Source organism: Anarhichas minor, unplaced genomic scaffold (genome assembly GCF_050575085.1).
Source record: "Anarhichas minor isolate MPS153535 unplaced genomic scaffold, ASM5057508v1 ptg000042l, whole genome shotgun sequence".
Lineage (NCBI taxonomy): Eukaryota > Metazoa > Chordata > Actinopteri > Perciformes > Anarhichadidae > Anarhichas > Anarhichas minor.
In genome coordinates this window covers 6,677,501-7,222,500 of record NW_027466488.1, presented here as the reverse complement: position 1 = coordinate 7,222,500, position 545,000 = coordinate 6,677,501, and the positions used below count along the sequence as shown (strand labels likewise).

The window sequence follows — 545,000 nt, the reverse complement described above, 5'->3', positions numbered from 1 at the left end:
CTGTCTGTGTCCCATTGTGCCCACTTCTCTCCATCTGCACCATTCAATCAACTGAAACATAAACTTGAATCTTTAAAGCCAGAATAAGCATTATTTTTTACTATCGCAGTAAATTGAATGACTTCTGTTTGTGAGCGGGCTGCTAATTGTGCTGATCCTACTGAGAATCAACATAGAAGGTAATCCGTTTAGAAACGTATAGCTTCATCATTGTAGATTGTGATTGTGATTCACGTCCAATCCCCAAGCAACAATAACATTAGCTTCTCGTAACCGTGAAGGGGATCTCTCCCAACCGTAACCAGCTGATTTCAGGTTAGAAAACCGGCTCGGTAGTGAACAGCGTGCTCATTGTTCTCTGTGAAGTTAGCTGGAAGTGGTGTAATGTAGCAGCAGTGTGTTAAATGAAGTGAGCACTGCGCTGGACTTTATTTAAAAAAAAAAAATAGCCTTTTAAATGCTGCATTACTTGTCAGCAACTGGTCATGTGGTAATCCAGGAGGCTAATTGACCTTGTGTGCAGTTAACACACCAGTCATGATGTAGTTTGATGTAGTAACTCCTGGCATTGCTCCTGGTGTTCTTCACTACTGTTTTGGAAGCAGGAAATAACAGGAGCAACAGGCGAAGCTGCTTTAAAAGAGACACGTTTTCTTAAAGGACATGCTGTGTGTTGAATGTAGCCAAATTTAAGCCGATGTGAAGAGTAGCTCTTGTGGATTTTGAAAAGTAACACACATGATACATATTGAAAGAAACTTTTAGGTAGAAGGGGATTTGGTGTGCTGAGTACCTTGTAGGGTTGAGTAACTTGGAAAATAGTCCAAATAGAAAAACAATCGCGATATGATCGGGGCTCACGATACTGCCTGAAAAAAAAAATCACTCTATATTTTTTCATTATAGCTTCAATGTTAGATAAGCAATGCTTACTTACATGTCGGCGTGGTTTGAGTTGGTATGGTGTACAAGTGCTTAGCCGAGCTTCCTCTTGTGTTTTGGGAGCAGTACAGTGGCTGTTTTCAGGACACCAGCGGGGGGCTAATGGAACGGCTTTGTTGTTTTAAAGGAATTACCAGCCTTCTTCGCCAAAATCAACCCATAATCTGCTTTACTGGCACCACCAGGCTCACTGCCACACCACTGACAGTACCCACCAGCACAACACACACACACACACACACCAGCAAAACACCACCACAAGATGCTAACTCTCTTGTGAAAAAATGACTGAATGGGAAGAGAGAGGGATACAAAAACCACAGAGCAGAGAAAAACCAGTCAGACAATAAGAGAGAGAGAGAGAGAGAGAGAGAGAGAGAGAGAGAGAGAGAGAGAGAGAGAGAGAGAGAGAGAGAGAGAGAGAGAGAGAGAGAGAGAGAGAGAGAGAGAGAGAGAACAATGGAAGAGTGGGGGTGAGACTCCGGGAGAGAGAGGGAGAGATGAGATGCTGCAGGGTTATCAGTGATAAACAGTTTCACCCTATAGGACGCTGGGTTGGACTTCAAAGAAAGAGCTGCTTTTTGTTTCCAGGCCTTGAGTGTAACCCTGTTAGGAATGTTGTGTTTGTACACACACACACACACACACACACGCATGCTCCAAGTTTAACAGTGCCAGACAGAGGGAAGCACGCCAGGGAAGATGGAAGAGATTGAAACGAAAAGGGTGAGAGTCAAGAGAAACTGACAGAGCGCAAGATACGGAGGGACGGGCAGTGTGAGTGGAAACGAAAGAGAGCAACACCTTCAAAATCACCTAATGTTATTGTTATATCAGTGTTCAGTTATTAATGGTCTCATGAAAAATACCATCTGTTTGTGTGCATGTCAACCTATTGCATTTGACAGTGTTAAGCTCGTCACTGCTCACATACGTGCTCTTGTGAAAGCACTGACAGAAGGCCTTATTGTCGTGATTAGTAACGGTCCTGACACATTTGACACATTTTAAACTTGACGTTATATGCTTAATAAATCACAAATATGGATCACTTTATTCACTGCAGCCACAGAATGAAATCCAGATCATGGATAAAACGTGATGCCATCACCTTGAAACAGACTTGGACTTCAATGATCTTTGTTAGAATCCGCTCTTCACGGAGTGGCTGGATTTCGCTTATTGTTAAAACACCTGCACATATAAACATGATTGTAAAAGTGAACACATTCTCTCAGCGCAACCTCTCACACACACGTTGTCTCAAAACGGTCTCCCCATACATACACACACACACACACACAGCAGTAAAATGCTCCATCAAAGTACAAAAGTGGAGCGAGAGAGATAGAGAGAGAGAGAAAGGGAGCGGTATGAGATCTGAGAGGAGAGGAGACGAGAACAATGGCTTTAAGTCTTGACAAACACTTAGCAGAGGCCTTTAGACTAACACTTTGCAGCAGACATGTCTGCCTGCATACCAATGGCAAACACTGTCACTCCCCATCTAACTCAGAGGCTTTTGATGTTGTATTCACAGAGATAGAGAGAAGGGAGGTGAAGGAGGGGATGGATGTAGAGTGTGCAGTGAAGGGGATAAGGGAGAACAGGGAAAAATGAGAAAAGGAGAGAAATAAAGGTGAGGAGGAAAGAATGAAGTTGGTTGAATTTCTTTAGCAAACTTCAGAATTGCTGTCTGACCGTTATCCTTATTTTCTCTTCTTTTCCTTTCTCCCTGTGTATCTTTCTCTCTTCCTCTTTCTATGTTTCCAACAATATCCAACAACAAGTAAGAATAAGTGACAATAGAGTAAGAAGAAGAGGAAGAGTACAAGGAATGGATCCCTGTCCATAACATCATACATCATTTACAATCTTCAGTTTGCCTGTCTCCCTTTCTCTCTGGAAACATTGACACCACAGCAGCAGGAAGCTGATGGTCTATATGTAACCTAAAGAGTGTCAGAGGGTTTCTAAGTGACAGGTGTATAAGCGTGTAAGTGTGTATATGTGTGTGACGGTGTGTGTATTAAAGCCTTCATTGGTGCTGATGCAGTGCATGTTCCATCGGCTGAAGCTTGTTTTAAGATGTTTGAATGGTTAATATACACACCGTTGCCAGTTTATTAGGTACACTTAGCTAAAACGAATGCAGTTTAATAGAACAGTCCTGCATTGTATGACGGTTTGTATGGTCATTCTGAAGGAGGTGGTTTGTGGTGCTGTTGCTGGATTGCATCACAGAGAGATGTTTCTGTTATTAAGCCGACCCTTGTTTATATAAATGGGGTGGAAAACTACACACTACATCTACAGTTGGTGGACCTAATACATTGGCAGCTGAGTGTATTTTAATTGGAGTTTGATGTTTTCACATAACAGCAGGGACATAAAAACTATCATATGTGCAAACACATATACATGCATGTCATTACCAACCACATCTCTTATCTGCCAAAGTGCATAAGCACTGGCAGGCACAAACAGACACACACACACACACACACACACACACACACACACACACACACACACACAACCTCCTCTGCAAGTTGATAAGTGTGTTAGGATGCAGGGAGAAACTATTAATTATCAGGCTAATGGGCACCAGGCTGAGTTCTGCTTCATTAAGCTCTAACTGTTTGTGTGTGTGAATGTTTGTGTTTGTGTATCAGAGGGCGGGGGCCCCTCTGAGTAATACACAAAGATAGGTGAACATAACTTCGCATACACCCATACACAGGGGGATTTGTTTGCAAACCCAACAACACATCACATATTCATTCATGCAAACGTATACGTACATGGAAAGACTTTAAGTTATATAGACTTAATCATCTTTGGGGCATAAATCGTATCATATCTTTGTGGAAAAGGAAACCATTTGCTTCAACATAGCATGTAACCTGTTTCATTGACTTCAATACGGAAGTGTTTTTTATAGTAATGACTTTTGCTAAGTTGAATATTACATCGACATGAGCCTTTTTAATATTGAAAGAAGGAACCTCAAGTTCAATCTTCATATTTTAGGAAGGCTTTGCTCACTCCCTCCAAGTATCAACAACCCCCATTGAACATGCAGTACATCGATGTACTACTTTATGTGTCTATGTAAAGTCTTGTGCAGATGTAGTAGTACTGTGTTTGTGCCCTGTGTTGAATGGTGATGCAGTTTGCTTCCACTCTATCCCTTGCAGGGTTGTACTGGCTACAGTATGATAAGTAAAACCAGCGTTGACGTTAATCTGTCTCACTCCCACTAGGAAAGACCGATAAGGGGGAGAGAGAGGGAGGGTGAGACAGTGGAGGAGGCCAAAGAAAGTTACATCGTTGTAACTATTGGGATTAAGATGGAACCCGAACATAATTTCACTTACGATGAGCAGAACAAAAACATATTTTTTATTCTTTAAAATATTTTATTTTGCCAATATTCTTTGGCATTTTGGATTTCTTGGACAGTTCATTAAAGGAAAAGAGAGAGACTTGGTGACATGAAACAAAGAAGGTCCTTGGACGAATTCAAATGAGGCATATTGCAATTACATGGTATACTTCTTAGACCTTTGGGCCACCAGAGTGCCTGTTTGGCATTCGAAAGCATTCTGTGCAGCACGGAAGCGAGCTGCTTCGAACATTAGGAACGCACAAAGTAAGGAAAACACATGTTGCAACAATAAGAAAGTTGACCAATTAATGCAATTAATCAGTTAAACAGTTATAATTCTGTTAAAACTAATAAAAAAAGAGGCTCAGCAAAACTAAGAGGACCGGCCTAAAAAGAAAAGCTGGTCCACCTTTAATGTCAGTCCACCTTAAGTGAGCCTGAGCAACACAGCTGAAAACCTTGCAGCTATGCTGCTGTTGAAAAGTCCTTTTTGAGTAAAATGATCTAGGTGGTCGCCATGATAAGAGCTGTTCAAATTCTCCAAATGCTAAGGAAAGGTGCTTCAATGCTTCCTTTAATAGCTCCTTTAGCATAGGAAACACTGGGCCTTCCTTTACCAAAGGAAACAATATAATGCTTCCTTGCATTTACATTTAAAGTTTGGCCGTCCATGAAAACAAACGATATGCTCATCTGGCACAGGTTTAACAATGACTTTCATACAGTCATATACTAATGGGATTCATGTTGATGAATATGAATAGAGAGTGACAATCCTTTCATTTCATTTTATATGTTTTTATTTACTTCGAACATTTAATAAATAAAAACAAGAATACGAAATACAATGAACAGTAAAAATAGCAAACTGTCAATGAAGAAATTCTCATTGTCAATAACAAGAAGCATCAGTAAAAAAACAAAAACAAGCTAGACCTACGATAGATTATTAAACTGTTAAAAAGCAAAATATAACTGAACCGAATCTACATTATTGCACAAAGGAAGTATTGATATTGTCAGTTTCTACTGAAGGCAGTGTTGATTGTTAAGTGTGACAGCAGCAGGAAGGATGGACCTCTGCTTTCTCTCCTTCACACACCACAAAAGAAGCTCTTTATATAGCCTGCATGCAGGAAAACCATAGATTTCATGGGGTCCTGTTGCGCTTTTTGTAGTCCTTCGTTGTAGTTTCAGTGGCAGACTTACATCAGTGACATCCGCCGTCGCATCACACTTACGTAGCTTAGTGAAAGTGTAGTCGGATTCTCTCAGCACCACGGTTGTCTTTTCCTAACTCCTCATGAAGTCTCCTTCACATCTTTCCTTGACCCCATGACGTTTTCCATAGAGGTCAAGATAAAGTGGTTAGGAATAGACGTTAGGAGATAATTTTGGGACTTTTCGACAGCAGCTCAGAAGACTTGCTTGGAACGTGGCTGCATGTGTGCACGACAATGCACGCAGCATCGTTGCTGCTAACTCTCCCGGATTGGTGAAGTGGGGACTCAGTTACCAGTTTTGTGCATACACTGCAGCTGGCAATAAATGATGGATTTAACATCATATTATTGTTGCAGCTGGCCGGCTTGTTAGGCACCTAAACCACAGCACCCATGCGTGCAAGGCACTGATCTGGTCAGTTAATGGGTTATGATCAGTTGTTGAGAGGCAGCTATTGGAAAGAAATTGTGTTCCTTATGAACATATGTTTTAATTTCCCTCTCCTGCTGTTCTAGTTCTGCGGAAGTCTTTCCTGAATCTTGTCAGGTTGGAGTTGAGATTAAATTCATAGGCCTGAGTTAAACTCTCTGGATCAACAGTGTGTGTCACATCATATGGCTATTTGTGTTTTTGTGTGTGTTTGTGGACATGTGTGTTTCCCTATAAATAGCTCTGATGGTAACTTAAGCAGGGGCTCAGGCTCAGTGGTTTTTCCCATTGATTAGCTGGCTGGCTAATGCACAATCATCCCCACAGCTCGTGCACACACACACAAACTACTGCACTGCACTAATGAGAGTTGGTTAAGACCCCCTAGGAACAACCAACCGCCACTTTACCCCTGAGAGAGAGAGAGGGAGGGAGTGAGAGAGAGAGAGAGAGAGAGAGAGAAGGGGTGTGAGAGAGTGAAAAAGAGGTAAAATTAGAGGTAGAATAAATCAGATATAGAGAAAAATAAGGAGATAGGCAGCTGGAAGGGACAGAGCATGATAAAATAAGTAAAGGCAAACAGAATGATGGAATAAAGTCCTGCCTTAATGTCTTTGTGAAGGTGTGTGTGTGTGTGTGTGTGGTTAAGATGCCCCTGAGGGGTGTCCTCTTACTGTCAATGTGTGTATCCCTGTGTCTGGATGTATGTGTGTGCTAGAATTACCCAGAATGCTTTAGCGATTGACTGGCTGGCTAATGGCGGTCTCTGTTTTCCTCTGATGGTCATTGACTGGGCCTTCTCATCAATACCTGTTTTTGCAGCTATTCTAGAGCTGTGTGTGTCTGGTGGTGTGTGTGTGTGTGTGTGTGTGTGTGTGTGTGTGTGTGTGTGTGTGTGTGTGTGTGTGTGAAAAATAATTACTTCATTGTTCATTACAAAAAAAGTCTTTCTTAATTTCTTCGTTGATTTACCCTACATATGGTTTTAAACCATGGCCTTCCTCATACGTGGCCTTTGCTGAGTAATGTGCTGCAGCTTGACTTGTTTTGAAGTTTGATATGCTTAATATTACAGTGCATTTAATAAAAATGTTATTTAGACCTAATCCTAAGTGACGTTTTAGACCGAGTAGAATCAGTAAGAGGGCGTTGTTGGTAAGGAGGTTGAGGTTGACAAATGCTGTCAACTTCAAATACGCTTCATGCAACTCTTCTCTATTCCAAACCTCTCGTCTTCTCCTCCCATGCCTTCTATTTATGCAGTCCTGGACACTTCTTTTTCATTTATTCCTCTCTCCTCATCATCATGGCACAGTTTGTTTCATTTCTCTTCTCTTTTACCTCCCCTACCTGTCTTTCTCCTCCTCTGCTCTTCCTACACTGCTGCCTTTCTCCCTTCAGTTTGAAAAGGATTTGGTCTCACAGACACTCAGCAAGACTATCACCACTCCACCCAGGAGACCACTCATCTCTCCCTTCAACTCTCACCACCAACCCCCCCCCCCCCCTCACTCCCTCGATCCATCCATCGATTGCCACTATTCCTGGATTCCTGTTATCCCACTCCTGGTCCAGCTCGGGTTTCCCTTCCCTTCCCACCACTCAGCTGTGTGTGTGTGTGTGTGTGTGTGTGTGTGTGTGCGCGCACAAACCTCGGTCTTCCTCACTGTCTTTGTGAGTGTCAAATTAGATTCATTTTCTAATTTGCTCCAGCATGATAATCACAAAGAAAAACACACGTATTTTCTTTCACTATTAATGTGAGAACAAGACAAGAATTTAGTCAAATCAATAAGTGATAACTTTTACTCTACTCAAAATACATGATTGCAGCACTTAAAACAGACACGCTCTCTCACACACACACACAGACACACACACACAGACACACAGATGTACTTTCCACTAAATGTGACTCTATTCCATGCTCATTAGTAGCAACAGTACTCTTGCTGCCTGGGCACCTCTAAATGGCCTAAGTGGCCCAAGTATTGATAATCTATAAGAAATGGTCAATTCTATGAGTAAAGCTGACTAAATCAATAGGCTGATTACTCTGGTGAGAGGTGAGCTCATTGCTCATTCATCCATTCATTCAACAACTTAATCAGTCGTTTCATATATATGTAATTTTTTAATGGATACTTTTTTAGAGTTATGCCTTCATTAGAGACATAGTGTAGCGATGATGGGACATGAGGAGAGAGAGAGAGAGGGATGTGGAACACAACATGCAAACTGGGTCCTCCATGGGACTTGATCTGCAGGACTCTGGGGTCAGCATCAGCCCTTTCTGTTCCTCAGCACAGAACATGTTTATGACTTTTTGAATCGTCAGGAAAAGTTTAAAGCAACAGCAAAGTTTGTTATTACCATTCGATAGGGGCCGGAAAGTCCATCACTAAACTAATCAAACCTATCTCCTCCAAACTTGCTACACTGCATCTCCAGTCAATGGATTACTGTCTACCTTATGGAGCAATCAATCCTTGTAAAACATCTACATTGTCGACATGAAGTATAAAAACCTCTTCTTTGAAGTCATGGTGTGAAGCTATTTTTGGTTTCTTTCACTTTGCAGGTAGCCGAACAACATCACGTCTCGCTCTTCTGATGGCGTGTCAGACGCTGGGGTGACGTAGAACAGAAATGCTAAGGCCTATTCCGGCATTGTGCTGTGTGGAATAGAAACATGTGACTCAAAGGTTTAATGGTAATTATGGTCCGGAAGATTCTGCTTATTGACCTTCCTCATCACATTCGTCTTCCTCCTCTTCCTTTTTCATCTTCCTCCGCCTTCTCCTGCCCAAAAATGGTAATGTTGATGATTATCAGCAGACAGACACAGACATACACTCATATAGAGGCATATGTTATGTAGTCTATTTGTGAGTACAGAGACACATTTACCCATACATAATGTCTTTCTTTCCTCTCGCTCTTCATTGTTTCATATTGGGGATATAAATGAGGAGTGGCCTTCCTCTCTAGGAGTGAGCAGAAAGCTGCCAGGCAGAGAGGTGGACTGTGCCTCTGTGTGTGTGTGGACACTAACTGTCATTGCAGGGTTTGATGGCGCTGGGTCTAATTGTCTTTCATGTGAACACAAGAGAGAGGTGTTTGGCAAGCACAGGCGAGAGAGAGAGAGAGAGAGAGAGAGAGAGAGAGAGAGAGAGAGAGAGAGAGAGGGGAGAAAAGAGGTGGCATTGAAAGAGAAAACACGTGTAGAACAGAGCAAAAGAAAAGATTGAATAGTCAGGTCCGTCATTATTCTTTTGAAAATTAGCAAGCAACATGCTGTGAAGGACTTAATTCCCGGATTCACCTCAAACCTCTCATATCATGTGGCGGCAGTGGATTTGAATAATGTTTAGGGCTTCTTAAATTTAATATTTTGGTTATTTGTGCCAGCAGTCTGACCTTAACTCTCAGCTCAACTTGTACCTGTTTCTTAATAACATACCTGAAATAACACATCTCCCCTTTAAGAAAGTGAGGACCTTTTGTATCAAAAGATGAAGAACATCATCAGTCCTAGACGCAGCAGTTCTAGCTCCAATACTCTCTTTTATATGTTCTTTTATTCCCTACCCGGCTCTATAATGTGTGGCTCAATTCACCTCAGTAAGGGGAACGCCCGGTAATTGATGCAGGGCTGAGAAGTAAGAGAGAGGCTGACGCATGTGATTAATGCACACAAATTGTGTGCAGCATTTCTACCTGAGACACTTTTTAACTGGGCGTCTTAAACGACCGTGGAGAAAGAGAGACATAGAGTGAGAAAAAGTAATTCCCTTCTGCTCTGATTCGACCTGTGTGTGTGTGTGTGTGTGTGTGTGTGTGTGTGTGTCTGCATGTGTGCAAACTAACTCACTGTAGCTATTAAAGTAGGTAACTGTTGTACTAACCACCTATGAGTTAGCTGCTATAGTAAAAAACAAAGCACCCTGTCTTCTTTATTGTTGATCAGAAAGACGGAGCTCTGAAGATGCTTTTCCATCATGAATAAACATTTTTTTTTTTTTGAGAATAGTCATAGAGGCCATGGATGGTTCACAACGAAATGTGTTGTGATCAATGCCAGTTAAAATATCATTCCACGATGTGGTAAATACACAGTAGGACAAACACCACATCACCAAGCCACAGAGATGTGAAAACTAACAGAAAGGGCATTAATGTTCTGAATATTCTGTGTCATTGGACCAAGTCCTCTGTGCCTGTATTAGTGTCCGTGTCTTTGCTCGAGCAGTAGATTGAATGCACTTCCACATACCTCTATGGAAATGAAGTGACACACACGCATACACGTGGTGGGACAATCAGGTCATTCCAAGGTAAAAGGACTTACTAGATATTGTGAAATATTCATACTTTAGAGGTAGTGTGTGTGTGTGTGTGTGTGTGTGTGTGTGTCAAGCTCATGACTGCTACAAGCAGTTCTCTTTTAATTGAGGTCCTGACGCCTCAAGCAAAATGCTTAGGAGAAAGATAAAACCTGCACAGTGGTGGGTAAACACACACACACACAGACCAATACAACAATGTTGACCTGAAAAACAACAAAAGTGAAAGTTGGTCATCAGGCATTCAATACTGGCACAGTATAATGCAGGAGAATGGATACGTTATTAATGTGTTCGTTATTCATTTCATTTCACATTGTCCTAACAGGGTGAGGATAACGTAAGTCACTAGTTCCGTGTGAAAATAAAATGCTATTCACCGACTTTCACTGACTCAAAGTTCACCCAAGAAGAAGTTGTATTAGTATTGATATGTCAGAGTTTAAGAGTTCTCCTCCGATGTGAAGAGTCACTAGCGCAACATTAATATAATGTATTAATGGGCAGTTGATCAGGTTGTTCACACCACATTCACTACAGCAACAACATGCTGAGCTTTAAGGCATTACATGAAGCTTACTATCCAGCATATAGTCTGTTGCTGTGAAACAAGACATTTCCTTCACTAATTACAATCATGCCACGAGTACATGAAGGCTCAAGCACTTATTCTCCAACCAAACCCAGCCAAAGGAGAACCTCTGCTTGTTTTACTGAATTTGGCATGGCAATATATATGACACGCACTTGACATTTCTGTTGGATCTCTGCTGTAATTGGACAGCTTACCTCACTGTGTTATGAAATGTGACTTGATTAACTGAAACAACTACGAGGTCACCGTAACTCAAGGCTCAGCAGAGGTGAACGGTCGAGGTGCTGCCAGTGTAGCTGTATTTGGGTGTCCACAAATCTCAGCAGAGGTCATAGATTACATAAAAAACACCGAGTATATTATCGATGTAAATTATCAGTACCTCATTGGTCTAACGCTTTCTTGTTTGTTTGTTAGCCTGTGTGTGTGTGTGTGTGTGTGTGTGTGTGTGTGTGTGTGTGTGTGTGTGTGTGTGTGTGTGTGTGTGTGTGTGTGTGTGTGTGCGCACTCGACATTCAGTAGATAAGCCTACCTCATTAATAGCACATGCCTGGTGGCATGTAAGCATTTTAGATATTGAATGTTTGACTAAAGATATTATTACACACATTTTTACCTCAAACACATGACCACCAACTCTTGTGCATGTATAAGATCTGTCGATGATGGCTGCTAAAAGCTTTTAAACAAATATCTATTCTTCCCTTCTAAATATAGGCCTTCACTAAATGCTTTATTGAAGATAACGTGTCTGCCTGTTTAACACACTGGTTGCACGGATAACAGGTGCATGAGGCCGAACTAGAGGTGTGGTGTGTCAGGTGGCGTGGCATGTCTTTGTGCGTGATTGTTTGCCTGTCACAAGAAGTGTGTGTCTGTGCTCATATGTGCATTTTTAAAGATCTTTGTGTGTGTGTTTTTAAATTATTTTTCTTGATGTGTGTGTGTGCCTGTTTGTGCGTCTAATTAGTGAGTGCTATTACTGTATAAACACAAAGTTATACTGCAGATAGTGTATCTGTAATTCAAAGTGTTTGTGGTTTCCTGTGCTCTCTGCCCTTTAGCAGCTCTGATAACGGGCTCTCACTACAGCCAGGTGTCTGAACCTTATTGCTAATGGATTACACAAGTAAATCTGTGAAGGCATGCACATGCACATATTACCATGTGTACTCACTGCATGGAGCTAAATACCCCTGAAATGTATTCTTAGCACTTTGCAGGAGCAGTACCTTATAATGTGTATTACATTTACCATACTGACCTAATACATGCTTCTGTAGACCTAAAGAGGCAATGAGAGGTCAAAAGGTACAGCTGCTTCTCTTGAGTCTTAAACATCTGTCCTCCATCCTCTTCTTTTCTTTTTTCCTTGTTTGTTCTCGTCTTCCTTTCCTCTCTCCCTCCATTAGAATCTCGACCGTGTGACCCTTGTACTTTACTCACCACTCTCAGTCACCTTAAGTACAGTATTTCTCCCTCTGCTCCCTATTTCCTGTCTCGTTATTCTCTAACTTGTTCCAGCTTTTTGTGTGAGCAATTTTCCACTTTCCCATCGTCATTCTTCCCAATGCTTCTTCCACTTGTATTTGGAAGTGCAGCAATAATTTGTGAGGCCAATTAAGACGTATTGTCGTGCTCTGGTCTCATCAACAAAACGAGAGCTCCAAGGATAGAGAGGGAGAGAGAGAGGTGTTCCCCTCCCTCCCTACTTTCCACCCACCCTCTAATCCCTTAAAAGCACTTAGGAGATTGGCGCTGCCCGCCTGCCTCTGCCTGCCCATCTTCCCTGTTGGTTGCCACAGCAGCTGATTGGAGGAACCGAGGCTCCTAATTGGATCATGAGGGTGTGATGCAGGCGACGGCAGCCACATTATGGGAAGCTGACTTTGTGCAGCGTAACCCTGCCAGGATGACCCCTTCCCTGTGTAGGCAGGTGTGTGTGTGTGTGTGTGAGTGTGCGCACACAGAGACTGACCTCAATGTGACTAAGAGCCTCCGCTCATCAAGGCGGGCTGGCTGAGGCTGCAGGAGAGGATGGATTGATGAAGAGAGGGAAAAGAGGAGACAAGTTAGTCAGAATAAAAGGAGGAAAGAGAGGGAAAGCGGAAGAGAGGAGATTGAGATATTAGCACAGTATTAAGGGAGCTATGCTTCAGTTTTCCTTTTTTACAGATGTTTCCTTCTTTTCTGACAGTAGGGGGTAAGGTAGGATTGATGACATGATGCAGTGAATTAATCCCCCTGAACTTTGTGCCCGGGCTCTGTGTGTGTGTGTGTGTGTGTGTGTGTGTGTGTGTGTGTGTGTGTGTGTGTGTGTGTGAGAGTGTTGGTGTCTTTCACTTTGGTGCAAAGTGACTGTGTACGGTGTAAATTGATAGCGTCACTGCTCTTTGCCGCATTACGGGGAGCGTGGAGCTGTACATTCAGTTTCCTAACTGCATTCTGTATCACAGCATCGTGCACACCTGATCCCACAGACCTGGAGGATACACCAGCAAACACTATTCCTAAGCATTCTAACTTGACGCCTTGCTGGTGACACACATGCTTCCTTTGAAGTCTGTATGTCGATTGCATCTATAATATTTTGAGGCGTTGTTTAAGAGGTCAATGTTGTTATTACTTGACTTAGTATTTTTAGCTGTTTTTTTTGGTAGTTTCATATCAAGTTTAATACTGAAGTTTAATGTCTGTTGTCTTTGTAAAGCCAGGCGTACTGTACAGTGAGGTTATGCTTCACTGTATACCGTTTACAGTTACAGCTTGGTCTATTTACTCTTTACATAAAATCAAACCGTTACAATGTTCACAGTCAAAATAATTGTTATAAGTGAGAACATCAACCATTTAAAGTCCCATAAAGTGTTCAATAACTTACAATGGACCTGCTCAGGAATAAGGATGACGAGAATGAAAAAAAAGTTTTTAATTTCTTACAATTTTTATACAAAGTTAAATTACTTTTAGACCTACATCTGCCAATTATTATATATGCAAACAAAAGGAATCACATCTTGTCACAATTTTTCATCTTATTATTCAGCCTTCTTTGACAATCCAACCTCTTTGTTTCGATTTGCTCTGCGTCACAGTGCTGTAAAGGCTCACACACTGCTAACTAAGCACCTGTGTGTGTGTGTGTGTGTGTGTGTGTGTGTGTGTGTGTGTGTATGAATGTGGATGTTGAAGTGTGTGTGGATTTGTGAGTGTGTCTGACCATGTTAGGAGTAGCTTCTGCACATGTGTGGAATCATTTGTGTATGTGTGTTGTTTCCTTGAGTGTGTGTGTGTGTGGTGTGGTGTGGTGTGTGTGTCAGTACAGCAGGGGCGTCTGATCCCTCCACCTTTTAAGAACATCAGAGGGTGTGAAAAGCACTGATTGCCCTAACCGCTCTCATTGGGACTCAAACCCCCGGCTTAGTTGTGCTTGAGCGAGTTTGGAGAGACAAGAGAGGGAGAGAAAGAGGTCTGTGTGTGTGTGTGTGTGTGTGTGTGTGTGTGTGTGTGTGTGTGTGTGAGTGAGAGTGGAAACGGGGAATAAGGGAGAGACAGGGGAGAGGGGAGTGAATTAGTTTGGAAGTGATGGAGGAGGAGAGAGGAGATCGGGGTGAGCTAAGGAAAGAGTACACAAGCAAATGTGAAGTGAGACAGACATGGTAAGAGGATGAGGGAATGGAGGAGAGGGAGAAGGCTGGAAGAAGACGGGGAAGAGAAAAAAGAAGGAGGGAAATAGTGAGGCAGCATGCAAGTAAAGGAAGTCATGAGCAGGACATGTTTGGAAAGACAGAAGTCAACTCATTGTTTGTTACCTCTTCTTAAATCTTGACATTTTATGTTCAAGCTGCTAACATTTAAACTTACCTCACATCCATCAGGCGCTGATCTGCTTACAGAAAGCCAAACATCGCCGACGATGCTCTGTTTCCATGTGTCAGACAAGACAACTGTGCAGCTTGTGTTGTTTTACCTCACCGAGGATCGACACTGTTAAATCTACTTTGTTTTGATGACCGAGGTTGAGTGTCTGGTTTGAAAGTGTCTCTGGGTAAAGTAGGGATTCCCTGCAGGTTCAGGGATTGTTGCTTTGTGCTTGAACCGGTCCTCTGTTGCCCCTCTGACATCCCTTTATTGAGGCTGTATAAGTGTAATGCCATATTTTGTGATCCACAATACATAAAGGTGCTAGAACGGAGATTGGGAGCATTTTGACTGCCTCTCCACGGCTCTTAACATGTCAATGGCCAGTGGCTCGTAGCCAAAGGTGTTAACAGCGCTAACAGTGCAAACTACAGTGAAAGTACTGACAGAACTTACAGTGTTTATATGACGGGGAACCGGAGGGGTGGGGGCTACACTTCCACGACAAAGCTGTCAGTCGGGACGGCATTATCAGCTGTAACTGGCGTATTAAAGGGGAGGATATGTGTTACTTATGAGTTTGTCAGATAACAGTGACCTTGTTTGACTGAGATTATTCTACCCTCGATATTTCAGTAGATAAGTTGATAAAAGAAAGCGTTTCTATCAAATCTTTTGCAGTTTATGTAGAGTTTTCCGTTTTCTCTCTCTGTGTTTTCCTCCACATTAAAGAAGGGGCTCTCAAGTTAATCTTTCCTCTTTGTGTGTGTACTACTGTAAACACTGGTCTATAAAATAGTGCACGTGTGTGTACAGTAGGTGTGATCAATGCCGTTTAGGGGTTGAACGCAGTGTTGACTGTAGCACAGAGTGAAGCACAAGACCTGCCGACTGGTATCCACTGACATTCAACACATTAAGGCCTACACACTCTCTACACGTGGTGAAAGTGCTGTTTAGTCTCCTCTGCCAGCTGCATAAAGACACAAGCCTCTACCCTCACTGGAATCTATTTTTCAGTGACCTTCACAAGAAAAGCATGCAGTGGAGGAAACGCGAGAAATACAAATATGTAAAAATCAAAAGAGGAAAAAATCATACACGACGTCATGTTTTCATACGCTATTATAATGAGGATTCATGAAAATAATTTGCTAACATATAAAATGGCATTTGTTATTTAATTGGTTCTTATTGATGTCGACCGTAACAATATATTTAAATTAAGGGCAGTAAAGGAAAGTGTTTTGTAAATCCCTGAAAAACATGCAGACTGTACAAAAGGTAAATGAAGGGTAGATGAGGTCAGAAGGGAAGGAAAGGAAATGAAGCAAAGGGGGCAAAACAGGAAGAAGGAGGTGAGGATGAACCACCGACAAATTGGGGAGGACTTTTTATTTTATTTTCTTAATTTTAATTTTGTATCAAACTCTCACTGGCAGTGGCCAGAATACCTTTTTAGGCCTGACTGATAATTTAACAATAGATTTAAACACTCACAAAGGGTACAGAGAAGAGAAGAAGGAAGAAAGGAGCAATGGTGTTAAGAGACTGTGGAGTCTAGCTTGGTCTCTCTCTCTCTCTCTCTCTCTCTCTCTCTCTCTCTCTCTCTCTCTCTCTCTCTCTCTCTCTCTCTCTCTCTCTCTCTCTCTAGCATGGCCCAGTAGATGTATATGGGGCAATGGGGTCAGATATCCAGGGGTAACCAGAGGCCTGACCCCCTGGTTTTTGGGAGTTCTGGGGCACACACGTGCACACACACACACACACTCATATATGCTGGATAGAACTGTAATGCCGCTTCAAGGAAATGTCTTGATTCCTAAAACCTGTATGAAATAAATGTAACTGATAGGTGATAAGAAGCTTTAATAACCAAAATAAAAACAACAACATTTGGGGTTCGTTAACTCCAAGAAAAACAAACACAAATACACACACACACACACGCACACACACTCATACATCAGGGTGGGGGTCAGGTGTGGGGTTAGGCTGCGAGGGTCTCTAATAGGTTCCCCTGACACATGAGGTGTCAACACTGGAGACAGAGATGTCATCACACACACACATTGGCACACACACACACAACACACACATACTCGAACACACTTGAGAACAAAAACGCACGGAGCCACACATATCGTGTCTAAGTTATAATTTCAATTGACAAGATTACACAATAACTGAAATGCATTAACAGTTTAACATGCTCACCGATGAATACACCACAATAACACCGATGAATTGTGTGTTAAGACGCATGCATACAGTCACCTCAGTACACAGACACATAAACACAAGGCTTATTAGACTGGCCTGTTTTTGTGGCAGTGTTTTCATTTTACACCCTGCCCTTTTGTTCATGTAACTGGTAACACGTGCTGCACTTTTGCCAGCTTCTGTCTGTGTGTGAATGTGTGTATTGTTATGTTTATGTAGCAGTTTTAAAATATGCATGTTTTCAGTAGAACTATGTGAGTGAGAGTATATTAGAACATGAATGGATATGTCTAATGTTTATTGGTGTCTGTCTGTGTGTGTGTGCTCCCGCATTTGTGTGCACATGTGCACGTGTCGTTATGGATTGCCACGTTGTGGACTTGACAGGATCATAATTACGAGCAGTGATGAAATCTACCAAGTGTTTTCTCCCTGCATGACTGTGTGTGTGTGTGTGTGTGTGTGTGTGTGTGTGTGTGTGTGTGTGTGTGTGTGTGTGTGTGTGTGTGTGTGTGTGTGTGTGTGTGTGTGTGATATTTGTCATCCGTGGCAGCACGCTCCCTGTTAGCACACAGTAACCATGATCACACCTCCATCTTCCTCTAATAGGACCAGGACAGACTGGCTGAGAGCAAAGGAAGATAGATAGATAGATATATAGATAGATAGATAGATAGATGGATGTAAGAATATAAACTCAGCAGCTACATGCAGAAAAAATGAAGAAATATTCCCATCTTTGTCATATAGAAATTGTCAGTAGGATTTCCCCACAGAGAAACTCTTTCTCTGTAGTTGGCGTTCCTCTGATAATGTATTGCTCTGAGTGAGTGAGATGTCTTAAGTGTGTGTCAGACACGCACCCCTTCACCACATAAAGGCCTTTTCTCTCCCTTCATTGGTTTGTGATCCAACCGTACCTGCCACTGTAGTCAAATCAGAGAGAGAGAGAGACAGAGAAGAAGAGGAGGATGGAGAGAAAGGGAGGAGTAAGGAGGGGGAATGGTGGGTGCGGGGGGGGGCAGAGGAGTGAAGAAGATGGAGGAAAAATGAGAGGAGTCAACAGAGAGGGGGTGAGTGAGAGAGAGAGAGAGACGGGAGGCGCTCAATTTGCCATCACGGGTGCAACGGGGCAGAAAGTATCCAAGAAAGAGATGAGTGTGTGTGTGTGTGTCTGTATCTGTGTAAGAGAGAGAGAGAGCCGGTGAGTGAATGTTTATGCATTTATGTGTGTGTGTGTGTGTGTGCATGCGTGCGTGTGAGAGAGTGCATGTGTGTCTAACAAGGAGAAAAGACAACTCATTTGAATGTCAGATACGGGGAAGCGGGCGTACAGGGAGGGAGGGATGAGGCGAGGAGGGATGAGAAGAATGAATATGGATTACTGGGATGAAGATTCTATTATTTTCTGCCCGTTTCTCTGATCTCTTTGTCGCAATGCTATAGGCCCTGTACTGTACTGTACTGTGTGTGTGTGTGTGTGTGTGTGTGTTAAAGTAGGATAGAGAACGTAAGGGTTTGCGACAGAAAACGTATTTACTTGTGTGATGTCGGTACGTGTTTGTAACAGTGCCTGTGTGTGTGAAAGCGTTTGTTTGACAACATGTGCACAGCCAAAATTCCTTTGACAAGAATGACGATGAGAGCGTGTGTGTGAGAGAGAGTTCTTAAGTTTGGACGAATAAGAAACTGAAAACCATTAAGTAAACTGCTGCTTTTTCCAGGTTACAATAGTATTTCAACACACACATAATGTACATATACTCACACTAAGGCGTGGCGATATGACAATCATGTATTGTGATGTTGACAAACCAGCAGCCGAACAGCGTTACTGCAATATTTACGTCATTTGGTGGACGCTTTACGGCCTTTGCATGTGGGAGCCAGAGCGAAGTGGAGCTGGAGCAAACAGCTGTTTTGCTTTTAATGGGCACAACATGCAAAAACATTTTCAGGAGCTTATAAGAAAGTCAGACACAGACAAGAAAACCATATATAAAAAAATGTAATTTAATTTGAAACTGTACTTTTTATGTATTTAATTCACACGGGAGTATACAAAATAGGCTTTACCATGTGGTTATTGCATATAGACAATTTAATTATTGAATTACCAGAAAACATGTTATATCGTGATATACATTGTTATCAAGTCCTGAAATAACCTTTATCAGGATAGAAGATTTCAGCATTATCCCAGCCCTAACTCACACATGTGCACACACACACACACACACTCTGTTTGTACACACGACCACACGCACCAGAGCCATCAGAGCTATCGATTTTGTCATTTGTAAGTGATGTGATGTCATAACGTAGCATGAGAAAAGCTCTAAGCAGCAAAACTTGATTGTTTAATGCTAATTTTAAGCTTGACTTGTTTTGTTACTTGTGATGAACTTACTAAACAAAAGCATAGACTCAATACACCAACGGGCAGAACAACAATTGGTTCACTTTCACACATGACAAAAGCTTGAGACATGCTGAAATGTTGGATAAAACATGTGGTCATATAATTATCAAACTGACTGCACGCGTAGCTTTGTCAGGTATCCTTTATAGCCCTATACAGCCTGACGTTGATATTTTAGAATGCTACCAAGGGCTTTTCTCTGACTTCCTCTTAAAACAATTCCTGAAAGGCCTCCCCACTGATATACAGTATATCTAATTAGCATTTTATTTAATGAGCACTGCTTTTACAGTGTACAGTAACTAGACACCTGAAATTCACATTCCATTGGGAAGCAGGTAAAAGAAAGAAAGAGAGTCAGTATACATCTAAATTTGTATTGTTGTCCATCTCTTGGTCACTGTTCCGCTCTCTTCCTTTTTATGTTTCATCATAACATTTTTTTTCTGAACCTCCCTCCTCACCAACCTCTGATGCATATTGCTCGTCCTCCCCCGCTCTCCACACATTATCAATCTCTTTCTCTTTCTTTCTGTCTCTTGTGCTCTCCTTCTCTCTTTCTGGTTGAGTTGTGAGCAGAGGGAGGGAGGGAGGGAGAGAGAGAGAGAGAGAGAGAGAGAGAGAGAGAGAGAGAGAGAGAGAGAGAGAGAGAGAGAGAGAGAGAGAGAGAGAGAGAGAGATGAGAGAGAGAGAGAGAGAGAGAGAGAGAGAGAGAGAGAGAGAGAGAGAGAGAGAGAGAAGTCGGCCCAATTTGTCCTGACACATAGAGATGCTCAGGTGGGAGAGAGGTGTCAAACAACTGAGAGAGAGAGAGAGAGAGAGAGAGAGAGAGAGAGAGAGAGACTGGTTTGTAGGAAGGGGAAGAGAGAGGATATAAGAAAGAGGAAAGACAAGAACAGGAGGGTAGAGAACGGTAGAGGAAAGATCTTTTACATATATTACTACGCTGTAAGGCAGATGCGTGTGTCTTAAAATTATTTTGGCCTGATCCAAACCCTTCCCCCCCCCCCCAATCAGAACCCCACGTACATAAATTTATTATAAAAATAAGAGAACAAATTTGAAACCAGGGACATTCAGACTAGGGTTCAAAAAGCATAATTAGACACAAAACACGATACGGTCGGCATGAACAGAACCCAATACATAGAAAAGCCTGTTGTCACTTCACATTCTCTTCGTCTGCATAGAATTCATATTTTTCTTTTGTAACGTTTATTAACCATGTGATAAGAGCTGATAGTGAGCCACTTGGAGCCACTTGTGTATTTGACACTATAGTCAGGTCAAGTGAATTTCATTCATGTTTCCCAAAATCACAAGTTTGCCTCTAATGGCTTTACAATCTGTTCATCATATGACAGCTTCTGTGTTTTACATGATATTTAACGTCCTTTTGACACTGCTACTCCAGTACAAAAGGTTAAAATTCAACAATATAAAAGGTGGGGGAAAAGAGAATGAAGAGGGATTAGAGAAAGAGAGTGATTTTATGTCAGACAGGAGAGGGAGAGAGAGAGAGATGGTTCCCGGGGCGTCCCCCTGTGATAGTGGCATGTTCCCCTTGTGTCGCAACAAGAGAGAGAGTGGGATCGACAGAGAAAGAGATATCTAATCTTAGAGGGTAAGGGAGCGTGGACTCCCCAGGGCTTGTCGTGCTCAGCACCTTGTTAACCAGACATCTCTCTTTCCATCTCTATTTCCATCTCTCTCTCCACCTTGCTTTCTCTCTCCCCCTCTGTCACTGTCTTGCTCATTCTCTCTTTCTTTCTCTCTCTCTCTCTACATCTCTTTCTAGCCCTCTGTCCCTCTTTTCGTTAGACAGGCAGGAAGAATCAGGCATCTTGCCACTATTGTCATTCTTCCAGCTCCTCCATCTTTTTCTGTATCTATCCATAGGGGTCCATTTCTACAGAGGTGCAAGGAGTTAGGTTTGTTTCATTCGCTTGACAAACAGTTTGTGTCTGTGCATGTTACAGAAGTGTGTGTGTGCGTGTGTGTGTGTGTGTGTGTGTGTGTGTGTGTGTGTGTGTGTGTGTGTGTGTGTGTGTTTTCCTGTTGTCAGTGCATTGTCAGGTTAAGGAAACTCCTGTCTCTGGTTAATGGAACATCAGCCAAGGTTAACACAGACTGGCAGCTAAAGTCCGAGCACACACGCGCACACACTCAGACACAGACAAACACACACACAGTAGCAGGTTAGTTGCCATTCTCAAAATCTCTGAAGCAAGTCTGGTTGTCACATTTAAACAACAACAATAACATGATAACAATAGTTTGAGTGTCTTCTCAAATGCATTGCAGACATTAGAGCGGGCTGGATTTGGACTGTATTATATTTACCGTTGCACACGAGGCGCATACATCATCTGCAGTCAATGTGACCACAGTTAACAGAATAAACTTGTGGGTGGATTCAGGTGTATGCCGAGCTGTGTAACGTGTTTAATCTGGAATAGAGGCTGTTTTACAGAAGCTCTGAATCACTGTCTGGTCTGAGTTTAAAAAAAAAAAGTTTAAGAACTTGGGACTCAGAATATGAAGTTTCTCTAATACAGCTCCAGCTGTGTCTTAGAATATGTCATACCTGGTGTTTAGTACTCCCCTTTAGCCGGTGTTTTAGTTGTTCATAAAAGCCTTCCTCTTGCTGCATGGTTGGGGCAGCTCTCCCCCCAGCAGGTAGCGTGGACCGTCCATTAATCACAGGGTTGGTGGTTTGATCCCCAGGTCCTCTTGTCCACTGTATTCTTGAGCAAGACACTGAACCTCAATTGCTCCCAATGGTCTGTCAAGCACCTTGCATGGTAGCTTGCTTTGGATGCAGCTCATTGACCATGTGCCATGGGCTACAAGCTGTATCCAAATTCAGGGGCTGGACGGGTCCTCAACGACACAGCCCATCAAGTTAGGTCCTGAGGGACTCAGACAGTCTAGACTCATAAAAAGACCAGTTTTGAATTTAGGTACAATCCTCAAACAAATGTCTTTCACAAACTTGTTTTCTGTGTGTGTGTGTGCCACTGTATAGGAATAATTCATTCTTAAAAAGTTTGATAAATGATGTCCACGTGTGGCTCATGAAGAATTCGTGACGACAGAGTTTGAGGCTAAGGCATCTTAGTGGGACTACAGGATATTATGCTGCTTAGTGCTGAGCTCTGAGGTTTCAGGATGCTGTAAAACAATGTGAGAAGCACTTTCTACTCGTTCAGACACTGCCGTAATGAGAAAATACTCTTAATCCAGCTCACACATACACACACCGACACGCGCAGAGGCGTATTTCTGCTGCCGAGTGGTTTCTTGGTGAAAGCATATTGCGAGAGAAGCAGTTTAAGGAGTGGCAATTATAGTTTTGGACAACGTCATTGATTTAAACTCCTGATTAGAGGAAAGGTGACAGAGGTGGTACATACAATGGTGAGGGTAGGGGTGGGGTGAGGATGGGGGAATGGCACACACACACGCATGCATGTGTACACACACACACACACGCAGTCATTGGAATGCCTCACAATGGCAAGGGTCCCCCCCTCATTCCTACCTTCATGTTCCCCTCTCTCTCTCTCTCTCTCTCTTTTTTTTCTCTCTCTCTCTTTTTCTCGACACACCTGACTGAAATATTGATGTCTCTCAAGCGCTGCTGTTCATGCCTAAATGGTTGTTTTTGTTTCAAAGAACGGGAGACTGTTTCTCACACACACACACACACACACACACACACACACACATACACCACAGTACAGACATAGAAAGAGTTCGGCAGGAGAGGAGGCATATGTACATTTGGCTTCTATAATGGCATTATGCATATATATACATTTCGCACATACCTAAATAGTGAGACCTGCTCTTATAAGTCTGCATGTATCCCTTTGTTGTTAGTTTCACATTTTGTGATTTTCAGCATTTAAGAAAAAGTTCAGTATGCACCTTTAGTTTGCAAAATAATGATATTTCAAAATGTGCCATGTTTATTTTAAGGCCAGTTAAGGCAGAGAGTATTTTCCTATTTTAAAATCTAGACAGAAAAAGTTCCAGTTTGGAAAGTAACCTTAAAGCAAGGGTGGGAAATATTTTTTAAATATTTGTTTGAGGTTTTTTTTTATCCCGACAGCAATCGATAAATCAAATGCTCCGATAAAAAAAGACTTACAAAATGTGGTATCGGTAGCTGCAGCAGGACTGTAACAAACTCATGAAATAGAAGTATAAAGAGAACAGCATATAGCGTTGAATGCAGGCCCCGTTCATTCATATTAAAGTTGCTCAGTCGTGCATGACGCAAAAAAAGTTTGACTTCTGAGTATACCAAATCGACCCATAGAGCGAGCACACCAGTGTTTCCTTTAACCCCGCCTCCCAGCCCTCGTTCTCGGCCCATTCACATGAATGGAGGAAGAAGTGTGGATTCCGCATTTTAGGGATGTTAATAATTAACTGTTTAACCATTAACAACAATAAGAATTTTGACTGATTACTTAAACAGTTTAAGAAATTGTTGCTAGCTCCGGGGCTTCACTTTAATCAGCAGATGGCTTTCTGACAAGACACATGAGCTTGGCTTGGGTCATGACAAATTGTAACATTTATTCATCGACAAATAACCTGAGCACACACTGCACTGCTACGTTCAACGCTGTATTACTTCTTACTTTATACTCATTGACACACACACACGTTCTCTCACTCGCTAGACCGGACACTCAATATAGTTATGTCAGGCTTGCCATATACTGGAGGAAACCCTGACAGAGTATGTCAGGCATACACACAGCTGACAACCTCGCATGAAGCCAACCTATACAGCAAAATATGTTATTTATCACAGTGGCACTCAAGATTGCCTGTCAGGACAACATCAAACATTTAATTTACATTATAAGGTTGTTTTAAGTGTTTGAACAAACAACCAATACTGTAACCAATACATCACTCTTGTGAGGTCAGTGTTATTTTTAGTTGGCTTGATTGGAGCAAATTTCCAAAATATTAACATGCATACTTACATATGCATACATATTGTACCAGATTGTTAACATGGTAAGTTCTATTATCATTCTTGAATTGTATTTCTGTCCCAGCATGTGTACTCACTCAGAGATGCTGTTCTTAACTGTGCTGCCTCCGTGTTACCGTTTAGCATATCCTATTAATATTAGATGAGAATCATTTGTATCTGAGCGCACCATTGACCTTAGTCTGCGGAAGCATGTAGAGTACATGTGTATGTGTGCGTCTGCACTCTCAAGAGCCACTCTCAGAGCTTGTAATAGTGGATGTTACTGTGGAAGCAGAAAAGTCCCTTTGATTTATTTATTTTTTGTTCTCCAAAATAAAAAGAAACTCACGGCAAGAAATCTCAAGTCCATAAAATTTGGATCATAAAGGAATCCTAGCGCTAGTGCTGGTGACATGCAAGTGTATTACAATACATATGTCAGTAGCCCATCGGCTAAGTGAAGGCATCCTGTTAGTAAATGAGCATAATTGAACATAATGTGTTTATGTAGGCCGGGGTGATTCAGAGGAGCAAGCTGCATGAGAAGTCAACTTCACAATAGTTTTAAGAATATATATATACAGTATATGAGGTAGAAAGCTGAAACACACATTGTTCTGACTGGAGAACCCATCAGAACCTTCCTGTATATTCGGCATACAGGCCACCATACCTTTGCTGGTGTGGTGCCTCTTGCACTTGTCTTGTCTTGCTGCTTGTGTGTTGGCAAAAAAAAACTGATTTTAAGCAATTTGTACAATTTATTGTTTCTCACACGAGATAAAACCGTCAGCTAAACGCTTGGTAGTAAATGGAATTACCAGGTTACACCAGAATGTACACTTTCTGTCTGATACCACTTTCATTGGGAGCCTGATGAAGCCTGTGATATCTTCTGTGTTACGAGATTCATTTAGGCTGTCGTGTGTTAACAGCTAACCGTGTGTGTGTGTGTGTGTGTGTGTGTGTGTGTGCGTGTGTGTGTGTGTGTGTGTGTGTGTGTATTCAGGCAAAGCTGGGGTCTACAAGCTGATGTCAGATTGTAATTGAGTAACTCGAGTTGGAATGCATCTCCATTAGCTCTCCCTATCAGAGTGAGCTCACTCTGAGCCTGCACAAGAGATCCATAGCCTCTAATCCACCCGGTGTTGCCAACCCTCAAGGATTGGCTGCGTGATTCACAAAACCATGGCTCAACTGTGAAACTTTACTGTCATTGAACATGTAGTAGTACAATACAGGTTTGTCTTTTGAAAAGAGTACTTCTTGTAAATTGATGGTAATACAGTTTTTATGTCAAATTAGAATATTTTGTGCATTGCTACCTGTGTTAAAGATGACGCTCCTCCTATATGCTGGTCTTTTGGCGTGTGTTGTGTTGATGAATTGCTGCAGTGTTGCTTGTCGCTGTCATTGAAGTGGTGTTCAGTGACATAGTACTGAAGCTATTACTCAGATGTTGATTGTAAGAAGAAATCTCTCCTTTCTCACTGACCATGGTGCTTGAATGGCAGACATTGTGCTACTGCTGCATCTTTTAATTAGTGCTGTGATTTTATGTTGTGCTGATGTTTTTTTTTTTCTCACTTCTTAGTAGTTTTTCGTGCCATAGCTCTTACTAGATATGATGATAAGAAGGCCATAAAAAAGTAATCTATTTCTCACATATGTAGCACCCCACACACATCAATCCATCCATTTTCCACCGCTTATTTGGATACGGGCCTTGGCGGCAGCTGGCTGAGCTCACTGTTGAAGGAAAACAAAAGTTCTTGCATTTATGATATTGTACTCACAAAAGTAATCACTGCGCTCTGGGAACAATCATTTTTAATATACATAAGTTGAACCCTAAGGATTGGGAATGATGATGATTTTAATATTTATATTGTATTCCCACAAGTTCATTGTCTCTCAAAGGAGTGCTGAACTTTTTAGCACAAACCCCAGACTGATCAAGGTATTCTCATAAAGTGTGACTGAAATGTTACGCCTCTTTGAGTAGGTCGTGTTTATAGATACTGTGTGTGTGTGTGTGTGTGTGTGTCTGTGTTTGTGCTTTCAGTGTGTCCTCTATGCCCCTGCATTGTTCCCCACATTGTTTTTCTTCACAAAAAGTCGTGGCCTGACAAGGTGCTGCGCGCTGTAAAAATGATGCCTTGTTTATACGTATTTATTTCCCCTTGACAGTTTAATTATTTCTGGCCCCATTGGAGGAAACCACATAAAAAAACTCCCCATGTTCATACAGATTCTAATTAGGAATGCTGGGAAATTAAAACAGAGTTGTTTCAAAATGCTGTCATTTTTCCTCGCCGTCGTCTTGGAATTATGTCTCAATCAGCACAAGCGGAAATAATTACTTGTATACCTTCTAACTGCCAACATTTACCAAATGGCAAAGCAATTTACAGCCATCATGGCCCGAGAAGCAATCATTGGGCCAACTATAAATTCACAGGCCGACGGTTTGGAGAGCAACATTGGAAGGAAGGGTTATTGTGGAGAATTAGAGAGAGAGAGAGATAAAGGGTAGAGGTATTTCTTTCCACCTGTATACTCCCTCCGTTTCTTCCACTTCAATGCCTCTCTTCCTCTGCTCTCACCAATCATTGTCACTATTTTGACTCTGTTTCCTTTTCCGCACCTTCCCTTTTATGTCTGCATCTTTCAACCTTATTTTACAGTGGAAACATAGCACCAAGACACACACACACACACACACACACACACACTCCTCAAATGGAGGCAGCGCGACGATTAAGTGATTATTTCCGCACACGCCATTAAACACACTCATTGCAGACGTGGACAAAGGCCCAGATAAAAACATACATGAGCACAGACACTTAAACACCCGCACACATTGGCTTTAAAGTAATTACTCACACACGTCATTAGACACAGACACAGATGAAGTGGAGTGTGTTTATGTTCTGTGTATCTCGCAGTTTGGGCTATTGTAGTCCCCTTTACTCTTTGGATGCAATAACATCATCCATCTAGTATAACAAATGAACACAGGCATCTACTGTAAGTAGCAACATGAACAATATCTATACATTGAATTAAGTTCTTCATATGGCAACAACTGACAAATAGAGTGGGACCCAAAAATGCATTTCTGCTAAATTTGCTCATATTCTGCAGAGAAAGTAATATTAAGTGTTTCTGAATGAGGGTTAACGGCACTTTTTTGTTGGTAACACCAGCAAAAAATGCTTCAAAAACCTTTCTGTCGTGTTAAATTATTTTATTATGCCCCCACGTCAGCGTCAGACATTATCGGGATTGTTGTTTTTTTTCTTTCTTTTTTGTTATAGTTTGTTTTTCTTCTGAAGTTGAGGGGAGGTCTCTTATACAAGCCTTGGGCTTCTTGACCTCTCCTGTCACATTATCTGGATTTTATGAAGTCTCATATGTGTGCAAGTAAAATACAATTTAAAAACAAAGAATTACATCGTAAAAGTCTTTATTGGGGTCCAAAAATAGCAAATCTACATCTTAAGTTCTACGGAAACTGGACAAACTGCTGAGGAAGATTGTGTGACATGATTGAAAGCTCCAGAACAACGACAAGTGGACCTTGTGTTGAGATTGTTGTCTCATCCATAAATTGTTTGTCAAAAGATTAATAAAGTTTTTATAAAAGCTAGACATTGATTGAGACAAAGATGAACTTTATCTCACATAATGGCATTAACTATGTAATGGCCATTCTGTTTCTACATCACCTGAAACATAGAACTTTTGAAACTTTCCTGTTGCTTATTGGTCGACATACACCTATATTGGGTATTAGGTGCACGATCAGAGATCGGGAGCATTTCGATTGCCTCTCAACGGCTCTCAAGATGTCGACGGTGAGCTAACGGTGCTAACAGCGCTAACATTTTAAACTACGGGTAGAATGCTGACAGAGCTAACGGTGCTTACTTGAGGAGGAACCAGAGGGTGGGTGTGCTATGCTTCCAGCGGCGCTGTTGGTGGGGACGGTGTTATCAGCTGTAATGGCCGTATTAGAGCAGTGCAGAGCGGCGGCTGTGAGCTAACCAGTGGGGCACGCTAACGTGCACTAAAATGTGACTAAAAGCGTGCAAACAAAGCAAGGAGAAGCTCAGATAACAACACACACAAAGGGAGAGTGACTTCATTCTCTGCTCAGGTAGACATTACTCCTCTATATCTTCACATAGTAAATAGTTGTTTGCTGCTATAACAATGTTCAGAATGCTAAATACAGCGTCTTTAACATTGACCTACTGTTAAATTCATATATGTAACCCATACACACACACACACACACACACACACACACACACACACACACACACAACTGGTACCAATCAAATATCCATGCTCTCTTGTTTAAAACTGGCAATTGATGTTAAGGATAGATTTCACATTTTGTTGTCCTTGAAAATCTTTTTTTTCTGTAAGCTTACCTTTTACACACACACACACATCCTCCCATCCCCACACCCCCAACCCCCCTCTTCTACCTTTGCTGTTTAATCCCTTTCCCCCCTTCATCTCCTCTGTTCGCGCTCTCTCTTACCATCTTTATTAGTAGTGGAATTATTCACTTGGCTTGCACCTCAGTTTGAATAAATTGAGTGTTGAACTATTGGAGAGAGGGGCTTTTTAGACAGGCATACATTCGTGTCTGAGTGTGCATGTGTGTTACGTGTGTGTTGCATTAACAAAAAGACAGCATTGAGAGACAACTAATCCCAGTGGAATAGCCCACTCATGTTCTGTTTGAGAGCGGCGTAATTAAAGGAGCGCACCTCTCCGAAGTCACCTAGTTCAATACAAAACACTGTTTTATACAGCCACACAAGCAGCGAGAAACGAACACACACACACTCAATGCTTTCTTACAGGCAATACTCTCTCTGTGTATAATTACATCCTGGTTCTAATTTATCCCTGGGAATATATCAAAACCTGAGGATGAGAAGGAGGAGGAGGGCAGGAGTTAAAGAGAGCGCAGTGGCAGCACTGAGGTCCGGAAAAATTATACGGTCAAGAGAAAATTAAGAGAATAGTGGTGTGGTGATAAAATAATTTTTATGTTTTATTGTTTCCCAAACACATATGTATTTGTATGTCTGTCTGTCCATCTGTCTCTTGGTCCCCTTCCATCACATCGTCTCTTATCCACCAAACTTTTTATCCCCTGAATTTCTGACATTTTGACGTTTCACCAAACGCATGAAAGATGTGCTCAAGAGGAGGTGGAGGGTTATACGCATTGATTGCTGTTCCACAGAAAGAAAATGTGTTGTGTGCTTGTGCGTGAGATCGACATAGACGTCTTGTGTGTATAGTATGCAAGCTGGAGAGGAAGTCTCACCTGAACTGGGAGGATAGTGTTACTGTGTGCTCACAAAGTGTCTGGATGCAGCAGAGTACATGAACATGGACTGAATGGAAATGATGTGCGCACACACACACACTCAGACACAAACAATCATCTTCAGTGTTGAAATCTATCATGTTTGCCCCGTCTGTCCACCTTTGATGAGGTTACACCCCAGTCCAGCTCAAATATTTCCCCTTTTCCCCGCTTGATGAGGTCCCTCCTTTCACTCTGTGATGAGGTGCGGTCCAGCCAACCTTCAGTCTGACCACTGACAGGATGGTGACCGCAACTGACCCATTCCCATATAGCCAGAGGAAACTTCTTGGGCAACCCTGACCCAGTGTGTGTGTGTGTGTGTGTGTGTGTGTGAGTGCGTATATTTTTCTGTGAAAATCATACCCTCTTTGTAATCGATTGATCATGATTGCAAGTTGTAATAGATACCAAAGAAAATACATTTAACTGCGTGAGATGAGGTGTATGTTTTTATCTGTTCTTGTGTGTAAGTCTAAATACGTTTGTATTGAAATGGTGAAACTATGTAAAAAGGTTAGAGGAGGTTCTCCCTTTTTATAAACGCCAAGATCACCTTCGTCATATGACTCTCTTTCTCACCTTATTACACACACACACATATATCTCCCCCTCTCTCTCTTTTGCCCTCTCTGTATAGTATCCGTCTATATCTATATCTCTCTCTCTCTGTCGCACACACCCCTGTCTTCCTAGCTGTGAATCCTGCCTGACCTTTGTATGGAATAACAGGGCTGTCACATGGCTCTCTGTTCTAAAGAAATCACAACAGACATCCCATAAGATTATCAGCATCTCAATGCCTGTGTGTGTGTGTGTGTGGGTGTCTGTCAGGTCCGTCATCTGTGTGGTTAAATAATGTTTACATTTATCATTTTTAATTTAAACTGCGTTTGCCTTTTAGAAACTGCAAACACACCGCCACAAAAATCTGCAAGTATATCGTAAGATTTGATTTGATTGCATTAGCTTTGGTTGCAGTGTGTGTGTGTGTGTGTGTGTGTGTGTGTGTGTGTGTGTGTGTGTGTGTGTGTGTGTGTGTGTGTGTGTGTGTGTGTGTGTGTGTGTGTGTGTGTGTGTGTGTGTGTGTGTGTGTGTGTGTGTGTGTGTAACTTCCATGTACCGTCCTCCAAAGGTTACCCAGACAGAGTTTTGGTGACAGGCTCCAGAAAGCCCCCTAAACCCTGCAGCTTTTCCCAGCAGCTGGTGTTCTCTCCTTGGCCTTGATCACCATCACTGCCCCTTCCCCTCACTGGTGGTGCCTTGGTGGACACACAAGCACACTTGGCCACTCACACACACACACACACACACACACACACACATACAAGCACAGATTTGATTAGGTAAATATAGCAATCATAGATATTTTGGTGTAAGCCTACAAAATGTTGATCATTTGACTGAACCCAATGTGCATCTGTTTATTTACCATCAATGCATATGTTCTGTGAAGCAAATGTAACAAACACATATTTAAATTTACTGCATGGTTATTTATTACAATTCATTTATAAATGTTTTAAAACTTAAACAGGATTCCAGTATATAATGTTTGATATATAAATATAGAATTTAATAAATTAGCCCCATTGTCACCAATACCAATCCAGCTGTTTGAGTCAGCACCAGCCCAATATCCAATGTTGGTATTGGTGCACCCCAACTTCTTCATGCTAAGATAATATTAGCATGGCTAATGCTATCATAACCACAACGTAATTGAACAATTTGCTTTCAGATTTGAGATGCACCGATGTCAGCGCATCGGTCATGGTGTCTGGCCAGTCTCAGATATCAGGTTGTTCTCCTGCCAAATTGATGTCGTCTTCTCATCACATACGACGCTTACGATGCATACGATGTTACAGCAACCTAATGAGGCTATGTCGCTTAAAAGGGGGCAAATGCCAAGCTGAAATATAAACCTAATTTGCAACTATGAAAACACTTCAACAACCCAGATTGAGATTATTTAATTAATTAATACATTAATTCATTATACATCACATTTTTATATTTGTATCCTTTATTGCTGCTAATTAACAACCTGCGTTTTCCTAAACGGACCAATAAGGTTGCGACCCCTTACAAAACTTACTCACTCACTCACTCACATCCTAAAATAAACTGTAGCTAAAGTGTAGTGTTTACCTAATAACACCTTGTGACTGCAAAACCTCTCACTGCTATTACGCCAATTGGACAGTTTGGTGACAGAGATGTCTTTTCAGGTCCCCGTCTCTCTTTTTGCTCCCTGCTTCTGAGTTCTGGTTGGAGGGCCGGGGCGGGGGGCCTGTGGTCAAATTGGCCGTTTCCTCACTGTGTTCTGCTCTACCTGCTGACACAGCTATCAGATAACTTCTCTCTCGTCCCTGCAGGCAGTAGAACTGTGTGTGTGTGTGTGCGTGTGTGTGTGTGTGTGTGTGTGTGTGTGTGTGGTTGGGTGTGTGTGTGTGTGTGTGTGGCTGGGTGTGGCTGGGTGTTGTGTGTGTGTGTGAGAGGATTTTTGGTTCCTTGATGAAATTGGATGTCATATATGATTTTTTTTTTGTATTATTGGTATGATTTTTTTTAATTTAAGATGATTTCATTTTGTATGCAATATAGAGAAACACGCACTCATGCACTCACACAACTAGTAAGTGTGTATGTGCTGCAGTTGGCTATAAACTGACCAGAGCCCATAGCTCCCTCTGTTGGCTAGTGGTGAACTACAATCTCTCCCTCTCTCCCTCTCTCTGTCTCTCTCCCTCTCTCTCCCTCTCTCTGCCTCTCTGTCTCTCCTGGGTTGGCAGCTCTCTTTCCCTTTACAAAAGAAAAGTTCAGTTTTGCGTTTTGTAAAATTGACAAATTGCTTCTTTCAAGTTCTGTTCCAGCTTCACTCAGTTATACTATTTTAATTTAAAATGAATTATCGTTAAATGTCAATAAGAAAAAAACATCCGGCGCAATTTGATTATCACGTACACAAAAGTCATATTCTTGGTAATTATTGTAGAGCCTTGTTTGTGGCTCATGATATGTGTGTGACTGGCATATATGGGTTGATGCGTGGTCTGAGGTCAGCTGCTTAAGTGACCGCCTCCTGAATTTGTTAAAGACTGTTTTGACCAGCACAGACACACACACACACACACACACACTGCCCTGAATGAACTTGCTGTGGCCTATCGAGTGGTGTGATTGATGTCAGTGAGAGTTGCAATGGATAATTCTTCCACAGATGTCAACAGGCTGCCACCACAGGGTCAAAACACACAGACACACACACACACACACACACACACACTTGCAGACAAAAGACAAGAGAAAGAGATCAGAAGGGTACAGAGTACAATAGCCTTCACTCAACTGAACTTGACGATGCAAACAAGCCCATTTACACACGCATACAATAATTACCTGTGATTGTCGTCTACGCGTTGACTGGGCTGGGTGTGTTTTTTTATTATAGAGTATGTATTTTATCCACATTCTTGTAGAAATCATGGGAATGTGATTGCCAGGGAGCCGACACACACAAGTACACACACGCATGAACACACGGGGTATTTCCTCGGCTTTTACGGTAATAGCTTTGTGTTTAAGAGGTTTGCGTGGCAGCCGGGTTAGTCCGGCAAGAGAGAGAAGTGGCCTTAAGGGGTCACTGTCAACATACATACTGACTGAGAACCAATCAATAGTCGGGGGGGGGAAGAAAGAGCGGGGCAGAAAGAGAGAAGGAGCTACGGTTGTTTCAGGGTTCAACTTAAATCACTGAAATTTCGTGACAGTATCTATAGATTTCAAATTGAAGCATGAGAAGCTTCAGGAACATATGAGGAACATATGAGGAACATATGTGTGTTCGCAATTTTTACAGATCACGGCTCTGTTTAGGGTTGTGTAAGCGTAGTATCGGACTTTAGTGTCTCACTACAACAATCTTTCCCAATTTACAAAATAGACAAAGCTATTTAAAGCATCTCTTACAGCACAAGTGAGTGAAATCTGATCCTTAGATTTCATTTGTATGCTTCGTCTCAATAATCACGTGCTTATAATAAAATTGACTCTCTTAAAAATAATATTTTCATACAAACTGCATAATGTACATGCATACATTACATCATGTGGAACTTGATTCTTTTTCTAAAGTAAACTGAAACAAAGATTTATCTTTGTGTAAGTCACAAACGTGTTTGTCTTGCAGCCCTGAAATGTGTGAATTTATATGTGCATCTCTACTGCCCCTCTTAATTTCCCATAAACAGATTTCATATTTTTCAATACATATTATGCAAAACATGAAATCTATGTCTTGTAATCTTTCCTCACATATACAGAGATTGCAGATGCTTGTGTTTGTATCTATCTGTATGTATGTGTGAGTTAGAGACAGGTTTTGGTAAAGGATTTGTTTGCCCAGTAGTGACGGCAGCATTGATTCACACTCATCTTTGTCGATGCTTATAAGCCCCTGGATACATCATAACTCTGTGTGTGTGTGTGTGTGTGTGTGTGTGTGTGTGTGTGTGTGTGTGTGTGTGTGTGTGTGTGTGTGCATGAACCTCATGGCATCTGTGTATGTGTTTGAATACATGTACCTCTTTGTAAATGTCCTAAAGGCCCTTTCTTTGTACTATTTTGCCCCTAAAAAGGATTTCCCAATTTTGTGTATGTTGGTAAACTGCTAAACCATGAGACGTCTTTATTCCTGGAAAGACCCTAAAATCAACTCTACATTGCACTATGACGCATTGGACTACATTTTAAGCCTGAAAGTCAGAGTAAACTTGATTCTGCACATATAAAAGCAATAGTGTTGTGTGTGTGTATGCGTGTCGCTTCATGTCTCTTGCTAATCCGGGTTTTATTAGAGCCACATTTGTTTTTAAGTGAACACAACATGTGTTGAATGGTCAGTACATGTAGAGTTATGTGCCTTGGTTATGTATTACTCACTGACTTGTGGAATGTGACGGAGTAAGAGAGTAAGCCTTTTGACCTTTCCACGCAGCTACACACAGATGCAGTATCAGCATCTAGCAACAATATTAACATCCTCAAGGGAGAAAATGGGGTATTTTAGTAACGTAATATGGACGTTCTACTGTCAACCAACAAAGCTGAGGTGAAGCATTTGACGTGTTTGTGAATGTGTGTTAGAGAAAGAGGAAAGAGGTTATAGATACTGTTGCGACACACACGCACACACACGTACATCAAAGCAGAGATTGGTTTCAGGAAATGTTTTATTATCTGTTCTCTTCCAAAGCTGCTAATCACAACCACTCTCTTTCATCTTCGCATCCCCCCCCCCCCCCTTTCCACCCCTCTGATTTCTTTCTCTCTATCTCCCTCTCTCTTCCACACTTGTCTCCCCCCCCCCCCCCCCCCCCTCCATCCCGTGTGCAGTGGTGTCTGAGAGTTGGAAAAGTCAGATAGAACATTTTTTGATAGAAAGAAAGAAATATGCGAAGCAGATCTGGTTCCCTGTAGGTTTCCCAGTTTCCCCTTTTTAGAGAACAGACCCTTCCCTCTTTCCTTGTTCCCTGTCTCCTCCTATCTCTGAGATCGAGGAACAGTGAGATCATTTTCCTGGAGAATCCCTCTCGCTCCGACAATACCCTTATTCCAAGTTGTTATAATATAAGAAATATTGGAAATACTGGGAACATACAACCTGCTGGTTTCGAGACGGCAGGGAGCTCAGCAAACAGCAGGGAAAACCATGTCCCAATCATTCCCAAATCATTCCACAACAAAGGACAGGGGCCTCTGAATTGCCATAATCCCTTGTTTTACCGCTGAGCTGTGATGGGCTCTGTATGTTTGCAGTGTGAAACGTTTTTTTAGGCTTTGGGTTTAGGGTCAAGCTTACACTTTTTCCTTTGATCTTGTAAATTCTCTCGTCTTGATTAGGTACATTTTGTGTTTTGCAGCTAAGCTGCCACAAATCTGTGATTTCTACCTGAAAAAAATGCCTCGCAACATGGTGTAAATCTTCAGCCTCTGCGTGAAAGATTTGTATTTTTAGAATATGTTTACGGAAAAACAAAGAGACATTTCAACATTGTGGCTACATAATTAGAGAAATAGAGACGGGTGCAGAGAAACTTTTGAGAAAGACAGAAACAGAAAGGTTAATATAGTGATAAAGAATGAAAGAAAGAGGGAGAGCGGGATGTCGTGCTTTAAATCTCCCCTCACCTGTCTCTTTCTCCTCTCCGCTCCCTCTTTTCCTTCCTCCCTCCCTCTTCTCTTCCCCTCTATTGCTCTTTGTCTGATCCCTCCCTCTCCACCTGCTCTTCTCCCTCTCTCTCTCTCTCTCCCTCCTTGTCTCCACCCCTTCCTCCTCCCCTCCCCGCAGCCATTGGTCAAGTAACCACCAATAGCAGCAGAACCGGGGCCTGAGGGACTGCATATGCAAAACGCTGCTTAATATTCATGAGCTGCTATCGGGGCTTTAAGTCGTTGATTAGGACAGCGGCACAGCTTTCCGTCCCAACTGCCTGGCTGGCTGGCTGTGTGTGCACCTATAGCCCCCATCTCCCTGGCTGTCACATACACACATCGCGCACACACACTCACGCTCCCTCACATCTACACACACGCAGAGCCGATCAGTCCAGGCAGCGCACAGCCTGGTAATTGTATTGCTCCCTCCAAGCGGAAGGAAGGACCGAGAGAGAGAGGAAGACCGGAGAAAGAAGAGGAGGAAAGATATAAAAACTTTGATTTTTTTGAATTTTCTTGTTTTGTTTTTTTTCCTGGAGGAGGTTGTCTTGACAATGACCCGGCATCGCCGATGGAGTCGGTAGGACACCCGTTATCCGAGTGTTTTTTAATGCACTCTGATCAAGAGTAGGTAAATTTTACCTTTTTATCTAATCCTTTTATTCATCATTCAACTTGTCATTGTCTGTCATTGAGTGTGAGTGTGTAAATGTTTGTGTGTGTATGTGCTGGTATGCAGCAGAGGTGGCCGGCACCATGTCAAGGTTGTTTCTGCTGTCAGGTAGCACGCGTTCACTGTCTGTGTGTGTGTCTGTGTGTGTGTGTGTGTCTGTGTCTGTGTCTGCGGTATCCGGACAGCAGCTCTTACTCAGTGGGTAGAAGAGCGGAATTTCTGTCCCTCCACCTGGGAGCGAGACATACACTCAAACACACCTGCATACACACACACACACGCACACACTCATTAATAACGTACAGACAGTTTCTCAGTCACTTTCTCTGTTTTTAAGACATTGTTTCGCTTTGAGTCAAGTTGTTCTCCGGACAAAACAGCAACTCAGACAGAGTCCTCTACTTGTGTGTGTGTGTGCACGTGTGTTTTTATGAGTGTGTTCGTCCAAGCAGAGAATCAGAGAGGTAGCAGGGCATCGAGGTTACAAGAAAAACGTGGAGAGACGGGAGGAGAAGGGCCTGTAGGAGAGGAGGGAGGAGGAAAAGGGGGAGAGCTGCGCTCTTAAATGCCAGAGGTAGAATTTCAGACGGGCAGCTCAGCGTGTGGCCCCGCACAGGAATTAGAGACAGTTACACACACTCATACGTGTGTGTATGAGCTGCTCTTTTAGCCGACGCTTTGCTCTTTTAGGTGAATGTTGAAGACTGTTAAAAATGCAGATTAACTGATTGGCGGAACAGACAGCAGTGTGTGTGTGTGTGTGTGTGTGTGTGTGTGTGTGCGTGTGTTATTGTGCAAGTACCATGTAAGGTACATTTTATGAAAATGCACAAAAGGACAAACAAAGTCAGAGAATATAGTGTAGTAAATCTACCATCATACGTACGCTGTCCTTTTTCAAACATTCCAATGTAAAGCATGGATTATTCTGAAGTGACCAGTGTAATTCAGTAGCTGGACTGCACTCTCTTTCCATGTACGAACTCACTAATGGCACTGATACTGTCAAATTTGCATTGCCATTAATTAATGGCAGGATTTCATAGTAATATGTATGAAAATAAAGAATGACTGTATACATAATTTCATTCTAAGAGGTCATGGCTTCATAGCGAATAGATTAAAATGAGGCAAACTGAATCACAGCCTCAGTTTGAGCGTCCTTACGGTAGAAAGTCGTCGGTGGTGAACAGAAAGGACAGCGTTGAATCAGAAGCCGATGCAAAATGACTTTCTGATGTGTTTCCTGAACATTATTGAGATGTTTAAAGAAAACTGTAGTTTTTTAGTGTACTTTGAAGTTGTCTGATCTTTGTATGTGTGTGTGTGTGTGTGTGTGTGTGTGTGAGAGTGTCTTTTACATGCAGAGACCCTCTAACCTACACAGTATGTGGAATAAAGAGGCAACATTTTTAAGTAAAACGAGCAGCTGGCGAAATCATTTATTTACCATTAAAACTTGTCTTTCTTCATTTTAAGAATCAGATTTTTGTTTGTTTCTTCTGATTTGATTTGCAAAACATAATCGATATTTGAAAATGCCTAAGGAGTGATTCCTTTCATGTAATTTTATACGTATTTAAACAATAATAATAAAACATACACCTACACATAAACATACACATACAGGGATTTTAATCATAAGTTTTTAAATAGCAGTGCTATTTATTTCGTAAATTAGGCTTTTGAGTTTTCTTTGACCCGAGCAAAGACTCACCTTGTCAACAAAAGCCTTTTGACTTCAAACACACTGATTTCATTTTGTAAATCATTTGACCGGATGAGCAAAGTATGAATTCAGAACATTTTCAACTGTAAGGACTCAACTCACTGTCTGAACAGAGTCTATGCGCTGGTCTCTCAACTGCAACACAGTGAGGTGTATTTTAAGAGCAACAGCAATCCAGGTTGGAAACATTGAACTCTGTATTCTGATTGTCAATTAGACAAGAACAGTGAACAACTGTTGGCCAGGTTTTGATGAAGTGTTTAGCGTGAGAGCTCTGTTGAGAAATTAAGCACAGATATATTAACAGCAAAAAACACGTTCATGTCATGTGAGCAGTGGAATGTGTTGCTTTACCTGTGTGTGTGTGTGTCTCTGTGTGTGTGTGTGTGTTTCTGCAAGAGCATGTAAGCTGGGAACGCTCTCGCATATTAAAGAAATCCTCTTGTCCATTCTTTCATCTGTCCGTCTGTCTGCCCCTCCATCCATCCCTCCATCCATCCACCGTTCTCTCTTCTCTGCTCAGGCTTCCCCTCTTTAGCTCTCAGGCACTGCTTTCCTGCACTAATTAAAATATTAGGGATAATGATCATACCGATGATAATAATAATAACAACAAGTACCGCTTAAGCTGTTAACATAATTGCATTCCCCTCATGCCACCATATACATAGCATTTGCATATCATTAGGATATATTTCCTGCAGTGACTTCAGTGAATTTGGTGTTTTTTTGTCAGTGGGTGTGAAGGAGACGGGAGGTGAGAATTGCACAGCGTCCGTGCTGATCATTCAGTCAAAGATGTAGCTGTGAGAGAGAGAGAGCAGCAGAAATCATTTCAATCACGGTTTTTTAATTATTTGTATTTTATTGCGAGGAAATGTTATTCAAATGAATTGTTGGTAATTGTGAGTGAAAATCTAAATTTTCTGTTCAAAGAGTTTGTTGCATGTTTGAAAATGCACTCGTGTCAAAGTATGCCCTTGATGAAAAAATGTAAATGCATCACATACATTTCTTACATGCCAGACAAATCTCAACCAAATAATGTTGTTTTAGTGGTATTTATTTGCTATTGAACAGCTTTAATGATTAATCTTGTGCAGGCGATAGCGCACGATTTCTACCCTGCAAGTATTAGAGTGTGCATCACGACAGCAATGAAAGCAGCGCAACAGACGTATTCTATTGTGTCGGTACATTTTAGGAGCAACACCCATGACCTTAAAGATTTGATAATGATTTATTTTTCCTGATTTTCATGGTGACATAACATAATAAATTAACTGAAGGAAATACAATTCTTGAAACTTTGAAGGCCGACCGTTCTGCTTACACTCTCTTCGTTCAAATGATCAGCCGGTGCTATTCAACTAAAAACACAATAGTGCAGCTTTGCAAAAATGTTGGAGTCACTTAAAAACAGGAAGCTATCGTGAACCTTTGCTGTCGTTGAAAACTGTTGGGGGAAAAAAGACATCTGCGGAATTAATGAGAATGCAAAGAAATTATTGTTTGTTTCTCATCTAAGAAAAGTAATAAAATGTATTATATTTTCCTCTGTGTTTTTTTTTTTGGTCAGTCCTTCATGCACTCTTTTTTTTTTTCTCAGGCCATGAGGGAGAAAAAGCAGCAGAGAGGGAGAGCGAGTGTAGCTCATTGGTGGGAGGGAAGGGGAGGGGGGGGACCAAAGAGAGATTGCGTAAATTAAAATCCTTTTAATCTCCTTATAAAATCATTTACTTAATTCATCTGTCAAAGCATGTCAATATGTGCCACACTGATTTGTTGGCTGTGTGTGTGTGTGTGTGTGTGTGTGTGTGTGTGTGTGTGTGTGTGTGTGTGTGTGTGTGTGTGTGTGCGCGCGCATTTGCATCTGTTTGTAGTCATGCATGGGTTCGTGCCTGCCTGTCCACATTGTGTGTGTGTGTGTGTGTGTGTGTGTGTGACCCATTGGTAGCCTGTATGAGGAGGTGTTCTTCTTTTTGTGTGTCAGTTTTCCTGTCCGTCTGTCCCTACGGCATTCCTTGTCTGTCAGTTATTGCATTGTCTAAGCCTAGACACACACGCACACTAACACCCACAGTAACACCCACAGTAACACACACACACACTCATGCATACGGCAGCCTCTCTCATGTGAAGGGTCCGGGCATTCCAGTGGTAATTCAGTCCCGTAAAGAGAGAGAGAGAGGGGGAGAGAGATGCAATGAGAGAGAGACCGAGCAAGAGGTGGGAAGGAGGAGGGGGGGTTGCTTTTGTCTGACACCAGCACTTAGGGGTCCGCTGGACACGCATGTACGCATGAACGCACACATGCGTGCACACACACGTGCACACAAACATACACCCTCACAAACATTTGCAGCTAAAAAGTAACCAAATTGTGGCAAAAAATAAATTACACATTCATACACTTTTGCAGATATTGAAGTCACACCATCACTCACACTTTCATATAGTTTTGATGAATTTTCTCTGATGTATACTTAATCCCTCAATTCTGTGTGTGTGTGTGTGTGTGTGTGTGTGTGTGTGTGTGTGTCTGTCATGGGTCAGTGTCGGCCTTTATGTGTTGAAAGAGCAGTAAGAGAGACTGCACCAGCTGTGACACACACACACTCACTGCAATTAGCCATTACACCACACTGACGGTGAAGCTGAATGTGTGTATGTGAGTGTGTGTTGTGATTGAATGCCAAAGCGCTGATTGAAAGAAGAGAGAGAGAGAGAGAGAGTGATATATAGTGAGAGGCAACGCCGCTCATCTCATCTCATCTCGTATCCTTCCTCCCCTTCCCTCGCTCCACGCCGCTCATCCGCTCATTCCTTGTGTTTTGTCATCCATACATCAAAATGTGCATTCATTGATTATTACTCTTATAACAATCTATCAAATCATTTATGCCATGGCTAAGAATTACTCCTTTTGCTGTTACCAACTGTTCTGACGTTTCTACTGAATGTAGCAGGGCAGCTTCGAGTCTTTGCCACTGTTTAAAATGTAGCTTTCAGCGTCAAAAGCCTGTTATTTCCCTTCTTTTGTACCATTTTAACAGGTTTTTTTTACAGATCTGTCTGTTTAATTTGAGATAATATTGACTTTTCTTAAATTATGTTGTATTTAGCTCTGTTATTGCACTGTTACTACTGTGGCTTTATTTATTTTAGTGAAGGCGTTACTAGCTGTTCACTGGGTAAATTATTGAGCTGCGCTTCCAAACAGGAGACCGGTGTATGTATGAGTTTGTGTGTGTGTGTGTGTGTGTGTGTGTGTGTGTGTGCGCGAGGGCACGTGCGTACGCCCATAGTGTCGTGCTCAGGGCCTCTAATGCTGCCTCTCACCTCTAATGGGAGGAGACAGCGGAGACCGGGCCACAATAGAACAGATTTAGATGGAGAGGTGCTGTGTATGCGCGCGTGTGTGTGTATGTGCGCAAGAGTGTGCACGCATGAGTTAAAGAGGATCGAGAGAATGATGCAGGTTCAAACGTCTTGTCTGTTTTTTGTACTTTCTGTTTTGCTGTTCCTCTCCCTCTCTCTTCCTCTGTGTCCGTGGGGAGAGCCCTATAGATCGGCTGGTTGGACAGTTCTCCCCCTCTACATGCCCAGGCCTTGTACAGAATGATTAAATTGTCAATGGTTCGACAGTGTGTAAGGGGGTTCAAAAACACAACAGGGGAAAGATACAGTAGAAAGCGACATGGAAAGAGACTAAGAGGGAGAGAGAGAAATGAATGACCATGTCGCCTTCCGACTGACAGTGAAATATTCCTCCCCTCATCCTCCCATCATGCTTCATGTGTGTGCCTGATGGGGAGAGAATGACAAGCCAGCCCACCACCCCACCTCTCTCTTTAGTTTTTTTTTAGTCTGCCTCTCTCTGCTTTTTCTCTCTCTGTGCGTCCCTTTGAGCACTTTGCATCTCCGTCGGTGTAATTTACCAACTTTATCGTGCACGTGACAAATAAGCTCCATCTAACTATCCTACAATAGCCTTTTCTAAATCAGAGAATAGTGATTCAATAACCACTGAGAAGCTTTCATACACCGAAGCGTAACACTCGTGAGATTCAGTTGATAAAGAAACAAGTGAAATGTCTCTTAATGCAAATAGTTTAGTACGTAATGTGTGTCTGTTTGTGTAAAATAGATAAGAAATGTATAGATAAAACTTTCTTTGGTGTGAGGAAAGGGAAAGGTCTCTAACAAATCTGTTGAGGATGCAGCTCATCCTGCAGATTTACAAATGGTGTTCCTGTTTCTTTGCCCCCACATTACCCCCCCCCCCCCCCCCCCCCCCGATTCATCTCATTCCCATGTTCATAGTGTTGCAAATGTGCAACACTGTGTCTGTGTGTGGCTGTAAAAGACAAATGTTGCGTGGGAATGGCCCATGTTTCTGTGTGCACTTTTATTGTGTGTTTTAACTCTGTGTCTGCGGCAGAACGGGCAACATGACTTAAGTTGTGCTTGTGACATTGTAGAAACTAGCAGCGCATTTTCATATGTTGATCTAAGTCTCATATTTTACAGAAGCATTATATTCGCAAAAAATATACATCTGGTTATAAATAGGAGCTCCACAATCGGCCTTTTTCATAAACAAACTAAAGACCATATCTGACCAGATATGACAACGAAGGAGCACTTTATGTATGAAGAAGTGCAGAAATGCCCACAGCGTCGATCACTGTTTTTGAACTTTTTCAGGTATGTCGTGGCGCTTCTTGTCCTCAATAGCTGTGTTCCTCTATTAGGCTGATACGCACTTTTCTTGACCTCCGCAGACAATCCATTTCCCCTTTATCCCCTTCTTCCTTCACCATTCCCTCCCCCCCCCCCCCCCCCCCACACACACACTCCCTCCCTCCTCTCCCTTCCCACACACTCCTCCCTCGTGAAGCTGTCACCTTTCTGCACCCGCTCAGTCCCTATTAAGGCCGACAGCCCATCTGCCGCCTGCCCTGCTAACAGCTCCCGTCGCTAACGCTAACGCGCACACACATCCACATCCACTCAGACACACAAAGGGCTGCAGCGTCGAACCCCACCTGCCCTGATGCACATGCCATTTGCCCAGAGAAACATAATCACACACACATAAATATGTTTATGCGCTCAGTATTTATGATTATGTAATGATCAATTTAAAGTCTCCCCAACACATACACAAATACATGTCGTTGTTAGACTCTATTTATGACACTTGATATTTTACGTCATTATTATATCACATATGCAGATATTACATTTACATTTTCAACAATTACATCTCAATATATTAGGAATAACAGTACAATGTGTACAGTCTCACCACATTTAGTACCTAGGAGCCTAGTTTTTAAAAGAAAAAGAGCCACAGTTTTATTTATAAGATGCAAGAAATTGAACAGTTACATTTTTTTTCTATTGCGCTTTGTCCAGTTTGTGTTTTTGCAAATTGTTGCAGGCAAAAGTGTGTATTTATGCTCTAATGAAGCAGAGGAGGTGGACTGGATTATTCTGCAAATTCATTTGTCGTCTTAGTTTTTTGTTCATGATTGTCTGTAACGTTTGTTTATGAATGTTTATGGAACTACACATATGTGGATATTTATGGGATATGTGACTGGAAGACATCACACTGCCCTGACGAGAGGGGTAATTAGGTAGGGCAGTTGCAGCCCTGTGCGTATATGTGTGTGCATGTGTGTGTGTATGTGTGTTGTGGCATTTGCTCCCTTCAGGGATAGGTGCGTTTTGCATTAGCAAGAATGGCAACTGTCTCATCAATCACTGCATCACCATGTCACACACACACACACACACACACACACACACACACAGAGGCGCACACACACTTATTGTGTCATGGTCATTCTGTTCACAGATGGGCCAGCAACACATGAGTGAGTCACTGAGCATCAGAAAGACACCCACGATCTCCCTACTTTTATACACTCATACACACACACACACACACACACACACACACACACACACACACACACACAAACCTCACATCCATTGTGTGTGCGTGTGTGTGCATGTGTGTGCTGGTGCAGCTTACATGTAGTGACAGGAGCGTGAAACAGGTCAGGTAGAATCACATAGGTTAATACTCCTCTCCTTTATTCTCTCCTTTTACTTTGTATGCATGTGTAATTTATGACCTGAGCTATTTATTGTGTTGATGTGTAAATACTTTAAGCTTTTGAATGCTTACAATGAATACAATTAGGCAGAAACTAAATTTGATATTAACTGCCTTTTTATTCATAATTATTACTGAACCAATACCGCGTGTACTTCTTCTCTTGTAAAATGACCCTTTATTGAATAGAATAACACACGGCTGTTGATGCCTGATTTAAATGATTGTCTGCTGATTTCAAGATGCCTCTCAGCCTAAATATAATCTCCTGGGATGAATAAAGATATCGGTAAAAATATCCGATTACGTTGCCATAAGGTATGATGTATTAAAAAAGTGGCTGGGGGTGAATTCTGCTAAATAAAAAAAAAAGCCTTTTGCTGTTTAGCTTAAATATTGAAATTGTGATTTTATTTCAAAACCTGTTAAACTCAGACTTTCTCTCTAAAGTGCATCTCATAGTTTGTGGTAATGAGGATGTAAAGCTAAATAAGTAAGTCACTTCATTGTTATAATATCAGTTGAATGTGTCCCTCTTTCTTCCTCTTTATTTACCTCTACTTCCATTTACTGTCTGTTGTGTTTGCCTGCAGAACGACACAATTCACATAAAGGCTTGTATGCAACGTGAAAGACGGGGATGAGGAAACTAACAACATCATGTATACATGGTAGTGGGTGTACCTTAGTCTGCTGTGACACCGGGACACTCCCCCAATAAAAAAAAAAAGCAGTATTAAGTGTTGCCTGTCTATATAGCATTGTGACACCGCAACCAAAGCCAATAAGTGTCTGAAGCAGCAGCAGCAGCAGCAGCGAGATATCGATTCCTCCTTTTCACCAGAGTGGAACTAAAACCTACATATTACACACACTGGCCCTCCACCTCTCGCTGAGCCAACCCAGCTCTGTGGATGGAGGGAGGGTGGCTGTCAGACGAGTGATTGGTCTGTCTACCTGTCCGACTACGTAGCCCTCACCTGAACCGCAACCCACAGTGGGACACCGTCACACACACACACAGCTACGTACACACACATTTCTGTGTGGTGTGTGTTTGTGTGCTAAACATGTGTTTGTGACACATACCAACATCCTGCTCTGTTTACGGATACACAAAGTCTGAGATAACACACACATACACACACACACAGACATACACACACGTGGTAATGACAGGAAAAGTCCAGCTAAACCAAAACAACAATAACTGAGGAGAAATAAGATTATGACTAAGCTCCTTGCATTACTTAAACAGCTCCCAGGTTTTTTGATTTGACATGAAAAGATTGGTCAGTATTTTTCATAAACCAATGTAAAAAAATACTTTTTCACTTTGTATATTTCTCAGCAGAGTTTTAAAGTTAAATATAGATATTAACTTATTCCTCCCTTTTTAGGCCCATAATCATTTTATAATTGTCTGTCATTATGCAAGAAATACATAAAAATGCTCAAAATGTAAAGCACAGGGAGGCCTCGAGCATTGCCAGCAGGCGTCTCTAATGCAGTATTTTACAACGATTACCAGTTGTGTTCTGACAATTGTTCCCCAGTCCAAATTAGTTCCTGTATTTTCTGTATGTTGTCCGCCGGTAATGAAGTGCTTTTCTTCCCAGCAGCCCCGCTCTATTCTCCCCTGATGCTTTTGTTTAAATATAGGCCACGCAGGCCATTTTAATATAAACCCCGCCTTCTCTCCTCTTTGACGTCAGCTTTAAGTATTGTCGGTTTTTTTCGCATGCCATGTTATTTATTTATTTATTTTTTGCAATGGATGCTTTTGATTCTGTTGCCCAAAGTGACCTTATCACCCCGGCGACAGCTCCTCCCCTGACGACAGTGCTGGTTTTGATTGACGGATAGCAGTCCCTCCTCGGGTGCTTTTACTTTTTTATTCCCTCAGTCTGAAAGCCTCTTTGTAAAGGCTAAAACTGATAAAACTCCTCTGACGTTAAACACAGCCAGGGTGTGCTTCAATTAGCAGCCTGACGCATCCTCCACATCCGGCGCACGGACATGTATTTGTGAGGAATTTCTTAGCTCATTCCAGGACAAAGGTCTCATGTACTGGTCTAAAGGCACACTGTGCATCTGTTTGGCTGCTCGTCGGTGCCCTCAGCATGTCGGCCTGTGCGTCGGTCTGTCGTTCCACATGTCTTCGAACCTGACTGTCCTATCTATCTAGCGTTTGTGATTGACTTGAGAAATACATTCTTTTTTTTGTTTTTTGATGAAGTGTGTAAAGCAAGAGTAAACAGTATAATACATGACCTGTGTCACATTAAAAACAAAACAGTTAGGGTTATATTTCCCCGAGACCTGTGTCCTGCCTGTGCACGACTACACTGTACTTAGTCGTATACTGTCACCGTTTGCGTATTCTGTAGCTGTTTGTTATGTGACCTGCGGGCATTAGGACAAACAAAAAGCCAACGCTGAATGTGTGTGTGTTGCGTGTGCATTAGCTTCATTTGTAACTCATATTTATTTTATTATTACATTTTTTCTTTTTTCCATCCATTTCCCAAAAGAATTCTCCACATTCTTTACAGTTGTATTACATGAGTTTAATGTCGATACGTATGTTTTCTTTTTTTTTCTAACAGATTTTGTATTTTTTACTTGATAGTAAATAGTTTGATAGTTAATCAAACACCCCCAAGTAGCATTAAAAAGGTCATGTCTCCACACTGGCTGTATTTTCACCCCTTCTTCTCTCACTTTGTCCCCGCCTACAGAATGAACTTATCGAAGGGGCCATTGGTGAACAGCAGCAGTGACGATATCTCCAAGTCAACCTATAGTAAATGCGGCGCTGGCGCCTGGAGGATGCACCAAAGCTACGATCCACTGGAGGCCAACCACATGAGAGACGCACATGCCCTCTACAACCCCAGGTAAGACCCAATGAAGAGGGGACCAAAGACACACAAAAAAGGAAGGAAAAGAGCGAAAAACGTAGAAGAAGGAGAATCTAGGAATCTGTTCGGTTCAGTTTTACACAAAAGGCACACTTGACCTCTATAAACCGCAGATGAAAAAGAAAGGAAAGACGAACCTTTGAGACATCAGAAGCCAGTGTTTTCAGTGGTCCATCTGTCTGTATGTGAGAGAGAGAGAGAGAGACATAGCGCTGAGAACGTTTCTCTACGATCTATTAAAGTACGAGGGTTATATATACTGTATGTATCTTTTCTTCGTCTTCATTTATTAATTTCTTCCGCCAAGTATTTTTTCCTTCCCTTATGCCATGGAAGAAGGCTATATGTACGAAATGATTGAAGTACCTTTGACATTTTCTGCAGACACGTATTTATTAGATTAGAAACTTACTCTTTGCAATAAGCAGATTTACCTCTTTTAAAAGCATAGCCATGAAAAAAGCAGAATCAGCAGTTTGTATTTTATCTGATTTTCTTTTTTGGAGTTAAAAAAAATGCATGGGTTCATAGAGTGACTGCTAAGATTCCATATAATTACAAACCCTAATATTTCTGATTATCAGTGACAACAGGCCATTGTCCACAGTGAGGCCCAGTCTAAGCTTTCACTGTATTTGGTGTACGTGTTAAACATTTGCTCAGCAATTTTTACTTGTAACTGAGCTATAAATATTTAGAAACCATGGCAAAGAGAAGATAAGAGAAAGGGCTTCATTTTCTGCCTCATAATAATATTTAGTTTCGTGTGCGTGTATGTGAGCAGTGTCTACTACCAATTCTGCTGAACACGTTTTACTCGGTGTTCTAAGACAAATGTTTTATTTTTGGAATGATATACTAATACTGCTACATATTCTTTTTTCTTCACCTGTAGCACCATCTTTGTTGAGTTATATTTTTACGGTATATATATGGGCCATCAAAGGAAAGCGAGATTCAACATTTGGCTCAAGGACACTTCAGTAGTGCAAATGCATCGCAGCACAAAGACTTTAAATCCTATCATTTGGTTGAAGGACAGTCACTATTACCATAACATTAGTCCCCTATGCCATCTGCATTTGCAGTAAAGCATGAAAAGTTTAAACTAAAGGCACATTTTTCCAGCTCTAAGGTGGAAAGCAGTTCTACGTTTGTATTGTATGAGGCAGGTGAAACTGAGGGCTGCCTTAGTCCATTTTTAGAACATAAACTGTAAATATGCTGCTTGTTTCATGATGAAACACAGTAAATGTGTGACGCATTACACACACAGGCAGACTTTCCCTCTCTATATTCATCCTCTCACTCACTTCCTCTCTCGCTCTTTTAATCATTGTAAGTTTTCTCTGGAGAAGAGAAAGAGCCCCAGATTGCAAAACTTTAATTTGTTTAGGCATGTTTGTATTCTATTTTTATTTTCTCACCTGAGAGTGTCGTAACCCAGCACTGCCAATCATTTTCAATTATCATTTGATTAATGACATAATTCAATTCCATTGTAAACACAAATAGGCTCAGATATGCCTGCAAACATTTGTAAAATATTTGATGTGTTAAGATGTGCTCTCTGGATGTTAGTGACATCATGCTGCATGATCTCACAAACCAAGATGATTATCTTGATGAACATTATCATGAAGAATGTTTCTGTTGTTGCAGCATATAAACACAATATTGATTTGACCATTGATCACAGGCTTTTGCACAGCCCTGTACATTTCAATGTGTGTGTGTGTGTGTGTGTGTGTGTGTGTGTGTGTGTGTGTGTGTGTGTGTGTGTGTGTGTGTGTGTGTGTGTGTGTGTGTGTTTCTGTGTGCGTGTGTGTGTGTGTGTGTGTGTTTCTGTGTGCGTGTTTCTGTGTGCGCACTGTAGACTGGGAAGTCTTAGTCCAATAGGATTTCAGAGTTAGTCTAGGTCAAGCCAATTAGAGATCTGGCAAGCCATTCTCACACAGACTCTCAGCCAATCACCATGAGCAGTGTTACCTGCACAATGTGTGTGTGTGTGTGTGTGTGTGTGTGTGTGTGTGTGTGTATGTGTGTGTGTGTGTGTGTATGTTGGCAAATAGTGCAGTCTGGTGATAAGAAGTGTAAAGGTTTGCCAGAGGCTAGGGAGTCACGCCATGGCTTCAAGTCGCACACGCCGTTCTTGCACACAAATAGACACTACACGCTAAACTCCATATTTGGGCACATTATCTGTGCTGCATTGATTCAACTTTTTGGGGTTAGGGTTAAAAAGAGCTACAGTTAAAATTGTAATTGCGAATTCAACTGACAAAACTATGCCAGGCCTCAGATGTTACTTGAGTACGGAAGACACGTGACCAATCGATCAATGCTGACTTCTTGTTTCACATGTGGCACGAGCAGCGGTCTCCTTGAGGAAGGACCAGTGTTTGTTTGACCCATCGACCTCCCCTCCCGCTCGCACTGCCTGATGTTTTGCGGTCTCCATGCTTCCTGCCTGACTAATAACATGAACGATGGCTTTATTCAATTTAAGTGTCGCAGAAAGTGTCTTGACTGTGTGACAGTGAGACAGTATGCACAATACCAGGACCTGAGACTGAAGCAACTGAATGGAGTTCAGCCGTTATTCCTTTGATTCTTTACACCTCTGCTTTTCCTACTGTGACATGGCAACATTAAATAATCAATAAAGAGGCCCAGTCTTTTTTAAAAAAGGACATAAAATCAATAAATGATTAGGCACTAAATGGTTAAGATGAAGGTAGTGTAAATACACATGCATGCATACTTCACAAAGTAGAAGGAGAGTATTTGTAGACACACACATTCAGTATGAGATCACATACACATTTCCTCCAGGATATCTGACCTCCAACTGTGTTGATTGGATTTAGTCACAGAGTTGACATAAACACACACTAAATGCGTCCAATTTCAATTCTGGTACAACAGAATTTATATACTTGTGGTCCAAATAACATTTTTCAAAATGCATATAAAGGATGGCATCCATCAAAAATCTTTTGATGTCTTTGATTTAAGAAGTAATATGAAAAACTTTGCTTTGTTTCCTTGAGCTTTGGCTGAAATTAAACCTTTTTTGAATTATGAAGAAATTCCTAATTTGTTTTTTTGTTTTTTTCATTGCACAGTAACAATATTATTCCTCTTTTTATTTAGGCCATCAAACCATGGGAATGTGATTAATGTCAGGCAGCCATGGTGCGCTTGAATACACACACACACACACACACTCACACATTGCTGTAAACTGAGCCCAATGTAATCATAATGATAAAGCAGATTGCCTTAACACACAGATGGGCCTCCCAACAGCTCTGTGTGTGTGTGTGTGTGTGTGTGTGTGTGTGTGTGTGTGTGTGTGTGTGTGTGTGTGTGCGTGTGTACATGTGTGTACATGTGTGTAAGTGTGGACAACGCTGATTGGATTGCAGATTTATAGAAGAGGATTACTGCTGGTGCAGAGAGAGAGCGTAAGAGAGAGAGAGACGGTTTCAGACACTCACCTCTCATTAACTTCCACCCCCTTCAACTCAACTCGCCTTATTCTCAGTCATGGATAAACACACACATACACACACACGCACACACACTTGAAACATGCACAGTCAAGATGTCGATGCAGCACCTCATTTTCCATGCAATGTCAAATTCATGCTAATAAACTAATTTGAATATTAAAATGTATTTAAGTTATTGTAACTTGCTTGCTTTCTTAGGAAAGTGAAATTTAAAGCCACGTGATAGCAAAGTCAATGCTGCAAACACAAGCAATAGTTTCACAGACACTTTGTACCAATGAATTCAGCAAATTATTTAAAACCTAAAAATCCACACACTGATCAGATCAGATTGATTTGTTCTATCACTGTCACAAGTCCTTGCACGAGTGCCAGTTTTGTGTTAATAAAGAGAGGGAAAATGCACCAAATTGAATTGAGACAGGCTGACATGGACACTGTACAGAAATGAAAAAAAAATCTAAGAATAGTAGACAATCAAAGACAGAATGTAAAATAGACAGCAGAAAGCTGGTAGGTCAGAAAGGGACAGAGACAGACAGGGAGGCAGAGACATTGGGCACTCCAGCAAACCTGATTATGACTGGATGTGAATTAGATTCCCTAACAGATGGTCCAGGAGCGAGGCTGAAAGGTGCAGCAGCCAGCAGTGAGGGTAGGGGGGGAGGGGGGGATGGGCAGGAGGGAAGAGAGGGAAGATCAGGAGAGGAGGCAAAGGGGACGAGTGTCAACAGAAGCTGGTGAAGTTACAGTTCAATTCAATTCAAAACGTGCAATAGCTTTCATATTACTATTTAATAAATTTGGGTAATGTTCCAGCATTTTTTTAAATTTTTATTTCACATAATTTACAACATTGACTTTCTTATTCTGACCCTCAGTACCTGTCACGTAATGTCACCATCCGGTAAACGTAATGAACTGGCTGGATCGTTACCAGTCACTGCATTTGTATACATATCAGTGTAGTTTATAGAATATTGAATTCTGAATTGAGAAGTAAGCACTCAACCTGTTTAGGACGGATGTTCTCGATTTTTTTATTTTTTCAGATGCTGTGCATTATTGTACATACTCTAGTGCTGCTTCTCTCTCTCCCTGTGATGGATAGGTGTAAATCATCACAATCCTGTAGTGACAGCCCAATTTCCCCAAATCTGATCTGCTTAAAGAATGCAGCTTTGACTCTCTACTCGCTTATGTCTCCTCTCCTTTCCCAGATTTCCTTTTCTCCTTTTTTTTTACCACTTTTTCCCCCTCTCTGATCAAGCACCACTTTACTTCACTCTCTCTCTCCCTCTCTCTCCCACTTTCTGTCTCTCCTCTCTTTTGCAGCATTGCGCTCTCTGTTCCCATTCCCTCCTTGTCTGTTTCCCTCTTCCTCCCCCCCCCCCCCTCTCTCTCTGCCTCCGTCCCATGTCACATTTGAAAGCCCTGTCATATTTACTAGAGTGGAAATCCTCTTTCACCATCTGCTTAATAAAATGTGTTTTTAATCCGATGGGGGATATTTTTTATTTTTTTTAAACACTTTATTATTACCTCTGCGCAATATCGTTTGATACGGCACCTTGCCCCGGTTTCTATCTGTCTGAGTATGAGAGAGAGAGAGAGAGAGAGAGAGAGAGCTGTACATCTCACTGTACATGAATGGTCAAATGTGTACATGGACGATCGTGTATTTCTGTGTGTGTGTGTGTGGCAAGTGTCGGTAAGTGTTTAGAAGGGCTGTTGCACCCCTAATGCTTTGCGATAACACTGCTTATCCACACACACACACACAGAAAGAGGGACGCATACTAACCTTGATCAATGACCTTTCCTTTATTAAGGAACCAGCCTACAATGTACAACCCTTACAACCCTGCACAAACACTACCTGCCGATATCCTGTGAATACGCAGTGTGTGAATGTGTTAATTCAAAACAAATTAGATGTTTATGTGTAATTTGTTTTGATTAGTAATTTCACATTTGGCACATGCAGTGTCTTCTTTAAAAGGTTTACCGAACGAAAGGATGGATTCAATCATTTGAATTGATTTACACTCTTCAGCCTTTCCAGTAAAAGTACAAGGTATGCTGTTTAGTCTGCCAAGTCCCAAAACAGATCTGATTTAGACATCTAATTTGCTGTAATTTATGTATTTGATTATTTTGTATATAAATACCTGTGTATAGTTACCACACTAACTGTAAACTGTACTCGTGATGTGCAGCATGCGGGATGGAGTTGAGCTGTTTTAGAGGATTATAGCACTGGTCTTACAGTAGACAACCACCCTTACAAACACAATGACACACAACGGATAAAAAAGACAGAAAGAGAGAGAGAGAGAGACAAAGAGAGAGGTAAGGAGAGAGAGAGAGACATGGTGACAAAGATAGTGCCTGGCAGCAACACACTAATCAGCCACTGCTCCGCAAGAAAATGACCTAAATCATCAAGATTCCCATCTGACACACACACACACACACACACACAAGAGGTGCACTGCCTTCACATTTTTCCCTGAACAAGCTCAACCTTTTCATATCTTTCCACTTAAATAACTACACACACACACACACACAGTCAGACTCTCACATCTAAATCATCCTTTATACAGACCAGGGGAGACTTTGAGAGGAAAAGGAACTCCCTTAAAAATGTTGAATATGATCTCACCTGTTATGAGAAGAGAAAAGACGAGAGCAGTCCAGACAAATATCAGAGAAGAGGATGAAACAGTTTTATGAACCCCCCTGTATGATGATTAAAGACATATGAAATGTATTGATATCACCAGACACAACATGACATCCCTGAATAGTTTGCAGTCTGCAGTTTGGAGAGCACATAATTCTTAATCAATCGTGTTTGGCCGAGCCTGCCCTGTGTGTGCGCTGTCTCCCACTGTTTATCCATTCACATCTAGAGAGGGTGTGTGTGTGTGTGTGTGTGTGTGTGTGTGTGTGTGTGTGTGTGTGTGTGTGTGTGTGTGTGTGTGTGTGTGTGTGTGTGTGTGTGTGTGTGTGTGTGTGTGTGTGTGTGTGTGTGTGTGTGTGTGAACTTTATAAACTCCAGGGTGCAACATAACAGCTTTAGCCCCACTAGTGTGCCTCTGTAAGTCTTACCCAATTCATTTCACACCCCTGTATGTGTTTGCGGATCGTTGTGCACACCATAGGTGTGTGTAGATCTGTGTTTGTTACATTCAAATTCATACCTAGAAAGAGTCTTGGTGTCTAAACACACAAACACTCAGGAATATAGACACGCACACTCACATTTCCTCTCCTCTACTGGTCTTTACAGCCCGACAGCCCATTGGGCAGAATGTGTTTTAGCCATTATCACATTGATTGCATGTAATCAGGGGTTTATTCTGCAACCAATGAAGTGAATTACAGGTTTCCTGCCCGACTAACACTGTAACAATTGATCTGCTCCCTGGTGTGTGTGTGTGTGTGTGTGTGTGTGTGTGTGTGTGTGTGTGTGTGTGTGTGTGTGTGTGTGTGTGTGTGTGTGTGTGTGTGTGTGTGTGTGTGTGTGTGTGTGTGTGGGGGGGGTGTAAGGTGGTGTGTGTGACAGTGTGTGGATGCACGAGAAGGAGAGAAGAGAACGACAGTGTGTTTGTGTGTGTGTGTAAGAAGTGAAAGAGACCCAAAGAGAGCAGGATAGAGAGGGCGAGAGAGAGCTCAGTAGGAGGGAGAGTGGTTTGGATTGACTGTCGCTGTGAGTGTTTATTTTTTATTTTATTCGTTTTCTTTTACCCTGAAAACAACTATAATCATCGGCACGCTGTGAGTCTATGGAGCTCAACTCAAACACACGGCAACACACAGATTATTTTCTCTCTCTTTCTCTGCCTTTAACGTACACAATGCTCATGTAAAAACACAGATTCAATAACTACTTCACTAGAAAATGGCACACAGAATTTCAAACACATATATGTTTTTTTATTTTTTTGCATTTGTACATGTGTTTGTTTATGTTTTTCTCTGTCCCGATCCAATCATTCAACCCTCAGAAAATAGAAAATACGTTCTCGCTGTAATTCTTTATCAACAACAGCTGTAACCTACTCTTTTTGAACCTGTGCGTGCAGCTTACTAGTCAAGTTTAGGTGCGTGTGTGTGTGTGTGTGTGTTTTTGTGCTTGTGTGCACACTCACCATTGCGTGTATCGAACTAACAAGCTGACAAGCAGTTCAACAACCCTCCACAGATAGGAGCGCGTTGAAAAGAGAGAGAAATAGAGCAAAGAAAGACAAATAAACAGAGGAGTGTGAGGGCTGAAAAAGCAATTCTGTCCATTGATGAAATCGTTCTATTCATTTGACTATGGAAATGTAACTGCATTTCTTTGCTCCTATTCCCCTTCTTACCCCATTCTTTAATTCAATGTATTTTCTTTTCTGTCTTCCATCCTTCCTTCACTTTCCCTTCCTCCCAAAGCACTGCCGGTATCATCTAGATACAATTGTGTAAGGTTTTCTCTCTCTCTCTCTCTCTCTCTCTCTCTCTCTCTCTCTCTCTCTCTCTCTCTCTCTCTCTTTTTTTTTGCTTATTGGACTGTGTTCTTATCAGCATCGAGAGCACAATGCTTGGTGTGATAGAAAGGTATTAGCCAACCCGTGGTAGCTACATTGTCAGCACTTCTCTCTACTCTGTCTCTATTGCTACCACTTCTCTTTCCTCTCTGTTTTCCCCTCTGCTCTTATTCTCTACTCATTTTGATTGCTTTTACCTTGGGAATTTTGTATTTTTTCATATTCTTAGGGCAGTGAGATGCTTCATTCCTCTACACCAGGGGTCACTAATAGGCGGACCGCGGTCCGGACCCAGACCCTGTCCTATCCGGACCCGGACGTATAACTGATGGATAATTGAGAATTATACATTTTGGCGGAGCGCTTCTATTTTAACCTGCGCAGCTTTTCTAGCCTTTACGGCTCTCGGTCAGCAGTCCAGGAAACGCACCGACCAATTAGGCTACACGAGTTGTAAATCATCTCACGTGATGCTACTCAGCCAATCGAATATGTGTATTCCAAAATGCATCGTGAGTCGTGAGACGGGGAGAGAGAGAGCAGTGGGAGAGGCAGTTTCACACGGCGAGTGGACCTCGAAAACAGAGCTTTTAACAAAGAATGGACGGACTCTTATTTGTTCATTCTTCCTGCTGGCGCTACTAAACCACTCTGCCTCATGTGTTCAGATACTAAATATTATCAGATATTAAACGCACCGATGTGTAACGCCACCACGAGACCAAACATAACTCTTTTGAGCAAACACTCCAGTCTGAACTGAGGGCAAGATGTTGAGATGTGTAGAGATAGTTTATTATAAAGTTGACTGAGACTGTTATGATGTGAAATGGATTTAACAAAACAGAAGAAATAAGTTAACTCCAGCCAAACTCTTTCCTTTTTCATTTTCATTAATTTTTCTAAAATCAGGCACTTTCTTATAAGATGCATGTTTTTCAAAAGTTCTCTTTTGTGTATTTTATTTTTAGATGGAGACCTTATTTTACTTGAAATGAGAGAACATTTATTTATGTATTTCTATGTATTATTTATAATCCATCCAGTTAAATTTGAAAACTGAGAATAATAATTGTTAAAATATAAGTGATGTGTACTTTCTTTATTTGATTTGGCAGTTGTTGACTACACACATACGTTGTTACTATATACATGGCACTAAATAGCGCAAATTAGATATTATTGTAATGATCCGGACCTTTGCACGAGGAGATTTTCTCAATCTGCACCTTTTGGAGTTTTAATTGAATACTCCTGTGGTAGACCTTCACGTCAACAGAAGTTCACATCCCAGCATAACTAAGATGGGTTGGGAGCCCCCCAGGAAGCCTGACCACAATCGAATGAAATAAAATGAAATATCGTTATAAGAAATTAGCGCCATGCTACGTCGTCAGAGTGAAATCTGACGGTCTGCCTCAGAGCTGTCCAGGTGTCTTCTGTGGAGTTGTTGAAAACAGCAGGGACAGGTTTAATTCAATTCAATTTATTTTTGTATAGCCCAAAATCACGAATCACAAATTTGCCTCAGAGGGCTTTACAATCTGTACACATCCTCTGTCCCAGGACCCTCACATCGGAACAGGAAAAACTCCCCCAAACACCCCCTTTAACAGGGAGAAAAGAGGGAGAGACCTTAGGGAGAGCAACAGAGGAGGGATCCCTCTCCCAGGATGGACAGAAGTGCAACAGATGTGAACAGAATGAACAACATTTACAGAGTTACAACACATTCAGTGCATATGACAGAACCACGGCAGGAGGCAAGACCAGGGTCCAGGTATCACCAGGATCCATGGAAACCTGTGAGGAGAGAAAGCACAGAGACTCCGGTGAATAAGCAAAGTTAGTAATGAGCATTATTGGTGATAAAAATAGTAATGTGAGTAATTATAAAAAAGATATTAACAGTGGGAGTCAGCAGGGCCATGGCAGGAGGAAGGTCCAGGGTCCAGGGTCCAGTGGTCCAGGGTCCAGTCTACCATTGTGAGGAGATGTGTAAAACCACAGGATGGGGGCAAAGGTCCTACCAAGTCCACATTCACGTGATCGAACCGAGAACTGTGCTAATGGGGTCTTTGTGTGAAGGTGCACCTTGGAGCGCTGGCACACCACACAAGTTCCTTCTTTTTAGAATTCTTTTATGAATTCACTATTTGCTAGTCCAGCGTTCACCATGTTTTCCATGGTGCAGTTTTCACAAAACTCCACACATTATGAGCCATTAGCAGTAATGAAGTAACACTATATTACAAAAACAAATGTGTCTATTGCTTTGCAGATTGCAGATATTTTAAATCATACATGCAACAAGTCGCAACAAAAGTTTAAGCTGTTGCAAGTAACTCCACAAATGATCCGTTTAACATTGTTAAGCAAATTCATATTTAAATGCTAATATAGTGCATCCCGTGTACTGTGTGGTACTATAGCCACACCCAAATCTCACCTGCACCTGAGTTTGGGAATTAGTCAGTTGATGGATTTAAGACCTTAAAACAGTTTTGAACTGAATTATTTGGTGGATAATAGTTAAGACAAATAATAATAAGTCTTTCTATTAATTATTTTTTGTTTACGTGACACCTTTCACTGCTCTGATTGGAAGGAGAGATTACACAATTTGCATTTTACTGCTATGACTTTTTACGATGTACTATACTATCACGTTTTTATGACTTTTTTGAGATAATATACTCTGACTTTATTCGACATGCTATACTACTTATAGAGACGTATTTATGACTGAGAGGAATAGAGCTGAAACAAGTGGTTTCAATAACCACGGATAAAGTCCCTGCACACAAATGTCTCTTTAGAAGATAAGAATATAATATTGTGGCTTTTTTGGGTGACACGACTTCACACCTGAATGAACTGAATTTAAAGCTGCAGGTCAATTCAGTACTTTATTTTAAGATGCACCATTTTTAAAAGCTTTCTGTTATGTCACTTATTCTTTAATCCAGTCCATATTTTAATTTCTTTAAGTTCATGTATTTGATTATTAATTATAATTCATCCAGTTCAATTTGAAAACTGACAAATATTGTTGAGATATTATTCAATTGCACTTTCTATCATTTATTTGACAGCCAGTTGTTGACTACATACAGACGGTAATACAACTGTTCGGCTACTTCAATACATATGGTACTAAATCACTGCGCAAGTTAGACATTATTGTGATGTTCCGGACCTTTGCGTGAGGAAATTCTCTCGAAGTGGACCTCGGTGAATTTTAATTGAATACCCCTGCTCTACACCTACATGCACTGAAGTTTGTCACGGCGAAGTCAAATACATATATTAGCAGTTCTCGTTGTTCGGATAATATTTAAGCTCTAAATGTTCGCATCTTAGTTACACATTTTATCTCTTTTAATTATATCTTCACATAACAATTCTATATTTTCAATCATATTTTGGTTTGGTTTTCACCAATTTGGTTTTCACCAATTGCTTAAATCTAGGCACACAGAAGAATCCGGCAGGGAAGCAACATGAGTGTTTATGAACAAACTTTGAGTGTTATCTAAACCTCTAAAAGTGAGCGGCGAATGTTAAAATGACACCCAGGCTGTCTGTTCTAAACCTTTATTTAGCTCGCAGATACTTACACGGCTTCTCTTTCCTTCTTGAACCTGGGGCGGGACGAGAACAGTTTGGAATTGTTTGAGGATCAGTTTGTATTTACGGCTGCCATCTAGCGAGGCGGTCGTACAAAGATTGTATGTCATAAAAGGGGGACAAGTGCACACAGAAACTAAGAGAGCACACAGTGAACAGCCCAGAGACACTGAGGCAGAGAGTACAGTAGTTGCTCTAATACGATGATTGTATGTTTGTCCCTGCCAGTTGTCAGGGCGCTGCATCAGCCCACCGCTCTAATGACAGCTTGTCATACCAAAATGTCCCACCTTCCTTCAAAACACACAGGAAAAAAACATTCTTCTTTCTTTCTTTCTTTTTTCGACATAATTTGATCCTTTCTGTTGCTCTCTCTCTCTCTCTCTCTCTCTCTCTCGTCCACATATTTATCTCTGTTTCATGAGTCACTGTGAAAAAAGAAATAGGACCAAAGAGAAAGAGAAAATGACAGGGATCGAGCTGGAAATGGAGACAAGGGAAGGTGGTAGTGTGTGTGTGTGTGTGTGTGTGTGTGTGTGTGTGTGTGTGTGTGTGTGTGTGTGTGTGTGTGTGTGTGTGTGTGTGTGTGTGTGTGTGTGTGTGTGTGTGTCCTACTTCAGTCAGGGACAGGTAAATAGGCCTGCTGAATATTTGATGTCTGCAGGAACTAAACAGCCACTTTTGTCCTTCTGCTCTGGCTGTTTGTGAAATAGTGTCATATCCTGTTGGTGTCACAAACACTGTATGGGTGGTCAAAAAGGTAAAGGTGGTCTGTTGTCACTGTAATAGACTAGGTGAACGACTATAAAGTTAGTTATTTCAAAGAGCTGAAAAAAAATATTGGATGAAAGTGTCTATAAGTTAACCTTCTTTTTAATTTGACGTTTAACATTATTTATTTTATTAAAACTATCCGTCAACTCTACAAGTAAATACATTTTTTTTATATAAAATATGTAGTAATTGAAGCAAAATTGCCATTTTTTCCATAAACAAATACACATGAAAAAACAGACAAACAGGGAAGTGTTCTGAAATTAGCCAAAATGTTTAAGAATTGAACAAAATAAATACTTACTTTCTTCATGACTTCCAGTTAAATACATATAAAAAAATGTCTTACACCCTGTTAGTGCATCAAAATCAACAGAATAGCAGGAAGAAAATGATATTCAAAACCCCTCTTCTGTAACAGAATTAAGCAAAACAGCTAAGTCTGAAATCTGATTACTGCTCTTCTTTGTGTTTTACCGCAATCATCTCATAACACACTGCTCACGTCTTTGAGCCCCTTGTGAAGATACAAAAAGAAACACACTCAAGCCTTTTCCTCTTTATATGAACCTCTTTAAACACCTAAAAACATAAAGAATTGATAACAAAAAAAATGAGACCCAACCCCTTCCCTCTCTCTCCGCACTCATCTGAAGAGCAGACAGGCACAATAAGACTGCTCTTTCAGCACTGAGCCGTCGTTACATAGCGCCATAATTATACTGATAACATACATACATAAATGCATTCAACCTCTCGCTCGGCACAGCGCACTGGCTGTGATTTCTTAATCTTCTTTCCTCTTCTCTCCTCTGCACGCATGTCTTCTTTTTTTATTCTTTTTATTCCTCCCCCTTCGACTGCCATTATTTTTCATTTATAAGCAGAGAGAGAGAGAGAGAGAGAGAGAGCGTAGAAAAGATGTGTGTTGGAGAAAAAGAGATGATAGAGAAAAAGAGAAACGGAGCAGAGAGGAGGAATGGAAAGGGTGAAGGAAAGAGAGATAGATGAGACTTTGAGTGAGAGAGAGAGTAAAAAGCGCCTGAGATCTTTTGGCACTTAAACTCTTTCACTTAATGGTACTCAGAGGGATTGACGGTCGAAGGGAGGGGGGCACAAAAGAGCATAAAGAGTGAAAAAGGAGAGATTAAATCATCACCATCACATCATCTACTTAAATGGCTCTACTCTCTTTTTCTGTCACCACTGTATTTCCTCTCCCTCTGCTAGAACACAGGCAATGCTGTCTGATCTCTCAACATCCCATCACTCTTTCCCACATTTACATGTATTTCTTCCTTGCTTTTTCTAGCACCTTAAGTGTGTTTCTGTCTCTACTTCCTTATCCCTCCTTTGACTCTCTCCCATCCCTTTTTTAACTCCTTTCCTCTTTCTTGATTTGTGTCCAAACCTTTCTCGCCGTCCCCCCCCCTTTCATTTCAAACTGAAGGCCTATACCTTCGCATCAGATAAACGGATTTATAGACATTGGTGAATACCACAAAGCCGCGATTAATGGAGTCACTGAATTAGAGGAACTTGCATTGAGGGGAGGGGCGCAGTGGTGGTGGAAATAAAATATATAATGGAAAGGGGGGTGGGAAAAGGCCAAAGTATTGTACATTATGAATTTAATGTCACTTTATGAAAGGAAAAATTGACTCGAAAGAAAAGCACTGAATTTCTGGGAAAGGCGTTTTTTGGCTTAAAGTGCGTGTGTAGGTTTGGCTAAAGGAAGAGGGCCGCTTTGTCTCATCTTGCTGCTCATCAAACACATTAAAGCACATTAGAAACCAAACAATTCAGATCTGAAACTGCAACTTCTTTTTCTCCCTTCTGTCTGCTTTGTCTGGCTGTCTGTCTGCCTCTTTTCCTCTCTATATACATTCCCCATTCCCCGAGCCTTCTCTCTCTCAACCGGCTCTCCATTCCCTGTCAAGGCGCTGTCTGTGTTTTATGGGTCCCTGTAGAACAGGGATCTTTTACAGGCCGACTGGACTTTAGAAGCCCCTCGTTTAGCAGCATCCTGCCTTAATTAAAAACCCCTTTTGTGCTTTCTGCCTTTAACAATGAAAAGATAGAGAAGGGAGGGAGGGCAGGGTTAGAGGAATAGAGAGTTGTAATGCCATGAGGAAGAGAGAGAGAGAGAGAGCATGGATAGAGTAAGTGAAAGAGAGAGAGAGAGAGAGATGGCGGTGAATAGGAGATGATACGGAGACAGGCAGATAGATAGTAAGGTAGACAAAAGGAGGGATGGAGAGATATGGACAGAGAGAAGATTGCTGTTAATTACAACTGCCATTAACAAGACACCAGTCGCCTCCTTAGGGAGAGAAAGAAGGAAAAGAGAGAGGGAGAAAGGGAAGCTGATTGGAGGAAGTGAGAGACAGTAGAGAAGAAAAATAGATGAGGAGAGGAATACAGTAACAGGGCACGGATTAGCAGAGATGTTTTTGTCTTTTCAAACAGTTTTGTATTGCATGGCTTCCTCTAACTTCTTCAACTGTATCTGTGAGTGTGTGGCTGGATATGTGAGTGGTGGGTGTGCATGTTGGCGTCATGTATGTGTAAGGCTGTTTTTGGGATGATTGAGCAGCAGAGAGGCTGCTTACTGATTACCTTCATGTAGAACAAGGATCTATTGACTGGAAAGTGACGGATGACCGTCGGCCCCGAGCATGTGTATGTGTTTGTGTTTGTGTGACTGCGTGGTGCTGTAGATGCTTCTCTGCTTCTCTATTTTACACACGCTTCCCCTAATGGAGCACAGTGTGTTTAGTTTTTGTATTTAACTCTCTTACTCTCTCTTATTGCCTCGTCCCTCTGCACAGCTCTCTCTATCACTTCTCTTAGGAAAAGAATAACAAATGTGACGGATGGATTGTGTGTGTTCATGTATGTGTGTCATTTATAGAACTTGCCCGGCTTAGTAAAAAAAATACAAATCCATCATTGAAAGTGACAGTGAGCAAATACTACAACATTAGTACAAATGATTGCTATAATTGGACTTTCAAACAATCGCCTTCACTGAATCTATTTGTCTTCTCCTCTTGCTCTGCCTTTCCTCTCACCCTTCCCTCTCTTGGTTTTCTCTCTTTTCTTTATAAGTATCCATCATTTTTCTGACATTTTGCACATGACATTTTCTAATAATTCTTCTTCTATTTGTTCCTTTCTCACCCCCTCAGGCTTCTCTGCAGAATGTCCAGTAAGGAGCGCCACCTTGAGTCTAACTGTCCGTCCTCTTATATAAAGACTGAGCCGTCTAGTCCTGCCTCCCTGACTGACAGCCTCAACCATCACTCCCCTGGTGGCTCCAGCGACGCCTCAGGCTCCTATTCGTCCACGATGAACGGCCACCCCAACGGCCTAGACTCCCCCAGCCTTTACGGCTCCAACGCAGGGCCCCTCGGTCCTGCTGGCGGCCCCGGATCAAAGCGTTACGAGGACTGTTCGTCAACTATTGGGGAAGATTCACAAATAAAGTGCGAGTACATGTTAAATTCGATGCCCAAGAGGCTGTGTCTGGTGTGCGGGGACATTGCGTCAGGGTACCACTATGGAGTGGCATCCTGTGAGGCCTGCAAGGCCTTCTTCAAACGCACCATCCAAGGTTGGCTTCTATTTCGACTTTCTCTTTTCTTCTAATTATCTCCCTGTGAGTGTACATGTCTGTCTCAGTGTCTGTCCACATTGCTATTCGTTTAGAACTCTGGGTATTACAATAAGCTTTGATCTATTGGGTGTTATTCATGCTACATGAAAGGTCATGAACCCCTCACAACAGAAGAACACATTACAGGGTTGGCTGCAGGATGTAAGGTCAGTAGTTAAAGGTGAAGAGTGTTCTTCATATTTAACTAAACGGGCTCCTTAAAAAGGCACGACCCTTCAGAGAAATATTGCACACATAACACCTAAAACATGAACTATGTTTTCTTCAAATGAAATGCACAGAGACACACAAAATGCACTTTATTACACGTGCACACCTGAGACATTAAACTAGATCCAGGACAAAAGATAAAAGCCCCCGGCCAGATGTGAACCCAGATTTGTATGTGGTACATGTTTCTACTAAGGGAGCCACCAGGACACCCACCATAGTCTATTTTTTCTCTCTCCTTCACCATTTCTCTTTCTGTCATGCATGCACGCACATACACACACTCACAAATATGCATCCAATCAGCTTCATGCATACACACCCAACACCCAGACACGCCTCCTTTCACCCTCAACCATGACCTCTTCTCCATCAACAGCAAAGAATAATTTCCAGGTAGTGTTTGCATTCCTAGATCTATAGCTGCTTATGCTTTACAGAAAGAGTGTTAGCTATAAGCCTGATGTCGAGGAGATAAGGTAGTGTCAAGGGAAGGTCAGAGGTTATGTCTCTGGGTCAGGAGTTCAGGTTAAGGGTTAGAGGAAAGAAGGGGTTGAGCAGTAATCCACATGATGAGAAGAGTACCAGGAATTAGTCTCAGTAATCCTTTGCTCATCTCTTGTTAGAGCTAGAAGTAGCCCAGGATGTGCACAGGTATTTAGGCTATCTCCAGACTTTGATAACCCATGAAGCATCGACCCATGATGCACATTTGAGTGTCGGAAGTCATTCATTCATATTTTATTAGGACCACCATGGTGGTAAACCCAGTCAGAAAGTCGGTCAACAAATAAATAAACCTTTGAAGACTTTGAGTCTTCATCTTTAATGATTTGTTCAGGTTTTCTTAACTAATAGACCCCATTAGTCAGCAGGACAGCCCTCTTGTCAGTCTGTATGCCACTTAAATAACCAAGCTACCAGTCAGCCAGCCAGACGTCATCGATCAGTCAGTCCGTCCGTAAGTCATATCAGACAGGATTCTATCTATCTGCCTTTCCATCCATCCACCTATCTGTCGCTGCTTTCTTTTGCCACTGATAAGCAGCTTTCCTAGTAAAGCCCCAGAGAGAGACAGAGCGAGACAGGGAGATGTGAGGGGGGGAGCCTTACATCCAGTAGATGGTCACCACTTCGTAGAGATGACCTGCGTGTGTTTATTATGGGATGAGATCAGGACACAGTGCAATCCTGACAAAAAGATTGGAAAGCACACATACAGAGATAAAGGCAGAGACACACACACACACACACACACACACACTAACTCATAGAAGCACATCCACACATAGACACCACCAACACACATGAATAGACAGCCACAGACATGACCTTGTAATCACCGTGTGTAAAGGTTTAACCCTTAATTCTTCTCTGTTGTGTATAATAGTTCACCGATTCCACATGTCTCATTTCATTTTGAGGGCTTGTTAAAGGTTACATAGGTGAGTATAGAGTCACCGATTAAATACCAAGAGCCCAGCTAACATATAGATATGATGCCATGTTGACTGTAGAGCTTCTTCAGAGTATAACCTTGAATAGATTTAAAGCACTGCTCTGTTTCCTCTCTCTCTCGCATTCTCATTTTCCCTGTATTTGTAATCTTCCCTTCTATGTAGTGGACATGTTGCAGCTCAGGAAGGCCAGAATCAAAGGTTATGGGTCAAGACTTTGACAAAGCTAGTCACAGGACTGTTGTCACGAAATACAACAGGATGTGAAACATTACAACATTTGCTGGATTGTATCATAAAAAATGAACAAAACATTTTCTGGATGTTTATTAAATACGTAATCATCCAATCACAATAATCTTACAACAATCTTATGTACAGATTTCAGTATTTTTCAGCAGTATTCTTGTTACAGTATAAGTTCATGTTTGTTTAGATGCAGACTGAACAGTCTTGGGTCCAATGGAACAAATGAGTCATGACATTATCTTTGGCTACCACACAATCCAAACTCATCCACAGATGTGTGTGTGTGTGTGTGTGTGTGTGTGTGTGTGTGTGTGTGTATGTGTATGTGTGTATTACCCCGTGTGTATGTCTGTGGGCTTGTGCTCATCCATGTAAATGAGCGCAGGTTAATGTGTACTTCTGTGCACATATGCCTGTGTGTATGCACGGTTGTGTGTTAGTGTGTGTATCTTGGCTGGAAAGCAGGGCCAGCCTCAGATGGGCAGCGGCAGACATATTGGTATGTTTCAACCCATTAGCCAATAAAACTGCAGGTAATCACCAAAAAAACACCTCCAGCTGGACAGGGAGGAGAGCGTGGGGTGGGAGAGGAGACGAGAGTAGAGTACACCAGTTTGGGATGACAGAAAGATGAGAGAAGGGGTAGGGTAAACTGGGCACATGGATGTAGGAAAGAATTAGTGGTGTGAATGTATGTGTGTGTGTGTGTGTGTGTGTCGCAGCATGGTGGAAGTGCTCTGGCAGCTGCTGTTTCTGTGGCGTCAGTCCAGCGACACCTGACAACCTGCATCTATCACTCCCTTATTGAGAGAGAGGGATAAAGGGGAGTGAGGAGGAGGGCAAAGTGTGGGAGAGGGAGGGACAAGGCGATGAAATGGAAAGATGAAGACAGCAAGAGGGAAGAAGAAAGGTGGATGAGAGCAGGAGAGATGAATATGAGAAAGGTGAACAGTGTAGTGAACCTGCAGGTGGGACCGTCACACAAGGGAGTTCTGTTAATGCTGCCTTTAAGAAAATAAGCACATTCTTCAATAGGTCAACAATTTGAAATATCTAAATACGTAAGCCAAGGTACTAAGAAAAGAAAGTGAATGGGAGGGAGACGCTGAACTTATGTCAGGACAGAGTTAGATGTAAAACGTCAGGAGAGGTGAAAACAAAGACAGCTCAAAGACTATGCAGGCAAAAGCACAAACTAACATTCATATACGCAGTCTGTCCAATGGTGGTCAATTGTCATGCAGCAGGTGGACATACACACACATCTCAAAGGAGATTGCAGGGGATTTGAGGCCCTCATATATCCCCCTCACTCACACCAACACACACACACACACACAAACTCACACGTTATACATAGGAGCCTCCAAGAACCTCTCGACTCTAAGCCCACCTCAGTGCACAATAAGACACATAAAGCCGGAAATAAAGACACACAGAGAGAGCTATGACATTCTGATGTAAACCCTTCTTTTCTAATTCCTGTCCGGTACCTCCACTCTGAAGACGGATGACACACAGTCCTATATCATATATATATATTTATATTTGTAAGCCTACCGTAATTACCTTTTCTGAACATGTACAGTGCAATATCAAGAACCTTGTTTTTGCTGATATGCTAGTATTAAAGGCCACTGATCTTTCAGTTAAGGTACTAATTACTGTTGAGTTTCAAAAACATTGTTATTTCTGTCATAGATAAATAAACAAACGATATTTTTTTCTATTGACGGACACTTCAAACAGTAGCACTCAGAATGTGTAGATGGAAAATAAATGTCTTAATAAGAGGTTTAACACATTTCGACTTAGTGCTACCGGCCCTTTAAGTGGCTCTTTACTGCAGTTATCCATTTAGCAGTGCTTGCCTGTTTAGCCTTGCACTAACAAGGCCTTTTACTGACCATCCATTAACCAATGCAGAATATGTCACTACCACATTTACCCTTAGTGCTAAGTAAGTGTCCCTCTTAATTGCTGTATTAATCTGAACCTTCTGTATCATCAGCATGTTAAGGTTGGATGTGAGCTAGCTAGTCCTGTTAGCGGCGTCCATTAGACTATAGGGGCCCCCCAAGCATTTAGCATGTTTAGCCTTTACTTAAACTAATAAGGCCGATTAATGAGCATTGTGTTACCCATTAAGGAGTGTTCGTGCATTGAGCCTTTTCCTAAGCTAACTACTCCCCTTAATCAGCCCAGTAATGAGAACACATCCTCTCCACAGCAGCAGTCAATAGTAATCACTGTTTACTCTGTTTCAGTGGGAGATGCATTGGCTTGCTGGGGTACTGTAGTTGTCAGGTGGGCGCAGGAGGAAGCGACCAAAGGGTTATTTTGCGTTCACATCTCATCACAGCTTATACTATGGATAAATAAACCTTCCGGAACAAAGAAACCTGTTAGAGCAATTCTGCAATAGTCCAAACTGTCCTAACAAATCCATAACTGTGCTTTGCTTTGAAACTGGGTGGAAGCAAAATACTAAGTGGAGGAAATGAGCAGAATTGGAGGGCGAGTGAAGCTGGAAATGAGAAAACAAAACAACAGAATGAAACCAAGTACAACAAAAGGGGAGATAAATGGGAGGCACAGTAGAAATAGGAATAGGTCTCATTTAGACTTAAAGTGTTGAAAAATAGCAAAGACAGGGGACATGACAATATAGAAGTAGGAAGATGTAGAAAAAGACAGATTAGGTAGAGAAGAAATAGTGAGGCTGTGGAGGTAATAGTGGTATTAGCCTCAAACCCACTTTAGGTGTTTGTGTTTTTGCTGGCGAGGGTTGTTAAGTTAATAGACTTACATCGGCTAATAATCTTAGCCTCAGCTCTGCATCAGTGCTACTGTGAGTGAACTACAGCTTGTCACGCAACCTCAGCTTGCTCCAGCCATGACGTATGCACATATACTCGTGTAACACACACTTAAACACACACTATTACACTGTTTTCTATCTCAGTTTTTTAAACAAAGTCATAACTAATGATTTGACGATCAGTAGACCCCAGGCCAGGCTTGAGCAATCAGATTCAAATATGTCCATGCTTAGTAAGGGACACCCCTAGTTAATCGTGTGTCCGTATGTCTATTTACAACTCTACAATTATATCTCTGTACATTGATTAAAATCAATGAAGACATATACCGTGTTTCTGTTTTTGTCTGAACGCCCACCTGTCTGTTGAAGTATCCATCTGAAATGAAACCCTTTTTCTGTCTTTCTCCTAACATGTCTACATACAGGCAACATAGAGTACAGCTGTCCAGCAACCAACGAGTGCGAGATCACCAAGAGGAGACGCAAGTCGTGCCAGGCCTGCCGCTTCATGAAGTGTCTGACTGTGGGCATGCTGAGGGAGGGTAAGGGAAAAGGTCTCTTCCTTATCTTTCTCTGTTAACTGTGCTACATGTAGCATTTTAAAGCCTATTAAATATGTGTATTTATTCGGCTAATAGAGGCCTCTGCTAATAAGATTAGGAACTTGTACAGCACGTTGCATCATCAGAAGACCACTATCCCTTTTGGGGCAGAAATGTGGTCACAAGAACAACCAATGCCATAACAAGGGGCCCGCCTTCTATTCAGACATGGTGTCATTGTTGTTATGGTAAATATACAGACAGCAAAGTATGACGATGTATTGATGTTGAACAATGCTACATGTAACACTTCTAAGAAATTGTATATTGTAATCTATTTCTATTGGGATCGCGCCTCTCTTGTTTGCCTTCCCCATGTCCATCTTACCATGTTCAGTCTTTATGTATCCTCTTATGTGTTCAAAGGCTGGTTTCTTTTTTGTCTGTCTTCTTGTCTCACCATCACTAAACATTGATCTACACCCTTTCACTGTGCATGTTCACCTTTTCCCTTCCTCATATACAAGTTACATACAATAGTATCTGAGGGCATGTGCACACACAAAGTCCCACATCCTTGTCTTACCTAAATGAGATAAACATAGAACATTACTGGATAATTGCTACACTCACACTCAGCAATTGTTCAGCAGTCAAGAAGGGTTTAAAAAAACAAAACAAGAGATATTATCTGCCCCCACACCACTTTGATTAAATACACTCACTCTCTCATTTTCACTCCCTCGTTGCCTCTGCCTCTTTCTCTCCCTCTCGTCTGCCCACCTCTGACCTTTCTACTCCCACTGCACTTCCAACAATGAAAAGAGGGAAAGGAGTGGCGAGGGATAAAGAGGAGGGCCGACGGAGAGAGAGCGGAATAGTGGGAGGGGTAAGGTGGGAAAAAGCTAGGGGGAGGGCGGGAGAGCGAAGCGATTGATTTATAGGACCAGAGGAGAGGGACCAGGGGAGGCTGAGAGGCAGGGGGAGGATGGTTGAATGAAGCAGAAAGTGTGTGAGAGAGAAAAAGAAGAAGAGAGGAGGGTCAAGGTTGTAATTGATGGGAGACCTGGCCTACGCCCCCTTCCTTACAGTGGTCAGGGAGCGTGCCTCTGCCGACGCCTGCCAGCCCTCCCTCCATCCATTCCTGTCTTCATCTTTCCCTCCAGTGCTCCCACTCAGTATTACTGTACTGTTGCTTCTCTTAAGCCTTTCATCCATCCATGCTCCTCTTCACTCTCTGTTCTCTCCGTCCTGTTGCCACCGTGACACTCATCCATACCTGCAGCCTCTCACCCACTCAGACGTTGTTATGTGAAACCATAACAGTTTGAGGTAGACAGTTGTAATAAAAAACTAAAAAACATGGACAAGCTGAAAATATTCTATGAGTTGACAGCTTCACATTTCCCACCATGGTTAGAATGAAATGATAAAATACATACGCAGCAGGAACTTTACTCACAAAAACAAAGGAACACCAAGACAATAAATGACACAGACTACATAAAAATATAACTTTGCAAACAAAAATTATGACGTACTTGATAAAAACAATATCTGTATTTTGTAAATGTGATGCCAAAAATTAACATCTTTGCGTAATTTTGACTAAGCTTGTCCCTGTCTTCAAAATGTTGTAAAAAGGAAGGTAACATTGAGAAACCTCAGAGTTCGAGACACTTAAATTTACACAAAGTATAACTGCCTAAAACAGCCATCATCAACAGCTCATCTCTCTCTCTCTCTCTCTCTCTCTCTCTCTCTCTCTCTCTCTCTCTCTCCTCTGTTTCTCGGTCTTTCTCTTTCTTTTGCACACACTCACACACACACACACACACACCCAACAAGCTGCTGTCGTAGCATTTGTTCTCCCAGCTGATCTGACATAGACAGAACCCATGTCTCATCCCCTGTTTTGTCTTGCGTATGTGTGGCCACAAATACCCACACACATGTGTAAGTGCATGTATTATTGGCAGCTCCAACAGTCTCACAGTTCACTCAGCTCAGACTGCATCCTCCTACTGGACACAGAAACAACATCGCCCTTGTCGATAAACTCCAAGCAAAGCCAACATTTCCTTTTAACACTTTAAAAAAAGAAAATTACCGAGATTTTGAGTGAACAAGAGAGGTAGACATGCTATTGATTTGAACTCTTAAGGATGTGGTTTGCCCACTAAGCCAATAAGAGAGCAGAACTATGCTGCCTTTTGTTGCGGCAGCTTCCCTGCTTCATACACATATATCATGCGCACACACACACACACACACACACACACCTAGGCATACATATATACATCAACATGACAGACCACAGCCACCTCATTTGTTGTGGTGGGTATGAATTTAATACTGGAGGTCCCGCTCTACATATGAATAAGGGTCGTTTGGAAAATCGATGCAGCCATTTTCTGAAATTTTCTTATTTTCCCTCTTTTGAACTGGGACATTTCATAGACATTCAGATCATGGACTATACAAAGCAGCTGTATGTATCCCTTCACCTTTGCTTAATTCTGCTGGAGATGGTATTTAATAACATTTAATGTACATATAGTCTTTTTTAAAGAACCAGTGCGTGCTGCGGATAGACTAAATATCTCCTCAAACCTCCCCTTGAATTATTATTCTAATATAGAAACTCAAACCAAAACAATAATAATGCCACAGTGTAGATCTGAAACACTACCCATACCGACAACATTTGAGAAAGAAAAATATTGCAAAAATGTAAAAGAAGACCTAGTCTGCACCAATAATAACAAACATCTTTGCAAAGATCAATGTACAGAATGACAAAGACATTGTTATACTGCCTGGTTAAACATTGTGTTACTCTCATCCAACAAACCTTTGCATACACAACATTTAAGAACATTGCCCACTTTGTTCCATGCCGCCCTTTCTGGGTGCATGCCTCGTTGCAGCAGAATTGTGCAGATGATAATGGTAAGTGGCTAGATCAGTTAGCATCAGAGCTAACTGTGGTTGTCAGGGGCTTGCTCACGGGAGAAAGGTGAAGATAAAGTGGTAGGGGTGGAATGGGGTGGAGGACATGGAGTAGTGTGTGTGTTTGTGTGTGTATGCGTGTGTGTGTGTGTGTGTGTGTGTGTAGATGCTGTAGTTTACCCCTTAGGGCAAGATCTGCCTCAAATTAGCTTTGTCGCCCTGGGAGACAGAGAGGGTGAGATGAAGAGCAAGTGAGGCAGCAAGGAAGTGTGTGTGTGACGCAAAGAGATGGGGAGAACAAGAGGCCAGAGGGTCAGTAAACCAACTCAGAATGGAGTGTTTTCTTTACATGGTCTCTCAAACACACACCTGATCATGTGAATACACACACACACACGCGCGCGGTCCTGTCTGTGTGGAATATTGAAGAGAGGAGTAAGCGAGCAGGGGGTAAAATTAAGCAAGGAACGAACATGGGGCACCCACCCACCAATATGTAGCAGCTAATTTCTGAAGCAAGGCAATTAAAAGGCCTGACTATATTATGAGAACTTCCCCTCTGGCAATGGCTGTCTGTCCATTTTTAATGAGGTCATAATGATGCGTCAGCTGAAGACCGAAAGGTCACAGAGGCGGGGCTTAAATCTGCCTCGAGAGAGGGGAGGGGGGAGTGAGAGAAAAGGGATATCATTGCAGGTGAAAGATTTGATGAAAACATTTGCGACACAAGGTTGAAAGCAATTTGTAACAAATTAATTTACTTTAAAAATTACAATTTAATCTAATTTCATGAACTTGACAAATAAAATAACACTGTAGCTGTCACAGTTGTTTCTATTTGTACACAACTGGCAAGGCAAGACAGACATAATGCATTCAAATTCAGCAGTAATGCCTACAATTGTCATGAACAGAATACAAAACACAGATCAGACATCTGAACATGAAAGGCTTTGGCAGAGGCACACAGACCAGGAGCCAGCAATATCCGGTATGCATGTACATTGTGCATATGGTCATATTGACAGATTTGCTCTCTTACAACGTAGCAGCTTTGATGGTGGCACGTCTGGTGAATCACGGTTAAACAGACAGAATGTGTTGAATCCAAAACCAAAGCCTCCATCTTTATATTGCCATAAACGGCCAGCTGGATTCAGATGGTAGACTACTAGAGAGACAAGTCCACGGACTGCAAATATAAACTTTGGCACACTGCCCCACACACACACACACACACACACACACACACGCTAACAGCTCGTGCCAACTTTGGCCGTGCTCCCCACGGCCTCTAAGACCTAATGAGTGAGATCGGGTGGAAGGCCCCAGTCTGTGAGAGGATTGGTGTGTGTGTGTGTGTGAGTGTGTGTGTGTATTTACAGCTGGCATTGTGCGTCAAAACTCTCTTCATAGCTGAACAGTCCTGACCGCTGCTTTCCAATCTCATTGCTGCACACAAATGCAGTCATACACACCACAATCAAGGCGAATGGCCGAGACATGTCCACATGCAAAACACACAAAGACAATTTGTTTCTAATAAAGGACACAATTTCTGGAAGATATCAGTGATTTAAAAAAAAAAAGAGAAGACGATGTTTGTGGGTCAATAGATGATTTGTAAATCAATAGTGCAGGAGGAGAGTACAAGAAGATGGGAGGTAAGAATGAAAGAAGAGGATGACTAGACGAAGAGAGAGCGCGTGATGGGGAAAGGGGAGGAGACAAGAGCGGAGGACGTGGAAACAGAAGAGGGGAGCGGCAGACAACTAGTGGCGTCTGGTGTTCCCCCGTGGGAAACTTGTATCTAAATCTGGCCCTGTAGCGTCTGTCCTGAGTGAGTGTTTGTGTGTGTGACTGGCATCTGGTTGCATCCCAGCTAGAAAGGAGCGATAATGGAAATGCTGTGACGAGAGATCTGCCTAAGTGGTCCGCTCTCTTTCATATACACTTTCGTTGTTCGTCTTGAGAGTAGAGGAGATGTGAAAGGAAGACAGTTTGGGAAAAGCAATTTATTTACCAGGAGACTTCAGCAAAATGTAGCTGTTGTTTTCAGTTGCATGTGACAGCTCACAACAGCAACGTTTTCATCAAACTCACACAAACAAATTCCACAAAAACACTCTTATGTGACACGCGTGTTTTTAAAAAACAAGACTTCTGATTGGAAAAAAAGAATGAATATGAAATCAAGAGTTTATTATTACTGAGCTATTGAGTTATTTTGCTCTTCATCTCAGAAGTTTGGAATGCCTAATAGTTGTGTAAATGTATCAGGCTATTTTTTTAAAGCAGCACTAACATAAAAAGGGCCATTAATGTGGACAACATTTTTCACATGGTCTCACACACACATGCCCACACACACACACACACACACATATTCACACATCAGTGACAGCCACCTGCCCGCTGCCTCAGGCAGAGCTGTTCTGATCTGTTCTGGTCTAAACAAACGTCACTGTATGACACTACACACACTTTCCTCTTAACCTCCCCTCCGCCGCTCTCTCATGCTCTCTTTATTTTTCTTTCTTTCTTTAAGCGATCTTGAGTCAATTGTTTTCAAATTCAAGCATAAAATGCCTCACCAACATGAATAATATTGCCTCTGACATTCATCACCACATAATAGTCCATGTTCTGTGGCTATATAGGCGCACATTGTGTGTGTTTCTTCCCCCTGTTATTTCTACTTCTTCCTCACATGCAGGGGAATCACACAAACACACACATTAGATTTAAATGGGTCTGTTGTCTTAACCAATCTACTCGCCCATCAGTTGTTAAACCCACATAGGAAAACCCTTTATGTTATTACACCAGCACTGCGGTTTTACACACACACATTCACACATACACACACACAGACAAATAAGGTGATAACCTGGTCTAAGGTTGAAGAGAGACTTCAACCCTGTTACCACTTCAATTACCATAAAACTACACTCTCGCCCTCTCCTTGTCTCTGCCTCTTTAAATGGTCCCTTCCTCTTGTGCTTTTTGTCATCCTGCTTCCTCTTTGCTGTGATCAACAGAAATCAATAGTTTTATTTGTCTTCCTTCTCCTCTCTCCACTTTATGCCTCACTCCTTTTCTCGCCCTCTTTCATCCTCTCGTTCTCTCGTCATATCATTGACCATCTGAAATCAATCCATTTTCTGTCTTTCCTCTTTTCCTCTCTTGCCATGAATACCGGTTCTCTCTTCAAAAGCACTTAGGTGTCAAAGGCATTTCACTCGCAATCCCTCAACTGTTCAAACACACACACGTGTGCGCTGACGTGCAGTGTAAAATCTATGCTGATGTGATCAGTGCAGATTTTGCTATTGACAGACAGCAATATTCCCACGAAAGGAAAGATTCGCCTTCATCATTGTCACTGTGTGTGTGTGTGTGTGTGTGTGTGTGTGTGTGTGTGTGTGTGTGTGTGTGTGTGTGTGTGTGTGTGTGTGCGAGAGTGTGTGTACAGCATGTGACAAAAATAGTGCAAATTTGTAATGCCAAATTTGTCGATGTGAATTAGGTATTATTAAAGGAGCTGTATTCAACATTCTGAATATTAATATAGCAGCAAGCCACTATTTGTTCTGTAAAGTTCTAGTGGAGTAATGTCTTCCTGAGCAGAGAATGTAGAATCTCCCTGTATGTGTGTTGTTATCCAAGCTTTTCCTTGCTTTGTTGACACAGCCGGGCCGGTCGTGCATGCTTTAAGTGCATGTTTGTGCATGTGAGCGTGCCCCACTGGTTAGCTCACGACCAATACTCTTTACTGCTCGCCGTCCGACAGCTTCGCCATGGAAGCGTAGCACCCCCCCCCCCCCCCCCCTCTGGTTCCTCCTCAGGTGAACACTGTTAGCTCTGTCAGCACTCTCGCCGTAGTTTGCACTGTTAGCGCTATTAGCACCGTTTGCTATGCACCGCCAGCTCGAAATGCTCCCAATGTCGGATTTTTAGTACATGACATCAAATTCAGTTTACACAGACTTTGCACTGTGTAACACAAAACATGCGGGGAACATTTTAATATTTATTTCAGTGTGTAGAAGTAGGAGCAATAGACTGAGTAGAGGTGTTCCTTTAGTTGACATACTAATTAAAGCATATAATGAAGGCGCACAACCTCTGTTGATTTTGTCTTTTCTTTCATGGATCGTTCCAGTTCTCTCACTATCGCATCTTTATTCCATTTCTTACCAATTTCTTGTTCAATTAATCTGTTCTTTACTTGCCTTCTCTTTTTCCTCTTCACATTCTTTTCCCTCTTCCTTACATTTCCTCTCCCCCGACCCTTTCCTCTTCTGTCCTCGTTCCTTCCCTCTTCCCTCTCTCCTCTTGAGCCCATTCTTTATGACTTGAAGGCTCATTTGTTAAGCGGAGGTAGAGCTCTCTCGTTCTCCCCCTAGCCTCCTCCTGTCTCTTTTTTGTGGTCTTTGGAAATATAATTTTCAATTTTTAATTTGATTCATTTAGATTTGATCATTAATCAGTGCTGAGAGAGAGTTAATTTGGTGGAAAATAGATGAGGTAGTTAGAGAGGGCTCTTTATAAAGTGAGCTCAGCACAGCACTGGGTCTTTTAGGTGTAAGGAAAAGGGAATGTGAAAAATTAAGAGTCTGCTGTGTGAGAGTTTGTGTGTGATGAAAAAGGGGGAAAGTGTGCAAGCAGTAGCTAACAGCAAGGTAGCAGCCTTAATTGTCAGAAATGAGTCAAAGAAGTTATGGGATTGGAGGACTTAGCAGGAGGTGTAGGTGTGTCATAAATAGACATACAAGTACAACTGATGCTACAGTACAGACACTTTTTGATACTTGCATCTATTAATGAATCAAATTCTTTCTGCATTTAATATGAATCTGTGGTTTAAATATACAATATGCAGCCATATTACTGAGACACTATTGGTTAAAGATTGTCCTCAAACCTTTTCTTTTACTTCTTTTCAAGTCTTTATTCCCTGCTTCCAGTATCCTCTCTCTAGCTCTGGTACTCTGTCTCTGTTTTTCTCTTTCTCACTTTCCTCTTCTGACCAACCACTGACCCAGGAAGTGACTGAGCAAGCTGCTTCTCGGGGCTTACTCAAACACAACATAGACGTTGTGTGTGTGTGTGTGTGTGTGTGAGAGAGAGAAAAAAGCAAAAGAGTGGGTGTGTGAGTGGGTTTGTACCCCCTGGTGTTAAGAGTTTCTTGACCGTTTGCTGACACTGTCCCCCCCCCCCCCCCCCCTCCCCCCCCACTGTACCTGGACTGTCAGCCCTTCTGTCTACTTATTTTTGTCTCAAGCGCGCACACACACACATGTTCAGTTCACCGGGTTGACTGCTGCCTGGGCCAGTTAGAGGTTTTCCAAATGACTAAATTTCCCTAAAACAGATGTGTACACTTTCGTAACTGTAAGATGGTTTGAATAAAAGCGGCGAACAAAACGTGCACAAATACACAACACAAATAAAACACAGAAACACATACACGTACAAATGCCAATGAATGCACAAACATGCTCCCTTACATTTTTTTCCCTTTGCTGCCAATAGGAAGTCTTTCTGTTAAGTCTCCTAGGTGTGTTGTCTTGGTCATCGTCAGCACTTTTTTTCAGAGGATTTATATCTGTGTGTGTTAGCAAATCTCTCTCTTGCTCTCTCACTCTTTCTGCCCCCTCCTCTTCCTCCTTTTCTCTCTCTATCTATACATTTACATCCTGACTGTTTTAAATGCGCTTTGCATTAGAAAACCTTTCAACTCAGTGGTGCTGTAGGGGTGTAAAGCGGATATTGCATAGGTGTGTTCAGTATCAGGTTGCCTCTTTCCTTAGATTGTCGGTTAATGAAGTTTCTGTAGATTATGTTCTTCTCTCTTTAGCCTCACTTTATTTCTGAATGGTATAAACAAGCATTTAACAGCCCTGCTAGATTCCTACTCTCCTCTCCTCCTCCAGGGTACATGACACCTCTGTCTTCCTTATCCATCTTTAAGTGGTAACCACGGTAACATCCAATCCCCTGAGAGATAGGCCTAATTAAATTAAGACTCCTTTGTGTCAATTAATTAACGAGACAGAGAGAGAGAGAGACGGCAACAGAGAGAAAGAGATTGGGCAAGAGACAGGAAAAGAGTAAGTCAGAAAGCCAAAGAGACAACAAGAGAGAGAGAGAGAGAGAGAGAGAGAGAGAGAGAGGCCTTTTACTCAAAAGGTGTCTCTATAAATTAGTCTTGTTGTAGAATAAAAGAGGCAAGCGAGTTTAGCAAGCTTGACAATAAGATAAAAGTGCCTACCTGCATAACAGACACACACACACGCAAACACGTATGCATTGCAAAACAGCACAGCTGTCACCATTTCATTCCCACAAATCATTATGTAATCGTCTTCCAGTCAACATGTTTTCATTTCCATTCTCTGTTTTATATTATATTTTTATGTTTATTTATATTCCCTGTATTTTGCTAAGTAGTCAAAAGAGTTGAAAGTTTCAGTGTCATGCACAGTCTATTGATATATTTCTTCTGCCATTTCTTACAGGTGTTCGTCTCGACAGGGTGCGTGGCGGGAGACAGAAGTATAAACGCCGGATAGATGCCGACAACAGTCCATACCTGAACCCACAGCTGGCTCTGCCCCCCAAGAAGCCATGTAAGAACAAACACACACACACACACACACACACACATAAAAACTCTGACTGGCAACAGAATATGTGATAGTCCTCTCTCTGAGGTTGAGTAGTGATTCTCAAGGACAGAAATTTGCATTCTGTCCTCAGTGCACAGTAACTCATACTCTACAAATTGACATTCGTGCTGCAGTGACAAAAGCATCTGACATAGTGTGCAGAGGGAACAATGCAAGACATGCTATGTAAAATCCTCCCTAAACAAACAGAAAACATATAGTATACTTTCTTCAGGCAGTGTTCATGTAATAGGCAGGAGTTGTTGGTCAGAGATCAGAAGTACAAGGAACTGCCTTTCCATCAGTTCATATCCTGCTGGAGACAGTTGGACAGTAAAAATAGTTTAAACACAAACACACACACACACACACATAAATAGACAGAGGGTAGTGAGAAGCCCATCTGTTTGGGACCAAGTTTATCTTCCTGTCTCTACTGCTACCAGTTTGGGGTCATAACATTTTATATGTGTAATATTTCACTAAAAAGGTATTAATTTTGCTCCGGCTGGATTGGCTGTGGTTTTTTTAAAGAAAGAAACCATCGCCAAAGCCTTATGATTGAAAATTAACAAGGGAGTGAGTGAGAGTGACAGAGAGACAGGTTGAGACAGAGAGAGAGGGAGAGACTGAGCCTAAATGAGAAGGTTTCTCAGAGAGAGAGAGAGAGAGAGAGAGAGAGAGAGAGAGCACGGAGGGGAGGAAGGGAGAAAGAGGAAGGTAGGGGCAGCCAGCACCCTAATCCGGATTAAATCCAATCTGGCAGCCACATCAAACTAGAGTTAGCTCTTTAGCTAAGCGTCTGCTCGCACACATGACACACACACACACACATACACACGCACATGCAGTGCAGATTGAACAGTGTTTAGCAGCTTGGTCCCCAAAGCCCATTTTGCTTAAAGCTGGAGCATATTCTGCTTTAGGCCAATATGCTGAATGGCTGCACGGCAGCTTACCGGGACTTCTGCACTACTAATCATTGAAATGATGGGATAATAAGAGTGTGTGTACACTATGTGTGTGTGTGTTTATAATGTACGTGTTTGCATACACAGAGCATGTGTGTGTTCCAGCTGAATGTCTTCACTGGCGGGTTATAGACCAGATATCCTTAAACAGGTTTAGTTGTATTCAAATCTTTAGTCGTGTTATTATTTTTACCAAGCTTTTGTCCCATGTTGGATAAGTTTCAACATGAAGAGTAATTTACTGGACCACTCTAAATAGTTATTCTGGCTGTAATCTCTATTCACTTCCTTTAATATATGTATGAAAACAAATCTCTCTCACCTAAAACAAAAACTAGATGATATTGACTTCCTGGGTCTCTCTTGTTCTTTTTCTCTCACAAACAGTCAATACACACACAACAAAAATCTTTCTGTCCCTCTGTCTCTCTCAGATACACGCACATACAGCCTATCTATCCGTAGCCCAATCCCTAGCCTCAGCGTCCCCATTGATTGTGTGAGAACAGAACAATAGCCCAGGGTTTGGAAATGGGCTTCCATTGATTCTAATTAGGGAAACATTAAATAAGATTTACCCACAGATACTGCAGTGTGACTGGGATTGGTTTGGCTCAAACGACCCTGGAGCTGAAACTAGAGGGAAGAGGGTGGAAGAATATATCCATGTACAAATGTGTGTGTGTGTCAACAGAATTGGGGGTGGAGAGAGTTAGATCAATACACAACTCATCCCCCCAACTCTGTTTCACTCTCTCTTGCTGTTTATCTCTATCAAGCTGTCGCTCTCTCGACTTTTCCTGTCTGTCTTTTACAATCTGTCCATGGCTCCATTTCTACCTGTCTGTCTTCCCCCATTTTATTTTCTTTGCTTATCCCTCTCTCTCTCTCTCTCTCTCTCTCTCTCTCTCTCTCTCTCTCTCTCTCTCTCTCTCTCTCTCTCTCTCTCTTTTCCTCTTTCCCTCTCTCCTCTCTTGCTCTTCTATCCTCTGTTATTATTCCCATGCTTGATTAGTCAGTGGATTAATTTGGAAGCAGGGTATCAGTCTGTTACTAATGGGCCATAGAGATCTCATCACCACATGTCACCATTACCAGCTGAGCTGTTTGGCTTTCGGTATTATCTGTCCCTTCTGTATGTATCAGTGACGCTTCTTTCGTCAGTGATACAATGTCTTAAGCAACCTGAATAACCGGCAGTAATAGCCTTTAATCACACCTTGAAACATCTCCTAAACTAGAAATGTTACAATGTATTTTATTTTATTTTTTATCATCTTTAGTCCTGCCAAATTGCTGGGATCAAATCAATTATCTGTTGTTTGAATGCTGAAAAATTCCCCAGGAAATTACAAGCCATTGTAGTCGAGCATCCTCTTCTTTGATCAAGTTTCCATCACATATCTCAATAAAAAATGACCTACAAACTGCCACCTAACAGCGCACTGAAAACAAGCTTTGAATACTATATTATGTACAGTATACAATATAATTAAACTGTAAAGTATTACTCGTCAGATAATGTTAGAAATGGACTCTATACACTTTTTACTTTATAAAGTAAGTGTTGTTTGACAATTTTAAAGGCTTTAATTACATGTGTAAGTGTCAAACGCGTTTAACATTCTTCCTTTTGTAAATATTCATGTTTGTCAACAATACACAGCTTGCTGCCTAATACGGCAACAATTCACCATCTCTCTGTCTCTGTGTCTTTCTCCTTGTCTGGTGGTCATGTCAGATGCCTTTGGCTGCCTTGCAGATAACAAAATCGTCTCTCACCTGCTGGTGGCCGAGCCAGAGAAGATTTACGCCATGCCTGACCCAACAGTACCAGACAGCGACATCAAGGCCTTGACTACGCTGTGTGACCTGGCGGACAGAGAGCTGGTGGTCAACATCGGCTGGGCCAAACATATTCCCGGTAGGAAAAAAAACCTGCTGAACCCTGACTTTCACACTGAACCTTACCTGACTCCATGTTGTGACAGGATCACACACACACACACACACACACATTCCTTCATACATACTTTTTTTCAATTCCAGAGTATAGGAGATTTCATATACACACCCACGCACATGTACAGGATAGCATACATGCGGTGTGTATTGGCAGAGTACAAGGTTAGACTCGGCTGCTCCAGATGCAGTTCAGGTACACGCACATACACACAAGTACGCCTGGTGCTAAAGTGTGACCTTTCACCCTAATCCTTGCACTCAGACAGTCTGAACTGTTGACTCCTCCACCTGGCTAAACAAATGCTCTCACTGGTGTCACACCTTCAAACATGCACTAACATTCTGACCTTTTGAACCAAACACTCCAATCCCCTTAAATTCGACATGTGTGACTGTTGGTGTGTTTGTGAGTCGTATGTACCATATATATATATATATATATATATATATATGACAGAGCCCTTTGCAACCACAGCCTATTGTGAACTCTTTATGTACTGGTATTAAAAGCCATAGTCACAAAAATGTCATGCAAATACACAACTGGGATAGTATGAGGTTACCTGGGACCGACGTACAGAACAAGGTTTGACTTTTTGATTTTTAGTTTTTTTTTGTTGTCTATGAGACACAATGTGTCCTTGGACACAGAACATGCTTTGAGATGATTGTTGTTTGAAGCGATGAGCACTAATTCATATTTATGTGTGGTAACAATCTTATTATAGAATTTAAAACTACATTGTAGAGAGTTTTTACACAACAGGCGATAGATGGATTTGAATGATTCGACAAAATAAAGTCCAATTAAAATGTCACATTGTAATGATAAAGCAGTGAATAGTTTTTGATCTATAGCGCATATATGTCACTATACAGATCTATCACTAAAACAGAAGAATCTAATCTGTTTAAACAAACTCATTTTTTTTCTGTTCAAAATTGAATCTGGACTTCAAGACAATTGAAGTAATGGCAGGATACACGAATGAGCTGTAAAATGAGTGAATAAGAAAATAAAAGATAGAAAAAGAGCAAGACTGATGATGGCGAATGCATCTGGCCGTACGATCTTAAATGAAGACGAAGACCGGGAGTAAGACGTATGAGATTAAAACTATAATCTGGTTTTGGTTTTAGTGACTGAGCCTGCTGTGACATCAGAGAGGAGGGAAGAGGAGTGTCTCAGATTAACACAGATTAGCACAAAGATTAGTCCCATTGTAGACTGGAAATATGGTTGTAGAACAGAACCCCGTGTTGCCACTGCTCACACAGTATATAGGGGGTTGTGAGAGTATAGGGGGAAGCACCAGATTAGAAGCATAAATACCACTCAGTCATGCTGCGTAAATCTATAATAATAAAGTCAATAGCGTTGGATAACAGGGTCTCCAAATGATATATATAATATATTATCAATAAATGTGAAAACAACAGAGTTGAAAGAGAAAAAAAGAGATGAAGTGAGAGAGAGAAGGATGGGAATATACATTGCTTCTTGTTAGTGTATTGATCTATGTGCTGCTATATGGACAGTAAGCAGACATATCTATTGATCCACGTGCCAAGTATAGCCCTTTGAATATTTATTTTTCTCTTTCTAAATAACATATAACCTCATTCCAATGCTATCTCCTTTCCTGTAATCTCCCTCTCCTGCGTTTTACTCTTTTGTGCTTTCTCTTTTAATCCATTTATCTCTCTCCCCTACGATCTCTGTCTCTCTCCCCATACCTCTGGGATGCACCTACTGTATATACAACATACATGCACAAAAATAATGTATATTTGATGTATATTTAATGTATTGTTTTGCATTGGTTTCCTTTGCTCACTACTTTTTCAAGTGAATGGACTGAGTTAGCCAGGTTATGTGCTAGGCTGTGTGTGTGTGTGTGTGTGTGTGTGTGTGTGTGTGTGTGTGTGTGTGTGTGTGTGTGTGTGTGTGTGTGTGTGTGGAGGGAGCGAAGCGCAACGATTGCTTGGCGGAGGAGAGAAGATGGCGTGATTAGATGAACGAGGAAGGCAATCCACTGCTCACAGAGAAAGATAGAACTCTTCATCTTCCAAGTGTGTAATGTGTGTGTGTGTGTGAGCACCTTATGAAATCCTCATTGTTTACAACACTGAACACTGATCTAATACTCTCACACACACACACACCTACATACGTACATGTACACACAGAAAGTGATCTACTGTTCACTCAGGGTGGAAAGGATTGTCAGAAAGAAATACGCCTCCTCAACATTCTTTATCAGACTCCTACACAAACAGACACGCACACACACACATACACACGAGTCAAACAATAAAGAGTCTACAATGACTTAAATCTTGAATAGAATAGAATAGACCTGTTAACCTTGTTTGCAGCCGTCTTGTTTCACATCTTGTCAAGTGTGTGTGTGAGTTTTACTCCATACAGGGTGTACATGTGAACACACACACACACACACACGTCTGTGCTCGCCATGGTACAGTAATTTTTTTAATCAAATTGATGGAGAGAGACAGAGAAACAAAGAGAAAAAAGACAGAGGCAGAGAGAGGAGAGGTGAAGCCAATTTATGCTTCATGATATGGCTGCTCAGCGCTGCATACACACACACACACACACACCCACATGCATGCGCACATACACGCACACACAGGCTGCTAACAGTGGTAACAACGTGTCAAGGCGAGCGCCAGGCAGCTAATTTGAAGTCATTAGATGTCTGCCGTACTGGCAACAATTTGTTACGCTCACACACGCACAAACACACACACAAAAACACATCGCATACACACACTGAGTTAAGAGCCGTCTGCGGATAGCGAGGAGGCTAAATTGTAAACTAATTTAAACATCACTCAGCGTTAGAGAGGCTGCCCGCAAGACAGGCCCCCGGATAACAAGGCTAGGGTACACGCGCGTATCTGTGTGTGTGTGTGTGTGTGTTGCTAGTCATGTTTGACACACAGACTTGCCTAACCTTAGAGACTTGTGACAACACACACACATATACACACATATCTCTTTGATTGGTTCTTTGATTCTAAAACTGTGTGTGTGTGTGTGTGTGTGTGTGTGTGTGTGTGTGTGTGTGCATGCACGCTCATTTCCATATTGATATGGCCTATATGCAAACATTTGATATGTCATTAGGAGAGGAAAATGAGGTTTCAGACTCAGTGTGTGTCTCTTGTTATCCCACCAGGCATGGGACACCATCACACATTTGCACCTCACACATGCATATGTGTGTCAAAGACACAGATGAAATGCATGCAAACACAAACATAGACGAGTCTTTTTGCTGATTCAAACCGGGCCCCACACATATTCACACATTTAGAAGACAAGTATATGAGCAGCATACTGTCACTCTCAGGAAACATATGTGGAAATATTGTAGGAGTTCTTATTCAGAGGATGTGAAAGGCTTTGGCGTCCAATAATACGGATTAGTGGAGAGAAGATCTCATGTTAATGGCTCTCATAGCCACAACTCCAGTTGCATATTAGGCCGCATATCATAGTATTGTGTGTGTGTGTGTGTGTGTGTGTGTGTGTGTGTGTGTGTGTGTGTGTGTTGAAGAAGGAACAAGGAGCGGTCAGGTGAGAGGAGGAGGCAAATATTTAAACAGGAGCAAATAAGAGAGTGAATTAAAAGAAAGAAAGGCTTTTAAAAAATGAGCCATTTATCTGTCTGTAGAATTAGTCTTTTCATCCTCTTTTCTGTTCTCTTTTTCCCTCATCCTCTCTCCCTCTCTCTCTCCCTCCCTCTCTCTCTCCCTCTCTCTCTCTCTCTAACTAAATGACTACTGGGCAGTCATGCCAGCAGCTCTTATCTAGACTCGCGGACACAAAAGAGAAAGACAGACAGGCGAACACTTGACTTGACGAAAGCGCAAAGGAATGAACAAATGAATGAATCAACGAACGAGAGCCAGAACCTATAACACAGTCTATTTTACCAGAACCAGAGGCCTTGCCATTAGTGGGTTTTTTTTTACAACCCCCTCCCCCATTCTTTCTTTATTCAAGGAAGAAATTGCTCTTGGGCTGCCCCCACTTCCCCTCCACTATTCTCTGGCTTCCATATCTCCTCTTACTTGCGCTTTCTTTTCTTACAGTCTTTCTTTCGTTCCCTTTTCAATTTTGACACTCAGGATAAGCGGTCTATGTGTCGCCAGTAAAGCAGTATGATTGAGCTGTAAAAACGGGGGAAGGGAGGTGGAGGGGGGTTGCTGTGTGTCTATTCATTTAATCGGCCTTTATGGAGATGTGGGAGAAAGGGAATTGGGTGGCGGTGGTGGTGATCGGATAGTAGGTGATGAGGGAAGTCCTCTTGGCTCATGTTCTGCATGCTTCTTTCAATCTTTCTGTCTCCTTTAGTCATTTATTGGCCTCTCTATCATTCCTTCTTTCTCTGTCTTCCCCTTACTCCTTGTTTGGATTTGAGGATGAGCATGGGTGTTGAAATCCCCCACAGTGATGCTGAAAACAGGAATCAGGATTAAGGAGAATGTAGAACTGAAGAGAAGGTTTGAAATAAAACATACAAGACTGAGGTGAGAGAGAAGAAATAGTAGCAAATGAGTAGAGAATGGAAAGCAGGGAGGTCACATACATTACCTCAGTATAACCTAGATACTCCCAAAGAGCCTTTAATACAATACTATTCTGACCCGATGGCTAAATATCCCCCACCTCTTCAACCTCTCCTGTGACCTCCCTTTTTCTCCCTCTCTGCTTCTGGCTCTTTCTGTCTCTCCCTCCTTTTCTCCCTCTCTCTGACCTGACCTCCCACCCTCTCTCTCCATGGTATCCTTAACCTCTTCATTATCAAGTCAACCTCATCTCTCAACCCCTATCCCCTCCCACGCCTCCAACCTCCCCTCTGCTCTCACTCAGCCATTGACACTGTCTTTCTCTTCGGTTTTGTTTGTCTGTATGTCTCTACAGAAACAGTGATCCTACTCTAGATTTCGACTGCTCGCCGATCAGATCGCTCATTTAAATATGCCTTTTGTCCTACATTGTTGTTCAACATTGGTACATCACAGCATCCTGAGAGAGGCACCCAATGAGCCTTCCTTAACCTTTACCTCTGCTGTTGTTCTTCTGTGCTCTTTCTCTTTTGGTCATGTTATAAGTGGTGTTCACTTAGAGATGCAGTCAACCAGTTGAACAGTGGTCATTCAGACTGCCAGATAGTCAGTCATTTAGTTAGCCAATCAGTCAGTCAAGTAACGGCACAGCCAGTCAATCAACCAGAGAGACACCCAGTCAGTCAGCAAATATTGATTAATAGAAGTGTCCAGCTCCTTTTAGCAAATCAAATGTTGAGTCTCAGCAGCCAAAGGAACCATTGCACGCACAAACACACACGTATACACATGGATACACACATCCTCGACTTTGATAGTGCAGCTCTCTAAATTAACACTGACACACATTATAACACTTCACAATGAGCTCCAGGAGAGGCAGAACATCACTGTGTGTGTGTGTGTGTGTGTGTGTGTGTGTGTGTGTGTGTGTGTGTGTGTGTGTGTGTGTGTGTGTGTGTGTGTGTGTGTGTGTGTGTGTGTGTGTGTGTGTGTGTGTGTGTGTGTGTTGATAGAGAAATGTAAAAGCCTAGACTAGTGATGATGTCACTCCCTGGCCCTCCTTATTAAGTCTGGTGTTGTCATCAATCAGCAAAGAGGTTGTTGGGCTTTGGGTCATAGAGTGGTAAATCAGAAAAGAAAACATCCCTCCACAGAAACAAACACACACACTTTATTCTTTTCCGATTGTTAAATCATCTTCCAGTCTGTCTCTCCCTCTCAGTGCCATTGCCCTCTGCAATAAAACGGCTGGTCCAGGTGCACGTAAACTCGTAAAAAAAAAAGAAAAGTCATACGCGGAAATACACATGGACACACAAACGCACAAGCAGATTTGGCCCCATTCTGTCTGCTAGGGCTAGTTCACCTTGACAGTCACAGCATGCTGCGTGCCTTCTTAACACAACACAGAAACATAAAGTCCATTCACATAGACACACACATTCAGCACAGCGTGAAGACATAAAAACATTTACATGGTAGTGTCCAAGCAAACACAAGTCTTTATAGGCATAACATGCAAAGGGTTAATTTAAGGTTTACTTATATGGCGGAAAGTCCATTGAATTGCAGAGGAATTTCAGAGGTATTCACATCTATTATCTGATAAATTATCCCATGATTTAAATTCTAGTCTAAATTAAAAATGCGTCTTCGTTATGTCCCACCCCTTGAACACAGACTGACCAATGATGGGGTAGCATTGGCCAGCTCTGACCAGGGTCTGACCAACTATCCGGCTTTGCTCCAGTCGCTCATGCATCATGTCAGATCTTTTCAGGCTGGTTTTGTGGTTAAATGTTGTGTAAAAGTCGTCAGTAATCATTCTTTAGCCTGAAGCCTATACTGTCGTTCCTATGCTGATTAAAAAACATAATGAACACTAATTCATGAGGTTGCTTTTGTAACAAACTCCTTCTGACAGCACTCTGTCTTACTTGAAGTGGCATAACGGACTCTGTCTTCTCCAGATTCTAATGAGATTCGACTGATGAATGAGTTTAGTTTGATATGGTTTAAAATCAGAACTTGATTTAGTTCATCGCTTTGCTCAATTTGGCTTCTTTTATGCACTCTAGTACATATCTTTATGTATGTTTCAAGCCGCTGTTGATTTTCTCTGAACTCTGTTGGGGGTGTTTGCTTTCCATTTCTGCTCATCCCTGAGCTACATAACACATTTAGAGGTTGTTTGCTTGTGTGTGTGTGTGTGTGTGTGTGTGTGTGTGTTTCATTGTCCACATTTGTGCAGAAAAGACATCTTATTGTCCAGTGCACCACCACCATGGTTTCCTCTTGCAGCCCATACAGTATAAACAAACACAGTCTTGTTTGCAGATGAAAACAAATATTGATGAAATCAAATTAGGAAAAGAATATTTGATATCTGAGCTTAATGTTTGGATTAAGTTGGGCTTTCTTTATTGGATTAAGCCTGTGGGTATTGGAAGCATGTCATCAATATGAGAAAGCAGTGGAGGGAATTATTCTGTGCCTCGCTTTTCTGTTGTCTTATCTACTTTACTTCACTTTCTAGTCTTTATGGTTTAATAATATGAGATCAAGAAAACAAACAGGATTTTATTTATTTTTTGCATTAAAAAGTACTAAATGTTGTGTAAAATTAACCTAAAATGTTCCCCAAAACACTGTAATATGATTTAATTTAACAAAATAGAAACCCTATGTTCATTGGGAATGTGTTTGTGGAATATCTCTACAACATTTCCTCTTATTCTCAGTATGCTGTAATGCTGTTTTTGTGAAGGAAGTTATTTATGCCAGATATGATGTTTTGATAAAAACACACACACTCACACACAAAGGCACCTGCACATTCAGTCCCTGAAGGCACGTTCAGTCTGTGTTGACTCTCCTGTCTGTCCGATGCCCTGTGTTTGTTTTGTCATCACCGTGTTGACAGTGTTTCCATGACGATGTGCCAATGATGACACTCAAACACACGCAGCTTTAAAAACACACATTTCTTTATACACACACTCATCACAAATACACACACTGGTTTGTACCTCTATCAGGTCACACCTTGGTGCTGACACACACCTTATGCCTTCAGATTCAAGCGACCTCACACTTCATACAGAAACACACAACTCGCTTCACGCTTGATACCAGCTGTCTCTGTATCCACGTGTGTCACACCGTATCAGACCTGAACTCAAGATGAAATATAAAACACAAAGAAGAAGTCGAAGGGTAACGGCAGCCTATGATAGTGGAGTCGTGTGCGTAGAAACAAAATATGATCACATCACCAACAGCATCCTTCGTAATATCAGCACCGTTAACGAGTAAATGAAATGCCTGTATATTAAAAATTACACTGATTTTAAAAGTAGTGTCTGATGTAAATCCATTGTTTATTCTGCTCAGCTTCCGATTACAGCCGTTGATTAAAAGTAATTTTAATAATTTTGATTCTATTCTAAAAAAAATGAGTCACGAAGACATTCAGTAGATGGATATTCAAGTAAAAGTGAGAAAAAAACCACAAATATTGAAGTCATTAGATTTGCTCTCTGCAGCCCATTGCTGTTTTTCTTATTAGTGTGATTACATTAGCAAATCAAATTCATTTGTCTGTCAGCCTTTGAGACACAGCCTGCAATCTGAGTACACCGACTAATCTGCATCAAATAATGTCTGTCACACACACACAAAACTCAGCAGAAGAAAAAGCTGCGTCCATAAGCATGCACACATGCATGCACACACAAACACATGCATCATAAACGCACCCATGAACACGTAAACGTACACTTCTAATGTAGCACTAATACACAGCGAATGTGCACGAATGCACACACGTACACAGACGTGCACAGTTTTATAATATGTGACATCAGACGAGCAGTAACAAATAAATCAGCACACCATCTGAGCCCATCATCATCTAAGTCATCACTAGCAAACAGTCAGCTTTTACTACTTTCAATTTGCTTTTGTGTTTGTGTGTGTGTGGGTGTGTGTGTGTGCCTGAGAAAGAAAGAGAGAGAGATGATGTGATGTGATATGATATGATATGCTGGCGGGGCATAAAGATAGATGATCATAATTACGCACAGGCCAAACTCCATTTCAAATCATCATCATCCTATTCTATCTGTTAGGGCACACATACATACACACACACACACACACACACACACCAAAAGCAATATGAAGAGTTCACACACATACAGGGATTCACAGTTTCCCACACACACATATCACACACCTATGCATGCAGCAAATCTAGTGGAAGGAGGGACAGTCTTGTCATGGCATCACATTATTTCTGTCGGTTCATGCAAAGTTCACAGACAGGCAGGAAATAGTTATTCTCTCTCTCCTCACGTTCTCTCTCTTATCTTTTTACCTTTCCTCGCTGTTTCTGTCTCAATCTTCCCTTTTCTCCTCTTTATCTATACATGTTCTCTTTTTCTTATGCACTCTGCTCAATCTCTGTTTCTCCTCTTACCTTGGCCTTCCTCTCCCTCTCTTGCCCCCATCATTGATCCTCACCTCCTTCGCCCTCTCTCTCCTTTTTCTTCCTCTTCTTATTTTTGTTTATTCCTCACTCCCCCTATGTTTTACTCTCCCTCTCTCACTTGTCCTTTATGCCCGATGCTCCTACTGCTCATCTTCCACCTTCCCCCTTTCTTCTACCTCTCTCTCGCTCTCTCTCTCTCTCTCTCTCTCTCCCCCCCCCCCCCCCCCCCCCCATCCTTCACCCATCATTCTTAAATAACAGTCGAGGATTCATCCTTTCCATCAGGGAATAAGCAGGTGGGAAAATGGGATTGGAGCGTGCCTTCCACCAGCTGGGGAAGACTTATGGTCTGTGCACACAACACACACAAAAAGACAAATTATTTATTAATTTAATAGAGGTATAAACCCATAAAGACAGGGACACCTTTTGCACGTACACAAGAAAACACCTGCAGATAGGCAACAGTGCCCCTGTGCCTGCGTGTGAGCCAGCAGCGTTGAAAGGTAAAATAGAATAACCATGTGTTTAATGGTTTATAACCAACCATTAGCATGTTGGTTCTTTGTCTACATGGATGTTAAGGTACCCACATCTCGTATACACATGAACATTGATTGTAATTAGGATACATATAGACGGGCAACTTCTTAGTGTAGAGAGAGATTGCCACTTCACAGAGACGAGAAGAAAAAGGAGAACAACAGGCGATCGAAGTTACGTCAGACCCTGAGCTGTTTTATAAACACACGTAGCTTAGTGTACATTGCTAGTTCGCTACGTCAATGAGGAATAACGTAAGGCATTCATTTGCTTTGTGTTCATGTGATCACACTGCCAGGGATACTGTTCCTACAGCACAGAAGCTCCAACAGAATGCTCTAATATCAAACCTATATCCACCACTCCTCAAAGCAATAGGCCTTTCAGACAGCAGACATACTGAATCACTGCTATATCATTCAACTGTCCATGCCAAGATCTTCACATTTGTCTGTTTATTTCCCTTTTTTTTTAGTTCCAACTTCCAGTTACTATTGAATATGTTTTTAGTCCAACTTTTTTTGTTTTTTCAATAATGTACATTGAATAGCAATGCATGTGTTAGCACTTGTCACCTCCCACCTGCTATGTGGCGGAAGACCATGTCTGTGTTTCACTGGGTGTTCACATGCACACACACACACACACACACACACACACACACAGCAGTAATAATGTGTGTAGTTTTTGTCTATTTAATCTTGATGGGATGTTTCATCTGCAGGCTGCTATCACAGCTGGCTGCCTTATTGTCTGGGTCAGACTGATGTGTGTGTGTGTGTGTGTGTGTGTGTGTGTGTGTGTGTGTGTGTGTGTGTGTGTGTGTGTGTGTGTGTGTGTGTGTGTGTGTGTGTGTGTGTGTGTGTGTGTGTGTGTGTGTGTGTGTGTGTGTGTGTGTGTGTGTGTGTGTGTGCGTGCTTCTCTGTGTGTGTTCTTGCCTGTATACATTTTTAGTTTGTGATCCCCTATTAGTCTAATACATGTGTATGTGTATATCTAGAACTATTGGACACATTTCTCTCTGATACACGTAAACACCATTTACCTACATGGACAATATGCAAGTGTGTGTATTGTGCATGTGTGTGTGCTGTCCATCAAGCCACACACACAGCCCTACCAAACCATTGGCTTGGTTGCTGATGATGACATATGAGTTCCTGGCCTTGGTAATGGCTGTTAAATCTCATAATTACACGCTTCTTTATTGCAATGCATAATGACCCCGCAGCACTATTGGACAATTAATTAAGATTTTCAGCCCAGGCTTTTTCAAGCCCAGATGAGGAGGTGGAATGAGGTCTAATGTCCGTGTCTTCGAGCTAGGACATTAAGGCACGACGCTGTAGGAAAGAAGGCTGTCTCTCTGTGCGCATTCGTTTTCATCTCTGTCGTTCGTTCAGTCTGTGTACGTCTCTCTTATTCTCTCTGTCCTCTCGCTTCTCACTGCTCCGATGTCGAGCCTTTCCTCTCAATGCTTGTCCTGGATGATGATATTGGAGACCATATCTCTAATCTGTGAATGGTAAATTAATCCCTGTGGAGTTTCTGCGGTCCTCTCTCTATGGAAAGCTATGGGGGATTAGGAAGATAGAATCAACACAGCCTCATAATCTCATATACAGACACCAGGCTTGGACAGGGACCATTGGATTTTGTTTTAAAGCCACAATCAGCAAGTTTCTATTCATAAATCAATACCCCTTTTTAATGCAATATGTTGTTTGTGAAAATGTCAAAATACATGTGACAACAAACAAATTTTATGTAATCATCTTTGTATACGAAAACAAATCTCCCGCCCAATGGTTTGGATTGCAGGGCAGCACATTTGCTGATGCTTGGACGATGGATTTAGTCTTTTCAGGAGAATATGGTATGGTAGGATATTGTTCTGAAAAGATAATCCACCAAGAGATCAATAGACCACCACAACCCAGTTAATTGAGCAAGCTGGGGAAATGAATTAATCACAGACTAGATGGATGGATGGATGGATGGATGGATGGATGGATAGATGGATAGATAGATAGATAGATAGATAGATAGATAGATAGATAGATAGATAGATAGATAGATAGATAGATAGATAGATACCTTTCTTTGATCTTGATTTTGCTCTTAAACCCAGTTGTCCTTCACATAATTCAATCACTGGCTATACAGTATTTCCCAGGAAGTATTCCTCCTTTCCATTTGTTCCATGTAGAGAACTGTCAAACTGTGGCAATGGAATCTTTTAAGTTGGGATGAGGTGTCAACTGACAAAGCTAAAATTGTGGTACTGTACTTGGCATTATTGTATGCCACTGACTAGATGCTGCCGATGGCCTGAGAGGGACTCGTTCTTTGTATGTCTCGTGGAGTCTTGACAGACATGGGGTGACTTTCCCTGGGGTATGAATTTTAATGTAAGGTTCAATCAGTGTCTTCGTGTGTGTCCTAATGATGCTTTTGAGTTAGTGGAAAACACCAACAAAACAGTATGTCCAGCTGTCGTTTACCTAGCCTGATATACTTTTACCTGGACTTCAAGCATACAAATATTAAAATGATGTCCTCTTTATTCTTTTATGTATTTTATTTTTCAGCTCAATGTTTTTTGCCTGTCAGCAGTGTGTCTCTGCGTGAGAGAGAGAGACAGTCAGACAGACAGAGAGAGTTGGTGTGTAAGCTTCTCAGTTTTGTGTACACATGGTGAATTCCCCTGACAGATTTGTGTGCACATGCTCTCACACACAGTGGTCATTCCTGCCTGCGTCAGCATTGTTTTTGAAGAAGGGAGAGATGGGATTAGAGGAAGACAGGATGGATTGAGTAAAAGAAAAAGTGACAAATGACAAATAATGCCAGAAAACAGTAATTGTGTTGAAATTTGTTATTTTGCATGACGTTTATTTCACCAAGACATTCTCAAGCAGAGCAGACTATTGTCACTTGAGCAGCACACTTGACTATATATAGAGATAAGAAGACATGACCCCAGTGGAGCTAGCTGTGGCACACACACACACACACACACACACACACACACACACACACACTCCTCGACATGGCCCTGGCGGAGCTAGAAGTGGGTAATTAAAATGTAAATATTGATATTTTATTATTTGAAATGCCTCCACTGCAATGCTCTTAATGTCACTCCATCTGTCGTCTCCACAGAGACTTGGGGTTGCCCTCAACGACCGGCCGCCCCCACCCAAGCAACCCCGCCACGGCAACAGCTATAACACTCGACACACGTCTCTGCTGTTGCTGTGTCTCCATTTTAGCTCTAATTAAGTTTTAAATATTAGCACCCGCAACCACAGAGGCAGCGCATACCACACGTGTGCACAGGGAGAATACAGCCCACGACCCTCCTCTCCACCTCTGTCTCGCTCCCCCCCGACTCTCTCTTTCACGCACACACATCGACACACACAGACACAGAGAGCACTCATCCCCACTACAGCAATGGGAAGATTTTAAGTGTTAATCTTGCAGTGCTGCTGATGGTGTCTAATGTATGCAATTAACAGTCAGCCAGGGCTGAGGGTTTGGTAATTAGCTTGCTGTTCACACTGATTAGAGGCTACTGCAACCCTATGACTGCTCTACTCTCCCCGAGGCCGCACGGAGAAAAAGGGGGGATATGGAGGGAGCAGTGGGGGAGGGGAGATATAAAAAAAAAGATATTTTAGCCAACAATATAAGAGGGGTGAAGGTGATAACGTGTGTTTGTGTGTGGTATAAGTGTACTAGAAAAGTAACTGATAGCGTACCGAATACATTTGTGTATTTGTACAAAAATGTGTCTGCTATTGTCCATTGGTCATTTACAGTGTGCTCAAAGGCAGACTCCGTAACGTCAACCAGGTAGTCATTTATTTCAGAAAACTAAGATTAATCATATCCAAAACATAACCCTAATCTTAACCAGTCTTCAACAAGACTTAAGATGGAACCAACAAGAATTGGTCATGTCACAATGTGAACAATGGCTTTTTAAACATCCCCTCTAGACATGTTTATAGACATGTAAAAATGATCTGCTTTTATAATTTGTGTCAAATTTTTTTTGAAGGTTCAATAACCTCGTTCAAATTTCTTAATAATATACATCAGCTATAGAAGGTAGACACATCACGTGTATGCGTAAGTGTGAATGTGAGTGTGCGCCCTGTGTGTCTTAAAGCCTTTCTAAATTAGCTAGATCTCTGGGTGGAGTTGTTTCCATTTCGTTGCGCATCTCTGTGTAATTGGGTCAGCTGGTGTGTGTGTGTGTGTGTGTGTGTGTGTGTGTGCGTGTGTCACAGCATTTGCCAGCGTGCTTGTTGTGTGCGTGTATCTTGTGTGTGTTGTTTCAGCTTGGCCAAAGCCATCACAGGGGGTCCGTGTTCATTTGGGCCGGCGTCTGGCCGTATGGTACAAAACAGTTTGAAATGTGCACACACACACACACACAAACACACACTCAAAAAGCATCACAAGGGAGCACTTGCGTTACACAGCATGCAACAATGTGCACACAAACACAAATTTATACACAAACGCATACAGAAGGTGGTATGAGAGAGAGCACTGGAGCCGCGTAACACAGGGTGCATACAGACCATGTACTCACACACACACACACACACACACGCAGGGCAGCGATGTGCTGGTAACTGTTGGACACTTCACGTGTCCTAATGCAATCTCTATCACAGTGGGCCAGAAGACTTAAATCTGTCCCCTGCAGAACACAATACGTGTATAGTACAGGCTGCACATAGAAAATCCACAATTCTCCTCTCTTACAATTAGCATCAGGACGATCATAAATCAGTTTACATCAGTCCTTAACACCTTTGTTAAAGAGAGAGAGGAGGTTTGGTTAGCAGCATCATTAAACTACATTTAAGAGGAAGTGGCTATTGTTAGATTTTATGTTACAACAGAGAAGAAAAATTCTGATATTCTATTACATGTCTATTACACGTTTATTACACTGTTGTAGCATTGTTGGACACATGTCATTCTTAATCTCTGTAATGAGGAGCTGTAGTCCAGGATGCCCCTCTCACAGTACACATTCAGTTTCCCTTACTGTGCTTAGTGTGAATTCAGTGTTGCTGTGTTGTGTGAGTCTTTGCTGTTAAACTGTTGGGACAGGCTGAGAAGTTTCCAGTTAAATGTGTCCTGGGGCCATGATCAAATAGGACAGAGCACAGTGTCGCTGGTAACAGAGCAAGCAGGTGCTCAAAGAACGTTAAGTCGCTACAAGTGTGCAGATGGACCACCATATGTATTTTGTAATATCTTGTAACCTGCTTGTATTCAGATAGTCAAAAGGACCTAAATGTGGCTGAGGGAATATATAACATAAAAAATGAACCAAACCACTTAAAAGCCTGTTAAACCATTCAATTAAAAGTAAACCAGTGTAAGTTATGTAAAACCGCAACGTTCCTGACTCGACTCCAGCTAGGGACATTTGTTGCATGTCATTACTCTCCAGATGCCGACATGTTTTCCATCAAAGGCAAAAAAAATGCCAGAAAAAAAATCATCTTGAAAAAAAACGTCATTTTAAATTCACAAGCCTCAGAAATTATGCATATTGGTATCACACCAGGATCACATCCACCAGACATCAACACCACCACCAACTCTACTCCCTGGTCTGCACACTACATTTTTTTGCAAAATGTGTGTGGCAAGTGCTTTGGAGGTTAGACTTACACGCGATGCGAGACAGACTGCTCAAGGCCTATTCTGTCCAGGCCACAGTTCCACACTGGGGGTTAAGTTGATAGTTGGCTCATTCAGATCAAATGTGGTGCAGCAGCACTGAGCTGACCTGCATCTCTGCTGGCGGCACCCTGGCAATGTCTCTTCCTTGTCTTGTTGATCTGTCGGTTTCAAAGCAAATAGAAAATGTTGTCATCAGTGACACTTCAAGGTATATGTTATTCATTTTGAATTCAACATTTGTTGAATATTTTGTTGAACATTTGTCTTTTGTCTGCAGACACACAACAACGCCGTAGAAATAAATGACATAAACTTGAAATGGTCAAGAGAAAGACATGTTTGTATTTGCTAATGAAGAAAAGGATGAGGTGGTCATCTTAAAATCACAATTGTCGCATTACTTAAATTGAGACATTTCTAACTTCCCCTCACAATGTGATGTGCAAGAAAATGTTGCCGAAGAGACAAATTCTTCAGTTCCGTGTGCAGTCTATGTAATGTACAGGCTAACACGTATCAGGGAAATATTACAGATAGGATCTACTTTCACTTCCTCAGTTTTATCATCAAAAAATCATCAAATCACATCCACATTTATGCCAAAAGTCTTTTTCTCCGCAGTGACAGCTTATGAAGACTAGTCGTGTGTTAATAACTGGGACCAGATCAGCATTACAACCAGTTTTCACACCTGTCACATTCATACACACACACACACACACACACACACACACACACACACACACAGAATACGCTTCTTTGATGCATTAGGCATTGCAGATACACATAGGCCCTATCGTGCAAACACATACAGACTCGCATGTACATACAAGTAGCTTCACAAATGCCACAAACTGCACACACACAAGTGCACATGTACTCATAAGCATCACAATCGGTTCTCACTGGTTCCCATTTGCCCTGTAACCACAAGAAAACAAATATAGGCCTCCAGGATATGTGTGTTGGTGTGTGTCTTTGTAGCAACTGGGGCGTGAGAGAGGGCTATCCTATGTGTGTGTGTGTGTGTGTGTGTGTGTGTGTGCGTCTGTGCCAGACTGTTGTGCGGTCTCGGGTGTAAACGTGCAGTCAGGACTCATTTGGCAGACAAACAGGCCGCAGGGTGGCTGGGGAATCGACGTGTGTTTGTGTGTGTTTGCCTTCATGTGTGTGTCTGATAGAGCAAAAGGAAGAGGAAAAAAGAAAGAGAGCGCGAGAGCAAGCAGTAGAGGTTAAGTCTGCATGACTACACTGCAGCCTCTTTCTGTCAGACCAATGTATGGCACACACACATACCTGCACACACCACACGCTCTCTCGCTGTCTCTCTCTCCCTGTACCTTCATAGATACAAGATACAAGAGAGCGTCCTAATATTTTACACACCCCGAACAAAAGCACACACACACACACACACACGCATATCCAGCTAAATACACAGTCTGGGTCATTAACTTGACCTCATGCACACCTTAGCTCATCCCAATCAGTATGTACACACTTGTGTTTGGTAGTTTATATCCAACTGTGATATACTAGTTAGTAAATCCAGGCCAGGAAGTGGTATGTTCTAAGTAATGAGAGATGAGAGAAGATGTAGAGTTCATTCAAAGACATAAGCATATATCCAATAATGGTGTCTAGGGAACACAAAGCTATAATTGCAGGTCACGTCCTGTAGCAATTTTCTCTCCTTTAAAGTTTATATTAATATATTTAAGCAAAGCTTTGAACTTAATTTTCATTGTACATTACTGTACATTCAGCTCAGCCCACCTTTACCACAGTAAACACAGGCTGCACAACGTCCACACATACACAAACACACTCGTACTCCCACACATAGTATGAGATGCCTTATCAACAATGGGCAGAAAGGAAATGTAATTAGAGCCAAATAGGGAACCTTCTTTTGTCAAGTGAAATCACAGGTATGAAAGAAAGGTCTCCACCCCTCCCAGCACCATCTCCACCACCACCTCTCCGTCTAACACCTCTCTCCCTTTTACTTTCTTCTTTCCATCGTCTCACTCATTCTCATGCTCTCTCTCTCTCTCTCTCTCCATCAATACCTCTCTCTCTCCATCATCAGCACTAAATTCCCATTGATGTTTCTTTTCTTCTGCTGTATCGATCGCTTCATGAGAAGGAGGGGAGGAAGCGAAGAAGGGAGAGATGGCGTTATCTGTTAATTAATTTGTCCTGAAGCTGGCCGCCTATTAATCAGACAGATAAGAGGCATTGGATGGCTGAACAGCGCAGACAGGCTGGTGGGGAGGGGAGGGGTCGGGGAGGCGCACATACACAGACACACAGAAATACACACAGATAGAGACGCACAGGAACATGTATGGGAATGTATGCGTATCCATATGCAAAGAATACAAACATGCTGGCAAAACAACAATCCAGCACACGTACAGGACAGTAATGTACATTATGTTCAAGTACGCAATATAAAGCATACACATATTCACAAAAGCACACACCACTCTCACTTACACACACACACACATACACACACATACACACACATACACACACAAACCGTGTCCTGATAAAAATCATTGATGTGTACCTCAATAAGAAAAGCTGCACTTTCAGCTCAATAAATTAATCACAGGGGTTTTAATTATCGGTATTTCCTTTGTGCGTGTGTTTGTGCACGTATGTGTGCATTTTTATGTGTAATTAGGGAGAAGTTTGTTGATGTATGAGGTATGGGCTAATCATATTATAAACTTAATGCTAGTCATTCAAGCCTGTTTTGGATGATATTTACAATTTGTTTTGTGTATCCGTGATTCTGTGTGTGTGCACATGAGTGTGTGTTTGCCCAATTTTTAAGCCATGTGTGCCTCCACTGGCCCCGGATCAAATTCCACCAGAGGGATGTGGGTGAATTGATTGAACCCTGCGCTGAAAAAACACACACACTTACACATACACAGACAAGTTAAAACACACAACCAGTGACACCATTAAATGATATTAACCCCTTACTCATGTCCTGTTCTCTTCACTTGACCCCAGGGTTTAAACAGATTCAATAAGTGTGTGCGTTCATTTTAGCAGTGCCCATGCTTATTTCCCCTGCCCACGATGAGTGGTGAAGCCCTAAGGACCCCCTTAAGACATCTGCCTCTGTGAAAGAGATGTGTGTGTACATCTGGGTGTGTGCATGAAGACCCCCTTAAGAAATTCACCTCTAATCCCTTCTGATGATTTCATTAAGTAGAAGAAGACACTGCCAGTTGGCAACAGTACTGCTCCCTTCACTGTGCTTTGTGTGTGTGTGCGTGTGTATCAATCATTCACATTTGGATTCCTTCCAGTGTGTTCCTATGCATTTATGTCTATGCATATGTGATACTGTATGTGTTTGGGTAGCAGTTTCTATCTACTGTATATGTGTGTGTGTGTGTGTGTGTGTGTGTGTGTGTGTGTGTGTGTGTGTGTGTGTGTGTGTGTGTGTGTGTGTGTGCGTCAGTGTGTCAGTGTGTGTTGGATATGTTAACAGTTGAAAAATGAATTAGAGCACATTACAAACAACAATAGCCTGCAACCTGGACATAATGAGACGCCTGCCATTACCCATCAACACGCTGTGAGATAAGAGCCCCTAACGCACATGCACACATACACACACACACCAACACACACACACACTGCCACACACCTACCATCTCAAGAGGAGGCACATGGCAGCAGATGTTGATGAAGAAATATCTTCCCTCTCATCTGCCGGCTTCTCCTGGCAGGATGCTCCTCTCAGACACACACACACACACACACACACACACACACTGGAGGGCTGCAGTGAGGTCTGACAGGTGTGCTCACATGGGCCACTGTCTTTACCTTTCCTATGAAGACTTGCACACACACTAAAATGCACACATAGGCAGACAGGCAGGTGTGAATGAACAGGTGTGTGAGGCCAGGACAGCTGTGAGGAAAGGTGTGAGTGGGCAGGTGTTCCATTAAAGATATTGACGGACAGAAAGAGAGAGAGAGAGAGAGAGAGATAGACAACAAGAGAGAGTCTTGTGCGCTTCAGTAAGAATGTAATCGAAAGATATGAAATGAAGCAGCGAAAATATTACAAACAAAATGAAAGTAGAAAAAGAGTCTTTCAATACAGACAGTGAAAGCGAAGGCATAATGCCGCAAGCAAAACATGTGAAAGAGAGAGAGAGGCCCCATAGACCGGACATGCAGTTTGAGATGTATCAAGATGGATGGAGAGAAGGTGAAGCCAGAATCAGACACACAGATGGTCAGTTGTAGTTAGACACTGAGAGATAAAAAGGCATGGATTGCGATTGGAGAGACAGACAGATATAGACGTAGGCAAATAGAAAGACATGGATTGACACCAGAGCAAGCAGGAGTTTTGAGGCCATAGCAGCAATTAGTGTGTGTGTTTGAGCGGTGCAGCAGCGATGGCCAGCATTGATCCATGGAGGCTGTGTCAGGGGGAGATAAGGCCTGCCTTTCCCCAGAGAACAGCCCTGGGCAGAGAGGAGGAGGAGGAGGAGGACTCTGGTCAACTGGATGGATGGAGGGTGGGCAGGGAGGGAAGGGAGGAGAGCCGATCTTGACCCTCGCACGAGCTTCAAAACCAGCTTTATTCACTCCTTTTCATTTGCTCCACCTTAGTTTTACTTTTTCAGCATGACTGGTTATGCTGACTACTTACAATAGTAAAAACAGAGTGCTTAACTCTTTGCTGTTTTGGGGCTAAAAGATGAATAATCCTCTCTCTTGCTTGTCTCAATCGCCCCCAGGGTTCTCTACGCTGTCTTTGGCAGACCAGATGAGTCTACTGCAGAGTGCATGGATGGAGATCTTGATCCTACGTGTTGTGTACCGCTCACTGTCCTTTGAAGACAAGGTTAGCATCTTTTCGTATTTTTTGCTTATTGATCTTGTGAAATATATAAATACATGCATGTATCGATGTTCATTTGCAACCTCTTTGTGTCTCTGTTTAGTTGGTGTATGCTGAGGACTACATAATGGACGAGGACCAGTCGAAGCTAGCTGGACTTCTGGACCTGAACAATGCCATCCTTCAGCTGGTCAAGAAATACAAGACGATGAAGCTAGAGAAGGAGGAATTTGTAGCTCTCAAGGCCATCGCTTTGGCTAACTCAGGTTTGAAATGCTTCACTTTTATTTTGTCTGTCTGTGTGTTTGAGTTTGTTTGCACGCGTCTGGTGGAGAAAGAGTTAATCCTTGGAATCTCCCGTCCCATGGGACTCATTTAAACTGAACCATCAAAGCTCTGATTTCAATACTCTGCATCTAAACACACACACACACACACACACAACGGTGACACATGATTGCATACTTTTCACACACACAGTTTCTTTCTTTTACAGCACCTGCCGTTGTCAAACCTCCCACTTTCCCTGTTAAAGCCACAGACAATGTTTTCGTCATACTCCTAATAGCCACTAATGCCAACAAATATTTAACGAATACATACACACGGCAAAGGTACAAACTCAAACACACACACACACATCTTCAACCTGAAGCCCACCTCCCATCCCCAAACAAAGTGGCGATCCCTTTTACAATTAGCATAGTCGTCTCTTCAGATGCCTGTTAAATAAGCTGAAATCATTAGAACCCAAAGTCTGTCGATAAAGCCCCCTCTCTGATGTGTCCAGCTGCATCGACAGCTGACTGACACACACACACGCACACACACGCCTTCTTCCTCCCATGACCCGTCTTTTGAACTTTGTCTTGGAAGCCGGCCAGCTCTTCAGTACTCTTTAATTACAAGGGGGTTGCTGTCAATACAATGTGTTTAAATGGGAGAATGCAATGGCAGAGCCTTGAATAGGGAGGGAGGGGCCTTTTGTTCTTATTCTGCCACCATCAACACACACGCACGTACACTTCGCCGCTTTTTCTCTAATATGCCAATTTGATCTCTCTTTCTCTGACACAAAGACATAATCAACATAAACTATTATTGTGTAGTTTAATGTGAGCCTCGGAACTAGGTTTGCTCACACACATAGTCATGCACATGCAGAAAGTATTGACATGTTGTTTTCCTGTGGGCTATGTGACAATCTATTTCTTGGCCCTGCCTATTTGTGTGCGTGTGTGTGTGTGCGCGCATGTGTGTGTGTGTGTGCGCACATGTGTGTGTCGGGCTATAAATGTTGCTGACTGAAAGCTGTCTGGTTCTGCTGGCTGGATAACAGTGGTGATGATTATGATGGTGGTTATGAAGACTTCTTTGGCAAACAGGTTTTACATACATGTAGTCCTTGGTGCCTCTAACACCAATGGCCCGGATGGGTTTACAGGTCTGGGAGAAAGAGAAAGAGTGGCTTAAGTATTGAAGATAAAAAAAGATTTATTAGGTACACCTGTAAAATCTATTGCAATTCAAAACAACACTGTGAACCGTGTTATATTCAATTATTGCTGTCACTGCATCAGATTCATTTCCTGATTGGTTCATTTTCCAACAGGACATCTTCAAATTGCTTGTTTTTTCCAACCAAAATCGAAAGATATTTATTTTTGCAAAGACACAAAACAGAGAAAGTAGCAAAACTTCACATTTGACAAGCTGGAACCAGAGAATGTTTTTGCGTTATAATTAAATGGATTCAAATTATTAATCAGTTATCAAAATGGTTGACAAATCATTTTCTGTTGATAGAATATACGATGAATCAACTGATCGTTTAAGCTCTAGAGCCAGCTCTCTGTCAATTAGTGGTGTTGTTGTATTATCTGCATTATAATGAATGGTGTTTCCAATTTTTTGTCCACCCACGTTTACACACAAACGCACACACAAGCTGAAACCCCTTTGCTAGTTTGGCACATGTAACTCAAAAAGTATCCTGATAAATCTGGGGAATAGTTCTCCAACACAAGCGTACCTCCCTGCTGAGAAAACTCACATTTAGGAATAGTTCTTCTTTTAACTGATTGAAATCGAAACAGCTGACGCCAAAATAAGAACCTTGCATTATTGCCCAGACTCTCTTACTGCTCTTCAAGACAACAGAATGCTAGCATTAGCATTTTGAAGGGCACTGACACTAATTAATTCACAGGATGCTAATCGTCTGCATTAATGAAGCCAAGCCTTAAGAAATGTTAGCAAACGTGCCCCACATGTAAAGACAGCTAAACTAGCCATGGGAAACAAGAGGCACGTGTGTGATGTGTGTGTCTGTGCATTCGTTTATGTGTGTGTGTGTGTGCTTGTGTGCATTGTGAGTTTCATGTTAACGTGTGTGTTTTAACAGCCGTATGTGCTTGTGCTCATTAACGTCCGCTGTTTTACTTGTGAGTGTACTGCGGGTCAGAGCTCGGGAAGCAGCCATGTCTACCACCGTTAATACTAAGCGTACAGTATTAATCAAAAACAATGTGAAACTCATTAAACTTCATTTTAACGCATGGTCATTATAGGCTGCACTTCAGCTAACCACTTATTAGAAATCCAAGAATAACGAGGAGAAGGGAATTGTTTTATAATTGCGACCGATGGTAATACTCGTAAATTTGTACATTCAGGACGTGTTTATTATGTGTTTGTTTCACTTTGCGGTACATTTGGTACAAAGTTTATGTCGTGTTTTTATGTACCGAGAGACCCTGCATACGGGGCAGCTAAATATTTGTCCTGAAAATGTTTTCATCAAAATGAATAAAAAGAACGAAAGTAAAGGTGAGACATACTGACAAAATAGAGTTATGAAAAACAGATGTTTCTATTGTACGTTAATTATATTTTATATTCTTTTTGTATCACAAAATGTAAATAACAATCCACCTCATTAACCTTAATGGATATAATTGTTTCCTCCCGCAACAAAGCTTTCCACTGAGCAAAATATCATCAAGTGGCAAAATGCAGACATTTGGACCACCCACTCTTATTTAAACATTTGAGAACAGATAGAAGCTGAGTTTTCTATTGATCCCTATAGAAAGCAACCCACTGACTGGTCTGGTCCTGCATACTGATACATGCATTACACTCTATAGATCCAACACTTCGTATTTGATTGTGTTTGCGTAAGCGTGGACTTCAATGTGTGTGTGTGGCTGTGTTCACACTTTTTATGTTGACTTTATCTGCACTGTATCATTTTTATGTTTCACTTACCATCAAATGCATGTTTGTGTAAGTTCAGACTTTCTTTGTCGAGGTTTACTAGTGTGTAAGTGTGCTCGTATTCAGCAGGTGTGAGCATGACTTTGTGTAAGAAGTACACTACCATAGCATTGTTTTAAGTGTTCTACATGCACTCATACTGTAGATTTCATCCCTCTACAGATCTACTTTGTGTGTGTGTGTGTGTGTGTGTGTGTGTGTGTGTGTGTGTGTGTGTGTGTGTGTGTGTGTGTGTGTGTGTGTGTGTGTGTGTTGGGGTGTGGTGGCCTATCAATAGTTGCCTTGTGATTATTATTTAACATGCATGTAGTCATTGATCGGAGACATTGATCGGAGGTTGCGAGCTAAAGGCCAGCTCACATTAAGACTTTGCCTCCCTAAGGGGCAATATGGAGCATTACTATTGAGGGACATTCTCAGCCTTTACTGCCACATATGCTAAAACGCACCTTACATGCCAGCTCAAAGAGAGATTACAGATGTGTGCAGCCAAATGCTTACGCACACACACACACACACACACACACACACACACACACACACACTCTCAGGTGCTCCTGCATCTCTCCATCATTCTACAAGTCCATCTCTTTTTTCTCCGCCCACTCGTCTCTTTGTGAGTCCATTCATCACACCCATAGATCCACACCTTAAAGGCAGAGAAGAGAGCAGCCCCTGATTCTAAAGCCCCAATCCTGGATTTAGTTCGAACAATAAATTGTAGGTTTTACATCTATGTTACACAGCAATGCCAAAAACTCTGAACTAAAGCTAAAACTTGTAAAATACTACATTTATGAGTAATATTTTAAAGATCTCTTTGGTGTGGGGAATAAAACACTGGTGTTGGTTTATATTCAAATGAAAATGTAGAGAAGTATTTTGTACTTTTTTGATATATGTCAAGATCACATTTCACGACACCATGAAGAATTTCCTACCCTGAGTCTGTGACCTGTCAGTAGCATCACTGCATTGAGCCTGTTTGGATTGTGGATTATATCTTCAGCACCTCACTCACACAGCAGACAGCGGGGGCACAGCTACCGACAGAGACACATACTGTTCCAGAGTAGTAGGAGGTTTCTGCAATGAAAAACGTGCCGGCTTTTGATGCTGTAAAATTCAGATCATAAGCATTTCAGTCAGCAAAAGAGGCTGATGATTATTTTAAATGCATTGTCCAATCGCATCATGTTCTAATAATAACAAATAAATCAAACCAATACCCCCTAATATCCTTTTATTGATGTGTTTCATAGTACGATACTACAAATACCTCTTCATATATATTTGAGTTCACATTTAAATTTCAGTTGTGTCTTTGTCTTCCCTCCTCCTCCAGACTCCATGCATATTGAAGATGTGGATGCAGTGCAGAAGCTCCAAGATGTGCTCCATGAGGCCCTGCAGGACTACGAGGCTGCCCAGCACCAGGAGGACCCCCGCCGGGCCGGCAAGCTGCTCATGACCCTCCCCCTCCTCCGCCAGACCTCCACCAAAGCTGTGCAACACTTCTACAGCATCAAGCAGGACGGCAAAGTCCCAATGCACAAACTCTTCTTGGAGCTGCTGGAAGCCAAGGTCTGAGGACGGGAGAACAGATCGAAGAACAGCTAGGCGCCAGTCCGAATCTCACTTTGAATGACCTCCTGCTCTTTTACACACACACACACACACACTCTTACACGCACACACACACACACACACACAGAAATATGTTCCTGAAGTACTTCTGCTGACACCCTCTCCTGTATAAACAAGTCACCTAAACCTCTTACCTGAACCCCTGAACCTCCAGCGTCTTTGAGAAAAGGGTGCTCACTCGACCTTTTGTTTTGGGGAAACATGCTGACAGACTGACATGACCCTCACATTACCAAGGGAAGAAGATATTTCCTTTTAAAGCTATTCAAAATCACTCAACAGTTACCACAGTGGCTCCGAACACTGAAGATGGCAAAACTCTTATGCATTTAATAACTTTAAGATGTTGTTAAAAGACATGCGCTTAAATGAGGACACATTTAAAAGAAACTGAAAACTCTTCATTTTAGTTCTGAGAGATTCTACGACTGCACTTGTGTCTCCTCCCTCTCCCCCCCCCCCCCCCCCCCCCCCCCCCATTTCCCCCAACAGAGTTTTTTAAGTGTTCAAGAAGAAAAGGAGTGGAGGAAAAAAAAAAAGGAACACTAAAGAACTATTAATGATGTTTGTTGTACAATGAAATTTAGATGGATGGACAGAAAGAAAAGAAGAGGAGATTTGCCCTGCCAAAGAATGGAGCTCATCCATTCAGAGGATGCCAGCAAACTTTACTGTCATAACCCCAAAACTGTTTCTGGTTTGATCGACCGGTGGCTTTCAATGCTGGGCCTCAAGAGTGCTGCTGGTTTTCTGTTCCACCAGTAATTTAAAATGTGTCTGGTTATTATGAAAACCAGCAGGGCCGGGACCAGGATTAGAACCCACTGCTGTAAACACTTTCTGCTTCTCCCTTAATTCAGTTCCTGGTTTCCCATGACTCCCCTACTTCAACCACAACTTTACTATTTGTTGTATTTGTTGAAGACCTCGGCCTCAGTATAACCATAGAATCAGTGTTTTGCACACTTGATGTGGCTGAAAATGTTTCCAAATATTCAAACCACTTGGAGTGTGACTGACTGACAGAGTTCACAAGTCAAAATATTACTTAACAAGATAAGACTTGATCTTCACTGTCAAGAATTGATTCCTGCTTGTCCCGCTGGTAGATGTAGGCTCGGTCCACATTCTCTGTATTTATTCTGTCGAACACTTCTCTTGTGTTTAGACGTCTGTTTGAAACCTTCTCAGCCGCTCACTGGCCCAGGTTTGTTGCTCTCCACACACACAAGTCAGTAGAGATTTGAGTCCGTCAATGTGCCATTAAGAATAGTCCAGCCCGTGCTCATTACCCAAACTCCAAAAGAATGCAGTGTCACTTCAGTACTACCCTCTTTGCTTCGTTGCATTCACAACATCCAGTGCATCTCTGGCGTCAGCACAGAGCTATTTCTGTGATTCATTCAGGGAGTGATGGGGTCACTCAACGCAATACAAACCAGAAGGAAAGGTGTGCTGACAAAAGGGATTGAAGAACAACTATTGTTGCTTTCAAACTCTCTATTTTTTTCTTTATTTCTATCTTGAAAATAATCCTAGCGATGAAACCAGTATTAGGGTTGTAAATAACCGTCATCCTGTATATGACATATAACACGGCTTTGTTTTTGTTATTAATATTGTCTTCTTAAAACTGAATCAATCAATATGTCTTTCCTTTTTTCTATCAGCTTGACCACTTTCAGCAATTATCATATATATATATAAATATAACAAGTAATAATGTATTAACAAATCAGCGTTTTATCTTAGAAAACTCTGAGCAATAGTGGTTTTAAAGGAAGGGTTTGTGCATATGGACTAAGTCTGCAATATTAGCATAACGTGCCAGTCTTAAATTTGGAAGAGAGAATGGGGATCTGAGGAGAATTTGTAGCTTCTCTTTTCCTCTGTGTAACTTGCCATAAGCTATTAGATAACAGTCAATATTTCCTTTGTTAGAGACAGTAAGACAGGAACAAATATGGACCAGATATGTGAGTGTGGGACGTTAATGCTGCCGTCACATAAAAACTCTGTGAAGAACGGTGATCATGAGGGCTGAAGCAGCAACACAAACATCCAGTTTGCAATGAATAACATGGCTCTGATGTGTGCACCTTTCTTGTCTGATTGAACCAAGACAGATTTTTGTTTAAAAACCAATGTTAAGTCATACACAGTTTTTGTCCTCAAGTGTGGGGACCGTCAGAATAACCTAAATCTGGATCTATGCGGAGGGAAAAAAATCATCAAAAATAATTAAAACACCACAATGGTTGTTTCATGGGAGCTCGCGATTCCACTTCTTGTTGTTCGAGACTTTATTTGAACATTTTAAAGTACGGGTTCATGTGTCGTAATGGTGGGAACCAACCGTCCTATCAAAGAAAGTCTAAATTGATCAAATGAATAATAGGTAATTGTGTCACAGACTTTTCAAAAGTCAGTCAATAGTTTCCCATTAAATTTAGTGTTTAGCTGCAAGAAATGGAAAGCTGAGCTTACAGGAAGCTGTCTGACATTTTACAGTCAAGTGAAGAAGCATTTATTTCATCATCACAGTAAGACCGTATGGCTGACGGATCACAGCTTAAACAGGCGACGACAGCTGAGGGATTTTTTTACATCATTATGTATGTCATTTCTAAAGCCGAATAAGAATGCCAACATGTGTAGATGACGGTGTAATCGAATCTAAAATGGCAACTTGTCACAGCAGAGGAGTGCTGCAGGTTAAGTGTAGTTGATCACATGCTCTGTATCAAACATCAGTAATATTAGTAAGGGGTATTTTCTCAGCCTTCTTCAACATTGTATATTGTAAATTATACAGATTATAATTCTAACATAAGACATTTTATTGGAAACAAAATCGAGAAAAAAAAAGGAAAAAAAAAAGTAGTTCAGCCTCGATGTGTGTTTCATGTTCGCTGTTTTTTCTATCAAGGAAAAGCCCTGTTTCTTTAGTTTTATCTGTGTTTTGTTTCTCTTTGTTTGATCCTCTCCTCTTTTGAGTCCTCTGAGCCGTTGCTTTGTACTTCTTCTTGTGGTGATTCCCGTTCTTGTGCTGTGTTTCTTCTTCTGTAGACAACACAGAGTAGAGTAGAGGCCATGTCGTCTGTCTGTCAGATCGGTCCGCTGGGGTCTGGGTACCGGATTCTCTCTCGATGATCCCAACCGGGATATAAGGCTCTTCTTCTAGAAACTAGACCACCAAGATCAAATTACAGTATTCATCTTTACCAAACTATACATAAATGATTCAATATTTAGTATCTAAATGAAGAAACACCATACAAGTATTAAAAAAGGGATCATTTGTGTGACTTTCCTGTAGAATAAACAATATACTGTATATCTTTAGGTTAAAATAACAATGAAATGAAAAGGACATTTGAGTAATTCAGAACTGTAGGTGACTCTTTTTTTGATAAACTTGCTGTACATTACTGCCTTCCATACAGCTCGGCTCAATCATCTTTACTGTTTCAGCAGTCAAAAAGAGAAAACATGAAGATGAAAACCTTTTCTCCCCCCCCATAGTTGTGTCCCGTTTTCAGCTCATTTCCAGGACGATATCTTCTTTTACAACAAAGATTAAAAAGTGATCGGACAGTTGAACATGTAGGACTGTAGGTTTTCTAGTGGGTTGATGGGAAATGTTAAAGAAAAGCTCAACATGTTTTGTTTGCACTTGCTGTTTCTCTGCACCATGCACTCACTACATTGTGGGACACATTTCTGCTTTGGCCCCAGAATTAAGAACTTTAGATTTAAACTCCTTTAATGAAGATGTTACTCTACTCGTTTTGCCTCTTTCTACACATTTATAGATTCTGCGCTAACAAATAGCATACATTCTTGCTTGGACTCATCAAAGGTCTTAACACATTAACATATAATCTGAGAAAACATACATACAAATAATTTAATAGGTGCATATAAATATATTAGGCAAAATCCCTGATGACAGTTGAATTCCCTGTTTTGATTGTAACTTCAAACACCCTCTGGTCAGACAGATGGTATTTCTTATCATCCACTATTAGTCCACAGACGACTTATGGAAGAAAGGTGCTCTTTTCTTACTATTGTTTCTCTTCTGTTACTGTTTTTATTTATTCGTCAGTTGTCAAACCAATGCTGTGTACTTCTGAACAATTCAAGGCGATGAAAGATGTCACACGTCTCCCTGAGGTGATTAAGGCTGAGCTGGATTCAAATAATAGCCACATTTTAAAAATGAACAAAGTTCAATTTCTAAACTCGCAAATACCGATGCGTAGTCATCTGTGTTCCAGGACAGGAAATGGTTCGCCCTGTGCCACTTTGTTGTCCTAGTGAAGAAGAATAAATCTAGCAGCTAACCTCAGGAGGGAGATTGTGTGATTCTTTCAGAGGTTTTGATGAACTTGCAGCTCATAGCCAAGATATTATTTAAATGTACAAGACAAACGTGTTTTCATACATTTTTTTGTTTCCGAGTTAAAAAGCAATATTTTGTGCAGTGACGATGAGCTGCACTTGTTTGTGTTTTGGGTTGTACATGTAAATGCTGTTAAAGCTGTTCAAATGATTCTGTGGTTGAAGCTGAAACCATCTAAATGACGACAAAACAAACTATGAGGAGTGTTGGAAGAAGAACCGTCTGGGTTTTCACAAAGACATCGATAGAAAAAGTTTGACCCGGTTGCACTTCGGGCACCATGTTATCGCCCTCATCTGGAACTTAGATCCATTAGCTGCAAATACTCTATGTAAGAATAGTTTAGCTGGAACAGAAGGACAAATTATTTAGGCATAGGGACAAAGCAGGATTGTCCGTCTACCATGGCTGCCCCTGAAATCTGCTCAGGCCAAACTGTGTCTATCTGCAGCTCTACAGTGTTTAGTCATTTAGTTGTATTTAATCTACCAAATGTAACTGCCACACTCGTGCTGCGGCTCACCCTGCAGTCTGAATTTGCAAATGTGAAGAAAATATTTAAGGGGGGGGGGGACACAGAACGATGACACATTTGGATACAAAAGGATATTTAACGATTGAAAAAAAAACCCTGGCGTGGTGGAGAAGAGTTGCGTACGAGAGAAGACCCTGTAGTGTTATTTAAATCCGTAGATTTTAGATGTGCTTCACATCAGTAAATGGAAAAAAAAAAAGAAAAAAAAGAAACGATAACCTGTATATTTTTGTGACGTGTATCATACAAGTGTGCTCCAACAATAATGTCCATTTGTGTAAATGTATTTATTTCACATTGTATATATTGTTCAATGCAAAAAGAGAGACCTATGATTCTGTAACTTAAATTACTATGGGTTGAAACATTACATGTGTTACTCCAGACTATGCCTTTCAGGATTATTACAGTAGAGCAATATCAATTAAAACCAGGCTTCCAGTTTTGACACCTGTCTTTTGTCTCTGATTTATACTCACGTTTCTTTTAGAGTGTTAACAATAAGCACATAATTTATGAGATAGTTCACAGAGCATGCATGCTAGTTTCCAGCGGTGCTGTACTTCGCAAGATTATGTTTACATCACAGACAACAGTTCTGGAAAAAAAAAAAAAACGACCTGGCCCCATTTATTTGAATGAGGCCAGGCCGGCCGTGCAGCAGAGGTGCCAACGCAGAGGGCGTTCTGTTTGTCCGCCAAGAAAGTTCAAGCTGTACTTTTTGCGTTAGCCAATCAAGCTCATAGACTGGACTTCCCAGATTGTATTTCATGTCTCTCTGGTATCTGAAGCAACACGCCCCCACTAACTCAGACTCTTGCATTGCTTGAATGCAAGAGCACCACCGGACACCATTTTGTGGCATGAATTGACTTAGGTCCACATGAAGCACACCTGACCAGAGTGAGAATTGACTCAAACACTCTAACAGGACAAAAGGACATCAAACATGATTGATAGCAATTGGGACTGTCCTTACAAGGTCAGTAATACACCATATACAACTGCTTTTGAAACAAGTTCAAGTGCTTTATAATGCATTTCAGCGACCGATCAAAGGATAATACAACTGCGGTTGTCAGGGAGCATGTTTATCATGTATTTTCTAATTGCAAATGTACCCATTAGTCAAGAGCATTCAAACATGGACTTAAAGGTGAACTCTATGCTACTGTTACAATATTTCTGATGCCATCCTTTCGTGTGAGGTAAAATGAAAGAGAACAGGGAGGAATGAGTGAAAGGGAGGGGAAAGAGAGGGGGGGGGGGGAGGAAGCAGTAACAGCTTGCTCCGGTGGGTGGCTAACTACTGTCCATTCTGAATTATTTTGCCAAGGGCACTACACTCTCACACACACACTGATGTACAACATTAAATAGAAGAGATTTTACAAAAAGCAACAAATATGTGTTTTAAATCATTGTTGTATAATTCTTTACTATTTTTACCTCCTGTTTATATTTTCTTTCAGTTACCTCTTTTTCTTTTACTTTGTTCTTTCTTGCTCTGTCAACCTTACATACTTCCCTTTCTCTCTCTCTCTCTCTCTCTCTCTCTCTCTCTCCCCTAATAGCTAGCAGCAGTAAATGGGACGCAGAGGCCAGATATTTAATGTAGCAGAGAGCCGTGAAGAAGCCTTTTTCTAACAGGGGAGCCCTGACCCGCAGGCAAATATTTTTCAACCAGATGACATAAGAAGATATTACCGGAAAGAGAGCAAGATTTTTATTCCTTTTTTTATCTTTCTACAATTTCTCACTCTCTTTTCTATTTGGGTTGCTGACTGCTCACCCGGCTCTCTGCACATACGTTTTATTTTACTTGCACGTCTTTTGGAGTTCATTTATTTTATTTTATCTTTGATTCATTATTATGATACGATAAAAGCTACTTGAGCATTTCAGCTGCTGAGGGGCTCTTATCGTTAACCTTGTGGAACGCATGTAAGAGTGGGCTCCACACGCCGCATCGCTAATGGCCAACTTAACTCCTCTCTTCTCCTCCTCCACCTTCTGTCTCCATCTACATCTCTCGTTCTATCTCTGTCTCTCTCTGAGCATCATTCATCCCTTAATCTTGTTCGTCTGCTGTCTACTCTGTTCTCTCATAATCCCCTCCTACTATATGTATATATGGTATTTATTTACCTAATTTTTTCAATTTCTCTGCTTCCTGTTCAAATTGGTTTTATTTATTTTGTGTACAGGAAAATAAAACTCAGCAGTATTCTACTCTACTCAGCATAACTGACTCATGAATGACGCAGCTCTTTGCACTGAAAAGAGGATACAACCTTGATCTGTCACTGCTAATAATTGTGATGAGCTGTGTCTAAGTGGGTAAAAACTCAGCTGCCTGATACGGTGTTTTTAGTCACCGTAGGCATTTTATCAATACAGACTTTATTTTGACGGTCCCACAGGGTTAATTTTTTGGCCCCATTTCATTCTCCATTGACATGCATAAAGTTTCACTGTTATGCCAATGACGCACAGTTATAGCTTCCCATAACACCTAATGGCACCATTACTCTGGACAGTTGTAGACGCTGCCTTGCAGCTATGAAGTGTTGAGTGTTACCGATAATCCCACAACTTAATGAATCCAAAATCCAAAGCATCAGATCACTTTCGATTCAAATAACTCCATTACGTTCATTCACTATAAATGAGGCACAATTTCAAAGACAATTCATTAACAAGGGAGGTATACGATTTGATGGAGAATTCAGTTTTGATGAGACAGCATTTGTGGTGACATTAATCAATGTAGGCTACTTCCTCTGGATATGTGTGAGGGTGGAAATCACTTCACACAACAACAAAAAACATCCATTTTTGGGAATTTGACTTAACTTCGGCTGGTGAGTACAGAACATACAGCCTTTAATAAACATCAGTGCTGGCAATTATGCTGGGTTGTGGACATGATGAGCGACGAGCCGTGAGCACCATTCAAAGTCAACTAGTACTTCTTATGGACTCGTGATACTTTTAACATCGTGTCATGTTCACAGCCCGATCAACATGTAGTTCTAAATTCTGCCCAATTTACCAAACTTGGCAACATCTGGTCTGGAAATGTACTGACACTGCTGGGGGGAGAGAGAGAAAAAAATCACATTTATTTACATAATCACTTGTATGCAGTTACTTGTATTGTGTAATGGTGTTTCTATCCACTTTTCAATTTTGTTGTCATTTCACCGTGCTGTGTTTGATCTTATCTTTTTCATTTGTCATTAATTGTTTATCAAGCCACGTTGAAGACCAATGGTTGTCACAATAAATAAGAGAGTATTATAAGAACACATACATCGCTCTTCAAAAATAATCAGCATGCTGAACACAGAGAAAAGAATATGAGGAAAACACAAGGCGTACGTGTTCAGAGCTCCACTTGTCGTTGGTTGCTTCTGGTTTGTCACAGCTGATGTAGAGAAGCCTTTGTCACATCCAGTCTGCTGCTAAAGATTTGACAATATCTGAGCTTAGAAAAAGAAATAGAGTAATGATTATGGTCTGTTAGCAGTGGGCAATACAATGCAATACAGGTTACATCGTTTAAATTGAGTTGTTTGTTTTTTACAAAATGCAATGTTTTTCTAGTCCTTCTGGGCGAAGTTCTTCGAAATATGTGATTTTTTTTTGTAACACAGTTACACAAACGGGCTGCTTCATTCAGACTGATTTCATTTCAGAGCGGTTCTTATTTCGTTTGGGAGAAAGTCTGGATGTGATTCCTGTCATATTATTGTGCCAAACAGGGTCAGTCTCCAAGGGTGACCATATCTGTTTTAGACGCTGTGACCTGTAAAGTGCTAATGTGTGGCAGCTTCACACTGGTGGTGTTTCAAAGGCCTGTTTTGGGGCTATTTACCCCCCCCCCCCCCTTGTGTGTATATATAAATATATACAGTATATATATCTATATATATATATATCTGCGTGTTCATTTTGGCATGTAAGATTTATACATTTACAATCTTGAGGAGTCCACATGTGGCCATATGTAAGCACAATTTGTATCTGTATGTTTCGATATGCCTTTGTGTGTGTGTGTGTGTGTGTGTGTGTTTGCGTGTTTGTGTGTGTGTGTGTGTGTGTGTGAGAGAGAGAAAGTTATCCCCATATCCCCTTGTATCAGTGGGTTCCCTTGGGTTTCACAGGACTAGTGACATGGACTCACGGTGGTAATGGCCTTTCACAGCATCTAGCTCCCCTGACACACACACACACACACACACACACACACAAATATGGGCACAGATAGAGAAAAACAACTAATACATGGTCTTCTTCTACTTTTCCTGTATATTCTTCTGCTTCGTTAAGGCAGCGAATAATATCCAAAAACAGGGATGAAGTAGAGAACATGAGAGGGATTGAGACATTACATTAGAGCGGTGGCAAGAGGAAATGAAGAGTAACTTTCCCCTCTTCCACGTCACTCTTCTTGTTTTTCTTTGTCTCTCCTTTACATTTCTTTCTTCTCTCCTTGTCCTGTGCTTTCCAATGACCCTCTCTCCATCAAATCACATATGGCTTACATGCTAAACTAAGGGTCCACTCTGCTGGTAATTTATAGCCTCTCGTTTGTGCAAACCTTCGGTGATTTACGTGTTCTATGTTCTCTCCCTCGTTTACACTTTGTCTCTTTCTAATTCATTCTTTGATCTTTCCTTCATTCTTTTTGTCAGTCACTTTAAAAAAAATCATATTCACTATAACTATAAATCACATGTGTTCGCTTGCCTCACTTCTATCTCTCGCCTCTTTCCATTTCTCTCACATCCCATTCTCTTGTGTCATCCAATTCCCCATCTTTTCCTCTCTCTCTTTCCCCATTTTGTCCCCATCCCTTCATCTTGTAGGGTGTAAAGTGGCTTAGGTGGCTGCGCGTGGCTGCGCTGCATGTGCAAGCTATAAGAGGGTCAGCTGTCTATTTGCACTTTTAACGTCTTAACTCTATACGATGGGCCATTTATTCTCACTTTCCCTCTCTCTTTCCCTCTCTCTCTTTCCCCCTTTCCATCCTCTTTCTGTGTCTATTGCTCTCTATCTCTCTCTTAGGACAGTAAATGTTTTAACTCTCCATTCTATGGGCCATTCATTAAGTTAGTGTACTTTAATAAATAGTCTGATGTGTCACTGGCCAGTGAATTAGTGGCACTTAAAATCACCCACTAGTGGCCAATAGATAGCTGGAAGCTTTGATATGCAGCGGCCACTTTTCCTCAGAAAACCAATTAGAGCTTACCAGAGCCGATACGTTAATAACACACGTGTTAGCATTCAAAGCACAAACAATTTCACTAGCAGTGAGTCAAGACACAAGAGAATGTTCTAAAAATGAGGTACATTTTTTATAAATATTGCTTTTGTTTTAATTGTGAATACAGAATACATTTTTTATTCAAACAAGTGTATTATAATAGTAACAAAATAGATTAGTACTGGTATACCAGTGACACACAATACTATAACACCACAGTCACACAACCCCAATCCCATTGCACATCCATTTACATCTAATGTTTAAACTGTTTCAGTGTCAGTTTATTTGTTTACAGTCAGAGGTTTATGGAAACACATGAAATGTGTCATTCCCAATTTCAACAAACTATCAATCATGTATTGGTATGTTGATTTATTTTAAAAAGTCATGCTTAGCAGATTTTACGTTTTTACATATGACAGATTTGTTCAATGATGACTGTCTGATAAGCCACACAGAAACTGACATTTGAGGAAAACCTACTTGACTTATTGTAAGTGGGAACATGACTTTAAGTGACATTTTTTCCAACACAAAGTTGTAAAATCCCAAGATTCATCTTTGAAATGAAACATGATTGCTGATGGCAAAGTCTTCATCGCAAGACAGCAGCTTAGCTGTACGTTTATTTTCAAATGTGTTCTGCAGTCTCTGTTTCTCTGCATCTCGCTCTCTCGTGGTCAGAAATCAATCAATGCAGTAGAAAGTTTCATTCCGTACATCACCTAGCATATTGTTTTGCCTATATGCAGCCAGGCATGTGAACTTTATATGCGTCACCCTTTTTAAGAGAAAAAACAAGTTCTGTGCATATAGTCGGTTGATTCCCACGGGTGAATCTAAGTGATAATATTTGCAGAAATGCCCCAAGCTAATAATATAGCCTTGACAGGGGAAAGGTGATTGGCATAGACATAGTGTGTTTGTGAGACTCGATGATTATGTGTATGTGCATTGTCAAGAGAGGCAGGAGGTTAATTCAATCCTATAGAAACGCAGCATGGAGGGGATTGGACAGCACAGCCCTGAGGGTGTCACTGGCCTCAACCCCAATAGGGGGCAGAAAGCGTGCACACACACACACACACACACACACACACACACACACACACAGAGAGAGAGAGAGACACATACACATATGGACCTTGTGACTTAAGGGTATAAAAACTGAAAAGCCTAGGAAAAGCCAAATTGTTTTTATATCTAGTTTCTGGTGCATTTCATTTAGAGCAAAGGAGTATAAATGATGAACATGGATTAATATCTCTCTCTCCATATATACGTATATATATATATATATATGTAATTTTCTATGTATAATATATTTATAGAAAATGCTGCATAAAACAAGGACAAGAAAGAGGAGGACATTTAGAGAAGCGCAGTGATGGAGGGCGGTAAGAGGGATTGAGGGCATGGGGAGGGGAGAAGGGAATAGAGTGAATGGAGGGAAGAATGAGTGGTGCCTGTGGAGAGAGGGATGTGTGAGAGAGGTGTATACGTGGAGGACAGAAGTGACCAAAATAGAGTTTAGACAGCAGGATGACGCAAGTGGCAGAGGAAAATGGAAGAGATAGCCTAAATAAACGTTACACTAGCACAGCAGAGCGCCTTTTCAGTCAGACCAGCACAGTTGCCAACTAAGCATGTTGCTGTGGTGTGTCATGTACATGCATATTTGATGCAAGCTACTGCACTTTAAATTGAATTCAAAGACATTCATGAAAAATGTTGCCTATTCAAATGTCATCCCTTCTTATAATGTCTCTGAAAAAAATGACTGGTGGGAAGTCACAGTCAGGTTTCAGTCACTTCAGCTTTCAGTCTTGGTGTTGATCTTTTGATCAGTATCATGGCCCCCTATGAATAGTGACAACAAAAACATATACCGTTTCCTACCTTTTAAACAGCCTAATAGATCCATATCTGACTGTGAAGGAATCTGCTGAGAATTTAACCTTCTATAAAAAAAATACCTGATCTGAGGTAACATAATTTGTGCACCAAAGTCATTAAAAAAAACAAATGTGGAGAATGTTGATGTTGTATTGAAAGGTATACGCTGTGGAGGTTTTGACCACTGACTACTAGCACTATGGAGAAATGTTATGTGTCCCATTTTATATGTGTCATGCACACCAACAAAAACGAGCGGCACAGATGCTCACCAAGGGCCCGACGTTGCCAGGGCCTTTAAACCTATACATTCACACACATAAGCATACATGCTAAGTATGCTCACAGACATGTGCGCACAAACACTGAAAATGATGAGCTTGCACTCACTGCTATTATTCAGGAAATAAAATTGCTCTTGAATGCATCAGGCCTAAAATACGTGTGTGTGTGTGTGTGTGTGTGTGTGTGTGTGTGTGTGTGTGTGTGTGTGTGTGTGTGTGTGTGTGTGTGTGTGTGTGTGTGTGTGTGTGTGTGTAATATTTCCATATGGAAAGCCTAATATTGTATTTTGCTAAAAAAAAAAAAAAATACACAGCCCAACCACCAATTTATTCCACTTTTCCTAATCAGCAGCAAGGCCAAGGATGTCTCCATACATATTCATGCTGCTCTGGAGACTCAGAGAGACGATACATTTACAGCCCACATTTACCATATTACCCTTAATGTTATTAGACCAGCAAACACAATTTAGCCAAATATAAGTCATACATAAGTAATTTAGAAAATGAGACAATATTAATTGTGCGATCGTCATCCCGTTGTAATCCCGTTTGTGTGATAGCACTTCAATCTCAGGAATTGAATGCGCCTGGCTGAATAAATTAGTTCAATCAATGTATGACTAGATCCTCTGTCATGTGGACACACTCTGTGCAAATCTATGCAAATGTCTTATGAGGAGAGGATAAGAAAAACTCTTATTGGCTAACAAAGCTCTTGTTAATCACAGCCTATCTGACACAATGATGTCATTTTCACCCTCTCAGAGGAAAGTAAAACGAGGAAATGATGGCGAGGGATGCAAAAAGAGAGGCTTCCTCACTCTTCAGGGTAAATGATCATTATTTGGCAACTGAAGAAAGCCATTCACAAGTCTGCAATCATGACGCAATTATTTATTTTTCAAATGTATATGTAGACAAGGTTATTCTCTTGTTTTGCAAATATTTCCAATCAAGTTCATAGTCTTCTTCCTCCACTCACCACTTCCTCTGCTCTCCTTCCCTCTTTTGCATTTTCTTTCCCTTTTCTCCAACCCTTTCCTCCCTACCTCTACCCTAGCCCCTAGCCTCCTCCCCTCCCCTCCTCTCCCCTCCCTTTGCTCCTCTCTGCCTGGTATTGATTAGAAGGCGAACCTCTAATCTCCTTAAGGTCATTAGGAACACTTAATTAAAACCTAGTTAGAATGCCTTTGTTCAACCAAAGCAAATTGCAGCTGTTCAAACGCGATTAGTATGATAACGTAAAAACTTGTCGGCAGGGAAAAATATAAGAGAGGGTCTTTTTTGGTGGAAATGTTTACACAATTTAAATGCAGAGCGCTTAAGCACACAGTGGAAGTCTAAAATAAAGTATACTTGAGCTTGTGCTTCTGCTGTTTGTGTGTGTTGATGGGATTGCTTTTATTTTGCTAGTGGATGTTCGGCTTTTTGAAACTAGAGGATTAAAGCATGTAACTGGCTTGGAGATTTGTCTAAAATTGTTTGTTTTATACACCTGGAGAAAAACAAAGACAAAATGCAATACAAAAAAAAGACCAGGTCAAATATATGATAAGATGTATGATATTTGAAGGTGACAGTTTTCTCTTGTTGTCACGTTCACACAAATCTTCTTCTTCAGCAAATACAGATTTGAACCAGAAGAAAAAAGCAATGGATACTGAGAAAAGTGAGGAAACAAACCAATCAAATTCATAGTTTGGTTACTGTTTATTAGAATGGAGAGATAGAACAGTTTGTATGTATATATATTGTATATATATATATATATATATATATATATATATACAATATATATATATATATATATATATATATATTACATTGTTTTCTGTTATGGAAATTGATTACTTAAAACTTAATTGAAACATTTTACAATGCATTTTAAATAAGTCAACTCAGGTTTCCACACTTATCAACCATATATCAAAGGGCATTCACAGCAGCTGTACCACACATCATTTGGTCACGTTTGCGTGCAGGGCTTCATCACAGACACATATTACTGTAATTACTCATTTGTCTTTAATTGTTGAGGCTCAATTAATAGCACACATAGCAGGGAACCCCTGGTGACTGCCATTAAATTGCTGACAGGGAAGACACCTTGCCAGCTCCTTTGCCTCTCATTATGACATTCTTGCAAGTTAAAGAGCCTCCTCTGTAATATTCATAAAAAATGACCTTGAATTGACTTGTATTGACTGAGGGCATGTCTAATTGCTATTGCAAATGTTTTAATGATCATTCTTTTGATTGAACATTTAACTGTCTGTTGATGCATTATGTGTATGGGCAATTCCTTTTTGTTTGTTTGTTAAAAGCATTTTAAATTTGTATACAGCGGGCACATATACACTGTGTCAGTGTTTAGAGTACAACTGAATGGTAGATGCTCATAAGGAATTAGAATGAATGAATGACCCCAATCTGTCCACATGCATCCAAACGGTTTGACTGTTTCTATTTGTTTTCTCTCATCAGAGCCATAATGCATTTGGCCCACAGCCTTAAATGGTGATGTTGTATTTAAGTAAAAATAAATAATTTGACAGATCTATGACATGGTTCACTACCCACACACTATTTGGATTTCGTTGCCTAGCGACGGCAGTAGCGTCCCTCTTCTCTGAGAGCCACTTGTCTGGAGCCCAGACGCATCCCACGTAGGGGGGGGGGGGGGGGGGGGGGGGTAACGCATTGCTACCAGGCAGGGGGGTAATTGGGCTTTTTAAATCGCATAGTAATGCATCGCTATCATGGACAATATTTAGTCACAATCCTGTAACAACAAACAAATGGACGTGTCGCACTATTTATTCTCAACCCACGGGGCTCTCAAGTTTCCGTTACCTGTCTCTCACCGTTGTAACGTTGCCTCTGCGTTACTTTGCGCCCAAGTATCCTGCCGCCTCGAGCGCTGCTGGCCAGATGGCAGCTCGCTGTAATCTCCTTAGCACCGCGTGCTGCATGTTCTGAACGAGAGAGCTACGACAGACAGACACAGAGACAGACAGAGAGAGAGAGAGAGAGAGAGAGAGAGAGAGAGAGAGAGAGAGAGAGAGAGAGAGAGAGAGAGAGACAGGGAAAATAACAGGAGCTTTGTCAAGTTTAGCTGTACTGTCATTCAGTTTTTTTCGGAACGACGGACAAAATAACTCGCGTCATGTTTGGAGGGGACTATTTTTCCTACTGGAGCGGCGTCTGCTCTCGCTGACAGGTGTGCGGAGGAACAGGTAGTTTGCTTGTTTTGCACGACTCGTGCCAGAGCAACAAGTTGAATGTTTGTTGACGCTGCACTTGTGATGGGGGATATCGTTTTGTGCTGGGAATCCTCACCGACAGGTAACCGCGAGAAGTCACTAGATATTTCAGCATGTCACAATATCTGCATAGATGTACACATTCGCACGGCATATAGCACCCGTTATTAGATACACTGTGAGCTTTCGGTCATTGTAGGCAAAGAGTTTCCAAGTAATTCAACACTAGAGATGACTGCACTGCTGGCCTCTTTTTGTGTTGTCAAAATGCGAAATTGAAGCTGATAAGTAATGAAAAGAGCTTCGGCCTAAAGCCTCAATTTCCAACAAACTTATGTGAAACCTCGTTCTGTTGGATAAGGACCTGGAGGCCAGATGCCAGCGGGAAAAAGGTCATGTTTAATTCAATAGAAAATGAAAAGAAGGGGAAAGCAATGTAGCAGTATCAGTTGAGCTGTGCCTCCATCAAGCTGTACATGATAGTGCAGGCTTTGGCTCGGGAATAGCCTGCATGGCATTTCACCCTCCTCAGATTTGTCTCATGTTGGATTTTGGTCTGACCACGTCTCTCTTTCCTTCTCTCTATTCCCTCTCTAGATTGTGAAATCCTACCTATCATGTGAAGGCTTTGGTTGTGGTTTGTGTGTGTGTGTGTGTGTGCGTGTGTGTGTGTGTGTGTGTGCGAGGAGACAGTGTAACAGAGAGCTAAGCTTCGTAGCCTCACCCTAGGGGTACTGGCCTGTAAAAAAATATGGCACTGGAACCATGAAACCATGAAAGTCGTCACTTATTCGAGTGCTGCTGGAAGGCGTCCGATAGAAATCCAGGTTCCTGAACATCCAATGTTACCCGGGAATGTTGCAGAACCTCTGTCCAAGATTTTAGAACCTGGCACCATGCCGGACCTCTCGGAGAACCTGATGCTCAAATCTGGTAAGGTCAAAGGCCAGAGATGGCTGGAACAGAGAGGCAGCGAGGGAGGAGCGAAGGCAGAGAGGGCGAAAACGCAGAGACAAAAATGGGGTAGAGTCGTCGGCAGGGAGAGGATGGAGAGAGGAAGGAGAGAGGAGCGGTGGGACTTAAGGATCAAATGCAACAAGGAAATTAACAAATGCTTAAAAAAGGGGGGGAGATGCGTGGAAGGTAAAGACAAGAGCACGACAGATGTGTGTGAGATCTCTGGGATTCTGTCAGCTGCTGAAACAGAAGGTGAAAACCAGCAAAGGGAGACAAGGATGAGAGAAAGGAAGATTTGGCCTGTTTTTCCCTGGCCATTTTACCTGAAAAACATCACTGGAAGAGGGGAACACATGATGAAGTGGCGTCCTCTCTTCATCTGCTTAGCTCTCCTCCTCTTCAGCCTGTGTCCAACACCTGCTTCATCACAGGTAAGAGTGGCTTTCAAGAGCCAATTTTCATCTGGGAACCAGAAACTGGAGTAATAATTAACAGCCAATGTATTCTACATGATTTATTTAATGACTATGAAATAGGCCTTTGTCGAAGCAGACATTTTGACCTGTGATACTATAGGAAAAGCCCAGGTGTTACTAACGACATTAGTACAGCTGTGTTCTATTCAAGTGTCCCAGGAAGTTATGACGGTGAACCAGCATGCTGCTAAATAGAATCATCATCATCATTCATTTATTGATACCTGTACTAATATATATTAAATGCACTTTATACATACGGTACATGTGACGGTAAGAGATTTGCCTGCAAAATGGGTTCTGCTATATCATGACCCTTATTCTACAACCCATAGGCTGTTTGAATTTTATAGCACTTTGAATTCTCCATTTCTGGCAATTTAGTTCTCGGGGTTGCTGCCTCCCCAAATATGTAAAAGTGTCAAGAGACCCAGATTGAATGTAATTCTGCTAATTGTCTTCCTTCTTAGGGACATTTCCCAAGAATGGAGAACATTGCTGCCTTCAAACCCGTGTCCACCTCCCCTTCTCGATCCACATGTGGTCTTCCAGAGCGGAGCGGCTACTGTCGGTCGCCGTCCTCCCAGACTGAGCTGACAACATGTTACCAGGCCTTCTGTGTCCAGGAGTGTCCCTACAGATACTCCACACCTCCATACGCCCCGCTGCTACTGCCTGCACACAGGTGGGTAGATTGAATTCTTGGTAATGCTATGAAGGTATTTTAGATGACCGCTGACCTTTCCATTGATGCAAATAAAACAACATAAAAGAGGTGCTTTTGAGTGGAAATATTAACACATTTACACTTTATTCCTCCAGGGGTACCTGTATAGATGAAGACGGTAATGACACTCGTCCTGGGACTCAGACGGAGACCAGAACCACTACCAGTTCAGAGGGGGTTCCTGGTGGATCCGGTAGTGTGCTCTTTCGGCCGGTCCAGGATGGATGTCTGGTCTCTCCCCCCTCACAGGCACTAGGAGCGTTGGGTTCCCTCACTCTGGCATTGTGGATAAAACCAAGCTCTCCTGGAGAAATGTGAGTTTCATTTTTGTCATTTCTAAGTAAGGAGAATAATGCGTCTGTTACATTGGTGGAGATACTGTGACTACCAATGTCATCTTAAAGCACACACAGGATATTGTGCTTTACAAAATATTTGTATTATTTATGGGTGGATGGATGGATCTTAGTCAGCTATTGGCAAAGGCCAGATATATAACCGCTGTACACAGTTGACATGTGTGTGTGTGTGTGTGTGTGTGTGACAGCTCGTGCAGTAACTTTGATTAGTTGAAAAGTCAGATTTAGATGAAAGCAAATGTTCTCAACGTATTTACTTATCACAGCATATTTGAATAGTTATAAACACTACTAGGGTTGCACGAAATTCTAATGACTTTTTCGAAATAAAGTTTTTAATATTTGTCGTCGTATTTTATGCCATCACCTTAAAAACAGTCCTCGATTTGAATATAGTGATTTATCGGAATAAAAGAGTCTTTTTTTATATTTTTTGGACTGCAGTAAAAATGTTGTTTTTCAAAGGTTTAACAGGTTGAAGCAGAATGTTTCGTTGGATAAAATCATGTTGTGATTGTTTTTTTGTGAAATAGATGAGCCCCAGAGACACATTAGACCTTGCAGTTTCATTCGGCACAGCTAATAAGAGCAATAATAACGTTGTGTTACATCTAGCAAGCTGTGCTGATACTTTATTGGTTAGAGAAGGTACAGGAAGAGGTCAAACTGACAGCTCACATCTACAAACACGCTGTGTCAGCAAGTCAAAGTTCTTGTCGAAATTCTACTTTTTTTGGAGAAATAAAAGAGTAAAACAAAAATTTGCAATGATACAGATAAAGTTATTAAATTAGTTATTGGCATGATGAAGATATACAACAAACATATTTGGAACCTAAGTGGAAGTAAAACCAGAAAGAGAAATGGGAACTAACAGCATCTGCGTGCCACAACAATGACAGATTTACCTTATCAGAGTAGTCCACCATTATCCGGTGCTACTGATGTAATACAGCTCCCCGCTGGAAACGCACTGCTGCTGCGATTTATAGTCAGATGTCTGTTCTGATATCATATTTGATATGATTTTCATACAGTGACAGTGCATTGAAGTGAAAGCCCTGTGATATTGATCTAATAACAAGGAGCAATCAGGGTCTGGTCAGGTCAGTATCACTATCGGGAAATGTTGGCGAACAACTGGCTGTCATGTCCCACTTAGACATGTTGTGTGTGTGAGAGACAGGAGAGAGTGTGCTGGTATGTTGCTGGGACGGTGCAGAGTTACACACACTCGGATCAGTTTGCAGTCACACACAAACACAAAGCACAAGCACACATAGAAAGAGATCCGTTGGCTTTCCTTGGCAACCCCATCTCCCCCTACGGCAACACTTGAAGTAGATTGCTCGAAAACAACATGGGATGCTTTGTCATGAAAGTAAAAATAGGTTAGACACGCGTGATGTCTTGTTCTCTATTTGTTGGTTGTAGTATTTGTTTGTCAAATGTAGCTCGCAAAAGAGTCCACCGATTTTGCCATGTGACTCCTATAACATTGTTGCACTCAAGATTAGGCCTGTCACAGTAAGTAAGTTATCCTAAGATGTATGGAATGTCACCAGCATAATGCCAAAATAAACTGCAGGGTTTTCCCTACCATTATAAGACTTGGGCATTGTGCAGAAATAGTGCATCTTTGTTAACAATGCCTGAGAGTCCTTTTTATTTATTGTTTTGGTTGTAATTAATTAATGTTTTAATTAAATTTAATATTTTAATATTTTCTTCACCTTCCAATTCCAATGTCTAAATGTTCTTAAGACTTAAAAGTTCTTTGTAAGGGTGTACTTGCATTATTATGCTATTATATAATCATATCAGTGGCAAAACTGGTCTTAAAACGACATCGGCATCGTTTAACGCACTTATATCCGTGACAATATGTTGTCAAACAGAATGAATTATTGTGACAAGCTGAATGCTTGTTGGACTCTTTAGAAATACAAGGATCAAAATATATTCAGCAGAACCAGAGATTCTATCTTTTTTTATTTCACGCATTGGTCTTCCTTGTCAAAACCGTGGGCCTAAATCACCCACAATGCAACTTGATTGCTGACATTTTGGTCGGAGATTCGGGTGTGTCATGCTAGTAGCGGCGAGCCTCAAACGGAGGTCTGGTCAGCTCACTTCTTTCTAGCTCCGCACTCCCAGTTTTTAAAATTTTTAAATTTCAGCTCCATCCTTCAGCCAACCGTATCTGATCATATTAATAGATAGTTTAGTCATATTTCACAGCATCATTTTACTACACTGTCTTTTAATATGATAAGAGTTCGTAGGCTCCATTTGGACATTTGCTCAGTGAGAAAAAAAAATCATCTTTGTGGATTAAACAAACATTTTAAGTAAGCTGTTATGGCTTTGTTGAGGTGTCATAAGATAAAGTCTGTTTTCATTCACATATTCCACAATTTACTGTAAAGATAAACATGACTGATAACTTTGCAGTGGTGACGGGTCTGAAGAAAGACCCAGAGCAACACTAGGTTTTATGTGTATCCAGTAACTCACTGGGTGTTCAGTTTAAATGTTGCCGTCAGTTGAATTTAACTCTGAGAAGGAGAATCAGGGTGAGATCAAATCACTCCCTTTAAATATCATACTGTGATTTTTGTTTGCGAAGTTGTCTGTCCGGGGATTTAGATGACAGACAAGTGTTGTCGTCTTGGTTTTCCGAACATGACACCTGTATGGCTGAATGCATCTGAATGGAAGTAATATCCCCCCCCCCCCCCCTCACTCTCCCTCTCCGTCTTTCTGTTGCTGTCGTTGGCCATCAGTCTCTTGTTGTAGAGACGATCATGGCTGCCATCAAAGAAGCCAGATGAAAGGAGGTCTCTATCCTCACCTCTGTCCATCTCTCCTCACCCCTCTCCCCTCTCTCTTTGTGTCTCCCTCTCTTTGTGATTTCACATCCCTCCCCTCATCTGAACAATGAACAGAGCCAGCCACCTGTTCTTACAAATCATAGTTTTTACTATACCGTGGCTTCACTTCCAGAAACTGGTTATGAAGTTGTCTATATTGTTTGAAGATTCTAATTTTGAATGGACATTTATTTTTAGTTTGGTCACAGGACAATAAAGCTTAGTTGAATCAGGATTCTTTCGTATATATCAAAAGTTAAAGCATCCTTTGACAAAAGAAGTGTTTTCATTCCAGTAAATCAGTTCACTTATTATCTCTATCTCTTTGTCTCTCCCCACAAGCACACACCGGCTCCCATGCATACATACATATGGTCTCTTTCTCATGCATACATCTCTCTGTGATTTATAGGGTATGTGGCTCTGGGTTCATAAAAGTCATGATTTCCCATAAAATGTCAGTGATGGTGGTTAATATGACACGTGGAGGGTGTGTGTGTCTGCACCCAGTGTAGCCGCTCAAACCTAGCAGTCATGTAAAATATTGATATTCCATGTGTAAATGTCAGAATGAGAGACTGTGTGTGGGAGTGTGCGTAGTGACACTTGAGTCCACTCTTCCTTTTTTCCTTACTTCTAAGTTAAGTCCTAACAACTAACCACTGCAAGATATTCAGATGGACTGTCTGGACTGTATATCTGCTGCGGAAATAATTGTTTTTTTGATATATGTGTTTTTGTTCCCCCCCCCCCCCCCCCCCCCCCCCCAGGATGCTGCTGGAGAAGAGCTCAGGCCAGCGGCTGATATTTTCTGTGACAGTGTCCGAGCAGATGGTCACACTGCGGTATGGTCAGACCCCTCTGACCGTCGGCTTCAGAACAGAGGGGAGGCTTACACCGGAGAGGTGGACGCACCTTGTTTTGCAGGTAACAATTCTCTTGAGAGGCAGCTGCCCTGTTGAACACATCATAGTCGGTCAATATGAGAGGCACGTGATGTAGCAAGTATGTTTAATGCGCATCCATAGGTGAGTTTATATGCATGAAACGCAATCAATCTACCTTAGAAGTTCCATCAGGTGTGCGTTTAACTGTAAGGAAATGGTCTCTTTATCACAGACATACTGTCACTCTATCTTCTTCTCCGTCTAAATTTCTCTTTCATTCTCTGGCCATCTTTTTCTCTTCCTCTCGACGAGGTTGTGGTAATTATACTGGCAAACATCTGCTTTGGCACAGCTGCTGGGGCCAGGGGCCACACATTACATCAGACACACATACACACAGACAGACACTTCCTCACACTTTCAACACAGTATTTCTTTGGATTTTACTTATTCTGTTTAATCTATTTAGGTCTGTGGTTATTTTTATGATGTACTGTGTAAAACACAGAAATTGATCTTGTACTCATGTAAGGTTGTTTAATTTTATTGCACAAAGCTCGTTCTGTAACGTGAGCCAATCTGAGGTCGTCTTTCACCCGCTGGTGAGCACCGTAACCCTCGTTGAGCTGTGGAGTATAGGGCCAACTTTGGATGTTGTGTTTGAAAAATAACGCAACTGACAAATCCTACACATTGTGCCTTTAAGTAATATACTAACAATGTATGCATTTATTTTCTCTCTTCGGTGTTTCCTTACTGTCCTTTATTTCTCCAGAACCAATTGACATAAGTGGTACACAAACTCTACATTTTAGGAGGCATCAGAAGTTAGAAATACAAGGCTGTCATGGACAAAACAAGGCTTTCATAAGATCTGATGGTTCTGGGGAAGTGGAGAGACTCTCGAGGCCCCAAATGAATCCCTGTGTGTGTGTGTGTGTGTGTGCGTGTGTGAGCGTGTGTGAGCGTGTGTGTGTGTGTGTGTTTCTGGTCTGTTAAAGAGTATCATCTTACAGATTACTCCACTGGACAATCTTTCTCTTTCAGCATTTCTGAATAACACCAGGCTACTTGTGGAAGAAGCATGGCCACCATGATGAGCCTTTTCAATATAAGCATCTGTTAATGAAGTTGTTTGTTTATCTACTTTTTATCTATATAATGTTTTGGCCCAAATATTTATTTGACCTGGCATATAATTTAATCGGCATTGTTGTATTTTGTTAATTTCTTTTATTACCCCTCTCTGGCCATGACACGCAATAATAATGACATATAACCCTAATGATGACGTTTTGTGTCATGAATTCTCAAATAACATCTATTTCTTAGATATTTAAAAAACGGTAACTAAACCAACAAACAAACAAAACGATGACCAATTGTACTACGTTTCACGTAGTTATAATAATGTATTGGTAAATTAGAAAGTCAGAAGGGGTAAAACCTATGTATGTGTTTGGTTATGTTTGTACAAGTAAAAAGATATTAGATACAGAAAAAATAGTATTGCAAATAAGATTGCAATACCTTCATTTATAGCTCGTTCAGATCAAGTATAGGCAGCAGCAGTAGGTTTCAAAATACTTTTTATGAATACATAAATAATGCATGTGTTTTTTTTTAAAGTGGGTGCTCTGTCCATACTCCCATGTTTTTGCAGCAACATACAGTTCTATATTATTATCGACCAGCTCTCCTTTGCAGTTCTTCTAGTGTTGAGCAGCTGTTTAATAACTAGACATTGTTACAGCACATCACTCCCTCTCAAACCACAACATCTGTACAATTTAGAGGCTTTCACAGGTGTATTTTTGAACATTAGATAGAGCCAGGCTAGCTGTTTTGGCCCTGCTTCCAGTTTTTATGCTAAGCTAAGCTCCAGCTCCATACTTAAATCTTTGTGTTATATAGTGAATTTCCTATTGTTATGATTATAAGTCATCATTCAAGTTTCCAGTAATTACTTTGAAAAGAGAGACTGGAAGTGCCAAATGTAGGGAGATAAAGGAATGGAGCTTACTATATATCCACTGCAGTTATATTTAAAGCATTATTCAAGGCCAGAGGGGTGAGCCAGGAATGAGGAAGCTCTACATGTTGACCAGTACTTTAAATGAATGTCCCCAGTCAGATCTAACTTGACAGTTTAGTTTACTGGCTGGCTGACTGGTGTTGATGCCTGGTCCAGTAATTTGTCTCTCCAGTGTGTTGTTGGCTAAATGTAGTGTTGCTTATGGCTCAATTGCTAGCAAGTGTGTGTGTGCGCGTGTGTACAGTATGTGTTTATGCCCTGCAGGGATCAGGCTGTTATATATGTCTATGTACACTCTATGTGTGTTGTGCATGTCCACGAAGGCACAGAAAAGTGTACGGCTTGCAGATATTTTGTTAAAAGTGTGTTGTGTTGGCTTGGAGGTGTTTTGAAACTTTGTGTGTTTTTGTGCCTTCTTGTGAATCAGACGGCCTTTTGTTTATTGGTATGGTGATGTGATCTGTTTTGACTATTCAGAAGAATAACATAATCATCCTTGACACTCAAACACCATTCACATACTCCCATTCCCGCGCATTCACACACACTTATCTACTTATCACTCATACACACACACGCACACGCACACGCACAGTTCAGCAGCAATTTGTAGCAGACATGTCAGCCACAATACAGATATTACCCTATGAAGGAGCAGGGCAATTTAGAAACCTTTCCTGCACACACAAAATACAAATGCACTCGCATACACACACACACCTCTCTCTCTCTCTCTCTCTCTCTCTCCCTCACTCTCTCTCACGCACACACACACACACACACCAACCAGTCATCTGTCGGTTTGAAAAGATCAAAACACCAAAAAAGACAGTCAAAAGGAATACGGATTTCCAAGTGCCAGGAGCAATTCACACACACACACACACGCACACACATGTACACACACGGTGCCAGGAGCAAGGTGCTGTAGGGATGCGGGTGCTCCCTAGGTAGTTGTCTTATCTGATTATGGTAACGATGTAGAGAATAGTGGAGGAAAAGGTAGCCTGGGGGAGGGAGGGATGGGGAGAGGAGAGGCGATGGGGAAAGTGAGGGAGGTGGCTCAGTGTTGTTAAGTGATCGTTACGAAGTCCGTTTACTGTGGGACTCAGCTTTCTGTGCATTTCTGCAGAATTTATTACTAATAGGTAGCTCTTCTCGAACGTAGAAAATTACCTCTACTGCCGCTGTGGATGAGGGAGGGATGGGAACGACTGGTGTTAAAGTGGCGGATGAGCTGTGTGTAATTGACATGACTTGTTCTCTCTGTGGGTGTTTTTTTTTAGCTCAAGTGCCTCACAGCACTGTGATTGCATGAGGACAACATGAGGCATTGACACTGTGGACTGAGTGGTTGGGTCGGGAAACTAATGAGCTCCACGCAGTCTGTTTGCCCATCCAGAGCCCCTTCACATTAAGACAAAGAGTAATGAGATATATATATACATAACACCCACATCAGGAGTACCACACCAAGGGTAGCAGATGGGAGGCTACGCCACGACTGCAAAGTTATCAGCTGTTATTGCCAGTTTACCGCCATGAAACTAGAGCCATTTGTTATTGTCATGTTAAACAGATCTACCATTATGTGATCAATTCAATGTAAATGCTATGCCAACGAGAAGAGCAGGTTTACTTTGGTAGATTGTTGTACACAACCTTCTGTGCTGGCTCTAAATGATGAATATAAAGATGAACTACCGGATATTTCCTTTTTGTGTGTGCCTCTCATTATAATGTATTGCACTTTGTGCTATTGTATTATTATAGTTAAATGGGAAGAAACAAAAAATATACAAACAGCTGAGAGATGAAGATGTGCTTTAAGTCAGGGGGTTAGAAGAAATCTAGTAGAAGGTTTCAGTGTATAGAGAACCGGAGAGTTGAAGAGAATAAAGTGGCAAAAAGAGACGGCAAAAGATGGGGAGAAGAGAATAGAAGGGAGTTTGCGATTTAAATAGCTATGGAGTACTATCTTTTGGAGTACCAGTGATTGACTGTGTGCCTGGAGGACCCCCAGAGGGGTCCGTCTGTTAGTGCCTGAGCAAATCAGCATTATCGGATGAGGCAGTGGCAGGGACAACCAGTCACACCGGTCCCATCACGACCCAACACGGCACCATGAATGTTTAACACTCGTGCGTACGCACACGCACTCTTTTTCTTTCTCTTACTATTAAACACACTAGTGATGTACGCACTGCCTGCACATACGCAGAGCACCACACACACACACACACACACACAGACACATAGAAAGAAGCAACCAGACACTTTCCTTTCTTACCTGTTGCTAGAAACGGAGAAAATAGAGTAGAAACACACTTCTTAAAGAAGATGGAAAAAAGAGGATTAGTCGGTATCTGAGTGGCATAGTGAGTTAAGGTCAAGTCAAGACTACAAAGACATCTATATATTTATTTGAGAGAGTTGTTCGTGTTTAATCTACAATTTCTTCTCTAGACCCTGACGGCTCATCTGCTTCACTACTCTGCTCTCAGACAGTTTGGCTGCTAAAACTTCTACCGAATGACATAATGAGCTTAATAAATGTTTCACGTACAATTTGACTGGAAGACTCTGGCCTCTGCGTATGTCAGGATAAGGACTGGTCTGGTCTTGGCAGAAGGCAACGAATTTGCACCGACTGATCTGATACCACCACAGTCTTTCCATCTTTTTCTTTCTTTCTAGATGCATGTGCACATGCTTCATTACCCCACTCTATCTAAGACTGGGTTGGTCTTTCTTTTTCCTCCTTCTGTCATCTTCTTCTCTGTACGTGGTATGTCTCTCCTGCAGGCTCTGTCATTCCCATTCTCTTCTTCCTCCCTCTACCCTCCTCTTCATCACTTCTCCCCACCTCTTCTTCTGTGGTTTCTGTTGGTGTGAATTGGTCAACACATGTTATCTGACCCAGCTCATCTACCTTGATCCTAACCTAGTTTTAGCATTGGTTTGACAACACGAGTTACCAGTACCTCCAGTTAGACCTGTAGTCACATAGATAAAGACCGTCTCAGCCTTAAGTTTCTCTCTTCTCTGTGACCAAGATACTTTAACCTGATTAAATTGTTGTTGTAGTGCTTTGACGTACATGCTTTACCTAAATCTATCCTCTAATTACAACATTCGACCCTCCCAAGAAGTGTTGAGGGTACTGCTGCTGTGACAAGTTGCTCAATGAATGTAAAGCAACTGTATGTGTATCTATTTGCTGTAAGAGAATAAAGTAATGTTGAAATTTGACAGGAAGAGAAGAAATTAAAATAAGGACACTTCAAGACATTATGCAAACAACTGATGACATGATTTGCAGAAGCGGAGTTTAATAGAAAGTGTTTGCATTTGTTAGTGTTTGCTGTTTGGACACACGTGGTCTCAAGCTATTCTCTCTGTCCCACCCAGAGTGTGAGACAGACTGAAAGTGTTTTTTTGTGTTTATACATGTGCATGTGCATACGCTATGTTTCTGTTGGCTCTATTTGTGTGTTTGCGTGCATGCGTGTGCACCAAATACAGTAAATGTATGTGTGTGGATGTGTGTGAAGGTGAGGCAAGGTTGTTATGTAGGGGTGAAGCGGGCGCCTCTATGGTAGCCCTCTGCCCGCTGGCACAGGAGGCGAAAGGGCACGAGACTGGCATCAATTACATAGTGAGAAGAGGGAGGGAGGGAGGGAGGGAGGTGTGTGTGTGTGTGTGTGTGTGTGTGTGTGTGTGTGTGTGTGTGTGTGTGTGTGTGTGTGTGTGTGTGTGTGTGTGTGTGTGTGTGTGTGTGTGTGTGTGTGTGTGTGTGTGTGTGTGTGTGTGTGTGTGTGTGTGTGTGTGGTTTGAGATTTTCTGTCCTAAAATTATTTTCTTTATTTATTTTACATCAGTGTTTCATGCCAGTGTGCTGTCTGGTCCCGCTTAATAGGGAGAGCAAGGCACTAACACGGCCAGGGTTAGGGGTTTCATTCCCACTGGAGCTGTGAGATATGAGTGCTAAAAATGTATGCAGCAAGGATGCCCCAAGGTGCTTTGTATAAAAGGGTCCACTTAAGAGCACGTGTTATGTTAACCTACCCTTTGTAGAAATATACACACTAAGTAGAAGTTGCATGGCATAGGTTAGTAACCTAGTAAGCAAAAATAAACTTATAGAACTAGAATATTATTTAAAAAAAGGATATTTTAAAACAGGATATTTATCTGACAAAATATGATGTTGGAAAAGAGATAAGGTGCATTGATACTCTACTGTGCACTGATACTGCCGTTTTTAAATGAATTCGGTATCAGGCCATGTTATGAGTCGCATTAAATACACATTGTGTTTACGCCAACAATTACAGTAATTCAATCAAGTCATGGCTTTTCATTCCACACAGTGAGCATGACAGGTTTAAAGTGTGGGGGGGGGGGGGGGGGGGGGGCGCAATGATATTGGATCCATTCCCAAAGTTAGGGTGCCAGAATAGGAAGTGGGAGACAATGTTGTATTGGTAGATCATCTGATTCTAATTCCCTAGTAAGCTAAACAGTTCTTTATGAATTCCTTTTGAAAATAACCAAACCTGAGAGCCAGAAACGTCAAGCAACACCATGACTCCAACCCAAACTGAAACCTGATACTTTGTCAGGACCTGTTAGGTACCTGGTGCATCTAAGTCGTGTTAATACGTCTTACTTCTCTCCTCTTTCAGTGTGATACTGTATGTGCTCCTCCTTCCTTGTATGCTCTCATGGTGTTATTAAATGGGGCTCCTCTTTGCTTTCTGCTCAGGAAGAAAAGTCTTCGAGACTTATGGTCTTTATTAAAAGGTCGGTGTGTCACCTTATAAATGTCCCCTCACTGTATTTTTCTGTCTTTATCTTTTGTCCCTTTTTTCCTCAAGATGATTTTCTCTCTCTCTCTTTCTCATTCTCTCCCCCCCTCCACCCTCTTTGTCCTTCCCTCTTTCCCTCTCATGCTCCTGACACACACTCCCTCTCCATCTCCCTGGGGTCAATTTTCTTTTCTTAAATAAACTGTCATAGCTAGTGTTAAAATATGGGCCCTACATGGTGTGAGCGCGGCAAGGCAAAGGCACGGGGCCCTGGGCTGGTATAAAACATGGATAATATGCTGTGAGAGGTAATTGTATCTTTTAGAGCTAAGATGAGTAGAACAAATGTGTCTCCTCTCCATCCTCTCCCTCGCTCTCTCTCTCTCTCCCCTTTCCCTCCTCCTATCTCTTTCTTTACACACTGCAGCTGTGCTAATATGATAGAGAGAATATTGGCTGTACATCAGAGCTGGTAACAGTTCATAGTGGGTAAGGGCAAGTATATAGGGGGAGAGAGGAGTAAAGAGGGGGAGGCTTGGTGGGTGAATAACAAGGAGAGAGAGATAACAAGAGAGAAGGAGAGAGGGAAAGGTGACAGTATGCCTGGGGATGCATAAAGTCACATTATACTTTTTGATTTCACTCACTTTGGTTCGCATTTAGAGGACATGAATATCTGGGAACATCGTTTCCCAAAATCATTCTAAGTTAAGATGATTTTTGAAAAGTGGGTCTGTATCTGTCTTTGAGTTAGAGCTTCATGAACATTTTATAGAAACACGCTTGACAAAAATGTTAAGTCTTGTTGCAAATGTTTCACTCATAAAATGATATGTGTTAGTTCGCTTATAAGAGAGGTGAAACAGAGGCTGTGTGTTTTGTTCAGTTGGCCAACTAATCAGGTTTTGATGAAGTGAGCTGTTTGGGGCTTTGACATCACCTTCACAAATATAGTCCCCGGATACGAACATCGTAACACTGCTGACTAAAGACAACTTAGTCATTCAGAGCTTTCACTAAAAGGCAACTCAACAAAATAGCTAATTCTTGTGTCTAACAATTTGCTCTCTGCTGAGCTAAGCAGATTAATACTGCTGTTTCTACATGTTAACATTATGTTTATGCTTGTTGAACTGGTGCATTGATACATTTTTGGCTTTATACTTGCAATGGTTTTATTGCACTTACTTACAGTAAAGAGCGTAGTTTTCAACTTCAGTAATTTTCCCTTCACTTGATTCAATTCACTCTTATTTTCCATCGGCTTTTTGTCGAGAGAACCACTGCGATGCTATCTCCTATCTTCTGGATTGGTCTACAAAATCACTGCTATTCCTATTGCTGTTTCTTTTCTCCCCACCAATATATATTTTATTCTTCCTTTTTTGAGTTTGTCCCTTGCGTCTTCTTCAATGATGCCACTTCACCTCCACCTTCTTCTCCTTGTCTGCTTTCCAAAATATCTCTTTCTCTGTCGCTCTTTCCCAGGGATCATGCTGTTCTTCTTTCAACACGGGTTATCTTTCTCTCATTCACCAAACTCTTCACTCCTACTTCCCTCCATCATGTCTCTCGTACTTTCTCTTTTTTTACATCTTTCCTCACTTTTTTTTACATGTCCCCCCCCCCCCCCCCCCCCCAATGCCAGCTTCACCGGCTGTGGAATGAGGTGCGTTATCAGTGAGTGGCATGTCAGTCACAGGGCAACACATCCGGAGGAGAGCAGCTGCGTGGAGGGAGTTTGGTGAGGTGGGATGCGTGGGGGCACCAGGCGAGGAGTCGGGGATTAGAGGAGGTTAAAAGGAGAGGAGGAGATAGGTGAGGAAGAGCAGACAAGCATGAGAGTAGCAACAAGAAAGGCGAATGTCTGGGAAAAGAAAACAAAAGATGGTTGAGCAGAGTTCAAGAGAGGAGGTTGGAGATGTGGGGACGAAAAGGACAGGTGGACGATTTAAAGAAAGGAAGTGGAAGAACAGAGATTTTAGAGGTGAGGAGAGTAAAGATGGAAAGCTTTACAACCTGTAAACCCATAGCGTCACATTATATTTTTTCAAAAAGTGTGGGTGTTCTTACACAAGTTTAAATAAATGTACATATGTATGTATTCCACTTGCTACACCTTCTAAAGCTGTCAGTGGTGGGCCGTCTGGGCCAGCAAGGCCTTCTCTGCTGGCCTAAACAGAATCACAAAGTTATAGCTATTTTATAATTTAATAATTTTTCTTAAATACACTACATGTATTGTAATTTATAAACATATTTTCCCCATTATCTTATTTCCTCATTGCACAGCTACTGTCTTCCTCAGTTGCTCTGCTTCCAGTGCAGCTTGTTTTAAGTAGAGCTTTTATCCAATCAGATCTCACCTCTGTGTCTCTAGGTAAGAACAGAGGCCCGAGGCCTGCAGACTCTCAAGTGAATCCCTTTGCAGTTTAAGTGAATGGGGACGATATTGTTGATTGTCATAGTCTTCAACCAATCAGATCTTTAGTTTGACATGTTGGGCGTATTCTTTGACGTGTCAGAGCCTGCTAGCTGGCCTACAAGTACGTCAGCATTACGTGCAGCTCAGTTTTCAGGTGCAGCTCTGCAGTGAGGTGCAGCGTGCGCTGTGATTGGTCAGTGGGCGAGCACGTGACTATCGTGAAACAAAACTTAAAGTAGCCAGCAAAGCTTAGTCGGAGTAGTAAGAGTTCAAATTGAAAGATATGGAAGAAATTATGATTTTTTCTTTTTTGTATTTTGCTTGGTGTAGATACATTTTTTTTTTTACCTAGCTTTGTTTTTTAATACTCAATGGCTGAAGGAGGAGGAGAAACGGATTTGTGAGTTGGGATTTAACCGTTGGATTAAACTCTTTGTCAACAAAGAAAGGAGGATGAACTTTGTCTTTAAGTGATCAGCATTTGGTAAGTCAACTGCATTTGTTTTTTTACATCTAATATCTGAATTGGCCTTCGAGTGTGTAGTAGAATGCTTGCTGCTGCTGTTTTCCTGTTAAGCTAGTTTAGCGTAGCCTCGTGCAGTCCCTCAGCTGTTTTTTTTTTTTTTTTTTTTTGGTCTGGTTCAGAGGTCACACAGCCAGTTGTCTCCTACGTGAGCGCAGAAAACATTATATTTCCTACAATTTAAGCTGTGGCGCCATCATGAGGTTATTAGGAGGTGTTTCAGCTGCAGGACACCAGTGAAGGCCCAGGTATAAGATGCACGGTCCGCCACTGAAAGCTGTGCATGACAGTACTTACTGTAAGCGACTACAGGTGTTCACTTTGGGGTGGTTGGGAAGGTTTGGTCCGTTCTTGTTCTTATTCTCTCAATTTAGTTTTTCTTCGGGGTGCACCGATACGGATATGGGATATCAGGCTGATACCAACTCAGATAGCTGGATTGAGCCGATCTGTTCTGGAATTTTAATTCCTGTTTAAGTTTTGACTCATTTGTTGCTGTGTTAAAAAGGCTTCCCACTTGAATTGTAATTCCTGTCAGTTTTGTCAGATTAGTTGCTTTTGTATTATTTTTTTATTTTCATAATGAATAACAATTCACTAAGTTTATATCTTTGTTTTTATTTGTTACATTTTGTGTTACAAAGTCAGGAAAGCAATGTTTGAGTCAAGCCCGATGTTGCCTTACACATAACAGAATGATCCCAGTCACTTCCACACAGTGAGGCACACATCATTAAACACTGATAACGTGTGCTCACTTTAAAAGAAAAAGAGACCACTGCCAATTTGAATGTGTTCTATTGTGTCAATAACAATATAATTGTTATAGTGGAGCTGATTAGCAGAAGGTGAAATGGGTGGATGAGATGTGTTCAGGGGAAATGGTATATTCTCTGTGATAAAGGTCAAACAGAGACTGCACAGTGTGTGTAAACTAGTGTTTTACATTCCCAGACATACACGCATACAACATTAAGCTCCTGCATAGAGCCTTGTGCTTCTTTAGCACTTTTTAGACTAATCAGACAGCAGTACAATATGTATCTAGAATTGGTTTCTAGTGTTGGCCATCCTTAAGGTCCCTCTCATCTACTCTGACCTCAAACTGTCACTGGCAGCTAAGATGGCCCTTCTTCACATATAAATTAAATCCTATTTTAAAGTATGACACTTTCTGTTAGACGCTTGCTTGGCTGTTAGAATGAGGAGTAGAATCAGGTGAATTCCTGTGTGTTGTCTTGGACCATGATCAATTGAAACGCTTTAGTCCAGTCCGCAACTGCAGTGTGACAGCTGTCTATCTGAAACGCCCCTACATGTTGATTATGACAACAAAGAGTTACTTAAAAAATGTGAGAAAGCGTTATGCTTGCTTACATCGCTGAGCCTATAACATTCAAATGACACAGACCTGCTTTTTTTTTGTGTTTTGATTAGTTATTAATAAAATCATTTGATAAATATTACTTCCAAGCTAGTTTGGCTATCTAGTATCTACCTATGTAAGAACCGTCCTTCCTTTTACCATTGCACACCATTGATTTAATCAGGCCATCGCTCACAAATTTGTCATTTGTACAGAATGCAGAATTTTAGCCTTTTGTACAAGATTTCAAAATATGCATTTTTTTTAATCTGCAACATAAAGGCAACTGTTAATTTTTGTTCTGTGGTGGCCACCAAAGTAAAAGTTTTACATTATACTGTTGCTCGGTATAATTCTATTCATATTTTCTTTGCCACCTCTTACTTTTGGGGCCCACAGCTACAAAGTGGGCTTAGAAGAAACACTGCTGTCCACACTGTGTACTGAGCCATGGCTTGGCAGGAGTGTGAAAATTGAGAAGCGCTTTAGTCAAAATGCCAGTCTACAGATCACTAAAAGCTTTCCACTCAGGGTTTCACTGGGCTTTTAGAGAGGCTTAGGTGGTAACATTGCCGGTGGGGTGGGTGGTGCACTGGGAAATGGTGCTTGAAACTCCCTAAGAGCACGGAAACCTTTTGAAGGAAATTGTTTAATAAGGAAGAATAAGAATGAAACTTCCTCATAGAAGAGCTATAACATATTTAACTGTACATTTCATTTAATAGTCAGGCAAAACACTTTTAGCACTTCTATAGGGAATGATGAAGTACATGGACAAATATACAGCCATCAGTTTGGTCAAAAATGATAAAAGTCACAAGAACACTGTAGCTAAAATACTATGTTATGTGGAACAATTGCATGTAAAAAATAAATCAGAGCAATGATGAACAGGTGTGTATCAAAAGCAGTGGCGGGCCGTGCATTTTATACCTAGGCCTTCACTGCTGTCCTGCAGCTGAAATACCACCTTATAACCACATGATGGCGCCACAGCTATTATTCGTTTTTAAGGCTGTAACTATGTACATCTTCGTATTAAATCGTTCGGTACGAGTCGTTTGAATAATGCTAGAGCATTTAGAAAATGCAAAAGCCTAAATTCAGGAAAATGGAATGTTCTCAGCTGGTCTGGCTGTGGGATCCACAGTCATTCCTTAATGACAAGCCGCGACCCAAAGAGATCGTTTTAGGATTTTACTTTCACAACTTCAACGTTGAACGTACTGCTCTGCAATGTCTTTCCTCGTCTCAGTCCCCTGTGTCATGGTGTGTGGTACATCTCACTCAGTCAGAATGCCCATATTTGATTGGCTGAGCTGCATCACGTGATGTGATTCACTACCCATCAGCCTCTGCTGTTAAGTTTCGTTTCACGATAGTCACGTGCTCGCCCACTGACCAATCACAGCACACTCTGCACCTCGCGGCAGAGCTGCACATGGACACTGAGCGGCATGTAATGCTGACGTCATTATAGGCCGGCTAGCAGGTGCTGACACGTCAAAGAATACGCCCAACATGTCAAACTAAAGATCTGATTGGTTGAAGACTATGACAATCAACAATATCGTCCCCATTCACTTAAACTGCAAAGGGATTCACGTGTGAGTCTGCAGGCCTCGGGCCTCTGTTCTTACCTAGAGACACAGAGGTGAAATCTGATTGGATAAAAGCTCTACTTAAAACAAGCTGCACTGGAAGCAGAGCAACTGAGGAAGACAGTAGCTGTGCAATGAGAAAATAAGATAATGGGGAAAATATTATTATAAATTACAATACATGTAGTGTATTTAAGAAAAATTATAAAATAGCTATAACTTTGTGATTCTATTTAGGCCAGCAGAGAAGGCCTTGCTGGCCCTGACGGCCCACCACTGATCAAACGGATGTCCTGTTGCTTAGGTTTGCATGATTGTGGGAATAGTTGCATCCCAGTTATTTGTTATTATAGTGATCACAATTGTTGAAGGAACATTTGACTTAAGCTTATGTGTTATGGGTGCTCTGTATATATGTCTGTCTGTCCTTCAATTTTCTGGCAACCATTCATGGAACGACTTCAAAATTGGCGGGTTTATTGCTGAGGACCCAGGGACGTACAGTGTTGTGTGCGAGGTCTTGAGATTTTGTTTTGAGGGAGGACCGCTATTAACTGTTACACTGCTGAATGGCATGCTGGGTACAGCTCACTCTCCTGTACTGTAAAGTGCTTTAGTTAAAAGCCCTCACAAAATGCATATGCTCTGTATGAAGTGAGGAGCATAGGTATAGTTTAAAGTAGTCATTTTCTTTCCTCTGGACTTGGTGGACACAGTCCAAATGAGACTAGTTATCAACACTAAAGGATTTCTTTAACTCTTTTTTCCCTTCCGTTCTCAAGAACTCTGAAGTTAAACTGGCTAAAATAGACAAAGAGGTAAAGGAAAGGAGGAGGTAAAAATACAGATAGACGGGGAAAGGGAAAAACAGAGGGAAAGTGTTTGTGAAAGCTAACAAAGGATAGTTGGCTGTGTTTCAAAAGGGCGCGTGGCGGCTAAGGAGGATGAAGTGCTTCAGGGTTCATTTACATCAGGCCTGACAACTGCCTCACATCTCCCCAAGAGCCACACAGCTCCGGCTTAGAGATTCTAAAGAGGGCCCTTCTTCTAGCTCCCTCTCTTACACCCGCTCTCTGACTTTTCTTTTTCTCCCTCCTGTCTCTTTTTTCTCTTTCCTTTTTTCCACTCAGATTCTCTCCTGCGCTCTCTCTTCTGCTCTCATGCGCTTGCTAGTCTTCAATCAGCCATCATGAAAGTGTCTGTCTGGGCGTCTTAACTATCCTCTGAGAGGCAGACACTTGTCTGGGCCTGCCTTCATCCCCTAAAGGCGTTTTTTGACTTGGACTTATTTCCCTCCTCACACCTTTTCAACTTCCCTAAAGAGCTGACAACAAGTGAGAGCGACAGGGCAAGATAAACATGAGGGAAAGAGACAGCGAGGGAGATGAGCTGGGGAAGTCGTCGACTGAGAGGGAAGAGAAAGTAAAGATGGTTATGGAAAATATGGAGAGAGAGGGAGCAAATGAAAACGAGGTAAGGGAAGTCAAAAACTGAAGTAAAAAAAAAGTGAAGGAATCGAATGACCTCGCGAGCAGGAGAAAGGACAAAGCAAGAAGGACCAGAGCAGAAGAGAGACGGGAAAGATGAAGAAGGAGAGGGGGACTCTAGTAAGACAGGGAGAGTCATGTTTATCAGTGCTTCCACAGTGTGTTTCCCAAACGCAGGATTTAGAGATGGGGTAAAGGGAGAGAGTAGGACAGGGTACATGAAAGTTTTTTTAGGAGGGAGAGCCCCTCTTATGGAAGTATCTTTCTTTTCGCCTGGGTTTGATGTGAAAGGGAGCTGCTCCTGCTTTGACGATGTTGTCTGCCGTGCAGTTTTTAATATTCATGCAGCCGATCGGGAAAGGAGTGGAGGGGAGATTTTTGGTCAAACAAAAAGCTAATTTGCGGCTGAGGCAGTTTAGCCTGAGGCTCTTTCTGCTACTGGGGAAAAGAGCTGGAAGATTAGCCGTATGTATAATTCACACACACACATGGTCACACCCGCACATAGATATGCAGAAACACACCGATGGAGCGTGCATACACTTTTGTAGAAAGATGCACATATGCACACTTAGAGCAGCTGCCGCTCTCTCTGAGACGGTGTGTTTTACAGCAGTAACCTGCTGCTAGGCCTTTACTGCCTCACATGTACGTTGAGACGCTCAACGGTATCCAATGATGATTTATGTAAATGCTGATTTATTAATTGATCATCCCTGCACTTGAAAACCTGGTGTACAGTTTACATGGATGCTATTAGACAAAGTCAACAACGTTTTTTGAACTTTTCTTGGACAAAAAAAATGTGACTGCTCGGGCCTTCCTCATCCTAATCAAACGTTGGCGCTCCTCTGAAAAGAGAAGCAATGTGATGTGTTGGTTATTGTTGTTTGTTTTTAAGTTTGATTAGTTGACATAGTGTAGCATTTACAATATGATAACACTTTTCGATTTGCTCCCACAGAAAATGAAGACTGTTCCCTGCATTAAGCTGAAAATACACACAGTGAAGCTGGTCAGCACAAACGTAGGTCTCACTCTGACTGATTTTCAGGTCCACGACAGACGTGTGAGTCTATTCCTGGATGGGCTTGAGGAGGATGGGACACCATTTGACACACAACCTCTGACCGCCAGGCTCCCTGATATCAGCGAGGATGGTGCAATGTGGGTGGGACTCGGCTCCAACGGTAAAGTTTCCTGTTTTTTTTTCTTCACATGTGACAAGTTACATTGTTTGAGAGATGTAATAGATCAAGATGTTCGATATCTCAACGGCACTGCATTAAAATATCTCCCAAACGTAGCAGAATTATAAACCAATTATAAAAGAATGTAGTGATATATTCACTTAAAATGCAGCAGAAAACTGAAATAGCAGGGGAGGACATTTGTTTTCATACAACCCTCCTCCTTAAGAGGGACTTTAGTCTCCTTTTTTCCCTCCTTGTGGAGAAAAATTACCTCTTTGTTTATCTTCTCTGTATATCTAAATATGGTGTCAATGACTACTCCACCTTTATGCTCCTCCCAGCCTTTATCCCCCTTCAACTACACATCTGTGATTGATTGGTGGTGCCTGGGAGCCGTCTCACAGTCAATAGGGGAGAAATTGAGAGAAAAATGATATCCGTTCATCTCCAGAGTGATAAACGAGTGTTTTTCTTCTCGTTTATCAGGCATTGATCCCTAGTTCACGGCAGGTAGCATCTGATCATCTGAAGATCACATCAGTGGTTGTGATCAATGCAAGTGATTGGCTTGAGGGAGGGAGAGAGAGAGGGTGTGTGTGTGTATGTGTGTGTGTGTGTGTGTGTGTGGTTGTTGAACCTGGGGCCTGTGTCTGGAATTCTGATCAGTGGATTGATTATGCGAATGCTGATCAGATGTATTGATTAACAACAATGTCTGTGATTTGAGGGGACCCTGCTTACTGAAACCTGTGTTTCTGATAAGTGCAGCGAGAAGTTGTCAAGAGCAGAGCTTTAAATGTCAACAGATAACATGATCGGTTTTAACAATGGTAGTAATAACCGATCATTAGGAACTTCTAAGAGAGAGTTTTTGATTATTTGTGGTCTGTATTTTTTCGGCAATAGCCATTCTATGTTTTCCATCCTGTAATTAGCTGTTGCTCATGCCACGATGGACAACACACCAGTGAAGGCCAGAGAGACAAGAAACAAGACAAAAGGCTCACACAACTCCTAGTAGCCTGTATTAACTGTCATCAGTTCTAACAACACAACAACACAGAGGGGGAAACTGAGAGCGACGGATGACAGAAACTGAAACATAGAGAGAGAAGACAGAGACCGGCACTGAGAAGAGAGAATTAAAGCTTATACCTTGCATCATCCCAGTAACAATAGGGAGAGTGCTTTTCAGAGGAAGGCATAATCCCATTTCCACACGCTAAAGAAATCCTGAGCCAAAGCCTAAGGCTGCACAACCACACACTGTTCGAACACACTTACATCCCATAACACTCTCTCTCTGTTTTACACACTCATACATCCCTCCAACACACACACACACACACACACACACACACACACACACACACACACACATACATAGGCTCACACTGTAGTTGGGCCAAACATGGCAAAGCCTCTCTCAAATGCAAATACACACACTCATGCAAACACAATCATCCACTTCCTTTCTCTAAAGTGAGGATGCTTTTTTGGAAAACACACAGTAAAGCCTCCAACACACACACACACACCTTCACATAAAAAGCTAGACATGGCAGGGGTTCTGTCGATGCTAAGAGACGTTATCCATCTTCTAAGAGTTGTTGTCAAACTAGATGGAAGTTTGTTGGACACTAAAAGACTCCGGCTCTCTTTGGGCCAGAATCCACATCTTATGTTCTGTCCAACATTGTCATGTATGTGTGGTTATGTGTGGAGATGAGTTGGGGGCTTGCCTGTGTTCATTTAGGCGTTTGATGGTGTTTCTTGTGTGCAGTCCAGTATCCACATGTGTGTCTGGATTTTGTACCCATATGTTTGAGAAATTCCAGTTTGTGTTTGCTTGAGATTTTGGTATCTTGGCATATGGTATGTATGTTTCATCTCTTGTCCAACATATTTGCATTTACCTTTTTGCAGATCCTTTCTTCTCAACATCAGCCGGACAGCTTCTCTGGGGTTCTCGCCTTCTGTTTTCCTGCTAAATTATATGTTGTCACTTAATAAACCATCTTATACTTTTATTATCGATGAAAAATAACAGTTTTGATTCTTCAAGAAAAATGCCCCAAATTAGCTTGTTCCAGTCTCTCATATATGGACATTTTCATAATTTCCCAACTACTTGTTTCCTACTTTGAAGACATCATTCTGGGCTCTGTGTGATGGGCATTTCTTATAGACCACACAATATATCAGTGAATCAACAGTGTATTTGGCAGATTATCCAATAATGAAAATAATAGTTATTTGGATTTAAATCCACCTGAATGTATCGACATAAAATGTCCAGAACAGACATAGGTTTTGAATAAAGGACCATCTACAGAAAAGACACAGTTAAAAGAAGGAGCGAGGAAACACACTTTGGGTTCATCTTTCTTTATCTTTCTGTCTAACTTGGTTATCCCTAGAGCCTAGACAGACCTGGTTTGGCCCCGGCCTCAAACCAAGCTAATGAATTTGTCCTTCTAAGCCCTTCTGCTCTCTAGTGGAAGCAAATGTAGACTGTGGCCGATCCTGTTTGTCTATGTATCATGAACTTGCCCCATTATAAGCAGCTGTGGGCAGCCGCACTCAGCTGCTATCAAGAAACTGATAAGATAATCTACTAAACACTGTGAAATCCTCTCACTCACTGCCTTCAGTACAAACCCATTAACACCCTCTTTATGTTCTTTTCTCCTCTCTCTTCATCTCTACAGGGTCTAATCAGTTCATTGGACGGATGCAGGACTTTAGATTTTATCCTGCCACTCTGACCAACAGGTGAGTTGGATAGAGTAAGTCGGTCAGACGGGTAATGAGCAGCTATGGGGAGAGAGAGGGAAAGGAATCAAAAGAGGGCCAAAGAATAGTATAATGAAAGGTTAGAAGATAAGGAAGGTAACCATGATTGACAAAGGAAAAGGAGGGAAAATGGTAGCTATGGACAGATTAAATAAAGGGCAGAAGGGACAGAAATGAGGAGAAATAGACAGAGGTACTGTATAGATTAAAGCCGCACGGAAAGGGGAGCTGTATGGAGCGATAAAGGGAAAGATGGTAAGAGGAAGGAAGTGGAAGGCTAATCGTTGCATCTTAAGATCCATACTGCTTCCAGAGGATTGTCCTGAGAATTCAATACAAGGCAATTAGTGTTATGCTTACTGGTGATGTACTGCACACAGTAAGGACTTGGAGCTTACAAGTTTCTCTCATCAAGATTGGGTTAGGATAAAATGAAAGATTGAGTTTCCTTTGATTTTCCAGTTTGCACTAAATGTTTAGTCAAAGGCCTGTCAACAGGTCTTGAGATTGTATCTCAAAATGTTATAAGTTATAAAAAAAAAGCCATGTTTGGTCACTGTCATTGTTGTTCATCCTCTTGATCACTGCACAGTTGAAATTGTATTAAGAATCCATACCCCATATTTTGGGAATCCTTGTGTTTTTTTCTTTTTCTTTTGATGCTTTAAATGTTTTTAATTTATTAGATGTTTGGTGCCTGGTGCCTTCCTCGTCCCAGTTTACTACACATATTATTATATTTTGCTTCAGTGTTGTATTATAGTTCGATATAATCTGCTGTTTCTTGTTTTAACAGGGAAATAGTGGAGGTGTACTCGGGGGCTCTGCCTGATCTCCATGCCCAGTCAGAGTGTCGCTGTCCTCCCAGTCACCCCAAAGTACACCCTTTAGTTGAGAGGTAAGGTATCATAACTTCTAACGTATATATATATATAAAAGTGAACTATATATTTAAACATTTCCATAGTGTACATTCTTTTGTATGTTGATGAGTCTGCCCTATGTTATTTCTTAATGTGTCTCTTAAGTTTCACTCTTCAGTTTTACTGTTGCAAAAGAAAAAGACCCTTTGGAACACTAACATACAGTTGAGATACTTTCTCCATTAACAGATACTGCATTCCCAATGGTGTTGAGGACACCACCAATGATAGAGTCTTAAGACTCAACCTTAATGCCCATCCACTAAGTTACATCAATGATCAGGACATGGGCACCACATGGCTTTCTAAGATCATGACCACACAGGAACTGGATGAAGGAGTCACTATTACCGTGGATTTGGCGAATGGACAATACCAGGTAACACATCCACACACACACACACGCAACCAAACACACATTATTGTTTTTCAACGATACTGACGGACTGATGGATAGATGGGCAATGTAAGCGACAAATACAATATAATAACTGGTCTATCTAAGTTCAGTTAACTGCGTGTACGTATCTACCGGACAGAAGAAAATTCATTTTTTATGATGTATGAAAAATGATTTTTCTTTGAGGTTGGTCCATGCAATATTTACACTCAATATTCAATTGGGAATGAATGCACAGTGTTGTAAACTTCTTGCCTTTATTTGGTCATCCTATGATAAATTAATGCAACAACATATGCAATCATGTTAAAGTATGTGTGAGGTGTTAATTAGCAGAATGTATGATTTAGAGGGCTAGAAGTTGCAATCAATATCTACAATTAATTTCATCCTTTTTATGTCACGAGATCCACGAGAAATCGTGGTCCAGGTTTTGGGCCAATGTCGTATCACATGTTTTGACCCAGTCGCATCAGCAGAAATGTGGGTTATTCTAGGTCATTGTATCTAAATGGTGTATCAGCTCGCTACCTGCTCATTCATTGTTCATTACTTTGGGTTAGACAGTCAACTGAAGTCCTTTTGTTGTGGAGTGTACAGTTGGAACGCTGTACAGCATCTATCTGCTTGCACCTGCGTGTGCAGTGAACAGTGGTTTCATCCTCTTTCTAAGCACTGCAGTGTGACAGACAGGAGGGCAGAGGGAGTGAGAGATATTGCTGGATTTGGGCGTTGTCGACACTGGGCCAAAATACTCGTCCCTCTTTTCTCTGAAGTGTGTATGTGAGTGTGGGCAGGATTTTGGGAGCTATCAGGACGTGGTAGCTCAACTCAAGTCCCCAGATAAAAGACACTTTCTGAAGTCCTGGTTGTGTGTGTGTGCGGGGGGGGGGGTTCGCGCTGCGCAGTGGTGGTGGCGGCTTAATGCGCTCCCTGCTGTGTAACCCAGTGTCCCAGCCCACACTGTAGTGGGGCAGATAACACTTAACACACATACCCACACAGACACGCGCAGGGTTTATGTGTTGTAGGAAACTACTTGTGTGTCTGTGTTTGTGTAAATATGTGTCTATTCGTTGTGTGAGGGCTGTCTGTTTTCAATTAAAACCCTTAATTATAATTTTAGGTCGTCCATACACAAACACAATAAATGACTTATGAGCAAAATTACGTTTTTAACATTTGTAAGACTGCACAAGTCCTGCCTTCAAAATGTGATTCATATCAACAGTCAGTAACTGACCAATATGTTTTAGTGTTTTGTCCATATCGTTACAAATTAGCAAAATGTCTTTATATAATGTGATGCGAAACACATTTCTTACTATGACCTTGAAAATGACAATAGAGATGAATAAATATGTCTGACACAGTATCAACAAAAACTGTACTCCACCATGGAAAGCTGTATCACATGCCTGTTATGGGTTGCAGTGCATTGTACAGGTGTACTTGTATTGCAAATCTAACATATACCCCCCTCTCCTCTAGATATTCTATGTTATACTACAGTTTGGTGCGCTCTTGCCTGAGTCGGTGCTGATCCAAAGACGAACGCTTGACCTCACAGAGCTTGAGAGTGGCACCTCTACTCAACAGCCCTGGTTGGACTGGCAATATATGGCCACAAACTGCAGTGTGTTTGAAATGCAAAACAACGGGCCTTTACTGAGACCAGACTCCGTCAACTGTCTGCAGCTGCCCAGGTAAGGTACCGTGTGTGAATGGCTGAGCGCGGTGGAAAATAGCCAGCATTATTGGCCTTACTGTTAAAAGACAAACAAATATTGTATACTGTAGATATTTTTTAGTTTACAGTTTACACAATCTGAGAAAATAATTTAAAAAGCCCAAAATGCTTTTCTTATCTACTGATACGCTAACACACTCATACGAACACTCATATGAACACACTAAGATGATTATATGTGTATTCCAAAAAAAAGAAGACACAAAATTTGACACTTTAGCCCTCTGAACCCGAAATCTGCCGACGGGATGGAAAAGCATCTTCTTTAAATAATCGCCCAAACTACACCGCTTGTCATAGCCAGAAGGTGTGAAAACTGTCATAATCGTCAGATTTTAATCTTTCCGAAGGTCCTTGAACACATCATATGTGAAGACCGCTACCAAAAGCAACCAAAACTAAGCTTAAAATGATATTTAATCAAAGATATTTTATTCTACATGACTCATTTTAAATATCGCCCCGAACAAACCGTTTGAAGTAACCAGATACCGTAAAAAGCATTTAATTCTGCGCTCCTAATCGCAACTAGGAAGCCATGATTGATTGGCTGAGACCAACAGTCCCTTGACAAATATTCCATGAAACTTCGTCTGTACTGCAGGAGAGGCTGTAAGTAGAGATTTAAAAATGTAAAGAGTTCGATGTACATAGCACATATAGCCAACTTTGGTAACACTTGTGGGCACTTGGAACAATGTTGGATATATAGATTAAGTTGTGTTTTTTTCTTTTTTATGATTTATGACATTGTAAATGTGTTATACTGCACAAAATACATTTTTGGGTTCTCTCTACTTGTAGCCATGGTTGTGCTGTTTCCATAGATGAGCAGGACTTGTAGTGAAAATCAAGGCCAGAGAGAGAAAACTATTACCCGGAGAGAAAAATGCCCCGAAACTGCTCGGGGTTGTACAAGGTGAAGGATCCTTTGTGGTTGCGACAATATTCACCTGAATCTTATAGTCATAAACTCGCTTTGAAAACCCTCCAAATTGAAGATAACACATATAGTTGCTCTGAGCGTAAAATAGGTTCATGAAAGGTTTTCCTTTCTGACTGGACATCAACTGGACAATAGCACATCCAGTGGTCATCAGGTTGGGCAAACATTTATTTAGTCCAGTGACTGTCATCAGTCAGATGAAGGTAAAGACTCTCTGGCCGAATTGATCATCCCATTTGAAACTCTCTTGGATCATCTCAATAAAAATAAACTGAAAATAAACTCTTCAAACAGTCTGTTCTTCTGTTTTGGGTATTCTCCCCATAGCAGAGCCACATGTTCTCGCTGTATGCTGTTGGGTGGTCATGGCCTCTTTAAGGCAGAGGAGATTACACAGAAATTACTGGCAAGACTAAATAAAGAAGTAGATGAACACACACAAACACATTTAAACACACATTTATGCACACACACACACACACACACATGTGTGTGTGTTGGTGCATGTACTAACATGCACAAAAGTCAAAATAGATCAATGGAAATCACACACAAAACACACATGTACAGTTAACACGCACACACACACACACACACGCTCTGGCAGGCTCACAGTGACTAGGTTTATAAAGCTACCCACCTACAGCGCTGCCTTGGCACATGAACGCTAACAGGCTTTCATTGGCACTTGATGGAGAACTGGCCTCGGAACATAGTCTCCACATACACACACACAATCTCACACACTACATCTTGGCATAGCTGCTTGTATCAAGGCCTTGTTGGCACTAGATGGAACAGGTATGAGTAGATCACAGATTATGAAGTCATTGCTTATTTTTCACTTGACTGACAAGTGATATCGCATACTGTGTTAGTTAAATTGGCATGAGAGCAATTGAGCCTCACATTGGCAACATGATAACACACTCTGTGACATTAGTGGTTGGTAATTTTATCAAAAAGGGCTCGGTCTTTGATCTTGATTTATGTTTTTTTTTCTCGCTATTTTTATTTAATTACGCAAGAGACATTGCCTCCTCTGAGGCCGCTCGAGTGTCTGGCAAGATAAATTTAGGCACGCCTCAGTCATTTTAGGTGTTTTCATATACCAGTCAATTACAGTACTGCTCCAGGAGAGCTGATCCATTTGCTTCTTGTCTAATGTACAGATAATCAGGTAAACTGGTATTTTTTTGTGAAATAAACTGCATTGCCCAAAGCTAAAAAAAAAAAAAAAAGGCAAGTGAAAGCTGGAACCAAGGGAATTTACAATACAGGCTGATCAATGGCTAACATTAAATTTGTTCTCATTTCTGTGGTGGAGTCTCGTTTTTCTTTAGCTATAGTCCTCACAGTAAAACAAGTATGTGTGGTGTGCAGTGGTATAGTGATCTCTATAAACAGATTCTGCATTCACACATAGAATCTGTAGGAAACTGGACAAGGATTTTTCATCTGAAGTGTTTTCCGATAATCAAGCTTTTACTGGTTTAAAATTAGCTTGTAAACGGGCTACTTGGGGACAAAATGCGATCGTACACGTCTTCTCTTAACTCCAACTGCAGTAAACAATAAGCAATGCATGGATAAGGAAGTCTTGGCCTGGATGTCTGCTGGTTTTACCAGAACCCCAATAGAACCGTGAGACAATGGGTTCTGAGATTGGTGGTGTAGTAAATTCAACACTTACAGCTGTGAAATTGCTGTTAATTCACAATTCATTTGAGAAAAACAGCTGAATTCAACAAAATGTCTGCAATAGAGCCATTGTACCTTTGTGGACTAAATTGATCTTGTTTACGTGATTTTGTTTGGCGTTCAGTGAGTGCAACGCTTTAAACTGCATGGTTTCTCCAGGAAACTGGTTAGCAAAGGTTGTAAGCTGCCATGAGGTGTGTTCAAAGCAAGTTTTATCCCCTTATCAATACGTAAACACTTCAAATTCAGACAAAGACACTAAACACAGACACAAAGGATGCAGCGCCAACAGCCTTATATTATGTATAAAACAATACGTGTGATATTGTGTACTCTGGGATTATTGTATGCCTAAAGTCAGTCCAACAAACACACACAGATACATACATATACAAGAGAAGTAGCCTGAATAAGTCTTAGAGCATTGCCTGAAGTCAAAGTAAAGGAGAGATAGGAAGATAGGTAGAGGTCAAAGCATAATAATAGTTGTTTTTGTCTTTGCCATAGCACTTGTGTTTTCTGTATTCTTTTCAGTACACTATTTACTAGCTGATACTGGACTTTTTTTTTTTTTACATATAACGTAAATGACTTGATTCTGATCCACTGATTGTTTTCTGTTTTTAGAATCGTTGTGACCTAGACACAAACCTAGACTAAATGAATGTTTAATGTGCGTTTATGTTTCTTTTGTCCCAGCGATGTTCCCTTCTCAGGAGGTAACATCATATTCAGCCTGCTGACCCCCGAGCCAAACCTCAGGCCAGGCTATAATGACTTCTACAACACTCCTGCCCTGCAGAAGATGGTACATGCCACCCAGGTCAGGATACACCTGAGTGGACAGTCCCACACCGTAGCAACCGGGGTGAACCAGCGACACAGATACTATGCCATCAATGAGGTCACCGTCAGTGGCAGGTGAGGAGTTGCACATATTTATCTCGAGATCCCTCTATGAGGATCTCATCCGCTTCTGAAAGTTGTTAATGGTGTTTGAATTGCAGCCATAGTAAATTATTTAATTGAATTGATCAATCTGTGGTGTGTTTTTGAAGAACTTGAATCGCACACAAAGAAGTAGAAATTTGAAATCTCATGCTTCAAATTTAGCTAAATATATCTTTAATATCTTAAAATGTTTCAAAACTGATATCCTGGCTTAACAATGACATATTTCTTTAAGTGTTTACAATAATACTCATTAATGTAGAAGAACCACTCTATGAAGCAGGATTCCGGTTTTGTTAGTTAACATTCACTCCTGGGACGGATCAGAAGTTCGATTCCCGTCTGGCCCGATCGTTTGCTGCATGTCATTGCTCTGCTCTCTTTACCCATATTCCTGTCTCTCTCCACTGTCGCTGTCACATACAGGCATAAAATAATCTCTAACAGTCCCTCCTGTCACTTGTCAACGGTTTATTTCAATGGCTTAATCGGTTGAAACACTTGAAGATCTTTTCAGTATTGATTTCTTAAAAATGTCTGAGCACAGTTCGACATCTCGAAAGATATTTCAGACTGTTAAGTCTCAGCAGAGCTTTCGGAGAGTAATTGTGAACACATCTCTTCATTAGACTGACAGAGTGACTGTTTTTTATGACTGTGGTAATTACAGGATTATGCAGGAGGCAATCATCTCTAACTCTTTCTCTCCCTCCCCCTCCCTCTAAGCTGTTTTAATTAGTAGCTTGTTACAGTGAAGTAGGAGAAACAGAGATTTAGAGCTGTGTGTCCGTCCTCTCTCCCCGTCTCCCCCCTCTCTCTTTCATTCTTCTTCCATCTCTCTATCTCTTCTCTTTTCATTCTTTTTAATGCATGTAAACAATCGTGTTGGCAAGAGAGAGAGCACACTCATAACCTGAGTGTGTGTGTCTTTGTCTGCTCTCATGAGCATCGTTTGTCCTACATGTTAGAACAAAGTCAAGTCCCTCTCATATTAAATTGCTGCATGATATTGTGGCGCAGAAATGTCATTAAAAATATTATTTTTCAGAACTCTCTAACCATTAAGTTTAACCATTACGTTTTTTTTGTGATTCCTGTTATTTTCTTATAGATAAACGCATAACTTAAACAAAACTGTTTGAAAATCATTACTTAACCTAACTTTTTTATTTTTATTTTTATTTTTTTTACAACAATACATACATTATATCTACAACAAGCTAATATCACAGTAGTGAAAATGCTACTGGTGCGCTGCTAAGAGTTAACGCCTCAGCTGGCCATGAAGGACTTCTCTGCTACCACATATGAGAACTACTGCACAAAAGACTTTGTCTTATGCTTCAGATTTTATTCAATCTAGCCAATTTGTAACAGAAAGTGGTATGACGAGAACACGAGGTGTAAGGATATACAGTGGGAAGAATGAAAGGAAGAAAAGCAACTGAATATCTGAATGATCCTCCACAGTGTGAATGGCTTACAGGCCCAGCCAGCCTTTCACACTATAGAGGGGCTTTTTAGAGGTGCAGTGAAAACACAATAATTCTTATTTTCAGGTGATTTAACACTAAATATATAAAAGTTAGTAATATTATATTCCATTTCTGCCAATAGACCGCCCTAAAAGCTACACACTGTTCCTTTAACATGCTACATACTGAGGACACCAGTCTTATTATTTAGTAGCCTTTTACAAAAAAATATAAAGGCTCAACTTTAGTGGATGTCGTATCTAGTTTCAAGCTTCACACAGTATTGAAATGAAGGGCTACGAAGAAGGAAATACGATTTTTAAATGTGAAAAAAATCATAAAGTCAGAAATAAAAAGGTCAGCGGTAAGATCATTTCTTTTCGTTTGAATTAATCATTATAGTCCACTGTTAATGTAGGAGAGAGTGTGTGTGTGTGAGAGAGAGAGACACAGGGCTACCTGTTATGTTACTCTGATAATTCTCAGGATGGCATTTATAAATGTTGAATGGGAACTTCTTAATGGCACTGCAGCAGTTCCATGGAGGAGGTGGCAACCGAAACTTTGATGGGGGGGGGGGGTGCTTTGTTGCTACTTTTAGTTTTTGTATTTTCATTGTGATCAGAATTTTTTTTTTTTTAAATCAAATTTGTAAAATGCAGTTTTGGGGACCTCTCAGTATCATCTTTCTCTCCTTGCCTCTGTCATCTGGCCAGATGTGAGTGTCACGGCCATGCAGACCACTGTGACACCAGCGTGACGCCCTACCGCTGTCTGTGTCTGCCTGAGAGCCACACGGAGGGAAACCATGTGAGTACACACAAAGGCTTGTACACTATTTGTAATATGTACTGTACCTCATTTGTAAGTGTGGTGTTGGACCTCACGCACCCTTTGTTAGTGTTGTATACAGTGGGTCATGTTAACACACACAAGTTCCACCTTTTTAAACATAAATGTATTACACTGCTTTGCTTTCTCTGGGTATTTTTATTCCAAATTATCAATATTAGTATTAGATCCAGATATTCAGTCTTTTCATTTCATTTTCAAGCACATGAACACTCACAGACACAAACACTGAGCACAGAGGAGCCCCCCTGGGGAGAGACTCCTCATGGTCTTAATTAAGCAGTTTCCTTGTTGACGACATAAAAGGAACACAAACCACATTTATTAGAACTCCTTCCTTGTAAAATATTATTTTCCTTCTTTTTATTTTAGTTTCTAATTTGCTGAGAAATTGATTAAGTGCCATTATTAACTGGCATGCTTTCGGACACATGCTGTTGACCTGCAGTGCCAGGCGGTTCTGCTTTGAACCTGACATTTTGGACGGCTATCAGTGCGGTCAGACTGCTAAATCAGGCAATACACTTTATGCTGTTAGCGTTGTAAATAACTGACAGCTTACATCAGCCTTGTTGGCACAGGACTGCTGTAAGGGTTGTGTGATTTATGATAGCTGAATATGTGGTGTCTCAGACATTTTCAATTAGATTTACAACTTCTCTATTCTAAAACTCTAATGTAGTCTAATAGTCTTCACTTGCTTTTGCATTGACTTGCTTTGTGGCGAAGAAAAGATTCAGTTAAACCTAGAAAGACTGTAACTGAGCTGTCTGAATGCTGATTAAGAAATTTAAATGTTGTTTGTTTTTGTGTTCACAAAATGATATAGTTGGAGAGACAAAGGCCTTGGATTGAGTTTGGAGTCTGTGTAAATTAATGTAATCCTGCGTAAACCAGCTGTTAGTGCATAATGGTTTACACTTGGGCTAAGATATCATGATTGGGTTAATTATTTGGAATTTAAAAGCATCTTTCACACTAGATTGTGTTTGTTTCTGGTCACAGTTACCTCTTTAAGTTTGTGGCATCACGAGTTAAACCAAAAGTACTCACACAAAGCGAGTATTCACACTGCGGTGTGCTGCAGGATGTTGGCTTATAATTTGATTTCAGCCTAGTTTGATGTTAACCATCACCTCAGGAGCAGGCCTTCGCTTGCAACAAAGCTAATGCAACTTGCCAGGTAATAGTAGGCATCACCCCAAAGAAACCTCTCGTCGCTCAGCAGTGAAAAGTTCAGTGTGACTGCTCCACCTCACCGTAGCACAGGACAGCCTGCATTATTCACTACCTATGTATCATTCATACACACTCTCTATTAGTGTGTGTGTGTGTGTTAGACAGAGGCGACAGGACATCGGTCTGTCAACCAGCAGCTGTTCAATTGCTTGTCTTGCGTACTCTCAAACTCAAATGGCAAACACCCTCCTACGCACACCCTTCATTTAATAGTTTTTGTCTTATATGAACTCCAGACTAAAATAAAAGTTGTCATAGAAGGCGCTCCTCCCCCCCACACACACACACAGACACAAAATAATTAAACATTGTCAGGTTCATGCTATCTTGCAGACAAAATATATATATTCCTGCCCCTCTCTTTCTCAGCCTATTTCTCTTTTTATTCACCACTTTCCTCTCTCTAGGTCCCTGTCCCACCTCCATCCACTTTTCTTTGACGATCTCTCTCTCTTTCTCTTTCTCTCTCTCTCTCTCTCTCTCTCTCTCTCTCATACTCTGTCTTTCTCTCTTTCTCTCTCTCTCTCTCTCTCTCTCTCTTTCTCTCTCTCTCTCTCTCTCTCTCATACTCTGTCTTTCTCTCTTTCTCTCTCTCATACTCTGTCTTTCTCTCTTGGGTCTCAGTTTAAATAATGTCTCAAATCAACTACAACAATGACATTCCCTCAGCATGCATCTCTAATCAGCTCTCTTTCTCTCTCTGTTTGTCTTTCTCTTCATTTCACTCAGCCGTTGTCTCTACTCCCCCTCAATCTGTTTTGCCTCGCTATTTAAATATTTCATTCATTCCTGTTTGACTCTGTTTTTCATGCTCCATCCCTCTCTTTCCTCCATTTTCCTTACTGTCTCATGTCTTCCCATCCTCCAAATCTGTTTCTTTTCTTCTCACACTCGTACGTACAGCAGTTCTTTTGTGTTAGAGAGATGCATTGGAAATAACCAATATATATATATATTTGTGTGTGTGCTTGTGTGTATGTTTTATGTAAATGAATCTCTACTTGAGCTACGCTTCTGTGAAAGACTAATGTGTAAAAAAAAAGTGTGTGTGCCATACGTGTATGTGTCTATACAGAGTCCTTTTGCGTGATCATCTGTGCGTGTGCACGTGTGTGTGTCTCTGTGCACTTTTCTTCCAAACCTGTCCATGTCATCTCTCTGAGTGAATATTCAGGCCCTTTCTTCTGCCTCTGTAATATTGGAGCATAAAAGGCTGTGGGGAATATGAGCGTTTAATATTGCATGCCTTCTGTTGACTTGGATCGGCCGGGCACCATGACGGATGTTGTACTAATCTGCAGAATTTCCACAGTGACATTAAAGTGACAGAAATGCTCAGACATGTGTCAAGATGATCAACGGGGGCTTTGGAAGACACACACTTAAACTCTCTCACACGTACTTAAACACACATGCACAGAAACACACACACACTCGCCCACTTTCTCACTCTTTTGATTCTTTCTTATGTGCACTCTGTGTCAGAGTTGATCTCTCATTCTGTCACTCCGTCTCTGTAAGTCTCTCACCAACTGATGGATTCATTCATGTCGGAAAGCTATATCATATATTGTATTGTACATCACGTCACACGCTGCATTTTCTGTTGTACAATTAGAGTTGTTCCGATACCAATACCCGTGTCTGAAATGCCTCCAAAACAGCCTAAAATACTGGATGGGTATCGAGTCTGTGCACAGATCCGATATCACGTCATCATTTAATTTATCAACTCATTTACACCACACAGGTACTACAACACGTGTCACCCGCTTCCTGATCCCTACATCCTGCCCAATCTGTACTGCACATGTGCAAACTAGTACTACTAACCTGTGGTTAAACAATCTTTTGATAATGCTTTATAATGAACAACAAATGGGCAGCCCAGTCCTGCTTGACTGAATAACGGAGCTAACAGCTGTTAAGGGGGGTTGGGTTGAGTTACATTGCGATGCGTTCAAGCTCTATTCAGAATGAGTATTTAATGTATCATGTTGTGTTCAAATGTAATCTTAAACGTAACATTTCGTTTTTGGTGAGAAACTTGAAAAAATACAGTTGTTTGAAGGAGATGTTTTCACAGCGATATAAAATATTGGAGACGGATTTGTGACCTGTTGTGTTGTTTTGACTTTTGTTGTTTGTTACGCACTGGTATTGGATCGGTACTTGGTATCGGTCAAGATATAAGTTTATGTATCGGAGTCGAGAAGGAAAAAATTGTATCGGAACATGTCTATGTACAATAGGGCCGTCCTCCACCAAAGAACTTCCTCGTCGACTAACACTAAGCGATTAGCTGATTGAATCGACAGATCTCTAAAACTGAGTTTCTACACAACAAATCATGCAAAAGCACCACTTTAAATCGAGTGTTGATGACTAATGACTAAAACGACCGAGAAGAGGGAGCAGCTCTAATGTACAATGATGCTGTTATTTGACGGTTCAGAATAGAGTTTTTGGGGGATTCAATGTTTTCTGATATTAGTGTTACAGAAAATATATCATCATGGTGGGAAGTAAAAACCATCCACACTACCTCTCTTTTAAGCCAGCTTGTGTGTTTTTTGCTCCAGAGGGGCTAGTTGCATCAGGCTGATTTGACATCATTTAACAACTTGTCTGAATGTTTCCGTGTGTGCGTGTGTATGTGTGTTTATGTGAATTTTAACAAGAATTGTTGTTTGGTGTGTGTATATGTTTTAATTCAAAAAAGGCCCACTGTATGTGTGCTTCTGTGTTTCCATCTGTGCGAGTGTCATAGATGTTGATGGCTAGTGACGTTAAGTAGCGTTATCCAGGATCTCTGTTGCCAAAGTCTGCCTCAGCAGCAGATTTTCACCTACGCTGGGGTTAACCGGGTTAACTTCAGATACAAACAGCACCGGTGTGTACACACCAACATGCTCACACACACGCCAGTGGCACGACCTTTCCAGTGAGAGCGTGAAATTGGTCATGGTATTTAGGATAAGATGAGTTGCCCCAGCAGATTAACATGTGCGCGCACACACACACACACACACACACACACACACACACACACACAGGTGCTTGTGACAGGCCATCTGAATGTCCACATATCCATTAGAGTAGGCTCCACACTCAGCAGGTTTTGTCAAAACATTCAGAGTGAAAATAAGATGTTCTGAATTCGGGAAACCCCCCCCAGTCTGTCGTGTCTCTCTTTGTTTAATCTGTTGCATTGTGATTTGTCATGTGTGTTGGTAACATACAGCCAAAGAGTCAAAAGTAAGACTATCGATTAGTGACAGAGGTGCCTTATCATCAGCAGAACTAAGTGAATAACTCTGCTTGGTAATGATCTTCTTAGCTACAGTATAATGTTGGAAAGGACTGGCTATTGGCAGAATAATAAAAGCAATAGAATAAAATCCATGAACACTCAATCTACAGTATGCGCCGTCCTTTTTTTGCTGCTGGTACTGTGTGCAGATGATGGAGCGCCGTCAAAACCTTTTGTATGAAGAAGAGAATGAACGTGTGCCGTTTTCTTTCAACTCCCAAACACCAGTCCCTCGACTAATTAGCAGGCTGGGAGAGAGGGAAGGTAACGCAATGTTGAATGAAAAGAGAAGGAGGAAAAAATCCTCTCCCTTTCATTTGGTATGGTAATATTTCCTGCTCACATACTCACCGAGGCTATGAGAACAAGCAGTTGGGGGACGGCGGAGAAAGGGGGAAGCGAGTGAGGAAAGGGAGAGGTGGGAAGCCCGGAGAGATGTACAGAGTGATTTGTTTTCAGAAAGAGAGCAGATAGAAGAGGAAGGAAGGGTGGGAAGAACGAGAAGGCACAGAGGTAGAGGAGACGAAAGAGGAATGAAAAAGGAGGGAGATATAGGAGAGGAGAACCCACTACATCTCGCTCTTCAACTCATCCCCAGCGGATGAGACGAAGAGTGAGATGTAGTCAGAGCTTTCTGTTCGAAGTGCAGAAAGAAAAGTACCTTTTGATATGTGAAACGTTTTGGGGCACAGAGCCGCAGACAGACATACAGGCAACCACAAAGACAGATGGGCAGAAAGGGAAAAGCAGCACGGACAAACAGGGAGGCAGGACGTTTCTGTAGGTATGACATTAGATAGAATTGAAGCCAAACGGCAAGACAGACAGACTAACAAACAGTAACATGCAAACATGCCAACACTCCTGTGGAATTACATGTCCCAAGACACTCCCTCGTGTGTGTGTGTGTGTAGAGGTCTTTACACGCTTGTTTATTTTTGTCTCATGTGTGTCGGTTTGTGTTTGCATACATCATGTCTCTAGAGAATCTCCTGCTGCTTCATTAGATCCTGTTAATAATCACCCAACAGGGTATAAGTGCTCTGGCTACATACACATACACACGTACACACACACACACACACACACACACACACACAAATATACAGATAGGTAAACCCTTCTCTTTACATTCCTTTGAGAGGAGGTGTATTTGTCTTCTTAAATATTCTTTGTAAATAAGCAGACAGTCCACTTTTCCCTGCTGTTTTCAAAATTGTTCTTTGTTTGTCATGTGTTGCCACCACAGCAACAAAGTTTAGAGATAATGTCAAATTAGAAGAATGCATTTTCTGTCGCGCAATCATGAAAGTATACGCACATACGATACACATTCCAGCTGACGGTGAAGAAGACGACTGCAACCTTGCGAATGCTTTATGATGACAGAAATACATTTCTTTGATTTAAAGGATTTAAAGGATGGCTTTCTTTGATTTAAAGGATGGCTTTCATGTCTCTTAATCAACCTTAATGTTAAAGCACTTTGAAACAATTACAGACCAGATGTCATAATTAGTGCTGGGCAATGATTAAAATATTTAATCGCGATTTTGCGATTAATCGCATTGTTATGGCAAAGTTCAATAATGAATTCAAAAGTAGTGTATTGCGCACTTTTCTTTTAAAAGTACTGCTATATGAACAAAAGGGCAATACCATTTGGTTCACGAGATGCAGGTAGCATGTTTTATATACAAAATGCATTTTGGTGAGAAAGACTGAATATTTGTATAACTCCACAAGGGGCCATAACAGAAATAGGTGTTAACTGTTGCGTACGATATTGTGTGTTTGTACATGTTTCGTCTTGAGCCTTGTGTCGTGTTTGTCTTCTTCACTCACTAAGATAAATTCTTATTTTTGATCTCTTTGTCTTCTTCTTTCTCTGCCCCGCATCTCTTGCTCACACACTTGTTGAATGTTTTTTCTGTGTGTTTCTTGTCTCTCTGTCCCTCCAGTCTTAATATTTAAAACACAAAGGGATTTTCCTCATTTCTGCTCACATCAGTTTCCTTCATTTCCCCCTACCTCCTCTCCGTTTTCTCTCATATACAAAGTAGGAGCCTTTCCCTCTATTTCCATCTACACCCATCCCCTCCCCCTCTTTTCCCCCTGCCTTCCCCCCTCCTCTGTGTGTCATACATAATGGGCCCAGTGCAGGTCTGCATGTGTCACACATGGGAGGAACTCCTGTGTTTTTTAATACATTTTTAATCCAGCCATTTGATGCCCCCCTTGTCCACCATAATTTGTACTGACTGCTGAACAAAATCAAAGGGCTTGTACTTGCTGCTTCCCGCCTCTGCTGCTCTCTGCTACAGAAAAATGCATTTTTTATATCACTTTTTTTCCCTTCCTCCCTCCCCTACACACATCTTGGTATGTTTATTTTGACATGAAAGTGGGCCTGTGTGAGAGCCCTGGCTGTTGCAAGTCACTCCTCATTAGCAGTCTGATTTCCCTATGCTGTGTGTGTGAGAACGCACTGGCTCTTTATTATATAGTAGAGAATACCTCTGTTTTCTATTCAGTTATGTGTATTATTCTTCCCTCTCTTTAGATTTAGAGTTGCATGGGCCACTGATTTTTCTGTCTCCATGTCTCCCCCTCTCTCTCATTCTGTGCCTTTCTTCCTCACTGTGTCTGTCTCATTCTCTTTCTTTGTTCCATGAAAGCAAGTATTTCACTTGTCATGGGACCATTTTTCTATGTACACAGTTTTTTTTCAGGAAGTGTACAGTTTATGACACTTCTTTTATGCCTTTGCTTACTACCAATGATAGTATACATTACTAATCTCTTGTCAAATGATGTGGTTTTTTTACCACAAAGGCTGTAATTCATTTATAGGTAATATATCCATGAAAACTTGCTTTTATGATTGCAGTCGTTAGTGTTTTAACTAGGTCTGATTACTTCAGAAACTCTTTCTGCGAGCTGTTTAGTAATTGGGTAAGCACTAATAACAATGTTGTTGTGGTATAAATAAAGAAATGTATGTCTGTACTAATATACAGTATGTGACTGTCTTCAACAGTGCCAGCGTTGTGCGCCCCTCTACAATGACAAGCCATTCAAGTCAGGTGACCAGCTCCAGCCTATGAACTGCCGGTCTTGTCAGTGTCATGGCCACGCCCCCACCTGTCATTATGATGTCAGAGCCGATGACCAGCCAGATGAGCACTATCGAGGAGGAGGAGGCGTCTGTGACAACTGCATGCACAACACCACGGGTAAAGTTTTAGCAACAAAAGATAGCTAATTATCTTTTCACATTTCATAATATCTAAATGTGTCATTTAAAGGATGGCTTTCATGTCTCTTAATCAACCTTAATGTTAAAGCACTTTGAAACAATTACAGACCAGATGTCATAATTAGTGCTGGGCAATGATTAAAATATTTAATCGCGATTTTGCGATTAATCGCATTGTTATGGCAAAGTTCAATAATGAATTCAAAAGTAGTGTATTGCGCACTTTTCTTTTAAAAGTACTGCTATATGAACAAAAGGGCAATACCATTTGGTTCACGAGATGCAGGTAGCATGTTTTATACTTAATGTGAATATAATTCATACTTTGTTGGCATCTTATTCTGAAAACCGGATGTTCGTCTGAAGAAACCGGATGTTGTCTCACGTTAATCTTTCCGCTAACTTTCAAAGTCCTTCGCTCGCTCCCGATCTGTGCCGTTTCAATGCGTTTACCGTGAATTTCAGCATATAGGTGCACTAAAGTGTAAGTGTCTGCTGAGTTGACCGCGGAGATCTGAGTGTCTGCTGACTTTACCGCAGCGATGTCCAGTAGTCTCCAGGGAGAGCAACAGCTGGTGCAGCTTCTCTCTTTATTTCTGCCCCCCCTCGACCAGAAGCGGAAGTTGCCTTTTCTCTACGGCAACGCTGAAGGGACATCATATCTCCAATACAAAACGATAAACATGAGACAATCTGTTACAATAATAATAAATTAAAAATACTTACCTGTTTTTTGTTGTTGTTGTTTTTTAATTATTATTATTATTATTATTATTATTTTTTTCATCTCAAAAGGCTCAAGGACACACACACACACACACACACACACACACACACACACAACTGACTATAGGATGTTTGCTGGCTTTTATCCCACTGTTCTTGTCATCCTCTTGTTGTTATGTATATGTATTGTCTCTTGTCTTTCAAGAGTCTTGTCTTGTCTTGTCTTTTTTTTTTTTTTGCGTTAACGCGCGATAAAATAATTGTCGGCGTTAATGAATGCGTTAACGCGAAATGAACGCGTTAACTTGCCCAGCACTAGTCATAATCCTTCAGATGTTACTTCTATCATTACAGGATGTTGAGCTGGAAAATGTCTATGCTGAAATGTGAACTTTTTTAGTATTTTTAATCAGCCATGTAAAGAGAGATGGTAACTGTCGTAGTAAGTGTACTGTAAGTGAGAGTGGGATTTATGTAAAAACAGATACAGACAAATACAGTTTGGGGGGTGGTCATGGAGTGGTCATGCTTCTTATGTAATGACATATTGTCACATGATGTGTGTCAGTCAGATTTACATGATGCTGTGAAACCACTTTTCCAATGAAGCAATGTGGTTTAAACCTGGACTTTGATCTCTCTTCATCCCTGCATGGTTTCTACCTGTTCTTTTGAATGTCTCGCTCTCTGTCTCACCGTGTTTCTGTCTCTCAGGTAAGAACTGTGAGCTGTGTATCAGTGGGTTTTTCAAGCTGGAGGGATCTGATCCCACTTCAGTTTCTTTGTGTCAGCCTTGCAACTGCAACACTGCTGGGACTGTCAACAGCAGCATGGAGTGTGCCCAGGTACACGCCAACGAAAACGACAAAATGTTGATGACCACTAAAACCCTTGCATTGCTTATTTTAATTATTTCAATGTTTTCAAGTTATGTGAAAACCTGTGTTCTTCTCTCACTTGACTGTCCCTCTCTTCCTCTGTACCTCACCTCCAGGTAGGACGTCAGTGTCAATGTAAGGCTGCAGTAACAGGTCAGCGGTGTGTAGACTGTTTGCCTGGCTGGTATGGTCTCAAAGCTTCAAATCCAAATGGCTGCACCCGCTGTAACTGCAGTGACATTGGCATCATCAGCACCTCAACAGGAGTTCCCAGTTGCAACCAGGACACAGGACTGTGCCAGTGTAAACCCCATGTCACAGGTAAACCAACCCCTGAAAAACGTTGGCTAAAACTTCAGTTTTTAAAGTTGTAATATCTATTTTGTGGTTTTATTTTGATGACATATTTGATGGTAGGTTGCCAATGCTTTTGCACTGCATTTCTCAATCATGTGTGTTAGAGTTGCTTCTTTCCACCTGCTGGCGAGAAACCTTTTGAGGACAGTGTAACACACATGGAAGTTCCTGCCACACCCCTAAATGCCCCCCATACAAACCATGCAACCTGATTGTGTTTGATGGTTGAATAAATATAAAGAAAAGATAAAAGTTATTTCAGGGCTATATAATCTCTTCAGACCTTGTTATGTTACCACAGAAGCACACCTCTCAACCCCAAAATGTATGCTCCCTAAAATAGTTTCTCTTACAAAATGTCCCGAAGTACTTTGTCGATAACTTGTGCTTTTCATTAGAGCAGTTCCTCTGCCCGGTAATGGCCTCTTAATTAATACATAGACGCAGCTGCTCATTGGGGTGCACACAGAAGTAAAAGTGGATATACCGGGTGCAAAAACCAAACCAGGCATGTGCATACACACAGACGTAAACACACATACAACCATATCCCAAAGTGTTTTGCCAGCCAAAATAAACAGGCTTTTCTGCTGGGGGTGCTTCCAGCCGTTGTGCTTCTCTTTGTGATAAATGGTTTCACTCGCTCCCCTGTGTGTCTTTGAAGAGCCGGCTCGTATGAAATGCAAAACCAGCCAACGCTCCTCAACTCAACGCATCATGGTTATTGCTAAGCCTCGCTATCTAGGGCCCATGGTCGTGCGTGTGAGTGTGTGCATGTATATGTGAACTTGTAAATGTGCGTAAGAGTATCTGTTTATGTTTATGTATATGTAAGAGGGGGGGGAGCCTGGATGTGACCGTGTGTTCATGTACTTTTGTCTCTGCATAAGTGTATGTATTGTATGATAGTAAGAGTGTGTGTGTGTGTGTGTGTGTGTGTGTGTGTGTGTGTGTGTGTGTGTGTGTGTGTGTGTGTGTGTGTGTGTGTGTGTGTGTGTGTGTGTGTGTGTGTGTGTGTGTGTGTGTGTGTGTGTGTGTGTGTGTGTGTGTGTGTGTGTGTGTGTGCGCGCACACATACCATGAAGGACTAAGCTGGTATTAAATTCTCTAATTCAATGCCAAGTTGATTAAAACAAACTGCTGCAGCCCCTTGTATTTTTCCCGCTCCTTCTTACAAGACCCACTTTCCTGTCCTTGTTTGTTTGGTTGCTCCCACAGGTATTTTTCAGAAATGAGATTTGATTATGGCAATTTATTACCGCCAAGCTGATACTTTGAGTAGAGCAGTTGCAGGCACGCTACAGAAGGACGGAATTGAAATGTGTGCACACAGACAAAGATACACACACGCACATTCATAACAAGGTGCCAGAGTGCAGTGTGTACATAATAGTGTTTGAAATGGTGATGCATGAGCCTGTTAACCAGCTGGCTACTGGCAAAAGAGTTGGGCCATGTCCCGAAAACACACACTCATATGGGAGCGTGCAAGGGTGCACGCCCCAACACAAAATGACCTCTTGTCTGTCCTGATCTAAAATCTTCTAACACATTCTGTGTTCTCACTTTTCTTTTCGTTTTTTTTATTTCCTTTCCTCTAATCTTCTCAGTTGTTTCTGTTGTGTTTGTTGGACCTCCTGTTTGAATGTCACAAGACTTTCTGCAAAAGCAGGATTCGCAAATACCAACTTGTTCAGCTCAATGTCTAATATATAAATAGAAAACATAATAACTTTTTATAATGGGTGTGGGATTCCTTATGAAGTGTTTAGCTTCATTTGGGGGGGTGGGGGGGATCACAAAGTACAATACATCACACCATTGTTAGGGTTGTAAGCATTATTCTGTCAGCCTGCATATTTACCACCAGCACACTCAGACGTGCACACACACCGCAACACACACACATGTGCACACGCAGACATATCTTCACTGCACTATTATGAAATATGATCTGTGGAGAGGAATACATTCATATCTATAAAATCATTAAAGTGGGCATACCAGGGGAAATGCCAGGTGTCTGCCGCACACTGAGTAGGACACGCACACACACACACGGACAAGCACACACTCATGTGCACTAACACAGATGTATAGATATGCTCTCATGAATGTATGTGTGCGCACACACATTTTCACACACCCACATACGAACACACGCTCCCTCATAAACGGCTGTGGTGACTGCGTTGCCCCCAGGCATCCATTTAGGGACAGATTGCCTGTCATGGAATACTTATGGCATATTCAAATAAGCCCCGCTCGCTCACACTGCATATCATAGTTTAACTAGCCTTACAGCCGAGCACTGCCGCTGTAGCCACAAAACCTCCCACAGTATGATCAGTCTGTTATTATACAAAAATTATAAACAGAACAAACATAGTTTAAGAAATAATTTGTTTCAATGTTGCACTGATGAGAAGAGCTGAAGGCCCAACATTTAAGATAAAACAATGAATGCATAAAGAGCGATAACTGAAGTGAAACTGAATCGATTCATTTCACATTCTTTACTGCTCCTTCTGTTATTGAACATGTTGAGTGAAGTTTAATGTTTAAAGTATGAAAGGCCTCAAATGTTCACACTGAACACTCGTTAATAATAAGTTGCATTTTTGAATTAAGATTTTTTTTTAAATTATTTTCTGTTTTACAAAACAAAACTGTTAATAATGAATAACTCCAAAAAGATAATTTGGCAACAAGCAGAAATACATTGTTTTTCTTTAAGTAGTTTATAGCCAACTTAACTCACCTTTTCTTTTCTTCTTTTTTTACACCAGGTGGTAATTCTGTATTATTTTTATGTTCCTCTTTCCATCTCTCCATCTCTCTATTTCCTCTTTTTCTTTCCCTCCATCCTTTTCTTGTAGTTGCTTAATTTATTTATTTTCTCGCTCAGTGAAATTAAGTGTTTGGCCTTAGGTGAGTGATCCATCATATGTAGAGGGCCCGGCCCTAATGATGGCAGTTTTATACACTCGCCCACCATTTCTCGCTCCCTCTCCCTCTCTCATACACACACATGCACACGTACACACAAGCCTGCAAACAGAGAGAGGCTAAATGCTTGTTGGTGAAAGAAGCAAACATCAATTTACTTTTTTTATTTCTATATCCTTTCTGGTTCTCCCAGCAGGTCCCACTCTGTCCTCTCCTACACAGTTCTGTAAATGCCTTCTCTCGCTTTCTTTCCAGGTCTGTCTTGTGACCGCTGTGAGTTTGGTTATTGGAACCTGTCCCACCCAGACGGCTGCGTCCAATGTGACTGTGACCCCCTAGGTTCCCTCAGCCCGTTTTGTGAGCCTGAGGGGGGGCAGTGTGAGTGTAAGCCCGGGGTGGGGGGGCAGCGCTGTGACTCTTGTGGCAGGGGTTCGTATGGTTTAAGACTGGAGGGATCCTGTGCCCCCTGCAACTGCTCACAAGAAGGGACAGTACCTGGGACAGACTGCGATCCTCACACAGGAAATTGTGTGTGTAAGGCAAGTTAACAAGTATACATTTTCTTATGACAGTTTATATTATTACAACCATGGGGGACTTTGCCGTAATGGAAAAATGAAAATGAAAATGAAGCCAGGCTCTCCCCTCCAGTTTGCGATGGCACTGGTGGCCACTGGCCGGTGAATATCAGTTACATTCTGACAAAATATATGATGAACACTCATCAAATATTCTAAACATTTTAAAAACAAAAAACTTTTAGCATTTTGAGTAAAAAAAGTAGAAGTAGAAGCCAGATAGTTTAGAAGTGTGGTATTGGTTTGTGAGCAGGACAAAACTGAAAAAAGGGCGCTACGTACAGATGAAGTGGTCAGATAAGCTTTTAACCTTTATTTTAATCTAAACATCAAGACCACTAAAGACCCATCTGGACCTAAACTCTTGTGGGATTAAGTTTTCCTCACCCATCTCTTTTGAATTAATTCGTCATCATCTGAATTGTCCACACAGTCAGGCAGCTGTGTGATCCACACAGCTGCCTGACTTAGTAAATCCATAACTAGGATGTATTAAACACAGTCAGACTGTCAACTTTTATTAAGTGACTCACCAGTTCAATACCTTATTGGAGATTCTCATCTACTGCCTTATGGGGTCACTCTTTTCTTACACTATACACACCTCTTTCTGTCATCCCTTCCTTTTTAGGAACATGTGGAAGGCCTTCGCTGTGACTCTTGTCATCATGGTTACCACACCCTGGAGCAGCGGAACTCCCTGGGCTGTCTGCCGTGTGCGTGTGACATCCATGGCGCTGTGCCAGAGGGTGTATGTGATATGTGGACCGGACAATGCCCTTGCAGAGAAGGGGTGGAGGGAGCACGGTGTACCAACTGTGCCCATAACTACTACAACAGGAGCTTACACGTGCAGAGTAAGAGAAGTTACATCCAAGTTTAGTGCCAGTGTTTTACTTGAGATCAATAGTGTTTAAAAAATGTCTCAGAAACTTTTACAAATGATATACTCTTGACAAGAAGACTTGGTTGAGATACAGTGCAGTTACTGTAATTGAATGTAAATGGATGTCAGGTAACTACACTAATATCTTTACTTAATGTAAGATGTTTGTGTGTTGCAAAGCTTATGTGTTGTTGTTCAGTAGTGACAGTTTAGTTTTTCTATTCTGCTTTCTGATGTTGTTGTTTTGTGTCCTATCAGAGGGGTTGTCCCACGGCTGTGTGCCATGTATTTGTGACCTCAGAGGATCAGTGACTGGGTCGGTATGTGACAGCACCACAGGGCAGTGTGTTTGTGTCCCTACACGCTATGGAAAGGACTGCAGTAGCTGCCGACCTGGTGAGTGTGTTCGGAATGATGGATGGATGGATGGATGATGTATAGATCAACAAGACATTTAAAGAGTGATTTTATTGTCAGACTACCCAAAACTGGAAGAGATTCTGAGCAAAATAGTGAAGAACAATGGTTGGTAGTCCAAACTTTTAGTGTGTGTGTGTGTGTGTGTGTGTGTGTTGGTGTGTGTGTGTGTGTGTGTGTGCGTGTGCGCGAGAGAGAGAGAGTGTTTTGGCTTGTGCCTTCTGCCAGATCGCCACTCCGTGATTGTCCTGTTTGTGCCAGGTCTCAACAACAGCGCCATGGGGAAAGCTTCTTCTCACTCATCTCACTTGGATTTTTGTGGTTGCATTACCTCATGAATGTGTGTGTATGTGTGTATTGGTGTGTGTGGTCAGTGTTATGGGGCAAGGGGTAGCAGATGTTGTATTGTTTCGGTTATAGAGAGGGACCAACAGCATAGTCAGGTTTACTGTAACACAAGTTGTAAATGGGTGTATTGATGGAAAGATGTTAAAATGAGTAACAGAGGACACAGGATAATCATAATTGTATCACGAATATACCCAAAATCAAATAAAGGCAATATTCAGTACATAGATAGAGTTCTTTTCCAGCATTTTCCATTTCATTTCATTATTGTATTGCATTTGACAAGCTCCATCCTTCCAGAAATTGCCCCCCCCCCAATTTCCTAAACTGCCAATTTATGATATGGTAAACAAGCCATTGCAAAATCTCTGTGTAAGTGCCTAAATAGAATATCTGATTTGTTTATCAGCTGTTATTAGCGTAGAGAAAAATAAACTGAATTGATTTATACTTTAGTACCCGGAGAGCTTAATTTAACCTCACCCACACTTATTGGCTTTGCGTTAAATTTTATTACAAATAAATGGCAGACAACATCCAAATGCTTATTAGGAGGGACTTAAAATGGTTTTCTCAAAATTGTACCAGGCTGCGTCCGAAATCAGTCACTCTGTCACACACTCCCTATTTGCTTTATAAGGAATTTTATATTGAACGTTGTTCAGTATGCCGGTAATCAAATGTCAGCTGTCAAAGGAAGAGAATTACATTAGGCACTATTAAAATATGCAACATATATGATGGCTTGTCCATAGTTTTTACAATGCATATGAGGTACTGTCAGCCCACATTAAAATTTTTGAAGTGTAGAAAATGAAGTCAATATCAAAGGAAGTAGGAACAGAGGAAAAACAAAAACTAGACTTGGAGACAGATTGATAAAATGACAGACAAGCAATCAGATTCATATTGTTTAATTTTATTATTTTATGTTCTCTCTGTTCAGGCTTTTACCTCTCACCAGATCAGAGTGCCTGTGCAGAGTGTGACTGCCATCCGATGGGAGCATCACAGCGTGGTTGTGAGAGCCAGACCGGACAGTGTGTGTGTGCCCATCCCTCAGTGGGAGGGCGACGCTGTGACCAGTGTCGTGAGATGTTCTTCGGATTCAACCCTGGCCTGGGCAGGTAACTTGCATAAAGTCAATCACACACACGCACACAGATGAACACCATACTGTATATGCTGCTTGTAAATCCTGTGAGGCTTTTGTCCATTCATTTCACCACCTGAACATACAGTACACAAACACACCTAAGAGCACACACACCAGCAGGTGCAGTCTCTGTAAGGACAGTTTACAGATTAGCTGGCAGACATATGACTTACATGAGTTAAGAGCTGCTTTGACCTTTACCGCTCATGTCTCTACCTGCAGGCTATCTCTCTCACACACACACACACACACACACACACACACACACACACACACACAGCGCCACACACAACTTAAACCAAGCATACACAAATGTAGCTGTACACGTTACATCCTGTGCAGTACTCGCACGCACACACACACACACGTACGTTCCGCTCAACAGGGTGTCATAGCAGATAGATGAACCACAAACTGTTTGACTAGTGGTCCACTGTGTGTGTGTGTGTGTGTGTGTGTGTGTGTGTGTGTGTGTGTGTGTGTCTGTTAGCTGACCTTGCCTCATAGCTGTATTCCCCTGTGTTCAGGCTGTGACTGAGATCTCCTCACAGCAGAGAGGGATGGGAAGATGGAGGGGGGAAAAAAACAATAAAGAGTTTACTTTGCAAAGAGGTTAAGGAAGGAAGCACTGTGAAGAAAAGAGTGGAATAATTAAAATATGGGAGGAAAAATATGGATGGGATAAAGAAAAGCAGAGAAAACGATAGGAAAAGACGTTCAGAGGCAAAGATCTTGTAAAAGGCATGCATTAACGAAGCCTAGGCCTGACTTTTTGGGCCTTATGCAGCAACGGTCTCTTATATTTTCTCTACATTTATAGTTAAGAGAAAAATTAAGAGAACCCAACTCCAGATGCAGGTTCTGAACCATTCAAATCTGCTCTTTTGCTGAATTTTGAACCTCACTTGATCATAAATTGGAGGCGTGTGGCAGATTGTTTATTATTAGCATAGGTAACGCCCCCCTAACACTATATAAGGGCAGGTGTTGTGCCTTGTGCAAATAGTAGACATTCCCAATAATTGAAGAAATACCATCAAAGAGAGGCTATGAAATTGAGGTACTGTTAAATATACTTAAACAAAGTGAATTTGTGATTTTTGCAGAGCGTGAGTTTAAATCAAAATCATAAGTTGAACGCATGCAATATCAACCAAGGATTTTTACAGTCTTATTTGGGATCAGTGGACCAATGGTACTTCTTTAGCCCACACATTTAATAATCCAATCATTATAATTACTCTAAACATATAATATTCTAAATTTGATTGTATGATACTCATGCATTTGTTCATGTACCTCAAATTTAAAATGTATACCTCCTTGTATTTATGTATTTTTTCTGTTTATTACATTTATTTATGTAATAAACTGTATTTTTTTTTTTTTTTTTTCGACCACTCATAAAGTTTAAATACCTACTTTAAAAAGAGAAGAGCAAAAATAAGAAAACATTGGTGAATTCCAGGAATCAATGGGTACTCACAAAGTACAAAACAAAATCATGGATACAACCAAACCCCCCCCCCCCCCCTCTCTCTCTCTCTCTCTCTCTCTCTCTCTTTTTGCCTTCTTTTATTCACTTTATCCTTTCTTGTTTTCTTTCATTGCGCTGGAAAAATGACAAATAAAGTCTTGGGTTATTACTGCTGAATGCTCTACTCGTGCCCGGAGTCGCTCCATAATAAGGATTACTTCATCTAAATATCATCAAGTAATTTATCCTCCCCCTTCAATCAATAGGCTTTGAACAAATAGATTTACACACACACACACACACACACACACACAGACAAATTGATGTGTGAGCAGTTGGCTTGTGTTGTTGTCCTGTGTCTCTATGTGTATCCATGGAGAACCGGGTCAGAAAAATGCTGACCGCTGTTAACTTCATCACAGGGAAATATGATGATAAGTCTGTCTGGAGGGATTAGATATTGGCACATACACACACATTCACTTACACACATCATTTTATTACAAGGGATTACATATGTAATACTCTAAAACCCACAGTAACTGAAGATTTCTTCTGTTGGCACCTAAACATCTTTGAAAGTCATTTAAAGTTACTACATGACTCAATGTCATTGTGACAATTTTATGTTACTTTGCACACAATTCCCTGCATGTCACTGTTAAGTGCTGGTGTGTATACGCATGCTGTATCTCACTTAATACATACAAATTACTCTCTCTTCCACACACATATTGTACATTGAGGCTGATGAAAAAGGAGGGAATGGGTGTGATGTTGGTGTTTTCGTTCTCCTTGGGAATGGAGTGAAGGTCGAGTCACTATGGCATTTGCGTGTATGTGTGTATTTGTATCTGTGTGTTTTTGAGTGGGTGTCTGTGTGTGTGTGTGTGTGTGTGTGTGTGTGTGTTTGAGCACCAGTTGACAGGACAAATTTGCGGCTCGTTAAGAGGCTGTGGCTTTTCACACAGCAATAAAGGAAGTGTAGCGGTGTGTGAGAGAGAGACAGAGCATGCGAGCAAAGTTAGTGTAAGAAAGAAAAACACACACAGTGTGGGTCAGTGTGTGGGTTTGTGTGAGACAGTAATAGGGTTTATACAGTGTTACTCTCTATGTCGGTGTAGTGTGTGTGAGTGTGAGCCAAGCATCTTCCAACATGCACATGTGACCATGTGTGCGTTTGTGTGTATTTGTGTGTGCATGTGACTGTGTGTAAAGGTGTGAGGTGGCTGGCCGGATGATCACCCACTGCCCAGCCCCAGTGAGGGTAACACCACACTGGTGACCCAGACACATACACCGTCAGACACACACACACACACACACACGCACACGCACACGCACACGCACACGCACACGCACACGCACACGCACACGCACACACACACACAGACATAGAGATTTTGACAACTCTGAGGGGGAATGCATCTTCTGTCAAGTTAGTTTCACAGCCAAGTCATGATTATGGGTGGGATAGGCGGTAGTGAGGGTCTCCCTCACAGTGTTAAGTTGAAGACCCAACACCGTTCAGACACGCATAACCAGTCACAAGTTATCTTTGAACATTTGCAGACTAATCCAGATACATTTGAAAAAGCATTTTCTTTCTCTATTTGGCCTACCATCGGCACCTAAACAATAGCATTGACTGTATGAACTTCTAGGAAACTATTATTTTACAACTACACAATCAAACAGTATGTCAATGACAGCATCTGTGTGGTGATTGACTTACTGTGTAATCTAAACTATTCAAAATACAATTTCTCATTAAAACTGTGTCTAAGTCCTTTTTATGTTGTTTTCAGTCTGTTAGCTGTAGCTATGAAGGACAATTGTGGACTGTACTAAACGTCTCCATAATCTTTATTTTTTTTACTTGACCAGATGCCAGCCTTGTGCATGTGAGCCGGTGGGCAGTGTCAATGGTTCATGTCAACCAGACTCAGGAGTCTGTGTGTGTAAGCTGCTGGTAACTGGAGACCAGTGTGATGTGTGTCAACCTGGAGCGAGTCATTTGGACCCTGAGAGCCACTTTGGCTGCAGCAAAGGTCTGTTTTACATGCTTACACATACATACACACACACACACACACACAAGAGCAAATCCACACACACACTGACTTAAAGGCTAGCTGTGTCCCCCCCCCGATTTTCAATCTTTGCACTAAGCTACTGTAATCTACAGCTGCTGACTACAGCTTCATGTTTATCATACACACATGACAGTGCAATCAATCTTCTCATCTAACTCTCGGCAAGAAAGAGATTAGGTGTATTGTTGAACTCTTCCTTAAAGCATCAGCAAAGATTCAGTGCATCAATGATGTAAAATCTAATTCTATGCAGTCTAATTTGGAGGCTTGCTGACGCTGGTAACACATTCATACAAAAGCAACATGTTGTAATTATAAACCGCTTGCTCCTGTAAAATTACATAATTTGATCTGTTTAGTCTTTATGTATCATTATTGCTCTCTTTTACTATTTCTGTCTCTGTCTGTGCAGCACCCTCCCAGCAACCTGCACCAGTAGGTTTTGCTCTCAGTTATTCCTCAATTCGTCTCTCTTGGCATCCGCCTGACTCCCCAAACTCAAACAGACTCAACTACACACTCGTCAGGGATGGACAGTCAGTGCATAGCATCCAGAGTCACTATCCTTTCAGTAGGTATCCACTCAGGTTCAAACAACTTTAATCTCCTTTTATTTCAAAAAACACATGAAACAAACAAATCCGTCCTACTTCCCCGTTTTCTTTTAGGCCCTGAATCATTTGAAGACACCGTTTTGTTTCCCTATACCAACTACTCTTACTGGCTTGTAACGGCTAATGTGGCCGGTGCGACAATAAGTGCATCAGCCTCATACCAAACTTTGGGTGCACCGCCAGAAGTAGAACAGCTCCATTTTAACCTTGTAGGACGACCCGGTCCAACCACTGCTAGCTTTGACTGGAGCACGCCACCAAATGATACAGGCCCAGTGGAAAGGTAAGTAAGAAGAGAGAGGAGAGGAGGGTTTAAAAGGCAGAGGACCCTGGACCGAAGTCAAAAGATTCAGTTTATGTTGTGATTCTGACTGAAGCTGACTGCCGACGAGATTGTAATGATCAATGTAAATCATTTATCTTATACCATGTGCATGTGCTAAAAGTAGCCAACTAGACCGAGTGACCCATTGAAGGCCCTCTTGGAGATGCAATTTCTAACAAAACATTCAGAATTGTTCATCCCTTCAAGCAAGACAGTCAAATGAAATTGAGGTGAAGGGGACTTAGAAAGCTTCAGTTAGGTTGAATGTGTTGGTGATTAAAGGAGAAAAGAGAGATGGAGAACATCAGATATAGAGAACAACCAAGTGAAGGACTTTTGGACGCAGGAGGAAAGAGCGGGAAAACATAGTGAAAATAAAATGAAGTAGGAAAGGAAAACTGTTTATTTGACTCAAACACAGTTTCCCTGTGGCTACAGAAATAGAACATGGACAATCTGAGAGAAAAAGAACAAAGATGGAGATGGGAGTATCAATAAGTGGTATAATACATTTCTTCGGGAGGTTGTGATGAATGGGAAGAGATGGAGGATTGACATATGAATGGGAAGGATCAGTTAAGTTTGAAGGTGGAGAGAGAAACATAGAACGTTTTAAACAGGATGGGTCGATTAGCACTTTCAATTATTTATATATTTTAAATATTATTTTTGGGGCATTGTTGCTTATAATGTATGGCTGCGAGACAGACAGGAAATGAGGTAGAGGGGGATGACCTGCAACAACAGCCAGGACCTCTGAATTGCTGCCTACTATTCAAACCATTGACCATTGACATTGCAGTTTACATGGTACACGTCTTAGCCTCTAGGTCCCTGTGACGTCCCAGCACTAGTTTATAACTGACCCACAATGTAAAACCATCCCAGTGACCTAGTGGAGTTATAGCGAGAGATGAAATGAAGAAAAGAGGATTTGATCATCACATCTCTCACAGGTTTGTCCTATCATCCATGGAGTCTAGTGGAGCAGAGCCTGTCATTCACTACACAGGCCTATCTACAGAGGCTGTGGCAAGCGGTCTAAAGCCCTTCACCCAATACACTGTAATACTGGAGGTATGTGGGGCAAACAGCTGCCAGTATTTTTACTCTTTTAAAAACTTTTATTTATTGGATTATTATAGAAATGTCAAACAACTGCATCTTCAGAATCGTATAACAAGTATGCTTGAGCCACACAACAGATGCACATTTTAAGCATGTAGAGCCTGCATGATGAAAATGACAAAATCCTAACCTTGTCGACAGGCGTGCTCCTCCGGTGGGTGCACTTCTACCCCACCGTTGTCTCTTCTGACAGCCTCTGCCCCCCCACAAAACCAGCCCCCACCCAGAGTCACTGCTGCGGGACCTCATACACTGCATGCTTCCTGGGAGCCCCCCAGTCAGCCAAATGGTAGGACCCCAAACATACACATGTATAGTGCACAGCTCATGTAACACAGAGAACTACAGAAAAAACATGCACAAACATAAACTGTACACACATCACACATCCATGCACTAAAAATGCACATGTTTTTATTAGAAGTACATTCAAATTACATATTATAACAGACATTTACATAATTAGTGGTCATGTCAGAATGAATAATACAGTAGAATAATCACACACACACACTAACATGAAACGCTTGCCTAGTAGCATGACTTTTAGGCTTGTGTCACTGAAGAAGTATGAGAAGCAACTCACAACACATACACTGAAGTACGCACTGAACTGGAACTGCCTTTGGTAAATCCAGAGAGCTTTGTAATGGCTCTAAGGCTCAATGTCATACAAAGCCCTGTAACCTGGCATTTTCTCTCTGTTTGTGTCTCATTTTTTTTCTCTCTCCGTTAATCTTTTTCTTTCCCTCTGTCATTCTTAGTCTTGTTATATGGGTTTCTCTGTGTCTCCTCTGCGTTATATCTCATTAATTCATTGTTTAAAGAATGGTTGATATAGATTTCAACTGGACACTACTTTAATCTCAGTCCTCACCTGTACACCTCCACCTTCTTCGATCAGTTTTTTTTCCTTGACTTGGCCAACCCTGTCATCTTTCTTGAATCAGCTGAGGTAGTTGCAATTTAGAAAACTAAGGGTTGAATGATCCTTTTGATGTATGTGGTCATATGTGAAAATAAAGAGAAACTGAAGAAGAGATTGGTTGGAAGAGATCATTTTAAATGCAACTCAACAGTGCATCTGCCAACACCAATTTTCTTTTTTTTCTTTAAATGGGGATAAAAGCACAGTGTTTGCCTGGTTAGCATTATTGCCTCGACCTTCTCTGTTGTGATTTGCAATCGTGCATTATCTTAACGGTAGTGCGATAGACGGTTTGTATTTTTGTTCATGTCATCTGCTTTCAGCTTTTCATTACTATCTCTTCTGGACTTTTCTCCATGGTGCCTTTGACACGGTATAAATTAATTTAGGAATTGAAATAGTATTAACAGATATCAAAGATAGAAAAAGATATCACTACTGCTCTACTTGCTCTAATTAATATATCATTATCAGTGGATGCTGATGTTGTATGGACTTTTAGAGAAACAGATATAAAGACAGAAATGGTAAGATAAAGAATTTGATATATTTATTAGAGGAAGTAAGGATTGTCAATAGTTCAGAAAAGTTACCAAGAATGTTAACAGAGTATTTTTGGAGCCTAAAGGTAGTTTACAGCAGGCTGCAACCCCCAATTCTGAAATCGCATGAGGCGACTCTACTGGATGCAAAAAAGGAATCGGATTGTGTAGAAGTCTATGAGAAAATGACCCTATACCGCTCACTTGATTTATTACCTCATGAAACATTGTAAGCATGAGTTTATGGTCTCAATCGCTAGTTTTAAGTCTTCTTCAATACAGCATGATGTTCATTTAGTAAGATGTGTTCCCATTAAAAGTAAAAATGAACAATAAAGCAGGCCAGGCTTTACGGTGTGCTACCTTGTGATTGACAGGTTACCACCATGGCGTCATTCTGTTTGGGTTTTGTCCGCATTTAGTCTTAATTTTAGTCTGTGGTTTACAGCCATAAGTATTCAAATAAACGAATGAACGACTCTATATGCACTTTATTGATGTCAGAGTGGTGAGAAAGGGAATAGAGAGGGCATGGTAAAGAGTGGTTCCATGTTAAGCTTCTCTATATTATTTGATTTTATTTGTATTTTATACTTATAACAGCATTTGGACACTCATCTATTCCATAGTGGGTCTGTAATTCTCTTATTGTGTTTTGGTGCTGCCTGCTTTGTCCTCATCCTAAACCAGCTCTGTCATTTTCCTATTAACAAGTGGAATGGAGCATGAGCGATTAGGACAATAGCCTGGCTTCCACCAGAGAGCTAAACAGGACTAGCCAGGACTTAGTCATTATCAGCCTGTTTTCTACTACAGGGCCAAATGCTGGCCAGGGCTTTCTCACTATTTGTGGTGTTAGATTTTTGGCAAAAAAACATCAATGTATTAAAGACAATTTACGAATTTTAGCATCGGGTTGCCAATAGGGATGAGAATTACGCAGGGCTGCAGCTTCTAACACGCACTTGATGCTTTGACTCTTTCATTATAAACGGGCTGAATTGGCACTTTAAATTCGATTAAAAAAATAAAGGGTTGAGTTTGGATAAAAAAATAAAACGGGTGCAGTGTTTCCCAAACAATTCCTGTAGCTGCAATTGTCGCTTCCCTTATTTGATTTCAGAAATAACTGTTTAGTGTTTGTTGTAGTCATAAGTACTAATCTTTTGCATATACCTTTTTACTATTTTACTTTCTGTACAGGTGTTATCACAAGGAACGAGGTTTTTCTTCGTGGACCAATGGAATCACAGAGTCCTTCAAGCCCAGCTGTTGAGAAGCGAGTGTTTGTCAGCACTGGTTGGCTTGATCCAAGTGTTTCCCTAGAAGAACAGCTTACCAATAGGAGCTCAGTCTCGCCCCCTGAGAGCAGTGCCGTTGCAGGAGATCTGCAGGCGTTTTCCACCTATCAGATGAGAGTTGTGAGCATCAATATGGCAGGAAGTGTCACGTCCGGCTGGGCCACAGCACGCACCATGGAGGGAGGTTTGTATAGCTCCTGATCGTAGTTACATTAAGCTTTCATGCATTTTTTTGTTATTCAGTCTTGGTGTGTATCCAGGGCCCAAAAGGGCCAAGTTAAATCAATTTACTTTTAATATTTTAGTTTAAGTTCTATATAGGTTGATATTTTAATTCATCTTAAAGTGATTACACACCAGACAAAGTCAGACGACTTTAAATAGAAGTTATGGCCTAAATAGTCAACAACACGGCTTGTGAATGCTGTGGTGTTGACCTTTTATAGTTTATAGTTATTGTAGTCCACCAGATGCTGATTTATCTCATACAAAATTAATAGTATTAAATTAAAATAATACATGCATTTGCCGAAAGAAATGTAGTGAAAAGAAAGAGGGAGGAAATAAAAACTGTGTGTGGGGGAGGGGAATCTCATTAAGGTATTTGAATTTCAAATAGATGATATGGCTCATTAGGACTAAACGATTGCCTCCAACATCACTCAAAGCTATGTGTCTGGATAACAAGCATATGATAACACCATTTTAAATGTGAAGTGTGTGTCGGTGTTTGTGCACGTGCATGCGCTGTGTCAGAAAGAAAGAATATGATTGTGGTTATGTCTACCATGAATCACATTTCACAGCATATTTCACAGCTAGATGCCATCAACAGCAGAATAAAAGAATCTTTCTCTTTAATCTGTCATGTAATAGTGGCTCTCACAACCGTAGAATTATGGAATGCTTAAATCCATTAAATCCACATAATATCCACTAAGTCTCGATTTTAAATGTATCTTTGTGTCTAAATAAGTATTTTCATTTTAATTAACGCATTGTAAAAGGTTCATTTTTATAGTAATAGGTGGTCGTCAAAGAAAGACTTACCATAAATTATTGAGGAATCAACAACAGTGTTAAATCTATACATTTCAGAGATTAACAAAGTGTCATCTTTAAGTGTCACGCACATATAATCTAAGAGAACTGATTTTCAACAGTCAAAAAGTGAATTTCTTATTAGAAGCTAATCTAAATGGATAATAATTTGAGTCATATTCTTAGTTTCTCAGTTCGTACCTGTATAATAACCCTGTTGCTATTTTGGCTGTGCTGATCACTATTTACACACATAGTGTAGTGAATGCAGCCAAGGGCACTCTGGTGGCTCGAAGAAAAGGCACATTATTATGAGTTCATAATGTTAGAAATAGATATCAGCTAACTTGCTAACCTAACCTGCTAGTCTAGCCTCGGTAACAAAAAATCCATGGATGTATAAAGAAAGCTGGATGCAGTGTTGGAGGCTCAGTGATACATGGAGCCAAAAAAGTTCAACTTCCGTCAATAAATTAGCTGTATTTTCAGCATCAGTGGACCCGTAGAGCAAGCCCACAAGCGTTTCCTTTAACCGGCCTCAGCCTGCTCACATGAACAGCAGTTCATTTGTTACTCTGGATTTGGCTATTAATGCATTTTACAACTTTTAGAACATAATCATTTAAATAAGGGATATTAATGTACTCTTACTGTGAAGTTGATTAACCTTTAAAAAATTAGAGACCTCTCTTTCCCAATGTAAGTGTTTTTGGGCCCAATGGCATCACGTGACGGACCAAGAAGTTAAAATTCCATCATTTGGCCACTATGTCAAATTGCCATTATTATGAATCCCACTGCTTTTGTTGGCAAGATCCGCCCTGCGTAGCATTGAAGCGCTAGGATTGGCCAGGTGCCCAATGCTCGCCGAATTACTGGTAACCCGATTTGTTTGGGTCCTTTCTATGCCCTGACCACTGGACTATCATGACCCTAACTAGTCAAGATCAACGCCTAACCTTAACCAATTGTCTCTTTCTCAACCAGCTACGCAGGGCGGGTCTTGCCAAGAAAAGCATCGGGATTCATAATGACGCGTCGAATTGGCTCAAAGCCTGGTGCTCTTCCTAGATGCTTGCTAGAATCTCTAGTATTTGATAGCCTCGTGATTCCGCTGTAGCTGAATAAAAGCTGTATAAAAGTTACTAGTTATCTAAACTTACAGAATTTACTGCTTAAGTCACTTGGGGGAGACTATTTACACTCCAGTTGGCAGTCCTGAAGTGAGCGATTACAGTTATTTTATTTACTGCAGCTCCGGGGTTAGGTATTAGCTAATTGAATTCATGCATGAGATTAGCATTAACTTAACCAAACAAAAACATCTAAGAAAATGTTACCTTATTGTACATTGTGAATAGTAAGACTTTAAATTGGTGGCTGTTAAAAAAGCTGTGTAAACAACTTAGAAATTAGTAAATTACAGCATAATAGATAAATGAATTAATTGAACAGGTAAGGTTGTGTGCTGTGTGCTCTTAGCATTAGCTTTAGCTAACTGTATTTAGTGGCTGGTACTTTGTGTTACCCTCTACCCCTTTTATGTATTCTCAAAATGTTCAAAAATGTATTACTATATTTACTGATTTGTTACATTTTTCAACATTACTTCTTGGTTTCTTCAACAGATTTCTCACGTATAAATATGCATTAATAACGTGTTATTGACTAGTTCAACACTAATGAATGGCTAACTGTGGTGTGTGTGATGTGTGTATTTCATACATAGTCCCAGAGTTGATGACTCCTCCAGAAGTGTCTGCACTGTCATCCACCAGTCTCAAGGTTTCATGGAGTACTGCTGAGGGTCAAGGGATCATTGCCAGAGGACTGGTCACAGAATTTCGGGTCAACTTGCTCAATGAACAGACCAACAATCCCTATGCTCCTCCGGTTATTAGTCAGGTGACGTACGGACACACTTTCCCTTGCACATAATTAGCAGGACAACTATAAAACTTTCAGTTGAGTGAAAACTGTGCTTTTTGCTAAAAGTCGAGGTAAACAGGGTTTTTATATAGTTTTTCTGTTCTTGGTAAATGCTTTTTTATTACCTCATCCTCAGTATAACTGATGTTTCACCATGCTTTTCTTATGTAGAAAATATTCTTACCCGCAGCAGCAGTAAAGTTTTGGAAGCACAGTGTGAATAAATATGTAATTGACCCAAACACTTTGAACTGGCCAGGCAATTCAATACAATTTGATCTGATTTGATATGTCAGGCATTCTTTATTGAAAGCACTGATATCTTAGCAGATGGTCACAATTATTATACAATTAATCGTGCAGCTACTACATCGTTGGGTGTGTGTGTGTGTACCAAATGAATAAACTGAGGTAACTGTGTATGATGCCGCTTTCTTGCCTCTGTTTCTCTCCTCGTTTCTTCCTCATAAAGTAAAACATAAATTGTCACAACAAGTTTTATTTCCCTCTTTGTCTCACTTTTTCAGGTCTTACACAGGGTGGGACCATCGTCACAGCCTGTTCATTTAGTGAAAGGACTGAAGCCTTACCATGTGTACAACTTCACCGTTACGCTCTGTACAAAGACAGGTTGCATTTCCAGTCTGCCAAGCACAGGGCGGACCCTACCAGCAGGTAAAACAAAAAGATATGCACGCAAACGCACATAATTGCAGACAAAACTTCACAACAGTAATCAGCTTAGTAGAAAATAGGTTCAAAGACATGAAAATGCTGATAGAGCCAATATTTTATAATATGCCATACAGTATATAGATAGATAAGTTCAGTCAAATACAAACTGTGTGCAGTAGTGAATCATTCAAGTGCGTGGTATTCTCTTCATAACAACTGCAACACAGGCTTCTGACATAATGCACACTCGTATCCAAAAGCACACAGTCTGTCATTGGGTACTTGAGCGGCGACAACATTGGTCGTGTTAACCAGAGGGGATATTCATGGCGCTCGGCAGTAAAAACAATTTACTGTTAATTACAAGGAGAAAAATGTGGCGTAGCACACACTTCCTGCTAGCCATGAATCAAACACACACACAGTTACAGAAACACACATGCAGTCTCTCTCTCTTAGATTTATAACCATTATGGAAGTAGAATGAATTAGCTGTGTTTAATAACTCGGGCACAAATCTATGACGTACATTCACGTAATTTTTAGTCAATGTCTTTATCTGTCAGTTTCTTTCTGGCAGTGTGTTGCTTTCTCACTTTTTCACTCAATCTACCATTCACTGCTATCTCTTCCTGGCACTTTCACTTAAACACAAAATAGCACATGGCAACAGAGAAACATGAATCGCTCTGCGATATAAATATTGCACACACACACACACACACACACTCTTCTGACCCTCCAACACACTTTCCATCTGTTCACTCGTGGTCTCTACTCTTGCTGCTCATTTTATGTCTTTTTGGGTTTTGAATTTCTTTTGTTTATCCCTTTAGGTGAATAGACAATGGGTGCGCTGAGTGGTTGTGAAAAAAGCCTTTTATCTATAAATACTTGCTCAGGGATTTGGGCTTTTGAACGTACTCTCAACAGCTACATCTGCTGCCGTAGAGAATATTTTCATTTCACACAATTCTCAAAAAGTCCTTCCTTGTGTTTATTTTGATGAATGATACTTCATGTTGTAATCGGTGGACTTTTTAAATGTATTTTTAATGGCTACATCTGTTGACACACTGACGATGTTTATTTCAAGTGATTCCAAAGACTTTTCTTGACTGTAATACAGTACAGTACAATATGGCTTATTGTACCCAGTTGACTTTTTGAATGTATTTTTAACAGCCACATCTGTTGCCATCATTTTGTTTCATCCAACGCCAAAGATGTCCCTTGTTTCAACTATAAGAAATGATAATAGCATATGCCGTTTAGCAGATTTTTTTTTATATGCATAGCATGTGCCACTTCATTGGGTGTAGAGCTTCTGTCGTAGCTCCACACCTCAGAGCACTTTTTCTCATTCAGTTTTAAATCATCTTGAGTGTTCACAGAAAATATATAATAATAGTTTTAGCGCATAATCTAAGCTATCAGAAGGTGCAAACCCCCTTAGGCTATTACAACAGTTTTTCCTCTGTAACCTATCAACATTAGGGAGCAGATGAGCTTTAACCATGAGATGAAAGAAAGCAGTTGCCTTCCATTTATTCTTTTTTTCTTGCCCATTTTTTCTACAGTTATTTAAGTTTTAGACAACCATATTTTAAACCTTGCTACAGTCAGTTTTGTTGTTGTTGTTTTTTGCTCTTACAGACAGAAAGTCTAAATATCTTTAAATGAATTTGTCAGGTCGTAGTTGCAATATACTATTCATATTTCATTTGATTTTCGTTTTATCTGTCAATTTCAGAATCAAACGTTTTCAAATCAATCCTGCTTTTCTCTGTGCTGCGCCAAATATTTTTCCTTTTCTGGAAAAACCCAAATCCCTTTAGAACCCATTCTCACCCTGCAGAGAGAACACATCTTAGTCCAAGTGCAAACAATATAACCTTTTTATTTATTTTGCGACAGAATCCCTTACCTTATAATTTATTCTAAAGTAATCTATATTGTTGCTGTATGTTAATATGTAGTTCCTTAAGGGTTCTCCTCCTAACAAACTGTAGCCTCTTTGGCCCTTATTGTTATTAGTAAAAATTTGCAGAAAAACTGAAAACCTCTGCATGTCCAAAAAGTTGTTATATTTGGTTTTTTAAATTGTATTTTACAGAAATGAAATGAAAATTTGTACGTATAAACCCTGACTAAAACAGTTTAAGGAGCAAATTGTCCTCACATTAAGCAGTACTCCTAGTAGGAAGTACTTGAGCGTGGTACTGATGCACTGATAAATGTCCCACACATAAGGCTGTGCCATTAGAGTCAGCTACCATCTGCTGTAAGTGAGCAGACAACATCTGCGAAACCACTGGAGTTACACCAAAGCACACGACAGAACATTAGCGCGCACACTGAGACAGACGTAACGACACAAGGAGAGCGCTCTCTGTCCATGTGTGTGGATGCATTTGCAATTGTTTCAATGCGCGAGTGTCTTTCCACAAAGTTATCGATCAAGACGTAAAGTGAGTGGCTAATCAGGGACTGATGGTGATGTTTTATGTATCCTACATCCATAAAGGCTTGTTCTACAAGACATACACACACAGAGACACACACACACACATACACTCACACTGTAACACCACTCAACAGAACAGGAACTTTATTGATTTACGCATAATTGGCCTGAGGCCCTTCTTGAGGAGAGAAATATGCATGGCAAGGGATCGCGATGTCAATAAGTGGTGTGCTTGTGTGCGTGGTGTAACTGTACGCTAAGAGCCTGTTAAGACATGTCAGTCGCTGTAAAAACAGAAAACACACACACATGCACAATTGCTCCTGGGAGCTGGCCCATGATTTAGCTGCTTCATTACCATGTCGGCAGCTAAAATTAACCTTTCTGGTGGACTGTTAACCTGTGTGTGGGTGTACATGTTTGTGCACATGCAGGATAGGGCAAGTGGCTTTCGTCAAACTGAATGTGTCACAGTGTTAAGTACATTTCAGTGAATTAACAAGCAGACACAATAAATGAGTACGTGACACGCAAAGAATACAGGACAGCACATTAGAATCCAATCGAACATCCGCGTTGATAGCTGTCTCATATGACATAATACACACCGACAAACAAATGCACACACACTCTTCAGTCCTTTTGAAGTCTGTCAAAGTTTGCAGTGTTTTTCCTTGAAATGCAAGTTTGGTGGATAGAAGATTACAACCTGTACCCCCAATAATGCTGTATTTAATTAAGTGAGCAAATAAAATAAGTTAGTGGAGGAATAACTTTTTTGACACAGTTACATAGTAGAGCTACCAGTTTTAAAAGATGTTGTGCCACATGTAATAACATTTTTGGATTTTTTTCCCTGTGTCAGTATTTAGTTACACTTTAGGCTCTTTAGGTAATCACTGTACAATTTTGTTTCAGACAGCAGAGATCAATCTCCTGCTGTCAGAAATCAGAGCACAAAAGCATACTTTTTATTAAATTTATTCATATTATATTATATTTAATTCATATTTGGCCACCCCCCAAAAAAACTTTCATTGTATTACTGCAGCAGGTGATGTGACACTGCAATAGACTGTGTTGACCTGGACAACGACTTGCATAAAAAGCTTTTGGTGTGAATTAACTCAGCAAGGTTTGTTTGCGCCTGAGAGACAATTATAGATACAAGTAAAAGGGGGAACTTTCATAGATATAAGAATAAACCTGTTTTTACAAAGGCTTCTTGCATCAGGCCCATTCACTTTTCACTGATCACACACGTCTCAAAAGTCTCGTAGGAAAAATAAATACTTTGATTTTTTTCTGTTAAAGAGAAATTATCATTAACGTCAACAACATTGCAGAATGAGAATACGAGTCATCTGGAGAGAGCAGACAAACCTTTCCCTGATGTTTTTAACCGGTCCAGTCTAATCCTTCTTTGTGTCGCAAAGTACACGTATTCCCTGTCCAATGATGGCCTGTGTCAATCACAGGTGACAATAGCTCTACTAGGATGAGAGAATCAGTTATAATACCTTCAGTAACATTTCCTCAGGTCAGTCTCGTTTGATCAAACAACAGAACCAGCAGAGCATGGTCCCTTTTGCCACTGGGTTTTACACAGAATCCCAGGAAACCTGGCTTGACCCCTGACGCAGTGAGAAAGTTGTTCACAAGATAAAGGTCTGCCGCGTAGCAATGCCATAACAATTGATCTACTTTAATCTGCACATTTGTGCATTGTAATCTACCTGCCTACTTTCAGACCATCTGTCTCTAATACACATAAAACACACACACACACACACTCATTCAGACTAAAAATTGATACCTGCATATGAATGCAGAATCTATAAACAATCGGACAAGATTTTGGTATCTGAAGCATTCCGGTTTCTGTTTGTAGTCCGTTTGTTGTTCGTTTGGTCAACACTAGTCAGACCACAATCATGTTAGAGCAGACTTTGGGTACATGCAGGTTAACAGTCTGTGTGGAGAGCAAAATAGGCGGAACGCATTGGCCGCAATGCAATCTTGGAACTCTTTTTATTTATTTAATTATTAACTGTGAACTGAGTGTAACTGGTTAATTGTTCAAACATCTGGTTGTAGTCATCGTAGTCAACTCAAACTCCACTCTCGCATCTCAAGTTGCTAATCGGTCTGTAAACAATCACCAGCACACGAAAGAGGAAGTCTCGGCCCATTATCCCCTTGAGGCTAAATCGGCGTCAGACAGATCCAAGATTTTTCAGACTTTGGCTAAACCAAAAGAATAATTAGTTTTCTAGCACACATTCATCAATGAAGTACACCACTGTTTAAAATGAGGTGCGTGTGTGTGTGTGTGTGTGGCACATTCAATGTTCTAAATGTCACCATAGCTCATTTCAATAGACTAGTAAGCTATCGATTGGCAGTAATTTATGGTTTGATGTGCCAAGATGAGCCGTCTAAGACAACCTGTCCACTTCCCCTTTAAGAGCTCTATTAGAACTCACACTAAAGATGGTCTGCATGTGTGTCACCGAGAGCTAATTTACTCCTACCACAGAACATTTAGACCATTACTGAAACACACACACACACACAGAGACAGAAACACACACAGAGACAGAAACACACACAACGATGGAGTGACACTTAATGCATGCACATCTTCCCCATCTCTACACCAGTCCATCACTTGCCTCTCTATCCATTCCTGTATATCTCCTCTCACCATATCAGCCGGGCTCCGGTTGATTTATTTATGATACACGTGGAAGCTACAGCTCAAGTAGCGCTCGGTATTTTTTCAAAGGGACATTCAATTTAACATCTAAAGTGAAAGAAGGAAATTAAATTGACCCTCTGTTAAATTAAAATTGGGCTTTTGTGCAGTCTAGACATACAGTGGGTATGAGATAAAGTGGGCCGTAACTTTTTTTCTTCGGGAAAAAAAACATCAAGTTCACAAAATCAGTGTATTGATGATTACAACCACAACATGATAATGCATTGCTTAAGTGTTTCTATGTGCACATTTACATACATTTACCAAACAAAGCACTTTTGTAAAAGCAATAAGGTGGTTCACAAATCCATATATAATGAAAATCTGATTTAAAATATTAGAAAAGTTATTTGCTTTGAGTTGGCATTCAATCTCTCATTTTCTACCTTTCTCTCCTCAGCTCCAACAGGACTGTCTCCTCCTCAGTTACATCCAGTAAATGAAACCACCATTCAGATAGACTGGGACCCCCCAGCCCAACTCAATGGACCAGACCCACTATATCAGGTCTGATAGAGGATTTGCTTAAATACAGTATGCCAGTTTGCATTGGGTTTTTTGAGCTCTTTGTGTGTGTGTGTGTGTGTGTGTGCGCGCGCGTGCAAGACAGTATTCATAGCCATTCACACAGTGTACATATGTGTGCTGGTCTAGTCTGCACAAATGTAATGAAGCACTGTTTTAGACTCACTAGCGGCATGACTCTATACAGGCAATGTCTGTTTACTCTTAGTCCACACTTTTGCACCAGACTGAAATATCTCAACAACTATCCAATGAATTGGCACAAACGTTTCCACAGACATTCATGGTGCCCAGAGGATGAATCCTACGGACTCTGTTGATCATTTGACTTTTCCTCCATGAGGTTGGCATTTGTGGTTTTGAGTGAAATGTCATCTGTTGGATGGATTGCAACACATTCTAGCCCGCATCAAGATAAATTGTCTTTGGTGATCCCCTAACTTTTCATCTTGCGCCATCATCAGGTCAAAAGGTTTATGACTAATGGCATTTCCACCAGCCTCAGCTGTAACTACTTTGTGTTTGTTGCTAATTAGCAAATGTTAGCACGCTAACAACTTGCTCAACTAAGATGAACATGGTGTAAACATTACACCTGCTTAACATCAGCTTGTTTACGTTCTCATTGAGGGCAAGTTAGCATGCTGCCGTTAGCATTTAGCTCAAAGCACATCCTCTTGGTGCCACTAGGATGTGCGTAGACTCTTAAGCCACGGTTATGTTCCCAAATGGACGCATACATGGACAGCTGCGGACACAATAGACGTTTAGTAGTGCACTACCAATTGTATTGAAGTTGCTGCACAGACAGGTCCGTGTGGTCACAACAAATTGGACACAGAGCATACCCCCCCGATGATACAATTTACGTCACAGCGCCTCTCGCGGACGTAGAGAGTATAACTTTAGTGTTGTGTCCTAAATGAACCTGGACGTGGAGAGTATAGTATCTATTGTGGCAACCGTAAAATAAGTATATTGAGTATGGTTGCTGTAATAGGCACCGTTATCATAGTTATATTATTATTATTATTAACATTATTTTTCTTTTTTTAGGTGGAGAGGTCAGACGTCTCTCTCTCTGACCCACAAGGTCCAGTTGTCAGAGGAACCAGATTCTCAGGAAACGGTTACTACCAGTTTCCCAGTGACACCCTTCCTGTCAACGCTGACTTCACAGGTAAGAAACTACTGTATATCTAGGTACATGCAGATTACTGTGTGTGTCAGAAAATGGACGGCATGTCCATCTGCATTACTATATTCTGTACATGTGAGTATGTGTGCATGTGCATACATACGTGCATGCCTGTATTTGTTGGTATGTGTTGTGTTGTTCGGTGATCGCACTGCAGTCTCTGTCTTGTAGTGACATTCCCCCGTCATCTTAAAGGACAATTATCTTTCTGTTTACCAGCATCATTAGAGGGTTGAGCTGCACAGCCAAACATGTTCTGCTTCATCTGAGAACATCACGCAGTCTGACGCTCATAATTAATGACTGCTGATACTAATCAGTGGGATTTGAGCGGCCAAAGCTCTTCGATGCCACTTGAGATTACTTCTCTGTCCTGTACAAACCTTGTATCACCAGCTATGTCTTTCTGTAGGGACAAAATGTTTAAATTTGGGTTACACCTCCTCAAGCCCTGTTAAAACTGAATAATAAATGTCAAAAAATAATTTATATCTGTCGGCAAACCTGTTTTCTAAAACTGTTTTCTAAAACTGTTGACAAAAACCTGACTATGGGTAGATAAAGGTTTTCATCTGTAATCCTTATGTGACCGTGACAACTGTAATTGAGTCAACAAATCTCTCTCCGTTGGTCACATAATCTTGTTCCACTAAAATACCCAAATATGTTTGCCACCCGCCCAAAGTATACTGTTAATCTTACATCTAATACATCAGGAGCATCCAGCCCAAACAGTTTGTCAGTGTCCAAATATTGAAGAGAGCCACAGGATCTGAGGGTGATCTTTAGTGCCCTAAAGGCAGCAGCTTTCATGCACACAAACACATCTAGATTGAATTTTTCACTGCATCTGAGTGGTGAACATCACAGATTTTTGTAAAGGCTTTTTGAATAGAAATTGAGGAGAAATTAAATGACTGTATTTGGAGAGGTAAGCCACCTTATACAATACAACAATAATCTATTCAAATCAAAATACTAACCTAGAAAGAGCTGTTTATTAGAATAAAATCTGTACTTTTTTGTAACTCAGTGTTTATTGATTTTGTTGGGCAATCAGTAATTCAACATAACAACAAATTTACATAACACAGACTAGTCAATTCCCTGATATTTTAGTTTTATACCTAGAAGATCGCCATTAGAGCATACACATCTTTAATTACTTTTGATTTCAACAGACACTTAATTATCAAGCACTTTTAATATTTACTATTAGCATTAAGATTATCTATATATTCTTGTTTTCTCTCTCTCATCTTTTTCAACCTTTCTTCACAAAATGCGAGTAGTCTGAATGTGTATAACTGTATGAATGTGAAAAGGGTGTGGCTGAAACAGAACATGAGTACTAAGCAAACCTTGTCTGGACTATAATTTACAAAGATCACAGATCAGATTTTTTTTAAAAATATATATATATAATGATATCACACCTAAGATCTCTGTCCTGTAAAACTTACTTCGTTTGGAGCTGGATATTTAGATAGTGTACTGTTGCCTTAATGCAAATCTGGTTAAATGTTGAGAAATCCCAACAGTTGCCTTACTCTTACCTCTTATGCTCTATGTAAGCTCATGGTTCCCGGGTCTTGCTCTCTCTGAACGCTGTGTTTTTATCCCAAATCAACAAATGTTTATTTTTGATCTCATCCATGTTCCTTCAGCACAAAGGTAAATAGATGTCTCTGAATACTGCCAGCAAATAGATGATGCGTTTTGCTATTGAGCAGTGCCTCTCATCTCCTCCACGTTCCTCCTTCATAAAGGGTAATGGATCAGACAATCACTTTCAGACCGGATCTATTCTGGACCAAGAATGTGTCGGCAGTCCTCAAACCATCGCCCTTTTACAACCATCAATACTAATAGCATCATCTACAGACAATTATTCCCATCGAAGCGCATGGAACAGCGAACAAATCAAAGCCAAATTGGATTATGAATGTAATGCAGTGTAATGCCCCCTCGAGAGTCAATTGATCACAGAGGAGAGACTCGTCAATCGTTGGTGTCTTATGGAAACCTAGTAACTCCGACAATGACAAATGGAACATATTCATACGAGGAGAATCTTTGTATCGTCTTTTCTTTTCAGTTTCATAATGCAAGATCTCATGATGATTCATTCAGCAAACATCACAACTATTAGATTATGCGTTGCTTGGAAATTGGAGTCTTTTGAGTCTTGAGGAAACTCTTTTATACATATAAGTATGAATGCTTCAGAAGATCCTGGTGGGCTTTCTGTAGGAAACAGCAGATCATCATTTTTCTCCATCAACATTATGCAGCATTATGGGAATATTAGTAGTTTTTTGTTGTCCTAAATTGTTCATTCAGGTTCTTACTGCAGGCTTTCTGATTTGCTAAACATGTGAATTAAGCTAAGGCACATCTTTAATCAGAGCCAATTTTATGTATGTTAAATCTTAATTCAAATCAAGACATTACCTTGTAAAATCATATGATGTTTGCCATTTCACTTAATCAATGGCCACTTTACTGAAATTATTTTGGCCAAATAGGTTGTTTTCCATGAGCAATTATTGGGATAGAGGTGGATGTTTCCATTATGATAAGTCTGCTCACTTGTGATTAACGATGCTTCTTAATGCTGAATGAATTTAGGGTACTTGAGGTCAATATTTACCACACTGAATCTTACTTTAGATAGAACAGGATTATAACCATATGCAATCACGCTGTGATATGAATACCCTGTAAGTGCTTGTTTCCATAAATGCATGCTAGTCCATTCATCTTATCTGTAATGCTTCTGTATCTGAAGCACTGCAATGTGACTTCTTTCTCTCCTTGTTCATCTTTGAATTAAGGACACTGGTTCTAAACAGATTATGAAATCCTCTCTCCTCATTTGTAATTCTTCAGTATTTGAGCCTGAAATTGCCTGATTGGAAAGAGGACGAGGGCCTGCTCACATTTCCCCTAACCCAGATGTATTTCTACAACCCACAGCCAATGAAGAGAGATGAAACATTACAAACAGTTTAGGAAAAAAGGAAAATAATTAATACAGGAACAAATAGACTTGGATCATTTCCAGACATGTCTAATACAGTACATTTCTGCAGCACCACTGCAGCTACTGAGCAGGAAAGAGGGAAATGTTAAATGATACAAATTATTTTTCCTTAATTAATATGATTGATTGCCAGGCATTGACGTTGAGAGGAGGGGGGGGGAGGAATGTGTGAAGGGAAAGTTTGCACAGACATCATTAGTTTTTCCCCATTTAAAGATTAATCAGAAGAGGCTGGGCTCTTTAATTCTGTCATTTGTATATTTAATGGGCTGCTGCAGAATCTATGGCTGTAATTAGCTAGCTGCCGCGCTCTCATTAATACGCCAGGCTCTGATTAATGCCAGCACAGAGCTAACATGACTGGAGTTATTCAGGTTATGTTGTGTAGATGATTACACACAACCTCCACTGTTTACTGAGACAGAGAGAGGAGAAACAATACAAGAACACATGAAACAAGACCTACCGAAGAAATAAACTTTTTAATGTTACATATTGTTGAATAAAACATAATTCCTATTTGTTCACTTTGTCACACACACCGAGAGAGAGAGAAAGAGAGCAGCAGCACTTGTACATTATGAACAATAAACTATATTTAAAACAGTTCTCAATAATTTAATTAATAAATGACCCAGTTTTAGCTATATGGTGTAATTGACTCACTTAACCTAGAGTTGATGGTGTGAGTATAATTGGTTTTATGTACTTGTAGGTCATAAAATGTTTCTTTACAGTAGATTAAGTAATATATCATTCATGAAAGCAACTTCCAAATTTTGACACAATAGCACTGTGAAATTATATTTAGCGACAAAGATCTCTGAAAACGTTCTTTTTTCATATTCTTCATGGTTCTTCATTGCATTCACACTGCCTTGTTCAGTTAGTCATTGCATGACGGTTTAAAATGGTTCCTCAACAATAATTCACAACATGTAAAATGTTTATTGTGGATCATACAGGTTTCTGCATGACTAGTTGTGAGGCATGACGTTGGTGATATTGTTTGGTCAGTTGGTTGGTTGTTCACTCGATCTCAACACTTTGCCTAAGAGCAGAATGTCCTCACATCTAATGGCCGGGTGGGTTGGCATGACATTTGGTTGATATTCATAGTGCCTGGCCAAAATATCAACTACTGCACAAAAAATATCAGAATATCAGAAGAGGATGGTTCAATAATCTATTACAGTGGTACTTGCATCTTATACCTCCTTTTGGACCTTTCTTCAGTCAAGTACCCCGTAACCAGCGCAAAACCATTTTTGGTAGAAAAAAAAAGTTTTTGTTCTGACAATTGACAGTTGATGGCAGTTATTGATTGCGTTGAAAATAGGACTATTGAATATGAAATTTTTTTTTTGTTTATGAACATTTTTAAACAGTCTCACGTACCCCCTTGCAGTACCCACGAAGTACCCCTAGGGTTCCCATTTGAGGAACACTGATCTATTAAATTGTTGAGCAGATTCATCCTCCCAAAAGAATAGGTACTTGATTTTATAAGAACCGTTCTTTGGTGCAAATCCAGGAACTTCTTTTCTTTCCTCTACAGCTCAAAGAAAAGCAACGTTGTCAGTGTGTTTGTCTTTTTTAGATGTAGGGCGATGTAATGAACATGTTGCCCCGATGGACCACTAGCTTTACTAAATTTGCCTTTTTTATTTTTTTTATTTTTAACTAGCAATGAAAAGTGGACCCACAATAATTATCTCTATTAATTTGTTCTCTCTTAATTTTGGAAAACATTTTACTTTGGGGAGAGAATTAAAATACATCTTTACGATGTTCATTATATAGTACGTCATATTTTAATAAAATGAACTGATTAGGTTGTCTTTACTTTTTTTTACAATCAAGTACTTATCAACTGCATTGACGTGTGTACTTGTGAGGTGTGAAGGCCTGTTGGGGGGGGGGAGTTTGTATATATTGAGCATTTTATTTAGCACACGTTTTTTTTCTGAGTCTTTGGTGAGCACTCTCAGGTGAACAAGTGCATGCTGGTGTTTTGTGTCTGTGCGATCGTTTGTGTGCGATAGTGTGTGTGCTTGCATGCATGTACTCTGTATGTGTAACAGAGACACCTGTCAGGATGTGTGCTCAGGTTTGTCTGTTGATGGCTCCAAAGTGGTTGTCAGTGTGAAGTAGCACAAGTCCTGTGGGGAAATCTTAAGGAAGTAATGCTGAGCACGAGCAGTGTCACTTAGATGCTGTACATTTGGACCAAACACCACGGCCAAGCATGTGCTGACGGTCTGTCCCTCCCTATTGTGAGGAGTCAAACATGCAGAACATAATAAGCCACACCAACATGTGTCTATTGTTGCCTTATTGTATCTCTTGCAGATGTTATTATACCAACAGTATATAAAGTATAAACAAAAGGCTACATTTTTTGTAAAACAAAGATTCATACTTGACATGATGTATATATTCAGATATACAGATACATTAATACTCACGTTGACCTTTCAACAATCCTTAACACCATTACTACTGTTTGGCAACTGTGGGGCTTAGATTGGACCTCCTTGAATAATTCATCCAAAGTAGTTTCCTCATAAACACAGCATGATAGAAGGAAACTCACATTCTGAAGTAACGGGTTCATCTTAAGACAGTGAAAAAAAATCACAGTGCATAGCAGAAAAGTTCAGGATATTGCACAACATTCCTTTACATGACGTTATAACAGAATGCATCATCTTTTATCATTTAAGGATCTTTGCATGTGAATGAATATGAACTCTTATGCTAATGAGGCAGGAATAATAGTAGTACTGCTTCTCCACTGTCAAATCCTGCGAGTGTGTGTCAGGGTCCCACGGGCCTGTTCCCTGTGTGTAGGACTGGTTACGACTGTGTACATGTGTGATAGAATATGTACATTCATTCACGTGTTCTGGCACAACTTAGAAGGCTATTTTAAAGTCTTGCTACAGTCTTAACAGTTAAAATTGATCCAAACCCTCTTATGTCACTGTTTAGAATTATTCCTGAAGGGATACAGTTACCTGCGGGGGGGCATAAAGCCATTACTGATGTCCTGGCAGGTTGTTTTGAACAAACCCTTATAATAAATAATGAAATTACCATGTTCCGACCCTTGACACGCACCTGGTTTTTGACCTTTCGGGCCTGAAGGTGCTGCTTCTGCTTAACCTCTCGTTATTTAGTGCCTTATGTTAATCATTATGTACACTTAGATATACATGCATACCATGTTGTACATTCATCTAAAACATAGAGCCAGAGAGAATACCTACCTCCCATGTCCATGTCACTGTAGAATACACAATTTGATGGATAACTGTTTGCACCATAGTTAGAGTGAAAAAATAGGAACATGCGATACATGGGAAAGAGCAAAGTGTGAAAGAGGTAAAAAGAAAAATTGAAGATGCAAGGAGAGAAAACATTCAGATGAGGCAATAGGTGGAGACGAGAGAATGCAAAGGTCAAGTGAAAGAGGAGGAAGGTTAAAAGCGTAGGGAAGGAAAAAAAATGAATGTATGGGCGATCAGGAGAGTGTGACACTGAGAGAAGGTTAAAGGGGGATAATGTAATGTCAGGTATCTGTCATGACTTCACTCATCTCTGTGGTGACAAGGTCATGAATGTAAATGGCAGATGCCTGCTTGATGCACAGAATGCAAGTTCAATGTAAAGAACATCTTGTCTTCTTTCTGCTGTATACTACCAACATAGTTATTATACATTTATGTCCATGTAGACTTGTTATCTTGGGCACTATTGGTAATTAATGCATACGTTCACTGCCGAAAGGGACCATTATAAGAAGACACTTCTATATTCCTTCTAGATCCAAGGCTTTTTGTTACACTCGCATTGTTGTAAGGAAAGAAATAAAATGGTTGTTTCCTGTTATACGTTCAAACTATTCAAATAGCTGTTTGCGCATTATGTCCATAGCACTGTGTCTGGCCAGGAGCGACACACCTCACCTCTTTAAGTTGAACTTTTGTCTTACGAGGATCATTCATCTGCGGATCTTGCTGTTGTTGGGGAAAATACTAATTTTTATAGTCATGTTTTTCTACTTATTCCTGTCGCTCGCTTTGAAAGCATCGATATGGACTAGGAACGGATGATTTATGAAGTTGAAATGAGGTGTTACCTATACAGTACCTCTTCATTTTACTACAAACACCCTAAATAAGGTGGCAGCAGGCTGGAGTGAGATGTCCGAGAGAGATCGCCTGAATGTTTCCTACTTGCTGTAGGCTTTTTCAATTTGTCTAATTTCCAGGAAATATCAGAATATAAGACGTTTGTTTTCTGTTTTTAAAAGTCTGCAGAATTAGCTGTTAGCAGATCCTGTTTGCAGATTACCCATGGATTTACAAACAGTAATCACTAAATTACTTTGATGTTAAATATGTTTTTTGTGATCTCTAAGCAGATGTATGGATGCTCATTTGCAGAGGATATTGCAGATAGCCATATCCTTGAGAAGTCAAACGGCATGAAATCAATGTGTGTTTAAAGTATCTGTATTACGATTTGACTAAGTTATGACTCCGAGAATGAGTATGATTTTTGACTCATTTACTTCACGCAGCGTCTTTGCTCACATCTTTCCCTCCGCGCTCCCCTGGAGAGGCTTTAGGTTCTCTCTTTTATGTTTATTACAGACCATATCCCAATGGTTAAAATATCACCAGAAAGGATGAATGAAATTACAGAGGAGCACAGTGAACTTCTCCTTCCCCTCTTCTTCCTGTAATGTTAATCCCATCTGACTGAGGCTTTAGACCCTGATATATATTTATGATGTGCATACATTGATATTGGCATCCACACTATTAGTTGGGATCAGTCCTCATCTCCATCACCACTTCTTACAAAGGACTCCAAAGAGTAAAACAGATATGAACCTCTGATCCACATAACTGTTGCCAGTACGTAGTGTGACCCTGCTTGTCGACCTACAGGCTGTATATTGTATGTACACCAGCATACACAAAACACCTATTTTGGGCTATTTAATTAAGATTGACATGAATTGACTTGGCAACTGCAAGTCACTATGTTTTGCTATAAATCAACAGCTAGCATAACCATTGATCCAGATCCAAATAGACAGCACGGAAAAGGTACTTTTGAAAATAGAGTGAAAACTGGGAGCTCTGAAATGGATAATCTGTATTCATCTTGAGTTTGCCTTGTAACTGTTTGACTTCCCTCCATGTTAAGTGATTTCACACACTAATTATTTTGCAAACACCGGCTTCTGATGAACCCTGCACTGCCTCCATTCAACCCTACACATCTTCCCACACTTCTCCTTCCCTTCAGAGACAGACAGAGCTGAGGAAACGCACACTTAAATCGCATGCTCGATGTTGCTATGTGGATCTAGTAGTGGATTAAGATCCAATCTCTGATCCATAGTAACATGACAAGACAGCACGCTGGATGAATTCTGTGGTGTGTGTGTGTGTGTGTGTGTGTGTGTGTGTGTGTGTGTGTGTGTGTGTGTGTGTGTGTGTGTGTGTGTGTGTGTGTGTGTGTGTGTGTGTGTGTGTGTGTGTGTGTGTGTGTGTGTGTGTGTGTGTGTGTTAGCGGGAAACCCACAAGTTTCCCACATTGCTGAAGCTTTGATTCACTGTGTATGCATTAGCAAACGTGGCATTACCAGAAAATGAAAGACTCTGTTCATGATGGTGAACGCTGGGTGTTGTCTGATATCTAAACTGTCAGATTTAACACCGGGACACCAAAGGTCTCTTATTGAGTCAGGCCCTGATTACAGCTTCCACAACTGTTTAAAATGTTCAAGTGCTGAAGTATTGTTTAGCCTGTGTTAAATCAAGACCTGAGAGCAAATTAAATATTTTGCTCGCTCTCTCTCTCTCTCTCGCTCTCTCGCTCTCACTTTGTATCAGGTGTTGAGTTGAGTTTCAGTACTCGGTCCCCAGATGGCCTGCTGCTCTGTGCCTTCTCTCCAGGAAATCAGGAAGAGTTCCTGGCCATTCAGCTCAAAAATGGACGCCCCTACTTTTTGTTTGATCCACAGGTATGTTACCTTTATGTTACCCTATGTTTTATTTTTTTAACACTTTTGTAAAGTGTCAAGTCTGAGCGCAAAGTACTGATATTGCAAGACCGATATGCATGATACTATTGTGATGATACACCTGTAAGACAGAAGGACGTTGTATAAAATAAATTTTTGTTTTACCATTTCATGCATCTTTTTCATCCACAGTCCCTCATTTGTTTTGTCTCTTACTTGAACATTTAATTTTGCTCACTTTACTTACTTGCTCACCTTCCTGTGTCTTTTTCTCTTTTTTATTCTGATCCACCTCTCTCTCTCTGTCTCTGTTCTTTCTTCGCCCCCCCTCTCGTTCTCTCTGTCTCTCTTCCATTTTCTCTCACTCATTCATCTAATAAATGTGATCTGTAGCCCCTCATTGGTTTCTGTCAGGGAGAGGGGAAAAAACTTTGAAAGTGTGTCAACGTTTGAATTGGACTGCAATTAACTCATTCCCTGCAGTCACCACGCGTGAATACCAATTGCAAGCTAATTAAGCTTTGCACACACACACAGGCCTGTTTCCCTTATCCATCCATACAGACACATGTAGGGGGGTTAAAGAGTCAACGACTTAGATGATGAAAGTGATGATGGGAGATGATTACACATACTTCCATGAGGCCACCAACTAATTACACACTCAAACAAACACACACACACACACACACACACACACTTAGACTTTCCTTCCTCATCACTATCCAATACTCGTTATCAAAAAGCCCTCATCAAAATGTAGCCATTGGGTGAATCTGTGTGTCCTGAGGAGTTAGTCAATGAAGAGATCCTCGTTGACTTGCAGTGTTAATGTGTGTGTCTGTGGTTATGTGTACTGCTAGATGTGCGATGGACCGAGTATGTCTTCTCCAACTGGGTTGATTCCTTTGTTTAGACTAGTTTGGGGTAATTAACAGTGGGAGTGGTGTCACGGCTTATTAGTGTTCCCCTAGATACATATAGCTGGGCCCATTACTTCCCCCTATTAGCCTGTTGAGCTAGCCTTAATGGGATTACCAGTGCAGGGGGGTAATTTAGCATGACACAGGAAAGTGATATGCTCATAAATATGTGCACGTGTGAGCTGCCACACATACACACACAGACACACACGTTGAAGCACATGACAGTCAGAAACAATACTTGTCACACGTAGAATAGATAGACCAAAGCATTGAAGTTACAGTAGCTTACTGTCACAAACTATTTAACATACTGAAACACACACAGTTCACACTCTATTGGTGCAGGTGAGTAGTTTTTTACGGGCCACTGGCTGTCTCACTATACAGATGTGTATGTAGCTACTGGTTACGACAGTGTCTGTCACAGGCTGACATACTATACTACACATGTAGCTCTCATTACAGACTGTAAGTTAGCTGTCACTGTGTGTTAAATACATTCGCTAGCACACAGATAAACACAATTATATTTCATTGTACCAGCCATGCATCTTGATGACACTGGTGGCGCTGAGTGAAATCTGGAAAGCTTTCATTTTACAGTCCTCCAGCCTGTGGGGAAGAACATATTGTAATCTCCAACAACAGATGCTCAACATGTAAACTCAAAATTGGAAATGAACCAGAGCCTACCCACTTTATGGTGCTCTCCTTAAATGTGCATTTACTGTGTAGTATAACCCAGGGGATTCCTTGCCTACTTATGAAAACACACACTCACAAAAATCTTCAATATTTTAGTCCTCTTCAGACTCTTATTAACCGAACAAAAATATTGACTACTGATGCATGAACTCACGCACCTATCCTGTCTTTAATGAATTCAACACAGATGTTTCTTACACTTAACTTAGATGATTGCTCGTCACCTGTCAGATTCTTAAGTTAAATACGATGTCTTTGACTTCCACCAGTCAACTCCCCTCCCATCCACTGCCGCAATATATTACACATGCGGCTGACGCTGGATAAGCCAACTAAGCTGCATTGTTTTGACTGTGCCTGAATGCTCTGCTGTGAGGCTAAGGCTAATGCGATCTCAGTTTGTAGTCTGCCAGCAAAGGAGGGTGAAATGCTTTGAAGCAGGATGTGACCTCTTTTGGTCATTGGGGTTTAATTTACTGAAGCCTAATATACATTTTTGTTTATCAAATGATCAGAAATAACAGGAACATGCATAGATTCCTGTCAATTAATGTAACACTGACTTATTTCCTTTACTGTATACATGGACCAATCATTCTTACTGTCATGCATACTCACCCCCAAAGGCCCATCCTGAGCCTGGAAAAAGCCTGCCACAATAACACACACACATAGATATGCTCACAGTCTTTTGCTGGCTGCCAAGTATAGCTGGGAAAGCCGCTGGGAAAGCCGCTGGGAAAGCCGCAGGGGCAGCACTTTGGATAAGTACTATTTGTTGGTATGTGTGTGTCTGTTTCATCCTTCCAGTATCGCATACTGTATGTTAGAGAGATTGGGCATTGGGGCCTTCTAACTCATCAGCTGACACACATCTTAGTCGAGTGCTTTGCAACTCAAGTGCAGGCTACAGGAATGACACCAGCATCATTGGTAAATCTCTGTGAAAGCAAGGGTTTTGTTTCATCCAGCACGTAATGAGTGACATTTAGCTGATGCTATATATTGCCTGATAAATTGAGTGACTCCCTTGTATCCATTTAGTGATATATAAATGTGTGTGCGTGTGTTTGTGTGTCTGCGATCTTGTTCTAAGTGCCTTGCTCAAGGGCTTTGAGAGAGAGAGAGAGACTCCCCCCATGTTGTCTTGTTAAGTAGAGCTGTCTAGCATTGGTAGTAAAGATGTCAGAGGCTGATATACTCTGGCATTCATACATTTATTGATCTCATCATTAAATCTTCATCACTGAGTGTGTAACTGTGTGGATGTATATGTTATCAGTGTGTTTGTGTGAGTGTGCACGTACCCGTTACTCTTGTTTTACTACATTACTCTTCGCCCACTTGCTAAAAGCTGATCACAACAATGATGTCATGCTTAATAGGTAGCAAAAAGCCCTGTAACAACACTTTGATGATTATATGTGCATGTTCATGTCCTTTTGAGGGGGGGGGGGGGGGGGTGTATGATGCGTGTGTTAATGTCTAACCTTGTTCACACAACGGAGGGATAAAGAAGCGATAATTTGAAATGTTACAAAGTAAGGTTGTTCGATTGCACTGTGATTTGAAAAGTGGCCTCTTTTGAGACAGAGGTCATAGATTTACTTTAGCTTATTACTGTAAAACACATAGTTGCGAGACCTATGGTCAGAGGATGTCTTCACAACACAGTGTGTGTATTGTAGATGCAGCGCTGTCCAAAGTACTGAAACGGAGCAACAAGCACAGTTTGTTAATTTGCTTGATTTCCGTGGTGGTAAATAAAAGTTTTCCTCCTTATTCCATTTTCCTTCCATTGTAGCAATCCACAGACTGAAGGGACACAACAACAGAGAGCTGTAAACCTCAAACAGCTGTTATACGCGCCGCAAACACCTGTTTCTACGTGCTCTCTCTGCTAATTTTAGAGAAATGCTCATGAATTCAAATATCTAGTGCTCTGATAGTGCTTTGTTTTTATGTGAATGCTCTGATCAATACATGTAAGTTTGATGTTGAACAGTAGCCGTATGTTGTTGTTATATAGTCTTTCTTAGGCTGTCATTAAGATGCTGCTCCGATGGTCCCGCAAATTTGGACGTGCAACTTGGTCTACTATGGTTGTCACACACACTAAGCAGATTGATTGAAAGCACATGAGTAGTTTTCAAAATTGTTTCAGTAGTATTAATAACAGGCTGATATCTATAACAAAATAGCTATACCTATTTATCATGATTTATTGAAGTCGGCACCCCCCTATGGCACAAATGGGATGATCCTTTGTTTCATAAACACATTTTCCCGCCACTGCCTCAGTTGAATCGGGCTCCTTCGATTGCATCATCAAATAGTCGACTGGTCGGGGTCACCCCAAGTATATCTGTTTAAATTCTTGCTTGTAATGTGGGTTTATGTGTTTGTGTGTGTAGGGCTCAGCGGTGGCTGTGAGTGTACAGGGTGATGGAGGGCACCGCTACAATGATGGACAATGGCACAGCATCATAGCAACAAGGCGAGGGGCCGTGGGAACAATCGTTGTAAACAATCAATACAGAGGTAACTCTTCTCATATTCATACTGACCACTGTGTGTATCTTTTTCAGTGTGTGGGCGTATGAGTGTAAATGAGAGTGCATTTGTTTCTCGTCCATACATGCGAGGATGTGCACCTATGCTTGGATATGAATAGCTTGTGTGTGTGTGTGTGTGTGTGTGTGTGTGTGTGTTTCTATGTATTTAAATCCCCCAGCTCTGCATGGAGGTATTAGCCAGGTTAATCCCAGCCACTCTGTATCTGACGAGAAAGAAACTGCTTCACATACACACACACACTCAGAAACTAACTTTTGTTCCTCAGTTGTTCTCAAATATATCCAAATGCCATTTTCCTTCTTTCAGGGTAAACACTGCATGAGCATAACCCTCCCCTCACTTAGTCTCTCTCCTCTGCTCTTGTTTGCCTTTACCCTTTGATTACTTCCTCTCTTTATTATATTGTCCTTCCTTTTATACGAATCCCTTTTTGTTCTCCAAATGCACTAATTTCATCTTTACAACATCCTTCCTCCACCATCACCACAACCACCGTCACCAGGAAGTGCGGCAGCTTCCAGCGGCAGCACCATCATTGGAGAGAACACAGGGATGTTCATAGGAGGGCTGCCGGAAGACTTAACTTTGCTAAGGGAGGATTCAGGTAAGTCCATTGTCACACCAACTCTCTTTAATGATGATTTAGTGATATGGTTTATCATTTCTAACTTTTAAATAGATTAGATACATTTTGGGCATCTGAACCTGGCTTGGCTTTTTAATGTCATTTAATGTATGTTATTGAGTCTCCAAGGAGGAAATGGTATTTTGCCTATTTATCTCCACTCACTCTCAGGTAGGTTAGTGCTACAGCTCTGGATTACATAGGCATTTTCTCTCCTCAAGTATAATTTGGAAAGGGATACAAACCTTTTAAAGTCTCCTGGGTGAGGTTCAAATAGACCGTACCAGCTCGCGCCCTGTCTTCATAAAATGTGTCATCACTCTCATATTCAGGTACTGATACTTGGTCGCTCCTGGCCATTTGTATGATAAGCACTGGATGTCAATTTGCACTGACAACTTGAACTCAAAATTTTAACTTCGGCAGCATGGAGTGATTTTCAATTGACAGTTGTGGTATTAATTCTTGTCTGTCTCACCAGGTGATGCTCGGCTAGTGCAACAGCGTTTCTCTGGTTGCCTCAGAGACTTGAGTTTTAAGATGACTGACAGCCCGTCAGAGGAATGGAAATCTCTAGACTGGGCTAAAGCCACAAAGAAGGTGGCAGTGTATGAAAGCTGGGAGGGATGCCCAATTCAAACTGTAGAAGGAGCCCATTTTCTGGGTCATGGTAGGATCCTGTATTAATCATATAAATGTTTATGATGACTTCTTGTTCATTTACTTGTTTCACAAGGATAATGCACACTAACATTACTACATACCACAGAGATTTACGTCCATTAAGAGGCAAATGATAGTTCACATTAGAGCAGCTATTCTCAACAACTGGGGCGGGGCCCACTGGTGAGATACTGCCAAATTCTTAGATTCATCATTTTTAAGGGTTATTTACAAAGCTAGTTATTTTAGCAGCATGTTTTTTTCTCATTTATTTGGAGGAGGAGTATTATGAAATATGACAACATGTGACAGATTATTTGCATTGCAGAGAAAAGTTCTATTGAGGGTCTTTTTTTCAAGCTGTGTTCAGATACAACTTCAAGTGGATATTTAATGTCTCTAATGCACTCGCAACACCGTATATCTTAATAAGATGCTTGTTGCTGATAATGAGGTTGTTGTTTCATGTTGATAAATATGATGATGATAAGTTAATTGGTCTCTTTGTGAAAGAGCAGGTTCATCAGTGTACATTTCCTCCATCATTGCTTCATAAAAGGGCCTGTTCATCCAACCTTTTATTTGTCTGTCTCTTTTAAATATATGAAAAACATCTTAACCATGTCACACATTTTAAATGTGACTCAAACTTTATGTTTGAAAATAAAGGTGTACAGACAATCTTCAAAATAGCGAAATAAGTTATTGTCATTATTTAGCCCTTGCCTCATAATATAATGGCAATTATTTGCTTCTTCTTTCAGGTTTCTTGCAGATGGCCAGAGATGTATTCAGTGGAGGACAGGACTTTGACATTTATATGGATTTCAGAACAGACCAGCTCGATGCACTTTTACTCTTTACATACAACACACAAACTGATGACTATATGCTGGTAAGGAGCACAGACACATTTAAGATTAGTGTTTAAATACTGAAAATACTAAAATAAAACTTAAACTTAAGGACATTAGCTTATTAATTTTTGTTTAAATTTGTTTATTTATAGGTGGAGCTGGAAGCCGGCCTCCTGACGTTCATTCTTGCCACTGAAGGTCAAGTGACTGAACTCAGCATGTGGGTGGGGCTTAGCTACTGCGATGGAGACTGGAAACCACTTTCACTGGCGAAACGCGGCTCGCTCATTTCTGCAGCAGTCAATGACTGGGCAGAGGAGACAAGGGGAGCGGGAGAGGCAGTGAGGCTGAGAGTTGATTCGCCATTATACTTGGGGGGCGTGCCCACGGAGCTCATACATCCTGCTCTGGACAGCCGAAGTCACAAACACGGTGAGAAAGTAGTATCAGTACTTTTACATGGCAGGTGTTCCACCAAAAAGAAGAGTTTAATTTGGTTGTTATTGATGCAATACACACAGGTTATGCAGCTTAACTGGTCAAACATGGCATTTGCTTGTTTTTGTTTTTCTTCTATGGGGTTAAACAAGTGAGATTTTAGGTACTTGCAGGTTTTGTTTGCCTTGAGCGTAACTTGCCTACTCACTATCTAGCCAGGGCTGCATTAAATGTACCAACCAGGAGTCATAGTGGTTAAACTGGTATTTGCTTGCTATATCAAGTTTAAGTGCATGGCAAATTCAACCTGTAAATGATTTTGGAGGATGATGGTGCTTATTCGAACAATTTAAAGTGTTAAATGGATTTCACAAAGTTTTCAGAAAGATGTACTCTTCTCACACTCTCCTTCCCTTTCTCCCCTGTTTTTTTTTCTCTCTTCTCCTCTTTTTCCTCTCCTTCTTCCGCTCTCTTGCTCTTCTCCTTTCCTCCTTCACAGGCCTAGGAGGTTGCATAAGGGGTCTTACCATACGAAGTGATGAAACAAACTCTCCTGTCAGTCAAAGTGTTAATCTCTCTGTTGCCTCCCGCCGTTCTGTTAGAGTCTACTTAGACGGCTGTCCCACCAGTGAAAGCCGGTACAACTGCAGAGGAAACGATTCAGTGTTGGTGTATAATGGGAGGAAGACACAAGCCACAGATCATAGCCTACAGCCTTTCACTGGTAACGATGCACATTTACAAACGTACACTAACCACTCACAGCACTCACCTGAAGAGAAAGTGTGGAACTCTGACACACTGTCAATGCAATTTTTTTATTAAACATTTCAGTAATAGATCTTCCTCCGACATCAAACAAACAATAGAAAGAACATGGCATTGATACTCTGCACAGGTGTATTTGATAACATTGTTTATTGTTACCGAGGTAAATGTGACAATTAATCATGATATTGATTTTAGGTGATTTTAGAACATGTGATGTGTCTTTTTTGTGCATATAGCTTTGAAATACTTTTCTTTTAATGTAAGGAATCTGTTTCTCCCATGTCCCATGTGCATCCCAAACCCTTCCTCCTATGTGCAAACACACACACACACACACACTCTTACACTTTTTAAGAGTACTTGTACAGGTTTGTGGCCTTGGCTGCAGGAGGTTGGGCAGCGGGACCTTGGGAGAGAGGACGCAGCCGAAGCGAAGGTAAAACATCCGTCTTCATTCAGCAGTAGTTGGTGTGCATTTCTATGTATTTCAGACCAATATGTTTACAGCCAGCTATGATGATATAACAGTAATACACACTTAAACTTATGTATTACATCATGCACCCGACCAATAAAATCGTTGTTGCAGTACACAAGCACAGAACACATTGTACACGTGTGTGTGTTCCTCTATGTATGGTCCTTCAATGTGCTGTGTAATTTGCAAGTTCACCAACAAATTTTAATCTGATTGACTGCAACTGGCACTTTTTGGTCTGTTCAACAAGGAGTAAATATTAGGGCTGTTCTTGACTAACACTCATACAAGTTTCTCCACAAAGAATCATGCAAAAGCACCACTTGAAATGACCGATTAGTTGACTAATCGACTAAGAGGGGGCAGCCCTTGTAAATATGCCCTCCCGTTGACTTTGTTCTATAGTGTTTCCCTTTGTTCCTAAGAGGTTTTGGAAGTAAAGCCATGATTATGTTGTACAGTATGTGAGACTTATCCAAAGCCAGTTATATTGCATGTGCCTGACGGTATGAGAGATTGATAAAGCTTCTATAAAGGGCATCCCAGTAAAAGGCTGTTAACCCAGAATGGCCTGTGTGGTCCCTCGTGTAATATAAAGCTGCTCGTTAGTAGCGAACGATACACTGGTAGGTCTCAGTATACCATGCTATGACCAGAGAGAGGAATGAAGGAGAGTGAGGAAGGAAGTGCTAGAAACATTAAGAACTGAAGGAAGAGGAGGATGATGGAGGACAAGGTCTGAGAGGAGAGGAGTGAGGAGAGAGGAAGACAACAGAAAAAGGGGTGGGGGGTGGGGGCAGCAAGAAGGGAAGTGGTGGGAGGAGATAAGGAAAGATAAGAATAAGAATAGCTGAAGTGAAGAAGGAAGGTAAGAAAGTTAGGAAAGGAAAAAGGAAGATGAAAAGATGGATGGAAACAGAAAATGAAAGTGATTGTGAGGCTGTGAGATAGTCAGAGAGGAAGGGAGGGAGGGGGGGATGGAGCTGGACCATCCTGCACTACTGAGGGTGTCAGAGAGAGAAAGAAGGGGAGTGCTACCGAGAAGGAGGGAGGCTGATTGCTGTGAAATATAGCCCAGAATGAATGGCTGGCTGTATTAAATCAGTGCTGAAAAAGTTACTGCGCTCATAAATACTATTTATGCTAATAGTGAGGTATGATTTACTGGGCCTATTAAAACACAGAGAGATGGGGATGCTTTTACTTTAACCTCATGTGCTCTCGACCTGTTGTTTTGCTTTTTCTCTTCTTTTTTTTCCCTTTTTGCCTGCATTTGATACATCTGTCTTTTGACATTTGTTCTGCCTGGCCTACATTCTTTCTTTGTTTCTTTTGTCTTTGATTCTCTTACTTGTTTTATTATGTATTACTTAGTTTAATTATAGTATCTGATTGTGTTATTTATTCATTCTGCTGCTTGCAGTTATGCATCTCTTTTTCTGTCTTGATCCACATAGTTTTGCTCTCCACAATCTCCTCTCATCTTGACTCATTTTGCTTCTCTCTCGCTTTCTCTCTGTCTCTCTCTGTAGTACCGAGGTCTGTACCACCTCCTACCACAGTGCAGAGCTTGAATGGCTTCAGTGCCAAGGTGAGCTGGGTGCCACCTACTGGGGACGTCAGAGGGCTGATTGACAGATATGAGTTGAAGGCCTACATTAGAGATCAGCCAGAGATACCACCTATCACAGCCATGTACCTGGCTAATGGAAATTTCACAGGTAAAACACATACAAACCTTTGATAGTATAACATATCTTAACATGCAGTTCCTATATTCAACTTTTTAATGTTGTTGAGATACTGAAAAAGTGGTCAAATGATATGTAGGGTCCCAACAAACCGAATACAAGGAGAGGTAACTCTTTTCTGAAAACAGAAATAACTGTATTTGGCTCAGTTAGAGCCAGACAAACATCACTGACACATCATGTGAAACATGGATCATTTATGCTGAATTTAACTTTAAGCCGTTGTCCTGTTGACTTATTGTAGTTTATTGCCTTCTTCCATTAAGACCTGCCGTTTGGCGCTTACTGAAAACACATTCACACTGTCTTTTTCACTCACTTTCCTTCTTGTCTTTCATACAAACACACACACACACACACACACACATACACACCGTCCCAGGCAACCCTGTTAATGTCTCCTTGGCAAGTCCCCAGCTTTAGGAGACTGTCTCCATTTGGAACAAGACACTCAGGACTACCCCAATGATGTCATACCCTGGCATTGCTCCTTTTTTCTCTCTCTCTCTCTCTCTCTCTCTCTCTCTCTCTCTCTCTCTCTCTCTCTCTCTCTCTCTCTCTCTCTCTCTCTCTCTCTCTCTCTCTCTCTCTGTTGCTCACTTTTTGATCTTTCCCCACTTCGTCTTTTATGATGATGATGATGTCTGCGTCCCTTGCTGCTATTCGTCCCTCCCCTCATCCACTCTGCCATGTCTCCAGGCAAATATGAAGATGAGCTCTCTGTCTCCGTCTTTCTCAGTGTCTCTCTCGGTGCTCCCCATTCCCTCCCTCTCTCTTTGCCAGACATTAAGTCCACCATGATAAGGCTTCTTGTTAATTTATGATGGCCTCGACACCTGACTGCAGAATTACACCAACGGCTAAAAAACACAGAAAGCAAATGAGGGTGTAATGGCAGCAGAGTGGGGCCCTGGCCCCTAATTGAATTAAAAGACATGGGTAACAGAGAGAGAGAGAAGAAAGACAAGTACAGGTTGACTGGACACAGAGGGTGAGGAGGTTTAAAGGAGGAGGAAGAGAAGAGGGGGGGGGGGGGGGGGTGTGAAAGAGTGACTCAAGAAATACAGAAAGGAGTGGAGAGGGCAGACGGCTAGGACAAAAAACATCAGACGGGGACAACTGAAGCCTTACAATTAGAGCAGACTCTCCTTGTGTGCCAAGCCCAGTAAGCTTGCTTAGCAACAGTGGCACAGGGAAACAAGTAAAGCATTTAAATTGCACCATTGAAGAAGATTGATACATACTTTAGTAACAACAGTTTCCAACACGCACTGAAAGGAGACAGTTAAAGGTATAAGGCGGGGTTGGAAGAAAGGAGTGTTAAAGGATACGTTCACATCTTAAAACAGAACTCACTCATATGATCGTTGCAAACATGTGTTCGAAGTTCACCCACAGCTAATATGAGGAAAAGTCAAGCGGTGTTAAAGAGTCACAGAGTCTTTTTTGAACAAAATTCCCTCTACCTGTTTGCTCTGCCTCACTCCCTGTCTGACATGTTCATGCCCTCCTCTTCTCCAGGTGTGCTGCCGGGCCTCACTCCATCCACTCGATACATCATCACTCTAAGCGCCTGTAGTCCTGTTGGCTGCACTGAGAGTCTTCTTAATGATAATGGTGATGATAATGATTTGAAATCGAGCCTCACAACCCCGGAGGAAGGTAAGACTGTAAAGCACAAACATACACATATTTACACACACACACACACACACACACACACATCCATACACCCATGAAAATAACTTTTCTATCCTTTACCAGTTGCATTAATTTATGAATGTTTATGCGTCTGGGCACACACAGACACACTTCTAAACACACTTAGACACTCTCATCCTATCTCCTGAGGGATTGTAGCTCTTAAGAAGAGGGAGGAAGAAAGAGAAGATGGAAGAAAAAGGAGAAGGGTGGGAGAAGAAGTAAGATAGCTGGATTGGGCAAGACACAAAATGATGAATGAAGACAATGAAGCATATTGCAACTGAGTGAAAGGCAGATTGTACAGAGTAACATTTTTCCTATCTGGGAGGTCATGGTGGGAAGATTACATGTATAAGGAAAGAAGAAGTGGAAGAGGAAATGAGAGATTCTTCTTCATATGTTAGTCGCTATTAATCTGTGTTGGACTAACTGGTCTTGTTGGGGAGATAATGTGACGGCAGGGGTCAGTGCAGAGACGGCAAAAAATCAATCTGAAGTAAAAGGAGGAGAAAAACAGATTACTGTATTGATTCTCACTGAACGCAGAGTTAAGACACTGAACCATGTTAGGAAGACCGGAGAAAGAACTTATTTATAACTCTGTTTCGCCAAAGACTATTTTTCAAACTCACAAAACCTCATGGAGACACCTTTTTACTCTCTTCTCTGTGAACCGGCCGGGCACATCTTGTTCACCTTCTTCACTAGATCACGGAGCATGAAATCATAAAGTTTCCTCTCCAGCCGCGCACAAGCCGACACGCAACATTAAGAACTTTTAACAATTCAATGTTTATTATAAAGTATTATGTTTGTATTGAAACAGGGAAATCAAGGTGTTTGAAAAAATGGATAACCTACTCCTTATAAGCAAATAATTCGATTTTCCTCCAATTTCAGCTCCAGATGTTGTCTCTCCTCCAGTTGCACTCTCTTCCCCCTCAGCCCTCTATATTACCTGGGAACCCCCCGCAAGGTAATGCACAGCCTCACCTATTCTCACATCCAAATCACATATTTTGTTAGCGTTAGGTTGCTTTTTACACACCTGATCTTCTGTCATAAATCCTTCACTAATGGGCAACATGTTGATACACATGTCAGACCTACTACTTCAAGGGAATATGAAAAACAGCAGTGAAGTGACTATATGTGTTATACTAAAATCAAACATGATGTTGTATAATAATGACACATGTATCTCCTTTTTTTCACCGTGCATATATTTCTCACCTTAAATTGAGATTCCATTATTGAACACAACAGAGAGTTTAACATCATAAATAGTATGATAACATAATAATATTACCCTCATTTAACTTCTTTGTTCCAATGATAGGCCCAATGGAGGCATTACAGAATACCTCCTCTATCACAACAACCAAATGGTCTACAGGGGGAAGGACCGACAACACAACATCACTGGTAAAAAGCAGAGAGAGAGAGAGAGAAAGTGTGTGCGTGTGTGTGCGGGTTGTAGTGTTTGTGTGACTGTAGAGGGATGGGACCTCGGTGTAAAGAGAAGGGGAAGAGTGAAGAAAAACAAAACGGAGAGGGGGATTAGCATTTGAAAAAGGAAAGAGCATCTCAGTCCTCACCAAGGGAATAGCACTTTGAAAAAGAGCGCTAAACACACACACACACACGAAAATGAAGCAGCAGAGAAACAAAGAACACTAAACATTAGCACACATGCATACTGTATTCGTACTGTTCATTAAAGAGACTTAAAGAAGGTATGAAACACATGTCACACCGCTGAGACTACAGTGCTGTACCAGGATGTGAACACAGTAGATACACGCATACAAGACACACTCAATAGAACATATGCTGACAAAAAGTATGCAGGGAGGTACACAGACTCTCAAACACAGGAGAGTCATTCTATATGGCATTTTATATGAGCAGAATAGATTAACACTCATTTTGATTTTTACACACACACACACACATGGCAAAACATCACGCTGCCCAACAGTGTATGTGTGTGTCCTCGTTAGTTAATGAATGCATGAGAGCACATATCATCCATGCTGGGTTAATAATGCAGAGTGTCTGATGTTCGCAGTGATTGGAAGGATTATGGACTTTGTAATTATACAGTATGTGCAAGAATAGGTCGCGTTACAGAGAGTGAGATTGCCACAGTGAGACAGATGGAGAACAGTTGTGAGGCAAAGATGGACACTGAGAGAGAAACAACGATTCAGAAACGGAGCTAAAAGGAGAGAGGGAGATACACGAAGGAATGATTCTGGAAAAAGAAGATGGAGTTCAGGGATTTGGAGTTAAATGAGGCTTAAATCTCCTCACAATAAGAAGTTATTGGGCAACTTAGGTCTATGATCTACATCAATGATTGTCAGCCATAAATTGTACTGAGCTATTATTGTGTTTGTACTTATTTTCATGCCTCTCTGTGTCTTGCTGTCTGTGTGTGTGTTTCAGGTCTTGGTGTCTATTCCACCCATGTCTTGGTACTGAGTGCATGCACTTCAGTGGGCTGCACCAAAAGTTCACAAGTTACTATGCTGACCTCTCAGCTTCCTCCAGGGCCCCTACACGTACCAACTCTTACCCTGCTTGACTCACGGACTATTCTGGTGGAGTAAGTGAGCACATAAACACACACGCACACACAAATACACATTTACATGTGTTGTCCATATGTTAATACCCATACTCGCAAAGACCTTTTAGGTAAGAGAGAGAAAGTGAATGTTCACCATTTCAGCATTACTGAAAAGGACAAGGTAAGACTAAAAGGGATTCAAGAAATGTTATAGCTCTTCATTCTTTATTTCACATGTTGTGTCTGTGTAAAATACAAAGAGAGAGAGAGAGAGAGACAGGTGGAGACAGAGCCAGTGACCTTCTGCAGTTGTGTTTACCGTGCAGAATATTCTTCTGTACTTGACCTTCCACCTCTAGAGGGAGGGGACAGAGGAAGATAGATCTCTGCACTTTTTCCATCAAGCTCATGTGCAAATGTTCCTGGTTTTTGTGTGTGTGAGTATGTAAGAGTCCATCTGCGTGAAAGCCATTAGTGTCCTGACTGTCACTTACAGTGGGACTCACCGCAGGAGGGCACAGAGCCACTAAAACACACACAGGCATATCCACACACACTTAAACAATGGACGGAGGGTGAGTGAAAGGATGGAGAAGGAGTAATATGAAGGCTCACAGTGTCTAATGGTGAATGTGTGTGGTCAGGATGTGATGATCTTGGTAACGATCGATTGTTTTTTTCTTTTCATATATATAAATTTGAAAGGATAAAGAATTGATAATACCCGATATCTGATCCACAAAGCATGCACTTATTGCTCTTATTTAACTGATATCAGGGTTGCTCCTAAATTGAATCAACCCTGTGTAAAAGGAATGCCTGTACATATGCCTGAATACAAAAACATACAACAATCTGAAAGACAAATCAATATGTGGGAGCAATGTTTGAAAAACAAATATAACTGAAGTAACTGAACTAGTTTAACTTTTGTATTTACTCAGACTGACTCAGTTTTGTTTTTACGGAGCCACAAAACATAGTAGGGATTTATGTATATCAGGTTACCAGTGGTTCTGATCACATGTGCATTTTTCTCTTACTCAGCATTATAATAATAATGAATAGTTTGTGCATGCACGCCAGTTCAAATCATCTCCACACATAGATGTTGTATGAATGAAGCTGTTATTCCATACAAAGTAAACAAGCTTACATATTTTTGTTAAACATGTAGTCTGTAGACAGTTAACAGCAACAAAAGAGAATGTCTCTGTGTAATACATCATCCATGGGAGTATGCTACCTTCAGGGATTTGTTTCATCGTCTTTAAAAAGCCTCTAAAATGTGTTTCAGCTATATATTCACCAGGTGTGGGAAGGCTATGTATTGCCTTGTTAGCACATTGGTAATAGGAAGAGGTTGAGAGATCATACTTTGTCAATACCTCTTGCCTGTGAGAGAGCGAGAGAGAGAGAGATTTTGTGAGTTTAAATGGAAAGAACGGAGGGAAATGTTTAAAAAGTGTGTGTGTGTGTGTGTGTCTGTGAGAAAGGTTGAGGGTGAGAGACTGTGAGAAAGGTTGAGGCAGGATGCGAACAGAACAATATCAGCAGATTTATCCCTGACCTCATCTAACACTACCTGACACAAACGCATTCATAAACACACGCAGACACAACTGCAAAAATACTCACATTGAGAGACGTGTGCACAGTCACAAACATATCGAAAACCTGATGGGACACTTGACATGTTGAGAATAGAGGTCAATTTCACCAACTAAAACAATCATATTTGTTTAATTCCAGCTTGTTTTCAATCTTCAATACTTTAATGTGTTGTCAATAATTATTCAATGCTGCCAATGTTGTTTTTCTGAGTATGCAAATTAGAGAAAGACATGAAAGAGCAGGGAGGGAAGGTGCAGGAGACAGGTTGTCACTTCATAGATTGTAAAGCAAAATTTGAACCTAATGCATTTCAAGCACATGGTTTTCAATTTACTGTAATGTGCTGAGAAAGTTTCACATTAATTTCACAACGTTTTTAAAAACAATGATTTTCTAAAACTATTACTAACGTGAATTATATTACAGATTATTACAACTCTCCTTTGATTTAGTTTTTCAAAAGTGGACATACATCACACTGTCAATCGACAGCATATAAATCTTATAATAAATGTGATAGATTAGCCACAGTGGCTAATTGTGGCTAACACACACTCATCAGTCATTCAAAAACTGGCTTTTAATGGGAGGAACCAAGAAAGGAATCCATCACTTTTGAAAATGACCTCCCTCTGCGACGACACCAGGAGGGTTGGTTTACTCTCAGGGATCTGTAAGAATCGCAGAACTATTTATAAAAATAAATGTTCTCAATCTTTACTTGTTTTGTTATTCTCAAAATCTTCAGATACTTTGGATTTTGTATACGATTTTGTATGCGTGAAAAGTGCATCAAGGTACATCATTTACAAAACACAAGCAGTATTTGAGTCCAGTGATTTACATGCTGTATGTGCTTCAAAACACTAATACTCTGGCACTGTTAGGATGGAATCTAATTACCAGTCCTGCTCTCTTTAGAGTTTACCTCTAATGTTCTCATGACTGCACAACTTTCTACATAAAATTATTTGATCACAGCTTGAATATCTGTCCAACATCATCCACAGGCACAAATCACATTTAAAAGGACAGTGACTAGATGATCATGATCATCAAGCAGCTCCTACAATCCCTTATTATAATACATAAAAAGCTATCATAGTTTAGTGTTAATGAAGCAGGCAAAAAAAGTTACATCTGATCTTCTTTATAGTTTAGTCTTTATAGCTAAGATTAGGTCCGTATTGCCCTCACTTGCACATTTTGTAATGGTAAGTCGACACGTTTCTATTTATAAATACCGTCTCTTTTCCGCTCCCTTTCCCTCGCTGTTGGGGATGACCTTCGTGTTCTAAATATAGAAAAGGAGACACCTCTATCTGACAGAGGAAACTGTGTGGGCAGTATACGCACTCTGAATTGTGTTTCAATCTATTTGCAAAAAGAAACACAATGATAAAAGCACACGTTTTTGTGCGTGTGTGAAATTAATTGAATATTTACCAAAGTGCCGCATAAAAAAACATTCCAAACCAATGAAATCTAAGCAGTCCTAGCAACATCTTAATATACAATATACTTAACAGCATCCGTCTGTCTTCAAAAAGAACGACAGTTACATTTCTAGAATTTGAATAAATGTAAAAACGTTTAAATGTCTGTTGTTATATAGTTATGGTAATATGAGCCACAATTATAAGTTATCTTCACAATCCAACGTTTTAATTACACTGGCCTTGTGCAGCCCATTGAAGAAATGTGTCAACCAAAGTAGTGGTGTGGCTCTTTAATGGGTTTCTAATAGTTTTCCAACAGTTCTGAGGTAGAAAGTAGAAAAGTATAACCAGGCTGCTAATCAGGCTCTAGTTAAACTCAAAAAAAAACTTGCTTGTAGGATAAATTTGTAATTTTGATCTCTTCAGATGGATTTTGTCACTAAAATGATGAAATAACTCCAGCCTTATCTTTAGTCTGTAAATAAACTTAACATTATATAATACGTATAGTATAAGTCCCTAAAGTCTGAATTAAAGTGCAGTACTTGAGTAAATATATTTAGTTGTTTATATCTCTGCTGGCGCCTCTCTTTCTCTCCAGGTGGTCACGTCCCTCTCAGGTAAACGGCGTTTTGGAGTTCTATTCCATCTTCCTGGCACATGACGGCGCAGCGCCTGTGCTAGTCTATAACAGCTCAGAACTTTTTGAAGACCACACACTCCGCGACCTAACCCCTGGAACAGCTTACACCATCACACTCGCTGTGAGTCCCTTACTCTTTCATCTTTTTTTAATTTGCACCGTCTCATTCATAAACTCATTAATGCGTTACCGTGTGTTCACATCAGGCCTGCACAGGAGGTGGGTGTACCGTAAGCCCTCCCAGCCAGGCTCGGACTGAGGAGAGCTCCCCAGAGAATGTCCCTGCACCGCTGGTCACGCCTCTGTCCCCACATGCACTCAACGTCAGCTGGACACCTCCTGATACTCCGAACGGTAAGGGGAAAGGGACTTAATCTGAGATACATAGCCTAAAACATTCAAATAAACATGAACAAATTATCAACAGTGTTTAGAATGAAACATTTTAACTACATACACGCAAACACATGCAAGCTTTTAATCATCCATTTGAACATATTTAAGTAATTGTTTTTTAATATATTTCTTTTAGATACAGGAAAGTGATCTGAGAGGTAAAACATTGACAAGATTCGTGATGAGGAAAACATTAGTTGAAGTCTGGGCTTGAATATACGGTGTCAGTATTTACTAGAACCCAGACTATCGCATATATAAATACCTATATCGTTGCTCAGGTATCCCGTACATGCGAGTATGAAACAGGTGAACGTTTCGCTTTGAGCAAGAGGAATCAGATGAGTGTGCAGCAGATGGAGATAAAACAGATAGAGAAAAGGGGAGGACATAGAGGACTCGGATAGAACAGGGGAAGAGACAAAGATGGGGGGAGAGCACATCAAATGTGAGAGTAACGGAGGCCGGTAGTGTGAAGGCAGTGCTTCACCAAGCTCCTTTAAGTGGATGAAAAGTGCTCCCTTTTGACTGAATAGAGAACTGCAGGCTGGAAGCACAGAGACTCGCAGTGACCGCCTTTCTCCCTCATTGTTCTCTGTTCTTCTTACAGCCAATTAACATCCACGCACAGAGCCGGACAAGGTGTATTTGATGTATATTGGAGGTGAATTTGAAATTCGGCTACTGGCTTGGAATTGTCTACAAAAAAAAAGTTATTTGCGAAAACAATTTTTTTTGAGCAAAGAGTAAAGAGACACGAAGTTGTAGATAGAAGAGTTTCCTGTACAATACGGTTAGGGAATTAGAATGCATAAATTAAAGTTTCTTATGAGTTTAATTTAATTTATACTAATTTAATATACTAATGTGTTTGAGTTAGAAAGCACTAGGAGTGATGCATCATCAGTCAATATACTTCACCCTGAAGTACAGGAATTACATTAACAATTTAAAAACCTCAAAATATTGCAAATAGTCTAAAACAGTAAAACAGCATCTGCTTGCTCTGGGCCACGTCTTGTTTCAAAAACTACAGCATTTTTTTTTTTGTGTAGTATGGAATTGTTCATCTTTACTGTATATTTTAATCAAGCAATTTAATAGAAATGTACAAACTGGAGAACAGAACAAATAAACTTTATATTTAATCTAATCACAAAGTACGCATTTTTTAAAACGGCTTCAAAGGCAGTGCAACTTGGAGCACCCTTATATCTTAGCGGAGCGTTGTTGCATCTCTCTCTCCTCATTTCCTGCCATCACTCCACTGTCCATAACGAAGGCACAAAATGCCCAAAAAGAACTTCAAACACAACAATGAAACAAATTGTTATGAAACTTATACTCGGTATACGTATCATTACATGGTACTTGCATCAAGCAATCAGATGTCCTTGTGTCTTAATAAAAGTCTTAAAGGTAAAAAGTTCAATACATCCTTAAATAACTAAAATACAGTAGTTTCAAGTAACCTCATCTACCACATGGTATACTGAAAATATTGTATTTTTTTTTTACAAATAAATAAACATGAATTATAAGGACTATATTAACAAATGCACATTTTATGAACCCCGAATGAATTGAGTGTTGAAAACCATCTGAGGATATCCCACCTCATTTTACAGTCTGTAACATACAACGCTCCACCACATATTATCAAATGTTACTGCCATGCTCGTTAAAGTATGTGTAATTTCATAATGCGTGTGTGTGTGTAATGTGAATCGTGTGTGTTTTACGCTTAATGCCACATGAGTGCATTTCGCACCATAAACCATGTGATGTGTGTGCATATTAGCCCGGATAAATTACTTAAAGCTTCTCTCATCTGATGACAGAAATTTATAACAAGGAGACACTTAATCATGATTACCCGATTATCTCATGCTTAAAAAGCTTTAATTTTTGCTTAAAGAAAGGCTCAGTGCCTCCTTTTTTTAATTTACTCCTTTTTGTCATAAATGGATGGCAACAATGATGATGATGATGGTGATGGGTTCCAGAGGAGTGAGATTCTGTCTCTCTCTCCCCCCTTCTCCCCAATTCCGCAGGGATTTGTGGGGGATAATCCTCCCGGGGATTAGGTCGGGGCAACACGCAGACAAAGAGGGGAAATAAGCCTGTTATGCATTCGCTGCTTCATTTCCCAACCTGTCTTTATTACAACCTATACTGATACGGGCTTATTCACACACACAAGCACACAGCGACGTCCGCACACATATACACTCGTACACTCTCACACGCATGTGATTGGCCACATTAAGAGCTTCCCAGATGTAGTTGGCGTCCGTGGGGTTTTTGTGTCTTCATTTCCCTGATAGGTGTGTATATCTGTATTGAGCAATAATAAAACCCACACATGATTAAAGCAGAATAGACTCTTAGTTCTTAGCACTGATCTTTTGAGCCCCCTGTATGCATTTTTATTAAGGAAAAGCACATTTGGCACCGTACTGTTTCATTTTTTTTTATTAGGTGGATGTAATTATTGTGCCTGTGTGTGTATGTATGTGTGTATGAACATGTGTGAATTCCCATCTTAGTGTGTGTGTGTGTGTGTGTGTGTGTATCTTTGTATGCCTGTGGGGGAGTGTCGATGTGTGTGTCTGTGGATGAGTGTTCACCTATTTGCACCCGTGTGTGTGTGTGTGTGTGTGTGTGTGTGCGCGTGCGCGTGCGTTCGCTCCAGTAGTACTGTCCTTTTGAGGGTCTTTATCGGCAGAACGCCTATGGTTATATTTGTCGTTTCAGTGCTGTTTTCCTCATTGGATCACACTAGGACACATTGACTGGCACTAAGTCAGTTTTCATTTGCATTGTAATGCAGTGAGCCAGAGTGCATCCCAACATAGCAGAGCTCACTTTGTGACAGGAATTCCTCCTAGTCTGGACACAGTCCTACAATGTACGAGTGACCAATGGCAACAGTGCATCAACAGCAAAACAAATACTGGACATCTTAAAAATGTAATGCAGAGCAATAACACACTGTCAGACCAAGACATCTAAGGGATGTCACAATCACACCATCATGTTAATAGTTTTTAAAACATGAATGAACTACAAAAAAGTTGGGACATTTTCTCTGTAAATATACAAATGTTTTGTTTTAAAGTCTGGCATTAGAGTCAGGGTGATGATGTTGTGTTGAAAGAGGTATTTCAGGGCAGGGGATGAAGGCAACACATTGGTTATGTTAACAAGATGAACTATGTGTTATACAGTACATATGCACAATAAACTTCTTTTGGGACAATAAACACTAAAACCAGTTTACAATAACTCAGGAAATCTCCAGTCATTCCTGTCCTAAGATGGCAAGCTTACCGTGGCTTGAAAACAGTTTGCTTGGTCATTTTTATTTTTGTTCTGTATGTCATACATGTCATAATCAGATGTGTTCTTTTTGCAGGCATTATAACCAGCTATGGTCTCTGGCTGGATGGAGTGCTCATTTTAAACTCCACTTCCTCCCTGAGGTTCTTTGTGGCGGAGGGACTTTCTCCATGGAGCCGACACGTCCTCCGGCTGCAGGCCTGTACAGCACGAGGCTGTGGCAAAGGACCAGCGGTCAGTTAACTTCTTACTCGTAAACCCACACATTTATTTATTGATTGATAAGATAAACTGCAAGATCCTTTGTGATATCTTTGAAGACAGGCAAACTTTATAAGTCATTGCTGTAGGGTTAAAACATAACAGACAGTAAACCAGATATTTCTATGATGTAGATTATTGCTGTAACTAACCAACACACAAAGCCATGGGAACACATATGAGAATGCCTACTCAGACATTTTCAAGTGTGCGCGTGTGTGTGCATGTTGTGTCACTGAGTGTCATAAAGGTGATCGATTCTCTCAGCTCAATAACGAGGTTGGCGTGGCGACAGTGACATTTGGTAGCAAATGCCACTCCACACTCAACGATGTCTCTGACGACAGGCCATATTTTGGGGCATTTTTCCAATACGGATGCCATATTTAGTCAAACACCAGTAGAACAGCTGACACAGCAGAACAGGAGGACAGGAAGGGGGGAAAGTGTGTGTGTGTGGGGGGGGGTAAGAACAGGATAAAGAGGAGTAGATGACAGGATGGACGGGAAAAGGAGAAGAAAGGAGGGAGTTTAGGGATAAAAGAGTAAAATGATGAGGATAGAGTAAATGGTCAGAGCAAAGTGAGAGATGAGGTGGCAAGTGAGGATGCGAAGGGCAGCAGAGGGGAGAGTAACAGGAGCGTCAGACAGGAGGAAATGAGACAGAAGAAAGAAGCAGGGTGATGGTGGAAAAAGAGAAGGAGCAGTGTGAGGGGAGTGAGTGAAAGATATGGAGGTATGTGGCAGGAGAGAGAGGGAGAGAGGGAGAAAGGAATAAAAAAAAGGATAGAAAACTTGAAGCAGAAGTAATTTGGACCAGATGTGTAGAGTGGTTTACTTTTACACTTATATTTTAACACACATTTTAATCCACTCAGTGAAATATTTCAGAATGATTTTGATATGTTTTTTTTTTAATATTCTATACCAGTTCGATGGATGAGAGTGAGTAGAATTATAGTAAAAATGATTAAAGTTCTGGAGAGCATGCTTTTGTGTCTTTTTCCTTTAAATCAGGTGGAGATGCGTACATTACAGATGGCCCCAGAGGGCCCTATACTGTTGGAACTGACCAATCAGAGCTCTCGATCACTCCGAGCCCGCTGGACAGCCCCTCCTAGACCGAATGGGAACCTCAGCTACACACTGTACTACAAAAGCAAAGGTAACACATACAGCCATGCTCGCTCTCTCTCTCTGTTCCTTCAAAACAACAATGGCGGCTCCCGAAGAGGTAAGCGATGGACTAAAGAACTAAAGAGTATCATTGAGAGAAGAGAAAATAACAACCCTAGCCGACATTGGGCGAAGGCAGGTTGCCAGGCTGCCACAGGGCTGTCACATAGAGAGAGACAAACCTGCAGCAGGTTTAGACAGGCCCGGATCAAACCACGGCTTGACTAAACCTGCTGCACCTGACGCAAAGCTACACAGACAAAATGTAGATTATGCTTAAAAGAGAGCCACTAAACCTGCTGCATTTTCTACGTGGCTTCACTACAAATCCAACACTACATTATACACATTGATGTTAAGTTTATCAGAATTATCAGATAAGATTAAGGAGTTTTGTAAGACACCATACCATGTCATTTTTCAAACCTCAATAACTAAGCTAAAAAGGTGTGTCTTGACATTTGTCTTGTTGGTAGAATGTAATTATCTCAGGTCAGGCTGTCCTGGAGGAAAAGTGGACATAGAAAATAGAAGTGGACAGTAAAATCTGCTTCTCTGTAGGTCTCACTCATACAGGTCAGTGCTGTCAAAGCATCAAGAAAAGTTAACGCTAGTCCATCAAAGACCAGGAATAGGAATCTGTCAAGTTTGTTTGAACTAAACAGGCAGCAAATGAACAGACATTACTATCTCAATTCAGATCACAATCAAAATATACACATTAAGTAAAGTAAGGTTGTTTTTTTTAAAGATGAGCTGAACAGAACAATATGTGTGGAGATACACACATGTGTACTCTTACACACAGACACCTCACCAACAATGCAAACTTAGACTGAAAGTCAAGCCTGAAATGGGGAAGTGAAAGACGGAGTAATCAAACCAGAGTGGTGTAGAAAAGACGAGGTTTGTTTTATACTGCTGGTGACTTGAGAAAGGAAGTGATGTAGGATTCCAGAGCAAAACAGTGGTGTGAAGATGGATGGAAGAACAAAGACAAGCATTGGGAAACAATAGTATACAGCTAGAGGAGAGATGAGAAGCTCATATTTCCATAGATGTATTAGAAAAGATTGCAAGTAAAAACAACATAAGACATGAGGAGCAACAAAACAGCGGATGAGAACTGGACATGGAAAGAAAAGGGGAAGAAGAAAATTGAACAAGATGAGAACAGGAGCACGGGGAAACAGCAGAACACACAATTATCCTTAAACCCACACGTATTCACCAAGTCTCTTTCTCTCTCTCTGTCACACACACACACACACACACTGATAGAGTCAGGGACTTTGATCTGCTCCTCACAGAGGAAGAGACGGATTACAATGAGTGGAGAGAAGGGTGGAAGAGGTGTGGAAGAAAGAGAGAGATGGTGTTTCGCTCTAGTTACCCACAACCCCTTGATTCTTTGATACACACTGCCTTCATCAGTTCCCACAAAACTGATATGCGTTTGTGTGTGCGGGTGTGTGTCCATCTAAATATATTGGATAGCCTTACATATTGTAATTTTCTGATCCTTTTTCTTTGACTACCCTTGCATAACCTCGATATGGAGACCTCTCTCTTTTGATCACTCTCAGTTCATCTCAGTCAGTATTCCCCTCTCTTGAACTCTCACTCATTCTGTTTCCCCTCTGTTGTTGAATTATCTTTTATGTGTCGCCTTTTTTCAGCTGTCACAGTTCTGACTCTAATCAATGACTGTGCCACGAAAACAATCGAATGTGCAAGATAATAAAGTCTTCCTCCTCACTTGTTAAATACACCATGCTTGGCCTAAGACCTTACATGTCTCTCTTTGTGTGACTCTCTCTCTCTGTCTCCTAGAGGGGGACGGTGTGTTGGATGGAAGTATAGCAGCTGGAAGCTGGTTGTCTGTGACTGACCTACAGCCTTACACCAACTACATCTTCTGGATCAGAGGCTGTAACACACAAGGTTGTGTTGAGAGCCTGCCTCTCAATGTTACTACGCCCCCAGCAGGTACACAAACACACAGTAAAGGTTCTCCTCCTATCATCAGACTACACCTTACAAACCTGATTTCCATTAGAAATCTAAATCTTCACCCACACTCTGCAGATACATACTTATGAAATAACTGAGTATGTCACTACGTTCATGTCTTCTATTATTATAAGGCGCTTTTGGCCTCCACTAAATTGTGTATGATCTGATTTAAATGGCTGTAATTGTCGCTTTTTTTCTACATAAGCCATAAACTATTGTAACATCGTTATCTCATTACTCTGATTTTAATTGCTGTTCTTATGAACTGGAAAAGTTCTGTTTTATAGCTTGCTAGGCAAAAAAAAAATATCTTATTCAGTGAGTAGCAGTGATAAACACAGACACACACACACACACACACACACACACACACACACACACATCATTGACTTCACTTAATGGTCTGAACACATATTTCTAATTTACACAGCGTTTGTTGGTGTGTTTGTGGATGTGTGTTTGTAATTGTGTAGAATGGAGGCTGATTGTGCATACTGATAAATGTCAAAGCTGATCAGAGCAGTCTGAAGATGACGGTAACCAGGCACCAACACACACCCCTATAGACACACATTTTAACACTTTAGCTAATGTGTTGAATACACGCACACACACCCCACCCATGTCTCAGTCAGAGAACAACAAAAGACTGACTTCGGAAAGTTTTACTGTTCAAGTTCAAAACAAAGGCATAAGAAAGTATAAATTTTAAATACCAGACGTTTCCTCTCTTTCTATCTCTCTTTCTACCTCTGTGCCTCTGGCATCTCTTTAGACTTCTTTAAGGCAAACTGTCTTGATGCGTCCTTGTTCTATGAAAGAACAGAGAGAAGATAGTTGAGCAAGAGACAGAAGAGCAGAGGAGGAGGAGAGCAGAGAGAGAGAGAAGTGAACATAAAAGTGCATAGTTTAAAACGATTAGTGACACCTCTGATATTGTACCTGCTAACACAGCATGAGAGAGACACAGGCTCACCAAAGGGGGGTGTGTGTGTGTGTGTGTGTGTGTGTGTGTGTGTGTGTGTGTGTGTGTGTGTGTGTGCGTCGTGTGTGTGCGTGTCAGAGGCAGATATCTAGTGTTTCAAGAATTACACACACACATACACACTCAGGGAATGACAATTTTGCTGATCTAGTGTAGGATCCTCTATATTAATAAGTATAAACCAGTGATGGGCATCAAAAAGATTTAATGATAAAAATAAAATTATTACGGTTAATTGTTTTTTTTGTTTTTGCATTTTGGTTGTCCAAGATTCATTTTTGGTGAACCACCAAAAATATTATTCTGAACCTGTATCCAGTTTCAAAGAGTGTATTTTGGCTTTTTTCATATACTGCGTGTGTGTGTTTGTAAAAGCCGTCTGTAGGATAAGATGTCTTCAGCAATCAGTCTTGTTGTAGTGGAAAGAGAGCAGTGTGTTTGATTGAAGGGTCACTTTATACATCGGAGGACCTACTCTTATTTCGCATAGTCAACACTACAGTCACTCTCATTTTCTCCTTCTATTTGTTGTCCTTATCTCTTTCCTATCCTGTCTTTCCTCGCATCTTCTCTGTTTCTGTTAAGAGCACGGCTATCATACTGAATCAAGATGTTTTTACTGATTTTCCGACACTAACACTATGCTATCATGCTCAGCTTGAAAAGAGGGCACTGTTGAGAGAGCGGGGGTCATATTGCTCTGTGTGTGTGTCTGTGTGTGTGTGTGAGAGAGAGAGACGTTGTAGTGGTTGTATATCTCTAAATCTTGCGGCTCTCTGTTGCACTCCCAGCCTCCTTCACAAAGAATATTTTCTCCTTTTGCTGTTATGTTTTTTTTTCTTCTTTTGTTCTGTCCTTCTCTCTCCTCACTCCTGTCTCCTCTTTCCTCAATAAACTTGTGTCATTCGTTGAGGGTGCAGTTGATCAATGAGATCAGTGAGTGACATTGATGTAACTTTTATAATCTACTTTTTCTCTTGGTCTTTTTTCTTGCTCTCTTTTTTTGTTTTACTCCTCAACTGTCCTCATTCCATCCCTCCATCTATTTTTCGCCACCTCCATCCTTCCTTCATCACCTGCTCCGTCTTCTTCTCACCATCTTGTCTCTCTCTTTTCATAGCCCCAGATGGGTTGTCACCTCCGAGGTTGGCTCATAGAACTAGTGCCAGTCTGAATGTATCCTGGTCCGCCCCTGCTCACTCCAACGCACCAGGCCCACTCCGTTACAGCCTGCAAATGAGGACATCCCCTCAGAGGCCTGTGATAAGGTGAGATGGAGATTTAGATTATTTTATTTTTAGATTTAAAAAAATGCACGGACACAGTAGATGATCAAGTGGACAAGTTTTTACACAGTTGTCCAGAGCACATGCAAGTGGTCTGAGACAGTCATGATGATAACCAGCATTAAGAGAAAGACAGACCCATACAACGCGCTCAGATACGTATCACAGTATATATACACACCTTAAAAATGTGTACACACATATGCATACACATGTACATATAATAGGGTACATTATACAGCAAAGCTGAATATGTCACATCAATATGACAGACCATCAGAAAAACAGAGAGGAAATGAGCTGGAGAGACGGGGGGAGTCAAAAAGACAAAAAAATCAAAGAGCACAGCAAAGAGAGAGACAAAGGTAGGGAAATTGTAATAGAATAAAGAGAGAGAGAGAGAGAGAGAGAGAGAGGGTGTGCATCTGATATGTATTCATTACATGCTTCCTGACAACAAATTGCAATTTAATCCAAGAAGAGGAGGCTCTCATTCTGTGGTAATAAATAAATGACTAGCTACATGTATTATATATCAGACAGCCATGCCCTCCTCCTCCTCTGCTATGGAAATCTCATTGTTCCCTGATTTATTCATTCATTCATCCCTTCTATCCATCTGATGCTAAATGGTCAACGGTCCCTCATTTATGACAATATTCTTTTACTTTGTCCTAGATTCCTTTGTACGATTATATGATATGGGATCAGGTATGACATGGGAATATGATAAAAAGCTATACAAATATTGTAGATATTACCAAGATAGTCACTGTTTAGTGTCTCTTGACATTTATATAACATCACACTTAAAAATGTAATTTATTTTAAAAAAACACATTACACCACATGAGAACTTACTTGTATTGAGATAAACATCGACTGTCTTACATGAGATCGATTATGTCTGAGACGCATTATAATTTTCCATTTCCAGAAAAAACTATCATGTCGACTTTTTAAATTTGGTTTAACATGATTTAACAGGGAGATGTAACATGCAGTTATAGTAATAGTGGTTATCACTGTAGAGATAAAGTGCTGCAGTGGTGCTGACATACTTGTGTAGGCCAACCCGGAAGCATCGCACTGGTTGCCTCGACAAAAAGCCAATGGGATTTATCCATCGGATTTTGGATAATTGCAGAACATAAGCTCTGTGGCAAATGCAAGTTTATAATACTTACACATTCTGTTAAGCAAAAACATGAACACCCCTTTTATGATATTAAAAGTGTGAATGCAATTGATGGAAGTGAAATGCTAATGCTGGGATATAAACAAACTACAACATGGTCGCATAAACGCGACTATACACAGCGACTAGAACACTATTCTAGTTATTTAGTCACTTGTTAGTAAGTTAGTCTCGTTTTTTAAGACACTTAAAAGCTTCCAAATGGTGTATTTAAAAAAAGGTATTTATTGACGGATTTCTTTTGGTGGAACAAAACATTAAGATATCTTAAGCTTGAGTTAACCACAGACCTTAATTCAGGCATCTAACCAAAAATCCATTCAAAAAACTCATTGACTTTGAGACTGGAAAACTGGAAGTGCAAAAATGCTAACTCATTTTGGGGTTTTAGGACTCATTCCATCTGCATTCTTGGCCAGTAGCTGGCAAACACATTCTGGGGAGCTGTCCAGTGCCGGATCTCTGTGGTCAGGCGTTAAAGAGCAAAACAAGAGATGGTGGATAACGTTGAAGGAGAAAACGTTTTGGAAAGATTGAAATTAAGGAGTTGCAAAAAAGTTTTGTTCAGTGACTGGTGGGGACAAATTTGTTCATATTGTGTATATATATATATATTCACTAGCAGGTACTAGATAAACATTTGTAAAGTAGATTCACTGTCCTTCTTTGACCACCTGTTTGATTACAGCACAGCACATTTTGACCAGATGTGTTTCAGTAAATGTACGTTTGTCTCTATAAACTCCTACTGCAGACTTATGGAAAACGCAACGGCTACCTTTTCCTACCATGTAGAGGGCCTTTCACCGTACACCCAGTACATGTTAAGAGTGGTGATCTCGCACACACACGGGAAGACTGTCGGCCCCTGGGCGACCCTGCGCACCGCAGAGGACAGTAAGTTCACAGACTCATACACACAAGTGCTCACATAAAATATAACATGCTGGTTACTCACAGATGCATGCATGTACACGTCTGTTCCAATGCACACAGCAAAAGAGAAACACCATTGATAAATAACCATAAAAAATACATAATTAATTCTATTGGTAGTTGTAAACAAACTTGGTGGTGGTTCAGATAAACACTCTGTTGTTCTATAGGCTACCTGTTGGCATTGTTTATTCATACTGAATTGTGCAGCCTTGGTGCTTGCGTCAGCAGTCCTGCCAAGTTTTGCAAGTGACTGGCTGGCAGGTGGCTGGCAGCAGCTGGTTATTAGTTGGCCTCTGCCGTCAGTTGGCCGTCAGTGCTGCTGAGTCAAAGTTAAAGTCAAGGAGTCTGACAGAGCTCCTGATTTTAGGTGATGATCTAAACAATAGCCTCACACATTAAACATATGGCCTGTGGTGTGAAAAACAGAGCCTCTGCCCAGTTTCCTTTTATTCCGTGAAAGTCTCCAGAGTTTTCTTTGATAAAAGTGTATTCATTTCTTGGTGTTAGTGCAGGTGGTCAATATGATCAAGCCGATAGGGAAGAGAGACAGAGACAGAGACAGAATATATTCAAAATAAAACATGGGGAAAAGCAAGATAGGGTGAAACACACTGACATAGTGAGATTTGCATACTGTAAGGTGTGTGTCTGTGTGTGAGTGACCTAGCCAGTGTCATTGTGGGCTAATTGCTGTAATAGAATCATATTAGCCACTGGAACAGCCTCCTCAGTGCAAAGTTATAAATTAATTAGCACCACGCTATTATCACATACATTATCATTAGGCCGCTGAGATTTGCATACATAGGATACATGTACACACACAGAAATGTGTATGTACACGTATGTGCGGTGTAAAAATACAAACACGTTCACATGAACAGTGATGCACACACCCATTCAGACACACACAATTGCAGACAATTTAAGAAGCATTAAATTATAGCCCTTTGGTTTTTCTCATTGCGATTCAAAATTAAATTCCCTCTAACAAACACACAGACACACACTGTCAAACAGACTGAGCTTTTGTTACACATTTTTTCTATGTACTCAACAGTTCTAGATAAGGTGGACAATTATTTGTGTTTTTGGTTGTGAGAGTGAAAACGTGCAAATCTACCTCTCTGTCTGTGTGTGTGTGTGTGTGTGTGTGTGTGTGTGTGTGTGTGTGTGTGTGGGCGCAGTAATAGATGTGTCCATTTGGTCACACTGTGCCCCATCGTTCAAACCTCCATCCCTCTCTCTGCCTCTCTCCGGCCCCGTCATAAGCCCACTCATACACACACACGCACACACTGAGAACACGTGTCATACACACACACCTCCTTGTCCTCCTTATCAATCACACACCTGCTCATGCTCACAAGCAGTAACACATACTCATGAAGTTGCATGCTGACAACTTCATCCCCAAAAGCACATACACACACACACACACTGACACTGTGACAGTTTAAGTATAGGTGTAAAGACAAAAAATGTATCTCACAAAAGCACAAAACATTGAGAAGCTACTTAACCGTGTAGCGACACAACTCAAGAGCCCACATAAGAAATAATGATATATTGTGTGAGTACATCTGATGTATCTGTTTTTCTTTTTTGCCCAAAATGATGTCTGTCTTTAATCCACTTTCATCCCTTTTCAAAGCTCCTTGTGTCCTACTGATCTCAATGAATTACTCACAATTAAATGTTAAAATTGAATCTTACAACCGGTCATGGACTTAGAGTACATGCTATTGTGTCTAATCATTTTAAAGTATGCATAGAAAAAAATCTTTTAACATAATAATAGAATACATGATAGGTATGGAAGCTTTCAATAAGAAGGGATTTAAACCCATGATGGGAGAGAGCCAGATTTCCAGATTGGGTTTTTCTAACATGTAATTTGTCACCATAAGCCCATCCTCTCATCATCATGGCATTGACAGGAAAGGCTGCATTCCCCTCCTAATCGTCTCGCCCACACGCTTCAAATAATGACAACCTTAGCAAGCACTTTTACAGTTTTTTCAGTATGATTTCATGTATTGTAAAGCCAATAGTTATTATGGAATTACTGTTGTCTTTTATGCTGTTCATACATATTCACTCTTACAAAATACTGTAATACTGTATACTATACTGTATACTAAATACTGCAAACGTATGCAAATATGCATACACATGCTCAAGTTACATACAGTAGATCTTGATATAAACTTAGTGCAGTTTTACCTCTTTTGGAAGAGTTCCCCACTCTGATCTGTAGTTGTTGGTGTGAGCTGTAACCTTGCAAGGTTTCTACTTTGTTACTGAACTGTAAATACTATACTGAAAGTTGACATGGACCTTCATTAACAACATGGATTCAAGTATGTTTTCACCTCATTACTTTTAACCCTTTTTATCTCTCCTTCATTCTTTTTTACATCTATAAATGTCTTTGTCCTCTGTCTTTCATACTGTCATACCTTTTCATTTCTCAGTCTTTGTACTCAAACATGAAAAGACAGAAAAAATGACAGAATGGATTTCACTTCTTGCTTTTGATGGACTAGCCCTTAAGTATTTACGAGAGAGGGAAGAGAATATAGAGGGAAAAAAGGAAATAAGACGTGGAGAGAAAAGTGAGGAAAGAAAAATGGAGAGAGCACAAAGGTAAAATGAGGAATTGAGGAAAAAAGAGGAAGAGAAGAAAAGAGAAGGCTAATGACAGAACAGAGAAGGAGAGAGACCCACGCTTCCTCCTTTCCTTTTTATCATTCCATTAAAGTTTTATATCCATCTTTTTAATGTAATTTGGTCCCTATGAATTCCTGCCGCTGCAGAACAGACAGACGGCTCCTGTGAACATAAACTCTAGCCGTGTTGGACAGCTCCCTTTCCTCTGTCTACTCCCATGTTCACACTAGCTAAGTGATCTGAGAGAGAGAGAGAGAGAGAGAGAGTGTGTGTGTGTGTGTGTTATAAGGAGTATGACTAAAGCACCGTTTTGACAAAATGATCTTAGAAAGTGTGTGTGTGTGTGTGTGTGTGTGTGTGTGTGTGTGTGTGTGTGTGTGTGTGTGTGTGTGTGTGTGTGTGTGTGTGTGTGTGAGACAGAACATTAAAGCAGAAAGTGAGAGGGAAGTATGAAGGAGGAAACATGCTACAGAAATGAGTTTAGAGGTGACGACAGAACACAAAGAATTAATGTTATTTAATGAATGAGTGACTGCATTAATAAAATAATAATAACCCTACCTTATTTCCCAGGATTCTGTTCAGTTAGCTGTCGCAAAGAAATGTTGAAGTAATGTGAACGTAATCACATTGTTATTTTGCATATCAAGAGATAACTAGAATATTACCTGAACATGTATTTACACATTGCTATTTTAATATACGTTCAGAGCCAGTGGGAAAATGTACATTTCTGAAAGTAAAAAACATGATTCCTCAGCAGTCAAAAAGTTGTTGTAATATGTTTAGAACTTCTTTAGCAGGTTTCTCTACTCAACCCAATCAGTTCTCACTGATTTGAACATTTTGACACACATTTCCACATATTTTTAGAGCCATATATTACTTTGCAGTTTTCAGTTCTCTTTCTGTAGTACATGGATCCATCAGAAGGTTACCTGGAATCAAGTAAATCACTCCAAATAGTCAACGTCTGAAAAGGATATTGAAATTTTTGAGTGATTGACATTTCAGGTATCGTGATGGTCGCGGTGACTTAAAGGCTAATGTACATCACATATAGTCATGATGTTATGGATACAAAGCAAGCTCATGACCTTGGTCATGCATCATCCTCTTTCTCACTGCCTCTTCAGTGTCTCCTAAAGCAGCAATGACATTAAGTAATCTGTAGAAAAAGTAAAGATATGAAATGCAATGTAAATTCTCACCGTATTGCTTGTCACGTTTTGACACCATGTCGTAAGCATCTTGATTACAGTAAAGCTCAGCGTTTGTCCTCATTATGACTCCTAGGAGCCTCGACTCACCTTCAAAAGCCCAGTCACCCACATGCACACGCATGCACACGCATGCACGCACGGGACCCTGTGCGAGGCTAAAAATAATACCCTTTCTCGTCTCTCCAAATGGATAGACACAGATGTACACACTTACAATATGCACAAGAAGCTACATAACATGTATACACCCACAAGTACACACCTACACACACACACTCCTTCCTCCCTCCCCCTCTCCCAGCCCTTGTCAGTTGATTGTGTTATTACTATGCTAACCAAATCCTTATAAATGTGATTTAAGGCTTGGCGGCCCCGCGCTCCTGTTTTAGCCTTCTGCTACTGTGTTTTACTGGAGGGAGGAGGAGTAACGGTGGGAGGTGTGGAGGAAGGGATTAAGGGAGAGGGGAAAGAAAGACAAAAAGACACAGGGAATGAAGAGGTAGGGGGGAGAGAAAAGGTGAGTGGAAGACAAGGGAAAAGAAGAGCAGTTTGGAAAGAGAGGATGGGAGGTTGACAAAACGGAAGAGTTGAGCGGCAAGGAGAGGAAGAGGGAAAGAGCGATAAGGACTCAGGAAACCAGAAAGAGAGGGCTTGCTACGCATTCCCTCAACACTCGTTCCCTCCTATCCAAGGAGCAGTAAAGCGTCAGTAAAATAAAAAAAGGGAAAAAGCATCACCTGCATCTTAAATGAAAATTTCAATTGAAAAACTTAACAGCCCTTCAAATTGCAGAATTTTACACGCGCCAGTAAAGCCTAAATAACACTCAACACTTAGAGGGATGGAGGGGGATGGGGGGAGGGGAGGAGAGAGAGAATGAAGGAGGAATGGGGGCGGGGGTGACAACGGGGGTTATTTTGGGTTGTTGACGGGGGCTGGATCAAGGTGACTGGATTGTGTTTTTGCAATTGAGGACGTTCTACTTGCGATCTTCTTCTTCTCTGTGCATCTCATCCCGGTGTGTTATTTCATGTCCGTAGGAGCAGACCAACATTTTGACAGACAGACAGAATATAGTCAAATAGACAGAAGGATGCAGAACGTTTGACAAATTAGACTAACAGGTAGTGAGACACCTGAACCCTCCACAAAGACGGACAAAAACGCAAACAGGCCGGCAGATAGGCACATAGACGGACAGGGAGACGGGCTCCTTGGTTATTCGTGGGGTTCAGTGGACCTTTGGTGGTAATTGAATCAGTGTGAGTGCTGAGTAGAGCTAGCATAAAAACCTGTTAACCCAAAAGGTCAACTCTCTGCATTGTTTATTTAGCAGGGAGACCAGAGAGAGAGGGAGAGAGAGAGACCACGACACAAAGCACGAGTAACGGAGAGAGACAGGAGAAAATGAGGAGAGGTGGTGGGGGAGAAGGAAGGAAGAAAAAACGGACAGAACGAGAGATGTAGATATAAAGAACGATGGGTTGTTGGTGGGACGATTTGTGAGCTGTAAAATCAACGAAGCTTTACGTCACGATTTTGTACTGTTGTTTATTTGTGTGGGAGATTAAACAAGTGAGAGTGTGTGAGACTAGCTGACCAGCTGCCATTTTAATGTATCTTTGAATCTTCACTTGTGATGTGCCTCTCTCTGTGTCTGACTTTATTATACACATTATATTATGTGTGCCTGTTTGTGCACACATGGTCAAACCTTTGGTCAAAAGCTGTTTTTTTTTTTTTTGGGGGGGGGGGGTTGCCTAATTTGCCATTAGGGGCCATCAGTAAATTCACCAACAAGATTTTCTGAAATATTTCAAGTTTTTAAAAGTGTTTGCCTTCTTTCCTTTTTTGTAAAAAAGAATATTGCTTGTTGTATGCTAATTATACCAGCAAACTCAGGCCATTTAAAAGATGGGAGACGTTCTGAAAAGGTTCATCATATTATCCAAATTAAGTATGAGGCAAACCATCTGAATTCTGATAAGCATTATACTCTAAGACACATTTTAAACTTTTAGGAGGAGCATCCTGGGCCAACCACTGAATGTTAGTTGGCATCTCACTCAGTAGATGTTCTGCAAAATATACACATTCTTACACAACTGCTGTCTTGTGCACACGCGGGCTGACATGCACAACACATACACATGCTTGCACACTTTATCTCTCACACAGTCATGCACGCATACTCTCAACCGCTCATCTTCTTTCACCCTCTCTCTTACACACACATACCCACACACACACACACACACACCGCCATCTGGGAAAGCCGTTAGCGGTTAGCGGTAGCACTTAGCGACGCAGCACGCTCCCTCAGTCCGCTCAGTCACCTTGATCTGCTTGCCCTTCACACAGCACCATTACTGCTATACTGCATCACTGTGGGTGTGGGCATGCGAATATGTGTGTCAGGAAGAGTATGTGTCTACGTATATGGACATGGATCTGTGTGTGTCCATTATAGAGCAGTACAGTGGGATGTAAATGCCGGGGGAGGAGGGTGAGGAGGAGCATTACCTTCAAATGAGCTACCCTGGAGTGAAAAATGCCTCCAACTAGTCTTGTGTAGGTTCTTATCCGGGCATGGACTTGTGCAGATCATGCGACTGTGTGTGTGTGTGTGTGTGTGTGTGCGCGCCTGTGGCCTTCTGATGTGCATCTCTGTCTGCCACACTTCTAGTGAGGATCATTTCACCTTCTGGACATAAGAATTCAAGGCACTCCCAGGCACTGACAATGGCTGTGAACATGAATAAACAGTAGACACAAATTAGAAATCTACTTGCTCTCTGAGACCACAGACCTGAAGTTTAGTGAATGCTACAAGTTCATCTCAATTTTTTATATTTTTTTATATAGAAACTTATTTCATCAAAGTACATCACTTGTATGTATTATGGCCCACTTGTATTCCTCTTTGTAGTTATTTAAACTATGGGTCATATGAGTGTGTTTGCATGCATGTGTATGTCATATATTTGTGTTTAGCAAAGGCAGTACAAAGAAGTACTACAATGTTCCCAGCAGTCCAGCCGGGCCAACACATCACCTCCTGAATTCTTTGCTGAATGATGCACAGTCTAAATATTGGTTTGCTGAGGAGGTAAACTTGTGAGAGGAAGAGAGTTTCCATGTTAATCCCTTGGATAGAAAAGGCAAAATCTGTCTTTGTCCTTCTAATGTCTTTCTTGACGTTACTCGTCAAATAGTTCTTTCGAACAGATCCTCCTCTCTTTTTTCTCACTCTCTTATAAGCTCACACACAAAGGGTATATTTATCTCTTGCCTTTTTTAAAATTTATTTTCCTTGTCTCTTTATCCATTCTTTCCTTTTACCCCTAGGTCCAGGACCAGTAGACAGTCCAGCTGTATCCAGGCTCCATCCTCGAAGTGTAACAATTACTTGGGTTCCTCCCTCTCAACCAAATGGCATCATCACCAACTATACCCTCTATCTTTGCCCCAGCTCCACATCTTCTTCTGATTCCAAACCCAGCTCAGTCTCCAGCACCAGCATGACACTTAACTCCAGCTCAGGTCGTAACCCAAGGCTATTGCCCAGCACTGAGGGTGCATATCTCAACTCAAGCCATAACCTCAGGCCAACATCCAGTCTTACCACCCCAGGCTTAAGCCGCATCTCCATGTCCACTGTCACCACAGGCAGTAATGACAGCTCAAGCGCAATCCAAGGCACTAGACCCAACCTCCTCCCTCACCCTTTCTCTAGTTTGAGTCCTGGTAGCACAGACGACAACCAGATCGAGGCCACTGGTGTAAGCAATACAAGCCAAGGCCCTGCTTCCATCTCATTCCATCCCACTGAACCCAATAACCCCAGTGACAGCCCCATTTCTGGTTTCTTGAGTGCAGCTTCAGATTCACGTTCATCCATTCTATCAGTCACTCTTCCGGGGAACACAACTAGCTACACTTTCCTCGACCTGCCGCCATACCAGACCTACAGCCTCCAGGTACAATATATAACATGAATACTATAGTACAATACAATATTGTACCATATAGTGCACTAGATTAAACATTATATTGTGCAATAAAAAAACATGTAAATTTCGTGTCATATTTAAACAAATGTTAGTCTCTATTCCTCTCTGGTTATGTTATGACGAATATACAAATATATATACGTATATATTTTTTTGGCATTTGAATAATCACATGCACAGATGAGACTGAGTTTCAATATGTCATTGCGCCCTTTATTTTTCTGGTTGTTTCCCCACAACTGTTCTTTTTGCTATTGGTGATTTATTAGCTGAAGAAAATGTACAGCCTTTCAATGATGACACTACGAAGACATATCTCATTGTGATGTTACAAAATGATTCTTCAACATCTAGGTGGAGGCATGCACCAGTGTGGGTTGCTCATTGTCTGGGATGTCTCAGGACTTTCGTACCCTCCCAGCTCCCCCTGAAGGGGTTCCTGCACCTCACTTTTACTCTGACACCCCCACCTCTGTTCTCTTGTCCTGGGGTGCACCAGAGTGGAGCAATGGACCACTAGAGCAGTAAGAGACGATTAAATAGATACACTTCAATCCCTCTGAGACACTTTACATTTTACAATAATTATATTGGGTCCTGTGCTGGGCATAGGTGGCTGATTGAACGCAGAGTTACTGGGATCAAAGAAGTCTCCACAGTGGGCCATCTCCCACCAGACCCTCCCCCTCTTTCCTTCCTGGACTCTTCATCGGCCCTCAGTCCCTGGACTAGCTACCAGTATCGACTTGTGCTCCATAATCAAGCTGGCAACACTACAGGTGAGGCCATAATAATGTTCTTAACTGAAATTAAATTAAATCTGACCAAGATGTGTATATGTTTAATTTTACACTGTCTCGTGTCAGCTTTACTGACTTCGACAATTTCCAGCCTTTGTTTTTTCACAGTAGGATATTTAACCACATATTGTTGCATACTTGCAGGACCCTGGGTCAATGTCACCACCAGACCTTCTCGGCCAGCTGGTCTCAGTCCTCCGAGAGTGAAGGTCTTGGGGCCAGAGTCACTTCAGGTATGTACACTGTTTGATCTGGCATGAGAGCATAAGAGCTCTAAAATATGGCTGCAGCACACAAATATAATCCAAGTCAGCCATGCTGCTGCTGATAGCACTTTATCAATATCAATACCTCCCATTACATTCAACAATAAACTCAGCATGAGCTTTAAGAATTTGAATAGTGGATAAGTTTCTTTAACAGGAAAACATACAATATATTGCAACGTGCAGAAAAGACAAAGCAATGTCACACTGATTCCTCTGCCTTTCTATCTTGAGATTTAATGAGAAAGAAAAACATTCAACTCAAGGTCCCCTTCAGAAAATGGGAGGGGCTGTGACCCTGTCTGAGGCAGCTTCCTTCCTGTCGGCCATTTTGAAGGAGGGGCCAGAGTTAAGTTCCACCACTGGCTAATCCCACATCAAGGCCCATCAATGAAAGCCACTGAAACCATATTGTATGCATGCACACACGCAGATACGCGCATACACACACATGCACTGCACTGTCCTGCACTAATGCTAACTGCAGAAAAATGCTAATGCCTGTCATCATTTCTAAACCGCCCCTGTCATCTCTGCAGCAGCACAGCTTTAGGGGTCATAGGTCCGAGAAGGAAAGTGTTCCTTCCTGGTTGTTGCTAATTGGACAGACAGGCAGGCTGCTTCCTGGTTACCAATTGACCTTGACAACACAGACAGGATTTTGAGTATCTCCCTTCATTCTCTAAATGGTTTATTTTTCATATCACTTCTTGCTCATCGAGGTACTTACTTTCTCTTAATCGTTATCCCGTTAGGTTTTCATTCCAGCTTGCTTTATTTGCTTGTCTTCTTGTTATGTATGGACACTCCCACTCAGGATATCAAGCCGAAGTCCACTAAATGTCGGCTTTTCTGATATTAGGATGGCATCTCGGTTATCCACGTCCTTTTGGCTCCACATTGATTGTTGTAATGCAGGTTTTCTTTTGGACTATGATGGGAAAAAGAGTTACTGTATGTGCAACAATGCAGTGTTCAAGGGTTTGGTACAAACAATTTCAAAGAAAGACAAGTAATGTCAGAGAAGATACCCACTCTAAATGTATGTATCTGCTTCTTTGTTGGTGTCTAATTTACAGCTCTAAGTGTTGTTGTTTTTATTCTCACTCATTGAGTCTCTGCAAAGATAGTTTGCCAACCTTTGCTGGTTAATTCAAACTTCAAATTTCACCATCAATTTTGGTTGTGTTTGGATCTGTCATCCATCGTAAATCATTTTCACTTTTTCACAACATGATTGATCCCAGTCTTTGTTTGCAGGATGACAATTTAGTGACCTAAATATAATATATAAGTGATAACATTGATGCATATATGAATAGATTGTAGAATTGTATTGTCAGCGGCAGATGTTGGCACTCTGTGCCTTTGAGTTTTTTCTGAATATAATAGCATAAATGCACAGATACACACACACACACACACCACATGCACCATGTCTGAACACACACACACCTATTCTCTCTCACTACCAACTTTATTATCTGTCTTACTCATATACACGTAAACACATTTGCAAACACACACACACACACACACACACACACATACTGTACTGGCCTTAGCCCCAGTGCTCTGTGTCAGCCCAGGGTCTCTGCTGTCTTCACCATCTCCAGATTACATCAGGCTATTCAATCTGTAAATGACTTCCACCACAAAGCACACCCAACACGCACTTTGGGAAATGAGCTACCTAACTCAACATGACCCTGCCCATATGTGGCTGTGTGTGTGGCTCAGAGTGTGCGTGTGTGTGTCCCGTATCGCCTCACAGTGTCACTTGTTAAATGAATATCAAGGTTGCATGAGAAGTAATTATTCTTGACGTTCATTCATAATACTCTCATCAACATTGACCACTTAATCACCTAAACTCTCAAGTCTCAACTAGCTCTGAACTGATCAGTTATTATACATGACAGTTTTGTATCCATAAGTGTGTTAGAGCACGTGTGTGTCTGAGTGGGTGTACGTGTGTGTGTGCATGTATGCAATTGTTGAATAAATGTGTAGCTGTGTTTGCACATGGATGTATAAAGAAATGTATTGTAAAGATATCTGTAATTCAAACGTGTGTGTGTGTGTGTGTGTGTGTGTGTGTGTGTGTGTGTGTGTGTGTGTGTGTGTGTGTGTGTGTGTGTGTGTGTGTGTGTGTGTGTGTGTGTGTGTGTGTGTGTGTGTGTGTGTGTGTGTGTGTGTGTGTGTGAGAGAACATTTGCGTGTGTGCCAGTTACCTTCATCTTCACTCTGAAATGCTGACAGACTGAACTGTTTCCAAATCAGATGCAGTGCTCAACGACGGCAAGCTTTTGTTTTTGCATGCAGCAATTCCATTACCAGCCGTTTTCATTATTTTAGCATGGTGTTTGTGCATGTGCGCGCGTTTGTGTGTGTATGTGTGAACCCTGTTTTAAATTTGATGAAAGGATTCTTCTGCTCAAGTCAAAGTCAGGTTATCTTTCCCCACAAGAGAGTTTAACAAACACAAACACACACACACAGAGTGACCATCCTAACGCTTTACATTCACATATACCCAGGTCACAATGTATGCTACTACCTACATGATATCACTGGTAGCACTCAACTGATCACACTTGCATTCTCACTGTGATGCAGATATGTGTTTGCCTGAGCACACACTGCAAGCTCTGCACACACACACACACACCCTGTGCCATGACTTCCTGTAGTTCATCCATCTAAAAGCTTTCTGCCGTCCTCAGCATGCCGACAACATTTAGAATGCCCAGCCAACCAATGATATGACTCTTCAGGGATAATCATAAAACTAGGCCTTTACTTTTCTCTGTAATATAAATATATGTATTTAAATGAACAACCCAGAACTTAAATCTTAAACACATTTATGTTTCAGGTAACATGGTCGTCTCCTCTAATTCCCAATGGAGAGATCCATGGCTACGAGATCCGTCTCCCAGAACCCCGCATCTTCCATGACAGTGGCAATGCTTCAGAGTTCAACATCACAATAACGGACCTCATTCCATACACAAACTACAGTATTACTATGTTGGCATGTTCCAACGGTGGTGGACATGTTGGAGGATGTACAGAAAGCCTGCCCACGTCTGCTACTACTTTGCCCACAATCCCTGAAGGCCTTGAACCACTGTCTGTAGTGGCAGTCAGTGAGTCCTTTCTGGCCATTTCCTGGCAACCACCAAGCAGGCCCAACGGACCTAACATCAGGTAAGAGGGATATTACACAGAATCCATACCAAAGTCTCATTGCACCAGGCTAACATGGCCACAAATCTGCTGACTGTAAGTTGTATCGTAGTTAAACACAGATAAACAAAGGTGCACCATCACAAATTCCCTTGTTTTTCTGTCTCATCAACATTACAATCATCTTGCTTGTGATAATAATACCACTAGGTCAAGAGATTCTCAGTGATTTGAAATAACAATAGCTTAAGAACATACATTTTGTTTGTACTGTAATGAAGACACATCCAGTTATTGGAGTAACATGTTTCGCTTCTCTGTAATCACATTATTTGACTGGTGTGAAAAACTATTATTGCTCTTTAATCACTGCATTGCTTTTACTGGCCCATTGAAACTTCTGTTAGTGTGTCGAACAAAACATGTAAAGAATATTGTTACTCATATTATATTAGGGGCGATATCACTGGAGGACAATTATTTTTCCATGGCTCACTGATCCATGTGCTGTCTGAATTTGTGTAAACAAGGGAAGAACATAACATACAAAGTGGCAGAGGAGGGATGAGAAGTTGTGTGTTTAAGTGGAAATACTTTTATTATTCAGATTTCACACAATTTAATTCACAAATATCACCATGAAATGTACACAGTATTCAGATTAACCTGTCCACATCAGCAATCTCATCATACTCACTATGGATCCGGCATACATACCTTCTTTTAAAATGCACAGAACCGAACAAATTGCTTCCATTGCTTTCTGATTGTCATAGGAAATTAACTAAGTGAGAAGAAGAAGGTCTATAATAGTTCTGCACATGCAAATACGCATCCAAAATCCAATACTAATTATGAAGAGCTAATATGAGTGGACCCCAATCTCTGTATCCATCGTAACTTAACATAATTTGAATCGACCCTCTGTTTTTATTCATTAGCTAAAAACAAAAGTCAGAAAACAGGCAGCGGAGACTGAAATATACAACATGTTGGTACTGAGAGACGCATTCTGGAAAGGTTCAATCTTTGCTGAAAAACTTAGGCAAACCAAAAGATAGGAACACGTTAACAAACTGCTAACATGAGTGCCTTGGTAATTGTTGTGCATGTTGTGCAGTGTTTTCTCAGTCCTTATGCACATTCTGCTCCGTGTTGTTCTGTCCTGTTTTACGCTGTCGGTGATTAGGCCTAAAATAAAGGTCCATTTTCCTGGCAGGCGATTAAAATGCATGAGCCTGTCTCTCTGTTCTGCTCCGCTCAGCTCTGTGTGTTTGTCTAAGTGGGTTTGTTAAAAGGCGGCATTAAGCCCTTCTCTTCTGATTACAGCAGAAATTAGCATCACTGTGGGGAGAGGAAAACACAAACCCTGCAGAAAAAAAACAAGGGGCGTTGGGAGGGAGGGGTGAGATACAGTAAACGCAAAAGAATAGAGATGATGAAAAACAGCAGAAGTGGAGGAAATGAGTGATAAGGAGAAGAGTCGGATGCACTGTGTGTGTGTGTGTGTGTGTGTGTGTGTGTGTGTGTGTGTGTGTGTGTGTGTGTGTGTGTGTGTGTGTGTGTGTGTGTGTGTGTGTGTGTGTGTGTGTGTGTGTGTGTGTGTGTGTGTGTGTGTGTGTGTGTGTGTGTGTGTGTGTGTGTCCGTTTGCATTCATGTGTGTATTGCCGTGTGGGCACTGTGCGTCTGTGTGCTCATAATGGTGCATTTGTGAACATGTGTTGGGTGTTAATGCATTCCTAAACATCCAATCGTGTGTGTGTGTGTTTTCTTTTATTCAAATTTCCCCTTCAGATACAAGTTGCTCAGACGTAAAACCCACCAGCCCCTGGCCATCGCCACGGTCCCCACAGTAACAGCCATGTCCCTTCCCCCCTCTGAAGATCTCCATCGCTGGCTCCATGTTTACTCCGGCACCAAATTGTTCTACCAAGATAAAGGCCTAAGCAGGTGAGATTACTGAAATGAGCTCTAGAGCAAACGCCGGCGCTGCAGCAAACCGTGTGTGCAGAGCCGATCGGCGAGCTGCCGCTGATGCCGATCTTTTAATACCGCTCAAAGATACATTAAGCAAATATCCCAAAGAATTAAATTGTTTTTCACACAGAGTCCCCTAATCTCAGTTTGACACTTGGTGGAAGCAAATTTTTTTTTTCCCTCTATGCTTGCTAAACGGCTCTGAGTGTACTCTTTTTGGGTTTGTGTCTACTGTGCTTCATTCAAGTAGTAAGCTGACAAACTTCTAAACTTGTCAGCACTTTGCAGGATTGTTTTTGTTGATGTCCTAGAGAGTACTTTATGAGAGAGTAATTTGTGTTTGTTTAGTTGAAGTCACCACAAGGAAATTAAAAACCTATTAGCCGTGTTTCCATTCACATATATTTTTTTATTTTCATTTTGAAGTATTCCATTTGAAAAGCTGTATGGAAACAGAAAAATTCAATGAAACATCCTGAGAAAATGCACTAACCTCTAGCACAAATACGCTGTGGCTGAGTTTATTTGCTCCAAACAAGTTGATGGAAACGTGCCTAATGTAGTCCCCTTATTAATATCACCAATACTGTCTCTCAACAGATTCACCCGTTACCATTACCAGTTAGTGGTACATAATGACGTGGGCTACTCCTCAGGAGAGATTGTTACCGCGGTGACCATGGCGGGGGTTCCCCACCACCCTCCGTCTCTGTCTGCCCACGCTGTCAATCACACTGCTGTACATGTCACCTGGACCCAACCCTGTAAGATTACCTTCTCTCACACAAACACACACACAGTCGGCCCAGCAAAAGTTATTTCATGGTTGTATATTCTACGGAAATTGTTCTGTGACATGTAAATTATCAAAAAGTGAAACGTGACTTTTTTTTTTTTTTACATAGCTCCCTCACTCGTCTCCCTCTCTCTTCATGTCTTCCTCAGCTTTGCAAGACCTACAGGGAGAGGTGGAATCTTACTTTCTGACAATAATGTCTTCCCGGTTAAGTCAAATCTTGGCTTTCCCCCCTGAGATCATGTCTACAGTGATAAGTGACCTTTGGCCCAGCACCACATATCTATTGTCAGTACAGGTGTCCAACGGAGCACATAATACAACTAAGGCAAAGGTTAACGTCACCACAGAGGATGGAGGTATGTGTATAATTGTGTGATATTTGAACAACAATTGATCTTAGAAATTAGGTCAAAATTTGCCTTCTTACTTCGGATATGTGTGAGGGTGTTATTGTGCACAATACTGTAAGTAGATATGAGTGTGTCATGCACACTATATAAATTCAATACATCCTAGACAGGGGTCTGTGTTAATGTGCATTTCTCTCCAACTCTGTACTTCTCAGGAGATGTTAAACACATCATGTAGAGAGGCATGAAATCAATACAAAGTGTGTGTATGAGCCAGATTTAAGGTGTTGTAAAATACTTGTTGGCACCACACGCAGACTAACGCACACAGACTGCACACACAGCCACACACACACAAGCAATGCTCTACCTGTCAAACAAGACGGCAAACAAAGCTGTTCCCATGTCCTATGCGGGCTATAATTACCATACTTTACAATACTTCACATAATCTTTCTCAAAAAATAATAATTCTACGGAAAAAAAACAACTAAAATAAGTTAAGTTAAATGTTATGTTAAAAGTGGCAACTTGTACCAAAATATGCAGTGACCTCATCACGACAAACATCTTCAATAGAGTTCTCACAATTTTAGCTATCTCTGCATGACCTGTTATATTTGTAGAACGAACACCAGACTCTTTATCAGGATGTAAAATCTGGAACTTTGAGAGAGAGTATTAAATGGAAAAATCAGTTCTCAGATCTACTGTTTTTTCCCTTTTCAGGCAGTGTCAGCTAACCATCATCACAACCTTTCTTACTATTTTCCTCTCAAACGCACAGCCCAGTCTCTCAGCATTTAAGAGTTGGCTTTCAAATCACTCTGTGTAATCATTTGTCAGAGGCCGTTCAATCCGTCTGTTGTTTTCCTTCTGCCACGATTACCTTCTCAATCCCGCTCTCTCACCACCTCTCTTTCTCTTTTTCCCCCTCACAGTTCTCGTTCATTTTCAGTATTATCATATGTCAGAGGCCTCTCTCTTTTCCTCTAATCTGAGCAGTATAATAAAAAGTGCATTAAAAACATTAGAAAATCATTAGGTGCTAAAGGCAAAGCATGGCTCGTTTAACTGAGAGGGCTCTGGAGGTAATTTCATTATTTTACAGCCATAAGAGTGTGCACACACGCACACATATACACACACAGACCAAGGCCAAATGCACCTCAACCCTACCAACCATCCTAACATGGCCCGCAATCTATAGGGCAATGCTAACATCAAGACTAATTGGCAAGAAAAATGTGTGTGTGTGTGTGTGTGTGTGTGTGTGTGTGTGTGTGTGTGCGTGTGTGTGAAAGAGGCTCAGTGTGCAGTATTGCGTTGATAATTGCATCCTGCAGTAAATGAAATGTAGAGCAGTAGGTTGGGTTTAGGTAAGTGCATTGGCAGCAAATGAATTGGGTTAACTTCTCTTAGCTGAGTGCATTTTCACTTAGAATAATAGATGGAGTCTGTATGATTACCTCTCTCACACACCGTCTCGTATTATTTCCTTCTGTTTGGTTCTCTTTCTCGCTTTTCTATTCACAACCTGATCTCCATTGATGTTTGAAGAGCATTTTATACAATCAATGATACTGTGTTTTCCGTCTTCCACTCTTTGCCCACTATATCTTCTGCTGTCATTCACTTCTTCTTGGTTGCCATATTAAATGAATCACCGTAGGAGTTTTCAGGAGTTATCAAGGACAAAGGGAATTTGATTGACAGGACAGTGAAAGACAGAGAGAATATAATAACATAGGAAGGGAGAGACTGCCATTTAAGACAGAGAAAAAGTGAGAGAGTGAGCTGACCATGCAAAGTCCATCTATTATTCTTAGTGAAAATGCACTCAGGTAAGTGAAGTTAACCCAATTCATTTGCTGCCAATGCACCCACCTAAACCCAGCCCACTGCTCTACATTTCATTTACTGCTAGATAACATTTGCAACACTGTACTGCACACACACAGGTGGTCTCCCTCCCTCCCTCACTAACACACAGACTTAGTCATCCTGCATTATATACACAACGACACACATTCTCTGTTTCTCTCTGAGTCACGTGCACAAACGCACTTTGTCGTGCTGTACACACAATCACATGCCTATAAGCTGTGTGTGTCCATGTCTATCTCTTTCCTTCTCACACACACACTAATACATGACTCGTGTATATACACTTCTTGAGTGAGATATGTTAAAAGTGTATTCCAAGGTTGAGAATGTTGCATGTTATGGAATATCATCAGTGCATCCTGGGAACCTCATAGTCACAACACATAGTTTTGACATAGCCGTTGTTTCCTGACTTTAAAAGGCCTGGCCTGATGATCACTTATGCAGCACCATTTTAAAGATGTAATGGTGTGGTTTGTGTGGCAGTTATCAAATTAATTTGTGGGAAAATGTGTCTCTGAAAATCATAACACCAATCCCATCTATTGCAGCGCTGTTCTTACTTTATAGTCTATGGATAGTCTATGTGTAAAAGATTACATCTGATGTTGAGAGCGTTGGTCTCAGACCACAACTTAAACTTGCATGTTTGAAGATGACCACATCTCGAATGTTCGTATCTTCAAGCTGTAAAACATTCTGTTCTTCTCAAGAATCACACAATTGTGGTTTTTCTGTACTCGCATGTGCTATCCTCAGAGCCAGACGGGATTTCCGCCCCAGAGGTGGTTCCGGTTAACAGCAGCACAGTTCGTGTGCTTTGGTTCCCTCCTCTACGGCCCAATGGGGCAGTTACTGGTTACTACATCTACCTTAATGGCCGTCTTCATGGCAGTGTAGACAACAGCTCAGGCTCCTACCTGCTGGGCGACCTGCTGCCTTTCACTGTCTACAACGTACAGGTACGCACACCATCAAAATCAGATATGCTCACCCAAACGCAGACACAGAAACGCACTTTACCTCTGCTGTTTGTGTTTTTCAGGTGGAGGTCTGTACAGTGTATGCATGTGTGCGGAGTAATATTACTCAGACAACTACTGTCGAGGACCTGCCTACCGACTTGGCCGCGCCACACGCACACGTGATCAATCCCAGGTAATGCAGAGATGTTTTGCAAATCTTTCTCTGCAGTAATTCTGTAACTTTCTGCATGGACTTTCTACTAACTTTTTTTAATGGAAATATTTGTTCATAACTATTTTAAAATGTGGTGGTCCATCTAGATTCATGAAACTTTATAGCTTTTGGTTTGAGTGTAGTAATTGTTAATGTTTATCGACAGCGCAGAAGGTTGGTTTGTATGTTTGACACGGTAGAATCAATACAGCTGGCACTAACAGGGTAAATGGTGGAGGCATTTTGTCTTTTGAAGGCAGCACAAGATGCTGGCAAGATTTAACAGGACTGTACGAAAATGTAATTTTACTCAGCACTAGTAACCTGTATATTAATAAAGAATAACATTATTTTAATTGTTTTTTTCACGTAATTTCAGTTGTACTTTAAAACCAGATTTTGTGGGCAAAGTGACGTTAACTATATTTATGACACAGTGACTGTTGCATCTATTCATCTTCAGCAGTCTATCAAGATTGAAATACTGAATACAATATTCAGTTGTAATTATTGATAAACCGTAAAAGAATTTTGGATACACTAATGCATCAAAGTTTTCTGACTATTTAATATAATCATATAACCTTAAAGTAGCTATCAAGATTTATGAAATACGACAGTAAACTGATATTTTCTTTGCAGTCAGTTGTATTTAATGACGTTTAAAATGCTCTGCTTCCCACATTTGACCTAAATCTCAATGTTGCAAATCTTGCAGTGGCAGAGGAAGTGGTGATTTGTGGCTCATTTCCTGTGTAGGAGACTGTGTAAGTTGTAACTCTGTGAGTCACTACACAGGTCTTTCTCCTGCCAAAGATGTCGGAGATAAAAAAGAGAAAAATCAATAGTGAGAAGTGTATAAAGACACACACACTCTGACACTGTAACTCAACTTTGTCAGGCATTAACCATGCATGAATGCATGTGTGTGTGTGTGTGTGTGTGTGTGTGTGTGTGTCTGGGTATGATAAAGTTATTGTGTGCCTCCCAGTAGTGTGAAAGGAGTGTGAAGGAGAACATATCTCGCTCTCACTCTCCATCTCCTTCTCTCTCTCTCCATTAGAGTGGTGAGGTTGGACTGGTCCCGTCCAGGCAGACCCAGTGGGATCATGCTGGGCTATGATGTTTTAAGACGGACCTTGAGGTCATGTGCCGTTGGGTCAACGGGGGTCACACTCTCTGTGGGAGAAGAGTCAGGCGGTGTAAGGTTCAGATGTTCGTACCTGCAGTGTCCCGCCAGTCATGGTGTGTGTGGGATGTCCTGCTTCCATCCTGACATTCAGGTGATTATGTTCCGGTCGTTTGGTGCTTATTTTATTTGTTCTGTATGAGGCGGGGCTATGGGAAAATCTTCATCCATTTGTTTATTGACCACTCATGATATACATTTTGCATGGACAACTCTGCATTAACATGCATGCTGGGCTGATGGAAAGAACACCATTTACAGGCTAATACAATACAATATTGATTGTTTTTTTATTTTTATCAAGTCCCAAGTATTGCCTGGAACAACACATACTTCTACATGCAACATGTAATGATGATGTATTGTTGACATATGTAATAAATAATATACTGTTTTGAAAAGCATTTAATTACACAAATGTTGATTATAGATTTATTGAGAAAATGCATTTTGGGGGCTGATATTTCTCCTGCTCTGCTCTGCTACATTCAGTCTTTCATCTTTCTTCTGCTCTAATCCTCTCTCCTCTGCCCTTTTTCACCTGAATTCAAGAGCCTCTTTTAACTAGAATTTGTCATAAGTAATCATTAAAACCACAATCATCAATCACTGTACAACAATAACAATGTGTAAAAACAAGATAGAGGATCCAGGGTGTTTGCTTTGGCTGCTGATCTGAAGTGGAGAATACAGTGTTGCTGTGTACTCCCTCAGGATATTAGTCACCAGACCTCAGACATAGACACAAAAGCACAAAAAGAAACACAGAGACCCACAGACAAATACATACTCTCGCATTTCCTCTTCCGAGTGCACGCTATTGAAGTGGGATGCACGGTCATCCTCGCAGTGATTAATTTCTCTAAACAGATTAACTTGTCATCTGCGTTCACTTCCATCCATGTGTCATTGAATGCCAGCCAAGTTGGCACAGTCAATCCGCCAGCTATACATTTACCCCCACAGCACCCAATGGTACAAACAATGACAACATTTTTAGCTCGTACACACCTACTTAAGAGACGCTTAAGTAGGACGCTTTCTAAGTACTTAGAAAGAAAATGCCACAAACAACATTGTGTATTGGTAATGTGGGTGTGATATATTAAAGAAAGCCTTTAAACAACACTTTTTTGGGAGATTGGCCCTAAAAGAACATTCCCCGTAATGATTTAATGGCCTTCTCTTTGGCAGATAGTCTGTGTGGTTGTGTGTATTTAGTTTACATACTTTCTCATCCATGTCAATGTATTGTATGTCAACCAGGTTTGCTGCAGTGGGCTGCTGTACACTAAGAAACCACATCATCATTGCTGTGAGGGCAGTTACCTGGGTTTGACTAATTACTCCAATCCGGTCTGCTGCAGTGGCAAACTGCTCCCAGCTCTCCCTGACCACCAGTGCTGTGGAGGATACTATATTCATGTCAAAACCAGTGAGTGTCAAATCACTTCATATGTTTACACTTGCATGGGGTTTGCTCTTTTCTACTTGACTTGAGTCTAATCTTTTCCATGTCGTTCAAGTGTTTCCTTCATCTGTCTTTGTCTTTGTAGATGAAAACTGCTGCCCTGACCACAAGCAGGGCCGGGTCTCAGTAGGGCTGGGTGACAGCTGCTGTGGGGGGTTTCCTTACTCCATGAAAGGCGGCCAGCTTTGCTGTAGTGGGAGCCTCCACGATGGCTATGGGGTCCGATGCTGTGGAGGCCGTATTGCAGATGATACTCTGGTGTGCTGCGGTGATGCTGAGAGGGGTGAAGTGCACACATATACCCCAGGTGAGTGAAGAAAACACAGATTTGAACATGAAAATCCACTGTTGTTAGAATAAAAAAGGAAATGAAAAGATTGCCCAACAATGAAAGCACATTTGGGTGAAGTTTGATGGGATGCTGATCTTTCTGGATAGAAAACTGTTTTTGTCTTGAGAAAAGCCTTTATTCCAATCCAATCAACAAAAAGGCCTTTTGTTCAGAAAACCAGTTACTCTGGCCCAAAAAGGATTCTGTTAGAGTTTAGTCCCTGGTGACGTCTTCTTAATGTTTATGGGCGGGGGGAAATCATAGGACAAGAGAGAAAAGCAGAAAGGGTTGAGGTAGACACATGGTGCAGGAACGTGGGGTCGTTTCCCTTTCTTCCTCTCCCGCAGTGTCCCAAAGCACCCGGATACCATGGCACAGATGGGACCGTACATGTGTGTGTGTGTGCGTGTATGTGTGTGTCATTAGACATCTTTGTCATGGCAGATGATGATGAAACACACTCGGGATGGCACCGTTGAGGGCACTGCCAAGCACACAGCAGGACAAATACACACTTATTCTCTCTCCTACACACACACACACACACACTTTCACGCATATAGACATATTACATGCACCCACACATACACAAAAAACACACACACAGAGTCAACAGGGTGCCCTCGGCAGGGTTCGCTTAGTGTTGAGTGCCAGAGACAGACACGTGGACTCTATTCATCACAAATAAACAATGGCCCATATGGGCAGGCCTATAGTACTCCATTAGCCTAGCCGCAAACACACTGACACACACTGACACACACACAAGATCCCTACCCACATTAAAATATGTGCATGCTAACAAAAAAGTTCCTACGAAGCAAGAAATCAGAAAAGCGATACTTGTTTTTTGATTTCATGGCCGTTATCATTTCTTACTCTCCCTTATTATATTTTCATGAAATAGTCAAATATACTCTCTTTTAGAGTTTTCATTCTCAAACATTGATCTCATGTTAAGAGTTTTGTTTGTTCATTTGTTTTGACAAGTAATTTCAGTGTTCTACACCGTTACTCTGTTTCCTTTTCTACTCCTTCACTAGATCCTCTTTTCTCTTCCAACCAAGCAGGCTATATGGTCATCCTTCATTTGAGTTGCCCTCCCATGGAGTGCATATGCTCCCCACCTCCTCTTCCACTCCATCTCCTTTTGTTATTTATTTCACATCTCCTCTGCTCTCTTTGTCATCTTCTTGCTTACTTTTCCTCGACTTTTTTCCCTCTCCCTCTGGTTTTTCCTCTAGCCTCTTGCTCCCCCTCGCTCCTTCCACCACCTTCTCTTCCTCCTGTTCCCCCTCCTTTCCTTTATGTGCCCCCTTCCCATCCACTCATCAGTCATTAGCGTTAGCTTCCCCATTGAGAACATATGGTATGATGGATCGCAGGGCTAGCGGCACTAGCAAGGCTAAGGGCCATTTGCCGGGTGCACTGCGCTGTCGGGGAGCCCTGGGGCCGGCTATGCAACCTCGACCCCACACGTCTGTTTCAAGACACTCACACTAACACACAAAACATGCACACAGCAACACCTATTATAGGATATGCTACTTAACCTTGGCACTACTCACTCTCATCGCTGCCTCTCACCATGTCCAGGGTTTTGTATTTTTAATGATACAGTGAGAGACAGATTTGTGAAAGAAAGAAAGAAAGAATGAAAGAAAATGCAAGCGAGAGAAGACTACAGATTGCATTAAATTATATTTTAAATCAATTATAAATAAGTTAAATCTTAAAGATTGATACAAAATGTAGTGAAAAAAAAGGAAAATATTGACTTCAAGTATAATTTGATACTCACAATAGAAAACATTGTTATACAAATTTACATCGAAATAAATAATGCAAAATTAAACATATATGATGATGAAAGAAAGACAGAATAAAATAATTAAAAAGTTGTATGATATGCATCAAATACAGGAAACAGAGAAAGGGAATGAAAGTCAATGAGAGAAAAAAACAACCCCGGAGAGAACAGAAGAGTGGTGAAGAGCTAGATGGAGCAGATTAAAGGAGGAGTGAAGGGTATCCCATTGTGCCCAGCTGATAGACTAGGTTAGGCTGATGTGATTATGGGGTCCCTGAAGTGCGATCTATCACACATTACCGTCCACACTGTCAACAACCATACACACACACTGCAGGGGAACAGCAATGCCAGGAGACAGCCGTCTGGCAACAGATACACGTACCGGCTTGCGTGCACATGTGCACAGGTAGATATACACACAAGCATCCACGTGCAACAACATTCATACGCAACCACACACACTCACATAGCATGTGTGTATATACATACAGAATTGTATCCACATCTACACTCGTGCAAAAATATGCACCACACAGTTGTATAAGCACTCACACATACACACACAAACATGTGCACAGGACTATTTAACAGGAAACCAGTGTGAATCAAGTGAAATAGAGTGAGGGTCAGAAACGTCAGCTCACACAACCTGTACCAAAGGAGAAACAAAGCCAAAGCTGAGCCCGTGGACTGTGCTCTTCTAAATGTTTCTTTAGGTTGAGCTAAGTTGATTCCTCATTCCTGTCCACTTTACCCCAACTACAGTAATGTGTTTTTCATTTATCGTACTCTGTCATCCACATCTGACTTCAGTTTAAATCAGTACAATCTACACCTGCCACGTAATGGCTTGCACCTCACTTGCACTTTGGCGTATAAGTGCACCGTCAATATATTTTCCTCCATTTTACGAGTCGAACTACATTCATTTTGTATAAATTCCCGCCTTCTTGTGTCTTTATTCAAACTTACCTCGTTAAGTAGCAGGAATATACCCTCTTAAATGGCAGACCTTGCTTCTACTCTGCCTAGTTACAGTCTTTGGGGTATTATTGAGATGGTCTCTATAATCCTTTCCTCAACATTCTCTAGTTGTTATACAATAACACAAAGTCTCCATGCTAAATCCTTCCCTTCCAAATCTGCCATTTTGTTTAAACAGCTTTCATTTCACTTTCAAGTAGATTAAATACTGTTTGTTTTTGGACAGGAGTGCCTCAGTTGTCTTGCAGCTTTTCCTCCTGTGTTGCAGGTTCGAGACCAACTTTTAAGCTCTTCATTTGCTCCTCGTTTCTTCTCTCTCTGAGTTTGTATGTAAGATGTTTAGCTAGGATTTAGGTGAGATTAGATGGTGTGTGGTGTCTCTGGCCTCCCGTTGCTCCCTGACTCTCCCAAAGTCCCCCGCCTCGCTGTGTGCGCTCCACTAATCATTTCCCCTTCACATGTTTTTTTTTTTATAGTGTACAGTTCTTTAACTCTTCCATCTGCCCTTCAACCCCACCTTCTCCATTTCTCACTGGGGCTGCTACCATGAATGCCCTCCCCACCTCACTTTTTCGTAAAGCAAGTGAATCTTAAAAAATGTATGCATTTCTTTAACTCCTTCACCCATTCCCTCCCTCTGTCCCAGCCCAGCAGGCCCATCCAAACGTTCAAGGACAAATCTGAATATCCCTTTTCACCGTTTAAGTGTTAAAAGCCTGGCGGTGCCGGGGTGTTATCTTAACGCGCCTTGCCGTGCCATCATCAGAGCGCGTGATGAAAATGGCTGTGATGATGCTAAAAGAAAAAAAGAGGAGGGGGAGAAAAAGTAATAATCAAATATGTTTTTCAAGGGCACAGTGACCATTTGCTGGAGGGAAATTATCCCAGTAGTTAAGCTAGCTCACTCAGAGCCTGGCGGAGTTGTGGGAGTGGATGCGTTTGTGTGTATAAGTGTGTGCATGGTTTATTACTTCAACTTGGTGCATGCATGCCTCACTTTCTGTATGTGGCTGTCTGAATCTGTATATGTATCTCAATGTGTCTTTATGCAGAGAGACACACCCTTTACATGTTCTTTTTTATCTCTGCCAAAAAGATTCGTGTGTGTGTGTGCGTGTGTGCGTGTGTGTGTGTGTGCGTGTGTGTGTGTGTGTGTGTGTGTGTGTGTGTGTTTATCATTGCCAAAAGCCCCTAATCAATGATGGGTAGCAAATGGCCAACAGTAGTGCATTCCAAACAGCAGCGTCTGGCTGCTTTAGAAGATCGAGTACTCTCTGAACACAGGAAGACATTTCTCTCTCTGTTAATGTATTTATGATGATGGCTTTTCTATTAGGTTTACTTTAATGACTGGCAAGAATAAAACCAGAGGCTGTCAGGAACACAGAGATGAGGACAATCTGCTGTGTGTGTGCGTGTGTTTGCCTTTGTGTTATTTTTGATTCTGTTGCAGTTAATCATTGTGGATTTATCAAAAGTGTACAAGTTGAAAAATATTAAAAGACATAACTTCCAGGTATGAGCAGGGAGAGTATTGAACTCACATGAACAAGACCACCCACACAAAGAGACCTTGACATTTTTACTACTTTGCTTAAAGTGACTACTACAGGATGAAGTTACAATGGAATAGTGCTACATACTTCTGCATAACTGTGTTTTACAATCATTAAAACCTTTTGTTCAACTGTTATCCCTACACGACAGTGGCAGGATGTTTTACTCTTTATCCAACTAACGGGCGAGTCATGCTGCTGTTAAGGTCATAAGACAAAGGTGCCCATTATTGAATTTCAAAATGTTTGAATTTTTTGTGTGCCTTTGTTTTGAAACAAAGCTGTACACAAAGTTATCCAAACTAATGAAATGAGTGTGTCTCAGTTCTTTGTGAAAATTCCTCTTTGAATTCTGTCAATTTGTTGACGGCAACAAAAAGACTGAGCTGTCTGACACTTCTTTACGTCATTTGTTCCCTCACATCTTCTGCCAAAAGTTGTATTTGAGTTCAACGCAGGAAGTTTTCTCCTCTGGAGATGCACCCGCGGCTTGGAAGCATTAGCGTGGACATACAGGTAGCCACTAGAGCAGTGGTTCTCAGCCTTTTCTCATTTTTGGTTGAAAAAAAGATCATCAGTGTCTGATTTATTACTGTCAACACTGAAGATTGCATTGTTTAGGATAATGAAATTGAATAGCCTACTGAATACAAAATTCAGTTTATGAACTTACACTTATATTTTATTGAATATTTATTAAATAACTATTTTTCAAGGATTTTTGAATGGAGGCTAATTTTCAATATTTTTTCTAAATCTCATGTACCCCCAGGGGTACACGTACCCCCATTTGAGAACCACCGCACTAGAGAACCTCTACTTGCTGGCCAGCACTTGCTTTGAACGTCCTGGTGCTACATATGGCCTCTATCACACCCCTAACTCACCAACTCTCGGATCACATTGATGCCAGTGATGGATAACATGAAGGAGGCGGTTCATGGGTCTTTGTGTTGTGTCACCTACAATGTCTCTGGTAGGGTTGAGGAAAGAATTGGTGTAGGCAGTATGTGTAAGCATTGGAAAGTGGAAGGCATGTGGGATTACCTGTGAGGTGAATACATCTGCTCTGGAGTCTCCATGTGTGTCTGCTTTAAAAGATGTTATTAATTTAATCATTTTACATCTTTATGAATTGATAAAAGAGTTTGTTTCCGTAACTGACAAAAATGGTTATATCTCTCTATCTTCTATCTTACAACTTGCAGAACACTTGGCTTGTGTATAGATATTTTATTTCTTATTTTATTGTTGGTCATTGGTGCTTTTTGTATAACTTATATGTACACCTATCTTTTTTACTACTTCTGTACATTACAGTCCTGTCTATCCGTTACCTTTATTTGTCCACCTTCCTTGTCCTTGTCTGTTATTTCTATTTCTGTATAAGTACTTAAGAGAGATGAAAAACAAACAAGTCATATTCCTTGTATGTCCACACATACTTGGCTAATTAAGGTGATTCTGATGATATGTACTTGATAACCATACAAACACAACACATGATTTTGGTGCATCCACAGGAGACTACAAAATACAGTATGTTATGTTCTTTATTTCTCATATCACATCTTTCAATAGTTTTTTCCTGTTTTATCCATTTGTCAAGCTCTTTCAGTTGTTCATTTCTTTATCACAATGTCTATCTTCATCTCAGTCCCCCTTCTCACACAGACACTTTAAACACACACCATGAACAGCTGCTTGCTGTGTGTCTCAGTTTTTAGTGAATCCCTGTAGAGTGGTGAAAATATAACTGCCACCAACGCATTTCCCTAAGCTCAACACACACATACACACAATGAAACAAACACTCAAGACTCATACAGCCAAAGATGCACACACACACAATGTCACACACACACATGCCCAGCTGGTAATGCTGTTGAGATGAATAAAAAAAAAGACGTCAGAAAGACAAGAGGACAACCAGTCAGCTGGGAAAAGAGTGTGTGCGTGTGCGTGTCTTTGATTATATATGTGTGTGTGTGCGTGTCTTTGATTATATATGTGTGTGTGTGTGCGTGTCTTTGATTATATATATGTGTGTGTGTGTGCTTGCTGCCCTAACATCCACATGTGTGTGTCCACATGGGAACACTGTGCACTGTGTGAGAAAGTCAATCTACTGCGATTTCATCTCTCGACATGGCATATAGTCTGGCCCCTTTGGAGCACAAAGTGCGCGCACATACACACACACACACTCAACACACAAACCCTCCCTCATGCAGAGAGTGTGTGTGTGCATGTTTGTGTAGAGCCCAACCAACACTGGATATTTGAGGCTGATACTTTATTGAGAGTTTCATGAGAACTGATGTAGTTGTTTTTAACAGATGCATCACAAACAATTGTGACCACCAAGATATTGAGCAGGATTTCAAATGTTTATCAACTATAAACAATAACTCAACAAAAATGCATAAATAGTGGAGCTGACATTCAATATATAGTGTATGGAAATATACCCCCATACATTTACATTTTTGAAAATGATATTCTGAACTATAATACATTAAATGAAAAGTGTATTACAGTGTGTACTCTACAAGCCTGTAGCATGACAATTCAGAATCTTTGATCGCTGAAATAGCCTGTCACAGATGACTCATTCATTTGTATGTATGAATACATATATAAATGTGTATTTTGCAGGTACTTTTTTGTTTCTGTTTATCAGATACAAGATACAGTAAAGCTTTCTCCAACCAATATTCATGTCAACAGATTGAATTCAAATCAAAAACACATTTTCAAACATGTCTTTAGCGTGTCTTGTCTGCAATTATTTGTAACTTATTGACCGGCATATATGCCCGATACCAATATGTTTTGTATATCTGCGATAAGCTTGCTCTTAAATAACGCTTTTATGTGCTTGATCCTTAATGTGTATGAGTGTCCAGATGTATGAAAGCTTCTTCAATGTGACTGTGTGTGTGCTTGTATGCATGAACACAGACTGAGTATGTGTGCACTTGCTTTGCACTTTGTGCCAAACCCCTTGTAATATATGCAGGTATTTAAAAGTGTTTGGTTTGTTTAAAGTTGTGGAGGGGTTTTGGTCTCCTAGAGAGCTCGGATAACTCTAATCCACAACACACATTTTTATCAGTAGTTCATTGGCAGGGCTAAATATTGACTTATCATTAAGTGGAATGACTGAAACCCTAATAATAATTCTCGTTGTCTAAGCACCTTGTGTTGACGCGGCGCTCCCGATGCTATTAACGAATGTATGCAAATCCAACGTAAATCTGAAGATTAGGGCTGAAGCATTCTGCAATGCAAGAGAGAAAACAAGAGGTGTGTGATGGAATGTTATCAACGCATACACTCACATGCATATGCATGCACAAACGCACACAGCTTACAGAGAGGAAGAGAAAATAGTAGGTGTGTGTTTCAAAACGGTAACACAAATGTACAAGCATGTCACACAAACCCAAACAGATAATGCTTACAAAGACAGGGATTGGATTTCTGCTGAATGGGTGATAATTCAGTAGTGAAGTTTAGCTGCAGAGCAGTAAACAAGCTAATGTAGACCTATAAACTGAATGGAGGCAGAGATAGAGAGAGCAATAGTGGAGGGGAAAGAAGAGGAAGAGGAGGAGGAGGAGGAGGAAATGAAGAAGATGTAAAGATGATGGGAAGAAAATAGGGGGAAAGAGGAACAAGTAGAAATGTTGGAACAGAAAGAAGGGCGGATTAATAGTATGATGGGAAAAATAGTTAAATTAAAACATTGGGGATAGAAAAGGGACGAAGTAAAAGAAGGTAGAACATGGACTACAGTGGGAAGACAAAGACCGTTGTGAAGATTGGGAGATATAGGTGGAAGTAAGGGATGCGGCTAAAAAAGAATGATCAGAGAAAGAACAGATTGGTGTGGAGAAGCGGCAGGAGATAACTCTTGAACTTCAGGTCACAGGTGATAAAGTTGCCATTTCCTAGAGTCAGAAGAAGCGAAAGGGAGAATCAAGATATGTAGTGTTTTTGAACAGAGCCATGTCGAACGATACATGGAAAGACAGTCTGACTGCTTGGGAGTAAATGGAAGTGAGACAAATAAGTAAAAATTGTGAGCCACAGAGGGCCTGGCGTCCGGATGGGAGGGAGGAGTAGAGGTGAAGATGCCGAGAGGACGAGGGATGAGTGGAAGGAAGCTATTTTGGAAAAGTGTTGAGCTGTTTATTTGCGCGTCATTGAAGCTGAAGTAAGGCGCTGGGGGAATTGGCCACCAAGCCCCCACTCTGCAACAGCTGCCGCTGCTAAGTGAGTTACTAGCCGTCAGACTGCCTTTATGTCACACAATCACACACATACATACGCATGCATTTTCCTGTCAAATGTTTCTTTCCTGTGATGGATGCGGTGAAGATATAATGCACTGCAACAGCACAGGAGAAAATATGTGCCACCCTCCACTTCTGGCCTTTAAGTGAAATGATTGCCTAAATGAACAGCTTTTCATGTGCGCAAAGAGTGAGCGCTGATTGGGTTGTTAAACAATAAGTTATTTATCACTCCACAACTAGCTGCAGCCCCATTAAAGGGCGAGGCCATGGTACAATGCAATGACTTAGTGTTTAATGTCTGCTGTCAAATAAAATGGGCAACACAGCTGGGGGTAGATAGTGCCACAGATCAGTATGTCATCGGCTGTTAGGATGAATTTGCTAAATACCTCATGAAAGTTAGATTATTTATAAATAAACTAAATAATCACGGGAGACCGAGGGGTTCTTATAACATTTCAGTCTGATTCAAAATGAGAAGCTTTTTTTTCAATTGGACTCTCATTAAAATACAATTTGTCCTTTTTCCATCAGCCCGGTTATGATATTTTAGTTGAGCTGTGTCGTGCCATGCCATGCTCATTTGTATTTTCAATGCATTCTCACAGTGGGGGGTTACTTTGCTGACTCAGTATCATAGCAGGACAATATTATAGTCCTAATCCATTGTATGGCCAAAGCTTGACAATCCTCCCCCTCAACTAAGCTAATACGCCAAAGTAACCGGATTGGCTCAACTTGTGTTATTGGGAGCGCCACTGGAGAGAAGGCACCAGGTCCCATATTAAAAAAAGTGTGATATTCATGTCTGGTTCTGTCCCGCGGTCCGCCCTTCAAGTGCAGCTTGATCCGGTATGCCACAATGGAGCCAGGTCTCTGTAAAAATGTGGGCATAACAGTCACCAACGTGGTTTAGGCAAATTGTACTGCCACCGGACATAAGCCAGGAGCAGACTGGGTGGTGGAATCGCCTCAGGTCCTAGCTGGGTTAGCTCAGCTTCCATCTTGCCTCTCCTCCTGGGGCGGTCGACCCTGCTTTCAATGGCGTAAGCGGGGATCGCCTCAAGGTGCACTCCCCACGAATGAATCCCTTCTTCGATGTTGATGAGTGTATTCGGTCATGTTCAATTCAATTTATTTTTGTATAGCCCAAAATCACAAATTGCAAATTTTTCTCAGAGGGCTTTACAATATGTACACATTTGACATCCTCTGTCCCAGAACCCTCGCATCGGAACAGGAAAAACTCCCCCAAAAAAAACCTTTAACGGGGAGAAAAGAGGACGAAACCTTAGGGAGAGCAACAGAGGAGGGATCCCTCTCCCAGGATGGACAGAAGTGCAATAGATGTCATGTGTAGAACAGGATAACTGTTGCCATATGCCTTAAGTGCTTCAGTAATTAACACGAGAGGACAACAAATTAAGACAAAACTGTGGCGAAATTCATGGGAGTTACCGGCCGCAGCATGTACATACGACGCCGTTGCCATAGTATGATATGCATTTGTTTTTTTGGTTTGTAGCTCCTCTTTAAGAGCTGCTGCCAGTTTTGTGTCACCCTCATGTTTATTTTGGGGTATCACAATTGTGTGAAGGTGGAAATAAGTTCATGTAGTCAGTATAGTACTAAAACATAACATAACTAACCTTAGTTACTCAATAAGAAGGACTTTATATGCCTATAGACTTCATTAGCAGCTTTTCTAACGAGAATAATGTATAACTTCTTGCGTTTCTGTAGAGGAAAATGATATTTTCTCCACCAAGAACAATTCTTTCGACTTAAAATGTACAGACACTTAAACAGTTTAAATTTGTCAATCATTCAAAGTGACTCAAATCATTTGAATTTGAAATATGAAGCGCTGGAGAATGTGGAGAAACATGGCTTGAAATTTGATATTCAGCTGCAAAACATTTACAGGGAAATGGAGTGATAGCATGTATTTTAAATGTCACCTTGCTGCTGAAGGTGAAGTGGTAGCAGAAAGACATCACCTATCACTGTCAGAGATGGCAGCTCTCAGAAAAACACACTTCCTCTCCCCCTGCACACTTTCGACAGCATAGCCTGAATATTACTGCTGTACGAAGAGATGAATACAGGAGAGGAAAAGAGGCGTACAGGGGAGGAGAAGAGGAAAGGGAGGATAAGAGTCGATAAGAGAAGATGCACACTAATATTTAGAGCAGCGTAAATACTGTTTCTGTGCAGACGGGAAAATAGAGGTTGAGGAGAAGACGAAACGAGAGTTTGGGAAGTGTAGAGGAGAGACAATACTGCATGGCCTGGATCTTTTTACAGTATGGAGAGAAGAGGAACATAAAACAAGAGGAGGCGAAGGGAAGGGATTGACGTAGGAGGAGAGGTGGAGGAGGAGGAAATATTAATAGGATGAGTAGTATTTGAGGATTCCTTGCTTGAGTATGGCGAAGCAGAGGATGACAAGAAGAGGTGATGATGAAAACAATCAAAGTGAGACACAAAACGGTGCTTTCACTGTTGAATGTAGAAATATAACCACAGCATGTAAATTATATAAATCTGTGTAATACATTTGTAGCTAATTTAAATATCCAGAACTTAAAACTGATTAATTAGAGAATTAAAAGACACACTCGTCTTGTGTAGTCTGTAAATGAGAAGTGGAAGGTGTTCCATAAAAGATCATTTCCTGCTACAGTACGATCAGAACAATAGCGTGATGCATGTTTTCTTATCCTTAGGTTTTGTCTGCTGTGGTCAGGAGTATATAAACTCTTCAACCTCTCTGTGCTGTGTGAGTAATGACGGATATCCCATCATGCACCCTGCTGGCAATGCCACAGTGACACTGCAGTGCTGTGGGTCAAAGGTCATACATCAGGAGGAGGAGTGCTGCAATGGGATTGGCTATGACCCTCAACGACACGTGTGTGCAGATGAACCCACACCCGGCCTGTTGATACAGGTATGTGAGAGAATGTGTGTGGTGTGTACAACTGTTTGTGTCTCTGTGTTTATGTCTCTACACACTATAGCAAATGAATGTCGAAGTTTGTGAAATCCTCTCTGTTTTTATGCTGTTTTATTTATGTTTTTTCTTAGACATACTGTATATGATATGTGAGGCACATCATAAATCACTTTTTAAAACGTCATTTGTTCTTAATACAGTAGCTGTTTGACACATTCTATGTTATTTTTCATGTGTAGAGTTGTGCCATATGTCCTTTACATTTTCTCTGTGGATTAAATGTCTACTAGAAGTGTTTCAAAAGCAGGTCATCTTCTAGCAATATTGGTAGATAGAATTTCTCTCTCTCTCTTTCTCTTTCTCTTTCTCCCTCTCCCTCTCCCTCTCCCAAACTCATTGTCACATCAGGAGTTGGGGATTGAGCCATTTTCCATTTATCAACTGGGGTCATGTGGTGTTTGTGTGTTCCTAAGTCAGCATGAAACAGGCACGCGCATACACACATACACAAACAGAGGCGCACACACACAGGGACAAAGGGTAGGAACTCTCATTAGCTCTAATGATGTCATTAAGGACCATGCTTACCACACACAAGCACGAACATAGCTACATGTATTGCACGTATTGTGTGTTAGAGACGGAGAGAAACGCTTCAGAATTAGTAAAAGATAATAGTAAACTTCTATAAGATGAGTTTCTGTGGTAGTTGTGACAGTGTGCAGTGCAATCATGTCGACAAATCACTTACAGAAAATTAAGATTTTTAACCTCATAGTTACATTTTTTCTCTCCATCTTTAACTGTCTCTCCTTTCCACCTCTGTGCAGCACCAGTGTTTGCAGGGCGCCGTGTGTCCTGTAGCTGCAGCTTCTACAGCTTACTGTGGCTCGTGTGACCTCGATCCATCTACGAACGCCTGCACATGGGTCCTGTCTGCGCACAAACACCCTGATAAACCCTCCACAACATACTCACCTTCCCTCAACACCACTCATGAAACTCTCACTAGGGGCCTGTCTACAAATACAAACAGAAGTGATAACGCATACAAAATGGCAGAGGCATACAGTCACACACACACTGAGAACCTGCAATTCGAGGGGAGCCTGTGTCCATCTCATGAGGAGGTAGTGTACAGCGGAGATGCCAACAGATGCACCTATACAGGTAATTGTGTGTGTTCAGTGGAAAACAATAGGCTAAACTTTAAATGACCAAACTTGTACTTTTCCATAGTAATTAGCATAGCTTATGTTTAATATGTTTATATATATTTTTTTACCTTAACGTTTTGGACCTTAGTGCTGAGTGTCTTTGGTGACGAGACTATTTTTCTAATCACAAGGGCACAGCGACCGCAATTTGATACATTTGTTTTGCCACCAATCAAATTTGCCTGTTTCATTATCTCTCTTTAAAAGAAAATGTTTGTACCAATCAATGCCTCAGGTTGCCTGATGTAATAGAGTTTTAAACCCTTTGCTTTGACCATTTATAGTATTTTTGCATCGCTGCGTCTGACCTCCGAGCCACTATAAAGAACAACTAGAACAGAATATAGCCATCTGTGAAACACACCGTTCATGGACATTGTGAGCATGCGGAAACCAATTCTGCATTTACTCTAAATGTTTCAGCCGCTGCAATCAACGGGCTTTAGAGACAGATGCCCTTCTACACGCTCACACACACACACACACCAAGACAGCTGTTGGACTGTACATTGGTTGCTGTTAACGTAGTAACTCTATCTGTGTTGTACACTTGTGTGTCATTAAAACTTAAAGATGGGCGTTTAAATGGCATTTCAACATTCTCCACTATTTATCAGCCTAAAGGGAATTTGTGGTGTGGCAGGGGTGTGTGTATGTGTGTGTTGGTGTTTGTGGGCGTGTAAGTCAGGATTTTCAGTCTGTCCACACATTATTTATCTGGGTAGATGCGTCTGTTTAATCAAGACTAATTCTGGTTGTGGATGTTATGTGTGTATGCGTAGTTGTGCAATAATTACATGTTTTTTGTGTGCGTTAGTGTCCAGTTAGTTACCATTTAAGTGTGCTTCTGTAGTGTGTGTGTGTGTGTGTGTGTGTGTGTGTGTGTGTGTGTGTGTGTGTGTGTGTGTGTGTGTGTGTGTGTGTGTGTGTGTGTGTGTGTGTGTGTGTGTGTGTGTGTGTGTGTGTGTGTGTGTGTGTGTGTGTGGGGCGGTTAGGATAAGAGTTTCTAGGCAATGCTGTGACACCATCTGGGCAGAGGCACATAAAGCTGTCGCCACCCACCATACACCAGATGTTTCTCATGCACACACACACTCTCTCACGCAGGGTATCATGCTATGGTTCTCTGGGAAAGAATCCTAAGGTAGATCACACACAAATAGCTACACATGTGCAATGAGGGATATCAATATATACTGTATTGTCCACACCCAATTTTAATTTATATTTTTTGGAATTAGTTTTTAATCAAACACAGAAATTCAATCTCCAGGCATGTATCTATGCAAACACATTCCGTGTTTTATTTAAATGTGTGTGTTGCTGTGTGTGTGTCGCTGCTTCAGTTATCACTGTAGTAAAGACAAGAGTCCCAGACTGGGGGTTAAAACGTGGTCTCATTTACAGCAGCAGTCCCTTAACACTCCTAAAAATAATGCACGTGAGCGTGTGGAAGGGCATCTGTATGTATATATGCTCCTGTATGTATACCTCACCAGAAGGGTTGTCGCAAACCGTCTCCCAGAATGCTTCAGTAACTGCCTGACGTTTACAACTATGCACCAGTGATAGTGCATATATTTGGTATATGTTTATATAAAGTGTGCTTACATTGGCAGTACAACTCCCATGTTGTACAAAAGTGTCACAACCTGAACCCTTTTGTACAACAGTTAAATATTTGAAGGTACAAATCCATCAGAATCATTTTGCTACTTACAGTCTTTAAATTTGGTGAGGAGTACACTATATTTTGAATTGCTTATCTTAATTTGTCTCTACTATTGCAACTTGACAGGCTGTAAAGTCAAATTAAAGAAATGCACTCAATAATTCAAATCAGCGGATGCAAAGTCTTTGTTGTATTGGATTTTGATTTTTTTATTATTTGCAGTTGGTTTTTTATATATTGATATATTTTATATTTACCACAATGTATAGATGTCTCTTTTCCACCAATCACCACATATTTTTTGTATTATTTTATATTAGCTCTTTCAGTGAGAATGAATTGACAACTCGATTGCATACTGGACTTAGAACTTACTATGTGTGCACTTACAGTATTCATCACTTGTACTTGTTCCAGTGTTTGTAAATTATTCATGAATCAATATATTGACAATCTTACTGACAGATTTTTATTATTTTATTGTTCTACCTCCCTTGCTCCTTTTCTTCTGTCATTCCGACCTTACTTACTCTCTAATAGACTCTGACCTGGAGCCCTTCACCACCTATGAGTACAGAGTGAGAGGCTGGAACAGCTTTGGACGAAGCTCCAGTGACGTTACAACAGTGACCACCAGTGAAGACAAACCGTGGGGAGTGGCACCGCCCCGCTGGAGTCGCTTAGGTGAACGAGATGACATCATCCAGCTGCTATGGCAAGCACCCGCCAGGCCTAATGGTGTGTATGGCGGTGTGCACGTATCACTAAAAATCCCCCTTTCTAAAGATGACTGTGAATTTTGGCTTGAAAGTCAACAAGGCCGGACGTTTCACATCTTTTGAATATTGAGAAACTTCTGACATTGATTAAAAAGTAACTTCTCCATTTTACCAGGCGACATCACCCACTATGTTATACTGCGAGATGGACAAGAACGCTACCGCGGTGATGAAAACAGTTTCACTGATGTGGGTGGGATCAGGCCTTTCCAGGAATACAATTACCAGCTGAGGGTCTGTAACCGGGCTGGTTGTACCGACAGCACACAGGTAAGACTACTAGTGTCTTTTTGTCATTGCTACTACAGTTCTGCTGTGTCAGACTAATGATGCGTTGCATCACAGTATCAGCTCATTAGAAGTTTCTGTGGCTAACCTTATGCTTACCTGTCTCTCACAAATATAATACAGAGTCTGTATCAGTATTCAAGTTTGTAGGAGTATAAAGTTCAGGGGGTGCTGGGAGTTTGGAGCATTCGAAGCAAATACACAGAACTGGGCTGGCCTGGCCTGCCTTTTCTTAAAGCTTGAAATATCAGCAGTAGCTTTTGAGACAACCAAAAAGTGACTGATAAGTAACACTTATATTGTAGTTATTCTGTACATATTTACCAATTGTGCACCTGGAGTTGGAAAGGGAATGTCTGTTCTGTTGATTTTTACTCTGTTATTTGATTGTCTCTGTCCTGCCAGCACCTCCATGTACAGCTCTCTCTCTCTCTCTTCACACACCAACACACACACTCACACTTTCCAAAACCTTACTCTATTGTAGCACCCCATTTCATAAAGACATTATTCCCCTGTATGATTATCTAATGCAGGGGTGTCAAACTCATTTTCACTCTGGGCCACATCAGCATCACGGTCGCCCACAAAGGGCCGGTTGTAAATGTAAGACTGTGTCAATGTAACTTCTCCTAACATATTGGTAAATCACTGTCTCTGCATTTGATTATTGTTTATTCAAGTGTTAAAATATATATATAAATGTAAAAATATATTTAAGCACATTTCTGTTATTATAACTTAAATCTTTCTATCTCATAATTATGACTTTCTATCTCATAACTTCGACTTTCTATCTCATAATTTCGACTATGGGAATATTTTTATTATCAAGTCTAACTTTAAATTATTATTAATTATTATTATTATTATTTTTTTTTTAATCTGACGGATTCGCGGGCCACATAAAATGACGTGGCGGGCCGTATGTTTGACACCCCTGATCTAATGGCTCCTCTAAAGATGGACTGAGCTTCACTGAACTAAGTACCACTTTACTCCATAGTTCAGTTCATTCCTTTAATTTAGGCTGAACAATTAAAGGAGTGTATGTGTGTGAGAGAGGGAGCACAAAGAGAACATTGCTTTGAGATAAAATACCCATGTGGGTATATTTCTAATTGATAATCAATGTAACTCAGTGTTTTTTTTATTATTTCTTTCATGAAACAACAATCTAATTCTTCTTCGGTAATCAATATATTTACCATAATAGTCAACGGTGTTCATGAGCTGCCTTTGTGACTAAGACTCATCCCTTGTGCTCCTACACACCTGAAGTACCCTCTACCTGTCTGAATACAGGTGTGCAACAATCACTTTTCCTTCCTTGTTCTGTCAAGGAGAAATTGCCTGGACATGCAGCCCCCTGCTTCACGTTTGGTAAACTTACAAGAGCAACCTTGCAGCGATGGCCTTCTGCAGTTGGTTACTCATCTGATCCATTGTTTTGCCGGTGGCCTTTAAATGCCCTTTTACCCTCTCGTAAAAGCCTCCTCAGCTGCTGCTTTCCAGACGTTGTTTACATCATAATTCAGGTGCTCAGTTGTTCCGCAAGTGATATTTTACAAATTGTAAACTTGTGTCTGACCTTTGTTGTTGAACAATTACAGTGTGGGATGTTGTTCCATGTCGGAACAAGTTTTTATTTAGCCTTGTTTCCTCTCTCTCCCTGTGTGCGAGGCTCTGGATTTGCTGAGCCTCCCTGATGTTTGTGATAGCGTCCATAATAGCTTCACACAGAACTCCCCCTACTATCTCTCTGGCTGTAGCAGAGCTGATATCACCACAACAATTAATTTCTCCGGCTTAGGGGTGATGAAAGCTCATGTTAAAAACTGTCTTTCTGGCTTTTTTAAAAAAAAAGCTAATTTAACATGTTCATCATTTTGATGAGCATATTCTTACGTAAAAACGAAGTCTGTAGATGTGTCACTGGAGGGTGGGTGAACGAGAGGGAATGGGATGGAGGTAGAGTTGATTGAATGGGTTGTGAGGGGTTGACAGAAAAATAGACGATGGATATATTAATTAATGTATACAATAAATGATTGTTGGGGAGAAAGATGACATGGATGAAATAGGAATGGATGGATATATGACAGTGGTAAAGGAAGGAGTGGTGAAAGATCAGTGAGCTGAAGAGTCAATACGTACATAGTGATTATTATTACATAGTTATTCATTTTTCAATTGTTAATGTATTACATTGAAAGCATATGCCGATTTGTGAATATTATTGGATTTCTTTCTATCTTATTAAAAGATCCTAATGTCAACCTGCAAAGTCCGTCTATATCAGATCAGTGGATATACTCATGAGTAAGCTGCCACTTGTAAGTAAAGCCAGTAGTCTGTGTTCATGGTCATCGTCATGTGGTAACTCTTTCTAGCCTGAGCAGCCAGTCGCATGCAAAGAGTGGAGCTCAGGTAATGTGGTTGAACCAGAGAGAAATGCAGCGCTAATGAATTCGTACATTTATTTTGAAGTTGCGTTAAAAGACATTTTCTGTATTCACTCAACATCTAACTGTAATTTGTGGAGAAAAATACCTTAAGGTCTGGTTCTTTTGCTCATTTCGTCTACTTTGTGAAATGATTTACCTTTTCCCACTTGCCAGTGTATACTAGGTTGGGTAATGCCTCCTGGCTGATCTTGTTAAAGCTGCAAATGAAAGCTGTTCAGAGTAGAATCGGCATTTGATTCTCAGTGGGGTTGGTAGGAATAGTAATTTACTAGATGGTTCCTGTTGTCTGTTTTTAGTCAGATTTAATTTTGTGTATGTGAAATTGTAAAACCCTTGAAGACATAATGAGAAAATTGTCTCTCATAATAAGTGCATTACTTTAAGGTGCAATGTGTAAGATTTAAAACATACTACAATTTAACTAACATTGTGAAGAGATGTGAAGAGGGTTTGAGTGTTAGACGACTATGTATTGTGTTACAGAGATATCTACTGAAATGAGCACTTTAACTGACTAGCAATGGCCCGTCCCGTCTTGTAATACCAATTGTACCTTGAAAGGCAATAGTGAGTAACTGCAGCATCCAGCCGGCTAGGCATTACACATTGCACCTTTGGTGGCTAGGCATTACACATTGCACCTTTAATAGTTGTATTTGAAGCAGGCAGACTGACACTGTAAAGCTCTGACACTGACATTGAATCATGTACCTTCTCCCCATAAAAGTTTTACTCTCTGGAGATGTTGGTGTTAGTATATAAGCCTGAACTGTACACTTAATATATCACATGAATGTATTAGAATAAAACATGATGCACCAACTCTCTCATAGCAAAAGCATTTGTCTATGGAAGCAGGCTCCTTGGTCGTCCTGCTGGAAATTTGTTTCCGTTTAGCTGAAAACTATATGACCAGAAGAACATGCACAAACCCGAAAGCCATACGCAGTTCCACCACAAACTCAATCTTCTTTCTCTGTCTAGCTACCTCTCTCACACACACAGACTTACACACATTCACACAAACAAGCACACGCACTCCCAGCAGAGGGTGGAAAGGGAGTGAGTTGGATTAGTTTGTACACCAGTGAAAATTGGCCAAACAGTCCCAATTATGGGATAACTTGGGCTAACCTAATACACCACTGCAATTACCTGGCATCAGCCCTCTCACATATACACACACACACACAGGCACGGGCAAACAAACACAGGCACACACAAATGCACACCTGCTGTGACAACAGAAGGTGCTGATCTAATACGGTTGGTCACTTAGAGAGAGGGGAAGAGCGATTGGTCCTCCTCTGTCTTCGAATCCTTTTGTCCTGTTCTCTCTGCTATTTGTTTTCTGTCATCCTCCTGATCCAAACGCCGCACTCTTCGGTTTCTCCTAACTGTAGTCTCTCTCGTCTCTTAACCTCGCTCATCCTCACTCCTTTCCACTGTCCAAGCAGCACGTTTCTCTTTTAAAACAACTGTTCTGGTGTCCAATATATTCCCCCTTCTCTCTTTTCCTTACGTCTCTCACAAACTCATTTTTCTGTGACCCTCCAAGTTTCCATTCCTTTGTATACAGAAAGAAGGCTTGACTGAAGAGTATCCTTGTGATGCATGCAGCTTTTTATTACATGAGAGTAAAATGTAAGCATCTCGAATCTATTTAATCTATTATGCCATGTTTACAAATCTACCCTCTCAATAAACTATAAGATGCACAAATCAAAAAGGTTTACATAGAGCGAGGTACTAACACTAGTGAGTTAGTTACACCTCAAAGGGAACCTGGATTACCCACTTCTGTCTCATTGGCTCCCACATTTATATGTAATGTCTCTGAATCAATGGGCTGCTCAACTCTGGATACTAATTCATGTAGGTCAGAGTTAAGTTCTCCATCAAAGCAAAGTTAAGTCAACTTTATGTTAAGTTTACGGCATTTAGGGTACACTAAAATATAATAGTTGGTATTATTTTCTTTACATTTGACTTAAATCTTGACAGACATCCGAGTTAACCTCACAGTGAAGCACTTCCTGATGCAACTCTTTCTGCATCTTCCTTCTCTTCTTCTCCCCCTCTTTTTCTGTTTCCTCTCTTCCCCCTCTTTGTATTTGCGTGCATACCTGCATGTACCTGTGAGTATGTGTATGTGTATGTGTGTGTGTGTTTATATGTGTGCACATGCATGTGTGTCTCCTTAGTTGTAGTAGCAGTCTTCTAATTGCATAGCACTGTGTTGGACAGTTGGGGGAAGTGCTAGTGACAGTCTATTAAGGCAGGATATCCCTGTTGCCATTAGCAGCAGATTGCCCTGTGATTCTGTGGTCTCCACATTCACCCAGCATTCACAGGGGCCCACAGATACTACACAAATAATTTACAATAAAATGGTCACTCACAACAATAGAATATAAATCAGTGATTTATTTATTTTTATGTTTTTTGCATTGCAAGTTGCTGGTAGTTGCAGCTAGTAGTTGCTACTAGTCTCCAGTATTCTCACACTGGTTCACTGCTCTAGGTTAAATTGCTAATACATACATATATATAGTGCTGTAAAGTATGGCCTTTGCATTCAGCCAGTTTTTACACATATTAACACCATTTACAGGGTTCCTCCCTCTAGGTCAATGGGTTATATGAGTAAAATATACTATTGTGTATGTATTCTATAGTCTGCAGATTGTCATACATGTTAGAATATGGTAGAAGTATATTCACTATGTTCAACAAATACAACAGCTCCTTATGGTGCTATATACAGTATGGCATGTTGTTTTCTCCATGATGCAGGTGGGTGATAGTTTGTGTTTTGGTTTCATTTGTTCCCTGTTTTGTGTATTTGGCAGCTGGTTAAAACATAAAAATGTGTTGCTGTCCAAATCTTCCCTTTTTGTTTTATTTTTTGGGAAATTAATTAAATCACCAGCAAATGTCTTTCTATGTCGTCAAGGTTTTTACTACCTTAGAAAGAGAAGCCCTGAATTTGGATGCAGTTTTTTATTGCGTTGGGATCGTGTTAATTACATTAATAAATGGTCACAGCAGAAATCCATCTGTTATCCACACCTTTTACGTTCTGAAAAATATCAGAAATCTGTTGTGTTTTATAGTTGTATATTTTTGTGTGAATGTCCATGTGTGTGTTTAGGTGGTGGCAGTGACAGTCCAGGGAGTCCCAGAGGGCGTGCAGCCTCCAGTGGTAACAGCTTTAAGCCCTTTCTCCCTCCATGTGAGCTGGTCTGAACCGACTCGTCCCAATGGAAACATTCAACAGTACCACCTGAACCAGACTGGTGTAGGAACCGTATTTACACACATCGATCAGCCCACAAATTACACTGTGACCGGTAAGATTCTCGTAGATTATCAAATGCCTCACTTTTCCTTTACTTTTCCTCCGTTCCTCAACACTCTCTCTTTACTTTCTCGCCCTCTCTCCTGTCTCCTGTTTTCTTACCTCCTGACCTCAAACTCCAGATATTCTTCACTGCACTCCTTGCCTTTGTCATCTCTCTCTCTCTCTCTCTCTCTCTCTCTCTCTCTCTCTCTCTCTCTCTCTCTCTCTCTCTCTCTCTCTCTCTCTCTCTCTCTCTCTCTCTCTCTCTCTCTCTCTCTCTCTCTCTCTCTCTCTCTCTCTCTCTCTCTCTCTCTCTCTCTCTCTCTCTCTCTCCCTCCCTCCTCCTTCTCTCCTCCCCTTCTTCTTTTTTCTTCTTTGTCATGTAAATATGTATGTATGCTGGTTTCTGGAAGCCATCTAAGGACTGAATTTACACCTGATTCCCACCACACTCTATCTGGCCCAGTCCCTTACACTGACACAAACACAGTCGCATGAACACACACAACAAGCGCATAAGCACACTCAAACATAGTAGTTGGGCGCACAAGCTCAGGCTCACGTAAAACACACAAAACAAAAACTCAAAAATCTGTACAAAACAGCACAACAAAAGTTGTCACAGTGCTCTTACAAAACACTCAAAATACAGTGTGTAAGTGTTGGCTTGTTTTAATATTGTAGATATGCACACAAACACGGTGGTGTCAGGACTGTCTGATTTGTGGGTTTTATCAACCCTGTGTGTTGCTGGTCTGCTGCCATCAGTCACTACACACACACACTTACACATGCAGACACACACAACTGCATGACGCATTGCAAAGCAAACGTGTGTTGTCTTTATAAAAACATTTTGGAGACACAACAGAGAAATGCAAATATAATATAATCATAAGATATGCTTACTTACCTCTGGAATTTAAATAATTAAACTAACTTCAAATTTAAACATTTAAAGTGTTTAGAAGCTGATTTAATTTTTACATATTAAATGTTCACGTGTAATGTTCACGAGTCGAGTGACTGAATTTCAGTGGCATTTTCCCTTCACAGCTCTGCTCTCTGCTCTGTCTTGGACTCAGACCAGGCATCGGCTTTGCCAGTAGCCAATAGACTATTCCCATGGTGCTTGTGGTTGGCTTGTATGGTCAGGAGTTGTGTGCGCACAAGCATGTGTGTTTGTATGTGTAGGCATGAGGCAAAGCAAACAATGCCAAATAGAGATGGTAATGTGCTGTAATACTGTACCAGCCCCATGTGCCAGTGTAAGCAACCAGCATGCGTGTGTGAAATTCCCCTGTTCCCCAGTGAGACACTGGAAAAGCCTGCGTATTTAGCCAAAACCACTACTGGGGGAGTTCCTCTCTCCCTCTTTATCTTTCTCTCTCTCTCTCGCGCGCTCTCTTTCACCCGCTCTTGTCTCTCCACATTGCAACTGTCTTTCTAACAACACATGTATTCATCAGTAATAGGTTCCTGTGTCTTAATGAATTGCAATGCTGTGTTTTACAATAACAAAAGTTTAAAAACATTTTATTGCCAGATTGATCCCAAACCAGTTCAGAACAACCCTCTATCCACTCAGAACAACCCTACTATATATAAATTATTAAAGGCTTTGTTTTTTATTCACCTTCTTATCTGCTCTTTTTCCTAATTCAGTTTGATTCGATAGAATAAATATACATTAATAATATTAAACTCACTTTCAACATGAACTGAACACTAGTGATATTGTGTTTTTTACGTCAAAATAATTGAGTTTGTTTAACGCTCATTTCCATGCAGACGTGCACATGCAGTGAAAATACAGACTCGAGTGTTCATCTTCATACTGTGTGTATGTGCTGGTTTTGTAATGAGAAACTGCTGTTAAATCATAGCTCTTGATGCAGTTTCATACTAACATGGGCACCTGCAGGTTGAACAAAAACAATACAGTAAAAAGTCAAACAGAGAGGTAGCGGTTGAGCCAGGGAGTGAAAGGTGCACAGAATGACCCTTTGTGAAATGGAGTGAAGGAGTGGGACAGATGAAAAGATGGATGGATGTATCTAAGTGTTTTCAGTGAAATATGAACAGAAATAATTGCTGTGCTACTCCCTCATCCTTAATGTTTAATACGCCATCATTCATCCTCTCCGCATCTCTCCGACGATTCTCACCGCTGTCAGAGACAGACGCTCAAAGAGCTCGCTCCCTCTCTCAAACCACAGAAACTGGAGAAATATTCTTTTTTTTAGCTACAGAAATGTCGATTTTAAATTGAATCACTCTTGAAGTGTTGTAACTTATTTGATCTGATAAATATCTGATGGAGTATTTTCTATCAAAATCACTTTGGTCCCTGAGGCATTCATTTATTAAGAAAGGTTCGTATAGATTACCTGTTGTAATGACAATCATAATAAAACTAGTACTATTGTTTTATATTATGAAGCAATAGAAACACATGAGTATGTGGTGCTTTACGATAAAGATATAAAAAATACAGTGCCATGTACAACAATTACAAATTTTCAACAACAACAAAAATTATCTGTTTGTTGTCTGCTTCACTCCAGAAAAAAAAGTTTTACATCTCAAAAGCAATGGCACAAAAAACTCCTCTAACACAGCCTGTTATGAATGGTATTTAGTAGGGAAGAGGAGCTTCTATAAGCGCTGTAATCAATGTTAATGTTTCAAATAGTGTTGCTTGTAACTGGTTTGCATGGTTTGAATTAAAAGTAAGCAGCTGCCTCTATGATGCCAGAAACTAAAATTGTAAAAACAAATGTGTGGCTTCTACTGTTTCCTATTTATCAATGTTTTGCCTTAGGAAAAGCAAGAAATAGACTCTTATTAATAGCATTTTTAGCAGTTCTGAAAGGGAACACTTCATAGAAAGAATTAAGCACAACTGTACAAAGACACCCCATGTGAATCGATATTAAGTATTGCTATCATTAGCTCACAATGAATTATTGCCTGCAATTATATAGATTATGGCATTAATCATGTGTTTAATTGGTCGTTTGTAGGCTCATTATTAATTCAGAACAGCAGGGAATAGAGTATGTTCTTTTATTTATTAATGCGTTTCCCCCTTGCTCTGATTGGTCCGTGCTGTAGGTACAGGAATGTAGGCATGGGAAAAGGTTGACTGAAGACAACTTTTCTTTTCACGTATCAATCCTGAATCTGTCTTTCATGAGAAGTGTCAAAGTAACAATATGTGCAATGAGTCTTTCATCTAACTAGTTAACAAACACACCCTTTAACTTCATGACTTGTGCTTCTAACTTGGTGGGACTCAATGGGACGGCAGTAAAGAGTGATGTTTTCTGAGATAGATGTTAGTCTTAGGTGAGCGTTAACACAGTCAATATTTACTTCAAGCTAAGTTAATATATATGCAGCTCTATGTATTGGTTAAAAACTGGGAATGGGAGTGATACATTCATGAATTACCTTTTTTCTTTTCAGTTAAAAAATGTAGGCTTTTCTATATTAACACAACAGTAAGTGAGCAAAGTAAGACCTTTGCAACACAATTAAAAGATGTTAGTATAACAAAAAAAATTAGAGTTTTCCCAATAGACACATTTTTATCTCTCAACTTCCCGGCCTTGTCATCCATACTGAGATTTGGGAATGTGTGTGTGCAAGTTAAGTATGTGTGTTTGTCCAGTTGTGCACATGCACTCGTGTTTGTGAACGTTGTGCATATTTTGCGTACATTTACTGTATTATAAGTTTCACCTGCATGTATAGGTTTGCTGGCTTAGGGGATCTCTGTGTGTGTGAGTCTCTGTATGTGTGAGTGTGTAAGTGCGTGCGTGCGTGTGTAAGTGCGTGCGTGTGTGTGTGGGTGTGCGTGCTTGTGTGTGTGAACCTGATCTCATTGTTCCATCCCAGACGATCGCTGCATTAGGGAGCCTCAGACAGGAAGTCAAACTCTTAATTATTTAGGAGAGGTGTTATCAAAGCTCTCCTTTCCCTCCTCCCCCCCCCCCCCCTCTCTCTCTCTCTCTCTCTCTCTTATTTTTTTGTTGGTTTTTTTGCTTGTTCTTGATGCATCATCTGTTCTTTCTGTTTGTCATGCAAATAAAGCAGATTTAGTTTTTCATACTATTTGTTACTTTCTTTCTATTTTCCATTTCAGCCTTTCGTGTCTTTCTCAGCTGTAACATCTCACATTTCTTTCTCCTCATATTTTCCGACCTGGTTTTCGCACCTTCTTTCCATCTTCTCTTTCAATTCACCATCTCTCTCTTTCTCTCTCTCTCTCTCTCTCTCTCTCGCTCTCTCTCCCCCACCGGCATGGTATTGCGGCCTGTGCCAATCATCCTATCATATTCTTTAATGTAAACAGGGAACGGCAACCTGTCAATAAAAGGCCGTTTTAAATCAGTTACTTTTACTGCAACACACACACACACACACACACACACACACACACACACACACACACACACACATACTTCCACAACAACAGTCTCACAATCTCTCTTTCTCACAAGCAGTCTTTCTCTCTTTTACTTTTTTAATTGAATGTAAGCTTCAACTCTTTACTCTGTCTTACTGCCAAAGTCACTCTCTGTGTGTCTCTCTCTGTCTTTCACAAACACACGCACATACACACACACACACACACACACACACACGCCTATCTCCACTGTGTCCAGCTCTCACTACAACAGTTACCGCCTTGTCTCACTCTGAGTTAGTGAGTCACAGGCTGCTCACATCAAAACGCCCTCCACCCGTTTTTCACTTCCCGGTGATCACTGTAAAAATGATTGAAGCTTCCTCTGTCTTTTCCATAATCAAGCACATAAGCACATGTGTGTATGCACTGGTAGGCGCACATACAGTGCAGGTAAACACATACACACACGCACATCTCTCTTTCTGTTGCACACACACAATGGTAGACATGGTGTAATTTCTTCAGCAGACCAACACTGCCCTCTTCAGGCTGACTGTCAAAGGTAAATTTAAACGCACCAAGAAACATCAAAGGTGTTTGTGTGTGTTTGCATCCATCTGCACATGCACATTGAATGCGTAGTATGATTGTGTTTGTTTTGGTTTTGTATTTGAAGTATCATGAGACAGAGCGGTTGGAGAATGAGAGGATCTTAGTTTTTTGGCCTTGTAGTTATTTTAGTTTCTGACTGTTCGCTCCTTTCATAGAGGGCAGAACAGATAAATCTACTTTTACAGGCATGTTCTTTGCTTCCTGACCTGAATTTAGTAATTAATAGGCATGGGCAACACTTTAAAGCATTTTTAATATTATGTTTATGCACACAGATTCAACGTACTGTTCTAATTCTCACTACCTGTGAAGCCATTGTCACAGGTCCTCCTTGCCCGTAAAGTTGTCTACTTGGGTTCTGTGTCGAATATCATAATGCAGTTGTCTGTCAAATTTTCGGCCCCGTTCTGACTCCCGTAGTGTCGTTCTATCTGTCCGTGTGTAAGAAAATGCAGTGCAGGGTTACTGCTTTATTCAGTGTTGCAACAAATGACATCACTTGCAGTGTAGATATCATTTACTATGCTGGAATGCACACACGCATATAAACACGCTTAGTTGCACAGTTAAATAGTGTAACAGAGCCTTACGCTTCAACCCTAGTACTTTTGTATGGCTGGCAGATTTCCTTTATTTAACCCAAACACAGGGCAACAATGTGAGAACATTTGCACGCACGTACACACACACACACACACACATTGATCAGAGGTTGTGTTAAGCGTGGCAGGCTGCGAGGCATGTTAAGCAGGCTAAGCAGTAGAAAGAGACGTGAGGAAACCGTGGTGAAGCACTCCGCTGTGCGCTAGATTGTGTGTGTGTGTGTTGGTGCACATGTTCTCTGCCGTATGTAGTCAACACAGGATGGATACCGATATGCGTATAGCAGCTGAGACACACAGTAGGGTGTCCCTCTCTGGCTGTCAGCGACCAAATATACTCAGCTGGAAGCATCAATAGATCATTTAGATTATTAGGGGACTTTTATTTAAAAAAATATATACTTAGTTTACACACAGTAAAATGGAGATTCTTTTTGTTTTACTATATTAGTGGCATGATAACTGATATGTAATATCAGTGACATAAAATTATATCTTACATATAGTGGTTAAGAGTCCCGTACTGTTAATTTGCCCTCTTATACTAAACATAGAAGCCCTTAAATAGCAGAAATTTCACTTTCATGTTTAGAAATAAAAAATGAAGTCTCTCTGTTAAACAGGATTATTATATGTTATTATAAAACATAAAAGTATGCATGACTTTTTCTCAATATTAACACATATCTATGTAAGCTTTCAAAAATCATTAATGTTGTAAAATATGTATTACTTCACTTAAAATAGTGCGGATTTAAATTAAGAATTCAACACACTATATCATGCAATGCCTGTTTTTGCATTCATCCTTTTGAAATAGAGTCGTTTTGGTTCTTTCATTTCCCCTTCAATGTGATTTGTAAGCTGTTGTATGCTGTCAGCTAAGTGAATGACCATAAAACATCCCGTCAACCCCCATGACAACATTAAGGATTTGCATCCATCCATTAATCCCCATCCATCCACCGTATATCAAGAACCGGGCAGAAAATATATCCCAAGGAGACAAAGGTTTTCAATCACCAGAAAGTGCTTTCAACTCAAGGATAACTTTGTTTAGGTTCATGTGGATTTTTTTTAGCAACTTCTAGTATTTAAATCATCCAATAAAAGGTTCAATATAACACCAAAAACAGATTTTCTGTGGTTGCAGTTAAAGGACCGCTATGTGATTTCTTTTAGACTGCATAGCGGGTGCCTATAAATAAATCATGTCTGGACGCTGTAGCCTAAACGCATACCGAGGTATCATAATTATCATAGATCAAAAGCTGATGACATTACAGCGTTGGACCGGTCCTATCCCATGTCAGTTCCGCGGCTGCCCATCTTTACGTTGTTTCATTATTGAGTTATGGCATGCATAATTTAACACCGACAGATATGGATCCATCCGTTGAGAGAGTGTGGAAAGAACAGAGGGAGGGAGAGTGAAATGGATAGAGAGGGAGAGAGAAAACGGCTCGGAAGAGAGCTTGTGATACGGGCTGAGAAAGCTTTCCTCTCTCTTTTACTTTTTTTGCCAAGTTTTCATTTTGTCGTTTGTCTTCCCTCTTTTTCCCCTTATACAGTTTTGAAAAACTCATCTGGAGTTTATTGTAAAAAAATAAATTTAAAAAATCTGGTAAAGTATATTTTCCATCCTTCGTGTGCTTCTAAGTGTAAGATTCATCTTTTGTGATCTTTTATTTATCATAAATGTCTACACGTCTGTGTGCTACAGGTTTGCAGCCGTACACAGAGTATAGTTATGTGCTGGTGGCCTGCACAGCTGTTGGATGTGGAGCCAGCTTACCTTCCACAGGACGCACGACGCAAGCCTCCCCTGCTGGTACACACACACACACACACACACACACACACACACACACACACACACACACTAATGAATTCCTGGAGATCCTGTTAAACCTTTAAACCTTCAATGAAAATTTTAGGAAATTCTCTGTTTGACTTTTATGTCATGACATTTATGTACAAATGAAGTTGTGAATGCGATTCCACAGGTCTTAAACATGTTTTGTACCTGTCAGATGTAAGATCCAGAATAATGTACAAAGGATTTGTGTATATATTTTTGCCTTTTGTTGACATACTGGCAAGAATATGTTACATTGTTCAAATTTATATTATAATTGAACCATATGATAACTTTAAGATATTTTCATTTTGATAAATACTGAAATTCAACAATATCTCTTGCATTTTGTGAATACTTTCTACAACATGTACCTTTGTCTAAGTCCTCCTTACTTCATCTTTCAGTTTTTCTTTTCTCATTTTCCTCTCCGCTCCTCTAACTTCTCTTTTCTCCTCCCACTGCTTTCCTTTTGAGAATCCTCCCCCTCACTCACCCTTCTTTGGTCTCCCTATACCACATCTCTCTACCCTTAACCTCTCTCTCTCTCTCTCGCTCTCTCTCTCTCTCGCTCTCTCTCTCTCTCTCTCTCGCTCTCTCTCTCTCGCTCTCTCGCTCTCTCTCTTCTTCCTCATCGTTAACTGCAGTGGAACGAAGCCTCATTTTGTAGACTGGCTAAAATGCTGTCATGCATTTTTATTTATTAAAGAACTTCAATCAGAAGGATTTTATCCTCTCTTCATGCACTTCTCATTTTTTCATGTTCTTTCTTGTCTCTTCCGCTCCACCACCTCTCCTCTCTTGTCTCTCTTGATCTTTTCCTTCCACATCTGTTTTCTTTTTTTCCATCTTCTTTGACATCTTGTTTCTCCTGAAACATATTGCCTATTCTCTCCTCCAAGGTTTCAATATTTTTGCTATTTCTTTTCCATCTAAATATCTAATTATTTCCTTTTGTGCAGCCTATCAACCCCTTGTTATCCACATTTTGTCTTTCTTTCTACTCCTCTTTTTTTATTGTTTTATATAAATGAATTATACTTCTTCTTTTTAAGCTCCTCCTCCCCACCACCCCCCACACTTTTCCTTGTGTCTTAATGACCGCTATATCATTTCATATAATCTAAACTGCATTAATCTGTGTGATTAGAATGAACATATCTGATACATGTTTGCGTTTATATATAAGTTAACATTTAATTTGAGTTTAATGTCAATGAAGCCCTCCTCCTAGACAGATTTTTAGACCATTTGTGTTCCGTTTGATTCAAAATAATTCAATGACACGTTAGAACCACATTACGTCTGCCTGACCTCTGTTCTTTTCTTCTTCCTGTTTCATTATAATCTCAGGACAAAACGTTGCCATCTTCTCCACCATTGTAATAATTCAGTCATGCCTCAAAACATCTGTATTCTCATATAAATAACTATTCTCAGTTTCAAATAAACAAAAAAGTGCTTCAAACTGTCCTCGGTTAATTAAAAACAAGCTTTTAGATTTGCTGTTGTTCATTTTGATAACCGAAGTTCTTTGAGTACATGAGTTGATGCACTTTACGTTCAATTTGTTTGAAATAAAGGAAAAGGACTACATTTCAATGATAGGTGCCAGTTAATGTGGGGAAACACTCACTTCCACGTCTTCTCTCCCTCTTTGCTTCTCAGGTGTATGGTCAAGCCCCAGACATCTGATAATAAACACATCTGCGGTGGCGCTGTACTGGGATCAGCCATTCCAGCCTAATGGACACATCTCCCAGTACAGACTGAACAGAGACGGTCACACTATTTTTACTGGAGACCACCGTGACCAGAATTATACTGACACTGGACTCCTGCCAAACCGCAGGTAGAGAGCGATCACTCGCATACTTCACACACACACACACACACACACACATGAATGTAAACGTATTTGAGAGTGTGCACATATGCAGAGTCAGACATGCATAAACACACGTCACTTGTAGCTTCAGAATTAATCATCCCTTTAATTCCAATATTTTCCCATTTGAGTGTATGTGTTTATATTGGGGTCATGTTTTCTCTTTTATCCATGTCTCTCTCTCAGGACTGCACTCTGTATATGTCTGTTTGTGTCATTTAATGAGCAAATATTTGACATGCCCATGACAGATGCAAACATTACCGCACGCACACACATTAAAACACAAATCAGATTTGGCTTTTGCTTACAGACAGCAGTGGAGCGGAGATTTTATTTATCTGTTTATTTTCATTTAACCTTAATTAATCCGTGTCTTTTTTCTAAGATGGATTTTCTGTTTTAATTATGAGAGTGTAAAATGATACCCCCCTTTCCCTCTCTCCTGTCTCCCCCTTTCTCTCCTTGGCCTTCTCTCTCCAGAGACTATTTCTCCTTTCCCCAAATAGAATACTTGGGATAACACCCTGCAGTACTCCAATCCCCTCTCTCTGTGTGTGAAAGAGAAAGGAAGGAAGAAGAAGATAGGACTGTATGTGTGTGTGACGTTTCATTTTCCCTAATTCCAGATAGTCTGCCAGAAGGCATTCCCGTCTCGACCCTTCGCTTCTCATCACTTGTCTCGCTTCCTATTCACTTTTCTTTCCTCTCACCCTCCCATCCTTTCCCTCTTACCTCATTCCTCTCCTCCTTCCCTTCTTTTCCCAATTTAGCCCTGCACCAAGAATTACACAGGGAGCACCGGCCCCATTATCCAGACAGTCTTGTGTGTGTTTTTGCCGGGCGCGTGTGTGTGTACCCACGCATGCCTGTCTGTGTGCGCATGTGTCTGTGCGTGAGACTGCTCAAAGTGGCCATTGATTATTTATGACAATGTTGATTAGCTGTCACTTTGCTTCGGCAGCCCAGGAAGTGTCTAAGATGACGAGAGAATTAACCTATTCCCTCTGGCTGGCCCCGCAGGACACACACACACACATCCACATCCAAACAGATGCAAATGCCCCTCTCACCCATTACCTACCACACACACACACCATTTTATTTTTGATATCCCAAGGCGGTGTTTACATTTAAGTAAATATCTTCCAGTGATGAAGTGTTTAAATTCATTCTCCCACTGAAACCTTATGCCATGATAGAAGTCTCCCTCTCCATCACACTCTGCTTCGCTCTCTTCCTCTCAGGATTTCTGTCTCTTTCTGTCTCTCCTCTCCACAGCTGGTGTGTCTCAGTGAGGTGTATTTATATATGTTTTTCTGTGTGTGTGTGTGTGTGTGTGTGTGTCTATGAAAGTAACATATGAGTAGTTTTAATACCTTTACCTGACTGCGTTCTAACTCACTGCAGAGGTGCTAATGGCCTCCTGTTTAAAACGCTCTGCACAGGAACAATAACCCAACACCACCGCCAATTAATACATGTGTACTGGACTTTATAGCAAATTAAAGGCTTTTAATGTTAAATGGTGGCCCACTTAGACAGCTAATGTAGGCTTTAGCACCAGCCAGCCACACGCTCTTAAAAGGGAAATCTATCTTATGATGTCATGGGCGAGAGAGGTAAAGAATGGTAAGAGAGAGAGAGAGAGAGAGAGAGAGAGAGAGAGAGAGAGAGAGAGAGAGAGAGAGAGAGAGAGAGAGAGAGAGAGAGAGAGAGAGAGAGAGAGAGAGAGAGAGAGAGAGAGAGAGAGAGAGAGAGAGAGAGAGAGAGAGAGAGAGAGAGAGAGATATGCACCTCAAGTGCAGTCACCATATGACTTTACACACACAGACTTCTATTTGCGGTGGTCGCTTGCAAGAAGCCATGATTTCTGTGAGTCTTTCCAGTTGTCGTTTTAATTGATCAATTAATCACAAATTGAAAGTACAAAGTCCTAAAAGGCAAGTGAGGAAAAAAAAAAAATGGTGATCCATATTCTCAGGCAAGTACTACCGAGTTGTTCTTAATAAATGTTTTTTCAATACTTAGACTTAATTCTAAAAGTCACCGAATATATTTCCCCCTGTGCTAATGCAAGGCTGGGGACTCTGCTCTTGTATATAACTGGTTCATAAATACATCACATACAATTTTCAGTTTTTCCTCTACCAATCCTAATGATCCTGTTGCAATAATATTCAACAACGCTGATGAACCTCAGACGCTTTTAAATACATAATAACTGCGAGAAAATAAACAGATTTCCTCATCAATGAAACCACTGTGTTTGCACAGCTGGACTGACCTTCCCTGAAAGTATAATGCGCAGCTGAGCTGAGTTAGTTGTTATTCTACATTTTGTCTCCAGCACAATACGCACGGCATTGTTGAGTATATGCAAATTCCCAAACCATAGAAGAACAAACCAAACAATGTAGAATACAGTATCACATGCTGCTGGTAGGCTTGAGCTGATTTGCTGCTTATGAGAAACAACATTTTTGCTGCCATAATTAACTCTTCACAGTGTGACAATACACCCTGAAAACAGCATAAACCCTGGTCTGCAATGCTTCCAGTTTGAGGGCCTCTTTAACATTTAGACCTGATGCTGTCCTGCTTCATGTTGCTGGCTGGAATAAATTAAAATATATCAGTTAATGTGGTGTGTTAAGTGAAATATGTTTTGTGTGAAACTGCCCCGTTAACATTGCCTTTCTGCATATTCTTTCCTTCTCCCTTGATCCCTCATTTCTCTGTGACCCTCATCTGCTATCTGCTTCCTCTTTACCTCGCCATCTCCTTAGGTATGTGTATGAGCTGGAGGCCAGCACAGGAGGTGGGACTGGTGTGAGTGACAAATATGTTATTCAAACACCAGTCTCGTGCCCCACTGGGATCCAACCTCCCCACAATGTGACAGTGTTGGGCCCCCACTCCATCTCTCTTGCCTGGACCACTCCTGGTGAGTGTAAATGGATTGATGGATGGAAATCATTTTTAGTGAAGAGTGTTTAGTTTGAATTAAAATGGCATTACGGATTAGACACTGCGTTTTGATTTCTGATGATAAAACTAACTTGTTGATGTTCGTTAATGAAGATTTATATAAACTCAGGTATTCTGTAGCAGCGCTTAATCACATGCGTATTTCTCCAGAAATAATTTCAAAAGTCAAAGATGATTTGTGTATGGCGCTGTCACATTTTTAAATGTATACATTACATACAATTCAAACATTTAGACTTAGAAACAAAGTAAAACTGATCATTGTTAAATTATCCTGGGGACTGTTGAGGAGCATTGACGATATCATTAAACAAAAGAACATTTTTAATTAAAATTTACAGAAAAACATTTCCAGAACCAGAGGCTCCTTCCACGTATCAACTCTATTGATGTTTAGATGCACCATTAACCAGTCAAGCCTCTGACCTATTTTGTCAATGCATGCACAGACTCACTCTACCACGGCTTTATGGTGGCATTGTGGGTAATTTAGTCACTAAGAAGTGATCCCAGAGAGCCAGAGGGGCTCAATCCAGTGTTTGTCAGAAATTAAAATCTGTTTTCAGAGGGGAAGACTCCATTTGACTTAACCTTCTCATTTATAGATCACTAAACATGCACTTGTCATACTGCAGCAAGAGCTTTTCTAAATAAGAGTAGAATTCTTTCATTCTCACTGGAACTGGGAAGAGAGTTACCACGATACATTCACTTTCTCATTACAGTTATTTTCTGGAAAAAAAGGGTTTACATGAAGAGATTTCCCAATAGTCTAAATAACGCTAACCAACATTAAAACAATGTTTGTCACATTTATTGGATTTATCGCTACAAGGCAGAAAAAAATATGATACTCACAAATGTTTCTTGTGAATGGCTTCTTCCTCTGATATGAGGAGACGGAGAGAGGGGTCAGACTGAAACAAAATCCCAGAGTAGTTTTCCATTCACCTTCTGGCCTCTCAAGACCTGGACACACACATACACAGGTTTACACGAGCATACACTCACGGCTGAGTTTCATGCTTATGGGGCAGTGATTGTCTGCCCTAACCCATCTATCATTGACTATTACTCTCTCATTAGGCTGGTTTCCTATCTCAGAAACCGCTTATAGGGCCAACTAGCAAAGACACTTCACTGTGTGTGTCTTTTGTTTCTGAATATTTGTGTCTGTGTTTGTTTGTGTGTGTGTGTGTGTGTGTGTGTGTGTGTGTGTGTGTGTGTGTGTGTGTGTGTGTGTGTGTGTGTGTGTGTGTGTGTGTGTGTGTGTGTGTGTGTGTGTGTGTGTGTGTGTGTGTGTGTGTGTGTGTGTGTGTGTGTGTGTGTGTGTGTGCGCACATCACTGTGGAGACATTTCCATAGGCAGGCCTATTCTATTGTCATTACGGGTTGATTTTAAAGGTGAGGAAATATCGGCTGGGTTCTCACGCTTGGTTAACTCCCTGAGCCCAGAGTCTGGAGTGTTTTCGGCTTGTGTAGGTGTGTGTGTGGGTGTGTGGGTGCCAGAGTCTCTCACAGTGTGACTGTTGGTGTGTACGTACATGCACATGTGTTTGTGTCTTCATATGCATACATTGACTGCCAAAGCACTGACGTATGGCTATTAAAAATACATTTACTTTCGGATCAATTCCTCCATTTCCGCGTGTGTGTGTGTGTGTGTGTGTGTGTGTGTGTGTGTGTGTGTGTGTGTGTGTGTGTGTGTGTGTGTGTGTGTGTGTGTGTGTGTGTGTGTGTGTGTGTGTGTGTGAGCACTTTATTTGTGTGCATGATTTTTGTTGTATGTAAGTGTGCATTTGTAATTGTGGGCGTCATGTGTGTGAAATAGGAGATGGCAAAACAGCTGATTGGTTGTAAATAATAGAACTTAAATATATATCGCAGACGATTAAACATCTATGGCAGAGGAAAATACTGATCAATGAGAGATGCATTATGATCTCTCTCTGTGTGTGTGTGTGTTTGTTTGTCTGTGTGAGTGTGTGCGTGCGTATGCGTGCGTGCGTGTGCTGAAGTCAGAGGTGTGTGTAGGTGTGTGTGTATGTGTTTAGGTGCATGTGTGCATATGTGAGTTGGGGGGTGAATAATTGAAGTCTTTCATTTGTCTGGTAATCAGTTCGTTCTCGAGATATCCAGAGTTCATGAATGTTGAATAACCCATCACAATACAGTTGGCCTGAATTATGGAAAAACCTCCGGTGAGAATATTAACAAAGTCGAGGTGCGTGTGTGTATCTGTGTGGGTCTTTCTGTATGTATACATTGGTGTGCTTTTGTCTGGTTGTGAGGCCAAGGTGCCAGGATTGTGAAGGCAAGAGGCAATCAGTTTTAAGACAAAAGGAAGTATGTAGGTGCGCTTGCCGGACATCATATATTCTACAGATAGTTACTTCCTTAATTACGTTTATTCATATCCAACCATTTGAATACAGACTTAACATGATCAAATACAAACACCTGGTCTTAACTATTTTCTGTATTGTATACAATACAGTTCTGTCATTATAAAGTTACTTAACATGTTCAAAAACTGTCTGGCAGCATGGAGTAAGACTTCCTTGAGTGAGTCTATAAGTAGTGAATTAAAATGTTGTATTGTGTCTCAACTGACTGCTCTTTTTTGCAACTTGAATCGAACATGGACCTTCAGATGTTAAAATATATCTTGCCGCTGTTTTTAAACATTTCTGGGCATCAAGGCAAATGTAGGTCGTTCAGGTGTAAAAGACTTCACTCATCTATACCTGCGCACTGTCGATGATTTGGTGGCAATACAAAAGTACAGCATATCTACAACTTACCTAATAATGTAAGATAACTAAAAGTGGTGGCACACTTTTTATAAGTACTGCTTTTATGGTCAGCTTGGTGTGTCCTTCTGGATTCATGAAATACAGAAATGGTTTTTTTTTTGGGATATATGTACTAAAGCAAAAAACACAGCTAACTAAAGATAATCACATCCCGTGGGTCTTTCTGCTTTTCCTCAGCTCAGCTCAACAGCAGCAAGCCTGTAAACTACATCATCCTGTTAAATCCAGGAAGTGACAGAGCCATAATGTGTCCTGCTGGCCAAGACCGGCACCTCACTGTGACAGATCTAGAGCCATTCACCGCCTACCACATCAGAGTGCAGGCCTGTCAAATTGGTAAGTATTTGATTCTACTGATTTCAGTTTGACAGATTCACTATCCATAAGACAATTAGCTGTGCGGCGTAAAAACGTTGTGCAAATAAATGAAAGTCTCATACAACGTTAACTTGTGAAAATTGTTAGTAAACGGATTGACTCAAAAAATGTGCCATGGTGCAAGCGTTGACAGAGGAGCATAAAAAAAGATGATATTTTGTGTTTATCATTTTTTTGTTTGTGGTTCGTTGTTGTTTCCTTGTTTTAAATAAGAGACAATGGAATCAGCCGTACAGTTCAGAGGCTCATTGCGGTGTGGTTGGAGGATAGTTTCTGAAATTAAAACTACAAAAAATATAAGACAGATTGTCAGCCGTTGGGATTGTCTAATACACTCAAGATATTTGTGTGTTCTGTGACAAATTGTTCCTGTTTTCCCCTTGGAGATGGGTGTGGTGTAGGAGAGGGATTGTATGTGCGGACTTTAGAGACCGCCCCAGAAGGTCTGCTGCCCCCCACAGTAAAGGCAGCTGGAGCCAGAGTCCTGGAGATCCACTGGTCACCCCCCCAAAAACCCAATGGACTCATCACATCCTACTATATTTACAGGTAACATACACACATAAAACACACTTATACTGTGTATATATACACACACAAATGCTGGAAATACTTCCTAAATCATCAGACAGATCTTAATAATTTCACTGAGGGCACATTTCACCTTGTGTCAAGAAGAATGTAATGGGTTCGCACGTTGATATTATTTTTTCATGTGAGTAAATTCACACAGAACAGGAATATTATACTGCGAAAAAGCTACATTTAAAAAAAAAAATGTGTCGGATTAAGATTTCTTTGAGCTTTCGCACCACTGATAAAGGTATCCACCAATCACGATGTGTGGAACAGACATATTCAAAACCTACACTACACTGTACATCAACACAGTACATCAACTGTATTACTCCTTTTAACCTTGACAAAGGCAGCACATACCAGATCCACTCCTTCCGTTTTCAGCTTGCACAATAAAAGCCCGAGACATATAGACCGCATGACTGTTTACCAGAGGGAACTCAAATTCACTCAGAGTATTCGCTAAAAGGAAACTAGCTTAGACTAGACAACAATTGACCTCAGACAGACTGCCAGATGCTGCTCTGGGTCAAAGGGATCCTCTGGTTGGTCCTCTCCCTGTGTAAATCTATCTGAACATTTTATTGAAAAAAGTGTTGTAACTTTTGCAAATTTGCATCACTGCCGTGAATAGTTGTAATGTGAAATATTCGCATGCAAGTATTTTTCTTTTCCGTTTTGTTTGTTCCTCGACAAATTTTGTTTGCAACACAGTTTGTTTGCCCTTGACTTCCACAGTTACTCTGATAACCTTTCTATCAACCACTTGAGCATTTTCGGATCTGCTAGCCTCTAATTTTTAGTTATCGCAACTATAACAACCTGCTTGAGGTCAGGGGAAGATTGCCTTCAGGGTAAAACACACTAACACTGACTGGAGACAGTGTCAAAGTCACATGGTTTGCGTATCAAACTGCCCACCCTTACCTTCAACCTAAGACTTTTTGATGTTGTGTAACAACACTGTCATCACAGTTATAATGGTAATAATGCACAATGACAATGGATATCATCTTTTTAGGTGGCGGCCTCAAATTTTGAAATGATATTGCTGTGGTATTGTGCATTATATCCCTTTGAAGTGAATGAATCATGCGTGTCCATAGCTATTATTAATAACAGACTTAAGAAATTGTTTAATAATTTCTGTTTACTGGACAAAACTGGGATTGTTACTTTAGGCCACATTTTTCAACTGTTCCATTCGTGCTGCTGAGTTGAAGTTGTGCACTTTGAGATGTACATTACTTTTTTATTAATTAATGAACCTGTGTTTATACCCACAAAAATCCTAGTTGAACAGCCATAGTTGAACATACAATGTGTTTTATTGTCATATGACTGTCTGTCTGGAGGAGCAAGTCTCCTTTGATTATGAGAAAGTGGATCATGAAGTATAGACAAGCAGACAAAGAAACTACTGCACCATACAAAAAGCTGTTTTCACATTCTAACCTATTCATACAAACCAATGTAATAATGAACTCACATTACTCAGTCTATCACTACAACACTTATGAACCAGAAGTCATATACATTAATCATACACTCTGTTCATACATACAATATACATAGTTACCTTTACATACAGAAAAACATAGACGTTTTAGGGATATACGTATCTTCAAGCAAAAGTCTGCTTACCAATCTACGTACTTTGTGTGTGTGCGTGCGTGTGTGTGTGCGTGTGCATCTGCGAGTATGTATTAATGCATGCTGAAGGTCGTGGTCTGCTTGTTGACCAAAGACTGTGTGATCTGTATGCAGGGTCAGACCAGACTAAGCCCTTTAAGTCCTCAGGAAACACACATTAGCATAGCAGTGTGCACACACACACGCGCACACACACACTGACACACCTGGCATGATCAGACTCAGGCAGACAGGGACTTGGATAAAATAGAAAAATCTCTCTCTCACAGTCACACCTGAAACCGCACATAATCACAGACAAAGAGGCTTACCAAGGCATCAGTGTGCTTGCATCAGCCAGGGACTTACTTACACATGATGTTTGAGACGTGATGTTACATTTCTTATTTCAATTCCACACAAAATAAGTGTGCTTATTTTCAGTGCACTAAAGTATACTAAAATGCTTTTAGATAACAGATAAAATAATACTTTTTTTTTTATTTCATTCAAAGCAGTATATTTTGAATATACACAACATTTGAAATGTCAATATACTTTCAGTACAGGTACAAATAGAAAGTTTACTTAAAAAAATAGTGCAGTATTTTGGTAGCCAAAGCTTCCCAAAAATGCTTGGAAAATGATACTGTATCACTTATTCAAACATATCTAAAGTGCTGCTTTTCATATATTCAGAACAACTTAAGCGGTTTCAATTTAACATAACTTTAACTATATTATTTAGATGTATAAAAAGTGTACAAAACTATATTGAAGATGGCTTCATGAATGTCTGGTCCAAGTATTTATTCTGTTATAGGCGTCCAGTAGGAACAGAGGAGGAGCTGCTGGTTTTTATCTGGTCCAGTGGGCCGCTTGAATTTTATGATGCAAGCCCTGGCCTGCGACCCTTCAGCTTCCTGCAGTACAGGGTTCGCTCCCACAACTCCAAAGGCTCAGTTCTGAGCCAGTGGGCTTTAGCTCAGACCTTACAGGCAGAACCACAAGATATGGCCTCTCCCACTGTCACACCCACCGGTGAGTTCACCAATTCACACGATAACTGGTTTGGTTCAAATGTTCTTGTGTTGAATCACTATAACAGTCTCACGTGCTGTGCACTTTGACAGGTGCATACTCAGCCCATCTGAAGTGGAGGGAACCGGGACAGCCCAACGGTCTCATTTCCCATTATGAACTGGTTTACAAGAAGCACCAACAGGACCCAACGCTCAACTCAACTGCTGTTACTGCTCTCACTGTTGAGGTAAATCCACACATACACACACATGCACAGGGAATGCTGGATGATGGGAGCATGGATGCATTTATCTGTGAGGACAGTCTCCTCTTTGATCACAATGTATATGGTCGATAAATATAATATACAGTATATATATATATATATGTGTGTGTGTGTGTGTGTGTGTGTGTCTATTGTCATTTGTGATGCATGTGAAGAAATTTGGACTCTACCTGTGGTGCTGGTGCCATCTGTTTGCCGGTGAGGGGCCTAAAGACACACACACACACACTGCCCATGGCCTTCTATTCTCCAGGGACCTACCCACAAGTTAGTGCTATGCCTGATTCTCCAAAACAGGAAATAACAAATACGCAAGCCCTCTCAATCCAAAGACACAAACACGCACACACAGACTCATGTACGTACTGTACGTGCACACATAGTACTGGTAACAGATGTCATCTAGTCTAAATATGAGATGGCAGCTCAATAAGGCTAAGTTCACCCAAAGTTGCAATGGGATATTTGCCAACAGTGGCGAGCATCCTCTCTGCATACTACTACACACCTGTATGTGTGTGTGCGCGTGTGCGTGTGTGTGTGCATGAAAGAGATAAATAAAGATCTAAAGGTTGAGACACTCAAAAAAGGGGAATGGAGATAAACTCATCAATATTCACACACTTGAGAGAAATGGGCAAAAGCAAAAGACAGAGCGATAGATTGGTAGAACAAAGAACAATACAGATAATACAGAAAGCAAGAGAGATAAAAGAAAAGAGGAACAATAATGAGTGAGACCAAAAGAGAGTGTGGAGGGGGATGAAAAGACAAGTGAAGGAACAAGAGGGGGGCGAGACAGAGTGATAGATAGGGAAAGGAGGGAGCAGAGGTAGAAGCATAGATCTATATTCTGTCCATACGAGTGGCCTCTTCTCCCTCGGTGACCTTTGGCTTGTCACTCATAATTAATACAAGATGTAAATGGAGACCTTTCACCCTCTCATTGATATGGAACACTCTGTGTTTGTGTGTGCGTGTGTGAGTTTGCGTATGTGTGAGAGGCTCATTGACATGGCATAGACTTATTTTGGTGGCGGTCATTTGTCACGCAGGTGCATTCACCACATGCGCTTGGTTGTTCAGGAATACACAAAGAAACAAAGTTCTGAGCAAACTTGAAAAGGACAAGCCTCTTAGGCTTTTGTGTCTTGTCTTGAAGAATTGTTTTTGAAACTTAAAAGGTGAGTTAATGTGAGGTTTAAGAGATAAACAAGCAATCAGTTAAAAGGGCATTTTGAAAACATTGATTTATACTTTTGAAATAATAATAAGTCCTATAGTAGATTCCTTCTTTCACAGGAACATATTTATTTTTTCAACTTTAAGGAGAGAAGAAGTGACTTTGACTCTATTTTCCTTTTCTCTTCTATGCTCTTTCCTCACCCTTTTCTCTCTTTAATGTTCACTAATCCACTCGTTTCTTTCTGCTCATAATTTTTGTATTTGTGGATGTATTGTGTGTGTGTGTGTGTGTGTCTGTGTCCATTTGGTATGTGTGTATTGTGTGTATATTGATCTCAGGCTGGGCTGGGAACCCTGCTCTGTGCCAGCTTGGCTGATTAATGGGGTCGTCATGGCAATCGGACGGAATGAGGGTACGAAGCGCAGGCGGCCTGCCTCACTAGACCCCTACGCGCTGCCTGGCGCACACACAGTCTCACACACACACACACACACACACACAGATTCACACTCCATGCTTTACACCAGGGGTGTCAAACTCATTTTCACTCTGGGCCACATCAGCATCACGGTCGCCCACAAAGGGCCGGTTGTAAATGTAAGACTGTGTAAATGTAACTACTCCTAACATATTGGTAAATATCTGTCTCTGCATTTGATTATTGTTTATTCAAGTGTTAAAATATTGTACATGCAGTTATATAAATGTAAAACTATATTTAAGCACATTTCTGTTATTATAACTTAAATCCTTTTAATTTAGGGTTAAGAAACCCACATTACTCTATCAAAGATCAAACTATTAAAGAAAATATCAAAGACAAGTTATTACAATAACTTTGTTCAATGGTTAAAATCATTTCAAGGGTGCGTTTGCACAATCCCACGTGAAGTGTTTCATCTGTTGTAAAGCCACGTTTAAAGTAGTCTTCAATGTACTCACATACATTTCCATGTCAAGTGTAGAGTAACCAGCCAAAGAGCTGCTTCTGTGACTGTGTTTAAGTATCTCATAACTTCGACTTTCTATCTCATAATTTCGACTATGGGAATATTTTTATTATCAAGTCTAACTTTAAATTATTATTATTTTTTTTAATTTTTTAATTTTTTAATCTGACGGATTCGCGGGCCACATAAAATGACGTGGCGGGCCGTATGTTTGACACCCCTGCTTTACACCTTTCCGACAGACATGTTAGTCACTCACACAACCCTGTCAAGTTCCTTGTCTTGCATCATGGTTCCCTTATTTTTCCTTTGCTTTATAATTCTCTTCATTATTATCTTCCTCTTGGTGTTCACTCTTTACTGTCTTCTCTTTTTCTTTCACCTCCTTCCAAATTCTGTCCAAGGTCTTCGGTTGGCAGCTAAACATCCACCTTTGTTTCAGGCACCGGCCCTAACCTCATGCCTCTTCTAGATCCTCTCCTCTCTTCCATCTTTCACACTTCTTTTTCTTTTTCTTGTCTGTTTTCTTGTCTTTACTTCCTTGCAGATCTTTTGCATTTTCTGCCTGATCTCTCATTTTCTCCCCCCTCATTCTCTTCCTTCTTTGGTCTCCGTCCTGATTTCCTCTGCACCCTCCCATTCCTCTACCTACATCACCTTCTACCCCATCCTTAATTTCCTCAGCTCCTCTTTTCCTTCTCTCATCATTTTTACAACCTTCTTTTACGCCTTACTCCTCAATCTCCTTTCTTTTCCCTTACACCCTTTGCACCTCGTTTCCCTCCTCCAGTCACTTTTCTCTCCTCTCTTGCATCTGTAGCTGCTCTTCTCTCCCTCGATCCACTTTTTAAATCCTCCTGCGTCTCCCTGCCTACCACCTCCCTCTCTCTCCTCTTTTAATCTTCTGTCCTTTCCTCCCTCCCTTGGCTCTTCCAGATGTTACACTGTGGCCCTTGGGATCACTGGTGAAGTTAGACCTTGTGCATACATTTGTGTGTGTGTGTGTGTGTGTGTGTGTGTGTGTGTGTTACTCTATGTGGATACATATGTCTGAATATCGTTGCATGTGTGCCTTTGCACATGCATAGCATATTTCTGTTCATGTGTGTCTGTGCAACAATGCGCGTGTGCTGTATTAATACATCCCATTGATCAGAGCAGGACCCCTGACAGTCATCATCCCTGAGAACCATCTGGCCGACGCCTGACGCTCCCTCACCCAAACACAAGCTGACACCCTATTAATCTGCTACCGCCATGTACATACGTGTGTGTGTGTGTGTGCGCACGCTTATGTTTAAGTGTGTGTGAATGAATGAATCAGTGAGAGCGTGTGGAAGAGGTTATGTGCAGAGTATGCGTTAACATTTTTGCCATGTCCATGTTTCTGTGTACGTGTATGCGTGTGTGAACGTGTGTGTGCGTGCTCCAACCCCAAACCGTGCACACACATACGAATGTGTACACACACCACTCCACCATCCGCCAACAACAGCCGGCGCTGAAGGGAGCTGAAGGGTGCTTGGAAATTAAGGTTATTACACAAATTGAGCCATATGGTCTAAATATTTCAGAGCTGAAATTTACTAGGCAATAAAAATGGCCCCTACCTCGGTAATGGTGTAAATTACAGCTTAACCACCAGCGCTAATGATGTCCTTCTGTACACCCCGTAACCAACCGTACATGAAGGACACATTGTTTAAAAAATACCCCAGGAAAAGAAAGAAAGAGAGAGAGAGAGAGAGAGAGAGAGAGAGAGAGAGGAGAAGGAAAGAAGGGATGGGAATAGAGGAGGAAGCATGAAGTACACAGGAGTAAGAGGGAAGTGAAAGAAGAGAGATGGATAGAGAGAAGGAGGTGGAGAGAAAGAGAGAGTGGAGAGAGAGAGAGCTAGCAGCATGTTTACAATCTGTTAGTTTACCATTAAGAGCACGGGACAGCGAGGGCCAGCCGGCGAACTGTGTCTCAACGCCAACATGAGGTTTCATTACGTGTGTGTGTGTGTGTGTGTGTTTGTGTTTGTGTGTCACCTGTCAGAATGTGTGTATTTAGGCATGCGCAGTTGGGAGATGTTTAAAAGTATGGACATGTTATCAGAATATGTGGTGTGTACTTAGACATGAATGGTCTGCAGGTGCGTTGAATGATTAGATTTGGACAAACAAGTAACAGCGTTAAAAATAGGGTTTGAACACATAGTATGAATACAGATGCAGAGTTTGGGAATACTGTATGTTGGTATGTGTTTCAGAGTGACTCATGTGAGCATCACCAAAAGGACTGAGAATAGCTCAGCTGGCGTGTTTCCAGGTTGACACACAAGTGAGCTAACCTGAAGTAAGGAAGTACTTCAACAGTTGGGGAAATATACTTAATTTGCTTTCTTGTTGAGCGTTAGATGAGAAGATCGATGCAATCTGTTGGATAGATATGAGGCTGCAGCTAGTTAGCTTAGCTTAGCTTAGCTATGGTAAAGACGAGAAGCAAAGAGATACTGCTAGCCTGGTTCTTTAATAGTCTTTTATAAATCCTTTGTTTAATCCGTACAAACCAGAAGTGACTATTTCTTTGCCAATGACTTTCTTGGGTCTACACTGATACCTGGGAACCTCACACTAGCAACAAGACTCTCAGCAAAAAAGCATATTTCCCAAAGTATTCCTTTAAGATTTATCTTCAACACAGGTCTACCGGAGACTCAAAAAGTGATCAACCAGTTAGCGGTTGTATAGCAGTCATCTCCATTCAATTGGAATCAGAATGTTAAAACTAAAATAAACATTGTTGACTCAATTCATCAGTAGCCGTGTTTCCAATCACGCTTTTATGTGCATTTTTAAGTATCTCATTAAAAAAAGCTGTGCGTAAACGGCAAAATTTGAGTTGTTTTTTGCATTTGTCAAAAAAGAGTCAATGTGCTAAATGGGATATGGAAATGCCCTGGCCAAATTAAATCAGAAGTAACAAACATTTAATACACAAGACTGAAGACCTTGTGTTTTCTATATTTGCAACACATTTCTGAATTTCGCAGAAGTGTTTTATTAAGTTGAGTCCATTGACCTCTCTCAGCCACCATAGTTTTTTTTCGCATCATGAAGATCTGGATATAGTATAATAGAAATATTTTGGTATCAGTACTTTACAGTATGTATTTCAATCAGACTGACATGTTTTAGCTCGGTTAACTGTGTGAATAGAATAAGTTGTGTTGTTGCCTGGAAACAAGATTGGGAAACAGCTTTATTCCTTCACTTGTTGCTTTGCACACTCTTTTACTTTCAGTTTTCCTCTTTGTGATGCTTAACCACCGAAGAGACGGAGCTAAGGACAGAGGGTGGTCTAAGAAATAGGAACGTCGAGGCTTTGCCCTTGCTCTCAGTCACACCCTTTAGCAAATGAGGGAGACAAAGGAGTGGAGACAGGAGAGCAATGCAGAGTTGAGTGCACAGAGGGTGAGAGGGATGAGGAGGTTGAGAGGAGAGAAGATAGGTGAAGAGAGGAAGGAAGGATTAGAGGAGAGAATAAGGAGACTTGGATGCAGAGTTCGTTGGGCCCTCGGCCTATCAGACCCCTTAGTTCGAGGTCTCCAACTCTGATTGGAGGGCTCTTAGCATTCTGCATAAACAGCCAAATAATCAGGCTGCAACACTCCCTCTTCACCTCACTGCAATCTTTCTCTCCGTCTCCTCATCGTATTCACAACTCCTCCTTCTGCTCAGTTCTGCCTCCATTACTAAATTTCCATCTGGGGTTTCTATACCTCTGTCACAAATTACAGTTTTTATATTATTCTTATCCATATTTACCCCCCTCCATTCCCTCTTCATCTGTCTCCCTCTCTCAAGTGATTTTTTTTCAGTTTATATTCTCCTACTTCCTCTTCCTCCCTCTCTCATTGTGCTCTCTCTCGCTCTCTCTCTCTCAGTAATGACAGGTTGTGTGTTATTGTGTGTCTGTCTGTGAAGAGGCCACACCATCCAGTGTAGTGCTCTCCACTTGTCTTAATGGGTGTTTAGTGGAGCAACTGCGATGTGATGGTCATCACTTTAGAGAAATGCTGAGTGTGAGTGCTTATAAGAGAAAAGGGGCAAAAAATTGTTTTATATATTTGTGGTGACTGAAGACGTGTGTGTGTGTAAGTGAAAATGTGTATCTGAATCCTTGTCAAGTGTTTGTTTTGGAAGTGGTCTTTACTTTTGACTGTAGTCTGGAGGAGGCTGTTGTGTTTTTGTTTCTCTTTCATACATGTAAACCTTTAGTTACTGGTGTATGCAGTACAGATTGGCCTCCAGGATAATGCAAGTCAAAGGGGTTTAGTGAGAAGTCTTCACTGCATTAAATGTGACTTCAGTTCAGCTTAGTTTTACTTCAGTTTGATTCCCCATCTCTTCCGCCTATTTTTTAAATAAAAAATAGATAAATAAATAAAACAAATCTTGGATGCATAGACAAATACATTCTCGCTCATTTCAATTTTAGGAGATATCTGTGGATTTTAAGCACAGTGTTCCATTACTACTGTCCAGTGGTCTTTAGCTACATCTCTCTCTCTCTCTCTCACACACACACACACACACACGTATGCATATCTACACACCAAATATGCTGTTCCTGGGGTCTAGAGCCGCCAAAAACAATCATGGCTGTCGGTGTGAAGTGGGCTTGCCTGTTCCAGACCCCTGCAGTCTCTCTCTAAGTCTGTGCTGGCCACAGACAAAACACATGCCTAATGGCACTCTGTGTGTCTGTGAGTGTGCTTCTGTATGTGTGTGTACGTGTCGCACGATCGTCAGGGTTTGTCTAAGGCACACTGACTAGCAGGGACACCCACGCAGGGCATTTGCAAACAGACATAGGGCAGTTGTTCCAGCAGCATTGAATTAGGCATGCACACATAAATACGTACACACACACACACACACACAAACTTGGCTTGAGAGCTTGGCATGGGGCGCAAGAGAGCAGCGTGTGGTGTACTGGCTCACCTCAGAAACCTTCGAAAACAATTACTGCTCTCGCAGGGCTGGTCAGGGCACAGCTTGTGCTAATAGACTGGAGTAAAGACCTGAATTGAATTGATTTGAATTGAGCTGAATTGACTTGAATTGGAGCTTTTCTGATCATGGCATGTTTGACCACACACTGAAAGAACTGAGGCACATAAAGAAGGTGAAACAGCAGGGTGTTTTATTATCTCTCCAAGACTTAATATGACAGAGCAGAGAGGCCAGGGAAGGCCCGTGAACAGAAACATCCCGATGGCAGACCAAGCGGACCCCAATCACCTATCATTAGGCATGGTTCTTTCATGTATGTTCTTAGGCACTCTTTACTTTTACCTGTGCGTCTGTGTGTGTGAGAGACAAAGAGAGAGAGAGAGCGTGTGTGTGTGTGTGTGTGTGTGTGTGTGTGTGTGTGCATGCATGTGTGTAGCCATATGCTAATGTTGGTCCGTCTCTCTGTCTCTGTCTCTCTGCGGGGCCCAGTGCTGGGGCCTTTGTGAGATAATCAGCATAATTCTTTTGACAAATACACATGGTTATTCTTAATGAGTATCACACACTGTCCCCCCGGCCGCACCATGCCTCTCCACCTGAATATCACACACACACACACACACACACACAGCTGTGCACTTGCTAGTGACACACGGGTACAAAAAAAGATGCATGCAGATGTGGGCTTGTTAGGATACATGCAAATGCACACAAATAAACACGGATATATTTGCACAAGGAGCACACATGCACACTGACCCTTTTACATAGGCTACACGTGCAGAAGCACACACACTTTCCAGAGGACCCCTGCTTTAGCTCAGCTCACACACCAAAGAGAAGACCGAATGAGGAACTAAAAGATTGAATAAATTGCTTTCCCTCGATGCTAAGTTGTGTTGAACCATGTAAGATCTGAGGGCTCTTTAATGTATAAATTAGTGACACCTCTCCCTGTCTCTTCTCTTCGTTCCCCATCATTGTCTCCATTTTTCTCCCTCTGTCTTGTTTACACTTTCTTTCCTTTACATCTGTTCAAATCTCTCTGAACCCTCCCTCATCTCTCTCTCTCTCTCTTGACTTCTTGCTCCCTCTCTGTTCTTTTGCATTTGGCATGATTAACTAGTTACTTTGATCATCCACACACATGTTCACTGACTTTAGGTTGACGAGAACCTTTCGCTTTCATATTTTACATTGTAGCTATTCATGTGGTCTTCATAGGTTTGCCATTTTTCCAAAACAGAAACTCAACCATTTATCAAAAGCTGTTTTTGCTGCTACAGTCTTGGTTAATCATTACAGCTATCATTTTGCTGATGCCGCATTAGAAATGTAAAATCCTTCACTAGAACCAGGTCTATTTATTACAGGGACACCATAAATACCTACTGCTAAATTGCAATATAGCTCTATCCCCAAAGTTGGTGCTGAAACATCCAAAATGAAACAGCCATTTAATAGCTATGACTGTTTAATATTACACACATCAAGGTCAGTTGCTCTATAGTATACATAAAGTACAAATATAAGGTTGGGAAATTGTATTCCAACTGTGTGGTCTTTTTCTCTATTTTCTATACTCCTGTTTACCTTCACAGCAGTGGATTATTGGATATTAAATTTACCTTCTTCATAATTCTGTTAGTCATGTAATTTTCTCTAGTTTTGTGTGCATGTTTGGCTACATATTCCTATGTGCGTTATAAGATACTGTGAAAGTATTTTGTGTGTTTCTTTACACGTGTATGTATGAGAGAGAAATGGTTATTGAGGAAGCTGTTAATGTAATGTAATAGGAGTGTGTTTTAGTGTTGCACCATTTGATTACTGCCTGTCTGCGGATCTGTATGTGTGTGTTTGTGTGCTCTTAAAAGGCTGAGGTGGTGAATTTCATAGCGCTTGATTGTTGAGTGCGTGTGTGTGTGTGTGTGTGTGTGTGTGTGTGTGTGTGTGTGTGTGTGTGTTGAGTGAGTGTTAGAAGGCCGTTAATGTGGTGTGTTTCAGTGATAAAGTGTTTGAATGTATTGCCATCTAGAGGCCTGAAGCAGAGTCTCCATGCTCCTATAAAAGCTGCCAGCGCCAGATGCTGCTATTGACAATGTGCATATGTTAACCGCTTTATAGGCCACATGCCTCACATATTTCACTGGCTTTTAAGGTAGAGAGATCTCTCATTCTCGCTCACTTAATCTGTCTCTCCCTTTTGCCACATCTATCTTTTTTTTCTCTCCCACTTTAGCTTTCTTCCAGCTTTTTTTTTTTACCAATTCACTCAATCTCTCTGTCGTAGACTTTCTCACACTCCCCCCTCCTCCTGCTTCCCTTTTTTTATTTCCCTCATCAGTTATTAACTTACTCACCTCTTTCTCTTTTTGTATCCCTCTTTTCTAATTGTCTGTCCTACATCGCCTTACTTATGTATACTTCATTTCATTCCGATCTCTTTTTTCTTTCGACCTTTATTTCTTACTTCTACCGCCTCCTTCTCTTTCTATCTCTCTCCATCCCTGTGTGTCTCTCTCTCTCTCTCTCTCTCTCTCTCTCTTTCTCTCTTTCTCTCTCTCTCTACTGAGAAGTGCAGTGATTTGCAGGAGGATTTAGCTTGTGTCTAGGTGTCTAGGGGCTTATTAATCCTATTTTACTGTGGATGAAAAACACGTTGGCTCCCAGACATGAAAACAGTGAATACATGCATTCTGGTTGTTGTTCAGACAGTTCATCCTTGGTGCCAGGCTATGGTGATTTGTCAGGGTTTTCATTTGATTCAGCTTGAATTGGAGCTTTTTTGATCCTCTTGCTGCTGCATTGAAGTGGGTTACCAGTTAATCTCTTTACATATGGTTGCTTAACTGAAAGCATACAATCCTGAACAGACTTTTTTTTTTTTTTTTTCAAACTGCAGACTCAACACATGACAAAATACAGCCTCCTATGTTGTGCAATCAAACAAATATGTTCACACAGACACACACACACACACAGAAACATCACTCTCATAGCGACTTTAAAGCTCACAGTCATAAACAAACAGGCAGTCCTGGAGCCTAGTGCTCCCTGACTACCATGTCATCGCACGCCAGGGCCTTTTGAAACAACAGTGTGTCTCTTATCAATTAGTAAATGGTGTTCCCACTGTATCACAGACACACACATACACACACTGCCCCTGTGTCTGCCAGGGTGTTGGGCTGGGTCCCACTGCCTAAAGCTACTGGCAGACTCACTCCGCCTGTGTCTTTGTGTGTCTGTGTGTGTGTGTGCGTGTGCGTGTGTGTGTGTGTTTGCGTCTGTGTGATATAAAAGGGTGCATGTGTGACATAAACACTCAATCGGGAAGCTTTGAATTCACCCACAAGGGACGGCCGTCTGCCTGCCAGTCTCTTTCTGTCTCTCCCACTTCTCTGGTGTCTACTTACTTTACCATGGCAGAGCCTGTATGTTGAAATGTTGATATCACAATTCCCATGTCATGTCATCTTAGCTCGCCATTGTTTCAATGTTCCTTTTCATTCCCCGTTTTAATGAGTAATGCACGGGTTTTTATTCATGCAGGATTTGTTTGTGGAACTAACTCGCTCACTTCTCTTGCTGTGACATGCTACTCACTTTGCTCTTTCCTTCTCCATCTCCGCTCTTTTTTCATTCACCTTTTTAACTTTTGCCCAATCATTCCTTTGTCGTTCCTTTTTTCTCTCCCGTATCTCCTCCTGCCTACAACGACTCCCTACAATCATACCTTGGTGTCTCTCTTTCTCTCTCAGGGTTCAGTCCAAGAAGCGACAGTCTATGGTCTGGAACCGTACAGCCAGTATAGTCTACGAGTGGAAGCTGTGAACGAAGCAGGTAGGTTGATTATGATCGGTAACTCATTTAAAATATCAGGAGCAGATGATATCAGCACTAACCACTGAACTACTACTCGATATTTTGCAACTCTCAGGTAGTGTGTCCAGTCCATGGGTTGCCATTAGGACCCTGGAGGCTTCTCCGGCTGGCCTGTCTAACTTCACAGCGGAGCAGAGAGAGCAGGGCAGGGCGTTACTGCTTATCTGGGATCAGCCAAGTGCTCCAAATGGAATAATCACGGTACATTCAATACACACTACAAAAACACAAAACCCATACCAAGGTGTAAACACAGCTCTTCAGATAAAATCAGTCTCACATAAGAGAAGACACAGTAGAAGACAGAGATGCGGATAGATACCAATACTAAAGTCTTTTCTTTCTCTCCTCCTCTTCCACTGCACTGCATACTCTTCTTTCCTCTTGCCTGCTTTCCATGTCTTTCTTTCTAGATGTACAACTTGTACAGTGAGGGGAACCTGGAATTCAGTGGACTGTTGCGCAACTTCCTGTTTCGTCGTTTGGAGCCATGGACCATGTATACTTTGATCCTTGAAGCTTGCACCTTAGCAGGCTGCACACGCACCCCATCCCAGCATGTCACCACAGCAGCAGCTCCACCTGCTTTCCAGCCCCCTCCCAGGCCTCTCTTCATTGGCCCAGACCGTGTGGCACTTACCTGGGGCCCTCCCTCTCAGCCCAACGGGCCAATTGGAGAGTATTACTTAATTGGGAGAAGTTTGGAGGAAGAGGGGAGAGAAAGAAGTAAAGAAGAGGATAATGAAAGCGGAAAGGTAGGTAAAACAAAACATCTCTGAAGTTACAGGCAGTTACTTTAAAGTTCATTGTCAGTTTCACCATTTGTCATTATCCTGATTGAATACCAAGCTGCCACTTCTATCCATGTCAATGGGGGTCATCAAATAAGAATTGTGTTCCTACAGTACAACTCATCAACCTTTATTATCCACAACAGGTGCTGTTCAGAGAATCATCCCCACAACATGCTGACTCCGTCTCGTATACAGTGACTGGTCTGCGTCCCTGGACACAGTACCAGTTCAGTGTCCGGACTCACAACCCCGCTGGACACACCCACAGCCCCTGGGTAACTGTGACAACCAAACAGGCCCCTCCTCATGGTCTAGCTCCCCCAAAAGTGAGTCACCTCCAAGGCCAGCCCAGTGAGGTGTTTGTGTCTTGGACCCCTCCTTTGGAGCCCAACGGGATACTTCAGTCCTACAGGATTCAGAGAAACAATGTCAGTTTCTCATTTAGTTTTGACCCTATTGTCCTCAGCTACATGGACGAAGACCTCCTGCCATTTTCAACATATAGGTATTGCTTCCCTTTACTCACACCATTGTGTTTTCTCAAATTAACTAACTCTCTTGATAGAGATGATTATCCTTTTCATTCTTTTCTATTCTTTTCTGCAGCTACTCAATCATAGCCTGCACGTCTGAGGGATGCATAACCAGCCTTTATAGAAACATCACTACTCTAGAGGCTCCACCTGCCACAGTGGAAGCTCCCACAGCGGACAGCATCACATCCAATAGTTTGAACGTTTCCTGGAGTAAACCGCTGATGCAGAATGGAGAGGTGACTGAATATGTGCTGAAATTGAACAACGAAGAAACTTATCGCGGGAGAGAACTAAATACAGTGTTGTCAGATCTGCGGCCACACACGTCATATCATCTGGTCCTTTTGGCTTGTACCAGCGGTGGGTGCACCGCCAGCGCCACAATGTCCATAGTGACTGAGGAGGCTCCTCCCACTGGCCTGCCCGTTCCAACTCTTAAGGTGTGTTTGTTTATCTTAGACTTCCAGTGAAACATTTCGCCGTTCATCCAAGATAATTCAATAGAACTTAGCCTCTTGCAAAACTTTGCAAAACCTCATCAACACTAATTATTCGATAATCAGTAGAATCATTTTTATTATACCATTTATATTATTTTGGGGAGATTTGTTGAGTTTTAAAATGTGTAATGCTCCTTGTAGCTCTGTTTGATGTGACCTTTGACCTTTCCCTTGAAGGTCACTGGCCCAGAGTCAGTGGAGGTGAGCTGGAGACCACCGGAGCACCCGAATGGCATCATCACAGGTTATGAACTCCGCAGAGATGGCGAAGTTATCTATGTTGGCACTGAGGCCCATTACCACGACTTCACACTGTTGCCAAGTGTAGAATACAGCTACGTTGTCAGAGCCAACAACAGCAAAGGGGCAGCGAGCAGCACAGCAGCCACAGCGAAGACTCACCCGTCAGCTCCTTCAGGTGTCGGTCTTCCCACACTGACACCTCTGGGACCAAGCCAGGTGAGTCATCCATATATTCAGTCCTAATAAGTAACAGCTGGATCATGACATCACAAAGGTTTATCTTGCTACTGTCTCTAAATGGTTGTTTAAAAGTTTTTTATGCTGTTTGTGTTTACAGTTGAGAGTAGATTGGAGTACTCCAGCCCGTCCTAATGGAGACATTGTGAGTTACACTGTGTATCAAAGAGATCCAGTCCAACTCCGAATCACCAGCACTGTGTTCACTCCAGAGGACGGTGACTTCTCTGACCGACACACCATTCTGCGTGGGCTGGCTCCTTACCACAGGTCAGTCAAAGCAGATCTCCACCACAGTTAAATTTTATGCAGCAGTTTATGGATGAAATGTATGGTACATGTATAAGTAGGAAGAATATGTAGTTTTTTTCTTTATTAAAAAGCTGAAGGTTGAAGATTTTACATTTTTATTAAACTGCATTACTTAAAACGGTCAAGAAAAAAACAATACATGTTCCTATTTCAATGTGTAATAAATACTGTGATGAAGGAAATACGGGGAGGAATACCAGATAAGAAGGGAACAGAGTGCCATCTCTTGGTAACAAAAAAACCCACTCTGGTAGACTTTTTACAAACCACCACAACCCAGGCATTGATGTACTGTTAATACCAGAACTAGGTTCACCTCGTTCTCATTTCACTCAGTTAATAACCTTCATTTTCTTTAAAAAAAAATCAGTCAATGCATCTTTCAAAACAGCTGGTGAAATTCTGATTCCAGCTTTTTAAATGTGAACATTTTCTGGTTTCTTTACTCCTCTGTCACAGTAAATTTGATATCTTTGAGTTGTGCACAAAACAAGACATTTGAAGATGTCATATTGGGCTTTTGGAAACACTAGTCGTCATTTTTCACCATTTTCTGAGATTAGATTTAGAGACCAAACAACTATCGATTAATCAAGAAAATAATCGACAGATTAATTGCCCTAAATTTAACATATAATTTAAAATGATTGAACTTTAATTGAACCTATCTAAACTGGTGTAAATGTTTATTTAGTTTTAAAAGGGCAGAAAAAGAGGGTAGAGACGGAAAGAGGGTAAAATCAGAATGGTATTATACATTTTCCAAATTCCAGAGGAATGACTCATTTCATTACTGATCTAACTCAAAAACAATTTGTATGTTCTTTCACTGGCTTGTATAATTTACTTCCACATGAAAAAGTAATCTTACAAGGATTAAAAAATGCACAACATCACTGTGCAGTTTGTACTCTGCTGTTTTGCCCAATAAAGTCTTCTGTCAGGATATAGTTACACCTACAAGTCAAATGCTGTATTTCTGAGCTATTTGAAATAAATTAGGATACTAATGCACGTGTCAAGATGCAAATATCTTAATTTGGTAAAAATAAAAAAAACTCTCAACAAGCTGTAAAAAATGACATCTTTAAGACTGTGGTGGTTTAAAGCAAGAAATGGAGACAGATGGTCAGAAAAAAGTAAAAGGGGGTCAACTTTGATGCCGTGGCCATGCATCTAACTCTCTCAGAAAAAGACAGGAGTGTAGACCAAAGACTATATATTGCTCTATGTCTGTGTGTGAGGGTGCATATGCATGTGCTGTTGTGTGTGTCTATTCATGTGTGTACATGTGTGCTTGAAGGTGTGGCTGTTTATGTGTGGGCGTGTGTATGTGTTGATAAGATTCAGATGATAAAAGCTCAGATCAGCCTTATCATCTAAAGATCGCTCCCCCTCTCTCTGATGACCTTCTACTATCCATTCAACTAATCTTCATCACCCTCTCTCTGTATTTCTCTCCCTCACTCCTCTTTATCATCTTCCAAAGTAGTTACCTCGTGATGTTGGTTGTCTTGTTGTAGTCTGGTGTGGCTCAATTGACATACAGTGCAGACAGACATTTCAAACATGTTAATTGCGTGATTTTTGATTGGACCACTGCTCCACTGGACTGTAATTCTGTCTTTGATGGTTTGAAACTGGGAAAAATATGGTGGACTTTCTGGACATCCCAAAAACTAACACTAGAATAGTTGCTGATTTGCAAGGTTCTTAGCTGATTGTCAGTGGAGTTTTATCAGATTTAAGTCTTGTGTAAACTGTACTCGCAGTACACTGGTATCCATGGTCAAAAGTATCTTGTGTTCTTTCCCCACAATGGTCTCTTACACAATACACAAACCTCACTAATGATTGCATTTAAAAACATGTGCTAATATGTGTGTGTAGGTATGAAGTGAGGGTGGAGGCATGCACTGCGCTGGGCTGCTCCTCCAGTGACTGGGCATCCGTACTCACTCTGGACGCTCCCCCTGCTGGACAAACAGCGCCACTGTTAGACCTTCAGCCTGACACGCACACAGGCCTGCAGACCACCTTTCTGCTCACCTGGTCCCCTCCAGCTGAGCCCAATGGTAGAGTCCTCCGTTACGAGGTGTACCGCAGACTGGACCATACCACTGATATCCACAGACGTGATGCAGCAACACTTGTTTACAGGAATATCTCTACTACTTGCAAAGATGAAGCACTCAAGCCGTATACTGTGTACCAGTACCAGGTACAATGCTTTGTGCATTTAAATGTGTTTGTGTGTGTGTGTTGTTTTGTTTTGAGTATAACACAAATGCTAACTGGTTAGTCTTGGTAAACTTCAACTGACTGAACTAATATTTATCCAGATCTGAGAGGAAATGGGAACCAGTCCTTGTGTAGTCACTAAAAACTCAAACTTGACCTGGATTTTATGATGCAACCTTGAGGTATTTAACTGCCTTTCTTATTTGTATTAAACAGGATAAATCAATGTTTTACAGACATTATTTATCTTGAAAAACAAGTAGAAAAGATGTATTTCTTCAAGAAAATAGGATTAAATCCTAAACCTGAAGGGCAACTGAAAATAATAATTAACAGCAAAAGTCCTAATGGGTCCTGTATATACAGATTTATAAAAACGTCTTGTTCTCTGCAGTGAATGTAGAAACAGAGTTAAATGTTTTATTGTGATCTGTGAACTTCCTTTTGAGTCTAGACCTGTTGTGATCATCAGAGGATGTGGCCTTCTTTCACAATGAAATGTTCTCCAAAAGTCCAGTCACGCACACAGACACAGATATCGCGCACACACCTCGACTGATACGGTCTATCCATACACTCCAGCATACACAGACATCCACGCACAGCCAGGTAATCCGACAGGTGTTAAATGGTGGGGTCCATATTCATGCTGTTGTGCAGCACACTAATTGACAGGCTAGCCCTTTGGAAGCAACAATAACATTAGCATTCCTGCCTGTCAGATGTACGAGCTGAGGCCAGAGAACCTGTGTAATTGATTGAGTTTGCCTGATTGTGGTGCCGTCTTTATTTACGAGGCCCTAATTTATGACAGGAGGAGGGAGGGAGGGAGGAGCTTTGGGAGATGACGAGCGGGCAACAGAGCCATTAATCACTGGGCCCTCAGAGCACCCCACTTCCTGATTACCAGCCAGCCAATCGAATTAACTGTTAGCCCCCTTGGTAACAGAGCTTGTATTGGAAAGACCTTTTAATGGTGACCGCTACACGTCCCCTGAGGATTTATCAGTGGGGTACGTGGACAAGGTGGTGGTATGTGTGTGATGTCCGTGCACACAGTAGTACTCTGTGTGTTTGTTTCTGTGTGCATGTAAACAAATGTGAGTGTCACAGACAGAGAAGCAAAGATACTGTATACATTTTTGTCATTCCTCTCAATCTTCAACAATAAGCTATATTTTCTGCCTGTCGATCTACCAATCTTTTAGTCAATCCTTTTATCTACCCACATGTCTGTCTTTCTATCTCCCTTGCTTTATTTTTATTTAGCTGTTAATCTCTCTATGTACCTATCTGACTCTCATCCTTTCTGTCTGTGTTTCAGGCGTACACAAGGACGATAAGTCAGTTCAGTTTAGCACACCACAGTGCAGAGAGAGAAATCATATTAGGCTAATTACACTGGGTCATAAGCTCCTATTGACAGCTTTATGCTTGGTTTTAATTACTGCCCACTTTCACACAACTTACCCCCTTCACCCCAAGTAGATGCACCCGCCAAGTAGCTCCGTTGGCCTATTGGAGCGCTTGAATTAAGTCCGCAGTCCGACCGTCCAATAAAAATCCTCAAATACTCGCTGGTAGCTTCCTGAAGTCGTTTGTTGCCATGGCGGCACATTTGCTGCCATGGCAGCTAACGGGGTATATTTTTATTTTGTGTCTAATAAGCCAAACCACGGCCCAATAGGAGGAGAGAGGACAAGAGACGAGAGAAAGCAGTAAAAAGTCTGTAGATGATATAAGGACGAGATGAGTTCTACCTTTTAGCAGTGGATCAAGGGCAAGGTGATCTGGACTGACTTTAGTTTTGAACTTTTTCTCTTCGTTTTGTCGATGTGGCACAAAGTTCTTAATCAAGCCCAAAAGCTTTGCGTCACGTTGAGGCTTTAACTGTGTTGCTGCTAGGGGAAGAACATGGTTGTTGCTGGGTAGATATATTTTATTGCTGCAGTTATAATGTTATGTGAAGGCAGGAGCAAATGTAATTGGAAAATCTTTGCAGCAACAAGTCAAGCCACAGTTCCTGAGTTGAAACTACACATGTAACAGAAAACTTTTTCTTTCACCTTTTTCTTTCAGGCTTTTTAACCAGACATGTTGTGTCCTTTCTACGTTTTCCGTCGCATTAATATCAGGCTGCAAATGTGATTACAATGCAGAAATAGCTTGTTAATCCCAAGTTATCAATGTTACAATTAAAGGTACAATCAAGACAGTGTTGGCATAATTACATAACATGCTAACATACAGACACATTCAGAAGAAATAAAAACTGTTATTTAGAAGCTATATAAATTCAATTTGTCATTCTATCTCTTTTTTTATTCTTTTAGAATATTATTTTCAGAGAAGAGTTCTACTTCATTAGTGTTGTGAAAATGTTGTAACATAGTATATCAAAAATGCTCTCAGCTGAGGTCAAGTTGCAGTCTCAATTTTCTGTATAACTACATTTGATTATTATCCAAGCTTGTTGATCTCAGAAAAATCCTTTTTCCTGAACTTCACCTTTTGAGCTCTCCTGCACTCTGCAAGTGACATACAGTCATCATTAATACCAGGTAGAACACCTTGCAACATGTGTTTTTAAGATTGGATGAACTTTGCTATTACAGTTATAATAAGTCTATAGAGTTTTAAAATCCTGCCTCAAAGAAGAATAAATGCAGTGTGTCGTCTTTGTGTATGGCTGGTAACCCTTCAAACAGGACTTCACGTATTTCTTCTTCCTAATAGCACCCTATAGCCAACACAACCTACATCAATGCAGACCTTTGCAGTGTTTTTGCTCAAAGGTTGCTGTCAGTCTGAATGCACCACTAATGAACCAGTTGGTAATTTCATTGAGATTTTGGGTTGAAACACAAACAAGGTGCAGCACAAATATGTGTCACAAGTAAGAAGAGAATGGAGCAGGGAAGCAGGAGAAGTGCAGCATGCGCTGGTCGAGTTGGTGTGGGCCACAACAATGACCAATCACATCAGATCCTCTCATCCCCTTTAAAAGCAACAGACAGTTTGATGGGCCAGTGGGCGAGTCCAGGTAGGAAACCAGTCGAGTCACGAAAAAATAATACACATTACCCCTAAAACGCATTCAAGGACAGATGTGTCTTTCCCTTTTTGAGTTTAATGGATCACACTAAAATGTTGTGTTTGTATGATGTGATTTTAATAAGTGACTATAAAAGTTGCCGCCCTCATATCTGGATGCATTTGCATGCACACAATGATGCAACTCCTACTAAGAAAAAAACAATCTTATCTCCAGAACTAAACCGATCACTATATCCAACCAGGTACGTTTGGAGCCACAAAATCAAGCTCAAAATCTCTCCTGCTTCCTCTCTTTGTGCTTTATCCACCCTTCCTCCTGTCCTCCTCCTCCTCCTCCCCATTCCCAGTCTCTCCATCTTCCATTCTTCCTTCCCCTCTCCCATCTCAGTCCATCTGTGCTGTCACTTAGATCAATCAGTCTGATTGATCACGGCCTAATTGACTATTATTGAGGTTAATTCAACTCTTAACACACTTGCATGCACAAGCATACACGCACAAAACTCGTCATCACAGCTACAAACAACACACACACACACACAGACACACACACACATAGACACTTTCACCAGTAAAGCTCAGACCCATCCATCTGCCTTCTGCACTACTTCTGACAGGCTACAGATGACTTACACATGCAAATCTCCACCCTGCCTGACCCTGTGCTGTGTACACCCTCTAATTATACCCAACACAAGCACACAAATAAGATTAGTGTGTGTGTGTGTGTGTGTGTGTGTGTGCGTGTGCGTGTGTGTGTGAATAACTCCTTGATGAAGGTGAAAAGTAATTGTCATGCAGATATGTTGGTGTTGGGTTGCATGTTGAAAAGGTTTTGCTCTCACTGCCGATGGTAGTTTTGATGGATGGTCCAATGCATTGACTTATATCCTTCTGGTGGTGTGGTGGATACTGGGTAATTAAGAGTTAATAAAATGCATCTAAAATCCCAATGACTGGAGAAAAAAGTTGTCTGGCTCTCACTTTGTCTCAGATGTCCCTCTATGATTGACCGTCAATTATACATGTGAATTGAATTTCATGATTTTATTGACTTATATGTGGTTTTGTCCGACAGGTGTGGGCAGTGAATTCGGCCGGTCGTTCTGCCAGTCCGTGGGTCAATGGGCGAACAGGACCTGCCCCGCCTGAGGGTGTAGGCCCACCTATTTTCCTGCGTGTTTCAGCAACCTCAGCACTCGTGAACATCAATCCTCCAGCCCGACCCAATGGCATTGTTAGCCTTTACAGAGTGTTCTCAGTGAACCACAACAACCACACTCTGGTAAAGTATAATACTGCATTTAACATTCCCCTCGTAAGAACTTGAGTTCCTCAGTTGGATTTCTTTTCTCTCCAGCCCTCTTTTTCTACCCTTTTCTGTGATCACTCACACGTATTCCCTCCTCTCTCTCCTATTTTGAATTCTTCATCCTGACCCAATATTTGCTTTTCACTTATATGACTACCCAAAATATAAACATATCTCACCCTCTTTCTTTCCCCTTCCTGTAGCTCTCAGAGGGTACATCCCATCAGCAGACACTCCATGGTTTACGTCCTTACACTCAGTATTGGGTAGGAGTAGAGGCCTGCACCTGTTACCAGGTAATAGTAACATGAATATGTACATAACAGCTACACTTTGTCATGAAAGTGAGATCACAGATTCAGTCTGGTGTGACAGATTTATAGATACAGTGAATTGATTGGAGGATAATCTACTTAGCTTTGCTTTGAATTAGTCTTTTGTAAGGAAAAGATATTCACCAGTTGTACCATCACTGATCTGGAGATTGTATTGTTTGGCAGGCCAAATTACATGAGATTGTTACAGTCACCATGTTGCATTAGTAGTTTCACTTTAGTTTTTTCCTGCTTGCCTTAGATTATTGTGATATTCTTACAGTAAAATCCTTGAACAGAGGTACTAGTGTTACTCTTTTGATTGCAAAACAACTCCCTGAGCTGAATGTTTATATATTGTGTTTATAGTTATTCTATGAATTCTGAGACGACACAGTACTCGTTCACTCAGAAATACTACAAATTTGTGAACAGTCTGTTTTGAACATTTGACAGTGCTGCAGCCAGGGTCCACTGAGTGAGCTCCACACCCTGGCAGCCCCCCCGGCCCAGCAGCCTCCTCCTCGCCCCCTCACCCTGACCTCCCGCTCTGTGCAGCTGGAATGGGACGAGCCTCTGGCACCTAATGGAGTTATTGAGAGGTCGGTAGAAAACACATAAAGTGCACATTGTTCAATGTATTTTCAAAATACTGAAGTTAACAAAAAACTGTTAGCAGTCAGATTACATGAATGAGTGTGACAGAAGGCATGAGCAGACACACATACCATAATTTCACTCTCGCTCACTTCCCTCCTCTCTTTCTTTCTCTCTGTTTCCAGCTGTGAACTACATCTCAGATCACCTTGCCCGCAGCCTCCCCAGCCTGTACCCCTCCCTTGCATTGAAGGGCCAATAGAAATCTCTTTCTTTGGCAAAAGGAGGAGCTACAATGTGACAGGTCACTCCGTGGTTATGTCAAGTCAAGATGTTTTTAAAATACATAACACTAAGTTGTACTGGCACGTATTACAGGAAAAGTTATATTTGCATCAGTACCAAAACTGGAACAAGAAAGAGGAACAATGACCATAATAATATATATAAGTGTAAAAGCAGTTAAAACTCCCAGTAATGAGTGACCAATTGATAATAAAACATTTGGAGATCAATAAAGTCTTAAGCAAGCCGTGACAAGGAGGCAGGTGACAGATGTAAATAAGAATAATTGAGCTAAACTGAAATAGACTGCAAGCCATCTTCAAAGAAGGATAACCGCTAATTAAAAGATTTAGAGAGGTACTGGCATAGTGTTGTTGTCTGTGTTATGTATTTTGTGCTAATCTGTGCAGGTCTCCAGCCATACTCCACCTATCAGCTGAGAGCTGCCTGCTTCAACAACATGGGCAGCACTGCCTCCAACTGGACTACTGTTACAACTCTCAGTGAAGGTAACACATGTGTCCAATCCCTCAACTCTCCCAGCCAAGCCGTCTTAAGACACATAACCACACAACCAAAGTTTCTCTCTCTCCCTCCAGCCCCACAGTATGTGTCTCCTTTCCCGGTGGACAGCAACCTGACAGTTATTTGGCTGGACTGGACGGGGTCCTTCTCCCTCAATGGGTACCTGAAGGAGTTTAGTGTGACAGAGAGCCAGCTGAGGGTCTATACTGGTTTCTATAGCTATCTCCATATTCCACGCACCTCACAGAAAAGTGAGAACACACACACATATACATATCTACTTACACATTTATACCAGGTGGGAACATAGGTTGATACGCGCTTTTTTTCTCTCTCTCGCTCTTCCCTTAGCTCTGTCATTTCAGGTGACTTGTACCACAAACAGTGGCAGCGCCAGTACTCCCACCATCAGATATAGCCCTGCAACAGGCCTAGGTAACGTACACGCACACGCACACACACACACACACACATTGCTGGAATCGGTCCTCAGGTAAAATCGGACCTGAATCTGGATTTTCCTCAGCGACTAAGGAATCTGTTTTTATCTGTCCCTCACATCCTCTTCCACATTTTAATTAAGTGAAACTTTATTGCCATTATGTTTTGTTAAAAATGTTGTCAAGTCATATACAGTATAATACATAGGCAGAGTAAGGTAATTCAAAATGAATACAATAAATACACAAACAGTACATGGAATGAATCATATAGTTAAACTCATAACTTGTTAATCTTTTTCTGCAGGTCCTCCTGAGCCTGAAGACATGGGTAAAGAGGGCATCAGCATGTCAGCAACGCCGGTTTACTCTGAGCTGTGGTTCATCTTGTTGTTAGCCCTGCTTGGTCTATTTCTGCTAGCAATACTGTTGGGCCTAGTACTACAAAGGTATTCTAATGCTATATGCAGCGTGGAAAAGCTTTACGGCATAAATCCAATAGAATAGAAGTTCTTCCTCTCAGTTTCTCTGCACTGGGTAATATTTAACTGCACTAAGGCATCAAACTGAGCATAACTTGTCTTTACAAAGCGCAACACACACTCTGTAAAAAACTGCTTAATCCAAAGAAGAACGAGAACAAAAGGGTGTTTTTCTCCCCTTTAGAGCCCTGAGGAAGAATCCATCAGCCAGAGAGCGCCCCCCGCTGGTCATGCTGCAGAAGACCCAGAAGGCTGCGGGAGAGACGTACATGGTGAGAGGAGCAGAGAATCAAGGCACTCGTACAGCGAGATGATTGAAAGGGCAGATTGCTGTAAGAGAGACAGAGAGAGGTAGTCGGGTTTACAAAGAGGTAAAAGCAGAAGAAAAGCTAGGGGAGGTAAAACAGAGGGGGAAACGAGACACAAGTATTTATGTTTGATTTCTTGAACTCGTTAGGTAACTCAATCAAAACACTTTTTTTCTGCATATTGTACACATTTTTGAAAAGCATGTCTTTGCAAGAGCAGCTGTGTCTTAATTGTTGCTCCACCAGAGGGGGCTGCAACAACTGTTACTGGAACGCTGCTCTTTGAATAGAGATGAGGTTCTGTGATACCAGGGAGTGGACTGGTTCAGTTTTACCAGTATTTTTACATGCTTGTATGCCCTTGTTAAATCTTTCCTACACAAGGAGTTGTGTAACATAAACATAGCAGTAAAAAACCCTGAAACTAAGGTTTTCATTTGTTTGATGTTTTTACATAAATCCAACCCTGAAAGAGGTTTATACAGCTGGTTTATTATGCCGGTGAAAAAAGCATTTTAGATATGGGAACATTTTATCCAATATATTTGAGTTTGTTCTAAGTAGAGACATCATCCCCGTATATCTCCGGGATCACTCTTTACCAATAACTACCAATAACACCTTTATCCACTGGTTGATTCATTGCTTTATTCATTTACTTTCAAACATTTTCCTTTTACCTCCTTCCATTCCAGTCTTACTACTCCTCTATTTAATTTTCTCCCACATATTTTTCAAAAAAATCATTTTTTCTTTTATATACTGTATGTCTTTTCTGTCTCTCCTCCTTTCTTCTCTCTCTTTCTCTTTCTCTCTCTGTCTCTCTCTCTCTCTCTCTCTCTCTCTCTCTCTCTCTCTCTCTCTCTGTCTTTGTATCTTCCTTTTCCTCTCCCTCTCTTCCTCTCTCTCCCCCTTCTCTGTCTGTCTCTCTCTCTTCCTCTCTCTGTCTCTCTCTCTTCCTCTCTCTCCCCCCCTTCTCTGTCTGTCTCTCTCTCTTCCTATCTCTGTCTCTCTCTGTTTCTATCTCTCTCCGTCTCTCTCTCTGTCTCTCTTCCTCTCTCTCTCTCACAGAGGCCCTGTCCTGAGTTGTGCTCTAAACATCACTCTGTGCTGCTCCCCCACCGTCCCACAGTAAGACTGTTTTCTATATTTACCGTCAAAACCCTAAATGTTTATTTTATTGTCCCCCTGCAGTTTGACACTGTAGCAGACTGTGTTGAGATCAGCAACGTTATACTTAAAAGCTTCACTGTGTACACTGAGGTATGGGATCGTGAATTTGTGTGGGTGCTTTTCTACGCATGTCTGTTTTGTTTGTGAATGCATGCTTTGTGTGTGTGTGTGTGTGTGTGTGTGTGTGTGTGTGTGTGTGTGTGTGTGTGTGTGTGTGTGTGTGTGTGTGTGTGTGTGTGTGTGTGTGTGTGTGTGTGTGTGTGTGTGTGTGTGTGTGTGTGTGATAAGATTAATTATCATAAAGGTAAGATATGTCGTACAGTCTGTCGGTTTGTCCTTAAATACAGTGTTGATTTTGTATGTGCAACAAATAGAATCTTCTGATATATCCAAAGTTTACAGCAGCAACCATGAAGCCAGTTTATACTTGTACTCAGTCCCTCTCTATGTGGTCCAAAGGGCCAATCCTTGCTGAGTACTGCCCCCTGTTGATTGTTCATGGTATGACAATGACAGCTGATAAACACTTTAATTCAAACGATAAATCAAATATAATATTTAAGTGTGAAAAATGATTTGAATTTCAAATCAATGTTTCCAGTTGATAGGCAACATAATCATACATATATTTACCTCACTTCTTCCTAGAGTTAGTTGATGTATAACAATAATACCAAAGATATGATTATGTATAACTTACACTGTTACAATACTACTTCAGATTGCACTGCAGTTTGTTCCTTGCTGCCATTGGTTTCCATTTATTTCAGTAAAATATGAAAATCATTTAAATTGAAAACTACAGCACGCATGGGAAAATGGTTTGCAGTAATATGAAGTATATCATTTGTAATAATGCTCTTTTAAATCACCATCTGACAAAAAATAAATCTATTTTTCAGGGTCTGACAGACACTAAGATCGTCGGTAGCAGCTCACGGTTCAGCCCCATGTCTGTCCTGAGGGTCCCCAGCCAAACAGACCTCAGCCAGGCCTACTCCCAGCATTCCCTGCACCGCAGCGTCAGTCAGCTGATTGACAGGAAGTCACTAATGATGGAGGAAGGAAGCTGGGACAACCCACTGGGACATGACTCTGGACTGGTGAGGATGGAAATATGTTTATGTTAAATTATGTGAGACTTTGTTTTATAGTAACAGCTCTATCAGGAATACCAGCTGCATTTACTCTGAGGTAAAGAATGAATTTAGGTTCTGAGAAATCATTTGTGGGAAACTGCCGTTCGAGTAAAATACAAGACTCCAACTGTTACTGTGAAAAGAAACCAAAAGACATATCCAAACCTTTAATGCTGATGGCTTTTTAGACTACTCAAGACCTAATTGTGATCTCATGCGTTCTCTTTCAGTACGTGGAGGAAGATGAGTTTGTGGACGCCATCAAGGCCTTAACATCTGGGAAAAGGGAGCAAACCATGTTCACAGACACTCATCTTTAAGATCCCCACGTCTAATCAGGTATCACAGTCGCAAATCAGACCTAGTTTCAAACCAAAATTGGAAAATATACATTCCTGGTATTCGGTGTTGGCTGAGGAAAGACGGGGCTCCTAACAGGATTGGAAAGTATGGAAAGTTATTTAGACAACTTACAATGCTTGAAAAATGATTTAGAAAGTCTTGAAAATATGTTAAAAGAAATGTTCAGCATTGATGACCAATACTTGTTCTGATTATGTCCAAAGTGCACTGTTATGGTTTTAATAATTAATTATGGTGTTCAGTTCCAGCGACCTGAGAGAAACAGGATACTAGTGGTTGTTTTACTGCAGCATTCATGTCAAACTATATTAAAAGAGGTGTCTTAGCCCACTGCATGTGTGACTCCCTGTAGGGACTAACAGTCTTAACTTGAGTAGAGGCAGGAATCAGATATGGAGCCTGTCAGCTGTGATCAATTCCTTCTCAGATTAAGAACCAGATCGTATTTGACTGTATTATGAGTCACTGTCTCTGCTTGCCAATTGTTTAGTTTAGTTATTTAAAAAATGTTGAAATATCAGCTATAGCAGGTTTGCTTCTCACTATTTGGAATCAAAGCATTCTAGAAGTCCATTAATATCGACGGTTTCAGTCAATTAGTGCCTAGTGAGCTTTAAATACATTATCAGCAGCAGTAGTCCTTTAGCTGATGGCCTTGATGTTAGTTTTATGACAACAAAAAAATGCCAACTGTTTTATTATTATTGTGTTAAAATGTGGCTGGGAATCACTGATGTGCCGTCTGATTGTTTGGATTATTATGTGATGTAACTTGAAAGCCCAATCTGAGATTTTATTTTTTACCATATCAGTTGTTGAGGTACACTTTAAATCATGAAATGAAGCTTTGTTCAACTTGTGAAGCTAAATGTCTTTGTTTGATAGTTCAGCTGTCAGTGGAATCCAGACCCTAGTTTTTATTATCAAGAATGAAATCAGTTTAAGAATGAGAATAAATCTCGGCTATGTCCTGTTTTGGTGTAATAGCAGCAATGAAACATTGGTTAGATTTGGATTCCACAGATTGGGCCGATCATTTTCAAGTTAAACATCATAGAAACAGTATTTATGACAACAAGATGTTGCATTTCTGTGTAGTGTTGAGTTTTTGTGTACAAAGTTGAAGCCTTGTTATAAAAACCTTTTCTTTTTTACACTGGCAGTATTATTTATGGTTGTTGTAAAAGTTGTATTTATAGATGATTCATTGATCAATGTTTCTGTTTTTTTGAGGAACTATAAAGAATGGTTGAGAAAATATTATTTTCTACTTGTTTTCTTACCTTTTCTTTACTTGAAAACTATTTGAAACATCAACACATCAAGTCGTGAACAGTACTCTGGTCCTCAAGGCAAACACTGTTAACGCGACTGTGACTCCGTTACAGATTCCTTCTTTGGCTGCAGACATTTTTGTCCATTTCTTGTTTCCTATAAAGATATCAAAGTATCTTTAAACATCTATCTAGTATTTATGTACTATAGTGTAAAACGTCAATGTAAAGTTTCATGACAGGATATTTTGATCATGTATATCCTACAATATTGTTTTATGCAACAGTTTTTTCCCACTTTTCCCACAAAAAATGAGTGCATCCTTCATGTCAAAAAAAGAGAGAATTAAAACCAAAGACAGCTTCTAGCAGTTTAATATTGTTTTACTCCATTGTTAGCAGAGATGTCAGTATTTAAAAGCAACACAAACGTACCAATTCCATATTCAATCCATGAACTTGATAATATCGATGCATGATGACAGAAAGTCCACTCGTGAAACATGAATATTTGATCCATGTTTAGGTTAATATGGTGCCGCAGTTTAAATATCTATTTAAAGTTGTAGGAATGCAATTCTGAAAGTGAAATAATTTTTAGGAGCAGTGAACCGATTTCTTTGTGAGTGTGTGTGTGTGTGTGTGTGAGAGGAACACACTTTGTGACACAACTGAGATCTTAAGCTTAACAGACCGCTGTGCCTCAGACTGGTGCTGGTGATCTGGCTGACGATGACGTGCTGTTCTTTTCTGCCGAGTTGGTAAAACACAGCTGTGCCATCAGCTGCACAGATATTTAGTTACCACACACAGCCGTGCCCGCCAGCACAAACACACAGCGGGCCGGTATCTCCATCAAAACTATGCAGCAGTAATTTAGTTTTGCTCCTGCGTCCCTTAAGGGAACATCAAGGCAAGTTTGAAATTAACAAACTGGCAGTAACAAGCGTGCCCTCGCTCAAGGACACCAGTCTGACAAGGGCACTTCCAAAACATTCACAGCCACATTCACAGCTATTGTCAGCCGTGGAGGGAGGGAGAGCTTGTGAAAAGAGAGCTTGTGGAGTGATTGTAAGGGACAGTATGGCCCTGAGCTACTAACACACACACACACACACACACACACACAGGGTTTTATTAAACTCATAAATCACGATGACGACAGACGGCGTCTCAGAGAGGAGACTGTCTGAACGGGAAGGTTAGTGAAATTAAAGCGCTGGGGAGACACGCACACACACTTCTGTGACGCTCAAACAAAACAGAGATTGTGCACCGTGGCAGGTTATCCATACAAACCATGGGCTGAAATCTAAAAGCTGTGACTTGCAGCCTTTTTGTTTAGGTCTGTTTTATACTGAGTCTGAGTTTAAAGGTGAGTTTAACTGCTTTATCTATAAAAGCATTAACATTGAGCGTTGAGTTGTTTTTTTAAATTCATCTTGTCAAAGTTCTTTTCATCCCACACACTTAGATTAAAACATCTCAGATCCCAAATACTTTTTTAATGTTTTCAGTTACTCTTAATGTTGTTGAAGACATTTGCCTGGACAAACCTGAGTGAAGTTAATGTTCCTGGAACAATGTCATGTTGTTCTATACAATGTGTTAAAACATAAAATATACTTTCCAGCATTGTAATAATCTGAAAATAAAGGAAACGTTTCCAGTTTTGAGAGGTTTTAGTGAACACAGTTGTAGTTTAAATTGCATGAACATTGAGGCTCTGAAGGGTTCAATGTTACATCTGATAAGGGGTCAGCACTGTAAATGAAATAACATAATGCAGCTTTGCTCACATACATATTGTTAAACAATGATATACAGTTTAAACAGACAGATATGTATTCTTTTTAGCTCGCTAGAATCTGGCTGTAATATCATGTAAACGTAGCCAGAGAGGGACAGACAGATCTTCAGAAGACAGACAGACAGTTATGTGCTGAAATAGACTTTAAACTTTATATTTCTATATAAAATAAACACTAGTCATTTACTTTAGTATTAGTCTTAATAGTGCAAGTGCAAATGCAGTTAGGTCCATATGCACGGTAATAACAATATAGGCATTTTATGATTATCAACAATATGTAATGACAACAGTGTAAGTATCGACACACATCAACACACATCAATGCATCCACGTTAGGATTTTGTTTTGAATATGTATGTCTACTTTTCAGACAGTTAATAAGTGTATAAAAATGTACATCTTTGTACAGGCAGGGACCACACGGCCAGTTCATCCGACAATGCTTAAATGATAAGCAGTGTGCTAAAAACAACTTGAAAGAAGGGAATAGAGCTGCTGGATTTGGCAAATTATAATTTACATTCATATATTTGCCTTTTTTTTTTTTACAGTCACAATTTTTTACAGTTTTCCCCACAATGATTACATGAGTACCGTAGATCAAGGGCTGGCTTGATGTCTTGTTTTCTCACGGGGGATGTGATGAGGTTAAGCAGTAAAGAAGCAGGTTTAGCTCACAAAGTGAATAATTAAGGTTGCTGCCATTTAACCCTCAGCTGTCCTTCACAACTATATCATAGCCAAGATGGACTTTCTTCATCTATGTCAAGATTATGTACAATTTACAATAGAACGGACTCTAATATGAACTGTAATGCCAATGGATTCAAGTGACCACTCGTACAATCTGATTTGGTCCGGTGTGAATCTATCAGGACTCAGTTTTACCCAAAGCCAGAGTGGACAGGTCCGTTATGTGGCACCACAGTCTTCACAAGCCTTTGGTCAAAATCCTTTTCAATGAAAACACACAAACTAATAACCGTCAAACAAGTTAAATAAGGCACTGCAACAGTCATCCAAAACAAAACAAAGACACGTAAAAACCTGGTTCAACGGGAGTAAAGTGATGTAGTTTACCAGGTCCTTGTATTGAGTTGAGTGTAGTTATATTGTGATACTGTAAAAAATAATATATATAAATAATAATTAGTGTGATCTTGCGCAGGCACCACTGTGAAAACAGACTGAATTTAGTTTCTTTTTCTAGCTGAATTATGAATTATTTCTCTCGGTTTAGACATCGAGGAAAAGGTTCTCACACAACACCACAGAGCGTTCATTGTTTCAAACTCACATTTACAAATGTTTTGTGAGAATTCCTCAAAATGCTGCAGTTGGATTGGATGGCAGACATGTTGGCTCGTCCACAGCAGTAAAAGCACAGGTGTACTGATGACACTAAAAACATCTGCATGCCATTTAGCGGGGCTGGTCTCAGGGTCCAGGTTGTGTGCATGCTGGCTCACTGCCATGGCTTACTGGGACACTCGATGGAAACAAGCCGTCACTAATGACATGTGTTTCACCTGTGCGTTTCCTGTTCGCCTGTGACGAGTCAAATGTCCGAACACACACACACACACACACACACACGACAGTTCTTCTTTCAGCGTTGTTGAGGAGCAGCGGGGCTACTATGCTACTGCTACAGTGTACGTTAATAACGCAATGGGCCTGGAACTCGTAACGGTACGTTTCAAATAGCCAGCTGCGGCTTTTTGTGTCATTGCTTCAACAATAGAAACCATCGAGTCTCTGGCTGCAGCGAAGTGGATACACGTGAGGGTTCAAGTAGCTGCCAAGGTTCCGGCTCGGATACAGATTGCACATGTTGTCGGAGATACTTCACATGATGGTGAGTTTTTGAAAGGGGCCGAATCCTTTTTGACGAATCTGAAATGCTGAAGCGATTAGTCGGTTAATTGTTTGGTCACTCACAAAAAAAAAAGGTAATTGACACAAATATCAAATGTAGGAATTTGCATCTTTTTTTTTTTTGGTGTTGTATCTTTGTAAAATTAATACTTTAAATTTTTTTTGATATGGTTTTGACAATGACAGAAATTGTCAGCTGTTAGCTTTCTGTTCAAAAGCAGATGTAGAAGTAAGCTTGACTGATTTACGTCAGGTTCTGAACAAACTATTTCTCATCAGACTGTACGTCAATAAAACAGTTTAAATATTTTATAAAAGTACAAACTGTGCCTTTTGTAAATTCCATTTTTCTCCATTATCTGTTTAAGGGTCTCGCTAGATAAAGCGATCACTACATAGATTAACCCTCGTTCTATTACTAGTACTGTGCTTGTTTTTTCTAATCATTCTAATTCGCCTGAACCTCGATGAGTTAATGAAACGAGCTTTACATCGCTGGCTTAACACTTGCTTGTGCTTCAACCAAACAGCAGCAACGATACGCCCTTGACAACACCCGGCCCAACATACAGGCACTGTCACCCGTCATCTGTTACACCAACAGAAACAGAGTCGTAGGAGCTCCAGTTGTGCCCAGCAGATTTTACAAGTGTCATAAAACTTTGAAATCATTTAAAAGATCAAAAATGAAATCTTTCCCTGGTTGAGATGCTGTTTGCATTGGGATGGTGTAACTGCTCCGTCGCGTCAGATAGTTTCTGTAGTTAAAAGTATGACACTAATGACTTCCACTGAAAAAAAGGTGCAAGGTCTTCAGCGTAGGAACCAAAGGAGACCCGTCCTCATGTGGAGTCCCAAAACAAGAAGCTCCTTCATCCAGCTACATCATGAACCACATTCCTCCTCTTCTGTGATACCCAGAACTCATCTCCCTCATGGTCCTACAGGATGATTCCGCTAACCTCTAAAGAAAAGGGTGGTGAGCACCGTCACAGGCTGCTGTCCTGATTGGACGTCTCAGGGGCCAGCTTCCTGTGTCGTGGTGAGGTGGACGAAGACAGTTTGGTTGGGGAGGGGGAGGCAGTGGAAGATGAGTCGCTGCCACCGCCTTCAGATCCAGAGGGGAGGGAGGAGAGGTGGGGGACTGGGGGAGCCCTCTTTCTCCCCAGAAAGCCTCCTTCTAGTACTCCCCTCTTCTTCACACCTCCCTCCACCTTCGCTCCTTCTCCCCCCGATCCCTCTCCCTCCTCCGGTTGTGGGTGCACCTTCCGCCTAACGTCGCCCCCGGGAGTCGGGCTGTCGGGAGCTTGTCGTGGAGACTCTGGACCGCTTTCCGTCTTTGACCCGGAAGCACCAGCAGTCGTCGTGGCTCCGATTATTGTGTGAGAGCTTGAACTGGCTGTTCGGCAAGCCCAGAACTCCATAGCCGTGGCTCTCCTCTCACTGTCCTCGGGCCCAAAGTCACACAGCGAACGGCGGACATCAAGGGTGTGGCTGGGGCCCTGTGTGCTGTGCTGTTCGGTGCTGTCCAGCACACCTCGACTCAGGCTGAAGTTCTGGAAGTCTCTGTTGAAAGACAGATGGATGGAGTCAGTTACATAAGCAAAATGCAGACGAGGACAGCGTACATGCAAATAGCATGTCAGATCATTATCAGAATAGCACACAGGGATGCTGTGTTTCAGAGATATCCATCAGAGATTTCTGCCACCACCCAAAAACAATAGAAGAGAATGGATTTTTGTTTGTTGTGCTGACTCTTATGTTTGCATCTGTGATCCTTGGGGCTAAAACACTGTCAAAGGTGATGGGCAGTGTTTCCCTGTTGCCAATTAGTTATGTTAATATGCCAATCATGTTATCTGCCCCGAGAGTTCACCAGTGTTTTTGTTGCTGCTGTTTACATTCTTCCTGATGCAAATAAAAAAATGCACTACTGGTTTTGTTTTGTTTTTTTGTAATATGGGTGAAGCGCCCCTTTGATGAATTTGCCATGTAAAATATGACTTCACCTGTAGCTGTGGAAGGACTCTGTTCGTCGAGCACGGGCCAGCAGGGGGCTCTCTCTGTAGGGCCGCACCGCTCCGTAAGTAGCCTGGCTCTCAGAAATGGGCTCCTGAGCCTGTAACTGAAGACTGACAGAAAGAAAAGAAACAAAGTGCATATTGGTACAAGGGAGGTTATTTATTTCTGTGCTATTGAGACATGCAGTTACTTATTTTGTGTATAAATGTGCGTGCAGATGTATCTGTAGTGAGAATTAGGAAGATGAAGGGTTGGGTGTAGTTGATTGTTTCCATTTTTTACATTTGTGTCTTTAATGTGGTGTGTGTGTGTGTGTGAACTGTCTCTCTGACCTCGAGCAGGACTCTCTGAGGCGTGTGTGGTGCAGCATGGAGGGGGCAGGGCTAATGTTTGGTGTAGCACAACGGGAGGTGCTCAGATCGCACTGGTCCAACAGCTGCAGTAGCTCCTCCTCTGTAGGCCCACCTGCATCTGTCAAACACAAGAGCAGCTTCAGAACACACACATACAGTAGTTCAAAGTAAATAATTACATTACACATGTAGTATATTCAGAATATTAGATACACACACAATGCTGCCGTCCACTGCTCGCTGTCTCTCTCAGCCTCCCCTCTTCCTCCCCCTATCTCCTCACCCTCTCTCTTCCTCTCCTCTCCTTTATTAGCGGTGTCCATCGCAGTGGTCAGGTCCCACATTTGGATGCTGCCGTTGCCATGACCAGTGAACAGATAGCGCCGAGGTCGCGAGCCCATCCGGCTCGAACCCTCGCACTCCCTCACCATAAAGCAAGAGATGGTGGTCACATCCACCGACTGCACTTCACAGATCCTGACAAACACACACACACACACACACACATGAGCATGTAGCAGGGTCAAACCGAAGTACCAAAATCTTACAAATAAGTTCAATTACAATGGGAAAGAAAGCAACTTAGTGAGATGAAACATCCTTCCTCCTCCCAGTTTATGACAATAAAAGACAAAGTTAGCTAAAAGTCAGAAGAGCAAAGGTGAAAGGGAAAGACAGATGGTGAATATGATACCTCTTTCCAGTAGATGAGAGCCTTATAAACAGTTTGTTGGTGATGGGGATCACCTTCTGTATGAAAACCTGCTGATCGTCTCTCTCTCCAAATGGCCCTGGGAGCAGAAAACACACTGCATCTTTACACACCAGCCTGCAATCTGAGATCCGGATTCAAAACAACATCAGCGCTCGATTTGTCTCTGGTAAGTGATGTGTCCACTTTTGTGTCTCTTTGAGGCTGATAGACTGGTAGCTGTTTAATTCATGTTGCCAGTATGTTGTGTGTGTCAAGACTGTTACAGCTGGCAACACACATATTCACATCTGCCCATAGAGTACCTGCTATCTACTGAATTTGAATGCAAAGATCAGATCCACCCGTTACTACTAATGTCATCAGACAATGCCTCTCTTTCTCCTTATAAATGCATCTATCCTTCCCTCACATTAATCAATATTGCCTTCTTCTCTTCTCTCCCCAACTCTCACCAATATCATTCCCAGAGCTGTAGCTCCCATGGCTCTCCGTCTCCTCCAGGGACAGTATTTTGAAGGAAGCCAGAGGGGTGGAGCCTGGCTGGGTGGAGATCATTCCTCTGAATCGGGTCACCGTCCACGTCCGAACGTGGTTGTTGTCGGCACACACTGACACACGCGGAAAAACAACACAAGATATCAATCACAAGTATACACCCATCATTTATTTTTATTTTAGACAGAAAAGGGTTAGCGAGGCAGCAGTCACGCACTGCTCACGCAGGCACTGTGGTCCTGGGGCAATCCTCCTACCTGTGACACCTTCCTCACCTGATACCAGATGTTTCTCAGACAGCATGATCTTTGTCACCGGGCTCCTGTGGACAGTGAATGTCTGAAAGAGCTGTGGGCCCGATCCCACTGTCTCCGGGTGTTGCACAATCACTCTCACTGCACCGCTGCTAGTCCCATAGGCTATCTCTATCCAGTTCCCACTCACACCTGAGAAAGTAGAGAGAGAGGGGGGGGGGACAATATGAAAAGAAACGGACAAGCATATGCAGGAATAACATTTTTCTGATTATTTTTTGAGGAGAAAAACTGGTGCACTGACTGGTTTTAGGTGTGAGGTAGACTGACAGCGCAGTGATCGCATCGTTTGAAGGGTCGTGATAAAGCTCTGTCACTAGAAGATCATTATCCTTCATCCTCAGTGGAAACTTTTGCATGTCTGAAAAGAAGAAGACAAAATGTTAATGTGAAATCTAGATCCAGTATCTAATCTCCACATGGTCTCAGAATCATTTAGATAAAAATGACTTTCACTGAATTACTGAAACAAATCTCTAAGGTACTTTTTAAATAGCATTTTATGAGCGACAATCAAACAAGTCACTTCATTAACTTCCCAAACATCCAATAAATTGAGAGCCAGACAGAAGATGGGACCCCCACGTGTGTACACACGTTTGTGTTTGCATGAAGATGCGTGTACCTATGTAGTAGATGGACCCATTGTTGCAGCCCAGTAGTAGGAAGGACCCGGCTGTGTCACAGCTGGTGATAGGAACCACATCTTGAACCTTGAACATACACACACACAAAAAAGTGAACTCACAATCAGTGCAGTGTTAATCTGTGCAGTCACAATCCCTCAACTGAAAGCAGCCATGCTGCACATACTTCAATGAACGGTCAGATTTTGAATGAATACTCATTGAGGCCCCATAATCTTCCTGTGATGTTCCCTCACTCAGGAAAATAATAAAACACAAACATGGAGTAGAATCACAAACACTCACCTCTCTCTACTACTCACCCATACAAACACAAACACACAAACCTACCTGCCAGTGCTGTGTGACAGCATTCCACACCCCGACCTTCCCTGTATGGCTTGTAGCCACCAGCTGGTTCCCAATAAAGAATAGATCATCCACAGGTACGCCGAGACTGAATACACCTGAGGTGGTGGGGAGAGGAAGGAGTTAATGTGAGATTGTGGGGCTGTGAAGGCTGAGTCACAGAGATGGCAGGAAGTCAAAAGGTGGTCACAAATTAGCAAGGCAGTCTGCAGACACAAGCATACAGAAACTGCGTTCCAAATCGCAAACTTTTTATTTGTACTTTTAGTAAGTTCTGCAGCTGCCCTTAAAAAGTACATACTGTTGCATGCAGTATGCATTCAATTGGGACACACTATTGGTGTGCTTACCTATCTCATTTCCACTGCCTCCGTCTTGGATGCTCCAGAGGATGATGTTGCTCTCAGAGGAGGCGGCCACCATCTTGTCCTTGTCTCCGTGCGGGCCACCCACCACCTTGGCATTAAGCGCGATGCGTTCAATGGTCCAGTCCAGGTAAGGGGAGGAAAACACCTGCTGCCATCCAGAAGATTCCTTTATCCTGTAGCGAGATCACACACAGAGACAAACATCAACATCTGCTTTTATTCTTACCCAAATTAAAAGCCTTTTATGCTTTAGATGACAAGAACAGTTATGAACTAATAGGCCTGTTTTGAAAAAGTTGGACATGCGTAGGATGAAAACAAAGTCAGCTTTCATTACCACAAGCTTGCATAACAACCAATACAAACCAAATTACATTTTATTCTCAACTTGTCCGTTAGTTTTAATAAAGATAATCAGTTCTCTAATTTGATTTAACGTGCATAGAGCCAAAGATGACAGCGTGTGTACTGAACTGGTACAGGTATAAAAGCATTGTGTGAGAAATGTGAGACACAACAGATAATGACTCCATCTTCCCATCATAAATAATTTACTGTCTCCCCCTTATGGACTATAGAGTGGATGAGAAATGTTTAAACCAACCACGTTGTAGCAGAATTACCTGTAGCAGATGACAAAGTGTGCGTAAGCTGCTACAATCCAGTTGTGGTGTCCCGCTATAATCAGCACCTTCCTGGGGTCAACCACAGGACCTGCACACACGCAAAACATAGAAATGAACACAACTTTCATCGCCTGATAATCGCACTGAATGTCCCTTTTAGTTTTCACTCCATTATTTGTCATTATCTGAATATAATGGTAATGTTGGCAGTGATTCAAAGGTCTAGAATTAGGCAAGAATCAGCGATGTTTACTTCAAAGTACTGCACGGTATGAAACAGCCATCCCTAATCCTTCTGCATCAGTCCAGGGCACACACACACTCTGTTTATTGTAGCTAACTATATTCTGTGATGTCATCCTCAGCAGAGAGTAGGCCGACGGCAAACTAGGCTACCTCAGTCAGCGCACTAAAAGGATGTGTCGGGTCACATTAGCTCCAGCATTAATGCGCACTCACAGACAAAACACGCACATGTGGACGAGCATAAACAATACATAAGCTGTACTCTCTCACTGTTATAGAAAACAGACAAACTCAGATATGTGCAGTAGAGGAAGAGAACGTATGTAGAAGGCAGAGAGTGTAGCGGGGTCACTGTCAAAATAAGAGACGTTGCTGAATGTTGCTGAAATGGAAGACTGGCTCAATAGCTGTAGGCATATATATAATCTACAGATTATCACCATTACTGGTCTATTACAATCGGACACACTTCCTACGGCTGCTCCAGGTTTTCTCACCCAGTTTGTGGTTGTCGTCTATTCCAGGTGAGCCAGAGAGGGAAGGGTGAGGAGGGGGACCAACGCGGGTGAAGCCCTCCGCTCCACCTGGACCCGGCCGCTCATCAGAGGAGGGGCAAGAGGCTGCCGGGGCAGGGATGGATTTACGGGCGGGGATGACTGTCAAGGAACATTACAGACAATGTAACAGACATTTAGGAATAGAAATGTTGTGTTTTTATTGTATTCTGTGACTTTAAAACAGGTTGTTTCCTTCCTGCAACTGTTTTTGGAACATAAGTTTAAAGATTTTGCTGACAGTTAATTGGTTTACTGTATGTTCAGTCCATATTCTGAACCACTCAGTGTCACGTCTTTACCTGGCGGCGGCAGGTAACCGTGGAAGAGAACGCTACCACACGATGAGCGGTCCAGTTCCTCACACAGCAGCAGGCGGCGCACTGCACACATGCACAGGTACACACACACACACGCGCACACGCACTTCAGTGAGCCCATGATGACCAGAGTAACATGATAGATATTATTTCAAAATTAAGTGACTACAATTAGGAGAATGTAATGGATGATTATATTTGCATAGTATATTAGAGTTTTGTCATTATTGGTGTTAAATAAATCCTCCTTAAGTTTTGTGGATTTTACCCTCAGACTCTATTTCTTCCTGACATGACTGATTATGTCTCGGAGTTGAAGAAATCCACTGTAAACTAAATTGTATGTAATTACTTTGCATTGTGTATGTATTGCTGAGCATATTAGGATTTTAAGCAGGTGATCAGTTTTCTCAAAGGTAACTTTCCCACTCAAGTACAGACAATGAAGGGAAGTAAACCCTGAAACAGGAAGTAAAACCATATTATAGAGTACGTGGAACAAACGGTTTTGACATTGGTCAAGTTGTCAACATTTCCCTTTAACGCTTTAACGACAGGTCACTTGTACTTAGCTGTGCAAACTGTACCCAGAAGATTGATATAAGGCAGGTACATTATAAGGTTTCCATAATGTCTATACTGTACGTATCACTATTTGTGCTAAGAACAAGGCTGCCTGCTTCCATTTCCTCCAAAAACTGTGTAAAGCAACACACCTAAAGGAGTGATTCCGTAGAACTCGGCTTCATGTCGCAGGATGCTGATGTTGACACCCCTACAGAGAAAATAACAAGCAGCAGAAGTATTCAGTCAGACTCAACACAATGTCTTCCAAAAATAAACATCGTGTCATGACGCCTTACCGCAGGTCCAATTCTTTGGTTCGGAGGAAATTCAAAATCGGTGCAAAAGCTGTGGGGTCTCTGTCAATAAATATCTGAAAGTGTAAAATAATTGTTTACAATCATCATGTTAACAGAACATTATCTAACAATAGGAAACTGGAAGAACGTCAACAATGAAACATTGACTGTGGGCCACAGAATTTCTCTAATATGGTCTCAAATGGTTTCATGACATATTTGATATGTTTATACAACAGAACAAATGTCAGGTCCTATGTGCTGGAAGTGTTTTCAGATGTGGCGTGCGGATGCTGTCCTAGTTTTACATTAAGAAACGACAAAGGCTATACTCACAGCTCCAGTTTCATCCCGAAGAGTGGATATCCTTCCACTCAGCAAACTTGAAAAAACACACACACACACACACACACACACACACACACACACACACACACACACACACACACACACACACACAGTGCTCCAGTTAACCCACAGACCTCTCCATTTACACCTAACAGCAGTGTTACCACTACCTGAAGTCAACACACAGAGGGACTCTTACCTGTTGACTCTGAACTACAGATTAGTGCTGCATCAGCATGTGCTGCAAGTGCGTATGAAGAATGACTTCATATTGACTACACACTGCAGACAGCTGGGGCCAGAGAGACTGAGAAGACAGGCAGGCAGACAGACAGGTGCACTGGCAGACAGACGGACGGGCATTTAGCACTACTTGGTCAGCTGTTGTCAAACTGTGAGCTCACTGTCCAGTGTTTGAGTTTGTTCCCGACTGTGGTATTTGCCCAGCCCAACAGTGGGTTCCCCTCACACCTAAATAACTCACCGTCTTCCAATCCCCAGAATGGTAGATGTATGAAGCAAGACAGAGGCGAGATAGTGGACTACCGCTTCTCTACATTAATTATGTAATACAAATTTTTGTTTTTAACAGGTTGCAACAGCAGCATAGCAAGCTCACTGACTCTTTGACCTTTTTCTGCTGGAACTGCTACGTGCTGTAGCAATAGTACGAGTACTACTCCATTTGAGTCCCATGTTAGTCAGGTTCAAGTCTGCTTTAAAATGTGTATAGTATATGAAAACACCTCTTGCGGTTATGCAGACAGATTCAGTTCCATCTTTGCCAAATGTTGCATATACTCTCACGCTCTGCACTTAATTTGCTAACACTTACAATTGATTCTTCAAATATCTAATCTTGTACAAGCAGTCTCGATCAATTTAATGCATCATCTGTTTTTCTAAGAGAGTCCAAATGCTGACAACATTAAACCCACCTTGAGAAGAAAGAGTCTGGGATCCACATCAGAGTCTGCCTGGAGGTGCTGAACCTAAAGTATAAAGACACAATACCGTATTTATTACAAACACTAGGGTCAGTGAATGTGTGTGTGTGTGTGTGTGTGTGTGTGTGTGTGTGTGTGTGTGTGTGTGTGTGTGTGTGTGTGTGGAGGGGAGAGCGAGAGAGATATCAATAAACGGAGTAGTTAGTATAATAATGATAAAGTACAGTCCATGGCTGCCCGGCCATGCCATGCAGATATCATCACACACGTAACATTACGTAGCCAGAGCTCAAATTTCCCAAATGATGACCATCATCATCATGTTGACGAAGCTCACCTTGTCCCACCGACGTTTAACTGGATGATCTCTCCCATCCCGGGCGTTACGTTGTTACCATTCGTAGCCATGATGACCGAGCCAATGGGTCGTCGTACGGAGAAGTCACTGTTACTACTGTTACTGTCACGAGCTAGCTTGCTAACGCTCCTCTTCCCAGCAGCAGAGCCGATGTCCCGACTCTCCCCAGCCGAACAACCTCTCCCTTCGTTCCACCTTCCATAAAATATCCGTTATATACGGACGGCGTCGGTGTCGTTGAGCCTCCGCATAGTGGGCGAAGAGACACAGGGGCCTTCTTCTGGAAAAGGCAGGCACACAAGAATGCCTTTATTTCCCAGCGAGCTTGTTTGCATCACTGTCTTGCATGTAAATCGTGGATAACATCTTGCGCAGAATATTAGCAACGTGAAACAGCTGTACAAACGGTCTACACGCGAGGCGAGAGTGTAACCCTCTGACAACTTCCGGTTTCGCCTAAGCGAGGTTGGACCACTTAACTTAAGTGTTTTAATTAAATAGGTTATGTGTATGTAATATGACCGTATAACATAACATGTATGGGTTTACAGTTAATCAAATTAAACAAATTGCTAACTTTTAACAAAACTATCCTAGCAAGCAATTATAACATCTAGTTGTGTTAATAATGTAATAACAATGGAAGATAAACGTTTTAACTGTGTCAAATTAATTCTCTTTTTTTGTAACACAGCATGATTTCAAAAGACGGAGCTGCCTCAGACACTGGAGGCAAATCTCGAGTATAGCTGCCCGGCGAGGTGGCTATGACTAAATTCACAATATCCAAATACGTGTGCTTAAACTGCCACCATGGTCATCTCCGTGTTCTCAACAGCCAGAACTCATGTCTGAAAGTAGGAACCAGTTCTGTTGTATAAGCAGAGAAGAAGAAAACATGAGCGTTCCTGTACCCCACACGAGCCAATCAGAGCAGGGGGCGTTGCCGTCATGCTCCACAGGAACGCCCCCCATTGGCTGAGTTTAGTAAAGCGCTCCCTCCAAACCAGTATTACGGATGTGAACTATCTTGTTTGCTGCTCACCGTCAGATCCAAATTATTTATTCAAGTGCGCTTGATTTTAGAAAATTAATAAATGTTGAGATTGCAACTACGCTTAAAAGGGACAAATAAAATAGACCCAATGCTCTCATAATATAATATATTATATATGACATGGTTATGATGTTATGAATGAACACTTGGTACATTGGGAATTAGTACAACATTAACTGAATTAGCTACAGTATCTTATTAGTATAGGGTACGTTTTAACCTTGTATTTAATGCAATATGTATCATTCAAACTTCATGTGTGTTTTATTTTGCTGGTCGAGTAGTAACTCGACACCACTGCGTTTTCTGCGCGCAATGAAGCTCTCCTGAACTGCGGCCCCGCCCCTCCCACTTCTGCTAAGAGAAAGGGACTTGAAACCCAACAACATATTTTATGACGAACTAGCTAGCATGTTTTGTCTAAAAGCATCTCCTTTTACTGCCTTTTCACCAGTATGTAACCCAGGGCTATTTGTTCGGCGGTAGTTTCCTGTTCCACGGTAGGATTTATATATGTTGCTAGTTAACTTTATGTTAGTTGTTTGTTTATTTACGTGTCATTAGCTTGTTAGCCGGGGAAAAGTTAGCAAAGGACTGGGAGGCTGAACTTCTTTAAGCTAACGTCTGACATTAGCAACACACATCTACAGTTATAGTAACTACAGTTGGGAGCTAGTTCGTTTGATTGACTGATGTTTTAGGGTCCTGTAACTGTTAACTTTACCAATAAAGCATATGAGATGAGTTCGTCTCTCAGTAGGTGACGTTAATTAATAGCTAGGTGGGGCGACTTTACGTTAGAAAAGATATTTGTAATGTTATTACCAAAGGCTACAAATCTAAGCATGTGTTATTTGTTTACAGACCCCCCCCCCCCCCCCTCCTCCTTGAGCTCTACCTTGTTAAAAGCCAGGCCAGAGAATAAAATGGACGTGTGAGCAGCTCAAACAGAGAGGAGAAAGCAAGAAAGAGGCTTCATAGAACTTGTTTCAGCCCAGGAACAGGAGCAAGCATACAAGTTGTGTCATGATGTTGGAGGCACATGAGGTAGGAGCTCCAGGTACAGAGGGAAACAAGCCAGAGGTCCCAGCAGTGCACATGTCCAGTAATGTTCAACAGGTAGAAGGTGGAGCATCTGTCTCTTCGCCTGTGGCCTGCATACAACCTCCAGCCACCACAGCAATGGAGGATGAGGACGAGAGTGAAGATGAGTCAGACATTCTGGAAGAGAGTCCCTGCGGCCGCTGGCAGAAACGCAGAGAGGAGGTAAGAGCAGCCAGGGAGCTGTGCTTTGATGGTATCGACTGAAAATCATGGACTAATTATTACTGTTCAAACCATCCGGAAGGTAAAAGTTATTGTGAGACATATCCCATGTCTCTGCACAAATCAAAATTCAAAATTACTTTTGGCCCTTGACTGTTTACCAGACTGGAATAAAAGATGCAGTAATATTGTGATGTAGATCTTAGATCTGCATTACATTTTAGATTACATTTAAGTGAGACGAAAACAAGCAAATTTATATTCTGAATGTGAACTCTTATGACTTTTTACAGCAAACCTATCAATAGATTTTAGTATGAAAAAAATGGGTTTGCGCCTTACAAATTGGTATTTTTGTGGTTGATCAGGTTCAGTAGTATTTCAAACCTTTACTTCATCTGATACGAGTTAATTTCAAACAGCAAATCTTTGTTCAGTGTTCATATGCAGAAGCTATGGTTAACAGCACAAGTATTTCTACACTGCGTCAGCTGAAACAGGAGGGTGATGGTATTGACTGTTTTCTATTCAAGTTTTTCTGTAACTTTACGTAAACTGTTTCTGTGTCTTTTATTTCATGTCACTACAGAAATATATTATCTGATATGCTATTTTCTGTTCATTTCTACTGTAGGTGAATCAGCGTAATGTCCCAGGGATAGATGATGCATACTTGGCCATGGACACAGAGGAAGGGGTAGAGGTAGTATGGAACGAAGTCATGATCTCAGAGAGGAAGAACTTCAAACAGCTTGAGGTAAATCAGTGTTACAGTATGTTGGAATACAACAGTTAAAGATACTTGCTAAAGTGTGGTCGTGATTTCACCCCAAAACGTATAAAAGGGAAGAGAACATTTTCACATTTTTGTGCCTCATTAGTTCAAGCACGTATACAGGATGAAAAGTATTAAGATAAATTGGGTAAAACTTATTTTACTCTGGTGTTCACGAACACGTTGTAGTGGTGAGAATGACGCAGCTCTTGGTCTGCAATGTGGAAAAACCAGTGTCAAGCAATGCCAGTGGAGTTTAAGAGGTTCCCTGTCTTACAGATTAATCGTGTAACTTTGATTAATAATATTATTGACATAATGTAAGGATCATGAATTAGGGAAGTCAGTGGTATATGATTGTTGGCATTTAAGGAGCTTCTTTACAATAAAGTGTTGAGTTAAGTAAAAAAGTCCCGTTGTTATAAAGCAGTTATAGACTGTCCAGGTTTGTAAACATGATAATCTGTGTACATTCTACTACTGTCACAGTATCTCTCGCATCGTGTATTAAAGAGTTGCAGAAATATATTATTTTCATCATCGATCAATCTCCCAATTCTTTTCTTGATTAATCATTCAGTCTAGAAAATGTAAAAACAGACCAACAGTCCAAAACCCAATAATATTTCATCTACTATCAAATATGAAAAGACCAGCATCAAATCCTCACATTTGAGAAGCTGGAACTGGGGAGTGTTTGGCATTTATGCTTAAAAGATGACTTCAACAATTTCTCAATCATCAAAACAGTTGCCGGGTCCTTTTCTTTTTTCTTTTTTTTTTTGTATGTATGTATTATGTTTAATATCACATCCTGAGTGAGACGAGGGTTTGGCCACCCATTGGAAGAAGGTCAAAACTATATGACAATATGAGAGAAAATAATTATTACTTATAGTTTGTTCACATGAATGGTTGTTTCAGACATATTACTCACCAATGAGGAACAGAAGAGTCAGAATGTGTCTGTATTAATAAGTGTTATAACATATTATATAATTGATCATATTTTGTATTTCCCGTGTGTTTAGGAGAAAGTGAAGGCAGTATTTGATAAACTGATCCATTTGGAACATGCAAATATCGTCAAGTTTCACAAGTACTGGGCCGACACCAAAGAGAACCGGGCGAGGGTGAGTCTCAGACCTAAGCTGGTTATTGATACTTTTATCAGTCTTCATAAATAAAATCATCATTTTCGAAAAATGTATTTTTTTCTTTCTATTTGAACGATGTCTGCACATGAAGTTTCCCCTAATTTCTTCCTCTCCCTCAGGTGATTTTCATCACTGAATACATGTCATCAGGAAGCTTGAAACAGTTTCTAAAGAAGACAAAGAAGAATCATAAATCCATGAATGAAAAGGTAATAACTGATTGTATGTAAATTAGAATTAAATAGAATAACGGTCTATGAAAGTCTGACCCTTTTTATCACAGCATTGAGTAGATTCAAGCTTTCCAAAGCGAGGATGAATAGTTTATTAATTGACGCATTAATTAGCAATTGGCTGTTGGCAAATTGAAGAAAGAGTTTGTAAATATCCTGTGTATGAAATCACTTATGTAAGTAATAGTTACTCCGTATTGGAAAGCAGCTAGTAAGAGCTCTGATAAGGTGTATGGTCCTACAGGCTTGGAAGAGATGGTGCACACAGATCCTGTCTGCTCTCAGGTTGGTCTCACCTTTTCAGACATTCTGTTAAATTTGATGAAAAATGCACTCACAATAAAAACAAGCCATTCCCTTCCTAATGAAGTCTGTATTTGTGGATGTTTTTTCTTCAGTTATCTCCACTCGTGTGACCCTCCCATCATCCATGGCAACCTGACCTGTGACACCATCTTTATCCAACACAACGGACTCATCAAGATCGGATCAGGTATAGAGTCACGCAACTTTCCTCCTAGAAATACAAGATATATTGTTATTGTTCCATGCAACAGAGTTGGTGGTAATGTTTTGTTTCAGCATGGTAGATCAGTTCCAGTGCAAAGAAGAAACAAGCAACAGACAACATAAATCATTGCAACCCGTACACAAAAGGAAACACACACATGGGAAAATATTTAAAGTATTTCTGGTTTCTAGTGTACTGCAATAATGCTTACACAATGTTTTAGATGAAGACAAAGGTGGTATTAAGGGCTGGGCCATATGAAGAAAATCATATCTCACAATAGTTCCGATCAAATACCTCAATGAGTTGATATTGTAACGATATTGTAGGGGTTGGCTATTGTTTTCACACAAAAGATGTACACAATTATGTTTTAGACAATCAGTAATAGGTAAAAGCAAAATAAAATCGATAAGCTAGAAAATCTGAAAATGACATCACTTTATTTTAATGCAGCCTTAAAAACCAGGAAAAGACACTTCTGCGATATTTGGACATTCAAAATCGAAGACAATATCTTGTTGCATATCATGTTATCGATAACATAACGATGTTATTTTTCACTGCCTCTTGTCCCGCCCTCTTTCACATACTTTCTTTCTCGTCTTCCTCAACTTCCTTGGCCTACTGAATCCTGCTTCTTACTCACTTCTCTCACTGTTCGCCATCTTGCATCTATACACCCCCCATATTCTCTCCTCCTGTCTCATCTGCAGTCGCCCCAGACACCATCAACAATCACGTGAAGACGTGTCCCGAGGAACAGAAGAACTTGCACTTCTTTGCCCCAGAATATGGAGGTAGACTTGACCGTTATGACACTTTATAGTTATTTCTGTTGTTCCTGATAATGACTGTGTCCCGACCTTCACAGTGAAGTGGATTATACAGATGTGTTAGAAAGATGTCAGAAGATATGACCAGATCATATAGTGGTATAGCACAATAGAAGTATTGTACAATTCCTTTGTTTGATGAATGTGTTTCTATGAAACCATTTTTTATTAAACATAATATGTCAGGCTTCTAAGTGTTACAGTGTTTTAAATGTTGTCTTAACACGATCAACTCTGCAAGAGCTTTGTCTGAATCTAAGATTGATTTAAATCAGAAAATATCTTTTCAAAGAAGTGAACAAGACTAATCTGACCACGCGTTTGATTCCAGCTCTTGCTACTTGTCAGGTGAAGGGCATATTTAGGTCTGTGATATTACATCTGTACCTATTTCTCTTCTTTTTGTTCCTTTCCTCATTGTAGCTGTTGACGATGTCAGCACGGCTGTAGACATCTACTCGTTTGGCGTGTGTGCCTTAGAGGTGAGATGTGGCCCATGGTGCATTATAGGACGGCCTGAGTCCTTTCTTAAATAGGTTAACATGTTCGGTGTGTTGCAGATGGCTCTCTTGGATGTCCAGGGGAACGGAGAGTCCTCTTTAGTTTCTCAGGAGGCCATCAACAACGCCATTCAGTTACTGGAGGACCCACTGCAGAGGGTGAGATGGAGAGAGTGGACCGTGTGTTTGCATGTCCACGTGCATCTTGAAAGATCACGTGTCTTAAGCGTTTATTTGAAAGTCCCATTTGTGCATACAAGACGTTTTGTGCAGAAGTGTGTGACCCAGATGTTTGTTTCTGTAGGAGTTAATCCAGAAGTGCCTCGAGTGTGATCCCTGTACAAGGCCCACAGCCCGAGAGCTGCTGTTCAACCAAGCTCTGTTTGAAGTACCGCTGCTGAAACTGCTGGCTGCACATTGTATTGTCAGCCACCACCGTGAGTCTTTAAAACACAAATACAAAAGACACAGAATAACAGATTTCAATTCATTTTGATTTGCTCTTATCAGAATGAAATTGTTAATGAGAAGATTGACCAAATAAGACAAAACATGTGAGCTAGCTGAGCGGGAAGAGGTGCCTATATCCAATTAGAAATCACCTTTTTCTGTACAAACACTTGATCATATGGTTATGAATAATGTAAAACAGGTCGCTCATAGCGCTCTCACAGCCCCCAGCAGAAGGTAGACAAAGGCTGGGGGAGGAAGTTGGAAATCTATGCTAAATACCAGCATCACCTAATCACAGACGGTTTATAATTGTCCAGACATGATTCCTGAGAACGCCCTGGAGGAGATTATGAAGAACCTGGACCCCGACCTGGTCGTCGCTGAGAGGAAAGAGGATGTTCAGCTCAAGTAAGGGCCGGAAGCTGGTCTCCATAAATATACGTCAGTTAGCTGAACACAGCACAAATAGTAACAGGAGTCATTCAGATAGAGGTATTTGTTATAACAGCAATATGTTCCGTACAGGAAGATATGAATAACAATATAATGGCAGAAAAGTGAAAAAACATAGAAAATATATTATTATTATTACTGATATTGTTTGTTGGTATGTGTTTTTCGTTACTCGTAAATCCTCAAGGATTTTCTGAGTTTGTAGGAACGCTTATTATCTTATTTCAAGCTGCAGCATCTAACTTTATTTCTTCTGTAGACTTTCACAGTTTCCTGCCTTGGAGCTTGATAAATTCCTGGAGGATGTGAGGTAAGAAGAGTCCGAGCAAACTCTCAATTTCTCTACACCCCAAAAATAAACACTATCCGGCCACATGGGGGCAGCATTGAGCCACCTGACTATTGTAATGAATCTGCCATTACAATAATCTAGCTATGGCATAATACCCTAAAACACTAGTCTTGGACTTTTCACAGACTTTGTGTTTTAACTAAATGTACTGAATTGAAAAGATTTAGTTTTTTATTGAATTATGTGTTACTTTTGTGGTACACATTAGTAATTAAGGTTGTGAAAGTTTGACTATATGGAAAGAGAAACAAAGACTCTTCATTTTGAATACTACATGTTTGGTTTTCTTATATATGTTGTAGTTTCAAAAAGGGGATTTAGTTAAATTCTCTCTTATTTTTCACCTCATTTCTTTCATCTCTTCTTTCATTTCTGACTTTACCTCAAACTTTTTCATCATTGTTGCTTAATTACTTTATATGACTCCCATCTTTTGTCCAACTCCTCTCCCCCCTCTCTTTCATTCCATCTGCTGTGTCTTATCCACCTCTCCATGTGTCTGTTTTGTCTCTCCTTCCCTGAATCAGGAACGGTATTTATCCAATGACAGCGTTCGGGCTGCCCTGTCCTCAGCAGCCTCAACAGGAGACTGTTAAATCTCCCATTGTCGTCCCCTTGGTCAAATCCCCCACCCCCGAACCTGCAGAGCTCGAGACACGACGGGTGTGTACTACTGATTATGCTGCTTATTACAAAAGGAAGATACAATCACAATGGTGACATTTTACAAGTTAGCATCCTGATGCTAACAATTTAGAATTGTCCCGATCAGTCACTGAATCAACATGTATATTGTTTATTTGCTGCGGTAGAGTAGTGTGCTGTTCTGAAATCTCAACCCCAGTTGAGAACCATTCATATTTAGAGTCCCATACTTCTTCTGCAGGTCATTCATATGCAGTGCAACGTTGAATCTGTCGAGGAGGGGGCAAAGTATCACGTAAGTCTCTGCAATAGTATTTGTTGGTTAATTATTTATTATTTAACACCATATTCCAACCATCTGTTAGTCAGAAGTATAATAATAATAATTGTATCTTTCTCTCCTTTTAGCTAACATTACTGCTGAAACTGGAGGATAAACTGAATAGACATCTAAGCTGTGACATGTTACCTCGTAAGTCCCTCCCCTTTGTCACACACTGACACTTAGTCGTTCTCGGAGCTTCAAGATTCAGTCACTATTTTTTGTTGTTGTGTGCCCACATCCTAAAATTTCCACACAGCTTTCTTAATGCTGAACTTCAATGTTCTAAGTTCAAAGTCAAGTTTCACTACATCTGAAGTGGTGTGAAATTGTATGCTAAAACAAAAGAAAGCATACGGTGTGTTGGGGGGGGAGAGGGAATGATACGTGTTTATGCAGGACAGTTTTCATGAGATGTAGTCGTTGTATCCATCTGGACAGTTTAGGGTTTACAGCTTGGGTTTAGGGTTAACGGTAGGATTACATTTGATTAGGTGGAGATGATTAATGATGGAGTTATGTCTGTATAAATTACTGCATTGCTAAATCCACCGTAGTCTCAGATTTGACAACACACAGATCTTTGATATACACTTCCTCTCCATATGTGTGCACTGAAGCGTGTAGGGAAGTGAGGGAGAGATTCCAGAGAGGGTTTAAACTTGGATTGCGTCACAATATACAGTAGCAAGACTATTTTAGGCAGGGAGACTAACTTATGTGTCACGAAAACCTTATAAATGCCTTAAATGGCCACAGTGGCTTGAAATAAACGTTGTGTGGGGGAAAAAAAACAATAACTCCCCGTGGCAAACTCTGAATGTTTTACCTACTTATTTAATTCAGGAAAAAAAAAACACACACAACACAACTGTTGCATTGGTCAGAAAAATGAAGGCAGTATGATCCAATGTGCACATGCAAACACAGGTATGGTAGGCATGTGTAATGTTGCAGGCGTGTGGGGAATGCCGGGCCTGTGAAAGGCTGCAGCTGACAGCTGTCACCTCCCGTGTCAAGATGTGACCATCTCTTCCCAGGCTCTCATCTGCCTGTCTCTGTATCTGTCTCTCTCTCACACACACTCATCTGCTCTCTTTCTCACATCATATGTCTTTTCTTGCACACTCACACCTTAATACCGCTGGCACGCATAGTGTAACTTCACATCATAGACACACCTCGTCCTCTTTTTTTTTTTTTTTTTTTCCCTCCTTGTAAACAGTCCCTCCTGCTGATATCAGGAGATATTCTTCAAAGCTTTACTTATCAACACGCCAAAGTCCAAAAGTGCTCTGTGCAGGGTCACAAGCAAACTGAGCCACTTCAGTTTCACCCCCCTTTGCATAGCTCTCCTACACTCTACTTCAATTGAAACCTTTTCACAATTGAAGCCTGAGTTTTTCCCTCAAAACTAAATTGTATTTTGTTAGTTACGTGATTTTCAGACCACGAGACGCAAACGTGCAAGGAAGCTTCTCACTCGGCTCCAGTATCAATCCGTTCGTCGTCTAGTTGTGGGTTGCTGGTGCTTTTATTTTCTTAATGTCAACGTTTTTGGATGCTCCATCTCCTCCACTTGTTTGTCTTGCCCCAGCTACATTCCTGGTATAGTTGTAAATTGATCGCTAGGTTATTAACAATCAGTAGACCATGACAATTCCTCGGCTCACTGAGCACAAGCAAAGAATGTCCTAATATGGGCGGTAACTCAAATAACAGTAAAAAGCACTCGCACTAGAGACCATTCATTTAAAAAAACAAATGTTCAGGGACTGAAAGGAGGGTTGTGAAGGTGTATCTTAAAGTTTTCAGGAGGAAGTAGGCATCAAAAGTTATGGAACATTTTATATCAGGAATTCTGAGCAGGTTTGTTCTGAGTGTATTTTCCCAATATTTACATATTTTGTGCAATCCTGCATATATGTTGTTTAAACTGCTGTTGATGCCCTTTGTAGTTCACTTGTAGTTCAGTTTTTTGGGGAACTAACTTTCCTGCACACTGCCTTGTACTTTCAAGTGAATCTCTACACTTCCATGTGATGTACAGTCAGAGGAACAGCTCAGGCAGAGCACCAGTTATTTAACAGAACTAAAGGTTTTGTAGCTTCATTGTAACATTAACAGGATTATTGACACTACTGCTGGTGTAGAAATCTTAATGTTTGCCTTTCTACTTCGTAAATGTATAATTGTTGAATATTGATTCTTGAAAGAAGTCTTACTAGAAATTTACAGATGATTTTTGGGTTAAACTGTTTAAAAAAGGACACACGTTTGATGAGCTAGGGGTAAATTAGGATTTTGGGACAAACACAGGGCTCATTACAACATTGGAAAAAATATGAGTCCAGAAAGAGAGTTCTGGGCACTCTAACATTGAGTAAAGGAGAAGAGGCTTAGGGCTATTCATGAAGTCATTATTAAGCCCTTAATAGCAAGGCTAAAGAGAAATATTTCAAAAGCTTTTAACGTGTTTTAACAGATCATGCACTAATGAGGGCCATGCTGGTTGAAACATGTTGGCTTTTCCACTTTCCTTCCAGATAAGTCCCATTCGAGACTCTTTCTCCTTTTTAACTGTATTGGATATCACTTAATTCTTTCCAGACGTCCACAGGAAAATATAAATGGTATCACCCAACGAAAGAATGGGTTCAGAGATGCCAAGAGCAACAGCAGCAACGGCTGTTTGATGGTGTTTCATGTTTAAAGGGGGGGATGTGTTAAAAGCAGCATCTGGACCATGTTTTCTGAATATGGTATTTACCCTAAGCCTGACCTTTTCTCAGAGGTAGAGTTGTATTAATAGTATTTGCATAACTCCAAGAGAGATGGTGAGTTACATGTCACTATTAACTGTACTGGTGTGTTTTTCAGATGAGAACGTTCAAGAGATGGCTGAAGAGTTGGTGCAGCTGGGCTTAATCAGTGAGGTGGGTGTTTTGTGTGTTAAAGAGAGATTGTGTGTGTGTGTGTGTGTGTGTGTGTGTGTGTGTGTGTGTGTGTGTGTGCAAAGCTGCAGGCAAACGTGGGTGGGTGGTTCTGTAGGTGAGCGTGTTATTTTTGAACCAAACTGTGTGAAAATTCAGTTTCTTTTAAAAGGTGAGGTGACCCTTGACTCTTCTTCATACCATCCATCACGTACACAACTACGCCTCTAAGAGCACATTCGCTGCTCTATATGTACTGTTGTGCCCACCTACCTACCAACCCACGCTAATGTAATACAGCCACTTCATCTCTTTGTGGGTGAGAGCATATGTCGGCGTTTGTCTTCATGACTTACTCCTCTTAGTGGATTTCATGGACACTTAAAACCTGTTGGACTGACTTCCAGTTTGTCAGTGTGTGTGTCTCAGCTGTATGAGTGGGCTGTATCTCCACTGTCTAACAGACTGGTTTATCTGTTACCTGTAATGTCCTGGATTGTTGAAATGGTTGTTTTCTGTTCGCAGGTGGACCAAAACAAAATAGCCGCTCTACTAGAAGAATCCTTCAGCCAAGCTCTTCACTAGCAACGGTTTCCTCAACTATGTTACTGTCTCATAAGTACACTCCCAACCCTGTTACATGTTCTTTTTGGTTACTCAACACGGTGACTATATTTAGTGTTTTTTTTTTTTGTTTTTTTTATGTCTTTTCTACTAAGCCTTAGGTGGTAATGTGACCGAAAGGGTGGGATTTCTCCTCTGCATCAGGGATTAAAACTTCCAAAAGCACAGAAAGCCTTTAAGATAAAGCATTTATCCAGGAGTCCAGATGACTCCAAAAGAAGGTCACCTGGATTGATTTCACGTTTTTATTGTAAAAGTCAAAACATACATGAATATGTGTTTAATTTCTTTGAGTGCATTGGCTGTTAACCTCATTAATGCTGCAGCAGGCACGTGATCACAACAGTACTGACACAATTACTGACAGCTTTACTTTTTTTGAACCACTTTTTTTTCCTCAAGCCCCAGTTGTATTTTAGTGTGAGGTGTTTATGTATTGAATCGCCCAAACTTTTTGTGTTGGGATGAGACGGCTCCCTTTTGTTTTGCAAAAATATGAAATATATCAACATTCCCGCCTCTTCGGTCTGTGTTTGACCCTCCTGTCACCAGCAGGTTAAATATATGTAATAGTTTGAAAACTGGATGGCAGAAGCAGCTTTATCAGTTGACTTTATAATAGACAAATACACATTATATATATATATATTTTAAAAGCCTTCGATACAGAACAAAATGTATGTGCACAACTGCATATCACATTTTGGGCAGGCGTCAAGGCAGCTCTCTCTGGATAGTGGTTACTTGGTTACTTTGAGGTACTGTGAACTTAGTGTTACTGAATTTTCATTTGTGTTGTTTTTTTATGTTTCACTCTACTGTTTGCCTTATGCTGGGCCCACGCACATGCCTTAAAGTCCTCTTTTCTCAGTTTGTTTGTATTATTTTATGCATTGTTTAACCATTTGCTGCTTGTTGGGTTCACACATGTTACTCTTCCTATAAAACCCATTCATGTGAGACTTGTGTACTGAACTCAGCTGCCATATGTTGTAGAAAGAGGACCGAGCCTTTTCCTGATACATCTGTATGAGAGCCTCATATGTTTTATTTATGTTTAAGACACTGTATAGCATGTGTTTTCCTTCACTTATTTCCCTTATGTTTACTGTGATTTCACACACAGACCACATTGTTGAGAGTCTGAGCCAAAACACAACGTCTCTTGTTTCTATTGCTTTTGTTTGCATTTGATCACCATTTGATAAAACTGGGACCTTCACAGAGCGCAGAGGCTCCTGAATTTGAATACAAATTTGTACATCAAATATGTCTTTCTTCGACTTGTATTGGAATCAGGGAGTCTCCTGTGGCCTTTTATTTTGTGACATTTTGCTCAGCACTCTTTGTGGCCAACTGGTACTACTGTCTCTGAACACTCGTACAATTCAGGAACTTAAACCGGCAGGAAGAAAGCAAAGACAATATAACATTCTCGGTATGTATAGAAAAAAATGCAGTTACGATACTATTCGATATAATAACTTACCATTTTTCTGGCATTTTTTTGAGACTATACTTGAAGTGTCTTATAATTACAGTGACAGTTTAAATTAGTCACCTCACCAGTGAGATCATAATAATCCAATGATCTCCACTCATATATTTCTGAAGTATTTAAAAAATGTACTCTGGCTACTAATGTTCTCCAATCTGCATTTTTGCTATACATACATGTGTAGTCCATCGTAACGTTTATTTTGTTTTCTATTTGTGAACTGCTGAGATTGTATATTCCAAAGATATGTTTTAAAGTCAGCCAGGAGAATGTAAGTGCACTTCATGTACAGAGAAGTGTTAAAAACCAACCAATGTGATCACCAGACCAGCTTTATACTCTCTCTCTCTCTCTCTCTCTCTCTCTCTCTCTCTCTCTCTCTCTCTCTCTCTCTCTGTCAGTGTTTACTATATTTTCCATCCAAATTATTGATGGTGTTGAAACTGGTTATTAAATAATCATACAGGGTGGGCAGCTTTTGCCCGTAACTCGAGGATGTGAGCTTTGTATATGCTTCTATTTTGTACATGACATGAGTGCCAGTAAATGCGTGTGTCATTTCTGAGACGTGTATCCTGACAGAATCTGCAAAGTATGACTATTCTTTCAAATAAATGTGTGAAATTCTTCACTTTGTTGTTTTTAGCAGGTCCAAAAGGAAGTTTTAAACTTAACCTTTATTATAATCGTCATTTTATACATTGTACATATATGAAGTTTTGTTTTTGGCTTTGTGTGTTTAGATTTTCCAGGTTTTGTGACCGATAGTGTTTGTGAGAACGATGCAACAAATACGCTTATAGTGAATGTGGAATGACTTTTGCGCCCCTCGGCGTCCAGCAAGACGCAGGTAATTCACAGGTGTGTTTCCTGACGTCATACAGGAAGTGGACAGAGGGACGTTTGGAGTTTCTGCTTCTGAACAGTTGCTCGAAAACTACGGTCATTCATTTATTCAAAAAGGGAAACCGCCCGACACAGCAGAGATGTGCACGTTTGGTGAGTAGTTATATCGCGACTTGTTATTAAAAACGCCTCGCGTTCGGTAAGTAACGTTATGGAGGTCGTGTGTCCGACGCTAGTTTCCCCTCCACGAGCGTAACTGACCGCTGGCCTGCAGGTAGGATGGTTTCACTTCTGAAATCTCCGCGTGTCGGTGTGAATATAACATGAATTACTCTTGTTTTATCCTAGAGTAAATGTGCTGTCAGCATTAAAATAGACTGACAAGAGAAGAGGTTAGCAATTTACATGTGAACTATCACGTCATGCCCTCACAGTATACAAAGAGCCACCCACGGTGAGTGTGAGTGTAGCCTTTCTATGCAAATACATGTCCATCCCTAAGCAAACAGTGTAATGTAGAACAATCCATGCTTTAGGCATCCAAAGCATTACTGTTGACAATTGTGTTTATCAGAAATAAAATCAAATGGACACATTTTTCATTTGTTGCAAGTTTATTGTTTGATGTTTGTGACCAGATAGCCCAAAATGTGACTTAATTTTCATATGCAAGTCATGCTGCTGTTACTGTTTATACATCACCGATGGCATTAAATATACTTGCTGCACAAAATATAGGCCTTTGGATATTGGTGATATAAATGCACTGTATATATGTGCATGAAATATAAGCACAAACATGTATGAATGCATTCTGGGAAATCAGGTAAATGTCATAGCAAGACAGAAATAAGTAATTTAACAGGATTATTTGTCTTTGTTTGACTTTTTAAACTCTCTAATATTGGTATCGGTGTTGGCCCTCAAAATCCAGTATCAGTCTGGCTATAACACAGAATGAATATGAATTGTTGTGTTACTATGTTTGTGTACAACACAGTTGTGAAAGGTAGAAGAATTTATTGTTACCCTGTAACCAACCAGTTTCAAACTTTCACTCAGAATGTTTTAGATCATATAAGCTGTATCTAATAATAATAATATAAATGTATGTCTTTTTTTGTAATTCTGTCATCCAGATAAGGACAAAGGGCCAAGGAGGCTGATGAAAATGGGATTAACCCTCATCCTGATCGGCCATATCAACTTCATTCTTGGAGCTATTGTCCATGGCAGTGTCCTCCGCCACATTTCCAAGCCCAGCCAGCATATCAGCACTGAATACACCATAGCCAACATCATCTCAGTCACATCTGGCCTGCTGGTGAGTCAATAGTTAAGACATTCATCCTTTGTGTCAATGTCAAATCTGCAGTGTGCACCAAGAGGTTTACAGAACTTTCAAAAGCAAAGTAATCCTGATCAAAATGTGAGTTATGAAAAAAACTATGTTGATTTCTTCCCTGTGACTTTCCGTGCTCAGTGCATTAGAATAACTGACTAACTAACATGCAGTAAACATCAAGCATGATTTCCACCGTTCGCTCTGGATAGTGTTGTGTATTTTTCTGAGCAATCGAGACTCAACTTGCCTCTTATTATAACTGAGCTGGTTTTTCAAACCTGTTAGTTGCTCCAGGGTAGGCTTCATTAGATTGAGGTGTCAGATAAACTGGCAGCTGTTGATGATGAGATGCTGTTAATGTCAAATGTACGCCGTACTATGTACTCTACACGGGGTATTACAGCACAGAAAGAACAAAAAGATATCTTACCAGCACTGCTTGGCATTGGTGATTTCTCACTTACTGCCATTACTAAGACCATTTTTGTGAGACTTGTGTCTGAAGTCTACTTAGCCTGGCTCCCGAATGAAAAATGCAGCCTCAAATCCTTGGGGCCAGGATTACTACTTGTGGCACATCATTCAATAAACCCTACTAAAGCTGAAACAACCATCTTGTCATTTGAATCTTCCAGAGCATTGCCACTGGGATTATTGCCATTGTGGTGTCAAGGAACCTTCCAGTGTTAAAACTCGTAAGAACGTTAATTTGTTTTCAACTGCTGATTTAATCACTCCAGTCAATTGTTTTGTGTTGATTCAATAGTTACCTCGCCTTCTGTTTTATATTGTTTTGTCTCTGCCTCTCCAGCAAATAGGACTTCTAATAGCATCATTCCTGAATGCCCTGCTCTCAGCAGCATGCTGCGTTGGGCTCTTCTTGGCCATAGGTATCACTGTTGCCCACAATGGTGAGGGTTTGATGCTGGGATGCAATGACACAGAGGTGCCCATCAACGCTCGGTCACCTGTCAGTGCCAGATGCCCGTTTGATACCACACGAATCTATGTGAGTCTAAACTCTTCTCTTACATTTTCATCTCACGTCATACTTCTGCACTTTTCCATTTTCCCCCCCAATTAGATCTTTGTGGCACATTTCAAGCTGCAACTTTTGAGGCATGAAATTCCTTAAAAGCATCACAGGAGAAATGTTTGACCTTGTGGTGTTTCTTTATTGCACACTTTTTCCTCCACGTTCCCATCACTTCCTGTCTCTCAGGACACCACCCTGGCACTGTGGATCCCTTGTGCTCTCTTGGCAGCAGTTGAGGTTGGAGTGTCTGCCTGGTGCTTCATCGTTGGATTGGCTCTCAGAGGGCTGGCACCCTGTGGGAACAGCTACATCAAAGAGCAGGTGTGTGTGTGTGTGTTTTTGTGTCGGGGGGGGCTGTGTGTCTGTCTGAATCTCTGTCTGACTCAGATGTACACACACACACATATTGTTCTATCCCAAACACACACACAACCCTTCCACACTCATCTACTCCCACTTGGTCTGTCATACTCCTCTCCTCTAGGTTAAAAGGAAAAGACAAACCTACTCGCTCATGATGACTGAACACAGACTTTGTCCTTCCTTTCTGTTTTCCAGTTGGAGGTAGAAGCTGAGTGCGCTCCCCAAAGCCAACGCCTGATTGGACGGCGCTTGAAACCTGACGTCTAACTGAACAAAAAGCAGGAAGGACACCACTCTGTGTGGACAAGCACAGCTAAATCCCAAAAGTCATTGCTGCACCTGTGTTGAGACAAGTAGATTTTGCCCTACAGTCAGATAGGTGAGTGTTACTGTGGAACAGGAGTGAAATCAGATTTAAGAACCTGGTTCTTGCTCTGCAGTATCATACAGCCACTTACCCTGATTCATGGATGGGTTATTTGTTTTCATTTATTAACCAAAACGTTTATCTTGTGTGTGAATCATTCGCAGAATGAAGTTGGGTTGATGTCAGTGCATCTGTCCCTGATGAAACCCATGGTAAAATATTTGACAGTGAAACATCCCAAAAATATATTCACACAATGTACGTTTCAGAAGGTGCAGTCCAAAGCGCAGATCCTTTTGTGCAGATATTGGGATTCAGTGAACATATACAGTATGTGTGTTGAAGCTACAATGAGATTTAAATGTAGTCTTATTAATATCCGTCCATGTTCAGGTTTAATAGTGCCATATGTCATTTCTTTCACCATGAAGAAACCTCTGTTTATGAAGAAAACACATTTTATTATCAAGCAAAAATGTTTCTCGATTATTTTTAGCTGAATGAAGGTATATTTGAGCTTTTATAAACTCTCATATTTTATTGTTCTTAATGTTTTAGTATTATAGTGTTTGTATGGATTTTAAAACACTCGGATGCATTCAGCAAACCATTGTGCGTTGTGTTTGCCATAAAATGCCAAAGTATCTTTAATTCTTTGCAGATACAGTATTTGCCTTCATATTAAATTGGACATGCTAAATTGCACTTCTTGAAAGTAGTTTGTATTATATGTGTCGCTGTGGCTTTATGTTGCAGGTAAACCCTTGACTAGTTGAATTTCATAGAAATATGCTTCAGATAGAAAACACAAATGATGTGATGGGCTGATAAACTCTTATATAGTGTACTCCACTATACTGTGGTTGAATGTCAAGTGGGGTCATGTTAAGAGGTTAAACCAGAATGTGGGCCAGCCGCCTCAGCTGGCACAGACCCCCCCCCCCCCCCGCCCCCGCCCCACAAGGCAGCGACAGAGAAGATCCGATCAGCGTTGAAACGGTTAATCTAATGCCATGCTCAATTGTGTGGAACGGAATCATAGCACGCAGTACTAATCCTCGGGCTGTAAGGGATAAATATTGACATCGTGCTGACTGACACAATCCCAACAAATCTGTTTTGCCATTTCAGAGTACACTCATTCAATTTATATTTGAAATTACAAGATGAAAATGAGGTCAGCTTATTGTTGAATACGGTTAAATTAACTGAATTGAAGTAAAGTCACATGTGATATTATAGTGTGTTGGCATTTTCAGAAGGGCTTAATTGCATATAGTACATATGTGGTTCTTGGGGACATCTTTTCCTGTGAAGTAATGGATCTCCCATATCTGAAGTTTATATATGCAGTCCATTTATAAATGCAGCCTATCAAAATGTATTAATTTAAATCAATAATTGACAATCTAGCAAATGGCTTATTTGTGAAAGGGTATTTATTGTAACTTAGATTATCATCCATTAAATGAGCATGCGTTATTTTCTTGAGATTTATTGTGTTGAAAACCTACATTTATGCAAATGAAAAAACGCATTGATTTGAATTTATGGCAGATAATACAAAACTTTCAGTGATTGCATTGTTGTTTTCTGAGAAGAATTCTAATCTCTTTAAATAACTGGAGCAGGACGGCCCAATAGGACAAAATCGATCACTAATCTTTTCCCCCTGCTGCAGCTGAGATGTAAACTCTCTAACGTTTGTTAAAGATGTTATATTTTGTAACAATGCCTGATTTTATTTTTTTTAATTTACAAATTTGGATGTGCGAAATGCTTAAGTTTTTGCTTTATGGTTTTATAGCAGTATATACGTTTAATGTATAATTTTTAATAAAGATTTTTAATAATGTTAACTTTGTTATGCCTGTCCATCATATATTTCTAGTTCACATCTTCTCTACAGGAAGACTGCCGTCACTCCTTGCACCTAACCCCAGAAGTAATCAGTTAGTGTCTTCCTTCACTTCAGTGGCAGTTTTTCTTTTTTTAATTTATTAAAATTATTGGCTGTTGTTATTTTATGTACAGTAAGCCTGCAGCAGGCAACGTCCAGTGGGGCCAATTTTGTCATGTCCTTGCGCGGTCACGACGAATCCGCGTGCACGCTGTGTCGGCTGCTGCACGCTGCAGGCAACCAGCTGCAAACGGAGAAACGGCGAAGTACTGCAGCGAACGGAGCCGAGGAGCGCCCGGACCGCTCGTTACATTTCACACCAGGTAAAGCATTTATAATTGTAACATTAGACGGGTACTATGCGAGTCGTTTAGTTCATGATTGTCGGTAAGCTAGACAGACTTCGCCTAATAATGCTGTAAAGGAATCGTGCACAAACAGCGCGCTGTTGGGCTGCAGACGCTGCGGTGACAAACACACAAGATTGATCCGCTCTCGTGTGCTTGTCACCGTGTGATTCTCGTCTCAACACAACGAGGATGCCTCCCTGAAGCCCACCTTTCTAAAGGTTCGTGCTTTCTGCAACCAGCCAGGTTCTCCTCACACAGGAGCTAACGTGAAGGGATGTGTCCTGTAACGTCACAGAGGTGTTTAGTACAGTTTAACGTGGTCATTGTAGTGGTAACGCTAGCTAATAACGTTACCTGATGTTGCTTGGATTTGAGAACGATTTGACGCATGTGTAAATAAAATCTCAATAAATGGAGATTCCTATTTGCGCTCTCGCTACAATAGCACACTACCCAAGTTTGCAATGTAGTCAACCATAAAGACACCGAGTCGCAGAGTGTGAAACATCGCAGGGGAACGCTACTGTTGCCCCGGTCAACCTCACACAAACACGAGAGTGGGGGAGTCTGTGATCATCCGCAGGTGTAACGTCCACAGTCGCTGCTTGAAACTTAAAAAAGCGGCACAAGTTCTCGTGCTTTTCTTTGAACGTTGTCTGCAACGTGAACTGCGAATGACCCGCCTGCGGAGACAACGCTCATAGACATCAGACATGGCAGAGTAAATACACAGTCTGTCGTGGTCTTGCAGAAATGCCTACATAGCACGAGCATCAGATATGCTTTAATCGTGACTTGTATAGAGACAACAAGGGTGTGGCTGATAAGAGACAATGCAAGATACAGTACAGCTTTACTCAAAGCAAGCCCACTCCACTTGTTTGACCATTAGGCCCCTTCTTCTTTGTGTGTTTTAAACCTGCAGGACCAGCTTGATGGATCCACTCCAGTGTGGCAACTGAATGTTGAAGACAGGACTTTGTATCTTCCGGTGGAATCTGTGAAATCATTTGGAGGATGATCACCTGTTGTGGGCTCAACTTCAGATGGTTCTTGGAAACATCACTGGACATGGAGTGATGGGAGACACAGACAAATAAGAGTGGAAGAAAGAAATGTCCAGTAGCCCAGAGGAGACCTCCGGCCCTCAGCTGTTGGTGGATTTGTTATCTCAGCGACATGCTTTCAGTTTGAGGATGAAATCTGTTTGTAAAAAGAGGGGATTACCAGGAGGTCGAGAGAAGCCATGTTTTTTTTAAATGAGGAACAATCCAGCACATTCTGAAGAAGAAAAGAAAACAAGAAAAGCAAATACTACAATGACGGGTGAATTCGAAGACTGACACAAAGAGCAGCTCCATTCATGGCCGACAGAGGAATTGCGGCCTCATGTGCAGTTCATGGTACATATACAGAGGTTACCCGTCTTGTGGATTTCTTGCTTTTATCTCCACCACAAACAATGCAAACAATGAAAATGGACTCAGTTGCTTCTAATGTTGAGCTTTAAGAACAATTCCAGCATGTCTTCAGGGCTATCTAGTGGTGGTCTTGATGATGATAAAGTCATCAGACTGAGCCACTGTGGAGAAATGTCTAACATTAGGATCCAAGCACCTATTGGAAGAGGATTTATGAAAGACTGGTTTTCAAAAACTACAACAATCTGCTGCAGACAACGAGTTCCCGTCTATTTTTCTGCCCTCTTCATCCCTATCATCCTACTCCTCTTGTCTGTGGTCAAACCCGCTCTGTCCATTCATATGGAGTCCTTAGAGAGCCACAGTGAGTTTAGCTGTGAGCCCATCAGACTGAGAATGTGCCACGATCTGCCTTACAACACCACCTTTATGCCCAATCTACTGAATCACTATGACCAGCAGACGGCTGCACTGGCCATGGAGGTAGGTCGTTTTGTCTGGCATTTAGTGTGTGTGTGTGTGTGTGTGTGTGTGTGTGTGTGTGTGTGTGTGTGTGTGTGTGTGTGTGTGTGTGTGTGTGTGTGTGTGTGTGTGTGTGTGTGTGTGTGTGTGTGTGTGTGTGTGTGTGTGTGTGTGTGTGTGTGTGTGTGTGTGTGTGTGTGTGTGTGTCACTACGGGGAGACTGGATAGCTAGCTGCTGCTGTGAATGAGAGGTGTAATTACATATTGTTGATAGAAAATGTACATTGTAAAGCACTGAACTGTATGGTGGAAAAAAAAGTCTGTCTTGGTGACGAGGGGTATAAATTGTAAACGACTACAAAGCAGCATTATGCTGAGTTTCACATTGTAGTGTCATGCACCTGCTAAGGACAAAGGACTTCACATACAGTGTCATGAGACAGTGTAAAAGACTAGGATGGCTCATATAGGATTATATTTGTAAAGGGAAATTCCTGAAATGTCACAACAAATATGTAGTTAATCAAGGAAGTTTTGTAATTTGAGCTCTTTGTTAATAATTATTGCCAATTTCATAGACTGAGATTTTTTGCATCCTCAGCAAACAAGCTCTACAACCAGCAAATCAATCGACCAGCAAATCACCAATATCCTTTATTGTCCGAGTACACGGGGATGGTTAGCACAGAAACAATGGAGACACCGAGAGTGAAAAAAACTCCCTTTTTAAAACATCGGCCCAAATATTCTGAATGCTAGAGTTGAACAAATTGGATACTCGGAGCCACACTTGGACTGAATTGGCGTTCACACAGGCATGGAATATCAAAGAGTTAACAGGAGCAGTGAAACAGTTGAGACAAGGTGATCTCCACTCCTCCTGTTACAGGTCTATCCTCTCACTACACGTTACTGTTCCTGGTAGACATGGATGAATGTGTGTGTAGCTCACAGATGGATGGTGCAATCTGAGCAGCAGCAGTCGGGAGACATTTTTTAAAATGGAAAGCAATTAGGTGGTTATGTGATTGATACTTCTAAAGAAATATTTTTAGTCTAAGGGCATTAGTTTTAAGCAAAAAAGTAGAGAAGGCGCAGTGTTACACACTGTCTGAGTGAAATAGTAGCCGACACCATCCATCTATATCATGTTACTTCCCTTTCCTTCTCCTTTGTTACTCCCCAGAGAGGGAGATAGAGCGCCGAGCAAGGTGTTGCTCAATGGCTAGACTGTAATTACCGGTTTGCAGTACGTATTCATTGGTAACAAAGGCTCTGTATGGCACTGTATTTGGGATTTGGACATGTTAGGGTGTGTTGTTTTTACTTTTACCACGCTAAACTGTCGGACTACCTAGTAACTTCCTAACAATAAAAGAAGATAATTTATTCCAAACAAACAATAATAATATAAATACAAAATCTACAAGGCCCAGCCTGTTTTAATTAGGAAGCTAGGTTGAGTTGTTTAGAACTCCAGACCCTTAAAATGTTTTTGTGTCCGTGTCCATCCAGATGTCACAGTACCGCTACACATGCTGATTGGCATAGCTTCACCCATGTTTTGGCTACCATGTATAAACTGTGGTTTAAGATAAGAATGGGTAATGACAGCAAATTCAGTGAGTGGAATTAAATCTGCCCGCAGCTGTTCATAGTTGGCATATTAAATTACCACCATTGAAAAGCAGATGAATTTACGGCTAATGTTGGCTGAGCATGTTTAATCTCGGGGGGATTTTTTGATTTTTCTTTATTTTCCCATGTCAAAACCAGATGAATGTCAACCCAAAACACTCTGAATATTTAATAACAGAAGGGGATTTCTAACATTTTCTCATGTCAAAAATATGTAGTTAAGGATCACTGTTGTCTGCTTTTGTCTTTTCAAAAAAATAGAGGAAATAAGATAAACAGCTTTATTTCAGATTGACGGCCATGCAATTAGAATTAGCTTTGTGTGTGTTTTGAATGGATGATGATATGATTAAGGACCATGCACATGTTCAAATCAAGTCAATTCCCCAGTGTCATGTCAAAACATGCCGTGTCATGGATTGTAGGAAGCATCTGTTGTTGAACTTGATTTGACCCAGATGAAGACGGCGCAAAGTAACCGACACCCTGAGTCCCTCCAGTCGTGGAAGAGACAGCGTTCTGAAGATGGTGGAGTAGCAACACAAGCTCTTTTAGTTTTCCTGCTCTGGTCTGCTGTGACCGGCCATGGTAATCCTGCTGGGGACCCTGCAGGAAATTAAATAATATCTCTCATGGGACAGTGGCTGCATAATACCAACTTGTGTGTGTGTTGACAGATATGTACATGTACTCTGCACAGGCTTATGTGCAGGTATGATAGTGTGAAAGTGAATCTGTAACTGCTTGAAGTAATAGTGTTAAAAGAGCGGTACTTTTTGTAAGGATTCCACATTTAGTTTCATCGCTCATTACTTTATTGGGTAGACGACTGCTACTAAGTTATTGTAGTATTTTCTGTACTAGTATTATCTATATATGATCAGCCTGATGGAGCCAGTTATGGTTTTAAAGATGCTCTACAATAGAGGAGGGCTTTTGGTAAAATACAGAAGTCTTCTACCAAGTCACAGTTGAGATGGTGTGTGTGTGAGTTTTGGTAATTGAACTTGTAAGATAAACAACTGCTGCCAAATCAGCGTGACGTATTTCAGATGCCTTAATGAAACCGGAGCCATTGTCAGCAGCTGTTGCAGTCACTTTTTGGGTCATATATCGCATGATGAATTTTTGCTCTGCCTCAGCGGCAAAGATTTCATGTCTTGGCTTTCTTGCAGATACTAGTGGGCTGTCGTGTTTTATTTTTGCTGTGAGTTGTCTTCAATTCATAGGTTGAGACATGTCCAAGGTCTGGTTTTAAAATCCTTTTTTTACACCCTGCTCTATTTTGGATAGTGTGGAGATGTGCCCTCTGTGAGTGCTCAGTTTTGGCTGCCATTGGAAACACTGCCTATTTTCCTTCTTTCTTTTTAGATGTCAAGCTAAGCCAAAAATGGATTATCCCAGAGTGTGCGTGCCCGATTAACATTGTAGCCTAGGCCTCATTTATTCTGTTTGAGTGACAGGCGTAAGGTACAGAGCAGTGTATTTGTTGTGTGTAATTGTTGAGCCTATAGCTAACTGACACTAGTACTTCCTCTCGCTGTGTGTATGAGTGACGGAGGAGGTTAACGGGACCAGCTGTCATCTCTCACTGGTGCTAACTAGCTGCTAATCTCTCTCTCAGTCTCACAATGACGACATTGATTCCCACAGACCAACCGCCACCCCATCTGCCACACTAGTCAATTAAACCTGAGGGGAAGAGAGTGAGATATACTGAAACATAAGAGGGGAAAGTGGAAGAGAAGGGAGATGAAATTAGAATGAGAGATTGTATGACTAGTTTTGCGCATGAGTGTGCGTGCATGCTTTTGTGCCTTCATGTCACGTAGGAATACGGCCGGTATTGTCCATCTGCCACCGCATGTTATGATTCCCAGAGGATGTGCTGTAGGTTGGGACATCATTTGAGCTTTCTTCATGTTGGACACAGATTTAGACGTATTACATCATTGGGATTGTGTGTCGGCGCTAAGAGGTGACAACTGGTCACATGGCTTGAACCGTCTTCTTAAAACTGAAGATTAATTAGCATTTCGCCCCCTAAAATTACACATCAAAAGTATATATTAGAATAACATATAGCCCGATGCTTCCCTAAGACGCTGTATGTCAGCATAGTTTGAAGAAACACAATTAATATATAATTTTGTTAATGATACAAATTAATTGTCAGCTCCTTTGTGTATATATTGGTTTTGATGCAGTTACACACAAAGAAAGATGGCAGGAAAGAGGGGATGTTGTTATGTGTGCACGGTGCCTTTAAACAAAATATAAGATGATGACAAAACGGAGAACAGCTCATCATGCCCATTGTTGTCCTTTGTTCAAGAAATAAATAAGCATGCGTCATGCAAGAGTTGGTGTGCCTGAGGCCTCCAGAGCCCAGATGTCTGCTTGGCCAGGGAGTTTCCCCTTGAGTTAATGGGTAGCTTTCTGCGCTGGAGTTATATTTTGGTGTAATTGAGGAGCAATAGAGCGCATTCTCAACCATTATTAATCTGTGAATGACAAAACCTAAGAGAGACTTTTTTTTTAAGTTCTTCTTAAAATCTGTCAAAGGCCTGCATTTCTTAATTTTCCCATTTGTTCATGTTGTTTAGAATCTCTATCATTGACAAAAACAGGAACTCTGTTTATGAAGCTGATAGTGTCAGAGAGCTGTTGATTAAACTTTGTGGTGAATTATTATTGAGACTGTGGTATGTGCTGGTTAAAAACAACAACTAAGCAGCAGAAGAGGGTATTCTGTGCTGACAGTATACCTCATTGAGTTGGTCCGGACAATTCCAGCGCAATCTTTTGTCATTTGGATCCTGGAGTGAGAGAGATTAGAGAGTCCCTGCTCAACGGTCATTTAGAGAAAGGTTCATTTGGGCTACAATAGAGCACTCTGTTTATGAAGCAAATAGACAGCAACCCTAGCCCTGAATGAAGGGATCGAGAGCTCTCAGTCACTACATTTACATGTCCACTAATAGATCACGTTATTGGGAGAAGGAATCTGTTAGTGCATTTGAATGTACTGCTATAACCTGATTACTGGGAAACCAACCTTTGCATGCAGTTGATAAGCAATCATGTTTCTTTCCTACTGACTCCCACGTTTTTTAAAGCAATGCTCAATGTTGACAGTTTAAGTGTATAACGATAGAAGACGCAGCAGTTTTTATCTTTCTTTAGCTAATGCAGCATTCAGACTAAGAGAACAGGCTCTATAATAACAGGTCGCACAGATTTTCCTTAGTGTGTGCATGTGCCTGAAATTTACAGTATATTGTTCAGCTATGGAAACCGGCTTATTTGGACTCATTTATTTTAGTTTCCTTGCCACTTTTTTGTAATTAACAAGGATGCACTGCTGCATGTTCCTATGACCACACTGCTGTCACAAAGTCTCAGGCCAAGACTACATACATGGCCATAAAAGGCTTATCCAACAGAAAGGTGTGTGTTCACTGTGTTTCTGTGTAATAACACCAGGTTTGCTCTTTACTTGCGTATAAGAAATCAAGTTATTGCAGAAGTATACTTCGCCTAAGTGCATGTAAACACATTCAGGCATTCTCCATTCAGCTGGGTTCCAGTTACATGCTCAACTAAGAATGCTAGTCGCACACTCGTAGCCATAGATGCTAAAAAGGATTTGATAATTTACCATCGGTCTAATACCCTGAGGAAATGATTAAAGTGTGTGAGACTATTATTCAGCGCCTCTCCAACCCTTGAGTGTGTTCCTCCTCTCTCCCATCCTGAAAGACATGCACAAGGAGCCATTTGACAGTAATGTGATGCTAATATAGTAAATCGGAAGAATGTGATGACCCATTGAAATTATTAAAGGTTGAAAGCAGATTTGACCGAAACCAAGATGGTGTTTATGAGAGTTGCAGAGGTTACCTCAGGTTGGATACCTCAATAATAATCACAAAAACAACAGGAGGGAGGAAGTGACAAAGAGGAAAATGGGGCCGTTGAACAGAAACAGAACGTCAGACTAAGCACAAGGAAATACTGACAGAGTGACAGGTTGTGTAAAGTCTTTAGACCCTACTGTCTCCGGCGTTTATGTTTCTCTCAGTATGGGGTCCTGTCCTTCAAAATAAGACTGCTCTGTTCAAGTAGGGCCACCCTGGGGCCACCAGGTCCCCACAACAGAGAGAGTTTGTGTCTGCCAAATCTGGAGAGTTAGAAGCTCGTGGTGCTTAAGCATGGTCTGTTGTTTTTTTTTTCTTTGTGTGTGTGGATACGAAAGAGAGAGAGAGAGAGAGAGGTTTTATAGAGATGTGTTTTTGTGAGTGTGTGATGGCTTTTGGTTGTGTGTGTGTGTGTGTGTGTGTGTGTGTGTGTGTGTGTGTGTGTGTGTGTGTGTGTGTGTGTGTGTGTGTGTGTGTGTGTGTGTGTGTGTGTGTGTGTGTGTGTGTGTGTGTGTGTGTGTGTGTGTGTGTGTGTGTGTGCGTGCATCTGAAGAGGCTGATTACCCTATTCACTCTGGCAGAGACAGACAGGTCCTCATTCAGTTTAAAAGTTCCCGTTTATTTCAGTTGAACTCTTGATTATCCTGCTTATTCCTACAGAGTCTATTGAAGCTGCCAGCCCAAATGAAGCAATCATTTATTTATATGCACAGAACAAAGGCACTGCCTGGTGCTGTTTTTTGGCAGAATGTTCCCAGCAGCATAGCTGCCACCGCTGCTTATCCAGCCTCAGAATGCCAAGTTAAGAGAGCTTTTAAGAAAGATTGGAGATTTTGCATTGCTGAAATGCTGCTCTGTAGCCCACTGCCAATACAATACCAGGCTTCCATATGAAGCACTGGTGTATGGGACTTTAATTTAAATATTGTGTTTACCAGAGATGTGGTCATGAATTGGATATGTGTCTTTCAGCATAAAAAAGAAGCATAAAAAACGACCAATGGACTTGGTCAAAAACGACAAATCAGTCAACCAATCAACTAAGAGGGGGCAGCCCTCGTCCATTATTTCCCCAGTTAATAGGTTAATCAGTAAAACTAGAAAATGTCACACAATAATGAAAAATGTTCATCACTCTTCCCTAGAGCCCAAGGTCACATCTTCAAATCCCTTGATGTCTTTGACCAACAGTCCAAAACTGTATTTTAATTACAAAAGTAGCTAAAAGTGCTGACTGGTGAATGTTTGACTTTATGGCTTGATTAATGACTTAAATGATTCATATTTCATATCTTTTTACGCATTTTGCTTTTAATTAAATAGGGACGGTGTGTAATACTGACACAAAGATGGACAATCAACAAATGTTGCCGTCCAGAATTATTGTAAAAAATGTTGATATCTTTTATGTACATTTCTGTGACTAACCCCTTATTGACTAACATTTCAGCACTAAAGTATAGCATGGAGTTTGCCAAGCGCTTTGGTCTACATTAGCTGTCCATTCATGCACCTGTTAAACCCTTTAGAACTCTTTTATGTAGTCCCTCCAGGTGTTTGTGTCATGTCTAAATTGGGCTGCTCTGTATCCCTCCATGCACCCCACTCTACGTCTGAGTGTTGCATAGTATAGTCCATACTATACATGTGTTCTATTAGTGTGAAGTCCTGCGGTGTGCAGCTCTGATAAAACACAAAAATATAGGTTATCCATGTCTTATAGTCTTAATCTGAACCCATGACCCAGCCTTGGAAACTGCTTGTTTGTGTATGTACGTCTGGTGATAGATGTGTAACACTCACTGTTAAGCCCAACTTAACACTAACATACACACAAACACACACACACACACACACACACACACACACACACGCATGTCACTGATCCCCTTCTCACGCAAAGCCAGTCAACACAAGGCCGCTCTAACATTTTCAGCATACTGCAGGTCAGGACCAGCATCAGCATTTATTTAGAGCTCTAGTGCTACTAATTGTGCACTTATTGAGACGCATGCAACTCTCAACTCCCATTTAAATGTATAGTCACATAGGTTTTTAAAACGGGTCAAATCAGTGCCAACAGAGAATAGTTAGACTCGGTTTTTTATTTTAGAGTACATTGTTGCTTCTATTGTCATCCTGCATGGGATGTGAGTAAATATATTCTGCTTTATGTGCGCATTCTTAGTATTTCTCCATAGTTTGGTGAAGTTGAAATGTTCACTGGTTACAAGGTGGTGAGTTGCTCTTCTGCATTTCCATCTCCTATCTAGTCCTCCCAACACAAGCCCAGCCCCAGCATCCCACTCACTCTGTGACTCACCTTATTAGTCTAAGTCAACCTCCTTTCACGTGTATCTATTAGTGATGCACACTTTGAAAGAGGTCGAATAAACCCATTGGGCAAAGAAGTGGTTTAATATGATTGACAGAGGAGCTGCATTATGCACTAAACAGACTATTAATGGTGGGGATGGCCAAACATGATCAAAATATACAATTTCAAAGCACTGTTTGTTTCATCATGTGAATGAATTTGTGAATAAAGGTGCTTTGCAAACACAACATGGCATTTTAAAGAATAAAGTAATATGTTTATAGTTTAAAATGTATTGGTTTCTCCAAATCCATCAGTTTGAAAAATAGTAATTGATTCCTCAATTACTGGAAATAGTCAGAGCGTATATGTAAGTGGTAAGCAGATGGATATGCACAGGCGGCTTGGATGGTGTGAGGACATGTGTGGGTGCTATCATTTCATTTCACCCTCTCTCCTACGCCTCTCACTTTCTTTTACTCTCACTTTCACACTTCTTCCGTGTGGCTCATTGTGTGAGCTTGTTTGCTCTACTTTTTGGATGGTTTCACTGATTAAAGGAGTCGTACCACACTGTTTGTGGGTGCATGTGTGTGTCTCTGCACACGCATGTGCTTTGCCCTGTTATTCACAATGAGACACGGTCCTTTGAACGCCACCACATTACCTGTTGCCATGGTAGTTAAATAGGCGGAGAAGGAAGGGGAGGAATGGAGGGAGACAGACAGGGTAGGAGAGGGAAATTAGATGATGAGTGCATGTTCTGGACGAAACCGAGGAGGAGGAGGAGGAGGAGGGAAAGGACTGGTAATGAAGGGAAAGAGAGGAGATAGGAGGCTCATACTGGTAGATAAGATATTGTTTGAAATATACACATTGTTCTCAAGTGCTATTTATTTTGGGAGATGTGAAGAGTAATGCAATGTCTGCAAGCTGTGATATTTGCAGTCAAAGCCATGTAATCATGGACAGACACGGTGTACTTTGAAGGATATAATGTCTCCACCCACACCAAGGCTTCCATTGTGCAGCTGAGACACAGAGCAGCCTTTAAAAGTCAACACACAATTTTTGCTCTGTTCATTGTTGTCTGGTTAAGACATGATTTAACTGGAGAAAGATATCATTTCAAGTCATTTAAAACTGTATTGAAGATGACAGTTCTCTTCCTTATCCCAGATAATCACAATAACATTTTATGCACCTTTTTCCTAATTTATCCTAACCTGAGCTTCAGACTGAGATGCGTTTGTCTTCATCCATTCAACCAGGCATTGTCATCATTTTAGCTGATTTCTTGTTGGTAAAGGGAGAGTGTTTTACCTTATTCAGTCAGCAAGCGATTTACGATTCCTGTGATCTGACCTGCCAATGTCATTTTCAGTTAACGCGTAAGCTGCGGTAGTGGTTTCTCAGCGCAGATTGGTTTTTCCACACAGAACTAAGCTAAAACTAACCCCCAAAATCAGTGGATGGAGGCAAAATGGGTCATTTATTCTGAGAGTGCTACCTGATTTTCAATCTGTAAAGCTGAGATTTAGTTGCCAGCGAGTTTAGAGAAGTAGAGGACGATGCTATCCTCTAAATATCTGCTGTTTGTGATGTAACATTTTTTAGCAAGTATTTCCGGACTCTAATCTTGTGAGATCGAGTCTGGCTCTGTTAGGCTAGAAATGCAGTAATCATGGCTATGTGCGTCTTTGACGAAGAAAAGAAATTGCAAAAAAGCTCCTCACAAAAGTGATAATAATGCCACATAGGGAGGGAAAAAAAGTTCCAATTGATGGGAAGCAGATAAATGATGAAATGAAAAATAGAAGGCAAATTGTTACAAAAGAGATGACAGCTAAAGCAACAGGTCTGGAGACAGGATTGAGTTTTGAAAAACAAAAAACGCTATCGGATAAAACATGTTAAAAGGTTCTACTATGATTTCTTAGCAGAGAAACTGAATTTGAAAAATGTAGGAGCATGATGAGGTAGAATTGAAGTTGGGTGACTGAAAATAAACCACGGGATGAGGTGTTTGGAGAAAAGGTGCACTGGGATTAAGACATGAAGAAGAGAACAGAGGAGTGACGGAGCATGTTGCTCAATAGTTTCTGTCAAAGGACAGGTTAAAAAAATGTAGGGCAAGTCAGTGAATGCTGATGTTGGAAGAGAAAGTGGAAGAGGAGGACAAGTGCATGTCAGCGTAATTGCCAGGACTAAATGGGAGGCAAAGAAAATGAATACAGGAGAAAGAAGATAGGAGGAGAGGAGGAGGGGAAGTGAACGTGGAGGGGAATGCTATTAAAGGCTTTGTCCGGTCCTCCCGACTGAACGATGGATGGGCACGGATAAACGAACAAACGAATGAAAGAGGGAGAGAGTGTGAGAGAAGGGTGCCCCTTTCTTAACTGTCTTTTCAGAGATTAGGGAGGAGAGCATCGCGGTCTGTTCATTTCATCTATTCATGGCCAACGCCTGTCTCTCTCACGAGCCTGAGAGGAGTGAAGAGGCAGGCACATAGCCAGAGCGAGAGAGTGTGTCTTGTGCTGTGAATCTATGAACACATTTTTCATGTCTGCATTACTGAGCAAGATTGTAGAAAATGTTCTCTAATCTAAATCTAAAAGTGGGGAAGAGCAGCAAGAAAAAGAAACCAATGCTGAGAGAATAGAATGTAAAATAGGAGGTGAGCTGGCGCAGGGAGAGAGATGGAGGAATCATGTAATTGCTACGTAACGTGTAGTGAAACGATTTGATTGACTCTAATGTATGGATGCAATGAAGGAGGATGCAGTTAATCGTTTGAGTGCGAGGAGGAACAAAAAGAGGGATCGAGTTGCAGCAGAGAGACGGAAGCAAATGGGAACATTACAGCTTCTGCATAAATTCAGAGAGAAATTGAGGATTTAGTGGTAATAGCTATAGTGGAGAGGGAATGTTATGTTATATTGTCGCTAGCTAATGGAGATAGAGCTGATGTGGTCTGCAGGGCCTGACTGAGTTACGGTGTGAGATAGAGGTGGCAAGAGAGGAAGAAGAAGTGCTGGAGAGCGTGTGAGGGTGATGTGTCCAGATGGACTTTTGCGAGGTTTAGTAGCAAAGAGCCTGATATTTATCTTCTAAAGTCCTCCTCAACTGCCAGAAAGAGGTGCAAGAAAGGATGCAGTGCATTAAAAGATCAACCTTTTAGTCCTTTAAATCGCAGGTTTAAGGAAATGAGGTTACTGATTTGTTACTTGATAGACGAGTCGGTGCACAAAAAATGTTTCATGGAAACACTTATTAGCAAAACATGCACGCCACCAGTTTTTATTTACTAGACTTAAAATGTTCCTGAATTTATTTTCCTAAAAACACTTAGCATTTTATATAGTGTTCATTGGATTTTTTTAGCAGTTGAGATTATCTTGTTTGCAATATGAGTGGTTACATGCATTTTGTTTTACATAATTGAGGGCTTAAAGCACTCTGAAGAGCACTTAACAATCATAAATATAACAACATAAAGTCACTGAACATCATAGGTAAAACAAGACAAACATCCACTCCATGTGGAAATCTATAATCAGATAAGACATTCGTTATTTTCATTATGTTTAATACCAGAATACAACTTTGGATTTTTTAAAGCAGGCATTGCTGCCAGTTCAGGAGCCGTTTCTTTGGAGGCTTAGACCCAACAGCCTGTCACCTTGATCTGACCACAACACAAAGCTGCTGAGAGTTGCAGGAAGTATGTTTGTCCGTCTCAGGTTCTCACACTCTAAACACTCCTTCCAATCCATTTGACTCCCTAATCCACTGGGAAACCTCCACTCTTTTCTCCATGCTATTCCAGTTTTTCCTCCCTTCCTCCTCCTCCTCCTCCTCCTCTTCCTCCTCATACACTTGGAAATGTATGCGTTTCTGACAGAGTTGGCTGACTGGATTGTCTGCAACCGCTCTAAGCACAAAAACACACACATGCACTGGCTAAATCAACCACAAGCTAAACAGACTACTCAGAGATATTTCACATGCCCAAAAACCCAAATAAGTGTTCCTGTTTTGGATCTGGATCTGGATCAACACAACCCAACCCTCTACTTACCTCAACGAGCGAGGGGGGGGGGGGGGGGGGGGACTGGAGCAACAGAAAGTGTAATTAGTTTGATAATCAGTTGGGGCTGTCAGACTGTTGGGTGTTGCTTGGCACAGCCATCAATTGAGTTTGTGGATAGGCCAATTTTGATTATGGGCAGAACTGTTAACTGTAAAAGCCTTAAGTTGCAAACCAAAAAACAACTTTTATCGATCTCACAACTTATCATCGATGTATAATTCCCTAATGTTTTATTATTGTGTAATAAGCTAAGTGAAAATTGTGGATTTTGGAGATCAACTATTAATTCATTTATTTTTCTTCAGTAGGAAAGAGTAGCCATAGAAAGGTGATTGGTGGTTGATGGCCAAAATTTCACCTCAAGCATTTCTCGAGCTAACAGGCTTGCTGATTTTATGTAATATGCAACAGCGCTCTGTTATATCGTCTCCATATATTCTTCAATCCCCAACACACCCGCTAAACCGGCACTTTATTCAACCAGGAAAATGTTGGTGTAAAAAGTATTTACATGCAACACCCCCTGTGCTTTTATGTATGTACTGCTTTCTTTTTGCTATCAAATTGACAGTGGTTATTGGTATCTAAAGCGGAATTGCTTGCATCACGTGACTGTTAATCATAGGACTCTTTCCTCTGTCTGTGTTTAGGCTATTTCCGTTTTTCTTTGTCGTTTTTTCTTTTTTTTTAGCTTTAAGGTTTTTTCTCCTTCTATTTCTCTCTCTCTCCCTCCCCCTAGGTTTCTTTGGAGACGGGGAGTAAAGAGAAAGAAACTTAATCCCTCTATTGAACAAGAGGTGGACCAGTCAGGGTCTTTCTTTCTCATTTTCCTCTGTGTCAAAAACCCACCCTGTTTCTTATTCCGAGTTCTCACAATTGCCTTCCCAAATCAAACACTCGCATAAACAAATGCCTCTCTTAGTTGATATGGAATGTCGTAGGTTAACCCACAAGTATAGTAGTAGGTTTCAAATGGAAATGTGTTGTTCACTGTAGCTGGAGAGACAACCGGGTTTTCCTATCAATGTTATTTTGTATTTTCCATACAGCAGATACTGTACTGTATGTGTACAAGACAAATTACCTTCGGTACATTAAGTCTATTTTCTTAATCAGGGCACTGATGAAGGACGCATTTGTGAAGTTAAAATGTTTCTCTGAATTGGCTGACTCACTAATATGGTTGCCAAAGGGTTGAGGTCAGACCACCATTCATAGCATTTTAAAGCTATGTGGGGGATACGTCAAGTTGGAGCGCTGCATGATGGATTGCTTTTAGATACCTTGGTTTGCATGATGGCCTTTGACTGTAGATTGTATTATCTGCATTATGAAGGTTTCGTTGAGCTAGATTTTGACTTTTTATCATGTAGTTTTGATCCGAGTTTTACTTCAAAAGACAGGTATAGCTCACATTTTGCATTTAATCTGTTAAATGTGCGTGTGCATTTGTTGACCACCTTGTCAGATGGCCCTTTGCATTTTGTCTTCACAATGAGAGACATTTTTTTAATGTGTGGGGATGTAAAATTAAAGTAAAATACACACCAATCATCATCTTTTATAGATTTATAGAGAGGTCTTGTGGAGGATAAACAATCATTAGTTACCCAAGAGCTTGCAGGACCAGAGTATTTTTACCATACAGCAGCTCTGCTCTATCAGTGGTAAATTGTGGCCACTTGGATGGATGGTAAGTGAAGGGCCTTGCTTGCATGCTGGTACAGAAAGTACTTTGTTTTCTGCTTATGAAAGCCAAGTTCAAAAGAACAATAAAATTGTGCTGGAACTTGATGCACTACATTTCCCCTTTCATCTACATATTCTCCACATTCTTATCTCCTTCTTTTACATCTTCCATCCTTTAGTATCAGTCTGCAACCTCAGGGCTTTTCTTTTTGCTTTCCTTCCCTTCTCTTCCAACTCAACTGACTACAAAATGCCAGACAACTCACTCTGGTTGTCCTCCATGAAAAGCTGATTGCCACCCCCACCCCCCTCCTCTCTCGTTGGGTGGCACAGTTAGACCACTTAATATCAATATTCTCTTTCTGGTGGGAGATGGGGGGGCAATTGCCCTGACTGCCAGAGTAATTGCACACGGATATCTGCACACATGCAGTGTGCATGACTTGTGCATGCACACAAGCCTTGCACACTCACACACCGGGAAACACGATAACTGGGACATATTACTTACCCAGAATACAATGACACACACACACACACACACACACACATACATGCACACATGCGTAACCCCACATGCACAGGGAGAAATGGGCAGAATGGGGACACACAAAATGGGAGTCGCACACATATTGGCTGTAGAGGTAGTACGAGGAGACATGAAGAAAGGCTTCTTTCTGCTGGGCAGTGAGACACACTTGTACAGAGAAAAAACTACTACTCAGTTAAGTGTGGCCTCGGGCTCGGACCAGAAGTATGAGGGAGAGAGGTTGACAGACGAGGACAGAGAGATTGTTCAGAGCGATGCCCATATCTGTTTTTGTTGAGGACAACTGAAGACTTTCAGACACATCGGACACATTATAACAGATGTCAATGATAGTGTTGTCTCTTAATTTGTACTCATGCTAACACTACATTATTAAGTCTAGGATGGAGTGTTGAGGCACATATACATTTACTTGAGACAATGTCACATATTAACTGATATCATTACCTGTTCTGTAATGGTACTGTAGCCACTGCACTGAATTTGTTATTTACACAATTTGTTATTCACAAAATGGCTACTTTATTAGGTACACTCACTAATGGAATAAAATACAACACCTCTTCCATAAAGTCTACTTTCACAAAGTTTATAAAAAACCTTTTGGGTGAGTTGTCTACATTAAATTTGATGTTTATGTCTTATATTTGTCATAGCTGAAGATGGTGTTTTACTGGACTACAATATAGTGGGAGGGGTTTATTACTAAATATTTTATTAGCCAAACATAATTGTGTATTCAAAACATAGTGGCTGAACTGCGGGGCATCCTGAAGGAGGTTTAGTCCACGATCAAAGCTCATGCGCTTCCCATCACTACACAGTGAAGCGTGCGTGTCCACAAGCTAGAAAAAGGAAAACACAAGGGTTGTAAAAAGTGTGAATTATTGAATGGAGCAGAGTGATGTGTGTGCATGTGTGTGCATGCGTATATGTGTTTCCCTGCAAAACTCAAAACTATGTCACACCGCTCATGCACCGCTGCACCCATCTACTGGTGGAACATCTCTCCAATGTGCAGATGTAGAACACGGCAATTGAGAACGATCAAAACATACTCACAAGGCTAGGCTCCACTCAGAAACATGCATAAAACACACACACACACACGCAGTCACTGATGCATGGGTATTTGCACAAATGCACTCATACAGTTTGTAAGCATATATTGTATCTTTTGTGGCAAGCGATCAATGTAAGTGCACTGTTTTGTGTCCCATGTACACATATTTTATACACACACATTGTTCTAGTCTCCATTCTTCGCTGTCATGGTTCTGCTCTGATTTCTCCTGTGAAAGCTGCATTCAATACTCCGCTTTAGTGAAGCTGGATGATTTGAAATTTTAAATAGCTCATTAGATGCAGGTCACTTTGCACACATAACCCTAAAAGCGCACTGTGCGCATTATGATGCTGGCTGCTGCTGATGTATGAGCACATCACTAAGATATGTTGAATGTATTGGGTGTGCATATTGCACAAAAGCAGAAATGTGTCTTTTTAAATGTCTCTTGGTACTTATCCTCATTAAAACGTAGTGGTTCTCTTTTCATATGAAATTCACGGCTGTGACTTGAAAGAGAGAACTGAGAGCTGCTCACACCGTTTTTAATCCGTGTACACGTTCACAAATCTCTGTACATATTTTAAAATGTCACACTGCATTTTCAGGATTAAAGTCCAAGTTTAATTTCTGAAGAACAACTTGATGAATAATTCACCTGTCAGCATGAGCAGAAGTAGCCAGCAGCCATCAACAGAAAGGAAGTGTTACTGTACTGCGCACAATTGATCCATTGCGTCTGTATTGCCGTGTATAGCATAGAATATAAAATAGAACCGCTCACACTAAATGATCTAGTATTCGTTCAGGGCTAAGTCAGCAGTAGTTGTTAGAGAACACCAAGGGTGCTTACTTTAAAGATTATTTCTCGGTCATTTCTGCCTTTATTCAATAGCTTAACAGTGAAGAGGCAGACAAGAAACGCGGGCCAAGAGAGATGCAACAAAGTCGGCTCGCTTGAATCAAACTGCCGACGTTGCGGTTCTGTGGTATGCGCTAACTGCTCGATTACCAGGCTTTTTCGCTGAGGGAGCTATATGTCCTTTCCACCACTCACATTTTTTAGCATCCTGAAGGTCACAAGCCTGACTCTTAATTCTCAGAGTACCACTGCAGGGACAGAATTGATCATCTTTAGCGTGTGGGGAGCCCGTCTGTTTGTTTGTGTAGAGTATCGCTGTGGCTCAACCGTCTTTGCTGTCCCCTACTTCAAAGGGATGTTTGGTAATATGATTGCTGCTATACATATTTCATGAGCCTCTAAATATTGATGGTATACTGAGTAGTATAAGTTGCAGCCGAGGAGTTGGAACACATTTGTCCTCCTCCTGGCACTCCCTCCTTCCTCTTTGATGGCTATTTCAGGTTACATGTGAACCTTCTCATATTTGTCACGGATAGCAGTTAACTTTAACCTCCTTTCCTACACGCATGACTGATTTGATAACAACCTTGTCAAGCTGGTTTCTGCTGATATTGGGATATAACATTGAAAGGATGTGTGGATGTTTGCGAGAGAGCTTTGAGTCCATTGTATGACTACGATGCACTATTTTGCACTAGCCAATGCTTGCTGTCACACCTTCGAGTGTTTGCGGCAGGTTCAAACATAAATTAAAAACTAAAATAATGTTCTCTCTTCTACAGCCTTTTCATCCCATTGTGAACCTAGTTTGCAGCGCTGACCTGAGGATGTTCCTGTGTGCTCTGTACGCTCCGGTGTGCACTGTGTACGGCCAGGTGTCCATGCCATGTCGATCCCTCTGCCAGCAGGCCAAGGATGAGTGCCACAAACTCATGGAGGTATTTGGATTAACTTGGCCAGATGACATGGAATGTAGCAGGTGTGTATGTGTATTACATTTTAAAAATCAACTCTATATGTGAAAATGTAAACAATGTCATCACAAACAGGGTCTTGAATCTGAGTCAATACAGATGGTAATATTCGGTTTGTTTCATTTTGAATATACGTACACTGTATATCTGCACAAGACTGAGCCTGCAAAACGTGTTTTGCATATACAAATCTGCACCGCTTCTTTGCCTGCTGCTTCTCTTTGAACTCATGTCAACTGCAAACCCACATCAAGCCTACCGAACAGTAAACTTCAGCACCTTGTCACTCTTCTCACTTTCTTTGACCGTCACCTCTCCTGTGTCTCCATGCAGCAGCCCCCCTTCCTCTTTATATTCTTCCCTTTCTCCCTTTTTCAAAATACCTTCCTGGTATCTGTCCTAAATATCTTTTCTCTGAGCTTTTTGACGTATCTGTTTTTACACTCGATTGCCAGTTTATTAGGTACACCTGGCTGAAACTAATTCAGTCGAATATAACAGTCTTGCAATAAATCCTACCTTCATGAAGGTTACAATGTTGACTTTATTTTTTTTAAGTGTTTCCTCAGCTATAAGTTCATTTTTGGAAAATGTTGTTTCCAGTGCTGTTGACTTGGCTTTTATTTATTCTAATAGGTGTTTTTGATATAATCTCCACCCCATTTATACCAATACAGGTCTCAGCTAAATTGATAGCAGATTAAGCTGCATGATCTAACAAAATGATTCTTTTCCAGGTTCCCAGACTGTGATGAGCCCTATCCTCGTCCAGAGGACCTGCTAACAGGCACGGATCCTACTGACCAGTCGCCCATGACTGTCCAGAGAGATTACGGTTTCTGGTGCCCCAGAGAGCTCAAGGTCGATCCAGACCTGGGCTACACATTCATGGGCAAAAAGGACTGTTCTGCTCCGTGTCCCTCAATGTTTTTCAACAAGCAGGAACTGACTTTTATCCGCTACTTCATAGGAGTTGTTTCCGTCGTCTGTCTGTCTGCAACGCTCTTCACCTTCCTGACGTTTCTCATCGATGTTACCAGGTTTGAATGGATGATTGTTGTATGATATCTTATATCAATTCATTGAGTCTGATCACTTCCAAAACAGAAATATGACGTGTAAAATGATTGAGACACATTTAAGTGGAAGCACAAGAATCACTTGTAAAATTGATTTTTAAAAGTAAGTGGAAAGGAAATGTGTTGTTCTATGTTTTTTTTAAATTTAGGTTTCGTTACCCTGAGCGGCCAATAATCTTCTACGCCGTGTGTTACGTCATGGTGTCACTGGTTTTCTTTCTGGGGTTCCTGTTGGAAGACAGGGTAGCGTGCAATGCAGTCAGCCCGTCCCAGTTCAGAGCTTCAACCATAACACAGGGCTCACACAACAAGGTGAGAGTCACCGCAATAGCATCACACATGTCGCGGCCTGTTTGCTGTATGATGTACTGATTATCCATTTACATTATAAACATTCCACAATGTTTTATTTATTGTTTAGATACTGTAGCAATTTGAAACATTCTTAAACATGTGATAGCTTAATATGTAGGTCTTATTAACTCCAGTAAGATGTTTATTAGATGATTAACTGAGTTAAATTGATCATAAATTCTCTTTTTAACGAGTTGATGACTTCTTACACATTATTGATTACAAGTTATCGTTCCTACTCTCTCTCTCTCTCTCCCCCTCAGGTATGCACCCTGTTCTTCATGGTCCTATATTTCTTCACCATGGCCGGCAGCGTATGGTGGGTCATACTGACAATCACTTGGTTCCTGGCCGCTGTGCCTAAATGGGGCAGCGAGGCCATTGAGAAGAAAGCCCTCCTCTTCCATGCTGTTGCCTGGGGGGTCCCAGGGGCCCTGACTGTCACCCTGTTGGCCTTGAACAAAATTGAAGGAGATGGGATCAGTGGAGTGTGTTTCATAGGGCTGTATGACATAGACGCCCTGAGGTGGTTTGTTCTGGCACCGCTCTGCCTCAACGTGGCGGTGAGTACAGTCGGAAGATAAATGAGGTGGGGTGGGTGGATGAAAGAGTGGATGAGTAGGATGGGTGAACAGATTAATGGGTGGGTGGATGAAATGAACCAAGAGTGTTTTGTTGACTGGAATTATGGAGCGATTGATAGATTAGTTAATGAATTAGTGGATGGTTGACAGTCCTCCAGCTCTGTAAGAAAAACAAACACTCATTTTAGTTTTCTGTCACTGAGTCAAACTGGTCTTTCCGTCTTCAGGTGGGTGTGTCTCTCCTGTTGGTGGGGATTGTGGCTCTGAATCGGGTGCGCATGGAGATCCCTCTGGAGAAGGAGAACCAGACCAAATTAGTCAAGTTCATGATCCGTATGGCGGTGTTCTCTGTGCTCTACCTGGTTCCCCTGTTGACTGTGATTGGGTGCTACCTGTACGAACACACCTACCGGAACATATGGGAGACAACATGGATGGAGGAGAACTGCAAGCTCTATCACATCCCCTGCCCATACAAGGTAAAGAGAGAGGAAAGTAAGACAATGTTGCTCTGCTGCTTGCAAGGCAAGACATTTGTCACGGGTCCAAGGCCACCGTATACTGACATCATCTTGTAAATTCCCCCAGATAGTACAAGATGAATATGCCTGTTGAGTAGCTCATCATAGCTATTCTATTAGCTTCTGTGTGAAAACAGATGGCTTCTTAGGATCTGCCTGTCATCTCAGCTGGACATTGAATACAAATACACAGACACAGTCTTGACAGGATATCCAGCTCATGCAAACCCCCCATGATCTCATACACAGTGTGTGTCGTCACACTGTCAAAGTTAGCAGGGGTGAAGTACTCAGTTACCCACTGTGGAGGATAGTGTTTTTTTTCTCCTCATTAAGTACACACATACTCAAGAATGGACAATCCCTTAAAGGATAATTCCACTTTTTTGTAACTTTAAACATATTTTTGTAGTTTTTTATACTTTTTCATCAGTTATGGCAACAATGTACTCAGTGAAGCAATTGCTGAGAATTGGAAACGAGACAGACATCATTACATCAAAGTCAACAGGAAAAATAAAACATGAACAGTGAGACATGCTGTAAACAAACACAGATAAGATGGATTATCTAAACCACTTTATATGATGGTGAATTGTAAGTAAGCAGTACATACGGTAAGTACAGCAGGTTTTCACCAGGTAACTGTGATGGATTCTCTCAACCAACTGTTGGAGTAATCATTTTGCTGTTTGTCTTAGTTTCCTCTTTCAAATAAGTTTGAATAACCTGTGGATTTGTTTACTATCTGTTTTATTCTCTGACTGGTTCCTGTTCTTGCCCCGTCTGACTTCATTATTTCTTTCTCTCTGATATCCCAGTGATCAATACGAGAGAGAGAGGTAGCAGAGAGCAGTATGCATCATTAGCTCGGCTAATACAGCTCTCACGACTCCACACAAACTGCCGTCTCTGTCTCTTTGTCTTTCACTCTCTGCTGGTTCTCACACACTTAATTCTTTCTCTCAGTCAGTCTTTACCTCTACTCGCTGTCTTTCTGTGTCTCTCTCTCAGGGCCTGCTCAGTCATGCTCTGTTGCCTGTACTCTATAACGTCTTTGTAGCGGTTGTGGAAAGTGGTGTTTTATACTGTCTGGTGCTAAATTAATAACCAAAGAAATGTCCACAATGCAAAAAAAAAAAAAGAACAAAAAACACACTCAACTCACAAGGCAACAAAAGCTTTTTGTTCGTATCTCAAATGAATTGTAAGATATCAAAACGTTGACTTTATGCGTTTGTTTACGTTTCCATCATTGTGCTGAGTGCTGTTACAGTGGTTTTCTAATAGAAATGTGTCCGCTAATATGTGACTGACAGACTTTATGAGAGGCAGGTGCAAGTGCTTATGTTACTTGTTGGTGTATGTGTGCATGCACGCGTCTGTAGCTGTTTGTGTGAGAGCTTATGAAGAGAGACCCCCTTTACGTCCTATTGTAGCTCTGGAATTTCAATATTGCTATGTGTTATCTGATCTTTACCCCAGGGGGGTTTTGTCTGCACGTGTACGAGGGTACAATTGCATGTTTTTGGATAATTGAAGATTCTGTGGCCATTGTTCAAGTTCAAGTGACTTCATTTTTGTGTCTGTGCATGGTTAGTAATCTACTGAAGGCCCAGGGCTTCTTATTTTACTTTAGGACCCAAATCTGAGACATTTAATCTCAGCCTGGGCGAGACAGACTAAAGCGTATACATAACACTTCTTCTGGCCCCTGGTTCTTTCAAAAGCAAGCAACGCCTTTTCTTTTTCAAGAGTCCTCTCCCTCATGGAGTTGTCTGAAGGAGATGTGTGTTAAAATGCTTTCTGAATAGTAATTTATTCTGTAATTGTTTGTTTGTAACGGACTTTGATATTTGTATGCTTGTTTTTGGTGCTGCATAAAGATCACCCTGTTAACCTCAGCGGTTTGTGTTTACACTGCAGCTGTTGTGTTTAATGGTTTCCTCAGTAGAGTTTTATCTTTGAGGAAAATGAAACCATGACTTAGGGGTGAACTACTGTATACCTTTCATTTAAATATACTGTACAGTGTACACTATACTGCACCTAAAATGTTCTCTCTGTTTATGTTTCAAAAGGTAATAGTTCTTACCTCTTAATCTACACAACTGCTGTAAACTCCTGCCCTCTGGTGGGAGATACTGAATAGTTCAAGACCGCGGTTGCTTTACATCCCAACTGCAGTTCAGCTGCTGAAACAGCTGGGCTTTTCCAGTATTACCCCCCTCTTCCATCATTCAAACTGACTGACAGGGCTAAAAACACTTGTCACTGCTGGATACTTTTAGTAATGTGCAAGCAGTTCCAGTGGCATCCTAAGTATTTTATATTTCTTTACAGTGTTACTGTTGAGGAATCATGTGTCCTGCATTTCAACTCTTAAATGCAACAATAAATATTTTCTCTTCCTCTAGCTCTTGTACATTCCAGGCTGTATTTATGTATGTATTGTGTGTTTAATATTTATGTTCTCTTTAGGTGGAGCAGACCAGCCGACCAGCCATGGTTTTGTTCCTAATTAAATATCTGATGATGTTGGTGGTGGGGATCCCCTCTGTGTTCTGGGTGGGCAGCAAGAAGACCTGTTTTGAATGGGCCAGCTTCCTGCATGGACGCAGACGCAAAGAGTAAGAAGAGCGACAAACGCACACGCACGCACACACACACACACTACTTAATTCCCCACCTTCCTCTTGTCTCCCATTCTTAAAACCTTTCACCCCCGCCCTCCCTCACCCTCCTCTCCGCAGTAGTGGGGTGAACGAGTCTCGCCAGGTGCTGCAGGAGCAGCCAGACTTTGCCCAATCCCTGCTGCGTGAACCCAACACCCCCATCGTTAGGAAGTCCAGAGGAACATCCACCCAGGTAGGACGGCAGTGATATAGTAGTATCTAAAGTCATCATTGTAATACTAGTTGTAGAAGCAACAGGAAAACACAAAACCAAACTTGTGTGAATCCTGCATGTCTGCCGAAATACATTTGACATTTTAAAAGATATTTTTATGACAAACTATACCAAGACATTTTTAACAACACAATGTCATGTCTTTTTTTAGGACATTTTCATTAATAAATGCTCTAATAAGACATTTTTTATAACATTTTCATTACATATTATACGATGAAGGTTTAGTATATTTTCACTACTTGTTTCATGAAGTTCTTATGTTTTATGACACATATTTATGAAACATTTGATCATGCTATACCAACACATCTTTATTACATACTATACCATGGATTCTTATGACATTTGTATTGGATACTTTACTATCACTTTTGTGACATTGTCATGACCGACTATACTTTGACTTTACTTAAGTTACTTTTTTTGACATTTCTATGACATACTACTCTATGATATGCTTCTATGACTTTTTCACTAGATACTATATCATTTTTAAGACATTTTTTATGATATAATATACAATGACATTTTAATGTCTTACTATACTATGACAGTTTTTACTGTCATTTTTTGACATATTATGACAATTCTTTATTGATGACTTTAAATTGCCTGGAGGTGTAAATGCGAGCTGGGATCGGCTCCAGCCCCTCTACGACCCTGAATCCAATAAACAGTTATGGATAACGAGTAGAAAATATGTTTTTATCCATGTTCTTTTTTTCTACATACAATACTGTTTTTTTTTAATGATTTTTGTTTTTCTTGACATACTTCACTATGATCTTTTTGACATGTTTTGACAGACTATACTAAGACTTTATTTGTGACGTTTTTCGATATACTATATTTTCCTGACATACTCTGCTATGACTTTTCAAACACACAATAACCCACTTATATGTGCAAACATAAATGTCAAAATAATGTATGTCATGGTATAAAAACAAGTCGTAGAATCTTGTTTATTTTTTGTAGTGCTGTACAGTATGCTGTAAAAGTTGGCCATAAAAGTGTCATATTATTGTATGCCATAGCATAGTATGCCATTAAAAAGTTATAAAATGTCAGTCTTGTATGTCGTAAAAAAAAGTCACAGCATAGTATTTCATAAAAATATAAAAAATGTAATCAAAATATAGTATCCCGTAAAAATGGTTACAGTACATCATAAAAAGTGTCTCGAATGTAATACAAATCTGATTAAAAAATGTCAGTGTAGTATGCCGTGTCATAAGAAACGTAGAATAGTAAGTGTATAAAAATATCAAAGTATAGTATGTCATAAAAACGTCACAGTATATAGTAATCGTATAATAGGTCAAAGAGACATAGTAGTGTCACAAAATTAATCAAAAAGAAAGTTATATACCATAACAGTTTTTATGCCTAAAACAAAAATCATAAATAATGATAATAAATAAATCTCTGTCCCAGAGTGTAATGCCACTCTTTACTTTACTATATCTGTCTGACCTGTCATCCTCCTTTAGGGCACATCTACCCACGCCTCTTCCACCCACTTGGCCGTCATAGACGACCTCGATGAACCAATCAGAACCCACCACGCCGACCCCACATCCACCAGGAGTAAGGCCAGCAGTGTCCACAGCAAGGCCAGCTACCACGGCAGCCTGCGCCGCATTCGTGACGACAGGTAGAGCAAAAAAAAAATCCATTGACTTCCTCTTTGTCTGTCAAAAGTTGTGAATTAGATGAAACTAAGACTTTCTCAACCTTGCCTCTCCTTTCTCAGGAGTGATACTATGGCCTATCGAGGGACGGCGGAACGCAGCTTCCATGGCAGCATGCCACGTCTCGACCACCCGCTCTCCACTCACAGCAGCCTCCATCAGTTAGACGGCTCAAGGCACGGCAGCCAGCGAAACATAGCTGAGGCCCCAACAACCCTCATCACTCACGGAACAACAGGATGTGACGGCCAAGCTGCTGAGAACGAAGGCACCAGTGCCTGAGAGGATGTTGTCGACGCCTTTTTAAAGGAAGATGGCCCTCTGCTGATACACACCCGTCTGTTTAGTGTCAACGTGTTTTCTTCTATGAAGGTGGAGAATGTACCAGTGAGTCCTGTGGTGGTGATTGTGGGCGTTATTTCATTAATGATCATTTGTTAGCAGTGTGGCTAACACATTTCAGTCAGTGAACTCGCCAGAACTCTCAGATTCAGTTAATAGGTTCACTGAAAAGCTGAAAGTTTGTTTACTTTTTTTACCCGGCAAATGGCTCCTGAATGCTCGACTCAAACAGGGTGAGCCAACAAGAATCTCCTCAGACGTTTGGTGACGTCAGTGATGCTGACATTATTCAGGTATCAATCATTCCGGTTGTGACTGGATTGAGCTAGCCCTGGACAGGAAACACTGAACAACTCATCATACTTCATGGACAAGAACACTTATGTTGGTGTTATTTCCAAAATCATGATCTTTCACCGTCTTGCAGGACTTAGATGAATATCATTAAATGTGTGAACACTGCAGAGTATTGCTTTTGTAACAATCTTAACTGATTTGCCCAATCTCTTGGTAAAGTCTCACATAAAAGTTGACTTATTTGAGTCAGTCTTGACTGAGACTTGATTATTCCCAATTTCTGTTTGCTCTCGACTGCAGCTCTTAACAATGTGAAATCGTGGACCTCTCTGTGGTTTAGTGAATATTTTTATACTGTGAAAATTGTCTGTCTGCTGCTGAAAGCTTCATTAAGTGAGTGTGTGTGTGTGAGAGAGAATTTGTGAAAAATGGAGACACAAGTGGTAATAGGTTTTAAACTTCAATTCTCCCCTCCAGTGGTGAACAGAGACAGTATGATGGAGGGAGCGGAGTTATTTGTATAACACAGAATGTAAAGGTGTTGTTTCAGACGCTGATATTAAACGGACATGATCGGGTGAAATGAGCTGGAATAATGTGTGTGTGTGCACTTAGACACACAAAATTATTTCAGCTCAAACTGCTTTTTGGCCTCCCAAAAACATGAAAGCATTGCCCTTTCTGCATAGAGGCGTTGGCTTTACAGATGGAGAAGGCAGCTTCGGACAAAAGCAAGATGATAATTTAATCAGCGCATGTGTTCGGTTACTTGTCATAGAATCAAAAAGATAAACGGAATTAGAGTACCGATAAGAGTTAGCTGATTCAGGTACACATGCATCACTCCAATCAAGCCTCCTGGCTGCATAGAAAAATGAAAGTGCTTCTATTCTGAAATCTGTCTCTCTCACACACACACACACACAAGGCTGAAAGGTTGGTAAGTGCTTTTTTTTTAAATGTAATTTTCACCACTGTACTTGATATGTACCGAAACCGCTACTGTACATGCTCTTTGCTTGTTTCGTTGTTTAAACATAGAACTCAGACTTACCCAAAGAGGTGCAGACTACAGGCAGTGAAACTGTAGAAAGAGATGTTTGCTATTTGCAAATTGCTACATTCTTTGACCTTTTACATTTAAGTAAATGTTACAGGAAGTGCACTGTATATTGTAAATGTTTTTCTATAGTTTGTTTTGTTCCCTAAAGACCCAATTGACCTACCTCACCTGTAACCTCAGCCTTCTCTGTACCTGCACACACACGTGTATCAGTTAAGTAAAGAACGATGGTGCTTATTTCTGAACAATCTCAGCTTCTGTAAAATGTAACCCAAATCAAACACATTTAAATTAACACATGGGTTCTGCCTTCTAACACACACACATCAGTAGGATATTTGTAGCTCGCTCTCTGTCCTTCCCACAGTTGTTTAGTTTTTTTCCAGTCTACCTCCTCAGTTTAAATGTACCTCGCTAACTCTCTGGCCTTTCACCGCTGCCTCTCTTCTGTCTGTCTGTTTGTATGTGTCCCGTCTATACCTTTTAAGTTTCTCATGACCAACCACCTACTGTCAGTTGCCTGCCCTCATATCTGTTGTATATAGATGCTCTTTCCTATCTGATGACTAATCTGCCTCACATCTGCCTCCTGCAAATGTGCCCACGCTCATCTTTGTTTTGGACCTGCAGCAACTGTCTGTACTCTTGCAATTCGGGACTGCTTACAAACATTAACCGTTGTGCTTTTACCTCTGAATTGAACATTACAATGTGAGATGATGTGTTAAACACCGTCATTGAACTCAAGAGGACATCTCTCCTTTTCAGCTATTAAATATCTCATTCTTGTTAGTTTACCCGAGTCTGTGATCATTAATATTAGTCCCGCACAGTGAGGCATGAGGAAGAAGAGCTTTCTTTGCTTCATTTCTGATGTCATGCAGTCGCTTGAAAATATGACATGTTATCAATTATGGTAAAAAAAAATATATGATATTGTGAATTTTGAAACTTGAGTTGTATTTGCCATTTAATTTATTTGCAGTTTGGGACTGCAATGACGTCTTTTACATGCAGTCTAATAAACATTTTATAGACTTCAGAGCTTTTGTTATTCTGGTAATATTAAACTTGTGTATTTATTCTTGCTGACTAATCCTGCTACTACACCTGGTGATGGTGTAGTGGTTAAGGCTTCTGAACACCACCTCCTTTACAGGAAAAGTAAGGGCTGCTCCTTCAGTAAAAAAAGAACTGGAATTGTGTCAAATGTGACTCATCTTTGTTTTCCTTGATTACTTAATGTAACTAGTCTTAATCTGTAAACTTACATGAAGTATCTCTTATGGCTCTTGGAAATTTCGGTGAAACGGTTACTCAAGTCAAGACCAGATTCCCGATCGTTCTCGTTTCCGGCGGACGATGGCGGCTACATCTTGTTTGAGTGTGGAGACGCTCTGCTCCAGCTGTTCGGAGAAGTCCCTCAGCAGGCGACTCTGCTCGTCCACAAACAGTCTGAGCCCCAGCAGGTCGGACTCCTCCTGGAAACAACAGGAACACATGACTTCAAAACTAGTTAACCATACATATGTTATCATACACGTAATATTAGCAGCTCACTCTTAGTTCTACTTGGTACTTTTCCAGATAGCTACCAAAAATATAGAAATAGAAAAAATAAATGACTTGGAATGATTGTAAATAATATAATGCTGATTTCAAACATAAAAAACTTCTAATTGACTCTTGAAAAAATGATTTTTTAAATTCCCTGTTTTATCACATTTCGAACATACCAAGCTTAAAGGAAAATCTTTGATTGAAGCAACTTAAGAAGAAAAAGTATTTAAATCCCCACCAGTTACTCTGGGGCGCTCACTGTAATCTTACTAAAACTGTTCTTCAATTTGTGTGCCTGATTGTGCATTGTTCTCTATTTCCTGCTATCAAAGGTTTAAATCAGGTTATCAAAGGCCTTATTGTTGTAATGCTCACTAATACTAATGCTGCAGACAGACATGGATACGTACACTGGGCCTGTGTCTGCGCAGACGCTGCAGCTGACCCTTGACTGAGGTCATGCTGTGGTAGAAAACTTTGAGAGCACGAGCAAACTCTGCATCACAGCTGGGACGCACCGACCGACCGCGCACACTCTCCCCACCTAACACAGAGGAAGACATTTTTTTATTTTATGAATGAGAATATTTTGCCATGTAAAAACGTTTAAATCATGTCTGTTAATTACTCTAAAAGATTAGTAGACTATAGATGTGATGTAAACTGTATTTTTAATTTGTGTTTTCAATTAATTTAACAGCATCTTGGTGCGTGTCATGTTTTTTTCTCTTACCATTCCTCGCTGCGTTGAGTTGTTCTCTCAGACTTTGATTTTCTTTTCTCAGTGAAGCATTAACACTCTTCAGTTCCTCCAAGTCCTGTTGAAGAGCTCTCACTGAACAGCTGCGCTCTGCGGAGTCTACAAACTGCAACAACACAGATTTATATAATCCCAGTTATTGAAATGTTTGCCTCATGTTTTGTTCTTTGAATACAAAACTACACCATGCCTGTGCACTTAAGTTGTTGGGAATTTCTCTAGAATCTAGAAGCATAATGTATTAGGTTGCACACGTATTGCTGTTATAGTTTTGAATATTTGTTAGTGTCTCACCCAGCTTTAAAAACACGTCAAAGTAAAAAAATCGTTCCTGAAAACAGGAATACGGACTCAACATCAAACTCACTGTGGCGTCTGTTGGGCCTGCCTCCTCGATGATAAAGATGCCCTCTGTAGTCATCCTCACTCCCTCCAGAGATGATATCAGGTCAGTACAACCCTCTGGAACAGATAACAACACCCATCATCAGCTTTAGTGATACCTCTGACTGTTGTATTTGGTCTATTGTACATGTATAGTAACACAGTAATAACAGGAAATGTTTCTAACTAGGGTGTGAGATGAACATCGATGTGGAAAGGGAAATAATTCAATTTCATCCCACTCTAACTCATCTCTGCGTGTCTGAGGGAGGCATTAAGGATTGCTTTCATAACTGTGTACTTTATACTTCTATATAACATATTTGTTGTACATGCACCTGTTGAATTAAATATTTACTTAAATGAAAAATATGGAGAGTCTTGCCCAACCATCCATCTATCTCTTCATCCTCACCTTGAAGGCCCCAGAGCTCCAGCACCACAGCGCTGCTCTGCAGGTAGTCTAACAGACGTTTGGAGGTGTGGAGGGAGGCGAAATGAACCCTGTGATCCAACAGAGGATTGATGTTGTGCCACACAGCCGGAGAGTAGAGAGGCTGGCTGCAGTTAAATAAACTGAAACTGAGATAGAGGGAAAAGCAAAGAGCAGTGTCTCACTTCTGGCTGTATTAAATCCAGAGGACGTTTCTATCATCACACTTCACTTTCAATCATTGCGCCATTGAAAACGGCACATGTCCAACCTAATGTACCTGGATATTCAAGTACCATTCATAAATTCTCTGTATCCTTCCTGTAATTCAAACTCTCTTCAGTGCCTTCCATGCCGCTACATGTAGCCCCATATGGCTCACCCAATTTGGACCCCTCTGTTGCGGGCCTCTCTGATCCAGCGGAGGCCACAACACTGTTCCAGGACCAGCTGGAAGTCCAGTCGACGACCCAGTAACTCAGACGGGTCAATCAGAATGTCATCCTCACCCATAGGGCTGGAAGGTGAGAAAGATTATTTGCTAATATATCTCAATGTGTTTATTATTATTATACACAGTGTGTGTGTGTGTGTGTGTGTCATACAGTCCAGTGGAGGTGCAGGGGACCAGCTGTGCTTGTAGAATGGCCTCCTCTGTGCCCTCTGACCCCAGGACCTGCCGACAGAGATTATCAACCAAATATGACTCTGTGCTGCCCTATAATACCATCTGACAATACTGACAGATGTGTGTTATGTATGCAGTGTACCTCAAGTTGCTCTTCCAGAGGGATGCGGAAGGCCAAAGACTGAAGCCAGAGGTGAGCAGTACCCAGAAGCACAGGCTCCACAGGATCCCAGAAAGGGTCTTTATCTCTGGGTAACGCAGCTGTCGACAGCCCCTCTACTCTCTGACAGCAAGAACCAAAGACAGAAGAAACACAGAGTTATTGCTCTAAAATTAAAAACTATTAATGATAAAGCTAGCTAACATTGACTGTGCGGACAGTATTTTAGAAAAGTCAGGCTACCATTTTATCAAGCTGCAATCCTTTTCAACATTAAAGCACTGTCAGATAAATCTCTCCATGGTTATGGAGTTGTCTCCTCCACTGCCCCTTTCACTTATTTTACTCTATTAACATATTACTGGATTTCAAGCAGAAACGCTTAAAATATAAATACATAAAACACTTCTGGAAAAACCCATATGCAGCTACATGGCAACGGCCTTTTTTGCTAATTTTACGAAGACGTTTTATTTACAGTTTACTGATTTGTAGATAGTCACTACAACGTTCTCTCTATTGAATTACATTGTCTCCGCTCTTCTCAACCTGATGCTGCTGGTAGGCTTCTTCCATCAGGAATTTACGGTTAACAAACTTGGCCTTGGACCACATCCATACCTGGGGAGGGAGTGTGAAAATAGTTTAGACAAAGAAACAAAAATTCATGACCTGATTCTCAAACCTCGATTGAAATTGGAATTACAAAAGAGCTCATGAACTAGTGTACGTGACAGAAAGAAACAATACAGAAAGAGAAATACACCAACCTGTTTTCTTCCCAAAGAGGTGACTCTGACAACAATCTCTTTCTGCAAATCGTGGCCTTTTGAGTCAGACAATGCCAGATTCTTGATCTCCAACTTAAACTGCACCCCCTACAAGCATGGCAGATGACAAAGAGTAGGCGTTTATTAATTGTTAATACATAACAGTGACCACATGAGACCATGAAAACAAAAAATATACATATATTTTGATTTACAAACATAACTGCCTCCAGTAGGAAGTTATTAACCAACCAGAATCAGTGCCTTAAAAACATGCTGCATCTGTTTGTGTTACCTTGTTTAGTTCCTGGCTCATCTGGTTGGCCTCAGCCACCATGGGCATCAGTTTAATGTAGTCGTAGAAGACGGCCAGCAGACTGGGGTCTGTTTGACTGGACTCAGCACTTGACTCGCCTTAACACAGATACATAGATAATATCTAAAAAGTGTCCTTTCAAAAGATAAACCTCCACTACTTCCAGCTATTGATCCTCCTGCTTACCCAGGTGGATGCCCTCAGCAGCTGCCAGTTCAGACTGGAAGTAGTCGTAGTCATAGCGGCTCCAGTCATCGCCGCCCCTCTCAGAGGGATAACCGACGAACAGATATGTACAGTTGGAGCCGAGAATGAGACGGTCCTAGAGGGAGACAGAAAAAGAGACATTGTTATAACATACATACCATAGTATATTGTATACAATACTATGACATATGTATGACATTTTTATACTAAACAATGGTATTTTATATAATATTTTTGACACACGACACTAGGCTCTTTTTTTTTACACTTTTATGACTTACTATACTATGAGGTTTTGTAATGACATACTATACTATAATATGTTTTTGATATATTTATGAAATACTACACTAGGACTTTTTTATGACATGTTTTAGAGAGACAAAAGTTGTGTATGCGTGTGTGTGTATGCATGTCACATAGTCATATCATAAAGTGTGTGTATGTGCTGACACCCACCAGGTGCTGCAGCTCAGTTTCAGTCTGGAAAACAGCGTTGCCGTTGATGATGACCTTAGATCCTGCTAGTGGGGTCAGTGTTACCCGGCGCTGTTCATTCCTGAACACAGCATGACGCTCCTGGATCCTGACACACAAAAACCCACTTACATGTGCAAACATAGATGTGTGTGGTTGCAAAAGTTGCAAAAAACTTTTTGCAACTTTTGTGTAGATATATAAAGTTGCAAAAAAGACACTAGCGTACATATTAATTTATTAAATTGCTTATTTTTTTTAAAGTGTCACAGGGCCTGCAGCCTATCCCAGCAATGTAGAAAAACAGATCACTAATCTATAACACCATTCACTTCCACTATTAGACATCATGTATGGATTGTTGAGTGTCTCAAATCTCACTTTGCTTGCGCTGGGTTTGTGATGTTCTACTGATGTTATCTTGATGTGATGTAAACTCACCCTAAGCCCTTGATAGAGATGGATCTTGGGGAAGAGTCACACAGGCCGATGTCCCAATCACCTGGAACACTAAACAGTATTAATGAGTGGTAATAAACACCCTAATAACTGTATGACATGGTGCTCTGTGACGTTTGACATTCAACTCTCTAGCCTACTGTAGCATTCTCCATTCTCAATACCTCTACAAGATGTACTGAACTAGAGAGAGAGACATGTATCACAATATAAAGAGGGAGGCAGAGTTACCCTCCTGAATGAAAAGCTTGACCACTCCCGACAGCTGAGCGTCCTCGTTGATGTTCAGGATGTAGGGATGCATCTGCATCATCCTCCTCTCCTGAGAGTGAGGGACAGCTTAAAAATATTATCTTAGTACATGTACAAAGATGTATTTCTACACAATACCTTCACCAAGTGCATTTACATTCTGTGCTCATGCGTTTTCCGAAGCTCATCTGAAACTACGAAAGTGCATGAGATTGTGTATTTGAATGTTTGTGTGTGTGCACCTGTGTGATATTAGCATACTGTTGCTCCCAGTCCTTCAGCGCCTCCTGCAGGTGCTGTTCCCACAGAGTCTGAATGGCTCTGATCTGGAGCTCATTATGGGTCAGCAGCTGACGAAGCTCCTCTGAACACACACACACACACACACACACACACACACACACACACACACACACACACACACACACACACACACACACACACACACACACACACACACACACACACACACACACACACACACACACACACACACACACACACACACACACGTTTACCTTGGACCGCAGAGTTCTACTCTATTCTATTCTATCCTACTCTACTCTATTCTATAAGTGAGACTTACTGGTCTCGTCGTTAGCTCTGCGTCCCTCCTGGCCCAGCCGGCTCAGTCGTTGCAGCAGTCTGGCGTTCTCGGCTTTTAGCTCTTTAACCAGACGCTCAGTGGGGCTCTCGTTCACCACTGCTCGATTCTGGATACGCTTTGCCCTAAAGCGGTGAGGGAGGTAAGGAGTGAGAGTGTGGGTGGGGTGCGGGTGGAACAGAGGAAAAGAGTGAAAGGCCAAATGGTTTGTTGTACCTCTCAGCATAGCGCAGGGTTGAGAGAGACTCTTCATAGCACATATCAGCAGGGCTCAGTGTGGCAATCTTGAAAATTGATTGATGATAGAAATAACTACATTACTTCACATAATACATCAGCGTATGAAAGCACTATTTTTTATAAAGTTCCTGTTACCATAACAGTGCGACTGTTGCCTCCCAGGGCAGACTGCAGCAGCTTGGTGAGAACCGAGTCTCTGTAAGGTATGTGGACGACCTTCTTCCCCACCGCCACATCAGCGAGGGAGCTGGAGGAGAGAAGAGGATGTAAAAGATACTGATCGATCAAACTGAATGGAAACTAAAGTGAACTAAACACCAGGCCAACCTGATAACATTGCCCAGGGTGGTGAGGCTCAGGTTGATGGCCGTGCCCTCTTTGAGTCTGTCAGCCTCCGACCCCGAGGACCGCTGACGCTCACTGCCAGCCAAGTCCACCAAGTTGATGTTGGACTGCTTTGTGATGCTCTCTTTAGAAAACATCTGACAGGAAGTCACAGAGATGTCATTAACAAATGCTCGAAGAAACCTGAAGAGAGTATTCTGACATATCTTAAGATACAGACACAAGCGTCATAACTTAGTTTGAAAAAATAATGTGAGTTTTAACTGCGGTTATACTGGGACAAACAAATCCAAATCTTGGAGAATGTGTGTTGTAGTAGAGCTGAAATTGGAGCCACTTACCTGTTTGAGCTGGAGGATAATGAGCATGTGCGAGCGACTACTATTGGCGTTCATGTTAGTGGCAGCAGTGGTTCGGGTCCTGGTCCCCTGTTCCATCAACTGCTCCACCTACATTTTAACATTCACACTTTAACATGTTTCTAAATACAAAACACTGACAGAGCACACTGAAGTAAACATGAAATATGCCTAAGTATCCCCTGTAGCTCTTAATTATTTTCCTAACAGCTCTTATATCAGAATTCTATGATTACAGAACAGGCAGGACACAGCTCATAGAGTTGAATGAAAAGCGAGGACAGTTATCTATCCAGCTCCCCTCCAGAGGTTTTTCTCTCTGTATATATATACTCTCCATCCACCCCTCTACCTGTGCTGCACTGTCACATGGGACTGTTCGAAGACCCTCCACATAGAAGCCTCTTTGCTGCTCCTCTCTGACTCTGAGTCCCCCTGGAGTGCGAGACGCCCGGGACAGCAGGTCAACCACCTGGACAGTGAGGAGAGAGACAAAAAAATGAATATGCAGAGATAAGAGAGGGATCATCATCTATCAAGAGAGTGACTTTTTAATTAATGTAATATCCAGAGAAAGAAGAGTTACACACAAAAGCAAAACCAATCAGAAGAGAAAAAGAAAGATGACTGTAGCTGCTTTTCCCTAAAGTTACAGGACAAATCCACGGTCTCACATCAGCCCCGTACTCCGATCTCTCCACTGGCTCCCTGTAGCATTTAGGATCCCCTTTAAAATCCTCACTCTCACTTACAGAGCACTACACGGTCAGACTCCTACATATGTGGCTGAACTACTTCACCCTTATTCACCCGCCCGCGCTCTCAGGTCAAACATGTCAAACTATCTGTCTGTCCCACACACTCGCCTTAAGACCCGTGGTGACCGAGCTTTTGAGGCGGTAGCACCAAGGTTGTGGAATGCTCTGCCTGCACCCCTACGTTCTGCTGTTTCTGTGAACTCATTCAAAAATCAGCTCAAGACACACCTGTTTAGACTGGCGTTTGGGTAACAACTCATGTCCTAGGCCTGCGTTTAAATATACTTTCTGTTTTTTGTGCATTCTTAATGTAAATGATTGGCCCTTATATGGTCACATTGTGTTTGTAATTCTGCTCCAGTTAAGCACTTTGTGACTAATGTCTGTGAAAACTTTCACTTTATCAATAAATCTTACTTACCTGCTCATTATAGATCTCCAACATACTGAAAAATACCTGTGCAGACATCAAGAACAAAAACATTCAGAATTTTCACAACCAAAAACACCTCCCATACATGACACTGAGTGCTGAGAAACAGCCACATACACTCTTTACCTGACACTGTCTGGTATCCTGGTTCTCTCTAATGGCCTGAAACAGTCGGTCACAGAGTTTAGGAACCAGGCCTTTGTTAGGCCCATAGCCCACCATGGAATAACTCTTCCCTGAGCCCGTCTGCCCATAGGCCAACAGTGTCGCGTTGTAACCCTGAAGACATCATTTCAGGACTTTTACTATTAGAACAGATCTAAATTGGATAGACAGCATATCCCTAAAATAGATTTGGGCAACTAGCACAGAACAAAATCTGCTTGGGTGCAAAAAATACATGAAAGTCCAGTTGAACATATGATTGTTACCTGCAGTGCATTCTCCAGTATTCCCTCTCCCAGGTCCTGGAACACACTATTCTGGGGATAGATGATATTTTATGAGCTTGTAAGCCAGTATTGTTTTGCTCAATCTCATTCTAGGTCTATTGTGTCTCGACAATCTACATTTATACCGTCTACATATTTTTAATTTTCTGCTTGTTGCACAGGGTCCATGATTGTAATGAATGTACCAACTATTTGCCTGTTCTACCAGGATGCCTTGGAGCTGACCTGGTCGGCGTATCGTCCCCCGGGTTCTTCAGGCACGTAGAGGCCGCCGCGGTCTTGTGCGAAGCTGCTGTGGGACCAGTAGGCGTAGTCGAAACAGAAAATACGACTCTGGGATTCACGCGGGTCCTGGATGGTGATGGAGCTCGACACCATGGAGACAATACATCGGCTGCCTGCCTCCCTCTCTCTCTGAATGGAGGAAATAAATGGAGGGGGGTGAGAAATGGAGAGAACAAGGTGGTTGGGGGGTTAAATTTGGATTTTAAGGAAAACTGATGTTTAATTCCTCTTTATAAGCACAAAGACAATTAAGGGATAAACAACTATGTAATAATAACAATTTAGTGTAGGAATAAAAAAGTAGTTTAAATTGAATATCTGCTGTGTCACTAGATCTATTGTTTCTCATCTGAGCTCCATAACATCCTCCATCTTATCCTAACTCAGACATTTGTATTTTTAGTTGTTTGTTGGGATTAATAAAGTATATATCCATCTATCTATCTATCTATCTATCTGACAGGCCTCTTAGTTAAACTCGCATTGCAATACAAACACATTAGGAAAACATCAGGGAAATAAACATGAGAAATTGTGCAAAATAATTAACCGATGACAGCTTTTAAAAGTGAAATTGTAAATATACTCAACGACTGCCCACCGACCTTGTTGAACGGTCGGACTCTGACGGCCACTTTGACACAGTCCTTGCTGTGCATGTCTGAGGCTTTAGCCCTCATGGTGCAGCAGGCAGGTATCAGCACAGTAGACCGGCACACGGAGTGATCAGCTCCCTCACACAGAGACACTCCACTGTGTCAAATTACACGTGGACATGGACACAATCAGGTCAGTGTGACAGGGACTGTGGTGTCCATCTAAGCCCGTCAGGAAATGCCTCGAAGTTTTACTGAAAACATGGAAATGTAGTTTACTTGCTGAAAGGTGGATGTGATCCTGAACACTTGTCTAAACTAAAACAGGAGGTGTAGTAGACACGGCTACAAGCTACAATAAAATATTAACTAGCAGCATGACTAGTAATTCGTTTTTTAATAAAAAAATAAAGGTCAGTATTTAATATGGGACAAAAGACGTTCTTAATTTGTTATTACTCCCAACCCTGGTGTTTTGTAAGTGAAGTGGCGTTGCGGAGATAAGGGTGGTTTCATTTTCACCTTCTCTACCACGATAAATTATAGAAGGGAGACGGCTCAATTTCATCCAGGGAGGTTACACACGTTTACAGCTACATTTATGTCAACATTTCAGTGACTCTCTGAAATCGAACATCACCGTAACAGCTACATTTCTGATATTACCCATAACCTGACATCCAAGATGGAGTTTGATGGACATCTATTATCTGAGGCACCAGCAGGATAAGGTCTCAGCTATTGTGAAGGATAATTAGCCGCTTGTATCTCCTTTCAGTGGTTCGCTGCAGAGCTCAGACAGAAAGAAAAAGGCTCTGTGCTCTATTCACGCCATCCTTCGCCCCACCAAACTAACAAACACAAGCAATGAAGACGGTAAATTGAATTGAACCACTCAACACGAGAAGTATTCAAGCTTTACCATATTTATCAAAGAGCAGTCATCAAAAATAAGACATTCTACATACATTCATCAGAAAATAGCCTATGTGTCAGATGGTGGTTGACATTAATTTAATTAAAACAAGCCTATTAACATGTCCCAAAACAATTTTAACAACGCCAAACCGCTGTGCAAGTCTTTTTTTGTTTCTTTCACACTATACAACATCCCCATAACATAGAGAAACAGTCCAAATCTGATTAGTGTACAAGTCCGTGTCTGCCTCTCTCAGAAAATCACACAAATCGACTGAAATTTAAGACTATGGCACAGGCAATCTAAACAGATGATCAAACACATTCAAGACAGTTAAAATTTCAAAAAGAGCATAATTCTTAAGGATGTATTTATTAACTTTATTTGGAACATAGCAAAAGATTATATACAAATGTATCGGTAAAAATGTTGTCATCTCCACTCGGTTGGTTGCTTTTCTTCTTAAATGGAAAACCAGCAGGCCTCAAAGTCTAAAAAGTAAACAGTGACAAAAACAACAACAACCTAAAACAGAAATAAAAGAGAATGTGAATAAAACCTCTTTATTAGAGGCAGGTTAAGTTCAGTCATTGTTTGTATTAATAGAAGCTTCTAAAAGCCCACGTTGACTGCTTTCCCTTGTGCCGTTCTGTCTCCAGAGAATTAAGTGGATTACGAGGAGCGTTGCAAAATGTCCAACACTAAATGGCAACAGATATGATATCAAGTGAAATCCAGTTAGTACGAGCGGGATGTGTAAACTCCAAAAATATATGCCTCGCTCACGCTGCTATCCACGGGTGTGTTTTGACCTAAAAAATAGATTTTCACGCCTACATTGCTTTTGTTTATTGTCCTGCAGGAAAGTAAATATAGAAAGAGAACCACAGCACTGTGAGGCATTTGAGGAAATAGAACCATCATGAGTTTAGGCATACACTATTATTTGACAGCTCCTGACCGAGGTTGGTTCTAATTGTACGGTGGCTGTCTGAGGTTCACTGGTTAAAACCACCACCAACCTCCTTAAAGTCTCTTCCTCCGTGTGACAGGTTTTGTGAAAACGGTGTCCATTATGCGTTTGCGTCGAAGATTAATGGTTGAGGTCGGGGCGTCTCCCTCTATAATCCTCTTCAGTGCTCGCGGGATCGGATCGGCTGGGCTGGGCAGAGGTGAGATCAGGTCCATCACCGCTATGGGAGGCGGCTCCAAAACTGCTTTTGATCTGAAAGTGAAGAAAAAACAAAAACCTGAGCAGGGAGTGATTTTCTTTAGCCCAAACCAACAGAGCACCATTGAGTGCAAATTGTCCTCAAAAATAAGCAGTTATTTTTTGTATCCTCGGTCTTTGGGGTCCATAAGGTCTTTATCTGAGGACAGGATCTTACTTTGCTGTTCTTTTGACTGCTTTTCTGGTCTTAGAAACACCTGCTGCTTTCTCCACTTCCACAAGATCTTCTGAAGCAATTTCCTCCTGAAAAGAATGATTACAAAATAAAACAAAAACATTTTTTTCAAAAGACATCTCATTCATTAACACTCTAAAGTGTAGTGCATGTCTATGGACCGATTTTGTGACCGCAACAGCGTTTCAAACACGCAAGATTTGGTAATTAAAACGTTACAGATGTGTAGTTGAGATCAAAATGAATGTCGAGCTTTGAGATGGGTGTGGCCCGAGCAAGGGTGCCGGAAGTAGGGGGGGTAGGAAGTGGGGAAGGGTTTTTTAACTTTTAGTTTTTGAGGAAGAATAAACAATGAGCTTAACAATGAGCTCATGGGATTACATGCTTGAGGAACTATGTTCTGGTTAAAACACAAATCCAGCCTCATAAGCAGAGGCACTTACATGAGGAGCAACAGAGGGATCTTTGACAACTCTTCTCCTGCTGCGAGTGACAGGTGCTGCAGACTCTTCACTCGGGCCAGGAGACTCTGCTCTTTTAGCTGACACAAAGACAACACAGGGTTAAAACCATGACAGATGAATGAATGGACAAAGAGGTAAATAGATAAAAAGCTCACCTCTTGTTTTCCTTCGTGAGGGGGAGTAGATGAATGAATGCTCGCCTGGACTAGACTCTTCGGGTTCAGGGACCAGGCTGTCTTTCAAAGGAAGTAGCGAGTGAACCTGCTCTACTGACGACTTCGTACTCCTCTTGCTGGTTCTTACCATCTTTGTGACGACTATTCCTCCTGTAATTTGCATTAAAAAAAAAAAAGAAAAAAAAAGAAAAAGAGTTTACACTTTTATGTCCAGACATTTAAGCTGCTTTATTCTATGACAAACATCTTACAGGGACTAAGATGCAGATATCTGTATGCAGCCTCATACATACCGTCTTCTTTTTCGTCCTCATCCTGAAGTCTCTTGATGAGGGCGTCTGCAACAGGAGTTTCAGAATCCACCTCCAACGGTGAATCCAGTAAGGGAAGGTCTTCCTCTGGGTGATCCCAGAGTTTGTTTCTAGTTGGTCGACGGGAGTTGTTGCTGTTAAGTTCTGGTTCTCTACTTCCTTTCAAATGTTCAGTTACAGTCTCTCCTCTTATCTTCCTTGCACTCTGAGGAAGTAATAGAGGAACCAGTTTCACCTGGGAGTGTGAAATGTCATTAATGGTCAACGATGGATGGATCGGGTTTATCAACATGTAATATGGAATAATGTAAAACAGACAAAAAAGGTGAAACTGATAAAGATATGAGTTTAAACTAATTATTTCTCATATGCATTTGATAGAAAAGTCAGTTGACAGTTTAACACCAAACAAAAATGGCTTGATATGTATCAACATCAGATGATGGTGAATAAGATGAAGCTTTACAACCTCAGTACCTTACCGACAGAAAACATTCTCTCATCTGCTTATCCGCTATAGAACCGACGATGTGAGCACATGCATCCACACAAGAGTCTATGATAGATGATTCATGAGTTTTGAAAGTGGAAGAGGCTTAAGTATAGGGGGGGGCAAAACTTCACCAAAGAAAAAGGAACTCTACCGAGTGCGTTGATGTCTCCCTCAAGAGTCTAAGGCGGTTCATTGTACGTGAATCAGTTTAGAAGCTTTGCTCCATTTTTGTTATATGCCAGTCTCACACAGCCCCCTTTTTGTCAATGGACCCTTTTCACATTTTGACATGTCCTAGTAGGAAAAGCACAGGTGAAATTGATAACATCAACGATGGCCTAGTTAAAGTGTCCCAGTAAGCTATTCCAGTGAGCCAGCATGTACAACACCAGGGTCTCTGCTAAGTGAATGCAGCAATCATGAGTGTTATTGAACACTCCTTGGAAAAGGTCTACTGGCAATAACACAAAGACACACTTGACCTATATGCCGTATTTCAGCCGCCAAAAGGTGTGGGGAACTTTCTGGACCGACCGAATGACAGAGTGAGCTATTAAGCTGCTGGTGGCAGAAGAAAAATAAAAGAGATAGATTACTTACTTGTGGATAGACATTTAGGGTAATCCGGTTAGACTGTCGAGTTGCCCTGCCGGGGCTGGAAGGTTTTTTGCTCTCTTCCTCCTCTAGCAGGGATGGTTCTGAGGGTTCTGTCCGACTTTTGCTGGAGTTGCGTTTGATAGGGGAAGCAAAGACCTCCACCTGGTCCTCCTCATCTTCCAAGATCTCGAACGGTGTTGTCACCACCTCACTGCTACTCAACGTTCTTCTGCTGGACCTCCTCGGAGTGTTTCCCTGAGTGGTCCTGCGTTTGGCCGGTGTGGGAGTCTTGGAGCTTGTTCGTCGAGAGACTTTTGTATCTTTGACCTCAGCCTCTTCCTCATCATCTTCGCTCTGGGTCCTTTGGCTGGTCCTTGTTGAAGTGGCCCTCTGGGAACCTCGCCGTCTGGCAGGAGAAGAGGCCTTGGAGGTTGATGCAACTGTGGTGTCATTATCCGTGGCGTACCCCTCTTCAACCTTGTTATTAGGAGGCTCTATCTGAGCTTTGCGAGTACTTCTTCGAGGTGGGCTAGCTTGGACTTTAGTCTCTATGTTCGGTTTACGTTTTCTGAGTGTACGACTAGGCGAGGCAGGTAACAGAGTGCTTGTTTCTTCCTCCTCCACTTTCCCATCCTCGTCTGACTCCTCCGCTTCCTCTGGGAGGGGAGAGATGAAGGAAACTGTCCTCCCTCTCGTGATCCTTCGTGTTGGGGTGAAAGGAGCTTTCTTTTTCCTCTGAGACGTGGGCGTCTCTGGCACGGGCTGTACCTCTGTCTGACTAACCTGCTTCACAGGTTTCTCCTCTTTAACATCGTTACTCTGTCTTCCCCTGGTTCTTCCTCTTGTTTCAATCTCCATCTTAATTTCCTCCCCGTTATCATCTTCTGTCTCTGCTAAGGCTTTGTGGTCCTGCTGCTTCTCCTCCACGACAGTTGCCGTCTCTGTGCTGGGGGTTATATCTGCGTCCATATTATCATTCCCATTCTCTTCAGGTTCTTCCTCGTCCACAACAGGTGTTGGTTTGTCCTCCTCCTCTCCTGTCTTCTCCTCCTCGGCAGCATCTTTCTCTGCAGAAGCATCTTTGTCATCCATAACTGCTGGGAGTTCTCCCACTGGAGTTGGTCCAGAGACTGAAAGAACTTCATGTTCCTGATCGCCAGCCAACATTACTGCTGGGAGTTCTTCCTCTGAATTTGGTTCAGATGGTGACAGACCTTCAGGTTCCTGATTGCCAGCCAACATTACTGCTGGGAGTTCTTCCTCTGGATTTGGTTCAGATGGTGACAGACCTTCAGGTTCCTGATCGCCAGTCAACATTACTGCTGGGAGTTCTTCCTCTGAATTTGGTTCAGATGGTGACAGACCTTCAGGTTCCTGATTGCCAGCCAACATTACTGCTGGGAGTTCTTCCTCTGGATTTGGTTCAGATGGTGACAGACCTTCAGGTTCCTGATCGCCAGTCAACATTACTGCTGGGAGTTCTTCCTCTGAATTTGGTTCAGATGGTGACAGACCTTCAGGTTCCTGATTGCCAGCCAACATTACTGCTGGGAGTTCTTCTTCTGAATTTGGTTCAGATGGTGAAAGACCTTCAGGTTCCTGATGGTCAGCCAACATTGCTGCTGGGAGTTCTCCCTCTAGATTTGGTCTAGATGGTGAAAGACCTTCAGGTTCCTGATCGCCAGCCAACATTACTGCTGGGACTTCTCCCTCTGTAGTTGGTCCAGACACCGAAAAACGTTCAGGTTCATGATCGTCAGCCAACATATCTGCTTGGAGTTCTCCCACTGCACTTGGTCCAGATAGTGACAGACCTTCAGGTTCATGATCGTCAGCCAACATCACTGCTTGGAGTTCTCCCACTGGACTTGGTCCAGATAGTGACAGACCTTCAGGTTCATGATCGTCAGCCAACATCACTGCTTGGAGTTCTCCCACTGGACTTGGTCCAGATAGTGACAGACCTTCAGGTTCATGATCGTCAGCCAACATCACTGCTTGGAGTTCTCCTACTGGATTTGGTCCAGATAGTGACAGACCTTCAAGTTCATGATCTTCAGCCAACATTACTGCAGGGACTTCTCCCACTGGAGTTGGTCCAGAGACTGAGAGACCTGCAGGTTCATGGACTTCAACCAACGTTACAAGGTCTGCATCACTCTGTTCTTCAGCATATCCTGCCTCATGGTTTGCCCCAGTGTTTTCAGTTTGAATGTCAGCTAGTTTTGCAAGTTCTGACTCTGTCGTTCCATCTACCTCAATTCCATCCAAGGTGTCCATCTCTTTACTCTGGTCCACTTCGGACACTTCTCCAGACAGAGGAGGATCCTGATCATCTGTTCCCAAAACAATAACCTCAGTGTTGGCCTCAAATTCGTCAATAGCCTCCACTGCTGGAGACAGGGTAGGAGGGTTGGAGGACTGTAGATCATTCTCCATAGGCAGTGTGTCGGCCTCTTCATCCCTGTCCTCGTCCATATCCAGCATCAGAGAAAAGCCGCTGTGAGTTTCAGACCTCGGGTCATCCGGCACAATGGTTTGCTGAAGCTCAGGGAGACCCAGCTGAGAACTATCGACAAGGCCACCCTGCCCCTCCACAAGCTCCAGTGGTACCAGTAGAGTAGTAGAGGGTTTGAGCTCCAAGTATGATGATCCTTGCTCTTCATCCTCATCTGCCTCCATCCCTTCTTCATGTGCCCCGAGTCTCACCATCACCACCTCACCCTCCATGTCCTCATCTACCAACTTTAATGGAGCAAACACACAGAATAATTTATTCCTTGATTTATTTTGTGATTGATTGACTGATTAATCATTTAGTCTATAAAACGTCAGAAAATTATGACAATGTCTATCACAACTTTGACTAATTGATTAAGCTCTACATTTGTTACCTTCATCTCTGCACCGGGTGTAATCAGAGAGAACTCCGCAGCCTCCTGCTCGGACAGACTTGGCAGGAAGTGAGTGTGTCCCTGCTGTTCAAAGACTGAACTGGGTTGGAGGGGTGGAAGCCTCCCATTACCCTGAACCTCCTCAATGATCTCCACCTCACTACCAGAGTCTTCCTCCTCCTCATCCTCAGCTTGATCAGACTCATCTACTTCTTCCTCCTCCTCCTCAGACACAGGACTAGAAAGCTCTTCACTATCGTTTACACTCACAACCGCTAGATTAAAAAAAAGAGAGCAGAAAAGTGCAGGTGTGTGAGAAAATGAGTAAAGCGGTATTGTAACAGTGTTAATGTGCATGAGAGTACAATCATCCTTACAGTGGGAGTCTGTGCCAGTTGGCTCGGAGGATGTCACAGAGGCAGTGGATATTTGGCTGGTGAACACCGGCGGAGCTTCAATAGCGGCCTGCACCTCCACTTCAACCTCACCTGGTGACTCACTGGAAGAAAAGAGAATATCTTTTAATCTGTGAAAAACAAAATAATAAACGGTTGAAAGGGCAAGTAAAGGAAACCAAATGTCTACGTCTATAGTGATATGTACACAGTTAACAAAATAAACTAGAATATTTGTATTAATATGGACTATGACCTAAATAATATTTTAAAGTGAAACCAAATAAAATAATTATTCATTTTACTCATGACCTACAAACCCTGAGCAAACTATGGCTCGAGCCCAGGAACCAGAGCAAGAGCTCCGTTATTCTGCTGGCTAAATGAAGATATTTTTGCGCGTAGGCGGGCGCATTCATTAATGTGCATACATGTGTGTGTACCACCCCCCAAAAAAAGAGAGCTCCCCTGAAAGCCCCAGTGTAATTAAACACTGGAATAGATCATGCATGTAATGTTTTTATGCAAATATATCAAACACGGAATGACAACATTCTTTACATTAAATGATGCCTCATTTATCTAAATGTTATACTCGCATTTAGATTTCAAAAGTGGCAGATACAATTTCTGAGTAGCAGACAGTTATTTTATATTAGTTATTTTCAGACTTTAACTGGGTTACTGAAGAAAACAAAAAAACAGTAGAGTTCAAAATATTTAGTGTTACAATGGAAGACTTTTTTTTTCTTATTCAATTATAAACATCTGAGAAATGGAGTTTTTGATGGCTTTTAATCGTGTTATAGTGAAGAGAAAAGGATACAGACCTGTTGAAGGACGTCTGGGTCTGTGATGTGTTGTGGATTCCTGAGCGGGTAAGTGGAAGATCGCTGCCAAACAGATGTCTCTGCACAAACTCTGTCAGATCTGTTGGACAATACAGAATCATAACATCTTAGTCATTGTAAACTTGGTATAATGCGTTGGTTAATATGTAATAAAACAAACGACTTTCAGAAAAGCCATGCGTTACACCGTGTTGTCTATATTAATCACCTGTCTAATATGAGGTGGTAATATCTTGTGATTTTTAACAGTATAAATCGATCATTTAAAAATAGACCTGTTGATTGCTCCAGTTCCTCTTCTGGATCATTTGTGGGTTCAGTGGCTGCAGACGGTTTCAGATACTCAGTGAACTCTGTGGATTCAGTGGCTTCTGTCTGGACGTCCTGTCCCACTCGTAGATCCGGAGATTCAACCTCAGGGCCAGAGCCCGTGCTCTCAGTCACCTGGTTACAAACTAGTAGCATACAAAACATTAAATATCAGAGCATAGCACGTCTTTATATTTTGTTGCTGGGCAGTACTGGTGTGACGCAACACACCGATAATAAAAAAGTTGAAACAAAACTCAGAGGAAATTCTGCAAATGAATTACCTTGATTGTGAATAGAAATCTCCACCTGGTGAAGAGGTGCAGCATCTTCATGCTCGCTAACTGACTCAACATCCTGTTTGTCCTGCTCTTTGGACTGAACATTTTCTTTGTTTTTCATCTCCTCTTCAAGACCAATCTCCACCACGCCCTCAATTGTTTCATCTTCCTTCACCTCCTCTTCTCCCCTCTCTATGTCCTCGGATGTCAGGAGAGGGGTTTCTTCAGTGGTTGGTGAGGTCTTTTCCTCTAGCTCTTTGATGTTCACCGTCACTACCTCTTCTTCCTTCTCTGTAGCTGTATGCCCCTGTTTCACTTCCTGGTCCTCTGACATATCAGGAAGAGGTGCATCATAATACTCTAGAGTGGTGTCTGTTGAACGTACAGATATCTGGCTGGAGTCAAAGCTCAGGATAAGTTGTGCTTGAGTTTCTGGAGAGGCTTCATGGATGGAGGATGATTCACTCTCAAAGCATCTCAGCTGTGGGGAGGGAATACCACCTTCTAGAGGCAAGAACTTCACACAAGGCTGTTCCTCTAACTCGTCTCCATTCTCTTCCTCCTCAGCAGGCTGTGAGGACCAGGTCTTATGTGTCACCTTGGACAGCATGGGGCCTCTGGTCAGCAGGCTAATCTCACTGTCTGCTGCCATCTAGAGAGGAAACAGTTCCAAAGAGGATTACAAAATACATTTTATCATAGAAACAAAACCAAACCTACCAGCTGAACAAAGATGAGGATAATTGATGAGAAGTGTGCCGATACTGACTAGTAAGCACAAACTAGTGAGTTTTTGTGTGTTTGTTTTCAACACACCACTCCTATCTAGTGTTTGGTCTTACCCCATTGGTCCATCGGATGCCTTTCTCCGGTTCAGGAGATTCTTCCTCTTCGATGAAGGTGATCCGGCTCTCTTTGCTGCGGAGTGGGGGGGTGATGGAGCGTCCTGGGGAAGCAGACGGGGTGGCGACGGGTGTGGGCCTCAGGCTGCTGCGCAGGATGGACTGGGGAGTGAAGGCTGAGAACACAGGGCCAGAAGCAGCCAAGGCCCGAGCTCGCTGAGAGAAAAAAAAAACATGAAAAGTGTAAGACAATATCAACAAGCTCCAGGAATACAACGTTCGACTTATTTGAACTATCCCGACAGGGTAAAGGATCATGTGTCAAATTCTTACTCACCTTGACAACCTGCGGTGTTTGCAGCAGACTGAGTTCAGGGGCCTTGCTGATGCTCTTTGGAGAAACCCAGGAGTTGGGAGATCTGAGAGGAGGCCGAGGGGTCTGACAGGAGGGGTGAACCACCAAGTCCATCAGCCTGGTTCACAATGAAGAAAGTCATTATTTTAGAATAATTGTTTTTGTGATGTAAATTATCAAAACAGCTGGTATTCTTAAGTGTGATTAAACGTAGTAGTAATGTTCAAAAACACTGATTAAACTATCCTGTTAAACTATCCTGTGTAGAGTACCTTGACTTTCGTTTGGCTGTCATGGTGATGGGAGTTCCCAGGAAGGGCTCAGAGAGGGCCATGGAGGAGGTCTTGGGGCTCTGAACACCAGCTGCCCAGGGGCTGGCAGAAACAACATTGAAATATTAGAAAATAATCAAACAAGTCTAAAATAATTTAAAAAAAACAATTCCCCCTTAGATGCAATTCTGGTACTGCATGCTCACCTCTTGGCTGGGGAGGACTGTGGTGTAGCTCCTTTGCCCATCCACACCTCCTCAATCTTGGTCAGGACATTGTTGATGAAGCCGGCCCTCGACATCACCTTCTCACTGGCGGAGCGTTTGGTGATGGTCGACAGTGGCTGCGGCCGGGAAACTGGAGCCGTGTGTAAATATGTTATTTAGATTTGTAAAAATGTTGAAGCTGTTGTTTACATTACACTAAAACTAAAATAACAGACACTATGGTTGCAAAGAAGAAAAATGTTACCATCAACTATTAGTAAGTTTGTCTCACTCACACACACACACACACACACACACACAGACACACACACACACACACACACATGAATTCAAGTTGAGCGTCTCCTTACCTTCTCTGTGGACGGCGTAGGGATGCTGGTAGGGCTTTGCTCTCTCCATGGCCAGTTTCCTCTGGACTCTGGGCAATACCTTGCCATACTGGTCCAGTATCAAGTTTCTGGTGTTGGACCGTTCTTTAAGCTTTGGGTCTCGCTCATTCTAGGAACAAAGAAGCAAGAGACAGAGAAGTGGTTATAAATCGAATGGGATGCAAGTATCTTCTTTCTATATAATCATATAGTGACAGTGATGCACAGGAATTTCATATTTGGATATAGCATGTCTAAATCGATAACAATTCATTAATACAGTTGATTCTGAATACTATAAATGTCACATACTGTATATCAAGATACTGCTGTGAGAATTAGTGTAATGCTATGCATGTGTGTGTGTGTCAAACATACCACCATGTTCATTTTGAGGCTGTGGTTGAGCTGCAGGGCAGGAATGTAGTTGGCCTGCTGAAGGTAATGAACCATCAGTAGTTCTCTGTTCTGGAGACCACCTGTACCCTGGAGAAACTTCTCCAAACTCTCCTGAAACACAAGCCCAAGAGTTTTAGGCATCCACTTTATATGCAAAAACACCAGGAAAGGTGAATTTAAAAGCAGAATAATGACAGGTTAGGTTTTTAAAATCTCTCTCATCTCTCTCCTACCTGCTCAGTGAGGCCCAGGGGCAGTTTGAGCAGCTCCTTGATGAGGCCCAGCTCCTGGCAGCTCTCATACAGGAAGCCCAGCAGCTCTCCCATGTTGAGGCGATTTGAGTGCTGCCGTAGCAGGGACCACGCCTCTATGAGACACCTGGAAGGAAACACTGCGTTAATAAAAGGTAAGACAGAGATAAAACGAGTCATTGGATTGCCGACATGCTCGTTTCCTTAAACAAAAAGCCTTTTTCTTGCCCGTGTTTCACATATGCATACGTTTTACCGACAGCAGAAACTGCTGGTATTGCTGCACAGTGTCTTTTCCCTTTGCTCTTACCTGTTGTGTAGCAGTACAGACAAACAGAGTTTGGCCTGGGAGGTGGAGGAAATTGGGGGCTTCGTAACATGGAAGTATCGTAGTGCGACTGAGTGTTGGCCCTGGCACATCAGTGCTTGTAGGACACGCTCATGCTGCCACTCAAACTGACACTGAGAGGCAGCTGGATGCAGGAGCAACTCGAATGAACTCTGATCAGGACAAATAAGAAAAAGAAAGCATACAATTTGTCAGAAGAGGTCGTAATATTAATAGTAAGTATCATTCATGTTTATACAAATGTTAAAATGCTAATACTGATGTTCCATTTCTCTTTAAATACAATAAAACTCTTTTGTCTGGCACAACCTCTCTGTATTCAAATTGACATCTTAAAAAAGTCAGTCAAATATTCAGCCGGTGTGTACCTGGTGGTCACGATGGTCCAGCAGCCAGAGGCCTTGTACTAGTTTCACAAGTCCAATAGGGATTGCAAAAGCTGGGGGGAAAGACTCCACTGAACTTCCCTCCTTATTGGGGAAGGAGTACATAACATCGAGCAGCAGGTAAATCACCTGGAACAACAGGTCAAGGCTTATACATGCAGGAGGCTTAATCTAGTGTATCATGAGGAGAGTAAGATTTACAACTATGGCCGAGGTTACTTGATTGAAATCTTAACATGGTTTTGAATGTTGGATGATTCATTTTACAGTTCTTAAAAAAACTGCAAAAACATAAATGGAAAACAATCATAAATAATCTAATAAAAGCTGTGATCTTAAATCTGACTGTTTTTACATAATGAAACCAACATGATTAAAATAAGAGTCATTACATACGTTCTTTTGTGTAATGTTAAAACAGTGACACGGCTTCCTAGAGCTGTACACCCACAAAACATATTTTAAACAAGCAAATAAACAGCTGAAGCAGCAACCCCTGAATTGAAAAAATAAATCCTGGAGCTGGCCATGGCTGACATTAACATGACTTTATGACATTAATAATTAAAGGATACGAGTGCATTTTTAGCAGCTTCATCAATATTGTCCAGTAGATAAATGTCCAACAGGGCCTGTGGATAAAAGAGGTATAAACTCAATTGTTCACACACGATAAAAGCAACAGATGCAAACTCGATTTGATATAGATTAGACGGTACATAATAAAATCATGCTTACGTGCAATGTAGGTGGTGGGTATTGCCCTGTCCCACCCTCATCCCTCTTCCACAGGTTGGTCAAGCTTTCGCCACACTGGCCAACCAAACCATCGATCATCAGGCAGTCTGCACACCACTTGCCCCTAAGGAGACCACGGAGTGTGTCGGCATTAGATCAACTCAGACTATCATCATCATCCAAAAGTAACAGGTATTATTTATGAAAATATTGGTTAGCTGCAGTCCTAGATGTGGAATATTATGTAACATTCTTCAAGCAAAGAATACTCACTTAGCCAGCCTGGTGAGCTCCTCTCTGCGTATTGTATAATAGTTGCTGATGACTGAGTGAGTGTAGAAAGGCCTGGAGATCTGGAGAGCATCGTCGTCTAATGGGGAGAACAATTACAAAAGAAATTAAAAGAAAAAGAACCTTAACTGTAATGAATAATTGTTTACAGCAGCCAGGCTTTTAATGAGCGACACCTCATGCAGCCAGCTAAGGCCTTGAACTTTACTCACTTACTCTGAGAAATTGTTTTGTGTGAAATTGCCAGTAAGGTTTCCCAAATAATGTTTATGCCAGCAACAGCTTACCTGATCCTTCAGGCAGCAGACCGGTACGACAGAACCAGAGCACCACCTGAGCGTACTTGGAAATCAGACTAGAAACCAAGTTCTTGTTCATCAGACCCGCCAGACCTGCACCACAAAAGAATAAGCAAAACAACAACTTCTTGGTTGCTTGATATGGCTGATCAAAGATATATCTTAAAGTGTATCAAACCATAACGATATCAATTTAATTGAAATCAGTAGACATTAAAAAAAACACTTGCACGAGTGTTTCTTACAGTTAAACACAAATGGGAAATGAGAAAAACAGGTTTGTGGGCTGGCTGAACCTGTTTTCACTGACATCACAGGGAAACATAACGCTTGCTCATGTGACTGTGAGGATATTGCACCTCTTTGTGTGAGCTCCTGGGCTTCACTGAGCAGACAGTGGAAGATGGTGCTGAGGTTACTGAGCAGTCTCTGGCTGTGCTGGAGCAGCTGCATGGTCTGAGGGTCTGTGAAGTTGGATGAGCTGTCAAACAGCGGTGCACCTAGAGCGCGCGCACACACACACACACACACACACACACACACACACACACACGCACACGCACACGCACACGCACACCATGTAAATAACGAATCATTTACAATATCGACAAGGCGGACATTTGCTCCTTGGTTAAATAATACTGTACTGTAAAAGATGAAGTAGTCACTAACCTGAATTTACCGTGCCAACATATTTGATCTAAAATATTCAAATGCATCACCCGAGTGGTCACAAGCTGCCAAATATAAGGTTTGTCAGATGTCCAGTTCTTGACAAACACTTACATTTATTAAGACTTAATAAGATCACCTTGCAAATCCAAAATTGATCAATGTTAAAAAAAGTAAACATTTTATCATTTTTAGTATTGTGTAGAATGGATTTACAAAATTAAAAAATAATAATTACTGTCTAAACAACATTCTATATAATTCAGAATGTAATTTGATTAAAAGTATAAAATGATATTTAAACATACAGATGCCATCCAGTTCCTCCTTGGTGTGAACCACTTTGTTCCAGGCCCAATCCAGAATGTAGCGCAGGTTCAGTGCAGAGCCCGGTTGTTCTGTTTAAGAGGGACAGAATTATAAGCTTTATTTATGTAGAGGGACTTAGCAAAGATGTAAAACTATGAGAGTGTCTATGTGTGAGATGAAGCCAGAGAGAGAAACACTGAGCCAACGTCTTCACCACATATTTGCGGGCGTGGTTGCTATGAGTCTTGATCAGCAATATAAGAAACAATTTGACAGTTAAATAAGAATGAGTCCTCACCTTCTGCAGTCCACTGCTTGATACAGCCAGTGATCAGTCCCAAGGAGCTGGTCTCCACCGCTGTTGACAAGATGGCATCCAGCTGCTCCTCCTGAGGGTCCAACATAAAGGTACAAAAGGTACAAATTAGTATCAAAACTTCTGAATACATATTTCTGTAATGTAAACTAAAAGAGAGCATTCAAAAGCACCAAGAACCCCTTTGTGTCAATAAGTACTTCTGGAGACCAAGATGTCAGCTTAGTGGTGTGTGTGTGTGTGTGTGTGTGTGTGTGTGTGTGTGTACCTGAGAGAGGCTGGAAGCCTGAGTGTCAGCCAGGCGAGATGAGAGCAGGCCGGACATGAGACAGCGAGAGTAGCTAGTGGAGATGATGTCACTGGAACAGGGAGCAGCTTTCTTCAAAAAGCTCAGGGTCTGGTGTCAATGAAGATGGTGCGGTGTAATAGAAGCCTACTTACATTATTCACATATTTACATCCTACTTCAATAGTAAATATTGTGTAGTCTCAGTGATAAACATCATATACTAATTAAAAAACAAGAACACAAAGAAAAGGCTGTAGGTTGAAGTCTACGTTTGAAATGATATAAAAACTAGTGGTGCAACGGTTCAACAATCCCATATTTTGGTTTGTACTGCAGTGTTTGGGTCACGGTTTCAGTTTGCTTTGCACATTAGTGAGAAGAAAAACCAAACGTTCTGTTCATAAGTCACTGATATAATACAGCGACAAATTCACCTTTTTATAATTTGGATCGAATGTCATAAAATTTATGTTGAGATACAAATTTGTATTGATAGAAAAATCAAAACAAGAGACTTGCCTCTTTCTGATACCCAGAGCAGGTGAAGTGCACAATTCCAGAGTTGAGCAGGCACGTAGCATCTGTAACATGGAAGGGGGGAAAAAACAAATTAACCGTATTAGTAAAATTATATTTCAACTACAAACCCGGGCATGTCTGCACAAGAAAATTCCAGATTTATACAAACAGGTAACATCAATACACAGCGATAGAACCTGGAAAAATGACAGACCTGGAAGATGATTTAATATTGATATATTGATATATTGTGATACATATATTGTCTCCACCTACCAAAGTTATATGTGGTGGGGTTAAAGTACTGTTCTGGTGGGGGGCAGGTGAAGGGCAGGCCCCTGCTCAGGCTGCGCTCGTGCACCACCACATCCAGGAGGACATGTTGAGACACCATCTGCACCACTGGGTCCAGAGACCAAACTGCCAGGTAGGGACAATTTTGCAGAGACTCTCCAGTTCTGACAAGAACACACAGTGGAAAAACAGTGTCACAGTAAATCAACCAAGAAGCTTCTTATGAAGTTATGAATTTAGTCTCCACGGTACCTCAAAGAGTCTGGCATCTGTGCGTGGTACCAACGGTTGATGTCAAAAATCCCTATGTAGGTAGATGGGGTTCCCTGACCATAGACCTTGACTTGCCAGCTGAAGATAGACACACTGGTGTCCGGAGATGCAACTGTAATTTGGGTGATGAGGGAGGAGGGAATGAGAGAGAGGAAGGGAGAAAAGTGTGGATGATCGCTGAAGTGTTAAAAAAAATAAAGGCAGGTAAGACAACTGAAAGGAAGTAGATACAGTATGCAAAAAAGGGAGACAAAGAGTAGAACTTTTCTCCATCGTGCAGTAGATAGTGGTAATAGAAACAGTTTAATGAGATCACCCAATGGTATAACCGTTTCAATTGTCCCTTATTACTCCTTTGACAACGCTAGCAATGGCGAAGCATTAACCATTAAACTCTGATTGGAAATGCTTAAAACCTGCACTAATAATGCTTAAAACCTGCACTAATAATGCTTAAAACCTGCACTAATAATGCTTAAAACCTGCACTAATAATGCTTAAAACCTGCACTAATTGGCTCCCTACATACTCATATCTTCCATAGGTAGTTTCAGGGGAAGCAGGCTAACCTTCATTCATGCTGTCATCCCTGTCAGGGTGGGGTCGGAACTTCTCGATGGTCTGGCAGCTCAGCAGGCGGGTGTTGGTAGCCTGGGTCCTGAGAGGGAAAGCTGTGCCACTTAAGTCCTGACTGTACCGCTCCTCGCAGTACTCCAGACCCTGAAAGACCCAAAGTTAAGGAGGGAGGAGAGTAAATAAGGAAGGTAATTGTAGAGTAGATTTGCTAGGACTGCGACAGAACCAGACAAAGTGAAGATTTCACTAAGGGAAGAAAATGGAGAGAAAATATTTGTGCAATGTGTGGAGTCATTATTTTAGGCACTACAGACCTCATAGAGGATCTTCCCAGAAGTCAGACACTTCCTTTCACTGAAGGCCATCTGAAGCAGGCGGAGGCTGACCATATCTCCCTCACTGTGTGGGAGTGAGAGGAAGCAGAGGGAAAAAATAAGAAGTTGGCAAAAACAAAAACACACACTTTGCCTCGATGGAGTCCTTAGAAACACAAATAATGTCAATTTACAAGAATATCATGCTTATAGAGCCAAAATGTAAGCCGAACGTCCAGGTCCTGTTCCATAGGTAAGAAACCTCATGGTCATTTTATAAAAAGCAATCTCTAGCGGCCTTTAACAAACTCTATTTTCCATAAACCCTTCATTATTTCAGACTGATGAAATAAATGAATGAGATATTGATTTGAGTTACAGAAGCTAGTGGAGCAGCTATGTGACGCCATGACTTTGCCTGTTAATATTCAAAACAAAGAACATAGTGAAACTGAGTTTCTTATGTAAGACTTACAGGTCCTGAGAAGACTGGGCAGCCCAGAGGTAGCAACAGTTCCTGGGGTCATTTTCTGGCTCCTGAAAGGTGAAGGCATGCACAGGCACCCTGCCACCCTCTAACTGGGAGTGGTATCTACACATGAGAGAGATCAAACACAAATTAACATACACATGATACTTTTTTGTATTTAAAATGTACCTATCAATTCTTAAAATAACAATGTATTAAAATACAAAAACTCACTCCTTCTTTAGGGTTTTCATGTTCCACAGCTGTAAGTGTCCATCTGAAAACCCCACAGCCAGCTGGTTGGTCCTGGAGATATACTGCAGAGCTGTGGCTCCAACTCCACTGGGCCCATGAAGCTGGAGACAAAGATGTCTGCCCTGCCTGGTGCTGACTTCTCTCAGCCGAGGGATCTCGGCAGGAGATTTGGTCACTACCTGCAGGTCTGGGAACGCAGAGAAAATAAAAAAAGCGAGATAGTTTTAGATAGAGAAACAAACGTGTGTGGCAGGAAAAAACATACAGCAAGACATAAACATGCAAACACAAATAAACCCAGCGCTTCGTCACACAAGCTAATCACCTGAAGACTCCAGTTCACTTTGGCTGCAGGACAAGTCGTCGAGACAGAGGTCCACAAGCAGAACATGACCGAGATCCGTTACAACAGCAGCAATGCCAAAGAACCAGCGTAGACTCTGGTGAAGATGCTGCGTCGAAGTGCTTGCTCCGCCATAACTCACTAACGGCTCAATAGCTGTAATCTAAAGAGGAAAGAAGGGAAAAAAAAAGACAGATGTTGATGAGGTTTGGATGGATAAGATATGTTTTTAGTTTGTAAATACACATTTTGAATTTATCAATCTCTACTTTATTATCAGCCGACACAAAAATCTGCTCTTAAAACAACAAAAAAAAACTACAAATTCATCTTTAAGGAACAATGTCAATAACCAGAATATAAAGCTGTAAGCTGACGTCAAGGAATGAGGTGTTACTATGTATTGAAAGTGTACCTAAATATTTGCATGTGCTGTGTTAAGTTCTTTTTCTGAGAGTTCATTGTAAAGACTTGTAAAGCAAGCATTAGTCTGGGTCAGGTTGCTTGCAATTATTTTCCCTTACAAGAGAAAAGACACAATTCTTAATGTTAGCAATGTGAAAAATATGTCTGATTTCTTAAAAAAAAACATCTTCTACCTCCTTGGACTGCTCAATCATTTTGTATATTCTAATGACTCAACTGAAACCTGGGATATGTCGCTCCAAGAATTTAGCATTCACATTCAAAGCATGAGACCAACTCTACCAGATAAGAGTAGAGGAGACCTGAAGCGCCGCCAACTCACCCTGCCTGGTATAACCACAGCTTTAACCACCCTCGACAGTCCCAAGTCATAGAGACACAGCACGCTGCCCTCTGCTTCCTCCAAGCCAACGAGTAATCCAGACCTAGTAACATAAAAAACAGTAAAGGAGTTAGCTTTTGACATTTCCTAAGCACCGTCATTAATATCTAAAAATCTAGTAGTAGTTAATAGTTAATTTCGATTGATTACAATCCACATCAAAGAGTGATAAAGACATGAATAGTAAGAGACAGCTCTGACCGTTTGAGCCAGCTGAAGTCCTTGGCTGCGTGGACACAGGGTGGGTGCTCGCCTCCACCGCTGAAGCAGTACGCAGACAGACGTTCTCCTGTCACTGCATGGACAACCTCCAAATGGGCGCCACAGGCCAGCCAGGCCAGCCCGCTGCGGCCTTCACACAGACAAGGAAATGAAAGGTAAGGGGGTTATGATCCAGGACTATCACCAAGCTAGGTTCCATTTAAACAGAAGTAAACAGCTAATGAGTTAACATGCGACCTGCAGCCATTTGTAAAAGCTGTTCTTAAGACACAACTTAAATCTAAGCATCACTAATTTTAAATGGAGCAATCCAATTTAGCACATCAGTCATTTGAAACTACACTGTTTTACTTGTGTACCTATTTGCCATTGCAACTAAGGATGGAGGGAAGAAAATATACATTTATAGGGAGTATTGATCAGTAAGGCTTACCAACAGTGAACTTCCCATGTAGCACAGAGTCTAGAGTGATCTCATCCTCCCCGAGAGCATCTTTAGTAACTTCTGGGAACGGCAGCAGGCTGCTGGTGACTTGGGCAGTCAGGTCATGCATTGTTCACTGTACAAACAACAACAACAACAACACAGGATATACAGTATGTTAGAAACACCCTGCCCTAGATACGTTCATCAATAAGTTCAAGTACAATGATAACCTGTGAAAAACTCTTTTTGAGCGCTTCCTACGTTATAAATCTACTTTGGGCTTTATCTGCTCGACAGGCTTTTACAGCACAAAAGAGGTCTTTCTTTCAAACCACAGTTGTCAGGAAACACGCTGTCAGCAACCTTGCTGACAACTGGTCCTGCAACTGGGTTTGCTTTCTAATCAACAACGACCCAGGACATACATCTGTTTGCAGATGTGACTTCTGACACTGAGTTCTGATAAAGTGCTAGAATAAAGCACTATTCAAATAATTGTTCATAGAAACCCCAGTGGATTATTTGAACCCCTCTCAGACTGACTGATGATGCCCATACATTTTTAATTTATCTTTTTTTAAATCTTTTTATCTGTTCCGATTTAACAAAACCGTGATATGTCAACAGTACTGAATGAATAAAACAAAACTATTACATAGTTGCCAGCTTCACACGTTGAGAATAACAAAGTTCATGCCTATATTTAAATTATTTAAGTTAAGCTAAAAAAAACAACACTTATCTGAAAACATGTTAAAACATGTTTGTGTGTGTTTTTTTTTTTTTTTAAAGATTTGCTTATAGCTGATGTCATTAACTCTGGCACATGTTTTACCCTGTGTTGTACCCTGTGTTGATTTCTATTTACGCTTTTGTTATTACCATTTCTAGTCTGTAAATGTGTATGATGCCCATCGGCCTTGTTGTTGCACTAGTGCTCATACAAGATAATATTATCTTCAGCAGTATGGTAGACACTGTGGAGCTTTCAAGGCTAAATCGACCTGAATAGAAATGTGCCCGTCAGTTTCAGTGTGCTAGATTAGACCCAATACTGCCCTCTGTGACCACAGGGCAGAGCACACAGTGGATTCAAGTGAACTCCCGCGCAACGAGCCTGCCACATGCCATGACGTGAAATCAACATGTGGACAAATTATAAAAATGACCAACTATACAGGCACATTGATGCACTTAAAAGCGTGGCCGCTATGTTACAGACTATTGACAAATGCAAAGATTCCACGACAATTAACATTATTAAAACAACAAATCTGGTTTCAGCAAAAACATCAAGCGTTCACGTGTGTCAGTATTAGCGCGTGACAACCCGTAAATAACTCTCGCCACTTTATGCAACTTTCAAATGTCATTGTCAAATGTATCAGACGATATTTGGACGTTGTGGAGGGTTAAACGTCAGTTAACTGGCTAACCTGAGCTCGGTTAGCATCTGCAGAGTGGAGATTAGCTTCATCAACTGCTGCTTGACATGATGTAAACAAACCAACCATCTCTTTCTTTAGCAATGTACAGTGCTGTTAAACACCGGCCACAATAGCAACATATGGTTAATATGCTAATGTTATTTAGTGCGGAATAAGGTCTGGTAGCTGCCTTAACGTAAACACTTCTTTCAGTTCATTAGTGAGCTACCTAGTTAGCCTGCAAGGTCACGCAGAATTACAGTTTATCCGAGTTCACCATTTAAATTAAGATAGTTGGCCCAGATATATGCATACATGGTAGTACTTATTTCACTTTAAGTGTGCCGTTAACTTATTAGATACGTGCTCCAACAAATCAACTAACTAGCTGATTAACATTTAACTCTAATGCTAGTTGAGTCTGGGCGGCTAGCTACAGGAGCTACGTTGCTACTTTCGTGTTATTAGCTCGCGTTAATGTTAGCAAAGCATTGAGTACGTTAGCGTTGGTTCTTCCGTGACAACCTGGAGAAACGTTACTATTTCACCAGAACCAACATCACACTACTCTTGTCTTTAGCGAACATCGCTTGAATCTGGTAATTTAAGCAACGTTACAGGCAATTCAGTGGTCTCGCTTTAGCTTTAGCTGGAACAGTGCAAACGTAACGTTACTGTAGTGTAACGTTAGGCTAGCAACACAAAACTCACTGAGCTAGCTTGTAGCCAGTGTCAACATCGCAGTACAGCCGATCTTCGTTTAGCGACCGGTCAACTCTTACTGTGGCGTTAAATCTTTTAGGAGGATTTAGGCAACACAAGCGAGTTTGGTGAGCTAGCTCCGTTGGATCTCTCTCAGCTACGCGTGTGAACGTGATGCAATGTGCCGCTAGCTGCTACCGACGTTAAGTTACCTGTCTGAGGATGTCGACGGCTTTATCAGAGCCACGAGTGTTTTGTTTTCCTTGACGAATCTCCCGATTACTTTCCCCCTCTGTCATAATCCGCTCCTTCTCATGCGTAGAGCCCTCTGGGCGCTTCAATCGACTGACAAGCACGATATGCTCCCTCTGACTTCAGGCTTCCACAACGCGTAGCGCCATTTCCACGATTGGAAAGTGCTCCATGAACTTCTTCTTCGTCGGTGTTGGGAGAGTGAGCATGGCGATCACTCACTGCTGCCCTCTTCGGGTTCGGCGTGATTTCTGCTTACAAAATGACGGACTAAAATCTAAATGACTTACTGCTACTTTCCCACTATCCACTGAAATCAGTCATACTTCCTTTGTTCACAATGTTATGGTAATCAATCACTAACCATGCTATCAGCAATTGTTGCACAATTGACTAGTGTACTTAATATAGATAGTCGAATTTACGTTTATATAGTTAGAAATCATATGAAATGTGGGCTTAAAGACCCACAACATCAATGTTTAACAACCCATATCTTTGAGAAGGCAGGTACATACTAATTTAAAGAAAATCAAAGACATCTTCTGGGTCTCAAATTGTAGGAAATAAATGTTTACGTTTGTAAACCTCCACTGCGTCTTACCATACAAATGAGACAGAATAGCAAAAGAGGTGGGATTAAGGTAAACTATGGTGATCTGTTCATGTATTCATATATATTAAAACTTGTCAAAGATCATGTAACCTATTTCCCAAGAAGCCTACTGAAGTCACATCAAGAGTGAAATGGCTATTGTTGAAATGGCTATATGTTTAAAAGGACAAAAGTAAAGACTAGAATAAACCTAAGCAGCATCTCTATAAATATAAATAGGCTAAAGCTAGTACACATTATATTTACATTAAGACAACTATATAGACTGTGTGATGACAGTACCCAAATAGCGTACATCAGTAAAAAACTGATGGTGCAAAGAATAGCAGAGAGTCTGATTCAAGACTGATGCCATCATAATCTTTGCTCAAGTGGCACTTTCATATTGCACTGGCAGACTCGGGCTGTCTGAGGGGCAGGGGCGAAAAATATATAAAGGGCACCAGCTGAATGTGGAGCATGTATTGCAGAGGTAGATCACATAAATTACAATGTTTACAAATTTATACCGAGGGGCACCAGCAGGTATAAACATAATACTACATAATAAATAGCAGAACATGTTGTGCAACATCAGCAACATCTCTATGGGAAATATGACCACAATGGTTAATGAATAAAGTATAAAAAGGAAATTCTAGGCCAGTTTGTGGGGCATGTATTGCAGAGGTAGATTACATACATAACAGTACCTTATCATTTGTGATGGTGTTGGGATAAACTCAGTCTCGCATGCAGAGGAGACGATGCCCAGTAGTCTGATAGTGTGGCAGCAGATACTCTTGTACTGCAACACGCAGAAGAATGAAAAGACTGTGGCAGACACTTCATCTCATCCGTGACAGTGATGTAGGATATGAAGGTGCCAATTATGTTTTGACATTTGACCAAAGCAGTTTCAGTTTTTTCTTTTTTTTAACCCCGAGTTAAAAGATTGAACAAGAAACAATACCCAGATGTGCTGTTACAGTGCTTATCAGCATTGGTCATTGGCTGTGTACCAAATGCTTTACATTATATGATGGCAGTGTAAGATGTTTTAAATAATTCCTTTTTTAAACAGTAGACATTTTCAGTAGAAGAGTTCATTTTTGGCCCGAGGCCCTCTAGTGGTGGGACCGTTGGCTCAGTATGTACTGTATTGTGATGACGATTGTGTTGAAAGGTGTTGTTTATTTGCCACTTGTCGATCCTTTCGTGTGTGAAAGCCTTTACTCTGGGACAAAATGGTTTATTTAAAAAAAAAAAAAAAAAAAAAGCACACAAGCATATACAGACAGCAATTCATGTTTCTTGTACATTAATGTACAAGAAAAGCTCTGTGACGGATCTGGCAGTGTATATATTGTCAGTAAACAGTTACATAGTTGTTAAAAGTTAGGGGATCAGATTGTCTAACATGTGATTATTACTGTCGACGTTTTAATACCAGAGTCCCCCCTTTGAACAGCTTTTCAGCAATTTACACTGTTGCAACTTAAAAGGAGAGTTGGATTAATGCAATATGATTCATGATTATAAGGCACACAAAAACTGCTTAATTGCCTTTGAAAAAAAAAATCTGAAAAAAATAGGTTTCCTGTTTTACAATACTCAGTCTGCTAACTGATGGGGTCAGAGAATAGCGCAAGTGAAGTATTCTGAAGCTTTGATTTTTTCCTCATCTGCCGCTCAATCATCAAGTCAAACTCCTGCCTTTCTCTGAAATGAAAAATAAATGGAAAATAACAGTCATATTCAGTGTAAAAAATGTTCCCTTTCAACCATGACAGGTTATCTCATCAAACTCTTACCTGTTACTTATGCATCGTCCTTTCAGGTACTTTTCTTCTGCCTTTTTTACTGTGACATTGTCCACCCCAGCTATGGCATAGATGATGGCCTGTGTAGGAGGACAATAATGTTACACACCTAACACCACAACATAAACTGTGAACTGCATATTAAAAAACAAACCCTCAAAGCTTTTGCTCACCTCAGGAAGAAGCACATCCAGGACAAAGGGGACACGCTGCATGGATTTCATCTCCGCCAGTAAAGGGGCGGTGACCCCGGCAGTTGCGTAGAGCTCATTCAGGTACAAGTAGACCTGGTCCAACTGCTGGTCATCTTCCAGGTACACGTTCACCACTCGTCTACGATTGGCACTCAGAAAGGAGCGAAGCCATCTGGACTGCTGCTCCCCACGGATCACAGACTGTAAGGAGAGTGACACAGGAAGGGTGCGTTTATTCATCCAGGGACTCATCTAGAATGTTCTTAGATGCCTATTAACCACATTTAGTCTCTTTTCACAACATTAAAATCACACAGCGGATGGTTATAATTAGAGAGATTACATGGCTCTGACAGAAGAATGCACCGACACATATTTTCTTCATATACGTGAATACATATACCTACGTATACATAAAAGTAAAAGTAAACAGATTCCATTATTCATACCAGAAGGCGTCTTTCCACCATGCGCTGCTTTACGATGAAATGTACGAGCTTCTCATTAGCACGGTTGTGGGCGGCATGACTCCGGTCTGGCAGCAGCCTCTTTGAACTCCTGCTGACCACCTCACGCTGTTCACTAAAGCGGTCCTCCTTATGATCGTCACACAGCGCCTCCATCGTTGCATCACTGGCGATGGTTAGTCTCTCGGAGGCTGCCTGCGGATACTTTCTCCTTACTGGATAGCCTGGAGTTCAGGACAGGCAGTAAAGAGCACGTCAGGACCAAGTATGGATGCAGATTTACTTAAGTTTGTATTTTGCCATGTTTCAGCTTTTCTCATTCACTTTGACTCAATTCTTAAATGAGAATTGTTTATTTTTTTAAACAACGTTAAAATAAATAAATAAATAAATACTTAATTTTTTGAATTTCTCATTCATTGAAGAAAATTGCACGTTTTGGCACAGGAGTGAAAACGAGTAAGTTATCTACAATCTGCACAATAACCACTTGCACATGGCTTGCTGGTCAAAACTGATGAGTTGTTTCTCAGTGAAGCTGTCTTACTCATCACAACTTGATCTGTTCAATTATCAAAGTCTTTTCATGTTAATTACTGGAGCATATAATGCATATGACAGAGATACACTCATCAACGTCGGAGAAGGAAGCGCGGGGATCGGATAAAGTGCAGCAGACGTTGAGACGATCACCGCCCACGGCATCTTCCAACCACCCAGCCGGACCAAACACCACCAAAACGTGGAGAAGAGTCAAGATGGAAGCAAAGCCAACCCAGCTAGGACTTAAGGCTATTCCGCTATCCAGCCTACTCCAGTCGCTGGAGAATAAGATGGATGAAAGAAGACCTCGGGGCAACCCAGAAACGCGAGGTCGCCGTCTGTCGTGCCCACAGCTTTACAGAGACCTGGCTCCATGGCATCCCGGATCCGGGCAAATCACAGGACAGAGCGCAGGAAAAGTTTATGGAAATATTAAAATGCCGGCCATATTATCGGCGCAAACCTGTGCATAATGACAATAAATGATCCTTGAATCTAATACCACATGGTGTTACGTACTGTGAGGAGGTACAATTAAGTCTTTTTTTTTTTTTATATGGAACTGCTGCGGTTTCTTTCTCCATTGTTGCAGCTTATTTTGGCATGGATGTCATTTCGTGGAAATGATCCGTTTATGACACGAAAGATTAAAAGGTGAATTCTCATTCAACCTTTCCAAGGGTTGACTGCCATGGTGAAAAAACTTCTGAAACATTTTGACTAGGACTGCTCACATGAAAATAACTTTTCATTTGTGTGGCATTGACCAATTTACTGAAACAATTAGTAGGATTTAAAGCATGAATTAAATGTTTTGGGTGAGTTACTTCCTTTTGCAGACATGCAATAGAGTTGTGGTGTACCATGAAACTGTCGTAACAATTGCACTGATAGTTTGGAGAATGTTGAGACAGCTTCAAAAAAAAATGAGCCAAAGCAATTGAGAAAAACAGAAAAAATGTTATCCAACAAAACTTACTCATGTCATGAGCAAAGTACTCGATGAAGGAGCCACAAAATGAGCCACAGGCTACAAAGACAAAGCATAATTAGTTTGTGAATAATTCAGTGTCAGATAAATGCTGTTTCTATATACTGCAAGTATGTGAATATATAAATAATGCATATCAATATCACTGTCCTTTATCTGTTTCTGTCTGCTTAAGCATTAAATAGACAAGACTTACCTATCCGTATTCTGTAGTCTGTTATGAGCTCCAAGGACCACTCAATTGCAGCATCATACTTCTCTTTGGCTTTAAACTTATTACAAATTCAATAAGAGAGACATATTGTTTGCCACTGTGTCATGAAATTTTAGAAAATTGAGTGTATACTTTATGAGCGATCCTTACCCGTAGCTCATTGGCTTCTTCACAGTCAAAAGGCTTCAGAGTTTTCAGGGACACAGTAAACCTTCGAGAACAACAAACATACAGTAAAGTATTAAGTTCTGCAGAGAATCGATGGCCAAGGGACCCTCACAACCTACAGTGCAATCCTATACATTTTTTAAAATTCAGATGCATTCACCAACAAAGTAGTGAGAGAAAATGCACTTATTGCCTACCCTTTTTTGTGAATCTTTGGGTCATCAATGAACATGATGCTGGCTTTCTTCTGCTTACGGTTCACACTTTTCACCTGCAGACAAAGATAGTGTGCATTTTAAACATTTTAAACCATTAAGGCTTTCAGCGTTTGCCGTTTTGTAAAGTCTTGACTACAGGTTTTTTCAGGTCATCAATATTTCATACCCATAATGGTCTTTCATTTAATTTCCCCAGAGAATGACATCACCCTTAAGTTGATGATAGAGTTTTAGTGCAGTGTTTATTAGTGCTAAAAAAGTAAACTTACCAGTTTAAGTTGTATGACAGAAAATTGATAAACCAATTGAAGTCATTCAATGAGCAAATAATCACTAGCTCAAGCTTCTCAAATTTGAGGAATTGCTAATTTTCTGTATTATAGGCAAAAAATTAAAGCAACAAATTGTGTATTGTTCTATCTAAACACTTCTGATAACTCACCAATGCCGGCCAAAATGGATAATGTCTAAATTTGTGCCACACAAACACTCCCTCTGTGATGGACGGGGGCTCTGAAAGAAGAAAAACAATCCACTTAAAGTATACAGCATGTACACACAATCCAAACCATCTCTCGTCCGTCCTTGTAGAGGGTTACTTGAATTCAGTCACTGTCATCTCCCTCACTTTTGTCCACCTGCATCAAGAAACTTGGTAGCTCATCCTCCTCACTTCCCTCATCTTCCTGGACGGACAAAGATGGCAGCTGTTCCTCATGGTGACTCAGCTCTATTGATAGATCTGACGACAGCAAGGAGTCGTCTTTTTGGGGGGTGTAAAGGGTGGGGGGGGGGCAATATCACAAGATTAAAGCAGATTATTTTGATCGTCTGATTTAGCAAAAATAACTGCACGCAGAAAACAGATCATTTCCTTATGCTTTAGATCGTGAGGGTGATGGCCTCCTAAAATACACGTCTCAAATTTATTTTAAGTATTGTGGTGACTCTGCATCAAACATGCATGAAAAAGAAACTACCTTGCGTTGCTGCATCAAGCTTCTCCAGTTCGAATCTTGGTCTGGAGCGTTTGGATGACTGAGTAGTGGTGTCCTTTGGTAAACCCCCCTGCTCTACCTTCCGTGTCCTGCCTCGTCGGCACTTGGCAGCAGGACCGTTGGTTGTGCTGCAGGTCGGTGCTTGCTCCTTTTTCAGCCTTTTCCGAACTTGTCTCGGCTGGGAAGCATGAGCCCCCTTACGTCTGCTTTGAGATTTTGATTGGGAGCATGGAGAATCTACCTCTGATGTCTGCAAGAGAACACATATTAAAAGAGTTTGAGAATATCCCTAAAATCAACTGTGTAGGAAGAACAACTTGTTGGCTCAAAATGCATAAACAATATCAATAAAATATGATCCAACACCTTTAACTGAGTGATGAGCTCAGTGTACTCTAGCTCCACGTGTTTCTCTCCGGTGGGGGACTTTGAAATGTTGGACAGGATGTCTGTGGAGGAGCTGCAGACTGGTGTGGAGGTCAGGTGTGCTTCTTGCGTCTGTCCCATTCGTCTCCTGCCTCTTTTTGGAGTACTTGGTAAGACAGTGGCAACATCACCGCCTGGCACAGCGTTCGCATCCTTCGTGGCTTGAGATGAAACTGTGTCTGAGGCGACCTTCTCTCTCGATGTCTTTGTAGATTCCCTTGTTCTGGTTTTACGAGATCCACCTTAAATATCATTCACAGATTTAGCAGTGGCCTCTCACTTTTTAAATTTGTTTTTGTATTGCTTACAGGATTGAGGAGTGAATACAGATTGGATTACCTTTCATTGTTGTATGAGTTGGTTTCGTCTTTCCCATGAGCTCATTGGATCAGAGTGATAGTGTCAAAGTATGACATTTCCCCTGGAGGACTTTGACGCGCTGGCAGCAGGACTGACAGTTGTGTAACGAGAAAGAGAAAGTATTGTTCAACCAACATGTGAAGCCCGACTGAGAATGTAACTTATTACTTACTTCCGCTTTGAAAAGGCCATGTTGGTATTGAGATAAATACCATATTCACTCTGCATGCATCTACGTTACATGCGTTTGTTAATGCGAGGGAACGACCAATCAAAACCTAGCTAGCTCACTATCTCAGTTACGTTGTTGGGGAGTTATAAAGTCATGTCCCCGACGTTATTTGTCAAAGATAAGATACGGCACCACATTCACAACAGTGGTCCTCCCCCCACTACGGTGTAATTACTGCAAGAAAAAAAATTCTCAAAGACGCATTAGCATTGCACAATACACAAATATATTGCAAATAACATCACACGTGTGCAAACCTTAAACCAGCTCAAACGTTTTGGTAATAGCCGAGTTGGATGGACAGCGACTGGATAAAGCTGACAGGTTGCTAGCAGCTTGTTGACGTAGCATGCTACATTAGTAAACAAACGTTACCCACAACCATGTGAAAGCAACCATGTGAAAGCAACCATGTGAAAGCAACCATGTGAAAGCAACCATGTGAAAGCAGCGACTGCCGTTTGCTGCTGTCGCACAGTAATGTTAGCTGCAGTTTGACGGTCATAATGCGAGTTTTGCGACAGTTAAATAAAGCTAACGTTAATTCAGCGTTTGCAGACAGCTATCTTTGGGCACAATCAAACGCACCAACACGCCTCCGAACACGTTAACGCCACTGAGCGTATCTGTTATCTGTTAAAGGTTGTACCTCAGGCAAAACGAATTAGTAGTAACACTATACGACACACGTTAGCCACTCACCTTAAAGATGTTAAACTCAGGCGTTTGCTTGAATAGTTAGCGACCAGTTCCATTGACGACTGCAGGCATTGTCGTAACGTTAGTCTCATGCGGACTGAAACAAAACGTGCAAAATTACGATAAAGTATCAAACATGTAATGCAAGTCACACGTACTCTCTCTGCTGTTTAGAAATCCAAGGTAATCGCGGATCATGCGGATGTAAACACGCCTTAAAAACATGTACCGCCACCTACTGCAACGGAGTGCGTATATTCAAATACCCGTTTAAAGTGTTTTACGTTTAAAACACTGCGGTCAAGTCAGCAGACACTCAGATCTCCGTGGTCAACTCAGCAGACACAAAAGAGATATTAGAGAAAGCTTCTAAAATTGAAAATGAAACAGACTTTGTGTGGCTGGACATCTTTCTTTTGGCTGTCCCGACCTCCAGGTTGGGAATCATTGGACATTTATTTTCATTTTGCTTCGTAAAACATCTTAATTGACCGTCAGTCAGGTATTATTAATTTCCAGCAACCCTCAAATCAAAGAATAAATACACTTTACGCACAATTTAGGTGTATTTTCCCTTTAACTCACGAGATGATGGTATCATTTTTTATACTTATTGGAATATAATTCATTTAATCTCATTTCATTATGCAATATTTATACTTTGTTGGCATCTTATTTTGAAAACCGGATGTTCGTCTGTAGAAAACCGGAAGTGTTCACGTTAATCTTTCCGCTAACTTTGCAAAATCCTTCGCTCGCTCCCGTCCTGTGCCGTTTGGTTGCGTTTACCGTAAGTTTCAGCGTATAGGTGCACTACAATTTAAGTGTCTGCTGAGTTGACCACGGAGATCTGAGTGTCTGCTGACTTGACCGCAGTTTTAAAACGGAACTGTATGGTTAAAGATATGTAGGGTTGAAAATAAATGTCCAATGATTCCCAACCTGGAGGTCGGGACAGCCAAAAGAAAGATGTCCAGCCACACAAAGTCTGTTTCATTTTCAATTTTAGAAGCTTTCTCTAATATCTTTTTTCCTTGTTCAGTTACCTGAGTATTTCCCCGTTTCAACGGTATTTCGCTGTTCTCACTTATGCATCCAGTAATTCAATTACTGCCTCTCTTTCCAACTGAGTTTAAGTATATGGATTTAATACAATACAATGCATATATTTTACATCATACAGTAGGCTACAGACTCTCACAACATTACACTGACACATATTTAGAGATATCTGTCCTAATAAATTAAGTGTAAAACTGTAAAAAAAAAGATCCCAAATACACCCGTGTTTTCTTACTGTGACATGTCAAAATGTGTTTTTTGAAAAAAATAAAGCCTATGGGAGTAAATGATATAATAGCCATCGTAAATGGTGTCTCTTTTTTGTAATATAGTCCTTTATATAAAACCTTATCCACAGAAGGTACATTTTAGTGCCGCAAAATGTAACAGCACACATTTCTGTAAAGATGAAACAGTGAGAAATGGCATTATTACCATAACATGTAGCAGTCCAACATGCTTTATTCACCCAGCTGCTGGGTGGCTGCATGTCTCAAAGCAATATCTTCATGACAACAGTAGAGGGCACTGTGTATCCGCTCATAAACTGCTATATTTTACAATAAAGTGATTAAAACACCAGTGGCTAAATGCACGTGTCTCAACCATTGCAAGAGGTCATTGGATGTTAATGCAGAAATATTACTGATCATATATTGATTTTTACACTCTTCCAAAGCCTTGGATCTTAATCCTACACTCACAACATTTTCCTACATAACTTTTCCTTGACTTGGCCCACACAGACTGCACGTAATTCAATGAAAAGACCAGCCAGTTGACCATTTTGACTGACAGAGATGATTGCATTAACTTGTTGGAGGGCACATCGGTCAAAATATGTTACTGCAGGAGCCAAGAAATTGTTTTTCACAGAGTCAGTTCACATATTGAACCAGGCAATTGATCATGACACTGATCAATTGCCTGGTTTGTCTACATCCATGTCCAGTCCTCAACTCATTGCACTCAAGCATGCAACATCCATTTGCTGCTTTTCTTCTTCTCCATCTAATCCATCCCCAAAGACTTTGAACTTATCCTAAAGAGGAAGTAGCCTACCCAGAGCCATAGCCTGGATCTTAGAAATCCTGAGTCCCCCCCAACACACCCACCCCACTTTGACCAGATACCAACAGTGAAGTCAATATTTAGTTGTGTTGTTTTTTCTAATTTCATTGATTCAGTTGACTTTTCAATTTTGTTTTCTGTCAATTGTATTTACTTCAAGGTCTTTTTGCTGTTTCTTTGTTTTTTTCCACACTGTCAGCAATACAACTCCGATGGGGAAATTATGATTCATTTATTTTGGGTTGACCTGTAGCCTTAATTTAATTATATTCCATTAAGAAATACTGCCAAAAATGTTTCAGTTTATTTAGATTCTACACCATTATGTCACCACAAGGTCACTAAAACCTCTACTAACCGCTTACTCCCTGACAACAATGTACACAGACTTTAGTGTCATCAGTGGTAGCTAGACTGGAAGTGTCCCTTTTAGATTTTCTTATATTGTTTAGTTAAACGCACAATCACTAATTCCTAACAACATCCCAGTATCCACACTTCAAACTGGAAGCCGTCTACCTGCCACTTAACTAGAACCTCTAGATGTGTATTGGCCTGTGGATGATGAAGGGCAGGGTGGCCCCGCCCTCATCCAGATGTGCGCCTCTGTCCTGTCTCCTCAGTCCACTTCTGGCTTCAGAAGAGTGCGGAGCCTCGGGAAGTCAACAGGAGGGTACGGATAGTAACAACGAGGAACGGACTCCCTTGGTCGGCACCAGCCTGATCCTGCTCGATCTAATGAGTCGTGACTTTAATGGTAGTCCATGAGACGGAATTTGCCCCAGGGGGGGGATTTTGTTTTACCTGGCCAACCAGCCTCAGACGCAGAGCTGATGGAGCGAGGCAGGGCTGAGTGCGATGCCAGTCCGGAGCGCTGTTGAGCCTCATTCAGCGCAGAGCAGACTCTGCTGCTGACAGGGAGCGGTCTGCTTTCTCGCACGACCTGTGTGAATTCTCAATTTGTGTTTTTAGAAGTGATTCGAGGGCTTTTTTCTCCGGAGGCAACAACCGTGGAAAAAAGAAAACCCCGGATTTGTATGTATGTTTCTTGGCGACGGAATGGGGATGTAACCGGTTTCCACATGCATTTGGAAGTGGCGTGAGAGGAGCACACTGCAGGGGCTCGTGGTTAATTGAAATCGATCCGGTGGTCTCTTTTTGAATGTGAAGCTGCACCAGAGCTTCTTTCTCCTCTCCTCCCTCCCTCCCTCCCTCCCTCCTCTCACCTCCAACATGACTTCACTGTCAGGGACCAAGGAGAGGTCTGCGAGCAGCCGGAGCAGAAAATATGGGGTAGGTTGTTCATTCCAGTAGCCAAGGGGTGGACACACCCCTGTTACTTATGGGTAAACATTCATAAAAACTTATCTTCCATTCAGTGATGCATGCACTTCACCTCACACTGCCCACCCATTTTGATAGGAACGTGTAGTTTGCTCACCTTTTTCAGGCTGACATGAATGTGAAACTGTTGAAAGCTCATTCGATTTTTTCCTCATGCTGTTGACTGAGTGCTTTGTTAAAAACACATTTCGCACCTCACTGCTTTTGGTGTTGCATGCATTTTCCCTGATAGATCTCCCACATCGCTTAATTATCACTAACTGAGGACCATGCAGCTGAATTGCACTCACACCTGTGTCACTGCTATACCTCCTACAGCATAATTAGTGTTAATTTATAACATAGGGTTGGCTCACATTATACCCACCTCTTCGTTTGGAGATGAGTGAGCTTTCCCACCTATCAGCCTACTCATTGCTTCCTTATTATAGCCCTTGTGAGGGATTAAAGTAGCTATAATACCCAACCTCTCCAGCCACCACCACATCAATGGGTCTGCTCTCTCTGACTGGATTTACCCAGCCACAAAAGATTTAATTTTCAACTCCTTGCGGCTCATTTCATGTTCCTATGTGGTCGTCTGAATAGAGAAAAATAAAACAGGTCTCCACACGGAATCAGACTTATTCCTATTTATATGGTAATAGAAACATCCACCATGCAGACGCTTTGACTTGGGTTGGAGCACCATCACAGTACATGTTTAACATTGCTTTCTGTTTGTGTGTTTTTAATTGTCCGACCATTTGATTTAATTCCCCAATGTTAGTTAGGATTGTAGTTTGCCCGTTTGTGTGTGTTTTATTGGCATATATTGTGACTGTGTACTTACTGTATGTTTAGCTTGTGAATTTCTTCCTAAAGCAAGACGTTCACCAGTTATCAATTGCTGGCATGTAGGCTAAGCATGGATATTGAAGCTGTGAGTGAAGTACATTTGTTCAGCCAAAATAATTTGTTTTGATTCTCTCTCATGAATTTCAGATATTGTTTAGTTTGTAAGCACTCACAAACAATGAATGATTTGTTAAATTCAACAAAACAGGAAGCCTACGGAATATAGCTTGGTGAATATTGTGAACACACATCATTATTTTGCTTTATAGGCAAAATGCAAATAGCTTGACTTCTAATTTGCATGATACAAGACACGTGCCTTTACCACCTCCTCATTATTTTATTCTCATCCCTGGGCAACCTGTTGTGTGCACTGGAATGAATGGGATGTTGCACATATTCACACAATATAGGCTTTATTTTCATTGCAGAACCTATGGGTAATTCATCCATTGTTAATTCATATTATTATTTACACCAGTGTTTTCTGTTATGACATGCCAAAAACATTTCTCCTTTTTAATTAATACATTTTTTAATTTTTTTGCAGATGCCTGACACTTCCCCGACCAAATCTGACTCGTTTTTCCCGGAGACATGGTACCGAAAGCCCTACGAGGACAACTCTCGCTCCGGCACACGCCCTGCCCCAGAGGGTGCCGGCTCCATGCCGAGCTCCACAGGCACCCCGTCCCCAGGCTCAGCAATCTCCTCACCAGGGTCTTTCTCCGGATCACCAGGGACCATCTCTCCGGGGATTGGGACAGAATCGCCTGGTTCTCTGGGTGGCTCCCCGGGTTTTGGGACAGGATCACCAGCCTCAGGCAGTGGAAGTTCCCCTGGTAGTGAAAGAGGGATTTGGTGTGAGAACTGCAACGCTAGGCTGACAGAGCTGAAAAGACAAGCATTGAAACTGCTCATCCCTGGACCTTACTCCAGCAAGGTAAAAATCAGATTGTCTTCGTGTGTTATGGTGGGTATGAATGTGTGTGTGTGTGTGTGTGTGTGTGTGTGTGTGTGTGTGTGTGTGTGTGTGTGTGAATCCTATTGCATATGTGTTTGCAGTTCCTATTTGCTCACCTAGGGGTGAGTTGGCTATGCTCAGTAGCACAGCTTCCAAAAATAACTTGTTCCTTCATTAATTGTGGCATTTGGACAGTGACACATATTAACTTGGTTGTTCATGAAAGACTGGGCCTCTAATCATTCCCTTGCTTGCTGTGTTGCTGTGTAGTCAGAGTTATTGTTCTCATAAATCATAAGGATGCTGTAATTTGTCCAACCCTCATTTGACCGGCTTTGGAAAAGAGCAGAGACTGAACAGCCTTTGGGATTTAAGATAATTATCTTATCTGAAGCTGTACATCAATTACTGACACAGTGCCATAAACAAAATAATAGTTCTCCAGTTTACCTGATTGATCATTTCACCAAAATCAATGACTTCACTTTGTTCAATAGTATTTTCTCCTTTTGAGGGGATTAAGATGATAGATTACTGAAAGACATTGGCCACTTAGGGCAGATATAAATACATATAGATAGACTGCAGCCTTTTTTAATTTTCTTTGACAGGTGATGTATTTTTTTTCTTTGGGTAATCCATATAATCAATTTTAATTCCATCAGTACAGTAATTATTAACCAGCAAATCATATACTATACACATTCATCATCATGTGTATTTCGTTTTTGCGACATACTGTAGAGCCAGCCCACACTGAATGCTTCATGCACGTTGTGCTGTTGTACATCTGTTGTGTCAGATAAACTACATTTTGGTTTTGACATTGGTTTGGCTGGTAGAAAATTAGTGGTTATGCATTTACAAAGCATGAAAAAGAACATACTGGAAGTCCTCCTGGCAGGGCTTTTGAGTCTGCATAATTTTTTTAACATGTTGCCTCGAGGTTCAATGTTCTTCTGCTGCAGTTGACTGGATTTTACTTATGAATGCAGTGGGGCCACGCATCAGACTTGGAGTTAATTGGTAACAAATAAGCATGTATTATGCACCATGGGGCTAATAAAGTGCATCCAGCGAGTTGGAGTCAGATATAGGGCTATAGTGGGACAGAGAGACTTACAGTAGAGCCAGTGAAACAGAGACGGAGGTGTAAACAGTGGGTTCTTCTCATTAGCTCAACAACATGACAGTTGGAATTTGTTAGGAACAGTGGGGGTTAATGGCGACTGTTGGTGGGCAGACCACTAATTAAAATGTTATTTGTGAGGTTGGGTTTAGTTCAGACTGATTAATGCCTCCCCCGTTGTGGTTAACTTTATTGCAATGTAGGATAAGCAGGCACATAAGTTACAGTATTGTAATTGGTGTAGGAGCTCTATGTCTTTGTAGAAAACATCTTTGCATATAACATAAATTAAGCTGAGTATGTATTTAATAGCTGCAGACATAGAAATAGGCTTAAATGTAACACTGAACCTAGTACACAAAACGATGGTGCAAACAGTTGTAGGGTAATCGCAAACAAAACAAAATATCTGGCTTTGGTTCAAGGATTTTGTCAATGAAAGAAATTGGCTTGAGAGATTCAAACTCAAAATCATGAACGAGAAAATGGACTGAAGAAGTGGGAGTTTGTACATGAGTGTGTAATACACTGTGTATGCAGCACACTGGATATTTTCATTCGTAAAAAAAATAAAATATAGCATGTCAATTAGATCTTTCATGGTACTTTTACATGGTATAACGTGAAGACTTAAAACAAGCTGTGAAGGATAATCCCATAACTAGTATAATAGCTGCACTGTCTTGTTGAATTTTTGCCCAACAGAATTTGGGTATACAATATTTGGGTTAAAGTCTGGTTTCTTCCGCCTTCTCTTCTGACAATAATTAACTGACCTACCCTGGTGTTTTGTGTCGGGGAAAACCTGAACTCATGTCCTTGGTGAAGCATGTGACCGAATAATCCTTCTCCTTCACCAAATGTGCCAGAGCAGCACTTCAGCTGAGTGTGTGTGTGAGAGAGAGAGAGAGAGTGTGTGTGTGTGTCCCTTCCTGTTGTGCTGTCAGCATGAGGCCCCATGTTATTCCCACAGGACACTGGGACATATGTGACCCCTCACAGCTAGAATAAAAACACACATCCACCAACTACACACACACACACACACACACACACACACACACACACACACACACACACACACACACACGCACAGAGCTCTGAACCATGTAGACCTGTCATGCTTGACCCATGCTAGCCGCACGCACACACGCATGCACGCACGCACGCACGCATGCACACACACACACATAGGGCTGTTAATACTATGCTAATGATGACCTTCACCGGTCTTACCATGAATATTTTGCTGTTTGGATGTCTACAGCTCTGTGTGTGTTTGTTGTGCTTGTCAGGCATTTAGCGTGTTTGTGTGGCAGTTTGTTAGAGTTTGTGAAAGCACACGCACATACACACAAGCGTCCATGTAAGAATTTGCCACTATGGTTAAATGTCAGCATATTTGATGTTTGTGTGTGCTCATCCACTTTTTTTGCATCCTGCTATTTGAGTCTTAGAGAAGGTACCTCATTCATTCATTTATTATATATACACACACAACTGTGGGTTGAACCCATTTCACGTCGTATTGTGACTGCTGTTACTCAGGAAGCTGGTGAGACAGAGAGAAACAGAGAGAGAGACAGAGAGACAAAGCAAAAGAGCAACAGACTGCTCTGTAGAGGGATCAGAATGAGCAGAGTAGGTTTTCAGGTTTAGACTCACACATGCAAGCAAAATGCACACACACCACAGGACTCAAAAGCACATCTGGCTCCACAGCTGTACTCACTTAAGGCCTCTGCCCCAGCTCTACTGGTGTGTATATTCATGTGTCTGTCTGTGTATTCATCCCTTATATCCACCCCCAAATCAAAAATGGATGCAGGGTGATCTGTTTTTGGTTGGTCCAGTTCAGCCCAGTAAAGTGGGTTACTCTGTGTGTGTATGTTTAAGTCACCAACAAAGTATCTGTTTCAGATCAGCTGCAAGTCAAAACCATGAATGTTTATAAAGAGAAACATATACGGTTCCACTTAAGACATAAAAATGAAGCCAAAAAAGGACATGTTTGTGAATATATTCACTCCCCGAGGACCTCTTTCTGGCAACTTGACATTTATTGAGATTGCTTTCATCCTGGAGTTTTCATTATACTTATGCACTTAAAATGTTGATATTAACAGACCCATTGATGTGTCTGCCTACATTTATCTCGAGATTAAACAGCTGCCAGCATCTTAAACAGTACTTAGATTTTGTACTTTAATGCACATTACTAAGGCTGGGATCACAGATCCAGTGCAGTGACATGAGAACCTAAAAGTTTGCTGTAGCATACACTCTTTTTGGTGTTCATGAAAAAGTGGTCCAACTTTAGTGCTTGTTATGTGGAAATCCAAGGGTTGTCAATCTAGAAATATTTTATCCTTACAAACAAACTTTCCTTGTGCAAGTCTAACAATACAGTTTTATCATGTTCTATGTACCATCATAAACATTAACAAATATCCTGATGAGTAGTTTTGAAACACTCTTTTATCTTAGACGAAAACGAGAAAACCACATACCAAAACTGAACAATTCTGTGTCCAAGTAACTAAAAATGGTGTAACGGTTTTGGAAATATCTGACATTTGGAGTTTAGAAAACTGCAAGAATGTAGGTGGAAAATGACTGTTTCCTAATATATTTACTCTGTAACTTTTTTAGATTACAAACTACTCAACAAAGTATTTGTGTCACTTGTATTTAACAGGACTTCATCTGTGAGAAACATAAAATTAATAGTAATTTTAAATTGAAGCTGTAGTATTTCGGAAATAGTGAGCCTTCTTGTGCAGAAACAAGTAGTTATTTAAATCATATTCAATCAAAAGAAAATTAATCAATAGCAACAATTATCTAATAATCATCAGGTGTCATTTACCGTGCAAAAATGAATTCATTGCTTCGTTGGACAGACAAAACAAGCAAGATGCCACTTTGGGCTTTTGTAACTTGTGAGGGCATTTTCACCCTTTCCCAACATTTGACAGAAAATAAATGGAACAGATTAATCAATAATAATTGTTAGTTGCTGCCCTTCAATGTAACTGTCCCACATTGCATACTTTAAATATTATTGTTATTATTAGTATTATTTATTTATTATTAGTATTATCATGACCATCATCATTACTATTGATATTATCATTATTATCGTGATTATTATTCTCCAAATATAAAGAGTAACAATTATTGCTGATGCTGTGCAAATGTCCCCCATATCCTTTCAGTTTCAAAACTCCAAAGTATTACCTCTAATGTCGTCTGACTAGAAGAGGCTAAGGTTGAGAGCTTATGATCAATCTGCAGTGTCAAATATCTTTTCCAAACAAATGAGGTTACACTCTTGAGGACAAAATCAATTTAACTAATCCCAGTCACTTGGTCATTTTCACCCCAAACCAGTAATTAGTCTGTAATTAGTTTACTTATCAGATCAAATGGTGGAGTGTTTTTGCTCTGTATAGTCTGTCCTCAAAGGGATGTATTCATGCACACAGGTAGCTAGCTATCCTGTAATAACCAAATCCCATAACACCACAGAAGCAGGCCTCCAGTAACCACGGCAGCTGGTGTTGCCACGGCAGCGACATGTGACAGATGTGAGCCGCATACATATCTCCATCAGCGTTAATGGGCTCCTCATAGCTGTGTGCGTGTTGGTGAGAGGCAGAAAGAGGGTGAAAATATATGGAGTTTATGTGAATAATAGTGTGTGTTAGCGTGCATGTGTGTGTTTTTGGCAAAAAGGTAAGAGAGAATATAGTATATAGTTTGTGTGTGTGTGTGTGTGTGTGTGTGTGTGAAAAGAGAGAAAGAGAGCGATCATGCCCTCCTTATGCCTTTCAGGTGTGAAAGACATTACCATATAAAGAGGTGGCTTCATCAATAACAGCAAGACGGTTTGGATGGATGGATGCGAGTGTTTGTGAGGGGAGGCATAGATGCTGATGCAGGCTGAATTGAAGATCTTCCCTCTGGGTTTATGTCAATTTGAACCAACCCCAAGCGCACACACCATCTCTAGATCTAGTGTTCATTACTGTACCCTCTCTATTTCAATTTGATAAGTTTACTGGTATTTATCAGAAACCCAATTATTAAAACAACAACCCAAGATCTGTGTTTATCTAAGTAGTTTAAAAATGTACAAAAAACGTTAAAAAAACTACAAAGGAGCATATAATTATTGACACATACATTGAGTGATCCTTAAATCCACAAAGCCCCCGTACAATCTAATGCAATAAGTTCAACACTCTTGTGATAAATACAGCCTACATGGGCGTTACGGTGTTACAGAGACAGAAACAGCAAAATGGTCTCCTTTATGAGACTAGTCAGGAGACTGGCAGTACTTCTCAAGCTAACAGATGGACCTATATTTGAGTGAAATAACATCTTGGAACAGCAGAGATCAGTGTTCACATTTTATAATGGTGAAACGTCTTCAAGGAAGATAATCATATTTATCGTTGGGCTTTTCACTGGTGTTCCATCATGTGTTAATTTGTACTAAAGAACACCGGCAGGCTGGAAAATCATTTCTGATCATGTCAGTTAGCACCGTTTCCCATCCTCTCTCAAATAGATACTGTCGGTGCGATGATGTACAATGTCATGAAGCACACAGTGACTAACAATAATCATAACAGCGACTTCCCCTCTACTCCTGTCATCTACGCAGTCTACACATTGCAACCAGTAGAGCCCCTTTGGGATGAGGTGGAACCAACATGAACATACTGCTTCAGATCTTGCAGGAACAAATTTGCATCGACCGAGATCCCTATGGATTTTTCTCAGCACTTTATATCATCTATACCTTGAAGAATATACACTGTTATGGAGACAAACAGGGTTCGATGCATACCACTTCGATGAACTTGTGGCCAGTGTCTTGTGCTGTTTTCTGAGTCTCACACCTCCTTTTGCTTGCCCCCCCGTCTCTCTCTCTCCCACCTTAATGTCCTTATATCCCTCTCTCATTTAGCATGCCTGCAGATATTACCATGCAGAGACACACTAACACACAATCTCTCTGTCTCTGTTTCTTTCTCTGACACTTACACTTTTTTTTTCTAAATTCAGCTCTGCAGAAAGAAGAATGAGAGAAACAAAGATTTACATTTAGAGGAGGAGAGGGAGGAAGAAGAGGAGGCCGGAGGAAGAAGGATAAAAATTAGTAGTAAGAGAAAGGAAAGAAGACAGTTTTCCCTAATAGTGCTATCATTGTCTTTACTGTCTCTGACCCAGAGCCGACACACTTAATTAGACTAACACAGTCAACCCAATGTGTGTAACCTATAAAGAGCCAGATAAGCTGCAAAAAGCTCTGCCTGTTCCAAAAGACAGCAGATTGAATTTGAGTTTGCCAATGTGTATTCATTACGAAATTTAACACAAAACCAAACATTATTAGATCCAGTATATGGATGTAGTATCAAGTGTTTGGACATTGAGTGCCATTGTTGATTTGCTTTATTGTGACTCTTGAACTTAAGTCCCTGCTTATTTGCTAATTTTAAAAGAAATGAAAGGGACTTGGTTCCAAAGACAATTTTGTCACTTGGCATTGCTAGTCTCCCATTGAATGACTTCCTGCTAAATTAAGGTTCAACATACATACAGGAGAGAGGACATCTTGGTGGTCAAGTTGTCTTGATTTTGGCTGCGGGGACATTTGTCATCAGCCCCGTCTCTCTCTATCCCCCTATTTCATCTGTAAAATAAAGGCAAAAATAAGAAAACATATATTAAGATCAAATAAATAGTTGTAGTCCACTCAAAGCAGTGACAACGAAAATACAGTTTTACATTTATTGTAACCTCTGGACACCTCACAGACTACAAGACCAAAACAAACACCACTCCTGCACACCAACAACACATTGCAATAACAGGCAAATCACATGCATGAGTAAACACACCAAAACTGGCACACAACAGATACTCACACAATGCACACACCAAGGCACTCTGAGGTTCATATAAAACACACACAAATGCACACACACACACTGACATGTGTGTATGTGCTCTACAAAGAGCACACTGCACTACTGGAGGGCGGTGAAAGTGGCAGCAGCACCTGCTGCCATTAGATCCATAGCTACCATGGCAACTGCCTCTCCATCAACCACAATACAGAATCAAGTTGAAAACACTATACAGTAGTTATTCACCTGTCTCCTCTATTTGCCTCCACCTGTCTAGTTGTTCATATATGGTATGTTTGTGTTTGTGGTCATACAAAGTTTGAGATTTTATAAATGCAGTAACCATATATATATGTATTTATTTGTGTGCATCTATCTATCTGTCTGTCTGTCTGTCTGTCTGTCTATCTCTGCCTATCTTATATCTCTGTCTATCCATCCATCCTACCTGTCTATCTGTCAGTCGTGCAAAATGTGCAGTGCCTGTTCAGACACTGTTTTTCTTTGCTGGTTGTTTTCCTCAGCCTTTTAAAAGTTTTCAATTCCATCATCCAGAGCCAAGATGAAAAGTGAGAATGTTTCAGTAAAGCTGCAGGTGCCAGCTCAAACATCCTGTGACACTGTGAAGTCTCGCTCACTGAACGGGTTATTTGAAGACCTGCTAACCACACTTTTAATATTAGCCAACCTGCTGTCACAAGCTGATACATCACACAGAAACATACCTCGCACACACATGCGCCGTCACAGGCTATCACATTGTCAGATATAACACATCTATCTTCAGCATCTCACACTAGGAAAATCTCATGACAGGCTGAGGACGGTGTGACAGGGATGAAGTGTATTTCTATGTTTTGGGTATGTGTGTGTGTGTGTGTGTGTGTGTGTGTGTGTGTGTGTGTGTGTGTGTGTGTGTGCTTTACTTTCTCTTTGTGAAAACTAATTTAAGTTTTCAACCATCAAAATGAGGGTGCTTGCAAAGTGAGGCCTTTTTAGCGGGGCTTTATTTCTTCAAGGGACTATTTTATGGTTACAGTAGAACGATAAAGATACAGTATGCATGTGTTGGGGTGACGATGTATGTGAAAGTAGCAGCTCTGAGTTATAAAATTTCTGCCACATTGATTGATTAGTAAATAGCTGCTTTAAAGGTCAATTTGCTGCAAAAATGACAGATTGCTCTGTGAGGTTTGTTCATATATTTGGTCTGGGTGTTGATGTTTGGATGTGTTGTAATGTGGGATGGATATAAAAAAAGAGATGAAGTCATCATGCACATACAGCTTCCTGCAGCCTTGTTGCAGTGCAGTGCTTGTGTCAGCTAGCTTTATTTACAGTATGAGCTCACCGATATGTGAACAACCTTCTACTGTGCCTTCACAGCCATAAGAGAACACATTGGTGTTTTAGTGTCTCACAAATATCATGACATAAAAAAAAACTAAAGATGGCCTCGTAGTCTTAAGCTAAAGCTCCTATTTAATACAGCATTTGAAAATTTGCAAAAGATTCCCAAAGTTTGACAGATTTCAGTCCAAAATGCTATACATACGTGTATAAATGTTCAGCTAAAGAAGATTCATGTTGATCTGTATTTCTTTTATCATGTCCTTGTGAACAATGTGATTTTGTAAACCTGGTTTAAAGTTCTTTTAATGGTAGAAGTTAGACCACAGCTGTTTTTAATAGTGTAATGGAAGCTGGAAAGAGAGACATGGATAGAAAGAAATAGAAGGAAAGATGAGCATGTGGAAAGAGTTTTGTTTAAAAAGGAGCAGTGGCCTCACTCACACTCTTCTTCTGTGTGTTTTTGTGAGTGCTTACTGTGACAACAGAGCTACCTTTTAGGGTCAAAATTAGAGCCAGGGCTCTGCCAGTCAGTCGTTCATGTTTTACAAGTACTGTAATGGCATTCCTGTCCTAAAGACACTGCACTGCAGGACTGCAAATGTGTGTGTATGTGTGTGTACATTCCTAGCTTAACTATATAGGTTAAGAGGCTGTCTAATGCCAAAGATAAGTTGAGAAGGGAACTGTGTGTGTGTGTGTGTGTGCGTGTGTGTATTTTAAGCAGCATTGTGAATCTATTGTATCAGAGCATTGTAAAGGGCAGGAGGTGAAACAAGAACAAGGATGACATTTAAGCTGCAGTTTCTAGTCCGGCTGCATGGCAGACTTCACTGCAATATAGTGGCTCAATTACATGTAGTATTTAAAAAAAGAAGCTTTCATTCTTTTATGTAGTTCCAAAATTAGAAATTTATAAAATCTTGACTTTATAGTGGCTGTTTTAATTCAGCTTATCATTATGAAGTAAATGTTGAATGCACATTATAGCTATAGAATAATGACACCGGCTGCTTTTTGACGGGTTCCCTATAAGCCTCGCCTTCACTAAGCTATTCTGTCTGCCAACGGGTACGATCTGCTGGAAGAATGAAGGCTCAATTACAGCACAAAGCTGTGGAAAACTAAATGCAGTGTGTCCTTTGTATTGTGGACCACATATAGGCAGATGATGTCATATGGTCATTTGCATATTGATGACATCACACATTTATTTCCCAAAAGCTTAAAGGTGGTTCTGGTTAGCCTACTTTCTGCAGTATAGCATGTAGGCGACTACAGACTGTATGGTTCTGCAATACTGTGTGTTTGTACAGTTTATCTATAGTATCTGAGTAAAGAAAACTGATGCTTATAGGGGCTGAATACGAAATTCAGAGAAAATCTATGATTGAGGGATTGCCTGCACGTGGCTCTCAACATGGTGATGGCTGAACCGGCAGTTAGCAGCTAATAGTGCCGACAGAGCAACAAAGATTACCTGAGGGAAAACTGGAGAGTGGGCGTTATGCCTCCCAACAACGCTGTTGGTGAGGACAGCGTTATCAGCCATTGGTCAGGACGGCGTTATCATCGGTAATCGCTGTATGATCGCAGTTCAGAGCGGTAAGTGGGCCACACACACAGGGACACACATGCCCTAAAGGGTATGGTCAGCCTGGCTACCAAAACAAAGAATGGAGCAGCTTGAATTACAACACACAGAACAGCAGTGTGACTTCACTCTCTGCTCAGGATGAATTACTCTACTATATCTTTACAAAGCAAATAGTTGTTTGCTGCTAAATTAATGTCATGTATAGAACCTTTGACACACATCTTTAATAATTAATTTGTCCCCTGCCAGGCTCTTTTTCTTTCCATTTCTCATCAATCCCTCACCCCGTACTGACTAAATAACATAAACATCCTCCACTTTCTCTGAACGCTTATCAACCATCTCAGTTCAGCAGTAATCTGTCATTATTCTCTCCAGTCTATCAACGAGATGGAGGAAGGTGAAAGAAAGAGAGGGAAGGGAAGAAAGAGATAGGAAATAGTGGAAATAGAGGTTTAAAGCAAAGGCTACACAAAGGTGCAAGGCATAGATGGAAAAGATTGTTGTGTGTGTGTGAGAGAGAGAGAGACAGAGAGAGAGAGAGAGTTAAATTGGCTGTTTGTTCCCAGTCTGTGTTTCAATCAGACACAGGACAGGCTCTAGCCGTTAAACTTTCCAATTACCTTGAGCAGATGGAGCCTCCGGGGCTCGATTTAAAGGGTTCGAAATGGTTGTTGTTTACAGTTATCTGCTATTGACTGTATACCAGGATACATACAGTGTCAGAGAGGGATTCATACTAAAGCAGATCTCTCCCTCTTTAATCTTTACCCCATATATCTTTATATCTCCACTTTTAACACATTCGTGTCACTGAATCTCCTATTTGGTATTTGGTATCTGACAAAGCACAAGTAATATCTGACTGATCACATCTTCTAGATCAGCAGCAGTCTAGTAGTTCAATGCAAGCTGGTGGGCAGACGGTTATCATGTGGAATCCAGGTTTGATGCCCATGTGAAACCTGGATGAATAAGTCTCCCCTCCCTTAATAACAACTGTGCTCTTGAGCAAAACTCCTAAACCTCAGTGGCTCCCTTTGAGGAGCTCAGTGGCCAACAGTGGAGCACTGTGGTCGCTTTACGGAGCTCCCATGTATGAATGAGTGCTACTGTGTGATTATGAAACCTGGAAAAGAGCAAAGACACTCTGTTGACTTTCATGGATATAGGACTGTTCAAAAACTTTTTTAGTTTTAGAGGCTCGCAGGATGATTCAAGCACACCCTGAGGAAGTTTAAGGTTTATGTTAAAGCACATAAAAGCTCTTTGTACAGGCCTGGGGGAACCACCGGACAAATTGTTTTGAAGTCACGGGCAAACATGTATAACAAGGTTTGTTTATCTAAATATCTGTTTTTCAAAGTAGAGTTAGTGTTTTATGTCAAATAAAATAAAATTAATAATCTGTGAGAATATTAGTTTGAATATAAATGCACGTAGTCCTATTGTTCTGATATCAGTATACTGTCACAGCCCGGCTCAGAGACTGAAACAAGAACAAGGAGACAACGAGCTGGCGGCCAAAAAGAAACAATTTATTTGTCTCACCAAAAACAAGTAGCACAATGTTCACAGCAGATTACACCACGACGGCACCAACTGTCGTGAGCCCGTCAACAACGATCTTCCTTTGGCCAACCCAAGGCTGCTGAATGAAGAGGGCTTTTAAAGGCAGAACCACAACGGCTCAGGTGTGGCTCATCCAGCTGACGACCCTCCAATCAGCACCTGTAACAGATCATCACACACACACACACACACACAACAGGGACACCTAGTGTATGGGAGGAGGGTCGTCACAATACATTTTAAGCAACATGAGGTGGTGGGTGAAAATTCCTCTTGTTTTTAGTGATAATTAACAAATGTTAATGATGAGGAACATTGTCAACATTATACCTGCTTCACATCAGCATGTCAGCATTATGAGCATGTAAGCATGCTTGTATTTGAATTTAGTTTGAAGCACCGATAAGCTTAAGTAGCCTCATAGAGCCACTAGCGTGGCTGTAGACTTTTGTCTGTCAATATCCATTTAGCTTTTTTTTGATTTTTCTTAGAGTTGTCATTGAAGAATTCTGCAATAAATATTGGACAAAAGAAGAGGGGTGTGAGATGTAGGTTCCTGGCGGAAATGACATTTGCAGTCATATACATATCCTAATCACGTCGTCAGGACGTTGTAATTATCATAATTTGTTCAACTCTAGATTGATGACAATATTTCAGTCATAGCCTGCCGATGTAGACTCGCACACAATCTGGCACGTTTACATTTATTTTGAATTCTGTAGTTTTCATGGTTGATGTCTTTCAACCTTTTTGTCGAATGCTGAGCCAGGAAAAACCTGACTGAGTTTGTATTTTTGAGGTTGTGCTGTTGTGTGTGTAAGTATACATATTTCTGTGCACACACTTTTCACCTGTTTCAGTGTGTGGGCTCACATGTATGCGTGGGAGTTGTCGGGCAGATCTTTACCTTCAGTTCCTTCTCAGTGAGCCTCACTAACCTTGAGATGGAAGGATACCGGAGGGAAGAACGGATGCGTGGTGAAAAAAAGAGGAGAAAAAAGGGAGCAGGGGAGGAGTGAGGGAGTGTGTGTTCAGGTGTGGGATACGGCAAGATGGATTGCCCAACCCAATAGGCAATTTATCACTGTCAGAGAGAGAGAGGGGGGGAGAGAGAGTAGGGAGAGAAAAGAGAGGGAGTGTGAGGGATATAGAAAAGAGAGGAAAGGATGGAGGGTTTGGGGGAAGATAGAAGAAGAAGTAAGTGGAGGAAAAAAGGGGATAAACAGTTGTGATAGAGAAGCCCAATGAATCATACACTTTATGTACAATCAGATAAACTCAGGTCATAAACAGGTCATTCTCTGGAAAGGATGAACACAGATCAGGAAAAACTTTAAAGTATAGGCAGTATAGTTTTTTCTGCGCAAGAGTGTTTCAACAATGCTGTCCCTGTGTTGCACATTTAGTAAAGCTAGTAATGTATCTTTGATCTGTACAGTGTGTTGGACAGGCCACTAGTGTGTGGAGCATCAAACAAATACTTCTCAAATGTCTCACTGGCAATAAGAACAGGCATTTTTGTCTCAAGCCCTGATATAAATGGACAACCCGTTTACAGTAGGTGAAGGTGAATTCAGAGTCTATTTAGACTAATGGTAATTATAACAGTCCTTCTAAACGTTCAATCAAACATCATATTTAGACCGTACAGTTGTAGGAACAACAAATTATCTGTAGTTTTACTGTGAGTATGGTGTTACAGAATTATCCTGCAGAGCCACCTGTAACTCCTGCAAATATCCTAAAAAACACATACATAGAATACCTTTTCTCTTAATTTAACTGGCAATGAAGTCCACTACCTCATCTATATGCATGCTCCAGGCAACTGGCTAATTGGCAGCTAGCTAACACACTGAAGTAGATTGTTTCCACATTTGTAGCTTAATTTACAGTGCAGCTCTGATGCAGATGGTGGAGTAATTTAAAAACAGGCAGCAGAGTTTATATGCACTCATTTACAGTCAGGCACCACCATAGCCAGATAGCCAGAACATTTAAAAACAGTCACTGGCAAGCAACTTCCACATTAAAAAAACAGGCATTCATTTTAAACAACTATTTAATTTACAGCTGGGCACTGATGGCCAACTAATAAAAACCAGGCTCCCTTCCAGTCAGCTAGCTCATTTACAGCGTGGCAGGGGGCTGCTCTGTAGACCTCGTTCTGTACAAGCCTGGGCAAGATTCATAGCTCAGGCTGTTAATGGGAGGGAAGCATTTGCCACAGATAGTGTATATGCATACATCATCCACACAGACAGACACACACTCTTAATATGCACAAAGCATAAAGGACAAATACACTAATACAAACACTTTACATAAGAGCGAGAGAGAGAGAGAGAGAGAGAGAGAGAGAGAGAGAGAGAGAGAGAGACTTAACTGATCTGTCCATAACATCTGTTTCTAGTATTTTGTATCCTCTTTGATTGGGTTTAACATCCCACTACACACATACACACTCATCATATGTGCATATGTGTTTCCAGTGAGGAAAACATAGCTTCATGGAGCAGAATGGTTGACGAACACTTAACCCAAGATAATCCCAGGCAACGTTCAGACACCCAATTAATTGTGGTTGTCAATCCCAAACAGTGGCTGCATGAATGTAGCCTCTGGCAGGCTGCAGACCGAAGTACGTCACAAACATGGTCGGAGGAAGTGCTTCAAAGACTCGCTGAAGGCTTCTTTTAAAGACGTCTACAATGACCCTGCTTCATGAGAGTCGCTTACCCACAGCCATTTCAAAGAACTGACATTTCAAAGGGTGCTATGATGATCTGTGAAGTTCATCAAAGCATGTGAAGCCACTGTCTCATCCTCTGTAAAAGCACCTTCACGCATAAACAATGTCTTCTCAATAAGGAAGAGAAAGTTAGGTTTTTTTGTACATTTTTTATTTGATTGATTATTTACTACAGTGGTTTATGAAAGCTCCTGCAATACTGCATAATTACCTGCCATGCCAGTTTGACTGAGGCTGAAAATTGGCTTGAGCATTTAGAAAGAGAATATCAGAGTGCGATCAATGTGAGCAATAGCACAAAAACATCTCTTGGGTGTTATAACATCTGACACTTGTATTATTACTGACTGATAGTGAGGCCTCACCACACCATTATACAGTGCACTCATGCTGTGCCAGTGTACAAATATGTACACACAAACACACTTTAAATCTCCAGCGAGACAGAATGCAGCAGGTAATTTACATCCCCTATAGCTAGTTAGTTGTGTATGCTAATTAATTTCTGCACTGCTATGGCAACACAAACATTCTAATGTGTTTTGCTCTGTTATTAATATAGCGTGTCAACATCGCAAGGGAGTGTGTGTACATGTACGCTGATGAAAGTGTGTGTGTGCTCCGTATGCATAAGCGACTTTATGTATGTGTGCCAACATGTGTGTATGTGTGTGTGCAGGTTACCGTTGTGTCCTAACCAATGTAACTCCTACATGAATTATTGGATCAAATGAAGGAATGACCAATTAAAAACGTGATTAAAGGAGATATACCTCAGTGAGAGAGGTGGGTGCAGGTAAGAGACAGAGAGAGAAAGCAAGAGAGAGGAAAACCATTGGGCGAGTTGTTTATCACTGATAGGAAACAGACACAAACAAAATGAAATTCTGGGGAGGCAGTGGCTGGTTTTCTTAATGTCTAGACTCTCACATAAACATAGCTTTTACACCCATGCACATTCTGACATTAATTCTGTTTTCCTTATGAAGTGCAGTGCAGCAATAGAGGATTCACACGCAGAGAAATAAAGAGTTTCAGACTCAAGTCTAGATTTTAAAAGCTTCTATTTGATACATTACAAGGCTGACAGTGAAACAAGCAGTTATGAAATGAGTTATGAAAAGGGGCGTGGCTCACTATAGGGGGCGGGGATAACCCATACAATAGCAACTTCCGCTGAGAGCAATGCTGCCTCCCACAAGAATCTATGGTTGTGTCCGAAATCCCTCACTACTCACTACATAGTGGACTATATAGTGAGTTCACCATTTTGTTGTTCTGTCTGAATGCCTAGTGAGAATTGTTATACCCTACAGTGGACTAAGTATCAAACAAGGCATGGTGAAATGTAGTGTACAACGATGGTCGCTAACCAGGCACTATTCACCATCATGCATTGCGCTAATGGAAAAATGAGAGAAGCACGAGAGAAGAGAGAGGAGCGAGATAACAGCAGAGACAAGTCCATTAGTTGTGGCGCAAAAATAATATATTTAATGTAGACAGAGCAGCGCTGAAAATATGTATTTATCACTAAAATGCATGTCGGTATTAATTATAGATGGTCGACCAACCAATATTGGCACGCTTTAATTGCCCCACATTATGGACGTAATTAACAGCACAGAGAAAATGACCCAAGTTGTGTTTTTTCATTTTGCAGATGAGCACACTATAGTCCTCTATATAGTCCACTACATAGAACTAGGGAGTAGTGAATGAGTGAATGATATTGGACGCAGCCCATGACAAATGGTTTATGCGTTTGGATATGGTACGGGAATCTTTGAACTTTTTTGTTATAGGCCACTTTCACTGCCACACCCCATTTGTGCTGGTGGACCGTTATCTACATTTTGACTTGTCATAGTAGGAAAAGCACAGGTGAAATTGATTACATTAACGATGGCTCAGTTCCGTTAAGTGTCCCAGTAAGCTATTCCAGTGATTCAGCATGCACAATGTCTCCAAGTGGCATAAAGCGATTATTAATGTTATTGAATACATCTGTGTTTTTCCTACTATGACATGTATGAAGTATCTGCTGTGAAAAAAGTATATAGGCATTAACAAAAACACACTCCTTCACACCCAGACATTCAACCTCTATGCCAAATTTCAGCCAAAACTATGGCCGCCAAAGCGTAGGGAAATTTTTGTGGACCGACCGAACGACAGCTGTAGAGCTGTTGGTCACAGCTAAAAACGGGCAATTTCTTTCCTCAGTGCAAGATAAGACATGCATGATGAGTCATGCTGTATGTGGGTTACTCTACAGGTGTGCTTAGTCAATCATCTAGAGCTTGATTGAACACACATGAATCCAATTGCCAGAAGGTCAAGTTATTACAAATACACCAGAATAATACAAATCCATAGCACTGACACATGTTTATACACATACTGACGTGTTTGATTTCACAACATGAAACCAACTTTCTAATCTCAGCTATGCTTCCTTTCTTCTGTTCATCCACACAATCCCTCTCCTTCACTTTGTCTTGCTTTCACTCTGACTCTCCTTCCTTTTCTGTCTGTCTCTCTCCTTTCATTTAAACACAGTCACACTTTTATAATTGAGGCTAAATGATGTGGTCATGCTTTAATCAAGATTTCTAGGGTCAATATGATCACAGATTCATTGTTTTATTGTGAATCATTTATGGCCGATATCATTCACTATTGGCTCCTGTTGTTAAACATGGTAACTTCAAGCAAATCAGGGATTCAATACATCGCATAGTATTCTTTTACAATAACTAACTGTGGTACATTTGAGACTTTTAGTCATGGATGTTTTTGATATTCTTTCTCACATAGAGTTTATTTATAATGGAAAAAAATGGTTAAAATAGATGTGGGGATTTGAATATGAAATTGCTACTGTGCACATGTCCTACTGACAATAAGCCCGTGGCTGTAGTGGTGGTTAGTAAATCAAAGCTTGAGTGTTGCGATGAATTATGTCTCCCCTGCTGATGACAGTTTGACTGCAAGAGCCGCAGTAAATCAAATGTGGAAAAGGCTGGCTGCTCTTAAAGCTCTATTACCTGAATAATGTATTCTTCATTTATAAACAAGATGCTTCTTTACTTTTGTTGTCAATTCCACATAAGATATTAAAAGACTCTAAAATGTAATGGGCAGGTTGTCAGATGAAAGCCTGTGTGTGAAGTTTTTGTCATTCATGCAATTTGAACCAGTTGTCTGTTGACGCCTCGAGCTGACAGAATCACGTTTGGTCCAATATATGACATACTTTAATGTAGTAGCTGGACATGGGTGCATGACAAGCACCTAATATGTCCTAAAGAGAGTGAGACAGAAACACCGAAAGAGAGAGACAGTGACAGACACAGTGTGTTTTGGGAGAGATATTGAGAGAGACCTGTGCATGACCTCTGTCAGTGTAACATTTGTCCCATATGTGTGCACATCCATATGTTTGGTGTGTGTGTGTGATGTCATTTATAACCTCTGTGTTATTGACCTTGCTCCCGCACAGACATCAGACTCAATCATTCTCACACATACACACTAACACACACGCAGCCACGCACACACACACACACACACACATGCACACCCATCATCATTGCACACCATCATTCTCCATCATGAGACCAATGTGCACGATCATGAGTCACCAACACAATCGCAATTTATCGTATTTATTTCACAGTGTCTTTCAGTTGGTTTCCATTTTTTCATTCTTCGTCGTTTTCTGTCACACTTCTTCTGCCTTCTACTGTGTGGGTGTGTGTCCTCTCAGAGCAGGTGCAAGAGACCGCCTGCATCTCTTCCGCATGAATTCACTGATCCCAGACCAGCCGAGAAATACCTGTGTGTGTGTGTTTGCTTACTACAGAGTGTGCTCAGGAGCGAGTTGTGGTGAAATGAATGAGGAGAGAGATGAGAGGAGGTAAATGAGTATGGGGGGGGGGAGGAGAAAAGGTTTACCTTCCTCAGCCACTCATCTGGAACTGATTACACACACACATACACACACACACACATACACACACACACGCTTGCAAATAAACCAGTGTCATTCTGGCTATAACTGACTAAGAACGTACTCCTCTTCTCTCTGCTGTAATGAAGAATCCGACTCTTTTCTGTTTAATTCTTTCTTTTCTCGCTGATCTGCCATCTTCTTCTTTCTCAATAAGCAACAAACCTGGGCTAAATATAAAATAAATGAAAATAGGGAATGACATAAGTTTGATCATAATGCAAGGTGGGTTGCAATCATACAGTTCAGTGTCAAAATGTTGGCTTATACCCAGTAAGTGGTGGTCAGAGTGTGTGTTTGCCTATTTACGTGTATGTGTGTGTGTGTGTGTGTGTGTATGAAAGGGATGTGTCTTGTCGTGTTTGACAGCCCATTTTCCGGAACCCTTTACCTCCAGTGTGCTGACACACATGCACGCTCAAACACAGAAACAACACTAATGGACAATGGAAGCAGTCTTTTCTTGTCAAATCACAGTAATAGCATCCTTCTGTCCCGACCTCACTAAGAGATGCTGAGGTCACTGATCAGTTAGCTTGGACGTTGTCTTGGTTTCTCTGCTTTATTTTTCTCTGTCACTCACTCCATCCTTCAACAGTAGAACTGAAGCATTTGTCTGCCCTTGTAGGAGGAAATTAATCTTCTCTCTCTCTCTCTCTCTCTCTCTCTCTCTCTCTCTCTCTCTCACACACACACACACATGCACACACACACACACACACACACACACACACACACACACACACACACACACACACACACACAACACACACACACTGTCTGTGGTGCTGAGACTGATTGAGTCACTCACAGAATACTGATGAACTCAGAGGTGAAGAGACGTCTGGAAGAGACGGTTAGATGCGATGAAAAAAAGAAAGAGCAGGAAATATAAAGGTTCACAATGACGCATTCCTATCAAACCACAATCTTATCTGTGTAAAAATACTAATAATTATGTTGTAAATCTGGTACTGTAAAATGTAAGACTTGGAAAATAAAATAGCTTCCAATTAGATTTCTACATTAAACTCCTTGTGTGTGTGCATGCGTGTGTGTGTGTGTGTGTGTGTGTGTGTGTGTGTGTGTGTATGCGTGTGTTTGGACCAGGGTAATGTAAACAAACTTAAAGCTTTACTGTTCTACTGAAAGATGGGCTGGAAATAACAAAAATGGAGCATTAGTGGGAAGAGAAATACAGAAATAGGGTCAAAAGGAGGGCACAGAGCGAAAGAGAGTATGTGTGTGTGTGTGTTTGTGTGTGTTGGCTATATTTACCTTTACCCAGTATCAGCAAAAACTCCATCTCTCTTCCCACACTCCCCACCTCGTCTCTCTCTTCTTCAAAACCTGTTCAAAACACAGCTCTCCTTTTCCTCCTCATTTCAATCAGGCAGCTTGGCTGCTCCCCAAATCTCAGCTAATTTAGAACAACAAGGCCCTCATCTCAAGGACCGTACACCATGTCGACTTAATTGCTCTTTGGTAGCCTGTCTGCTGTGCATGTGTGTTTGAGTGTGTGTGGCAGGGATATATAGTGGGGTAGAAAGAAGCCAGGAGAGATTAAATGTTCCTATTTCTACAATTTTTTCAGAATAATCAGACTTTTCCAATTCCTTCCAAATAGGAAAATCAGGACTACTATTTGGCATTCATTAGAGGATTCACAATTTACTCATAGTAGGTTATTTTATCTGTCTGAAACACATTTTACATAACTCTTCATTAAATGTTGTTAAAGAAAACAACACTAACACTGGATTCTTACAGTAAAATCATCCATAATATAAAAATCTCTAACCCCTTCTACAACACAATACACTTGTCCTCTTTGTGTTTCAACTGTGTTCCATATTTTTTACCATAATACGACTAAACCCACTGCTTCCCTTAAATCTTTACACATAGACCTGTTGGGCTTACGAGTCCGCAAGTGCATTGGAGTGCACATGTTGCAGCGCTCATCTCCCTATTTTTCTATGGGGAATTATCTCTCTGATTCCATAAGTGGCCACTGGTATACGACATGACATGACATACTTTTAGTGCGGCTACAATAAAGTTCCCAATAAGAGCAATTTTCTGCCATCTACATTAAAGCTTTTAGTGTCAGCTTCAGCAATGAAGAGAAACTGACTCTTTCCAGAGGGAACATTTTAATCGCACACAAAGAACTCCTTTCGAGCACTGCAAACTGTTTCTGTCGTCTTTATCACTGGTGTTATCATTACTGCTCCCTCCCTTACTGTTAAAAGACACAATTATTGTAACCAGCAGAAAATGTGTCATGACCCCTTGGCTAAGGACAATTATTGAACATACAGGGGAAAATTGAATAAATGCATTGATAAATAGTCTGCATTTTAAATCTGCCTCTACCTCAGCTCTCTTTCCTCCAGTCTGCCTCCTGTCATGTGTGTCACTCAGCAAAAATGTGTGTGTGTGTGTGTGAGTGAGAGAGAGAGAGAGAGAGACACACACACACACACTGTTAGCTTATGTTATGTAGCCTGAAGTGTGTGCGCGTGCGGGGTCTCATGCCAGCCAGCAATATGTGTTTGTATGCTCGCGTACTTTGTGTGTATGTTTAAAAACCACATTCTATTCGTTGTGCTACTTAGTTTGCCTGAGTAACAAGGTAGCCTTTATCCATAAACAGACACACACACACACACACACACACACACACACACACACACACACACACACACACACACACACACACACACACACACACAACCACTCAGTTGCTCACCAAGGTTTGAGCTCCTGCCTTGCGTGTGTGTTTGTGTGTGTGTGTGTATCTTGTGGTTTTGTGGTTTGTTGACATAGCCTAGCAGGCAGCCCTCTCATTGAGAGGCTTTACTATTAAATGAAATATTGCTTTGTGTGGACACATACAGACGGTGTATTGATTGAGGAAAGCTAAAAGGCTAGTTATTGATAGAGGCTTATTTGTGTGGCAGACACATACTATATTCACTCTCTTTTTCTCACAGGCTCTCATTACATCATGAGCATTTGGGCCACCAAGGAGGCTGACCACACACCCACACAAATCTAGATCTACAGTTCGGTAGACTTCTGGGAGAAAATTAAAATGTTTTTTGCAATAGTGGTGAAGCTGTAGAAGAGGTCAAAGAATCAGTTAATTATATAAAACCATGGAAACAGGTGATGGGGCGTATGTTGGCAAGAAAGCTGCCTGTTCAGTCAATTATACCCACAGGTCCCTCTGTTTTTCTGTCTTCCCTGTCAATCATCTGTCTCTCTATCTTAATGTCTGATTATCTAAATCTGCTGAGAGCTAACTCGCGTCCATCACATGCCTATTGATCGGACGCGAATACACATGCTTCATAACTCATGTATTGATTAAGCTTCACTAAACAAAGAGTGCCTTCCCATCACTTTGATTAATACTGCACATGCACAACCTCTTCCCTGGCACCATGCACTGTTTCGAATAAAAGCCTCAGTATGTTGAACAACTGGTTAGAGAAATGCATTTACTAGTATGGATGGACATGTGTAATTGGCTATTGTTTTTATGCTATTATTCTGACACATCATATGTTAACGGTTTAACTGTTGTCTTTTTGTTGTTGTTTAATTCATCAAATTGAAAATGCAGCTGTAAATGTGGAATATTTTCTAGGCTAACTGTTTTTGAGAAGATGGTGATTGTAATGGCTCTGTTTTTAAGACGCAGAAGCGCTTGGTAATAGCGGTCATTCAAGAGAAAGCTGTTTCAGAAAACGATTTTATGTCATCTGTATGGAGGATTGTTCACAGAATAACATAAAATTATTTTAAAAAGTGACACTTTTTATTCTTGTGGAGACTGTCTTTACTGTCTAACCCAAGTTGAAATAGCATGAAATGATTTTTTACATGTAACCATACACTCAGTTTGCTGTATCTATCACTTGTGCAGAAAGGAGCGAGGGCCTACACAGATACCTGGCCTTAGTGTTACAGAAGAGGTAGGCTGGTTGAACGCAGGAAGATAATTACAGTTATCAAGTGAGCTACCACAGAGGGTTTGATGAAGTATAGAGTTCATAAGCAGACACACGCTCGCTGATATTAATGCTACACCTACACTGGCAATTAGCCCACAACGTCATTTAAATCCCACTATGAATCTAAAGGGCCTCGAGTAAAGTCAGACTTTTATATGGAAAAACTATTTATTTTTTATGACCTTTTGTCAAATAAAGTGCTTAATGCCTTGTGGAAAAAACTGAGAAAATATTTTCAAGGGGGTCAAATGAGCTTTAGACACAGATGTGTATCAGGGCGTGTTCGTGTGGTTTGCTTGTTAACTTTGATATTTAGACCAGAGAGTCGTGGCAGGAGGTTTAGAGCAGCTTTGCTCCGTGCGAATGGCTCCAATTAGTCTGGAAAAACACAGGCCCACGTACACACATAACACATACCTGTACACGCACATGCATTCATGCGTACAGGCACAGATAACAGCGCAAACAAATTGTGACAAATTTCCAAATTTCCGCACACAAGAAAGCACAGTGATTGCTCACACACACGCATACACACAACTTCACCAGCCAAACCCCGACAGAGAGACAGAGGGAAACACACAGTGGACCAACATAAGGGGAGAAAAGAGAGAGAGAGAATTATACACTATGTATTTCTTTTTTTCTGTTTAGATATTTTATCCAAATGAAAAAGAAGATTGCATTTGTGGTTTGTGTCACACTTTTAAAAAATAACTTTTTAGAATGTTGATATTTGGCCATTCATGGGAAGCAGCAAGCCTGGCAGTCTGTACTCACCAGAAAAGGTGAATTTGCCAGAATTAAAACAGTCTCCCACATTCACATAAGTGCATACTCACTGCAGCTTCATATTGACTGTTGTGTCAAGAGTCCATTCCGGTAGCAGCACACATATGTGAAGGTGGTGAAAGTGGAACAACTGTAGTTGTGGGAGTGTTTAGAAGCTGTTTGAGCCTTAAATTAATTGACCATGAAATCTTGATGAAGAAAAGCAATGCACCAGAAAAGTTGACACTTTCTACACACTGTGACCAATCTCATAATACTACAAACCACTTACACATGATCTTACGCTTTGGGCAGCCTCTATAGTCCATTACTTTGGACAGTTGGCCTGTGCATATGAGGGGCCCTATTTCTGTGGCGCTGCAACGGCCAGCAGCACTCAGATCTTTTGTTTTTTTCGAGACCAGGAAATTCATCTAAAACTGTTGTCAGAGCAACAAGGTCTTATGCTTAAACCTGCAAAAAGTGCAGCTTATTAACAGTTATCTGAATCAGGACCAAGTCGTTTTGGGGCGAACCCCATACTTGCATAATTTTGAAATACAAAGGCTGGCTTTCTTAGATTTATGATAAAAGAGTGATTTTATGAATATGATTTTAGAAGAGGACATGCAGGTTATTGAGAAATCATTATGATCGGTTGCTGTAACAACTATAACAACTGAATTTTCATAAAGAAGAGTTACATATACTAATATATGTTAAAAAAACAACAACAATGTAGTTTGAGATACTGTGAGTAAAAATAAATAAACTCAACTAAAAGACTGTTAAAAGACCAATGGAGGCAGAACACATGGTGTTTAATTAGACACAACTTATTAAATTATTATCTGAAGAACTCACTTTGTCAAAAAATGTTCCTGCAATTAAATTACCTTTTTGAAGGCAGGGTTGGTAATCTTCTTTAAAAACATTTCTGATATTTTTCTTGAAATTCTCATTAAAGTAGTTTCTATTGCCATTTTATGGGAACTAAATTTAATTTGGCTAGAAATTGAAGGTCAAGCAATAATTATTTTTTCTTGAATGAAAAATGCCTTCTGTTTGAGCTTTTATATTGTCAGTATTTATTGCACCTTGATTTTTTACAGATGATTAAAAGATGCAAAGTCACATCATGCACTAATCCCACACAGTATCAGGCTGTACTGTAGAAAAATGCTGAGAAGGAAAGAAGGGAGAAGAATAGAGAGAGAGAGAGAGAGAGAGAGAGAGAGAGAGAGAGTGTGTGTGTGTGTGTGCATTTTTATGTGTGGACTTGCTTTTGCATGTCCTTCTCTGGGTGTGTGTGTGTCTCTCTACACATCTTCCCCAAGGCTATAAGGCTATGTTTCTTGGATTTTCTATAAATATTCATAGTCATGATTTGTTCAACATGCCTATCATTTCTTCTCCTCTCCTCTCCTCTCCTCTCAATTTTCTTTAGATACATTCTCCAGTGCAGCTCAAAACATGCTGCTCTTGCTTCATTTTACTCTCATTCAATCCTCCAGAAATCAGTATAAATCTTGGCTTTCTGTTTCTCTCTTTTCAGGATCCCTCCTTCTCTCTCCTCCTTCATGATAAGCTTCAGGTGCCCAACAGTTCTTGGCGGGCGTGGAACGAACGTGACAGTCGCTGTGACGTCTGCGCCACCCACCTCACGCAGCTCAAACAGGAAGCCGTGCGAATGGTCCTCACTCTTGACCAGTGGGATTTGTCTCCCCCCTCTTCGCCTCCGGCCCTCATTGGACGATATGGATCTCAAGGACTGGGTCCAACGGGAGCATCTGGAGCACCAGGTGGTCCTGGTTCACGGGAGTGGATTCCTGATTTTCTTCCTTCCTCTTCTTCTTCAGCTGTTGCTGCCGCTTCACACTCGTCCTCCCAGTCACCTTCCCCAAGTCCCAGCCAGACCCCAACGCCCAGCCCGAGCCACGGACCATCCAACCCCAGCCATGGGAGTCCCTCCATGGGACAAACATCCAGCTGTGCTCCCACAAACCCACAACCTCAAGGCCCAGGGCACAGATCGGGGTCCAAGCCCAGTTCCCTGGGGCTTGGAGGTGGGGTGGACAGAAGGAATGGATCCCCCAGTTCAGGAAAAGCTGTTGGCCAACCAGTGACGAGAGTAAACAGCCCTGGCAATAACAGTGGTAACGGAAGTGGAGCAGTACTGAGTACAACAGCTCTGCAGGCCCATCAGCACCTGAACCGAACTAATGGAGGAGTTACACTCTATCCGTACCAGGTAAGCTACGTGTAGAGGTGTGTGTATGTGTGTGTGTGTGTGTGTGTGTGTTGTAAATGATAATATTTTAGGTCTTTTTTTTAGGTTTAAGGTTAGGGTAGGGGTTAAGGTTATAATTAGGCTGGTAGCGGTTATGGTTAGGGTAAACTTTAGAAAATGTATGTTAGTCAATGTAATGTCCCCAAAAGGACTGTGTGTGTGTGTGTGTGTGTGTGTGTGTGTGTGTGTGTGTGTGTGTGTGACACACATAAAATCTGTATAACTACTTCTCCCACGAGGACATTGCAAATATTACCATGGAAACTGAATAAATTAATTCTGGTCCTATATGATTACAACAAATGGTAACAGGCTACCAGCGTGCAGATTAATTTATCTTTTGAGTCTGACAGGCAGGTCAGGAACAACATTTACATTTTTCAGCTTGTGTAACTGCCTTCTGTAATGTGACCTTGTTAGCTATCAACCACTGACAATACCTGACTTCTGAGATAATGTGTTCAACATAAACATACAGGCTCCTATCTTCTATTCTAGTCTCCTGTAGACTAGCAGGGACTGACAGATAGTCTGTAGCGCTTTATACATATATTCCTCCCCAACAGTTGAAGTGCTCATTTAAGCGACAAACTGAAGAAAAATCTTTCCTTTGTAGCTTGCAGGAATCAATTAAAATCTAAAACTGCAGAGACTTTGTGAAGTTTGTTTTCCCCCATAATAGCTCCCCATGAGGACACGATAATCAACTTAGAATTCTTGGATTTGATAACCATCTGGTATCGAGGGGGAAGCTAAATATCCTCTTCAACTGCAGCGAGGTAGGACACAAAGTATTGAGTCAAGGCGACGCAAACAGCACGAGTGATTCAAACTGAAAATGGAGATAAAAGAAGAGGTTTTTGGAGAAGACAGGAAGAGAGGGATCATGAGTAGACAAGAGAGGAAGATGGTAGGAGGGACAAAAGCCTCAGGGGAAGTGTGGTCTCGAGGTGTACGGAGGGAGGCAGGAGAGCTGAGACTGCAGGGGAGATCCAGAGGTGTAAGCGTGTGTGTGTGTGTGTGTGTGTGTGTATGTGCTTGTTAACATGTGTGTATGAATGTGTTCTACAGATGTAATAATTCATACAGTGATAATTAGAACTCTGGGGACTCTATGTCACACACCCCCACTACCCCTTCACTCTTTCACTCTCATTCACTCTCTCACGCACGCACGCGCACACACACACACAACTTATTCCTTATTTTTCTCTCCCCTATTATTTCTCCACTTTGTTTCATACCACCCCCCCTCCCCCAATATGTTTCCCTATCCCTCTTAATATTTGTATCCAGTGCATGACTTGAGTCCGATGCAGAGACATGGAGTCGTAGGTGGAAATGACTTTGTACAATCTCTTGAATTGTTTCGTTATCTTGTCCTACTGGTCAGGAATAAATTAAGCAGAAGAGCCTTCATGTATTCTGGTCTGTCTTTGTAGGATTGACAGTGTGAATTATCAAATAAATTTAAATTTGGCAAAAGAGAAATGCTCTTTCAGATTTTAAGAATGATTCTACTTCTTTTTTTATATGATTTTTATTCTATTCCAAGATTGTTGAATAGCCTCATCTTGTTGGTCAGCAACAGTCATGAGTGTGTTGATGTTTCCTTTGATATTGCTTTTCATAATATCACATTGTTTAGATGACTTAACACAGTTAGCTAGCAAGAAAGAAAGCAGAAATAATGTCTCACACTTCCTGTTTTTCCTTAGCATGTATTGTTTTGTTGTTTAGATTCATACATGTTTTAGAATATATTTGAGTCTGTCTTGAGTGTTAAAAAAAAGTGTGCGACTGACTGTGGTCGAATAGTCTTTTTTGCTTAGAAAGGTTCCTATCTGAGTGAAATGACCAGGAAGGATGTAAGTGGCAGCCATGATAAGATGTTGGTTAAATGCTCTATGCTAAGGAAAGGTGCCTTAATGCTTCCTTTTTTATCTCCTTTAGCATAGGGTACACTAGACTATCCACTAGACATCATTTGTGCAACTGTGTGAGTGTATTTACTTGTGTACTCGTATTTCTGTGTTCTGTGTTTGAGTCAGTCACCTGTGCTGGGAGGTGTAAAATGTTAGCAAGTCTGAGTGTTTGTGCTGAGACTTTGACAGTAATGGTGTTTCAGCAGGAAAGGAGAAACTGAGCACGATAATAAATCACCCTTGTTTAGACTCACCCATGAGAGAGGAAGAGAAGGGGGAGGAGCTGAGCTGAAGTTTAGAGAGATGGGTTTAGAATAAGAGAGAATAAGAATAAGAGACATTTTAAAACATCAGGGTAACTAGACACATTGCTGAGATGACTAGCAAACCGCTACACTTTATTTATTTATTTTGCAAGAGAATTGGATATTGTTGCTTTACCACTGCTTTCTTGTTGTTCAGCACAAAACATCAAAGACTGCTGTTCATGTTGGAGCATCAGTGGAGCTTTCAGAGGGTCTTCTAATGGCAGACGACAAATCTCTTCCAACATATTCAAGCTCTTCAGCAAAGCGAAAGAGAAACAACAGCAGGGAAAATTAGTAGGGTCTAAGTTGAAACTCTGTTTTCAGAGGTAACACAACAAAAGACAGAGAGGAGAGTTTACAGAGAGGAGGACGCAGAGGTAAGCAGAGACCAGAAGCAACCTCTCTGCCAGTGTAGCCGAGATTAAGATCTTGCTGGGTCAGCAATCTAAGAGGTGACAACCTCCACATTTTATATTTATTAGGACTTTTCTTTTTGGTCCCACAAGAAGTATAGAACAAATGGAAAATGCTGAATCAGTCAGAACAAGGAAGACTGATTATAACAGACTGGGTGTGAATCTGCCAGGTAGCTTACTGGGATCAGTGAGCCGACTAGGGGCCACAAACATTTTCAAATAAATTCATGTTAAATTCTTGAGGTGCTCTCTCTCTCTCTCTCTCTCTCTCTCTCTCTCTCTCTCTCTCTCTCTCTCTCTCTCTCTCTCTCTCACACACAAATCTAATATTGTCTCTTTGCCCTCGCTCTGTCCTTCAAGCAGCTAATTGAAAATAGGTTTATACAGTATCATGTGTGCCTGTGTGTGTTTACTATGTTTCTGTTTGTTGTGCCTGACTATGTGTGTGTGTGTGTGTGTGCGTGTGTGTGTGTGTGTTTCATTGTATATTTTGCAGAGAGAAACAGGATGTGAGATATAACTCACAAGCACACACACACACACACACGCAGGTTTACAATATTTTCTAAACATATTTTGTACAAAATAATAGCTAAACCTTCACTGCCAAATAGTTTAGGATTAATTAGGGCAGCAGTGGTGAACTCAAGGTTAGAGAAGCGTGTGACTAGTAGGTCGCCAGTTCCCTGGAACGACAGGATAAATCTGTGTGGGGAAAGTGAAAGAGCAGCGCTTTTTCTCTCTGCTGTCCATCATGACAGTGTCATAGGAGCGCAATGCCCCAACTGCTCCAGTGGAGTTGCACACTGGCCAGCAGTTGCAAGTGTAAAACAATTTATATTCCATTACTTACTCCAGCCAAGGTCCCCTTGAGGTCCTCTTTGAGAGATAAGTGCACATGCTCAGTTGCCAACAGAGAGCAAAGCATTGAGCTCTGACGTGTAGTTTTGTGTTGCTCAACACGTCCTCATACCTACACAACAGAAGGTTTTTTGTCAACAATTCCGAAAACAACATACTGTATATGATGGAGAGTGGACGACCAGCGACAGGCGCACATTGTGAAATGTCACAGTTTTAAACATATGGTTAATGTTGTGAATTCAAACACAATTAATTGGTAAGGTTTAGGAAAAGATCATGGTTTGGGTTAAGATAAGTACAGTATGTTATGCAACTTAGGTTATATAAGTAAGTACATTAGGTAAGGTAACTTAAGTACATAAGTTAAAATAGGCCAAGCTTGGCTTTTGTTTTCACACAGGACACAAACAGCGTTTTCCTGGGTAAAAGTTATGAGTTTGTTTGACCAAACCATCCACCATGACTTCCTCTCTACGTAAAGGCCACCATAGGACACCGCCTATCAATAAATGTAAATTGTAATAAGCTGCTTGCACAGATGACCTATACGGCTGTTTGTTTGGAGAGAATGGTCTGTTGTTGATGCATAACTGCATAAAACAAGATCATGATAAGTGCATATATGCTTAGCTAACAGCTAATGTGTATTTTGTCGTATATTTTGAATCATAGTGTCAGAAAGCATGTCTTATAACTCTGCTTCCCATAAAATCACAGTCTACTGCAAAACTAATGTATAAAACTACATTTCTTCCTGTCATTATTTTCCCTTTTAACCGTTTGTCTTTCGGCATACAGTGTGTAGCCTTAAGGCAGTTTCTGAGTGGAATATACAATATACCGCACATATGTTATGATGAGGTCTTAGTTATTTATTCACACCACCCTCTGTCTCACCTTTGCTCTCTCTCTCTTTCTACCTATCTATCATTTATTGCCACTCTTTCATTTCTTTCTTGCCTTAGCTCTCTCTATATTTCATTTCCTTGTGTCTGTTGTCTACTTTTCATGACTGTTTTCTGTTTACTTACTTGCTTTCTTTTCTTTTCCTGTTTGTCTCACATAGACTATGTTTCTGTAATTCTATCTCTGATGTAGTCTAAAAAAAACACCCCGTTCCATTCGCTCACTAACTTCTTTTTTTGTGTCTCTCCCCCAAGTTTCTCCTCTACTTTCATCTTGAAAGGGCAGGCTCTCTCTCTCTCTCTCTCTCTCTCTCTCTCTCTCTCTCTCTCTCTCTCTCTCTCTCTCTCTCTCCCTCCAATGTGCAGCAGTAAGCATTTAGATTGTTTTACAGATTGTGTCTATCCCCCTGATAAAAGTAGGCAGGACCACACACACACTTACACACGCACACACTTACACACACCACACACACTCACACACACTCGTTTCATTCTCCTCGTACGAGTCTGAGATTTAAGGCACACATTCTATGGTGGTTTTCTGTAGCATGTGGTTGGAAAAGGATGTAAAATAAAATAAATGTAAGAGTGACAGATGAGGAAGGTGAGTGCTGGGGAAATGATGTTTGTGTTATAATGAAGATGAATGAGCCAGTTTTTAGCTTTTTCTAAGAGCAGAGAGAGAGGGATGTGGATAAGTGCTCTCGTGTAGAGAAAGAGGAGGGGTGAGAGGGACAGAATAAGTGTTTGAATGTTTTTTTATCCCCTCTTTCTAGGGAAATCTGATATCACGTTCATCAAAGTCCCTCACTGACAATCTCGGGACCAGGTGTATATAAAACATGGTCAGATGCTGAATTTTCATTGATTTGCTGCATGATTTCGAACACATGTAGCTGTTGTAATATCTGCAGCACTCTCTCTGTCCTGGTATTATCTATATCCTTGTCTCTCCTAATGCGATGACCTAATATCCCATAGGGATCATTAAAGTTTCATCCAGCATAATTTAATTTAATTTATGGTCAAATGTAGAGAGAGCAACTCTGCCTGTGTGTCCTGTGGGAAAATCTGTATGGAACATGTGAAACGAAATCATAAGAACCATCACCAACAACAAAAATATAATTCATTTCAATGACTACATTACCTAAAATGCCATTCACGTCAATGCATTAGCCAGGTGACCATGCTGGAATGGGGTCTATCATACTAGCCGTCTAGTTTCTGGGTGCAGTATTTCAGATGCAGAACTAATTTGACAGCTTTCTTACAATAGCTGGTTTAATGAGATGCATGAAGCAAAATTGCCCATCAGCACAGCACTGTTTCAGACACAGAGAAGCACAGCAGACCTTTTGGAATCTCATAATAGTGTAAAATGAATGAGGACCGGGTTATTGCACTTTTCTGGTGATAATGGGAGGTGCAGCTGAGTAAAACAAAGAGTCTGTTCTGTCCTTGCGGTCTATACTGCTGACCGTCACATACTATTCAACCACCTTTACTCCAGTTTTCAGTTCACATTATAATAGACCTCTGTGGGAACATTTCTCCCACACCATGCTGGTAGTTTTCCTCTTCCCATTTATCAGGTTAAATGGGTAGCGAGTACAAATGCACAGGTATTCCATGTAGCTCACCGAACCCTTATTCCATACAGTCATGACTCCTTCAATAATGCAGGGGTAGCAAGCTAAGCCTGAGCATTTGAAATGCTTGTAGGTGCACAGGGAGAATGGTATATAAACTATAGAGGCATCTCATTTACAATAGGTAATTTATCAAGGCAGTGGGCAGCATGCTTAGACCCCAGGAGCCCTGAGCATATACACGCACAGTGGAGCTGATTTACACACACATACACATAGGTGCAGAGAAGTGCAGACGCATGCACATGCAATGACACGCATAGACATGCTAACAATAGACATACATGCTCTCAGATTTACACACACCAGCTATAGTTCCTTTAATAGAGCGTAGGGTAATGATTTAGGTGCTCTGCTGTCTGCTTGCTGGCAGCACATAAAGAACTATAATCAATAATCCATATCTATTTCACGAATGGGTCGCCTACACGCACATACATGCCTATGCGAGTCAGCACACACACATCTGTGCACACAATGACAAACTAATGCAACACACACTCTCATACAAAGCAGTCGAGTGTGTCATATAAATGTCTATGTGTGTGTGTGTGTGTGTGTGTGTGTGTGTGTGTGTCTTAAGTATCTTATCTGGACCAAAGACCCACACTCACACAAGCAACAAAACTTAAAATCTATCCATCGTTCATATTGACAAGAAGCAGAGATAATGAGATTTGATGAGATGTGTTTGCACCAAGGACGCATATCAATTTGTGGTGGTTGAGGCACATACCATATAATCACAACGTTCATCTTCGTACACTTCCAACAGTATATATTTACAGTATACCATAAATCTGATGAAACTCACACAGGCACAGCAAATTTCATTATTTACAGTGTTATAAGTTAAAAGTTCTCTCTCTTTGTCCCCACTGTCCTTCTTCCCTGAATAGTATCTAATAAAGGACAAATGCCCTGAAGGAAGATCCAATAATAAAGGACAAATGTCAATAGCTTAAGGTGGCAGAGCAAAGGGACAGAGAGGATGAAATTGAATGAGCAAATGATAAAATAAAAGTGGAGAGAGGAAGAGAAGTAAGGGTGAAAGAGAAGGAGGAGGCATTAGGTTAAATGAGAAAAACTGAGGCAGGAGGGTGTGTTTGTTTGTTTGTTTGTTTGTGTCTCTATATGTGGGACCCAGACAACATTCTGCTGCTGGTTCACTAGAGGGTTTATCTGCTCTCTGTCTGCCAAGGAAACACACAGACACAACACACACAAACACACATTCACTTGAAAATATCATGAATGAAAAAATCTCATAACATAAGTGAACTATGCCGTGTTGAAGATAAACGTTTTGGATAGTTGACATAAACTCTCTGAAAGTTGCACTTTTTCCAAATAATAAATCAATCAGTTTTTAAAGAGAAAATTGAGGTTTGACAGTGTTGCTAGTCTTTTGAAAGATTATTTGGGAGTTGTTGAAATGTCAGTACTTCTGAAGCCAAAAATCCATCAGAATACACAAATGAATGAACATGAATTATTATTAAATAGGAAACTAAAGGCGTGTGGGAAACCAGGCTCTGGTCTCTGACCATCTGGAAAGGAGAAGGGAAAGGAGAAAATCTTCTATTTAGTGGAACAACAAAACACAGACACACACAGAAAACATTTACTGCGACTTCAGGAGTAAACGTTTTTAATCTCTCTGTCTTTCGTCAGATCTCCCAGATGATCTCTGAGGACTCCAGAGAAGGTTTGACCGAGGCGGCCCTGAACCGCTACAACACACACTCTCCTTCACACACCAATTCAACATCACACACAAACTCGCCGTCTCACACGCCAGCTGTAACCACGACCGCGCCGACCACCACCACCTCTGCTGCCGCCTCCTTCTTTGCCAGGTAAGATGCATTCAGATCAGAGCACCACACATGGAACGATGTCACCTGACGTCCTGTTTTATCTGATCTCTCCACACAGCGCCAGAATGCTGGTCTGTTATTTGGCAAACTTTCTAATATTAATGGTCAGGAGGTATATGCTATTCTGTATTGTATTTGATATCATCTAAACTGTCAACCGACAGCTCTACAATCAATGTGAGTGAATGGAACAAAACCAGAGTGAGAAGTTTCTAGAGAATCACAACACTGATATGAACACTAATCCCACAAGGATTCTTTTTTTTCGGATTTAGCTGCATTATAGGGACTAGAAGAATCAGAATTACGGAGAATGTTAGGCATGATAATTTCAGTAAAAACAAGGGTGTGAGATGCACTTTACTAGCTGATTTGTGCCAAATTAATCTTTAGGTTTGGTTCATAGACAGACACGGTCCGGCTGCTCACGCTGATGTCTCTCAAGTTGTCTAATAGAGCAGAAAGAATAAAAGAATGGGAATACAAACTATAGCTACAACTATATTGTAAAATTTTGGAAAATTAAGTTGTTGGAAAAATGAAATACTGTTATATATTGTGCCTAAGCGTACTTACTTATTTTTTTATGTGTTAATTCATAAATTACCTATCCAGTCAGTGGTCATTGATGAGCCGTGTAATCAAATCTAGAGAAATGCAGAGCGACAACATAAATAAGACACGGGTAATCTGGGTAAATTATTGATGAATAAACATGGCAAGCTCAAAATGAATGAGTAAATTATTCATGGGTAACACAAGACTATGGGTGTGTCACAGTGTCTGAAGTATTGCTGAGACGTCGTATCTAATGAGCTGCTTTAAATCACATTTTGAATGATACCATTGGTTTCCCTCCTCACTTTCACACATACTCTCTCCTCTCCTCCATTGGTGTGCACATTCCTGTATTTTTTTCTTGTGTCTGTTTTCCAAATCTGCAGATAATTCAGTGTGTATTTGATATATGAGTGATGTGCGTCAGTGTGGCAGACAAAGTGCTGTCTGGCTTATAAGCACCTGTGACCAGGCGCAACTCGTACATTTTATGGGAATGCACCCAAAGACACGTGCACACACTTTCTTTAGCTTTGCTTCTATGACCCCCTGAACTTTCAGGTAAAAAGGCCATTACACACACACACACACACACACACACACACACACACACACACACACACACACACATCTGGTTGACATTCCAGACATACAGCCAGCTGTCTTTGGGCTGATGTATGAGTGTTAACCTTCTAAGTGAAAGAACAGGGTTTGTTTCATGGTACAGGTGTCACTGTCAGAGAGCCATGGTGTGGTTGTGTGTGTGTGGATAAAAAAGCGTCTGCTAAAATGACTGTAATGTGTGTGTGTGTGTGTGTGTGTGTGTGTGTGTGTGTGTGTGTGTGTGTCCGTGTGTCTGTGTGTCTGTCAACCTTTCTCTCCTGTTTCAGGCTGTATAATTACTGTAGCTCCTTGATGCTGTGATATGTAATTTCCTCTTAAAATCAGAGTGACAGTGTGTTTGTTCTGTTTGCTTTTCAAAACTTTACACACACATGCACAGTTTGTCAGCAATCTTCCTGTCATTTGTGTGTGCGTGTGTGTGTGTGTGTATATAGTGGGATTTCAGTTTAATTGGCAAATGGCAACAATGTGCACTCTGTCACCTTGTGTGTGTGTGTTTATGGTCGATGGATGCAGCCATGCAGGGCTGGTAAATCCCATGGCTGTCGTGGTCTTTACTCTCAGACGTGAACTGCATACAGACATTCTTATTACGCACACGCACAATCTCCCCCTTGCTCACCGTCTGCGTACAGCTAAATCCCCATGTCCACCACATCTCTTACCTGATCCCTTTCTTCCTCCAGGTCCTCCTGTTTCTATCCATTTTCTTGTCTACATCTAATTCCTTTCTGTTTTGCTCTCTACTTTCTTCCACTCCTCTCCTCCTTCTCTTTTGTTCTTCTCCTCTCTTTTTCCAACAATTTCTCCATCTCGACACTGACCTTTTCTTTACCTCTACTAATGTGCATGAGAGTAATATCTTTCATTAGTACCGATCTGTCTCTGAATATGTCACACTCACACGGTAGCGCTTCATCTTCCCTGTGGTGCAGTGGCCCTCTGGGGACGCCGGGCGAGAGGATAGAGACATGCTGTACATGTGTGTGTGTCTGTGTGTGTGTGTGTGTGTAGGCTCTCCCTCACTGGGGGAAGGGAGTTTCTATCAGTGAAGGATTTTTTCGTGCATGCTCCGAGGATTTGATCTTTGGGGATTCGGCGTGGTGTGTGTGTGTGTTGTTGGAGGTAGCAGAGTAAATTAATATGTCCCAAGTGAATAGGTGAATTGGGAAGGCGTTGTTATTTTATGGACACAGGGTGACTGTGAAAGCGCTGTCTATTTCTCTGTTTACCTCTTGCTGCCTCTCTTTTCTTTCCTTCAAAAAGGTGTACTCCATGAAAATAATAATTGGTCATTAATGAGGCTCATAATGGATGATGGATGACTTACACATCAACTACCCAATCACATTAGAACCACATTTGTTGGTCTTTTGCTCATGTGTCCTGCTCATGTCCTGCTCATGTGTCCTGCTCGTAGCCAGAAGGTTAACAGTAATTAAAAGTGGTCTTTTATTTTGACAGCCCACTTGCTCTTCGAGTGACCTTGCTCTTTTCAATATTAGGGGGGAAAGCAGCAAGAGAGAGCTAATTTAACTATTTTATCCGTTAAATAGACGTAAAAATACTGAAAGCTCACAAACACTTGTTTCTGAAATTTGTATTAGTTTAGTTAGAAATGGTTTAACACATCACACAAAGAGTGTCGGGGCATACTGCTGTAATGAAAAAAGCTATTTGGTTCAGACAGATTAGTGACCAGCTCAGTTATCTATATCGCAGACCAACATGTGTATGTTAAAGTACACATGAGCCAGAAGTATCATGTGGCCATCTTAACTCCACGTTGAACACAGAAATGTATTAATATTTTAGTGTTTAGGTTTGTGTTACAGTATAGCATGAGATGGCGTCTTAAAGGGAGTAGGAAATGTGTAAATTGGAGGCTATATGTACATGTCGATAGATAGATAGTGTCAGTCAAGCCAGTTTTCTGTCCATGCAAGCCTTGTTGCCCCACCACGACAAACACACACACACACACACGCACACACACACACACACACACACACCTACACACACACACACCATGACTCTCTGTCTTTCCCTATATCTCCCTCCACTGATGGCCTGTTAAATAGAATGTAATTAGCTACTGAGCCGACAACATAGCCCAGAGACACCTGTTATAAATCAGCTGTGTGTGTGTGTGTGTGTGTGTGTGTGTGTGTGTGTGTGTGTGTGTGAGAGAGAGAGAAAGTGTTTATAGTTGTGTGGAAGGGAGAGGAAAACAAAGCAACAGCATGTTAGTAGCTGGGCTATCTGTGACCTGTGCTGCGTTCTAACAAGAGAGAGACACATGAATGGACCGAGGGGAAGCGAGGCAAGGATGGGTGAAGGGATCAATACGTAAAAGGACGGCTGAATGGATGGTGGGATGGGTGGAGAAGAAGGCAAAGGATGAAAGGATAAAAAATAACAAGGGGGAGAGGAATAAAATAGAAGGAAGGATAAGGGGATGATTGTTGAGTGAGAGGGATTTAGAATAGAAATAATAGGTAAGTGAAAGATAGAGGAGAGAGGAGGAATGAATGAAGGTAATGGAGGAAGGGGAGGGGATGGAGGGGACAGTGGAAGAGCCGATGGGTAGAGAGATGGAGAGGATGGATGGAAAACAAGCGCCCTTCACTTTAGGGTTGGACTGGAATAGATCCACTTGACCAAATCCCAGGCCACTTGTCATTAAACGCTACCAATTAGCTGGCGTTTGTGTGTGTGTGTCTACCATGCTTGAATTGTGCCATAGATTACACCAGTCAGGGTGAGAGAACATAATAATAGAGTAATAGCACACATACACACATATGAATATAAACATGTTACGAAATTGATGTGGCTGATGGATTTGAAGGATCTATTATAAAAACAATCACAAAACAGATACTGTTGCCCGAGGAGCAAGTGGGAATCTCCAGCAGCAGAGTAACCGTGCATGAATCCATCACAGTCGTGTCTCATATAAGCACCAGCACTGCAGCAGTTGCAGCAGCCTGTAGTTTCCATTGTTACATAGAAATCAAAAGTATATTTTAATTCAAGCACATCTTTCTGAAACTTCTTGAGCCTTTTTATGATATATAAAAAATGCCACAATTTTAACTAACGCCAGTATCATTTTTAAGATAAGGTGAATTCCTGAACCTCATGTATCTTCATGCTACATGGGAGGGTCTGAGCATTCAAGTTACACAATAAGAAAACCTGTAATCGCTTTTGATTGCATTTGATGCAATACGTATGGAAGCATAGCTGGCACACAATGAAAATCCAATTAGTGGTCTTCTTGTGGAGCTTTGTTTCAAACAGTATGTGCATCCACACACACACATCCACAGTCACAAACACACACCTACACGGATTCACACTCACAAATCTCCTGGGAGAGCTAGTCAAATGGTGAAACGCTTTGTCGTTCTCCGGGTCACTGAATCCACATCTCCTCCCTTCTCCTCCTCCCTCCTCTTGCACTGTCCCTCCCTCACTCTCTCTCTCTCACTCTCTCTCCCCCTCTCGTTGACTCCCCCCTCCCCCACCCCCTCACTTTCATTTCTGTAACCTGGTGCAGTTAATTGAAAGCCAATGGTGTGAGAATATGGCTCTTTGACAGAAAGTGTTTCAGGGTGCAAGGTCTTCTCTCTATCTCACTCTCTTTATAATCAAAGAAATATATGTGAGGATAGATTAAAGCAGAACGGAGCAGAAAATTCCCGCCAGAGCAGTTTTAGAGGTCTTCTATTTCATCATATCGTCAATACTGCTCCTGCGTGTAACTCAGTTTGTCAGCAAATTTGCTTGTTTGAATTGTGGCTTCATAAATTGTAGGAAAGGAATTACATCGACGCATACACGAATATTTTTTACTAATGACAATAAATCATGCTGAATTACTGCCTGCAGATTTACTGTAACTGGGTTTCCTGCAAGATCACTCTCACTTAACCGTTCTTCCTCTCTCTGCACAGCCATGGTCAATGTGGCCAATGCCTTTGTCAAAAGGCAAATAATGTATTATTAGCTATGCATCCATAGACCTTATTATCTATATATCATTAACTGCTCAGCCTGTTCTAATCCTTCAAGAGTAATGGTCACACTACTAACGTTAAACTTCAAGAGGTTTAACTTTTAAAATGGCTGCCTTTTTTAAATGGTTTGAACAAAATAATCAAGTTCTCCGAAGAAGGTTAAGTGACAGACAACCAATTGAGTTTAATGATGCTGCTGAATTTCTTTCATTCCTGAAGTTCTTTCACTTCAGTTGATCCTGTAAAACTGTCTGCCAGGTGTTGCATACTTCCTAACTGTTGTACCTTTGTGTCTTATATCATTTAGCCCTATTGCTTCATTATTTTTCTCAACGGTGGAGAAATCCGAGTTTCTCTGCCATCATGACTTTTTAGCTAGCTAGCGAACAATGTACACAATAAACTTGATTTACTAAACAGAACGTTTTTATATGTGCAACAGAGCTCTGCTTAATTTTAAATCCTTAGTCATGTAAGACCTACTTTTGCAAAACTCCGATTAGAACTAATCTTAGGATAGGCTGCTGCAACCCAGCCTAAGTTAAAGTAGAGAAGATAATCAATGAAATGTGTTTAAAGTATCACAAATAAAAGAACTTGTGAATACTGATGCATCAACTCATAAGTAGCATTTGACTCCAAACTTACAGTTTGAGGTGAAACTAGTTTCAACTTCTTCATATAAAGTTAGTTTAGTCCAGTGGTTCCCAACCTGTGTCAGGCCCTTCAAAGGGCCACATTGTAAGTCTGAGGAGTAGTGAGATGATACATGGGAGACAACAACAAAAAAAACAAAGTTTTGATACACAAATCTATTTTCACTTTACGAACTTTTGTCACAGCTTTGCTTTTTTGGGGGGAGATATTGGAGTTTTACCATGCTGGGCCTCCACCAGTAATTAAAAATTAATCTAAAGTTTAGAGAGGAAATGTCTCTTTTGCAGATCTGAAATATAACAGAGGGCTTTGACTAGACGCTGCTTTGCAACAAGTCACAAGCTTTAAACATTGGAAACACCCAGTTTAATCTTAAACAATCATTGTATTTTGTCTCTATTTAAAAAAAATGTAAATCTTAAACTCAAAGTAACGTAGTAATGTAGAGGAGTAAAGCACACAATATTTCCCTCTAAATTGTGTTGAAATATGAAGTATTAAGTAGCATTAAATTGAAATACTCAAGTAAAATACTTGAGTGAATGTACTTAGTTTTTTCCTTTCACTGGTGTTTGGTAATAACTGTCTCATGTTGACTATTTCTTTCATTTAGGTTGAAGCAGAAATTCAGTCTGTTATATGGATATGCAGTGTTTCTGCAGGGGAAGAAAGAAAGAGAGATAAAAAAAATGTAGGAGGAAAAGTTATACACTAGAGATGATGTGAAGTACCGTTGTGCTGAGGAAGGCAGACAGGAAGAAATTGCTGTGTTGAAGTAAGAAATGAGGAAGGAGACAGAAGCGAGATTTAGATGTTGAAGTTAAAAGGAGAGACAGCGAATAAGGAGAATCTGAGGGCAGAGTAGATGGAGTATAAATATAATTTCTGGTGGCTCCTTTTGAGCTGAATGCTGCAGGGAATTGAGCAGCAAGAAAGCAAATGAACCACTCCCCATCCAGATGTTGCTACATATGTAAACAGCAGTGTGTGCATGAGTATGCATGTGTGTGTATGTGCATCTGTGTGTTAAAGGGTGTGTAATCGAGCTCTATTCTGCAATTAGCATATTTGCCAATTGCCATGGCGGTACTGTGGCAAACTATGGGAGGATGTAATTATAGACCCATGTGTGCATGCAAATGCGCCACCATCCACCCTGTCCTTCCTCATCTCCTTTTATTTCTTTATTTAAACTACTGAGTGTGTGCAGTATTGTTTTTACAGTTATAAAGTGTAGTGTATTGTTTTAATCAATTTGATTGATGGACTGGCTTCTCTCCTTTCCTCTTTCCTCTCTCAGAGCTGCACAAAAGTTGAACTTAGCATCCAAGAAGAAGAAGAAGACCGCGGCAGTCATGGCCCCAGTGACATCATCCTCACCGTCATGTGAGCCCCCTCTGTTCCCCACCAACTTTAGCTCCGCCCTGTTGATGGCCCCTCCCCCGGCTCCACCCTGCCTCCTCCGTGCAGCCAACAAAATCAAAGATACCCCTGGGCTTGGAAAGGTAAAGGAAATATACTTCCTCAAAGTCTTCCCTAAAATATATAGTTTGTCTTTATTTTTGATTAGACTGTCCAAAACACGGTTATGTGTATGGACTGGTTTGTTCATAATGGGGAATGAATATTCATTTACTTATATTTTTATATCTTTGGTAGGTGACATAATGCGATTTATTTCATATCACAAGTTGACAGTTTAATGTTTGACATTAAATACATTTTTTTTAAATTGTGTCAGACACATTTAGTTTGTTATGATGAGGAATTCACAAGAAGTCAAGCATTTTATTTCATTAAAAAAAACTTAATTTGTTTCAGTTCATTTGTTAGTTTTATTAGCGTAGCTTTTATTCATTTGTCGTTTGTGTATTGAGGTTTTTATTTTTTGTTGCCTTATTAGATATAGATCAATTTCGTGGGGTATGAAGGTATTGGTACTATCACAAAAAAGTGTTGATTTAGATTATTAATTTTATTCAAACTATTTGTAAGGGTTTCAGTGTCAGTACTTGGTGATTTGGTTTTATTCACTGGTAAGTTTTAAAATATTGATTTATAATTACAGTAGTATTTCATCATGACCTCGGCTGGTTTGTCTAAATCAGGGGTATTCAATTAAAATTCAGCGAGGTCCATTTAGAGAGAATTTCCTCATGCAAAGGTCCGGAACATCACAATAACGCTTCATTAGCGCTATGATTTAGTCCCATAGATATTGAAGTAGCCAACAGTTGTATTAACATCTGTATGTAGTCAACAACTGACTATCAAATCAAATAAGGAAAGTTAAATTGAATAATATCTAAACAATATTTATAATTACAGATTTCAAATTGAACTGTATTAATTATAATACATACTATAATAAATAAATGTTATCCTCTCATTTCAAATAAAATACGTGCTGGATAAAAAAACAATACACAATAGAAAGATTTTCAAAAATGTGGTTCTTAAATGAAAGTACTTAATTTTAGAAAAATTAATTGAACTGAATTGTCTTTGCACTGCAGCTTTAAATTCAGTTTATTCAGGTGTGAAGTGATATTATATTCTTATCTTAGCTTTATTCCGTCTCTGTTAACATCATTGTTGGACAGTGGATTAACGTATTGGGATTCTGATCATATTGGGCTCTTAGGTTTATTTTTGTGTTCCTAAATTTGGCTTTGAATGAGTACATTTGCTCAAAAGAATTTTCATCATCGTCACGGTCTCACGGAACATGAGACACACTGCTTTTGAACTGCTTGTCGGAATAATTAACATATAAGAGTCTGTCCATTCTTGGCTAAAGGCTCATAGTTAAGCTGTCCACATTTCTCTTTTTTGAGCACGTCAATAACTTCTCTGACTCACATACATTTTCCGACAGTTGGGTCTGTGTGGGAATATCGCACTCGAGTCGAGGGCGACTCATATCGGAATACACATATTTGATTGGCCCAGTGAGATGGTTTACAACGCATAGAACTGGTCGGTGTGTTTCCTGGACCGCTGAACGAGTGCCGTAAAGGCTAGAAAAGCTGCGCCAGTTAAAATAGAAGTGCTCCGTGAAAATGTCATAATTCTCAATTATCTATCGGTTTTATAAGTCCAGGGTCCAGATACGACGACATCTGGGTCCGGACTATAGTATTTAATTCCAATAAACTGATGTCGCTCATGTTTAGATGTTGAATCTGTTGACCCAAGGTCAGGATATCTGTAAATATTAGATATGACCACAAAATAAAATCAAAATTGGTTTCAACTTGTTTCTCAAACGCAAAGTTCGGTCTGATGAAGAAGTGACCCCTGGTCTAAATGTATGTACTGGTATGTGTGTGTGTGTGTGTGTGTGTGTGTGTCACCCCCTCTGTACCATACTGGAATGCAGGCTAATGGTTACCACGGTAACACATCTCAGGCTGACAAAAGTCATCTGTCACCATTGCCAACGGTTGATGGGACGCGCTTGTGTGTGGATGTTGTGGATGTGAGGGGGTTTCATGCTTCTCAAGTGTGTGCAATATTGATCGTCCATGTAATGAGTTTTTAGTGCCCCCTCCTCCACGGTTTGAGTGAGAGGCTCACTGACTCCGTGTTTGTGTGTGTCACTGCTAGAAAAAGAATGACGATGGGGGACAAAATCAAACAGAAATCAAACAGCCATGTGTCCATTACAGCACACAGAGAGGGAAAGGGATTCCACACGTCCTGTTGTGATTACGAGTATGAGTAAGAAAGAGAAGAGTGCATCACAGCTAGTTGTGCATGTTGTGTCTGTGAGCTCTGGTGTGTCTGTCCGGCTGTCTGTCTGTATGTACTTGCATGCATGTGTGACGATGTTGGACTGTTGACAGAAAGAGAGAGGGGCATGACATGCAACAAAGGCTTAAAACAACCAGGGAAGTTGCAGTTATTTGGCATGTGCTGTAACCATTCGGTCACCAGGGTACCTTTACTTAAGTAATGTACTTAAGTACAATTTTGAGGTACTTCTACTACCTTTCCATTTTCTGCTTCTTTATACTTCCACACTTCTACAAGTCAGAGGCAAATATTAGGCTTAATTTATTTGATCATTTAGCTACTAGTTACTTTCCAGATTCTGATAAATAATAGAAAATATAATGAACAAATACATTTTGACATTATTATATCAGTGAGCCTTTATTGATCCCCAGGGGAAAATTCACAAGCTACCCAAAAGTATATCAAGTAGTTTATACAATGAAAGTATTTGAATACTTTGAAATTAACCCCACATTTATCAGCTACAGTGGACTAACTTTTGATATAAATCCCACACAATCACAATGTTGTGGGATGTTGTCCATAGACTGTATATAAGAAGTGGATGTAGTCACCGTGTTGACACCCAGGTTTTTTTTTACTGCAATTTTGAAACCTTGAGTTCAGCATTTTGCCCGTCGCCATCTTCGTTTTTGGCCGTCACCATCTTGGCTTTTTGCAACCAGAAGTTACACGAGAAGGTGGAGCTAGGTACAATCGAACGCTGAATAAGACATTTTTAAGCAACTAAAGATGTTACAATTAACTTTCAAGAACAGAAAACACACTGTGAAAGGGATAAAGTTTTAAGAAGAAAACACAAACAACTCCAAGACAACACCATGTAGCGACCTGTCAATCACAAGGTATTCACGCTAAAAGCATATCCTGCTTTATTGTCTACTTTACTCTGAGTGGGACCAACATTTAGTAAATGAACTGTATTGAATAAGACTTGAAACTAGCGATTGAGACCATTAACTCATGTTTAATCCATCAAGTGTAATCCATCAAGTGAGAAGTAGGGTCATTTTCTCATAGACTTCCATACAATCAGACTTCTTTTTGCAACCAGAGGAGTCGCCCCCTGCTGGCCGAAAGAGAGAATGCATGTTTAAGGCACTTCCACATAGGTTTTCACTTTTTCCCTTTTCAGACCCGGAGGTTTCGCATATTTTCTGTCACTCGCCCGTGCCTGTTATCATACATACCATATTTTAGTTATTAACAAATATTCAAAATGTGTTATTTCTAACAATTGATTTACAGTCAAATCAATTGTTAAAGTTGCAAAGATAAAGCAGTCATTACACATAGACATGTGATTACAGCCATGTAGGTAGAAATGCTTTCACTTGAGAAACACTATCTAGTTCTAGTCTAGAAATCTCAGTCATATTTATTTGAGGCCTTTCATACTTTATTTGTCTTTTTTATGCAACTGATTATTTCATGTGTTGTGTTATTTTTTGCTGGATCCCTCTGAGTCTCTATCTCCGTCTCTGTCCATATGGAGGTGACAGATGTCCCCTCAGTTGTCAGGGAGACAGATTCACACTCTCATATTTACAAGCGCACTCACACACACAGCAGCCAAATTATACTGACATTATGGACCCCTACACTACAAGCCCATATACAGTATACATTATAAACCACATACACATAAACCGTCTTCACCGTCTGTCTGTCTCTCATTCTGGCTTCTGTTTCATCCCACTATGATCTTCTCGGGTCTTGTGATAGCAGTGATTAGCTTGTCTGGCCGGCCGTGCTGTGTACAAATGCCTGCTGCTACTACTGTTTAATTTCAACTGCCAAGCAGCCCCCTTTTCACAGTCATGTGGACATCTCACAGTAATCATTCTGGTGTGATCTGTGTTATGGTGGCGCTTTGATGAAGTCCAGTTGTTTTAGCTATACGTACCCACTTTGTCTTCCTGTTGCCCTGCTGGCAGACGGCTCCTTTCCGAAATCTATTAAACCACAACTTGTTTTTACACATCAGCTTTTGTACTGAACAAACTAAATATAATTTGTTAATTTTGGGATTTTGACAGAGCTTAATGCAAAGCTTGGGGAAGCATTTTCTGGCCTTAACGTCTTGAATTCTGAATGGTAATTCTTTTAAATTGCCTATATTTAACTAGTGTTTCTGACATGTTATCCTTCACTTGTGGCACCGTCGCACGAGCCTCCACAAGAAGTCAAGTATTAAATGCACTACAGAGAAGCGAAATTTGAATACCCTGTAAACAATTAAATGTTTATTTTTAAGACCTCTTGTTTCTAAAGCATTTTTTTTAAGAACAGGTTGTCTTTGTAAAATGTTAAGAGTGGTTTTATCAGTGAATTATTTGTTGCAGTTATAACTGAAAAGCTTAAAGCGCGCGGACAGAAAGCACCTAATAACAAAAATTCGTAGGTGCTGGACCAAGCTCCCCAACAATGTGCGGAGACTTTGCGCACAACACGCAAGCCGTGGTGAGGTGATGATGACTTTCTTGCACGTGCACCATATAAACCAAGCTTTAGTTGGCTCTCATTGCTGTGGTTTGGAAAGAAATGGGGAATGAAATAAGGACAGGACATGTACCAAGGCATGAAATTATTCTGGTATTTGGAACATAACAAGCCTCTCCTGTGAAATCAATTGTAGCTTGCCAAGACCTTATCACACACACATGCACACACACACACACAACACGCACACACACACACACACACACACACACACACACACACACACACACACACACACACACAAACACGTGCATATGAGAAGAAAATGACTGTGGTGACATTTCTCAAGCAAAAATGTCACCTGCAGTGGGGGTTGGCTCCCTGCTGAAATGGCATTTGCACACATTCACACTCATACACACATGCACACAGGCTTGCATGCTCACCAATTTATAGGATTATAGTGTACAATGAAAGATGTCAAGGAAGCGGCAAAGCCCCTGGTGGAAGTGTGTACGATACATCCTGCAGAATACATGGGCTTGTCTGCCAGTGTGATGGGGGTTTAGTGTTCTCCCCGATGTTAATATGGCTGAAAACAGATTGAGACATCACATTTAAAGCCAGGGGAAATCAACCTGCACAGGTCAGATGTACTGGTGTGTGTGAGTGTGTGTGTGTGTGTGTGTGTGTGTGTGTGTGTGTGTGTGTGTGTGTGTGTGTGTGTGTGTGTGTGTGTGTGTGTGTGTGTGTGTGTGTGTGTGTGTGTGTGTGTGTGTGTGTGTGTGTGTGTGTGTGTGTGTGTGTGTGTGTTAGAGAGAGAGAGAAAGAAACAGAGAGAGAGAATCAGCCTATAGAATGTATCCCTCATTGGACCTCTGACTGGCGTCTGTATCTCAAACTCCCCTCCGTTATTTCTATACACGGTGCTTCTCTACATGTGTTGTTGGTAAGCTCTGTTTCACTTTAATCAAATCAGCCAGCTGGGAGCCTTCCATTCAGACCCCTGACTGCTGTGGGAGATTTGTATCAGTCGAGGAAGTTAAGCTGTGTATATATTATCACTTAGAAAACCAAATGCAGAGAAAACCAAATATAGCAGAGACTGCAAATGACACATATTTGAAGCTGTCAGATGAAAACTAAAGATATGAAAAAATACTAAGGATGTCAACGATTGAATAAAACTATCCTTATCTGTAATTACCAAATACATCTTATTTTCTGATTGCTTTCTATGCATCTGTATCAGCTATAGGCTTCAGCAAAGTTTGCAAACCAAATCAGTGAGTGTCATTCAGCAGCAGTTGAGAGAGACTAATGTGTTATTGCATACACGTATATGACTGCTGAACTATGTTGTTATTATTTTTTCTCCCTGTCCAAACTGGAGTCGCTGTCATTTAACTTTACAGAGAATATGCCTCTATGTCAGTCTGCCCGTCGGTCGGTCCACCACTGGTCCAGACAGATTCTCAATCTCAAATTCAATACTGTATCTCTACAACTATTGGATGCATTAATTAATGCATCATTCAATTTAGAACAGACATTTATGTTCCCTCAGGATTAATCGTAGTAACTCTGGTGATCTGATCCCTTGATTAAATCTAGCGCCATTATAAGGTCAAGTTTTCAATTTGTCAAATACTTTGGTTTATGACCAAATACCTGCAAAAAGAGTGTCATGGCTCGATGGCAAAGTTGCTGTCAGTCAGTGTGACTAAAATATCTCAACAGCTATTGAATGGATTGCTACTTGATCGCCATTCAGAGATCAGATTTACCGAAGTATCTTTCTCAATGGAGAGAATTATTTTTGGGCCCAATGACATCACATGCAGTAATTCCACAGTTTGGCCACTATGTAAAATTTGCTTCAAAGCCTGGGGCTCTTCCAGGGGGCTTAGTACAGCCTCACAGAGGAGCATGTCTTGTTCAAAGCTGTATCACAAATGCACGAGCCGTGCCACAGTTGCCCCGGGGCTTTCAAACTCTTCTGCAAGCCGTCTGCTGCACTTCACCCACAGGTCTGTATCATAACTGATTTACATACAGTTTAATATATCTGAACAGGGATGAGAAATAATATCAAAATGTTACAAAAGCTAATATGGCCTCTTCTCGATCCTCCCCTCTCTAACCTTTCTTCACCTCATCTCTGTCTTATCTATGGATAAGTCTTATCTTTTGCCTTTATCTCCACCCTCATGCTCTTCTCCATATCTGAATGACAATGAGGGACTGTGGGAGTTTTTTTCCAGCTCTTTCATTCCTGCAGCCAACATTTTGCACACACACACACACACACACACACACCCTCACAAATTGCGACTTGACCTTGGGGGAAAATGATGCCATGACAGCTAATCAATTTTTAATAGCAGCAACGATCCCTGTCAGGCCACAAGCTGTGTGCGTCTCTGTCATGAGTGAGCATGTGCAGGTGGTTTTTCCACAGGCATTTGTGTGTCTTCATGCCTATCTGGGTGTCTGTGTGTCTTGTATCTAAATGAGGGAGTAAGTCTGTTATGGGTATCCAGTAGCCACTTTGTCCCACCTTTTAGCTGAAATATTAATGCTGTCAGCGTTATACACACACACACACACACACACACACACACACACACACACACACACACACACACACACTTCACTCTTTCCTACTATATCCTGAAATACATTTTTTCATATAAGGCTATATACTGTATATTAAATGGGCGTGACATAGATGTGATAGTCATGTGAGCCACGCAATTCCTTTCTTCAATCAAAACAATCATTTGCTATGAAATGCTTTTGCCATTCATCATATTAAATGATTGCAAAGGCATATAGTAGGTTTGGTTTCACAAGTGTGTGAGGGGGGGTGCGCAATGTAAAAAAACGAGAAAGAAAATAGCATATACAGTAGTATAGGATGTAGTTTGTGGTGGTGTTGAACCGTATTGCATTATACAGAGAGATGGTTCTGTTATTTAGCCTACCCTCATTGATATAAATCGAATACGAGAAAAATGTTCATAGAGACTTTATAGTCCAATAATGACACTCAGCTTCCTATTAAGTGTCTGTAATGTACCACCAGCATCGTGTACAATAATTTCAACTATTCAACTATCAGCCCTGGTTATGGTTCTCCCGTGCCCTCCTTCCCTCTGCGGGCCCAGCAATAAGACCTGGGTCTCCAGCAATGTGGTGTCCGTGTTGGCTCCCATGATAAGCGTTAGGAATAACTATATTGAAATAGCCGATCTTCTGGCTGATGGTCTCGTTTACTAATGAAGGTCATATAGAGGCATCAGTATTTAATTTAGACCATGTAAAAGTTCCTCACATTAACTTAACATGGACTGTCCAGCAATATATCCAAAATAACAAGGCTTTCCGTATAAAAGAGGTATTTTAGGTAATATAGTGGCTCATCTTTGTTGAACTACACACAAATTCAAACCTCAGAGCAATAAGATATATGCAGTACGTCCATCTGATGATACTGTTTTCTGAGCTTGAATGAATACATTGCTTAAATTTAGAATTGATCTGAAGTCTAAACTTGCTTTTCCCATATGGTATTTGTACCTATCGCTCTGTACATGTGTTTTCACAAATGTGTGTTTCTGCAGTCTTTTGGAACCAATTAGAGCTCAGTCTCAGTCTCTTATCGATTTTCCAGCCAATAGTAATGACGCACTGCTGTGAGGGACTATCGAACAATCTTCTCTCAGCTCGAGCTTGTTTGTTGCTGTTTAGCAGAATTCCTTTACTTAAATTGGCTCAAAGACTTCATTGTGTCCGAGGAAGGAAGCTCTCTATTCAAGAGAGTGTATTAAGGGACAAGTTAGTTTCTCAGGGGGAAAAAGACTCCTTGCCTCAACATCTGTTATAGCATGTAACCTTTAGTATAGACATGAACCCCAAAGCTGGTCCAGGGTGGTTTAGCAGACCTTTATGTCAGACACAGTGGTATTGTAGTTTAAAACACACACAGCCTACACTTTAATATGTTAAAGTACTTTATTAAAGTCCTCAGTCCTTTATTTCTGCAGCACGAGAGGAGAGTATAGAACGGATAAAAGAAGGAGACTGTGATTTGTCTTGTCATTTGTTCTGAAGGGCAGGGCGGAAAAGGGAGAGGGAGAGAGGAGGGAGATGAGACAAAGAGAGAACGGAGGGAGCAGTGGGAATGGAGTTGGTGGACAGTGCTACCGAGCGACACATTGTTTCTCATACATAAAGAGAGACTGAAGAAGGGAAAGGTGTATAGGTGTTGTGGAAGTGGGAGTCAGGGAGAGCAGAGGGCAGAGACAACAAGAGGGATGAAGGTATCAGGGATCACACACTGCTAGTGTTTTGTTAGTATCTGGAGAGTTGTACGTGACCTGTTATTCATTTTAGTGTCATCTTTAGCTGTGTTCATGTAGCTGTTATCATGGTACTTCATTGTATTTTAATGCAGGCAGGTGGTGTTAGCACCCAGATAGATGTCCAAAGCCAGCAATGCTATTTGCAGCCAACCCAGACACACATTAGGTGCTATATGTGTACATGTAGCCTACTGAAGGCTATGTATATATTTCTTAAACCTAACCAAGTAGTTTTGCTGCTTAAACTACAGAAACTGAAAATAATAATAATAATACTGAAAAAAAAACAGAAAATAATAATAAGTCAACAAAATGAAAAAAATTGGGTTCTCACCGGATTCGAACTCCAGTCAGGTGACAGACTCATTTTGACCCATTCATTCACCACAACCTACTCCCTTTATTCTCTTTAAACTACTACTACTATTACTACTATTACTACTACTACTACTCCTAAATCCTTCTGTCAGAAAGGGATTTCTCTCAGAAAGCTTTTCGGCTATCTATTGTTAGATTAAGCACATTCAACTTGGCCGGGTGTAAATAGTTGAATAGCTGCCTTGTGACTATTCTCACCTGGGTGCAAATAGACGTTTCGTATAAGGTATCTGGCTGGAATGAAGATTTAGTCAACTATATCTATCCCTCAATGTTGTCCTTTATCTTGCTTTTCTGAAAAAAAACACCACTAACTCCTTCTCTCTCTTCCATCTTTTTCATCAGAAGAACAAAGAGTCCATTAGCTCTGTGTTCTTCCTGCGTATGTGTGCCCGTACGTCATACTGGCTGCAGCACTTTGCAACATGTATTGATTCACCATTGGATCGAGGCCAAGGATCCTCTAAAAATGACGTAAATGTGGGTTTGATCACACTTGCAGACACACAATTGAACAATTGGGCTGAACTCAGGTTTAAACTTCCAATGTGAATGTCCCAATCGAAAGCTGATTTTTTTGGGGCTTCTGGAGACCAAAGAAAGTTTTCATAGCCAGAAAAATCTCTTAAAGGTGGCATAACCGTGTTGATGCATCAGTTTCCCAGATGTTGTTTGGTTGGTCATCACCGCAGAGCTTTGATAGTTTGAAAAACAGAAGAATATAAGTTGACGGCCCCTTGACTGACACCTTCAATACTTTGAGAAGTGGACATGGAATCACTATGGAGGCCATAATCTGATTCCATATCCACATTTATACCTCAACACACACACACACACACACACACACACACACACACACACACACACACACACACACACACACACACTCTTATCTTTCACACTCTTAGACATGAGGAGGAAATGGGCTCTCAGGGGGGGAAGACTTTATGAGTTACGCCTTGTAAAGTGTGCAACGGTAAAATCCTTCCCCCCCCAGGCTTATACTGATGTGAAGGGTTCTTTTATTGGGGTCAGGAGAAGGTGTAGCACTGCATCTAAGTGTGAGTGTGTGTGTGGAGAGAGAGAGAGAGAGAGAGAGAGAGAGAGAGAGAGAGAGAGAGAGAGAGAGAGAGAGAGAGAGACAAGGTGTGTTTGTGTGTTATTCATGTGTGTGTTTTGGGGAAATGCTAGAACTGTTGACCTGACATTAATACTTAGTATAGTAGGTTTCCCAGGTCACCGAGATTACACATTTATTGTATTCGGGTGGCATCTCAGTTTATCTTACAACTCATACATGGACACACTTTTAATTTTATAATTACATTCATCTTAGAAAGACACAAACACTCTCTCATACACACTCACACAATTTATTGAACCAACTCTCTAAAATGGCCTATGGTCATTTAATGATGCAACCAAAGGAAATCCTGTTAATGTGCCTTATTAGGTGTGTGTGTGTGTGTGTGTGTGTGTGTGTGTGTGTGTGTGTGAGTGTGTGTGTGTGTGTTGTAGAAAGAGAGAGAGAAATGTGCATAAAAATCGCAACATAGTCAGAGCTCTTAGAATGTCATTTGCTTTTGTGCTTTACACGGCAGTATAGTTACCAGCAGGCTTTTATGCTGACATTTTTTATAAACCACTTATCCTTCTATAGGTGACTTTCCTCAGTACAACATGACCTTGTTCTGGTTGCCTTTGTCTCATTGCTCCAGTGCTATTACATAAATTATAGCAAATTATTTGTACCAATTTTTAATCTCTTTTGCAGACAATTGCTTTATGTTAGTGATGTTATCTATCATAGTAGAGGTTAATTAATTAATAGTCCAATTTATTTCAGAAATAAAGTCAAGCACAAACATGAAGATGTACATTTTCCAGCATTTGACAGAAATTATATGATCCAAAGACTCAGCTAATGGGTCTGTAAGTAAAATGTATAGTTTAACTCGCTGACAGTCTTCCGTTTAGTCTCTGAATGCTCTAACTCCGAGTGCAGTGGGGTGTGGAGTGTTTTGGGATTACTGTGTGATTCGTATACCCATGGTGGTGTTTAACTGGAAACGCAGTGTAGAATCACACTTCAGATGATGATTCATCTGTGCTAACAAGCACAAACAGACGAAAGATCTCTCCTCCTCTCTTTCCTCCCCTCTTAGGAGCCACATAAACACAGTAGTCTCTTTTCATCTTCCCTGCACCTCTGAGCCCTGTCGAGAAAATCCTACCTAGTTTAGAAAACACATGGTAAAATAAGATCTGAAATAGATCTCATTTATTTTTTAATTTGTCACAGTGTGCTATTAGGTAAGGTTGAGTTAGCACACATTTACTCATGTAACAATATAATAGAACTGAGAGTATCCTCCTGTGTATTCTTAATCTATGATTAATGTCAGGACTTTTACCCCTGCAGAGATATTTGAATACTGTTATCCATCCATCCTTTGATTCTCTAAATCCCTTTATCCTTGTCGGGTTTAGAGGTCACGAGTCTACCCCACTCTGCACTGAGAAGCAGGTACACACAGATGCTGAATCCTCATTCATAGTTTGGATCTTTTGAAGGATGTAGTCCACAACTGTATGTTCTTTTGTGGTTTCTAGGGGCCAAACTGAACCTGCAATGCTTCCCAAAATGAGACAGTCTGGCCGAAACTAATGATGAATTCATTCAGTTTCACCACATTAAGAGTTTAAGGATGAGAAATTGCATGTCTTCTGGCTGTCAGTCTGTGTATTGTATACTGTCAGCTGCTTTACTGTTTACAGAATATTCAGCTCTTTGCATCTGTCATGCCTTAAACTGTAAACAATCTTCATATTTTGTGCCGTCATTATTCAAAGCTGGAGCCAATTTAATGTGAACTAACACTGATTCTGATTTCAGTCTGGTCACTAAAACACAGCAAACTCTACAGCTCAACTTTTTCCAGGTTTTTACATTTTTACTTTGCAGATCCTCGTGTCCACAAATTAAGAAAGTTCAAAAACCAATGTACTTAGCTCAACCCTCTCTTGTCACTTATGGTTGCATAAAGCCAAGTTGGCGATGGCCAAAATTTAGAACCTCGAGGCTTTAAAACGGCAGTCCACAAACCAATGGGTGACCTCACGGTGACCATGTCCACTTCTAACCACAAGGGCCCCCTCAGCACTTACAATGTGAGGAGAGTACAGTGCTGTACAACTGAGCCAGTGGTTGGCACGCCACAATATGCTGTGAAATAATCCAATATGCACCAATAATTCAGTTCATTTAGCATAACAGGACAGTTTAAAGGGAGTCATACTATGGCAAGTTGTTCGTTGTTTCACTTACTGTAATTAGCTCTCCCTTTATTTTAGCGAGCTGCCCATATGATTCAGCTTGTTAACAGTGAGAGCGTTACTAAGTAATGTGTCACTGCCTCACACTGGACAGGTGGTGTGCAAAGTTGTAAAGGGAAATTAAGGGTGACAGAAAGCAAGAAATGTGTCACCAAAGCAGAAAGTATAACTCTTAAAGATAAACAGACTGATACACCTTATCACTTTCCCCCCCACACGCTTCATAATCCATCCACTGTCAGTGTAAATATCAAATATATTTGATGATCATTCTCTTAGACAGTTGGTGTGGTTAAGACTTAATCCATAAAGCTTTCATTGCATCTGGCATCCTGCTCCATTCATCTTCTTTAACCAAGCCTCTCTCCCAATTGTCAGAAGGGAAAATCTGAGGTAAATCTCATGGCTAATCATGAAGCTTGTTGCAGTAAGAAAAATGTAGTGACAAACATAGAGGGAAAAAACAGCCGTACTAAATCAAATAGTGATAAAGGCAGTGAGAGATCAAAAGAGTGAGAGAGAGACAAAGTATAATTCACCCAGATGAGCCAGAGGAGGATCAAGAGAGCAAAAATAAACTGTTGGAAAGTACCTCAAACTTTTGAAACATCTTTAACTAACAGAGAAAAGGTTGTTTGTATGTTAAAATGTTCTGGAGCTCACTCAGATTCGATGACGCAGCATTTTGCTTCCTCTGATGTCAAAGAAAACAACAGCAGCTGTCAGGCGGTAAATTGTGGCTGCTAACAGTTTATGACAGGAGTGGGAGTGAGAGGAGGAGAGAAAGCTAAAATCAGAATCCTGCACTTCAGGCTTTTGATATGTGGCAGCGAGCTGAAGCTAGACAGGAGGGGTAAGGATAAAAAAAGGACAGGAGTTAGGAGAGAGGAAACAAGTGATAACGAAAGAGTGACAGGTAAAGGAGGGGTAGGAAGAAGAAGAGAGAGCATGTACACATTCATGTAAGTCTTAAAATAAATAAAAAGCTGAATGTTGTGACTTTTTTGGGAGTCTTTTGTCGAGGCACAGATGAGTTCATATGCCTTCTAGCAACAATCCCTCAGTATGATCAAATCTGTTCATAGTTTCCAGTTGCGTAGGTTTTTTTCTGAAAATCTTTCAGTGCCCTGAAAGTGTTAGTGGGTAAGCAATGACGCCAACGTGGCTGAAGTGACAAAGAAAAACACCAGAAACTCACTTTTACTTAACTCTTAGTATTTTTTATTCTTTATTGATTACAGTCTCATTTCACTGCTTTGTAAATAATCAGACCAGAAATAATTTCATTTTTTAGAGAAAAAGGACAAAACCTACCCGTGCTATACAGTGAAGGTTGTGTGAATCCTTTTATTGGGAGGACTTTCTCTTTAAATTCTGCATCCGGGTGTTTGTGAGGGATAACGTTGCAGTTGCCGTTTTTTATCTATAATACTCTGTTGTTTCACTCGTATGTTTTCTGTGTCTTACCCTCAGGTGAAAGTGATGGTTCGTGTGTGCCCAGTGTCTCAGTCGGACGCAGCTGAGTCCAGTTCCTTCCTTAAAGTGGATCCCAGGAAGAAACAGATCACCATCATGGACCCCTCAGCCAATCAGACACCAATCGCTGCATCCCAGAAAAAGGCGGGAGCCAATCAGGTCCCTCCAAAGATGTTCACCTTTGATGCTGCTTTCCCTCCTGATGCATCACAGGTAAGAGAAAAGATTATGAGTTTTAAAAGCAAAGGATTTTTATATAAAACCTGCCATGATCATCGCGGAAAGACAACTTTTTTATAAAAATAATTACAAATATACACAAAATGCTGGTCTTATGCCACATCAATGCCATAGTGGGTGAGTGGATCAGCCTTCAAGATGTAGTTCCAAGCAGGAGATAGAGGAAATTTCTCACTTTCTGCTAAAAATAGTTACTTGGCTAAAACAATCTACAGAAGTGTCAACAGACTGGTGACAAACTGGCTGCAAAGCCCCCATCGGTGGCACATAAAATCCAATATTGACGGAGCAGCTTGACATTTTGGGGAATACACTTATTGACTCTCTTGTCGAGAGTTAGATGAGAAGATCGATAGGCTCTCTCGTGTCTGTGAGCTAAGTATGAAGTCACAGCCTGCAGCTGGTTAGCCTGGCTTTGCAGTTTCAAAGCAAGAGCAAACAGCTAGCCTGGCTCTGCCCAAAGTTAAAGAAAATCCAGTTACCAGCACCAGGAAGTCTCTGTGGCCGGCCAACAAATGTTTCCAGCATGCAACAAAACAAGCTGTTGTTTTTACATTTCTATTTGTTGATGTGTAAGCTTTACTTGTGCTGGTAGGTGTATTTTCTTGGATAGAGGTCAGGCTAGCCGATGTTTCTCCCTGCTTCCAGTTTTATGTTAAGCTAAGCTAACTGTCAAATAAACATATTTACTAAAATGTCAAACTATTCCTTAAGGAGCTGAACACTGTGTTGTTTTATTTGGTTTCACTAGTCAACCAAACGCTATAAATGTAAAATGAAAATAGACATTTTAGGATTAATAGTAATGCATGTGGTGTGACTAAAATGCTATCAGTAGGAGTAACGTGTATCTTGGAAAAATGCACAAATGCTCACAAGCTGGAATAACAGAATTCTTCCCTTCCACGACTTCTATACGTTCAGGTATTTATGCTTTTCTTGACCCTCTTCCTTCATCTCTTCTGTCTGCCTGTTGCTAGGCGGAGGTGTGCGCGGGAACGGTTGCAGAGGTGATTCAGTCGGTGGTGAACGGAGCAGATGGCTGTGTCTTCTGCTTTGGACACTCCAAACTTGGTAACTGTCACACACATGCACGCAGACTACAAAATCAGAGCATGTGTGGCTCATGAGTCATCTTTAGTGTGAGTGTGTCTGACCGTCAGTGTGTCAGTCTTTCATTTGGCTGTCTCTCCACTGGCTCTCATCTATCAGAGAGAGAAAGAAGAGGATTAGTGTCTGCTGAAGCTGAAAGCATTCTCAGTCTGCTCTGTCTATGTTTCTGTCTTCTTTTCTCTCTCTGTAATCCTTCCGAAGCTGTTTTTTAGAGAAGTTGTCTTAAAAAGGGTCAGGACCCCTTACTGCATTCTGCAACACGCCTGAACCCACACACATGCCCTGGCACCCCACACACACACACACACACACACACACACACACACACACACACACACACACACACACACAGATGTTCTTCAACCCGGGGTCCACCCCTTGTTGTGTTTATCCCTGTACATGCAAGCAGCATTACCCTTCTTGGCTTGTGATCTTCATACAGCCAGTTGGAGTCCCTAAGTCCCCTTGAGCTGCTGGCAGTGGACGAAAGCAGGGAATTTGAATTTGGCAGTTCAGCAGGGAACACTTCTGTGTTAACGACCATGCATTTCCTGAAACAAACAGTAATGAATTCCTACGTAAAAACCAACATGCAAACCGCTGTGTTTCCTAATTGTGCTGCAGGGATTGTATCCCTTGCCAGATCAATTGTAAAAGTAAACTTGTTTATAAATTAGTTATGAAGAAGTATTTTGATTGTAAGTTGTAGATATTTACATCGTTAGAGTAATTGCTGAGAAAGGGACCATGCAAACGAGTCCAATGGGGCAAGAAGCATGAGGTTGTAAAAAGAAAAAAGCTAGCAGTTTAGACAGATTAACTATAGAGATTAGATAACACCTCAGCTTTGCCTCCAAATACATTATTATTTGAACCACTTAATCAGGAGTGTCACGAGGTACTGCAATACCAGAAGCAGCCACTATGCCAAAATCACATCACGTCCCAGCGCTGTTCCTTGGAGCATGGTACACTGTAAAATACATACAAAGACAATAAAAAGGCTTTAACACATTTGTAGTGTGGCCAGCAACGTAAGTCAAAGCTTAGCTAGGAATAATAAAGATGGCCACATATGAAAATAAGACCTAAGTTGTAATAAATGGGCAGAGAGGAGAACCTGCCCACTTCTCCCTCAAAGAGGAAAGATCATACTAACCCAACATGGTGTACACATCACACAGCCTGTCTCTGTCTGTGTTTTGTATCTCACCATGTTTACATGTTGTCATTCAGCTTTCAAATATCGACACATGGCTGTCATGATTCATGATGATGATTCATAGTGTGTAATATGACTGGAACCAATATGCCAAACATGCCCCCAAAACAGACCTCTTATTGTCAGTGTTTGATCGTGTGATGACAGGGATAACTGAATTTCTTGGCTTTAGTACCGGAAGCACTTTTATATGATCCATCATAGACAGTTTGCTCTTTCAATCAGTTTTACTGTTACATTAATGATGCAGAGAGGCTCTGACATTGCTGGTTTTGGATTAAACGGCTGCTGCAGGCTGGTAGCAGCAGAGGAGATAATTCTTGCCATAGATCTTAATGAGGCTGGATTATAATGGCATTACCTTTTTCCTAATTAAAATGGGGAAAGTAACACAACGAGCATTTATCTTCGGCCCTGTGGCCCTTGGCTGTAGACACATATGGGTACTCAGATGCACACAAGTGGACTCATCTACACACATGCACACTTTCACAAAGAGTAACCAGGTTTTCATTGAATTGGGAAAATGATACTGAAATAAATGGATGAACTTCAGGAATGTAATTGAATCCTCTGATGGATTATGGTATTGGTTATGTGATTATTGGCTTTGGATGGATCATCCTTTAGTAATGAAGAGTGTGAGAGAGTGTGTGTGTGTGTGTGTGTGTGTGTGTGTGTGTGTGTGTGTGTGTGTGTGTGTGTGTTTGTAAGCTCAAATGTGTGAGTCTTTGAACTGATGATACAGTGCTGCCTTCTTCTCTCACACGTTCTCACCCTGTTCACTTTCTCGCTGACAGCCTCAGCAGCTCAGTTTGATGATACCAATTGCCGGGAATATACATCATCTTCACAGACATGGACACACACACACTGCTTCATCCCCTGCAGCGAAGAGTCACTATGTTGCAGCGTTAGTCAGTGAAACAGTCAGCTAGCTGACCGTGTATTGACAGCCTGTGGTACACAGAACAGAAGGAAACACATATACTCACGTCGATGTGTAATTCAAGGCTCTCTCACATATACACAGTCCACAGGCAAAAAAGAGAAAGGAGGTGCTTTGTGGTTATGTAGCGGTACTACATAGAGCCATCACTGAGGGAGTCAGATTTGTTAAATCAAAGGAAATCAACTGGTAAATCAATTAAATCAAAGTAAATGACCTAGTGTTGCTTTTTTGATGCAGCTGATAGCTGAATTTAATGCATTCTTTAACATTTCATTCACATCATTTTGAGGTTTTATCCAGAGGAGTCTGACATTGTGCTTGTGTGAACTTAGAAGGATTTCATTCAACACCGTATAAACAATGCGATGGTACAACCCTTTTTGTTGATCAGGTTTTCTATTTTCTTCACTAGTTCTCCAAACATTTTTGTGACAAATCATGAGATGCATATTTGTTTCGACAGTAAGTTTAATCGCTCCAGGAGACATTTAGGGTGAACAATGTAAAATTACAATGTACTGTAGCTGACAACCGACCCACCACGCTGTCTCTGAACAAATCTGAGCACATTTGTTTCTCTACCCTGCGCCACACGAGTCAGGCTTTTGATGTCCTCTGTTTATGTGTAAATGTTTGTGTCGGTTTGATTGTTAGGTGTGACATATGGCTTTGTTTATGTGTGTGTTTGATCTCCAACTCCTGAGAGTCAGAGCAGGTGTGTGTGTGTGGGGGGGTTTGCTGCTCAAAGGGACAGATCTAGAGGCCCCGTGTGCACATGCATGTTCAGACACGCAAACAGACACAAATCTATTCATACAAAGCACCTTTCTCCCTTGAAGTCTTTTTCGATGATGTTCTTTTTTTCCATTCACCCTTCCCCTATTTCATTTTTCTGTCCGTCTCTTCCAGGTAAATCCTACACCATGATTGGCCGTGATGACTCTCTCCAGACTCTGGGTATAATCCCCTGTGCCATCTCCTGGTTGTTTAAGCTCATCAATGAGAGGAAGGAGAAAACAGGAGCACGCTTCTCTGTCCGTGTCTCTGCAGTCGAGGTCAGTGTTACTGGCGAGACCTCAATTTCCGACATTGCTTGCAGAGTTTCACAGGTGTCATTACTGATACAGACATTTGGGAAAGGAGGTTACTAACAGTTTTTTCTAAGTTGTAGTGGCAGTAGCTGGGGTACTGGCAGTGTCATATCAGACAACAGTTGCCTAAATGTTGTATTTTTAACTCTTGACTTGCCATCACAAGTAATGACTTCTCTCTGACAAGGTTTTAATAAAGACCGGACTCTCACTATAAAAATGCTTTGATCACAATTAGTCAAAATCAATTTGAGAAAGGATTTTGTCAGAAAATAAAAGACAAAGTGATGTCTACTACTAGTCAACTAGTGTGTGTGTGTGTGTGTGTGTGTGTGTGTGTGTGTGTGTGTGTGTGTGTGTGTGTGTGTGTGTGTGTGTTTAGGTTTGGGGAAAAGAGGAGAACCTTAAAGACTTGCTGTCTGAAGTCGCCACAGGCAGCTTACAGGATGGACAGGATGGACAGTCACCTGGAGTCTACCTTTTTGAGGACCCCATCTGTGGCATGCAGGTAATTTACAGACACACACGCACAAAGACATGCACGCATTTAAACATACTGCAGCTGACGGGAGCATTCGTTTATGCAATGTGTATTCTGTACATTAAATCCTTCAAGTGTGTGTATGAACAGCCTTGGGCCTTGTTATCAATATGCTTTCCCATTGTTTTTTGTAGCCTCAGGCAGTTCTATGTTGTCTTAGCTAATGTGGCATGTGCAAGCTTGGTCATGCAAACACTCACCTTAGAGCAGCAGATACAATATGAGAGCTTTAGTATGCTATTAGTGTCTAAATAAACCTGCCATCTTTTAAAACATCAGGTCCAGAAATAGCTGTGTTACTAAAAATACACTCTGACGGAATCAAAGAAGAACAAGTGCAAAAGACTCAATGACAAAGACAAAAATGGAAAAACTACAAAAAAAATGATATTGTTTGATTTATTCAAGCTTTTTCTTAAATTGGTCATGCTTTAGGTGACATTTTTGAATTTACTGATTGCAATCAGTAAATTCACTTTGATGAGCGTGACTCAGACAACAAAGGGCTACTTACATGGCACTAAATGTAATAACCATTATGATTAATGTCATTGTCGTTCATTAGGTTAGTAACTACATAGCAGTCTGAATGTGTGTATGTAGAAGAGCGCCATAAACAACTGAGTGACAGAGGGTGAACTTCTGTGTGTGTGTGTTGAGCTGCAGTTTTATCTTTTATAGGATTATAGGGTCTGATACAAGAACAGCTGTGTAATCCTTAACTAATCTGACATAATCTCATCGGTAATGATATCCGCAGTACCACACACACACACACACGCACACACACACACTCATGTCCGTCTCTCGTTCTCACCTCTGCATTCTCTCTATCTCTGTCCCCAATACCTGCAGACAAATTAGAAAATGCTTTATTTGAATATGCCAATCAATCAGTGTATCAGTATTATCTGTGTTTGGACACTTCTTGGAAGGTAAATCGAGCTTTAGCTAAGATTAAATTGTACCTTCCCTCTTGTCTGGCTCCTTTTTTATATTCACACAACCTTCCTCCTCCCACACATCTTCCAGCTCCAGAACCAGTCTGAACTGCGTGCTCCGACCCCAGAGAAGGCAGCCTGGTTTCTGGATGCAGCCATAGCAGCTCGCCACAGTAGCCAACGCCCCAACACCACCGAAGAAGAACACAGAAACTCACACATGCTGTTTACATTACACATATACCAGTACCGCATGGAAAAGACAGGCAAAGGAGGAAGTAAGTACAATTTGTTCTAATAACAAAAGTAAAAATAAAAAGATTAACATAACTACAACATTAAAAACAACAAACAAACAAACAATCACTACTTCTACTGCTGCAGATACTACAGTATCTGTACTGTTCAAATCACATCACACATAATCCTATTAGAATAAAAGCAGCCGCAAACGTGCGGTTTACTATTGAAATATTGCTTCAACACGTGGAAGACAAAGCAAGGCGTGTGTACACAACAATGATTGACAGATCAATGCATTTATTTATAGTCACTATGGATAAATAGTGCACATACCTGTCACAGACTGTATGATCCTGAAATCTTTCTTCAGATTGATTCACATCACACATGTGTATGTATCACATGCAGACAATGAGGATATTTGAGGATGACGTAAACCACTAATGTGGGAACACAACATGTCTTCAGTCATGTTTACATAAGTTCTTTTAATTCATTTTTCACTGTATCAACCTTTAGAGAACAACGTTTTCAATTAACTATGTGCTAAGTGTACATGTTGGTACACATTCCTGTGATATATTGAGAGGTACATTCAATAGTTGTACACTTTCAAACCGATCTATACTCCTAAAAATACCACCACAGAAATTGTTTTTTTAATGATATAGATAGGGGTACTTTAGTTTTGTATCTGTACCCCTTACCCTCCTCCATCTTTCCTCCCCCATTTTTGACACATTTTCTCACTTTCCAAGTGTCAGGAGGTCGCAGTCGCCTCCACCTGCTGGACTTGGGCAGTTGTGATCTCAAAGTACTTGGAGGAGGAGGAGGAGGAGGAGGAGGAGGAGGAGGAGGAGGAGCAGGAGAAAGTGTGAAAAGCAGGGAGAACTCTTTGCCCAGTTCGGCCCCTCTGTGCCTTTCTCTATCTGCCCTCGGCAACGTGATCCTGGCCCTGGTCAACGGGAGCAAGCACATCCCATACAAGTAAGGTGGTGTGTGCACATGTATGTTTGAGGAGAGGAGAGGAGAGGAGCAAAGTTGCTTTTAATAAAGTAAGGAGAAGAAATAGAGGTAGAAAACAATTTGGAAAAAGAAGTGTGGAGAGGAGAAATGAGGAGGAAAGCAGGATGTTTTGGTGAGGTGAGTAAGAGAGGAAAGTATACGAGAGATCTCTTAAGTTGCTTCAGGATTTGGGGACTTAATGCTATAAACAACAACAGCTGCTGTTACATATTCATCAAATTCATTTTGTTGGTTAACTGACAATGAGAGCAAAGGAGAGAGAGAGAGGAGAAATGGAGAGATAGCACAGTCAGAGACCTTAGACTAAAACAGTAATAGAATAAAAATACATGTAACAGGGAAAAAACAATAATTGCTGTAGTAACAATTGGCATGCTCAGGCAGTGTACAGGTGATGGACCAAACTGTAAATGTCCTCATTTTACCTTTTCTTCCCACCTTCCCTCTTGCTATTCCACTCCCCTTAAGGGCTTTGTAGCTCTGTGCATCTTGCTGGGTTAATTAAATCACAAGCTTTTGCATTTACATTGCAAAACAACCTGCTACGCTACCTAACACTGAAGCTGCAAGCAAAGCTGTGCTGAGTCTGGTTTGGCACTGATGACTCGGAGTGTTGTCGGATTGTCAGGGGATTTGGACTGGTTTAGCAAATGTATGCAGTGTTACTGCCACTTCTCTGGAACCAAGGATCCTCAACATAACGGTCACCACAGAATCACAAATGACTGAGCAAAGGCTTTGGAGCATAAGCTGATGTCAGTGGTGATCGTGGATAACTTCCACTTCAACCATCCAGTAGTCGTTGCTGAGATGTTTCAGTCTGGACTAAAGAAATGGGCCAAAACAACTGACAAACTGAGCCTCAATTAAAAACAGTCTTTCTTGTGATGTGAAAATATTGGAAGAAATGACTAAACTAAAAATGTGCATGAATCTAGTTTGAGCCCAAGAAATCTGCTCCAATCCTTTCATCACAGTTAAAGGCCGTGACAGTCTCCCAGTGCTTCAATACTTTTGGGATGGGGTCCCATCCTGTTCTTATAATCCCAGTCCTGTTCCAGTGCTGTTGCTAGGTAACCGGTGATTCCATCCCAGTTGATTAGTAGACGTTGTCATGTGTATATAGCTTCCCAGTTCAATTAAAAAGGGCAGACAGTTGTCTGGTACCACAAAATCAAGATTTTGGCTCTTGTCCAGACATGAATCGAAGCATCTCAGCGTGACAGACAGACGGACAGCGGTTCATGCTCATGTAGATTTAAAGGCTCTGCTCACGTTCACCAAACTTAAACCTTTCTCATCAGGGGCTGTCTGAAGCTCCTTGTCCAAAAATCCCACCACTTCCATCTGATTTACTGTATCTCTCTCCTTGCAAAGTCCCCACTCTGTCTGGAGTCTCTAAAGGCACTGCAGGAACACAGTCAGTTGTTCTATTATCCAATATCCTGCTTGACCATTGCGATTGCTAATATTAGCAATATAAGTATAGAAATTCCAGCGCACTTCAGGAAAGTCTAGATTGCCTTAATTTATTAGCTCAGTCATACATAAGTATAAAAGCTGTGAGTGAGCGTGTTTGCAATGTGGCTTCTTTATTTGTGCTGCTCAATATTAGTATCTAATAATGGTGAACTATGAATTTAGAAGCTGCTTCGATTATAGGCTAGTTTTAATCAAAGAGAGCATCATGCCACATACAGTAGTCTTCCCTGGTAGAAAAGAAAAGAAAAGGGTAATACATTTAGCACAGACTGAGAGGTTAGATCTCATTCAACATCCCCAGCACTTCAATTAACATGCAAATGGATACTTCATGAGTCATGAATTTACTTACATTAATCTCGGGGAGCGAGATAGAGAAAGATCTAGGTGGGAGAGAGACGAGGGTTTGTTGAAGCCTGAGGCAGCAAACTGAGAAAGGAGAAAAGAGAGGAGAGAAGCATGAACGAGAAAGAGGAGGTCAAGATAGGAGTGTATACATACGTGTGTGTGTGTATCTGTGAGGATGTGAGGCTGTGCACATACGTGTGTGAGACGTGCCTGCAGGCTGTGTTTTTAGAGAAGGGGGACAGCAGCGTGAGGTATTGGGCCACAGAGGAGCTTTACTCACCATCAGCCTGCAGGCCTCCACACACACGCACACACACACACACACACACACACATAAAAGGCAATGAATGATTGCAGTAGCCCACCCAGGAGAAAGTCGTTTCTTTAACACACAGCCTACTTTTACTCTCCCATCTGCTAGTGTAATCTCTCTGGGAGATAGATCATCTCCCAATATTGGGCTACATAATATCCAGAGTGCTTCTTTTAAGACTGTGTTAGCTTTAGCCTTGGATAGCAAACTGTCATGTGTTTAAGCAGCGTTGATCAATAGACATAATCAATAACTACCATTAACTTTGCCTCTTGAATCTTTATTTCACTTATATGAATATGCTAGCCTAGTGTCATTATTACATAGACTGTAACAAAGCCGAGCTATTAATAATCCTTCGTCAAATGTCATACGTGTGTGGGTGTCTGTTAGAGGAACTGTGTGCATTTCCAAAGTGCATTTAGAGCTCACATCTCGGCGTGTGTCTGTTACTAGGGACAGCAAACTCACCATGTTGCTAAGGGAGTCGCTAGGCAACATGAACTGCCGGACCACCATGATTGCTCACATCTCTGCCTCACCCAGAGATTTCTCAGAAACCCTTTCAACCATCCAGATTGCTTCCCGTGTCCTCCGCATGAAAAAGAAGAAAACTAAAGTCACAGTGGTGAGTTTTAGTCAAACCTTAATGCTTCATGAAACTGAAACTTTAGGTATATTAAGTTCAAGATAAAGTCACTGCATGCATCACATGTGCTGCTGTCACCCTCTCTCATCTTTCACCTTTCATGAGATCACTTATTTCAAAATTGTTAGGCTGAAGAAAAAGCCAGTAGATACATGAAAGTGCCAGTTTGTGATAGAAATAGGAATAAGTAAATAAAATTTAAGTTCTTATCTTAAATCTGTTACTTGGCTAAGCTGCATGTCCAGGATTCGAGTGAATGTCATCTTTTTCTCTCTCTATTCCATCGCTCTCCGGTGTGAACTGTCAATTAAATGAAAAAAAAAAAAAATCATGCTCTGCAAATCTAAAAAGGGAATATTTCTCTCTCACCACTACCTCTGCCTCTTGCTTGCTTGTCTCTATCCCTCCTCAGCAATACACTTCCAGCTCCTCTGGAGGAGAGAGCTCTTGCGAGGAGGGTCGCATGCGTCGTCCGACCCATCTGCGACCTTTCCATCATCGAGGTGACACCGACTCTGACCTTCCGTTGCTGCGACTGTCCAGTGACCCTGACGAATATTCGAGCAGCGAGCAGTCATGTGACACGGTGATCTACGTGGGCCCGAATGGGGCTGCAGTGTCAGATAAAGAGCTTACGGACAACGAGGGACCACCGGAATTTGTACCAATTATTCCTGCTTTGCTTCGAGGTAAAACGTCAGAACAGCATCAAACACAAAGTCAAAGTCAGGCGGCTGGAGCCCAGAACAAGGTAGTTAAATTATATTTACATTTTAGTGTAAATATAATATTTAGACAATCTGCAGTAATCTGAATAATATTTGATGCAACTCACTCATGATTTCTGTTCCAACAGGTGCAGTCTCAGCCAGAAGACCAACCCAGTGTCCTCTCTCAGCCTCTGTCTCAGCCCTCTCAGTCACTGCTTGGGCAGCCGTTGGCCCCTGTCCCAGAGGAAAGAGCCGAGTGCCTGAAATGCAACACCTTTGCTGAGCTGCAGGAGAGACTGGACTGCATTGATGGCAGCGAGGAGGTGATTTGAGTTTTCTGTCATTTCTTTTTTTTATTATTAAAAGAAAAACAACTAAATATAGCAGAGACGAGAAAGAGATGCTGTATTTAAATTTGATGGGTTGTTTGACAAGTTAAACACTATCTATTCAAATGGAAAAAGGGTTTTGTTTGTATCTGTTTAGTATGTTCTGCATGTACAGTATCTGCATAACCTTTTTCTTGCTGTCACAGCTTATGTAAGTGGGGTTCATTTTCTGTGCCTTTCAATAAGCATGTGCTTCCAACTGTGTTTCAAAAACGCATTACCTTTTCATTGTTAAAGTATTTTGTACAGGCCTCGGTTCTATTTCTCGTTTTCATCCATTCTGTCCTTTGTTCAGGTGGCAAAGTTCCCCTTTGAAGAAGTTCCAGCAAGCAAACAAGGTGCCAAACAAGAGCCATGTCCATCTTCAGCTGTCCCAGCCTCAGCTCCTTCTGCTCCTGGCTCTGCTGCTGTGTTGGATACAGAAAGTAAAACAGGTTTATTCATTGACTAAATATGCTGTATATAAGTGTTTTACAATTGTAGTTCTGTAACTCAGCATCAAGTCAAGTCCCATTTTATAGTGTCAGGGATTTAAAAAACATTGTTCTGTCCAACATCCCACAGGCTCTGCATGTGCTGTAGGAGGTGCAATGCAGTTCTCCTCCTCAGCAGCAGCAACCTCCAGGAGGAGAACCAATGACCAGCAGCTACAGGAGATCAAGGAGGTGGTGGAAGAGGCAGAGCTGGCTCAGACAATGATCCACAACCTGGCTCAGAGTTCTGGTTCCCCCATAGCTACCAGGAGTGTTACAGGAAGCAGCAGCATCACCTCTAACGCCCTGCACAGGGCTAGGAGCTCCCTGCATGACTGGTGAGGACAGGAGGAGTTATGTATGATTGGTGTGAATTTTGTTTTTCATATGTTGCTATTAGCCATTTGAAAGGATCTGACTGTAATTGAGAAGATGTCTCCTTTACTGTCTCTCTAAACAGCCGTGAGAGTCTGAATGTGGGCAGTAACACTGAGGGAAAGGCCCGCTCTTTAGGATCACCACGCCTCGGCATCGCCAGCCTGACCAAAACCTCCGACTACAGGTAAGGTACACGTGTGTGTGGACAATAACGTTGACTGTGGACTTCAGCTTGAATGAAATTTGGAAGATGTCTAAAAAACACCAAGACAAAAATAATTTCTATTTTCACTATATTAACCGTAAGCAGCAATGAAGGACAGTCTAAATGTGTAAGAAGGCAGCAGCGCCAAAGACCGGCTCCATAATGTTTGATCCTTGTATTCCTCTGCAGGCCTCCGTCCTCCCCCTCCCAGCGGTGTAAAGTGTACACCCAGAAGTGCGTGACGCTGGCAACGCCCCCCATGTCCTCACACACTCTGGCTCAAGACGGACAGGCCACCGACGCTTTGACCTCAGACAGTATGCTTCTTTCTCTGTTTATGCTTTAGAATGCAGTGCTGTATTGCTTCTGCTTATGTCTTAATGTTGTATGAACAACCTGTTATTGGGAGTCCCTCTGGCAGATAATGTTGTTGCTGTTGTATGCCAAAAGTTGATAACAGAGTCTACATGAATGTCTTAAGCCATTTAAAATATAGTCACATACTGAGTCACTACAGCGCAGCACATTTTATCAGTAAAATAGCCAGTGGTTCCAAATTGGCATCATAGTGTGAAGCCAATTTCCTTTTATTCTGCACTTGGAAAACAAAATGAGATACGATGGCAAATGTGTGTTTCTGATTCTGCAGACAGTTTGGCTGCAGACAGCGGTCGATCCTCCACAGATTCCCTGCTGTCCAGGACTCCTCCGGTGGGCATGAGCCCACAAGTCCGAGAGCCAGCACAGTCTCTGTCTGCCAGCCTGGGATCAGCAGAGACACTCTGTGACGATGACGTCCCACCGATTCCTCTGGACACGCACAGGGATGGTGAGTTGAACTAAAACATTGCTATTTTTATACAAGGAAAGGAGGTTGAGATGCAAAAATAGGTCATATGAGTCATACACAAAGAAAGAGAATTATGAGGACAAATATGAACAGCTAGGAAACTAACAACATAAATGTGGTAACCTGGTTCTTACACTCCACTTGCAGCCTCAGGACCAGCAGCTTCTGTCGGAGCAGTTGGACCGATCTCACTTGGGGAGGATGAACCGGTGTACACTGTAGCTTCTGGAGGGGAGGACACCCTTGATGTTACAGCTCTTATGGAGAGTCAGGACCTCACCTGTCGTCCAACGAGCATCATCAGCTTCAAAAGTCATTGTTGCTCCGTCACTGCCCTTGCTTCAGGCTCTCAAGCATCCTGCTTCATTAGTACTGTCGAGGATGGAGCTGTGGAGGATTATCACATGCCTGCAGGTCCTGCAACAACCTCAGGCGTTACAGATGTTGCTGCCATGGCAGAGGTTAGTGTCACTGACTCACGTTGCATTTACGGTGACTAAGATCATTTGGCATGTGCAAATGTATCCCAAACTAAAGCAAATGTTCACACATATGGCTGATATGATGATATTCGAGCCAGAACCAAATACAGATCAACACGGCTTGTGGGGCCAACATGGCTGCCACTTGCGAGAAATTCTGTCTCATCTGATTGAATGATGGACTCAGTGAGTCCATTATCAACCAATCAATCACGTATATGTATACCTTCGATTAAAAGTTTGAATTCAAATCGCCGTATGATTTACAGTATTTATTATCTTCAATACCACTTAATTTGACAAAATAATCTTTAGCTGTCATAATTTGAATAAAATCTTTTACTACTTGACCAGCGCCTGGATCTTATGAAATTCAATTCTCATAGTTCATAGTGTAATCATTGTGTAAATCATTGTTTTTTGAATTTTAAGATGTCATACCCAATTGAATTGTGTCCTGTTGTAGGTGGCCATGGCCAAGCTGCGGATAGAAGGTGAAGCCTTTTCCACAGTGATGTCTAACTGTGGTTCACCCATCTCCTCCTGGATGAGTGATCTGAGCATGGGCAGTGAAGCTGACCAGTCTCTCCACAGCTTCAGTCAGTCCCAGAGCCAGCAAGGGGAGGCCCTGGCTGAACCTGAACCCAACCAGAGCCTTTTGTTCGGATTGGAGGGTCTGGGTGCTTATGAGAACGGTGGCAGCCCGAGAAGGGGGAGTCTAGAAGGAGAGGTGGTGCTGTCAGAAAACGGGGGTAATAAGGCTACTGCAACCAAAGACAGGCTGAGGAAACTGCCTCCATCCATGGCTAAAACTAACATCCAAATTCTGGCAAGACCTGGTAACCTCTCTCCCTTCAAGACCACCATCAGTGTCAAACCCATGGCTATACAGGAACCAACCATCCTCTCTTCACCTACCAAGACCAGCTTAATGAAAGACCCAGGCAAATATAATGCACCGCTTTTAGCTTCTATTTCCAGTGAGATGAGTTTTGAAGACCCATGGTTGAAGCGTGTTGTGGAGGAGGGGAGGTCCAAGGAGCTTGTGTGTGAAGTGAAGCCAGAGAAGAGGAACGTAGAGTATTCAAAAAGTCCGGCGGGAGCTGCGACCGGAGACCATCGGAGCTTCTGCAGGGATTGTAAGTGGGGTTGGACTGGGATAATAAATCAGACTGTGAATCTTACCATCAGGCCAGGCCATGCCAATCTCCACGCATTCACAACAGATCAAGTATACTGCTTTGTTGAAATATTTTTTATGTTTACCGTTCCTGCCAGTAACATATCTTTTAACATTATTACTACCCAACAATAGTGCCTTAAAAAACATCCTAATGTCTTCAGTTTCAAGAGGTCGGCACTTCCATAATGAATATTTTTTTCTTCACAGCTCTGACTGGACTTCTGTTGATCATCATGAAACTCTGGTAGCTCTGAGTAAGAGGGGGTATATCCACCTGACAGAACAGAGCAGGTCTTTATTTTCAATATCTATAAACATAAGACTCAACCTCGGAAAGGTATAGCTGCTTTTAAAACACTGACACTTCAGGTCAATCAGCTGGCCAGTAGACAGTCCGGGCCTGATGGTACGAAACAGGGAAATGTTGTTTAAAAGTAAAAGATAGGATTCTTAAAGTAAGTCAATGTTCTTTATCATTTGCTATTCTTCCATCACCAGGTGGGGATCATGGCAGCTCTAGTTCAGGTGGTGAGATTATGTCGTCTCCAGATTCCTTTAAGAGAGTGGTGGATGGCTGTGAGATGGTGGCCATTGTTGCCCAGGGAGAATGTCTGACGAGTATCTACAGCCCAGATATCCACCGTACTGCCAGTCTTCCCCGCGGCTGGCACCGTCTCAACCGCCACGACGGCTTGGACAATGGAAACGAGTACCGTAATCTCGGTGTCACCACTTCAACTCCCTGCAGTCCTCGAGCCACACTTGACCGCCGAGGATCAACTGTAAAACTAGGCTTTTTCTCCCACAAGAAGGGGGGAATCCCACCTCTGCCACCGATACGGAAGTCCAGCCTTGACCAGCGGAACAGGGCAGCCAGCCTTCTCCACCAACCCAGCCACGGAGTGTCATTGCCGGGCATCTCAGCAGATGATGCAGGGATCACCAGACAACGAGGCTCGAGCATAGACAGCAGCAGACTCTTCAGCGCCAAGTTGGAACAGCTTGCAAACAGGACCAATTCTCTGGGTCGGGTCCACAGCTCCCACAGTGGTTCCCACCACTACGACTGCTTCTCTCTGGAGAGAGGGGGGAGCCTGAGAGGGGGAGGAGGAGAAGTGAGGGGGGACAGTACCATGCCTCGTACTGGGCGCAGCCTCACCCGTGCTGGATCAGTATCTTCTCCAACTGGAAACATCAGCAGCCCCAGTGTCAGTGCCAGTCCCAGTCCAAGCAGCGCTCCACAGTCACCTGCCAAAACCAGCACCCAGTCAAAGATCTCAGCAGTCAGTAAGCTGCTGATGACCAGCAGTCCCAAGGCCAGGAGTCTGTCTGCATCCAGCACTAAGACTCTGAGCTTCTCCACCAAGTCTTTGAGCCAATCTTCCAGCCGCAGCTCCAGCCTTCCTCCTAATGGAAAGGTAGGAACAAATATTTCTTTACTCTAAATTAACACACTTTTAACAGCAATACACTACATGATTCAGCTCATAAGACTAAACTAGACGAACCAAACAGTTTTAACAATGACTGCGAGACCATCGTACTTAATGCAAGTAATTCAAGTCATCATGGCCTCCGTTTCTCCTTACATCCACCTAAGCAATTTATCTGTTTGCTCAGCCCCAGAGCTCAGTCCAGGGCCCTCTGCAGCAGCAGGGACCTTCCCCTGGATCCTGGTCTACCCAGTCTTTGAGCCGCAGTCGAGGGGGAAGCCTGGCTGCCAAGCTGCCTCTCCGGGCTGTCAACGGTCGAATCTCAGAGCTCCTCCAGGGAAGTGCAGGCTCCCGTTCCAGGAGTCATGCCCAGGGAGGTGGCACAGATCCAGCAGAGGACAGAGGAGTTGGAGGGGCAAGGTTAGTCAGTTTTACTTTATTTCATTTTACATTTCAGGCATTTAGTAGGACAAAATTAAAAAAATACATATGATATATGAATTGAGTTCATTACATGACAATAAATATGACGCGCCAGTGACAGTTTCTAGGCAGTAGTAGTACAGAAACCATTCATGTGATATGTAAGAATATCATCAATAACAGCATGCATAACTAAATCCTGAAGGTTCATGGTGCATGTCGCGATATTTGCCTCCATCAGTGTCCTTCATTCCCTCTGCTCAACAGTGCATTATTAACTAACACAGACAAAATGGCATTAAAACTAATTCCAAAAATAATCTGTAATAATTTATCCTATTTTCCTGTTCTCAGTGGAGGAGGAACTGGAGCAGGAAGTAGTGGTGGTAGTGGTGGTGGTAGTGGAGGTGGAGGTGGTCCGGGTGAGGAGAGGACAGCAGTGGTCCAAACGCTGCCCTCACCCTACAGCAAGATCACAGCTCCCAGAAAACCACACCGCTGCAGCAGCGGCCATGCTAGTGACAACAGGTATGATCTCACTGTCCCTGAGAAATGTCAAAATCTAAATGTTAGCTGGTTAAAACATTTGATTTTACCTTCAACTGTGATCTGCCTCTAACAGCAGCGTACTGAGTGGCGAGCTCCCCCCAGCCATGGGGAAAACAGCCCTGTTTTACCACAGTGGAGGCAGCAGTGGCTATGAGAGCATGCTGAGAGACAGCAGCGAGAACACAGGAAGTACCTCCTCCGCCCAGGACTCCCTCAGTGAGCACAGCTCAGCCACCACCTCCTCCAGACGGAGCTCCAAGAGCAGCAAGAAGAGCCGGAGCAACACAGGTCACAATCAAACCTATTTTCTAACTATTGCTGATATGACGTCATTTAATTGGATTTTAGAGTATCATGGAGGATGACAAGAAAGGCATATATCATTTTGGGGATCAGCTTACTTTTTAATTAACTTCTCAATCAGTGAACACATTCCCAATGCCACATGCAAAGATGACCACTCTTATTGAGTTTATTCTGTTCTCAATATCTATTCATTTCTTGCCCACTTTCAGCATGCACACGTGCTGTAGCTTTTAGAGCTGAAAAGCATCAGAAATCATTTTTGTATTTTGAAATCTATAGAGGTGAAAGCTTTGATAAAATGTGGTCAGGAGACTGCTAAGGCTTTTTAAAAACAAAATAGATGCTAAGAAATTAAGGATTGACATAAACAACAAGAAATACCTGTATGAGGAGAATCCATCGGTGAAAAAGCAAAATGAGAAATCACTGAACGGGTCAGGGAAAAGTGAACGAAGCTGTGGCTGCAGAAGGAGTTAGCAGGTAGGAAAGGTGACCCTGACCACCCATCTGTGAAATGGTAAAGGGAATCTGCTGGTGTGGGCTGTAATGAATATATATTCACCAGAACAGCACACAGAGAGGCTGCTAATGTGCCCGCCACATTACACTCTACTGGTTAACCACGAGGATGGATATGTGCATAAAATTAGATTGGACAGAGGCAGCTCTTCCTGGTGTGTCTCTGAAAAATAATTTAAAATGGAGTAACCCTTTCCATACATGAGTATGCAGTCTCCCCTTCTTCCATGCAGCATAAAGTCTGGATTTAATCTAATTTTGCTTAAAACCACAAACTTCTCAGAGAGCATTCACTGTCAAACTATCACACGAAGACAGAGAGGATGGTCTGTGTTTGTTGCACATGTCCAAGATGGATACAACAATTCAGTCCAAATTCACGCATACAGAATAAAAATAGTAACAACAGACAGATGTGCAACAGACTGAAGCAATGTGTGAAGATGTTAGTGCGACCGGAATTTTAATCACATCTCCAGTTGACTCTCCCTTCATGTTTGATTTCCATTAGATTGGATTCAATAATGATCTAAAAAAATAATATGCCATGTCTCTACCTCTCCTCGTCTTTTTTCATCTATTCCTCTCCCACATGTGTCCAACTCTCTCCCCCTGCACCTTCTCCCCTCTGCGGACCCTTATTCTTTCTCTGTCCTCTTATAATCCGCTTCCTAATGAAAAACTAATGTCTCTGCTTGACCTTCCTGTGCCACAATGAGATCAAAAGACAGCTGCAACCTTATTAAAATCACCACTCTCTCCCTCCTCCGTCACACTTTCTCTCTCAGTTCCTAGTGAATCAGATAACTCTCATTCCTACATAGCTGGCAATATCTATGCAAAGCGTGTGTGCATGTATGAATGTGTGTGTTCATTCTAGCGTTGTGGGCAGATTAGAGTGACCTGCTGCTCTTATCTGTGAGCTTCATGAACAGAGACTAAACTTTTTATCTGACTTCACACTCCATTATCTGTTTCTAGTTCCCTTTCTGCTTTTTCAATCAGTCAATACTTTTCCTTTGTCCTTTCCTTTCTGCCTCTCTCCAGTTGTTCATCCATATCCCTCTCTTTCCTCTACCACCCATGATCTCTTTCCTCAGCTTATGCTTTTATATCTATACCCTATCTTCCTGTTTTCCTCTGTGAGTGACTCACTCTGATGCAAAGCAAATGGTAAAGAGTGAACAAATAGGGGTTCCCTGTTGAGCGCAAGGACACTTAAGTTGTGGTCTATCTACTGTATGGCTGTAGATAGATTTATTAACACACAGCTTGTCTTTCATCTTGAAAGGTCCTCTGTAACCCCATAAACCATGTAATCCTCATGTTAAATTAAAGCATAAATTTGATATTTTGCAAAATGCGCTTCCTTGCAGAGAGTTAGATGTCAATGTCAAAATCGGCTCCAATGACATCAACGCGCATGCGTGTGTAGAGGTCCCGTGCGTGCAACTCAAACAGCGCTTTCACATCACTCTCACGCGAGCAAAATTGAAAGGAGAAAACCATGCTTTGAGGGCGACAAGCGTCTGCTGGTGCACGACTTCTATCACTGCTCTTCTGCTCGTAAAGCTTTCACTGTGTTTTTTTCTTTTTGACAGTAAGTGGGCGGACCCACTCACCACTGTGTCACTAAATTGAATTGGTTACAATCCTCATCTTTGGATTGGCCGGATATCATTCCCGACATGGCTGTTAGGTGGCAGTATAAAGATGGTTTTCAATCTGCTACTAAAAAACACCATTTGAGTTGCAGGCACGGGACCTTCACACACACAAACACACACGTGCGTGCGTGTGTGTGGATCTCATTTGTGTTTGGGGATCTTGACATTGATTTGCCGTCATATAAATGAAGGATCAATACCACTCTTATATCTGTCTGTTCTATATAAGGCAACAGACAGCAGCCGTTAGCTTAGCTTCGCATAAAGACTGGAAACAGATAGCCTGGCTCTGTCCAAAGCCTACAGCCTACCAACAGTTTCAAAGGTCATTGATTAAGACGTTATATCCCATTTGTTTAATTAGAACTGACAAAGTAAAAATGTCAATTTGTTGATTTATGGTAGGCTAGTTGAGTATTTTTTGGTTGCGTGCAGTAAATTCAGTTCAGTTCAGTATCAAGCTAAGCCGTGCTAAAGCAGTTTGAGTGGTGTAGCGCACTGGTTTATGGTTGAAATGGCTATCAGGTCCGTTGAAGGATAGAGTTTCCCTTTAAATTTGATGAAAACCAGCCACTGACAAAATCCACCACTTTTTCCAATGCATCACTTTTAGAAACATTTAAGAAAGACACATTTACAATAAGCATTGAACAACACTCAATAACTGAATAAGGAACTTTATAATAAAATATGGCAGTGTGTAACACACTTCTTTTGTCCTCATGGTCCTCCTTATTTTTTCTTTCAGGCCTGCAGCGTCGTCGTCTGATCCCAGCACTGACCTTGGACTCTTCCTCCTCCTCACCTTCTCACCGCTCCTCCAAACAGGCCATCACCTCCTCTTCCTCCTCCTCGTCCAGCCCAGGTGCATGCTGGGTAGATGGTCCACTGGGGCCCCCAACTCCCTCAAACCTCCGTGGCGCGACTGCAACGGCAGAAACCTTTGAGATCAAGGTGTATGAGATAGATGATGTCGAGCGACTGCAGAAGAGGAGAGACAAAGGAGGGGGCAAGGTGAGAGAGAGAAGGGAGGCGGCTGAGTCACGGGAGAAACAAACCTGATCCACATGATGCTTCATTGATAGTGATGCACTTTAACAATTACAACTGGAAACACAATTAGGATTTTAATCTTCAGTTTGTAAAGTGCTTCAAGTGCATTCATCCTAAATAAAATACAGGTAGAATGTGAACATTCTTCAAATATATTTTTACACCACAGCTTTCCCCACAATTGTGTGGATGTCAATATTCAGATGGGTCGAGATTTACCTCAGGTTGTTTTCACCGGCTGTACAGGTAAAGGAGGATTTGATGTGAGAATTACAAATATGGCAGGCACAGAGAAGATTGAAATTCCCCAATCTCCACAGGTAAAAGAATCTCATTCACATACAGTGGGGAAAGAGGGAGAAAGAGATTGTAACAGTGTGGAAGTGTATTTGGAAACAAAAAAGGATCAAACAAAGCATGTAATGGTTAAAGAAAGAGAAAGTGTGTGAGGAGAATGTACTGTATGGTGGTAGGCTGAAGGAGAACGAGGGATGGATGTGTGGAGATAATTAAAGAAGGTGGAGAGCCAAAGAGCAGAGAAAGAGGCCCAGAGGGCAGGAGCCATATTGCACTTGATGTCAAAGAAATTGATTTGATGAATAATACTTGTGGGACACACTCAAAAGCAAAAAGTGTTCTTCTGTTGGATACTGCTGCTGGAGGAGAACGAGAGGAAATAGACATGAGTTACTGTACGTGTGTGGAAAGAGACTTGAAAAAACAAGTAAGGATTTTCACAAAATGAATGAATCAACATTAGCACTACGTTCTGTATGAATAGGGAGCTTTTCTTTTAAATAAATCTACCATTTCTCTCTGTGTTACTTAATTTAAGAATTTATTAAAAATTCCCCAGACTTAGCAGAATACAGAGTTTTTCTGTGAAACTCGTGAAATCGTTGCAAATTAATGCATGGCGCAGGTTTTTAGGTTTCCACTCTTCAACCTTTATGCATTCAGAGGAGGGAGCATTGTGAGCTTTGGGAGCGAGGGTGGGAGAGAAAACCATGAAATATAGATTTTCCCTACAGCAGGCCTTAAGAAAGCCACTTAACCCCCGACTGCTCCAGTGAAGCTGCTCAGTGTCCGAAAGCACTCGGCTGTGTTCACACTGAAGGGTCGATGAGGTGTGAATGTATGCAACTGTGTGAATGTTAAGCAGGCTGCTGCTGAAAGAGAGCCACATGTGTTTCACAACAGAGTCCTCCAGATAAATAAAAGGTGAATAAAATCCATATCTGCCTCTCTGTCCTCTCTCTCTCTCTCTCTCTCTCTCTCTCTCTCTGTGTGTCAGGAGGTGGTGTATGTCAGTGCCAAGCTCCGTCTGTTGGAACACCGTCAGCAGAGAATCAGTGAAGTCAGAGCCAAGTACCAGTGTCTGAAGAAGGAGCTGGAACAAACCAAACAGCACCTGATGCTGGAGCCGCACAAATGGACGACCGAGTGTAAGTAGGAGTCTGACACATCAGGGAGTGTGTATTTGTTTCTGTGTGTGTGTGTGTGCCTGATCATGTAATCTACACTAAATGTTCTCAACAGGTTAGACGACTATTTTTACGAGCGTATTGACTTGATATGCTACTATCCATATTATAAGTTATCAAGCATATTAGCTGTAAGGTTTCTTGCCTGTTGAAATTTAAAAGCACTAACATATTCAGATTGTGTAGGTAATACTCATCCAAAGGCTTTGTTTTTGTTTGTTAAGAGAACAATTGTTCAATCCATTCCTTAAATATATGACTTGCTGTCTAAAAGGAAGGTATTTAAAGGTGGAGTGTGTAGGATTTGCCAAGCGTGTATAGGAGAACTACAGCGGCCGAAGCTAAAACATGAAAACGCAAATGGCCCTATCTAGAGCCAGTGTTTGGTTTGGCTGCTCTGGGCTACTGTAGAAACATGGCGGCCGGCTCCATATAGAATCGCTAGTTTTTGGTCTTTTCATGGAATTTGTTGATAATAAGAAAAAGATAGAATACCATCAGACTTTAAAATGGGTTGTATACTCATAAACAAATGACATAGAGCATTGTTGGAGCAAAGTGTGTCATCTTTATATCTGCTCGTCTGTCCATTTTCAGTTGAGCTACAACAGGCCTACGAAGTAGACTCACTGGAGTATTTGGAGGCTCTGGAGACAGTGACAGACAAACTGGAGAACCGAGTCAACTTCTGCAAAGCCCACCTCATGATGATCACCTGCTTCGACGTGTCCTCGAGACATCGGTAGACAGATGGAGAGCTGGAGGACGGAGAGGCCGACACACAGCTGGACTCAATTAGATGACGCCCTATGGACCATATGCCCACCGATTAATCAAACACTTTTACAAAATATCCCCCACACAGATACATCTCATCAGATGACTGGATAATTGCAAGGAGGGATACAGGGATGACTGACCACTCGATCCTGCATGTCATCCTCAAGTCTCCTCCAGATGAAAGTAGGCAGAAGGACAGGTGGACGAAAAGCTGGAGGGATAAAATAGAGAATAGAGATAGATATTTAACAGGCCAACAGACAGATGAGTCCTTATTTTTTTCTCGGGGCTTGGAAACAACCTCAGACACAGATATTGAACAGCATCTAATGAACGGGCCACTTTGAATCAGATGAATATGGCTGCTCAAAGAGGCAGACAGATGATTCTGAGAAGAAACATCAAACATAACCAAGAGAATGTGGGTTTCCAGAGATTCAGAATAATTACACTGTTCAGACATTTAGGAATGTCGAGAGGAAAGGAGCGGAAAGTCGAACAAAAACTGCCCATTTTTTAAACAAAGAAGGATAAAGAAGAGGTGCAGGAGAGGAGATGAACAATTTCTCATCTCACATCATTTTAGAAGAGCACTTTTTAGAGTTCAAACAGAGTGCTGACTACAGAATGGCCTGGTATTGTTGTGCAGTTATTAAAAGAGACTGACCAAGAGAAAGGCAGGAGGACAAAAGAAAAATGATTTAGATAAGTGCCTTGCGAACATTTCAACAATACCAAGACCAATTCTCTTTCTCTCTGAATTTGTGTACATGCAGTGAGTATGGTGCTAGCATAGAAAAACCCCACAAAAGATCAGCGTCCTTGAGAAATCTTTCAATTTATAGCCATTTCTGACTGTGATGTTTTACTGTCGGTCAATGTTTCACTATATCATAAACAAACTAATACTGTATGTTTGAATGGTCTTTGGTGCAATGATGAGAGATGAGACTAGATTTAAACTAAATAAAAAGAGTTAAAGAAGACCTACAAAACATAGAACAAGTCCTCGGTGAGGACCAAATATCCAATTTGAAAAAACGTACATGATTTTTCAAGAACACAAGAGTAACGTGTGTTCAAACAAAGAAAAAAAAACGCCATTTTTTGTGGCGATGTTTTTCGACTTTACCTACAAACAGAGCACCTGAATCTGAGCATCTGAATTCTGACCCTCTGGGGCATACATACAGCATGTTTCTCCTGATGCAGATGTGATGGCTTTTTCATGTTCACAAAGCAATGAAACGTCTGAGTCACATAGGAGTGGAGATGAAAACGTGTTTTCTCCGATCCATCGATTGACTTGACAGCCAGACTGTCTGTTATTTGTATCCGTGTTGTTCTGCTTTATTCTAAAAGAAACTGAATGATTTGTCAATGTGTGTGTTTTATATTAAGGTATCCTTTTTTATTTGAGTGCAATGGGACCATGTAGAGACTATGTATGATAGTAAGCGAATGGAAGTAGGGTTAAAGAGATGTTTCAGAGTAAATTGTAAGGAACACACAATACACAAGCACGAGACAAGCCCATTGATATACAGTGTTAAATGTCCTTTTTTAAAGGCCTGTGTTATTGGAACAAAGTAGTGAATTTAGACTGGAAATACTTACATGGGACTACAATTATAGTTATTTTATTAAAAGGACACATACATGATAAAGGAACAATTAAAAAAAGATATATAAAGGAATGAAAGAGAACTAAAGAAAGAAAAGGATAATGGCCAAATTAAGAGGCATAGATCTCTGCCTGGTTCCATTTTTGTTTTGGACGGATAGCAACTCTTAAGATTTGTTAATATTATCATCTATGGTGCTTGAGATGTTTATGATCTAAATGTTTGTACAAATATAAATATATGAAAGAGCCCGTTTCCTTCTGAAATACAGAACAATACCCTTTGAATGCTTCTTCTACATCGCTGTCATCGCGTCTGTTGTTCACCCCCCCCTCCCCTCTGAATGTCTTCTGCCCAGCAAGCAGAGAGCATTATGGGAGATTCTGTTTGTTGTTTGAGAGCTAAAAGGAGGATTAGACACCGACTGTAATGATAGCGGTATGATTTGTCAAAGTGATACATTTATCTTTATCCTAATAGAGAAAACTCAGTTTTGATCTTTTCCACTGGACTGACACAGAAACAGGAAATTACTTTTAATGTTTGGATCTTCTCATGGCTGTGTAAAGAGGTAACACTCATTAATTCCATGTGGCGTACACTTGCAGTGACAGCAACAAGATAATCTAGTGGGAAATTAGCCCAGAAACTGAGATGCTTTTGATCGACTGGACCTAAGAAGCGTTTTCACAGCAGCCCTGGTGCGACACCTCTGAACGCTTCCTGTTCTTATCTCCCAGTTCACCGAGCCAGTCATGAATGAAGGTTTATTTATTTGAGCTCGGGAGAACAGAGTCAATTATTAATGTTCTTATTTATTTACAACTTATGATATTAAAAAGTGACTATGCATTTAAGGAAAAGAAAAAAACAACTGTACATACGTTGCTGAGCCCATGTCATATATAAATATATATACTGTACACATATCATATATACGCTCATTTTTATTTTATATATTTTCTGTTGATTTGGTTTGCACCTGTTGTTCCTGTTAGTGATTTTAATGGGCTTTGGGTTTCCTAAAACATTCACTTCCAGGGTAGTTATGTGGCTCCAGATCAAAACTTAAAAAAATAATGGCAAATGTTTTACACGTGAGGAAGAAAACAGTGTTGTTTTAAGTGAAATGTCCTTTTATCCTACAGTACTAACTATAGCCTAGTGTCATTAGCAGTGGATGTTTTGGGAACCCCAACCTCTGGATGAGCTAAATGGCCTGTACTTTTATCCAGATGTAAGATGCTATGTGTGAGGTTTTGTCCTTAATATGTCACTGCCAAATCTACTGTGGTAGCGCTTTATAATTCTAGCAATAATTGTGACAAACATGTGAGGTTTTGATGGCCCCTATTGTTTATAACTAACATCATAGTCCATGTAAGCTGAATAAAGGTGCCTTTTTCATCAGAGGCAGCCATGCTAAAAGAGATGCACTCATTATCAGGTGCTTTAAATAAAATGACTCACAAAAATGGAAGGTTGGAGGGAAACGGAACAAACACAGTCTAATGAACAAATTGACGAATGTGCTGCGTGTTTTACTGGAGCGTTCAAGAATTATAACGTGTTATCTGGAAATCTGACACATAGCATCTTTAGGTTCTTAAGCAGTATTGTGTGTTGAAGTCTGTCTCAGACCATATTTTCCAGAAACTGATTTTATCTGTAGCAGTAAGACAATTTGAATTCTTATCAGTTTTAAGACAACATCTCTACACAACTGATTACAACCAGTTTGTGTGTCAGTTTAAAGTGCCAAGAAGAAGGAGTTATTTCCTATTAGAATAACCCGTTAAGAGACACGCTCAGTGTAAACCGGTGAAGATTTCACTGTGTGTTGTTTCCATGATTCAAAACTGAGATCATAATGTCTTCTGCAGATGAACTGTTTTTGAGAAATGTGATCTGACACATTGTGTTAATGGAAGAGCAAGATGGAGGGATGTAAATAAAGAAATGTATCGAAAGATTTTCACATCCGAGTCTTCATTCTTTGCACATAGTATAGTCAATGGCATAGTCCGTCCCAAACCCACCACATTTTGCATTATGAGTAACACATTATGCATTTAAAAGAGGCAGCTAATGGGCGATGTTTTATTGCTCCTAATAAACAAAGATGAACCAGGTAACTGCAGAATATGGAGGCTCTTTGCTCAGTGAAATTATTGCCAATTTAACAACTTCTGCTGGAATAGACATCATGAGGTTTTACTACACATTTTAGTAATCTCATCAAAATGTGTTTGATGTTTTCTACATCATATAATATTTGTTTTTGGTTCCTCTGTGCATGTGCAGCATTTAAATATATATGAGACTGTCAAGTAGCTTTGTGTTGATTACAAGAACTTTAATGGTTCATTGTTTATTCAGGGATGTTTCGAATTTGTGATGATCTAGTTATTTCTGCTAGATCGAGCTGAACCCTGTTGCTCCTGTGTTTTCGACAGAATTGTAAAAAAGACTGATCAGCTCAGAGAAACTATTTCCACTGCAGCCTCTTGTCTCAGTCAGCTGACTTTGATTGGTAACTATAATCCTGTGATGCAGGCTAACAAGTGTGTGTGTGTGTGTGAGGGTGAGAGAGAGAGAGTGTGTGCATACCTTCACTAGCCTGTAGGCAGCTTCCAAGGCGACATATTGCCCCGTTGCGCCTGCTTTGATCACCCACGCACAGCAGGGAACAGGAAGGAGGTGAAGGAAGGAATGGGGGAGAGCGGGAGAGAATAGATGAGAAGAAAGGAGAAGAAAGGTAGCAAAAGGAAATGCAGTGTAAGAGGGAGACGTGAGAAAGATTTGGAGTAAAGGATTACATTTTAGAAGAGTGGGAGAGGAGAGAGATGGTGAAGAAGAGCTGAAACGGTGCAGGAGAATTAAGATGGGCGAGGTTGGGGAGGACAAAATACAGAGACAAGTGGATAATTTCAGGAAAAAACAACAACAGTCAATTTAGAAAATAGTAATAGACTGATCTCCTGGGTAAATTTGGACAAATAATATTACAATCATCGATCACCAAATGGTCTATTACTCTCTTTTCTGAACTCACCTATCCACTGGCAAGAGTTAAAAGTTTAATTTCCTGCCCAAGACAAATTTTCATGCTAAATTGTTCAATGTTGTTGTTGCTGAGATTGGTGATAATTGTTAGGCCCACTTAACCTCTGTCTTGAGGAAATCTTGTTTTATACAAGTGAATCTTCTTGGTATGGATTTAGACCACTTCAATGTGCTCGGACAAGAAAAATGACTTGATTTTCAGTGTGGATACAGGCTGAAAGCAGGGCCTCATGATCCTTCTGACTTTTGGGGTTTTAAGCAGGAGGTGTCAGAAAAGTTACCGAACTCTATTTAATGAAAAAAGTCTCATCCAATAGTTGATGAGACATTTTACTCAAAACCACAAATCTCAACCACATTGTGGCGCTAGATTTAAAGTCATCAAAGTCAGAAGGAGTCATTATCTGGGAACCAGGAATGTCTGTACCAAATTTCATGGTAATCATCCAGTCTGGAGTAAAGTGGTGGACCGACTGACCGACCAACATCCCTAGAGACATGCCGCTGTCATGGCTAAAATCACTACAAAAGAAACAAGTGACTTTCAGTCCAACAAGGACTCACTGTAAAGTTTAAATATGTCCAGGAAGCTGCAATAGAGGCAGTTACCCTTCAGCTCAACGGTCTGGTTTTAAGAGCCTGCTCTGATTATGAAGAAGCCCAATCAAAGATGAAAGAAAGATGGAGAGGTGATGAGGACGTGGTGAAGATGTGGGGTTTATGTGGAGCTTTTTCATTTCATTCTAAGGTGAGATTACTCATGAATATATGGTAATATCCTTCAACTCCTTATCACAGAACACTGAAACATAGGAAGATAATCGAGAAGTGATACCGGGGATAAAATCTACCGTCTCTGGCTGTTAATATAAGTTGAAACAGCGGCATCTCTTTGGAACAGGCAGCTGAGAGGGGAGAGGAAAGTCGACGTGATTCTGACCTATTAATGACTCAATTTATTATTTTATACAATTTGACATGCAGATATTTTACAAAACCTTAAACAGAATTACACAGATTTCGCTGTCATCCAATGTAGATCCTTTATGAGACCTGACAATCAATTTGGGAGTGACGGCAGGTTCCAATTTAGGTGTTTGGTTTACATTTGGATTTAAGATTGTGGAAAATAATAAGAATGGACAGAGAAGTCTTGAAGATACAGAAGGAGTGGGAGAGAAAATGAGAGATGATAGCAGGGAGAGTTAAGAGAGTGCAGAGGTGAGGTGGCGCAGGGGGAGACACAGGGAGAGGGGGTGTCTACAAAATGAGAGTGAAAATAGAAAATGGGGGAGAGCAAATGGCAGGAGGGTGAGTGAATGGAGATGGGTTAAAACCACTAGGTGTCCTTTTTGTGATTGGCTCCGGCTGCCTGCAGAGATGTGCAGCAAAAGAGAGAGAGAGAGAGAGAGAGAGAGATGCCAATGAATAGGGAATTTAATTTGAAAGCCTTTGGGGAGTGAGAGAGACAGAAAAATGGGGGAGAGAGACAGTGAGTGACAGAGGGTTATGGTTAAGCAATAGTAAATCTAATTTAATGGCCGTTAAGATGTGCAAGAGGAGAAAGGGAGAGGGTGAGAGACAGAAAGCAACAGAGCCAATGAAGTGAGTAATGGAGGTATACAGCAGTATTGTACAGCAGGACTGACTCTTCCACAGACTATTCAGTCCACTAGTTTCATTACGACTCCATTCAATCTTCACATTCATTTCATTTAGTCTCTTCCAGATAGCATTAATGAAAGCCTTTTCTCTTTTCTTCCACACATATCAGCAGGGGGAAATTAAAAGAGCATGTTACTGCCATAACTTTTGTAATTCTGTAATTATTGTCAATAATTTTAAAAACATAAATACAATATTGTTTTATGCTGAATAGTAATGACCAGAGAATAGTTTACTGCTGACTTATCCAGGACGGACGAAGGATTTGGGGTTTGTAACATGTCGGCTATTCTAGTGCTGAGAGAGCAAGTTTCAGAAAACCAAAACCTTTTTGGAAACCTAAATATCAAACAAATTTCTAGTCCCCCATAACCCACGGAAACACACACACACACACACACACACACACACACACACACACACACACACACAGGGTTTCCCTCTCAGCGGAAATACTGTCATCAGTTAGCGAACGGTAGACTTTTGGGATTAACATAGGAAGTGTATTAGTGTGTGTGTGTGTGTGTATGTAAGAGAAACCCATCACCACATTCCATCACAGACACACAGGGATTAACTTTTAACACACAAAAACAGGGATTAACATGGGAAGTGTGTGTAATGGATATATATAGAGGAAAGATGGATGTTTTGAAACCTAACAAAAACAACACACACCGATGGTACATGAAGACTAAATGCAGGAGACAGAGGCCTATAGGTCTCCATGTTCTTTTTCTCACACACACACACACACACACACACACACACACACACCACACACCACACACACACACACACACACACACACACATAACCGCTTACTTTGTATGTCAATAAAATTGAACAGAGAAAATAATTCATTAGTGAGTGCTTGCTGTAGTTTTCAACCTTGAACAGATGTTTCCTCTACTTCCAGTTGTTACATCATGCTAAGCTTGGCTAATCGCCTTCCAAGTATAACTCTGTAATATTTACTCATCTCAAATTCTAAAAAGAAAGCAAATAAAAATCATTCACACAATGTTGAACTATTCCTTTAAAGGAATTTATATTGGATGACAAATACAATTCTCTCTGTTAATGTGCCTGGATCATAATACTTCAACCCAAAACTAAAGACATTCTCATTAGCCTCAGCGTTACTCTGTGTTTAGTGCTAATCACCACATATTAGCATGCTAACATATTAGCATGCTAAACTAGCTTATAGTTCAAAGCACCGCTGGGCCCCGAGTACAGCCTCACTTAGCTGCATTGCTGCAGACTTTTGTGTTTTTAATCTGGGTAGAACAAATCTTAACTATTTTCCTTCAGTTTTGACAAAATGAGGGGTCAAAACATTTTAACAAGACAACTTCTGAAAAACAATATAAGATAATATAAAATCAGACTGTAAACACACCGATTTCAATGTATGACAGATATAATTTACAGAAGGCAAAATGTATATTTCTCTACATTCTGTTAAATCTGATGATTGGATTTGATTGATACACTAAGAACATTGAGACTTTAAGAAATTAAGACAGCAAGTGAAGTTAGTCCACTAAATTAAATGAACATGAGTCCAGTCCTATTTCTTTTTCTTTGTTTTGTAGCTGCGTCTCAGTGACTGCTTGATGATTGTTGAACCATCTCAGTGCGACATTCCTCCATCTTCATCAGTAGATCGGTGGTCATTGGGTGATCATCCCCGTGGGTGAGCTTGATGATCCGATAGGCCTGGGAAAGGAGAATCAAACACTCTTAATGAGCATCTTAGCTGTCATTTCTGCTCTTGCTAGAACGATGTGGGATAGTAATGTGCTGTAGTTGGAAGCTGAACTGTGATGCTATACTCTGCAAAATCTAATAGATGTTTAAAAAGGAAACTTTGTAAACAAAAGTTACAATAAAATAATTGCCCGACCTGTCCGATCACCTCTTTTGTTACACGTCTCAAGACCTTGTCCATTAACTCAGTGAGGAAAATCTTATAACTGATATGAGTGACGGATAAAACTATAAGGAAGTAGATTATCGCTGTACAAAAGAGCACTATGCTTTTACTTTGGCAATTGGTGTCAGTATTTCATCCCTCGCACCTGTTTGAATGTGTCCAAAGCGTCCTCAATATGTTCCAGGTAATGTTGCAGCTTTCCGACTCTCATCAGCTGGACCCCATGGACCGGATGAGGATCGGGGTAGTGTTGGCTTCAGAGAGAAGAGAGAAGAGAGAAAGGGAAGATGGTAAGACATCAGTGAAAGAGGTTTTCTGTTGGCTTGGTGCAACTTTTGCACAGATCTCTCAATTTAAAGGGAGAAACTCGAGGCAAAAACATTGTTTTTCATGCACTCAGACTATTTTGCTTCCATTACACGTCTTCTTTCAGACTCTTGGAAAGAAACATCCAAAATACACATTTAAGTGTTTATTTTACTTCTGTTACGTCTATTTGAGTCTAAACTTCTTCTAAATTCACCAAAAGTTAGCATTAGATAATTCCTCATTTGAATACTTAAACATACATTTTCAGAACAATAATTGTCTGAATGTGAGTCATCAAATGGGGAGGTGTCATGGCAATATCTATGAGTTAAATGTTTTTTTTAACTGTTCATATGTGGTGACATCCCTTCATTTGAATAAATACTACTGTATTTACTCCTTTTGTACTTTTGTTCTTCTGGCATCCGCTTCGTTATTGCAATTCTAATTCCCCTTTGCTTTCTGCCTCAACATTCTACATACCGTTAAGAAAATCATTGAGCTCATTCAAGAGCTGTTAATTCTACTTGTAAAACAAAACAGAATTATAAATAACAAACTATTACATTACATCAGACTATCTGATTTTAGGGGCTGTACTGTATTATCCATCAATTGTGCCATTCATTTTCTGACACTTATCCAGGCCCAGGTCATGGGGTGTTAGTGGGATCCTTTCCTCGAGCCCTATCTTCCAGCTACTCCTGGAAGATCAATCATGATTTACTGCCAAAATGCAGAAACAGCCCTCCCGCTGGTTCTACACCGCTGGAAGGCTTCTCCACACAAGACACACAGGGGGACATGATTAAAAAACATGTAGGCTTGATGGCGAAACTCCCATGACCCCTGAAGTATCCTCACAAGAGTAAAGAGCTGGCTCGATGTTGCATGACCAGGATATGAATTCCACAACACTCCTCATGAATCTGAGATTTAACAATCGTCCTCAATCTTGTATCTAACACCTCGGCATAAGCTTTCCAGAGGAAGCTGAGCAGCGCGATGCCCCAATAATTGGAGCACACTCTCTGGTCCTATTTTTAAAAAAATCGGGAACCACCACAGGCACCGTCCTTGAACTCCACATGCCATGGAAATATTGAGATCTTTAAACCGTCCTAGGCAGCCATAGAAAGACAGTCAAAGCAAGGTACCGCATGCCTTATATGATGAAGTTTGATCAAGTCCACTTTTAAATGAAAGTGTGTCGGCTACGCTCGAGGTGGTAAGACTTTGAAAAATATGCACTTCACCATTCACTTTAATATCCGCTCTGCCAGTGGCAGTCAGTGTCTGTATACAGGTGTGATGTGTGACAAGAAGGAGTGTGTGAGAAAGAAAGTCTTAACAACAACAAGAAAAAAAAGTATGTGCAAGTGTGGATTATGCATTTCTCCATTTTTGTGGATTTACCTGATTGAACATGTGGGCGTGTCTGCATGCTAGTGTGTCTGAGTTTCCAGTTTATATTCATTTTTTGGCATCCTAGCTCTTTCAATTAATTCCTTTCACTACTTCAACAGACAGAGAGACAGACAAGCACAACTAATACTTCACATATTATGTATATTCTAAATGCACAAAATGAAAATGAAGAAAGTCACACCAACACATACTGTGTATGAAAATACTCATACCACGTATATCACATGACCTGTGCTACTTCTGTGCATATGTATTCACCGTGTAGTGCCTGTATTTCCCTAAAAGCTGATCTTCATGTGACACAAAAAGATACAGAAAGAGCGAGTGTTGCTTTCGGGATGTGTCTCCATTGTGATCAGCCTGATCAATGACTTTGACACCAAGACACTCCCACAACCATCATAGACGGGACACACACACACACACACACACACAAACAACGTAAGACATTTCTATCTTCCAGTCTAATATATTTAGCCAGTTTGAAATTAGTTAATTAAAAATGATAATAAATATGAGATAACTGAATGTGTATCCATTTGTATGCACACATGAATGCAAATGGATACGCATTGAGGCTTAGTGATACAGACTGATGTTTAATGACCTTTGTTACGCACAGTGCACCCCACATGAATGCATAAACACACATGTTTTTCAGACAGTTCACACACTAAGAGCTGGGACCCTCTTAGTCCCACAGAGATAAATACAGAGCGGGGACTTTTAGGAAGCAGCTTTGTTGTTGGTAAACACTGGAGTTCTCGAAACACTCATTTACCTGACTCCACTTGTCATTTATCCTCTTTTCTTCCCCATCCTTCTGCCTTAATCTCTCCTTCCTTTTCCTATTTCACATCTCCTTTGCTCTGCTCCTACTTGTTTATGTTTATGTTTGTGCTCCGCTAGCTGCAGGGATTAGAGTTGGTGTCATCGCTCGGTCGGTTGCTTGCTTCCTTCTCTCCTCTGCTGCGCTCCATTCATTGCTCTCCCCCACTCTACCTCTGCTGCCCCCTTAAGTCTTCCCTCTGTTTCCTGTTCTCTCTCTCTGTTTTCTCTTGATTGCACAAACGAAATGTTTTTTTAAATCTTGTCTAACCGCTGTAAGGTGGCATTTAAAAGCTCGATGACAAAGCACATTGAAACAAATTTACATTTCTTGTCTGGCTCATTCTCTTTCTCTGGCGTTCATTCTCACACACACAAACAAACAAATAAGACAAAGAGACCTGTAAGTAAACACAGACACATGAGTACACACACATGCACGCCAGCATTTATGTATGAGCATGCATGCACACTAAGATTGGGTCAATTTGAATGCGTTTCACTGTGTATAACCTGGTGTATTTCCCAGATTTCACTTCTCTCCAGAGTAAACACACCACAACAGGGTTCAGTACGCTTTCGATTAATCTACATTTGAATACAAATAGCACTGCATCGGTTATTAAAAGAGCATTAATCTTAATTATTTCTTTATGAACTGAAAAGAGCAACTTTCTGACACTTAAAGTTTTTTAACTCTTTGATTTAAAAGGGAAAATCTGTTTTCTGAAGCGAGCGAAATCAAAGTTAATTAACATGTAGTGGCCACAGCCAGAATCATTTAAAGCTCTACGGCTTCTTTGATAATGTTCCAGCAGAGTTTTTACTCGCAATGCTAATTGCCCGTTTGTTCATACCTTCAAGCCTAACTTAACTACTAACTGGCAAGCCAACCAATTACAAAGATGGCTCCCGTTTCTGTGGTTAGAATTGAATCATTAAATAGGAAGTTCAAACACTAAACCAACAACATTAGTCCTCCATGAATAACAGCAAGTTACAATATTGATTTAATTACAAAGCCAGTGATTCAAGCTGCCATGACATGCAAACACACACATCAACACCAAACTCCAATTATATTTCCTCTTTGCATATAGAACCACACAGCAATTAAAATAATTTCATTAACTTGCTGTATCTTGAATTTTCCCCTCCTTCCCCCCCCCCCGGGAGAGTAAATTGAAGGGAGAAACGGTCTTGCCGTATGCAGCTAGTTAGAAAGCCATAGCTCTCGGCTATGAGTAAGAGAAAGGGCAAGAAGGAGAAATGAATAGTTGTGGAAAAGTGTAGCATTTCCATGCAAATGCAGTGGAACTAATGAGGCTGTCGTTTGGAACAAAAGATCCACGGCCTGCTGCTCGTGAGAGGGAAACATGGATTATCTTACTAAGTAGAAAACAGGGAGGAAAGATTAGCTGTGAGTATTCTCCTTAATTGCATTTTGTTTTCTGTCCAATGCAACAGTAATTGCAGTCCTACATTTCCACAGTTTAGCAAACTTAGCACCGCCGTGCATCTGTTGCTAAAACAAAGAACATTTACATAAGCTTTAAATCACAGTTTATGCAGTATTTAGCCGACCCTTCTTTCCAGAGAAATGCAGACACATTAACTGTTCCTCAAATCCAGATGAAACCTTTACGCTGCAGGAAAGTGTCTCGAGGCACTGTGCAACCGTAACACAGTCATCTACAACAGTGGCTCTTAAACTTTCTGGCTCATGCAAGGTTGCATTATGTCTATGAGCTGTGAGCACTTCAACCTAAGAGGGATGCTCGCCTCTCACATCGTTTCATTCTAAGGATTTTAAGGGTAAATCTAAAGTAAAGTAAGAATTCTGGTTAGTAGAAATATATTTTTTCAATTTCTTTCCTAACCTGTCAATCATCTTGGATTTACATTTTCAATGCCGATTTTGAAATCCAGACATAAACAGATTACATCTCGGGGCATTCTGCTACCAGACCCCTGACATTTACACGAGTTAAGGAAAAAACTGCTATTACTTAAACGCTGACATGGTTTATCAGTCTGTGCTTTTCACAGCAGTACAGGAGATCGACTTCAGGCAGTAATTTGCCCAAAATACTCTGGTCTTCCCCAGAGAATGGTGTATGGTGCTTAAAAGACTTTTTGATTTTACACCACCAACAGATCCATGAAGACTGACAGCGTGGGTGCTCTTCTCTGGTCCTGTGAGGCCACTGTCTGCAGAAATGTCATGCAACAGACTTCTCACTACAAAACTGCTGAATAGATTCATTTTGGAAATCCTTGCTTGTTAATTCTGAGGGACTTTCCAAAAAAGGTTAAATGAATGGAAGCTGAACATCATAGAAAGGTTTTAGCTGTTACTCTATTAGTGCCGCCCTGCAAATCTCAATATTAAGAAACATCTTCTATGTTTGGGCAATTACTCACAGAAAAATAAATAAAAACACTCCAACAACAAAATGCTTCCAGAGAGACAAGATCAATCAAAATATCTGTTTTGGAGCTCAACTTTATGTGTGTAAGCGGTCCTAGAATACACTTATTGACGTGCAGACATGAACACATGAACGTTCATGCATTCACGTATGTGTGTGTATCAGTAAAACATGTGCCGCATGGAGACATTCAACAAGCTGGCGTGTACAGCCTGCAGAGGGAGGTGTGCATTATCCGCACACAGGCGCAGAGAAAACCCCTCTCTATACATCACAAACTGAATAGAGAAACTGAAAAAAAGACCTGCAGAGAGAGAGAGAGAGAGAGAGAGAGAAAGAAGAAAGGAATACAGAATGAGGGGAAGGACAGCAGAGAGAGAGAGAGAGAGAGAACTCCTGCAGCTATCTTTCTTCTCTGCCATCTGAAGAGCCCAGAGGAAGATAGGAGATGAATATGAACGATCTTCCTCCTACTGTCTCTCGAACTATTTTCTTCTGAATGCTTTTCTCTCCTTCCCTTTAATTCTTTCTCTTTCATTGTTGTCTCCCTTCCTTGCCAAGTTGCTCACTGCATTCCTCTACTCCTCTTTTGTACCACTTTCTTCATTTTATACATCACGTTTTCCTGTTTCTTCTATTTTACACCACTTTTTTCCTTCTCCCTTGTGATTCTGTCCCCTGTTTCACTTCCCCCGCACCCCTCTCCCCCTCTCTCATTTGTCATTTATCACCTTACATCCCCTCTCTCACTTCCATCCTCAGCAACATGTCACCACTCTCTCATCCCCTTCTCCTCATCACCATCTCTCTCTTTGTGCAGCTCTGTTTGGTTATTTATTGATAGACTGTATTACTGTTTCTCTCCTGCAGGTATTTTGTTCTGTGTGTGTGTGTGTGTGTGTGTGTGTGTGTGTGTGTATGTGTGTGTGTGAGAGAGAGAGAGAGAGAGAGAGAGAGAGAGAGAGGCAGAGCACGGCTATGCCACTAGAGCTCTGCCCTTCACACAAGATCAATTAGTCTTACACAAACACACACACAAAAGTTGACGGGAATAATGTTGAGTTTGAGAGAGATAGAAAAACAAACTGCAGAGAAGAGGTCAGGACGTGTGAGAGCTGCAGGACCTCATCCAGAAGACAATTAAGACTGTTGATGCAATTTATTGTAATCTGACAAGTAGTTCAAACTAAAACTTTGGATTCATTTAGGTCTAGATTAATCTGCTTTCAGTAATTTCCCCTTTTATTAGGACAAGAGATTTAGGAGATTTTTTAGGTCTGCTAAATACAAGAGCTGTTGTGGTCTCTCCCCTTCAACTACTCCTCTTCCCATGTATTTTCTTCTCTTCTTTTTCTTTGTACTTTTTTGTTTGCTGCACATTTTCTTCTCTCTACATCTGCTCCCTGTGTAACGTCACCACTTTGAACACTCCTCTCTGCTATGTTTTACCCTTTCTTGCCACATATCTTCATCAAATTCTTTTACCTTTAACATAGTTTTTTATGGAATCATGTTGTATATCCTGTTAAACACATTACTCTGATGCTTGTCCACAAACCCCAATGATCATGTATTTCTAAACAAACCTTCTAAAGCTGCATTTCCCCTCCAAAGGGATAACAGAAGGAAATCTTTGCCTCCTTCATCAAGTCAAAGAGCCAAATCCAGCACACTGTGAAATCTCTTCACTGTCGAGTCTTTCAACACTCAGTCGCTGCTTTCAGTTCAAACTCAAAAACAAGCAAAGGATACATTGATCTTAACAGATCGGTATTTTCACATTATATTCTACCCTTGCAGTGCATCTCTCCAATGCATCGGTCTGAGTGGTAAAAACGATGGAGCTTGGTCTAAAATAACATGATGCTGTGTGGAAGCCTGGTGATGACGATGAAGGCATCAGGATTGAGTAGCAGTCCAGATCTTTAAAGTAATCATTTTGAAGTGATCTACATTGGTAAAGACAGTTGTGCAGGTGAGCCTTAACTAAGGGAGTTGTTCTTCAGATGCACATGAGTCACTCTTGTCCTTTTCCTCACATTGCTGTTCATACTGGAATCAGGAAGGAAAAGACACTCAATCCATGGAGTGGATATCCAGATTTAAAAGCAGAGGAAGTTTTTTTCCCCCCTTTAAATCTTTAGAATAATAAAGCTATCCATCGGTGAAACACACACACACACACACACACGCACACACAAACGCTTATATATTCCGACTCACCTGTATACTGGAAGTGTTTTCTCTCCGTATCCCACAGCCTCCTCCCAGTGTCCCAGGTGAATGGAAGCATCTACAGCCATGTCTGTCATTCTGAGTTTATACAGATTCTCATCGGGCACGTCACCGCCAACAGTCGATAAGAGACGACTACAGCCCTCCAGTAACGCTTGCCAATCTGTAGGGTCATTTAAGGAAAAGCAACACTTGTTTCTCCTAAGAAAACTAATGTATTTATTAAGACAACTTTATAAGGCCTCGATTTATTTAATCATAATCCCATGTTACAGTAGATGATGGATTATGTTCAGTGTTCATTGGCTGTAGTGGATCTTGAAGGTAAAGGATACCCGACTCTGCTTTCAGTCCTTCCAGTCTGGGTAGATCCTCCTTCAGCAGGCGCCATGTTGATTCGTGCCCTGACAGCATGAGTCTGTCCTGGGAAAGAGAGAAGAGGCACCACCTGAACATCCACACTGACCAAGTACACATTAATGTTTAAAAACACACACACACACACACACACACACACACAGAGCCCCATATTGAGGAGTGGATGGAGTGAGCATCAAAAACGGATAGAACGGAGTGACTTTATTAAAATGAATACTTGAGTGTTAAAGTTACACATTTCCTGCCTGTTCTTTGTATATCTCACCCCAGCGGACTGACAGCTGATGGCAAGAAGACATTTATTACGGCACAGTCTGCTGCATGTGTGAGAGCATTTGTGTGACAGATTCACAGAGTATCGCTGCGTAGTTGTTTCTTAAGTTTGATTTAAAAAAACTCCTATCACGCAATGTGTTTCAAGTGTCCATCATTGCAAGAAAAAGGTTAAAAATAGAGATAAAGCGGTAGAGACAAATGAAACAGGGAAACTGCAACACACACACACACACACACACACAGAGTGCAGTGATGCACAAAAAAAAAACTGCACCAGATCAATATGATATTTCTTGTTAATGAAAACCTTGTTTTATGTACATCTTAACACATGCACAACCCACACATATGCACAGGGGGAGAAAAACAACACACAATTTCCTGTGTTTGATGTCAACAGTCATTTGCCAGCAGCCTGCCATCACCATCTGAAGATTAAAAAGAAAGTGGGGGAACTACAGAAAGTGTGTGTGCGTGTTGCTTACAGAACAAAGGTGGATTGAATAAAATGAATGCAATTGTCCCGGAGAATCAACTGAGTGCTCTCTCTTACCTTATCTCAAACACACACACACACACACTTCTGAGTGCTGCTGTGTTGTGGTCGAGTACGAGCAAAGTGTCATATATGGAAAACAAAGCTATAGAGGCAGAAGTGACGGCAGAAAAAAAAGAGAAGGAGAGAGAGAGAGAAATGAAAACGTGTGGAGCGAGACAGTGAGATACTGGAAAAGAGAGATCGAGTGAATTAAGATGGATGGAAAAGAAAACTGCAGCTGAGAGACAAGATAATATTTATCATTTTTCAGTAGGTGGTCAGCGAGAGGGAGAGAGACAGTGAAAGAGAAAGAGACAGAGAGACAGGGAGAGAGAGACAGAGGGTGAAAGACAGAGAGAGAGAGGGAGATATGTGAAGAGGTGAAGCGTAACAGAGTGACGGAGAGGAAGAGGAGATAAGGAGAGAAAAGGAGGAGAGGACAGGGAAGGGTAAACTGAAACACGTTATGCAGCCAACAGCGGCATGGCGGAGTATGTGTGTGTGGGCGTGCTTTACCCATCTTGTGGGACCATAAATGTGATTACACAGTGTGGGGACTCGCCTTCTTTTTGGGGACAAAAGGCACGTCCTCATAACATAAATCCTTACATTTTAGGGTGAAGACTTGGTTTAAGGTTATGTAAGCTTAGGGCAGGTTGAAGTTAAAGTTACGGTTTGGGTAAGTCTCCAGAAAATTAATGAAAGTCAATGTAATGTCCCCAAAAGTCATGAAAACAACACTGTGTGTGTGTGTGTGTGTGTGTATTTATATATGAGAGAGAGAGAGAGAGAGAGAGAGAGAGTGCCTGTGTGTTTGAACATTTCAAGCAAGAACCGTTTTTACAGTAAATGTAGAGATTGGCTTAGTTTGTGTTGAGAAATGAATGACAATTATGGAAATATTTGAAACCCAGAAAAATCAGCAGTGAATGCGACGATGTAATTTGTGTTCATGTTACTTTGTCTTGAGAGTCACAATGCTGGCAGCTGCATGTAAAATGGTATTGGTCCTCCAGCTGTCTCTGTCGATCTTCAGTCAACGACAACGTCTCAATGTAACTTATAGTCAGCTGAAAACAGAGAGAACAGTTTAGTTTGCCTTTTTGCTGTACTATAGCTAAATGCAGTTCAGTGCAGGAGGATAAATCATTTTAAATCTAAATTGTGTCGTTTGCTTTTGGTGGAAAGAGATACTGGAGTAAAGTGTGCGTGTATATCTTCCAGATGGCATGGACGCATCTCATTACATAGTCAGGAGGGATGGTGACGTATGGACAATGAGGGGAGACACTGCCAAGTCCCAGTGATATTTCACTTGGCTACAATTTGTAGGAATACTCTAATAACATTAGGTGTATTGTTCTTCCATCAATATGTGTTATTACTTCTACAATAAAAAATTCACCCAATAACAATAGAGTGATTTTATGTCAATGTAAAATATGGTTCAGATTATGTATCATTTAAAACAGCCTTAGGCATCGTCTCCTCCTTCAATATCAGCAGCAAATAAAAACATTCAATAAACATTGCTCACGAAGAACATGAACATAAAAGCAGAGGCAACATCACAGTCGATAAAATCAGAGTCATATTCCATGTTGTTAATGTTTTGAAAGTGAAGTGTGAGTGTTTTTTTTAATGCAGTACCTCCTCTTCGGGGTTGATATCCCGAACAGCTCTGAGCTGCAGTTTTGTTCCCACAAACACCATCACACAGTTTGGCCTACAGTCGTGGTTCAGCAGAGATAAACTGGGAGAGAGCAAACAAGATGACGAGGGAGAGAGAAAAGAGAGAGAGAATTATATCTGTGATTCAATTCTTAACTTTCAAACCCTTCCTGGGTTTAAAAAGAGAAGATGATAAAGGTTGAGAAGCAACCTACAGCCCCATCCTGCTGAGCCACCAACTGTCCACTGTCCACATGTCCAACTGTTTAGAAGTTTCTCAACTCATTGAGACCGATGTGGACTGAAACGGTAATTTGTTCCAACATATTCATGAGAGAAAACACACATGCTGAGTGACACATCTCCCTCAAGATCACCATCCATCCATCTACAGTATCAGCCAGTCAGTTTAGTGTGGCAGCTGCAGGATACCATATGTCTTTCATCCCTGTATCCAAGGTGCTGTTAGGGGGTTAAATATCATCTGGCAGCTTCTCAGAATGGGAATCCTGCGCATAGAAGTAAAGACTGAGTTGCACAAATGAACCTCAGACAGAAAGTTACAAACACGTGGACACACACACAGACACAGATAATTCCCTGCACAGTGTGACAAAATGAGGACTCTGCTTCTGTCATAACAAATGTCACTCTCCATTTCTTTCTGCCGCTCTATCGGCCTCAGACACATATCCACAAATAAATCAGGAAACGACGGGTACTCCACTTCTGTCACAACAAAGACTCATTTCCTAATTTTCAAAATAGATACAGCCAATCCTCCTACTCACCCACACGCACACTAACTGACAGTGTCGGCGTCATAATACTGATGCCACATATTGTTGGTTTTATTTACACTTTGATTTAAGGCATGAAGAGCTTTTCCCTTGCACTTAATATTACCAGTAATATCTTCCTGGATTTTTATTACAATCCGAATGAAACAGCATTTTAGACAATATTAGAAAACATGTGTACGCAGTGGTTAAACTGGGATTTGTTATATGGGGGGGGGGGGGGGGGGGGCTCCGTGGTTTTGTTAGAGTGGTCCGAGGGGATCCTCGACTGGGACTATTTGTTTTTATAAACAATCTGTATTTTGATACTTTTTCATGCATCTTATTTACATTGAAAAGTCTTAATCATGAATTCTGATGTATTATTATAGATGAAACTACCCAACAGTATATAAAGTAATGAACATTAGTTCCACCATTACCAGCTGCAACATTAAAGTGATGAATACATTAATGCATCACTTTAATGATGCTAATACTTACTTTTCTACTTTTACTTAATATTTTGAATACAAGATTTTACAAGAGTAACAAAAATATTTCACACTGTAGTACTGCTACTTGTACTTAAGTAGAGGTTGGAGTACTTCTTCCCCGACTAAATGTCAACATTAGTTTATTGAAATGTTAAAAGGCTTTTGGAAGAATGGTGTAAGTATGATGTGTTTCCCAAATAATAATGACATTTTAACATTGTTGGGGGCAGGATGTACTGCAACACAAGGAGGAATCATTTATCTGTAAAGGAGATTTAATGGGAGAGAGGTTGGATTCATCCAAATCTGATTTTGTTGACCTAACAAGTAATACACATTACTCATGTGATATTCAATGAATGATGCCTTTGACTTATAGTCAAAACACATGTAGTTCCCATGTATTAGGTAGACTAAATATTAGAAACACTTCTTAGTTCAACAGCACCACAAACCACAGCCTCCAGCATGAACTGAATCAACACCCCTGAGTATCATAACCTCCATGAAAGTAATATTTATGTAAACTGTTGTATAAGACTGCATTAGCTTTAGCGAGGTGTACCTAGTAAATGGGTGAGTAATTGTCATAAAAATGTCTTATATGTGCTCTTCACTTCATGAATTTAAAGATGAATAAGGCTTAAAAATAAAAGAATGTAACTCTATTGAATAGTGGTGATTTGACTTGATTGTAAAGAATGTGCTTGATGTGCAGCTTTCCCATGCTGAGACTGTAATTGTTATGAATGTTGATGATTCTTTTTTTAAATTAAGTACTTCAAAACCTCCCTGACCCATAAAAAGACATTAACTGTCACTGCGCACATGGCCGGGAAAAAATACTGAAGAGGTTTGTCTGTTTTTATGAGACCCTCCATTACTGCTGTTCCTGTTTATCATATTCATAGAAGAAAACAATGGATGCAAGAGATAAAGAGAGTGAGTGTGTGTGTGAGTGTGTGTTTGTGTGTGTTGAGCCTTTGTAGAACAGTAGACCCCGGGCTTTGTTCTACAGTAGAGAAGTTGCGGGTTGAATATCAACTAGAAATAAAGCCCTCCAAACGATGCTTTTATCTGATGGAGAGCAGCTCATTAGCATACTAATTAAATTAATTAACTAAACCACATCTCACATTAACAATATCTGCTCCCACTAACAGAAGCTGTTGCTGAGGAGTGCAGCAGGATAGAGAGACAACTACGGTGGAGACAGTAGAGGAACAATCATTGATTATATTTAATAAAAGAAAGGGTTAAATACTCTCTTCTTGTCACGATCAGGCTTTGCTTTCTGTGTTCTGTGTGTTCTGTGTCTTTGTGTGTTTCTTTCTGTAGCTCCTCACTCTACCTATCAGCCACTCCCTCAGCACCAGTCTAACTCCCTTCACCTGCCCCTGATCACTAATCAAACACTCCCTCATCAGCACAACTCTCCTCACCTGTGCTAGCCACTATTTAAACCCCTGCCTCCCAGTCATCCACTGCCAGATCATTGTTTGTGTTACCCGCCTGTTTGTCGTGTCCTGCTCCCGGTTTCCCACATCTGCATGCCCTGTCTCGTCCTGCTGGATTTGCCCCCCCGTCTCTTGTCTCGTCCCTGGATTCCGTGTGTGTTCTTGTAGTGTTCACGTTCTGAGTTAAGTGTTTGTTAAATTCCATTTCACTCAACTTCTGGTCTGCGTTTGAGACCAGCTTAAGCTTGAACCGACCTTAAGTACATATAAGTAACGTCACATAGCGCTGATGATGCTTCTCGTTCACTCTTCAATGGAAGTAAACATTTGAATGCAGGACTTTTACTCTGCTGTATTAATGGTTTTATTATTAATAGTCAATAGTTTTACTTCTGAAGTAAAGTTTCAAGTAAGCTTAGTTCTTCTTCAACTGCCAATATCAACATTCAACATGTTAGAAGGAGGGTGAAAAGTAAAGCTGGATGACGTTTAACTGGGGCTCCCAAAGCTGCCCCCGAAAAACACACCCATGTGGCGGTTACTCGCGGTCACAAGACAACCATCAGTAAAATACACTAATCGGAGGTAATGTAATTTCCAAATAGGTGTATTAATCGCTTGCTTTAAAATAACCACCATGGTTGTAAAGTAGAGCATGGATTTTAATTGACGGAGGTATTTTGCTGGTGGTAACGTTATTAGTGTCACCCAAGTCGTGCCTTCTCGCGGTATTAATATTGAACGTGTTTACATGTCATAATTGCACCAAATTCTACATGGGACTCCCTTGGTTCCTAGAAAAACACCTACCAAGTGTGAAGTAGACTGGATGAGCAGTTCTCAAGATAATGCAGGGAACACACAGAGACAGATTACTGGCTTTAGAGTAAGATATTGTCAGCTCGTCTCTTCTTCCTGTTGTCATCTCAGTGCATATCTGTGAGGATTCGGCTGTGGCTACACATGAGTTTGAGCTACTCTGAGTTGATATGAAGTGCAGCTGTTATCAATCCTACTGTGAATCAATTTGCTCCCGATAAAGTCCTCAGCGGATGGGATTTGACATCATATTTTCAATAGGCTGATTAGCAGAGAGGGAGACAGAGAGAAAGATGAGCTCAGAGGAGAGGGATGAAAAGTCACCAAATGAGGAAAAAACAGTGACATACAGTAGAGAGAGATTAACAAAGGTGAACAGAGGTGTAGCCTCAGCAGAGCAATCCCCCTCTCCTCAGCAAACCCAGTTGTTGCTAGGCAACCCAAAATATGAATAGGCAGGGGACCATCCTGCGAACGGGCCCCATCATTTATGGATGAGTTACGGAACAAATCGCAGACACACACTGACACAGGCACACGCTGTTTGGCTGAGCTTTGGTAAAGCCACTGTGACCATCTGACATTTCAACACCAGCCAGATAAACCGGCTGAGATACCTGGAGAGAGTGTGTGTGTGTGTGTGTGTGTGTGTGTGTGTGTGTGTGGCTCTAACAACATGTGCAACGACAGGCCAAATCCAACCCTATTCACCCAGGACTCAATACAGTGATTACAGTGCATACCGCCTAGCTCTGTGTCTGTATTTGTGTGTTTCACTCCCACATGCCAGACAAGAATCACAACACCCCCCCCCCTTCATCGAACAGCTTCTGTCAGCATTCATTTTCAAGTTTTCGGCCTCACAACAAAAACAATCCTCCCTTCTTCCTCATACTTCAAAGAACTGTCATGAAGATAGCGATGGGGGTGGGGAGGGCTTTGGAAGTGAGCGGTTAAAGGACGGGTGGGGTTGGTTGGGGCGCGGTGAGCTGGCAGGTAACTCAAGAGCTACATTTAAATGTTGTGGCATTTACAGTGTACAAGTGAGAGAGATAGAGGAACTATAACAATGATTATGAGCTAGATTGAGATTAATGACGCTTTTTAGAGGTATATGCTTCACACATTGCCCTTTGTGTGTGTGTGTGTGTGTGTGTGTGTGTGTGTTACCTAGGATACAGCCCAACTCCAATCTCCTGCAGCTCTCCGTCACTGATGGTGAAACAATTACATGTCACCTAAAGGAGAGGAAGAGGATACAAAAAGTGGAGACGAGAGGGATGATTTGTTAAATTGCCTCAGGGAACCAACAACACCTTTCATCATATGCTCTGAACATTTTTTTCATGTCTTTGGCACCTGCAAAACCCCACTGGCACTGCAACTGAAACATGACATACAAGGGTTTTGCTTTGAGATGCAAAGGATTTAAATGTGTTAAATTACCACCTGGTTATGTTAGAGCCAGGGGAATTATTTCTTTGAAAGGATAATAAAAGATTTTTAAAATAAAATACATATCTGTAATATTTTTCATCAACCGAGTCAACAGAACGTTGTATCGCGTCAGGTGGTTTTAAATAGAGAACAAGTGGAATATTTTTGTTTCCTTCAGGGCCTGTGGAAATGAGAAAGTGAAAACATTTGAGAGTAAATGTTTAAAGACGGTATTCCTTGAAAACTACACTGAAGACACAGATAAAAGAACAACTAGCAGTTCCTATGGAACAGAGCTGATATGAAAGTAATTTACCCCCATCAACTTGATCAATGTTTGAGAGACAGGAGGAAAGAACAGAGCAGTAGATCAGATTTAAACAACTGATGGAGCACTGTAGACTGTAAAGCCAGTGACTGTTTAGATAAACTATTATACTGTACATACAGTATACTGTTAGCGTAATTTAGACTTTTAAGAGGCCTTCTACAGACTGCAACACTAAGTATGTACGTATTATGTATGAGTGTATGTATGTATGTATGTATGTATGTATGTGTGAGTGAGTGTATGTATGAGTGTATGTATGTATGTATGTATGTATGTATGTGTGAGTGAGTGTATGTATGAGTGTATGTATGTATGTATGTGTGAGTGAGTGTATGTATGAGTGTATGTATGTATGTATGTATGAGTGAGTGAATGTATGAGTGAGTGTATGTATGTATGTGTGAGTGAGTGTATGTATGAGTGAGTGTATGTATGTATGTGTGAGTGAGTGTATGTATGAGTGTATGTATGTATGTATGTGTGAGTGAGTGTATGTATGAGTGTATGTATGTATGTATGTATGAGTGAGTGAATGTATGAGTGAGTGTATGTATGTATGTGTGAGTGAGTGTATGTATGAGTGTATGTATGTATGTATGTGTGAGTGAGTGTATGTATGAGTGTATGTATGTATGTATGTATGAGTGAGTGAATGTATGAGTGAGTGTATGTATGTATGTGTGAGTGAGTGTATGTATGAGTGAGTGTGTACTGTATGTATGTGTGAGTGAGTGTATGTATGAGTGAATGAATGTATGTATGTGTGAGTGAGTGTATGTATGAGTGAGTGTATGTATGTATGTGTGAGTGAGTGTATGTATGAGTGTATGTATGTATGTATGTGTGAGTGAGTGTATGTATGAGTGTATGTATGTATGTATGTATGAGTGAGTGAATGTATGAGTGAGTGTATGTATGTATGTGTGAGTGAGTGTATGTATGAGTGAGTGTGTACTGTATGTATGTGTGAGTGAGTGTATGTATGAGTGAATGAATGTATGTATGTGTGAGTGAGTGTATGTATGAGTGTATGTATGTATGTATGTGTGAGTGAGTGTATGTATGAGTGTATGTATGTATGTATGTATGAGTGAGTGAATGTATGAGTGAGTGTATGTATGTATGTGTGAGTGAGTGTATGTATGAGTGAGTGTGTACTGTATGTATGTGTGAGTGAGTGTATGTATGAGTGAATGTATGTATGTATGTGTGAGTGAGTGTATGTATGTATGTATGTATGAGTGAATGAATGTAGTTGAATGTGATTACATCTTATATACAGGCATCACGTCTTCACGCTTACACTTGTTTTTAGGTGTAGAGTGATGATGATGATGATATATTGGAAAATAAACTTCCTTTTCATTAGTAGAAACTGACCAAATGGTACAAATGGAGCCAAAATGATCACAACGTGCCCAATCAAGCAAAAAGTACAGCGAGACTCCTCAATGTCACATTGTAAGGTTATCTAATTAAGTTCAAATACTATGATGAACATTTTAATTTGGGACAAATCAAGTATTGACATATATTTATCTAAATCCTTACACATTGTTTTAAACACAAACCTAACCACAAAACACAAATCAAATCAACAGTGAGTCGAGGATCTTTCCTCCTAAAACTACAAGACACAACTCAAACTTAGACTCAATCTAACTTTATCATAAATCTAAATACTGATCATGATTTAACACGTATGTGTATGAACCTCCCACAATGCACCTGGGTGGTCTGCAGGATTTAAAGGACACATTTCAGGAACAAATGAATGAAAGAGTCCCAGCTTTCAGGAGACGAAGGAGAGATTTCAAATGAGGGGGAGATGGTTTGTTTCTTTTAACTAACAGAGTTGGCGCAGAGAAGGTTTGAATAACAAAATGCTGGAAGAAGTTGTTTCAAAGTTAGAGACAGAGAGTGATGATGAAAGGGAAAAGCAATAAACATAAAATAAGTGAAAGATAATAGAACAAAAAAAGAATCGAAAAAAGGTCTTTGATGTGTCAATTACTGAGCTAGTGCTGGTAAACAAGTGTGTTTGAGTGTGCTGGTGGTCGTGGTGTGCATGTCTGCATGGGGTCGAAGAAAGTAGATGAATGATTTCAGTAAGATTAGTATTCAGAATAAAGATAAAGAGGCAGACAGAGGTACGCAGAGAGGGAGCGTGAGATTTAAAGTGAGCCACAGACAGATGTTCTCCTGCTTCACACCAGGATCAGAACTCAGCAAGATAGATTTAAATATGCAGTTTTATTAAACAACATAAGAGTCGGGTCTCATGGGAAATGAGGCTTTTTACTCAACCTATTAATTATAAAGACGACCGGAGAAAACATGATTACATAGAAAAACACTGAAACACACACAAATCGTTGTTTCTTCATATCCCACACACTTCCTAGTTATTCAGTTGTTCTCACAATCATCCATCATCTGTACCATAAAGCATGTATTAAAGTGGGAGAGAAAGACACATCATACAATATGGCAATATGTTATATATGAATTACTATACATTAAGGTATAAAAGCACTGTAACTTCTGTATTCTTCAACCAGGACCCTATTTTCCCTATTAAGACGTTTATGTGTCTTAGCTAATGGGGACAACTATTTTTGAAGTTGGTCCAGTATTTGGGGAGAACACAGACGGCAGTCGCTAAACAGGCTGCAATGTAACCGCTCGGGGCAACTCCTCACCGTCGATGTAAGTCCACTAAAAGTGGTATGTTTATTTTTTGTCATTTATTAATTCATTTTGCTTACGTCATACACCTTTCTCCTGTCAAGGAGTCCCCCACAGTTTTCACCTCATTAGGAAAAGGCAGCATTGGTTAGTGACAGCGGGGATGAAGGGACGGCCGTGCAGAGAGAACAGAAAGGATGGTTTTGAGAAGAGGGAGGGGGTGATGAAGTGTAGAGGAAATGTAAACAAACAGTGGTAGGGCACTCAGCTGGGCATAGATCTCTCTCTCTCACACACACACCCTCTCTCTCTCTCTCTCTCTCTCTCTCTCTCTCTCTCTCTCTCTCTCTCTCTCTCTCTCTCTCTCTCTCTCTCTCTCTCTCTCTCTCTCTCTCTCTCTCTCTCTCTCTCTCTCTCTCTCTCTCTCTCTCTCTCTCTCTCTCTCTCTCTCTCTGGGGATAAGAATCATCTGTGCAGAACATCCACATCTGAATCTCATTCCTGTGTGTTTCTATTTGTCTCGTACAGCTTCCTCTCCTCCCTCACTGACTCCTAACCTCTCTTCCTGTTTTCATTCTCTGCCTCTTCCTGTCTGCACGAAAGTAAAATTAAATTAAAAAAATTCTACAGACGCAGGACGGATCACGCCATCAGACTTAAAACGTGATCTATTGCAGCTGGTGTCCCCACATTGACAAATGTACCCAGAAATTGTCAACAGACACATTAAACTGGTCTTTGTTCTCATCAACCACTGCTTTACCGTTTGTTGACAACTGATGTCACATTAAGCTAAACTGTGACAAACATGGGGTCAATCAACTCCATTCACTAGAGAGCTTTTTTGAGATGACCACCAGGTTTTTCAACAGAAAATGTGATCCATAGCTGAACTTAAGATGCTCCATTACAGAGAAGCATTGCTGCTGTACAATTCAGTAAACGTTGCACAAATGAGAGTCACATGTAGGTCTTGTTGCTTCTTCAAACCTGAAGCGTTGCTACTTTTAACCTCCACATTGCTTTTTACGGTGGCTTTAAACTAGAAATAAACTGATGAGTCGATCAATCGATCAACAGAAAATGAATACATGCCACGTGCAATCCTTCGCAGTACTAGTATATATGCCTGGTGTGCTGCAGAATTATAAATCAAGCATTACTGTGCTACAAACCAGTCCCAGGTAGGCGTGACAACACTCGATACAAACAATCATTCAGAAGTATAATTGTTGACCTTTGATATTTTTTTCGGTTTCACAGAAATGTGCCTGATGTATAAAATAACTCGTGGTCTTGTGCCACCACCACTTCAACAATGTTAGGGAGACCAGGGGATGAGCCAGAGGTGACCCTAACCCTATGCAAATGAGCTCAACCGTTGTGTTGTGCCTTTGTTAAATAAAGTAATAAAATAAACATGTGCAAAAATCTATTTTATTGATTGCTGAAGTATTTTTTTTGCAAAACATATCTGGTTCCAGATTCTCAAATGTGTTCAATATGTCACCTTCAGATCTGGGAAATTATAATGGGCATTTTTCACTATTCTATGATATCGTAAAGATTGATAGAGAACATTTTTTGGCAGATTATTTGTAAACATATTTAATGGTTGCAGCTCTACTTTAGATACACATACAGAATGTGTGGTGAGGTTAAACCTTTCATCACTTATTTTTCCTATAGAATAAGCTCACTGGTTTCGAGGTGTTATATGCATTTGAGAAGCGTATTACAACAGTAATAGCAATAGTAATATAACCATGTCATCAGTAACCATGGGGACGGCTGTTCTCTACTTTGATGAGAGATGTTGAGAGTCTCCCACAGTTGACCTGTTTATTTATAACCTCCCCATTAATAAAGAGAGCCCTCCACAGCAGCGAGTGTGGGTTCAGATGAGGTGGTGAAGTGCCCGTAAGGAGGGACCAGTTTGAGAGAAAGCCAGAGAGTTACAGTGTCTGGAGGGCTACTTTCTATCCATCTTCAGTGAATAACAGCAGGCTCTTAATGGGGATTACAGGCCTGATGTGATTCAGCTCCTGCCATTCCCACTGTGGAGAATTAAACAATTACTGCATCTCTACAAAAGATATCAAAGCGTGCATTTTGTCCCGAAAGCTTTTCTTCAAGACGGTGCAGAAAATGTCAGTCCCCACAGCCATTCATTTGTTTGCTCATTTATTTTTCTGCCTGTCACACACAATATTTCTGCTGATTAGATTTGGATGAAATGTGTAGAAATGATGAATGCGAGATAGAGGAACAGAGGCAAAGACAGGCGGACGAGTGAAGGGTGTGAAGAACCCGTGATGTGGAAAATAAAAAGATCAAAAACACACAAAATGTCATCTTCTGGGGGGGAATAAAAAACAAAAAATGTCACTTTTTTATACTCATGATATATTTTGTACGTCATACTGTCAGTTCTGAAAACACTATTGTAAAAAACAAATAGATGTTATTACAAAGATACAGACATACACAAGTACTACACTGAATTCAATACTTCAGTTCTACCAAAAAGGTAAATATTGAACTTGTAGTTTTTAGTTAAATGGATAACGTGCACTCTGTAATGAATCTCTAAATGTCATAACTTCAACATCAAACCCCCAAAAGCAAATCTCAAAACTTACAGTATTCAAACTGAGTCGGACATATCCCCCCCCCCCCCCCCCCCCCCCCCGTATTTAAACAGATGAGACTGTCCTTCCAAGAAGAACTACAGCGGCAAAAACGACATACGTTTTCATTGAACCAACAAAGCGCTCTAGTGACCGTAGTAATTGGTTTTTCGTTGCGACTTGGTGTTTCGTTTAATCTTGATGCTACAAGCACGCACAAAGGCGCTTGTGCTCAATGTCCTGTTTGTTGCATTATTCTCATAAACGGCAGAGGGCGGACAAACAAAATGTACAGTGAAGAAGCAAGAAGTCAACGAGTGTTACCGGCAAAACGTCAAAAACAGGATGTCGTGGACGAATCGTAATTAAGTGTAAACTTGTTGTTTTTGCTCACTGATGATGTCAAAGTTCATATATTATGTTGATCTCCTCCCCACACTTTATCTTCTGTGATCTCATTGCACTAATGGGGATATTTCTTTTTTAAGTTCACTTCCCCGGGAAGCGGCACATTCGCCAAAGTGCCAAAGTGCCCAAGTGGTCGCGGTGCTTAATCATGCACCTCTGATTTTTTGTAACTATGCGTGAACAGCGCGCATGATTAGAGCTTTTCAGATATGACTGCCACAAATAGTTACACTCCTGGTGTTTGAGCTTCTTCACAGTACATTTAGTTTGTTTGCCCTGTGGTGTTTCGGGGAATAAACGCTCTTGTATGCGCTCGGAGCTCGCACGCCGTCTGTGAATGCGCGAGTATAAACAAAGCCGACGTAATGATGTCATTCATGGCCCGTGCAGCTTGCACCGGCTTCACCACGGCGAGTATAAACCCAAAAGTATACAGTATGTACATTGTCACATTTGTGCCAAGAACACAGCAGGCAGAACAATGGCAGAGAGAAATAGAAAATGTATTTTTTTGACCTAGGACTACAGAGACGCTTGGCAGTGCAGTCAAGGTGCATTTCACCCTTTGTGGGCTATGAGAATTACATGGTTTCTTTTTTTCTTGTTTGTGCAGGTTTAGCCACCATAAAAGCTTCGCAATCCTTTCGTGAATTCACCCCTGAGACGGGTAAACTAACCTTCTAAGTATTCAGCGAGGGAGGGGCAGATCAAAATGATTTCAGTGACATCTTGGAAACATATACGGGTGGCACGTCTCTAAGTGGAGGGATGGGGGTTTGGGACGGTGGGGAGCTGGAGGTCCTGTCATCTCATATCGGAGGAATTGGTTTGCTTTGTCCTGTCATGTCAGTTCAAAAGACTTGTGACTGGATGGTTTATGTCTTTAATGTTGCTGGAATTGGTTCAATTACTGCCAATCTGGAAAACACTACAAAGGCCATCAGACCCAATCAAAGGCTGCATCTATCTGTGGCGTGTGTGTGCACTATTAATGCTTTGATAAAGTATTTATGACCGAACCAAGGTTCTTTCATCTCTCTATAGACAAGCAGACAAACAGACAGAATTACTGAGGAAATATAAGGAAAGAAAACAAGGCTAAACGTACAGACACACACACTTTTCTTTCTAGCTTTAATCACTATTACTAATATCTCTCTCTACCATTTTTGTTTATATTACTATTAATTGGGCCATATTTACAAAATGTGCACATGATCACATTTCAGCTAAAAGCAAATATTGGACATACATTCATCAACTAGCATTTTATTTGGAGTCATGTTTTCTGGCCAGTGTTGCTCCATATTTCCGGATAGGTCAAATGCAAAAAAAAAGGTATTTTAACTGATTTGTACAAAGATCTCTATATTTTTCCTTCATTTTTACCACCATGTTTCCTCAAAATGTATGCGTATAAGAGTATGTATAAGACCAAGTGCAATAAAGAGGTCTACAAAGAGATGTATTATACATGAGTCAGCACCGTCTTAAACACACTCTCTGTAATTAAGATGCACACACTAACACTTCATAAAGATGAAATGTATCTGTAACGTGACTTTAAACTACCACACGTGGTAAACAGGGAGCCATGACCTGCTGGTGCTGTTCCCTTCTCCATTAACTGAGTGGAGCCTAAATAAAAGGCTGCCTCACTTCAGTGCTGCAAACTGGTTGGCCTGTAGGTGACAGAGGTTATGTCCTAATGAGATGACCCCTCAGGAGCAGTCAGCTACCTGTCCTGTGTGCACCTGCTGCCACAGAGTGCACCATGCGTTTGCTGAAAGGCTGTTGGATGTGTGACGCTGCAGGCAACAGCGATAGTAAAAATCCACAACATTATTTCATAGCCGAAAGGTCTGCGCTTGAGCCACAGTACCATCTGAAGGACATACTCAAACTAAATCAGTGTCCAACTGCACTTCTGACTGGACCGCTGACAGTGCAGTTTACCTTATCATCATCCCAGAGCGCCGCTGTACCTCTGTAGCTACTAGCTACATGCACCCAGTCAAGATTAGGTCAATGTATTTATTTTTAATGTCATCCCATTTGCGCATTTCTGTTGTCGCAGAATTGGCAGCTTCAATATTTCCCTGCCAGGCTTTGTTGCTGTCACTGTGGGGCGGGTACCGTTGTTGCATTTCATTGCTCATCTCTCTCTCTCCCCTCATTTGCTGTCGCCTCTCAACTGTTAACTCACTAATAAAGACATAAAATTCTGCAAAAAATAATTTAAAAGTTAACAAAACTAAATTTTTTTGTTTCTTGTGCGTGGACACACTCTTTTCATATTCCTGCTTTCAGGCTCATTTCAACCTTGTCCAACCTTCCCACCTCGAGACTTGGATATACATGTATGAAGTTATTGCTCTTCAAATTAAATTACCTGAAAATTAAGCAAATGTCACATGAAAATGACATTCCAAAACCCATGAATGCCAATCTAAGAACTGAAAAAAGGAGCAGAAAAGAGCAGAGGGAAGGGACTCCCTGCGATACTGAAGTGTTTCTTATGGTCCATTTGATAAAAGGAACAACACAAGATACCCTTCTGTTTTTTATTTTGTATTTACTCCCTCCCTTCTTTTTCATTGCTCACCACACACCCCAAGAGTCCGTCTCTGTTCAAACAAGCGTAAAACCAAACCGTCTCAGGAGGGGTTAAGAGAGAGAGTCTGAGAGATAGACATGATCAGGGGAGGGAAAGGGAAGGAAAAGGTGGGAGAGGTAAGGAAGGGATGAGATGGGAAGACATGGCAAAAGACAAAACAATGAGTGAGCAAAGGCTTGATACAGGAGAGGGAGGGAAGGAGGGAGGAGAGTGGAGCATAAATGTGTTTAAACTCGTTAGTAAACTTGATCGTGAAGTTGCTGAGCGTGAACGAGAGCAGGCGGGCTGAATTAGAGAGGTGCATCCTGGGAAAACCTCGAGCAGCATATTGAGTGGAAGGCTACAGCTACAAGCAACCGCTTTGAAAAGTGCTGCCCCGAAGCCAAGAGGTTTTAGACAGAAATCTGTCAGGGATTACAGCAAGACTTCACCACGATGGGCAACCAATCAGTGACGAGAACACGGATATCAAAATCTGTGTCCGTAGAAGACTGTTGGTACAATGCTCCATGCTAACATGTTTTTCATTTCTTTGGTTTTACATGAATCTATGAGGATGACAGACAATACATTCAGAACAGTAGTGTGGTTTACTGGTGTGGTCAAACACTCAAATACACCTCCAAACCTTTCTCACACACACACACGTACGTACGTACGTATGCAGTGTTTGTGTCTATTATACCAACACATAGTGTGGGTGTGTGTGAGAGAGAGAGAGAGTGTGTGTGTGTACATAATCACAAGCTAATATGTGGTGTGTGCACACACACACACACCATTAGCCCCGGGGTGTGTGTGTATGTAATCGAACACAAGATTGCCTCTTACTCTCTAATGACTCAGTTCCATGCTGATAACCAATCATCTCTGAGAAATATGAAAAGAAAGTCCACATGTGTTTTTGTCAAGTTGGCACATTTTCAGCTCATGAGCTGCTACATCCATATGTTCTCTCACTCACACACACACACACACACACACACACACACACACACACACACACACACACACACACACACACACACACACACACACACACACACACACACACACACACACACACACACACACACACACACACACACACATGGAGGCAGATTTATGGAACATACTGTATATCGTTTACTTACTTACACACACACACACACACACACATTAGGATGTTTAGTTCTGGCTTTGCTACACTGTATATTAACAGCTGGAGACACTATGTGTGTGTGTAGGTGTGTGTGTTTTAAATGTGTTTAAATCATGTCTGTCATGACATTCCCACAGTAAATTGCCTGGTCCAGTAAAGGTTGACTTTTGAATATCATGTGAAGCAGGTCTTTGATCAGTGAGTGGTGAAGGTTACACCCAACATTGATTTTCAACACAACATGCATGCTTCACATGCAATCTCAAACACATGCGGAGATAGTGGTGTTTATACAGTGAATCGTAGCTGAGTATGGCCTACAGCTGCAGCACATTCAGTATCACTGCTGCTTACGTATACAGACGTGACCAGAGAGGTCGATTTAGTTTCTCATCTCTTACTTACTCTGTTTCGCTCACTGCTGAGTTTTTGCATATCAACAAGAAAAGAAATAAAGAAAGAAATACAGTTCGATAAAAGACTTAAGCAAGAAATGGGAAAACAGGAAAAGAAGAGCAAAGTTTAGCCGAGTGTGGGTGCAGGTTAAACCAGAAGAATAAGGCTGGGTAAAGATAAAAAGAGCAGGTTATTGTTTTCAGAGCAGTATTCTTTATAGGAAATCGGTTTTTACTGCTTGACTGCTCTGCCGTAGTCTGATTCAAAGGGTGTTTCCCAGGAGAAAAGATTTCCCTCCTTCCACTCCGAAGGCTCTCTTTCCTTCCCCTCATCTCCCTCATCCGAAGGCTCTGAATGTTTTCTTTTTCTTTGTGCATTTTCAGCATCCATAACTTTCATCTCACAACTAAAACATCCCTTTCATGCTTAACCCTGGGTGACACAAAGGCAATCACAAGATACTGCGCATAAAAAAAATGGCACCCATCAGTCAATGTACTTACAAATGTAACATTTGAATGTTGTGCTGGATTTGACTGTGGCTGATTTATGAAATACAAACACGAGACTCAACTTATTCATTTATGCACTGTATAATGTACACTCCTCTCCTTATGGTTTTAAATTGTGCTTGCATGAAGCTCCTGCATATTAGCTGGATTTTGAGTTAATTGTCTATTTTCTCAATTATGACATTTGTCCCATATGTGCAAAAACAACCCACAGCACTTTATTTGTGTGCGTCTTTGAACTAGGGCCTCCTCTTGTTTTGGTTTAAGTCGATTAGTCCTTTTTTAAGGCTTTTTCATGCTTAAAGACTTGTTTCCAATAAACTAATGTGCAGATCTCTAGCAAACACAAGATTTAAAGTGGTGTTTTTGCATGATTCTTTGTAGAGAAACTCAATTTTACAGATGTTGACTAAATCAACTAATCGATTAATCGACAAAATCGTATGAGTGTTAGTCGACTACGGATTTCTTTGGTCGAGGACAGCCCTAATTTGAACACACATAATGCAAAAAGTATGCGAAAGTGGGATGAGAGTCCAAAGATCTCTAAAGAACACGCGTCTCTGTTTGATCAATACGACTGTGTGTGTAGGTAACCTCAGCCTTAGAGATAGGGTAAGGAGCTCGGTCATCAGGAGGGAGCTTGGAGTCGAGCCGCTACTCCTTCGCATCGAAAGGAGTCAGCTGAGGTGGTTCGGGCATCTAATTAGGATGCCTCCTGGACGCCTCCCACTGGAGGTTTTCCAGGCACGTCCAACTGGGAAGAGACCCCGGGGAAGACCCAGAACACGCTGGAGAGATTACATCTCCCAGCTGGCCTGGGAAACGCCTCGGGATCCCCCAGAATGAGCTGGAACATGTTGCCGGTGAGAGGGAGGTCTGGGTCGGCCTGCTTGACCTGCTGCCACCGCGACCCGACCCCGGATAAGCGGTGGGAAAATGGATGGATGGATGGATGGATGGTGTAGGTAAGTATTTTTGAGCTAAAGGGAAAATCTGTATTATATCATATTTCTAAAAACTATTATTTTAATGGCAACCTTCTTAAAGATATAATATACAGGACGGTCTTCTCTCTAGATACCCCCGTATCATTACAGGCACACACCCAGATGCATGTTTTTACACACACATAATCCTCTTCTATCAATGGGTTTTATTCTCTCTCACACACACACACACGCACATAATCCCTGAGGTTGTAAAACTACAATTATCTCCCACTCCAGGAAGACCGTCAGGTTATAGGTCAAATGCTTCATCCAATTCTCTGTGTGCATATACCTGTGTGTGTGTGTGTGTGTGTGCGTGTGTGTGTGTGTGTGTGTGTGTTCAGGCATGTCTAAATGCTTACACATTACAACCATACCCATAAACGCTTGTGCATTTATACGCTACATGTGTGCTCCTGAATGTTTTGAGCGGACCATGTTGTAATGATAATGGTGTTTTTATGGCACAGATACTGTTTAATCAATACTCATACTCCTAATAATGACACCATACCCATTACAGCTGTGTTTAAGAGAGAGAGAGAGAGAGAGAGAGAGAGAGAGAGAGAGAGAGAGAGAGAGAGAGAGACTGAGACTTCCAGTTTCCTGAGCGTAGGCATGGACAACTAGAACCAAAAAACATCAACAAACAACCCGTCTCCTTAGTTTTATTTATGCTCTGTAGACACCGTTTTGGGCTTCACCTATGAATGAATAAATAAAAGAAAATGGGCTTTCATGCTTTACCTGTGCTTACCAACTCTTTTGATAGAGTAAGTCTTTTCAATCTTTGCATTTCATCTGAAAATATCTTTAATCTAGAATCAAATTTTAGTTCACAATATACTTATGCTGAATAAATATGCCATCAACACAGAAATATATTCCGTGTCAACCAAAAGTAAAAAGACTTGCACTGCAGTTGAAAACCACAATTAGTTTAATATTATTTACTTTTACTGCAGAGGCCAAAGCAAAGAGGTAACTAGATACAACATGTAAATGCATTTTAATGGAACAATGTGTAACATTTAGGGGGACTAATTGGCAGCAATGGAATATAATATTCATAACTATGTTTTAATCAGTGTATAATCACCCGAAATTAAATGTTCCTTAGCTTAGAAAAAGCCATTTGTATCTACATAGGGAGTGGGTCGTCTTCCATGAAGCGCGAGCAGATAGTCATGTAGAAAAGCAGAGTATTGATAAGAGTAGCTCCTAGTTGTACTCAATCTATACCTAAAGGCCACCGTAGTTCTCCATAAGCTTGGGAAGGGAGGGGTGAGCTGAGGGGTATTTAGTTGGTTGCAACCTGCCACAAACCACTAGATGTCACTAAAACTTACACACTGTTCCTTTAAATTGTACATGTACTGGTTAGTGAGACAGGTTACTTAAATGCAACCATCAGAAGTTGGACACAGAAGCTACTTACAGTGAGTTTTCAACCATCAATCAATAACTAAAATGAGTTTAAGATACAAGTTCAGCATTCGTTTGGATTACTGTAACTGAAGTTACAGCATTACCTTGACCTTTGACCTGATTCCTGTGAGCCAGGACTGTGTATACTATGACTTTTCAATAAATCATTATGACAAACAACAACACAGGTAATGCTACCCTGTCATCTACAGCTCATCGTGTCGGTATATACTTAAATGCTTCCTACACTCACACATCCATCTGTGTGTCCTTCACAGAACAGAGACTCCTAATGTAGCTAGTGTCATTAGCAAGAAGACATGCAATCAGGGAATTAGCATAATTGGGAACAGTGTGGATATGAGAAGGCTTGTCCTAAAGAAAGGACAAAAAAATCTCAAAAGTATCATTTAACCACGAATACTCAACTTTTGTACAATACAGTTTTGCTTCAGCTAGTTAATTATTTAAATATAAACTGTGACTTACATTTTATTTAAAAAAAGACAATGAGACTGCACTTAAAACATAGCTGGAGAAGAAGAAGTTTAAAAAAAATCGACTGAAAGTGGTTTCATCCCTCTCACCTCTGATGGAGCGTGTGCTCCTGTTTGTTTGTGTTGTCTTCACACTGACCTTTACCCTTGTGTAGCATCCATAAGTGTCCATGCACCTTTCACATGTAAGAGTGAGCATCTATGTGTACTTGTGCACCACGTATTTCTGCATGTGCGTGTGTGTGACATGTATAGAGGTATAATGCAATCTGCTTTTGATTTAAAACCCAATGTTTGTTTCTTATAGTGATACAATAGTGCCTTGGGCTATATATGTATAAACAGTTTGTGTGTGTGTGTGTGTGTGTGTGTGTGTGTGTGTGTGTGTGTGTGTGTACACTATTGTGATAAAGTAGTGCCTGGGCCAATGGAAATTACCCTCATCCATCTCCTACAGTGAACATGCAATTGCGCGCACGCACACACACACACACACACACACACAAACACACCAAACAACACAGACATACACACGCACACACACACACACAAAAGAATGAGGAGACGATGAGACACTGATATTTTGGGATTCACCGACTAGAGAAAAGCACTTTGACAGATTCCTGGTGGATGAAAAAGCCTCTAAAACAACATGTACAGCATGAATTTAAAGCTATCAACTGAAACACTAATGAAGCTCATCGAGAAAACATTTAACACACATGTCACAAAGCTCTGCTGTTAAACAAGTTCAGACAAAACTATTGTAAATGTCAAAGCCTGTGTTTGTATTAATTAATATAGAACAAAAAAGGGTAAGGATGTTCTGTCTGTCTATGTGTTCTTCGCATATCTCGAGAACCGCTCCTCTGATCTACTTCATACTTATGTATTGCAACAATGATTTTTATTATCAATATATATATATATATATATATATATATATATATATATATATATATATATATATATATATATATATATATATATATATTGATTATTTCATCAATTAATCACGTCCAGAAAATGAGTCTAAACACAAGAGATGTTGCTGACAAGACACACCGGGGTGAGCAGATTATGACAGTTATTATTGGGTGAACTTTTCCTTTAAGTTGCACAAAGCCTGAACTTTTAAGTTCACGCTTTATACAAACATAAAAACAGTTACACTCCCTTTACATTGTCCTCAATTTGTCCTTAAATTGTCCACATAGTCAGTGAAATACTTTTCTTTACTCCTTAGATGAACCACAGGCCTGTTTGTTTTCTACTTTTCAACAAACATGGGGCCTTTATGATTGTGTAACTATGGAGCTAAGCAACAGTTCATTATTCATTCACCGCGTGTGTTGTCTATAGAAACACTTTCCAATTTATAATTCATATTATTCAATAATTCATTTATTTATTCCCACTTATTTATTAAACTCCACAGAACAAATACAACAAATAGAACTAACCTCTTACTGATTGCTACCCTGGGAGAGAGCGAGAGTCACTTCAGCACAACACACACACACACACACAATGCACACACACTTGAAATACTTCATTAGTGAAACTCCATGGATGATATTTTTGTCTCAGGAACAAACCACGAGCCCCAAAGGCAGAGAAGAAAGTTGGGGTAGACAAAGAATAATAAAAAAGAAAGATGAGGGGAGAGAAGGAAAAACAGGGATTGATGAGAGAGCAGAGAGAGTGTGGGAAACTGCATGGGACAATTTATTCATGAAACAAAGTTCTCAACTATCTGTATCGTTTTCTGAACATTGAAGAGCTCTGCTCACACACACTGCCCAGAAACCATCAACCTGCACACAGGCCTGGTCACGGTAACCACATTGTAAATCAACATCAACACTAAACTAACCACACAAATACCTTCTTTACATAAATGCACACCCATAACATGAATCGATCATTATCAAAATACACTGACGGGCACACGCCATAATACAGTCCCATGAACCTATGCGGTCCTTCAGCCCGATACAGTCTACAATAGAGTTGCCCAGGAAGGAAAGTCGCACGGGGAACAGGAAAGACAAAAAACGTAATAATCAAAGAAAGAAAAAAGAGGAGGGAAATTGCAGAGGTAGGAAATGAAAGTGCAGCAGAATTATTTAATTATGCTGGATATCTTTAGCCAATAATTGATTGAGTTTAACCAGGATAACATCTATCTACTGGTTCACATTTTTAAACAAGATTGTGTTGTTTAAACATTAAATAGTAACTTACAAAATAAAGGATCCTAATGCATCTTAGCAAATCTTAAGCAAATGATTCACCAGCTACAGCAAATAAATCCAAATTGAATACCCCACCTCGTCCTACTTGCTCACTCTTCAGGTATACCATGTTGTCTAAAAGCATCTGATAAAACAATATCCAACCCATCAACTACACCATAAAGAAATACAGTGTAATCCCTAAAAGGGTCGCCAATGCTGGCAAACTTTATCAACTCAAAATACATTCCTGCTCGAGACACGGCCTTGCTATCTTGAACATTGGTTTTATGAGCCCATCACTCAACAAATGGCTACAGAAACGTGGGCATCGCCAGAGGGAGAGATGAAGGAGACACACAGAAAGAGAAGATAGAGGGACTAGAGAGGGAAACAGGAAGTGAAAGTGGAAAGACAAAGAAAAAAATGAATGAACACACACACAGGTCTGGGGGTAGAAGTCAACAACAGCAGGTGACTGTCTGGAGGCTAGCTTCTACCAGCAGCTTCAAACAGCATGATGGAAATATGACAAACACACACTCATTCCTGCAGGGAGGGTTGGGTCCTTTCACTCGCAGTGGTCAGACAAATAACCCTTCAGTCTGCATCACAGAGTCCCAGCTTCCATTCTCATATTTATTTTTTTTTTCTCTCTCTCTCTCTCCTCTCTCTCCTCTCTCTCCTCTCTCCCTCTCTCTCTCTCTCCTCGTCTCATCTCTCTCTCTCTCTCTCTCTCTTCCCTCACTCTCTCTCTCTCTCTCTCTCTCTCTCTCTCTCTCTCTCTCTCTCTCTCTCTCTCTCTCTCTCTCTCTCTCTCTCTCTCTCTCTCTCTCTCTACTACCTCCCAGTTGGTAGAAGCTTTCACCCACAACAAAGTCCTTAAAGTGCTCATATGATTCTAGCATGGAGAAAGCAGTTTAGAAGTCTATTAAGTCAGAAATTATAGTCAATTGGTGATTTATTTATAATTATTGGCCTTCCCACCCCCAACCACTCAACAGCAAAGCCATTAAATGCAGAGCACACACACTATAGCACAAGACCCCTCAACCCATTCTTCACACTGTTTCCATCTGGTCCTAGATACAGGTCCCTGGACTGGAGACCGGCACGCTATGGCACGGGTTTTATCCGCTCTGCCATAGCATCACTCAACAAAATATCTCAGTAATGTTGCATTCACATGGAATCAGGCAGACCGCAAACCAGGTATCATTTTAGCAGACAAGGGAATAACGGCAACAGTAACGGTAGACGGCTTCTTTTTGTCTTGTTGTCGTCCTTTTTCCTGTGCCTTTCTGAACATGTCCGTCTATTGTCTGTCTGATACCTTGTGAATGCAACATATCTATCATGTGTGGAGGTGCTATGTGCATCGGTATGTGAGCACACATGTGGAGGCAAGCTATTCGATGTCTTTCTGGTCGACATGTTGTGGTGTATAATGTATCTGTCTGTCTTCAATATGTATATCTATAATGAACTGTTTGCTGTGTTGTTGGTTACGTTTCACAGTACAGAGTTCCTAGAAATAGAAAACACAGAGGAGCCTGTCGACATTGGAGCAACCAGTGTGTGTGTGTGTTAGTGTGTGTGTGTTTTGTGCAATCTACTGGAAGACCATTTTTTCTGCTTAGTGGAGCTCACGCACACCAGCTGTACATGACACTGAGGTAGCAGCTCTGGCATCTCCAGTGATGTTGGGAAAGTGTGTGTGTGCATTCTAAAACTTTGGACAATGACATTTGATGCAGAGATTAAGAAGATGGGAGATAATGAGCCAGAGAAAGAGAAATGTGGAAAAAGAAATCCATGACGGAAAATTATGACAAAAGTGAGAAAATGTCAATGTCCTCTTTGCAGCACAACTCTACATAGAACTGGCCTCTTTGCTTCACTATATATATATATGTGTGTGTGTGTGTGTGTGTGTGTGTGTGTGTGTGTGTGATCCGAGTTATTGATTCATAGATCCCCTAAAGGTAGAGGATATTAATGGTGACCTCTACAGAAAGGAGACAGGGAAAGAGAAAACTAGTGCTTGGGAAATGAAGGAATATGTGTGGAATAGATGATGACCTAATATTAATAAATTTACCTGCTCCACAACTTCACAATGTACGTACTCAAATGCAAAACATGTAAGCTTACTACAGGAGGCTGACATTTTAAAACAGACCATATGGACAGTTAACAGAAACATAGAAAATGTTAGTTATCATGAAGTGCAGCATCACAATAATTGTCGATTTTTCATCACACTTACATCTAACAAGACAAGACAAGACACAATGGAATGATGAAAGATGGAGGGGGAACAAGCGAGAAGCCA

The 545,000-nt window shown here is 41.1% G+C and overlaps 10 protein-coding genes and 1 pseudogene across 18 annotated transcripts in view; 6 read left to right on the top strand and 5 right to left on the bottom strand.

Moving 5' to 3' along the window:
- Positions 1-63,168: 63,168 nt before the first annotated feature.
- esrrga (estrogen-related receptor gamma a) lies at positions 63,169-106,624 on the top strand. Of its 7 annotated transcripts, XM_076110007.1 has the most exons (8): positions 63,176-63,593; positions 68,822-68,938; positions 78,415-78,520; positions 79,271-79,290; positions 81,298-81,459; positions 101,652-101,758; positions 101,859-102,021; positions 106,380-106,624. In XM_076110007.1, the coding sequence occupies exons 1-8, from the start codon at positions 63,182-63,184 to the stop codon at positions 106,622-106,624; spliced, it is 1,332 nt and encodes a 443-aa protein (XP_075966122.1). In that variant the 5' UTR covers positions 63,176-63,181. The 7 variants fall into 7 exon arrangements, with proteins under 7 accessions (XP_075966116.1, XP_075966118.1, XP_075966115.1 ...); XM_076110001.1 differs by lacking the exon at positions 79,271-79,290 and having other exon boundaries at positions 63,169-63,593; positions 78,415-78,525; positions 81,277-81,459; XM_076110003.1 differs by lacking the exon at positions 79,271-79,290 and having other exon boundaries at positions 63,169-63,593; positions 68,822-68,950; positions 78,415-78,525; positions 81,277-81,459.
- A 16,620-nt stretch (positions 106,625-123,244) lies between these two features.
- Positions 123,245-317,090, top strand: ush2a (Usher syndrome 2A (autosomal recessive, mild)). Its single transcript, XM_076110215.1, has 94 exons — positions 123,245-123,736; positions 124,252-124,466; positions 124,604-124,822; positions 128,511-128,667; positions 143,930-144,065; positions 146,780-146,843; positions 147,661-147,762; positions 147,977-148,166; positions 149,679-149,893; positions 153,284-153,505; positions 155,727-155,820; positions 163,455-163,650; positions 165,114-165,244; positions 165,394-165,598; positions 168,839-169,122; positions 169,793-170,018; positions 170,306-170,443; positions 171,759-171,939; positions 175,333-175,496; positions 175,954-176,112; positions 176,210-176,438; positions 177,437-177,557; positions 177,750-177,897; positions 180,282-180,563; positions 183,150-183,325; positions 183,877-184,024; positions 189,653-189,759; positions 190,834-190,957; positions 199,937-200,067; positions 204,113-204,239; positions 204,778-204,879; positions 205,382-205,570; positions 206,328-206,458; positions 206,573-206,852; positions 207,358-207,582; positions 207,985-208,065; positions 209,640-209,828; positions 211,380-211,520; positions 212,463-212,538; positions 212,902-212,987; positions 214,014-214,173; positions 217,792-217,954; positions 218,040-218,187; positions 221,648-221,805; positions 222,850-222,997; positions 224,842-224,997; positions 227,130-227,277; positions 229,248-229,390; positions 236,677-237,308; positions 237,696-237,865; positions 237,954-238,120; positions 238,286-238,374; positions 241,286-241,620; positions 243,395-243,550; positions 244,178-244,341; positions 244,523-244,732; positions 247,373-247,575; positions 247,659-247,771; positions 248,856-249,075; positions 250,248-250,416; positions 250,538-250,759; positions 262,170-262,393; positions 263,230-263,569; positions 265,829-266,026; positions 266,183-266,337; positions 271,978-272,176; positions 279,521-279,628; positions 281,324-281,507; positions 284,333-284,490; positions 287,528-287,686; positions 288,115-288,277; positions 290,763-290,980; positions 291,073-291,209; positions 302,152-302,233; positions 302,331-302,476; positions 302,689-303,030; positions 303,213-303,574; positions 303,676-304,045; positions 304,283-304,564; positions 304,686-304,855; positions 306,788-307,118; positions 311,274-311,480; positions 311,711-311,803; positions 312,278-312,423; positions 312,604-312,722; positions 313,114-313,212; positions 313,303-313,479; positions 313,580-313,663; positions 313,976-314,117; positions 314,335-314,422; positions 315,530-315,589; positions 315,653-315,721; positions 316,534-316,734; positions 317,001-317,090. Exons 1-94 carry the CDS (start codon positions 123,245-123,247, stop codon positions 317,088-317,090), a joined length of 16,860 nt encoding a protein of 5,619 aa, XP_075966330.1.
- Positions 317,091-318,764: 1,674 nt separating this feature from the next.
- On the bottom strand, positions 318,765-332,151 carry kctd3 (potassium channel tetramerization domain containing 3). Its single transcript, XM_076109844.1, has 19 exons — positions 331,605-332,151; positions 331,259-331,312; positions 330,309-330,354; positions 329,973-330,046; positions 329,826-329,884; positions 329,092-329,172; positions 328,733-328,891; positions 327,987-328,077; positions 327,346-327,536; positions 326,978-327,093; positions 326,626-326,713; positions 326,245-326,361; positions 325,962-326,132; positions 325,644-325,799; positions 325,171-325,267; positions 324,760-324,953; positions 324,456-324,594; positions 324,111-324,233; positions 318,765-323,664 (listed from the first exon to the last, which is right to left on the bottom strand). The coding sequence occupies exons 1-19, from the start codon at positions 331,673-331,675 to the stop codon at positions 323,088-323,090; spliced, it is 2,604 nt and encodes an 867-aa protein (XP_075965959.1). The 5' UTR covers positions 331,676-332,151; the 3' UTR covers positions 318,765-323,087.
- Positions 332,152-333,037: 886 nt separating this feature from the next.
- Positions 333,038-345,867, top strand: LOC142969807 (nuclear receptor-binding protein-like; annotated as a pseudogene).
- Positions 345,868-345,985: 118 nt separating this feature from the next.
- Positions 345,986-350,126, top strand: krtcap3 (keratinocyte associated protein 3). Its single transcript, XM_076109845.1, has 6 exons — positions 345,986-346,239; positions 347,226-347,410; positions 348,067-348,126; positions 348,243-348,440; positions 348,654-348,788; positions 349,026-350,126. Exons 1-6 carry the CDS (start codon positions 346,227-346,229, stop codon positions 349,095-349,097), a joined length of 663 nt encoding a protein of 220 aa, XP_075965960.1. The 5' UTR covers positions 345,986-346,226; the 3' UTR covers positions 349,098-350,126.
- Positions 350,127-371,366: 21,240 nt separating this feature from the next.
- LOC142970086 (frizzled-3-like) lies at positions 371,367-377,966 on the top strand. Its single transcript, XM_076110248.1, has 8 exons — positions 371,367-371,482; positions 371,671-371,833; positions 372,139-372,438; positions 372,687-372,938; positions 375,462-375,610; positions 375,737-375,848; positions 377,387-377,550; positions 377,650-377,966. The coding sequence occupies exons 1-8, from the start codon at positions 371,367-371,369 to the stop codon at positions 377,867-377,869; spliced, it is 1,476 nt and encodes a 491-aa protein (XP_075966363.1). The 3' UTR covers positions 377,870-377,966.
- A 2,285-nt stretch (positions 377,967-380,251) lies between these two features.
- kif28 (kinesin family member 28) lies at positions 380,252-389,851 on the bottom strand. The gene is made up of 27 exons (XM_076109761.1): positions 389,777-389,851; positions 389,112-389,300; positions 388,866-388,916; positions 388,561-388,713; positions 388,423-388,458; positions 387,596-387,715; positions 387,226-387,333; positions 386,867-387,021; positions 386,675-386,786; positions 386,516-386,583; positions 386,282-386,424; positions 385,938-386,059; positions 385,675-385,765; positions 385,426-385,486; positions 384,967-385,093; positions 384,487-384,622; positions 384,280-384,398; positions 383,985-384,092; positions 383,743-383,835; positions 383,197-383,337; positions 383,032-383,102; positions 382,809-382,943; positions 382,409-382,575; positions 381,977-382,071; positions 381,583-381,715; positions 381,260-381,393; positions 380,252-380,770 (listed from the first exon to the last, which is right to left on the bottom strand). The coding sequence occupies exons 1-27, from the start codon at positions 389,849-389,851 to the stop codon at positions 380,612-380,614; spliced, it is 3,102 nt and encodes a 1,033-aa protein (XP_075965876.1). The 3' UTR covers positions 380,252-380,611.
- Positions 389,852-390,677: 826 nt separating this feature from the next.
- On the bottom strand, positions 390,678-412,283 carry ahctf1 (AT hook containing transcription factor 1). 2 transcript variants are annotated; one of them, XM_076109788.1, is made up of 40 exons: positions 412,068-412,283; positions 409,733-409,859; positions 409,279-409,429; positions 409,018-409,120; positions 408,252-408,432; positions 407,906-408,113; positions 407,678-407,794; positions 407,203-407,287; positions 406,882-407,032; positions 406,292-406,424; positions 406,022-406,203; positions 405,746-405,807; positions 405,206-405,334; positions 404,920-405,010; positions 404,621-404,710; positions 404,000-404,140; positions 403,629-403,733; positions 403,324-403,420; positions 403,051-403,174; positions 402,888-402,944; positions 402,295-402,441; positions 401,888-402,078; positions 401,560-401,704; positions 401,306-401,437; positions 400,910-401,057; positions 400,539-400,689; positions 400,333-400,434; positions 400,043-400,178; positions 399,706-399,921; positions 398,867-399,515; positions 398,549-398,728; positions 398,253-398,352; positions 397,405-397,526; positions 397,028-397,302; positions 394,137-396,878; positions 393,026-393,278; positions 392,712-392,882; positions 392,536-392,633; positions 392,075-392,160; positions 390,678-391,911 (listed from the first exon to the last, which is right to left on the bottom strand). In XM_076109788.1, exons 2-40 carry the CDS (start codon positions 409,851-409,853, stop codon positions 391,713-391,715), a joined length of 8,571 nt encoding a protein of 2,856 aa, XP_075965903.1. In that variant the 5' UTR covers positions 409,854-409,859; positions 412,068-412,283; the 3' UTR covers positions 390,678-391,712. The 2 variants fall into 2 exon arrangements, with proteins under 2 accessions (XP_075965903.1, XP_075965904.1); XM_076109789.1 differs by having other exon boundaries at positions 393,026-393,248.
- A 1,657-nt stretch (positions 412,284-413,940) lies between these two features.
- LOC142969874 (PWWP domain-containing DNA repair factor 3B-like) lies at positions 413,941-420,227 on the bottom strand. 2 transcript variants are annotated; one of them, XM_076109953.1, is made up of 14 exons: positions 420,039-420,227; positions 419,084-419,195; positions 418,685-418,986; positions 418,301-418,568; positions 417,949-418,083; positions 417,763-417,833; positions 417,300-417,373; positions 417,085-417,145; positions 416,917-416,992; positions 416,709-416,759; positions 415,169-415,410; positions 414,699-414,920; positions 414,517-414,605; positions 413,941-414,424 (listed from the first exon to the last, which is right to left on the bottom strand). In XM_076109953.1, the coding sequence occupies exons 2-14, from the start codon at positions 419,118-419,120 to the stop codon at positions 414,325-414,327; spliced, it is 1,728 nt and encodes a 575-aa protein (XP_075966068.1). In that variant the 5' UTR covers positions 419,121-419,195; positions 420,039-420,227; the 3' UTR covers positions 413,941-414,324. The 2 variants fall into 2 exon arrangements, with proteins under 2 accessions (XP_075966068.1, XP_075966069.1); XM_076109954.1 differs by lacking the exon at positions 420,039-420,227 and having other exon boundaries at positions 419,084-420,028.
- A 3,174-nt stretch (positions 420,228-423,401) lies between these two features.
- On the top strand, positions 423,402-503,372 carry kif26ba (kinesin family member 26Ba). Its single transcript, XM_076110106.1, has 28 exons — positions 423,402-423,461; positions 424,900-425,292; positions 450,010-450,705; positions 458,489-458,673; positions 465,859-466,063; positions 480,359-480,574; positions 481,582-481,675; positions 484,798-484,943; positions 485,362-485,487; positions 486,553-486,739; positions 487,463-487,691; positions 490,330-490,501; positions 490,935-491,273; positions 491,379-491,555; positions 491,917-492,055; positions 492,186-492,432; positions 492,555-492,656; positions 492,867-492,994; positions 493,327-493,506; positions 493,681-493,988; positions 494,476-495,148; positions 495,691-496,610; positions 496,813-497,045; positions 497,403-497,576; positions 497,671-497,885; positions 500,838-501,103; positions 502,437-502,587; positions 503,224-503,372. Exons 1-28 carry the CDS (start codon positions 423,402-423,404, stop codon positions 503,370-503,372), a joined length of 7,110 nt encoding a protein of 2,369 aa, XP_075966221.1.
- Positions 503,373-509,038: 5,666 nt separating this feature from the next.
- smyd3 (SET and MYND domain containing 3) overlaps positions 509,039-545,000 on the bottom strand; it is a 75,027-nt gene continuing 39,065 nt past the window's right edge. The window contains exons 6-12 of the mRNA XM_076110021.1: positions 526,522-526,589; positions 521,779-521,881; positions 521,088-521,198; positions 519,272-519,359; positions 518,925-519,099; positions 511,850-511,958; positions 509,039-511,487 (exon numbers count right to left, since the gene is read on the bottom strand). Coding sequence (XP_075966136.1) covers positions 511,371-511,487; positions 511,850-511,958; positions 518,925-519,099; positions 519,272-519,359; positions 521,088-521,198; positions 521,779-521,881; positions 526,522-526,589 — 771 coding nt within the window. The 3' untranslated portion in view covers positions 509,039-511,370. The remainder of the gene's footprint in view (positions 511,488-511,849; positions 511,959-518,924; positions 519,100-519,271; positions 519,360-521,087; positions 521,199-521,778; positions 521,882-526,521; positions 526,590-545,000) is intronic.

What these genes read in the sequence shown, in the direction of transcription:
- esrrga (XM_076110003.1), top strand. Translation starts at nt 63,182, where the DNA reads ATGTCCAGTAAGGAGCGCCACCTTGAGTCTAACTGTCCGTCCTCTTAT. An exon ending in GAGGGAGGGTAAGGGAAAAG is followed by an intron (nt 68,951 to 78,414) that starts GTCTCTTCCTTA and finishes CATTTCTTACAG; the next exon opens with GTGTTCGTCTCGACAGGGTG. An exon ending in CTGGGCCAAACATATTCCCG is followed by an intron (nt 81,460 to 101,651) that starts GTAGGAAAAAAA and finishes AATCGCCCCCAG; the next exon opens with GGTTCTCTACGCTGTCTTTG.
- ush2a (XM_076110215.1), top strand. Translation starts at nt 123,245, where the DNA reads ATGCCGGACCTCTCGGAGAACCTGATGCTCAAATCTGGTAAGGTCAAA. An exon ending in ACCTCCTGATACTCCGAACG is followed by an intron (nt 218,188 to 221,647) that starts GTAAGGGGAAAG and finishes TTCTTTTTGCAG; the next exon opens with GCATTATAACCAGCTATGGT. An exon ending in CGTCACCACAGAGGATGGAG is followed by an intron (nt 244,733 to 247,372) that starts GTATGTGTATAA and finishes TGCTATCCTCAG; the next exon opens with AGCCAGACGGGATTTCCGCC.
- kctd3 (XM_076109844.1), bottom strand. Translation starts at nt 331,675, where the DNA reads ATGGCTACGAATGGTAACAACGTAACGCCCGGGATGGGAGAGATCATC. An exon ending in CTACGGAATCACTCCTTTAG is followed by an intron (nt 329,173 to 329,825) that starts GTGTGTTGCTTT and finishes GCATGTGTGCAG; the next exon opens with TGCGCCGCCTGCTGCTGTGT. An exon ending in AGGCAGTGGAAATGAGATAG is followed by an intron (nt 327,094 to 327,345) that starts GTAAGCACACCA and finishes CCACCACCTCAG; the next exon opens with GTGTATTCAGTCTCGGCGTA.
- krtcap3 (XM_076109845.1), top strand. An exon ending in ACCTTCCAGTGTTAAAACTC is followed by an intron (nt 348,127 to 348,242) that starts GTAAGAACGTTA and finishes CTGCCTCTCCAG; the next exon opens with CAAATAGGACTTCTAATAGC. An exon ending in TTGATACCACACGAATCTAT is followed by an intron (nt 348,441 to 348,653) that starts GTGAGTCTAAAC and finishes CCTGTCTCTCAG; the next exon opens with GACACCACCCTGGCACTGTG.
- LOC142970086 (XM_076110248.1), top strand. Translation starts at nt 371,367, where the DNA reads ATGTTTTTCAACAAGCAGGAACTGACTTTTATCCGCTACTTCATAGGA. An exon ending in TTTCTCATCGATGTTACCAG is followed by an intron (nt 371,483 to 371,670) that starts GTTTGAATGGAT and finishes TTTTAAATTTAG; the next exon opens with GTTTCGTTACCCTGAGCGGC. An exon ending in CGCTCTGCCTCAACGTGGCG is followed by an intron (nt 372,439 to 372,686) that starts GTGAGTACAGTC and finishes TTCCGTCTTCAG; the next exon opens with GTGGGTGTGTCTCTCCTGTT.
- kif28 (XM_076109761.1), bottom strand. Translation starts at nt 389,851, where the DNA reads ATGAGGGCTAAAGCCTCAGACATGCACAGCAAGGACTGTGTCAAAGTG. An exon ending in GGGGACGATACGCCGACCAG is followed by an intron (nt 388,917 to 389,111) that starts GTCAGCTCCAAG and finishes ATCTATCCCCAG; the next exon opens with AATAGTGTGTTCCAGGACCT. An exon ending in AGTATGCTAATATCACACAG is followed by an intron (nt 385,766 to 385,937) that starts GTGCACACACAC and finishes CCTCACTCTCAG; the next exon opens with GAGAGGAGGATGATGCAGAT.
- ahctf1 (XM_076109788.1), bottom strand. Translation starts at nt 409,853, where the DNA reads ATGCATGACCTGACTGCCCAAGTCACCAGCAGCCTGCTGCCGTTCCCA. An exon ending in CTGTGGTTATACCAGGCAGG is followed by an intron (nt 408,433 to 409,017) that starts GTGAGTTGGCGG and finishes TTTCCTCTTTAG; the next exon opens with ATTACAGCTATTGAGCCGTT. An exon ending in CCAGGAGCTCACACAAAGAG is followed by an intron (nt 403,734 to 403,999) that starts GTGCAATATCCT and finishes TTTGTGGTGCAG; the next exon opens with GTCTGGCGGGTCTGATGAAC.
- LOC142969874 (XM_076109953.1), bottom strand. Translation starts at nt 419,120, where the DNA reads ATGGGAAAGACGAAACCAACTCATACAACAATGAAAG. An exon ending in AGCTCATCACTCAGTTAAAG is followed by an intron (nt 418,569 to 418,684) that starts GTGTTGGATCAT and finishes GTTCTCTTGCAG; the next exon opens with ACATCAGAGGTAGATTCTCC. An exon ending in TGGTGGAAAGACGCCTTCTG is followed by an intron (nt 414,921 to 415,168) that starts GTATGAATAATG and finishes CTCTCCTTACAG; the next exon opens with TCTGTGATCCGTGGGGAGCA.
- kif26ba (XM_076110106.1), top strand. Translation starts at nt 423,402, where the DNA reads ATGACTTCACTGTCAGGGACCAAGGAGAGGTCTGCGAGCAGCCGGAGC. An exon ending in CGACGCTTTGACCTCAGACA is followed by an intron (nt 492,995 to 493,326) that starts GTATGCTTCTTT and finishes CTGATTCTGCAG; the next exon opens with ACAGTTTGGCTGCAGACAGC. An exon ending in ATGTTGCTGCCATGGCAGAG is followed by an intron (nt 493,989 to 494,475) that starts GTTAGTGTCACT and finishes GTCCTGTTGTAG; the next exon opens with GTGGCCATGGCCAAGCTGCG.